This window comes from Caloenas nicobarica, chromosome 1 (assembly GCF_036013445.1).
Source record: "Caloenas nicobarica isolate bCalNic1 chromosome 1, bCalNic1.hap1, whole genome shotgun sequence".
NCBI classification, from domain to species: domain Eukaryota; kingdom Metazoa; phylum Chordata; class Aves; order Columbiformes; family Columbidae; genus Caloenas; species Caloenas nicobarica.
The window spans coordinates 6,896,073-7,367,276 of NC_088245.1; the positions used below are offsets into that span (position 1 = coordinate 6,896,073).

General features: G+C 41.1%; 8 protein-coding genes across 11 annotated transcripts; 5 read left to right on the top strand and 3 right to left on the bottom strand.

Moving 5' to 3' along the window:
* Positions 1-66,605: 66,605 nt before the first annotated feature.
* USP6NL (USP6 N-terminal like) lies at positions 66,606-191,729 on the bottom strand. 2 transcript variants are annotated; one of them, XM_065644523.1, is made up of 15 exons: positions 191,642-191,729; positions 186,554-186,643; positions 133,306-133,379; positions 131,390-131,472; positions 111,899-111,938; positions 106,796-106,876; positions 97,395-97,502; positions 94,539-94,648; positions 91,851-91,899; positions 89,710-89,830; positions 85,994-86,088; positions 83,331-83,396; positions 83,142-83,241; positions 81,004-81,156; positions 66,606-70,110 (listed from the first exon to the last, which is right to left on the bottom strand). In XM_065644523.1, exons 2-15 carry the CDS (start codon positions 186,555-186,557, stop codon positions 68,669-68,671), a joined length of 2,526 nt encoding a protein of 841 aa, XP_065500595.1. In that variant the 5' UTR covers positions 186,558-186,643; positions 191,642-191,729; the 3' UTR covers positions 66,606-68,668. The 2 variants fall into 2 exon arrangements, with proteins under 2 accessions (XP_065500595.1, XP_065500605.1); XM_065644533.1 differs by lacking the exons at positions 186,554-186,643; positions 191,642-191,729 and adding an exon at positions 171,362-171,365.
* Positions 155,070-409,541, bottom strand: NUDT5 (nudix hydrolase 5). Of its 3 annotated transcripts, XR_010606969.1 has the most exons (10): positions 409,466-409,541; positions 405,389-405,497; positions 401,758-401,825; positions 400,612-400,664; positions 399,408-399,515; positions 398,779-398,874; positions 397,475-397,576; positions 396,301-396,354; positions 395,757-395,974; positions 155,070-155,081 (listed from the first exon to the last, which is right to left on the bottom strand). XR_010606969.1 is itself a non-coding variant. In XM_065644546.1 (9 exons), exons 2-9 carry the CDS (start codon positions 405,449-405,451, stop codon positions 395,865-395,867), a joined length of 654 nt encoding a protein of 217 aa, XP_065500618.1. In that variant the 5' UTR covers positions 405,452-405,497; positions 409,466-409,541; the 3' UTR covers positions 395,651-395,864. The 3 variants fall into 3 exon arrangements, 2 of the variants coding, with proteins under 2 accessions (XP_065500618.1, XP_065500631.1); XM_065644546.1 differs by lacking the exon at positions 155,070-155,081 and having other exon boundaries at positions 395,651-395,974; XM_065644559.1 differs by lacking the exon at positions 155,070-155,081 and having other exon boundaries at positions 395,651-395,974; positions 409,425-409,541.
* On the top strand, positions 213,944-222,222 carry ECHDC3 (enoyl-CoA hydratase domain containing 3). Its single transcript, XM_065649859.1, has 5 exons — positions 213,944-214,118; positions 214,226-214,347; positions 216,751-216,848; positions 219,496-219,696; positions 221,303-222,222. The coding sequence occupies exons 1-5, from the start codon at positions 213,997-213,999 to the stop codon at positions 221,630-221,632; spliced, it is 873 nt and encodes a 290-aa protein (XP_065505931.1). The 5' UTR covers positions 213,944-213,996; the 3' UTR covers positions 221,633-222,222.
* Positions 242,959-269,416, top strand: PROSER2 (proline and serine rich 2). The gene is made up of 4 exons (XM_065643190.1): positions 242,959-243,086; positions 252,822-253,037; positions 264,387-264,639; positions 265,697-269,416. The coding sequence occupies exons 2-4, from the start codon at positions 252,903-252,905 to the stop codon at positions 266,674-266,676; spliced, it is 1,368 nt and encodes a 455-aa protein (XP_065499262.1). The 5' UTR covers positions 242,959-243,086; positions 252,822-252,902; the 3' UTR covers positions 266,677-269,416.
* On the bottom strand, positions 283,424-341,701 carry UPF2 (UPF2 regulator of nonsense mediated mRNA decay). The gene is made up of 22 exons (XM_065653090.1): positions 341,628-341,701; positions 337,220-337,599; positions 335,386-336,165; positions 331,009-331,169; positions 329,825-330,022; positions 329,371-329,520; positions 322,618-322,721; positions 322,019-322,104; positions 315,825-315,933; positions 314,510-314,623; positions 313,239-313,355; positions 310,621-310,806; positions 310,074-310,277; positions 309,109-309,384; positions 306,894-307,077; positions 304,670-304,809; positions 303,029-303,133; positions 302,019-302,117; positions 301,096-301,263; positions 295,802-295,943; positions 291,964-292,084; positions 283,424-284,701 (listed from the first exon to the last, which is right to left on the bottom strand). Exons 2-22 carry the CDS (start codon positions 337,579-337,581, stop codon positions 284,692-284,694), a joined length of 3,816 nt encoding a protein of 1,271 aa, XP_065509162.1. The 5' UTR covers positions 337,582-337,599; positions 341,628-341,701; the 3' UTR covers positions 283,424-284,691.
* On the top strand, positions 348,292-368,803 carry DHTKD1 (dehydrogenase E1 and transketolase domain containing 1). The gene is made up of 17 exons (XM_065636813.1): positions 348,292-348,448; positions 350,979-351,134; positions 351,900-352,111; positions 353,919-354,113; positions 354,730-354,999; positions 355,620-355,791; positions 357,412-357,610; positions 358,862-359,174; positions 360,246-360,330; positions 360,997-361,136; positions 361,523-361,673; positions 363,913-364,019; positions 365,360-365,524; positions 365,911-365,993; positions 367,077-367,246; positions 367,762-367,847; positions 368,323-368,803. The coding sequence occupies exons 1-17, from the start codon at positions 348,295-348,297 to the stop codon at positions 368,422-368,424; spliced, it is 2,760 nt and encodes a 919-aa protein (XP_065492885.1). The 5' UTR covers positions 348,292-348,294; the 3' UTR covers positions 368,425-368,803.
* SEC61A2 (SEC61 translocon subunit alpha 2) lies at positions 375,410-394,368 on the top strand. Its single transcript, XM_065633464.1, has 12 exons — positions 375,410-375,489; positions 376,876-376,943; positions 381,135-381,200; positions 383,391-383,469; positions 388,468-388,599; positions 388,744-388,853; positions 389,416-389,569; positions 390,522-390,682; positions 391,751-391,948; positions 392,173-392,364; positions 392,516-392,592; positions 393,291-394,368. Exons 1-12 carry the CDS (start codon positions 375,483-375,485, stop codon positions 393,475-393,477), a joined length of 1,431 nt encoding a protein of 476 aa, XP_065489536.1. The 5' UTR covers positions 375,410-375,482; the 3' UTR covers positions 393,478-394,368.
* Positions 409,542-409,586: 45 nt separating the features above from the next.
* On the top strand, positions 409,587-448,247 carry CDC123 (cell division cycle 123). The gene is made up of 13 exons (XM_065658672.1): positions 409,587-409,761; positions 412,119-412,190; positions 414,287-414,341; positions 415,167-415,199; positions 418,475-418,570; positions 419,293-419,399; positions 426,891-426,939; positions 428,571-428,646; positions 431,556-431,678; positions 435,380-435,408; positions 441,156-441,284; positions 443,075-443,212; positions 444,026-448,247. The coding sequence occupies exons 1-13, from the start codon at positions 409,688-409,690 to the stop codon at positions 444,050-444,052; spliced, it is 1,008 nt and encodes a 335-aa protein (XP_065514744.1). The 5' UTR covers positions 409,587-409,687; the 3' UTR covers positions 444,053-448,247.
* Positions 448,248-471,204: the final 22,957 nt, after the last annotated feature.

Genomic DNA, 471,204 nt, shown 5'->3' on the forward strand with positions numbered 1-471,204 from the left:
CATTAAAGTATATATATAGAACCACTTTTTGTAGATTAGTATAAGAAAATATTTACCCTGTTTTAGGGCAAATGCTACCTACTTGTGTCACCTTTTGCTGAACTGACTCACAGTTAGACAATCCATGGTTTAATGCACATGAAATTACCTATATTTTATACTGTTTCAATGTACAGAAGAAAGGTTACTGTAAAATGTGTTACGTTGGTGCTTCTGTGAATTAAGTTGTGGTTTCATCATGAGTCTTATGGTCTTAAGTGTTCTATGTTTATAAAAGACAAGTTTAAAATTGGTTTACTTGAACAACAAGAACAAAAACAAGATTCAAAAAAAAACACAAAAAAAAGTTGTTTGCTTAAAAAAAAATGAATTTCATGTGAAAAATGAAAAAATATTCCAGAATAAGTTCGTGTTGGCTTGTGACGCATTGATGTCATTTTTTTATTGTGAACAATTTAGATGTGTTTGTGTTCAGCAAAATGTGATCGGTTTTTCTTTTAAAGAAAAAAAAAATCAGTGAAACTATAGTGCCAAATTCCAAAGGTACTTTCTTCCTAGAGCTTCAGTGTGTTTCTTGTGTGAAGTAATTTGATAACATGGGTATTTTATTATGTGTTTTGTATAAATCCCTAATATTTAAAGAAAAAAGAGGTTAAAAAGTTTGTTAACTTGCTATCCTGTGGTCTTGTTGCCTGAAATTGTTATTGTTTGTTATTTCTCTTTGATGTTTTTTGTAAAACATTGTATAAGTGCCCATGTTTCACTTTTTTAACCACTCTGCACACATCAATGCTGTGAAAGCAAACCTCACTATGTATTTTCTTCATATTGTATGGAAACCTCTAAGGTGAGAAAGTTTTGAACTTTTAACCCTTTCCACCCAGAGCTGTCTTGAGTGTTAATACCTTTTATACATTCACCATTTTGCTGTTTATTTTTATATATATATCTATATCTATAAATATATATATACTTAGTTTTTTGTGGTTTATTTAATACATGGTTGAAATCAGAACAATGCACAGGGCAGATCTGAAGGACAAAAATATTTTACTGCTGTCTAAATTTCTTCTGTGTCTATTACTAAAATTATTTAAAACAGTAATTGTGGTTTTCCTTTTTAGATTTTGGGGATTTTGTCTTTTCTTAAAGAGCTTTTAATATGCTGCTGGAATATGCTATTCAGTATTAATAAAAGAAAAGAAAAAGAAAACAATTCTTTAATTATCTATTATGCGAGCCGCTCCCCGACAGGAGTGGTAAATCCACCATTTGAAATCCTTGAGGAGAAAAAAAAAAAAAATCCTATTTTTGTAATTTAAATAAATGAACTTTTGCTTAAATCAGATGCACTAGATCTTCCTGGGTGAAAATTCAGTGTGCACTGCAGTTAAACTACTTTTTATGGATAAAGTTTACATACACTGTAATGTTTGGTGTTATCTGCCATTATTTGTGACGGCAATATCTTGGCTTACTCCTGCAGACACTCGTATAGGGAGGAGTAACTTTACTCGTACAAGTAGTCCATGGGAACACATTTGTGACTGATGTGGGTGTTTGCTGGAGGAAGCTCTGTGTAAGGAACCAGAAAAGAGATGCTGGTAGCCCTTTTCACTGCCTTGTAAGTCTGATTAGATCGCATTTCCACCGCACAAGTAGTGACCAACAACCCGATTTGGTTTTTTGCTACCGATATAGAGAATTCATTGCCAACCCAATGCGTGTGAGCAGCAGTACCTGCTACCGATGATAAAGTGCCATATTTCTTCCACTTCCTATTTCTATCCAATTATATTTGAAGCCACCTAAAAATCAAAAATGAAACCCTATATGAACAACATCAGCTGGTACACTCTTGTCTCTCATCCCCAACTTAAATGCTTCTTTATGTAGAGCCCTGGGATGGAAAGGACTAGCCTCTAGTGATGCAAAAAAGTTTCCTTCTTATAGCACATGCACTTATAAATAAATGATCTATACTTTTCTCACATGTTTTTACTACTGCTGGGGCCTTCCTACACCCTTTGAGGGCTATTTTGTACTACTTGCAGCAATTTTGCGTATTCAAAGTATCATCTCATGTACGTTATATTATATATATGTACATATATATATAATATGAGATCATCATTTGGATTGCTTAGACTGTTTCACTAATTTTTCTCATTGTACACACCGTATAAATTTCCAAAGCTTTTTTAGATGCCCTAGTGTGTTCCTGCGGGTTTACCAGTCCGGTTAGAGCGGTGATGCCTTTGGTCCTCGGGCAGCGCGACTTGGCATCAGGCTGCCCCAAATTACGTTCCACGGGACATTGGCTTTGCAGTGGGAGAGGAGGAATGTTTCTGTACTTGCAGGCAACTGAGATGGGTCATTCCTGAGAAAAGTGTCCATCTTGAAAAAAATAAAATAATCAAATCAAATCCAAAACTGAAAACCCAAACATACACCTCCTTGGAGACAAATTGTCTACCAGTTCTCTTTCAAAATATTGAAAGGAAAAAGCTGCAAGGGTGCAAGGGCCTAATAAGAGAGGAAGAAAAACAAGGGAAATTGCTTTACAAAATTCTAATCAGAAGACTAGACTAGTTGTTTTTTCAAACAAATTAGCTAATTGCAATGAAATGGCAGTCCTCAAAGGAGTAACAAGTTCATCTTTCTTTCACCATAGGGGTTACAGTTCCTTGGCTTGTGCTACTCTGGAATCATTTTACTGTTTCTGTTTTTATTATCTTAAGTGCTAATTAACAAAAGGAAAAAATATCCTGTAGTTTCATTACCTTTTTGGATAATGTCATACAAAAAAAAAAAAAAAAAAAAAAGAACCTATGTACTTGTGTTTTTTTCGTGCTGTGAGAATTGTTGTTTGTAGATTAATAATACTATCATTTTGTTTAGAATTACAAACTAGTTTTTAAGTATTGTCTGAGAAAAGCCAAAGTTAATGCAATCTAGTGGAAACTGTAAGACCATTTGAGTATTGTTTCTGTTTTATTGATGCATTTGGATTTTGTTGTTTGATGGAATTTGAGCCAAAAAAAAAAAAAAAAGAAAAAAAGAAAAAAAAAGCAGGCTTTCCTATTTCTACAACTTGATTGTACTTATGCATTTTGTACCAGTGGAACTTTTTATACTGGAGATTAAAAAACAAATGGAAATTTTTGTGGCTTACTCTCGTGGGCCCCCTCGATCATGACTGATTTTCAAGTTTGATTTCTGGACGGTAGAAAGAGAGTTGGTTTTGTTTAGAGAATTCAAAACTTTGGCTTGATTTCTTTTTTTCCCTTTGCTTATATCTAGTGTTTAGAATTTTGTCTTAACAAAAGCGGTAAGTTTCACTTTTTATTCTGTATCGTGCAGTTACACAATAAGGTAATTAGAATTAGGAGTACTCGGTCACTTTGCGTGGATAAATGTATTAGTTAAAACGTTAGGGGTTTGCTTTTTTGCTGTTTAGATCAGAGTTTTTTCTGATTCTTCTGTCCTCATTGTGAACATAACCGTGTAGTTGAAACAGTCAGACTTATTTTTGTAACGTATGTTATTGTGTGATGCAGTTTTTTGCTTCTGTCTCCAATATTAAACCATTTTCCTAATACTTGTCTCTCTACTTTGTGTGTTGTATTGTTGGTGGTCATTCTGTGTTGGTAATACATCTACACACCTCACTGTTTCACGTGCCTGTTTTTTTTTTTTTTTTCTCTATTTGTTGGTTGTGTACAAAAGATACAGTCGATTCCACCTAAGTGAATACCTGATTGGGGGGCAAAAGAGGATTTGTACATTTTAGACATTTTATGGTTTCTTTGACTTTATTTTTTTTCTCTCTTCCTCCCCCTAGTCATGCCTTATCACTTGGATTATCTATCTGAGCAGGAAGCATGTTAAATGGGTTTCCTGCAAAGTCATATTGAAGGTAGCTTTTGTGAGCCTTCTAACTGCAAAAGCTTCTGCACACAAACACACAGAAGCCACGTGAAAAGATTTTTATTTATTTTTTTTTTTTACTGTGACATTTCAGTCAGTCTGGGAAATGCAGATTATGGAGATCAATTCTTCCTAGTTGTTAAAAAAAAATACTCTGCCACTACTTTGCAGAAGCACATGAAACATTCAAGAAAAGGAGGATACAGCCTTGGGATTTCTTCCAAACTGCACAGTAATCTGATGGCATATGGTGTTAGTCAAACTCTCCTTAGAAACTAATCACTCCTTAACTAGGGCTGTGAGAGCCTGCAGAAGCCTACCAGGTGATCGAGCTTGTTATGTGCAGTTATACATGTAATAATTACAAAAATAAAATAAAATCCAAGTAAGCACAGGAAGACTTTCTATTAAAGCCAGCGGAATTAAAAAAAAAAAAAAAAAAAGAAGATGGAAAAAAAAATCCCCCTATTGTTAAAATGGGTGATATTTTTGCTGTGGGCTTACAAAGCAGATCATTCTCAGCATTGGCTAATAGTATTACACAAATCTCAAAAGGGACAAAAGAAATACCATAGCACTTTTTTTCTCATTATTTTTTACAGCTGACTTTTAGCTTTTCTGCTCTCCCCCAACCGGTGTCTACCACAATGAAATAAAAGCTGCAAAAGAAAAATCTATGTTGTTCTGGTTTACAAAACGTCTCTCTTGTCTCCTCCGATCACAGATACAAAGCTTACAATTTGGAGAGAGGGGGAAAAATAAAAAAAATAAACCAAAACCAACCAAATCAAACCAAACCAAACTAAACCCAAGGAGGAGAGAGCAGCACTGGCGAGTGCTCTCTGGAATTCAAGCCATACGCCCCCATCCCTTTCCTTTGTCCCACTTTCCGTGATGCTCAGGAATCGAAGACCACTTAAAAGTGCTCTTATGAGACCCAAACGACGCTCTTCCCTCTTGTCTCCTCTGCCCTGGTCTTTCTGGCACTCTGGCTTGGGCTCACGCTCACGAACACACACACCTCACGTAACAGCTGGTGAGGTCATGGCGCTCTGGGTGTTTCCGTGTGATGTCAGCAGTGACGTTGGCTCCTGCGTTTGGAAGAGTTTTGAAATTTTCTGGTGGCTCATGAGTTGGCCTAGTTGTTGTTACTCAATTTTCTTTTTTTTTTTTAAATTATTTTTTTTTTTCTTTTTTTCACTTTTATGTTTCCATGAAAGGCAAATAAGTGATGAGTCTGGAGTCCCAAACAAGCTCCAATGTCGTCTTGCAGGGTCTGTTGTCAGAGGTCCAAGCAACTCTTAAGTTTAATCTAAAACCACAGAGGCCCTGTAGTGGACAGCCCACGCAGGAAAGTAGAAACCAACCGTCAGACTATATCCTGGGTCTTTGACGCCTCTAGAGTTTATGATCCTGATTTGGATAATTTTGCCACCAGTGGATTCAGTTGAGTAAGTCTTGCCTTGCATGAATGATGAATCAGAATTGGTCTCTGGGGCTTTTAGGTCACTGTGGAATTTTTCTTTTTGTTTTTCTTTTTTTCTTTTCTCAAAACTCGGTCTTAGAAAAGAAACTAGAGCTTTGTGAAGGGTCTTTTCTTCCAAAAATACAACTGGAAAAAAAAAAGACTTATACTGCAGTTGAGTTTCTTTTTCTTCTCTCAGGGCTGAAAGATAATACAGGTTTGTCTTTTTTTTTTTTTTTTTTTAATTTCAACAATGGGAAAAATGAGTTCCTTAAAGCAATGCAGCTGAACAGTTTGTCCTGCTTAAATGCATGCTTTTAATTTCAATTATGTAAGGCACCTTGCAGTGTTAGCAAAATGTCTCTTTGTTAGCTATATGTGTATCGCCATGGGAAATTACCAAACTGTCACAAGACTCGCTGATTAAAGAATAGCCTGCCAGAGTGTGTGTGCCTTTGCCCAGTGTGACTCTTAGGTATTAGGCTAAGGAAAACAGTTTAACAAAATGTAGTGTGAATCATTCCTGATAAGTGAATAAAGCATTGTGACCAAGCAATCAGGTTATTCACTTATCAGGAATCGACTGTACTGATAGTTTGCCTGATTTGTTTTCGTTCCTCATCTCTGTTGTAGTTTCACTACTTTGCTGTGTTCTGTTTTTTCTCTCATGCTCTTAGCAAAATCACTGGGAATATCCCTTTGTGTGATCATGAAACGTGCTACTGAGTAACAAATAAAAAAAAAATTAAAATATAAAAATGATATCTTAACAAAATCTATGCACTTGCTATCAGGAACACAATACTGGATGTGTCTTATATATATTGAACTATAATAGTATTCGATTTCTTAAATAAAGCTTAAGAAAGGATTCTGTTGTCTGTAAAATTTTATGAGCATTAAATGGAAAAAAAAAGTTTCTAGGGTTGGGCGCTTTTTGTTATATGAAATCTTGCACAGTCTTTAACCATGCCCAGGCAAATGTTATATAATTTGCTTGATATTTCATTAGTAACAGAGACCTTGAAAATTAGGCTTACTGAAATGTGTAGGGAGAAGAAGTCTTAACATTCAGTGACTTGCAGCAAAAGATACTAAAATGAAGAGATTTCTATCTTTTTATGTCTTGGCAAACTCAAATGTGCTTGCTTTTGCACTAAAACTAAGAAATAGCCAAAATATGTGAATCAGAAAATGTAATGAAACGATACTATATTTCTTCCACAAATAATAACATACTTCTTTTGGGTATGTGACTTTTTTCCTCCTGATTCTAGACAGGTTTATAATAAAAAAATGAAACCCTGTTTGCTCAAAATCACAGATTCAAGACTGGAGGTCAAAGCATCTTTTTGCAGCCGATGTGTGGTTTACTGTACATTTCCTGTATCTGAGCCTTCTCTTAGGAGAACATTTTCACATCAAAACCCATGAATTAAATGGGAATCAAATAGCTAAAACTGTTGAGTACACTGAAAAATTTATTCCTTCAATGGCTGTACATTTGCCACAAAATTGTAAGTTTTGAACAAACAGATTTTTATGGAAATACGCGTACTTCTTATATTTAGTAAACTTTCAATAATGTCAGCCTTTGGCAGAAAGATCCAGGAGAGTGGTGGGGGCTGCTTTCTTTTTTTCTTTTGAACTGCATTACTGCCTCACTTTTCATATGCCATTATATTATCTGAAAAGAAAAGAAATAATTAAATTGTGGAAATCTATCTGCTGCTTGTATCATTCTCCTCTATTCATACATATTTAGCAAATGTTGTTGAGCTCAACATCCAACGGCCGGGTTTGTTAGACTTGTAAAGCCAAGATTCTGCTCCCCTAGAGAGGCCGTGGAGGGGACTGACTTTGGTGGGCAGCAGGATGGTCCTGTCCATCCCACATCGCACAGAGCTCAGGTGGGGACGCAGCCCTGGTTTCCAGGGCCGGTTGGTATAACACAAATATTAAGTAATAGCAACGATTAGCTCATATTTGTATTCCCTCTGACTTGCCTCATTAGCAGACTTTCTTTTTTTTTTTTCCCATGAAAGGGAGCTGGAAAGTTTTGCAGTCATTTTCTGAATCATTCGCCCCTGTTGATAACCTAATTGTTTTACATGAACGCTAATATTTCCCTCTCACACATTTATATCTATCAGCTAAATCAGCAGTAAAGTAAACTCTTCTGGGATACATTCCTATATCAATTAGCAAGGATATATGCTCCAAAGAACGATTAACATTAATGGGAGCGTGCTCCTTAGCATAAACAATCAACAATAGGTCTGGTGGACTTTATTTCATAAACAAAGGAGCATTTGAATCTTAGAGGGTAGTTTCCTCAAGACAGTACTTCAGGGAGCGATGTCCCAGCCTCCCCGGGCTGCTCTGGGGACATCTCACTCACAGGATCTGCATAAATTGTTGAGTTCCCAGAGAAAGGAGACAGCATCGGTTTGCAAAGTGGGCCAACTTCTGGTACAAAGTTTTGCTGGCGTTTTCCCTTCTGAATAAAACCTGCCCAAGAACACACCAGGCAAAATTTTCAGCATTACCCTCCAACTCATGGCTTGAAAATTTTACTCCTGGCTCACCCACGCTGCGTGGTGCCACAGGGTGGAGACCGCAGAGGTGTTGGAAGGAGGGATTTGGGAAAAAGGCAGAAGACCAGAGATGAAGTCCTGTGGGAAAGCAAGCAGCAGGTTTATCAGCTCCCTGAACTGTCGGTTTCACAGCTCCATGCCTTTGGGCGGTGAGTTAGACGGGACCAATAAATTACCAAGTCTCACCTTTCACAACATAGTTTTCCCCTCAACCCATGCTTGATTGAGTCAACAAATATGTAATCAAAAGGTTTCAGCCTTAATCTGAAGCCACTGGGTGCTGGGGTGAAAGTCCACCACTTCCCCGAGGTGCTCGATCTCTTGAATCTCTCTACCTGTGCTTCTGCAGGTGTTTTCTCTGTTGATTCTGGCTCTGCTCAGTTCTGCTACGTAAAACAACCCTTTTTATTTTTCTCCTTTTTTTTTTTTTCCTGACATCCTTTCCTAATTTGGGGTACCAAAGCTGGATGTATTTTTTCAACAGGAAATATAGTGATGCGCCATGCCAAAATTAAAAGTTTCAACCCTACTCTACTCCTCTGAATTACACAGTCAGACATTGCATCATTCTTTGCAAAGAATAACACACATAAGCCACAAAACACCATACTGGCAGAATTATTTTGGGTTGCTTCTTTAGTATTCCTAAATCCCTCTCAGATGCGTTGCGCTCCAGGTTCCCACACGTGTGGTCTGCTCGCCTGTTCTAGACTTGAACACTTGCTTACAACCATACTAAGAGCACTTTCATATCTCCTAGTCCTCTTCATTATTTTCCAATGTTATCAGCAGTTTTAATATTTACTTCCAAGTTATTAGTGAAAATATGCAATGGCATTCAGACCTATTACTGATCCCTGCAGAACTTCTCTAAAAAAATACTCTTCTACAGTGATTCCCCTTTGACAGCTTCTTTGTTGACACGTCAGCCAGTTCTTCATCCATTTTATGTGCCTTGTATTGATAGGGTAGAATGATAATTTTTTAATCAGGATCTGCTGTGCTGTCAAATATACAAAAGTCAGAGTATATTCCATATTTACAATTACTTTTATCAGACAAAACCTACGATCACATCAAAGAATGAAATCGACTTTGACAACCTTCCCTCCCTAAAAAGCATTTTGATTGGCATTAATTGCTTACCACTTTTTTTAATATCTTCTACCCCTTTATACCCATAACAACATTTCCATTATTTTGCCAAACTGATGTCAAACTAGCCTACCATGAGCTGGGTCCTCCTGCTTGCCTTTTATGAATGTGAGCATGAGAACGGCATGTTCCCCATTGTCTGGGATACTGCTGGTGCGCTTGAAGAGTCCTAAAGATTTGTACCAATGGGTCAGATTAACTGTCCCATTCCCAGTCCAAAGTGCCTGGGGATACCTGCTTGGAAATATTTTGTCTTTAATAGTAATGGTAGCTAACTAGACTGTTACAGAGTTGGACCAGAAACCATTTTATCCTTCTCCTGACACACAGGTATGTGAAAGAAGAGAAGTTTTGACATTTCCTCTTTTCCTGCAGCATGACTAGCAGTTTGCCCATCTCCATAAGCCTAAGATCAATGTGAGAATGAAGATACTTAACAAAATTTTTGCAGTTGTCCTGCCCTTCTCACCCAGGTAGAGTTGACCACGTAGTGGGGAGCCATGGGGTAATATAAATTTATTTATAAGTCAATAGGAAGCATGGGTGAAGGTAAAATATTTTTTCATTCAATCATCCTCCTCTGAATAGATACAGCCACTCATCTTTGATGTACGCAGGAGCTAAAGCCCTGTGGCTCTGAAACGGACAGTGGAGAAGAGTCTGTACCACCTGGGGAGTGGGGGATACCTGGATGCACAGGACCTGTTAGAGAAGAGAGGTCATTTGGAAACCAGAAGAAACCTGAGTTAGTCAAAGTGACCTGACACCAGCGTCAGTTTAGATCAAAATGCATAAGTAGCAGCAATAATGGAGGAAGGTGATGTGTTGCTTTATGTAACAGCATGGGCACACGTGCTGTTTCAGGCCACAGGTCCCTGATCATGTCGCTTGGGTGTAGACGTAAAGGTGCTGAGATACCAATGTATCGGCTCAACCTCAGCCCAGCACCCCTCGAAGAAAACATGTGCCGCTGCTTAACCCTGTAGACATCTCTGCTAGTCGGAGTAACATAAATTCATCCTGGAGACAAGTGTTCCCACCTAAAGCAGTATGCCTAAGACCAGGGAGTGAAGGAGCTGTCTGGAGGTGCTGTGGACTTTCCATTGGCTGTAAGAGGAGAACAGGAGCAGAATTCAGTTTTCTTAGTAGAGACATCAAGTATCACTCCCAGTGCCCAAGAATACTCTGCTTAACCACCAGCTGCAACCACTGCAGCAGAAGGGCGCAGGTCTCCTCTAGGTCCTTTGTCATGTCTGCCAGCCTCATGTGAGTGTCTCAAACTACTCTAGGTATCTCAGCTGGCACTAAGCACCTCTGTTTAGGCAATTCATTCAAGCTTAGACAACTCGGAGACCCAGGCAGAGGTGTTTCCAGGTGCAACAAGAGTTTTAGCTCCCGTGTTGGGCAACTGCAGACTGCTCAGCAGAGTTATTCTGCTTGCCCTGAAGTATGGCTCAATTTGTGTGCCAGATGTAGGCATCTAGTGCTGTTTGAGATGTCCTAGAGTCTCCAAAACATTCCTGAAGGCCCTGCAGACATGATGCAGGATGAAGAGGACATCTGTGACCTTCAATGTGGGATATCCTAGGCCATTTCGATGCCTCTAAATAACATAAGAATGAGTCTGGTGCATCCAGATATGTGGCTAAGTATCCCTAAACTTAGAAGGATGAGTCTGTGAGCTGAGGCTTTTATTCACTTTTCTAAACCTGGGCCATGTTGGATACTCCAAGGCAACTCAACCGTATTTATTAAAAAAAAAAAAAAAAGAGCTCCAGGGGTCTAATTTGTAGACAGCTGAAGGTGAGATTCACTTAATCATATTGTTAACAATGAGCCCCAGGTGACATCCCACAGGACTTAGGTCAGAATTGTACCAAAAAAACAACCAACTGCAGTGGGACTGCTTTTTAGGGAACAGGTATATGCAGACCATCTCTATGGCAGAGTAACCAGACCCCCAAGGAGTTGTACTTACATGAATTATAGAGCACCTCTGAGATCTGATCGACAACCAGCTGAACATCAGCGAGCAGCGTGCCCAGGTGGCCAAAAAGGCCAACAGCATCCTGGCTTGTGTCAGGAATAGTGTGGCCAGCAGGGCTAGGGCAGTGTTCACCTCCCTGTAGTCACTGCTGGTGAGACTGCACCTTGAATCCTGGGGTCAGTTTTGGGCCCCTCATGATAAGAAAGACATTGAGGTGCTGGAGCAAGTTCAGAGAAGGGCAAAGAAGCTGGTGAAGGATCTGGAGCACAAGTGTGATGAGGAACAGTTGAGGGAACTGGGGTGTTCAGCCTGGAGAAAAGGAGGCTGAGGGGAGACCTTCTCACTCTCTACAACTACTTGAAAGGAGGTTGGAGCACAGAGGGTGTTCTCCCAAGTAACAAGTGACAGGACAAGAGGAAATGGCCTCAAGCTGCACCAGGGAAGGTTCAGATTGGATATTAGAAAACATTTCTTCACGGAAAGGGTTGTCAGGCATTGGAACAGGCTGCCCAGGGAAGTGGTGGAGTCACCATCACTGCAGGTATTTAAAAGATGCGTAGATGAGGTTCTTAGGGACATGGTTTAGTGCTAGAGTTAGGTTGTGGTTGGACTCAATGATCTTAAGGGCCTCTTCCAACCAAAACAATTATATGATTCTATGATTACATTCATCCTATTAAACTTTTGGTGCTGAGGATCCCCAGTAAATTATGACTTAATCCTTGTGGATGTGACCAAAGTATCACATAATTTGTGCCACACCAACCTTGGTCTCTGATGCTGGTATAATCATGCCACACACTGAAGCATACCCCCTGCCCCAGACCACAGAGGAGAAGTAGACCCTGGATCCTCCTACTCAAAATAATAATAAAATAAAAAGCAGGAACATTCACACCTTCTCTGGGCAATTTGTTGCACTACTTGACTGTCCTCATGGTGAAGATGTTTTTTCTGAAATCCAATCTGGACCTTTCTTGTTGCAATTTATGCCCCTTGACTCTCACACCCTGCCATATACCACTGCAAAAAGTCCTGCTAAACCTTCTTGATAAGTTCCTCATAGGTGTCAAGGGACACTTCCCCCAGCGTCCTGGCTCTGATTATCTTCATGTGGCCCAGGATGCAGTTGGTTTTCTTTGCTGCCAGGATATGCTCAGGTCCTTTTCAGCAGAGCTGCTCCCCAGCTTGTCCATCCTCAACCTGTATCATTGTAAGCACCTCTTCCCTCCTTGGTGCAGGTTTCTGCATTTGTCCTTCTTGTATTTCACGAAGTTCCTGCTGGCACTTTCCTCTAGCAGGTTGAGGTCACTCTGACTGGCAGCCTTGTTCTTGGTGTCCCCTCAATTTTGTGTGACCTGAAAACTTGACAAGATGTGATATGTGAAATACAGACCTTGTAGTGGCACTTGTCTTGAGTTACACTTGTGATCCTACAGGTGGCCAAAACTAACACAAGTCCAAGATGAGGAGATAGATAGCATGTCATATACCTCACCCACTCATCTCTCCTCTTAGTTTCCTGTCAAAATGAGAAAAAATTGAATCATAAAATCATAGAATGTCCTGAGTTGAAAGGGACACAAAAGGATCATCGAGTCCAACTCCTGTCCCTGCACAGGACAACCCCACAGTTCACACCGTGTGTCTGAGGGTGTTGTCCAGTCTCTTCTTGAACACTGTCAGGTTGGGGCCGTGACACCTCCCTGGGGAGCCTGTTCCAGTGTCCAGCACCCTCTGGGGGAAGAACCTTTTCCTAAATCCAACCTGAACCCCCTGCCCCCCCCAGCACATCTTCCTGCCATTCCCTTGGGTTCAGTTGTTGGTCGCCAGAGAGAAAAGCTCAGCGCCTGCCCGTCCTCCTCCCCTTGTGATGAAGCTGTAGCCGTGATGTCTCCTCTTAGTCTCCTCTTCTCCAGGCTGAACAAACCCAGTGACTTTAGCCACTCCTCATACAGCTTCCCCTCTAAACCCTTCCCCAGCTTTGTGGCCCTCCTCTGGACAATCTCCAGTATCCTTATATCTTTTTTATCCTGTGGCGCCCAGAACTGCACACAGTGCTCCAGGTGAGGCCGCCAGCGCAGAGCAGAGCGGGACAATCACCTCCTTCGAGCAGCTGGTGATGCTGTGCTGGATGCACCCAGGACATGGGTGGCCCTCTTGGCTGCCAGGGACATTGTTGGCTCCTGTTCAACTTGCCATCGACCAGAACCCCCGGATCCCTCTCTGTGGGGCTGCTCTCCAGCATCTCGTTCTCCAGTCTGTATGTACAGCCAGGGTTGCCGTGTTCCAGGTACAAAATCCAGCACTTGCCGTTGGTGATTGCCCAGCTCTAATTCATCTAGATCTCTCTGCAGGACCTCTCTGCCCTCGAGGGTGTCAGCAGCTCCTAACCAATTTTGTGTCATCAGCAAACTGAGTTAGTATTCCTTCAAGTCCTGTGTCCAAAGTTATTTACAAAGACATTAAAGAGTACTGAGACACAGAGTCTCCAGAAAGTGCTGAGAAAGGAAATAGAGGTTGGTCTTTAGCAAGTGCACTGTAACTAGTCACACAGCATTCTCAGGGCACACTCTGAAAAGCAGGACCAGGATTTCTGCTCAGCATCATGCCGTGAAGCACACTCTTGGGTAACACTTTCACTGGTGGAAATACCTCCTAGTGCTTAAATATGTCCACAGTAGTGACAAAGCCAAATCTTTGTCTGCAGCATTTCCAGGATGGCCAAGATCCTTGTGCTTGCAGGTGACAGGAATCCATCACGCCCCCTCCCTTTTCCTTGTTAACTGTGTGTCAGTCTGCTACCAGCAGCCAAAGACAGTCTTTCTCTCCACAGGCATGAACACAACTTGCGGCACAAGGTTGAGGGCCTCCTGCTCTCCTGTCTTCATCCCAGCTTTTCTTACAGCTCCTCTTTGTCCCCACACTCCTAGCAGGCCTCAGGTTTCCAGCAATTTTGTGGGTAGGTTAAGGGAAAATAATAATACCACCACTCAGTTACAAATTGAGAACATGTTGAGTAGAAAGGCATGAAGACTTTGACCTCTTCGCATATGTGCAGGAAGAGGAAGGAGTTATGAAGGGCCATTTGTCCTCCCTTTCCCACATCCGAGGTTCCTGTCTCAAACCACGGCCATGCACAGACAGAGGAGAAACAAGTCCAGCAGATGAGGTTGCATAGACAGGTCTGCTTTCAGATAATTTTCTTTTTGCAAACACCATTTGCCAAGCCAGTGGATCTCATGGTCATCTTCATGGGCCTTACACAGTCCAGTGCTACCACAAATTCCCAGAGGAGGTGTCCCATTTCCCTGTCCTCTTCTTCACGACTGGGTATGCTTGCTTACTAGACAGCTCTCATTTGTGCCGAAATATATTTCTCAATAAAAAGAAAACACTAGCATTGTCCCATCCCAGCCCACATGTCTCCCTTTTAGTGTTACTTCTGCCTCACAAAAGACTTACGGCTGCATCCAACTTCTGAACAACAGCAATGGGGCTGTGGAGTGGACCAAGAGGTGCAAGCATTTTCACAACTACTGAAATTGTACCCATGCTTATGCCACAGCCTGACTGTTTCTGTCTTCAACATCTCAGCAAAATGGCTTGTCACTGGGACAGAATGCAATTTCTTTGCTGTAAATCACCTTCCTGTGCCTATTGCAGGAGCAGATGTGAGCCATAAATTCACTCTCAGTGGAACAGAGCTCCTGGATGAGAGGTCACGTTCCCAGGTGTGAATAAATAAAAAGCGCACAACTCATGGAAACAAGACCAAGCAGCTGGATTGTAACTTTGCATGGAGGGCAAACAGGTTTAACAGGGGGCAGTGTCCCCTTCTCCTACAGCCTCATTTTCTTCAGCTCATTTAGCCTTACACTTTTTATTAACAGTTAGCTGTCTCCCTGCTTGCTGACCACCCTCTCTTCCTTGGCAAAGGACAAAAATGTTTCTTATCACAGTCCCCAGGGCTGTGGAGTTCAACCGGGGGGACTGGTGCCAACTTGCCTATGTAGCCATAAGAACTTTTGTGTGGCCAGTCCTCAGGCTCACTTAACCCAAGTGTCTGGTTGTTTGAGCATCCCTGTACACCTCTTGGGAAAACTGAAGAGATGTCGCCAGATGTGGGTCAGACCTTAGCTCGGCCTATTATGTATCTGAAGAAATGACTTGTTCTCTGCTGAAGGAGAATGAGGAATGGATCCTGGTGCAGAGACCTGACTTTAGCATCCCAGTTGGGTGCTCAGCTCGTGGTATCTGGAGACAGCTGGCACTGGGGCATGACTTCTGCTGAGAAGGAGCCCTTGCACTCCAGGAATGCATTTCTGGCCTTGCCTAGAAATTTGAGGTCTTCAGCCATCAAGGTTTAAGGAAACAAAATACACAAAAAAGCCTAACAAAACCCCTTCGAAATAGATTTTGTGCAGCAAAATCCACCCATGCCCTTGGGAAAGCAAGCTTGTGAGGAGCATTCCTATCAATGCTGGAAGCTCTTTTGCATCCTGCTTCTGCGTATTTGCAGAACTGCCTCCCCCTGAGCAGCTTTCACCTGCTGAAGGCTTGCAGGGCATCCAACCGGCTGCAGGGCTGGTGTCATGGTGCACTCACCGCCGCTCCCATTTTACGTTCAGTTGCCCAGCCATGCCTGGGGAGTTGCCTGCACGCTGCTGCTGGTTTGGACTGACAGGCATCAAAGGACACCTTCTTCTTCTGAGCAGAGCACTTCAAGGCCCCACGAGGAGCTGTGTTTTGCCTTCCCAAATTAATATGCAAAAGTAAGCAGCGTGAATCAGCCATGGGGCGCTGCAGTGCTCCTGTATCCCTTTTACCAACAGCTTGGATTTTGTGCTTAGAGCATCATTCTTTCTCCATTTCTTGCCTCTCAGCTGGTCCTCTCTCATACAGTTCCCATTCCTTTTCTTCCTATGAGTAATTCTTGTTCTCTGCTTTGTATTCAACAAGTGTTTGAAGTGAATGAAGGAGGTGATTAATTATTTAGGATTGTACAAGGGAATCTAAGTAGGTGCAGTGGGAAGGAATTAAGCAAGTGAGACATAAAGGCTGAAGATCAGGAAAATATTTCCTTAAAGTGAAAAGTAATAGAGGGCAAGCCTGCCTCTGGGGCAGCAGGGGAAGTTTTTCCTCCCATGGGATTTAAGATTGCAAAGAGCAGAAAATGGTCTTTAAGAGTAATCCTACTGGGACAATGTTAGCTAGCCCAAAAAACTGTATTTCTCTCTCCCTTCCAGCACAATGGTGGGGGGACAGTGTGTGAGAAAGCACTGAAAAGAGAATATAAAGAGATTTATTCATGCTGCAAACTTAAAATGCAGTGGGCAACTTCCATTCAGTGCAAACAACTCCTTTTATAACCTGTTTGAAGATTTTTTTATATATATCCTTATTACTCAAGTAATTAATTTTCAGCAATAAATGTGAAAGGACACTGCATTAGCACAGCAGGTGAATTTGGGACTGAAAAGAAAGCACAGTAGCCCTTAAAATGAGAGTTATTTGAGAAGACTACATCTAAGATTTCTAATAGTACTCTGAGCAATATCAGGGTTTTCTGCTTTCATTTGCTGTGCTGTCTTCTTTCATTACAGAATGTCTTAGCATGAACCTATTTGCCACGAATCTTTTTATCTCTCGTTAACTCTACTTTTTTTTTTTCATTGATCACTTCCCTCTCATGCAAAGACTTGATATGTTTAACCTTCATAATCTTCCTACTTTGCAGTTGTGGATCTGTAATTACAGGCTGTTTGAGGGCTCACCTAGCAATAAATCAAGTTACGCTAATTGAACAAAAACTTGTTCAAAAACCTTCTCAATGATCATTTTGCCTTTTTTTTTTAAATTTCATTGCTCAGAAATAACACACAAACCTGTTGCTTATGTGAAGTCTCAGGATTATGTTGGCAACCCACAAAGCCCGTTCTGGCTGCAGACAAAGTGGCACCATCAGCTGAGCTAGGCTCTGGGCTGTGAGCAACCCAAGGAAACTGTGAGCGGCCAAATGTTGGCTTGAGTGAAGCCCCTTGTTAGAGGACAATCTTGTCACGTACAATAACGTGACATTTTAGTGCTGGAGACATCCATTCCAGCCTGTCTGAGTTCATTGCAACTTACCCAGTTCACTGAAATTGCTAAAATTTTGCTGCCTCTTAATAGCTTCATTAGCTGTGTTCAGTGCTTAAAATACATCTAGGGGACACAACACCATGTCTGGAGTAATTCCCATTGTAGTGCTGAATTAGTTACCCAGGTCCTCGAAGCTGCTGGAGCATCGTGTTCCTCTTGACCTAATTAGAAAGGCAGAGCACAAGATCATCTCCAGCAGAAAAGTCAACATAGCTGATCCAGCTGTGTGCTTTGTGTGCAGGACACGTAGCCTGTGGATGGTGGCTACTAAACACATGGGTCTTATGAGTGCATAGCGACTGAGCCACGTGCCAACATTGCTGCAACCGTCAGACATTTGGCCAAGTAGAGGCATGTTTATGGCAACACCGAGCCATGGAGACTCACAGGTCTCAAAGCTTTCCGTGTGCCTGGTGGCTGTGTGAGTTGATGGGAGATACCTGCTAGCACTGAACCTCCAATTTACATTGGCTTGCAGAGCAGTAGTGGCTAATAATAAATGCTTTATAACTTGCTGGAAACACTAAATTATTTATTTTTGTCTTCCCTCAACTAACGCATTGCATGGGACTCCTGGCAATGCATGTTCTTCTCTTTTCTCTAATTTACTGTTGTTGAGGTGAGGACTGCCTGGTATCCCTGGCCAGAGGCTGTGTTTTCAAACCTTCAGTGTTCCAAAGACCTGACAGTGAGTTCAGATTCCCACAAACATAGGCTGCAGAAGAAATAAAAATAATTTGACGCCAATTTTACAGTACAGGGTACTGGTGCTTCAGAGCTGTTCACAGGAAAGGTCCCAAGCAGGGGGAGGGAATGCAGAAATAACACAAGGGGGAGGTTTGTCATCACTTCTTGTTCCTCCCAGAGGATATTAGCTGCACATGGATACCAAACAATATTGTGCATGTTCTTTATTTTGGCACAATATCTCCTGCCTTGCTCATTATCTGATCTCCTGGATAAATCAGCCGACTCATCTTCCAGATCCTCAGATGAAATTTCTCAGCGTACCGGTAAGCAAAACAAAGCTTGTGCATGTCCCAGTGGTTTCAGATCCCTTCCTTCTCATTTAATTAGTTCTTGTAATTGTTAATGGCCACCAAGTCTGCTCTCTATTTCTCCCTATGCATTATGAGAGTCTCATTTATAAATGATCTCAGGAGGCATTAGGTAGAAGAGGAGGGCTTTGCCACTCTGGCCCTCAACATTTTATTTATATTTTTGCAGAATCTTCGTTTCCAGGCTAAATATTGTAGCCGACTGACATCAATGGAGGATAACTGAGAAAGTTTTTCCTCCACATAGCCTTTTTTTGAGGAACAATTTGAGACTCTTAAGATGTATCACCCAAATTACCAGATACTGGGTCCAGGTTTCCCATCTCTAACAAGCTCCTCTTCGAGCACTGCAATGTGCAGCACAGGCTTTTGATGTAGAGGGACTTGTGGCCAACCTGGTCTTGAACAAAAAGCTGTAAGCTTCAGCAACTACCTAGATGCTGTGTTGTCCTCACAGATGTCTGAATGACATTTTCTTTCACAGAATTTCAAGAAATAATGATGGGCAAATCTGTGCATCCCTGTGAAGATTTCTTATTGATGGCTGGTAAGCAAACTTCAGGAGAAATGATTATGTGCCTTGGATTAAAGAGAAGCATTGGCAGGACATTGGAAAGCTGAGATTTTGTCCATATAACATTTCATTGAGCAAAGCTGTGCCAGGGGAAAGAAGAAGGGCAATAGCAGCAGTAAAAAGCAGCAGCTTACAATTGTATTTAAAAAAAAAAAACATTCTGCAAAAATATTTAAATGTTTTCTTACAGTGAAAAACCTGAACTGAGTCTGTCCCATCTGTTTTTTTCACATTTATAAATAAGTGTATGATTATTTTTTAATGTTTTCTCCATAGGGTGTTAAAGTGTTACTAAGTGATGCTGGTTCCAGAGCCTCTATTTTTAAGACCCCGCCACGACTGCTTTGCAGCAAAGATGTGCCAAGGCTTGCATTTGCCTCAGTAGTGCTCAAAGACTTCAAGTTCTCATTATCGCTATGGCAACTATTAATCACTCGCTTGTTGTAACATGATAAATACATACCCTCAACTAGAAAGCATGTTATAAATCACTGGAGTGCCCTCAGAGCTGCTCTGTGTAGCACTATGTCACCCAAAGGAAAGCACGAGTACAATAGTGAGTGTGTGAAAGTATTGCAGCAAACCTTGTGATTTGGGTCATCAGAAGAACAAGGTAATCAAGTTCTCAGCTAGATTTTCATTTGATCTCTCAAAACAGTTCGCGTTTGTGGTGTAAAGCATTTACTCCAAAATGTAGGAGCTCAGAAGCGTGACAGTCATGCAAGAGGGTTTGGAGAGGAAGCCGTATGAGGAACAGCTGAAGTCACTTGGTTTGTTCAGCCTGGAGAAGAGAAGACTGAGAGGAGACCTCATGGCGGCTGCAGCTTCATCATAAGAGGAGGAGGAGGGGCAGGGCTGAGCTCTTCTCTTTGGTGACCAGTGACAGAACCCGAGGGAATGGCAGGAAGATGTGCCAGGGGAGGTTCAGGTTGGACATGAGGAAAAGGTTCTTCCCCCAGAGGGTGCTGGACACTGGAATAGGCTCCCCAGGGAGGTGTCATGGCCCCAACCTGACAGTGTTCAAGAAGAGACTGGACAACACCCTCAGACACACGGTGTGACCTGTGGGGTTGTCCTGTGCAGGGACGGGAGCTGGACTTGATGATCCTTGTATGTCCCTTCCAGCTCAGGACATTCCATGATTCTATGATTCTGTGTCTCTGTCATGCACTGGAAGATGGCACGGTGACCGCGTTGCCTGCAAGGAACTGGATGCACCATGCTAGGATAAAAATTCAGGTCTTGAGGACACTATAGGCACATTTGCAAGGATCATCATTCTCGAAAGCAAAGGTGGTAAGATTTTTCTTAGGCATAGAGCTATACTGACATGGCTACACTGGGTAATCCTGGAGCTAACGAGAGTATCTCCATTGCGCAATGCAGCATGAGTACATCTCTTATATGGTTACAAACAAAGAGCCATCATAAGACATCCTTGGCTCTCCTCCCTCCTTTTTCTAACCCCTGTAGGCTCTTTCTAGTCACCAGTACCAGTCAACAAGAAATGGTTGAGGACAACATCTGCAAAGACATTTTAGCAGCCACATTAGCACCAAGCAAGACTTAAAAGTAGCTCTCTTGGCCACACTTCTACATCACTGGCCCCATCAAAGCCCCCTCATTTCACTTCCCCTCACCAAGAGCAGTTGAAGCACACTGCTTTATATCCAAACTGACTGGGGACAGCAGCCTTTGGAGCACATGGACCAGTGTGAACATTGGTCAGTAACTTGACTTAAGTTTCCTGTGTGATGTCTTATGGCCCTCAATTCATATTTCATAAGCGGTTCCTGTTATACCTTTACAGCACAATGCTGAGGGCAAGTTCAGAGCCCCAGACCAAGAGGTGAGGAGATGTCTGAGGGTGCAAAGCCTGGTAGGAACATGATGGAGAACTGGTCTGGTCCTATTTCCAGAGCCTACACTGTAGTTATCATGGCAGCTATGCCCAAGAGCCTACTCCATGTGAGTTAGCTGACTTACTCCAGAAGAAGCCCCTGCAGCCAACTAGCATGCTCATAGCAGGGGGCAGTGATCATAACCGTAACAGGCCACGTGTCACTGGTAGCTGGAGACTCCCAGCTGCTCTGAAAAACCTTAGCCCTCATCCTGACAGGTCAGAACCAAGAGTAAAAGCCACTACCCAATGTCACTTAGACTTTGGACTTCTTTTGAGACAACTAGTGATTTTTTTCCTGGATCGATGAGAGTTTTACACAGTGAGAACAGGCCTATGGCCATCATTTGCACAGGTCACTGGCACTGAGAGCTGGCAGCAGCTTCAAAGGGTTCTGCTGTATCAAAATCAGTAGTATCCCAGAACAGATCCTTTGCTCCATAAGCAGGTCAAGGGAATTGATTATTCACTTTTATTTGGTTCTTGTGAGACCACATCTAGAGTACTGTGGCCGGTTTGGGGCCACCAGAAGAGTGATCACTCAACTTGAGTGAGTCCAGTTTGGTGATAGTCCAAGATGAGGGAGTCAGAGTACATGATGCATGAGGTGAGACTGAGACAGTCACTTTGTTCATCCTGGAGAAGAGACGGCTTCAGGGAAAGAGGTGGGGTGGGATCCTATAAGTGTCTTCAACAGCCTAAAGAAGATGGAGTCAGATGTTTCTCACGGGCATACCACAAAAGGACAAAAAGCTACATGGATGGGATGGGCACAATAATTTTCTGTAAGGGCAATCCCAATTAGATATAAGGATGGAAATGTTCACCATGAAAGCAGTTAAGCACTGGAACAGATGTCCTTAGAGGAGGTGGGATCCCCATCCTTGGAGACATCCAAAATTCAACTAAGCATGTCCCTGAGCAACCTGATCTAACACTGAAGCTGGACCAGCCCTGTGCAGCAGGTTGGGCTGGGACCTCCTGAGAGCCCATCCAGTCAAAATTGTATATGATGCTGTGATTTTTACTTAGGTGATTCCTACCTAGCTAATCCCCAGCAGCACGTCACTGCAGAATACGTGCTACTTAATCCACTGCTCTTTGATCTTCAGGACTGGAGTCAGTGAGGGGATCACTAAATGAGCCCAGCTCTGGAGAGATCTTGTCTCCAGAGACTTACGAGAGCTAACTACATTCCTCCCTCAGACTACATGGCATTTTATTTTCTTTTATCCTTCCCCCTCCAAATCCCTGTGCCCAGTGTAGCAATTCTCATCTGTGTTGTACAGAATCTGAAATAAAGAATTCAAAGATGTGTTAGCGCCACCAGGAAATGTTTTAGAACTAGCTTGTTGCTGTACGTCTTATACTCAGATTAATCAGGGAAATAATCACACACAATGTTCATCAATAGATGGATCCTGTGCTCCTAACAGAGGCTAAACTTGAAAAAAAAAAAAATCAAAGGATGGTTTGTGTCTGAGAACAGCAGGCTTAGCGGATGGAGAAGGAAAATCTTCTCATGGTATTGCTATTCAAGTCCAGCCTCAGCATAAGGTGATCACATTATGTATTTAAAAATGAAAAACTCCCATTTTTCTGAAGAGAGCTTTATCACAAGGATTATCTACAAAGGCTACACAGAAAGATGTCACAGCAAGGAATAATGTACCAGACCGGATAGGAGCAGCAGTAAAGGAGCTCCGTGGTGCCCGGCGCAGTCGAGATACTGAGATAACGGCCTCTTTGTTCCATAAATGTTTTTCCATAATGCTCATTGCTGAACTACCAGAGTACTTTCAAGTCATGCACTAGGCAATCTGACTGACATCTATCATGTTTTTTCCTTTCATCCTGTCCCTAGGGGCAGAAGCTTGTGCAGTCATGTCGAAGTGGGTTTAATTGCATCACATACATACATAGGTACATACACATATGCACCCACGCACATGCACACATACGCGCCGATGAAATCTCTTCCTTGCACACATGTTACTTTATTTTGCTTTTTGTCAGTAAGGGGAGGAACTACAAGATGTACTTTCCGTGGCAGTAGAAGGAGCGGAGATTTGCACCGCGTATAAAAGATGAGAGGCATTTCTTTGAAGTGCTGAAATGTAAAGGTAACACACCCAAAATTACATCCTACACATAATATACAAACAATATCTTAAAAAATATAAACAAAATCACCCCTCCTCCAAAAGCTCCAGCCCAAAATATCCTTCCCTCTCCTCAAAACAAACAATTTTTGGCTGCAAAATCAACATGAGATGTGGCAAGGCAAGAGCTTCACAGTGTTCTCTTCCAAAGCAAACACTCAATGCTTTCATTACAGTGAAAAATAATAATGGGAGACAGAGTGTACATGATGTAAACACCTTTAATGCAATTCTAATTTTATTGTTGCTTCAAGAACACAGATTGTTATGGCAACTACAGAGGGAAGGGGAAAAACCTGATCGCAGCATTAATTTGATATTGGATTCATTTGTTCCATATTTGTGCTTCAACACATGCATAATAAACAATCCCCGTTAAAGAAAAATAATAATATTGAAGCTATAATAATGGCATAATGTAGTATCCACTTAACCCCAAGTCTGGCTAAAAAAGTAAAAAATAAATCCTTTATGAGTCTATTACAGTGCCAGCTGCAATACAACTCACATTTTAATCAATAACACTTGTAGAGCAGGAAGGCAAATTTTCACAACAAAAAAAAAAAAAAGGAAAGAAAAAAAGAGTCTATCAAAGCACTGGAAACTGCTAGACTGACAACTGCAGCAATAGCCCCGTGTCCCAGCTGTAAACTCTGGGCAGGGGACACAGCAACCGCAGTAGGTCCCATTCCACTCCCCCAGATGGGGTGTGGGCATTGCCATACAAAAGCGGGGATGAACTCCTTGGCGCTTATGTGCCTCCTCCTAAGGAAGGACAACGCAATCTCTGGCTTCAGCCCTGCCTGGTTGGGAAGGAGGCATCTCTTGTGCTCTGTGAACCTGAGCCGTGATGGTTGAGCTAGGATTTGGTTCCTAAGCTCAGATTGAGTGTGAGAAAACTCATTGCAGATAGGCAACCCCCTGGTGTGGTTAGAGCACTTACCATGGATGTCACAGAACCAGCTCAAAACTCAGCATTGGCCATTAAAGCCCAGAACCTGAGCACACGTATACTACATCGTGTCCCCGTCTACAAGGACTTGGGTAGAGCTCCATCTATGATGGAACAAAAGTCTTGTACGTTGGCTACAAATCTCTTGGCTGGTCTCAGGATGTGCAGGGGGCAGGAGAAGAGGCTGAACTTCTCTAGGTGGACCTGCAAGTCTTCTCCTAATGAATTTTGAGTACCGTGAGTTATAATCACAACCACTGGGGAAGTATTCAGCTGTCATTTTGTTAACTGACACCCAAATTAGGTGTTTAAGGAGGCAGAGGGCATGAAAGTACTTTTGAGGTTCTGTGGCCGTTTCTTGCTTCGATTTAACAAGTTGTGGAGGAAACCTACATAGGGCCCTCCCCAAGCATGGGCTGTCCAAGAGCATGGAGTTGTTGCCTACGACACATAGAGCAACACACAGAGATGGTTGGTTAAATCTTTTGTTTCAGGAAATAAATACTTTCAGGTTGGGAAGATGAGGACTGGGGGCAATAACAGAGACAATAAGCCCAGGCAAGTGATATTGGGGTGGCTCAGAGCTTCACTCAGGCTCACACCTGGAATGAGCATGGGTGTTGGGTTTTTTCCTTCCACAAAAAAGTGTCTCTGTCACCCAACATATAAAAACTGGTATAGGTAGGAAGTGGAACATGTACATTTACATATAAACACACTCACACCCTGTCAACAGGTAAAAATTCCTCCTTTCATCCTTCCTGAGAATAAAAAGTAACTGCAAAACCCCAACATTTTCCACTAACCAGAATACCCATCTTGCCCAGAAGATCCATAAGTGTAAAGTGGAAAAAAAGATTGAAGCTACTTGAATGACAATTCTTAAGGGAACTGTATCCATCTCTGATAAAGGAAAAAAAAAAAAAAGCAGCATCAGAGAAATGGAAGACACAAGCTATTGCCCTCCAAGGAATGTGATGTCTGCAGTTTACCCAAACATAATTTTGGAGGCTTTGGGGCATGAAGTGTGGTTTCACTTTGAAAAGGACCCATTATTAATAGTGTCATGGGTTTCTGGGATTACTGTGTCTCAGAGGTTTATTGTATGTTCATTTGGTCTGTTTACTAGCAAAATGTTTCCCCTCCAGATTCTCATCTTCCAGGGCATAAATGCGGTTTAGGATCTGAAAGTCAAGATGAGCTCTTCCAGGCTCATCCATCAAGAGTAATAAAGTGTCTCCTGAAGGTTATACATGGGTAAGCAAGAGCACAGTCTGACAGTGGTGGGATTACACCGTGTGTCTTGAAATTAGAAATTAATGATCAATTCTCTCAGATGATGCAGAAGACAGAAAATACTCCAGTTCCTGAGTTCTGCCGATACACTGGGCCTGCTGGTAGTAAAAATTGCAGGCTCTTCCCTAGCCAGAAAACTAACTCTCAAAACACAGAAAGTATCCAGGCTTACACAAGTGAGATGCCTTTTCTATGTCCACCATTTTCAGAGTAGAGATAGGTTTTCTACTCGTACTTCTTTCTTTGAAGAGGTGAAAGCAGTGAGGTAGGATGTGGCCCAAGCATCAGAAATATGAATATCCTGTTAATGCAGAGAGAATTAAAACATGATAAACAGTTTCATAAAACTGGCTACTAAATGTACAAATGAGAAATTAGTTTGTTCTGGTTCCCCACAATAGCTCTATTCAAATGTGAGTCTGTAGCGCAGCATTCAGAAGCATCACCCTGTGCCTGGGAGCCAGGTAAAAGCACGTTTTATTCCAGTTGTTCCAAATATATCTGCATTATTCTTTCAGTGACAAAAGCAAAAGCAGCAAGTCTGTATAGAAATGATTGCCAGAGTCAGCAGAACTTGCATTTACAAATCATAAATGACCAAACCCAGCTCAGCAGAAACAGTGTCACATAGCTACCAGCTTCTAGTCCAGTGATATTTAATTATTGCCAGTATCATTGCTTCATTTTTTTAAAGCTTATTTCTGGCTATTCATATATGACCAGGAAAATCAATGTTATAAACAAACCATGTATTGTGTTCATTGTCATTGGCACTTGGTGCATAAGATGCAGCAGTAAGCTCTGAATTAGTAAGAGCTACAGACAGATTTCTTTATTTCCTGTAATAAATTGTCACCAGTCACTCTAAAGCATGGAGGCAAAGACTTTTAATGCTCTTGTGATCAGGTGTGACCACCCTTTAGTCTTTGAAAAGTCTTCGATCTGTACAGGACAGGCCACCTCCACCAAGCCGATCACACAGCACCTGTGCTCAGGCTTACACCCTGGCACAAACATCATCTTTTAAGTTCTTCTGAGCTGCCAGTGTAATCTTTATTAACTGACACGTCATGCAGAGTTATAAGAATTCGTTTGCATGGTTGAACCAGCCATGACGAGAAGTTGAAACCTGACAGAACCTCAAACAGGAAACAGGGTGGAAATGATAGGCTTCCTCCAGAGAAGACCAAATTAGATAAGACAATGATCCTTTTTGGGCTTGCAGGCCAGGAATTGCCTTTATGTTTCATAAATAAACATGCAATTGATGTTTTGCTCATCCAGATACTTGAATAATGGCTTTTTTTTTTCTTTTCCTTTTTTGCACACGGACCATCATCCAAGGCTAACTAGGACAGGTTATTTGTGCAGAAATGGAAATATTTGTCCTTCATAGTTCATTTCTCATTTGACATTCTTTATACCTGATTGTTCTGCTTTAAAAGATAGAAGCATCCAGCCATGGGGAAACAATAATACCCAGCAACAGAGGAAGCTGATGACACAGCACAAATGTTGTACTTGCACTTGGTGCCTGGCACTCAGCAACACCACAGGAGCTGAATCCAAAGGGATTTTCTGCAGAAACCCATTTAGCAGGTTCTTCAGAATAACAAACATGTTTAAACAAGAACCAGCCCATAAGCAAGGGGTAAGCAACTAAAAAAATGAAATAAAATGAAATGAGATAAAATAATAATAAAATAAAACAAAATAAAACAAAATAAAATAAAATATGAAATAAAATAAACTATAAAATAAAATAAAACAAAATAAAATAAAACAAAATAAAATAAAACAAAATAAAATAAAATAAAATAAAATAAAATCTCACCTGCTCCCACTGGGATTTCACAAATAGTGGAACTGGATCGTTGATTTTGGCCACATGGTCTTGAAAGGAGACATTGAGCCTTCATTTGTTATCCTCAATCTTCTTCCAGGAAAATGACCACTGAGATCAGGAGTTCCCATGCTGTCCTCTTTGGGACAACCTCAAAATGCCTCCTGTAATAAAAAGATCAATGTCCCAGTCAGGTAGATATTTATCTACCGACAGGCATGACATCTCCTCCTGCCATAGTCATTGCAGCATAAAGGATCTCCTTAAGTAAGTTATAAAGGGTATAGTTTCTATAATGCTGTTTCCTGTTTACCCCAGGATGCATGAAGGAGAAAAAATCCCAAGTAAGGATTCTTAGGCAATTTAGGCAAACTCAGATTTTTCTCTCTATCCCTTCTTTTCAACATGGAAGCAAAATTTCTAAAAAGCTGATTCCTGAAAAAAACCAGAGCAGCAGCAGGGATTTTCAAACTCCCCTCATGATGGCATTTTGCAGTACTGCTGCCCAGAACTGACAATGTGAATTCAAATGTGAATTTTGGATTCAGATTTGGCCGCTTTTAACCAGAGTGCAACTTTTGATGTCTTCTTGATAGTGTATCTTGGATGACATTGCCTTGAACTAAGAGAGAGCAATCAAGCAAATACAGTGAGCCAATACAATCTGAAAATGCTCTTTTTCATCCATGAGATCCCAATGGCAAGCAGCATAAAATAATTGTAACTTGCAATTCTGAAGTTGATTTTTACGGTGATTTTGAGTTTTTCTTGTTTAAGTTTGTAATGTTTAGAGTATTTTGCTTTTTCAAGTGCTTTCCTGCCTATGATCTCCCAGCAACTTAGAGTGATTAACGAAGCTCCAGTATACACCCGTATGATAGACGAGACATAGGATTACAGCAGTTTCTTCTCCAATAAATGAAAATTGCACTCTCTTAGCCACTAGAATAAAGTAACTGCTGATGAACATTGACTTTAATGGTTACTGGGGATCTCTCACTCCACTACTAAAATTCAACCACTTGTAGGATAAGAATGCAACTGCCACCAAGCCATCTGCAGCCGTGGTGAAAAGCAGTTCAGAGCCAGCTGTTTCAGGGTCGTAGTGCAGCAGAAATGGTAGCAAAATGTTGTTGATATTCAACGAAATCAAGTTCTCTAACCGGGTAATTATCTCTATGTGAAATTTGAAAAAAAAAAAAAATTTAAAGAAATTTTAAAAGGAGTGACCGCTTTCAGTTAAGAATGGTTCAAAGCAAAATGTTTTCACCCAGCTGAAATTAAATATTTAGGGAGGTCATTTACTGGGAAATGTTGCCATTTGGTTTCAGATTTGATCCATTTCAGAAAATACTTTTGAACTCACAGCATTTTCAGTGCAGTGGAAACGCTGCTTATAGAATCATAGAATAGTTTAGGCTGGAAGGGACCTTCGAGGGTCATCTAGTCCAAACCCTCTGCAATGAGCAGGGACATTATGGCAGTAACAACATAGAGATGAGCCCCAAGACACTGTGCAGATGGATGGGAAGAGGTATCCCATGTCCCACAGATCCTGGAGCCCAAAGAGATGCGTCAGGCAAAGAGTGGAAAGAGATGGCAAAGACCAGGCTGGGCTGATTTTTCCCAAAGGCTGCAGGAGGCCAGCGGCTAACCCAGACCTCCCAAATCCCACTCTGGTGTCTCTTTTATTGAATCTCACCTTCTCATGGTAGTTCCATGCTTTCGCTTGTGAAGGACTCCTGGCAGGTTGAGCTGCCCTACCTTGCGTGGCCACACATGAAGGCAGGGCTATAATTCCTGGTGTTTCGGTCTTTTTTTATTATTATAATTGGCTCAGGCTTTGAATGGAAACAAATGAGCAAATGAGTCGTAAATAATGTATTTGGCATTCCTTACCTCACCCAAAAGGTAGCTCAGGAGAGATTTCCTGGCAAATACAACTGGTTTTCTTTAAAGATGTAAAAGCCATTATGCAAATCTCAGAGCTAGAGGACTCGTTTCTGCCTCAGCCTCACAGATACAGCCAGCTCCACCAAGAGCATGGCTCTGTGGGTTGCCTTGATATCATGTCGTTCATGTCCTGAAACAACCAAAGCCCCGTGGCCACGGTTAATGTGACACAGATTAAAGACATCCTTTGCTAAGCAGCTTTCGGCCAGCATGGCAGAGCTCGTTCTGCCTGAAAACAGTTGTGCAAAAACACCTTTAGTGACCCAGGCAATACCCTACCAGCCCATGGACTCATGCCCAGGGAAAAGACTTCTTATCTTTGAAAAGTGTGCATGGCGGGATCAGTTTTAAATATGCTAAGATCCCTCTTAACATAACTGAGCATCACAGCTTGAGCCCTTTGGCCAGGATTTCTCTGAACATCCTACTCTGGGCTCAGAAGGCAACACTTACGCACCTGCCAACCCTGAGCCTCTGCATGTTGCATGAGGGAATCCCCTAGAAAAACAGCACATCACTCTTAAGTGATAAAACATCTTCTCCCACCCTTCCTCCAGCTGTTAAGGAGATATGCAAAAAATAGCTCCTCTGCACAGTCAACCAGTAATAGCTGTTTGCCGGGACACGTCCTCCTCTGTGCACATGAGACCTTGAGCTGCTGGCGGTGGCTGCGGGGTGCCCAGGGTGGTCCCAATCCCTGGGAAGGGCTCCTCTCTGCTGCCCAGGCTCTCTGACACATCACCCAGTGATGAAGCCATCAGCTGATGAGCATATTTTCAGAAGATGTTCTAGAAAGCATTGATTTTTACCTCTGATGAAGCCTTCTCTGCAAAATCTCCTGCAAAAGGGAGCTAGTCAGAAGTAAAAGAGACTCCTCAACATGAGGCAAAATTAATGTTCCCATCTCCCTCTTCAGCTGAGCTTGATAGGCCGTGCAGCCATGCTGGGACACCGAGCCCAGCATGGCAAACAGCCCCACGGTGGTGCAATGGCCATGGTGAGGGAGACAGCCATCTTCTGCCCAAGGTGCAGGGCTGCTGGGCTCCCTGCAAGCCCATGGTGGTGGGCTCATGCCTGGCAAAAACACAAGTGACTGTTAAAAGAGCTTTGTCATGATTTGCGGTAGACTCACCACTGTCATGAAGATGATCATGTCCTCTGTCTTGGAGGAGAGGTGGGCTAAGCCCCCAGGTCAGTGAGACTGAGAGGGGAGGGAAGAGGGGTGCTTAGTTAAAGTCTAATTATGGATTTAGATGTCTAAGGCTTCACATTGAAGCGTCTTTCAGGTGCAAAACTGGCCCTTAGGAGTCTCAGAGGAGAGGCCATCCCAACTGATGGAGGCCAACAGATGTTGGTTTCTCCTTGTAGCTGCATCAGAGTCAAAATGAAGAGGCAGGTTGAATGGTTGCAATGTGTTCCACTTCTCCAAGCACATGCGGTGAAAACAAACCAGCGTGTCCCTGACCCAGCAGGCCTCTCTGTGCCGGTGGGGACCAAGGGTGGTTTTCAGTGCCTGCCCATCCATTCTCAACCATAGAGAAAGTAAGGATGGGGCATGATTAGTTAGTAAAGACATTAAATGTGGTTGTGTGGTGTGAGCAGAGTCAGGATTTGGCAATCCAGGGCTAACCACGGCCAGTGAAACATCTGAGGAGAACAGCAGGGTAGGTGGCGGGGACCGAAAATAACAAATGTGCCGACAAGAAGGCCAGTGGACGGGAACTGATGGACAAACATCCAGTCAATCAAAAGGCAAGGAACTGTTGGATGAAATAAAGGCAGGAGCAATTAGGCACCACAGGTGGCAGGGAAGTCAGTATGAGACAGTAGCTGACAGGTGGGGCAGGCAGCCATGGTCCCACCAGGCAGAGGGAGGCAACTCCAGAGCACCAGTCTGTCATTCCCCCTGGTATTTGTTCCCCTCTCCTTCCTCTTTGATCAAACAACTGTCTTTTCATCCAGAAACCCCTTTTGTCTTTGCTGCTGGCAGCCTCATCTTTTATTATCTAACCCATCTCTCCCTAAAGTCACCCTTCCCACCACTGGTCACTCACAGCCTTCCCAGTTCATCCTGCATCCAAATAGCCATGTCCCATCTCCATCCAAAGCCAACTCCGTGCTCCTGCTACTCAACATATTCCCATTATTTTTGCCGCCGTGCAGTTGTGTCACCACTCATCGCATCACTAACAAGCTGTCGATGTAAACGTGCCACTGCATAAAGGACATGTTCCTGCAGCTCCCACGCATTCAGGAAGGCTCAGGCTCTGGGAAAAAAGAAGCTCCCTGTGAAGACAGGTTATTTTAGCTGAATGTGTGTTTATTCAGAGTAACCACACCATTTTCATTTGGTGCAGAAACAGTGAGAACCAAAGCACAGGGAGAAGACCTGGTTTTCTGTGCCTGCCAAGGGAATCACAGAATCACAGAAAGTTAAGGATTGGAAGGGACCTCAAAAGATCATCCAGTCCAATCCCCCTGCCAGAGCAGGAACACCCAGATGAGGTTACACAGGAAGGCGTCCAGGCGGGTTTGAATGTCTCCAGAGAAGGAGACTCCACAACCTCCCTGGGCAGCCTGTTCCAGTGTTCCGTCACCCTGACTGAGAAGAAGTTTCTTCTCATATTTAAGTGGAACCTCTTGTGTTCCAGCTTGAACCCATTACCCCTTGTCTTACTGTTGGTTGTCACTGAGAAGAGCCTGGCTCCATTCTCGTGACACTCACCCTTTATATATTTATAAACATTAACGAGGTCACCCCTCAGTCTCCTCTTCTCCAAGCTCCAGAGCCCCAGCTCCCTCAGCCTTTCCTCACACAGGAGATGCTCCACTCCCTTCAGCATCTTCGTGGCTGCGCTGGACTCTCGCCAGCAGTTCCCTGTCCTTCTGGAACTGAGGGGCCCAGAACTGGACACAATATTCCAGATGAGGTCTCACCAGGGCAGAGGAGAGGGGGAGGAGAACCTCTCTTGACCTACTAACCACCCCCCTTCTAATACACCCCAGGATGCCATTGGCCTTCTTGGCCACAAGGGCACAGTGCTGGCTCATGGTCATCCTGCTGTCCACCAGGACCCCCAGGTCCCTTTCCCCTACACTGCTCTCTAATAGGTCATTCCCCAACCTGTACTGGAACCTGGGGTTGTTCCTGCCCAGATGTAAGACTCTACATTTTCTCTTATTATATTTCATTAAATTTTTCCCCGCCCAACTCTCCAGCCTGTCCAGATCTCGCTGGATGGCAGCACAGCCTCTGGTGTGTCAGCCACTCCTCCCAGCTTGGTGTCATCAGCAGCTTGCTGACAGTGCACTCAATTCCCTCATCCATGTCGTTGATGAATATATTGAATAATACTGGTCCCAGTACCGACCCTTGAGGGACTCCACTAGATACAGGCCTCAAGAAGAAACAGAAAGAAACGGAAGAAAAAGCTAAAGGCATCTCTTGCCCATGTGGCCCAGGACAGACCTGTGGTGGTCTCCAGAGGGTTGCCTGGGGGTCCTTAATCTCTCACTGGGCACCACCAACCTGAAAAAGCTTGGTGCAAGAGATATGTGCATAGGACATTAATGGCCTTCGCGGCTCATCTTGGGTCAGAGGGGAGGTGTGTACAGCACAGGAGCTTCATTATCCCCAGCTATTATGACAACAAACAGGAAAGCAACAAAATAATAATAATAAAAAAAATGACCCGTGACATTTGGGATGGCGTGTTTCCTGACAGATGAAAAATGTCACCACAAACGCCCTATACATCTGTGACAGATGAACTGGCAACTGCTCTAGGTCACAGCCAACCTTTGCTGAACTCACGCTGGCCCCACAGAAATTACTCCCCCGGCCTTAAGTCTTGCCTTGCCCAACACGAGCCCATGAGCTTGAGGGGGACAATTTGCTCCCTGAAAAAAGCAGCAACAGGTAAAACAACACTTTGAGGTTTTGAGAACAATCCAGTAAATAGTTTAGAATCAAGAAAAAAAAAAAAAAAGAGCCTCTCCCTATGCTCACAAGAGTTTAATGTTTTCTTTTCTGAGATTACCTAATTTTCCACTTTCATATGAAATTTTAACACTCCAAATAGAAGCAATACCATCAGGATGATAAAAAAGCTTCCATGTGATCTCGAACTACTTTTGAGAAGGGACTGAATTGGTCTAGTTAGGAAAGCTTGTTTGTTCTTGCCCAGGACAGTCCTAGAAAGAACATAATTTAGAATTATTGTTTGGTTTGGCTCCGTTACTGAAAACTGAACATGTTTTTCAGTGTGATTCACAACCGGTTTATAAGTTTTTTGGATAACAAGAAGGAAAAGATATGCAAAACTTTTCCTTCTCCCACAGCTGGATCTTCAGGAGAGAAACCAAGGCAAAAGCAGAATAGAGAAAGAAAACTTGAAACCAACTGAATTTTTTTAAAGTTGCCAAAATAATTGTTACGTTTGTTTTTAATGAAAGATGCCATGGTTGCTTTTCCCAAAACGTGTTTTTGAAAATGCTCTAAATCCATGTTTTCAGTCACTAGAAACTACTTTTTTTCCCAAGTATCATTTTCAAAATTCAAAAAGAGGGAGAAGGAAACCACCCAGTTCAGCCATTTCAAGAGGAACACAATTTTTGCCACAGAATTCCACAGCACTGCCATGGACCAACTTAATGTTAGGTACTCATCTTCAGCCAATGGGCCAGTTACTAACATTCTCCTCCGAACTGCAGGAATTGTCCTTTCCTTCCTAAGTTTTCACCTTTAAGGAAGCTTGAAAAGGGAGGAAAATGTCCTTTGGTGCCTTTTTCTGCTTCATGCAGAGGTCAGTGCCAGTGGACAGAGGGCACAAGACGCTCCAGCCCATTCCCATGAAGTCCCATCAGAACCAGGGAAGAAACAGCAGAGTGTTTCAGCTGATGGTTTTCATTGGAAAAGGAATATGTTTAACTCTCAGCACCAGAAAACTGACTTTCTTTAATCCAAAGGGGTAAAAAACTCAACCTTACTCATTTGCCTCAGTGAAATTTTGCTGGAAATGAACACAGAAATTCCAGTGAATGTGTTGAAAATTTTCTATGATGTGACTTCTCATTTTTTAATTGGGAGGGAGGTGGTTGAAAGGGAAGTTTAAAAAACAAATTTACCACCTGTCTTTTCAGCTTGTGGGTGTCAAGCTCACAAAAATATTAACAATCATAGCCAAATTTAGAGCAAACATAATTTTTCATATGAACTAACCACATTATTATGCAAGTTTTAAAAATGACAGATGATAGCTATTGAAAGTGAATCATAATGATAGTTTAAGTGGAAGATTTAGGAAAATACATAGGCAAGCATACAACTTAAGCTTGTAAACTGTATGTGTTGAATAGAGACTATAAACTGTATATTTTAAGTTAAATGAGAGTGAAATGTTCCCTAAAAGAGCTAAGCCCTATGAGTTCAATTAGCCATTCACATGCTGAGTTCCTAAATAGATTTCAAAATACATGTGTATGCACATATTACAGATAATTATAAAAAAATTAATATTTTATTTCATTAAACATTTTATTTCACAGATTAATATAAAATAAATCAGTGTGTGTATAAAAATATATGTATCCACGCATACCTGTGGGGTTTTTTTTAATATTTATGTGTGAACACATACACACACATCTATATATGTTGGTGGAGGCCCACATCTTGTGCATATATGGTGGATCATCTTTTGACGTAATGGATTTGCAAACTAGAGTGGCAAAGACCTAAAAAAATGAACGCTGCTGCAAGGACAAATTAGCATATCATGAGATCCCTGCAGAGGAAATCAAGCATTTATACATATCAGCCTACAATGTCCTGCAACAAAGAGATTGCTCCAGTTGCCTGCAGCTGTATTTTTAAAGATGAGAAACTAATTAGCAACATTATCAGCATATCTTTGTCAAAAATTCTTTATCTTACCCAGGTTGAAGAATGCTGTGCACAGGGAAAACATTGACTTTAACAATGTAATAAGAGGGCCTCAGTGGGTTCTTAGTATAATAATAATAATAACAACAACAACAACAGATAAGATAGGTTTCCCTTTTTCCCTAGTGGCTATTGACAAATCTCAGATACCTGATATCAGTCCTTCTTCCTTGGGCCTGAAATAGAAAGATCTTAATTTAACCCCATCCCAGTTCACTGAAAATATGTTGTTTCTACCTCGAGGTGGGGTATAGAGGGATAGGAGGGCACAGAGGGTCAGCCTTGGTGGAGACAAGAGAAGAGGTGAGAAGAGGTCCCTGGAGCAAACTACCCTCAGGGTTGCTCGTTGAGGAGGACAAGGTGGTTGAAAGCTGGGGAATTAACCTATACCCCTGCACACAGTACACATGGGGGGCAACCAGAAAATCAAACCATTTATGCAGATGCACCTTTTGGGTGGAAAAAAAAAAAAAAAAAAAGGTGGCTCATCCTCTCTTTTCACTGCGATGAAGATGGAGGAAACTTCATGGTCTGGCCAGTGACAGCCCTCACTCTCAGCAAGGGTCATCAGACACCTCTAAAGTCTGGGGACAGCAAGAGTTGCTTTGTCTAAGTTTTCACAGCTGACCAGAGATTTTGAAAAGCCATGTCAATATTCAGGCCAGAGAAGCACAGGCAGGTTTTATGTAGCTTGTATTTGCTGCTTGGTGTTGTCAACTGCCACGATTTTACCAAGAAACTCATAGAAAGTGGTGCTTTTCCTAAGACCCGACATTCCTGGATTTGGATGCATGTATTTTACATATCACTGAAAGCTTGAAAATTTCAGTCCTGTGTGTTTCTCTACCTAATAAGAAAGTGACAGGAGTTTTGGTTTTCTTTTTAATCTTCATGTTTAAGTCAACATTGGGATTTACAGGAGTGAAAAATGATGCTGGAGCTGGCGTCACTGAGCATCCAACGATGGAGGTTTCCATCGTGGTTTTACAAGAGAAAGCCATCCCCAAACTGTGCATACCATGAGCTGGAGAAGTCAACCTATTTGCTGCTAAAGGGTCAAATAATCCATGCTGTGATGTGGTCCAAGGCAGTGTAGATGCTCGAACCTGAGATTCCGAAAACTGGACTTGGGAAATGTCACAGAAGCCTGAAGAATAGTAAAAACATGGAACTATGTCCTGAGGGAATGCGTGTCACTCAATGCTCCCGTCAAGAAAATTGCAGAAAAATTTCAACTGACAAACGTACAAGCCCCAGGAGCAGCACTACCGTGGATGACAAGCCCATCACAACAGGGAACAGTGATTGCTATACCCCTTTGAACAAAGTCCTCACCGCTCCGGGGCAAAGCAATACAGAGGAGAAAAACACCCCCAGCCCACGCAAACTGCCACGCTTCCCGCAAAAACACCCTTCCTCAAATCCCAAAATCAGGAATAGGCCTCAGCCTTCCCAGGAAGGGGAAAAAGATGCTCTTGTCCTTCTCCTCCCACCCAATTGCCACCAGGAGAGAGGAACCAAAGCCCCCTCCTTGGGAGTTTTTCCATGCAGAGAGCAGAAGGCAGCTGATATAATTTATTGAATAATCCTCTGGACCTCTGGGTTTTGTGTCACCTCTGAATTGAGTGAAATGAGTCCAAAGGGAGCAGGTATTGCCAAAGGCAATGGTAGTTGCTGTGGTGACTTCCTTGCTTACACAAAACCCTTTTCTTACTTTGAAGGCCACCAGTTAAACTGAGCCCTCAGTGCTGCCTGCAGTGTGGCCAGGGACAGTGCAGGGACCCAAGCAAAATATGGCTTTTCCTATGGCTTTTCCCTTGTACTGCAGCTGAAAGCCGAGTCTGGAAACACATCCAGTTTCATGTCAAGGTAACAGGGCTGCAGAGAGAGCAGGGCTATAAAAATCACTGGAAATCTATGTAGCATCTATGTTGTACCTAAAATGTTTTCACTGTGGATTTAATCAAAGCATCCTTCAAGTCCCACGCATTTGGAGCATTTTATTTGGAAAAAAAAAAAATTAAAATTAAAAAAAAATAATAAAAGAAAAAGAAGGTGGTGGGTTGATGTCAGAGCTCAGCTCTGAGACACTGGATAAAGTTGTGTGATTTTGGTGCCTGGGCTCCCTCAGAGCCAGCAGAGCCCACAAAGCAAGTTGGCTCCACTGAAAGTTGATTTGGGAGCATGGGGCTGGAAGATATGACACAGGACCAAACGAAGACCTCTGCTGTTCTGGATTGACGTCTGTCTTTGACCTAACAAATCAAGCCCTGACTGCCTGGTCTGCTGTGCTGCTCTGTAAATTGACTTCACCTCCATTGAAAATAATGAGAACTTAAACACTTAAAGCACCCACATAGAGATCAAATGTAGGTGTCACTTCAGGCTGAATCCCATCCTGAGTGCTAGAACATAGAGGACAACTCATCCTTTGTTACCTACCTGCTTTGTACTGCAGATTTCCACTTTGCCCATCCCCAAAGATGGGAGAGCAGCCATAGGATGAAGACAGACATCGGCTGAGATGGCCACAGTCCAGAAAACCGACAGGCATCACAGACAGAGGGAAGTTGTTCATGGTGATTACCAAACCAGCTCAGCAACTCCTGAAGCTGCCCAGAGACCATAGCCAAAGCTGAGACAAAGCTGTAGACCTGCCAATCCAGGACATGACCTTTGGTGAGGCCAAAGGCGGCCTCTGTTGTGAAGAATGGGCTTTGTCCACTGTGCAAGTGGTTCACATGGCATGCAGGCTTTTTGCTAGAGAAATATAGAGCCCGAGGGATTTACACTTCACTCTTCCACCGCCGCTCAACACAGAGCTCTGGTCTCTTGAGCAACTGAGGACCCACCAGTCATCAGCTCAAGGGTTCAAACACAGCCATTTTGCAGATCCTTCCCATTGGGTGTTTGCCAATGGGGTTATGAAGCACTTGTTCAAAAACAGAGATGCTGTGATTCTTCCTGATGAGTCCAAGTTGTGCACCCTATGTATTCTGGTCAGGTGTAGATGATGCTTAAGAAACCATCCATGAAAGAGCAGAGGGCCTGAGAGGTGCAATATTGCTGAGCTCTGCTGAAATGCCACCTTCAGCCCTCTCAGGAAGGCCAGACCAGTTAGAAAGAGGTAAGACACATTTTTTAAATGACAGACAAATTTTCAGAGGCCTTGAAAATACAGCGTGTTGGGAAAGTTGGAAAGCCCAAAGAAATAAGAACTACCAAGAGACAAGGCAACAGCCTTCTGGCACATGAAAAGCACACTGAGAAAATGCAAGGGAGAACGCGTTTTCCACCTCTCAAGCATATAGTACAAGAATTAATGGGATTAAGTTAAGAAGAGGGAGATCCAGTTTAGATATGAAGAAAAACTTTCCAGTATCTGGGATAGCAGAGGACTGGAATAAATTTTTCTGACAAGGTGGACTCCACATCATTAAAAGCAGGTTTTAACCAGATTTTTAAAACAAGTCAAGAAAAAAGCAGTTCTCAGGAGTGCTTCTGGCATAGGCAGTACTCTTTCATTCCTTCCAGCACTGTAATTCTGTAAGTCAGTGTAAATACCTGTTACGAATTGTACATGGTCTTTTGAAAGCTCAGTTTAAAAGATAGTGCAGACAGAAAAAAATGGAAACATGTAAGACTGCATAAGGGATACTGAGAGGTTTACTGTCCTATAACTTCTGGGTTTTAGTCTATGATACATAACTATTTACCGTGTCATATTATTTACAAGGTGTTACACATTCTAATAGTGACTTACTAACAAGCTGCCTGGTTCCTTTTGAAGCTGTGAGCTACCAATATTTATTTATCAAAATATTGTGCACAAGAATCATGCCCAAGTTTGGAAAAAACTTTCTGCATGTCTCAAGTGGACAAAATTCTGCTCTGAGATTCAGCAAAAAAATTTGCAACTGCTTCTGCACACCCTGTTTCAGCACAGAGTTGGTATGAGTTACAGTGGCCTTGGGAATGTGGGATCTTGCAGCAACCTGCTTGCTGACTCTGATGCAGTTCTTCACCTTGGTAAATCTCATTTCTCTTATACAAAGATGCAGATGATATAAATATGATAAGGTAAAGATAAAGGTAAAGATAAAGGTAAAGATAAAGGTAAAGATAAAGGTAAAGATAAAGGTAAAGATAAACATAAAGATGATAAAGATACACACTTATGCACAGAGATATTTAAAGTCAACCCCAGCAAGAGGAAACAAAGAATATTATTTGAGATGGGCCTAACAGATTGGATTAAAAAAATAAATTAAACCAGCAACAAACAGCCCTTGAGTACCCGTATGCCAAGTTTAATCCCCTCGTTAATTAAAAATGGCTGAATTATAACCCCTTTCAAAAATTAGGTTTACAGTGGAAATGCCAACTGAACAGACCCTTCACTGTAACAGCCCTGCTGGCGCCTCCAGAACACAATAGCAGAACGGCAAAACATATTGGCACCTCCTGTATATGCAAGTGAAATATTCGCTCAGTGCCGTCTCTTCCTGTTAATTGCTGTGTGGAAAGTGGTCCCCACACAACCTCTTTATCTATCTGCTTCAGAAGCGCTGCCTCCCGCCACGTGCACTCGAGGGGCACAGTTGGCCAGGCTGTCAGGCTCGAGTGCCAAGCTCGGCGAAGTCGCCGAGTCCGTTCTCCCCTCCCGAAAGCAGCAGCTGGATCGTCACTTGGCTCCCAGGCCGGCACCTTGGCTTGCTGTGCTCTTGGCTGGTGCGGGGCTGTGCAACAGCTTGCCCGTCTCGCCGGGCGGGATGTTCGCTGCCACCGCCACTGCCGGGCTGGCTCAGCAGCCTCTCCTTGCTTTTCGGGAGACGAGTGCTCCCGAGGTCCTAACTACTACCTTTTCTCCTTCAAATACCAGCAGCGTCACTCTAAAAACCTCAGCTGCTTTGAAAACTAGTTTGCTTTGCCATGCATTGCATCCTCTTCTGTCCAGTTTTTCACTTAAATCAAGAGCTTTATGCAACAGGGTTCCCCTTCATTATGAGTTTCTTCAATACTTTGTAGGATGAAATAGCGCCTTGATATCAGCTATTAAAACCCATCAGGCTAAGGGGAAAGGAAACACAGGCTGTGAAATGGCTCCTGCCTTCGCAGAAGGATTCCCCGTACGAATTCAGGACCAAGGGCCAGATCTCCGCTGGATCCATGCCAGTCCACACCAGCTGTCATCACAGCCACGGAAGATCAAGTATTTCTATTCCACCCCGTCTCATCATCACAACTGTCAGCTCAGGCCCCACCACAGAATATTTATCAGCGGTGACAACAGGAAAGAATAGAAATATAAACTCTTAGGTTGACTTTTGCAGAATCAGGAGGTAAAAAATTTACAATTTTCCCTCGTAAAGCGATTAAACATCTTGGGAAAGATATAGGAAAAAACATGCTTGGGGGTTAGTGGCAGGCTTGTTTTTTGTTTAATGAAGGAGTGGCAAAGGACTTACACTGCATGAAACTTGACATCTCTTTCGAATTCATATACAGAACTGGGAAACAGAGCAATCAGCGAAAGCACTGAAGTATTTGCGTATCTGTCGGTCCGACCCTGCAAAAACTATAAACAGTGAAGCACTAAGGGTTGTTCTGTACTGAGAAACAGTATAAGTCTTTGCATTTACATACCAGCTGTCATCAAGGCTTAACCAAAGTGTTTCCAATTCCTTTTTATTGTATTTTGTATTATGTTTATGTGTTGGAAGTTGAGGCACAGAGCCTGCAAGTCAGGGTGAAAAAAAGGACAAAGACAAATTAAATGGGGCACAAGTGGAATTCAGATGCTTAAAAGCACAGAAAGCAATATTTAAAATTCCCTGTTCTGCTGCTGTCTAAACACAGAGATACCTAAATGCCCAAAGCATAATTCTTCATTAATCAAAAATTCCTTTATTCTTCTCCTCTACAGTGCCCCAAACCATATGCAATCCTCACTGGTGGGCCTTCAGTCCAAGCCCCCACCAAGCATGGTCCCCTCCATCCCACAGCCAAGCCTCACCATGCTCCAGCACCTCCCCTTTCCACCAAACTGAGCCCAATCCCAGGGGAAAAGATGAAGGACTCCCTGTGTCCCTGGCTGTGGACCATGGCTGGTTGGAGGAGCTTCCCAGAGACCTCATGTTTGGGACAAAAAGGAAGAGAAGGTTGATCTGCCTGGTCTGCCCTTGGCCCAGCAACCACTCAACAGATTTATGGCATCATCCTGCTTCTGCCTGGAGGGTGGCTGAGTCTGACTCTCGTGTGGAGACCCCAAACCACAACCAGCAAATGAGGAGTAGAGGTCGTTGAGTTTCCTGCTGGAGACGCACATTTCCAGGTGTCCCACGGGGACTCCAGCCCCATGAGCTCTGCCCATGGCTGTAAAAGCATCGAGGGCTCATGTCAACCGACTTCCTATCAGGGCTGCTAATAAGAACTCCCTTGACTAGGAAGACACCACTGCAGGGAACAAAACCATCTCCTGCTGAACTGATTATATTTACTGTAAAACATGGAAGCAAATGAAATCTCTGATTGAGAGAGAAGGAGAAAGCTTTTAATCCCGCTCTGTGATGCTTGCCAGATTGACAAGTCTAGAAATACAAATGGAAGAGTAATTATACAAGGCTCACTTATGTCACTGTTCGGATCTATTTTTTCAAATGTAAAAAAGAAAAAGAGACAGAAAAGGCCTGGCTTGTAATATTGGTTTCCATAGCTGCTAGTGCAAATTGATTAGAAATCAAAGTTCAAGATGTTCCAAAGTACTCAAAAAATCTTCTCCTCTTAGCTGTGGCAAAACCACTGTGTTATGGATTGATACAAGACAAAGGAAAAAATAAAAATAAAATAGCAATTTGGGGAACAGTCATATTTTCATTGTTACAAGTCCTATGGCTCTTCATGGAGTAAGGGGGAAATGCGTATGCTACCTGATCCCAACCATTTTAAAGTTTGGCAGAAGTCTCTAAAAATGTCCCTTAATTCTTTGAACTCAGTCAGTAAACGAGAGAGACAGAGAGGACGAAACCCTGAAGTGTCTGGCAATTTATAGTCACTAAATATTAGGAAAAGATATGTCAGGGCTTTGGGTCAGACTTGAGCTCAGCACGAACGCATTTTTACAAGGTCCTTACTTCTAAATTGGACTTGTACTTCCAATTTGAGACCTGAGTATTCATCATACAATGCATTTTTTAAAAAATACAGCATAGACAGGATTAATCTTACCTAATTCAAAACATCCACACTGGAGACATCTGTCTTATTGAGCCTCTCATCCTTTGTAACCGTGAGGAGAAACAGGCGCTTGTGCAACACGCTCAGCTGACCTATTTTAGATATCGGCTTTAGGGCAAGATGAATCATGCCTTGAATGTGCCAATTTCCTTGTGGTGCCAAAGCCAGACTAGACAGCCAGTTTATTTGCTCAGACAAATCCCACGTGGCTGGGGCTGATAGACTTGGGCTGTATAATCTGGTTGAATGTGAACTCTCTTTTGTCCCGTGTCTTACATCATCCTACAGAGAGTCCCGTGAGTTGGATAGATCAGCTTGGGGAGTTATGCACTAATTCCATGATATACCACCACTACCAGAGCTATCTTGCATCTGGCCAGCTAAAAAATTAGGTGGAGGAAAACAACTCTGCATATACCTACCCGTTCACATATCTTCAATGCAGTGAAGAGATCACCACCGCTTCGGTGTTGCTATATTAATGGGAAAACCCATGGGAAGCAAAAGTCATACTGGAAATATGATGAATGTAGGACTAGAAGCCACTTCTTCCAGTCCCCTTTTTCTGACCAGTTCAGCATTCATCAGCTGGAAGTTTGATCACTTCTTCGAAACTCTTTAATTATCTTTGGGAATCTTTCACCCTCCGTGGGAAATCTGGCCCTTCATGTTTTAAGAGCAGGTCAGCTCTGAGATGTCATCAGGAGCCTCCAAGACCTCTTGTTCCTCCTGGAACAATTGCAGCAGTCACCCATGGTCTGCAGTGAGCAAGTGTAGCTCTGCCTTGCCTTGGTGGGTCCTTAGAGGTAAGTTTGAAAAGCAGCAGCTGTCCCTGGGTATCATTAGTGCTGCTGTAACCGTAGTGTGCTGACAATTGCCAAGGTCTGCTAATGAAACTGGATAGTTTCCCTTGAGAGAGAAATCACTCTAAACTTTTAAGTTGTCCCCAAAGCTTTTATTTAATGAAGTCCGAATGAAACAGTGGCAGATCCAGCCTAATTCCAGCAATGTTGGTATGGATCTGTAGTGGGAATAATTTGCATTTTCAGTTTTTGTTTCTTGGTGGATGTATATTAATGCCCCAGATAGAAGCATCAAGAAAATAATTTGCATTCTGGTGAGGACTTTCTCCGAAAGGCAGCTGTATAGGTAAAGATTCAGATTGCACAGAGACACTGAATATTGAACATGAGCTTTCCTTCCAAATTTTGTTTCCAGCAGGGCTTAAGAAAGATAACAGGAGTTTTATATGTTTGATTAAAGAGCCAACACTCCAAACACTGTGTATGTGGGTTTTTGGCATGATTTCTGTTATGGTCATAATCATCTGCTTGCCCATTCCAGCTGCTGAAGCACAGTAGAGAAGACTTGAATTCCAAATATTATTCTCATCACCATGGTATCCTGTGCACAGATCCCCAAAGGTAATTAAAAGAGTTTGAGGCTGTGACTGCAAAGGCCAGGTCCATAAATAATTTCAGCTCTCACAATTAGGTGACATCGTGTTTTGTTTTGAGACTTTTGTACTGTGAGGAGAGAATCCAGAAGCTGCCTCTCCTCCAACAGACAGCGAGATCAGGGCACTCCAGAAAGGGAATGGAAAATAGCACCCCCCAAAAGCCACACACACAGAGCAGGCAGTCACATTAAGCCAAGCCCATAGAGGATGCTGCACACAGGGACCCGTCTGCAATCTCACCTCGCTCGGAGGCTCGTCGTTCAGGCTTGCAGGGAAGCAGCTCCATCTCCTCAGGGTCTTTGGACAGAATCCTCCTTCTCTCCTGAAGGTCAATGTTAAAACCTATGTTAAACACAATCTGCACACAAAAAATAGAAAAATCTTTTTGGTCACTCCCTCCTTCACCTCCCAAATTCCCAGAAAGAGTTTTAGTTGCCAGGTGACAAGTCAAAGACCCTTTGCTATGTTGACTGTTTGGCTCGATATTCCCATGAACATCCCAAATCCTACATTATTTTCTAGACAGAAGCTCAAACGAAACCAAGCCCCTCTTCCAGGAGACGACAGAGGAAGATCTAAAACCTTCAGGATGAGGGATGCGAACCACACTGACATACACTTCCACAGTTTCAGAAAGGGAGATCCCATTACTTTCTTTGAGCAGCCTCATCTTGTCACTGCCCCTGAGGTTTGCTCTGAGAACTGCTACCGGACTGGATAACTCAAAAGATTTACCTATGTCTTTAGTCCTCCATCTCATGACAAACAAAAATAACCAGGACTTCAGATTGTAGCTTTTCAGGCTTTTACTAAACATTAAAAAAGCGTGATCAGTGAGGCTGAACAGCAGCAAACCTGTAGGTACAGAGAACTCAAGTGATACAAGGAGACACAAACAAAGAACCTCCAGAACTGGGTGGTGGCTGGAGATGAGCATTATGTGTTGTCATATTAAATTTTACTTTCTTCAGCATCACTTGCATTTCACTTTAACTGCTATGTCCCTTCTGGCCACCACTCTTATTGCAAACATGGCTGACATCTGGTTGCATTAGTTTTCTTTTCAAGAGAGGAGAGCAATTCATAGAGATTTTAAAAAGTGGTTAAAAGAAGAAACAGCGGAAAGTGGTCATGAGGTAGGAATGGGAAATACTGGGGCCTCACCTGGTTTTCAGGTCCTGCGATAGTTCATGTGGTAGTATAGGACCAGTCCCTTGGAAAGTTACCACCTCCTGCATACGGAGCAAAGACTGGCTTTGCCTGAGGAGAAACAGTGTTTGTCCTTGATCTTCATCCTGAAATAAAAAGCAATAAATAGCCTTAACATGCAGTTTATTTACTTTTAAAGATGGCACAAGAGGCACAGGATCAGTTTTAATCAGTTGCATGTTTCCTCCCTTTTAGATCCTGTAGCTATGAGTGGGTTTAGGTTTTTTGTTTCTGTCTGTTGGTCAAGCTGGCTTCTCAGCCATATATGTCTTTCTTGAAATTACAACCCAAAATTATACCATTTGCGATAATGTACAAGCTATGAAGAAAAAGAGGATAAAGCCATCAGGAAGAAGAGACACATACTTTTCCCCCAAGTTCCCTTTTGCCCACACCATTTTCCATCAGTCTGACAAAAAGCTGTTTGTAAGAGCCTCTTGAAATGAAGAATCTAATATTCAATCACAAAAAGATTAGCCTTTGACTGTACTTTACTCCATGCTACCCTAATACAATCAGCAGGGGAAATGTTATCCGGGAGGAGGTTAGGGAGAGGATGGAAGACCAGGTGGTGCCGGAGACCTAAATTATAAAGGTTTATTTTCCGTGAAGCGTGACTTTTATTTGCTTCTGACTTTAGGAAGTTGCAATGCTGGAGATGAAACGCACAGCGTGAGACGTTCAGCCAGGTACCGGCGGGCAGGTGTGCTGCTGAGTCACCGCTCACAGCGCTCCCGTCACGCTGGGCTTGGGCCAGCCTGCGAAAAGGAGACAGGAAAACTGGGATTGCTTTGGAGAAGTTAATTCAAAACTAAAGCAGACTGTGCATACCGTGTCCAAGGTGCCACTGAAGGCACGAGGACCTGCAGGAGACCTGGACAGAGTTTGGGTAGTCAAATGTAGAAGTGCAATCCGCAAAACATTTATCACCTGAGGCTCCTGAAGGGCCATAAACAGATAATTTTTGCCACTGTAATTACCCAGCTGTCTGGAGTTTTGCTGCTGCAGTCAGAAATGCTGTCATCTCAGCAGGACTGTGTGGGTTAGCATCTATGTCATGTACATGCCTGTTGGGATCTGCAAATTAGGTCTTTCTGTGCTTAAGTTCCCCAAGCAGTCGCAGCTTTTTCTTAGGTAAGAAGCACAGGGGAGGATGTGTTGCACGGATTTTCTCTCGTGACCTACAAGCTCAGACACCTCCTTCAGAGCAGGAGATAGGACACACCGCCTCCCCTCCCAAAAGTGCCTCAGCACAGAAGGAAATCCAAAGCTTGAGAGAGAGAGAGAACAAAATTGAGCAGACCACTGATAAAAGCTCTGACCCTGCACAAAGGACTTAGGCTTTCCAGTTTCTTTTGCAGGAACCATGTCTGCATTTTGCATTATTTTCAGTAAATCATACAGCAATTCTGTTCATTTGCTGCCTCAGCAGTAGAAGAGACATACGATTTCCTACAACATAAGCTGCCCTTGTAGGATAAATACATTATATTTTTGTGACATGCATTGTCATATGCTCTCTCAATGCTAGGGATAAACCAGAGTTCATGGCTTTGGAAAACAAAACTGATGACGAGCATCATTAAATGTCCAAGTAACTTTCCCCCCGCCCCAAGATGTCCTTCCTGAAGCCACAAAGAAGGACATTCGATATATACACATGTCACCATTACTTACGTCAGTAATCTAACAGACAAGACCGTGGGATTGACATGATGGCCACAGGGCCTGAATTTAGGTCACATACGAAATGAATTAAAAGCTTCTCCTTATCTCATTGCAACATCTCTCCCTCACCCACACCCTTGTCTTTGGCTGGATGTACACAGCAAAGATGAGGAAAACTAACCCACTGCTTGCCAAGTGACCTCGAAGCAAAAACAGCTCCTAAATCAAGGTACCAGACCACATTAAATTGGTCTAGTCATAACAGCAAAGCTCTGAATTGTGTTTATCCCCATGTAGTTAATGCTACAGATCTTGGTGACAAAGATCTGTTTGTGAAGATCTGTTTTTTCTCAGAAAAGAAAAAAAAAAAAAAGGAGAAGAAGAAAAAAAAAAAAGGAGAAGAAGAAAAAAAAAAAAGGACTAAATGTAAGTCTTGGCTTGTATCAGATAAAAGCCCAGAGGTACCCCTGCCTCATTTTATCTCCTCTTCTACAGAGTGACCTGTGCAGCAGAAAGATGACTTTAGGCTGAATGATAGACTGCAAGCAGAGCCTACCAGCCAGCCAAGCCCTCCGCCTAGGAAAACAGCTCCCCCATCTCCTTTTTAAGTGATTTATGGTTTTATAGAGTGTATCAAACAACCCACACTGCCCAGATTTGCATGCGCTCATTACCAAAGTCCAAACAGAAACCTGTGGCCAACGCAAAGCCACATACCTCCACCTGAAACCAAGACATATTTGAGTCTTCTCGGGGCTGAAGAACAGCTGATGGAGGGGTTTTCTGGGGGTTTGGAAGTACTTTTGCAGGACAGCGTGGGAACCTGGGAGCTAAAGCAGCCTCGGTGTCAGGGTGTTGAAGGGACAGGCAGCAAACCTAGCAAGATGAATTTGGGGTGCTGATGGAAGAGGCCGGGAGCTTTCATGAGGGAAATTTCTTCTGTTTGATTCTTCCCGGGCACCTCGGAACTGTCTCTCTGCAGTTATTATGCAAATAAATACGGTACCACCAAAGCCAACGATCTCCTGGGGTTTCTTTCCTGAGTCAGCTCTGCAAAACTCTACCTTTTGGCCAATCGTTCTGATGAAAACCAACAGCAAAACACTCTGCCGAGCACCTCGGAAACAAAGTGTGATCCCCATGTGCAAACTCCTGCTTTCCACAAGGCTGGTAGGGTCCTAGCACCCCCCATTTGGGGGCTGGCCAGCTCAAATGAATGAGACATGGCAGAAATTAAGTAGGGGTTAAAATTACTGTACAACGGGATGCACATACTCTGGTGTGTAAGGAGGATGAGATGAAATGTCTTGAAATTTTTTCCTGTTTAGGTTTGTCTCTTGTATTTTTGGCGTTTTCTTGTTATTCTGTTACTGAGGAGCTTTTTAAAAGGTTCCCAATGGAGACAGAGGCACTGAGGTGTGTACGTGCAGAGGTATAAGGTGGTGTAGACCATGGGGAGACAGCGGGATGGGATGTCCTATCTAAAAACATCCACCTGTAAAAAAGGGAGAAGCTGCACATTAGAAAGCAAGTGGGTAGTGAAGAGTGTGTGTGTATAGAGGTAGGAACATCCGTCCATGGTGCTGGACATCCACAGATGCCAGGAAGGGCAATGGGACAAGATCAAGCAGGAGGGAGAGGCTACTGGGGAGGTGAACCATTGAAACCTCTGGTCCCCAGCAAAAATGAAAGCCAGGTCGATGTAGTCAGGGCATACATGCAGACAACATTGAAATGGAGGATTTCTCCTCTCCCCAGCCTTTTAGAGTCAATTAGAGCATGGATTAAGGCAGCCAATTTAGGCATGCCTTTCATTGCACTTTATCCTGTTCCATAATCGCTGCAAGATAGAATTTAGCTTTAAACCCATCATTTTTCATCCGAGGGACAAAGCCTGTTTTCACCCAGTGTGCCAAGACATTCTACAAGATTAAAATTATGTCTCTTGCAAGACTGTCAAGATCCTGCCTTCAAGGGTCTCTTTCTAATTGTTTTCAGAGGCTGCCAACCTTGCAGGGTGTAGTGCTAACTTCAAAAGATGTGGGGTGGAAAAGTCTTTTAAAAATGTAATTTTTTAAAAAAAAAATCAGAGGCAGAGAGGACGATATTTAATTCCATACAGAAAATCACTTCTTCCTGCCAAGCAGCAGTGGGAGCACAGGCCTTGGAGTTCACGGTTCAAGAGTGCAATCATTTGACATGCAGACATTGCCAGGAGGGAAAAGGAGGAGAGGCCAACCTAGGCAGGGACTCTGCAACTCTGACCTTCCAAGAGAAAATCCCAATTTGCAGAGCTATCCTTCAAAGACCTGGCTCCACAGGCATTCACTGCATCCACCTTCACCTGGGCAATCAGAAAATAATGATAACAAAGGTTTCAGGGCTGAAAAGTTATAAGGTTGAAGAAAGAAAGAAGGGGCTATTCCTCCCAACAACAACCCAAAAAAGCCCTCACCATGCATGGCACTTGGATTTTGGAAGAACATTTAAAACTTTCATTTTTCAGTCTAACTATTTAATTAGGACACTTGAAAATGCAGAGGAGTGAAACGATAACAACAACAAAAGACAAACACACCCTGCTCTGGGATTAGTCAGATGCCTGGCATTGAAAAAGCCACCAAATGACGGACCGTACTGCGGTAATTCATGTTCCTGACATTACAGTGACTGGCTTTTAATGCACTCACCAATAAATTACCACTAGTCAAACAAAGCGCCCCGAGGAGAAAGACAGACAGAAAGGAACGTTCAAGGTTCTTGATTATTTATCAGTTGGCTGAAATATTTGGAGACCAAAGAGAACATTGTATATCCTAGCCAATGAATCACCTCACGGCAAGCAATTTTACATTTCCATAAAGCGAAGTTTCCACCAAGGGCTGGAGGGAAAGGATGCACAAGCAGCTTGACTTAGCCAAGGTAGCATTAAGAGAGCATTAAGAGGCCAAAAGTTGCTGAAGCCAATAACAAACTGTTGATATCGGCCAAGTCCTGTGCAACACAGAGAGGTTTCAACAATGCAGGAAACAAACTCAGATCCCCAGAAGTGACACCAAGGATGCTTCATTAGAGGAAACCTATCAGGCTAAATGAATTTCCAGCTGCAGTGCTACCATCTTTAATTAGACGTAAGGATATATAAACCACCTAATTTGTTTTTCTCTCCTTGCCCTTTACTTTTTTCAGGATGCTTTATGCAGCCACCTAAGCAGCTTAAAGACTTTGCCTTTCATGAGCTCACATTTTGGCGCTCTCACACTGTGCAAATGTTGCACCATGAAAATACCATGCTGGAGAACAGCTGAACAAAACTTTGTCTCAGATGACATTTTAAACCATTCAGGAAACACTGATTCCAACTAGATTTTTCCAGTAGTCTTTTCAATAAAACAAATGTTTCCACCACAAATCGCTTGTGTTCATCCATTAGTGGATAACAACTCCAAAGCGTAATGATTAAGTGCAGCATGACGGGAAGCATGAGGTTGGTAGCAAGAGATAACAATAGGAGACAAAGTACTCAACTAATGTTTCTAAGAAACCTACCTGAGAGGCTTGTAAACTGTTCCAATACTTATTTTTTCCTCCATCGCACTTACATTTGGTTTGCATTACAAATTCAGCGCTGGATTTTTACAAAGCCATTCTTAAAGACATTTCATACAAAGCAAAAAGAGAAGCCCAACAAAAATCAGGAGGCCCTGCGTGTGATAGTACCCTTCCCACCGATGCAAACGAGTGAAGTCTCTCAGATTGGATTTGGCCCATTCTTCATGACGATGTATGCAATAATTTCTGCATGAGCCATGGGACATAAGGACCCCTGTGGTTCTGAATCCCCACTGTGCTGGAATGCTTGTGAGTGATAAGTTCACAGGAGCATTTTGCGATAGAAAATTACTGCGTATGTTACTCTCCTGTAACCTTCTCTTGATCTTAAACTTTCGTGCGATAATTTAATTTTTTTTCCCTAGACCTTCTATCTTTAATAAAAGTTAGACAAAGCCTGAATCGCCCTGTTACTTTGGTAAATGCTTCGCTAGAAAATGCATTTTAAAAAAAACCATCTTATTCGAAGATCTCAGAGTACAGTGTTAAAGTGGGATGTGTTGCTGTAATTCTTCACATTTCTACCCAAATATCTCACTACATCTGTGATGTTGCTGCGTCACCTAATGTTAGCATCTGCAATTTATAGGCAAGAAATGGAAAGAGAACAGACGTGCTTAAATAACTTGCCTATAGCAACATGCAGAGAGCCGGTGCCAGGGTTGGGAATTAGAGCTCAACTGATTCCTGGTATCCAGCCCCTTGCATAATTCACTAGGTCACAGTGGCAAGATTTGAATATGGGACTAATTGAATGTTCATATAGGACCTGCTGCTCTTTGGTCCAGCTCGGGGAGGGAGAAGGGTACGGAGAAGAAACTGAGGTCCCTGGAGGAAGATCCAGGGGAAAAATATATCTAGGCATGTAGCTGGGAGAGAAAGCTGCTCTGTCTGTCTCCCGTTATCTTGATGGCAGGTTAATTCTGAATGACAATCTAAATGTCAAACACAGTCACTTTATTTCACCAGGGAAAATAAACCATCTCCTCAAATCCTCAGTGACACAGGGGAGAACAGAAAGAACCTGGGCCTCTGGGGCATTGCTGTGAGGGAGGATGCTGAGCTGCCCGAGAGCTGCAAAACTGTCTTCAGCCACAGGGCCATCTCCAGAGGGACACAAACACACAACTGTGGTGACACTGGAGTCATCCTTGAGTTACCGTGAATAATTATTAGCAGGAACACGTGAGATGGCAACAAATATAAACATCAGGGTGAATGTCTCCAAAGGAAAATCCTCTCAAAGGTCTGGGGAAAAAAAAAGAAAATAAAAATAGATAGATAGGTAGATAGGTAATAAGGTGGACCAGGGAAACCACAGCTTCCCCATTTCATGGGTTGTCCATCACTTCCAGACCAAGATTCCTCCTTCTACTGACTGGGCAGATGTTTTTAGTACTACCTGGGTTTGCTTTCACCTAGCTCCTGAAGGGAGTGACAGGGCTGTCACACTTGCTGGAAAGATGCTTTCTCCAAGCAGCGTGTGTTACGAGCAGTTTGTGGTGCAAAACTCAGCTCAGCTGAGCCACAGTTTTGCTGCATCTGTAAGCACACGTACTGCAAATACCACTATTTCTCCGCACCAAAAGCCAGAATCAGCCTTAAATTCATGAGGATCTCCATCATTCTGCTGGCACAGGAGAGGATTTGCATTGCTAACTACCCTGACCATGTAGAGCTTGTCTCTGGGATGGATCCCCAAGCAACTGCCCAGATATCTTCCCTCACCTTGGCAGTGTTAAAGCCTATTTCTTCCCAGGACTTCCTCCTGCAAGACAGAAAATGGCAGCAGTTTGAGGTAGTACAAAGCTTTAAATGTTTTGTAATCTCCGAAGCAAGCAACTCTTCCTCAACCACGTAGCATTCTTCAAACTCCGATTAATTTAGACAGGACATTTGGTGTCCCTGGGACACTTGGAAAATGTTCTTCCAGGTATGTTTCCCACCATAAGACCTGCAGCAACACCAGCTTTTCCTCCCATACCATAAACGCCACGTGTTCTCCACCTGCTCCCCTCTTCAGGACTCTGGGATCTGGGCTGTCTACCAGGTACCTCCAAAGAAGTGCAAGGGTGAAAAGGAGAAGCGCACATGGAGATCAAGTCAATGCAACACAGGCAGCTCTCCAAAGGTGCTTGCTGTCGATTCTTAGTGGTTTTGTTTCCCAGTAGCTAAATTATCACACGGTCTTCCTGAAAGAGCAGCTAGATAAGCTCTCTCCAAAAAAAAAAAAAAAAAACCAAACCCAAACCAAAAAAAAAACAAATCCAATTTTGCGTGGCCCCATGGAAATATTTACCTTTTGGAGTTCATGCAGGAGTGGCAGCAAACTACAGCTGTTCCCATCAGCAAAGGTGAAGGCTGCCCAGCTGCAGGTCTACAAACCTTCTTACATATTTTGCAATCTCCATTTAGAAGGCCTTGTTAAACCTGACAGTATTTAAGGTTAGGATTAAAAATTAAAGTCCTCTGAGTTCTCCCCTCTCAGAAAAACAAACAAAAAACCCAAGCCAAAACCCTCCCGGTAACTCCGACCAAAAGAAAAAAATGCCATCTAAAGAAAAAAAAAAAAAAATTTACTCCAGAAAAACTTCTGACCCAAAACTTTGTATTTTTAAAAACACAAACTACATATATTGTATCACCCAATGCTAGCAGGAGAGACAGGAGATAGGAAAGAAAGGGAATGCCTTGTGTCCTTTTTATATGTCACCACCTGGGGTGTTTTTCCTGTTCCCAGCCAGGCTGCGCCGATTCGTGTGCTGGCAACAGGGCTGGAAACTCTGGACATGCCGGTGGGGACATCCAGTTCTTCCAGATCCCTCATGCTCAGACGCTTTCTGAAGGTGGGATCCGTTTATGGAAATGTAAATCCCTTGGCTGGGCTCTGAAGTGACTCAAAGCAGTTAAGCAGCTACTGACCAAAGTCATTATAAATCTTGCTCATCATCACAGGGTCATTTTGAGATGAGCAGATACAACTCGCCTTTGGGCTGTCACCAAAGCAATATTAATAATTATGAAAAATAACTTGGGCTTTGCACAACATGGAAAATCTACAGTGCCATATTTGGAATTAGCCTTTCCTCGGTGACAGATTCTAAACAACAAACATTCATAATACAAGTCTATGAACTATTGACTGTAAAAGATAATAAATCCTCCGGCAATAGGAGGAGGATAGGAAAAGCTTCCCAGTACAAATATTGTTAACTCTGTCTGTGCATTAAAATGGCAAGCCGAGACAGCGCTGCTTAGCAAATACAATGAAACCTTTTACAGAGAGGGGTTTAGAGAAAGGGAAAAATACCAAAATGGAATGCAGGGCATCTGTGTGACAACGCGGAAAGGTCAAACACTCACAACCCACTCGGTGGAAATGCCGAGAGGATTGTTCCCAGAACCAGCCAGAGAAGAAGGAACAAGTGCCTGCATCCAGGCACAGGACTGGCACTGAGTGCGGGTAAGCGCAGCAGCAAGAAGTGGTGAATAAATGCTTTTAGCTGTGCTCACCTCGAGGAACGAGTGCTGTAGAGGGTCTAGAGACACAGCTGGACAACCCAGCGATGGCTGTAGCCTGCATTGAGACATTGACCGAGGGTTAAAGGCCCTCGCACACGCCATCACCCCAGCACAGAAACACAGAGAGCGCTTTCATGCGTGGTGCCTTCAAACACCGTTGTCTGCAAAGTGGTTCCACAGCTCTGGAGGAGGATGTAAAAAAGGCCAGCAATTATTATGCAAAATGTTTCAGATAAATGCAAGCTGAGCCATACATCCACCTACTGTTTTAATAAATATTTGCATCCGTAATAGGTGATTTTTTTTCGTAATATCTCATATATAAAGCCTCCTAGCACTACTCTACTGGCCAGAAGTCATCTTCTACCTAGGTTCACAGTCCTGGGTAGGTAGGAATATTTTTATTACTGTTTGCCTCTCAAATTCATTATCAAGTTTTAATTCATCTCCCCTGGGCAAGTGTCCACCCTGTGGATCGCCCCTCTGACATTCAGATTCAGACTCCAAGGCATTTGAATACTCAGTGTCATAAGCAGTAAAGGACTGGCATCCGTAACACACAACCGAAAGTCGTGAGACAACAGGGTGAATTATTCTTTTAAAATTGGTCTATAATGTAGAGAAAGGAAAGCTAATCTATCATGAGAAAGCATTGCTGGACATAGCCTGTGGCTACCTAACAAAATTTAGAGTTTCTGGGGGGAAGAAAAAAATACGTTTCATGGCACGTGAAATCAAGGGACAGCTTGATTACAGTAAATTCCCCAGAGTAAATAATTTATCAAGAAATTAGCATTGGCCTCAGTGCTGGGAATTGTGACTTAGTGCGATTCACTTTGTGTAGAAAGACATGCGGTTGACACAAGCGTATTGGGAATTTTTAAAGGGCAAATTTTTCAAAGCATAAGGGAATTGTTGGTATACCTAACCGGGAACATTACATTTAGAGTGGGAGAGACATAAACAGTAAATTGTTCAAGGTCTTCCAGTTGATAGCAAAAAAAAAACCCAGACGACACACACAAAGTTATGCTCTGCAAAAAAATCCATCTAGTTAAAAGGAACAAATACTTCAATAAAGAAAAATGATAAAAAGCAGAGCAGGAAGTGGTAAAGAGTTTCAATCAGGTTGAAAACATAGACAAGTAATAATGGAGACTATAAAGTTTTCATTGAATTCTGTAAACTCCAAGAATTAAGCATAATAAAGAAGGCAACTTGCAACAAAGAAATCCCAAGTGTCAGGTATAGCTTTATTGTTAGATGTTAATGTTAAGATTGTAAGCACTGATATAAAAAGGCAACTTGATGTAATTGCATTAGTGGGAGATATGAATCAGTGGGGTTTTTTCCAGCAGATTCCCCCAGGGACTAACTCTTGGCTCAATATTATTTAATATTTTATCAATGTTCTAGATGTTCATATAAAAATCTCTGTAGAGCACAAATAGATGGGATGGTAGCAAATGATCAGAAATTTGTTTTACAAAATAAACTGGGTTTGGTTTACTGGGGTTTTTTTGAAGGGTGACAATACAAGCAAATAGATTGAAACATAACCAAATGCAAGGAAATCCTTCTGGGAACCAGGAAGGGTGACTTTGGGATTTTATCAACACAGAATTAAAAACCAAAGCATTAGAAATTCTATTCTGTCATGGGGGTCTCTGTTCAACTGACCTTTGCTTTGGATATTAGGTTTAGTTTCACGAGTACTTCATATTAACACACTTATTGAGCCAAAGGATCTGAGTATGGGATTAAAAGATAAAATTAAAAAAATTTACTAAAGACCTGTGAGATGTAGCACAGACTGACCAGTCTAACAGCCATTAATTACATTTCTGAAAAGCGTATTTCGCAGATACAGGATAGCAAATGCCCTGTACCTTGCACACAGCACCTTGTCTTTATGGAAAGCAGCTTTGCAGTGCGCTCAGGTAAGTGTCTGCTCCCAAAGGACATTAACAGTTCACTCTCTTCTAAAACACAGAATCACAGAATCATTTTGGTTGGAAGAGACCCTTGAGATCATCAAGTCCAACCCCAACCTAACTCTAGCACTAAACCACGTCCCTAAGAACCTCGTCTAAACGTTTAAATGCCACTATGAAAATCACAGATGCACCATCGATTTTGTAAACCACGGAACTGGGAACAATAAACTCATTAACTCCACAAGTAAGTGATACCGCTTTTCTGGTTTTTGTTTTAAGGAAGAAGTAAGCCACGATACACTTACCTGGGGAGCGGCTCTTTGGAAGTTAGAGGTAACTCCATTCTCTACTCTGGAAATTTACTCTTTGAGACAACACTTAAGCACTACAGCTGCAAGGTTTAAGACAAGTCAACTAGAAGCAGAGAACTGGAAGATGTGAAAGTTCCCTTGTGTTGTTCCCATTTTACAGCCAAATAATAGATATCTCCTTGAAAGTTTACATTATCCATAAGAATCACATCAAATAGTGCTGAGAAAATCTTGTAGCCAAGGCAGGTCAAGAATTTCTGTGTGTGCATATATAACATACACACAGCCAGATCCTGCCCGTCTAGTGGCAAGTGATGACCTTACTAGGCAACCAAAGTCACAAACACAGATTGTACCTTGTATGACAACTGTCTGTGACTATGTTTAATTATCAATTATAGAAAAGTCTGGGTCTCAGAGGCCAGACTGTTAAAGAAGTTTTTAGGTTTCCTGAAGCACAGTCTCGGGCATGAATTCCATGGATTCCTTTAAAGTCATTTATTTGAAAGGTACCACAGTAGAGCACAACTCTAGGTGGATGCCTCTGGAGAGGGACCCTGAACAAAGAAACTCCTGGGCAATTACACCCTTACAATCTAAGTTTCCTGCTCTTCACATGCCAGTTCAGGCTAATTGTAATATTAGGGTCTGGGATCTCCCTGTTCTTTATTGGATCCCCTCCACTGGGCCATTGTCTGTCTTTCATTGACCAGCCTGGATGTCACTCTAGGTGCTGTCCTGTCTCTTCTCCCTCCCAGCTGCTATTTGCACCTGCAGCCAGAAAGCCAAAAAAAAGTCCCTGGTCTCCCTGGCAACAGCCAAAACACGAGTAAGCTCCCGCATTTCGCTTTTCTTGTCTCTAGATGTGCCATTCCTTTTCTCACCTCTAGCGATGCAGCTTCTGCCAGCGGTGACAGCTCCCTCGTCTTCTGGCACGAACTGGCTCCGGGGGCCCTCCTTTGCCTTACTAGGTAAGAAGTTCGACATACCTAGGTGAAAGTTCATGGTTTGTGACCTAAGGCTACAGCAAATTCAGTTATTTATGCCAAGCAAGTTCCATATAAGCAGTTTGTAAGCAAGTTCTATAAGAAGGAGCATCACAACTTGCACAACAGCCCAGCCCTGTTGGGCTTACACAAGTGTCTTGATTACATGAGCACAATAGTTCAATAAGGTAAGGCCTGGACATAGGCTAAGACAGCCTCTATTTCCTAACACGGAGACTTGTCCAGCCTTTGTGTTCAGTGATGTTACTGAGTGCTTTTATCATCATTATCATTATTATCATTGTTATTTGTCTGAAAGAAGCGTGAGTGAAGAAGTCTCACTTCCATAGGAGGTCTGGGTCCTCCATCTTCCACAAGCCTTTGCTGGCATCTTCATCCTTGATTTCAATGCACCTTTGTATCCGAGACCTCTGAACCAGAGCTGTAAAGAACTTTCAGAGGTATAGTAAGTTTCCTGAAGTTCGTTAGAATTAATACAATTCATTTCCCTTCTGCTACATCTTTGCATTGTACTGCCACATCTTTGCATTGTACTGCCACTTCAAACACAGAGCCCACTTAGCTGCTTCTGGAAGACTTCAGATGTCAAGGCTATGAGGTTTTTGAGCCTCTTGGAGCAGTTACAATAAAAATCTCATTTCAAATACATGCTTTTAAACAACATCTTTACAGAAAAGAACTTTCATAAAAAATGTTTTTCAGTGTGAATTAATAAACGTGTTGCAGACGTTTGTCTCTTCAAGTCAGATAAATGTGTTGCAAACAAACCTGTCGCTGTGCAACACGTTTATCTGACTTGAAGAGACAAAGATATTTGGTATCGTGCACAGAAACTCAGGGAGAACCAAAACTTAATGCGATGCTTCTGAACAGAGATCAAAGCATCATCCTACATCTGTGTATGAAAGAAAAAAAGAAAAAGAAAAAAAAAAAAAAGAAAAAAAAAGAAAAAAAAAAAAGAAAAAGAAACCCAAACACGCCTCTGAATGAAAATAAAGATTAAATACATGTAATTTAAAAGAAAAATGGAAATCAGACATGGGAAGAGTTGTTTGTAGAGTGCGAACCCTGCATGAAATGCATTACTAACAGGTATGAAGACATTAGGGAAAGGTTCTTCCCCCAGAGGGTGCTGGACACTGGAACAGGCTCCCCAGGGAGGTGTCACGGCCCCAACCTGACAGTGTTCAAGAAGAGACTGGACAACACCCTCAGACACACGGTGTGACCTGTGGGGTTGTCCTGTGCAGGGACAGGAGTTGGACTCGATGATCCTTGTGGGTCCCTTCCAACTCAGGACATTCTGTGATTCTACCCCAAGATTTTAATCTGCGGCATCAAACATGCGAAGACTGATGGGTTTTTCTCTTTGCTTGTGAAAAATTCACTCACACATGAATATTCCAGTTCTGCTGAGCTCAGTGGGCTCATGCATTCTGCATTCAGCCTTGGAGGACTGAAATTCCATCGTGGAAAGCTTTTCTCTGCAGGATCAGAAAGACCTCTCTGGCCCCAAGCCAAGAAGTAGGAAAGGTTGGGCAGATGTCAGGCAAGAAGAGCCGTCCAAATCCGTACCGAACCTTTGCTGTGCACCTGTGACCGGTGGTTTCTCAGTAGGGATGGTTAAGAAGAGGGTGACCAGGGTGGGCAGGGGGCAGCGCAGTGGAAGACAATGGTTCCTGGGCTGCCCGTGGCCGAGATTACACAGAAGAAAACTTCACGAGTCAAGGGTGGGCTGGCAGCAGAAAGGCAGCAGAAGAGTCTGAGAGCAAAGACTTGGCAAGGAAAGACTAGGCAGGGTTGCAGAGAGACTAGAAAACTGCTGAAAGGGAGCAAACATCCCATGGCGACAACTCTCCGTGGATGAGAGGGGGCTGCTCTGAGCTTGCAGCCACCCAGAAAAACACAACTGGTTTGATTTAAGTCCTGGAGGAAAAGGCCTGCATGGGAAGAGACGTAATGGGCAAGGGCAGAGAGCGCTTAAATATTTAAAGATGCTCTTTGTCGCTTTGAATTCTAATTAAGATAATTAAGTATTCTAGCTGACATTCTAATAAAGCCTTTTGAATTCAGAAAGCCATTCTCATTTCCTTTTGTAAGCTTGCTGTAGGGAGAGGTTCAGGTATAGTCACTTCAAAGCACTAACGGCATCCTCTAGGTCTCCGTACCTACATGGTAAAGAAACAAAGCAGCTAATGACCCAAAACCAATGCCTCAAGCCAAAAAATAAGTCTGAAAGGCTTGACAAGACTTATCACAAAATGATCGGATAAAAATACTTGAGAAATTATGTTCAGCACAACAAAGTGCAGCTACTTTGATACCTTAGGAATTATATGTTGCAAAGCATGGGAGATACCTTACATCTTGTCAGGCCGACAAGCGTTTATTATTTTTTCCAAGCAAAGGCAAAAAAGCAAAGAGCATATTTCTCCCTAAGAGTTCCTGTCATCAACACACGGCATCAAAAATAAAAGGGCCGCAGGTTTTTCTTATAAACAACACTGGAAAAGAAGTGTCAGACACAAGATGCAGGCTGGGAAGGTTTTATAAAGTGGCTCAGCTGTGGGCTAATGGCAAAACTGAGCATCTGTTAAATGCCAAGGACCTAAAGACAGGGTTTCTTCCTTGCCTTGGTAAGCCATTTGGACCTTGGCTCCTCAAATTCTATGAAGAGTAACGGGTGCCAAGTCACTTGAAAAGTTGGACCTGACCTGCTTCAGACATTTAAAATAATCAGACCCAATGTCCTCACAGGAGAACCGTCACGGAGAGTGCTCTTCCCGTGCTGCATAAATGTCAAGTGTTTGCTTTGTGGCTGGAAACAATTCCAACCCCACAGCAATTGACTGCTACCGTAGTGCTTAAAGAGAAAAGAATTGCAAGACACGAGTTCAGGCAGTTCAACTTTCCTTATTCTGAATACAAAACCCTTAAAAATTACTTATAGACACCCAACGACCTTTGCAGCTTGTGGCTTAGGCTCGTAGGTGGAAACATGGTCTTCAGTTTACCATCTACTGAGGTGGCCAACTTGTCAGCTGAGATTTTGCTGAAGCCCCCCGGTAAACAGAGCACGCAAAAATGGATCCTTCTGCGTACGGTACTCAGAGGACAATATACCAAATGTAACTTAAAAACCGAGCAAGCCCTGTTCAAATACCTTCATAGCAGCTGACAAGTCTTTTCAAAGGTATAGCTAACTCTCCCCTCTTTGCTTTGGTAGTTCAGTAATTTCCTTTTATTAAGTCAATTTGATGATAATTAGAAGCCATGGAAGTTTGGCTTCCCTCCTACAAGCCCCATTAGTCCAGCTGGAAAGGAAATTTGAGATCTTGGCTTAGGGTCGTTCTAAATATCAGAACATGATTCACTTCTAAAAGGGGAGGTACAACGGAGTCTATCCTTAGAGTTAATAATAAAGTAATTATGAAGGTTGCACAAAATGTTATTCTGGAACTTGAAGGCCTCTGTAAGAAACCACTTAAATCAACAGGGAAAAACACCACCTGACCAACCCTATTGAGCATAACAAGAGGGTAACAATAAAAGTGATCTGCTTATGTGCCCAAAACCACAAATTCTGAAAGCATTTCAAAGCCTTTCAGACATAACATTTACAATGATAAATGTGTGCACAGCGTGACACCCCACCCATTCACTGAAATCATGCTTTTTTATAATGGCATTTAAAGAGCAAAACTATTTTCTTCCTTGCCCGAAGTTTTGCCATCAGAACTTTTCTCTGTGGGGAGCAGACAGAGCTGCACGACTTCGAGCAGGTCGAGTCTGCAGATGTTTAAGCCAAGGAGAATTTATTATCTTCCCCTCTCGGTTACTGTTTGGTACCATTTGGACAGAACAGGGAGGCCTGGGAGAGGAAGATGATGTGAGAAATGAATGAGTCCTTGCGTTTTGTCACAAAGCAAATAAACAAACAAACAAACAAACACCCCATAGAACCCGCGCCCAGGAAGAACCATGAACACTTAGGGGAAACAAGGGGCTTATTTCTTTCCCTGTGAGACTAGGCGTGCTCAACAGAAATGGAGCACGTCAGTAAAACAAGTGCCGCAGGAGGACGCGTGCTGCCGACCTCGCTGCACAACTGCGCCGCAAAGGGAACACCTGAGGTTAACGTCACTTTTTTTGCACTTCACATGGCAAAATTACAATTTACAGCATCAAAAAGGTTGAGGTACAACTGCGCAATGGATGAACTCCAGCAGCTATAAATGACTTTTTATAGCTGTGAATGTACTAATTTTGTGGCCAGGAGAGACCTTTCTTTACTCACTATATGTGATTAAATATTTACAAGGAGAGCTGCACCCAACCACCCGGTAGAGTCTGGTTTGCTCCTTTGTGCTGGCCAGCATAATCTCAAATCACGGCTGTAACCTCCCACTCAAGCTAAATGTCACCACGGGCAAAAACTCAGCAAGCCACTTAACATCCCACTCCTTTCAATTAACTAGATAATATATAATATAAGCACGTATGTCACTCTCTGTGACACAGGTGCTGCATACCGCAAATCACAGCACAACCACCAGATAGGCCTTTCCAAGGTGTTTGCGACTGGCTTTTATAACCATATGTGCCATTTTCCATTTTGTAGTCTCCAAATCATGTACTTTATCCTTTTTTTTCAGTGATTTCTCCAAAGCCAAGTGACAGCACTGCAACTTGAAGACAGCCTTAAGAGATGGGCTGGAAACGCAATGAACTGATACGGAGCAGGTAGCCCATGACAAGGTGACATGAGAACTGGAAAGGACATTCATTTACCGGAGTAGCAACCAGGTGGACATCTCTACTGGAACCTAAATAACTGTGAGAGAAACAATCTGACAAAATAAAACCCAGGGAACTGAAAGGGACAGAGCTGTGAAGGGTATCAGGAGTTACAGACACCAAGTTCAAACAAATGAAGGATGTCCAATGCCCAGAGCATTAGTTGACAGCAAATAAAGATCTTCTAATGGTCAGTGTCTTTGGAGAATGAAAGGTTGATTGGTGAGTTGCCTCTAAGGTAGACTGAGGCCAAAAGGAATTTTTTAAAACCACTTTAAAAATACAGTCATACCCAGTTTGTTCTAGGTTACCTTTACTGTGTCAAGTAATTTAAAACCTGTCGATTTGCAGAATGGTCCCAACCCTTCATTTTCTAGGGTATGGGTTCTCCATGATGCACTTCAGTCATGGTGCTACTTGACCTTCGGAGGAAAAAACCCCAGAGTTACCAGAAACAGGCTTTATACTGAACTCCAGCTCCATTCCCAAACATTAAGGCAGCTAAACATCACAACCTTCAAAAATCCAGCCCTCTTGCTTTTAAAATTTGTGAGTTTTAATATAAAAAACTTATATTACTGCTAGGTTCAGGTAGTCTTCTGCTGGAAAACCTTTTGCACTTAACCCATACTGCAAAACCCCAGTTTTGACAGCCGGGTGCCAGCTTGTCTGGAAATGCAGTACAACCTGAGGGTGGTACTGCAGATCACTTACACATTTGTTGTCGCGCTCAGTGACACCAGCCCAGGCTGTCAAGGTTATCTTTGGGTGAGAAGTCTGGGAGCAGGTAAGCTTAAAAAGAAGGAACAGCCTGGACATAAACATCTTAGAATCATAGAACAGTTTGGGTTGGAAGGGACCTTCAAAGCTCATCCAGTCCAACTCCTGCCATGAGCAGGGACATCTGCACCAGCTCAGGTTGCTCAGAGCCCCGTCCAGCCTGGCCTGGGATGTCTCCAGGGATGGGGCATCCACCACCTCTCTGGGCAACCTGGGACAGGGTCTCACCACCCTCAGTGTAAAACCTTTCTTTCTCATGTCTGGCCTGTATCTCCCCTCTTTTAGTTTAAAACCATCACCCATTGTCCTATCACAACAGACCCTGCTAAAAAGTCTGTCCCCATCTTTCTTATTGGCCCCTTTTAAGCACTGAAAGGCCACAATAAGGTCTCCCCAGAGCCTTCTCTTCTCCAGCTGAACACCCCAGCTCTCCCAGCCTGTCCTCCCAGCAGAGCTGTTCCAGCCTTGGATCATTTCTGGGGCTCCTCTGGCCCCTCTCCAGCAGGTCCATGTGTGTCCTGTGCTGAGGACCCCAGAGCTGGACCAGCACTGCAGGGGGGGTCTCACCAGAGCGGAGCAGAGGGGCAGAATCACCTCCCTAACATCATCTATCAGAGCTCCTTGTTATAAAAACCAAGAGAGTTCTGTCTTTTCCTGAAGGGCAACACTGTAAATCATTTCAGAAGATGCTGTTGAACTTGCAAAAGCAACGCTCAAAGTGGATGGTTTGAACCAGAAACCAGCTCTGGGCCTCCTAAGGACGGACAAGAGCACAGACACCCCAGTTCAAAGCGCGGGCTTCAGTTCTCTGCCTCGCCTCATTTCGAGCAGAAAATCTGACAAAAGCAATGTATTATCAGGAAACGCGGGGGTATTTAACCTAACCCAATCAAGCACGTTGTAGCCACGTCTGACCTGCTGCCAGGCTGAGCCGGCACGTTGCGGTGGCACGACGCAGCGTTTTGCAAAAAACGCTTGGTTGGCCCTGCGTGTAATACAGCTTTTGTTGCTCGATACCGAGCAGAAGCAACCTATGACTTCGGATTGCAAAGACCGTACGAGTGCAGCCTCCACATGCAGCGTCCTTCACCAAGCGCTAAATTAAATTGCTTTCTGTCAGGAAAAAAAAAACCAACAAACAAAACCTTTCCGGAGAATTTCTGACCGACTATAATATTGAGAACACAAATGTGTTTGTTTTTTTTTTTTTAATTTGCACATTGTCTGGAGAGGAAAAAAGCTGAAGAGGCAAACAGTAACCTCTGATATTAACTGCTTTATCATGTTCCCAATGAACAGCAGAAACAGCAGCAAAAAGGCATCACGAAACCCTCTGAAAAATACACGTTGGCACATTATTATCAAAGCGAGGAGCCAGAAGAATCAAGCACGGCTCACCTTGACAAGGCGGACAATAAACTCATCAGGAAAATAAACATATAAAATAAAAAGGAAAAGCCAGAAGAATCTATGCTCGTTTCCAGATATTCAGAACGTGTGGGTTTGGAACTTCTAAAAGCACCAGTGATTTTCTAACATATAAAGTCCACAACACAAAGAAAGGCAGTCGGAGTGAGCAGAGAGAATCAAATCACTCCGGAGAGGGACCCCAGTGCTCCCTGGTGCAGTGAGAATTCCTCTTGGCACAAAGAAACCAGAAAATGGTGTTTTTCCCCAGCTCACCAGATTTGGCAATCCCTTAAAGGCTGCCCTGAAAAGGCTGCAATTGTATTTCCAGTTTCAATCACTGGCCGGAGTCATCTCCTCATTTCAACTCTGCCATTAAAAGCATTCGGATTGTCTTAATATTGTCCAAAAGAGAAAAAAACCAGCAGCAAACTAAGCAGCAGTTTTGTGCCCTCTAAAGAGGGGTCCAAACTCCACTTGGTTAAGTAACCGTTAAACTGTAAATACGCTACATTTACAGAAATGCAGTATTTGAAGGACTACAAAAAAAGATTATATTTTCCCCTCACCAAAGTACTGAAAGCAGAATGTACCCTGCTGGAAAGAAAACGGTGGGCGTTTGATGGCGTATTTTAAACAGTATTCCTCTTTGTGCATGCAGTGTAATGCCACCCAAGGGGGAGATTAAAAAAAAAAAAAGTCTGTAATTTGCAAGTCCATTTCAAAGTCATATTGAGGGTGATGTGAAATTCAGGATAGGATTCTTGAGAGAAATCTCCCTAGAAAATGCGTATGTACCTCAGGGAAGCTTTGGATTTGCTTCCCCACACTGGAAGGCTGTTCTGTCTTTTGACATTCCCGTGTTGTTCACTCTTTGCATATGATTTTGGAATTATTGAGTGTTGTATCTTTGACTAACAACAAGGTATTCCTCTTCTGCAACCTCCAAGATTTCTAAAAATCCTTTACGGTTAGTCTTGGAACTTCTATCGGTAGTGAGGATATAGCAGTTATTTTTACAGTAAGGGATTCATCCTACTGTCAGGTATGATGAAGGTGACCAACATTCACATGTGTGAAGGAGCTTTCTTCGTGGCCCTGGAAGAAACAGGATTGCCCACATTGGTCTCATCATTCTCAAACCATTACAAGCAATATTAAGCTTTAAGGGTTTAGTTAGTCATCAATAGGGATTAAGAGGGAACACTCTTATGAATGGACTTCTGGCTAAACGGGTTTTCTCTTTCTTGTGTCGCCTTCCCTGACGTGTTACAGACAGGACACAGCTGGAGCTGGGGAGAGGAAAAGGGAAAGATCATTTTCCTGAGGTCGGATTCTGTTCTTCAGATGCCTGGGTGAGCAGATGCTTAGATTCAAATTCATCACCACATCTGATATCAGAAAAAAAAATTCGAAAAAATCTTCCCCTGGGTCAGACGAAGAGCAGAGGTGGCTTCTGTCTTCACTTGTAGTGCATAACACGGTTTGATTACAGAGATAAGCAATTTGGCCACGTCATCAAACCCCACTCATCAAAAAGGTCAGGAGTACCAGTGACACCGCGACCCTTCCTGTCTTCTTTCCATGGCCACAACAATTTGTACTGTAGGAGACTGAAATGCTTCAGTCCAACACTGAAGTCTTCAGATTCAAGCTAACGTGGCATCAGGGTGAAAGGAAAAGCAACCACAGAAGACCACAGCGTATTCTTGAGTGATTTCCTTTCCCTCTTAAATTCTAATTAGTTTAATTTCACTTAATTTTTGCCACACGGAAGTTAGGTATCTATCCTTACTTAGGCTTCTGTGGCGGTGGAGCGAGTGTGGCATGAAGCGTTCCCCAAATCCACCCCTTGAACGTCTCACCAGCGCCAGGGAAAGCCACGACAACTGACTTGGGCAAATCCCTACAGCTCCAGGCAGGCAATTTCTGGAAAACTATGAAAAGATCCCAAGTATTTTATGTCGATACTTACCGCTTGACTGTGTTCAAATCAAAGAAAACAGTGACAGAAAAGCTTTCATGAGGATATTTAATCCATCACGCTGAGATGATTCCTGCTACCGGTGAGATCCTGGCACAGCTCTGTCTCACTTCACTCCGCATTGAGGGGTTTTTGTTATTGGTATGAATGACAGATTTGAATCTGGCAGTATCTCTAGTTCAGTTTTCCCAGCTAAATGAAGATAAAAGTGTATTTTTGCACTACAAACACATCAAGCTCTACACTGTCCTCTGAACACGTGATGGACGCACAGCAGCCACAGTCAGACCATTATTTTTGCACTCTGATCAATGCGACTTTGCAAGTCTCAGATGCCAATAATTCTCCTCTCTTGAATTGGTATTGGGTGAGATTATTAGAACAAAACCAGAAAATTATGATCACAGTTTATCCTCCTAGCTTTCAAAAATGATAGGTTAAGGTTTAGCAATGTAGTAAACTATAATCAATAATTTTTCTGTTTCTATAGTAATGCAAAAGCACTATATAGACTGTATCCAAATTGCTTAGTCCAAAAATAAACATGCACAAATTAAATAGAAGACAAATATATATCTCTACGATTCATTTACGGAAAGCAATTTGTGCTGAGAAGAGCAAAAGCCCAGTTTTGAACTCATAAAATAATTAAGAATAAAGACGAAACAACTTAAGCTTAATTATTATTATTTTAACATGTTAAAAATACAGTCACATCAAAATAGGATACACAGTTATAAAACTGTTGTGGATGACATAAGAAAATAGTGTGTATATATTTTATATATAAAAATCTACAGTATTTACTAATGCTGATACATATTTTGGAGCCTTGCGTTGCTTGCACAAATAAATTGTACAACTTAGTTATGAATTACAGAACCATCATTAAACACTGAGATTATTACATTTAGCCACAATATTATATACATACATTTCTAAGCTGCTGGAAGCAATTGGAACTAAGTTAAGCCCAAATCATATTTACCTTCACAATTTTAGTTCAGAGTTTCAGTGTAGTGCTTTGCTACTGTTACTTCACTGCAGTTTGCAATTTTTAAAATATAAAATTGCCCAGTTCATTAAAAATTACATCAGACACATTATATACACACAAAAAAAGGTTTTGAAATATGCTAAGTAAATGTTACTTCCATTTGTAAAAATTGTTTTAATTCTGTACCTTAAAACTTACAGAGCCAACCTGCAGCAGTAATAGGCACTAAAGCTCATTCTTTAAAGGAAATAAAATTATCGATTTCTAGGTTTTCAGTCAACAAATCTTACAGAACAAAAGATAACAGGACAACCTTCCAAACCATCCAAAACTGGTCTTGATACCAATGTTTGGTACTTAAGTATTAGAAAAATCTCTGTTAAGCACTCCAGGGACTTCTTCAGGTGAGACCCTCATCTGTCTCCACTCCCATTGCTTCCAACAAGAGCTTGGTGCATCCTACGTGTGCCACTTCACCTGCCCTTTTAAATTTTTTTTACCCCTGATTCACAGTCCAGGAAAGAAAAACATGAAGTAGAAAAGGCTGCAAACACTAATTTAAAAAAAAAAATATACATTACCAGGAGTCTAAGATTCCTATTAACAGCATCATTTTAGTGTAAAACACGGCACGGTCTCCCCGCAGCAGCGCCTGCCCAGTAATGGGCACGAACCCACCGGCTCTTTGGGGTAAAAAAGGGGCAAAACATGACAAAGTTGAAGAGAAGGGACACTGCATCCTCAGACAGCTCAGGGAATCTCAAGCCTCGACCAAATCTCAGACTCCTGCCTGTATTTTACAAGTGTCACGGAGCTGCTTGTTCTCCGACACCCGTGAGATTTGGCCCTGCAACAGATTTTTTTTTTTTACTTTGACAGCACAGCAAAAAGCGATGGGTGCAGCACCATTTCTGCATCTGGCATTACTCTCACCATGCTCCGATATTTTGCCTATAGGACAACAATCTGAAGGTAGATTTGGGTGAGAAGGTGAAAATTCTCCACTCTCAATGCACCTGAAAAATTAAAGACTGCCCCGAATTCTAAGCACCATTTCTTAGCCAGATAAGAGACTTTTTTTTGGCTTTCTGCTTTTGCCTGCCTGTTCCTTCTTGTGGAGGAAAACGACAAACAGTAGTCGACAGAGAAGAAATTAACTCTCACATAAGATTAAATTAATAATCCCGAAGCATCTCTCCTGCCCAGAACAGATACTGGGATGCTGAGGCAGCTGTATAAAAATGACAGAAATTCCCATTCAAAATGAACGGCTTCTCAAATAAATTACACAGAAAAATTAATATGAAATAAAAGTACTTCACAAGCTTTGCCCAAAGTTAAATGCATTTACATTTAAACTCTTTAGCTCTTTTCCCTATGTGTTTGTGTATTCTAAGTGTGCACTCACACGTGCACACACACACATCTATACAGTGCATTAACAGTGTCAGTCAACATAAAACTTGTAAATGTGTTACAGATTTTAGGCAGAAAGATCGTAACACCGGTTATTTAAACGTAAGGAACGACGACAGTATTAACCACATCGTGTATATGATCTTATTGCTGTGTCTGTGTGCATCAGGTCACCTTCGGCAGCTCCGGTGCAAGTCTAAGAACTCAACAAGCCTTCAGTTAAAGTCCGAAACATCTTTGAAATAGTGTTATTTTTGAGAGTCACACGAACTGTCCACATTTCGCAGAACTGAGGTGGATTACTGCTACCACAGTCACGTTGACTTGGTTTTCATTCTTGCCATTTTGCTAACCACAGGCAGCTTCTCAGAGGAGCACAGACTCATGCATGGACAATCCATCATTTCGATTTCGATAATGTTGGGCTTGAGCTGCTGGGTTTGGATATTGGTATTGTGGCGAACCGTGCTCTTCAAAGGTTGGGGAAGTCCTGTATCTTATCGGACTATCCACAGAAACAGCAGGAAGACCATAGTCTCGAAAAGCTGTTGGATGAAACTGCTGATATTTCTGGAAATTATCCATGTGGCCCTTGTTAACGTCTTGGCTCCAGGGCTGCCTGTAGGGTTCGTGTCTGTAAATATACGCTGCATCTGGCCACTTTCGATCTTCTGGTAAATAATCCACTGGAGGGATTATGAATTTGACACCTGTGGGGGATCTTGAGTTGCTGGTATAAGCGTCAACAGGGGCTACTTCTATCTGACCAGGGGTTGAAGAAAGGGGATTTTGGCGACTGGCAGGATAGGAATTCATTTGTGGTTTATCCTGAGAATAATCTACAGACATAAAAGGACCATATGGCCTACCAGAAGGGCTGGTTCGGTTCCCGTGATAATGGAGAGGTACAGAACTTGTATTGCCTACATTGGGAACATGCTTTGGAGAATTTCCATGGTAAGTAGGTGGATTACTATAAAATGGCAGCGGCTGTTTTACATTCGGTCCATGAGGTGGTCCATCAGATTGCGATGGATATTTTGGAGGTCTGGGTTGTGAAGCGAAGGTGTAATTATTGGGTATTTTTAATGGAGGTGGTATTTTTTCATTTTGCTTTCTTGGACTATTGGAATATGTCACGTGCCTAGGGCTCTGCGGACGAGCTCTCTCAAGCATCTCTTCAACAAGATTCTCGTTCTCAGTATCACCTTCTGGAACATTGTCATACTGAGATGCATTAGACCCTCGCTTACCTTCGTCAGCATCCAAAACCCTCATCTTTTGCTTTACATTCAAAGGCTGCATTTCTCCAGGACTTGGAGGTGGGCCCAAAACCGAATGGTTTATTTGCCTTCCTTTCACCTCTGTACTAAGTTTCATTGTCTTTTCAATTATTTTGATATCAGATGGTTTATTCCACTTAGGTACAAATTCCCTTCTTGTATTTGAAGTAGCATTAGAATTTTGATTAGCAGCTGCATTATTATACTGTCTCGAGTTGTCCTGCTCTGTCGGCTGAGGCTTTCTTCTGGCATCTGCCTCACTCGCAGGCATACTACTTTGTGTCTCTGTTGGTTGAGTCTTTTGCTGTTTCAAGGAAGGTTCCTTTTCCACTGAATTAATTCTTTTTCGGTTATTCGGTGAACTTTCTAGCTCTTCTCCTTGGGATGGTCTCCTCTCTGTCCTACTTGTTGCTTGTGTCCCAGTGCTGTTTTGTCCATTAAGCATTGGAGTAGAGTTAAGCACAGCAGGCTGAGGTCCTGATGGAATCTGCCCCAGGGGCTTCTTTGGAAATTCATCTTCTTTACCTAAAACAAGAAGAGGAATAACATAAATCCACCTTTGTACAGGAGTCTTCTTTGATCTGTTGGTCATGCAAGCAAAAATAGCTACGAACTCTATTACCTGGGCCTCTCCCATTCTGCTAAACACCTCAAAGGTTTTTTTGTATAGTGACACTGAACAAAGATTTTGTGTAAGCTCTCATCTCAACCAGTTGTTCTAGTCTTACCTTCCTACAGCTGGTGCAATTTCGCCAAGCTTTTGCTCATTCATGACACTGCTGCAAAAAAACCAATTTTCCTAGATGCTGCAGTATTGGTTACAGTACTTACTCTGTGTGTGACCCTCCTCACACTGTTCCTGTCCCATTAAGTAAACCACTTTCTCCACTTGAAAAATCCTTTCCAACATCCGTCTCCTGATCTATTGTCTTTCAATGTTCACCTCTGGTAAGCTCACATCAATGCCTCGCTCACATGCTCAAGCTTCCTCCCAGACATCTTTGAATGTTCTCTGACTTCTTTTTTTTGAGTGGAGCTCCTCAATAACATCTGCACAGTTAAGTCCTTGTTCCCCCTCAACCCCTGCCTAGAAATTTCATCCACAGTATTAAAAAGCTACAGTGTAAGTAAAACACTCTATGCAGAAACATATTTTTTTCAGTTCAGTTTTCTATCGGTTATAGAACAATTGAAGTAGCTAATACTGATTCTGACTATGTCATGATTTCATTTGAGTGCTCAATGGACAAATTTTGCCAAACACAAGGACACCATTTACTGAAATAGGATATGAATGGAAAGTCCTCCCAGACAGGAGCTCAACACATCACAACAACCAGTGGTAAATATCCACACTGTCACTACAGAAAGAATAAAGAAGCATTTCATTGCTTCATGCTGCTCATACAACAATTTGCATCAAATTTTCCACTGTGGTCTTTTCTCCTTAGCAGTCAACACTCTTCATATTCTCAGCCAAAGTCTTTTATCATATCCACTTGCATATAACTTAATTGCATAATACATTACTTGCCCATTACAAGTAGAAAAGGTCACATACTTCTCATTAAATATATTAATCTAGATTTAATTTATTTGATGCTCAGTATTTCTCAAAATAAAAACAACTTTTAAAGTCAGCATAACCAAACAAACCCTACTCACTCTGTATCTATTAAGCAAAAGCTCTGTTGTGAGAAGAAGAAACGGTTACCCTTGCTTAAAAGTTATGCAAAATAAATTGTATAAAATGGCTGTCAGTAAAATAATTTTGTTTTATCCCTGCTGCTTCCTAAGACAACAAATGTAGAATCTCTCTCAGTCATCAAAGATCAGAGAGTTAGCACCTCACTCTTTCTAGCTATTTGTAATTAAAATTCCTTTTACGTGTCTATGTGGGCTCACAGGAGTGAATACATACGGACTACTCTACCCCTGACACGAGAGCTGTGGTTAGAAGTGACCTATAGTCACTTTTACAGTCAATAGTACGAGTTCAGTCTTTGATGACGGGTTTATGACGGAGATACAGAGAGGAGAGCCAGCAGCCAAGGTCAGAATTATTTATTATAACAACCTACCAGTGCGGATCAATTGCTATATAAACTAAACAAAATCTTACAGTTTGTGCCAGTGAGGACAGAGCAGGAAGACAGTGGAGGAGAACACAGCGATGCCATGTGTCAGGACAAAATAACCCAACAAAATACTTAACAAGAACAGTCTGGGTTCGCCAAACAATTAAACTAGCCTTTTCTTGATTTTCAAAGTCGTCATACGAGGCTAAAGGTCATACAGAAACCTACCCTTTACTTTGCAAATACACAATGTCAGAAACTTCAGTTTACATAAAATAAATACAGCCTACCCAGGCTTTCTGCAGAAAAACCCTCCACCCTTGTTTTCCCCTAATTATCCTCTGCTCAATTATTGTAATGTATTAATAATTATTATTTAGAAAATAATAATAATTACTAAATACTATTAATAATTCTTTAGATACACAAACCTATGCTCTTACGCTGAAAGTACTTGTCGTCCACCTTGCTACACCTTGGCAAAGGAATTACTAGTGCTGAGCCCTCTCCCCAGTTACTTGCACCCAAATGGAGATTCCGCATGTTAAATTATCTTACAAGCTGATCCACCCAGCACAACCTACACGAGGAGAACACCTACTCGAATGGTTGCAAGCAGGTTACACGGTGGGGTAACGCCTCGGGATTAGGCTCACAGAATCACAGAGTGTCAGGGATTGGAAGGGACCTCAAAAGCTCATCCAGCCCAATCCTCCTGCCGGAGCAGGAACACCCAGATGAGGTTACACAGGAAGGCGTCCAGGCGGGTTTGAATGTCTCCAGAGAAGGAGACTCCACAACCCCCCTGGGCAGCCTGTTCCAGTGTCCGTCACCCTCACTGTGAAGAAGTTTCTTCTCATATTTAAGTGGAACCTCCTGTGTTCCAGTTTGCACCCATTGCCCCTTGTCTTACCACGTCTTGTCACCGAGAAGAGCCTGGCTCCATCCTTGTGACACTCACCCTTTATATATTTATAAACATTAATGAGGTCACCCCTCAGTCTCCAATGAGCAGCTCTTGGAATGACAAGTCTCATGGTTTGTTCTCTTTCCCCACTATTCACAAACCAGGAGAAAATCTGGAGCATGGATTCACAGATTTGCGCTTCCCAGCAGTGCAGCGTTGGAAGGACAGATGAGGGGACAGAGGAGCAAGTTGCATGGATGCTGTAAATGGATGATTTAACACATCTGCAACACACTGGCTGCTGCACCAGCCTCTTCAAAAGTGTTCTTTATTCTTTATGAACAGGAGTTCACTTTCTGAACTTGCTTCAGTTTGGTAAAAGGCATTTGTACCACTTAATTCCAACTGCATCCTCAAACACAGTGTCAGGCAAAGCTGAAGGTCTTGTCTTCTAAACAAAAGTGAATTTTGCTCATCATAAATATTCCTGATATTGGAACTATATATCACACTGCTTACTAATTTTTCAATATTTAAATAGCATGAAGTCTGAATTAAGAAACAAGTACTCAATAGGACAAACAATACTCAAAGGACATACCAAAATCTTGTCACCTAAATCATACAGAATAGGCTTTATACACTGCTAACCCATTTATAACCTCCAGGTGATCGACAGCAGTTAAGGGATAGCATAACAAAATGGCTCTTTGACTTCTGTAAATTATTTTCTTTCTGTCCTTGTATGCAATCAATGTTTTAAAATAATTATTTCTTTCCATGCTTGAAATTCTGCTGTTCAAGCTATATAAAAAAAACACCTGAGGACAAGTTCCTCTAGTAGCTGCAATGCTGCTTTTACTTGTACAAAGACCTTAAAAGCATGAACTGATGCCCTTTCTTCCAGCTTTTACTCTTTAAGAAATGCACACAGAGCAATACGCCATCCTTTGAAATACACTTGGTTGTACAATAAAAGTGGGGTTTGTGTGAGTTTTTTGGTTTTTTGTTTTTTGTTTTTTTTTTTTTAATTTCACACACTTAAGGTTTCTTAATTACCATTAAGCTCTACTAAAACCCAAGTGAGAATCCTGCAGACATTTGTTTGAATTCTGTCCAGGCTGCTTTGAAGCTTTCTGTCCCCTTTCCTTCACATTTCAGGGTAAAAGAACACACTACAACTAGGTGTACGTGGGCTGCGCTAGCTAGATGATGCATTCTATAAAATGAATCACAGCTGCAAAATGAGTATCAGAGAAGCCTTACTAGGTTTCCTGTGAAACTATTAAGACCCGACATTAATTCATACACTAAATAACAAGCGAAGTGTTCTAAGACAATAGTTCATTTAGAAGAAAACCTCTGCATTTTAACAGTGAGATAGCACGTTTTTAGGCTGGTAATAGCAGAGGTTAGTGCTAGCAGGGAAAACATGGAACGATGTTTATGTGTGGAGGGTCGGCTGGGAAAAGAAGAAATATGGCTTTAAACCTTAGCCACAGGGCTTCCACAGAACTTGGTTTAACTCGACCTCAGACAGAAACAACTGACACAACTTGCTTAATCAACACATTTGCACGTGAAACTTTAAGAAAGGCCACATTGCTGGAGGAACTCAATTCAGTAATCAAAGCTACGAGGCACAGGCCTTGTTCTGGTTCAAAAACGCCGGAGCTCTCGTCACCTCCTACCATAAAAAGCATTGGGAGAAGTTGTATAAGGATCTACGATGCTGCAGCACAAAGACACCCTGCAAACCAGCCACCTTCTAAAGGAAAACCAATTTGTTTTGAACTGTAAAATAGATATTTAATTCTAGTTTAAGCACATAGATCATACATACATACACACAGCGCTGTCACTTCCAGTGGAACTACCAAGTACCTTAAAAAACAAATAAAAACTGCTGAAGTTCAAAAAAAGTCCACAAAATTAAACGAGTAGAGGATAACCATGTGCCTTAATATGAGGAATTCCTCAAATGCACAAAATACCATGCAAACTATGTCCATGAATGCTGTAAGCAGTCCACTAGCAGCAAGAATAGCAAGAAAACCATGCTGCTGCATGCTGGCAAAGGAGAAAGAAGGAAGCAAAAAGCTGAGGAGAAAAAAGCACAACACAAATGCAAAAGCAAACAAAAGAAACCAAGTCAGCACAAGCATCTCTGCTGTTAAGAGGAACACAAATAGCTCACCAGAGAAGCATGCAAAAGAACAGATCCTTCCTACAAGCCACATGTCTTTTATCTACCAATGTTTCACTCCAAAACTGTCTAAAACCTCACATGCAGCTCTCAACCGTCATCTTCACTTCTTCAACTGAAGTCACTGTTCAAACTCCTTAGAACTGAGCACGTAAAAAAATTTATTTGGATGTTTTCAAGGATATTCAATTGAATATCTGTCTGTGCTGTTGATCCAAAGTCTGAGTTAATCCGCTTTCTGGACATACCTGTCTGGCTGAGGAACAGAGAGATGTTTGAATTCTGCAAGAATGACTTCTGGGACAAGTGTTTTTCTATACAACCTACAATGTTTACACACAATGTTTAAAAGCATTTTAAAACTAGTAGTTAAGACAAAGCTGTCCATTTGATCTAAGACTGTTTGGGCGGCAACCACGACAGTCCTCAAATGTGCCTTTGTCTTCTGAAGCAAACAGGGGAAGTGGGTTTTTTCCCAGGTTGCCAGAATTTGAACGAGATGCAGAACTGGGTGCTTCTCATCCTTATCTCCCTCTCTTCCTTCCACAGAACAGGTTCCTAGACAAAGTTTAGTTACTGGTTTAGTTACAGAGCAGGGACTATAGAATTTTCTATTTTTCCTTTAAAAGAAAGGTAGTGATTTAGTTGGCTTGTATGCAGTATAGCATAAAATAAGCAAACACCACAAAAAATAGGGTGAAAAACGGGTGAGGAAGGAAAGAAATGGAAGTAGAGGGAGACAATTTAAGCAAAACAAGAACAATCAGGTGCTTGTTTGCTGCTGGTAAACATATTACCTGACATGAAAAGCAGCAAAGCAAATACGAGCAGATCTGAGTGTTCCCAAAAAGATAAGAAATTCAAGTCATATTAAAGAAAGTTTCAGCTGCCTGACTACTTCTGCTCTAACAAGTCTTGGTCACCACCCAGTGGAAGTTGATCTCAACTGCAAGACTTTTACAGATAATTGCTCCAGGAGGCACTAACAGCCTCATGCATTGAACAGCAGACATGTAATTGGAGTAAAGTGCTTTAAGTGCTCTCTCCAGTGAATAACAGTCTAGTCCTTAATTTCAGCACCCGAATACATGCACTTTGACTATTCTAACACAGTTTTCAAGGATGGTAATGGTCATAAAAACAACTCTTAAAAATGACATCTCGATATTTTGTGTTTATTTTCCACCAGTGACATCCCATCTTGCTTCTTCAGTTTACAAGTCCGAGAGAATTTTAAGGAAATTTAAGTGCCTGCACTAGAAGCTCAGGCTGCTGTCTGAAAAATCAACCTCTGCTCCTCATCCTCTACATGCCAGCGGTGGCAAAGGACTCACTAAAATGAAATCTTGCCTGACAAACTGGCAGTAGAACAAAATACCTTTTTTGCCTTTGCTGACACTAAGGAAAACTTACTTTATAAATATCTGCATTTAAATAAACAATAAAAATGTTAAGAAATCGGGTCATCAACCAGAGGACAGAGGTGGCCAGCTGTGTGTCTATCAGCTGCCTGTGCAAAAATAATTTCTAAAATTAACCACTTCACTTTACATCCCTAATTTCACGTTTCTTCCAGAAAATACTTTCTTGAAAAGCCAGTTCAAAATAGAAATATGAACAATGATCAATGTAACCATCTAGGTGGATGGTATTTTTAAAAAGCATGCAAGTTTCAAACAGTAAAGATTTTTAAATAATGCAAAGCCAACGTCTAAAACTGCTGAAAAGAATGTACTAATTATATTAGTATAATTCCGTATATTAATTTCCTTCATAATATTGCAAAGCATTTGTATCACACAAAAAACAAGACATATAAACTAGTTTAGTTAATTAAAACATTAAGTGCATTGTATGAAATAGCTACTTGTATATTCTTCAAGCACAAGTGAAAAATCCATAATTCCTCTGAAACAAAACACAATCAAAAGAGACACCATCAGAAACAGTAAAGTCAAGCTGACTTACATATTTCTATTGTTTTGGCTGTCAAAAGCACATTAACAGCAGAAAAGAGACATTCTTTAATAGCTAATCGACTTTGTATGTATTACTGCACGGTCACAGATGAGTACTTAAAACAGACAAAAAAGATATTGATTATAAGTTTAATAAAATATCCCTTTAATGGTAAACAGCAGGTAAATATTTAAAAGTTTGTGGGAAACTCAAGATTCAAAAGACACTGAGAACTAGAACAACTGAATCAGAGTTTAAAGCTGGTATTACCATACGCAGAGATAGTGAAGTTGAACACAAGGACATTGGCAGATTCCAAATGAGGCAATATTGCTTTAAAATTGAAGTGCGAAACCTTTATCTCCGGAAAAGGCTGCTGTAAGGTCTATTAAACTTTCAGTCATTAAAAATAAATAAATAACTCAGCCCCAGGATCCCTTTACCCTCCTTTTTCAGCAGATCTCGTATCAAAAAATTGGTGAGGAATTGTCTGAAGAATAGACCTGAGGGCCTTCAGCCGTGACAGTGAACCTGACTGACTTGTTTATGAAGCTCAAGATTAATAAACTATTTTCAGTCACGCATTTTTTAAGTAGAATATGAAACTTCCAATGGTAAGCATTCTTTATTATAGTCGGGCACTATAAAAATATGTATTAATATATAAATATTACTAAGCTAGAAATCCCATCCACATCTTGAGTGCATTTCAGGAATTTTGCTACTGCTTTAAATAACAGCCAAGAAAAGAATCTGCACCAAGAAATTTTGGAAATCAGTGGTGTACACCAAGAGAATTCCTGTCACTATGCTTTAGACATTATCCTTGAATGAAGGAAGAGATTGTGCGCTCTGCGTCAGATCTGGCTCCTTGAGAAGATGTAAACAGGGTTCATACGAGATTTGGTGTGTTGTCGAAGAACCTGCCGTGGTGTGACCATCCTTCATGAAGTTCCAAGGCAATCTAGAAAACATCAATTGCCTTTTCTACTAAATTTGCCTGAGGATGTGTCAGAGAAGTACTTTACACGACAGTTTCTACTGTGTAACTGTCACCATCTGCCTCTCTGAGGGTTTGGCAGTAAAAACCAGGTTTATCCACATGATTTACTGTCCCCATGGTGTGAATGGAACAGGGAAGCCCACCTTGGGTTTGAGAACATCACTGAAGTTGCGAGCCATCCTCGAAAGGTTATAGTTGCCAAGTACAGGCCATCCTACACTGGCCACCACTTAAGACGAGAAATTACAACAAAGAGCAATGAAAATCCGCGGTCTGCTTTACACAAAATAGCCCTAGTGTTGTCAAAAACGTTTCACTGACGTCCCAAATTCACATAATCCCCTTAAACATCCACGTTCTGGCTGAGCGTTTGAAGGGTTTTATCTTGGAGAAAAGCGTTAAACAAAGGCCCTTCATTCCTCTCTGCTCTGAAGGGAAGAAGGAGCTTCTTAATTCAGCGGGAGAGGCCACGGAGGAAGCAAGTCACAGAAAGCTCCATCAGAGATATACAGACATCCACTTTAAAGTAACGCAAGAGCTATTACCTCTTTCAATATCCTACCGCAGCTTCCCTCGCTAGGGCAGGAAAATCCATACAGTCTGACAAAGGATGCCAGATGGAAAATTCCACTGAGCTTAATTAGCTCACAGCTATTCCTGGATGACTGATACTGATGCAACTGTAAGATGGAGACATTTTTATTTTCCCTACCATGCATTTTTACCTCAGTTCTTAAAGGTGTAATTGTTGCACGATGTGAAAATTTAAAAAAAAAAAACAAACAAAAGTACAAGATAGGATGTAGTTATCTGATTTCAGAAAACTAAGATAAACATTATTTTCTCGTGCTACAGTGGATATTCAAACAAACAGTCTGATGGTTTTTGTGTGTATTACTGCATGATATATAATACTTCTATAATTTTTATATGAAATCAAAAGGAAAACAGTAAAAAGAGATTGAAGGTAGTAAAGATAGGACAGACAGACATGTGAGCAAAGCTGAATGTCTAGAGAATGCTGAGAATCTACAGAAAAACATTATTGCCTGAAGACAGTGATTAGTAAAACCAAAATGAAAATCAGAGCGGGATAAAGAAAAAAAATAATTCAAAGGCTTGTGAAATTCATATGAAGAACAAATGAGACAGCCTCACACATAGCAGACAAATCAGCTGCATTTCTAACGATTACGATGATGGCATTTTATACTTATTCTGTGAAAGTTTAAGTAACGTTCTCATCTACCCCTGGCAAAATCATGCCACACAGAGAGGTTTTCCCAGGCTACTTAGAAATTAAAAAGGAAAAAGTTCAGTTCCTCGTCCAGTGCTTCGCTTTGGTTTTGCTTTTCCTATTTTAATATTAAACCTCCCTTACTGATGTTGGAAAAAAAAAAAAAAAAAACCTGATATGGCTCAAAACAATTACCATCCTGGAGTCTTATCAGAAGTTGCACGTAAATGTACGAAGTATGAACCAAACAACTTGCATCCCATTGCCAACCTGTCTCAGCAAGGAGATACATTCAGTACCCTCTACCTTACCACATTTGTGAAAAATCTACCCATCTCCAAACAATTAAAGTTTTCTAAGGGGAAGCTCTTCACCATTCCAAGACAAGCACAGAGAACTCTCCATTTAAAATGTAACAAAAAGCACACCCGTGATCTATTTGCCGTGAACACAATGGAGTTGAATTGATGCCAAAAGACAAAATTGCTCATTGAGGTATTTGCTCACATCTCATCACCGTGACCAAGCATTGGTTACAACAAGTTGTCTGATAAAACTGACAGCTGAAGAGTCGTGCCGGAAAGAGTAAGTTGCTCTAAAGAGTAAGTCAAGATCAAAACTCTGCTTGTGGGAAAAGGCTGGAGAGAAGGTAGGATGGGAAGGCTGCAATTTGGAAGGGGAAGAAGCAGCGAGCACAGGAACACGAAGAAGAACCACAGACTCACAGAACACAGTCTGTAGGCGAGAAGGACCAAGAAGACTGAGCAGATGAAAAGACAAGAGCATGAACTAGGCTTAGATCCATTTTGGGTGGGAGAAAACATGTAGGAGATATGTTATAGAAAGTCAGAAAGAGGATAAAACGCAGGAATGGGGAGCAGGAGAAATGGGAAACCCTGACAAGAAGCCAAGGTGATGGGAACCAAATGTACAGAAAGTGTTTAAAAGGCGTTTAGACGAGGTTCTTAGGGACATGGTTTAGTGCCAGAGTTAGGTTATGGCTGGACTCGATGATCCCGAGGGTCTCTTTCAACCAAAATGATTCTATGATTCTATGTATGTAACTCCAGAGGGACTGATGTGCTGAAGAACCTGTTGAAACAGGTACTTATTCGTGATGAGTAGTCCTGAAACAGTTCAATACTGCATGTAATAATTAAGGTCTACAGAAACAGAAAGATGAAGTTCATTAATGCAAGAGCTTCAGAAACAAATTATCACACCAATGCTACATAGGCAAACTTTATTCTGACACTTCTTAACTTCTGAAAGCTAACCACAGCAAGTTAACGAAGATATTTTATGGTAATTTCTGCCTTATTTAAAAAAAACCCCATGTATTCTTTCTCATATGCTATTTTACAACTAGTAAAGATAAATAAAAAGGACTTTGAATAATCACAGGAAAAATTCTAATTAAAGATTGTGGAGATAATAGAATCTTAATACAGGAAGAAGAATCCTATACATGGTTCATAAGTAGCGCCCCACAAAACAACCATGTCCAATCTGCAACCAAAAGGCACAAACATGAAAGCTGAGAAGAAATGAGGAAAATAATTCTGTTAAATATCCAGAAGGTCCATCATCTGCAAACAATTAAAAATCTGGATTTGACTAACAGAAGCAACTATTTGACCCGAAGTTTGTTTTACAGCTAACCAAGCTACAAACAGCCCGGATTCTCACACATCGCTGTTGGTTCAAATAATTTGAAACCTTGATATCTAATCTACAATCTTAAAGATTGTATCAATCTAAATTAATAAAATTATGAGAACATTGGACGTTTTCAAGTGCTTTTGCTATTAGCTTGCAACCAATAAGCAAAACACAGACATAAAAGAGAGCAAACTCATGAAATGGAGTTGATTTTAAACTGTAAAATATTTGTGGAAAACAAACAAACTACGCAGCGATGAAGACAAACATTTGCTTCATTTTTAACAGCATGAATTAACACTTCGAAAATGGACAACGTGTGAATAGCTTCAAATACCTAAATCTGCACGTGTACAAGTTTCTTACCAGCTACTGGCAAATCCAGCTTTGCTCGTTTCAATTCTGATATAGAACTTTGGAGCTGGTCTATTACAAAGTCATCTTCATAGAAGAAATCCTTGGCTAAAGACTCCTGCAGGAATTCTACAAGCTCTTCCATTTGTAATTTCATCAGATGCTCTACATAAGAAAATATCATACATAAAATAAATATCTCAATTAGGAATATTTAAAGAAGGAAAATGTATTAGATGCTTTGTTTCCAAAGGAGAATGAAAAATGCTTCTTAAGTAGGTAACAGAATTCTACACTAGAAATCTGTAAAATGCATTAAAAATTCACTTGCAAATCAGCACGGAAATGCTTTCTAATTATCATTTTCTACTTAGGACAATGTTTTCCGAGAACAGGGATCTTCAAAAAGCTAAATATAAGTCACCCTCCTTCAGCCTTCTTACATCCAACAGCTTCAGGTCTTTATTTTTCAGCCTGCATCCTCACCTTACAAAACACTCCTGTAGATCCATACAACATACATCATTCTCTCTGATTAACAGCTTCGAAACGCAGTAAAACATTTTTAAAATTGACATTTACGGCATCCTCATTCACAACTGAATTAACTTCCAATGAAATGATGACGGCGGTTCACACTTCAGAACCATTGCTTCAGGCTCTCTGAAAATTCAGGTACTTTTTATTGCTTCAATTAATTCAGACCATATTTTGAAAGTCATTTTACAGTTATCACATTATTTTTCTTTCCCTTTTTACACAGCAGTGAGGCCACGTTTCCTACACGAACCTATACTTGGTTTGCGAGGCTGTCGCTGCAAACCCGTGTCGCTTCTTCAAGCATACGTATGCCATCAAAAGTTCCAGAAGGTACAATTGCTATGCAAAACCCATCAAAAATGTTTTTGCATTATAATAAAAATGCTCTTGGCATGTATTCCACAATGGCACTTTGGATAGCTCTCCCATTAGTGTTTTTAAAGGTAGACAAGAGACTGAAAAACAAATCAGAATGCGCCTTCTGCCACATTCTCTGTCGGTTGTCAAATATCTTCTCTTTGCCATAAGCTACTCTTGGTGATGATTGTGGAGGAAGTTGTTATGTACTTGCTAAGCAAGCAAACCTGCACTTTTTTCCTCAGGTCTTCCCATATAAAGAGTAATTAAAAAACCCAAGTAGATGTTTATTTGCAAATAAAGAAGATAAACCAAAATGCTGAGCATAACAACTTGCCTCTAAATGTTTAGCGTTCTTAAGTATGATAATTAAAAAAGTAACCTTTTTATTTTTCAAAGCAGTTTATGAACAAACTAAAGAAGATGCCCCAGTGAGACCAGGGCTTCAAGGAGGGGAAACTAGCACGCAAATTAAGACATCAATTCTGCAGAGCTCCATGCAGACCTCTGAATTTAAATAGAGTTAAATGACTTCATTACGAAAGCCAAAGTCCCAGAATAAGACTCTATCAAACTTGAGCTAAAAGATATCTCGAGAAATGCTCAGGTTACTTAGAAGCTAACATCCATCCCCAAAAGGTTTTTTTGTCCTTTGGAAGTCAAGGTGCTAAATCACTTTGGGGAACCGTGTAAATATTTTAAGCAATTCTTCTGTTCAAAATCTCGAATTTTACCGAACTTGAAGGCAAGAGATGGAAGACAAGGCCATCTGGGTATACTACTGAAATGCTGAATTTTAATTACATTCTTGGACAAACAGTGGTATAAAGAGAGACATACACTGGTGATTCCTCACTGCTGAGTTGTTTCCTGACATTTTTTCAGTTATTTTGTGGCACACTCTGGATTTTTTGTGCACTTTTTTCATTAATTTAAATCCTGCAGGGGCTGACCAACTGTTTCCAAACCATGGAACAACACCACTTTTCCCCATTGTTTAATCAGCAATACAGCTCACCTCATGTCAAAGTTTAAATAACTTTCTTACTGTAATAAATATTTTTCTTTGGCAATCACACACATTAACAAAGCAAAGACTTTTATCTTTCTATGAATAAGGAAAGAAAAATACCCACCAGAAACAGCATAAGGCAAATGGGAAAGAGATTTTTTTCACACATCAAGCCACAGAAATTTAGAACAAAACCAGCTGACTAGCTGTTTAGCATTCAAATGTTTGAGAGATTTCTTACTTCTGTGTAGTTTCAGGATTGTGTAAGACATAGCAGTGAGAATCCGCTCTCCTTCAAGTATGTAGATATCCCAGATCCTGAGGCTTAACGTAAAGGGAGTCTGCAATTACAGAATCAGGCAATGTCATGAAAACAGTGTGTCCCAAGTCAGAATTAAAAACAGAAAGAGAAAATGGAAAACATACTCACACGATCAAGGAAACACTGGAAAAACCACTTTGTTGTGTAAAAGCTCGTGGTCATATCCTGGGAGTCCTGTAAAAAATGCAGAAGTTTAAAAATACAAAAATCAAGTGATGTCTTGCACTGTTCACAAAAAAAACCATTTTCACTTTGAGTCCAACTTACCAAATATTCACCATAAAGAATTTAACTACATGAAATACTGTTACTTCAATCTAACATATAGAAGTTCTGTCTTTTATAGTTTTTCTTCGTCAACTTCACCACCTGAAGAACCATGCATTCGGAGGTGCAGATATATTAACATGTCTTAAACTCCATCTTATTCTTGGGACAGACGTAACAGAGGATTAAATCCCCTCTCAAGAAAATAAATCAATATTCTGGAGCAACCAAAGTTCAGGCACTGGGTCCATTTAGTCTTTCATTTCTCTGTAGCAAGGCTGCCAATTCATGCCAAAGGTTGAAAAGATTTTGTGTCAAGAATACCTAATGTACCAGAAACCAGCCTAAAACAATCAAATTCTCCAAACACAGGACCTCAAAACACCACTTAGACTGATAAAAATGTCATTCCTTAATTAAGGGGCCTAATTTCTCCTAGAATATAGATGGTCCGTAAGACGGCTAAAGCTTCTTTGCAGTTTCATGGAGCTCCTTGAAATTCTTTGCACAGAAAAAGTCAAAGTAAAAGCTGAGAAGAAATTCTGAATTTTAACTTTGAGATAACATCATATTCCATGCTTGCCAAATTCAGCTCTTCTAAAAATTTCAAGTATACAAATGCTGAATAAGCAACGGACCAAATTGTTCTGGTTTATCTGCAGGCTTTACCTTCAGCTTTCAGTGAGTTGAAACTGGCCCATCTTAGTGATACATTCACAGTAAGAAGTGAGAAGAAATAATTCTTAATATAATTGAAATAATCTTTGAGATTTTCATTTGGAAAGTCTTTTACAAAAGCAGACAGAACAAAAAATACCTTATTTTGAGATTTTTCTAACCTGTAAGAATGGCCATCAGCCTACTGAAACACAGATATCACGGACCATGCCTTTCCCTGATAAAAAACGGATCGCTATAAAACTTAATGCCACTAAACTAATTCACACACAAAAAAAGAACTAAGTTCTGCTTTAAAACTGAAAATAAAAACATAGAATAAATACATGGAAAGAGTGAACGTGTTCTGGATCCCTCTAAAGAAGTGGCCAAGAACTCTCTCAGAAGTGAGCTATCAAATCATTTTATTTCAATTTGCTTTTTTAGTTACTAAAGCAACTTTCAGCACTTTCCTAAAACTTTCTTTTTCAAGTGACCCAAGGGAGGAGACAGAAAAAAAAAAGGAGTTCTTGATTATTAAATGCAGTAATAAGAGGTCTATAAGCAATACACAAAATAAAATTTAATAATGTGCCAGCCTCAGGTTGTATCACCTCAATCATGTACAGTTATTTTTGGATTTTTATTAAGTATATAAGGGCCTTTTACAATTTATTGCTAAAATCACCAAGTCTTCTTGGAATTATTCTTTATTTTGTTCCTGAAACGTGACAACCTCGAGAGTAAGACTATATTTCTATACAAGAATAATCATCTTGCATGTACTGTAAAAACTAAATCCACAACTTTAATTTCAGAGTGAAGTTAGTTACAGAATTGGTTTTGATTTTTTTTTTTTTAATACGACAAGATCGTCTTGCATGACAAATTTTTACTTGACCTTTTAATAGAAGAGCGTTCTTTTTCCTAACCAGATCTGCCTAATTCCATGTTATGAGCAAGTCTTCCAGTATGTTGTTCAAAAGAGACATTAAATTCTATTTTACAATACAACAGGCACACATTAGATGCAATCCATCATTGCCAAGGTGCTGATCTGCTCCCAAAATGTCTTTTTTTTTTTTCTTTTTTCTAAGGAGATAAACATAGTAAAAAGAAAATAATATAGTCCTGGGAAGGTAATGTTTGTAAGCAGCTGTCACTCTTAGAAGATGTTGCTGCATCTGAGCATCTCTTACATTCTTCTTTTAGGACCTGAAAATGGATTATGGCAGAACCAATGTGATTGTAGAAGAAAATTCTTGGTGACTATTGGAAAGGCAATTTTCTCACAGTTGTTCTTTAGAATAAATAAAGCCAATATTAGGAACAAAGGAAAAAAAAGAGCATGTTATTTCCTATTTTAGAGCATTAGAAGAGACAGCACTCAACATTAAGTTTAATGAAAATACTACTATGTGCAAATTTTAAAAGGACCATTCACTCCTCTTTTTTAAACAGAGATTAAACCAGGTTTGTTTCAAAGTCGCCCCGTCCAGAGATGAGCCGCAAAGCTCTACATACAACAAAGTTCTGACAAAATGTTTTAACACCAGCTCGCTATACAGCAGTTTGTACAAGGCCAGGTATCACATATTTTTTTTAACACAGAAGTCAAAAGTGAGACAGACACGCAATTTAATGACTCTTAGGATTCAGTTTTACCATAACTCCGCCAAGGTGCACCACGACTTTGCAACAAAAACAACAGCACTCCTGCCTCTTAGAGCTTTGCACTATTTTTTTTTTTAGATTTGAGGTATTCTTAACCCAATGGGTTAACCTGAAGTGAAACAAAGTAGCAAGTTGTAAATCAGTATTGCTTTTATTGTGGTATAAAGACTTACCAAATGCTGCTTAAGTCTGGACAAAAATTTTTTCAGTATTTTGTCGTGATGTTCTTGAAACCTCAACAGTTTTGGAAAACCAGGAATAAAAAAACCTAAGAAAAGAAGTTGACCATGTAACAGGTGTATTCACTATAAAAATGACACTTTAAAAAGGCATTCAGAGCTCTGAGAACGTTATCCTTCAATAAGAGCACTGTATCTGAACAGATATTCAGAGCAATATTATGATATCTACATATGGATACACGCATACTCCTCCCTAAATGACTGCGACAAAACATCAATACGTTCCCTTAGTGACTATTAGTAGATTAGTAATGGTATAAGACAGCAGATTCATCAGTCCTGTTAGTTTACCCACTATAAGATCATGGGGGGAGGGGAAGAAAAACAAACAAACCAACCAACCAACCAACCAACCAAAAACCAGCCCACGTCAACTAAAACTTTTAAAAGCAAGACGACATAAATCAGGATTAAACCTAACAAATTCACAATAGAAGGGCAAACAGCATAGGCAGCTACAAGAACTGACTGCACTGAAGAAAAGACCATTAAAAAACAACAAAAAGAGGGATACTCTTCCAAGACAAATATCGTTAATATATAGTATAAAGACTGTGAGCTCACACAACTGAAACTAAGGGCATGTAAAAAATCTTGCGCAGTTTTAGTGATCATATGCTGGGAAAGGAAAGCACTAAGATCCCCTTTCAACTGAGTTAACAGCAGAGTTAAAAAAAGGCTCAGAGCAAATACATAATATCAGCCAAAACACCTGAAACGTAAAGGAAAGCTGGTACAGGTACACAGCAGGAAAAGAGACCATTCAAACAAGATCCTTCGAAAAGCTGAAGCTGTGCTCAGATCAGAAAAAAACAGAGATGATCAATCACTGGCAGTATAAAAATGTGAAAAAGCAAGATCGCTCCCTCCCCCCAACAAAAAAAAGAGACATTAAAAAAGTATTAATAGGCCTGTTTTCAAACATCTTGGAAATAGATGACTTTTGAAGTTTCCCTTCCAGAATCTACAGTGATATTTACAGTAATGCTGCACTGTGGCATAAACTCCTTTAAAACATATACATGGAAAGAATCATAGAAAATCTCAGTTGGAAAGGACTGATGAAGTTTATCTGGTGCAACCTGCTGAAAGCAGGACCTTAGATTAGGGTGGTAACATTTAATAAATTATACAGTGGGGAACATTTCATTTATAATTAGGGATTTGTCAGCATATCTATAAGTGCAAAATTCCTTAGCAGATGTTGCCAAGACAGTTTTAGTTGTGCATGAACCTGGGGCACGATGGTTTGTTTGCCCCGTAGATGAACTTCATCCAACCTGTTGGGCTGCTCAAAGCTCCCTCCTCCCCTCTCTGATGACCTGGTGGATGCTTGTCCTGTAACTGGAGGGGGAAAGGAGATGGGAAGGAATGAAGGAGGGAGAGAGTGAGGTCTGAATGGGGTATATTCGGTAACACTGATGCAGGCAGTGCACTGGCTCAAGCTGGAGAAGTGGACCCATGTGAACATCATGAGGTTCAACAAGGCCAAGCGCAAGGTCCTGCACCTGGGTCGGGGCAACCCCCGGTATCAACCCAGGCTGGGGATGAAGGGACTGAGAGCAGCCCTGCCAAGAAGGACTTGGGGGTGCTGGTGGATGAGAGATTGGCCATGAGCCGGCAATGTGCGCTTGCAGCCCCGAAGCCAATGGTATCATGGGCTGCACCACAAGGAGCGTGGGCAGCAGGTCAGGGAGGTGATTCTGCCCCTCTGCTCCGCTCTGGTGAGACCCCACCTGCAGTGCTGGTCCAGCTCTGGGGTCCTCAGCACAGGACACACATGGACCTGCTGGAGAGGGGCCAGAGGAGCCACAGAAATGACCCAAGGCTGGAACAGCTCTGCTGGGAGGACAGGCTGAGAGAGCTGGGGTGTTCAGCTGGAGAAGAGAAGGTTCCAGGGAGACCTCATTGCAGCCTTTCAGTGCTTAAAAGGGGCCAATAAGAAAGATGGGGACAGACTGTTTAGCAGTGCATTTTACGATAGGACAAGGGGTGATGGTTTTAAACTAAAATAGGGGAAATTCAGACCAGACACGAGGAATGAATTTTTTACATTGAGGGTGGTGAAACACTGGCCCAGGTTGCCCAGAGAGGTGGTGGATGAACCACCCCTGGAGACATCCCAGGCCAGGCTGGACGGGGCTCTGAGCAACCTGATCTGGTGAAGATGTCCCTGCTCATGGCAGGGGTTGGACTGGATGAACTTTAAAGGTCCCTTCCAACCCATCTTCCTGTGTACATCCATCACTAGCAACTAGATGAACCCTCTCGTTCATCACAGCAAGTTCAAACGATGACCACAAAAATCAGCCTCGGAAATTCCTGTTAGGAGTTCTCGATTAGCAACACATTCCAAGGATAGGACTCTCCTGTTTTAAAAATGGTCAGACGGACAAAACACAAAGACATAAAATCTGGGAAAAGTTTTAAAATCTTGTTTAACAGTGTACGGCATCTTAAAAAGGTGACCGCGCCTATGTGAGGCTCCCATGTATCAAAATCGGATCAACTGATTTGGTGTAAAATGAGTTAGACTTACTCCCCAAAACACCTAAAATTTTCTATTACCTTTTAGGAGCTCAACATTCTACACAGTCGTTTTTGCATGGTTGTAGTAGCATAGTTCTTGATTATTATTAGATCTATAGGCTGTTTTGTAAGATAATTCTAGTTTGTGTTATCATTGTGTTAAGTTCCAAGCAAGCCGTTGACTCTTGATGAATTGAAAAATTTACTTATGACACTGATCCCCACATCAGATAGCAATGCTTGGTTTTTGTTGTTTGGTTTGGGTTTTTTGTTTGTTTCTTTCTTTTAAAAGAAGGTGAGAGCTTTGCAGAAGTATAAACAGAAAAATAGTACACTAGCACTTGGTCTTGAGGCCGAAGAACACGTTGGAACATTGAAAAGGCAGGGCAGGAAGCTATCACAGTATGAGAAAGTCTTAAGCAAGGAAAAGGAGCCAGAGCCTGTTGGAAAACTGCTAAAAAGCCCCAAGTTCTAGATAATATTTACTTTTTCAGGCTTTCAAGAATTACAGCGTTTCTGAGTCACCATGTCAATAACACCTACGAAAGATGGCAGAATTCCTGGAGCTGTTCCATAGCAATAGCCATGGAATACACAGAGATTATACTTAATTTGGCACGGAAAGAGGAAAAAAACAGTAACATAAAAGTACCAAGACCGTGACAGCAGGAACTACTGTGTGAGGCAGAGATAAAACCAAGAAACCCAAAGTTAATGCTTGGATACAGGTCCATTTTTTACTGTGGATTCCTGTCCTGCCAAACGACAGCATAGCTACAATATTATTTAATACATTCTGTATTAGGTTTCCACTGCTATTTTACTGCCATATAGACATCTGCAAACCCAGCTTTCCATTGGTTAAATTGCCTGAGAGATTAAGAGGAAAGAAAACATCTGATTTTCATTAAGAACTATTTGAAAGATATCACATAGAAAAACAGTTACTTATAGAATTATGGGTGAGCTCCACTAACATCCAGTGGTCCCCCAGTATAAAGCTCCCATTATGTCTTATTTTAACTACACAGACAGCTCAGTTCCATTTTCAGATAATTTACAACTCAAATGGTAAAGGTTGAAACCTAATATATACGAAGTGACATGAAACTCCATACCATGCATAGCGTGCTTTGGACCAGAGAGAAGTTTCACCAAGGCCCAGAAGGCATCTTCTTCATTCATGTACATCAGGAGTAAAGCTGTGATCTGGCTCATTCCCTGACAGTAGCCGACCTCCTGAAAAACAGACAGTGGAAATATTAAAACACTGAAAACAAAAGCCTCATAACCATGAATTGTTCATTTTCCCTTGAGCTAGGGGAGGAAAGAGGGTGATTGTCCTGATGGAGTAAGTTCCCCAATTATGGCACCAAAACCCACTTAATAATTAAACATTCAAAATATTGATAAGACAGAAGGGATGATACACAATCCTTCAACTAAAAAGTAAACTGCAAGTCTTGACTGTTCATTAGAACTGTCTACTGATTGACAAAATCCATATCAGTACTAATAATTTCATGTAACTGTACAACCTTATTCTCCAAATGAATGTGTTGATCTGTTTGTCTTTTAGTTGTAACTTGGTTGTGGTTTTTCTTTCTTTATTTTGTTTTGGATGTGGTTTTTTTGGTTGGTTGGTTGGTTGGTTTTGTTTGGGGGCTTTGTGGGGTGGTTTGCGGAGTTTTTTTGTTCATCTGTTTTGTTTGTTTTGGGGTTTTTGTTTTGTGGGGACAGGGTCTTGTTTTGTTTTGCTTTCCAGTCAGAGCATACAGGACTTTACAAGAGTGGCCTATAACTATAAAACTGCTCAAGTTTAGAAACTCACAGCAAGCAGATGCAATAAAAATTTTGTTGTTCCAAAACTGAACTTGAGTGTTCCATCGGCTATTAATTTTGACTTTTGTGGCAAGAACCAACTCTCACTATCACTAAGCTGCACAGATAACCCGATAGAATATTTATACGGACAATGACTCAGTTGTTGGATGATTTTTTTCCAGGATTTCAAGTTCTTAGCAGAACTTTGCTCTATAGATAAAACCAAAGCATAAGAACTGCTATACATTAGGAGAAAAAAATGCAACAGCATAATTGCAAAGTAATAACCTCACTGTGGTATTCCCATCATTACACTTTAACAGTCAATTTTAAACAATATCTTTCATGTAACTTGAAGATATTAGTCCTATAGTTCTGTAAGTTCTATAGTTCTATAGTCCTAATTCTATAAGAGATATATAAAGGTCTTTCCAGAATTTTATTTCTCAGTCTGTCAAGGTTGCTTATAATGAAAAGTTTGAGACAATGTAACAAGTGAACGACAATAAATTCCAGCATTGTAAGTTATTTTATGGACCAACAATTGCAAGGAGACAGAAACTGAAACAGGATAGAAAGGTTTCATTTCCCAGAACTCTGAAAAATGAAACAAAATGGTATTCAATTAGACTAGCTGCTTAATTTCACTTTCTTCTTAACTTCACATATTTTTACATTGAATTCCAGGGAGCTGCTGAAGGATATAAAATGAAAGATGTACAATGATCAAAATGGGCACAACGAATGAGGGGATAGTGCATAAAGAACAGTTAGATGTGGACATGATAGCATTTCTGTTTATTCTATTTTATGCATGCAGCCAAAAGACATTACAAAATACGTAAGTTTGTAACCATGTTGATATAGTCTGGAAACCCCGCTCTACAAATTCTCATCCAGGACTACAGCCAAGACCAAGGGCTTAAGTAAAGAAGATGAAACATTTAAAACCATTTTCCATTTGTTAGAACCCTCCAGGTTACAAAATATGTCTGTTTACATCTTTCTGCGGCGTGTTTTCCTTCCCATCATTCAAATGAATGGGAAGCATGTAATAAAATAGGCAGGAAATATCTGTAGCATAAAACTCCTGCACAGCACAAATTCATTGTTCTTATTAGACACAATACTTAGTACCAGTCGAACTGTATGCACAGTTCAGCCTCTCCAATAAGACACTAATAATTAAGATGCTTTATTCTAACTCAAAACATGTCAACAAACGATTTATTTCTATGTACTTCCAAAGGTCTCCGAAATGTTTGCTGGTTTTGTTTGTTTGAGGTTTTTTGTTTGTTTTGGTTTTGTTTTCCTTGTTTGTTTGGGGTTTTTTTAATTTTTTTTTTTTAGGGAGAAAGAAGACACAGAATTGCAAGCTATTATCTTACGGCACATTCAGAGAAACAATATTTAAGTGTGAAGGTACACAACTTACCGTATTATATATGGAATACGCAGCTAAAACATGGAATAAAGACTGTTGCCTGGAGAAATAAGAGCAGAAAAGGAAAATACTATAATATTGTCCTTTGTAAAAACAGAAAAATATAGAAGTAGTGAACTGTGTTTTGGAAACCTGTTTGCTCAGTTTAACTTGTCTAGTGCCAAAGAACAGGACAAACCGTACTTTACAATGATACGCACTTCTGGTTTCAAACCAACATTATATTTGGCACTTTTCTGATGTTTCACGTGTTGAAAGGTTTCAAAAAAAACCTATAATACTTGGAGAAGGCAATGGTGTCAGACCATCATTTTTACAGATAAAGTGAAACATAGGATGGGATACATTTCAAACACTGATTTATTCTGAGTGCCAAATCTTGAACACCTCAGATGTGATTTCTGTGCTTGCAGAGCACTAACAGCTGTTCCTAATTTCAGAGGTGTAGACGAGTTGAAATATAAAAAGCAGCCACAAAAGTGTCTTAATCTTGGCACCCAAATTAAAGGCTCCTTTGGTGACTGCTACTGTCAAATTGAAGAAAAACACCCAGCATCCTATGCTCAGTCCTCCAGAGTGTGCTGATCTCCACGTATTTCAGAGTTAGAATTATAAAGAACTTTGTGTAGGTCCTCTGTTTTCTGTAAAAACAATCTAACTTGTGAAGGTAAAAAAAAAAAAAAAAAAAAAAAAAAAAAAAAAAAAAAAAAAAAAATCAACCTCTGCTCTTCTCAAATTGGGATTTCAAAGTAATGGTGGAGAGCTCTCATAATGAATTTTTAAACTCACACGTAATTTTTCTGGTTTGTTGGGGAGTGGATTTGGAAACCTGAATGACCACTTTCATCTACAACTAAAACTGCTACAATTTAACTGCTGAGTTTTGCACACTTGTCCTTTTTCTGTCCAGTGAAATTGCCTCTGCCTGTCACCAATCAAATACATAGAAATAGACATTGGCAGGTTAAAAAAAGAAAGCATAAGCAAAAAAGCTGTGTATTTGCTATTGGGAAGAGGATGCATACTTGGGGAATTTTACCAAAACGTCTAGATAATGGCATTTTTGTTTGTCCTCTTGCAGAATTGAAGCTTAGTTATTCTTCAGCAACCAAAGTAAAGCGTAACCTCAAGTACTAGATATTAAGCTGGAGTCTTATTTTACAAGGACAAACTAAAAGGTCCCAAATGTACACAGGAATCTTCTCTATCTTCCATTGACCATATGAAACTGAACATAAGAGCTCAATCTCATTCACAGTAAGATACATAAAATAATGGTAATTTTAGTACTATTTACACTAGATGATACCACTAAAGCCCTGTAAAAGAATGAACCTCCAAAGACATGCAGTCTACTTAAAAGTCAAACAAGCTATTGATTTACCCAGGGGACTTTATTTCATTGCTGTGTGAAATGATTTCTGAATTTTTCATCAAGGCATCACTGGCCATGCATAATACATGTCCGGTAATTCCAAGATCTGTTCCAAGTGTGAAATTGCTTCATGCAGCCCAAGGCTTTGCTGCGGACTCGGAGGACGCGCTCACCATGCAGCTCCAGGGGCTGGAGCTGGTTCTGCTGCTGTTAAGCCCAAAACGATGAGGTGTGAGCTTCTGCTAACACCCAAAACGTGTGCGGAAAAAACACCCGAGGCCCAGAAGCAACACGGTCATTTTTACATGGCACTGACACGGCTCAAGCGCAGTTAGCACCGCAGATACATCTGAACTGCAGCGGCTGCATGGGATAGTTCTCAGCTTGGGAATTTCTGCTTTGTACTCCCATGCTGCAGCCAGAGAAATTCCCTATACTTACAATTTCTCCACAAAACACCTTGAATAAGAATCTAAGAAAATGGTTTTTATGACCATGGCTCTTTGAGTATTGCTTTCTGAAAATAGCAGATTACCATAGAATCTGTCTTGGAAAGAAAAAGGGATTAAAAACTGAACTAATACGGAAGGGAAAAAAATACTCCATCTCAGCAGGGTGCTGGTGCTGCAAGCTGGCAACAATGCCCGTGTTTGCATCGCCGCTTATTTCACTATTGAGCATTTTTAAAGATGACAGCTGCCTAATACTCCTCATGCAAGGACAGCTAAAAAAATAACATTTTGAAGAAACAGAAAAGCATTAAGGCCTACATTTGTAAATAACTAAATGTTCACATCTGAAATACTGCTTCGTTTGGTTCTGAAATAGATACTAGGAGAAGAGGAATATAAAATCCAAAGGAAGACTAAAATCTCTGAGAAAAGATACTAGAGATGCAAAAAGTTGTGGGGTTCCTTTTTAAATACACAGTTATATAAAAAGATTGGGTAATAAAATCCTAATTTATTAGCTTGGAATTCCCATGCTTTTGTATTTCCAATATCTGAGACTGCTTTTATTAAATATGAAACAAGATGAGTACAGTTGAGAAATGGTTCTCTTTGGAATGCTGCCGACCACTTCATCATGAGGGAAAGTTAGTTGGTTGGAAGTGACCATCTGGATTTATTTGTGGCAGTATTTTTATTTTGTGGCAGTATTTCCAATTACACCATTGCACACAGACAATCCTGCTTCGAAAATCTGGAGCTTATATTCAATATTCTTGTGCAGCTCAAAGAGGCCTGAGGCAGATCAGGAGCCAGTTTTAAGGAAAACAAACCGAAACCTTTTAATTTACTTACTTAACACCATATCTGTCCCGAAACATGATATGATCTCTATATGTTCGATTTACATCCAGATCAATTTGCCTAATATCTGGTGAAGACCCTCGTGCTTGACACTTCAATTTCTAGGAAAACAGTAAAGAACAGAAATTAAGTTTAAAATCGTGAATTATAAACCAGCCTGCCAGTACACCCATACTGCAGTATTCGCCGTCTCATGACTTAAAACACTCAATACAGAATAGCAGCTCACAAGATAACATTTTTAACTTCCAAAATCTCCATATATATGTATATATATATATATATGAATTCTGTAGAGCCAGATACATTGACACAGGGTAGATGTAAAAAGACCAGTCTTATAATACACATTTTTGTGACACACCATTCACTGCCCATATTCAACGCTTTGTTTCAGCATTTCAAGTCTCCAATTGCCATTTCTCAGGTGGGCACATCACTGGAGGAAGACAAAGTGAATTTCACTACTCAGGAGCAAGAAACTAAGATACAACTCCTACAGACTGGACTTTTAGCAAATGATTTTGTGTGGTTTTCATACTTTTCCTGCCTTTTTCCTCTAAGCAGAAGTAATAGCTACATAGCTGTCAGTTATTATCTAAATATAGATAATGGACATTTCTCTGGTTGCTTCCTCTTCTAATCTAATTTCATTGTAGACTACTACTTTAGCACTTGCTTTAATGTTTTATAATTAAATCACATTTTGCAATGGAATACTTAGGAAGCCTGCACAGGTTAGGTTGCCATCTTATTCATTCATCATGCCATTATTATTATTATGCCATCACAGTTACAATAATTTTCTCTTGACATTCGCTCATTCATTCTCACTTCTGTTTCTAAAAGTCGACTTTGCGAGACATTTCTAACTGGATTTAACATGGTATTTTCAAAACATTACATCTAAGTAGGTATTAGTATTAATACCACAGACAATCAAAGGGCAAAACCTCTAAAATTCTGTTTGCAAGAAAACAAAAAGATTTAAAGACAAAAATAAGAAAAACAAAGGGATCAATCAATGACATCCATTCGGTCTGTTGAATACAACCAGAAGCTTCAGGCACATTGGGAATTCCCTGTACATCATTAAACCAGCTGATAGCAGCCAATAACCAGCATAACACTAACCACAACCACGGCTTTGTGCACCTTGCAGTATAATTTAAAGTACTGAGATCCAGAATTATTTGTCCCCCAGACAGAAAGGAGAGGAAAATTTACATTTTTAAGGTAGCACGAGAACCCAGAGGTCAGGAAAGGACAGAAGATTAAGAACTGGTAATTGCCCTGCACAGAAAACTCAAAGAAGCTGTTTGACCTACAGCAAAAGTGCATCTTTGCCACTTGTAACGTGGAGCATTAATGTCACTTTAGGGAATGAGAAAAATGAAGAGCAGTAAAATGAACTTACCGCAAATAAACAAGCTAGGGTAATGATGGAAGAAACTCTTACTACTTCTAGATCTGAACCACAAACACTTTTTTTTTGTTTTGCACCCAGCAATAGGTGGCATTAACCATCTCTGAAAATGAATTCACCTCTTTTTAGATGCTTGTAGTTCTACTCAGTATTCTTCCCCACAACATAATTCATCATGAACTCTGTTTTATCCCTTCTGGATCTGCCACTAGTCTCGCTTAAAAAATTAAACAAAATATAATAGTCAGAAAGAGCAGGCTGTCAGACTAAAGAGCGATAAATAATTTAACGGGAAGATCACAGAGACCATAATTCAGATAACATCAATGCCAGTATTGATCTTCTCTCATGACCTTACAAGATTCTTGTCTACTCAGACCCAAAGACTCAGCTCTGAAAAAGCGCTATTAGCAAATGCCAAAATCAAACCAGGAATTCATTTCCTTGAAACTCTGGACATTATTTCTTTAAAAGGCAGCGAACATTTAAATTCCTGTAGGGGAAAATTCAAACACTCTAAAATACTGAATTGTCTGTTAGCTGAACTTTCCATATAATCCTTTAGCAGAGAGAGAGACAGAGCAGGAAAGACAGAATTTTAAAGGATTCAATTGCCCTTGAACCTTACTCCCCACTCTTGCATCTGAAGTCGAGCTCCAATGGCCATCAGCTGTATTCACACCCACAGAAAAAGCAGAGTTAGTAGGGAAAAATCTAGAGGAACGTAACCACAATAATTCAGAGGTTGCTTTAACTGCTGCTCAGGGTGAGGATAGGGGCTGGGGGGCATAAGACACAGGTAATTTCTTTATATTTTAAGTAAGAGATACGCTTAAGTGGTGAATTTATGGCTGTAGAATTTCGTGGGGCTAATGTCATCATGTGCGCCTCTGAGAATATAACTAAGTGACCAGAAAGTGCATTGTAAGGGACGTCTAAGCTTTACTTGGAGATGATACGACAGAAAGAGAGGAGCTTGTTCTTGCTTTTAGAAGATCGAGGCATCAACCTCCACCCCTCCAGAATATTAGGACTCCTCTTACTGATATTCTGCCAGAGTGCTCCCTAATAGACATTTCTCACAAAGCTGTAGTTTCAGAGGTTTCCGGCTTCTTACTGGGACAGGGGGGTTATTTTATTGTGTTTTGCTTTGCTTTTAGAAAGGCTTTTGCAAGGATTTGAGGATGGGAAAAGAAATGGAAAGAGGATCAAATTAATTACATGAATCACAGAACCAAAAAATAAGCTGGAAAAGTGCTTTTCAATCCATAGCCTTTTACCCGGCTAAAACAAGCAGCAGAGTTCGATGCAATTTCTAATTTTCTTTTAAACATTGCATAACAATAAAAGCTTAATAAAGCCTGTAATCTTAGTATCTGAATTTGTTTAATTATTATTAAGTGGAAATTCTACAAACTCACATTATAAAAGTCTTTCATTTCTTCTTTCATTTTAGGAACATCAAGTAGTAAAGACCAAACTTGCCCTCTGAACTGCAGTGGGATTCCTTTATAAATTCTCCTATGAAACTGTAAAAAAAGAAGAGAAAACATAAATGTGATGCAATCTACAACGTTCTGAACAAAAGGAACAACGACATACAACACGTTACAGAAAAAAAAAGACAATTATATTAATTATCCTACCAAAGCAACAAATTACTGGGGACAAAGTGTCCCAGTGTCTTCAGTGTCCAGTGATGCCACCTGGGACCTCTGTTGGGAGAACCAGCAGAGGGACAGGGAACAAAATGGACATACAAGCCAGGACTTCAGTAAGTAGGATGGCCCATCAAAATTGTATCACCTCTGCTGAGCAGCACTTATTCTACAAATATTGGAAAGACTAGTCCAAATTTGGTTATTTAGACCAAAAACGATGAGATTCTTAGTAACATTATTTCAGGACACGCCACAAATAAATTGCTGTATTTACAAGCTATAAATGGGAATGGCGAAAGGCAATCAGCAATATCACAAGGGTTTAAAGATTACCAGTTAAAAAAAAAAATAAAGCATAACTGATTTTTGAATTCTCGTAAAACTGCACCAGTGTGCTGAAATGTATCCACACCAAACAAACGTGAGATCACCAAAAAACCCCCACCAGATGTGCCACTTCTAACGCTAACAGATTTCAGATCCTATTTCTAAACTAATAATCAGTTTGCTAAATGTATATGAAAACATTTGCATGAAAACAATGTATTCTAGTTATGGTTTCTAAGAATACAGACCAACCTACCAACACTGCATACAACTCTTAGCTGTGAAATAGAAAAGTAAATTCCCCATTCCTGACACACAAAGTTTTTATCAGAAATGGGTCAGAAGGGGATAACTGGTGTAAATACAGTAGTTATAGAAACTATCTCGCCTCTGACACGTCACTGCTCTTGCACTCTCAGTGGTTTGGTTCTTATTTGGCTTATTTGAAAAAAAATAAAACAAAAATCAGGAGCATTGACAAGTGTCTTCCTCGGTTCTCTTCCGATTTGCATCTCCTCGTGCTGCAGCATTTAGGAGCATGAAGAACCTCTAAACAGGGAAAGATGAACCAGTCGTCCAAAGTCTTGGCTTTACGCAGTCAGGAGAGACTCAACGTAAGCAAAACTCAGAGTAATTGAATCCAAATAATTCTAAAACAGACACACACAAAAGGTATCAACCTTCTGGAGATGTGTCTGAGAAAAGGAAAACCAGAGAACTCTAACAAAGAAAATGAACCTTTCTGAAGTTCTGGTTTTACCATTATTTTAATGACGGCACAGAAAAACAATTAGGTTTAGAAGATACTAAAACACACACAACCCCTCCTTAAACAACTAAGTATTCTTTCCATTAACTTACAATGAAAGAATTTCAATTGACAAAGCTAAAGCCTCCTTAAAACAGTTCCAAAAGTTACGTTTGCAACCTAAGAAATATTTTACAAGAAATGTCCTGCTCAAAGACAGGATCTTTCTTTCTTTCTCACATGTTTCATGTCTCCAGTTTTGGAAGATTAACAAACCCCTCATTGCAGTAGATCTGGAAACCTCCTGGTGTCTGGGATATATCAGATCTCTGAAGGTTTTTTTAATGCCAGCAAGGATTTGTGTCTGGATTTTAGAATGTGTGACTCTTACACAAGTATTTTGATGCTTTTCTGATGGAAACAAAACTTGCAAGGGTTACGACTTTCCTTTTCTTACCTCCTTTTCCAATGAAAAATTTAAACTTGAACAAGATGCAACAGAAATCCTGGAGGCTGCCCACAAAGAAAAAGCTTCTTAAAGAAAACTTGGCTGCTTTAATATTATTAAGATCACTTAAGCTGCAAAACTTCTCGTGTGAGCACAGTTATGTCAGTACAGTTTCTTCCGTAGGGATAAAGAAGAAGGTGCAGTGCTACAAACCAACCCTTCTATGATGTACTTCCAAATTTTGTATTCCTCAGACCCATGGTACAGTGATGTGTATCTTGGTAACAAATACTTTTGCCAGTTCATTATAATTTTGTAACTCATTTTCAAATGTGTCCAACAACCGTAAGGTTATTAATGAAGAGAACTGGTTGCAGAAGAAATTCTGAGGACAATTTTTGTTCTAAATGAGTATTTTTGGAGAGTGTCAGGTGGACATCAAAGGCCAGAAACAAGCCTTCATAATAATAGTTTATAGAAAGAGAATTAAAACAAATTCAAAACATACAAAGTGAGGGGTTGTTTGGGGTTTTTCGGGGGGGGGGGGGGAAATACAGCTTAAGGAGAATAACAACCAGTTTCAGAAGACTTGCTGGCATTTACAGTTTTCCCCATCTTCTGAACTTCACAGACTAAAACAGCCAAACACTATGGAAAGCATTTGAAGTAGTAAATAAAGACTGATTTAGAGAATTGTGGAAGCGCCTTTAAAAGAAAGGTTTGAAAAATGAGTTCGCAAAAATAACCAGAAAGGACAGAGAGACCAGCAGTTTCATCGGCCTGCCACAGTTATGCCAAGAAAACACACACCGTAGAAGGAAAGCAAACATTTTCAGTAGTTAAGATCAGAATTACTGCAGAATAAACCTCAACAACATTTGGAGCTTCTTGCAAACCATATTAAATCTGTATCCAGCTGACTCTGCTGTTTCGACTATTCTTTTATTTAGGCAGAGAAAGAAGCTCTCGGTCGTTCCAAGTTGTTACCAGATCCTGCCTACAGACTCAACAGAACATGGGACTAAAGACTTTCTCTGCCCAGCATATGAGACAGAAATGAAACTCAAGAATAGAACCTTTTAAGCCACAGGCTCCATTACAGAAGTGATATCGTGGCAACAAGTGTGTGTAATTTTATATACAACGGAAAATTGGGAGGAGTGGCTGAGACATCAGAGGGTTGTGCTGCCACACAGAGGGACCTCCACAAGCTGGAGAAATGGGCTGAGGGGAACCTCACGGAGTTCAACTAGGAGAAGAGCCAAGTCCTGCACCTGGGGAGGAACAATCCCGTGTACCAGTACACGCTGGGGCCACCCAGCTGGAGAGCAGCTTGGCAGAAAAGGACCCAAGGGTCCTGGCAGACACCGAGTTGAACATGAGGCAGAAAAGTGTCCTTGCAGCAAAGACAACTAATGGGATCCCAGGCTGTGTTATACTAAAGTATTGCCAGGAGGTTGAGGGAGATGATCTTTCTCCTCTACTCATTAGTGGTGAGGCCACACCTGGAGTGCTGTGGCCAGTTCTTGGCTCCTCAGGACAAGACAGACATGGATATACTGGAGAGAATCCAGTGAAGGCAAAGAAGATGAAGGGACCTGAGCATTTCGGCTGTGAGAAAAGGCTGAGAGAGCTGGGATTGTTCAGCCTGGAGAAGAGAAGGCTTGGGGCGGGTCTTATCAATGGCCATGAGTACCTGAAGGGAAGGTGCAGGATCTTTTGAGTGGTGCCCAGTGACAGGACCAGAGGCCACGGGCACAAACCAACACACTGGAGGTTCCCTCTGAACATCAGGAAACACTTGTTAACTGTGAGGGTGACTGAGCACTGGCACAGGTTGCCCAGGGAGGTTGTGGAGTCTCCATCCTTGGAGATATTCAAAAGCCACCTGGACATGGTCCTGGGCAGCTGGCTGCAGGTGGCCCAGCCTGAGCAGGTTTGGACCAGATGACCTCCAGAGGTCCCTTCCAACCTCAACCAGCCTGTGATCCTCTGTGATTCTGTGATTTTGTGAAAATAACACGACTGCACTGCATCTTGGGAAGTGTGGGGCCACGGGGAACCCACACACGCTTCAAAGCAAAGCTTATTTCTGATAATCATTCAGTCACCAAACAGTTAAAGAACATAGAAAAGAGAAGTAAATTAACTAATTGAACATCTTTACCATAAGTACCATACTACTGCCCTCTGCTGTCTTTTATTTCCATACGTAATATAAGGTTGAGAAATGCTGGGTTGGGTCTATATACTCACAGAACCTTAATCTACTTGTCTGTTCTCTCTGAATTAATAATTAAAATAAAAAGCAGAATATTCAGCAAGTTACTTTACTTTTTATCCTACTACTGGGGTGAGTCTATCTTCAACAAATTCTCTAAAATTAAGGCTTTCTTAAGAGCTCAAAACAAAATACAAGTATATGAACTCAGAGCTCAGATAGTTGTTGTATGAAAACATGCATCATTAAAAGAATGGTCTTATGGAATCTGGGATGTTTCCACCAGCACAGGACATAGAAAAAAGAAAGTCATCCTTGGTAAGATACAGTTATATAAATGCAACTTAAATAAAATACAGGTTCATATTCTGTACCACAACTAAGGTGATATTCAGCCAAGGATAGCTGTTCTGAGCTCTTGCAATTTTTATTAATACTGTTGATTTTGAAGTAGATAGAACAAGTGCACACTAGATGAGGCCCTACCACCTGGGAATTCAAAAGGAGCTTGTCATCCAAAAAGAAATTGGACCTGTAAACTGGACAGACCTTCCCACTGTGAAACAAGAGAATATACAGAATGAATTAGAAGGTTTACAAAGCAAGAAGAAAAAAAGTCTCAAATTTGGAATATTCAAAATCAGACATCATCTCAAATAATGAAGTCCATAACATCTAACGTTCAATGGGGTCTCCATTAAAAAAAAAGAAAAAAGGGAAAACATACAACCTCTCCTTCCTTCCCCTGCCATAATCCCTCAAACTCATAGACCCAACTAGTTCCAGGACAAGAAACGAGGCCACTGTCATGCAGCACTAACCTGAAGAGTGGGAACTGGCATTCTCGCTGCTACAAGGTATAAAACTGGTTTTCCTGAAAATAAAACTTTCTCAGTTACATCAGCAAGAGCTGCCCAAGCAGCAGAGGGACTCTGCCACCTCAAAAAAAATCGGTGATGAGAAGCGTAAGAATTAAAATCTGAAGTCTCACAAGAAAGTATATTTATAATGAAAAGAAAGTATATTTATAAAGGCTGCTGCCTTTAGAGGTTCTTCAACTTCTGTGAGTTGCATCAAAAGAAGAAAAAGTGCAAATACAAGAGTTGCTCGATCTCATTCAAAAAAATCTCAGGAATGCGAAGAGGGCTCTTCATTAAGGCTCTGTGTTCAGACTCCAAACTAAGTGGAGTCTGATTGATTATATTCTGTGAGAATGCCAGGACAGCTGGAAATTGCCAGCTGCCCTGATCGTTTCTCTTCTTCCTTTCCCTCTCAATTTAGGCAACTTCAATCACAGACAGATGAAGGTTGCCAGTGAAAGACAGAAATACTTTGGTGGAAATACTCAGATGGGATATAACATATAACAGTTTTATTTAATCTTTCAGGAAATTTATGATCATACTAAGTCAGGAAGCATTTACTATCTGCGGCGGTTGATTGTACTCGGGATTATGAAGCAGAATACAAATAGGAAATAAAAGCATAAGCTAGAGAAAGACCACACTGAAACACAAGCTTTGCTGTCCTACGAAATTTCCTGCATAAGAAATGACTGAGGAGGAGATGAAAGCTTTGTTTTGACAAATATCAGTCGCACAAAGACACATGGGCAGTCACACACTTCACAGACCGGTGTCTGTAAGGATCACGACTTTACCAAAAAGACGCCTAAATCCTCATATAGGAATCAAGGAGTGTTACACACAGTTATGGAGTTGTACACGAGTTCATTTTTTTTAATGTCACCCTTCATTACTGCTAAATCATTACTCAAATATGACAGAGATTAGCGCATGTCTGGTCTCAGTGTGATGACTCTTCGGTCTCTCTCCAGTTCCTCGTGGTCACACATCGCTGCCTTCCATTCCCCCCCAGCTTTATTTTTTTTAAGGTTTAAGCCCAGAAGCTCTAATGGGAAAACAGTGTGAAGTTCCCAGAGTCCCCACCTCACTCTTGCTATACATCTTCCCTGATCTTTATTGCAGAAGAGTAAACTGAAGGATTTTGCATGCGCGCACACACACCCCAGTGTGTTAATGTGATAATATCTCAGTAATTCTCCTTCTGAAGTTATGATGGGAAAAAAATAAGGAAGCAGCCTATAGGCAGCTCCACAAGAGTATGAAATGAAAACTGTATTTTGCAATTAAGCCTATGACAGTTTTGGATAATGTAATGAAATATATGGATTCGTTTACAGTATGAACAGATTTCTTCAAGGCAAAACAGCTGTATATTATGAAGGCTCATGACAAATGGGCTGCCTGAAGTCCTATAGTTTGTATGTACCTGCTCTATCCCTAGGACCATCACCTTCTCTTACTCTCTTTTTAACACCACTGGTATCTCTCAAGTATGCCATTTTCCAAAACCAAGCCATCACTACAATTATAATCCATAACCCTAACACACTATTACTTTTGGTGCTGCTGCAACGTTCCCTTCACTGCTGTTACTAAACAACACTGACTTCAGGAGCAGTCTGACTGCACAGAAACCATGGGAATGTCAGGTTAACTGAGTCTTTTAAGATCCAGTCTATTCATTTTCTTCAGCAATTTGTTCCCCTAGCGTTAACTACTTTATCCAATCAAGTGAAGACAGAAAACAAGAGTCAGGAATTGTTCTTGCAACTGTTGCTTCTGTGCTTCAAGATGGTGAGCATGGAAAGCTGGGATAAAAACTCTCTTTATTCGTGAGTTTTGTACAACCCTGAGAACACCACCAGGCTTTCCATAAAGAGCAGTGACAAATAATGTCTGACTTCCCACTGCATGCTTGGGAGGAGGCTGATGGTTTATTCTGTATGTTCTGGTTCACCTCTCACAAACGATGGGAGAAAGAATAAGAAAAATGCCCTTGTTTTTAAAGTCTCATGTTCTCCACCAGAGTTAAACAGTTAGTGAAAATTTTTCCTAGCCTCAAGCCAGGTTCATCCCCTCTATGAACATATTGGATTATTCCTGCCACTATTTATAGTTCGGCCTATAGTTTGTTACATGAACTGAAGCTCTTGCTGCTCAGCTGATCTGCTGTACGTTCTGCACGCTTGGTAAATAGAGGATTATTCAATTAAGTCAGTGTATCATGGACTGACATCACCAGTGGCTGAAGAAGACGAGCGCTGCTGCTTAGACAACACGGAGCTATTGTGCTACCTGAAAAGTCGTATTTAACGTTCTCTTTGCAAACAAAGTAGCTGTTACAGGTTTTTTTGACCATCCCTTTGACTTGGGAACACACTTGATCTTCAAATCACCCAATCGACACACTAAAGAAGAAAAGCCACAAGTTTAATGACCTTTAGCTTCTCGTTCCAGAGAAGATGACAAGACAAAGTAGGAGTAATAGAAAAACTTGGAAATATATTATTGCTTTTTCATGCATTCACTTCATATTTTAAGAAAATGAAGTTGTTTGCTTCTTAGTTATACCCTGAAAAACCATCAACCACTGGCTTTGGTATTTTTAACAAAAGCGAAGTGGAAGACATGTAGCTGCTGGTCCCAAAACTAAAGGTAGCAAGCAGATACAATGAGATGGGGACATGCTGAATAAATTTCTCCCTTCGCTTGAATTGTAGTATCTCAGATTCCTGATCATCAGACTAACAAGTATTCTGGGCTTGGTCTCTCACTTTAAAGTTTTTCGCTTTGCACAGAACAATTTCCTACAACAAAAGTAAAGGAGTAAGCTACCGCTGCAGGCCACTCACCCGACAGTGACCTGCTCCCCTCTGGTCCTCAGCAAAATACAGGTAGATCAGCAGCATCAGAAAATACCAACAGAATCCTCAACAGAAAATGAAAGTTTTAAGCCCTATTGAGGAGAAGATGGAACTTGAATTTGTGTATTGTTCTCACATTCTTATATTCTGTGCATTATCCACCAAATGGCCACAAGAACAGTTATGAAAAGCTCCCCAGAACAGCGTTGGGAATAGAGCCTCTCCAGCAGGTTTTTTTCTCAGCTGAAATAACTTCCCTAACTTTTAGATGACCAAGACTACAGTTCCAGCAAATAAAGTATTCACATGAAAATCCCTACCTAGCTTTTAAAGCAAGTAAAAGCACTTACCACTTAACGGCACATCTAACATAACCCACTTTCTGTCATTACCCCCAGACCATTATGTGTTGTCTGAGTCAGATAAAAATAATTCTGTAACTAAAAATCCTCAAAGCAATTTAAAGATTATTAACAGGCAACTCACTCCTTTAAAATTCACCTGCAGCTTCACATGGAAATGAATTTTACTCCTTTTTTTAAGCCAAGAAATGTTGTAGCGCTGGCGGGCACTGTTAAGTACCTACCAGCGTATTTCAGTTCTTCTATATTGATTCCAAAATAAAAAAGCCTATCAAGGTCTGAAGTATTCTATTCGAAAGTAGATCCCATTCATAACGTCGAAAAAATTCACCTCTCTTGAAGATTACGAATGCTACATTGCAGATTATTCACTGAAAAACCAGACTTCTCTTAAGCGGGGCAGGGCACTGAATGGCTTCCTATACTTTTTACCTTCTAACTCACTCAGTGCAACTTTCCTTTTAACAAAGTAACCAGGTATCTCGGGATATCCTCAGATATCTGTGCTGGCAAGAGCGGTAACTGAAACATCACACTATATGTCCCATGTTATGACTAATCAGTTTTCTTGGAGGCTTATTTAAGGTGGTTTTCTACTGATCCATGATCGTAAGATATCCTAGGCCCCTCAGTAACCCTGGGCTGAAAAAAAGAGGAAAAAAGAAAAAGGAAAGCATAGAAGAGGGTTTAAAAAAAACCTCATAGATCTTAATAAGATGCCACCAGTAACTCAAAAGAGTAACTTTAAATTTAAATATTAATCAGTACAACAACCAGTATGCAAAGGAATAAAAAAGTAAAGCTAAAATATCATAACCCTGGGAAAGGGATTTGTGACTCCTGAAGAGTTCAGCTATACCCATTTAAAGGTGTCTCTTCAAAGTTTACGAGGATTTTCCTTTTCTTCCTCCTTCGCATTCCCAAACATAAATCAAATACAACTTGCAGCTCTCTGCAAGGCGAGACGAGCAGGTCTGACGCTTCATCCGCTCCACAGATTCTTTTGCAGACGTGCACAGTTTGCCGTGTGCTCCCAGTTCCAACCCCAGGGTGCAAGCACAATGCAGCCCAGCACACAATTATTACGAGGAATGTGTCAGAGAGACGACACAATATTGCCCTTAGAAGTTCCTTGCATTCGACCATCAGTTTTCTTGAATTATTATTATTGGGTTATCATGTATTATTGCAATTTGGAAGAATAAAAAGCCTTTTTCTTACAGTGTGATTTTTTTTTCAGATCTCACAAACAGAGACAATCTAATTTAAGGTTATACATTCATTCAGAAGCAATAGCTAATGAAAAAAAGCATGCATAACTTTACCTTTTCACTATTCTTGTATTTTTCCCAGCTTTTCAGCATCTTAAGCCATTTTGTAGTTCTTTCAATTTCAAGGTGTTTTTGCTGAAAAGAAATGAGAATTTTTTAATCTTTTAAAGATCAATATACTTAATTATTTATGTATTTCTAAAAATACTGAGGAAAAGTTTAACGCAGCATCATCAATTTTTTAGCCAGTCATCTAAGAACAGCAACAGACAGTAGCATCAGTCCACTTAAAACATCCAAAAAGCCAACCTACCAAAAATCGAGCAGAAACATTTTCAGCACTATGTAAAGCATCATATTTTATAAGAGGAGTTTAAAGTACAAGACTTCTAAAAGTTTCTTCTCTACACATGTTGGGCAAGTACAAAAAACTGCAATTTGATTTTATACTTGGTAAACTTTCAGACAGTTTCTGCTGCAAGCTTTTTAAAAGTGAGTTGACTCCGACATGATGATCATCTTTACCCAGATTTGCCCTAATCCCAATGAACTACTGTTTGCCAGTGATCACACAAACCATCCTATCCTAAAAGGCACAAAGATAAAAGGCACAAAGTACAGCAATCAAAACAAATACATGCAAGAGTGACAGTGCGGTAGCAGAAATAGGAATAAGTTCTAATTTTGGACATTGAAAGCCTTGCTATAGCTCTCACCCTTGCTCAGTACATCTTTATGTAAATGGCCCTATAGCTTAACATCAAGGATTTCTTACGAAGGGAAGACCTATTTGCTTAAATTATATTACTGACGACATTTCAGTAAAAAAGTGATAAAATGAGAATTCAAAACAAACCCTACAATCTCAAAATACAGTTATATCAAGTAGTATAACATGTAACATAATAAATACGTGAATTCCACACGTTATTTATATTATATAAAGCTTTCAAAGCATAGGACAATCCTACTATCTTAAAGACTGCCATTCTGCCTGTGAAAACCTTGTTACAGTTGCCGTTGACTTCTTGAATTTGAGAACCCAATAAGCACTTGGAATTAGCTATTTTAGTCCCCGGAATTTCAAGGCACTTTGGCTTTCCATTGCCGAAAATCTGTATTTTGTTGGCTCCAATGATAAGATTTTTTAGTCCGTATTTTTACAGGCCAGCTCTACATCCTGTTGTTAAAAATTTTTTAAAAGACACTATTCCAACTCTTCCATAACGCTTTGGAGCTGAGGATCAATACTGGAAAAGCTAAAGCAGAAAAATGTATGCGTGTGGCTATTGCTTTCTCTTCAAAGACGAAGATAAACAAATATTTAGTTTGTTTGCAAAGGATGGCCCATGTACCTCCAAATTCAAAACCAGGGTTTAATAAAGACAGGAATGATATTCTGTTTCATACGGTTAGTGATGCAATTGGGTAACAATGTAGGAGTTTAATTTCAAAGCTCTGCAGGATACTGAAAATGTATTAATGCTTTCATTAACTGCACCTGAAATGTTGGGGGAAAATATAAAAGAAAATTATTACTTATTGTCTCAACAGAATTCTAATTTTACTTCTAGCTTTTACTCATCAGAATTCGTGTATTATTTCTTAGCTATCAATGCAATAAAATGGGCAAAAGATTTCTTTCATTCAGGAGCCCAAAGATTTACACTTGCAGAAGTACAACTGATGACTGTTTAGATCCACCACAACCACGATTCAGTCCGTGAAGTGTCCTGGAAATGAGTTGGGTTTGGTTTTTTTAAGTTATTTTTATTTGGATCCAACTGACGTAAGCCTGACATAAGAAAGTTATAGGGAATTAAGTGCCTCTAATCTCTCAGCCTTATCTTATTCATGTTACAATCAACTGCCCGCGTTCTCGTTCAGGTTCCATGGCTGTATTTGGCAATATCTCAACCACTTGCTTTTTAATTTTTTTTTTTTAATTATTTAAAACATTTTTTTTAAGAGTTAGGTTAGAGGGGAACTATAGAAAAAACTACTGCTTCCCAGATTTCATAGGTTTTACAACACTGTTTCTGATTCTCCTCCACACTTGCAACCCCTTTAAGAAATGAGCATTTCTAACATCTCTAAAGCAGATGTTCTCTCGGCACAGTTTCGATTGCAGGAATAACATTGCTATCAAGTCAGGAAAGGTCTCTGCCCTCAACAGGTTGTTCAGATAATTGGTAAGAAAAATAAAACCCTATCTGCTCCCGCAGTCTTTTTGTTTGTACGTTTGATCTACTTTCAAGATTTTTGGTTGTCTGAGCCAGAAGCTCACTTCAATTGTATGTTTGTTCAAGCTTTTATGTCTTCCGTGTCAATTTATCCCAGCTCTCAAGTGATGCTACTGTAGTCAAAAATAGCAATTATTTCTGTGTTCAGTTGTCGGAAACTTTTAGCTGTTTTTTTCCCAGTCTGAATTATGTTCCCTTTCATGTCTAACAGTTGCGACACTGAAAACATGGGTAGTTCTGACGCAGCTCATTGCAGGGTGGATGGATGATGCTGCTGCTGTTTGAGGCAAGTTCCATGTAGTCACCAAAAAAAAAAAAAAAAAAAAAAAATCCATTTATCTATCTTCTGAGTACATTTTACACTTTGAAGCATTTTTTGCCATTGGGAATCACAGAATCCCTAAGAGAAGCAGAGGAGGTTTCTTATTCTCATGTTAGTAAATAATTCACTACCGAAAGCAAAAAAGAATGAAGTTAAGTTGGCAAGTATCCACCTGTGCTGTAGCACACGGCCTTCCTGGAGAGCAAGTGGGCTGGAGCTCAGGCTTAAAGCAAAGCTTTAGTAGAGGCCTCAGACTAAACCAGGACCCACCAAACTGTTCCCTGGAGAATTTATAATCAAGTAAACCAAAGACAAAACCAAACAAACTGAAAATGACTTACAAAACATTTCAGAGCACTTCAAAAACAGAGTCAAACACAGACTCCAGATTTCCTGAGGTCAGTTCTCCGTCCGCTTTTCTAGATGATCTTTCCTCCCCTAGTTTTATCAGACATGCATCTGAAGATTAAGTAGTTCATAATGCAGGACAACGATTCAACGCATTTAATGCCCAGCAAGGTAATAAAGCATCAGAATTTACTCTGCATTCACAGTAATAATGCCTATTCTGAAAGTATTACATATGTAAATACACGCAGAGAAAACCCAGTTTAAGCTTTACATTAGAATATATATGAAGAATAGAGATTCAAAATTCACAAGGATACTCAACCCTTCACATAAGTTGCAAACTAAATGAAAACATGATTTAGGAATGTTTTTTCAAATTCACAAGTAAGGCAAAAGGCAAGCATAAATAGTTCTGCCAAATAAGTGAATTTTAAAAATATTGCACAGAAAGCTTTTAGCGCTACCCTATATTAACATGACACATTTATTATCTTATGAATGGTTTCTTGAAAATTGTAAAGATTCAAACGCTGCTGAAAGTAGACAGACAAACCTCAAACCAGCAGAGGTCAGGATATCATCAGGAGTATAACCACGAGTCTAATACAGCAGCATTACCGTGTGGTGACAAAACCAGACTAGATTTGCAATTTAACACTGATTCAATAAACACAGTTTCTATACTGACATTTTGTCTGAGACAGCATGAATACAATGTGGGACAGAGAACTGAGACACTGTTTTCCTCCAATAATTTAAGGTTGACTATGAAGCCACAGTGAATCAGAGCTTCGAAACACACATAGCACAATAATTGCAAGCTGTCTAATATTTATGCTCATAGACTCACCACCCTGCTGTGTCCTTCTGACAGAAATGCATTTATATATATACTCACTATGTTATTAAATGTAATGGAACACGACAGGAAAATGTAAATATTTCAGGCTGCGTATGCAGAAACGCCCATGAACCAACACAAAACAAAAGGAACTCAGCAGTTCCCCTCTTTTATAAGTTCTTCTTACTAGCCCTATACTGAAGCCCAAAATAATTAATTTTCAGAAAAACTGCTGCTCTTACCACTCGCGGAGCTGAGCTGCCTTAGAAAATGTGATTCCATCCCTTTTCCGTGCTGGTTTGTGCAGCCAAGAGAGCCAACTTTAAACTTACAGCTTTAAACACTTTATCAGGAGTTTTCTGATGATCCAGAAGATCAGTACGGACAAACAAAAAGGGTCTGGTGTTGCAGACCACAATGGGCCAGACAGACCAGGGGGGAATGCCAACAGTATCTAGGCCTGGATATGTAGAAATTCAGTTCCTGATGATTTTAATAAAGGCTCTCCAGGTTCCTAAAACTTCAATTCCCAAAGTTCTTCTTCAGCATGCTCCAGCAGCAGCAGGATTTTTGGACTAGGCCCTGCCCCAGCTGCTGGAGGATCTTGCGTGTCCAGAATACACCTGGTTCGTCAACTGAACATTACAAGGAAGGTCATGACATTTCCGAGGCTGCCAAGATATTTGTCACCATTTCCCAAAGCAGAAAAGCCCGCTGTATTCCTCAGGGGAAGGCGACGTGCACCTCGGCATCAAAGCCACCACCTCACTTGGACATTCCAGCCACCCAGCACAGCCGCTGACAGATCATGACACAGAGACAAAAGCTCTGGCTTTTTCAGGGCAGAGTTGGGTGTGAGATCTTCAGTAGCTCTGTTTCCTTTATTAAGTTCTATGACGGGCAAGGAAATTCATGTCTCATTGTAACTAGTAAATGTAAGATCGCGTGGGCCCCAAGGGATCCATGGGTGAGTTAAAACAGCCCCAAGTACCACAGCCCTTAGAGGACTTAGGACATGTTCTTTTGGGAATGCAAATCACTAAAATGCTTCATCTCCTTATTACCCAATGATTTATATTTTAAAAGACTTAAATCTGTAAGCGTTTACTTGCTAGTCAAAAAACTGGAAGATGCTGGGGGTGATAGTTTTGAACTAAAAAACAGTGAGATTCAGGCTGGACATGGGGAAGAAATTTTTTACACTGAGGGTGGTGAAACACTGGCCCAGGTTGCCCAGAGAGGTGGTGGATGAACCATCCCTGGAGACATCCCAGGCCAGGCTGGATGGGGCTCTGAGCAACCTGATCTGGTGAAGATGTCCCTGCTCATGGCAGGGGGGGCACTGGGTGAGCTTTGAAAGTCCCTTCCAACCCAAACTGTTCTGTGATTCTATGACTTACCTTTTCTATCACTGCATCATGGACAGGAAGCTCTTCTGGACTGAAAACAAAGACAAAGTTCATATTACTCTTGATTAATCTTGGCACAAAATCATTTCTATATAGGTTCTTACAAGCAATCACGTACAGCAGCAATACGTAGCAGTGAGTAAACAAGAATTCTGGACTTCAGAGAATTAAGACAATGACATACAGGAACCCTTGGAATTTATTTTTCAAACACAGACTTACAACATTTCAAGTACAGAACTAGAATTATTTCAGCCTTAAGCCTTCTAAATCAAAGTAGTTGCATAGCTTCAGAAGACAGGGGTTTAACAGAAAGTTTATTTTATCTTTACTAAAAGAACACTGTGCTGTGCTACTGAACTGAAACCTAAGTGAAATTTTTGTTTTGTTTATTAGCTCACACTACTGTTAGCTGAAATACCCTTATAAAAGGTCTTCCTTTTTTCTACTGTGCCTTGTGAAAGGGACTGAGACTTTGCTTGACTTAGGAGAGTTAACTTCCATTTTCCAAAAACTCTGCAAATCTCACTGTGATTAACAGGCAGGAGGTGGTAGAAAAAAAAACAACAAAAAACAAACATTAGTTTTAGAAGTAGGTATCTAATTAATATTAGAAAACACAATCTTTTCACTTAGACTAACTCTAAAAAGGCAGGTTATTAACTGAAAGCTTAAAAAGCAGCCTTTGAACAGATACATTTTCAGACTTCGTATTATTTTACTTTCATTCTGAGGGCTCTAACTTCTGTTTTTCTTATCAAAGAAACTTGTGTTTTTCTTATCAAAAGTAACTGGACCACTTTGATGCCAAATGAGCCTTCCTTCCTTTCCCTGCACCGTCTGTAGCTTCAGAAAACACAGCAGCTCATCTGTAAGTAGCAAGACCCCTTGTTCCTGCTCTAGAGATCAGATAAATAACACCCAACAAAACCCTGTTTAAAAGAGACTAGAAAGGAAGCACTGTGTGAAATCCTTTAAAAAAATATTCCTACTGAGCCTTGATATTATGAAATAATTCCTACCCATACCATTATAGCTGTCTACAGTGAGGACATGAAAACCCAGTATTTTAGACCAGTATCAAATCTGTGTAAGGGCAAAAAAAACACTGGGGAAGGCTACAAAGGTAATTGTTGTGGCAGCTGATGTGAGAACAGTCTGATGCAAAATGCTTCAATTATAATTGACTTCATTTATTTCATCTAAAAGATGCTGTTTCAGATCCAGAAGTTATACTCGAGTAACAAAATATGTTGGAATTACTTCACCTAATGGAAAAGTTTGCTCCAATCGACGCCTTTTTGACGGCCACACAGAGTCAAAGTTTCCAGTACACAGCCTAAAAACTCATTTAAAAACCAAAAGAGTATTTATTTTGAACAGCATTGCAAAAATTATAACGTATTCATTTAGAAGCACTTTCCAAGTATCTAAAAGTTTTCTTGAGGAATAACACTGAAACTGAAAAAAACCCCAATGAACACGTCTAGCGCACTAGAAATAGGCTACAATCAATACTGAGGTTGCAACCTCTATAAAAATCATAGTATCGTGCACAGTCCCACGTAGCTAAACTACGAAACTGAAAGTAAGCCCTTTGTATGCCAAGTATCACTTAAAAGATTAATAATCTGCCTGGGTTTTTTTGTTGTTTCGTTTGGTTTTCAGTACAAAGATTGCTAATCCTTTCAAACGCCACTTAATTTTCAGTTCTTTAGCGACCCCTTCGTCTCTCCTCGTGCCGGATTTCTGACGACCCTCCTCAGTTGCAGGCACTGCCTCCACCAGAAGCATCGGTCTCACCCAACAAGACGAGCATGCGACGCCCCCGTTCTTCACGGCCCTACAAGGTCCCAGGAGCAGGTGGCCGCGCACACAGGAGACTCTGATTATTTTACCAGCTACCATGGGTGTGCAAACAGAAGGCACTGCTGAATCTACCGAGCAGTGAAAGAAAGCGCCTTTGCCCTGGGAGGCAAACACCACACTCCCACTAAATGAATCCAACAGCAAATGTACGGCCACATTCCTCATCTGGCAGGCTGAGAGAGTTGGGGTGTTCAGCCTGGAGAAGAGAAGGCTCCGGGGAGACCTTATTGTGGCCTTTCAGTGCTTAAAAGGGGCCAATAAGAAAGATGGGGACAGACTTTATAGCAAAGTCTCTTATAACAGGACAAGGGGTGATGGTTTTAAACTAAAGGAGGGGAGATTCGGGCTGGACATACGGAATTTTTTTTACACTTAGGGTGGTGAAACCCTGTCCCAGGTTGCCCGGAGAGGTGGTGGCTGAACCATCCCTGGAGACATCCCAGGCCAGGCTGGACGGGGCTCTGAGCAACCTGAGCTGGTGCAGATGTCCCTGCTCATGGCAGGGGGGGCACTGGATGAGCTTTGAAGGTCCCTTCCAACCCAAACTACTCTATGATTATTTCTTTAGCTACAGAACTATGTACTAATACCACACACCTTAAGCCAGTCTCATATTTGTATTCCCCTGAGATGCTGCCGGCAGCCAAGCACCAGAAGAAGAGAGCGGAACCTGAGCAAATCGCCCCAGGCTGCTCAGAAACTCACTGGGCTGGAACCGAGGAGCTCCCGGAGATGTTCCTCTCAATTAACCAGACTGCACTAACTACGCCCATGTCCTCACATACATAATATTTAAATCTAGCCCACAAGGACCGAGGGAAAGGCACGGTGGGCAAACAAACTCTCTCAACCCCCTGAAGGTATTTTAAATAAATACATTTCTATTTAACATATGTGTTTTCTATGCAGAAGCACCCTATAGGATTTTTTTTTTTTTTTTCCAAAACAGACTGGGTGGAATCAGAGACAAAAATCAATTAATGTCTATTAATCAATGTAATTTTACTGTACCTTTTTTTTTTGCTTTATAAGGATTAATCTCCCCTTCCTCCCCAGCCTAGCCATTCTAATTTTGTTATACCTTCATTATTTCTTTTAATGTCGAATCTTCTCCCATCATCCCCAGCCTATTTATACTTGTATTTTTCAATGTTTTTATCTGTGTACTTCACCAAGTAATAATATGAAGTAGTAAACAATATTAACTTAATATAGCCACATCCTGCCCTAAGATGACTGCTTTCCTTTAATAGCTCAATATTCATTTAGGGTATACAGAGAAGAAGAGCAGGACTGATAAATGTAATTATCTTGGAACCATACAATACTTGATATCCAAAAAAGAAGTCACAGAGACAGCTTTTAACTGAAGTCACGTAGATAAGGTCTCACTTTGCAGAAACGAAATCTTACCACCATTGTCCTCAATAAAGAAAGATCCAAACTAGGTAAATCCACCCGTTTAATCAGACCGGAATGAAGAATCATTACATCTGGTATCTGCCTTCGCCCCAGGCAGAAAGACTCCAGCCTCCCACCTGCACAGCCCACGGTGGAACCTCAAGGGCTCTACCAAGCCGGTCTGGTGTTCCAGCATCAACAGAAAGCTCTGAAGATGTTGTCTACAGGTTTGGGAGCTGCACAACGCTGAGACCAAATCATAAGTCCAACAAGGAGCAGGGACTGCAAGCACTGGAACAGGGAAGTGGTGGAGGAACCATCCCTGGAGGGGTTTAAAAGACACGTAGATGAGGTTCTTAGGGACATGGTTTAGTATCAGTGTTGGGTTAATGGTTGGAGTCGATGACCTTGAGGGTCTCTTCCAACCAAAATGATTCCATGACCACAGGAAAACATACTGGGTTTCCTACCAGAAGGCTCCTCAAAGACATTGCACTGGGAGGAAGCACCAGACTCCAAGGTTTGACTGGAACTCAGGACCCCCACCCGTGGTCCTCACTGGTGGTGACCTGCAGCACCAGCCCAAAGTTTTCTTCCTGATCTTTGAATCTGGACTATTACCACCTTCTGGCAGGGATTATAATGCCTATAAATTCAGAGAAACAGGATTTCATTTTGAAGAACAAGGACTTGCTTGAAAATGCTTTTATATTAAATTATAAGTGATGAATGGTTTTTACATCTTTAAATCCACCACGACAGCTAACACAGGTTTTCATGAATTTTTCAAGATAACTTAAAAGAAATAGTAGTCTTAAATGCATCAATATCTGACACTTCAGAACATTAACCATGCAGACCTATGGTTTTGACCATTAAGTGATGTGCTGTAATTAGCCTCCTCAAGTAACAGTGGTGGTCTAAATAAATTGAAAAGTCTCAGACTTAACAAGCTTACAGTCACCTACCCGCTGCCACTGTTTAAATCAGTCTTCTTTAAACTGCCCTTTGATTTATTTGTTCTATAAACACAAGGAAAGACTTTCTCATATTACTCAATCAGATTTATTCTTTTCCTACATTTGTATTTAAATCCTGAATATGTTCCCTGCTGGCTCAAATCACAGCATTTTCCTGCTTCTAGTTTAGCTTAAATAAATATAAAAAATTTAAAGGCTCCTCTATCGTTCGCAGCTTCAGTTGAGGATGGAAGATGTTTAGTGCAATAATCAGCAGCCTTGATACCTTGATAATCCCAGAACTGTAAATTTCAGAGGTTCAACTCAATTCTTCACAGTTCCAAGCTGTATAAACCCTGGCGCTCAATTTTCCATTGGAAAAACAAGTGGCAGAAATTAACCATAACAGACTAAAAATCTTTTCCACGAAACTTGCTTGCCTGAAGAGCTGTTACCTTCAAAATTCCTTTGTAAACTGTATTTTCATTTCTCATAACTTCTACTTCCTAACATGCCACTTGCTTAAAAACCCTCTCTATGTGCTGTAGTCTTTCTTACCCCAGAGAGAATTAGCCAGTGCACGGTGAAGAACTTTGGGGTCCTCCATCCTAAAATGTGTTGCAGGAATATTTGTGATATTTGTATGCCATTATTTAATTTGAAAAAGACAACTAAATTCAATAATCCTATATTACTGAACTCACTATAACATGACTATTAAAAAACCCGAAACCTCATAAAACCTGTGGTGCAATCCCTACATAAAATAGTTTCTCAAACTATTTCTCAATTGTTTTCTCATGCTCTCCTCAAAGTACTAAGTGCAACAGCATCACCTTGTATCACTGCACATTTTCAGTGAAAAGTATTTTGAAATCTTACTTGGTGTCACATATTAAATACAAGGTAGGAAAAGTTTCTTGCAGAACACTTATCTTCGTGGCCTCATTGAGTTAATCACAAAGAAATAGATGCTGTGCGTTCAGTTTTTCATTTTTGATATGATGTTAAGTGTTTAAATCCATGAGGAAAACACACTTGCTACTACTCAGGAGAATTATTTGGAAGGAATTATTTTTAAAAAAAAGTCAGTCATTTGTATAGCTTTGGAACTTCTATGACCAAGGAGTTTGAGAGTGAAACATCCACAGAAACATTATAAGACACAAAATTCAATAGCGAAAGTGTCATGAAATAAATTTGTGAGGTGTGATCACGCACAGGTAAGACATGAGAAGGAAGGGAAGGATTCAGGTGACGGATATCTGAACAACAAAAGCTTTAGTACAAACAGAAATGTTTTACTGTACAATATAAAACTCAGATTGTTGAGTAACAAATTGCAAGAACATTTCAGTACTCAAATGTATTAAGAAAAAGTATATCTTCCCAAGTATGAACAGTTTTTAGGCTGCGTAATTTGTCAGAGATTTTCTAAAGTCAACTGAAAAAAAACCTCAACCATCACAAGTAGAAATAAAACAATATTTCAATGCCAAGCCTTTCTTTAGACCTATGATTAAGTCAATACACTTTTTATAGCACAAATCTATAGCACAACTTAGTGTTGAACTCAGATCCTTTAGTCCAAACAAGTTAATTTTCAGAGGAATTCTGATTGTGAATGATTGCTTTCATCTTCCAGCCTTGGAATGGAACTTAGAGGCAATAGTGTCATTTTCAAAACTAATAATACATAGAAAAGATTTCTGAAAATATTAAGGAGAAAGTAAGAAATCTGTTTTTTTAAACTAAATGATGAATTTTCCACAGGTAAAATTATGTGGATCATTTCCTCCTTTCCATTACACATTTTTCTTATAGAACTCACAATTTTGACTGTGTGTATCTATCGAAATAATTGGAGCTCTACTACTGTAATCATCCACTTGGAATTTTCACTGAATAACCTCAGCACAGTATGGGGGTGGTGACTACAGCAGATTAAAAAACGGCTTTCAGAAGTTTTGTTAAAATTCATAAGTAAGCCAAAGCAATTAATTAACATATGGGATAAGCCAATGTGATATTCCACAATATAATTAACAGGAAATAAGCTGCAAGAAATAATTTAATGCTGGCAAAAGACTGGCTCACATGTGATTTTGTGACTAGGTTTTAGTTACAATTATCATTTGTGGATTCTGTGGATGTTGCTGCCAATATGCACTGCACAATGAACATGTAGCTCCTGTCCAGAACGTCTCGAGTAATACACACTCTGAAACAAGATAAAATAAAATAAAAATATTTATCAAATTCAATTACATCTCAAAGTGGTGACTTTTTAGTAAAGGGCTTTCCAGCTCGGGAGGAGATAACATCACTGTTAAGGTTTTAATGGGAATATAAAAAATGATGGAGAAATTCACAGCAAAAAAAAGATACCTGTATTTTCACTGCCATATGCTAAAATACATGCTCTCTTGTGTCTTCAGGAAAAGACATGTTCTATATGCAAACTTTAAAGTTTTCCCAGCTTGGAATCAGAAAACCTTTGAGAAAATCTAAAATCAGACTAATTGAACATAGCAGCATTTCTAGTGATTTCTGATGCCACTTTAATTGGACATAAACACTGAGGTTAAAAACGTCTTTTCAGAATCACATTGCAAGTGTTCTTTTTAAAAAATGATAAACATTATTCTAAGCTACCTTAGAATTCCCAAGAGGCTAGAAGGCAAATGAAAAAGAATGAATCTCTTTGCCTTTTAATTCACATTTAATATATAAATGTCTAAAACACCTAGGATTTTTTCACTAAGCATATATATATATATCTTGGTTATAAGTACTACTTTAAGGTCAGCTACTGTACAGATCACTTATGCTATATATTAATAGTGATCCAGGACTTCTATGTTGGCAGCTTCATCTGTATTAAAATCCACGTGCTATGCAAAGCATATTCCAACATAAATTAACTAAGATGATAGCGTTCCAGCTGAAGCTCAGTGCTTCATATACCTACACTCACTTCTTTTATAAAACAATCTTCTGCCATCTAAAATTCCATTTTGGTGGGTCATTCACTTGAATTGAGAGTAGCAGCATCTTTGCACTTCTAAAAACCATCCCCAAGATCTCTTTTAGCATTCTAAATAATCAGTGTCAGTGACAGACTCTGGCCATCCCCTATATTTAGTTACTTTAACCTTCTATAAATGCTAAATGCAGTAGGAAATATGTGGTAATAATGACTACGTTAAATCCTTACATTTTAAGGCTTAAAGACTAACTCAAAACAACACATATGACTTAATTTATACAACATACATAAAGCAATATATTACCGTATTCAATCATTTTCTTCACTTCTGCTACCTAATGGCTCTTTTCATAAAAACAAATAGTTCATGAATTCCTAGTACACAGCAGGGGATCTTCTACTCAAATCAAGTAGCAGCAGCTGTTAACAAAAAACACACTAGTTGTCCTTAGTTGGCAGAATTATCCTGCGGCTCGGTTTTGTGTTTGCAGTCAAATCTGCGGGATTGCATTTGACTCATTTCTTTCTAGATCTGCAGAGGATTGTTGAAGTGACAGCCTGGACTAACTCAGCTGAAAGAACAGATTTAAAATTCAAATTTCAACTCTAGTCCTAAGAATAAGCTAAAGAGATGGGTACAATTGTGACACAGAATCACAGAATGTCAGGGCTTGGAAGGGACCTCAAAAGCTCATCCAGTCCAATCCCCCCGCCGGAGCAGGAACACCCAGATGAGGTTACACAGGAAGGTGTCCAGGCGGGTTTGAATGTCTCCAGAGAAGGAGACTCCACAACCTCCCTGGGCAGCCTGGTCCAGGCTCTGTCACCCTCACTGAGAAGAAGTTTCTTCTCATATTTAAGTGGAACCTCTTGTGTTCCAGCTTGAACCCATTACCCCTTGTCTTACTGTTGGTTGTCACCGAGAAGAGCCTGGCTCCATCCTCCTGACACTCACCCTTTACATATTTATAAACATTGATGAGGTCACCCCTCAGTCTCCTCTTCTCCAAGCTCAAGAGCCCCAGCTCCCTCAGCCTTTCCTCATAAGGGAGATGCTCCACTCCCTTCAGCATCTTTGTTGCCCTGCGCTGGACTCTCTCCAGCAGTTCCCTGCCCTTCTGGAACTGAGGGGCCCAGAACTGGACACAATATTCCAGATGAGGTCTCACCAGGGCAGAGTAGAGGGGCAGGAGAACCTCTCTCGACCTGCTAACCACCCCCCTTCTAATACACCCCAGGTACCATTGGCCTTCCTGGCCACCAGGGCACAGTGCTGGCTCATGGTCACGGACACGATTTTAAGGAAAAAAAAAAAAAAATCCAATCCATTCTGAATGACAGCAAACAATAACAGAACGTTTATTGGTAAATTTTAGACTGCTGCTTATTTTCCAATGGAAGCCAAAATTAACCAGACAAGAAAAACATGGCTGAGAAAGATATACCTGAAATCTTACTACTCTCCTTCCGTGGTTATAAATACCAACCCAGGAGGTGGGCTCTTCCGCTGGCATTTGAATTACAGGTGGCTGGCAGCTTCTATTGAAACAGGTCCAAAATATTAACAGGTGACTTCAAGCCTTGCATAAAATGAGTTGATTCTGGGTTCAAACAGCCTCCTTAGCTTTACGGGGTCCTAAAGCAAGGCTGTCTGGGACAATGACCTCACAAAATCAGAAGGAAGGTGTTTCCCCCTTCTCCTGGTGAAGTTCTACCACCAAGAACACAAGAGGTGTGAAAATCCTGTAATATCCTATATGAGCTTTGCAATCACGGGTGATCACCAGGCAGAGAATCTCTGGTTCATCTCCCTTCCTCAAGGTCTGGTTTAGACAATTTTCCTGAAACAGCTCTTGAATAAACGATTAATTTTGCCATCAGGATGGCAAAAAAAAGATCTGTTTAAATAGCAACCCTGAGGAAAAGTGAACAGCAAAAGCATTGAAGAGTTCCTCAAAGCAACCAAACACACGTTCTAAAGCAACATTTCTCACCACGTGATATTGCAAAATAAGACACTGATCTAAGGAAGCAATTACTGCAAATTGCCATGGACATCTCATGCTTTTAGAAATAAGTTCTAATGCATCAATGCAAAAAAAAAAAAAAAAAAAAAAAAAAAAGGATCACAATCAAACTACCATGGTAATTGGAGACAAATGCAGAGATCGAAGTTCATTGTCCATCATGGAAGCAGAGCTGTAAACTAAAAAAGTCAGAATGGATCTCAACTAAGTAAACTTTACAGCAAGTCCAATGTGCTCTGCTGCTGTCAGTGATGCTTAAATAAAATTGCCTGTTTCCCTTGGGCTCTGAAAGGTCTGTCTCTGAAATTCAACTCTACCACTTCACAATTCCACAGTAAGAAGAGATTCATTTCAACTTATCAGGAGTTACATAACTTGGAAGTAGTAAAATCTGTAAAACCACTTCATTAATCTTTATTTTTATTTGTCATTGCTGTGTTTTCAAACCAGGCTTGTCAGATGGAAATGCAATTAAAATATTCTTTTAGAAGTAGCTCCCTGTGAACGCGCGCACGGAAAATGGTTTCGCCTAACTCTAGAAAAAACAGACCAAAAAAAAATGTAAAAAAATTAAAAATGAAAAAAGGCATTCTAAATCTCAACTGAAGGGCAATTACTAACCCAAGAAAACTTCCATTTCTCTCATTAAATAAAAACAACATCATCCTCAGTGTGCATTAGGGCAAAAGGAAAGAATGTTAAATAAAGCTGAAGCCTGTGAGTGGTTTCTGGGGGGTTCTGTTGTTTGGGTTTTTTTGTTGTTGTTGTTGGGTTTTTGTTTGGTCGGGTTTTTTTCATTGCGGGGGGGGGGGTGTTTGGGGTTTTTTTTGGGTTTTGTTTGTTTGGGGGGTTTTTGTTTGGTTTTGTTGATGGTTTGTTTTGTTTGGGTTTTGGGTTTTTTGTTGTTTTGTTTGGTTGGTTTTTTTGGTTTTGTCTTTTTACCAGCAGTTCCTCGGTGCATCAGCGAGCAATGAATACTTCAGAGCACAATCAGTTCAGGGAAGCGTGTCACATATTAGAGAGCAGAATCCATTTCACGCAACGCAAGACCAGAGTGGAGTTTTCATAGTAAATCTTTATAATGCCACATTAAAAATTCCACATAGTCAAAATGAGGCCTATTCATATATTTAGTAAAAAAGGGAAATAAGAGAAATGACTCCTCTCTAACATCTGAGGTCTGAATTTGAAGCGTTAAGCCGCTCTCCTGACCAGTGGGTCTGACCCTGTCTTACAAAACCAAGAAGAAGAGATGGGGAGAAGAATATGACAGCAAGCCCCTAATGAATGACATACGTAAAATGCAGTAAGATTGACATTTATAATTGAACTGTTTATTCTCAACAGTTCATTCCCCTTTTAGCATGTCGGCATATCATTAAACATGTTTGGCAATACTTACTGTGCCTGGAAAATTAAGGATAGTGGCTGCATGTTACTAAGAACAATAACTTTGCAACTCTCCTGGTAACCCTGGGGCTCTTTCCTTAAGCTTTCACGTGCAGACATTCTATTACAAATTTGAAATGAAAATTACAGAAATATTCCATTTTGTTTGTTACAAAATTACAGCCACTGTACTTTTAAAATTTCTATTACGTAAAACTTTGGGCACCTCAGCATAATTTCTATTGCTGCCAAGAACACTCAGAAACACGTCCTGAATAAGAGTTACTGTTCTTGGGCATGTGCTTCCACAGGCACCTCGGAGAAAGTATTAAGGAATGCACAAAGAATATTTGAGGTACAAGCACTATTTTCCAGCAAGGTCGTGTATAAATCCACAAGGAACAGAATGAGAAAGAAGATAACTAGTTGCTTATCATATTGCTCCGTATTAAAAAGTTAGGGGCAAAATAAAAATACTGGAGGGGGGGAAAAAAAAAAACCAACACAAAAAACCAAAAAAACCCAAAAAACAAAACACACCACAATATCTTCATTTAGAGACATTTAATGGAATATCTCACAATTCTTGATTGAGTTCTCCATTTCTTTGCTCCCCAAGCTCATTTTTGCAGCATGCTGCAGAAATGCATTACGGAGCTAATAAAAATACAACACATTTTTGAAAAAGTTTGATGGAGAAGGTCTGTATCTTAGCAAAAGAAAGAATAATGAACTCTGCTATTCGAAAAGCATCTCTGGCAATGCAATAATCTCTGGCATTAGCAAACTATTCCAAAAGAATGTTCGCTGCTTTAGTAGACTCATGGGATAACAAATAAGAACATGAGTTGGATTCTCAGCTGCTGTAAATTGGTGCAATTCCATCAAAATCAGCACGGAGCTACTGTAACAGTAGCACAAGAACCTAACCCGAGTTTTTAAGAGAGTTTCACTAATCCCTAGATATTTATCAACACAAAAACATCTGCTACACTGCACATACATCCCAGTTTCCATTTGTTGAACAAGTCGTAAAAGAAAAACGTGTTTAAGCTGAATCACCCAAGTCAGATCACAAAACCTGACAATACCAGTTATTGCTACAAGATAAAAGATGCGCAGATGAGTTTTAGGGACATGGTTCAGAGCCGGACTTGACCTTGTCATTTCTACTTTGTAGCTATTAAGACCTGAACAATTCTAACGCTTTACACAATATATTAGTCAGCGTGCATTAGTCATAATCTGTTTCCCAAGGCAGAAGAGTAAAATTTTGCCTGCACCAATTTCCATAAAGCAACGTTATTTTCTTCTTACTTAGAAAAGCACAGTTGTGGTCTTAAAAAGTTTTCTTTTAAAAGAAAGCTCAACAGCTCCCTCACAGCTGGGTGATGTACAGAGGTCGATAAATAAAAGAATCAAACAAGAATATGCACACAAGTATGGCTAGTAATAGGCCAGATAATGTAAATCCTAATCGCTAGTGAAAAAGGAAAGATGAGGAATGTATTTTATTCTTTTTTAGTACCTTGCTGGGTCGCTGTCTGATGAAGGACTGAAATCACTGGTTCCGACGGGTATCAAATGAATGATCTTGACTGATGTCTCACCCTCAAGAGGGAACATCGTTCAATGACTTAGAGATTTTAGTACAAAGAAATGCAGAACCTGGCCGAAAATTGAACAGCAGCATTTTGGTGTGGAGACCCAAGCAAAGGAAAATACCTTCTAGCTGTTTGGATTTGCTCAAATTTTAGTTCTCTGTCCAATTCTAGGAAGACGCTGAGGTGGTTTTGCTTACCCTGCTCTCCAACTTTTGCTCTGGTGCTAAAAGTCCCGACATAGGATCAGCTCTTTAAACATTCAATTGACCTTTAGAGTTGCAAAATGCTGCTTTCAGCTTCTACCCTATTTTTAAGAGTGTGTACAAAGTTCGGGCTGTTTCACAAACCCTCATCAGCCGATGTTCTTGTGACCATTCAGCCACTACACAAGGCAGGGAAGAAGGGAAGGAATAAAGTTATTTTGTCCTTGTAGCTAGATGGAGAGTTTCGCAAAAAATAAACACAAGCATACATTCGCAAAAATGTGTCTTTAAATACGTGCTTCAGTTCTTCAGTTGAAGCTTAAATTCTCGTTTATTTACAAAACATTGACTGTCATTTGGATTTGTTGCTTTAAGACATTTAACAATTTTTAACTCTAAAAATCATTCATATAATCGCCAGTTCTAAATATACAAAGTAATATAGGCATTATTACTTAAACTGTAAGCTTAAAAAAGAAATTAAATATCTTTTAAAACATTCCTGGTAGCAGCAGAGGACTTGCCACCACCCAAGGAATAACGTATTAGTTACAATAGCTTTTTTTAATCATGCCAAAGTAGTAACAAATCAACCAAAGAATTCAAGGAGGGGGAAACCCCAGATCCCAAGGCATCACTGGAATGTCTGTTATGAGCTTCAGGACACTCAAATTCCTTTAGGGTTTTTTTTTCCCCTGAAGTTATTCCCTTATCAATGTCTGCTGCTAGAAAAATTGCAAATAGAAGTATCTACAAAGTAAAGTTTCTACGAAAGAACAGTCCACAGTGAAAAGATTAAGAACGTTTACTTGAAAATTTAGCCGGGCTCCAAGACGAGACAAAAAGGAACGGCTTTTTTTTTTGTGGGGTGACGGGTGTTTGAAGTTGGGTTTTCTGGAGTAGGGGTTTTATTTCTGTTTTCTACTTCTTTGGGTTTTTGCTGCTGTTTGGGTTTTTTGTTAGCTGAGGTTTTTTTGTTTGTTGTGGGTTTTGTTTTAATTGCAACATTATGGTGCTTTCTTGTGTGTGTATTCTGAGCACCAAACGGAACTTTTAACTAAATCTGGAGGGGAAAAAAAAAAAAAAGGTAGTTTGACACAACGTTGACCAAAAAGATACAACATATCCAAGGGGAAAAAACAAACAAACAAAAAAACCCCACCACAACAAAAACACCACACACCAAACAAACCCCTTCTTTTTTATGAATACCAAACACGTTCCATCTTCTTCATTTCCAAAAACAGCTCGAATAGTTTTTGCAATGACTGCCTGTGAGGAAATCTGAGGCATTTCCCCAGTTCCTAAAACACTTGATTGAAAAAGTCATCTGTTATAAACTAAGGCTTATCTGGTTCCCCGAGATGATCTGCTTGACTTTGTTCTGTACCTGTAGTTGATCGAACTGTCTGTCAAGATACAGTTTCAAGCGTGCGTTTTCTAGAAAAGAATATTTGATCTTAACAAAACACTGGTAGACTGTATATATAAACACTGGTGCTAGATTTCCTGGAGGAAAAAATGTTCCTTTTAAAAATGAATGGTATTATGTTTTTCACATCAGCCCTACTGCTCAGCATTCCTGCACTATAATGTGAAATCAGGAGTCCAGCAGGATTTTTACTGGAAAATTCACAGAATAAGGACCATGCCTGAAGATTTTTTGGGGTAGGAATGCTGCCTTTTTTTTTTTTTTTTTTTTTTAACGTATTTTTAGGATTATAGGTACCCAGAGTGCACCTAGAATAAACACACTGGTCTGTTTTCTCAAGATTCTTGATTCATGAGTAAGATGAGCTACCTGACATGGGCTTCTCCTAGCCAGACATTATGTACGGAAAGAGTAAAGCTTTAATAGGCACTACATGTATACCAGGTGAGATTGAAGAAGACAAGCAGGACTTGATAGAAACAAATCTATATTAATTAAGATGAACAATGCTAATAGAATTAATAGTGTATGAAATGGTATCGAGATGAACCAATGCTACTTCACCTTTCTTGTATTGCTTTGCAAATTGAGATTAACGTAACAGGGTTGGAAATACTGCACTGGAAAGCAAAAAGAGCTGTCAGCTGGGTCCATGTGGAACACGTGTGCCGTTATCTCAGCTATGAGAAGACACATCAGCATCCAAAGCGTAGCTCTCAGAACTATCTTTGTCCTTTGTTGTTTGAGACCTCTGGACTCTGAAATGGCCTTTTTTTCCCCTTGGAAAACAGTGCACTGAAAGCACCTCTCTTCAAATACATCCTCAATCTTACAGAAGGAAGCAAAAAACACAGTCGGGTTGTAAAACACGACAATCTAGTGACTGCGGTCATGTTTACAGTGTCCTGGTACCAACACATTTGGAAAACACAGGCTCCCTTGGCCAACATCTCAGGTACCTTCTTTGTGCCAGTGAGTTTCCAGTGCTTGACCCACCACTATGTGTAGAATCATAGAATGTCCTGAGTTGGAAGGGACCCACAGGGATCATAGAGTCCAAGTCCTGTCCCTGCACAGGACAACCCCACAGGTCACACCGTGTGTCTGAGGGTGTTGTCCAGTCTCCTCTTGAACACCGTCAGGCCTGGGGCCGTGACACCTCCCTGGGGAGCCTGTTCCAGTGTCCAGCACCCTCTGGGGGAAGAACCTTTTCCTAATGTCCAACCTGAACCTCCCCTGGCACATCTTCCTGCCATTCCCTCAGGTCCTGTTGTTGGTCACCAGAGAGAAGAGATCAGCACCTGCCCTTTGTGATGAAGCTGTAGCCACCATGAGGTCTCCTCTCAGTCTCCTCTTCTCCAGGCTGAACAAACAAATTACTTCAGCCGCTCCTCATACGGCTTCCCCTCCAAACCCTTCACCAACTCTGTAGCCTGTGCTTCTGCCCTGGGCGCAACTGGCAGGGTTTCAGTAACCAAGGGTGACCTGCACAGGAAGGGGCCATGACCTGCTCCAGCCAGCTCTGCAACCACTATAACCAAACCATCATGTACCAAAACTTCAGCCGGTTGCAGGAATCCCTGATGCCTCTACTAAAAGCATATTTTTAATAGCACGACAGCTCCTAGAGGCAGGAGAAATGGAGGAGATGTGGTGAGAAGCAGAAGAGCCACATGGAAAGAGATGTTGTTGGGGACATGGCTGGAGATGAGCTCTCAGGAGGTGGCACGTCATGCCACGGGACAGACGTCTCCAAGGCGACTTAAATAAACCATGACAACCACCACTTCCTTACAGTCTCACAACAACCGTAATTGGTAAGGCAAATTTCTACATTTTAGCCAATAATGAGATTTTAACTCATGACACCTCTTGTATACAATTTATAAGCTACTCTACCGAAAACATACCCATTACAATTTAGTCACTCTCACTGATAATACTCACTGTCGGTGCATTTTGTTTTGTACGATCTGATGTTAAACATCTCAAGAGACAGGGCCCATCGGTTCCCCATGCGGTTATTTTGCAGCTTAGCGTGTTTGCTGGGAACCTACTTCTCATTCCTTTTGTTCATTTCAAACAAGTCTATTATTATAATGCTTTGGTACTCTCACTGAAGTTACGTTTTTGTTCCCGAAATTCATTAGGTATTAACGCGGATTTTTTTTTAATGGCTATTTTAATAATCTATCCACTCCAATTCCATTTTAATATCCAAAGTCAACTAGAACTTCCATATTGATTTGCAGAATTGCAAAACAAAAAACGGTACTACAGCGAACAAATTAAATTGTGTTCTTAAGGCAGCAGCTATTAAAAATTCAAGACAGTGTCAGCTAAAGATGGTCCTAAGTATTGCAAACAGTAAATACTACAACAACAATGAGAATGGAGCAAAGCTGCCCAACAGATATTTCAACTGTGAGTCTTAAATAAAGGTTGGCCTTAAGGTGAGATACTTCACCTAAAGGGAAATGTTGTATCTCTTTCCAATCATTAGCAATTTCTACAGTTACACAAACAGGCAACTTCCCTCTGCTTCTAAGTATGTTCCTAGAAGAAAATCTAACTCTAGTTTTACCTACTTCTATTGCTATGGCAGGAAGACAACAGAAGTGTGTCTCCAGGTTCTCCAAGCTTCCTAATTCCCAGTTTGACACACAAATAAGGATACTGGGACATCACAGAATCACAGAACGGTTGGGGTTGGAAGGGACCTCTGGAGATCATCCAGTCCAACCCACCTGCTAAAGCAGGTTCACCAGAGCAGATCACACAGGAATGTGTCCAGGTGGGTTTGAATGTCTCCAGAGAAGGAGACTCCACAACCTCTCTGGGCAGCCTGGTCCAGGGCTCTGGTATCTCAAAGGAAAGAAGTTTCTCCTCATATTCAGATGAAACCTCCTGTGCTGATTCTGTGCCCGTTGCCCCTCATCACTGGACACCACTGAAAGGAGTCTGGTCCCATCCTCTTGACATCCACCCTTGAGATACTTATAAACACTGATGAGATCACAGAAGAATTGTAGATCTAGACTGAAACTACTCTTTAAAAGTCTCTAATCTTTACTTTCTACCACCTTCTCGGTGCCACAAGCAGCTTGAGTGCTTCATCCCACCAACGTTATTTTTTCTGCCCTATCAGCAACTCAGCCAAACTCTGGATGCACATTCACAGAGCCAAGGAAAGCTGCAGACAGGACACAGCCCAGGAAAAAAACAAGTTTAGAAACTACCGATAGTAATCAAGACCTATTGTACTTGGGCAAACAAGCCCTAATTTTCTGTCAGGTTCCCCAAATCCAGCAGCCTTCTGATACAAAAGACATTTTTCAGCTACTTATTACTTTAAGGTGTCAATGTAAACAAGATTACAGGTCAGTACAGTAAGTTTGGTACTGTCCCTCGACTTTCGGTTTCCAATGTGTATCGGCCTGATGTGTTAATTCACACTGTAAACACCTGATAGATGGGTCACGGGGAATTATGGGTCTTAGGGACTGTTTAAGGCTTTTGGCCTATAGTGCTTAATTTCAAATTCTTGTAGGAATAGCAGTTTCTTTCAGAAACGGTAGATTGCACAGGCTCAGTACTGCAAACCACAGTCAGGCTTGATCATAGTTAAAATCTGTAGTGCAATATAAACTGTTTTTTCAGTTTATATTTTTCAGTTCAGAAACTATGAGGGAAGATAGTTTCTCTGCTTATCCTAATTATATTTCTCCTATTAAGAGAGATTTTATTTCTCAGGAAAATAAAAATGTCACTTGCAATGAATTTGCTTTAAAGGAAAAAAAAAATCACGAAGCAGCCTTGATGGCACTCTCAGGTGAAATCTGCCTTATAACGAGACATCATTAGCATATAAGCAACAAATATCACGCAATTAGTGAAGAGACAGAGTATTTACATACATTGTTAATTTGTGCAGCACTCGTGTTATAAATATTTCAGATTTCTGTTACTATGCAGAGAACAAATTCTGCACAGGCTTTGCCTTTGTGACTAATGACATGACTGGAAAGGAAGTTTGGCCTCGTGACCAAGGTCCATCTACCCCACGCCATCACAAGAATGACTGCAGTGTGATGTAAAGGTGCCTTAAAGTAGCTTTAAGTTACAGCTACAGCAGCACAGAAACTGGCACACAGTGATTTGCCAGGCTCCATAACTGCATCTCAAATATACTACAGCATTGGAGACACAAAATCCAAGACTCCTGAAAACTGATTGCAGCAGCAACCGTAGCAGACATGAATAACATTCTACCATGGCTAATAAACAGGCAAATATCAATACAAGTAACAGGAAAAGTTCAGGAGTTCATAAGGATACCAAAAATCAATAAGCCACCTGAAAATCTGAACGCGCATGATTCAATTCCCATTGAAGTCAGAGGTGAACTTAGCAGTGACTTCAATTATTTTTGCACAAGAAATAATTCTGACATCCATTCTCCATTAAGAATGCCTAAACCAGCAGCTACAATACCAGACACGTGGTGTGGCAGCTGTGGTTTATCAACACAAAGACCTCTCTGTGTAAAATAGAACTGTTTGGAGGTCATACACCAAATTAACTCACCCAGATGAAGCAAAGGCAGTCTACAGGTGAAGGTCACTGTTTTAATCGACAGCTTATAAAAACAACGACATTACAAAATAGACGTGGGAGGTGGGAGAAAATCCCCCCCAAAAACGAAACACCCCTCCCACCTCCTCCAATAGTTTAGAAGTACATAGTTATTACTGAGTTTTCCGCTCATGGCTGATTCATCTGGATTGCACTTAACATTTTCAAACACAAATGCCAACACCAAGAATGGCAGAGTCTTGACTGAGTATCGTCAAAATTCACCAGTCAGCCCATGCTCGGTTTCTGCAAGACGGATATTTCCATCTGCCAACCATGGAAGTCCTAATACAATTTAATACTCTCACCTTTATTTGACAAAAAGACGCAGATTATTTGTTACAAAGAACGTACCTGACTGGATTCTGGTATTTTCTGACTTGACTTTATGATGCAATGTTAGGCCTCAAATCAGTAGATACTTCAGTTAAGGTTACTAAATATATGAATCATAAAACTACAGAATCATTTTGGTTGGAAAAGACCTTTAAGATCATTGAGTCCAACCGTTAACAGTGAAATTAAGTGAGATTTATCTCTGAAGGATTGGAATACACAGTTGTTCATATACAACTAATACGTAACCTCAAACGTGTTGGGTTCTTTTTTAAAGATGAACATTATAATGAAATTGTTTAAAATCTTTCCAAGAACTTCAAGTTCAGAATTACTTAAAACCAAAATGTATCTGCAATTTAATGAAGCTCGAAGTTTGGTAGACTATCAATTTTCATTCCCGAATAAAACATTCAAAAACATTTCACTCCCTACATAGCATCAAGTTACAGAACTAAAAAACAGCTAGAAATGGAATTGAAAAGCACAGTGAAAGGTTACCCAAAACTTACATAGTAGTTTCCAGAAGATATATTAGAAGGCATAATACTTTTACCAAACAGGCGATACAATAAAAAGTATAAATAGTAATACTAGAGAAGTCTTAATCTTATTTTCTTTTCAAGCTTGCTACTTACTGCAGAAACCCAAATCTATCTGTGACTTTGTAAAGACGATAATCAGCATCTTCCCATGGTTCAATCTGTGCACCTTCCCGTCCCTAAAAGAAAGAGTCAAATTAAGTTTTATGACACAATAAGGTAAGACACAGAAAACAGGATTCAACCACTCAAATGAAGGGGAGGAGAACACTAGTCCTATACTGACCAACCAAGAAAAAAAGCAGAGTAGTCCACCTGCCCCAGCCCTTCCAAACAGTATTTTCATCACAAGAAACCTCTTTTGGTCACTGCTGTACACAGCACAAATCTGAACCACTGATTTCAACCACAGCCTTGTAATAAACCTCACATCTGTTGTTGATGTCCACAAGAGTCCATCAAGATCCCCACACAGTGCCTTCTACTCATTTTATTTCCATAATCCATCTTTCCTGAACCATTACCCGACAACAGAACCGTGGACAGGCTCAAGTTGACGTCCACGCCGACTCCCAGAAGCTGTCACACAGAACGCAGCACTGAGCTTTCCCTCAACAAAGCACCGATTCACGTTCCTCTCTTCTACTCCAATTTTCACAAGACTTGGAGAAATTTATTTCAGCTCCATTATTTTCCAGTATGGGCTATGTACAGGTTACTGCGTGTGAAGAGAGGCAACCCCTCAGAACACAAACCATGTGCATGTTTGTTCATTATTAAAAAGTAAACACAGCCACTCACTTCAGTGCACACTGTGCAAACCACCACTAAGTCTAGTATGTAGAATGTTTCATGAACTCTACAAACAAGTCTATTGCTTAGCACTCTGATAACACTTATGAAGACTTACAAAGTGTTGGAAGAATATGTGAATACAGTGTAGGCATTCTAGGCATACTCTGTGCTTGACTTTACTTGACAAGCGGTTGAAGAAAAAAGTTACAACTAGGGTATTTCTTCAGTTCCTCACAGCAACCACAGAAGCGTTGAGGTTGGAAGAGACCTTAAAGATCATCAAGTCCAACCGTTAGCCCACACACTGCCAAATCCACCACTAAAACCCTGTCCCTAAGCAGCACATTTACAAGTAATCCCCTCCAGGGATGGTGGCTCCACCACTGCCCTGGGCAGCCTGTTCCAATGCCCGACAACCCTTTCCGGGAAGAAATTTTTCCTCATATCCAATCTAAACTTCCCCTGGTGCAACTTGAGGCCATGTCCTCTTGTCTTATCACTTGTTACTTGGGATAAGAGACTGATATCCCCCTCGCTCCAAGCTCCCTTCAGGCAGTTCAGAGATCAGAAGGTCTCCCCTCAGCTCCTGTTCTCCAGCTGAACCCCCAGCTCCCTCAGCCGCTCCCATCACACTTGTGCTCCAGCCCCTTCACCAGCTCCGTTCCCTTCTCTGAACTCGCTCCAGCACCTCAAGGTCTTTACTATAGTAAGAGGCCCAAAACTGAACCCAGGATTCACAGTGCGGCCTCACGAGTGCCCAGTCCAGGGGAACAAGTACAGTACAACCTGACAAACTATGCAGCTCACTCATCTTTTGCCTTTTTTTTTCTCATCTTCTCTGTAATGATGTAAGTGTTTCTATCATAACCATAACCAAAAAATAAATTAAAAAAAAATAAGAATCCTTCTGATCTCAGAGATATACTGAGCATTCTTGGAGATCTAAGTTTCATTACTTCTAATACACTACTTTGAAATAGCCCAAAGCAACTTGCCATACACCTGAAAAATGAGTTGATTGAGTCATTATCCAGAATATCCCCCTTTGGAAAGCAAATTTAATTCACCCAGAGGCAAATCTATCATGAAACCATCAGATTAGTACAACATAGAGTATTTTAAACAAAAGCTAGTGGGAACCATTATTCATTTTTAAACAGACATGTTACTAAAGTTAATTATAAAATGTCTTCAAAATCATTATCAGGTTCACTTACTCTGTCATACTTGGCAACTATCTCTGCTCGTTCTTGGGCAAGTTTGATAGCAGCATCCTGCTCAGCATCTGCACCTGCGGAGAATTAAAATAACATTATTCAGATTCTCTCCCTTGTGAACAAAGAACTGCAGCTAAACACTTGGAAAAAACAACTTCAGAGAGACTACTTGGATGGAGAAATGCCAAAACAATAGTATCAAAGGAAAATATGACCTCGGTGCATGTCTTGAATACTGTTCAGAGTAAAATACAGTTATTGGATGTTATCCTAACTGCTGAGTTTAGAGTGTAACCAAACTTCCAGCAATGCAGGTATTAGGTATTATTTGGGCAGGGAAAAATTTAATGAAATATAATAAGGGAAAGTGCAGAGTCTTGCATCTGGGCAGGAACAACCCCAGGTTCCAGTACAGGTTGGGGAATGACCTATTAGAGAGCAGTGTAGGGGCAAGGGACCTGGGGGTCCTGGTGGACAGCAGGATGACCATGAGCCAGCACTGTGCCCTTGCGGCCAAGAAGGCCAATGGCATCCTGGGGTGTATTAGAAGGGGGGTGGTTAGTAGGTCGAGAGAGGTTCTCCTTCCCCTCTCCTCTGCCCTGGTGAGACCTCATCTGGAATATTGTGTCCAGTTCTGGGCCCCTCAGTTCCAGAAGGACAGGGAACTGCTGGCGAGAGTCCAGCGCAGGGCAACAAAGATGATTAAGGGAGTGGAGCATCTCCCGTGTGAGGAAAGGCTGAGGGAGCTGGGGCTCTTGAGCTTGAAGAAGAGGAGACTGAGGGGTGACCTCATTAATATTTATAAATACATGAAGGATGAGTGTCAGGAGGATGGAGCCAGGCTCTTCTCTGTGACAACCAATGATAGGACAAGGGGCAATGGGTGCAAACTGGAACACAGGAGGTTCCACTTAAATATGAGAAGAAACTTCTCAATGAGGGCAACAGAGCCTGGAACAGGCTGCCCACGGAGGTTGTGGAGTCTCCTCCTCTGCAGACATTCAAAACCCGCCTGGACACGACCCTGTGTAACCTCATCTGGGTGTTCCTGCTCCAGCAGGGGGATTGGACTGGATGATCTTTTGAGGTCCCTTCCAATCCCTGACATTCTGTGATTCTGTGAAATAAAGTTAAAATAATATCCCACAACCTGCTAACTGAAAAACTGAACAAAGTAATAAAAGCTGCTAGTTGCCAATTCCACAAACATTCACATAGTCAAAGAAAGCTGGAACATACACTACTGGTTTAAAACAAAAGCGTGAACTATTTACAGGATTTGTAGAGAGGGATTAGAATACTGATGAATGCTGAGGAAATACTGCACAACGTCAGCTGAGAAGTTGCCCAAGACTTATTTCTCAGAAAACAGGGGAGGACACTGTTATGGTATCAGAGCTGCAACTTGAGCAGCCAGGAGGTGGAGCAAACATAAGGATATGACAACAGGAAGGTTGACAAGCAAGAAAAAAATGGATGCGTGGGTAAGCACTGGACATCAGTACATCGTGGATACAGCTGAGTTTACTACAGTGGTGGAGTTAAAGTTTAGATAAATCTGGTTTCATCAAGAGAAGGTGCAGCAGACTGCGTGCAAAACTGAATTAAGCTTCTTTGCTATGGTGCCCTTAGCAGAAACCACCTCTGGAACATAGACAGAAATGTAAAGGGGGCACCATGAAAGCAAAAAGATGCTGCTCCCAATGTTCAACAACATAATGCACTTCAATATCCCAAATGTGATTATTATTTCAAATTAATGAGGCAAATCAGCTTTAATCAATTACAAGTTTGTAAAAAATTCAACAGTGTTTTGATTATTAAAAAACAATGAACTCTAGATAAAAAAAAGCTTTAAAAAGGTTTGAAATAGTTTTCAAGCTCAGAGTGTTATAAAAATAACTCCAGGCGTGTGGTTTTCTCTTCACTATTTGGTTCATGGCAACATAACGAACTTCAGGGATTTTATATATCAACCATCCGGGCCATGAAATGGAAAATCAGAAGTTACAGTTTTCCATCATATGATATTATTAATACATTTGTATGCCCAAACTCAATATTTCTTTAATAAAACTTACTTATGTATTTCTCAGATATTTAGACAAGGAGTTGTGCCAAGGTGCCCTTCTAAGCCATCTGTTACAGATTTAGCATCGTCCCTGCAAGTTTTCACTGTATTTTCTTCAGGGGAACACAGAGAGAACCTCAGTGCGTCCCATCACGGACACAGGCACCAGTGTTTGGGCATCAGGCCCCAAACTTTTCTCTCTGGTGACCAGTGACAGAACCCAAGGGAATGGCAGGAAGATGTGCCAGGGGAGGTTCAGGTTGGACATTAGGAAAAGGTTCTTCCCCCAGAGGGTGCTGGACACTGGAACAGGCTCCCCAGGGAGGTGTCACGGCCCCAACCTGACAGTGTTCAAGAAGAGACTGGACAACACCCTCAGACACACGGTGTGAACTGTGGGGTTGTCCTGTGCAGGGACAGGAGTTGGACTCGATGATCCTTGTGGGTCCCTTCCAACTCAGGACATTCTATGATTCTAACAGTAACGCTTGTCCATAATTTCCCCTAACGGAAAGCCCGACTGCTTCTTTAAAGCTTTCACTTATGATCTCCAGAAGTTACACTTTGCTCTCCTCTTTCTGGCCCCCTTCTACTTGTCACCAACATTTGCCAGTCATATTACACCCATTTAATGGTGAGGACATCGAGCTTTGGCATTTTTTCCAGTGCATAGCAGAAGCAGCACACATCTATTTACACAATTATTTGAAGGGAAAAAGAAATTATGGCTAAGGATTACATCTGTTATGGTTAAGGATTACATCTGCTTTATTTGGAAGCTGATAAATAATTTCTTCCCTGTAAGGCAGGGGTGTCTAACTCATGTTCACCGGGGGCCATTTCAGCCTCGCCATTGCCTTCAAAGGGCCAAATGCAATTTTAGGACTGGATAAGTGTAGGTGTAGTTACACTTATACACTTACACCCCTGCTGCAAGGTGAGAAGCAAACTGACTCTTTTCATATAGCTCAACTTCTGGTGTCATCCAAGCAGTTCACTGTTCCTCCTGCTCCTTCAGGTGCTGGATCCACCTTTATTCCTAGACTTACATAGGACTGGAAGACACTGAGCAGTTTTATTTCAGGTTTTTGAGCACTATATATTCCCCAGCACAATTAAAACAATCTGGTTTTTATCCTTTACTAGTTGACGTACTATGCCTACTAACCTGACAACAGCCACTGAAGCCACCCAATCTACACCGACATCCAGCAGTAGATGAAGCTTAACACAACTTCCGAAGTGAGAAGCTAAAGGAATCAAAATTAAATTGCATTTTCTTCTGTAAGACACAGATCTGTGCTTACAGTAACTCTTTCCAGAAGGCCAATTATGTTTTTTTTAAAAGCAAACTTTATGCTTGCTTAGAAAGCTGACATTCCTTCAGAGAATTCAAGTACTGAGCAATGCTGATCTTCGCTTCTCCAGTGGGCAGATGTGGTGGAAAAGGTTACTTGTTTAAATTATGACTGCCACCAGGCTTCAAGAAATGGGCAAAAAATCCTATCGCTTTTTCCCAGTAAAATAGAGATTGGATTTGATTCGAAAAAGCACAGCTGAATAATAAGTAGTCAATATTACAATACACAGTAGTCAAGACATTAAAGTGGTAAGTAGTCAATACATTTTTTATTAACAGTATTTTCTTAAAAATAGATTACTACTTGTATTTAAAAAATACACCACAAAGGACATGACAGCTCTTCAACAACACAGATGAAATAAGTGGCAGAAGGTGAAACAAAGTTTAAACCTTTGCTCAGAAGAATGCAAAACTGTATTTGCACCAGACATCGAATACCAATATATGCTGAAAACCTGGTCATGGCTTACGTTCCTTTCCTCTGCATAAGTAACATATGAATCAGAGTTGGGCATGTTCTGTGTCTCATGACAATTCAACTACATTTAGTGTGGAAATTATCACATTTATTGCCTTTAAAATAATCCTCTCCCAGAATCATCTAAACCTTCTAGTTGCACTGAGATAGTTTAATGTTACGTTAATCCATCCATACTGAAAACTCGGGAAACAGCTTGAGACGGGGACAAGAGGTTATATGTCGAGAGAGAAGCATAAAATATTATTCTTCTTATATGAGGAATTTTTTAAATATCTCCAAGTTAGAAACTACAAAATGATTCCTGATAAAATAAAAGCTAAATGTGGGAACAAGAAAAATTCTTCATGAAATATGTTCCTAAGCACAAAAATACATCGCTACAAAATTAAAGATGAATAACTGGTATTCTAAAGTCTTATCAGTTCTATTCAGTAATTCTTCTCTCACTGAAAGCAGATAAAGATGTGAAACAAGTATGATTAAATTTTCTAATTAAAAGTCAGCATTACAGATGATCAACACCACCTTATACACAAAACAGTGCAATCTCAGATGAGGCTGACCTTAATATATAGACAATTAACTAGTACAGAGAACAGATTTTGACTTAAAATTTTGTAAATATATTATCAACGACCTAAAAAAAAAAAAGTATAATCAACAGTGATAAAATCTGCCAATGATGGCATACTAAACAGCATGTAAGTCCCCAAAATAATTGGTCAGGTATACAAGGTACAATGAGTGTGCTTAAAACCCTGCCAAGCAGCAACTTCACACATCTAAGCTTTTCAAACAGGTAAGTCATAAAAAGAAAGGCCAGGAACAAAATTTGCTGAACAGCTGGTCTGGCACCCATAACACTCACCATTATTTTCCCATCATCGCTCTGTCATGCTGACCTGTTTCCTGTATTTACAAATATTACACATTTATAAGTGTTGGAAAGCAGCATGCAAAGGAACTGAAACATCTTTACAACCAGAAAATGAAAGAGAAAATTCCTATCTGCAATGGTGTGAAAAAGGACCGATATAACAGCCAGATTACCGCTTTTCCACTACACTTGGAAATCGTATTATCATAAAATAATATGTCAGTGCTGCTGAGATGAGCAGTAAACTGCTGGATTGAAACTTTCAAAAGGATACTTAAAAGATGGGACTAGCACTGGATTAATTCCACAACTCCCTGATTTTAAACTGCTAAAGAGTCAGGCCTGATCCATTAGACACCTGCGGATCTCCATCGGCCCTACAAAGCAACAGGCAAGCGGTGCCTAAAACATCAGTCCGAGCTTTCTTCTTTGTCACTCTTATTAGAGTCTCTACTTATTAGAGTCGCTCCTTACCAATTATCGAAGAATTGAAAAAGACACACTTTCTTCAAGAACAGAAAGTGGTGACGGCATGTAAAAAAATGTAAGTGGCACAGGCAAAAAATTAAAGTAGTCCTACACAAGGACACAATCTTGAGTCTCCAGTACTTATTGTGAGAGAGGAAATAAGTGATCTGGACATGTCAGCATTACTTAGTAGCAACGAATTTACACATGAATTGTGTGTCATCCTCTTATCCACTATGAGGTGGCCTCTGCTTCATAATCACATTTAAAATAAAACCCCACATTTTTAAAGCTAAAGGTATTTTTTTTTAATTTCCAAACCCCTGTCCAGCTCAGTCAGTTGATATAAAAATGGATGAACAATACTCTAAATTAAAATAAATTCCTAAAAATGGCAACAAACAGGCTTCTTACACAAACTTAAAGACCAAACAGAAACTCCCAGTTCCTACTAAAGAGCTGCAACTTTAAGTATCTCGCAGCTTGCGAGGAATATTGGGAAAACAGCTTGTTTTTGCAGAATTCCAGATTCTTCCAATCCTAAGGAAGAAAGGCAAGTGCAGTACATTTAAGCAAGGAACTAATAATATTAATAGACATCAAGCAAAGAAATGAATGCTCTATAACGAGTGCAAGACTAACTGTAGCGGACCAGCTGCCATAACTGACGTATTTGACAGCAAACCAATAGCTCCGAGTAAAAATAAACACTATTGAACAGAAAATAAGGGCATGACCTACAAATAGATGTAAAAACGAAACTCTACCTATTAGTAAAATTATCTCAAGGGTAGGAATTTTTGCAAGAAACCAGGTACTGCTACAGAGCTACAGTTTGATAGATCCAATCCAACTCCTGCCTTACTCTTGCCTTTGTGCCACCTTCTCTGTTCTGTTTCAGAGAGGAACAGCAGCTGTAGATGGGGGCATCTACAGACACCAGAGAACCTTTGGTCCAAGGTCCCCCCATCAACTACCTAAAATACAGTTTTTTAACACAATAGGGGAGAAAGGGAAAAAAAAAAAAAAAAGGAAGAAATAAAACTGGTAATAATGTATTTTTGTATTAATTTAAGTTACCAAGGCAAACACTGAGGATTCTTCTTGCAGCCCCAGCGGTACCGCAGTTTTCCAAAATAAAGGAGAGGGAACCAGCAGCACTACCCGTTGTGTTTCCAGTCGCCAAGGAGCAGCTGAGCAGCCTGCAACAGCCGGGCTATAACGCAAACAGCCCATAGTTACCCCTGGTTTTTGCGTTGCTGCTGAGTGAGGAATTGCCAGAAGGCGGTAAAATGCTGGTCTTTTCCACAAGAGGAAAAGCGTTTGCTCTTCGAGGTTTACTAAGTAGCTGTAGTTTGAAATCTACTTGCATAATCCTGCATGGCTTCTAACCCTGTTCAGCTACGAAACTGCAAAATAGTAAAACAAAGCATTTTAAGAAGTGGTTTTCATCTGCAATCCACTGAGCATGCCTCTCTAGTCCATGCAAAAGTAGTCTTACAATCTATAGGAATGATCTTTGGCGTAACTCAAACTCACTAGAGAGATTCTCGCCGAAAACAGTCTAAAAATGGCCGGATAGACAGAGGATCTCACGTGGAAAAGGTAACAGCAGCTGCACAGAGTCCCACCAAGAGCCTCAGCATGTTCTTTACACAGATCAAAGGAGTGTGTAGGTACAAGCTACATTATAGTGCTTACGCATTATCAGCAGCATGATAAATTGCCTCTTACAGATGTACCATAAATTTAAGTATAATCATAGAAGCATTTAAGTTGGAAAAGACCTTAAAGATCATCAAGTCCATCCGTTTGCTTAACAGTGCCAAATGCACCACTAAACCATGTCCCCAAGCACCACATCTACGTGTCTTTTAAACCCCTCCAGGGATGGAGACTCCACCACTGCCCTGGGCAGCCTGTTCCAATGCCTGACAACCCTTTCCAGGAAGAAATTTCTCCTAATGTCCAATCCAAACCTCCCCTGGCACCACTTGAGGCCATTTCCTCTCATCCTATCACTTGTTACTTGGGAGCAGAGACCAACACCCCTCTCACTCCAAGCTCCCTTCAGGCAGTTCAGAGATCAGAAGGTCTCCCCTCAGCTCCTGTTCTCCAGCTGAACCCCCAGCTCCCTCAGCCGCTCCCATCACACTTGTGCTCCAGGCCCTTCCCCAGCTCCGTTCCCTTCTCTCGACTCGCTCCAGCACCTCAAGGGCTTTCTTGTCATGACGGGCCCAAAACTGAACATGGGATTCACAGTGGGGTCTCACCAGTGCCCAATACAGGGGGACGATCACTGCCCTGGACCTGCTGGCCACACTATTCCTGATACAAGCCCGGATGCCGTTGGCCTTCTTGGCCACACCACTGGCTCATGTTCAGCCTCTGTCGACCAACACCCCCAACAATAACACCTCATCCCCCGTGGCTGAGGGTCAGTGCATTAACAGCATCCTGCATAATCTTATCCCAAATTCTGAAAACGAGATTTCTCCTTTTTTTCTTCTTTGACCCCTCATCACTGCCTCAACTGCAGAACAATCTAAAAACCCCCAAAAGACTTGGAACATGCTAATTTGTTTTCCATTACTTCACTCAAATTCTTGCTTGTTTGCACATTACACATTCCAGTGCACAAAGAGCTGCACTGGCACAGATCCCTGTCTGCAGGCACTGCCACCAGCTGCTGCACATCTACACATTCAAAGCACATTTCAGAGCAATAAACAAAACATTTTGTAAGTCTCTCCTCATAGCAGAAAGTCCCTTTAATACCCAGGCTGTTTGTTTTCCTTCCAGTCCACACCCACAAAAAATGAAATAAAATCCACGACATACGCTTACTTGTATTTTCTCGTAGGTAGTTGACATTGGAAAGGAAAAAATCATGGTAAATACCTGCACATAGATATTAAACCTGTTCCTACCAAAAAAAGACTAAGCATCATTTATTATACTTTCTTCTCCTCTTCATGCAGAGAGAATTACTTTTAACATAAAGTGAAATAGTTAGTTAGAAAAGCAATCCCTTTTACGTAGCAACACTTCCTCAAGAAAACATTCTTTCCAGAAGTTAACTGAGCTACATCTCTTTCACCATTAAATATAATTATCTACCTTATTAGTATTAAGTATAACTCAAGAGTTATCACTAATTCAAAATGAGAAGTAAACCAGCACATAACAAAAACAACTCAAGACCAGTATGTAAAATAAAACGCCATTTTACCCGTCTTTAGATGGCGATTTTCCGCCCACTCCTTGCAAAGCTCTGGTTTAGTCTTCATGAAGTAAACCTGTTCCTTTCTAGACCATATTCCAAATCAGTTTATCAAAAACGAACGGGGGAAAGTTTTCTCCTCCTCCACCAGCAGCGTTTGCTCCACATAACTGAGCCACTTGACACGTGCTGCTCTTTCTTTTTTTGCCACGACGAGCTGCAGATCCTCAAACAAAGCTGCTGTTTGTTAATACCGAGTGTCCCGCAGGCACCGCGCTCGTGTTCTCCACCCCGGCCCACAGTCCCGCGCTCCAGCTCATAATAAACAAGGGGATTTCAACAAACGGCCTCAGAGGATGCTGCTCCTGTAACACATCGCTGTTGTGCTCTTGGATAAGAATTCTTACTGGTATTTAGCAAGTGCTGCAGGAAAAGCATCTTATTTAAAGGACTTAGCAGAAATGGAGCTTGAAGTACCCTATTTCTGGCTTATTACCTAAGAAGCCATGAAATTAAGTCAGGCTAAAAATATGGTTTTAATTTCTGTAACTGTTTAGCACTCCCTGCTTACAGGATGGAGATTTTACGTATTTTCTAGTTAAAACTCCTCTATTGTTCAGGATATCTTGGGGACCTGAAATACCTAGGATGAATGGAGTTGACAACAATGTTTTCACTGACAAAAGTATCATAATTCAAGATTTAATAGTCAGAATTCATCTGCTTTTTGAAAGCTGGTATACAGTCAGCATCCTCAAAACCCGAAAAACAGATCTCCACGTCAAATATTCAAGGACACACACATCAAGCCATCCTCCTGCGTAGATTTTAGTCCTTACACATGCTCTGTCAAGCAAAATGTCAGTTCTGTGATGCTTACAGCCTGGAGCAAGCCATTTCTTAACCTAAGCAAGTCAGAGCATGTGCTGCCAGACCTGCCTTGGAAGCCTCATGTGGGCTCCCAGCTTTTGTGAAGCCAAGAGAAAGATGATGAGTGAGACTGTTCAGCCTGAGAGGGATCTTACCAACGGCCATGAGTACCTGAAGGGAAGGTGCAGGATCTCTTGAGTGGTGCCCAGTGACAGGACCAGAGGCCACGGGCACAAATTGACGCACTGGAGGTGCCACCTGAACTTCAGGAAACACTTGTTAACTGTGAAGGTGACTGAGCACTGGCACAGGTTGCCCAGGGAGGTTGTGGAGTCTCCATCCTTGGAGATATTCAAAAGCCACCTGGACATGGTCCTGGGCAGCTGGCTGCAGGTGGCCCAGCTTGAGCAGAGGTTTGGACCAGATGACCTCCAGAGGTCCGTTCCAACCTCAACCAGGCTTTGGTTTCCTTGCACCCTAAAAAGTGTTAAAATGTCAGGAACAGGAGATCTGATCAAGTGTGCTAGACTATTCATTTTTCCCCAGGGACTTGGAAAAAAAAATAATAATAATAATAATTCCTTCAATTGTTTTTAATCTTCCTCCCCGCATCACCTGGCAGAGCACTGAGCCTGGAAACGAGCAGCACCTCCTTTGTCTCAACCACTCCTCACTCCTCACAGATCCTACCCAAACCCAGGTGTCAACAGTTTAGTCTATGGATTCAGTATGAGGCTGAGCCAGTTGATACCCAGCTCTGCATGACACCCACCTCTGGGCATGTTTCCCTCAAAACTGGCATTTTCTTGCTGCTGACATTCGTACACACACAGTAATCTTGCTACAAGAAAAATCACCTTCCATTTTTCTCATGATAGAACCACTGGATTGGTTTTGAAAGGTTTCCTTACCTGAGAGAACATTTGTGGGGAAGACAACAAGAACTTGCACACAATGAACAGAAGTGCTCATTCCAGGCTACGGATACCTTAACCACCTGAAAACAATTTCCTTTTTAACATCACTCATACTCTTTTGCTGCACATCACCCTCTGGAAGCAAGAAGTTAACAGCTTTATTACACTGATTTTTTTTTTTGTATCCTTAATTGGTTTTCAAGTTTAGTATTTCTATTTTTGTGGGTGTTTTCAAGCTCTTATCTCACTTTTAAGCAACAATTGACTAAAGGACTCACAGGAACGCTACTAATATTATTTAGTTATTGCAACATGTCTATGACTTTATTTTTAATAACACAGCCTTGTTCAATGTATTAGCTAATAGAGCACTGAAAGAACAAAATTCAGAACACGCCAGCGATAAAAAAGAAAAAGAACATAATCTAATAAAGCACAACTTGGCCACTTACTTAGTCTTAATTTGCAATTATTTTTTATGTGTGTTCCACATAAGTAAGCACACCTTAAAAATAGCTCGTCTCCATCAGCTGTGCCTACAACTAACCCAGCTGGAAGCTGCAGTTTGAATATTCGTGTCATCACCTCGCTATTAAGCCTCATGAATGTTACCACAAGGGTTACACAAAGTGGAATGACAAGAACTGGCAGGGCTCTGCTGCAATCCCATTTCAGCGAGTGGTGTGTGCGCAGCCATGCGCCAGAAGATAATTAATTTGCTGAAGGTTAACATAATCAGTTGCAAAGCCAGAAGAAACCATAATGGCTAATTTGCGACAAGCTGCACTGAAAAGAGGAAGCCCAATTTTGAACAACGCTCCACTCTTGAAAGAAAATTAGGAAAAAAACCCACAACCCCTACATACAACCCACCCTCCTGCCCATGACTCTGTCAACACAACCCAAAACATTTATGGAAGCTCTTAACAGACTTAAATGTAAAGACTCGGGCTGGGTATAATTTGAGGCTTGCCAGTATGTAAAGACTGGTCTGACTTGTGCAACAAGTAGCTAATGTCTTATGTCTAAGCTTAAGTCATCTTTTGTTTTCCTTCTTCCCAAGGGTGTAGTTGGCATCTGCCCTTTTCACTAGTTTATTACTAATTTTCTCTTTCCTCACTGCTATGAAAGGGCAGCATTATGACCATTATGAAGTGGTCCTTCACCTATACATTTCATCTTTAAGGAGATGTAAACACTGTGCTGACTTAAGGAACATCAGCCCTACAAACAGCTGTTCAAGTGGTGATGGGAGCAGATTTACATTCTCGCTGCTCCAGACAGAGAAAACTTTGTTTCTGCAACACATTATAACCCAGCAGCAAAGACACGACAAAGATCCAGTCTTCATGGAAATAAAGGGGAGGTTTTCTACTACATGGAAATCATTTTGCAGCCTTCCAAAGATTAAATTTCCTGGAACTCCTACTGTGGCAAGAATTGATCCCGCTGTAACATGTCACTTGTGTCATCTACAGCCCGTGAGAATCACTCCCACACTCCCTTTGAAATCCAGGAGCTTTCTCAGTACTGGCCTTTTTAATTAATGATTTAATAAAATATGCTGCAAATCAGCTGCTGTATTATATGGTAAGATCAGACACTTGACCACAGAAGCAGTTATTAGCAGATTAAAAATATATATTTCAGGAATTTTACTCTCAACATAAGGTAAGTCAAGTCACCCTTTCCACACCAGCACCTTTTCAGGTACTGGTTGTGATTTTAGGCAAATTTAGCTTAAAATGCCATTTTTTTTAGACCCCTTGTATTTTAAAAGTATATTATGTCTGCAGTCTCCACAGGCTTTCAAAAACTAAAATATCCCTTTCTGCCCACTGACGTTACTTCTTTTAACCATGACAGGCTGCTAAACACACAAGCAAAATGATATTTCATCAAGGTTGAACATAACAGTTCTCTGCAATAAATTTCCTCTTCATTTTCCCAATGCCATACATCAGGATTACACATAAAAATCATTTTTCCCACCAACTTAAATCAAACTAACATTTTTTTTTTAAGATTACTTGAAATTTTGACACAAGTTCAGACATAGTTTCCTATTTCCTCTATTGTACGTCTTCACTAGTAGTAGACGATGAATGTTTTCGCAGCATTAAGATTTGCAGTATCAATTTAAACAGAAAAATGGTTCTAATATTTTAGATTCCAGCACAAGGCAGAACATTTCATAAGAAGAGCTATGCTTCCCACATTAACAGACTTATATTTAAGTCAGATGCCACACTACACTGATTACGTTAAGTCTCCTGGTTAATCATTTTTATCTCAGCATTAGTCAAAATTAATGGAGCAAACAATAATTATATTTTAAAATTCAGTGTTAATGCTGTGCAGTCTATTCCCAGCTTAAAGCATCACCAAAAAAAAAAAAGTTTAAGTATACTCTGGAAGAATTTTCTGAAAGTTGCTCTTCATTTTGGAAGAAGCTGTTTCATTTCTTCTCTAGGGCTACAAAAGTTACAACAGCTCTCCAGTTACAGAAGTTTCATCTATATTTGTATCATTCTACTGGCTAAAATAAAACGGTTTGTTCCTTGATCCCAAGGGTCTCTTCCAACCAAAATGATTCTATGATTCTACACAGACAATCTTTGAATACACTGACATACACGCAGTGCAACTCATTTAATTACACAGCCAATTTAACTGATTAAAACAGGAAGAGAAGGAGGGTTTGTTTTTGTAGTAGGTGTTATTCTGCCAGTTAATAAGACTAAAAAGCTCCAAGCCAGCCCAGAAAAAACACCAGCACTGACTCAAGGCGGCAGGAGTAAAACTTCACCAGCATCGTGGGGAAGAAGAAACTGCCCTGGCCCTGCCCGGTGGCCACAAACTCACCTAATGGCTGACGCGACGTTTTTGCCCAGTTAAACCAGATGCCGAAACCTCCCTGGACCTTGCATGACACGGAAAAGGGTTCGCAAACACCCAAGAGATGAGCGGGTACCGATAATACCAGCTTTTACTCACCAGCTGTGCATACACCACCCGTCTTTTATTTTTCTGCCGTATCCTAGAATAGACATCACGAGGTACCCAGGGATTAGTCCTTCCCCAAAAGTGTGAGGAAAAACCAGCCTCCAGCCTCTGCCAAAACTTGAACTTGAGTCTCCCCAACGCCGAGGGATTGCTCAGCCTATTTGGGCACAGCCCCTGCATGGGAACACCTCCGGATTTATTTTAATGTTTTAAGCTCAGTTTCACCCCGATGCACGAGAAGAAACTACAACCTTAAATACTGCAAGAGTTCCGGCAGGATGAAAGAGCATTTCTTCCTTTATTCCTTCATGTTGCGCTACTAAATAGGCTCCCGGATGGGCTGTTGGGATCCATACGATGTGGTGTGGATCTAAGGTGTCTCTTTCCACCTCCCATACACTGAAGGTACCATCAGGAATCACAGCACCAGTTAGAGAGAAGCTGCAAAGCCCTTCCGTATTCAACTTTAATTATAATCTTAACACGTTAAGTGTTTCACACAAAATACTCAGAGTTACACGCTACAGCTCCATTCACCACAGCCGAACCGCTTTCTTCAGCGACTGTCTCCGAGCTATTTATCTTCGAGCTGATAAACATTTTAACTGCGGTAATACCCTAAGTACAAATAGGATCCTCTGAGTAAATCCTATGAAAAGTCTGAATGGCACCAAGAATCTTCTCTGACACTAAACCTACTCTTGGTGGCTCTACGATAAGTTTGAGTAAGTCTGCAGAAGGACATCACGGCAAATTTAGGTACCTGCCTGCTTATAATATCAGTCACGTCTACACAGCACGAAGAGTTGCTTTGAAAAATGTGAGTAATCAGCTACTTCAAATACCTGTCATTTACTTTATTAAAAACTAAAATTAAATTCGGGAGAGGGGAAAAAAAAAATTAAATTCCCTCTGAATATTTGAAATTATCCCAAGTGTCGTGCAGCACTATATTCATGGGTTTGATGTTTATAAAGTGGTTATAGGAAGGGCTGGAGGAATAAAAAGCAGCCAAGTGAAGGGTAAACAAGTTTGTTGAGCAGCAGCAGAAACTGGGGAAGAAAATGCTCTTCGTTTCTTCATCCTTTCTACAAGAAAAGGAAGTTTGTGATAGACAAGAAGCTTCTGTTTTCGGTTTCAGTGACTGAGGACTGGTAAACGAAACAAAGTAAACAGCCACGGCATTTCCCATGCGAAGCAGGAATCGGGGCCTCCCGTGTTCTTTGGGTCCCGGCCTCAAGCGGAGGGAAAACAGCGGAGCAGCTGCCACAAAACCCAATGGCACAGCCAGCAAACTGAAATCAGGTTACCTTCATGTTGGTATGTAGCAATACTAGTGGAAATTTGTTTGCATCCACTCAGTTTGCATCAGCTACAACATTTATTAATACACAATAACTCCAGAATTTGGTTAAAACACTACAAAAAAAAAAAAGAAAAAATAATAATTACTCAAATTTTGCGGCTGTTTATCCACAAAACATTGTAGCAGTAAGATAAACCTCCTGGCTACATTATATCCATCGCCTTAATTTCAATTAATTTTTGCTAGCTGTAACAATTAATTTTCAGATTTAATCTATCCATAAACCTTACAAAAGCCTGGCAAAAGTTGGGGTTTTTTCCCCAGCCTCTGTCTGGGAGATGCGAGTTAAGCACAGACACCACTGAGACCCTGTATCAGTGTATTAGCACTGAGGGACAAGCACAAAGCTGCACTACTACAGAACCACAAAACAAAAATAAAAATACTTTTGTTTTAATATTTGATTTTAAAGGACAAGGCGGGTTAATCAGAACAGAATTCTCCACAGAGGTTATACACCTCCTACTTCAAGTAAGAGATCACAGCGAGATGTACCATTCTGCTCATTCTTTGGATACTCTGAAAATATTTTACAAATACCCAGTGTTCACTTAAGAAGCCAATTATTAATTAATTCTGCTACTTCAATGACTTCAGTAATCAGTGCACTAACAGATATACACTAGACAACTACATATATATATATATATATATATCTCTCAAGATTACAAACAGCGAGTTACCTTAACGACATTTACAAACCTACCATCAAGTTTCTAGGGCTACTTCTCTCAAAATCAATACTTCTATTTCAGTACTGATGCAAGACAAAGAGCTACAAGCACATGCTGCGAAGATCTTTAGAAGCTTCTGTTACATGACAAATATGAGGTTAATTCTAGTCTAGGTCCTGTGCACAGGCATCAAGCAAAAAATCCATTTAATGCTGAAGTCGATGATGCAGTAAACCTACTAATGAGGATTTGGTTTTTTCCCACCATGTTCTGTTAAAAAGAAAAGCAAGAAAAATCTGACCGTTTGTCATAGACTCATATCTCAGCAGAAGATGACCTGAATAGCATTTCTGAACTCAGCACACAGAAGAAAACCTACTTCATCCAGTTCAAGTGACGCAATACTTCAGCAACACCTACTCCAAGTTTCACAGATTAGCTCTAACATAAAACACAAACAAAGCCTTTTATGGATTCCAACAACCTATTTCATTCCAAACAGATTGCTCTCAGCCTCTGCAAATTTTATATCCCTTACAGAGTCAAAATCCACAGTAAAAGCCAAGACTTGGTTGAGCCTGTGGAGCCGCATCTGACACACAAACATCCTGTATCCCAGCAGCAGCAGAATAACAGCAGAATCCTCCCAAGGAAGGGCAGACACAGCATCCTCTTGAGCACAGAGAAAGCAGAACAGCACGTTTGTACTCAACACAAGTTGAGATTTACACATTGATCCACCCACTGTCTGCACGGTGCTTGTACAAAAGCGATTTGGATGTTCAGCACTTCAGGGAGGGTTCAAGTTCTCATTTGCACAGCCTGGACAGACCAGGAGCAACTGGGTTGACTGGTTACCCAGATACGAACAAACCTTCAGAACTCAACTCTTCACAAGAAGATAGCTTTGAGCTCTAACTACAACTTAACAACTCACTGCTCAAAGCACTTGGTATGCCTAACCTGCATTTAAATCCTCTTTCTGCCTTACGGATACAGCCACTGTGTTCAGACAGGAAACGTTCCCATGAGGCATTAACACTCATTCTAAAATTCATCAACTTCACAGAAAAGTTCAACAAGTTCAAGTCTGAACTTTTCATCGATGAAGTTAAACACTAAATAACTTGCTAGGGAAAATTGTGTTTCGGTTATGAATTTTAGTTCCTTTTTATCTTACCAGTGAAGACATTTCTTCAGTACACGTGAAAAATCTCAGCTTCATGTTTCTGGTGTTACTATAAAAAAGCCAAAGCTTCTCCTTGAAACGAGGAACTATAATGCAATAAACCAAAGCATCGTCTCTGCAAAAGTATTCCTGAAAAGTCTAGCAACAGGATAGGAAACTAAGAGGTTGACCATAAAAAATGTTGCTTCAGTTACAGCATTTTGGCAGGATTAAGAGTTATTGCACCACTGGCTTCAAACTCCATGAGAAACCAATAGCCTCTCATCAACTCTTCTCTCTTCAACAAAAGTACAGGTAAAAAAAAAAAGAAAGTACACATAAATAAGTCTGAATGCGAGAAAAAATTACCAAGTGTTTCTCCCTTTTTAGAATATTTTTTGAAATTGGTTAATTCAACAGCAAACTTCTTGTTATATCAACAAGTTCTTGAAAGAATTTACGAAGAACTCTGCCCACATTAAGGCTGGGAGAAAAGAGAGAAAAATTTCAACTTAAATTTACTTTAATATAATCCACAGTACAGACAAAAGCTTTTGGTGTGTGTTCGCCACAAGTACAAGGCTTACTGTGCTTAGTCTAGAAATTCTGCTCACTTTTTTCTCCTTCTCTACCTCACTTTCTCCCCAGCATAGAAAAAAACAAGAGGTGTAACTACTGAACACTACAAAATTACTCACACATACTCTTAATTTGCCAGCACCTGCTGTTTTGGAGGAGCACATCAAACCTAAAAATGGACAACAGGGACCAGCAGTTCACATTATTGTGATAATGTGCTATAAAAATGTAGCAAAACAAAAGCATAGAGAGTACTTTGTACCTGAGGTACAACACGTTCTCTAATCCCAGGGTAACATTCAAGCCATCTCAGACGTGCTGTTGACAGGTTCCTCTGAAAAACGACTCAGATCCACATCCTGGGGGAGTTTTGATTAAAACACTATCGCAAACATCCATTATTCTTCAGGTGCTACTGAGCTGAGATAGCATTTCACTGAATCACAGCCTCCAATACAAACTAAGTCACAGTTTTTTCAGATAAACAGGTACATCTTCAAAGAGCTTAAGTGGAGGCGCAAGGCAAATACATGGATCTACAAGCCAACTCATCAGGCTTTACTAAATCAAAAATCTCTGGCGGAATGTCATGAAAGGCGACGACTGTTTTGAGTGGTCCAAATTGATGCTGTGGATGCAAGCGAAGGCCGTGGCTCAGCTCAAGATGCTGCAAACCCTTTAACACTGACACATGACACGCTGTAAAGAGCCGGTGACCTATATAATTGTTTTCTGGTCATAGAACACCTTCTGAAACCGGAGAAGCAGAAGAAATGACAATTTACGAGACATACCTAATGAAAAGTACAAATGTGAACAATACGAAAAGAAGATACAGAAAGGGGGGGTGAGGGGAGCGTGATGTGTTATTTAGGGAATGGCATTTTAAGAGGATAACGCACAAAAACTGCCAGAATATAATTAGCTGTCAAGTTAAAGCACACAGGGCCATCATCATTAAGGTGTAAGGGACTTACAGCCAATAGAAAGAGATTTCAAAACTATACCATACTTCAGAGGTATTTTAATGCACAAAACCAATAAGCAACCCCCCAAAAAAAAATTGAGCTGCTCTAAGTTTTTACAATTTGTAACGCAACTAATTCCATCAGATTGGAGTACCAATTTTTCCATTGCCTTGAACCTGTTGTCATCCTTTACACCTGTACATTAGATCAGCAGGATTTTGTATCTCCCTGAATACACAAACAGTGCTGAAACAGAAAAAAAAAAAATTGAAAGCCTAAGGAAAACTCATGGAAATTTCCTTTCTGTGAACAGAGGCAAAACAGCAGCACAGCCTTAGAAAGATGGAGAAGAAACAGGAAACAAAAGGTTGTTCCAGAAATTAGTACAAAGGGGTTTACTGAAGTATAAGTAATTTTCTGAATGAAAACCCCTGTAAACAGTGAGAAAAATACGTCTGTTCTTCAAGGCCAATGCAAGTGAGACCCCTGGGAAAAAAAAAAAAAAACCACTTAGCGTGCAAGTGCTACAAATAAGTTGACTCTCAGTCATTTTAATTTTAAAAACATTACAACTACGCCTTTTAGCTAGCTCCAAGTAAATCAATAAGGATTAGCATAGAAATACTTATAAGCTATTGCAATAGTCTGACTGCCAGATGCCATCGCTACGTGGCCACTTCAGGGCTGGCAAAACAAATTTCATACATTGAGATATCAGAAGTAGCTGTTTCTCAGGGAAATCTGTATGTTATTACTACCACAATAGTTCCCTGATACATCATTTAGCCATCAGTATTTTAAGTTCAAGTTTATAAGTTCACATAAATAGAATACCAAACAGCTACAGGCTTTCACATGGGACTGCAGGATTTAGACCAAATTTTATTTCAAGGACTTTTCAGATCTGTCTCAGAATAAAGAAGAATGGTTTGGTGATAAATTCATCTGCAGTAGTTTTAATTGTGGAGAAAAACAAACGAAAAAAGATCATTCAAAATAATAAGAGAGAACTGAAATAGTTTTCATGTTACAATTTTGTAAAGTCTTTGTATTAAAATAAATTATTCTCAAATCTGAAGCCCAAAGGTTTTGTGGGTGGGTTTTTTTTTAGTTTTTAATTGGAAACAACTGTTTTCCCACTAATAAGAAATCTGTGAACTCAACTGATGAAAGCTGCATGACAGATAAAAGGCAGGCAAAAATCGTTTGGGGAGGGGAAGTGCATATAAAATACTGCAGAAAAGTGGTTTTAAATTAAAAAGGAATTAGAAATTGCCAAGAAAGGCAGCTTAGTCAAATAAACAAAACCCAAACCAAATCACTATTAAATAACAATTCTACAGCAGCAGGAATGTTTAAGATATGTCAAATGTTCTATCCTCTCATCCATCCGCCCCCCACCCCAAACAACCTCACACTGAAGTGTGTTCCCATTAATCCTAATTCAACTTTCTCTTCTACAAGCTTCCCATTTCGTGCCATTTCTGTAGCTAGGACAAAAGAGAATTTGTTGAGTTTTCCTAATGGCAGTAATGACTTCAGTAGTTCTAACGCGTATCAGCTAAAATTGTCCAAAAACACCACAGGCATACCAGTAAATGCTGTTTCAAAACCAGTTATGGAAGATCAGTACTTGGAAGTGTTAAAGGCAGGGTGGGTTTTTTTTTTTTGGACAAGTTTGTTTATTTTTTTTAACGTGGGCAGATTATATCTAGTAGTGCATTAAGAGAACATGAAGGAAAATGTAGGAAGACATCATTCAGACACCCTGTCCCAGATTTATAGCACTTGTTGAACACGTCATCGCTTTTTGTTTTCAGCCCTGCTGGAAGTCACAGCTCTGGGCTGTGCTGGGAAATAGGATCACATCAACGCGCTGTCACCCGCACCGAGAAAAACAAAACTGCTGAATTAGCGCATGCTGCCATCACGGGCAGTTCAAGGGAACTTGGACTGGAGAGAATTCAGAGGAATACACGTTTGTTCACATCCTTGGCACGGCTGTAGTGGGCTGACCCTTGGTTGGCTGTCAGATGCTGCTGTCAGTGCCCTGCTCAACAGGACAGGGGGAGAAAATAACATGAAAAAGCTCAAGGGTTGAGATAGAAACATTGCTTACCAATTACCCTCATGAGCAAAACAGACTTGTCTTGAGGAAATTAATTTATTGGCAATTAAAAATAGAGTAGGATGGTGAAAAACAAAGCATTCTTCCCAGGCTCAACCTCACCACTTTGGTCCCAATTCTTCTACCTCCTCTCCACCCTGAGCGGCACCGGGGGATGTTCAATCGGTCCATAACGCTTTGTCTTTGCTGCTCCTTCCTCCTCACACTCTTCCCCTGCTCCAGCACGGGGTCCCTCCCACAGGGTACAGTCTTTCACAAACTGTTCCACCGTGGGTTCTTCTCATGAGCTGCTGTTCCTGCCAGAGAAGCAGTTCCTGTGTGGGTTCCTCTCCAGGGGCCATAATTCCTGCCAGGAGCCTGCTTCAGCATGGGCTCTCCATGGGCTGCAGCTCCATCAGGGCACATCCCCCTGTTCCACCGTGGGGTGTCCATGGGCTGCAGGTGGGCATCTGCCCCACCGTGGGGTGTCCACGGGCATCTGCCCCACCGTGGTCCTCCACAGGCTGCAGGAGCACAGCCTGCTTCACTATGGTCTTCTCCACAGGCTGCAGGGACATCTCTGCTTTGGCACCTGGAGCACCTCCTCCTCCTTCACCGACCTTGGTGTCTGCAGAGTTGACTCCCACCCATTTTTCTCACTCTCCTCTCTCATAGGTGCTGCACCATTTGGTTTTGGTTTTTTATCCTTTCTTGAATATTTTTCACAGAGCATCACTGATGGGCTCAACTTTGGCCAACGGTGGGTCCATTCTGAAGTGAGCTGGAACCAACCTAGGAGACAGTCCCAGCCTCTTAAGAGTCACACGAGCCACCTCTGCAGCCCCTGCTACCAAAAACTTGCCACATAAGCCCGATACAGTGGCCAACTAGTAACCTTCTCATAATTTAGCACTTAATCTTGAGAGGCAGAGCACATGCAAACACAAGTCATAAATGTCAGTCTTCAATACATTAATATACAATCTCTTGATCCCCTTTCTGTCCCTGAAATATCAACCCTACTAACTTTATAACCCTACTGTAACTTCTACGTATTCCTAAAAAAAAAAAAAAACAACCTAATTAAGGTATTCTATCCAATGCCAAGATCATAAATCTGGGGTAAAAGACTGCTGATGTTCCACGCAATTCTATAAATAGTATTTTAGTTTAGATTGGAAGAGTGCCTTTGGAGTGAATCTACAGATCATCTCTATTTATTGTTCTTCAGTTTGTACTGGGAAACTGCATGGAACTATGCAGAACTGGATTCCTTCCAGATTAAGCTACATGTGAGGTGCACTCCTAACTCTAAATTATGTTATGCCCAAAGAATAAGGCCAAGGTTTGATCTAAGCCTGAAAAACCTGCTGAAACACAGCAGGATGTTGGACCCTCAGTGTTCCTCTCCAGATCTATCCCTGCAGTGCTTCACTACTTACGAACACAGCGTATAGGCTGCTCTTATGTTAAATACACCATACAGGCCCCAGTACAACCTGTCAGCCTTTGATTTGCTTAAGCCCATTTGCTCATTTTTCCCTTTAGAGCCTTTCTGCACTATTTATAGAATGGCTTTACATTCTTATTAGTTACCAGACAATGATTGTTAATACATGTTCCATCACTACAAATACTCTTCCGTGCAGCTTTATCCATTATGTAAAATAGGCAATTATCACTGCACCGTTTAGAAGGTCATTCCAATGCCTTGAAACTAAATAGTAATGGGAACTGGAGTCTGTGTAGCTTTTTTTTATTTTCCATCTATAGATTTGGCAAGCTCCAAACCAGCATTCATCCCACATATTTTAAAAACTAACTAGGGTACTAATTCATAGCTCAGAATCGACAAAAACATTTTTATTGATCTATGTGTCTTTGATCTGTGTAACACGTGCTCACCCAGCAGTGTATGAACACAACATTTTCTTTTACTGAGTGATGAGACATGGTGGCTCCAGGACCCAATGCAGCTGCAGCATGGATGAGGAAATTTTTCAAAATATGTTAAAGTCTTTTCAATGTACAGCTGTTGTCAGAAAAAGAGAAGGATTAGTCAGGTTTATTTTCTTTTTAGAAGGAGAAAAATGAGGACACAGAGCAATGGTGCAGCCATTTATCCATCACACAGCAAAGTGCAACGCCTGAAATCAGCAGCATATCACACGCTGGGGAGCCCTGGAAACATCCCAAAAACACCCAATACTTGAAAATGATGAGGAATTGTTCCACTAATCCAAACAATGTGACTTGAAATGAAACATTTCTCTATGAAAGATCACAGCATATTCATGTTACCCAAGTCCTTTCATTAGTACAAACAGTATTTCCTTTTCTGTCAGAAAGAGGAAATCTCTAGATCAAGGCAACTTCTCACGTTCCAGTTCAGACCCGTGAACTGTATAATAACCATTTCCTTCGGACTACTGCTATTTCCCACTCAAAAAATTAGGTTTAACAACAAAAGCTACACCTTCCATTCTAACTCTGACAGGAATCAGCAGACCAAAATTACAATTCTACAGGATATACTTCTAAAAACAAGCCTGAAACTCAGCCTTAACTCCTGGAAAACACTCCTGACAAAAGAGAGATTAAAATGACATGGAAAAGAGCACTCTTTAGACAAAATATTTTTGGTGAAAATCCAGAACTTAGAAAAGATTAGCAGACATGGTGAAACCTGCCTATTCACAGTCAGGTCCCACCCTTCCCAACACTTACATCTCAATCTTGCCTGGTATGTTAGATAAATCTCAAAAGAAGTTTCATCTAAAAACAAGGAAAAGAAAAAAAAAGAAAGTTTCCCTTCAGCATCCAGGAAATAAAATTATTTGCCAGTCAATAAATGCAGAAAGTTTTGTGCAATGTGATTAACCCATAACTTACAGGCCTCTGCCACTTGCTTTTGGAGAAATAACAGCCAGAAAGATCACATCTGGAACACCTCCCGTTCAGATACAACTCATGCCTGCATTGATGTGAAGAAGGTACAGACATCACTTATACGAATACGACATGAGTTATAAGAAAAAGCGTTTGATTTTTCTCTTCTTAAATAGAAACTTATTTTTCAACCAAGAATTAAAACAAAGGGAAATAAAGAGATTTATTTTCGTACCATCACACTTGTATTTCATTAATATCTGCATTAGACCACTATCCCATAAAGACTGCCTGCTAATGTGCCATAGGAATGGAACGCCTGTACGGTGATAATGTGTCATTCTGAAAGTACGACTGCCATAAAAAGAACGGGTTTGTTTAAAAATAAAAAGATAAATAAAATTTAAAAATACAACAGTGGGAAGGGAGGGAGAAATATCAACTACTGCGTACAACTTTCAGGCCCGAAGGCCACAGGGTTTCAGCTGCATGCATCAAGATCATGCCTGGCTTAAAAGCCACAAAACCCCCAAAGTCTTCAGAACACCCTGAGACTAAAGGCACAATTAAAGCCTATATGACCCTCCGAATAACTCCCGTAGGTTTACTGCTCAAACTGCAAATTCCACGACAAGTATGCACCCCAGCTATTTCCAAGTGGCAGCAGCAAACGCCTGCAATCCAGCAGCGGTACTGCAGCAATATTTGGTAAGCGAGAGCATCAAAAGAAGTCTCCAAGCTGAATATTGATGAGCTTTTCCATACAGCCAGACTCTGCTCGCGAGAACTGCAGTCAAGGAGCCCGGATTGGTTTTACAACAGAGTCCACGTGCACACAGAGCCCTGGGAGCTGCCAGGGTCCCACATTGATATCGCACTCACCGGGGCAGCTGCGGTGATGAGTTAAGTGACCGTGACCAACAACCGTGACACCCGACACAGGCGTCGTGCTCTTCACCTGGAGAGGAGTGCACGCAATCGAGTGTCTTCATACCTCTTTTCTTTTATTTGGGTACGTTTCCGTGTCATAAAGCTACAGAAGGAAAAAGCAAGCTCCATCACCTGGGAGGCGATGCAGAGGTAGCAGGTTTCTTTCTCAAGGAAATTGTTCCCATCAAGGACCTGCATCCTCCAGGTACAGACAGAAGATGCTTTGTCAGCTGCTTTATTAGCAAAGAGGCAGCAGCAGTCTTGGGCATCTGTGTGTACTTATTTTCTCATTTCCAGCAAGAATGTAATTAACTGTCATTAAGTTTTCTGTTTGATCTGGAAATTCAGTTCAAATTAACATTTTTATGGATAGTTTAATACTACTGCTGACAGATAATTTCTTTTAGAAGAAGCTGCTTGGACTTGCAACAAGAAGGACAAAACAGACAGATCTATTCCACTGTGAAATCCGTATTTTTATTTGCTGTTAGACATGGCTAACTAAAAAAATTGGATACGTTATCTGATTTGAGAAGTCTGGATGTTTTGCTTACAAGCTATACCAAAATATCTAGAAGCTCAATAGGACATAAAAACACTCTGGAGGAGCCAGACAAGGTGTCCAGGAAGGTTGCGGATTGTCAATATACACCAGAACACTATCTAAGCCACCTGACTGCTATAATTACCTGTTGTAGAAAATGTCCAGTTGAGACCCTGTCACTTGGACATATTCACATTTTACATTATTAAAAACAAACAGGCAAACTTATTACCATCTCTCTCTGCACTGTTTCTCATTCTTATCCATTTAACAAACAAAATTGTGACCTTCTTAAGCTAAAGTGTATTAAATAAATTCTGTGCAAGCTTCACAACTGACAAACACGGACACTAACATTCATATTTAACACTAGATTCCAAATTTCGTAAGCATGAGGACAAAATACTAGAAACTCAACAATTTAAGGCCAAAAAAACCCAGATGATTCCTCATTGCTTTAAGTGTGCAAATCCCAACAGCACAAGGTTTTCTTTAAGAAAAATAAAAAATACATGCTTTGTAGTGCAAAATAATGCCAACATTACACTTTTTTTTCTTGCAAATTCTAAGTGTCATACATACTTGAAAATAGCGTATGGACAATTGCCATGATCTTACCAAAATCAAGGTCGGAAAAATACATTCACCTGAACTATGATAACGCGAAACACAGAATGAGGCTTGTTTTTCTAGATCCGTCATGCAGAGCTCCCCAGCCATTAAAAATCTCGAAATCCAAACCTAAAATGTCTGGGCTTAGTTGTAAACTTCACATCACAACAAAAGTACGAGAGCAGCTACGGAAGAAAAGGTACAGGACCCAAATGCCTTTTTGCCACATTCAGATCCAGACTCAAGATCTTTGTTCCAAACATATTGGAGAAACGCCTCAGGCAAAAAAAGAATCCTTGTCTTGGTTGCAGTGTCACTGAAAGCAGAAATCCAAATACAGTTATCCTACCAGCTCAAGCTCAAAACTATGTAACCCATTAACTTTGTGAAACGTTAAGCAAATACTTGACTGAATCCCTAGCTCCCCTACTTCCAAGTCCTCTACTTCCAAGAAACTCAAAAAAACCATCTTGTTTTCAGTTGGACTTTCCACCCAGGTTCACTCTGCTGTGGTAAAATCACAAGGTCAAGCTCCAGTTCAGCAAGTCTCATGCTTTACACAGACTAAGTCCAGACGGATTTAACAGCATACATCTGCATACTGCAACAGGTAAAGATTGAATTGATCCTCAAGACCGCAAGTTTTAGAAAGAGATTTAATACGAGGCTTCATTTCTCTTCTCACTCAGCCAGTAGCCAGGACCAAACTGGTGAATTTGAATTGTAAAAAGCTCTGAAGGCCACAGGGACATCCCACCGCCCGCAGGATTTAAAACCACAAGACGGCTTGTTACCAGAACCGGAGAAACAGCAACTTAAACTATGCATCGTCCCACAGTCTTTCTAGCTTGCACGTTACTTGCTTCCAATTTTACTATAACATTTTGTGTCAACAAAAATTTTAACCAAAGCTATACTTCCTTTTGAGATTTTTGACATTAGCTAAATAAGAGAGACTTGTTTAGACTCCTGCAATGCGAGACCAGTCCAGGATTTGCAGCTCACTATTATTTGACATTTCACAGAATCACAGGATGGTTGGGGTTGGAAGGGACCTCTGGAGATCATCCAGTCCAACCTACCAGAGCAGATCACACAGGAATGTGTCCAGGCGGGTTTGAATGTCTCCAGAGAAGGAGACTCCACAACCTCTCTGGGCAGCCTGTTCCAGGGCTCTGGCACCTCAAAGGAAAGAAGTTTCTCCTCATATTCAGACGGAACCTCCTGTGCTTCGATCTGTGCCCTTTGCCCCTCATTTTGTTATTGGGCACCACTGAAAAGAGTCTGGTCCATCCTCTTGATGCCCACTCTTAAGATATTTATAAACATTGATGAGATCCCCTCTCAGCTTCTCTTCTCCAGGCTGAACAGCCCCAGCTCTCTCAGTCTCTCCTCATCAGAAAGATGCTCCAGACCCCTCATCATCTTCATAGGCTGCCACTGGACTCCCTCCAGTAACTCCTTGTCCTTCTTCAACTGGGAAGCCCAGAACTGGACACACAACTCCAGATGTGGCCTCACTAGAGCAGAGGGATAGGAACAACCTCTCTCGACCTGCTGGTCACACATTTGGCTATCCTTAGGTGGACTGAAAATGACCGCAACAGTCAGCAGTTCTAGCAGGCAAACAAAAAAACATCCCTCCCCCCCGCAAAAACGTCCAACTTGGACTATAGTTACAAGCAGACGAACTGTATTCGGTTTTTAAGTCACTATTGAAACTTGTTCCAAGATGAAGAGTGGCCAGTGCGAGCAGAGAAGGCAGCAGATTTCTGCTGTTCCCTCCAAGAAGAGGCTGGAATCAAACCGAAGGAAGACGATGACGTTGCCTGCCAGGGAAATTGCAGAGGTTTGGATGCTTTTATTCCTTGTGATCTAAGAGCTACAGAAAGACCATGTTTCTCCATGGATATCACAAATTGTGGAACTTTACTGTCCTCAAATAGCTTTCGCACATCTTCCACAGAAATAAAGGAAGACGAGGGCAGAGCCATTGCTGCACAAACAGCTTTTACTGGTGTCTGAAGCCATAATAATTATTTGTGACACAGCTGGTTCTAAAGCTTTCTAACAATAGAATCAAACATCTAGTAACAGGGCTTCTTAAACTTCTAGGGGTTTATTTTTTTTTTTAATGTGCTTTTTCATCTAGAGGACAAGAATTGTGAGCTCTGTAGCTATGTACAAACACATACACCTATAAAGAAACAATAGGTGGGTTTTTTCCCCTTGGAGGTTTTTATTGTGTTTTGCTTTAAAAAAGAAAAGTCTGATCAGCTTCTCTGATGCCAGCATAGCTGTGCTGATTTGTAACCAAGCTGAATTTCTGTCATATCTAACAGAAACATCACTGTGAACGGTTCTGGTTTTCCCCATTACATTCCTACACTGCTCCTTACTCTTCATTCTTTTTCAAACATATTTTTATAGGAATATTTTTAGTTAAGCTGCCACATTTCCCACGTGCTACAAATACAAAAACTGAAGTTGTATTTCAGGATTATTGAGAACATCACAGTTGACGACTGATGGGTTTAGGGGTCCCAACCCCTCCAAAAAACACAACACACATTGGAAAAAGAAATCATGGTATGAACCTGGAGATGAGTTCCTTCTCGTAAATTAGTTCGTTCAGTTCACTAACATTATTGCATATAGAACAAGAAGTACTCCATTTTTCTGTAGTTCCTCTATAGCTAAATCAATTTCCATCTGTATTAATTTCATTAAGCCACAGATCAATTCCCAAGATACATCCAAGTGCTTTGTGTTAAATGATGGAACCTACCAAATAATCAATGACCAAATAGACAGACACCAAGTCATTAACAGCTACAGATGGCTACGCAGCACTGCGACCTTTCTTAATCACTGCAGCTGGCATCACACAAATGAGAACAATCAAATATTTTAAGCTTTTTTTGCCTTTTTTTTTTTTTTAAGTAAAAAGGCAATAAATTGCCAGGATAAGAAATGCAATAGAAAAGCCATAACGTATGTATAGCCCACGAAAGTTATTACCGTTCAAAATGAGAGCCAGCGAATGCCAGCCACAGAAATAGAGTATTTTAGATAGAAATCCTCCAGCAGAGTCACTGTGCGTCCAGTTGTTCAGTGATCCAACTGTAGTATTGCTGGATTGGTTAAACTGATCAAGATTAAAACTAACTCGATAAGAAAGCAAAGTATAGTTTAATTGGGATCAGCTTCCCAATTCAAACCACTGTATGGCCATATGAAGCTCTATAGGGATTTAAATCGTGGTGACGAGACAAGACGAGCAGCAGATGCAAGGCAGGAGTGTGTCTTTAAGAGGAACCATTTATACTAACAATTATTATCTGAGAAACCACACCGAAAGACCTAAACCAAATATAATAACGTCCGTAAAGCCTGTTGAAATACAGCTAGATTTTGTCACATTAGTAGAAACTTAGCCATGGTAAATAATGAATTGAAGCACTATGTATGTACCGGTGAGCTGCAGAATACAATAAGTTATCTTGACTGCCAGGGGCAGAATTTCATATTTAATGACATAAATCTTTTTTTTTTTTTTTTTTTTTTTTTTAACTCCCTGCTGTCAGATTTGACAGCTCATTGAATAACTTGCCAAGTTTATTTTCATTTTAATTAATAAATAAATAAAATGTACTGATTGTCCACATTCTGGTCTTATGAGAAAAAAGATCATTTTTCTTCCCTGTCCATTCTACCTCTAAAACACAAATTAATCTAAGAACAGGCACACAGGTCTAGAAAACCTTTACTTCTATCCAGTGTTTCTCAGTTAAAATACCCAACCTGGATTATAACTGTATTCCTTCAACAATAAGATACTCGTGTACTTTCACTCATATTCACATGAACTGTAGTAACACTGGTTGTGTGGAGGAACTGCTATAGTCAATATTCCATGTTCAAGCAAGAGGACACACTAAGTTATCACAATCTCATCTACCCTTTAAATAAGGCTGATGTGAAAAATCAGTATTCTATGTACACTTGAATGTGAGACTTATATTCTACCTCATAGGTACAGTCTGAGGAAGCTAAAGCTTTTCTTAGGGTTCTTTCAACCAATAATACCATTAAATAATGTTTTTGTCAACCCGAAGACACTGCAGGGTATGAGACACAGTTGATTTTCCCAGAAAATATTGAGGAAAACTCTATGTATAACGAAATCACACAAACTGGAAGAATCCCTGAAGCAGCTCCAGGAGGGACAAAAACAAATGTATTAATTCCATTTGTTGGGGGGTTTTCTGTTTTGTTTGCTTTTTCTTAAATGAGAAGTAGTCATCTCTATCTACCCGTTCTATGCAGAACACCACTTAGGCTTCATTAACAACTTTAAAAAAAAAAAAAGTCTCCAGAAGGTATCCAGTCCTGCTGTTTTCCTTGTCTATGTTCAGTGTCCCTGGAAAAAAAAAAAAAATCACAGATGATGAGCCTGTGAGGAAAGCTGCAAGATCAGGACCACAGGAAAAACATTCTGCTATAGCAAGTTGGCACCAAAGATTCACAGACAAAAAGCTACTGTGGGGTTTTTTTGACTCATGAAAAAATTCTAAGCAATCTTTGAAAGCATTACTGATTTGTTCAGTATTTTAGTTCTAGCTCAGGAGTAAGAGGGAGGCAGAAGAGCTTTCCTTAGAAAAATAATCATCATATTATTGGTTTGGATCAGGTAACATGCATACACTTTGATAATGCTGCTTGCTCAGTCCAATTACACCAAAAAATACCAGTTATCATGACAGTTCTTACATACGACAACCCTTTGTGGGACTAATCCAGAGCTCAGCGAAAAGAACATGACAGTCTTCTGTGACTGAAAAGGAATCAGGATCTTTTATCACCTGGATTGGAGGAAACATCACAGAAGATGCACGTTGGGCTGTGCTGTACACCAAAAACCCAAAAAAATCGGGCCAAGCTGAGCACAAATGAGACGCCTGGTCAAGAACTTGACCCAGAAATTCCTCAAGAACTTCCCAAGCTTTAGGCCACATGCTGCATTCAATCAGCTCATGTGCATGTCCGCAGAAATTTACTTGAAAGCAAATGGCAATAACATATAGCTCTGATCTTCAGATCTTGAGTCTAGGGCACAAATCAAGAAGTCCTAAGATTTTTTTTAATTGTAAATAGACATTTCCTACACAGTGTTCATTACAGAGTATTTAAAAGTGGGATAATTCTATAGTAGTGAAGCAAATTCCTATAAGCAGACACTGAAGCATGTAAAAAAAAAATTAGAAAAAGAGTAAAAAATGGCTTACCACACATATAAACCAAAAGTCACTTAAGAATAAAATGCTAAACTTCAAAAAAAAAAAAACTAAGAAAGGAAAAAGTACGTATTTTAAAGAAATTCAGGCAACCCTGAAACCCCCCATAAGAAACAAAATTCTCAACCTTCTGTGCAAAGATGTTTTAACAAATAATCAAGAAACTGTGAGGAGAGTTTCCACCATTTTACTAGTTACCTTGAGGGAATGCATTAGGTTACATCTTCCCTCTACTGTCACCAAAGGCAGCAAGAAAATACCACGGCTACTTGATGTGGCACCTTTATTTTATTTTCTCCATCTTGCAACTAATTAACTTAGTCCAGTCCAAAAGGAATAAACCAAAAAGACGACCCAGTCTAAGTCTGGAATATAAGGTTCTACCACGGTACCATCTGCAAGTGAATTCAGGTGGTGAATTCTGAAGCGTGAGCTATTAATGGCACAATTTAAACACAATTATCTTCGTCTCGCCCAATGTTTACAGACCTCGTAGGCCCACATTTCCAGAATGAACAATGTCTTCAAAGATATCCATAAGCTTTTCACTGATAGAAGAAAATAATCAATAGATTTATACTCTACATGGATTTCTCTAGACGTAACATTTGAATTATTTCATAAAATTCCAAGAGACTTCATATCTTGTGAAATGTTCAGCTTTGAATTAGAATGCTCCTCAAGAGAATTTTATACTGGTATGATTTAAGACTTTATCCAAAGACAGACTTTTAATCTCAAATTGCTTTAAAAAGTCAAATCTTACAAAATAAGATCATGGCAACCTCTTCCAAAATTTCTTTACTTCCTTTACAACTCCATGTTCAACTTCAAACTTACATGCGTTACCCCTTTGACAATGAATGGACTAGAGGCAATTTTATTCCTTTAACTGACATGATGTTATCTAAAAATGGTAAGGGTCTGAGTTTTCCCAAAACCAAAACACATAAAAAGGAAATAAAAAACAATACATGTTCAGGTTCACTGCAATTGGAAGACTATGGAACATAATTAAAGGCTGGGTTGGCTTTGGGGTTTTTTTATCGTCGTTGTTGTTGTTTGTTGCAGGTTGTGTTGGGTTTGTTTGCTTTGGGGTTTTTTTGTTTAGTTTGTTGGGGGGTTTTTTTAAGAAAAAGAAAATCAAGTTTTAAGAAGCACAATAAGATTTTTTAAAAGTATGGAAACGTGAGACATTATAAACCAAAACTTACTGTTCAGCTCCTTGCACATATCACTAAGCAAGAACCTAGGAGGGCTACTGAAGGATTCTCTGGTGTCACCCTGAACAAAGACAAAACCATAACCACAGGACTTAAAACTGCGAGACAAAGGTAGATACTTGTACTCGCGCTGCCTAAATATTTGCAGGATTTAGTCTTCTATTTGTAACCCACCTATTTATCACACTCATCTAGAATAATAGAATCATTTCGGTTGGAAGAGACCCTCAGGATCATCGAGTCCAACCATAACCTAACTCTGGCACTAAACCATGATGCAGAAAATTGCATTTAATTTAACTAGTGGCGTGGGTCACAGCCACAATGAAAACAAACTCTGGCCTGTAAAAAAACATAAAAGTGAGACTCAGCAACTATGGCAGGCTGTTCAACTATCCCATCAAATCCACATCCCAACCCAGCAAGTGTTAAGAATGGGTTCCTTTTCGACAACATTCCACAGGAATTTCTTCTGCAGGGACTGAATTTTCCTTTCCACAGTAGCTGTGCTTACCATAGACCTTATAACAAGCTTCTGTTGTTGAACCACAGACGAAAAAAAGACACTCTCTTGGCTATAACTGTTCTTCTAGGTCTCAGCCTGAAAATAAATGCTGGGAAAACTGGAGGCTGGGGGAATCCTTTCCCCTCCAACCTTGTGTGCTATCAATAAACACAAGTTAGACAGTTAGAACATTCATTCAATCTTAAGGACGAAAAGTTTCAAGGTAGGTAAAACACATGAAAAATGTAACTAATACATTATATTCTATTACTTTGTAATATTCGTCTCCTGAGCGCAAGTTGGTCCCTACCGAAGGCTCCGCTTGACCTCCCCTCCCCAAGTGCACTGACCCTTCTGCAAGTACCTGCTCAGTTCTTTCAATTTCTGTTTCATTAGTCCTTATTTTTCATGACAAGGAACAGAGATTTTACAGAAAACTCTGACACGAGTCAAGAGCAATGAATTTCAGACTTCTACCCAATAATTTATATCCTAATGATAAACACTTTAAGGGGAAGAAGAGGATGCATCCAAGGAGCAGGATTAAAAAACTTTCCCATTTACCAATTGGAAAGCACATCGGTAAACCCTTCACATCTCATCCCTCATGTCTCAATGAATTCACCTCACATTCACACTGGGCTTCCTAGCAACTCTTCCTTTACAAATACATTTTTCCATTTACTGAAAACAATAATGAGAATGAGTCATTTTTGTAGAAAACAGTCCGTCATATACACCAGATGCCTAATGTCGCATGCTGTGAAAAAAAACCTAATGCCTACTCAAATTGCTGTATTTATCACAGAAGCCTGTCAGCATTTTGCATCTTTTGTAAGTGTTTTCTTCAGAGTGTTTCATTTTTTTTTTTAATGTTAAGATCTTAATATTGCTTGTAAAAATGTACTACCAAGTTCCGTGAGAGATAACATCTAATTAGCTCCATTAGGAGCAGCTTGAGAATACCACCCAAACAATGACCCCAAATTACTGTCTTTTAACAAGGGAGTAAAACAAATGGAGAGGAAAAAAAACTGAGAGCTTTGGAACTCTGAAAAGGGACATTTCCTTATGTTTTTCAAGGCTTTCCCTTCCGATTCCATTGAATCTGTTCCAATAAGCAATTTTATTATATATATTTTTTTTTCTGGTGTTATCCTTTTAAACCAGTTCTTATACCTATAAAAATCAAGCTGAACTAGGTAGCCACGTGCGGAACAGACAAGCAGAGCCCCCATCCCCTTCATTCTTCTCTGTAACTACTGGAGCGTAAGTCCACAAATCAAAAAATGAACAGAGAATTGAAATGGAGTAATTCACTGTGACGAAATTATACAACAGCTGGGTGGGATGTTCAACCAAGTAAAACTTCAGAAAGTAATTAGAAGTTTGGTTTCATGAAATGCATGTGCTTTTTTTTTTTTTCAGAATAGGAAGTAATCAGCACAGCCCAGTTCTGCCTTGACTCGTTTTGTTCTTACCGAGGTGTCCCACTAACCAACTCATTATAATTACAGCAGCCTGATGTTATTAGAGAAGTGATTTAAAATAAAGGTACTTGCCTATAGCCACACATTATGTGTAAGGGCAGAACAGAACAATGATGTGGTCACAGGTAGACACAGATACTGTAGATCCTAAATTATTCATGACTTATTCAGCACAAAATAAAGTAGTCCTAGAAAATTAATTCTAGTAAGAAAGGAATACAATTTTTTAAATAACACCACAAAATTTTAGTTCTTCTAAAAAACGTACGTTCAGCAATCACAAATAATTAAGATGTAAAAGTAAAGATGAAAAAAAGTGTTTAATTAGCTCCTAATTAGATAAGTATGCCAGATACCACAACGGATGGCACTACTTTAGCAAAGAAAAACCAACAAACATTCAACACAGTGAAGAGAACAAGAAAAGCATTTAGCACCAATTAATTTCAAACAATAATCGACTATTTCGAGTAATGTTTTGTACACTTGCAAGAGCCATTTTGGATTTTGAAGTTAGCTGGAATCGAGAAATAATCTCATTGTAAAACCTAAACAGCCGTGCAGCTGTGGACTCATTTCCATAAGCACTAAAGCAGCCTATTTTTGCTCTTATTCTCATTTAGAACACTAAGACTCTAAAAACTATTCTGATGAGATTACACAGAATACGGTTGCTACTTTCACAGCCTGAGCTACCCGGACAAGAAAACCATTTTTACAACAGAAACATAAGGAAAAGATCTTCAGAACAACAGTAGCAGATAAAAATGCTGACATGAACTCCATCTTCAGCATAATAAACGTCATCGGGATTCTCTTTGGGAAAGCTGCAGTTGCAAAATGATAATAATTAGGCTTAAGATAGTTCAAAACCAAATTATAGCAGCTGTACATGCCACAAAAAAAAAAACCACACACACATTTTTAAGCATCAAGCACACACTTAATGTAACTACAACCAAACTCCAAAATATTTCTGATTTACAGTAAATTACTCAGAACACCGAAATATATCCCAGTGCTGCTCTTACCTTTCTTAGCAGCATCTGTTCTCCGTCTTGCTGGTGACACCAGATCCTTTACAATCTGTAGCACTTGAATCATTGCTCGTTAGCAAGATCAAAGAGACTAAGATTCTCCTCTAAAATTCCAACAGGTTTCATTACTACATGTTATTTCGTGGCTCTGTTCAATATGCTCGAACAAAACTGATGCAGGAACAACCCATCTACCTTCATAGAAAGATTTCTGCCTGACGACTCTGCAGGCTGGGGTGATGGGTTTAAAGTGACTTCAGCACAAGGAGGCAAAAAACTGCAAGCAATCCTTAATGTGTTTCTACAGAACATCGTAAAATTATTTACTGCAAAGAACGCATACTGTTTTCTCTAAATAAAGTTTAAAGGAAATATCCACGCCGCAAAGTAACTAAAGAAAACACCAATTGAAATGAATGCTGACAGACGCAAGGTGCTCCCCCAGGCTCGGTATCTCAGAAGGGTGTCTGCATCCTCTTTTAAAGCCTGTCTCAATTCAGGAAATTTCATGTAATGCTTTAAAAGAGCTATCAGTGCAGTGTAGAGCCAGCATCAGATCTACGAACAGAATTAAAATTAACTCTAGCTTGCTAAACTCCATCAGGCACCTGCTAAAGAGTAATTCGGTTCCTTTTCTCCCCGCCGTGAACACACACCTCTGACACCCTGGGACGTGACAGGAATTCTCGTTGGAAACCCAGGGAGAATTTCAGCCGTTGTTCTCTCTCCTATCAGCAGAGACCCGGAGAACTGTTTGAGCTCAGTTATTATCATAACTTCTGTCAGGTAATGTTAAGCAGACAAATTGTGGTATGTGCCCCACAACATTTTTAACGCCATTTAGAAAATGTACAAAGGCACTTCAGAACTGCCTTCTGTCAAAGCCTCTATAGAGCTAACAAAACAACAACAAAAAAAAAAACACCATGAGAAATTGTGTTTTATATGATCGCATTAAATAACTGTCAGCCCTGAAAAAGCTCTGTGAACACTTCAGGAAACTGCATTCCTACCCAGCATTGCAAGGCCTTGCCTACACAAAGAGCAATTTAGGAAGCCAACTGCATTTCCCAAAAACCGTAACATTAAAACAACCCACGGGCCAGAACCAAGCACAGCAAGACGCATTCTCTGCCCTTTAGACCTTCTGTTCCCGTTGCTTAAGTGTTGGATGGTGGGGGGGAGAGGTCATCTCTTTCCATTTCCAGCTGCTGATCACAAGTGCTTCAGATTTTAGATTTGCTGGCATATTTATCCACATGCATGCCAGCCTCTCGAAACACATACAGCGTAGGCACGACAAACAGTTCCTATTATGTCAGTCTCATTTACAGCCTGCCCATTAATCCACCTCTGCCAGAAGTAATAACACCCCAAAATACGATATTTGGTTCAGCAAAACAAAGACAAGTAAAATCATTCTCTCTGACAAGCTGTCTGATTTCTTCACCCACTCTGCAAATATTCAAGTGTCCACCCAGTAGGAAGCTTGGAGACATTCTGTGCCACAGTAATTTATCTTCCTGAAAATGGATTCTTCAAACCGCTGAAACCAGAACTCTCAACTTTCTATACTGAGAATGATTTCTAACTTCCATACATAAACTTCGACTCCAGGTTTCAGGCAAATGATTTGATATGCAGAGAGGTAAGGAAAAGATTGCCATAAACAGATGTTTCCAGAACAACTATAATCTCAAAACATTTAAATAAGATCTAGATTGCAGGATTGTCTGGTTTACCTTAAGTTCCTTTACTTAACAATACAGTCCTCAAAATCCCTGCTATAAGAACTTTCCCACCATTATCTTGCCATGATGTGCTCTTTATCTACTTGGATTACCAAACAACTTGTCTTCAAGTTAAATATATAAACTCAAAGCAACAGCATTACTGACAGCTACATTCTGTTGCATGTTTCCTCTCAAAAGCTGACTTCTGAGTTTATGGTTCACAGAAGAATGCAACTACCTCTACTAAACTTTTGATCGTCCTTTTGTAAACATAATAGAATTGTAGAATCCTTTTGGTTGGAAGAGACCCTCAGGATTGAGTCAAACCATAACTCATCTCTAACACCAAACCATGTCCCTAAGAACCTCATCTAAGTGCCTTTTAAACCCCTCCAGGGATGGTGACTCCACCACCGCCCTGGGCAGCCTGTTCCAATGCCTGACAACCCTTCCCAGGAAGAATTTTTTCCTAATATCCAATCTGAACCTCCCCTGGTGCAACTTGAGGCCATTTCCTCTCATCCTATCACTTGCTACTTGGGACAAGAGACCAACACCCTCCATGCTCCAACCTCCTTTCAGGAAGATAGAATAAAGAAAATAGGGAAGGAAGAAAGGGGAAAAAAAAGAGGTAAGGTAGAGTAAAATCTTCAGTAATAACCACCACATAATCAACTAAAGCATGAGTATATCTTGCAGATCCTGGAGGTGAATTTTAACTGAACTAGACTATCTCACTTTTGCAGGAAGGCTCTGAAGTGCTGGAATAAGGAGAGCACGGTGAACTGACAAAGAGGAACAGGGGGAAGGGGGAGCAGAGGAAGAGAGAAAGAAATAGAAGACATGCTTTGTGATTGCATTGCACCAAAATTATTTTTTAAAAAAAATAAAAATAAAAAAACAACCAGGCACTTCAGTAGCTAGGAAGCTAAGTATTAACTCCCAGGAAAGGGTTACAGCTATTCTTGACTCCATTTTCTTCAAAACCCCTCCCTGTTCCGCTGGTAACAAAGATACCAACGGGAAAAGGCCTCTTGGATGATGCAGAGGACTACAGCGAGAACACAAAACCAGTACCTATCTACTAAAGTTTGCAGAACAGCCATTAAAAAGGCTTTTATTCCACAGTCACCAGTACCTCTCTCCCCACCAGGCGCAGGGGAAGCCGCTCTGAGCTTTTAACAGAGACACACAAGAATTTCAGGACTAGAAATCATTTTCACACACACCTGCCTTCCTCAAAGGGAAATAATCTCCAAAGATGGTATGCACAGTAGTTTCCCCCTCTCTTCTTTGTTAGGGAAATTGTCACATAGAAAGAAACTGAAAAAAAACAAACAACCCACCCAAAGCCTTAAAATTAATTTAGGAAAATGTAAAAAGGTCTGCTAAACATCCTGTGTGCAACCTAAAGAAAGAAAATGGTGCGAGTCTGAAGCAGGGCCGTGGTGCTCGTGATAAACAACGTAACAGACACATCACTCACACTTTGAAGAATTATACAATAAGCTTTGTGGGTGATATTTCTCTTTCCTCAAATCAATTTATACATCTACAAGACAGTAACACTAAACCTGCACTTAAAAAGCCGCAATACCAAAAAGACTTCAAGAAACAAACCACACTAACTAGCTAAATCACGTAATTTCACCCATCGGTCATGACTGATAACTTGGTTACAGTTGACTCTTATCTTTGAATCATGAAACCGAACTGCTATTTCCATATAATCTGTTGCTACAACTGCCACATTCTGAGAAAAACACAAACCGTGGGTCAGGATGTTCACCCACCTAAAGTTCAGAGCAGCTCTGACACAGATACACAAGGTAAACCAAAAAGAAACCAAGCGTCATAAATTTAGTGCAACAATTTAAGTAGATTCTGTTTGAGGAGGAAAAAAAAAGTGTTAGACATTCAGTGCATATCACGCGAATTTCTGCTAAGCATTCTTCATCTTTGACAGCTAGTTTGCTAAGCAATACGCACTTGATGATCTTGCATTTTGCCTTTCTTAACTCAAAAATTGTAGGGAATGCAGAAATCAGGCACATTATCAACCTGATTAAATATGTTGGTACGAGAAGGAGTGGTGAACCAGGATGGAATTTTATGGATCACTGTGTGCAGCCCTTGACCTCTCCTAATCATAATACAGAGAGTGACCTGCATCCTGATTAGTCAGCTGTCATCACTCAAAATAAAAACGTTTCCATTAATGTAATTATAATTAACCTGTCTTTGAAAGCCATTCTTTTTCATAAAGCGTATTGCCAGGAGGCAATGTATTTACAGCACAAAATACGATGCTTAAGTATGGCTCAGTGGGTATTTGTCAAATGGCACTTGGGGGAAAAAAAAAAATATCAGAGTTTGAGGAAAAATTCATATTTTCTCCTTCACTCTCTTCTTATAATCTACAATGCTTATGTATTCATGACATTCTGTCTAGGCTTTAAAAAAAATAAAATAAAATAAAAAAAATCAAGAACCCCCAGGGTAATCCCAGACAGCATTTAATCTACCCAAAAAAGCACCTGTTGTGCTCTCATTTGCAGAAAGGAAGATGTACAAGGTACCAAAAAAAAAAAAAAATATCCCACACCACACTAAAATGGCTCGAGGGCATTCATTCATACAAACAACAGGCTTGTACGCATTTTATTTGAGATGCAAAGTTATCGTGACCATTCTTTTTCTCATCTCGCATCAAGCTGAACTGGCCAGAATTCAGGCTGCGTCCAGACTATTCCACCACATCCTCTGCAGAAACCTGTGCAGATCTGTCTTCATAATCCTACTTTATGCTCTTCATAGATAGAATTATTTATGTCCTTTTCCCTACCTGCTAGACTCTAAACACAGTTAAGATACCAAGTTTTCAGGCCCAACACAGCCAAGGAAATGGACAGCCTGTAATGCAACAGCCAGCAAGGCACCAGCCAGAGACCAAGTCCTGGTTGGTGTTTGAATGGAAGCAGGATCAAGCCTTAATCTTCCCATTATCATCTAGAAAGCACATAAATATATATATACACAAAACACTCCTCCTGGTATCTCTTTAATTCTTCTAAAGAGCAAAGTTTGCCGTTACAGGCAGGATTTACAAGAGCAGGGGTCCCTTTGCTCTTTGGACCCTTTTTCTTACATCTGTAAAATACAGATGTTGCTTTGATATGTTCCAAAGTCAGCTGGATTATTCCTAACAAGGGCTATAAAAAGTCAAGTGCCAGCAACAGCCAGGGCAGCTGTTCTTAATGACCAGCCTGAGCATTTGCTTTAAAAGCTGCAGTTTCAGAAACCACAAACAATAGAACTGCTTCACCTTCCCTCCCATCATGGCAAAGGGGGTTGGAAAATAAAGATTTTCTTATCGGGAATAACAACTACTTCATGAAAGGAGAAAAGTTTTCAACAATAGATTAGTTTAAAGGATTAAGGAAATACAAGGAAGGCACATCAGCCCGGAAAAGGTCCTTTAAATATCAAATAGAAGGAACAGCGTATTGTAAAAACATTTGCTTAGTGAGTTCAGTAAAAACTGCTTATTTCTTGCAAAAAATAATAAATTCAAATAAAGTCTACCTAGAAGCTAAGTCCTGGCAACATCTTCAGTACCAACAGAAACATTTTGGTTTATGATACTCGGCCCTGACTTTTCCTGTCACAGTTGGTCTTCAAATTAATATCTCAAAATAAATAGGCATTGAGCTCCAAGACAGGCAATATATCATGATACAAATTATTACAAAAGGAGCTATAAAGTAGGTTATCTATCCATTCCCACTAATGTTTTGAATTAATTTTCCAATCTCTGAAGCCTACAGCTTTCATTAAGTTTTAAATAACCAGCTGTAGTTGGCATAGGAGAATTCTGGAGTCCGGATCAATAACTAACCCTCCCCATAAATCTCTGAAACTCAAATTCTGACCTGCATTGTTTTCTACAGACCTTTCTTGGGCAGTAATGCATGAAAACAAACCATGAAAAAGATATACAAAAGAAAACCTAACACTTTTAGGAAATCATATGTGGAATTCTGGTAGTCTTTGCTGGGAAACTGTTTGTACTGGTGATATAACTCCATTTATTATTCAAGACATGAATTTTTTCAAAGATGAAATGCCTTTGGATATATATTTTGCAAAGCATCCATAAAAATAGGTAGATAAATAGACAGCCTCCCAGCCTTCTGAATGGTCCTACAGAGTCAGTAAATATAAGGAACTACTTAATTCAACAGAACTCACGTTCACTCAGGAATTTTTTTTCTCTTCATTTCTGGCACTTTTGCTTCCATTTTCAAAGCATGAAAGTAGGGCTGCAGTTTTTAAATAAACTGATGTAGCCGTATGGCCCTGTTCTAGAAGTCTTCTCGGGAGCAGAAAGCAGCTTGATCTGGAGGCTGAAGAAATAATAAATAATTCTAACAGAAAGCTAACTAAGCAAACACTGATTAAAGAGGATGAGAGACCTTTGTCCATATTTTTTAAAGTCTGTTTTTCTTTCTACTTTAAACATACAATGAAGCTGCTCATTAAATTCAGGATGATGATCAAGAACTTCAATAAGTGGCCGATTAAATTATTTCCACCTGTTCCAGGCAAAAGCTTTTCAACCCAAAGAAGAAAAACAAATGTTGAAAAAGCGTAAAGGAAAAAAAAAACCAGCCATATAGTTACATTCAGCAGCTATTATTGCACACTTTGAAGTTCTAAGGAAAGAAACAACACATTGCAAAATCCTGTCGCTGCATAACACTCTTACTGTTACCCTTCTTACTCAATTCACACTATTCTTTACCCCCCTCAGCTCTTGCTACAACACATTCTGGAAGCAGATGTAGGTGATAACACGACAGCAGCTCTCCCAGAGAGCCTCAACAAAGCCCAGAGAACTGCCCACATACGTCACCCAATACACCCAGCCAATAATGGAGACCAATATCAGCATATATGTGTATTTTAGCTGGAAATTATAATTATTTTTGAGAAAAAAATTCCATACTAGAAGTCTCAAAAAGAAACCAAACATTTATGAAGCCGTAATTACAACAGAAAAGTTACAAAAGATTTTTCCAACCAATATGCCGCATTTCCTGCATATGCGCATTCCAAGCAAAATATGCAGCAATTTTTTATTTCCTGGATTTGGGTCAGGACTGTAGTTTTAATTGACAGATTTATCTTCAAGCTAAAGGATAGTATTAAAATGTTCTGTCAAACCCAAGCATATGGAAAGAAGCCATACGAGTCATTAGAAGAAATAATTTTTCCTTTTTCTAATATTAAACAAAAATCAGAACTATTACTATCTTACATGTGTCAATTTTGAAATCAAAAGTCAATTCATCAGTTTATTTTGGCAAAGATTAATGAAAGTGAATATGCGTTCAATTCAAATTAAAAAAAATATTAAAACTTTGCCTTTAAATTAAACCTTTACTTGGTTTCCTTTTGAGAAGGATACGAATGAGACTATAATCTCTTACCCGCCTTCAAGCAAAGAAATCTAGAGAATTCTGTGCATCGCTATTTGTTAGCAGGATTAAAACCTTTACTGCATGTAGCATTTCTGTGTTGATATTTAATCCAAGCAATAAGACGCAGCTGTCCACAGCCACTAGGAATAACATCAAACCTTATTAGGCCACAGCAAAATACACAGTATTTGCATTAACCTTATGTATTTGCAGGCTTAATTTTTGTAGCGAGTAATCTACGGCATGGCTTTCTCTATCCCCAAGAAACTCAATTTGTAAAGCAAGTTTTTGAATACTTTGGAATAGGCTAATCTAACACTAAAGAAATATCTATTCACACAAATATAGCTTGCTTACTGATGAAAACACTTTTATAAAGAGACATATGCTACTTCAAAAGTAACCAAAGGAAATGAGCCTGAAGGTCACGCAGCTCAGAAGTGACGCACCCTCCTTCGTACAGAAGCAAACCTGAGTATGTCTGTTCAATGGAGTTGTGTTCTAACCAGAGATTATTAACTGTTCACACTTCTGCCTCCTGCTCTCCCAGAAAACGCACTGGAAAATGCAGTCTTTTAAAAAGTATTTTAACTAATGCATTTTAAAAATCTGAGCTTAGTACTTGAATACGGCAATCATGTTAAGCACAACTACTCAAGGCTAATGCTAGAGTTGTATTTGAGATACATATTCTGGGTAAGTGGCTGCTTGTGGTTATCTTTATGGTTATCTCTGTTTTGCCTCTGTTCTTAGGAATGGATTTCTTCGGTGGTGCACTGTAACTTGCAGGTCCCATTTGCTTCATGTCAAGTCCTGTTTCCCATAAAGCATATACATGGCTCAGCTGCTAACAAAAGAGTTCTCCTATGCCCTCAGCAATGGAAAAAGGTCAGGGCAAACATCTGGGGGTCCCAGTGACAGTTCCTGCAGGTGAACTGTGCTGGTGTTAGGGCAGGAAAGCAGCAGTGAGAACTGGAGAAGAGAAGCTGAGAAGGGATCTCATCAATGTTTATAAATATCTTAAGGGTGGGTGTCAAGAGGATGGACCAGACTCTTTTCAGTGGTGCCCAACAATAGGGTGAGGGGCAATGGGCACAGACTGAAGCACAGGAGGTTCCATCTGAATATGAGGAGAAACTTCTTTCCTTTGAGGTACCAGAGCCCTGGAACAGGCTGCCCAGAGAGGTTGTGGAGTCTCCTTCTCTGGAGACATTCAAACCCACCTGGACACATTCCTGTGTGATCTGCTCTGGTGAACCTGCTTTAGCAGGTGGGTTGGACTGGATGATCTCCAGAGGTCCCTTCCAACCCCAACTGTTCTGTGTTTCTGTGAGAAATAGGCTTCTTTATTCAGCTTTGCTTTAAAACAACCAAGCCATCCACCTGAAGAACATCTTACCTACCTATTACAAGAGCCATGACAGAGGAATTGTCCGTGCCCCAGTGCCTGGGTCCCCATTTTGGCACAATGTAGCACATTTACTGTTCTCCATGCTCTTTCTGTAGCTGAAGAGAATTTAAAATCATGTCAAGTTTCAGCCCATGGTCCAGACAAGAATGGCCTGAACTGCATCACTCTAACCATTATTATAGCCAGGCATTTTAATGCACTATTTTAACCACCGGTGGTACTACACCAGCACTAAAGGAACAGAAACAGAAGTGCCACCATCATCCCTTTGCAGCAGATTTATCCTTGAGCTTAGAATCATAGAATCATTTTGATTGGAAGAGACCCTCATGATCAGAGTCCAACCATGTGCCTAACTCTGGCACTAAACCATGTCCCTAAGAACCTCGTCTAAATGCCTTTTGAACCCCTCCAGGGATGGTGACTCCACCACTTCCCTGAGCAGCCTGCTCCAATGCCTGACAACCCTTTCCGTGAAGAATTTTTTCCTAATATTCAATCTAAACCTCCTCTTGATCTGTTCAGTGTCACTGGACAACACACAGGTAACCTGGCCTTGCTATATCATCTACTAGAACCACTGAATATACAGCATTAAACAAAACACAAATTAAGAGTCAGTTCTCCAAAATGGATGTTCCACTTAATGACCAATGTACTAAAAAGATTTAAAAAAAAAAATTTTTAAAAATGACACACAGTACCCAAGAGCCTCACAGTGAGTTTCACATAAATATCATTTTAGTTTGTTTAAATGCATGGGGAATAAATAAATATTGAAATGTCACTAAAAGTGACTCCTTAGCCTTTGCTCTAAAAAGTACATTCCTACCACACAGTTAAAGAAAAAACTGAAGACATCTTTATCACTGCTTCCAGCATAGGAAGAGTTTGGTGTGCGGAGGAAGTGGAGAGGAAATAAAAAGCAAAATTTAAACTTTTCAGTTTGCACCTAAACTTTGAGGCAAACTATAAACCCACTTTTTTCTCTCCCATCCTCCAAGACCAACCCCAACGTCCTTTAAACACTCTTATAGTAATTTGCTGTAACTGGGGAGAAATAAGAGAAAGCTAAAAGCTTGTCTGATTTTTACGACCAGAGATAAAGTAATATGAAATATAACTGCTCTGGAGCGTGCAAGGCAAGCAGGATCTGGAGAAGAGCCTGGAACAGACACGAAATACGGCTGTAGTGCAGCATTGCTGATGAGAACAGAGCATCACCTCCAAAAAGTAAGTTTGGGGAGAGCAGGGAAGGAGAGTTGTGTCATTAGAGTGTTTGTACAACTCAGAAATAGCTGCATCACAAAATAATACTCCTCACATAACGTCGTATGAATTTCTAATACCAAAAGAGAAGGAAAAGGAAGGAAAAGGCTTTATATTGAAGGAAACAGAACACATTCTGGTGAGAGACTTATTTCCATATGTCTCTAAAATTTCTGGGAAGCCTGACTCCTGCTCAAAAGGGCTCTGAGTGAGCCTTTCAGCACTACCACGGAATTAGGCAGGTTTTCAAAGAGCTTTTCAAGGGTGAAACAGAAAGGCTGCATTCAAGAATCCTCTCCTACGGCAAACCAAAGTGCTTTATTAAAACAAAGTGCCTTTTTATATTAGTGATCTATTAGATTAATGACTGCACTGCTGAAAAGTGCTGGAGATTCTGCAGCATGTTGGTGTGCCTTCCATTCCAGAAATTATTATGTCACACAAAATAAGGCAGGAGGAAAATAATAATTTTTAAAAAAAAAAATATAAAAACAAACCTTAACACACCAGCTTCCCATACCAGCCTGCAAGTCCTGCAGAGTTTTCTGCCCATCTCAGAAATTTTGAGCAGGACAGGTACAGACATTCCAAGAGCCTTGAAAAAAATCCGGTGCTATCTTGTCAGGCTCCCACATAATTTTAAGAATTCAAATATCTTAATTATGGGGGGTTATTTTGCAATGAGAGATTAAACGAACCTTATAATCAACTGATTGATAAGATATCAGGTAAGTGCAGCTGCTTTGTTTACACAAATATCTGCAACCATCCTTGAGACACTGAAAGGACAAGGGACTGGAGAGGTTAAGTAAAGAAAAGATCTTAAATTTAAACAAACACAGAGCCAGTCATGGAGCCGGTCACCCTGCTGGGACTACTTGCGTAACCCCACTTATAGCAACAATGCCAAATATTTTCCATCCCTGCTACAAATCAAAGAGGTTGTTTTCTATCAAAAACTGGGTAAAGAATGTCAGAGCAGGTCTTCTTGAAACACAAGGCAGTTTAGCTTAAAATAGCTACACATCTTGTAAATCAAGTGTTTTATTTCTTGAATATGAACATAAATAATACAACATCAAATACGGCTGCAGCTCATTGTTTTTCTTATCTGTGATAAAAGGTACGGTAATGAGCAGCAACAGCTTCACTTTTCCAACACAGTGGTGCGTATTATTCAATTATTTATATGGAGAGAACAACATGACTCACAATGGGCAAGGAAAATCTTCTGAAAACCTCACTTAACACAGCTGTTGGAAAAAAAAGGTCTTCTTCAGTCCATTTGTGATCCTTCAGCTGACTCAGCTGTTGTTGTGTGAATTCTCTAATTCAATAGGAAATGATAACACCACTAGGAAGCTTAAACTGCAGCCTCAAAAAGTCCTCCCTGCAGTAAGTATTAATAGAACATTGTTCTGTGTCTATATAGTGCCCCATGCAGAGACGGGGGTGCCTGTCCAAACATCTACATTTATAGCTCTCGCTTTTCATCTGTATTTTAGCCATGAGTTTCTGCATCCTTCCCCGCTTTGGAATGTACTTGAACGCCACCCTCAACTTATCACAGGATGAATAGATCCCAGAAATATGAATTGCTTACATAGCGGTGGATACTTGATACTCACCCCAGAGAACAAGGTTACAGTGTTCTTCTGCTGCAGAAGTAGCAAAGAACCGCAATAAAGGCATTATTGTGCGATGTTCTATATAAAGAACTACAGAGACAGGCCCAAAGACTAAGATTTAAATAAAAAACAAACCTGTAACAGGAGAATATTATCATGCCAAAGGTATGTACTTCTGTGTACACAAATTAGCGAGAAAAATTAAGCGGTCCTTACTGCTCATCAATCAAAACAGTGAGAGGCAGGCAAATCTAGAAAGAGGACCCTGTCCCACTATATATACACACACAAATAAAATAATTGTTATGTATTTTATGTAAGTATATAATTTATAATATAAAAATAATTATATAGGAATATGTAATACAACTGTAATATGTAAATGAATGTTTAAATATAAAAAATATTATAAATATATTTATATCATCTTCGCTATTTTGGACACACATACAGAGTTACAGTGGCACAAAGTAAATAATCTGTAAATAATCCAACCTTAGTTTTCTTTGCAAACACAATAGAATAGATGTCAAGTGCCAGTGTCTAAAAAGGACATATTCAGGGAGCAATAAACGTGTATACAAAAAGGCTGGTCCTCTAATTACATTCATGATGGTAATTTTCCTGCCACAACTCTGTCAGTTCAAAACCAACAATAGTTTCCTGCCAGTGCCAACATCTTGGTTTACAAACAGAAATTACATGGGTTTAAACACAGGTGTCATGTTGGACTAACTAATTTAGAGAAGCCCCATCAATTCGACCATCAATTTAAACTCACAAGGAGAAAGCCCAACTGAAAGAAGATAGCTCTGAAGCTCCCTTTATGGCAAAAAAAAAAAAAAGTATAATATATATGTATATTAGTTAAAATGTTCAATAAATATATTTGAAATATATGCAAAGGGCTTTAAAAAATTTAGCCTTACTATACATTATTAAATAACAGGAAACACTACACAGTACTTGTTCGCCTTACAGAAAGCGAGACTACTGAACTTGTACGTACCACCTGAAGCACAGTTTCTGAACACAATAAATACATTTTTAGCAGCTGCAACCACCTGCAAAGCTTAAGAAAATAAATTGACTTCACTTCAGTCTATGGAGATCGAAGATTTATTTTGTTCAGTTAAAAAAGTGACAGAACAAAACTCCAAAATGTTTGTCTTCCTGTTCAATCTGAAAATACATTCTAAGTGCAAGGAAAGCCAGCTTACCAGTCCTAAGTATCCTAAAGCGATCAAAAATAGAGGAAGGATTATGAAAAAAAATATGTAAAAAGTCTGCTTAAATGCAGACAAATTACAAAATGTGTTCTGATATATTTAAATAGCTGTACTATCAGGGAAAAAAAAAAAGTCACAAGGTCTGAGAAGTTGCAACATTATGTCAATTGAATAAATAACAAGAAATCCAACATCATCGAATGTGAATATTAAGAAAACAAGTAGGTTTCTATTAACATGCCTACATTTCATCATCAGTTCTGTGCATGTAAAGTATTCAGGTTTATATTTTATTGTGACTAATGCACCCTCTGTATTTAGACGAGCAGGTTAATTACAGCATTGGTGAGAAACTGGGTCATCCAAGATCTGATTAGCCCTCTGGAGATGCTTCTCCTCACTTCGTGTAGAAGAAGCCTAAGATGACTACGTTCCTAAACAACTCAAACTACAGTTCATACGCATTTCAGGCACGGGAAAACCAGAATTCCCACAGGAATGGACAGTCTCACTCACCAACCACTGATTCTCATCCCTGCACTTCTCTCCCTGTGTTACAGCTATGCAGAAAGCAGCTTAGGGAGCCCACCCCATTCAAATCAACCTCAGGAATGCTCGTGCGAGGAGGGAAAATGCAGAAATTCCGACAGCGAAACGCTGCCACGCCCTCTATTCAAAAGGCCAACATTTTAAGGGGGTCACAGAATTTAAGACCCCCAGTTCAGCATTGACTCCTGCAGGCCAGACCGTTCTAACGAAACTCAACTTCATACAAAGCTTTTCCGCAAGTCCGTACAGCTTTCTGTAACTCATTAACTTTGACCTCGGAATCTGCAGTTCAAGTCAGAAAACTCTCTCTAGCGCATTCGCTGACCATCTCCCTCAAGTATGAGCTGCGCTATCCTGAGCGGACACCCAGCAGATCCAGGATTAACCAGTAGCATCTGAAGAGAACAGAAGTGAAAATTTAAGACAGAAGAATAAAAGTGAAGCAAGATCAAGAATGGGAAGCGCTTCTCCGGACCACCAGGTTCAGGAGCCAAACAACTTAGGATACATGTATTTTTCATGCTTCATCTTCCCTCTACGAAAAAAAGTTCCTACACTACTTCTGATCCAAGTGTTCATGCGTCAATACAGTTACATACCGTAGTAAATTCTCCTGACAGTTTCAAGAAAAAATAGAGCATGTAAGATAAATACTAATGTTATTCATGAAGTAATTTTTATGGGGTTGTTAATACACAGTAGCTTTTTCTAAGTATCTTGTGGGTTTCATTCTTTCCCAGATAGTCAAATTGCAGAGGTGGTTACTATTATTTAATTCTTTAAATATTTTAAACATATCCCAAGTCTTCAAACTAACCTTTTCCAAATCTGCATTATGCCTCTTTATTCTCCATGTCCTGCAATTCTTTGCCACTCAGATCTTCAGTTTTTCATAAAGAATAACTGTTCCAAATTTCAGTAAAGATGACCTAGGACACAACAGCTTCTTCTGTATTTCTCAAGTCACAATATTTCTAAAGATTAGAAGATAGTTGTACTGTAAAATCAATTCTTAGAGAAAACACTTCACATACTGTATCTTCAAGCTTGAATTTTATAAATGGGTTTTCAGGGTGCATGTTTCAAAAAATAAAATAAAAACTTAGCACGTAACATAATAATCCAACACCATTTAGATACTTATTATTATTATTATATTTCATGTTAAAGAAATTTTAGCTTAATTCTAAGCTTTCCTTCCCCAGCATGCAGTTTTATGTATGAATCAGAATTTATGTTGTTTTCGTTTCTTTAAATCTCAGCTCACTGAAAAGACCTGATGACTACAAAGCCTCTTAAACTACACCGATCAGCTTTGTCATTTGCAACACTTTACTCCCAAACACACAAAATGCAGAGCCACCTGACACTTTCTGAAAGCCTCAAAAAGTGTCCATTTCCCAGCAGTTATTTTGTGAACAGTTTGACTTGTCCTCAGCTTACTACAAATTCATTCTGGCATGGAAGGAGGGGAGGCTGGAGGTGAGGGGGGAAAATTCAGCCAGCCTTAAGCAAACAGACTTTTCTTAGCATAGAAAGTTTTAGAAAAGCCCAGAACACACTTCTCTCTGTTGAGAGCGTAGGAATAATAACGCATACTTGCTAAAGCATTATATTATCTATTAAGGCTGACCTTAACATTTGCTTTAATTCCCAAGTTTATTGCCCATGAACAAAGAAAGCGACAGCCAAAACTATTTCTTTACACACACTACGAGAACTCAAAAAGAAAGAACAGAATTTTTTTTTTTTAGAAATCACAAAACCCTAAGGTTCCTCTGTGAACACAAACTAGAAAGCCAGCTGTAATGAGAGGTCAAGATAAATAACCAGCCATCAAACAGAAGCAGCCTTTAATCACACCATTGTGGTCTTGATTTGAACTGGTGAAGCAAAAAGTTTCCCACCTCACTACCAGGCCACACTGACCGTTTTCAAAATCTAAGGTTACATCGCACAGCATCTCTCCGAACACACAAAACGCGCTCCTGCCCTCAGCCCATCGCAAAGAAAACCTGGAGAGACAATACTGAAGAATAGCAGGTTAACTTCCCAACTGCATGCAGTGTTTTTAGGGTGTGGGGAACAAAACTAAAAGCTGAAAGACAAAGCCAGAAAGAATTATTCTGTACAATTTATTCTGACAGCAGAACGACTAAAAAAAAAAAAAAAGTGGCACTGCATCCTATATGTTTAACAGGGGTGAAAAATGAAGATGTCAGCAGCTTGTTGCAATGGTATGTACTAACATTTATTTTAATGGTTTGCAAACTGAGTTCATTGGAGGCACTCGAATAAGTTCAGTGCACTGACCTTTCTTCAAAGGAGAATGCACAGGAAAACTCCCAAACACAATTTATAATCATACGAATTCATCATGACACTACATGTTTTCTGGCAGCTAAATGTCAACAACTGGGGAAAAAAATGTAGAAAATTAAACCAACTCTTTCTGTGGTGTGACATTCTAGCCAGGTTACATACAGCCAAGATTTCTCTGACAAGTTCTCTGTTAAATGGTAAATAAATCAAAAATCAATCTAACTTGGCTACACTGAATACTCTTACCCCCAATTTAAGCACGTGACCTCACTGTCCTATGGGGCACACAATGTTAAAATATAATTTGAAATACAGATTTGTCTTATTTATTATAACATATAAAGGCAGATCACAGAAATAAGAGCTAAGAGACTGCCTCAGTTTTAACACCTTTTCAGATTCTCTGTATTGCCCAACAACTAAAACCAACTACCAGGAATGGTGGACTTTGCAATTACATCAATACTCTTCCCCAATATTGGAGAAGAACCACTACAACAGGATCTGAAGCATTTACCTACACACCTGATAACTATTAAAATGAACACAACAGCAGTAGTTCCCCTAGTCACTTTCCAAAAAAAATTAACAGATCATTTGCTTAAAAATAAGCTTGTGTGTGCTTCCTAAGTACCAAGATATTACAGATTTACTTCTACAAGCTGTTTCAATAAAATAATACTCTCTATGTAACAAATTGCTAAAACGACAAATATGATACAAGGTAAAAATTGCTTTTTAAACGAGTGAATAAGGCTGCCAGAAAACCAAATAGATATGAACTGCCTGTGAATAAATTTAGAGCAGATATTATAAAAGGTATTTAATCATTTTAGGACTGAGAGCATAGAACAGCCCTTCACAAACAGCAAGGGAAATATATATTGCATCAAGTGTATCACAAGAAAATAACAAGTAGGATTCTATAATGTAGCCTGCACGTAACAGTATTCTGAATTTTTCAACCAAGAAGTTATTAGCCTTCCTAAGTTTGACATTCTCACATTTTAGATCATTTTAGATCGATTTGGGGTTTGAATTACACCAGGTGATGCACACGTTTGGAATACTAGACACTCCCATCACTTCTAACGCATCTAGCAATTCTAGGTGCCCACAGACCTTGTGGATAAGCTTACCTGTACAGAAGTATGCAAATAAATACATCTTCCTAAGATGATAAACACCTTTGAGACTGAGGTATTTAGTAGAGGAGAGCCTAAAACTATGCAGACCATACTTATAGTTCCAGTTCCTCTGCAGCAAAGTGTAAACCAAGAAATCCTACATGAGCTGAACCATATTTTCAAAAAAATCAGTATTTTTTGTGCCCTTGAAGCCAATCTCTTAGGATGGACGTAAGCATCTAATCTACCACAGGAATGTAGTGTCCTGCGAAGAAGAGACTGTATTTTGAATAACATTATTATTAATCACCACAAAAAGTACTGCCAAAGTGTTACCTTTCATTTGAATACGGGTCTTCATTCTTGCTAATGTAAAGCTAAACTCTCCAGTCTGGAACCAAGTCAAAATCTCAAAAATACCAAGGATATTTTGCTCAAGTCATGACAGTATTTGTTGTACTCAAACCAACAACATCACAGCTACACCTCGGTGAGTCACACGATTCAAAAGCTAAAGAGACTTACACTTATTTGTTATGTTTAAGACTATATATTAAGCAATGACAGCACATGAGATGCTCTATAAAAAACATGAAGATTAATACAGTAGTGTTTGCCAGATCAGGATATTCAGGTACTTGAATAACTGCTTATAAAGTTGCCATCTATGCAACATAGTAAATACTTTAAACATCAGAACATAAACATGTGTGAACAGCAATATGAAAGCCAAAACAGATATAATCCTATATAAATATTAAAATCGTTCTATCTACACTAAGCACGAACCCTGGAGTTCAGCAATCCTTTCAGTCTCTTTTTTCATGTATTTTTTCCTTTGCTGCATTTAGCAACCATGTCCTTCATCATTCTTTTTTTCTTCCAGATGTCAAGAACAGTCATTTTTCATTTAGTTTGACAAGGAATTTAACCAACAATTTTCTTCACTCACTTCCTCCCAGAAAATTGAACAGTCTTATTTTACTAACATAGGATATAATTATCCTACAAACTAGATGCTCATTCTCCAACAGATTCAGTACAGTTGTGTTGAAACTGAGCTACATTATAAATACAGTTCCTGTGCATACGAAGTTATATCCTTATTCTACACGATGTAAAGGTAGGTAATGTTGCTGCCAAGAATTACAAAGTCTCACATCTGTAAAACTTACGAAAGACCTTTAAATACTCAAAACAGTTTGCTAAAGAGAGATTATTTTACCCATCAGATATGGCCTAAAACAAAACTTCTGGTGTCCTTCATCTGTTTTTTCCAACCAAAATAGATCTTAAGTCGCAGTTTTCTATGGCTCAGATCTTTCCACACATGCCAAAATTCCTTTGGGATCAGACGTCTATACTAGAATTTGAGTAAATTTATTTTTTTCCCATAAAATGAAGTCCATTCATTTTATGTTGGATTTTTACCAGCTAATTTAATTTACTGGATGGTCACATGTTTTGGAGTTCTTAGCAAACCCAAGACATTTTCCCCCCTGCCCCCGAGTTATGTGTTTTATTTATACTGAAAAAAAACCCACACAAACAACTAAACATCAGCTTGTTACAGAATTCACCTTCTTGAAAATGATACCAGACTACCAACACAGAAGCCTTACAGAGCACACATCGATCAAAAAATTTGCACACTAATAACACCGTCTGCCAAATGTCGGCTATACTTGGTTATTTTTAAAGGACTGAAGAGATAAAATTCAGTACGAACATTTTTGAGGAAGAACCACCTTCCAAAACCCACTACAGAAGCACATTTCTTCTAAACTGCAAACTAAGGGTTTCTTTTTTCTTAAATAAATAAATCTACTCACTCATGACTGGAAACTTCTTTGCATATAATCCAAGACAGGTCTTGAAGCAAAGTCTCTTGTTGGAGAAGGTTCCTCAGAGGTATACATGTCCTGATGATTGCAGGAAAATAAAAGAGACAAATTAATTTTTCAACTTCAAATAACTAGAATAAATGTTAATATATAAACTGTCTTTCCTACTATCTTTTCATCCTCATTAAAAAAAAAAAAAAGAACACAAAGATGTATTTGTTATGACCGAGGAACTTTACTGCTTACAGATACATTTTGAAGTTTATCAAGTCAAAACATGTACTTTCTTCTAACATCCATACTATGAACTTGTGTGCGTGTACTGGTTCATAAAATATAACAGCTCCCAAAAGATAATGAACATTCTTCAGAAGTTAAAAGTACAAGACTACAATACACATATGGTAGCTGAAAATACCAAAGTAGTATTTTCCTTCAGCAATCTCAGCTTGCAAGAAGATGCGATATGAAGATACTCTTTAAAACACAAGATCTACAAATCAATAAATAAGCATGGGTTAGCATTAGGCTCTAACACTTCCTCCTCAGAGACAAAACCTGAAAAAGTTCCCATTTCTAGCAACTGTAAACCATCAGATCAGTCAATTCATAACCAAAAATAAAATTTAAAAAAAAAAAAAAAAGATAACCAAGTAAGACAGTTATGGATTCACTAACAATGTGCCTGGTTCTCCCTGAAGCAAAATATAGAGGGTTTAACCTCCAACAATGACAGCACAGCAAGTACATTTTGGAAAATGTATTTTATCATCTCCATCCTGCTGCTAAAAGCAAGTTTATACACATCTGATAGAACAGTTAAACCAAAGTAACTTCAGCTCACAGCTGAGATGGAAAAAAAAAAAAAAGCAACCACACAAATCTATTAAGCTATAAAGTTCTCCTCTAATATCTGCACAAATATAGTTTCTGTAAATTAAGGAATATCATGCGATTTATTTCCTCTTTTCAGAACCATTAAGAACTTGCTGAACCCGACCACTTATGCTAATTCAGCCAGATAATATCTTGTTCTGACTCAGATTTCAAGTCTCAACTCTCCTGATCTCTTAATGTTAAAAAAATAAAATAAGAAAAGACAAAAGAAAACATCTTTTTCTAAAGTATGACTTCGTATAACATTTACAGACTAACAGCACATGCCAAAGAAGTAGAGAAACTGCCATTGGACTGGATTCACATCACAAAAAGATCCAGCTGCCAAAAGGAAGCCTTTGGTAATGCTGCAAGCTGAAAATTACGATCAACCTTTTTTGCATTGAAAAAGTAACGCAGAGTGGAGGCTTAATAGGGGAAGAAAATGATATCATGCTGGAGAAATGGTATCATGCTGGAGAAATACGTACGTAAACGTTCTAAAAAACCACGGGTGAACACAAAGCTGTGAGATGGTGCAACCACCAAAGTTTGAACTGCAGGTCCTGTCGATTTTCTCTGAATGGCTGCTAAATTAAATATTGAAGCACACGCACAGCCTCATCAAAAATAAAGTGGTTAAAATATCGTTAGAACAGCAGTCTTGTCAGCTTCCCTTTGATTACTGATGTCAAAATTAGCAAATGTAACTTCCATGGCACTTTATTTACTGGACTAATTACAGCTATTATGTTAAGAACAGCAAACGAGTCATCCAGGCAGCCCTCAACCCAGGTCCAAAGTACTTTTGACCAGAGCTCCACATCACGTTTGGGCCCAAATTGTTCCTCAATCGTATGCAGAGTCAACTAGAAGACTGGAGTCTCCTGTTCAACTGGATTTTCCAAAGGTGTAGTCTCACGTTTGTAAACACAAACTAACAATACCCTGCCACAGAGACAACACGTTACATGACATTTTATTGTGTGTATGTACAGGAAACAGCTGCTCATGAGGAAAAAAAAACAACCCACATCAGTTCTAAAAACCACTTAAGGCTAATAATAGCATAATTATGCACCATATCGTTTATAAAAATCTAGTCATATAACACTAAGGAAATAAGTAGGGAAGAACACAGGAGCTACATACTACCTAAAAACATGCATCATAACCATGACAAGAAAACATTCTGTGCACCACAGCAACTTGAACTCCAACTTCCAGATCTAAAATGTCACTATCTTGCCTTCTGTGTCTAAATATTTTGCCCAGTTATTGCTAGTATCTGTTTACGAGCCAATACAGACTTCTGGTTAAATTCAGGTTTTGTTCTTTGAAATAACGCTGCATGTGTCCTTTATAAAATTTCCCTCCTTCACAACTTGATCATTTTGCCAAAGGCCATTTGACTATTAGAAAGTGCTTAAGTCCCTAAAAGAGGAAAGTTTCATCTTTTATCTGTGATTTCAAATAAAGTAATAGCAAGCAGTACTGGAAAGTCAGGAAAAGTCAGAAAGTCTGTACTTCCTACTGCATAACAATATCGATGCTTTTCCTAAGGATGTGGGTTAAAAACTAAACAGTTATCACTCCACTCTCTCAGCCAACCACCTGCTTGCAGGGCTCTCTCCTGCACAGAAACACTGCCAACTACAACACCACAGAGAAAGAAAGACTATTAGTTGTTGAGTGTCTTGCTGAAAGATAACATCTTGGAAAAACTGCCTTTTTATTCAAAATAGTACCCGTTGTCCTTTATGCTTTTCCTTGCAATTAACAAGGCCATAAAAAAAAGAAAAAACACCACACACATACCTTTGATCCTTCTCTTTTCCTGAAGAGTTAACCCTTGTATTCCACCCAGTATTTCCTCTACTAACACACACCTACCAGCCCTGGGTGGTATTTACCTTAAGTAGTTGTGAAACTATCAGCATTTTCACTTAGATTTGAAAGGAATACCTCCAGTGAGAAAAGCTCTTTATTATTAGTGCTTGAATTTGAAGGTGTACAACAGATTATCTGTTTCCACACTCGGTGCCAGGTCTCTTTTTTTTACCCAATACTGTTTCAGGATACTTAATATGAGCCAGATTGCAAGTAAATTACAGCATATGATAATTCTACGCACAATGACTCTATCCAGATAAAAGATTTTAAGTTGGCAATTAAAGATTCAGGTCTAGACTGTCTGTATGTTATTGTAGTACCTGTTCAATGCTCAGGAGTGAACATTACAAATTTATACCCTAATTCCGAAGAAGCAGAAATCACAGGAGCAACGTGTACATACACACACAACAGTCTAAAGAAAGCCTGCCTGGCACAAATCCATATTTTACTATCATTTCCTTTCTTCTTTAAAGCAAAATGTTATCCCCCCCCCTCAAAGAAAACAAATACAGGCATTTCAGAAGTACATGTTTTAAAGTTCTGAAATTATTGGTTTCCGTATTGTATAATCAGAGGGCAAAAGAACAGCTGGTTAAAAAGCAGTTCTACTAAGTGCTTATTTCACACTGCATCCAAGTTGAATTAACTTCAAAGTTACAGGCAGCAACAACAGAAGCTAAAAAGAAGCAAAACTAAGTCGCTTGAGACCATTGCTATTGAAAAGAACATAATAAAAATTCCTAATATAGCATCAAGCTTCTGAGCGTCCCAGCTCAGTAAAATGCCCCAAGACGGTGCAAATGTAAAACTTGCAACAAAATAAGTCTACTACAGTTGAAGAACCTACACAAAATCATTCACCGGCCACAAATGAGGAAGCACATAGAAGTACAAATGAAACAAACACCAGGGCACACCCTCCTCTTTGTTCATAGCAGGAATATTTACACTACAAAGCGTTGAAGCAAATCGGGTTTAGTTTCAGGCTGTGCTGATTGGCCGCTGTATTTAGTGTCCACCCGCCCGGCAGAGCTGGAGTTTCGGCTGTCACACAGTTCTCTATTGCAGGGAACACACCGAGCTAAAGAGCCACAGAGCACAATCATTTAATACAAGTATCCTCGTTGAACTTATCCTCCACAAAAATACATTTGTTGCGAACGAGACAGATGCACGTTGGCTTTCATTCCGCTGTACAATTCGGTGAAAGCTGAAAACGAGCTGCGCTCACAGGCAGTTTCTGTGCAGCTGCTCCGAGCAGAGAGCGGCACAAAGAAAGTTATTCTCAAGTGTTCGCGGGCAAGCGACTGGTACGGGAGTTTGGCGACTGCGTTTCGGAGCCGCCTCTTGACTCTCGTTCAGCTGGCGGCTCAAGGGCCGCGGCGGATTCCTGCAGGCAGCATCCACACCGCAGAGAGAACCCAAACCAGCTGATGCTTGGCTGATGGTCCCAGCAGAGAGAGAGGACTAAGGGGGGTTGTGGAGACTGGGGGAAGCACCGGGGCCTGCGGCCCCTCCTGTACCCGCCACTTGTCACCACACACCTGAGGTACTGCGAAGAGCACAGGAGGGAGCAGGTACGGAAAGGCGGCAGCGCCAGAAAGTCACGTTAAAACGAGGGTTCAGCCACCCGAAACCTCCCTGCTCCAGAGGCTGATATTACAGCCTCCCATCTTGACAGAAAATAGGGGCCACAAGGGGTGTCTGACCACAGCTGTGACCCCCCCAAACACAGCCCCCCCCCCCCGCCAGACTCCTCATCCCCATTGTGCCTGCAGAGCCCCGGCCCCCCAGCCCCCATTACCGTGAGGGGCGCCCACCCCCCTGCCTGGGGCTGCCTTTTCCCGGGGCGACCCCCCCACCGCCGCCACACCTCCCTCAAGCCTTACAATGGGACCCCAAGAGGGCTTCCCAGCACTCCCGGCTCAGCCGCCTCCCGCTCGGAGCTCCCCACACGCCGCCCCCTCCCATCGGAAATAGTAGGGACCCTCCGAACACACACACCCCTCCGCTGGGAATGGAACAGTCTGAAGCACCCCGGTACCCTCCGGGAGCCGGCTCCCGCCTCTTCCACCTCCCCAGCCCCGCGGGGGGTGCGCGCAGCCCGGGCTCCCCCCGGGGGGAGGATGGTAGGACCCGCCTCCCCTCAGCTCTCTAGGAACTGGATCCCCCCCCGCCCGCTTCAATGGAGAGGTCCGGCGCGGCGTCTCCCCTCCACCACACACGCACCCCGGGAATGGAAGGGTCCAGCCGCTCACCCCGCCGGGAGCCGCACAATGGCCGGACGTCCCGGCTCGCCCCTACCTTTGCTCGGCTTCCTCCTCCGTCCGGGGCCTCCGTCCGCCTCCTCCCCAGCGGCACTTCCCTGCTTGCTGCCCCGGGACCGGCGGCCTCCAACCAGGAAGTGCCCCGCTGTGACACCAGCGGCCGCCGCTATGGAAACCCACCCCGCCCCCGCCCCTCCCCCGCCGGCCCACAGGGCTGACCCGCCGCCATCTTGGACTCACAACGAGGCGCGGGGGTGCCCGGCCCGTTCGCGCTCTGCGCTGCCGCCGCCGCCGCCGCCATCTTGGGCTCGCAACGAGGCCGCGGGGAGCCGCCCCTGGCCGAGGCCGGAGCTGCTCCGGCAGCCGGAGGGATGGGCACCCGGCGACACTGAGGCGTTTGGTCCCCGGGCCACCCACAAACACCCAGCTCAGGAGTCTGCCCGGGAGCCGCGGGCTGAGCCTGCGCATCAGCGCTGAGGCACCTGGCGGGAGCGGGTGTCCTGTGGAAAAAAAATGTTTAAAAGGGGAAAAAACACAGAACAGGCCTTGTTCCCCTCAGATTTATCTTGGCCCTTAGGCTGTACTGCGTGAACTACCAACACTCTCATTGTGAAAACCCCGTTTGCTTTTTTTGTTGATTCTCAGACGAATGACCAGGATCTGGAATATTGTGTCCAGTTCTGGGCCCCTCAGTTCCAGAAGGACAGGAAACTGCTGGAGAGAGTCAGGCGCAGCCACGAAGATGATTAAGGGCGTGGAGCATCTCCCGTGTGAGGAAAGGCTGAGGGAGCTGGGGCTCTGGAGCTTGGAGAAGAGGAGACTGAGGGGTGACCTCGTTAATGTTTATAAATATGTAAAGGGTGAGTGTCAGGAGGATGGAGCCAGGCTCCTCTCAGTGACAACCAATGATAGGACAAGGGGCAATGGGTACAAACTGGAACACAGGAGGTTCCACTTAAATATGAGAAGAAACTTCTCAATGAGGGTAACAGAGCCTGGAACAGGCTGCCCAGAGGGGTTGTGGAGTTTCCTTCTCTGGAGACATTCAAACCCGCCTGGACGCCTTCCTGTGTAACCTCATCTGGGTGTTCCTGCTCTGACGGGGGGATTGGACTGGATGATCTTTTGAGGTCACTTCCAATCCCTGACACTCTGATTCTGTGTGATTCTGTGATTGGATATTGGAGGGTTTAAGTACAGGTTTATGGGTGGACTCCTCAGGTTTGTGTGTGAAAATACATATGAAGGGATAGACCAGGTGGCTCATTCCAGCTCTCCTGGCATCACACACATCACAAGACTTTGATCCCAGCCTTAAGCTGAGTCCTCCCACTCCCCGTGTGCAAATTAACTTCTGCACATCCATCCCTGAGCTTTGCATGGGGCAGCAAACCGAGTTACAAACAAAGCCGGAAGAGAAGCAGCATGAAAATACAACAAACAGCTGCTTGAGACTATTAGACAGCTCAAATGCCTCAGCGGTGTCATGACCAGAAGGGGCGGCTTCGGTTTGAAAAGAAAACCATTGTGGTTAAGAAGGAATTCAGAATAGCAATAACATATGATGTTACATTAAAATAAACAGTAGTTAAAATGTACTACCGAAAGACATCCAGTAATGACACAAAAAGAGCACAATGTTCAGTAAGTGGTTTGGGTGTTTTAAACAGTCCTGTGTTTGTGTAATAATTCTATTTAAATACTTCAAATAGTAACCAAGGAATTTAGCGTAATCTACTGAAGATAAACTCTTTAAAATAAGCGGTTCCAAACAACTTGCACTAGGAGATGTGGGTCTCTTGATTTCCGATAACTACTTTTTACTAAATCTTGTAATACAAGGACATTTTGTGACAATTTAGAGAATGCGCTGCTCCATTATTCCAAGGTAGATTAGATGAATTGAATAACCACAGAATCACAGAATGGTCGGGGCTGGAAGGGACCTCTGGAGATGATCTAGTCCAACCCACCTGCTAAAGCAAATTATTGACTGGTTAGCTGAAGATCAGTAAATCTTCTCCACAGGTATTTCCATTTTTAATAGGCTTTCTGTCCTCAGAATTCTCTCTCATTTTAGATGAAAAATAGCCTGAGTGGTGTTACTTGTGGAAAAACTGGAAGTATCACCCCTGACATATGAAATAACCGTGCTGGCACATCTCAGCCTCTGAGAATCCAGCAAATCTATATGGTTGCATATGACATTCATATTATGTAGGAGAAGATGGCCAAAGGCAGTAAGACACAGCAGCTCGGATCACTTTTGTCTAAATGTTTCGTCTCCTTGTGCAGAGGAAGTGTAAGAGAAAACAAAACTATTTATTGTTTTGCAATACATTTCAGAAAGTAATTGTGATGAACTAGCCTGTCAGTACCCCATGAATCCCACGCGGGATAGCGTGGTCTGATCTGATTCCTTCCAATTTCAAATCTGACTTTATCTTTTTAAAAATTTTAGGTGTTGGCATGTAAAAACATACTTAGCTTTCTTCCAGCTAGGGATTTGTTTCCTCCCAAAATGTCTAATTAGTTAAGATAAATATCTTCCATAGGGAACTCTCCATCTGAACCATCTTGTCCCTATTTCATACATTCTCAAACTATAGATCATCATCGTTGTTTCTCCATATGCTCATTGTTTCCTGTTGCACTACTATAACTGGGATGTGGAACAGTTCTGAAATCACAGCTTTCCAAGCGGCTGACAGGGACATCGTACTTGTTTTATCGCTACTCCCACATACAAATCCTGCAATATCATTTCTACCAACACTTCACTTTTTTTTTTTTTTTACAGTTCTTAGTCTGAGAAAGTGTATGCATTCATCATTATTTATAATACTTAAAGATCTGTGTGGTATGTCAAGAATATAGAAGAGCCAATGGCCTGTTTGCCGTCTTTGCAGGACCGTGCCCAGGGAAGTGGGTGAATCTCAGCTTGGTTCTCCCCAGTCTTTGACCGCTGTTAATCTAAACCGCCCTCAAAACTAGACCTTTGTGTCACCCACCAACTGACCCGTCCCAATGTGCTGATTTATCTTCCACATCATGTAGGCAAGATGAGCGGTGTGGGTTACACAGTAGGAAACTTGCCCGGGTCAAATCCTTCTGCTCTCCAAAGCGAGTAGCTGCGGTGCGCTCGGCGAGTGTGAACGTGGGCTGGAGAAATGTCAGGCATGTTTGGATTTCTGTTGGGCTTGGACTCACATTTATGATACAGTCTAGACCTCTCAGTTGAATTACATTCCGAACTGGTAATATCTGTTGATCTTAGGGAACATTCAGTGATTTACAGCAAAAGGTGACGTGGTTTGTGTTTAATTCAGATGTTGTAGCAGCCACCTGCAGCTGTGACTGGAGATACTGAAGTGAACACCTTGCAAACTAACACCTCATCTCGTCAAGCCTGTACTTAGGATGTGCCGCATTGAGATGCTGAGCACTCAGCGTGGCCACTGACATGATTTGGCAGCTATATTACAAAGCCAGCGTCAAACAAACAGAGTATTAACATTCCCTTTTAAAGTACCCTGTTCCCTGTATCATTGCAATCCTTCTTACTGGACATCAAAGGAATACAAGAATTCATATGGCAAAAATTATGACATTTTCATCAGCAATTATTTCTCAATGTGCTTTACCCTTTGTTTTTTTAGCTGTGAAGCTTATGAAACCCATTCTCTTCAATAAAACAGCAACTAAAAAAACTAAGCAGAACGCAAAGCATATGTGCACAATTTTACAAGCTAAAGGCAACATCTCATGGAAATAAATTTGTCTGTCTTCAAGTTCTGTTTACAATCTGCCCTTACTCCATCGATGGGCTTCCTGGCTGAATCAACCCCCTGAGATGTGAGTCAGTTTGGTGACCCCTCAGGATTCCTTCCTGAGCTTCTTTCTTCCCCCATGGGGTTCCCAAGTCTTCAGAGCACACTGAGCTCTGCGGGGCTGCGCGAGTACCATTGCGTATGGCTTTTGCCATCGGCTGCCTCAACAAGTCTTTGATAGATCTGAAATCCGTGACGGGGCGAGGTTGCAGGATAACAACGGGTTTGAAAATCAAAACTCAGGCTTTGAATTGTCAAAATGTGGACTGGAAGCCCGTGAAAGTTTTGGAGCGCTTTGCTGTGGTGGCCTGTCCCTAAGGCAGCCCACTGGGCTAAACACGTAAATTCACATAAGGACACAGCTGCAGCCCTGAAGAGCTTGACTTTAGAAAATTACGCATTCTGTGAACTGAAGAGACAGCAGTTAGTAGAAGTTTGTTGGTCCAAAATAATTTTTAAAACAGTTTTTGGACTGTTCCTTTTCAAATTGTGTTTGTGCTATAGATTTGGCTCAGCTTCTCTGGTGTGTAGGATTTCCACGTATTTTCTGTGGCATATGGCATTTCCAGTTCTGCCTGCAGATCGTTTTTAAGGCACATGAGCTAATGCTTTTTTTTCTGTGTCACTCAAAATACAAACCATTTACTCACAGGCATGTACCCTGAGAGTGAGTGCCTCAGAAGATCCTGCAGGTATCTGAACAAATACAAGCTGGTCTATTAGTCTTAAATTCAAACAACTGTCACTTTTTAAACCTGCTCTAATCATTACAAAGGATATCACTCCAAATACCTGATTTGAAATGAAGTGTTTCTACGACTATGAACAATAGGTGCCAGATGGCTACTCTTTCCAGTATCATGAAGTACATCAATATTTTATAAGATTAAATGTACTCAGCTGCTATACCACCTGCTGGTTTTGCTTTTCTTGATTTTCCCTAAAATGAAAGCTGTGGGTGACTGTGTTTCAGGTGTTACTTTCAGTCCATCACTTACTTGATCGTGTCATAGATTTTTCCAGGAGCCAGTTCCGCAAGCAGGTGATTTAAGCAGCGGTTTGCCTGGGCACACATGGCGTCAGCCCACCCTCTTGTATCGAAACACCACATTATATTGAGGAAGGGATGTGTTAAAAGCAGGGACTGTAAGCAGGAGGGTTTAGCGTTTGCTTCATTACTGACTGCCAATGGAATCTTTCCGGCTGCCTAAAAGACTGTTTTCCTTTTGGTCCTGCGTGTTCGCTTGCCCTCACTCCGTCCCATTGTCCGCGGGTTCCCATGGTTTGCTGAGGTTCGGGTTTCACTGATTCAGGCTTTTCTTCCTGCTTTTGATGGCTCGGGCCATGGGAATTGGGTTTGAATGTATTCAGCGCTTGCTGTCACTGCCTGATGAAAAGGGCTATTTCTGTCCCCTCTCTCTGTGAGGAGAGATTTTCTTTGTCTCCTTCCTTTTTTCTCAAATTTTCTGTCTCCTCTAGCATTTTCTTGTCTTTTTCTATTAGCCTCCTTCTGTCTTATTCCTTCCATTACTTCAGTATTCTCTTGCTTCTTTTAGTGTTGATTTAGCTTTCAGTATTATTTATAGAAAGTACACATAGAACAAAGTTTAATACACTGATACAGGACAATACAACTTATTAAAATGTCTTCTTAATACCAAATACTTTTTCAGTGAATTGAAAAACATCACAATACCGAAAATAAAAATGTGTCATTTACCTGTCTGTCCTATGTCATATAACCTCCCGGAGATCTCTTTCTGCATTGACTACATAAAGCAAGATGGCTTGTGCGTAGAAAATGCAAAAGTGAGAAAGCCTGACTGAAAAAGGGACGTGTGGCTGTATCAAAACTGGAGCATATGATGTGCTTGAAACATTAAATTGGGGTGTTTTCCTGAATCAGGATTTTAGAGTCTTCTTAACCAGGTTTGATCCTGCTCCCACAGCAGGAGGAGAAGAGATTTGATGAATGAGAGGGAAAAGCTGTGATCAAATCATACAGCTTTCAAATCAAGGAAAGGTAGAACACAGAACAGAGAAAGAAAAGGAACAGATAAGAAGACAGAAGATTAAGTCTTCTTGGCAAGGAGGCTCAGCAGAACACCACATTAGCTTCATCTTTTGTGTGCCTTAGTGTGGTTTTCCAGGACAGTGGTTGGAAGATACATTTTTATAAATTCTGGATATCCGATGAAGTGTTACAGTAAGACAAGGAACCTGGAATCTCATGACAGTATTTACAGAGTTAGTTTTCAGAGCACAGTTACTATTAAAGGTTGTTATTGCTCACCCATAACTACCAGAATGTCAGAAGTAAGTCAAAGTTAAAGAGAATCATTTCTTAGATACCAACAAATTTTAAAACTTCAAAGGGATACATTTTCATGAAGTTACAAGCAAATGAAAACAGGAGCCTATAATAAAACATGTAGATGCTCTGTGCTATAATAGTGTATCCTGCAAAAAGTGTAATTACTTGTCTAAGGTGGTGCAAAAGTTAAATCTTTATGACCTTTTCCATTTGCTGCTGAAACAAGCAGACAGAGAAATATAAATGACTGATGGAGAAGAAATTTATTCAGTTCGTTCAGGTAAAGCTCTGTGTGAAAGATCAAAGTCATTTTTTTTTTCCAACAGTGTCCTATTTTGAGTCTTTTCCCGGCTCCGCTTCATGTAGAATTTATATAGTACAACATGAAACGGGGGATGCAAGTTGGGCTTCAAAGCACGTTCTTCCTCCTCTGCCTCGAGCCATCTGTGTGGGGTCAGCCTCCTGTTCGGGGTGAAGCAGCGTGAAGGTTTCCTACGAAGCTTTAACTGTCGAAATCGCTTGCCAGGGAGATGGAAGTCCTAGCCGTTTATCTTTTCCCTAACCAAGCCCATATGGCAACCGTAGAGTGAAACAAGCCAACCGGGGGTGGCCAACCTCACTCAAGCTGTTTCACACCAGTAAGCGAGTGAGTTCGTGTCCCACAGTGGGGCCATCGCACGGCTGGCAGTCGCACTGCCCAAATTCGGGGACTGTCGGGTAATTCACATTCCTGGGTGATGAAGAAGAAGAGCTCACAGATTCTGCCGAGGCTGGTGTTTACACCGGGTCTTAGGAGGAACCAGTTACCCAATTTTATCCTGTAAAGAAGCCAGGGGGCCATGTAGACAGGCACCATTGTTAATAAAGGCACCCCTTAGTTTTGGCAAACAAAGCCAGCTCTGGGCTATAGAGCACTATGAAGCTTCCCAAATATTTGGCAAATACCTCTGGAGTGTCACAAAATTTTTATGCAAAGAAGAGCTTTCTAGCTGAGGCACCAACCACCAAACAACAGGCTTTTTTCCTCGATTTTTCCTTATAATCCAATAATTCGCTATCACATTTGGTGGTTTTTCTCCTTCCCTAGCCTCAGAATAACAAGCAGGATTCCATCTGACCACACTTCAGATCGATCACCGTCATGAAAGGGAGATTTTCTTAAATACTGGTTTGAGGGGAAAGTGAATTTGTGCAAGGACACACATACCTTGAGATATATGAGCCAATCAGCTTAAAATGTTGTTTTGCCCTGACCTGACAAGGCTTGCTGTCTCTGGCAACACATAATCTCTTTTAATAAACTACTAGGAAGGTGATGGCTGTTTGAAAATGCTTCTAAACTGCAGTTCATCTTGAAGGCTGACACCTTAATAGAAACTATACCGTCTCTTTGGGAACCCTCTTACGAGCAGATATTAATAAGGGTTGTGTTGATTCAGGAGAGAAATGGATAAGGAAAGACTCTGAATCAACTTGTTATAGGTTTTGTGCAGAAGTTTAAAAAATTGTGTGTCGAGGATTTTAAAGCAGACACTGGCAATGGAGATACCTATTTTACTTGATAAAGTCATGAGGTTTTGTCCTGCACATCAATACGTTTTCCTAAGAGCGTGCTTCTGTATTCGTCACCATCAGCATGATTTAAAGTTGTGCATTTAAGACGCAAGTAAGCTTCTTTGCAAACACTCTTGAGAATAGGATCGAAATGGGAAGAGATTACACGTAATCTAATTATGTTAGGTTCCATTTGAAATCCTCCTGTATGAAAATTAAAAGAATACGACACAGCTTTAGAATATGCTATAGTTCATAAAGAAATTATATGAGCATGTGTAAATGAGACAACGTGAGAAAATATGTGTTGGGTATATAGCAATGTTTGCTTTAAAGAATCTAAATCTGAGGACGAGAATGGTTTGGTGAACTAAAAATAAATTGTAAGAACTTTACTCCCTATGTCATTAATGGGAAATTACCCTTTTCCTCTTATTATCCAGCCACAGTTTCTATGAAAAAGCTGGTGATCAAGTGACCTGTATCAAAAAATCAGCACCAAACATGACATTTGTCAGCAAGGCTGTGGCTGAAGTAGCACTGACACGGAAGATTAACATCTGCTCACAGGACAGACAGTGAATCTGTGTTGCCAAGTGGTCTGTACATTTACACCATAGCATTCACTTTATGGTAAGGGCTGCAAGGACATCCATACTCACTAGAGACTGTTCTGAGTAATTCTTCATTTTCACAGTCTTTTCAAAAACACACAAGTGAGTTAAATTAACTTTGGCTGTAGGATAAGGAGAGGTAATTTCACTGAAATTACACCACCTTGGTATCCACACTGAATCAGGCCTCAAATTATGTCTTAAAAGTCTGATATTTACGTGTGCTCCACATCTGCTTGGAGAGGACCTAGAAGACGCTGTAGTCTCACTCGCCTCATGCATTAAGTGCTTCAGATGAGCTGGCGGAGGCTCAGGTGCAGTATTTCCTCTCCACATCAGCACCGATGCCCCTGCTCCATGATGAAATTCAGAACAGGACTGTGCTTAGTTTGTCACTTGGGTTTTGGAATGGGGGCTGTCCTTCCTAGGCTTGGGTCTGGAGCACCACCCAACTTCCCAAGCTGTTCTGTGAGATTCCTCAAAACTGGGATTGTAGAAAGCTCATGAAAACTTCTTGTCCAGCTGTATTTCCATTATCCTGTGTTACATCAAAACTAGCTTCAGAAAACAGGTTCCTTTCTCATTTTGAATTTGATCTAGGAGCTCAAGAAGTTTCCACAAAGTCCCCTTAAGAAGGAAAAGGTTGGATTTCTTCTCAGTTTTTTCTCTGATTTTAGAAAATGGATCAAGCTACAAAATCCTGACCTACATTTTGCCCTGCGGCACAAGACACGCATTCTAATTCACTGTAAGACTACGGATCATTTGCCAAGGCTGTTTCTAGCTCACTTCCAAACATTTGGGCACATCTTGATCTTGCGGTGCAGTCTGGGTCTGTCTCATCACAGAAGAGCAGCAAGGCAATCCTCATGTTATGTGCCCTGCAACCAAAAGAAACAAATACATTTAAAACAATGAAATAAGTTCTGTACCATTTGCTGGCCAGATGGTATTGTGAATTGTTATAATTCATCAGCAAAACAGAGGAAGGAAGTGTTTTAAAGCAAGATTATATTCTTTTCCTTAGGTTCTTATTATGAAATCTTCCTGAAGTGAACTTTCAAAACTTGAAAACCCTTTCAGAGGGAATGAATGGAACAGGGCAAACCGGAGACTCGCTGGGGAGTAGTTAAAAACAAGGGAAAACTATAGCATGCCAGGGAATTAAAGGAAGAACCGATTATCAAGTTTTCAGTTTGGGAAGACAAACGGAGAAAAACACAAGTGACAGAAAAAAATAAGTTGTGCATAAAAGTATATGGTGTTTCTGTCCTCATAATAATTATAGATTGGAAAGCACTCAGGGTCTTCCCTCCCCCTGGAGGGAAATAAACCTGAAAGCTGAGAAAGCAGATAAGGCAAGCAGTGATATATTCCCTGTATAGGGAAACTGCAAGATTTAGCAAATTACTGCCAAGAAAGTGCCTTGAGATCCTTAAGAAAAAAATGCTGAGAAAAAATGCATTTTATTTTTGCCGTCATTTAAGAAACAAAATACATTTGAAAACCATGAGAAGAAATGTGTCTTAAATGAAAATGACCCCTGACCATTAAGTTCACTCCAGTCAAATAAAACACATCCTGTTTTTCTAACTTTTTTGTACAGGGCAGATCCTGGTCAAGGATTTGACCCATAGCTGAATTTTAATTAGAAACAAGGAAAGTGATGGAAAATACAAGGTGCTGCTCCCACTTAAGATAAATGATGAAATCTATGTTTGGGGAAATGTAGAAAATGGAGTAAGTTCATCATACTGTCTCTCAACTAAAATTAGTTGGTACAAAGTGCTTAGAAGTCCTCTGGCAGGGCAAACATATCCACTGGATCAGTTAATTAAATGACACACAATTTGTCACTTAAAATACATCCTGGACTTCCCATACAATCATGAAAATCAGACACACAGGCTGCATCAGCCTTTGCTTGATAATTTGGTTCTGGAATGTCTCCATGGGATGAAGGAATCATTGGTGACATCCCGCCCTTATTGTGCAGAAAATTTTTTTTTTTTTCCTCCTTGCCTAGACTTTGTGGAAGAGCTTGGAAAAGCCTGGTATGTGCAGAGTCTCTGGGCAAACCATAGGTGAGCGGGGTCACAGTGTATCTAACCACCTTTTTATGAGACTGCTTATCCAGAGACTGCAGAACTCCGTTCTATGGCCTGTTCCATGCCAGAAGTCAGATGAGAGGATCTCATCACCTGGTAGCCATGTAGGGTAGGACTGATCTCACTTAACCTGTGTCTACAATGTATGTGCTGGTATGTAAACCAGGTGTCTAGGCTCCCGTTCTGCTTGCTGGAGGGCTAGTGAAAGGTGTCTAGGGCATGATTCACCTCATTATAAATCAGAGACTTATAGCTGATTGGACTAATCATACCCTAAGCTCCACTGACCAGCTCATCATTGATCATACTGCGAAGTTACTTGATAAGTACTTGCTCAGCTTTAGATGTCTGTTTTATCAATGCCTGAGATCAGGTTCAGTTTGCAGTTTGAGACACCTAACAATATGTGTCTTCAAGAAGTGAGTTAGATATCTCGGGTTCTTTTACAGGTAATGGTGATCTGACTGATAGTCAACGAATCTTGAGCGGTATCAAGCCAACCAGCTGTAGGTACCTCTTCTGGCCACAACGGGAGCTCCGACAGCGAGCTCACATGGAAACACCTACGTGCAGACACCTAAATTTAGGTGTCTTAATCTGTGTGCTGACTCTAACCTTCACATTAGGTTATGTGAAATTAGGAATGTGAATCTGCTTCCAGTCAACTTGGTAGAAACACAGGTTTAAAATCCAGATTTGAATAACTTTGATGAGCTAAATGGAGAGAAGTAAACGGTTTGGAAAATATAATCTGAAGTGAATTGAGAACTGAATATAAACCAGTGTAAGAAACAAACAGGAATCTGCTTTGCATGTGTGGTATCTTGTCTTTAAATATATACATACCTCCTACTCAGCTGTTCGGATGCCAGAACAGGATCTGCCTTTGTAGAAATAGATCAGGATCATTTGTCCTCTTCATGATTATAAGCTGATTATCTATTTTTGAGTAGGCAAAACACACTTTGTGATCATTCATCCTTACAAGGAAATGTTTACCTTGCATTGAAATCTGCTGCCTGGCTGATACTTTCAGTATATATAAATATATTAACAATCTTAAGGATTCTCAATACATTAACAATCTTAACAAATCTTGCTATTTGTTTTGCAAAGGTGTTAGTGTTTCAGGTGATGACAGTGTGTGCCCATGTAGGTCTAAATACTTAGCATTTGATACAGTGTAAAAAAACAGACACACAATCTATTTTTGCCAGAGATGGTCTATGTAATTAAATGTTTTCAATGCTAATTAAAGCATCCTCACACAATGACGATGAGTGTTAGACAAATACCTTGTAATCAGGCAGCACTCCAAATCTGCCTCTATGTTCACACTGGATATTGCTGATAATTATCCTCTTCCCAATCATATTATCATAGAAAACATAACTGGAAGGGACACTGAGATGGGCTCATCCACTGCATTCTCCTACCCCCAGCTGGATCAGCTATACTTAAAGTTTCTAAGTAAGGATGCCTTTTTATTAAAATAATATCTTGTTCTTTACTGTTTTCTTTGCAGGATTGCACATTCTTTTATTTCCTTTTGGGGAACTGGAATTGTTTGGATCAAAGAAATATGTCAAAAAAACCCCCAGACAAACAACTGCTTTTTGACTTGTTCAGAATCTTGGACAGAAAAGCAGCTACAAATTACCCATGCAGACAAAGAAAGGAGACTGGCTTTTTTGTCCCAGCTGTCATGTTTGGACATAACTGGAAGGGGAACAGTGTGCTTGAGGATATGGAGACGAGATTTATTCTTCATCAAAAGCCTACCTCTTTCTACAAAGAGTAACAGAGTCTCCTAATGATAATAACAGGCTTCCAGAAAGCTATTTCTGAGCAATATCAAGTTATACAGGTCTAATAACCGGAACAGGACCAAACGATCCTCTTGGATGCATGTCAGTCTTCTTTTACAAATGAGTGGAAGCTGTAGGTGTGCAGCTGAGCACGATACAGTTCACAGCCTACAACGTTCCTCGTACCTTCCCATGGTGAATCAGTGCAAAGCTATAAAAAGAAAACAGGGATTCCTCGAGACAAATTCTAATCCCGGCTCTAGCAGATAGGAGCAGATGGAAGGAACACGCAGACAGCTCAGTGTGTTACAGAAGAACTCCCTCAGCGGAGGACAAATCCTGAGGTGGCCTAGAGCTGATGTAGTAAAGAAACAAGGGGGCATCCAAATGTCTCTATTTTTATGTCATGTGATTAATGAGGCTGTGAGCAGCCAGATTTAATTTAAAACCAGCACTGGAACTGCTCTAATTTACCTTGTGGTACCTAGCTTTAGTTCCTAAACTTGAAATCTGGGCCAATATTATCAACACATTACTGCAAACGTCCCTCCATGGGTGGTGTGTTTTTCACTCCTTAAGTCTGCTTAAAAAGGAAGTTCAGAAAGAGAAAAAGAAAAAACTCCAAACCAAAACACACTATAGATGTTCTGGCTCCCATCTAAAATGACAGCAGTCCCCATTTCTGGGAGAACCAGGTCTCAGACGGGGGAAAAGCAGCTGCCAAGGCAGGAGTGACAACCACCCCCAGAGCTGTTCTGCTGTTCTGGCTCAACTTTCACCCACGTTCACTGGTTGGTTGTTCCAGCCCTTGTGCTCAAAATCTCTTTACATCAGCTTCATTCCACTCCTGCTACCGTTACTCCAACAATTCTTTCTCTTTCCATTTGTATTCTCATGCCATCTTGCATCACCAAAATACTGCGTAACCTACATGCTCACTATCAAATTGCAACCTTCACTTTTACATAGATATTAAGCTGCTTTTCTCCCGCTCTGAGCTTTTTTGGAGCAGGGAGTACGGCGTCTCTTGGGGAGGAGCCTCATACTTTCTCAGCCGTAGGCACTTGGGTAATAAACATGATTTACCTTTCTAATGTCCCTGTAATTTCACTTCTATAGATTCATCCAGACCTAGACAACTGATTAATATTAACGTGCACTAAAGAAAAGTAGTTGGTCTTCTACAATCAAAAAGCTGCGCAATTATGTACTTCTGCTGCTCTGCAATTTGGGGAGCAGCGGGGAACCAAGGTGCTGCCCAAGTTCCATTTTGTACTGTTGTGGCTCTGAGACTGCACAGACATTATTAGCGCTGCAGATCCAAAAGCTGACAGTAAGTTTTCATGAACCACCACAAGCTGCCACATCAGTGCTTGAAAATTGTTGTGCCAGGTCCCGAAAACCTGCAGATGGAAACGTGGTGCTGGTGACATCCGTACGAATCCAGCCACCGACTTCAAACAGGACTGAGATTCAGCTGGTTTGCAAGTCAGACACTTTTCCGTCCTCAGCAATTCAAATGAAACTTCATGCCACTGTCAACAACCTAATCTGTATGTTCATGAAAAACACGAAGAACTTGAAAAACTTCACAGCCACGATTAATTCATATAATCATATTGTTTACCTTAGATGGCCAAATGTACGCTGTTCATCTCGCCGAAGGTTCCTGCTGAGAACAGTAGTATCAGCGTGCAAAGCACAAAAGGTGCTCCTGAAACAAGGAGAAACAAACAAAAAAGGAATTAAAATAAAGTACTAGCTAGAAATGGTCTTTTTTGGCCTCCTCCAGAACTAAGCACATAAATACTGATGCAGGAGGAATGCAGGTAGCCATGTTTTAAAATAAGTGATATATTAAACTACATTATCTTAAAGAGACCTAGCCAAACCCTCATATTTTGCATACTGTACAGATCTAATTGGACAAATAATGTATCCAGACTTAAGTAAATTAATGTCAGTGGGATTAAGTAGGATGTAAGTTGGGGCAGCATTTGATTTCCTTGCCTCTGATGAGAAGAGAGGGGGAAATTGGTGTGCACATGTCTCTCCTGCCTCCTTATGAAACCCAAGCACAAGTTTCTCATACAAGCGGAATGGAAAAATGACAATAAAAACAAAGATAAACTAGTCAGTTGGCTGTTTAAAATGAATGGAACTCTAAAAATTCACTAATGTGATTCATTCATTAAAATGTTTGTTGATAATTGATCAGTCCATTGCCATATTAAGAATCTTTGCAGTACTAATCAGCTCTCAATAAAACAGCTACATAGTGATGAAAATCTTTAGTTTACCGTAGTGTTGCTGTTGTGCAGGAGTCTATTCTTCACAGAAACAACAGCGTCATTTTAAATGTAGGAGATTAACATTAGTGTGGAGGTTATTGTAGCCTGTTTTCTTTTGGAAATACCGTCAAACTGTTTCCTGCTGTACCTGACAGCAGGTTGGGGCTCTCAGTGCTTTTAAGTATCCACCTCTCTCAAGAACACCGATGGCTGGACAGAGACTGGAGACCCAATTTATCACCTCTAACAAGAGAAAAGCTACAGAGTTCACTGGACAATCATCTGCCATGTTTGACCTGCCCAAACCCTGCACTCTTCACACCATAGTCACTAATTAACGGAGAGGACAACAGACAGGACGGGAGGTTTGGTGGGGGAGTGAGAAGGGAGGTGACGCAAAGTGTTAGGGATGTAGCAAAACAAGTTATTTCTTCTAGTGAAGAATGTTTTCTACAAATTTTAATTCAGTCATGCGCTGTCACAGTAACCTGGAGTTCCTCTTACAAAAAATCCTCTCCCTTGCAGCCTGTGTTTGGCACATAAACACACTGTGTCTCAGCTTCCTTCCATGGCCCGTAACCCCTCGCTGGGTGAGGCACGGCTGGGTCTGGCTCCAAGCGATGTGTATCGACTGGTGCACGCTTACTGATTAATTGGTCGGTAGGTCACACGAGACAGATGATCTCTGAACTTGTGCTGCAGCTTTTTCCTCATAGTAAGCATTCATTTTTATCTTTTTGTTCTCCTCAGCAATAATTTTCCTGCAACTTTCAACATCTCTTCCAACCTTCTTGACAGACCTGTGTGACTGGCAGACATAATTCCCTGAACCTTTTTTTTTTTTTCCGTCAAAACTAAAATAATCCTTTGCTATAAAAATGCACCATTTACTTTGTGGGTTAGTATTCCCTAGATACAGAATCATTTTCTTTGCTTATTATGTATTAATATTTCCTCTGCCTGGAGACAGGAACCACGAGCACTTTGACACAGAGAGTTACAGGATGTTTCTCGACAATATCAGACAGCTGTGTTGAATCAGGCCAGTGCCCCTTCCTTAGTGCCAACACACTGTGAATTTCACATGTGTGGCCTTTGATAAGATAAAACAGTGCAGTGAGATTATTTGGGCCACCTGGCTCATGGGCTGAGCCCAAATTCCTGCCTGGTGTTCCCTCCCGTACGAGGGAAGAAAATAACACACGTGCAGTTGGCAACTTCGCTGGAGATTCCCTGTCCTGCCTTATGGCTACTGCATTCAACACGGCACAGGGGAGATAAGATATAAGGTAAAATGTACAACGTTAAGATACGTAAGTCACTGACAACCCATTAACGAGCAGTGTTCTGCATCGAGCACCTTGCAAGAAATGTTTCACCTGAGGACACTTGAAATCATCCTTCTCCTCTCGCCCCAGTCTGGTATTGACATGTTCCCCACTGAACTAATTTTTTCTGTGACTCTGTCAAATTTTTTACCTATGGTGGGTTTTATCTGTGCTGTACCCATGGACCTTCTGTCTTCGGTGGTACCAAGGCACTGTTAACTGTAAGGATTCTGTCATCGTCCTATTTCCCTACAAAACTCACACACATTTGTAAGATTTTGTTATTGGGTTAAAATCCTATTTAATTGAAAGTAAATGCATATTTTCCCCAGTCCTAGTGTGATGTCTCTGGTGGTCGTTATGGGGTGAAAAGAAAAGGAATGAAAGAAAATTAAATGAGCTGAAAAATAGCCAGAGGGCAGGAAAGAGGTGAACCAGAAGAGTCCAGAAAATTGAACGTATTTTGCTATGGAAAAGAAGTTACTGGCTGAGGTGGGGACAAGGTGGGTAGAGAGTGTAATTTCATGGTGAGAATTGCCATCTGCAGACGTGGCTTGGAGCAAAGCCACACAATGACAGTGGCTGTTCCCGAGTACAGAGAGCTTTTAGGTAAATTTTTGCTTTTGCCCTCGAACAGCAGCTACAATTTACCTCGTCTTTCACAGTGATGTTTGCAGCTGTAACCACAGCAGAGAGACACTGACGTCTGGAAGTGAATCCTGAGATACAGTCAGAGGACTGTCAGGATGAGAGGATTCTGGTACTCAGTGTCTCCAGCGGAGTCCATGGGCTGAGATCGGTGTCTGTACCTTCTGTGTGATTGAAGGGAATGTTCACACCCTCTGCGAGAGGCATCTGACTCGTTTCCCTCGGTTTCCTCCACAAAATAGAGAGGAAGAGGCAGCCTGGAGAGGCACCCTACCAGCCCTGGGAGGAGGACATGTCTCTATTGATTGTGTAGGGAGCCTTGCAGGATTAATTATCTAAATTGGGAAGCTAAGATTAGATACTCTGAGGACAGGAATGAATACCTCCTTTTTTCCAAGCCTGTTATAGCCTCCTGTATATTTCATAATTCTAATCATTGTTCACATCTTAAGAATCTCATAATTGGAAGGCACATACGAAAAATCTAATGCTGAAGCCAGGGAAATATGAATCACTTGAAAACCTCTAAGGAAGTGAGGACAATGAAAGACGAACAATGAGTGCGGGGAGGATAAGAGAAAAACAGCAAATAAAGACGAACAGGGATGGGTCTGGTGACAAAGGGGCTTTGATCATTCACCTGGTCCTCAAGCTGAAGGGAAAATAAGCAGAATCCATTCTGTGGAGCAGTGCTGCCACACAGTGACAGAGAAAAAGCTCTGAGCAGTAATTGCAAAAAAATTGCAGCGGTAATGACACCAGGAGCTTTATGTTTAATGTCAAAGCCAAACAGGACACTGGCTTGTTTGCTGAAGGAACGCTGAATGTAATTACAGGAGGCAGCGTAAGGATCTAATCTGAGCCTGACTGGACTGGCAGGTGTTGTGCCTGGTCCACACATTATTACAAAATATCAATAGCAGTCATGGAGTTAAAAACCTGTTTCAAGTCCTTTCTTTTAGTATAACATTTTTTTAAAAAATCACTTCATCTTAGAGTATTGGCTAAACTTTTCTGATAGTCTGCTATACATTAATGCTATAATAGATTTTAATTTACTATTTCTAGTAATTAAAGCCTCTCTAAAGAGAAGGCTGATATATGAAGTATCTTTCTGTGACTAAAGTAGAATAATTTATTTTCAAATTAAAAAAAAAAAAATCAAGGCTAGGACCAAAAGAAGGTTAGGTAGCAAAGTTGTATGAATCCCAGGAGTGGGCAGAGTAAAAAGCCCTTAGCTTCATGCCTTTAGAAAATCCCAGCCTAAGTGAGTATTGTGCTGAAGTTTCTGTGCTATTTCTGTCTTAACACCAGTATAGAAAACATTAATTGTCTAAGGATACAATAAAAAGCGGTGTATGGACAGCACCCATCATGGGCAAAAAGGAACAAATATGCAAAATCTTTTTTCACCTGTTCTTGAGGCATCCCTGAAGGGTTCCACATCAGAGAAACTGTAACACACTAATCTACCTCTTTGCTACCGGAATTCACAAAGCAGGAAAATAAATTCTTTTGCTTGGCCTGAGTGCAAGAACAGGGCCCTGCTCTCCCTGTTATCCTGGAACTACTACACACCTGACCAGAACTAAGCAGTCCTTGAGTTTAAAAGGTGCTGAACCCCTCCGGGATTTGAATGCCTTCAGCAGCGTTGAAAATCAGGTTACAAGATCCTGTGGGAATGCCAGTGTTTCACAAGAAATAATTTGCATGAAACTCAGCTGGGGATATGCCTGCCTTACGTTCCATAAAATAGTCCCAATTTTTCATCATTGCATCCCAATGAATAGGTAGAAGTGTCTTTATGTGTGTATTTACTCATTTACACATTTGTTTTACCTTTCAGCCTCATCCCAACAAGGTCGGCCTTTGCCCTGGAATGAGCTGCTATTTATTATATTTACTGTAGGGGTGAAGCAGGTACCTCTACAAGTGCATCTCCCATCTGGGCTCATTGAAAGCCAAGGAAATAAAGACCCAAATAAACACTTGTGCTTCATAAAGAAGGGAATCCTATATACTATTTTTGTTGTCCACACATGCTATGTAGCAACATTAAAATGGAGACCCCAGAGTGCTTTATAGCAGCGAAGCACACTTGAATTTCAAAACATCTTTTCCTAGCATAGCATAATATCCTGAAAGTTTCTGTAATGACCTCACAATGAAGTACTTACCCAATGAAGTAGTGTTATGTCTCTTATCATCTCCCTTGTTATGTTACATGAAGGATCGATACAGCTAAAGGTTAGAAAAGCCCTGTCTGGTACTTGCAATCCTGGCTCCTAGTTGTCTCCAGCTGGAAGTGTGAGCTGGGCCATAACCACAGTGCTGCTAGCAAATCCTATTAAAAAAAGAAAACTGTCTGAAATGGGAAAAGATTTTTCCAACACTTCCATGGAGAAGGCAGCAGCAGGTCTGCTTAATGCATTGGGGAAGCTGCTGCCAGAAAAAAAAATCTGTGATGGGGGTGGGTGTGAAAGGAAACATGAGGTTGTCAATCAAAGTGAAAAAGAACAGAATTTCCACAAAACTGCAAACACTATAATAATAAAAAAAAAAAGCTTTTTGGAGAAGACCAAAAGAAATCCTTTCTTTGGAGATGGACAGAAAAAGGACAAGGAGATGGAAAAAAAAAAAAAAAAAGATAAAGAAATGGAAGAAAAAAGTAAGACTGTAGTTCACAAGGCCAGCATGAAAGAGGTCACTGGTCAGATTTTCAGGGGACTGAGAACTCCCCCCAGGTCAGGCACACACATTGTGTTTGCTGTGTGCTCGCCTTTGTCACACCAAGCAGGGACTTTGAAAACTGCTGGGATCTATTTAAGATGATCTCATTTTATTCTAAATGGCTTTTTTTTTTTTTTTTGGCTACAGATTCCTACCACATATTAAAAGTAGATTTTGGAAGAACTTTTCAGTGAATGACCATGAAGTACAACCAACCCTGAGAAAATGAAAATGGGCAAGTGAGGAAAGCCCAGTGCAGACCTAACTCAGACCTATCAGTGTCCTTCAACATTTTAAAATGTACATAAACCCACTGTTGCTGTTAGAGCCACAAGGCCAAATGATCTGATGGGTCATTGTTCTAGGCAATATAAAATCAATAAGCAGAAAGTGCATCCCCCACACTAAGCTCTTACCATCTATGTAAGTAAATATATTGTTAAACACAAAATTGAAGTGGTTCTTTTATGAGGCTGATGCTCAGAACCGAAAAGCCATAACTGCCACTACAGTCAGAAGAAACTGCAGGGATTCAACAGGCATTGATAAAAATTAGAGACACATTCGAGAACCTACAAGTGCTTTGCAAGAACTCACAAGAATGGGGAGATCAGGAACCAGAAACACAGATTTACATTTACGAGGGACATATATCTATTTTATTTTAGGGTACCTACTGCTCAGCCAAAAAAATGGAGCGCAAACAATGAAGACTCGCACGTGCATAAAACATTTCAATTACTAACACTTTCCCCTCACATTAGGAAAGGATACGGGATAAGTAGGTGTGATAAGGAAGAGCAGGCAATCATGCCTGGGGCAGCCTGGATCTCCTGGAACAACGCTGCTTGGTCTTCGGGCCCATTGGCATCTCATGGCAGATGAGATTGATCACGAGCTGCCTCATCCACACAGGAGAGTCTCAGACATCCCAGGAGACTCCCTGGGCCAGGTGTGAAGAAAGAGAGGCCATTGCTCTTGCGAGCAAACAGAGAACTGGAGAATGAAAGAAATGTGAGATGTTATATTTTAAAGTGGTATTTTCTGGAAGAACTATTTTGAGTAACTGGGGTCTGCAGAGAGTTGTGCATCTCTCAAACTAGGAAGATTTACTATGTGTTGTACCAATAGCTGGCAGAAGAGAGCTTTGGGGTTCAGCAGAAACACAGATGGAGAGAGACCCACTTCCCCAGATCCATCCCTCTGGTAACCTAGGCAGAGAAATGATACAACCCCTTTTCGAAGCCTCCTGATCTCCCTCTTAAAATACACCAACTAGATTTTATCCATGTGGCTTCTATGGCAGGACTGTTCCACAGTCTGACTGCTTCATTTCTGGGTCAAAGATGCTAATGTTCAGTGTATACCCGTTTGCTATAGTGTCAGCACGGTTCTCCATCTTACAGAGCTTCGTGCCATCTCAGACTGCAAAACACCTGTCCTCTAGAGACTGCAGTCATAGCTCCCTTCATATCTGTTTTGCTAGACTCAAGGAACAACGTTTTTCTCATCCTCCCCAACAGAGTCTCCATTCTACGCTGCATCTGTTCTCTCTGCCCCTCTTTTAGTTTGGCTTCTTGAATGTGGGTAACCAGAAGCAATAATCAAGATGAGCTGTGAATATTCTTGTATTGGCCCTAAAATACTTTGAGTTTTAAAATCACATTTGAATTTTAAAATCACCTCTTAAAATCACATTTGCCTTTTTGTTTCTTGGATGCATCATACAGATTACAGACTGACTGTAGAACCAATTACGATACCCAAGATCTTTTCCACAACAGTTTCCAAATTATGAGCTCCTAGTGAACAAATTATGATGTTATTAGTTCCCAAGTATACAACCCCAAACTCTGTAGTACTGAATTTCATACCATGCCAGTTACTCTCGGCCTCAAAGTGATCTCGTTCTTTCTGCGTAACACAATTGCCCTCTCTGTTGATGACACCTTAGTGTAATGAATTTTCTCAGCATAGTCCTAATCTCCACTTCATGGTCATAGATGCAAATGCTCAGAGAAATCTGAAGAATCCGTAGCAAAAATGTCACCGTTTTCTTGCACCCCACCAACATCACCAAGAGACTGGAGCACAAGACTGGAGCGGCTGAGGGAGCTGGGGGGTTCAGCCTGGAGAACAGGAGCTGAGGGGAGACCTCCTGATCTCTGAACTGCCTGAAAGGAGGTTGTAACAAGGTAGGGTCGGTCTTGTCTCTCAAGTAACAAGCGATGGGATGAGAGGAAATGGCCTCAAGTTGTACCATGGGAGGTTCAGTTTGGATATTGGGAAAAATTTCTTCATGGAAAGGGTTGTCAGGCATTGGAACAGGCTGCCCAGGGCAGTCGTGGAGTCACCATCCCTGGAGGGGTTTAAAACATGGGTAGATGTGGTGCTTGGGGACATGGTTTAGAGGTAGAGTTGGCAGTTTTAGGTTTCCAGTTGGACTCTATGATCTTTAAGGGCTTTTCCAACCAAAATGATTCTATGCTTCTAACTCACTAATGAACGCCACCTTCCCACCCGGCTCTCCCACTGCAGGAGGCCCCAGAAGGTCTCACTGGTTCTACAGCCAACACTTTGGTGAAGTCACAGAATCACAGAATGTCAGGGATTCAAGGGACCTCAAAAGATCACCCAGTCCAATCCCCCCGCCGGAGCAGGAACACCCAGATGAGGTTACACAGGAAGGTGTCCAGGCGGGTTGGAATGTCTGCAGAGGAGACTCCACAACCTCCCTGGGCAGCCTGGTCCAGGCTCTGTCACCCTCACCATGAAGAAGTTTCTTCTCATATTCAAGTGGAGCCTCCTGTGTTCCAGTTTGCACCCATTGCCCCTTGTCCTATCACTGGCTGTCACGGAGAAGAGCCTGGCTCCATCCTTGTGACACTCACCCTTTACATATTTATAAACATTAATGAGGTCGCCCCTCGGCCTCCTCCAAGCTCAAGAGCCCCAGCTCCCTCAGCCTTTCCTCGGGCCTGAGAACCGCACGGGCGGGCGAGGGAAGGTCTAGGCCGGTTCACCCTGACACGGGCCGCCCTCCCGCTCCAGCCGCCCCCGGTGCCGAGGCGATCACGGCCCCGCCAGAGCCAGCGGCTCCGCGGCGGGGCGGGCCCGGGGAGGGCCGGGCAGGGCAGGGCCGCGCCTGCCGCGCCGGCCCGGCAGCCATGGCCACCGGCGGGCTGTGGCGGCTCCGCAGGCCTTTGGCCGCGGCCTTCAGCAGCGCGGCGGCGGCGGGAAGCGGGCGGCCCGAGCAGCTGACGGTCCGGCGGCAGGAGAGCGGGGTCCGGTGGGTGAGGGAGGGGAAGCGGCGCTGTGGGCCGGGCCCCGAGGCTCGGAACGCGCTGATTATTTTATAATAAACCCTCTCGGTGTTTTTTTTTCCGGCTTTCGCAGAAATATTATCTTGAACAACCCGAGGAAGAGGAACGCCCTGTCCCTCTCCATGCTGCGGGCCCTCAGGGAGGACCTGCTGCACGACGCCAAAAGCAAAGAGCTCCGAGTGATTGTCATCTCAGGTACTGCCTCGCCTCAGGGCCAGAACGGCGTTAATCGGCACGATAAACCGAAATCTCTCACAGAATTACAGAAAATGGGACGGGAAGGGACTTGAGTGTTGTTTTGTGTACGTGCGGGGATCCTGCGTGCACCCTCACCCTTTAAACCTGCGCTCGGGCTGTGATTTACACCAGTTTCCACTCTCACGTACTGAATTCCTCATTCTTGAACACGGCAATCACAACCGGCTTGGGTTTTGTTATATTTTTGTTGATAGTTAACATGTCTAGGAACAAACACCATAGAAACACTTTTCAAAATGTCAAGGTCATGCAATCTGTTCACAGAGCTGATGAGCTTTTTCCTTTTGTAAAAATAACCAGTAGGTGAAATAATTGGTTTTAAAACTATATATAAATAATACTTTAAACAGAACAAAAGCCAGGGAAATAATTGGTTTAGAAACTATAGGTAAAGAATACTTTAAACAGAACAAAAGCCAGGGAAAAAAAATGGTTTAAAAACTATAGGTAAAGAGTACTTTAAACAGAACAAAAGCCAGGGAAATAATTGTTTTTAAAACTGTATGTAAAGAATACTTTAAACAGAACAAAACCCAGGTTCTAATGGTTATCAAGCTAAAGAAATAGCATTCCCACATCTTCGTTTTCACACAGGAGCAGACTGAGCTGGTGTGACTTTTTTTGCTGTTGGTGGCAGGTATAGATTGTAATAAACAGGGCTCACAAGTTTTCTTCAAATCTTGTGCTCTGTTTCCCTGCCCTAAGCCAGGATCAGCCTCGTTCTCTTTGCCACTGGTTTGTCAAAACTGGTTTTAAAGCTCTCCGATGGAGAGATCATAATATCAATACCGCAGTCACCCGTAACCTGCAGATGTAAAACATTATCTTTCAGAGCCTATTACAGTTTTCTTCCATTTAGGTATTAACCTGTGGAGTTCTTAAAGATAATGAAACTTGAGCTGTTCTTAAGCCATCTTTTTTTCCTCTGCTATTTTAAGATAATCTTCCCTTGCCCCGCTTCCAAACATCTCGGAGGAGTAGGTTTATTATTTTAAGATGCTTCTGTTTCCTGTACATAGAGGAAAACACTGTGTGTTTGTGCACACAAGCATGGGAGTAAGCTAACTTCACAGGGGTCAATTTAAATATATATATTTTCAATATTTCATACAGCAGTTACAGGTTTTGTGAAACACTTCAGGTTTTTCTTTGGAATTATGGTAGTCTGGGATTTTGCGAGCACAATTTCAATTGTTTTTTTGTTTTAGTTAAAAAAGATATTGCATGTTCCTGTTGATTTCCAATCCTGTTGCTGAACGGAATGCAAAAGAAGAAATCTCAAGAAAATAAAAGACTTCTCAGAGAATGCTCTGAGTCTTTAACATAGACTTTGCAGTGGATTCTTCTTCAGTGAGGCACAAATGCAGATGTGATTAATTTCTAGAAATGTATTTCTGATCCCATGAGCTGACGGACGTTGATTGTTTGGTTATTTCTAGATAGAACGTACCGCAATAATCTGGTCCATAAGAAACAAATGCATAGGTAAGGTTGTGTCTGCATACTTGGAGCTGGAAATGTCACTTCTATACAAATGCCTGAAAAATTCTGAAGGATTCAAAAGCATCAAATTGGTTTATTCTAATGGCAGATCTCCTCAAAAAAAGGGAAAACAGTTGTAAAGATGTGTATCCGTAGAGGGTGTTTTGATCTTAGCTGCCACTCTAGGCAAGCAAATCCAAATCTTAGGTCCACAGAAACCTGCTCGTTTGCTGCCCAAATGCTGGACGTGCTTTTTGAGATTCTCTAGATGACAGTTTTAGTAGTGGAGGAAAAGATGCCCCAACAACCCTACTGGTTCTCCTCTAGCAGAACAACCCTTTTTCTTTTTTTTTTTCCTTTTTTTTTTTTTTTTTTTTCCCCATTGTGGCCTTGAACGCCATGACACAAAAATCTTGCTGCTTATTTAGCAAAAGTTAATAATTAAGTTTGGGTACAATAAAAAGGGACTAACTGTATTTATTCATCTGAGAGCAGCGCACTCCGTTCTTGCTCCAGCTGACTAGTTCACGTTGTACCAGGGAGCTGTGCGCTACAGTATCCTTAAAAGAAACTGGGCTCAGAGGTGTGAAGTGCCTTATTTTTAACTGAGTTAACTTGGAATGGACATAAATCTAGGCCTTTAAAAGTGTTATGGGTGTTACTGTGGTTAAGTGTTACATTGTGGCGATTTAAAGTTGTTACAAACTCCAAAAGGCAATATTTTGGAACTCTGTGTGAAACTCCCAAGCTTCTTGGTTTTGACCATCGACACCTTTATGCCTTTAGCTGGGGCATTAATAAGCCGCTACCCCTTGTTTCTTGATTAATTCAGACGGATTTTCCTGAAATGTTTTGCAGCTGAAGGACCTGTATTTTGTTCCGGCCACGATTTAAAGGAACTGTCAAGTGAAGATGATGTGAAGCATCATTCCCAAGTATTTGAAATGTGCGCAGAGGTAAGCGGTTCTTCCCAAGTGCCACCCCTTTGCCTGGTATGAAAAGCAAGCAATGATACTGGTTTAAGGAAGGACAGCACGGTTCATCTGCCAGCTAAAGCACAGGCTTGCTCCACAGCCCTTGCTTTTTGCTGCTCTGCCATTTTAATAGCTGATTCTGGTGAAATTACATTTTTCGGGAAGTTAAAGCGAAACCTGGAGCCTTTGGAGGGAATGGTAAAAACCCGTTTGATTGTAACAGCACTAAAAATGACCCCTAATCCTGCTTAGTGTGACCACAGAAAGTAATTTGAAACCTTTTGCTCTAGTTCCTCCAGTAATAACGGTCTCTATACACATTGTCAAGCCCATATTTAACAAATGCTCTAAAAGCCAAGTGTGAAAGTTACCACTGAAGGGCCTTCTGTGTAATATGAAGTAATCACCCTGGCAGCCTTGCTTGGATTTCAGCCGGGTACGCTGATCACAGAGAGGTAACCACAAATATGACTAAATGACATGTTGGTCCCTTCATCAGAAAGGAGCCAAGGTCCAGTAGTTTAGCAGCCAGTAGTTTAATATTAATTTTGCAGTTGCAGGGCACAATTCGAGTACGTTGTCAGTGGAAAACTGAACTGGGCCTCTTGCAGGTCACAGAACAGGAAAGATCAGGCAGAAAAAAAAAAGTGAAACTTATTCCCTATAGCATGAAATCAAGAGTTGGTAAATTTTTCACTTTAAGGACCAGAAGAATTTGAATTGTCCTGTATGTATATCTAGCATTTTGGCTAAATTCAGGATTAATGAGTAGTATAGCAAGCTTAACTTTGATTAATAAAGAGAAATAGCAAAAAAATAACAATGTCAGCATTTAGAGTTAAAAATAAGCCTAGCTTTCTTTGTGAGAATGGTGCTGTACTGTATATTAAGTTTAGTAAGAGAACATTATTACAAATAAAAAAATGGTGCACAAATTTCAGATTAATATTCCTGAAACCATGGAATTCAGAGATGGGGAGATATTCAAAACCCAGCTGGACACAGTCCTGGACAACCTGCTCTACCAGACCCTGCTTGAGTAAGGGGGTTGGATTTGATGATCTCAAGAGGTCACTGCCAACCGAAATGCTTCTGTGAAACTGGCAATGCGAGTTCGGGAAGAAATTAAATATAAGAGATGAAATGACACTTGAAGTGATCCCTTTTCTGATGTTGATGGTAGTGATAAGTGTTTTAACCTCTCTGTCTGAGTATTCTAAAGGGATTTAAGTTTCTTGTAAGTCACAACTCACTAATATCCCCATGGAGGAAGAAGGCTATGCTGTTAAATAATAATGGCACTTTAGAGGCAAACAGAAATAGAGAAATTAATTTAGGCTTTATTTAGGACCTGACTAATATCTAGATTTTAGTTGTCTTTCCCAATGAAAAATTGTTTTTAAACAAAGAAGAACGGAGACAAAGACCGATGAAATGCAAAATTGAACGTAGGTAATTTTACCTAAGCAACATAAAATTTCCTAGACTTTGTCTACTGGAGAAAGTGAAGTAGCAAATGAAAAGTTATTATCTTGCTACTCTGTGCTAATATGAGATTTTTTTTTTTAATCCAGATAATGACTGTAGTCATTTAACTAGCATTTGCTATCTTCAGGCATTAAAATTAGGTGAGCTTGCTTATCCCCACTGTATGGAAAGAGAATCTGAGTTAGAAAAGTTGGGACACATTTGTCTTTCTTAACTTCAGCTATCTGAAGTTGGCTGTCCAAATGTCAAGAATTATCTGAGAAAAAGAGGGAGCAGTAAAGAGTTGAGTGTGTTTTTCCACCTTGCATCTAATGCAAGCACGAAATATTGTTCCCTGGCAGGTAAGTCTCTCCCTGGAATGCAGAGTAAGCCTAGAAAGACATCCAGTGATTGTTTGGTCGAGATCAACCCAGGCTTGAGATCATGCAGAAACCAGCAAGAGGCTGGTTTGAATTCTTGGGACAGAGACTTTTATTAAGTCAGTTTTGTGTTATGAGGCAAATGAAGGTGGGGATGGTGTGTCTCAGATACACATCTACCCACAGCCAGGAACGCTAGACCTGAAGTGCAGAGCAGCCAAGCTCCACGCAGGTCTGATAACATGTGTTGCTGCCTTTCATTCTTGCGTTTTCTGTTTCCACTGGAGTTAGCAGGACCAACTCATGCTACATAAACACAGCTGAGCAGCTACTGGAACAGCAGTGATCCTGTGGATTAGAACAGGTTTTGCAGATAGCTTACTTCTTTTACTGAACTCCAGTTAATAAAGCCGAAAAATGTACCCATTAGGTGTGTGAAGCAATTGCAAGTTTTAGAGCAGGCACTGCTTAAATTTTGTGGACTTGATAGGACAAGGGGTAATGGCTTTAAACTGAAAGAGGGTAGATTTAGATTCGGTATAAGGAAGAAATTCTTCACCATGAGGGTGGTGAGGCACTGGCACAGGCTGCCCAGAGAAGCTGTGGATGCCCCATCCCTGGAGGTGTTCAAGACCAGGCTGGACGGGGCTTTGAGCAACATGGTCCAGTGGAAGGTGTCCCTGCCCATGGCAGGGGGTTGGGACTAGATGGTCTTTAATGGTCCCTTCCAACTCAAACCGTTCCATGATTCTGTAACTGACCACTTTCTTTTGTGCACGCAGGTTATGACTTTAATCCAGAAACTTCCCGTACCAGTGATTGCCAAAGTGAATGGCTTGGCTACAGCGGCAGGCTGCCAGCTGGTGGCGAGCTGTGACATCGCAGTGGCGAGTGAGAAATCTCAATTTGCTACTCCCGGAGTAAACATCGGACTGTTTTGCTCCACACCAGCTGTGGCCTTGGGCAGATCTCTTCCAAGAAAGGTAGGCTTCCTTCCCAGATACTCTTTGTAATTTTGCAAGAAGTAGGTTCCCATGTTGGGAGTTTTAGTTCCATTGCCTAAACTTTATTTTCCTGCAGTAGAACATTCAAAATACTTCATCGCAAAAGACATCTTCATAACTCTTCAGACTGGGAAAAAAACTAAAGGGATGAACTCTGTTTAGGGAAAGCAGCTTCCTACTGATGCGATTCCAACCAGCATGAACTCAAACCAGCAGCACAGCAGCTCAGCGATCTCTTTCCTTTCCAACAGGCAGCTTTGTGCTCTAGACAATGTTCTCCCCTGATGAGGACACCCCTGCAAGCTCAGGATATTGGTCCCACCGAGGTATCGATTCTTGCCAGGCAGTGACATTTCACTGCCAGCAGGATCTGCCTGGGTGAAGATCAAGAGGCTTTAAATAGCATCTAAAACCCTCCTATACTTTCGGCCTGATTTGTTCCCTACTGATTGCAACTACACATCTCTCACTGCATAAACAATGGTAAATCTGTAAAGCTTCCATAACTGAGAAAATAAATTTTAAGTTCTGATCCAGCTGGATTGATGTGGGCAGACTCTCCAAGCCCAGCAGGGCTCTGCCGAGATGCAAGGACTTCACTGGACAAGTCCAATTGCTGGATAAAAGCTTCAACTTTAAATTTCCCATTTGTAAGGCCATCCTGTTAAAATATAGTCTGGCTGTGTTGTTTGTTTTCTTGGGGTTTTTTGGGGTTTTTTTTAAGTGTGCTATAGTGTACACTTATAACTGCTTCTGAATTAGTATTTCTGGGTTTATGATTACCTTTTTAAAATGCGTGAGAGAGACTTTTCTCTGTCCCACTTTTCAAAGTAGCAAGAAAGTTCCTTACAGTTCTCAGGATTACTGATTTTACCTTTTATCAAATGAAATGTTGCATTGTTTGTAGCTATCAGAGCGAAAATACCAATGACTATAATCAGCTTTTATCATTCGGGCCATCGGTCAATTGCATCAGGAGTCATGGAAAAAAATTCTTATTGATATATAACATTGAATAGTCACTGAGTATTTGTTTTTCTTTTTAATTTGAAACCTCAAGCACAAGATGCTGGAAGCAGCAGGAGACTGAAATAGATGTGGCTATAAGAAGGACACATTTAAAAACACCCCGACCCACCTTAAACTAAGGCAGGTGTTTTAGAAACCTACACATTCACATAGTAAGTCTTTATTTATCATTGTATGTCCAGCTTAAAATACTGAGTTCAGTCATTTGACATTGTGGACCATCCACATCTCAATTCCTACTGTGATCGTTAGAGATTGTGGGTTTTCGAAAAGACACCCAGAGGTGTCAGCCAAAGACAGCTGGAATCAGCGGGCAGGTTTGAAGAAAGGCCAGCTTTAGACCAGGCCAGCTTTAGACCAGGCTAGCTTTAAACCCAGTCCTACTCTTTGCTGAAACTTCTTAACACTTCCGTGGCAGTTTAAGAGGCCAAAAGATTTAAATCTTACATTTGTCAAAACAGTAGCTTAGATTTGAAGGAGGAAGCTGAAATTCCCCAAACAAACCAAACCAGTAAGGCAGTTGAATTGACTTAATACAATATTTTTTCTCATTCAGGTGGCATTAGAGATGCTTTTCACGGGTGAACCTCTTTCTGCTCAGGAAGCATTAATGCATGGGCTTGTCAGCAAGGTGGTACCAGAAGACAAGCTGGAAGAAGAGACCATGAAAATCTCTCAGAAGATATGCAAGAGCAGCAAATCCGTCCTGGCTTTGGGGAAAGCCACTTTTTACAGACAGATGACACAGGACCTCGATACTGCTTACAAAATGACTACTCAGGTCATGGTTGACAATTTGACTTTGAGAGATGGACAGGAAGGTATTGAGGCTTTCATTCAGAAACGGAAGCCTGTCTGGTCACACTCTCAGGATGAGAAGAAATGAATCCTGTTTCTACCCTGTTTCCCCAAAAATAAGACCTGCCCCGAAAATAAGCCCTAGCATGATTTTTCAGAATTTCTGAGGGTGCTCGAAATATAAGCCCTACTCCAAAAATAAGCCCTAGTTACATTTCTTTCAAAAAGTCAATTTAAATAGTGTCCAAGCAGCTATACATGTAAAAAAGTAATAAGTTTTGGACCAAAAATTAATAGAAGACCCTGTCTTATTTTTGGGGAAACACGGTAAGCTAAACTTAGCTGTGCTTTATGATTCTTCACATAGTTGCCTTTGAGAACTGTATTCTTGTTCTTACCAAAAGTTAAATTTCTTATATATGCCAAAGCCACAATAAATTTATTCTAAGTATATAATGTTAAGAAAGATCAAACCCATTTTTTTTTTGGCAGTGTATTTAATCTATGGTTTTAGAAGGAACTCTGTGCTGCAAAAATCAGTTTAAGATGTCCCAGGGAATCACAGGGACTGGGAGAGAGCTCAGATCATCTTGTTCAGTACCTGTCCCCCTAATTCTGGATAAGAATTTCCATATGTTGTTATTAATAAATAATTAAAGGGCTTGGACACATTCCAGAGATGATGGTAGTACATATCATAATGGATTCCAATACTGTTCATGTGTCACAGGCAAAAGCCTGTAACAGTAGCCTCCTTATGAATGTATCTGTTTATGAACTGGATCATAAACCAGTTTGTCTCCCTCAGCAAATCCTGGTTTTGCACCATCAGTTTGAGCACTTGTCCCAGCTCTAGAGAACTTTGCTGTCGACTGCAGCGAGGCTAAGCACGGCTTGGGGGTGTTTAGTTTGGAATGAACACGCTGCGAAAGCCACTGCCTGTGGGCTTTGGCAGAGATTCTCACCTGGCATTGTCTTGACCCAGCTGTAATTTTCAGGCTGTGTCTCAGAGTCTTAGATGTGTTAGTTGGAAAGTCCATCCTTGTGCTCCAAGCTGGGCTTTTACCAATGCCATGCATTTAGTCTTGACAGCCTCCAACAGCAGGGATTCAGCTGCTCCTCTGGTTAATGTCACAGTGCTGTGCAGCCCTCTCGGTGAAAAAAAGAATTCTAAACATCCACTCTGAGCCTCAAAGCAGCAGTTTGTTGGCCGTTGCCCCTTGTTACGTTATCTGATGCTATTGAGAAAACTTCAGCGCCATTATCTTTGCAGCTCTCTCTCACAGGCTGCAGTCAGACCACGCTTAGACTCCTCTATGCCAGACTGAACAAGTCCAGCTTCCTCCACTTCCCTTGTAGGTCATGTTCTCTGGGTAACGCACCCTCCAGTGGACCAATTCCAGTTTCTCCCCATTCCTTTTGTCCTGGTTGTGCCAAAACTGGCCTGTATTCCAAATATGGCCTCACCAGTGCTGAGCAGAGGAGAACAAAACATTTCCTCTACCTGCTGGCCGCTTTCAGCCAGTCGATATTGCTCAGTCTGCATTTTGTGTATTTGTAATGAGAGTGTGCTGTTGGCTCGTGTTCAGCTGGGCATCCACGGTAAGCATGGTTTCAGCAGGACTGCTGCTCTGCCAGTCAGCTCCTTACCTGGTCTGGGCCTTGAGGTTTTTCCTCCCCAAGTGCAGCAACTTGCATTTCTCCTTAGATTATGGTTTTTCTGGATTGAAGCCGGACCATTTGGTTCATCAGCTAATCCCCCAGTTTCACATCATCTGCAGTTTGCTGAGGGTGTGTTATTGATGACAATACTGAATGATACGAGCCTCCGTATTGATCCATAGTGACAAACATGGGATGGCCTCTCAGCAAAGACATTTTTTCTGAAGTTCCACACGGCCAAATCCTGAATGTTCACAGAATCACAGACTGGTTGACGTTGGAAGGAACCTCTGGAGATCATCCAGTCCAACCCACCTGCTAAAGCAGGTTCACCAGAGCAGATCACACAGGAATGCGTCCAGGTGGGTTTTGAATGTCTCGAGAGAAGGAGACTCCACAACCTCTCTGGGCAGCCTGTTCCAGGGCTCTGGAACCTCAAAGTTCATCCATTCCATCCTTAAATAGGCATCTAAGACCAGGTGAATCACTGTATGGATGGGCCTTTTTTTCTTTGTTGACAGTAAAGTTAGTCTAAAGTGTTTAGACTCAGGTGTCTTAAGTTAGATCAGATGAATCCTACCTAGAGCTCCTAAACTCCAAATGTGCAAGTACCGTGAATCGAGAAGGATGTTTGGTCCTGTGTCCTTGGTTCCCTGTCTGCGTGAGTTAGTTCATTCCTCAGTTCTCCTCTGGAGTGAATCAGATACCCAGTAAAGTCCTGGGACAGTTCTCACCGGGATCAGTTACTCTCAGCCAGCGTGGACGGGTCTACACCAGCTTTGGTTCCTTCTGCCTTTCACAGTGCCCTCGTACTATCCCCATAAGCCTTGCCTAACTCTCCTGAGCATCCTCAGCATCATGCTAAAAAACGAATGGGAACTTAAACTTGAATTCACCATTAAAAATAGTTTGTTTCTATAGGAATGTGAAAAATGGGGATCATTGGGAATAGTTGTTCTAAAAACACAAACTTTTATTGTTAGCACTAGAAAAGATTGCTAAGTTTTATATAAACTCGCCTAGTTTATACAGGTCAGGAACTGTTATGAGCAGTTAAGAGATAGAAGGGTTAAATCTGAAGCCAAATAACCTTCATCATGTCCTTTTTAATGCAGTAAGATGTTGCACTTAGACTCTGTTCCCACATGCTGCTCTAAAAGCATTAGGAAAGAGTAAATTGTTTTTAAAAATATTTATATTTAATGGCTATCTTGCAACTACTCAGCAAATCTCTACTTTTGTTCCAGGCATTTAGAAATAAGTACATTATCTGATTTTTTTTCAGAATTGTGCTCTTTCCAACTAACTGCAGTAATAAAATGGTTTCACTGGCCATCTTAAAACATGAGTGATAGCTTAGATTGAGCACATTCTTTCTGACATTTAGAAATTCTCCTTCTGTAATTGATTGCCATCTACACATTATTGTATCGGCATTATTATTAACTTCTGGTTATCATTTTCGAAGGAAAAAATCCGCATTTTTAAAGAATAATTACTTCTTTTGAAATGGTTGTACTGCAATGGAATCAAATTCTGGTCATCTTATTCCTGTACATAGATTAATTGAATTTGAAGTGCCTCGTAAGACACTAGTATTACAAAGACATATATGTATCCATAGCATTATTTGCTATGAGCAGACTCACATTCATGGAAGTGCCATGTAAAGCTAAGAACGGGCATTCTTTAGCAATACAAAACGGTGATGGGAGGGGAAATTAACTACCAAAACCACAGTTCTGGTTGTTTATAAGACAGGCAGAGAGTAGGAGTATTGCCTTATCCTCGGATTTCCCTGTAAAAGACCAAACACAGCAATACCTCAAGCTCCTTCACAGTTAAAATCCGTGGAAGCTGAGTAAGGGCAGCGCTCCGGACAACTGAGTTCAGATCCTGCAGAACACGTCTTTTCTAGGCTCATGGTCTTTTTCAGTCTAATTCGCAGGTACGACAAAAGTTTGTGTTGTACTTCCAGACCTTGAAGAGAAAAATATATTTATAAGTACATTTCAACTCAGTTTTCACAATGTTTGTATTATTTTATGCAATAAAGTAATTGTGTAGTTAGTAATCATCTGTTCCAAAAATGGTGGTGTCCGCAAAAACATTTCCCTCCTGCTTGAACTGCCAGACAGAAAAGCTTCAGAAGATTTTAGAACATTGTTACACTGGCCCCTGTGGATTGACAAAGCAATATCATTTTTCATTTCTGACTTGTGTGGGATTTTTATCTTTGCCCACATCTGCGTTTATTGTTTAATTTCACAGATTTACAGGCTATCCCTGGGAAACAGACCGGTCCCAGAATTGTTAATTAAGTTCTACAGCCAAGAAACAGCAAACCAAATGATAGATTGGGAGCCTTAGCGCTGTGGCTATCTGCTGCCCGAGGAGACAGTGCGTCCCAAAATAGCAAGGAATCTATCCCTTGTCACCCCATTCATTTTTATTAAATGAATCTGCTCTGCAGCGATTCCTGCCAGGTAATTAGCCTAGTTTCAAGTGATCCTAATAGCATGTGGCATCCACTCAGCCTTCTCTGCAGACTAAGTACGACTCCATCTGTGTGCTGCCTCTAGGATGCAGCTTATCAGTGCAAATGACAGACAGGGACACGTGTTCTATTCATATACGCAGGAACAGCTGGAAACGGGTCAAGAAAATGCAAACAAGGAATTGCCAGTGTGAATGAAATTAAATGAACTATCCAGCCACTGACCTCAGAGTCCATGGAGGCCTTAGAAGAACAGCTTTGAGCCTTTCCCTGGAAATTGTAGAATCATAGAATCGTTTTGGTTGGAAGAGACCCTCAGGATCATCAAGTCCAGCCATAACCTAACTTTAGCACTAAACCATGTCCCTAAGAACCTCGTCTAAACGCCTTTTAAACACCTCCGGGGATGGCGAGTCCACCACTGCCTTGGGCAGCCTGTTCCAATGCCTGACAACCCTTTCTGTGAAGAATTTTTTCCTAATATCCAATCTAAACCTTCTCTGGCGCAACTTGAGAAAAGATGCATAGGCAAAATCTGGAGGATACGATCTCATCGCTTGTGATGTAACTTCAGGATCCCCTCATGAAGTAGGCAAATAAATAAGCCAAGGTGCAGTGAGAGCTGGAGTAACGCTCGGCACAAGGATGTTCTTAATTCATGGACCAGGCAACAACCTGCCCCACCACATGATTTGAAGATAGAGTTAAACAGAGGACTCAGGTGATGGGCAAGTTATTTATACCTTCCACTTTCCACAGAGCTGAAGAACAGAACAGGACTTTATATAACCTTTTATATAAACTTTGTGTGGTTTTCTTAAGGCCACACAACTTGGAATTCAGCAGACTGGGTAAGATTTAGTTGTGCATTGGTTTGGATTAATCACTCATAGCTGTGGAGGAGAGAACTTGAAAGTATGTACTACAAAGGCACAAAAAGCTGGACGTAGTTAACATTAAAAATACATGACCAACTCATTGGCAAAAGTCAGCATCATAGTTTTTACCATCTAGCTCATGATTTCTGGATGGCAGCCCTGTGTCCTTCACAGAACTGCCTCTGGGTAATTCTTATATTGTCATTCCTGTATTGCGGATGGGGAAATTGAGGCCAAATGTGCTCTGCCTGAGGTCTCACAGTGAGCCGGTGGCACCGTAACAGTCCTTGTACTGCTTCAGCAAGAGTTTTCAGTAAAATCAGCAGAAAAGCAGGATGATTGCATGCCCTGAAGAGACTGCAAAGGCTTCTGAACAGGAATTATGAGCTACTGCATCAAAGGCCCCATGCTTGACATTTATTGGCTTTTTGATGAATGTTGGGGTAATTTTCCTGTCAACAGTTTCTCATTAGGAGCCTGGCAATGTTCTTTCTGACCATTATCTTGCTCAATATCACATTGGGTTGCCACGAAGAGCAGAGATTTTTTGTAAAACCCATCTATCTCTGTAGCTGCAAAATTTTCTAATAATTCTACATTTGAATAATCTCATGGAAATGCTGGCTGCCTTCTCTAAGCAATAAGGGCAAGAGACAAATGGTTAAATTCCCATGAAGACCTAAGCTACAGGGCAAATCTCATACTGCAATGAGTAGGATTCATTTGTCTTGATTTCGCTGGCTTTGCACCTCAATTATACTAATTCTGAATTTAGCCACTGAGTAACACATCCCCCTCCTGTTTTACAGTCACAAAGGAGGTAAAAAACCACCGGAGCTGTACCTTTCTCTCTCTCCATTGTATTATGTACCATCTCCCAGCTGATTGTTGTCAGTATTAGGAATAATTTTTGTCAAATCCATAGCTTTTATAAAAAGAAAATAGTAGAAATGTATCCCTAATAATATTGTGTATTTGAAAAGGGGAAAATCATTAAATTTGATGTGGCCAACTGTAGTAATTTTTATTTTACGACTTTTAAAATGTTAATACTTATTCTAAATATTTGTATACTGGAGCTGTGATAATGGGAGCTTCATAGGGTTATTGTATATTTTATTGATTATGTTTGTCATAGAGAAAAGAATGAAAACAAAATCAGATGATAAATTCAATTTGTAGTACTAAAATTTAAGTCAGATTAATTGGTTTGATTCATGACTGTGGTTCATAGCTAGTTAACACAAGAGACTTTAATCTTCCCTCCTTAGGCAGGACAGTGTTTTCAGCCTGCCGAACCCAAAACTTGTAACGCTGTGGCGTTAACTGAAAACAAGAAACATTCCTGTAGCCAAGATCAAAATGCAACCAACTCCTTAACTTTTCATAGCAGAACTTGTTGGCCTTAATACAGATAGAGATATTGATCTTATCTGCTGGTTCTGCTGAAGGAAAGTCACCTTCTGGAGAGGCAGGACAGGTATGGATGGCAGCACCTCAGCCTGTCTGCAGCTCCGCTCATTAGAGCCGTATGTCAGGGAGGTCTGACGTAATGGGCCGTGTCTCAGAGAGCGGAAGCTCCAGTCGTACTCTGCCTTCTGAAGGAGTTTTTAAGGACAAATTAACTGCAATAAGAGAATGTTGACATTCAGGCTGCCTCAGCTGCTGATGACAGAGAAGGCATTGGGTCTTCCAAAGTGGCACTCGGGTTTTGTTCCAGATCTGGCCTCCTATAAACAATTACGGTGGATGAAATCATTTTTTGAAAGGTGAGCGATGTCTTCCCTGTCAACTCTGCACTGTCAACATCAAGGAGAATGTGATATATATTAATACCTGCTACAGCCTTCTCCACTTCCTGGCCCAAAATCATTCTCAGTGCAGACACCGAGTGATGCTTCTGGAAAGAAACAATAAAGGATTAGTAAGATGCATATAGAACCCGGCAGAAAGGAGAAAGCAAACGAACACATGAAGTCATTCTCCTAATGTGGTCTTCAGTCTAGATACAAATACTTTGTTTCTTGTTCCTGTTTAATGAAATATACTACTCATGCCACTAAAACTTAATCATCTGTTGTTTAAGGGAATTAATCTTATAACAAAAATCTCTATTCTGAGTGTCAGGATACAGTATAAAAATCGACATGGCAAATACTTCTGAGTTAGTCTCTCTTCTCTTTCATGATCTCACTAGATTAGGTTAAAAATATTTTAAATTTTTTTTTGGTTTCGAGTCCTTAGTATGAAGTCAGAACACTTACTCTGTTTTTCACCTCTCTCTCCTTCGGGGTTAAGTTTTTAGTTTTGTTTGTTTGTTTTGTTTTTAAATGAATGCTGAAATTCTTACCTAAGTACACGAATCTGGAAAGCTTTACAAAATACCATATATCACATTTTAACAACTGGTAGCACTGGCATAAAGACCAGAGAGGGGGAAAGCATCAGGTTTTAATGCAAAACCTGTAAGAAATGAACAAAATGTAACAGATTAACAAAGCAGAGTAATGAGAGAATTTGGTTGTCTGAAAGAAAGTCCTGCAGAAGAAGTACTGAGGTGCTCTTCAGAGCACTGGAAAACTGACCGAGTTTACCCCTTTTTCACTGGGACCAGCAAGAATATTCATGCAAGAACAATGAGCCCCTTATTCATTAACCTGAGGTTATTATTAATTATCAATATTGTTACTTATTATCCTTGTTGCTATTTTTCTTGCTATAACCTACCTAATACAGTGACACCACCACAATTCAATAATTTAAATTTTGATGTCTCCTCCCCACAGTTGGGCTTGGAAACTGTTCTTAATTGCTGAAATAAGAAGCCTCTGTTGCTTGAGTTGGGGAATAGCATTTGTCTGACAGCAAGAGTAGATTTTTATCCTTTTACATAGCCTGTGAAAAAACACATGTACTCAGCAGGGTAAAATGGAAGCTGTCGAAGATAACAGTCCTTTTTGTTTGCTGTCTGTGGATATTCCTGTAAGCTTTTAGTCTTTTTCCATTTATTCAGAGAAGACAATCCAGGAATACTTCCATGGACAGCCTGAAACCTTTATGAGGCACTGGATGGCTGAAATGCAACACCAAATTATTCAGTGCTTACAACTACTGAACTAGCAAAATCCAAATAGTAAATTTACCCCAGCAAAAGTCCTGGTAAAGAACTCAATAGCAGTTCATGGGCTAAAAAAAACAGTTAAAATGTCCTAAACCTTTCTGTCCCATTCATTACTATAATATTTAAATACAATCCTATAAGCCATTTGTTAGACAATTCCGAAATGTAAACAAGAGGAAAAAAGATTTTTAAGCCCAGGACCAAAAAAAAAGGAAAAAAACCAAGCCTTGATTCGCTTCCTGGCTTTCTCACAAAAATCCAGTGTGACCTTGGGCAAGCTGATAGAGAGAGAAAAGAAACATGACTGTCTAGTCCAGCCTCCTATTTACCATAGGTCATTGCTTCCTGGCCTGTTTACCCCAATACGCCATTTGACAGAATTGCAGCTGTGGCTGAGCTAAGGAATTATCTAACTTTGTGAAGAAAAAAATTAAAAATAAGAAGAAAAAGAACATGCCAACAGTGTGATCTGTTTTCCTTGCTGTCAGAAGTTGTGGCTTATTTCTCGTTTGAATTCATCAGACCACAGTTTGCAGGCAGGGTACAAGAGCTGCCTTTTTGTGGGTTTCAGCTAGATCTGTCAGTATCTCAGCAATCTATATGTAAAATAAGGCTGATCATTCTATTTTTTTCCACTATCTTTTATCTATCTTGTCTCTGTAGACCACAAGCTCTCCAGGGGAAACTGGCTCTCACTACGCGTACATTAAGTGATTTGCACAACAGCTTAGACTGGACTCGTCTTCGGTGAGGGATGATTGATATGTAACATCTAAGTTACAACAGTGAGAAAGACATAAAAAAATAAAGCAATAAACCTCAAAAATCTCAGTCTTCAGTTTACTACAGATCTTCAGAAATCCTTGTTTGTTGTACAGCAGAAAATATGTAATTTTTATTATGAAATGATGGCACTATCTAACAAACTGTCAGCAGAGGGCATTAACAGCTCACATCTTGAAGCAATTCCTGGTTAGCATGTTAGGCCAGTTCTGCCCATGTCGTTTTTCTACTTGACCGCTCACCAGGAATGAGCTCTGAGCAATGTGTGTGAGAAAGTACTCCTGGAGTTATGCGAGTCATGGGTCTAAACTCTCTTCTCTCCTACTTTCCCTACAGTCTTTGCACCTTCACTGACTGCATTGGAGGACCAGTTGCAATCCCATAATCAAGACAGGCTGGCTGCTTGGTGTCAAGTTCTAAGAAGATCTTTGGAAGCAAGAGGATGTTCTGCTTTAAGAAATACACCTGTGAGAAATACAAATTGGGGGACCTGGACTATTCAGCAGAGCACATTTTGGGAAAGCCTGGTTGTTTTGGCTTCCTAGGTAGTTTTAATTTTAGATCTGAATGAGTTTGTGTAGATTGGTAAGAGGTTCTGGAGGGAACGAGAGATTCACAAAAACCTTCCGGGAGACTGGATTGGCAAGTCAGGCCCAAGAGGTGAGCAGAATGTGACAATCACGCCTTCATGCCTCAGATTTTCAGGAGTAGGTAGCAATCCAGAAGATGGGTCTCCCAGCCAGAGTTCAGCCATCCAGGATCTGTGTGGCCTCTTCCAGCCTCCTTAAAAGGTGAACTAAGTGACACCATCTCTTCTCTCTGTGACTCAATTTCCCCACCTATAAGGAAGTTATGAAGTTCTCTGTGACACACTAACAGCAGTGAATGATAAAAATTAATCAACTGTGCTGCTCACAGCTTGGTGATGGACTAATCCACTTGTCACACTGCTGGCCCGGAATCTGCTGAGTAGAGAAGAAAATGCTGAAGGTGTCAGTCCAGATGGACTGTAAATGCCAAGGCACAGAAAGTAAAAATATTCTCTCAAATCCTCTCCCAGCAGGAACAATATTCCCATTGTAATGCCGATATCCTGCCAAGTCATTCCATCCCTCAGGGCAGGTGAACACTTTGCAGGAGTCTGCAATGGTAATCATTAGACTATTGTAAATATTAAAGAATACAAATGCCAGATGTCTCTTTATCTGAGCTTCAGCTTTACACCTGGCTTCATGAAAAGTAAGAAAGCATGACCACCCATACTGATATCATTAATAATATTCAGGATTTCAGGGAACACTGGTTATCAGCCTAACTGATGCTCTCCCAATTCCCGGACTGTAGAAAACGGATGGGGAGCAACTATATTGTTCAAAGCCACCACTGTGAGGCAAGTCGATAACTTCAGGCATCAAAAGAGCCAGTAAATCGGGCTGTGCTGAAGCTGCAGAGGAATTCAAATAAACAACATTCAGTGACCAGCTCTGGAATGCAGCGAACCCAGCTAGGTCAACAAGCACACCGATAAGCCTGCAAGATGACAAGCACGGTCCAGCCCAGACTGAACATCCAGGAGCCCACGATAATGGGGTAGAGGTTATGTCACCTTTGGGCCCGGCAGCATCTGGGTAACACTCACCAGCGAACAGAGTGGAAGATGTAACTTAACTGCTTCATCAGTTTTTACTACGAAGGCTTCACTCATACCAGAGTCATCCCTATCAGTCATGATTCAATGCCTTTTCCACGGGACAACCCTTGGTCTTGTTGTACAATTGTGCTTCTACACAGCTGAGACAGACGTGATCTGTGCCCTCTGTTTCATTTTCCTCTCTGCCACCTTTGATCATTCTCTGACTCAGTAGGGAGGCTTAAGCTGGTTCACGCAGAAGACATTTCAGACTATGGCCATCTGTAACCACAGAAATTGAGCCACTGCCAGTAATAACGCTAAAAGCAAGCAATTGAAGCTTTGAAACAAAAAGCAGATGTTACCTCAGAGTGATAAGCAGCTATAATAACAGACCTGGCAAGACAGTATTTCAAGCCAAATGTGCTGAAGAAATATTTTTGCAACTTTTTTTGGATATCTTTTCTTCAAAGCTAAAATGTTGGTTCTGGGAAAAAGGTACTGAACATCAGTTTTAAGGAAAGTTGTTTTTCTTTTTTTCTTCTTAATTCAAAACTTATACCTTAAAGGGTTTACACAAAAGTTTAAGCATTTCCATATAGATGAAAAAAAACCCATTCCTTTACGTGGACAGAGAGTTCCTGTTAAGGTGGTGTTTGCACAGAGGATACAAAAATAGCTGGTAACATAAGTATATGCGGGATGCCATTAAGAAATCAGGTGCTAATGAGACTGCTCAGGACTGATTCATGACAGCTCTGTGGCAGTTCCATGACAGCTATTCCAGGAGGTGTCTCCAGCAGCCATGAGTCAGATCCCGGCCTCTGTGTCAATCCTTCTGCAGGAAACTCCCTGCAGAAAAGCTGGCAGGTATGTCCTTAAAGGCAAAGGAACCATGGTCTTCCCATGCTTTAGCTCTTCCAACTTCAAGAGCAGAGCAGAGAGGCAGCTTGGAATGGGAACAGATAAAAGCAGCCCAAGAAGTCTCTGTACACTGGCACAGGCAGGAACCCATCAGCATTGTAAAGGTACAAAAGATGGCTGTGAGCCAGTTCTGTTCCTGCTGGTCCTTGAAATGATGTTGGCTCTGACACCCTTGTGATCTTGATCATAGGCCTAGAGGACAGACTCTTCACTGCCTGAATTAAAATCCCACCCTTGGTTGCTCACAGAATCATAGAATGTCCTGAGTTGGAAGGGACCCACAAAGATCATCAAGTCCAACTCCTGTTCTTGCATATGACAACCCCACAGTTCATATCATGTGTCTGAGGACACTGTCCAATTGGTTCTTGAATACTGGCAGGCTCAGGGCCATGACTACCTCTAGGCACGGTTAACGATTATAATTTTTTAAAAGGCCTATAATGATTTGTTAAATGATGTTGAAAATGGTCGTTTCATGAAACCAAGTTACAAAGCGTCCCAACAAACAAAAGCTTTGCACTGTACTTGCTTTTCAATGGAACAGTTACAAGCCATCCATTTGTCACCTCTTTTGGGCCAAGAACAATGCACTAACATGTACATACCATACACATACAGGTGCCCTATACCATGCCATTTGTTGATGGGCCCAATGCCACTGTGTGATGGTTTCCTTCCTATCATTTGCAGCCCGTGGACTTCACAAGAACGGCACCTACAGTAGAGTCTGCAGGGAAAGCAACAAGTGAACCAGCTGTAACCCCCCTCTCATCATGCTCTTCCTCTAGCGATGCAGTCTCAGAGAAGCAGCACCCTCCCTTGTGAGAACCAGCAAAGCATCCATAGGCTTTACCTCCCAAGAGGCAGGGCTGGCAAGAGAAAAAGGGATTAGTGCCAAGGTGACCTCACCTGTTCTGTTTGTACCGATGTTATTCATAAAAAACTTTTATAGCTATTAAAGAAAAATCCAATATTAAAGACAGGCAGTGTTACTTTGGTATTTAGCATTTGCAAGAGACCCGGCATGGCTGGAACTCAAAAAAGCCTCCAGCATTCAAACCATTTTCCCCTGTTCCCAGGGTCATATTCTCTGACTAGCCTACTGCAAAGATCCTCATATCTGGTGTCTAGCTGCCCAGCCAAAAATGATATCCAAGCCCAGAGCTAATTATCTAAATTCTTTCTATAGTTATAAAGAGGAATAAATGCTTCAAAAGATCAAAACACCCAAAATGCTGGGACATGCAGAGCTCCAGTAGCCAGGAGGGAACTGATGTCTCCGAACGCTTGACCTTCAGGCATAGGAACAGGCTGCCCAGGGAAGTGGTAGAGTCACCATCCCTGGACATGTTTAAAAGATATGTAGATGAGGTTCTTAGGGATCTGGTTTAGTGACAGTGTTGGGTTAATGGTTGGACTCGATGATCTCGAGGGTCTCTTCCAACCAAAATGGTTCTATGATTCACCAGAGAACTCCTTGGAAGCTCGAGTCTGACACATTGTTCTGACCAAAGGGATATTTTCAAGAGGAGAACAGGTCACTGTTTTCCTCTTGAAACTCACAGAAGATTTTAAAATAAACTTTTCAAATGTTATTTTGCACTTATATATAGTGACTTTGCACTTATTTAAGGGCCTGAATATTGCTCTCATCTTGATATGAGCCTTTTTTTGATATACCTTTTTTTTTAGTCAGGAATGGTTCTCCTATTCCAGTTTTAGAGGTGCACACGATAGCAGTGTCCTGACCTTAGAAACTAAGCTGCTAGTGCAAGGTCTGGTACTAATTGTCACACTATCTCTTCCATCTGTCTTAGCATCAAGAGGAAAAGGAGAAAGAAAAAAAAAAGCAAAAAAAAAGCAGTAACAAATGTGCTTTCATTCCTCACTTTGAAGGGTGAGATTTCCCTTTTATGGGGTGATTTCTCAAATTATTTACTATCAGAGCCTGATATCTTTAATGGTACCTTCTTTTACCAAGAGAACAAAATATTTTGTAAAAAAGCCAGTTCTTTGCTCCTTGCCACTGCCAGCTGCATGCAAGTACAAAATTACAAAGCACTCACTTAGATGAAGTGAATACTTCATTAAACAATTAAGCAATAAGGCAGAACAAAGGCTGTGGTTTCCAGGCCTTGTTCTGTAATTGTATCCTACAGCATTAGGAGAACCAATGCTCAAGCACAGGGCTGCAATTTAGGCTGGGATTATCCTCTAATAGCCGTCTCCTGTGGGATTAGAGGATTGCCATGATGGGGAATTTTTTTATCAGTCAATGGCAATGTAAAATACATTACGTGTCCTTGAAGGTCTAGAGGTGAGGACTGCCATCCCTCTTTCCTCCTTGCATCTTCTTGCTGTAACGCCTCGATTAGAAGCTTTTATCTCTGCTTTCACTTTCTGAACCATGAAGTTTATCCACCAGCCCAGTTTCTATGAAGATACAGTACATAGAAACCCCGCTCATAAGTACATATCACTGAGTCTCCCCAAACATCCCGTGGACACTTTGAGCCTGAGTGACACTGAGGATGGAAAATGACTAAGTCATGATGTTCAACAAGGTTAATTTTGTGCTGAAATTTTCTGTTCGGCTCACACAATGTGTGTATCTAGTGAACTTGCAGGTCAAACTGAGAGGCACCTACAGAGATAAGGCAGATGCAGGTTTAGAACGCTGATAAACAGAGATTGTTTGGACTGCAAATGAAATTTCAATGTCTAAAGTCCATCTACATTCTGCTATAGAGGTCTGAACTCCTTCCTTGATCTAGTACAGGCCTAATTCACCTCCTAATGAAATTACCAGGATTTGTTCCGCTGACTGGAAGCTGACCCTGAGCAGAGCCCACAGCCCTACCAGAATCCCTTTCCAGAAGTTACAGAACATCCTGGATGACAATGGCAAGACCTTACCTCAAACATGACATATAAGGAACCCCTCCATGCTGCTCTCCTTCTCCATAAACTATTCATTCTGCTGAAAAAGAAAACAGAGCTCAAATGCAAAATACAGCTCACTGTATGACGGGACACCCTGTCCTTGGAAATTGGAATTAAGATCCAGACTCATATCATGAGCCAATGGAAGACCATTAGAAGAATTAACTTTCAGTTCTAACAGGAGTCAAACACGAAATTAAAACAAAACAAACAAAAAATGTAAAAAAACCTACAAAAACCTACAACAATTTTAAAATACAAGTTTATTTCCGAGTATATGTATTTTATGCTCCCTTAGAATAAATCATCTTGTATTTTTATTTGATTCTACTTGCATTCTTCCCCGTTGGAAATAATATGATAAAAATTTAATTCAATTCAGTGACATACGTCTCCTTTCCCCACAGGAAAATAAGTTGCATCCACTTCAAACTCATTGGAGTCTGACACTGGAAAACAACCAGCTGTCTATACTCATTGGGATGTAGGAGAGAACGAACTATCATTAAATGTCAGGAAACACGTTTTAAATAGTAGAAGCCAAGCAACAGCTACCAGGTACACATTTCTAATTGGGCCACTTTCAACCGGATACTGCAAAACCAGTAGAAGGCAATCCCACCATCTTCTAAACAGACTAAACATGGGAAAAGTGAAGTATTTTCTCTAAGGGTGGGGTCTGCTGAAGGAAAAGATAAAGGATTAGATCCAATAAAGAATTTAGGAGCCAAAACTACAATTTAAGCACAACTGAGGTACTGAATGCCAAAAATACACCCAGCTCCCCTTTCTCTCCCCTCGGTTGAACTGTAGACAAACCCTGAGGACAGCAAAACTCATTAGGCAACTTCTTACTCTGTAGAATTCTCCTCATACCTGCAAAGCTTGTCTCAGCAGTAAGGTGCACAAACATCAAAAGTAAGGTGAGGAGAGAAATTAGGTCCAGCTTACCAGACAACTCACTCGTATGTCCATCAGATTAAGCTCTGGAGACACCAGCAAGGAAGAGGGACATGACTTGAGGGAGAGGGAAGGCACTAGGAAGCCACAAAAGCAACGTGGAGAGTTCTGGAGAAAGAAGATGGGTCAAGAAGCACTGGTGGGGTGGGGGTGATGGTGGAGGACGCAGAAGGAATGGCTTGGGGACAGTGAGATGGCCTCAGTGATAGAGGAAGAAGATAAGGTACTGAAGAGAGAAGGGGGCAAGGGTGAATCTGGGGATCCAGAAGACAAAAGGAAGACTGTGAAGGCTGGCTGGAGAGAAGCCAATAACCACAGCGCCCGATGCCTCCAGCTCTGCTTCTGTACAGGTACAGAAAGGCATTGGCCACAGCAGCTTCAGGGCTGTTTCTCAATTAAAGCAGTAGATAACCTGGAAATTAGATATTCTTCCAGCTTAATTGCAAGTAGAACTAAATGCTAAAGGCATTCCCAGAGAGTGTCAAATAAATGCTGTCTCTGCTCTCCACAGATCCTATCCTGGCCATTTTTTTACAGCAAGTGACGGTATCTCAAATGCTTGCCTAGGAGACTCATTTGTCTCTGAACCATCAGACTGTTCAAACTCACTTCTCACTTTCCACACATGTACCCTAATCCCCAGGAGGGGAGCTGCTCTCTGCAGTTCAGAGGATGGGATTTTAAACCTCCTGTCTTTTCTTATGAGAAAGTTAAAGTTTTTAGTTCTTTTAGAGCTTGAGTCACCATTTTTGGAGTCCCATATTACTGTCCCTGTGACCGTGGAGCTGGTTTCAGAGGTCACTATCTGTCTCCCTCAACCTAAAGTTTGGTTTTGTCCCCTGACACTTTAAACCAAATGCAAAAATATCTGGGTTTTATAAAAAAGACACAAGCTCCTTCCAAAAATGTTCATAGAATCATAGAACAGCCCAGGTTGGAAGTGACCTCAGAAGATCATCTAGTCCAGCCAGATGATGGGAAAGGGAGCCTAGACGAGATTATCCAACACCCTGCCCAGTCACATCTTGAAAACCTCCAGTAATGGAGACTCTACCATGGCCTTGGGAAGGTTGTTTCAGTGAGTGATTGTTCTTACTGTAAAAAATGTCTTTCTTATCTCAAGATGAAATGTCTCCCAGTGCAACTTGTACCCGTTGCCTCTTGTTTTCTCCATATGGCTCCTTGTGAAGATAAAGCCTTCGCCCTCTTTGTGGCAGTCCTTTAAGTAGTGGAATACTGTGATGAGGTGCCCTCCCCAAGGCAAGAGAACTTCTCCAGGGAGAAGATACCTAACTCCAGTCTTTCACTGAATCATGGAATGCCCTGAGTTGGAAGGGACCCACAAGGATCATCAAGTCCAACTCCTGTCCCTGCACAGGACAACCCCACAGTTCACACCACGTGTCTGAGGAGGTTGTCCAGTCTCTTCTTGAACACCGTCAGGCTTGGGGCCGTGACACCTCCCTGGGGAGCCTGTTCAGTGCTCCAGCACTCTCTGAGTGAAGAACCTTTTCCTCATGTCCAACCTAAACCTCCCCTGGCACATCTTCCTGCCATTCCCCCCAGTTCTATCATTGGTTGCCAGAGAGAAGAGATGAGCGCCTGCCCCTCCTCCTCCCCTTTCCTCACAGGGCAGGTTCTCCAGCCCTTTGATCATCTTCCTGGCTCTCCTTTGGACCCTCTCCAGTCTGTCTGTGTCCTTCTTGAACTGCAGAGACCAGAACTGGACACAGTGGCCTGACAAGTGTGGAGTAGAGTGGTATGATCATGTCTCTCTCCGCTAGCAATGTCGCTGCAGATGCAGCCCAGGATCCGATTTGCCTTTGTTGCTGCAGTGGTTCACTGATGACTTGTGCTCAGCTTGTTGTCCACCAGGACTCCCAGGTCCCTCTCAGCAAGGCTGCTCCCCAGCCACACAGATCCTGGCCTGTACTGGGCTCTTGGGTTTTGCTGTCCCAGGTGCGGAACCTTTCAATTGTCTTCACCAAACTTCATACAGTTCTCTCTAGCCCACTCCTCCAGCCTGTCCAGGTGTCTCTGGAAGATGACTCTCCCTTCTGATGTGTCCACCGCAGCACCCAGTTTAGTGTCATCAGCAAACGTGGTGAGGGGGCTTTCAATCCCACCATCCAGCGTGGGGCCCAGTGTCGATCCCTGGGAGACCCCACCTGTGACAGGCTGCCAGCCTGAGTAAAGACCATTGATCACCACCCTCCGAGTGTGGCCTGGGAGCCAACTCCTCATCCATCTCACAGACCAACCATCCAGTCTGTATCCTGCCAGTCTGCTGTGTCTGCTTCAATCTAGATGACTACACAGACCTGACTGACAGCACCACAAAAGTGGCACGAGAATTGGCACAAGAGAGGCAGCAGGGACATCTGGACTGGGATGTCAGCCTGCTGCAGAGTCACAGACAAGTCCCAAAGTTTTGATTACTGGGAGGTTATCTCATTGTTCAGAAATTCCTTGTGCCAGCTGGGCACTGAGAGCAAGGTGTGCAGTGGCACCCAAGCCTTTCATTTGCTCTAGCTGGAAGTGCCTTGCCAAAAAAAGGACACAGTCAATCACGAGGAAAAGTTGTACAAGTGAGTCATGAAGCACATCTCGTGCGGGATTACTGACTGTAAACAAGAATAGCAGTGACTGTATGCTACCTGGTATTTGTACAATACTTTGTCTTGTCTTGAGGTTTCCAGTGGCCACTCTTACACAAATAACAAATCATAATACCATGTTTATCACAGCAATAAGTCAACTATAATGACCATAAATGTAACTCAACCTTCACTTTAGCTAAACCCTGTTTCTTTCATGGTTGTCTCACATCCCAGTGCACATTTATTCTCTATTTTGTCTATCCATTGCCTTACATTCAAAATGTAACATAGCAGCTTGCTTGCTTGCTTTTTTTCTACTTCATATACACTGCCTCACACAAGGGGGCTCTGAATTTTACTGTGGAGCTTTCTAAGCCTACTGAAATTCAAATGAAAAACGGATAGCTTTCCATCATCTTACATTTTCTTTCTGACTGCTCAGTTCTACCAATTGCTTATCAAGTCCAGGCCACATGCGGAGAAAAAAAAATACCCCAAATAAAAACTATTTGTGAAGGAAGTCCAAAACAGGGGAGTAAGATGCTCTTTGACCACAGTTGCTTAGTTCATTGTGTCTGGTAGCATCTATTTGCAGTAATAAATATAACAAGCACATTCTGTGCGAAGAAACTTGAATTTTGGCCTGTAACACAAGGAAAAGGAGTCAGATTGCCAAGAGTTTTGCAAACATGGGCTTGTTTTAGTGGCTCTGGTTTGGGCAGCATTTCCAGAGGGTCTGCAGAAGAGGGTTCCCATACACAGGATTGTACTGACGCCGACACTTGGGCATCTTGTGATGCCGACGTAGAAGAAGTAGAAGTTACAAACGCACATAAAATACTGTTTTCCTTCATTAAATAGCAACCAGAAATGTCAGTATCACATGTTAATTAATGATTAATGTTAGAGGAAAGAGATGCATGCCTGACATATTTTTTAAACTGGTATAACAAGTTTTCACAGCACAGAGGAGGGAAGTTCTCTACAATACATAGTAATGGGCTGTGTACTTGGAACTGTGCACCATAAATTTCCCCACCTTCAGGACAGAATGTGTCAACACACAGTTGCTCTCCTAGAATAAAGTCAGTGCCAGGATTAGCAGTCAGTAATGTTGAAGAACAAGGAAAGAAAAACATACAAATGTGGATTAAAAGGAAAAAAAAAACCAACAAACCTCTTTCAGACACACCTGGGGTAGAAAAATGTAGACAGAGCACATTTTTAATGGAAGACTAGACCTCATATTACAAGGTGCTGAGAGTAAATCAAGAAACAAGGAAAATAATGCTGTGGAGCTGACAAAGCCCTGGAACTGTAAGATCTTCCTCAAGGTGATGTCCTACTTAGCAAGGAGAGCTTAAGTTCAGGCAGGGTGAGTTAGCCTACACTTAGATAATAATTCTGTAAAAATAATACATAGAAGTTACCTAACATCCCACATTGATGAATCCCAGAGCACTTTGCATCTGTGTATGTTCCCACAGTGGAAATCAGTAAAGTACATGCTTGCCTTTAAGTATATTCTTGAATTAAATATGTTTTCCAAAGAGAGATGTTTTCCTTAACCAAGGTCTACGTTCTATACGTAGTAGGCACCACTCCCACTTTGCTCCTTGATGAAATAAGGCACTTTTCTCTCCTGTACTGTTGTGTAACAGATGTTACATAGTACAGTCATATGATCCTGTATCAACCTGTTGGTAGAGCCAAGAATAAAAAAAATAGAGGTGGGATTCATCTAGTCTAACATTAGCAAGCTATAAACGAGGCCTCCGGTCAAGAGAGACACGCAGGACTCTGCTGAGGCTTCACCACTCTACAACCACTGGAGACACGTCTCCTCACAATGTGGTCTGTCCAACCTGCCTCAAGCTGATGGAGATACCTTGTCTCTCTGGACTGTAGAATGACCAAACAGCTTAGTTTAGACACCAGCTTTAAAATAACAAAAAAATTACGTAAGGTAAATATCTCTTTGGGATCTCAACCATTCGCTGTTCTCCTAGACATCACTCCAGCAGCTCTGGAGGATGCTCAAGAGAAAGCTGCAGATTTGGGATGGTTTTACCATTTGCTGACCTACAGTGCACGGTTCTTCCTTCCCAGTTCTATCATGCCATTTATTTGGGGTAGGGTCGCATCATTTTGAAACATCTCCATCTTCCATCCTTCGAGGTACTTCCCACTCTAGGACCATTTCTGCCACCACAGCATGGGCGAGAAGCAATGATTTCTGAGACAGGCTTGACATTTTTACAGCGTAATATAAGTCGAATTGTTAATTTCATGGCTGCCATAGCCTTGCACAATGAAGGAGGGAGGGGACATGATTAGTTGATAAATACCAGAGAGTATGATGACATATTAGCAGTAAGTGAGAGAACAAATAGGCAATATTTGTTATTGATCTGTTAAATATACAGGTGGTACAGATTAACATGGCACACAAAAACTTTTCCTCATTTCAGATGCAGGCCTCAGGCAGGGAGCGTGAGGCCCAAGGGGGAGGCAGGGGCCTGGGCCATTTTGACACTCTTATTTTTCACCTTTTACTTCAACCTTTTGAGAAGAGGAGACTGAGGGGTGACCTCATTCATGTTTATAAATATGTAAAGGGTGAGTGTCACGAGGATGGAGCCAGGCTCTTCTGGGTGACAACCAATGATAGGACAAGGGGCAATGGGTACAAACTGGAACACAGGAGGTTCCACTTAAATTTGAGAAGAAACTTCTTCTCAGTGAGGGTGCCAGAGCCTGGAACAGGCTGCCCAGGGGGGTTGTGGAGTCTCCTTCTCTGCAGACATTAAAACCTGCCTGGACGCCTTCCTGTGTAACCTCATCTGGGTGTTCCTGCTCCGGCAGGGGGATTGGACTGGGTGATCTTTCGAGGTCCCTTCCAACCCCTGATATCCTGTGATTCTGTGACCTTTCCCTCAGCGGACGGACAAGCCCCACAGACACCAGACCCAACACAACTTCCCCCTCACGATCGGCGCTGTTCCCGCCGCCCTGAGGCGCCGGGGCCGGGCAGCGTTTTACCTCCGTGCCCTCAGAGGTATCGCCGTCTACGGGCTGTCATGGCGCCCGGGGGTGGCTGTGGAGACCCAGGTCCCCCACCCGCGCACACGGCAGGGGGACACTGGGGACAGCCCCTCGGCGAAGCCACCGCGGGCAGCGCTTTGAGCGCGGAGACGCGTTTAAACCGCGCACCGCGGGGTTACGCGCCAGCCCAGCGAAGCCTCTCAGACCAGACCGAACCGGGAGGGAGGAGCACCGGCACTACGCCCTGCCCAGAGGGACAAAGGCGACCGTCCCGCCCGGGCGAGGCGGAGCTGTGGCGGCTGCCGCTCCCCGCACTGTCGCTTTAACCGCCCGCCGTGGGTGGTGGCCGGGCGCAGTGCGCATGAGTTCGGGGCCGGTGCGCGGCGGAGCCCGCGGCTGCTTGGAGTTGCCGCTTCTCCCACCTGCTGTCCTTCGTCCCGGCTCGTTCCCGCTCCTCGTCCCGCCCTTCGCCAGCCCGGACTGTTTCCCGCAGCCGGTGAGTGCAGCCTCCCCTCGCCCTGCGCGGGCTCTCGCTGAGGGACCTTCGCTTCCCGCCTGGTTCCCGCAGCCGTGAGGCGCTGAGCTCCCGCCGCTCCCCCTCAGCGGCCCCTTCGCGGGGAGGCCGCGGAGCGCCCCGCGCGTTCGTCAGCTCTTGGTATGAGTGGTTCAATGTTGGTCTTATTAGTCACTAACGGGTTTTTAATTATTTTTGTTTTTCCAGCCCCCTTACGCCGGTCCGTGTAGCTGCGCGGGTTCTCGTTCCGCTGTCAGTGAGAGGGAGGCTGGCGCAGCCCCAGGGGTGCTGGGTTTAGTTTGTGTACAGAGCAGGTGAGGAGAAAAACTGTGAACTAACCGCTTTCCCACAAATGTGAGGCTTAGTTTCCCAGTATTGAGCGGTGTTAAGGGTTATTTTCCTTTTTTTAAAAAAAATTTTTTTTTTCTTCTCGGATTTCTCTTTCTTCCCCATCGTATCCTGCCGAAAAACAATTTGTGTGTCATAACTGGCAACTTCAAAATAAAAAAAAAAAAAAAAGGAGGAAAAGGGAGTTAAATAAAGGTTTCATACCCATGCATTGTTAAACTTTCAATGTATGGCATTACTGACTAAGGGTGATGGGAAAGAGCTGCTTTATTCCTCTTCATTGTTGTCAGACTATCCGCAATGCAATTTTAGCATTGGCAAAAACTGTTGGCCGAAATATAGCAGATTGTAGCTTAAAATGCCCTTTATTTTCCCCCGCCCCCTACTCTGTGTCAGGTGCCTTTTCCATCTGGAGATGTGAAGCGTGAGGTGCCTGCTGCTTCTCAGAAACATAATCTGGGATAGTTTGGGGAAGGTTGAGTGTGTGTAAGAGAAACCACACCCTTCAAAACGCTCTCGGGAATTTCGGTAGTCCAGGATCTCAAGGGCATGTTTCCTGAATAGTTTTTGTTTTAGTCCGGTAGCTGAAAGTGGAGATCTGCTGCGCTTGGTCCTGGGCGTGGGTGTAACACGAGATGATTCCTGTGGTAACAACCGTGCAGATGAGACAGGAAAGAAATTTGGAGGAAATGTGGAACCTTTGCAAGGATTTTAAGCTATAACAAATATCAGAAATGTGAGCACCAATTATTTCCTTTCCCCTTCCTTTTATGAAGTGTACAGGAGAGACTTCTTTCCAAACCCTGAAGCATAAGTCTTAGTTTTAAAAGTGTTTGCAATTTCTGGCTTAGGCTAATAAAAAGGGCATTATTTTAAGATTCTTCTACAGATCCTTGACTAATGCAGCATTGCAGATGGAGTTCATTGTACAGGTACCACTATAAAGAATAACGATTATGCCTTTTCTCCTTCCTTTGCAGTAATTACTGCTGGGGGGGGGAGCTGATGTTTAAACAGTAAAAGGGGGGTGGGGGGGTGGGAAACTTAGGTCTCCAAGAAATGAAGATACTAATTATTTCTCAGAAATTGGATAGATTTTTCTAGCTGCATCTTTCTTATCAAGGGTTTGTTTGGGGTTTTACAATGGAGAGTGAATGAGTAAAATGAAGTTTTATGACTAGAAGTACAAGTAAGACCTGACATTGCAAAGGAACAGGGCGATTCGGTATTGCATTTCTATATTTTGTCAATAGTAAGACTTCTCCTCCTGTTGGTCGTAGCTGCTTTTTCTCTGCGTGCCTCTGAGAGAAATATTAACCAAGAATGTTGGCAGAGGGGCTTGCTGGTTGGATATAGTAACTGGAACAGCTTAACTCCTGAGCAGTTGACAAGTCTCAGGCTGACTGACCTTCTAAAATACTGGAGCATGAAAATAAATGAGTGTATGAATGTGGCTTTCAAAGCCAGCCAGCCAGGCTTTGTCAAACACTGTTACCAAGTCCTCCCTCCTTTTTTTAAATTAAAAAATAAAATAAAGGAATTTTAATTTCCCATGTAGCTAACTGCCTAAAGATAGCCATTTCAATTGGGTATGTATTGATTATCCCTGTACTGAGGAAAGTCCAGGGCAAGACTCTACTGCTCTGTTTTGCCAATGCTGTTTTCAGCTCTGTTTGCCTTGGGCAGGCAGACCTTTATGTACTTACACAGGAATGAAACATGCTTTAAATTAGCTGCTTTTTAAAGCAAACACCTCCGCTTCGTGCTTCAGATGTCTTCTGCCCTCCTCCCTGTACCAGCACAGCAGTCACAACAAGAAACATAGGAGAGCAACTTAAGAATCACCTGTGAGACTGTGACACAGACGTACCAGGGCTGAAAATTATCTTGCTGTCTTAAATACGTTGTAAAACAGGATTTGGTTCAGTAGTTACATAATGAAACCCTGAGCCCCAGTGATGCTACCTCTGCAACAAGACAGAAGTTGACTAATTACAGAGGAGTCTGTGCCTGGAATGGTTTGTGTACATTTGATGTTTCTAAAGTGTTGTCTGTCACAGATAGCACCACCCTGATGTTAACAGAGACTTAAAAAGAGTAACTCTAAAATAATTGGACACTTTTCTTGTTGAAATTTGCATAAGGACATTTGAAGTCAGAGGAGACCTCAGCCATTGCCTGGATGTGTTTGAAGCCCCATGTAATACTGGAATAGATGGCTCTGGGTATCATGTGTAGCTTCCCCACTGAGCAGATACTGGTCATCAAATCTCAACCACAGAGTACCAGTGAGATCCTTATCCTTATCCTTGGGTAAGGCCTTAATCTGAAGAAAAGTAACTACTTGTCACTGGCTGTAGTTTTAGTTGGGGCAGGGAAGGATTATGTTGCTGTAAATCTGCGAGAGATGAGAGCACTTCAGGGATCTTTTGGTTTAGTCCACAGTGTTATATACGAACCTTTGCCACTTGCCACTGCTTTAGGCAACAGGATTCAGCTGAAGGTGTTATGGAGTGAACTGGGAACTGAGTTTACTTGCAAGGAATAAGACAAAGATGCATGAGAATGTGCCTCACGGTTTTTTCCTGGATAAATTCTGTCTTGAGGGTGGACCGATGTGTTTAGCATCATTAAATCCTGCATCAGTATTTCATTGTCCGGGTTAAAAGAAGCAGCGTTTCCCTAACACTGCAGAGAGGTTTGAGATAGTGATGATCTAGGCTTTGGCAAAAGGTCTCGTCTTGTGTTGGCTTGGTTGTCTTCAGCAGCTAACAAAGTTTCTAAAACATGGGGTCTCAAAAAACTAAAACGGCTGTTCTTGGAAATCCAGAAAGACCATTTAAGAATGAAATACAGTATTGAACTCTTTTTCTGGTATCTCGAGGCTTAGATTAAGGTAGTCAAAGGTGTGACCTTAAGCATGATTTGGAGAATTCAGTCTAGTAATTGAATTATCACTTGGGTGATGAAAATGTTGGTTTGTGATTGTTTCCTTTCTGAGTGGCTGCTACATTTAATTGGAGATCCAGTTCAGCAAACCATTTAAGCGTGTGATGAAATATCCTAGTGAAGTCAGCTGGATTTAACTTTTACTGAATTGGTGCCTTGCCCGTCTAGTTCTTCTACAAACTTATGTACACAGGATTAATTATTTCACTGTTGGCAGCTCTCGCAAATTCTAGTGTGAGTTGTATGAATGACATTCAGTGTGTTTCTTGAGGCTCTACCTTCCAGATTTAGAGGACTGAGAGAATCTTTGTTTTTAGTTTTTAAAACTAACGGATTTTGTAGCTCTCCAGCCTGTAGAGGAAAGTTTGAATTGTCACGAATGCACCACAGAAACCAGAAAGTTTAAAACAAAATATTGCATCGCTTTCCCTTGAATTCTGTGGGTCTTGCGTGGTTGTAAAGACTCTAATTACTTTGATTGTAGCTGCGTCTCAGCCCAGGGCTGCTATGCTACTGTGAGGGTACCCTGAGTTCCCGCTTTGCTAAACATTGTTCAAACTTACTTGACGCCTGATCTGAAAATCTTGATCAGAATTGATATCCAAGGTAATGTCTATAAAAATGCTGTTGGCCTGGTTCTTGTTTAGAGGACCATACTGTCACACACCAGGGGGGGATGTATGTGTGTATTTTTTTTGTTCCTATTTTTTTAGTGGTCAGCATTTTTATTTGGCTGGCTGTACTATGGTGATAGTCCCTCTCTAAACAAGGGCAGGAACTTTTCCTGGTTACTGGATGTTAAATAGCCATGACTATTTTTGACAGACAGGATTTTTCACGGATAAGGAATATGCATCATAGTAAAATGCATTAGCGCATTATCATAGGCATCCACACTTTTGATATGGAGAAGAAAAGTCAGAATTCAGCTGTGTTGGCCAGTTTTGGTTTACCTTGATTCCTAAACATAAAGTGTTGCCAGTTGTTACTTCAGTTTTGTTTTGACTCTTTCTATAAGAACACCTTACAAATTTACTGTCTGATTCTGGGCTTTTTATGTGCTCAGAGCGATACCTCTTCAGCCGCCCCATGTGCTGCTGGAGTTTATCAATGTGCCCATGAGGTTTGTCCTTTGTAAGCGGTGCTGTCGCTTAGTCTATTCCTTTACCAGAAAGCTTAAATTATCCCTGTATATCACAAGAGTGGGACATGAGTTACAGAGTAAGCCCTTGAGCTTTAGGGGTATTTCATCTCCTGAAGGAGGCAAGAAGAATTCAGTTGCTGGTAGCTCTATTCATAAGGAGGAATATGTCCACCCTACTGGATCAGTTGTTTTTGAGGAGCCTGTAACAGCAGTGGCTCAGTGAAGACAGGTCAGGGGCCAGCTGGTTGTATTCAGCCGTGATCTTGTACAGCAGGTTCAAAGGTATGTTGCAGGACCGCTTAATACAAGGAAGAATTCATCAGGTTATTAGACACAAATACCTGGCCCGTTTTGGGAAGCCCTGGGTCTCCTGACCACAATGTGCAGGAATCTGAATGAATTCCTACTCTGTTTGTCTTTCACATACTCAACCCTCAGCATCTGCTGCTGTCAGAGGCTAATAAAGATACAGGTCTCTAGTTTGCCCTGTACCATCATTTTTATAAAACTTATCCCACAGTAATGCTTTGACCTCAGAGCACTTTCAGATGTATTTTCCAGATGCTTAACTTTCCAAACTCAAGCACCATCACGGAGTGCAAGACAACTGATGGTCTGTGCAGAGCTGAGTGTGCCTTGGTATGTTGTTGGTATGTCTATATAGAGCTGACAGATTAAACAAACCTTGTATTTCACTGGCCAGTTCTTCTGTTTCAGTTGTATCACTGAGAAATGGCTGTTTAAACACAGGCAAAGTGTGTGCGATGCTCAGAGTACAGTCTAGGCTTAGAAATGTAGCTTAAAAAATCTTGTATGCTAAGAGTGTTCTAGAAATTGCATGTATACTGAAGGGAGAAAGAGACTGATATTGTGCCCTTTTAAAAATGCATGATAACTTTCTAAAAATTGTTGACTCTACTTACCTTAAATATATCGTGCAGTAAGTGGGATGATGCTGTCTGCTGGCTTTTGGCTCCTGCCCTACGTAGTGGTTGACTTTTAGCTGCTAAATGTCATCCATTTTTGCAGGATTGATCTTTTTGCCTATTAAGCTAGTCTTCAAACAGGATTATTAATAAACAGGGTTTTTTTCCATCTCCTGCTACTACAGAAATAGTCACTTACAAATGTTAACATTGAACTACAGTGGAGAAGTAATCTTAGTCAGCAAAACTGTAAAAATACCCTTTTTAAAAGGACAGACTGCACCTTATCTTTGATGGCAATTCACTGCAGTCTCTCTGAATTATGTGCCTCTATCAAAGCAAAATCAAATCTTTGAAGGTAAAATTCAATGTTGACTTCAGAATATTTCAATTTCCTCCCACTACCCTCTGAGAAACATGCACAACCTGTGAATTGTATTGTTTTAAATACCTCATGAGGATAGCTCTAGTGTAACTGAGGAGTGATTGTTTCAGTCGATATAATCGCAGCTGCCCTAAGGTGCCTTTTTGGTTTAATATTTGGGCTCTTCTCTCCAAATAGTACTATTCCTGTCACAGTTCTGCACTCCTGTATCATGGTCTGATTTTTTTTTTTATTATATTAATTTCTAATGGTACAGGCACACATCACTTCAACCAACCAAAAAAAACCCCACTACAATGCATTGAATAGACCAAGCAACAAATCCTGTTGTGAGCAACTTTCATATTTAATGCATTTCTGAAGGTCAGGAGGAGCAGCCACCTGTGGTCCTGCTGTTCTTGCTCTCTCTGAGGATGGTGACCATGTTTTTGAACCCTTGCTCGTTACCTAGGCAATCCCACTGAAACAGAGAGTGGGGTCTCCTTGAAATTCAGTAGGTTCTTGGCTATTTCTATCTTAAATCCACAAAGTCTTTCACTTAAAAGAGGGGATGTAGAAAGGGTGACGGGACGTCTGTGTTAGCCATGGTTGGGAGGGGAATTTGTGAAGCGTGCTCTGTGTATTGCAGCAGTGTAACTGTGAAAATATGTGGGAGTTTTGCCCTTAAAGCATGAAAAACACAGCAAAAGGGAGAGGAAATAACGTATGTGAATGGGTTACGATCTTATTGACATGTACCCTTGAAGTGTTAAAGATAATATGAAAGATAGAAGGGAAAAAGACCTACTCCCCACCCCTTTTTTCAGGCTCACAGGCTATCACACCTGCTCCTGAGCTTCTCAGAAATGAGTAAAACCTCCCAAGCAGCCCCAGGTTACGACACAGATGCAGAACCGATGCCCTGATGCTGCTTGGATCTTGTGTGGGTGGCTCTTAACCAGGTGCAGTTGCTGCTTTTATTCGCTGTTCACATCTGTGCTTGAGCTCTGGTATGAGTAACAGGAGCTCCTGGGAGCAGTTATTTGTTGTTATTTAAGAACTTGTGGCTTTAATGTTTATTGCTACTGGATCTGGATGTTCCTGCTGTCCTGGGTGCAGAGACCCCACTATAAAGTGTAGACCTCATTATGTTAAGGTTTTGCTGTTGGAGAAAGCAGAGCGGTATTCTTAAATACTTTCTTCTCCTTCGAAGTTTTAGCCCATTAATTGGTTTCTTGATAACTTGGATTAATATCTTCATTTGGTTAAGTCTTTAATGTAGGTCTTGTGTATGATATCTGTTGTAATCTGGAGCCATGACCTCTTATAATGTCGTCTATCAAATGTTCACTGACAGTTTGGAGTATAACTCTAGAAATCTAGTACTCTGTTTCCCTGAAAATAAGACAGGGTCTTATATTAATTTTTGCTCCAAAAGATGAGTTAGGGCTTATTTTCAGGGGATGTCTTATTTTTCCATGAACAACGATCTACATTTATTCTTGAACAAAAAAAAAAAAATCAACATTTATTTAAATACAGTCATGTTCATCATCTTCTGGAGCATCATCATAACTCTCCAAACCCTGTCTGTCTTGCTGTATTCTATTGCCAACTAATTTTACTTTTTTACATGTATAGCTGCCTGGACACTATTTAAATTGACTTTTTAAATGAACTGTAACTAAGGCTTATTTTTGGGGTAGGGCTTATATTTTGAGCATCCTCAAAAATCCTGAAAAATCATGCTAGGGCTTATTTTTGGGATAGGTCTTATTTTTTGGAAAACACAGTAGTTGTCTATAATACATCACTGAAGGACCAAACAAACATGGCACGTCCAGTTTATACTGGGGACACCTGGATAAAAAATGATGCTGATGAGAAATAATACTCACCTTATGTTGGATGTCAGTAGGAGTGCTCACCTCTTGCTGGTCCTGCTTAGAAAAATATTCTTTTCCATCTAAACATGAACTTGAAAGTCATGATATGAAATCTGAAATCAGTGGGAGTTTTCTGTGAATTTTTTGAAGTTTTTCTCTGATAGTTTTGCCTTCTAAAAATTATATATATATATATATATTTGTGCGTGGGTTTGTGTGTAGCATTTCAGAGGAGTCAAGATTTTTCACTGATAATGTTGCCTTCTAAAAATTATATATATTTTCTTGTGTGTGTGCGTGGCTGTTCAGAGCCACAGAGTTTGTTGTAGATGGAGCTGCTGTTGCAGGAGATGTTCTAGACTGGGGCTGCTCTCTTCCAGTTTAGCTTTCCACAGCGAAGCGTGTTGGTTTGAGCCTGGGTATGTGGCAACCAGAGGTACAGCAGCTGCTGCTGGGCTCTTGTCTGCCTGTCTTGTGATTCTGAAAACCAGGATCAAGACCATGTTGCTACCTCTGTGGCATCATTTAAAACCACTATTCTGAGGATGGGTTGCATCTATTTATATATTTATTAATAGAAGAAAGGAAGAATGTTCTCTTTATGTATAAGTAAGGCTAAATCTGAATCGTTAGACCTAATGTTCGTTAGAAAGGCTATCGGATGCTTTTATTGTGGCAGTCCAGTGCTCTGTTCCTGTGGATTGTGCTTCCAAGACTTGCTGGACCGCAGCCTGTGCTGTGTGCGATCTGTCCCACGGGACACACACTGGTGCCACGGCACAGATGAGGGAGTGTTGGTACGTACCGCTGGTAATGTCATAGCCCTCTCTATCAGTGGGATGGAATTGTTGCTCAGTGTTGGCAGATGTTATCTCAGCGCCATGAAACACTAATCAGCTTACTGGGAGGCTCCGGTTTCTCAGCCCTGAGCCAACAGGGGTAGGGAGGCAGGAGAAGCAATCCAATTGAATTGGAAATGCAGACTTGACTTTGCTTCTCATGTCACCTCTCGAACTGTAATAAAGGGAGAAGCTCTTGGGAAGCGGGACCATCTCATTTCATGTGTACAGTGTCAGGGTAGTGGTGTCCAGTTCCCAGCTGGTTGCATTTTACGTAGTACCTCAGAACCAACTGTTTTTGAGGAATTTGTCACTCCTGCTTCCCCGTCACAGGCAGGGTGAATAGATGGACTGTTAAAGAACAAGGCAATTTCTTTTTGCAAAGGATGTTTTAACTTACTAGAGAAAAAAATGAGCTAGGTTCTACTTTTTTACCCACCCCTGGTTGTGCTGTTTGTACACAAGGGTGATTTTTATCTTTGTGATACTTTGAGAATGAAGGAAGAAATTCTGTCAGAGTGTTTTGGGAGATAATGGCAATTCAGAAAGGTACTGCAGAACGGAGCACTAGGGTGGCTTAAAAAAATGGGGGCTTATGCACCAGCGCTTACTGGAGCAAATGTCTGTTCCAGTAAGCATCTTCCAAATGTAGAAGTGCTGTTTCTTCATGGCTGAATGAAATAAAAGCTCTGTAAGCTTTAAAATTCAATTTCGCTATGGAACGAGATGGTGCAAAAATGGTGCTAAGTTTTGTTAATGGTTCTTTCACCAGAAGCAGTTGACATAGAGCAGCTCCAGTAACATAGGAGTTAAGTGCAGCAGCATTAGGAAATAAATTGGTTTCTGTTTCCCTCACATGATCTGATAAATAGAGTTCTTGTCTAAAAGCTAATAAAGGATGAAGATATTTGAACTGGGTCAGTTGGTATCTCAGCTTATGGGGTTTTATTACTGTTAAGTATGTGTCATACTGGGAAACAATCAATCTGAGGACAGGTAGGTATGCAGGGTCCATACTTGTAACTGTAAACATCTGGTTTGGAAACATACAACCTTGCTATGTTGCATTTTTAAAGTCACCATTTAGAATATGACAAATTTTTTTGAAAAGGTGCCCACAGGTGGCAGACGTGTTCTAGAGCATAAAGATACACCCTTTAGTAACTCGTGTGGGATTTTTTTTTTACTATTTTTTTTTCCATTGCTTTTCAAGTATTTTAAAAACCAAATTTAAATGTGACACGTTGTTCTCTGTTTTCAGAAATGAATAAAGTTAGCAGCCCTATGTAATACGCTGGTGACATTCTACACTGCATCGGGATCGATAAGTCAAGAGAGTGTGATGCCTAGAAATCTCCTCTTGGATTCTTCTGAAATGGCATCTGAAATATCTCTAAAGCATGCAGGTGGGAGCACGGAGATGGGTGACAGCGTGGAGAATCACAGCAGCCAAACTAAGTGCAGAAATCCTGCCTTGGTAAGTGTTTAATGAGCCTTATGCTTAACGATCCAAATTATATTAGTAGCTTTGTTCACATCACAGGAATATTTTTTCATTAAGCATTCTTTTTTTTTTTTTTTTGCCATATCTAGTGGTTGCTTGTGGTCTTGGCTGAAAGGCCAGAAATAACTACTCTGATTTGGTACAACAGCTTGTTTTTCTGGTCTGATTGTCCCCGAGAGGTTGGAGATTGCTCCTGTCTGGCCATTCTTCCCAGAGAACCAGGAACGGTGGTGAGGAGCACACATTATGCTGGTGCAACCCTTCATGTGGTGCACAGTTTGCAAATCCCTGCCCTTGCTTTCTTAAGTAGCTTGTGAAGGAACTTAAGGGTAGTGTTGGCTCTATATGCTGTTTCTTGCTTAAGCTCTTTGTTGACACTACTGAAGGTCTTCAGCTTATTCCACCTTCATATAATTAGGTGAGTAACAAATACGTCACCATAAACAAAGCTGTCTTCACATTAGTGAGGATGAGTGTGTGGCCATTTAAATAGTACGTGAGTAACTGAGGGAGTAGGATGCACTTCTGCATTTTTCCAATTAGCAGGATGATTCAGGCAATGAAGTCAACAGCACTGTTTGTACTGTGACAGGCTGAGCCTAGAAAGCAGGTACGGTTCCTTGCATTTTTTTTTTTATCATCACAACCATTTGAAAAGCATCCATTTTTAATTGAGCAGAGAGCTCTCTGGTAAACATGAGTTCCCTAAATGGGAATCTAAATCTCTGCCTTGCCTTAAACATGGAATTAGGCTTTCCATATCTTTCCCTCCGCCCTGGCTTCCTTGTAGTGAAGTAGTTTGTTGCTGTGAAAGAATAAGTGATGAAAATAAGTTGGCAAGTTGATACCTGTATTTATCTATACACCTCAGAAACACTCAGTGTTTTTTGTGCTGCTTTGTGAGCTTTTTGGCAACTGAGGTAATTCTAAAGATATTTCTTCTTGTTTGTTTCTAGTGAAAATACAACTCAGTTTATTATACTGCTGTATACCTAAGGCAGCTTGTGTTGCTAGTTAACACACAAAACAAGTATTACTGAATTTAGTCCCTTAACTATTTCTGATCTGCTCTAGAATGAAGTTCTGAAAGGTCAGGGTGGGAGAGGTCAAGAGAGTAGCCAAGTACACAGTTTGGACTCAGGTATTTAGAGTATGTTGCTATATGAAAACTGACTGGATCTTGGAGAATTACAGTGGGACTTGCACTTTGTTAAAGAATTACAAGTTAATTTTATGCAGAATTACAAGTTAATTTTATGCGTTACTCTGACTCCAGTTTTCCAGGTCATCAAACTAGTAGCCAACCATGTTTCCATGGGCTTTATTCTTAGCTGTGGTAGCAGGCGTGAGACTGATAATTTGAAAAAATCAGTGTTGAATAACAAGGCTATGTATAAATCAGTGTGTTTGTACAGTCTCATCCTGAGTCTGCTGTGTCAGAAAATGACATGAGTTCCCTTAGTCTAACTAGATCTTACCATGTGATGATCCGTATGATGATGCATCAGCTAGAATTGGAATCCCTTCCGACTCCGTAATGCTGTAATTTATAGATGGAGTAAAAGCTGGCTGCAGGTTTTGGCAGTTCCCATCAGACCTGTGCATCAGCAAAAGTTCCTGAAGCCTTTAGTTTGCTTGTTTGAGTTCGTGCCTGAAGAATGTGGAGCATGAAGCAACAAGTTCAATTCTGGTGCCACAGATCCCCTTCCATGACTGTTCTTCCAGCAGTACAGTAGGTGGCATGTCCCATAGGCTGACAAATAGCATGTGCGGAATAACGGGTTGGGGAACGTAAGCTCTTTTCAATAAATGCATGATTTAAGTTTCTGAGTTTTAATATGAAGGAAATTCTGGTGATTGTAATTGAGTAAATAGGACTCAAGTCTTTAGTGCTGCTCAGATCTTTCCTTTTTGTGATCTGATGTAAGAAAGCCAAATTGTTCTACTGCCTGATACCTTTTATCTGTTCAGGCTTTAGAAATCCTCTGGATAAAGTGCAGTATTCAAATATTTGCTTTTCTATATCCTTACCTGTGTATTAAAAGAGTGATCTTTACAGTCCAGTAAGCATCAGAGGATTAGGAAGAGGAAAAGCTAGTTGCTGGAACATGCTCCTAGAGACCTTAACTACTTGTTTCAGTAGTTTTGTTAAAAATATTCAGAAGATGCTGAACTTCTGATGGCCTAATGAGAGGGAGAGGAAAGAACTTAGTGTAGACAAGTAATTTCTTATTAGACTAATTCTGAGAAAGGAAGGGACAGATTTTTTTAGGCACACCAGACCTTCTTAGTTCTGAAACAGAAGCAACTACAGATTTACTTGGCTCTTCATTTGTCATTCTGGGTCTGTTCACCTAGAGGCACAACAAGGGAGGTCAGGGTTGACTTTGAGAGTTTTTTTTAAGGGCCTTGCAAAGGAAAAAAGCGTCGCAGTGTTTTTTATGACAGGCCTTGTACTGCTGCAGGTTTCTTCCTACTTGATTACAAAAAAAAAAAAGAGGCTCTTAAGCTGCTTGGTGTCAAACTGCATTAGTCACTAAATATAACCTTTGTGTTGCATCTGTGGAATTCAAACAAACCTGGGGATGTGATAATAGAGACAAACACTTGGACCAGCTTTAGCCCACGCTGACTGCGTAGGGCCGGTTTGCCTGTCAGCTGTTCTTGCACACCATGTCTGCGCTGGCACTGCTTGCTGTGGAACTCGTTGTCAGGTTAGGGATCAAGAGGAGATGGACGTGAATTGCCATGTGCCAAAAAGGTCTTAAAATCCTGTGTGTGATTCTCACCAGTCAGCTCTTGTCCAGTCAGTTGAATTTTGCCAGGTTTCTCAGCTGCTTCTTACCTACATGGTGGTGCTTTTAGTTAAGCTTTGTCAACTGCAGTCCTTAAAGGCTATATATATATTGTGGTTTTTTTTAATGGAAAGCAAGGTCCTGTCTTGATTGCAGTAGAATTATCCATATAAATGATAGATGTTCAGGTCTGTATTTGAGCTTCCAAACTTATCACAGCAGCTGAAGACAAGTACAAGAGCCTACGTTTACATGGGAGGAATGTTTGACTTGATATTTTCATCTCACACCATCACCTAAACCTGTTTCTTTCCCCCAACTTTTCTCTGTATCTTATCCTCATATATAAGAACTTTTATTATTTATTATTATATAAATTTGCATGTATATTCTTATTTCTTTTTAGTGAAGGTGGTTTTCTGGGTTCATGGAATCAGTCACACCGTCCAAGGCAGAGGGTAAAACAAGAGCTCTGCCTTCCAACAGTTCTGCCTTCCAAAACCATTCCTGAGTGACACTCCCTGATATGTGGTGTAAGAATTAACTCGCAGTGAAATACGGTTGCAGAAACTTAAGGACGCTTAATTCAGAGATAAAACTAGGTCTCGGCTTTTTTTTTTTTTTTTGAAGCAATTTGTCTTGTTCCATTGACCGAATACGCACAGACCGACTTAAGACCAATCCTTTTTCAGTGCTTCACTCTGGTAATTGTACTGTGTAACTATTCTCGGCTATGAGTAACTGCTTTAGTTTCTAGGTGTGAATAACATGCTAGGACAATATATCACCCATGAAAATCATGCCAGAAGGTGCTGGTTGTACCTTAAGTGAGCTGTGTCAGTGCCTTGGATCTGTTGATGCAACTTCAGTACTAAACCTTCTGTATCTGAACACATCTTGCTGAGTGACACATTTGAGGGATAGTGAGTTTGTGTTACTCTCAGTGGATTATGCTGTGGGTGGTTTTATTTTATTTTTGCCTTTGGTTCTGACAGATTTTCAGTTAATACCAGTTTATCACCACTCTTTTTGGGGCAGTGGTGACCCCCAGAATTCGACCAAGTGACTATTTCTTTTGGTCCCTCATCAAATGGCTTAAATTGGCAGATGGCCATGATTCTAAAAAGATGTCTTGCTTATTCTGTGTGTTATTTCTTCAGACTTCCTCTGGCTCTAACAAGACTTGATACCCAGTCACTGAAAATGATTTGTCACTACCAAACACCTTGTATGGTACAGGTGACATTCTGGACATTGGTTACAGAGACAAAGAGCAAGGATGTTATGAGTAGTCTGAGTTGGCTCAGTATTTTTTTTTTTCATGCACTCAGACATTTAACTTGGGGTTCGCCTGGTTATTTTGTAGTTAGGGTGTCTCTTGGAGTCTAAAAATTAGTTGCTGTGGCCTTTATCCTTTTTGGATCAGTACAGATGAATGCAACAGACTTCTTTTTTTAAGTGTATTGCATCTCTTTGCCTCAGCCTCTCTGAAGAGGTGCTGGCACAGTGTGGTTTTCAGAATTAGTGGAAAAGGATATATTGTGTGTCTCTTAGCCCACTGCCACCTTTTTTCTCACAATTTCAGTGTGCAGTGTCTTGTGATACTGAGCTGCACTTCAGGTACCTTCAAGGGAAAGTCCTAAGAAAGACTCCTTTCATAAAATTTTGGGCTTTTATTTCCACCCTTGATACTGATACTCTGGACACTTTACTGTACTACAGCATCTTTCACCATGTCCAAGTACTTTGCCAAATAACAATACCCTAAAAAATGAGAAGAATTTTTGTGACTGTTGCTTTCTATGGATACAGCTGTCTTTGGGCAGGTGGAAGCCATTCCTTAGAGGGTGTGGATAGAGCTGTGCGTGTGCTTCATCCACTTTAAACTGATTTAGGGTGACTTGGAAGCAGTATGCCATTGGGAAATAAAAGTCATTGTTGCTACCAGCAGGACAAGGAGTAGAGAGGACGAGGGGCTTGAGGTCTGGTTGCTTTGGATCACGAGTATAGAACTAAGGCAAAGAGCCCAACTCTAGCAAGGACTGACCTTGCTGTAAAATGTCCTGTGAGAATGCATAGGACACAAATTGCCTTCGGGATCTAAAAGCTGCATCATTTTGCTTCAAAGCAGGATCTGGTAAATAAAGGTTATTCCAGCCAGTCAGCAGCTTTTCTCTGTAACCCTCGCTGATAGACATTCCTGAACTTTCAAAGCCGTTTCTTTGTACTGCACTACTTTATTTTTCAAGGAATGCTTGGATTAGAGTTTGTGGAACGTGAAAGCCAATTTTAACTCGTCTTCAGTGCACATAGCAGTCAATGTTTTATATATAAAAATACATGCAGGGCTGTGTCTGCGTACCACCTGTTCTTCCCTGTTTTAAAACATAATGTGCTCCAGCCTTCCTGTGCAGATAAACTCTCAGCCTTCCTTGCTTTCTTCTGGACCTTGGCCAGCTCAGTCGCATCCTTTCCAAAGTACAGTGACTGAATCCGAACTCTGTGTTCCAAATGAGGATGTGCTGTTATTTCATCACCCTGGTTAATATATCATAGAATGACACTTGCATACCTGAACAGCACTCGCTTTCCTCTTTGCAGGATTTAAACTGACCTGCACATGTTTGTCTTGTATTGATGCTTAGCCGTTGTTCATCACCTTATATTTGTGTTCAACTGAATTCTGTCTTGAGCACTACCAGCACGCTTATACAATTCACAAAGGTTTTACTCTGGCCCACCTCATTCTTGCAGCAACATCTTCCAGCATAAGGGCATCAACAGATACTGAGTTAATTGTCTGCTGTCGTTAGTGAAGTATCAGATAACAGAGAAGTAGGGATAAATCTCTTCGGGACTTGTCTTGTTTCATTATTCAATTTATGATACGTTATGCTGCTTCTCAAATATACATCTCTCCCTCACCTCCCAGTTCTATACGTACCATGCAGTGACTTCGTCCAGGCATAGTTTCCATATTCATGTAATGAATATTCATGTACTAAAGCCTTCAAGGCTTATCACATCTCATGATTATGCCTGTTGGTCAAGCCAGTCACCCTCTTGTGAGAAATGAGATTGCTGCGAAATAATTAAATTTTGTAAAAACAGCTTTTAGTGGCTTTTGCTTGAAACGTCTCCCAGTTTTTCCTCAATCAGCCTAACTTTGATAACCAAAGAGATGTCTTTAGAAGTTAAGGAGATTTTTTTGCATTGGTTTAGCTTGCTTTCTTTAAAAGTAGGTTGGGAGTAATTTAATCAGTTTATGACTTCAGTTCATTTAGTTTATTTTTAAATACTTCTAGATCATTTGTTTCCTCACTTCTGACCTAATGATTATATGCTTTGCTGACTATTATGAAACACACAGGTACAATTATGTTAATAAACTGAAGAAAACAACTTTCAATATTACAGTCTTCTTCACCAAATGAAATGGTATTATCAAAACCATCAGTGGGTTGTAAAGGAAGTACTTTTTGACACAGCACACAATTAAACTATGGAGCTCATTGCCACAGAGTGCTGCGAGTGCCAGCTGTTTAAATGGGCTTAAATAATGAGATGAATTCTGCTAGAAAAGCTCATTAAGGATTATTAAGTACACAGATGCAGATGCAACTTGGAAGTCCTTAAGCCATGTATTGCTGGAAACTGGATGTTGGGAAGAAAAATATAAATCCATCCAATTTACAGCAATGCTCTTCCCCCCCAGCCCCGTTCTCCTGTCCTGTGCATTACAGGGTGTTGAAGGTCGGCTGCTGAGCTAAATGGACTTTTTGTCTGATCCTTTATGGTAGTTTTTGTTCTAATTCGCTTGCTTCCAACTTAAGTGACACACTGGTATGATCCATTCTGTTTCCTTTTCTGTAAATACAATCAAAAGGTACTTGCCTTTTTCTTCTGTGCTGCAGCTTTTGTACGTGTTCTGATACTGTTCCTGTGTGCTGGGCTTGCTTTAACCTGCTCCTTTCTTTTTACAACTAGAACAACCTGCCTCGTTATTAGCAGGCCGAGGCCTAAGTGGTGCTACATCGGTCTCTTTTCCTACAGATTAGAATATTTGCTCCTTTCATGTTTTTTTTGAGAAGCATCCAGTCACTTCTCTCCCAGGGTACTGTGCCTTTTAGTTCTTTGGTACTGTGAAGGGATTGATGATGTATCAATTGAATCCACTGTTCTCCTGGTATTTTGCTAATTGAAGCATAACTGTTTGACGTGGGTAGTACCATTTGGTTCTCGAGCAGTTTTCAGAAGAATTTTTTTAACCATTGCAGATGTCGTGGGATTTCCCATACTGTTCTGTTTCTGTTAAAGCTGGGCTGGTCTCAGGATTCTAGATCTGGATGTGATTTTAAGAATTTCTTCAGATGCACATGGAAAATTGCAGGCCTCTGATATTAAGTCACTGTTTTGGGCAGGTGGGAAAGGGATCTATTGATTCTGTTATTCTTTTCTGTTCCCTTTTTCCTTGTTCCTTTTTTTTTTTTCTTCTTTTACACCAAAGACTGTCATAAGTCTCTTTTTTTGGTGTAAGCAGGGAATGTTTGGCTGCACAGGGATCTAAAATATTAATGCCAGCTGAGCATACTCAGCTATTTCAGCTGTTCGCATCCCAAGTTTCTTCTGTCCGAGCGGTCTTTTTAATGTTCAGCTAAGGCACAATTTTCAAGTTTCAAATTCAGGCTGCCTTTTGACAGTAGCTTTAAAGTTGGTAGTGTTAGGTGTATGTGAGATTTAATTTTGGGAGGTGGGTTTGTGTATTAAGAGTAGGGAGTTGGTGGAAAGTACGAGGGGAATAATTTGTGTAGCTGAAAAGATTCTGCTTGGGCTCCTAAAAACCCAGATTCTTCAAGGAGAAAGGAGACCTGGAAAACCAACTCAGAAAGAATATGAACTGTTCTAGGACTTGGAACATGTGGGAAATGAACTAATTACAAATAGACTTGGTAACCTTAGTTAAATCTGGCACTAGTTGACTACAAGAACATTCCTCCCATCTTTCTGAAAGCTTTACTATAACGGGCATTTGATAATGCACCACTGTTCTCAGGCCAGCGGGTAAAGCAAGTCACTGCTCGCTTTACATCTCTGAGCTCCTTTAGTTTGACCAACTTGAGCAGGTTTATTTTCACAGTGCTTGTATGTCTAAAATGGGATTATTTCCTTGTCTCTCAAACTGAAACATGCCTTGCTTGAGGGAGTTTCTAGCCAGGCTGGATGCCTCACATCGCAGGACGGTCACCTGCCATAATGCTCCCTGTTCTTTAGAGATGCTGTTGTTTGTGGTTTTTTGGCGTTTGTTTTTTTTTTTTCCCTGAGGAAATGTGACTTGGTCATCTTAACAGAAAACTGCATGAGGAAAGAGACAGAGCTGGGTCTGTTCAGCCTGGAGAAGAGAAGCTCAGAGGGGATCTCATCAATGTTTATAAATATCTCAAGGGTGGGTGTCAAGAGGATGGACCAGACTCTTTTCAATGGTGTCCAACGATAGGATGAGGGGCAATGGGCACAGACTGAAGCACAGGAGGTTCTGTCTGAATATGAGGAGAAACTTCTTTCCTTTGAGGTGCCAGAGCCCTGGAACAGGCTGCCCAGAGAGGTTGTGGAGTCTCCTTCTCTGGAGACATTCAAACCCACCTGGACACATTCCTGTGTGATCTGCTCTGGTGAACCTGCTTTAGCAGGTGGGTTGGACTGGATGATCTCCAGAGGTCTCTTCCAACCCAACTATCCTGTGATTCTGTGAAAGTGCCAACTGAGGTTGGCTTTTCAAATTAGGTATGGCATTTACTACAAATGTATTTGCGAAGTGACAGTAGTCATTTTTTGATCCCTCACCTAAAGGGAAACTGCTCATTTCAGAGAGATCCATGAGGGATGGTAAGTCAGGCAGAGCTCTGCCGACCAGTCCCCCCCGCAAATCTTACCAGGCATGGACAAGTGCTTGGTCTTGCATCACAAAAACAGGTAAAAGGAAGGGCTTCTGAAAGTCTTTTGTTTCAGTTCACATGCTGTTCTGCTCAGCTCTTGATCAAATGCGTTACGCCCATGACAGAGCAGGTTGTTTTTAAATGAACAAAGTGTGGTGCACTCATTTCTGCACTGTACCACACTCTAGATCTGCCGCCACCATGAACCTCTTAAACACAACCCCTTTTTTCCCCCTGCCTGCAGATGTCTGGCTCCTGCAATGAGCTCACAAGCAACAAAAGCTTCCTGGAGTCCTGTTCAGCTCCAGCCAGGACCTAGCCAACAAGGGCTCCTTTCCTGTCATTCTCTCGCCTACCAGACATAGCAGCTGTATGAGTATTTGGGTGGGGAAGGAAGGAGATTGCAACATCCATTAAGAAAAATTTAAAAAAGGCTTGTCTGTCTCTCACTTTTCAAGTGCAGCTGTAAAACTTTCCTTGGCCTTTGAAAAGTGAACTCTGCCATGTGGTGGGTGCTGTGGGATACGTCAGCCTTTGGAGTCAGCGCTTTAAATAGGCAAGTGCAAATGGCAGCCAAACTTAAGCTTTTGTAGCAGTTTTGCTGCAGGCTGGAGTAAGTTATTCTGACAGCGCACCGTGGATGGAAAGACAACCAAATTACAGGTACCCACACCTCTGCAAGAGTCTCACACTGTGTTCACCCTGATGACAATAAATTAGAATCTCTAAAAATGTAGTTGTAAAACAAACCTCTTGTTGAAACCAACTCTTTGTTTCCCTGCAAGATGTCAGTCTTCTGTTTTAGCAGAAAACTGTGCCAGCTGTGGCTGCAGACTGCTGCGTTCACATGGTTGCAGCCACAGATAAATGATCCCGTCCTGAAGTGTCTGAGCTGAGAAGGGCTGAAAGGCTGCGTGTCTGTCTTAAGTATTTTGTTCATTTATTTACAGGAAAAACCTTCTACTGGCCACTCTGGAGAAGGCAACTAAGAGCCCTAAAGCATTTATTTTCTCATCTGTAGTGCTTTGAGTGCTTAGAGACTAACTGCCACCTGGTACAATGCAGCACTTAATAGTTCTTAATCTACAGGCATTACTTTTCTACAGAGGTACATTGTTCTGACTTTTAATGCCAGGGATGGGGATAAAAGCTTTATTTGCACAGGGAGCTGAGTTAACAGGTAGAGCTGCACACAGGTTTTTCTATCCTAGTCTAATGTAAGATGATCTGAACAGGCATGGTGGGTTTGAAGAGAGTTGTGCTGCCCTAGCAAGAACATGTCTACCTCCTGGATATTTGCACTGTACCTTTATGTATTTACCTACATTCCCCCAATCCACCATTGAGAAGTAGCTTTGTTACCTGCATGCACAAGCAGATGTCCTTGGAGAAGTGAAAAACAGAGAAAAGAAAGGAAACTGTCTTGTATTGCTTTGCTCAGGCCTTCACATTAAGTTACTGATGGCAAAATTTCCAGTATATGCACGGTGGGAAAGAAATCCAATCCAGAAGAGGGAAAACGTCACTTACTTTTCAACAATACTTTGTTACATTCCAGAACTTACACAGCTCTCTCGGGAAGTGCCTTTCCTGTATCCATTGTCTTAATGCAGTGCCTTTCCTAATCATTCTTTGTCATCTCCAAGCTTCTGGAAAAGTGAGTGTTTCCCAGGGTGTAGGTGGAGGGAACAGAGTTTGCGCATCGCTGCCTCGCTTCTCATAGGGATATTGTGTTCATCAAGAGCAGTGACTCATAGAAAATGGAGACTGGGTAATCCAAGCGATTATTTATCACTTCTGTGGTCTACAGGATTATTTCCTGCTGGAGAAAATAGCCCAAGGCACTTTACTGCTAAGAAACACATCTTCATACTTGTCTTAAATTTTTCCTTTCTGTAACTCCAAGGTAAAAAATATTCAGAAACCCTCTCCCTCCTTATCATTACATCTTTGTAATCTACCACATAACTCTGGATAACTCGGAAATTGCAGTGGTAGAGCCAGATTTCGGCTTCAGCTCTGCCTCTAGAAGCCAAGTCTCACTTTTGTCTGGAGCTTAAAGGGAATCGACCCATTTGTTGGACTGTTCTGAATGCACCCATTGCCTCCCATGCTGTTCCCCTGAACCCAACACAGAAATTGAAACAGCTTATTCCAGTGTGGAGCCTTGTAAAGGCACAGGTGTGGAGGTTGTTTTGCTGTTTATTTTTATTTTAGTCCACTTGTATAATTTTTTTTTTTTAGCAATGTATTCTGTCCAACTCAAATGGACACTTGTCTGCTGAACTAAAGTTGGGTGCTTATAAGGATGAAATACTAGTTGCTGTTCTTCAGTCAAAACTGATATACTGTAAACTCCTGGCTTTTCTTTTTATTTTTATTTCTATTTTCTTCCTGTTTCATTTTAGTGGCTGAACGCCTCTCTGGGAAGGGGTGAAACAGCAAGCAGGAGATGCTTCTGATGTGACTGCTGCTTGTTTTATCCTGCCTTTGGAAAGTGGTGCTGTGTCTGGTATCACTGTACTTACCTGTACCCACCTGTGGGGTGTAAATCTTTCTGATATTTTTCTTTTTTTTTTTTTTTCCCCCCGTAGGATGATGAGAGTCTGAAACACTTAACTCACGAAGAGCAGGATGTTCTCATGTTCTTTGAGGAAACCATCGATGCCTTAGAAGATGACTTGGAGGAGCCAGTCCTACGTGACAGTGGCATCCACTGTCAGTCTCCAAGGTCAACAGAAGAAAATGTGTCCAGTCACTCAGAGACTGAAGATATCATCGACTTGGTGCAGTCAACACCTGAGAGCAGCGACCACGAAGGGCCTCCCAGCAGAGACGCAGAACCAGGTAATAGGATTTCCTGAAAGTGTGGGTTTCCCTTTGGCCCTGACATACTCCAGTTCTCAACAGAAACAGCTAAAGACATTCTCTACCTTCCTTACTCCTCAAGATGAATCTGTTACACATTAGGAGCTCTAAGGGCTGTGATTTTTGACTTGGGATTTTTTAACTAACTTTTTCTTTTTCCTTGTGGAAGTCACGCATATGGTGGTTGTTGAACTGCTATCTCAGTTCCCTACCTGGTGACTGAGCTGTAACAGAATGGAGCGTTATGCAGAGTCATCACAGCAAGGCAGAGCAGTGCTCAGCAATGCGTTCATGCTCTACTTCTTCATAAGACCTCTTAAGACTTTATATGAGAGTTTTAAGATAGCAGATTGTTTGTAGTGTAACTTTGCGTGGGACTGAAAGGGACATGGTTCAGATTGGATATTAAGAAGCATTTCTTCCCGGAAAGGGTTGTCAGGCATTGGAACAGGCTGCCCAGGGCAGTGGTGGAGTCACCATCCCTGGAGGTGTTTGAAAGACACATAGATGAGGTTCTTAGGGACCTGGTTTAGTGCCAGAGTTAGGTTATGGTTGGACTCAATCTTAAGGGTCTTTTCCAACCAAAATGATTCTCTGATCAATAGGTTTGTGACAAGATAGTACATGGTGTGTTTTCTTTACCATGTAGAGTTTGTTGTCTCCATTTTTGGAGAATGGATTTATCAGCTGGTATATTCAGTGGGATGTAATGTGTCCTCTCCTGGCCATTATAATAAAAAAATAAGAATTGCAAAACTCTTACAGAAGAAGCAGCCATTGCTACACAGTAAAGCTAACACGCAGATTGTGAATGAATGGCAGAAAGAGGGCTTCTAGTGAATACGTTGTAAATACGGTGAAAGACGCCATTTCTCGGAGTTCAGTTGTATTTTCTTCCAGCAATGTGGGCTGAGTTTGAGTTAGGAAAGTTGGGGAGGGAGAAAGGACTGATGCTGGCTAATCCTAGGTGAAAGAAAGCCTTGGAATCTGCTCTTTGTGAAGTCTTAATAACAGTATTGCTGCTTTGTCTTTTAAGTGTCGGATGCTACCCAGAGAACTGAGAGCCCCGAGCCAGCTGTACCTGCCGACCTTCCTCCACATCCCCCTGTACCACCACCAGCCATGTCCGAGACGCTTCCTTTTCCTCCTCCGCCCCCTCCTCCAGTTCAGCATCCGAAATTGCTCCGTTCTATCCCCACCCCGCTCATCGTGGCCCAGAAGATGACGGAGAGCAGGGTGCGCTTCCCTGGTGCCCTCAAGGAAGGGAATTCGGACAGGAAGAAAACACCTGTGGCCAACGGTGATTATTTTGTGGCTCCGAAACACCCTCCCGCACCTGCACCCAAACTGCACCGGTTCCCCAGCAACATCAACATAACAAATGTCAGTGGCAAAGAATTCAATGAAACTATTTCAAAAGCAGCAGTTAACGTCCAGGAGCGCAGAGCTCAGGTGCTGGCCAACATCAACGGGGGAGCTTTTCTGGCACCTGAACTGGAGGAGAAGCTGCAGAAAAATGATTTCTTGTCACGTAACAGAAGTTCTTCCTTAAGGGATCTTTCCTCTGAGCAAACACGGTACGAGGCCCTGACAAAACTTGGCCTAGTTAAGGGAAAGCCAGCACAGGACCAAGTGGACCATGCCCCAGGCGCTCAGCAGCTGGGTCTGCAACCCAAACAGGCGGATGCTGTTCCCAATGGATATCAGAACATCCACGAGATTTTAAAAAGTGAGCCCAGCCCTTTCCTTCCCACCGGCAAAACTGTTACAATCAAACCAGAGGTAGCTCTTGCTGCTAACAAGGTCAGCAGCACCCAGCAGAATGCGGCGAAAACTTCTAATGACTGTAAACAAGCTGGTCTAAACCTGGACATGAGGAGGAGATCGGGTTCACTGCCCAGACCTTCTGGATTCCGATCCCAAGGGATAACGGTCAAGTTTTCTGGCCGCGGCTCAACAGAAGAAGCTCGGAGAGAGGCGCTTCGGAAGCTGGGACTGCTGAAAGAGACTGCGTGATTTGGATGGGGATGTTTTGGGAATGGGGGGAGGTCACGGCATGGCTTTGTGCTCCAATAATCCCAACAGGAATGGGATTAAATAGGTTGGAAGATGAAAGGGAAAGTTTTCTGCTTCAGGGAAGCTCAGGCGGTACTGGGTGCTGTGGAATGAGTGCTGCTGTCTGGCCCAGGACTGGCACCGCGCACAGTCACACACACAGTGGGGTTTGGCTCTCCCTCCTACAGACGTACTCATCTGTTGCTCTTTGTGACCAAGAGGAGTTTTATTTAAGTAATGCTGAACTGTAGCAGACAGCATCTCGTTAATGAAGTGAATAGTGCAGTATTGTTGTACATAGCAAACTGAATGGTGAACCTTCCTTTTGCTCTGAAGCCAAAAACGAGCGCTCTGTTTGTCTTGCTCACGTATGTATCTGTTTGTGAGAGCTCGCGATAATGTCAAAACTGAAATTTCTGACCAGCGTGATGCACTTCTGTGACTTTTCATCTGTGTTATCCGGCTTGGCTTTGTTCCCTACCAGCGGTGGAGTATCCTGCTCCCCTGCTCTGTCCTCACTCGACTCAAGACCCCACGGAGGGTGGTTTCTGTTCCGACCTTCTCCTCGACAGAGCGGCCCAGGCTTTGGGGGGGCCACCGCATCGCTCTGCTGCTTCACTGCAAGTCTTGCCTTTTCTTCCCAGCCACCTGCTTCTTGGTCACGCTCCAGCAACGATGTGTCCGGTGAGAGGCACCAGAGAAGCCTCAAGGACACGCACCGCGCACCGGTTCTCGCACTGACAGCCAAAGAGTCTCCTCGACAATCTGTGACCCCAACTGTTCCAACGATCATACAGCAGAGAAGCCATAGGAACAAGTTAAGTTTGTACCAAATGTAAGAACCTTATGTCAAAAGTCTTATCTTTTATGTTAGGGTTCCTATGAAGAAACTGTTACTTTTTGAACCGTAACTGTACTACACTGAGTAATTTTAAGTTCTGTTACTTCTAAAAACTGTCATTGGATCTTCCTGTAGTTTGACAGCTCTAAATCGTCTGTTCACAGCCTTATTTGATTCTGCCCTGCCAATGCATAACACAAGTTACAGCCAAAATTCTTGTAGGCTAAGTGGAGTTACAGGAGAGCACTGTATGCAAGAGCACACTGCTCCGGAATGCTCTGGGTTCGCGTATTTTGCCTTTGTTCAACGGACGTGCTTTTAAAGATGGCCCCAAAATACATTTGTGTGTTGGTATGACTTTTTTTTTTATATGGCAAAGCTGCTCTTCTACATTAAAATTTCCATTTTTGTATACCTGAAAATACCCAGAAAAGCCATTTTAAAATCAAATGCCAAATGCCAGTCCCTCTAGATTTCTCACTGTTATTCCTGCACGTTTAAGAGTTCTCTATGTTTTGGTTTGGTTTTTTTCTAAAGGGAAAAACTCACTTATTCTCTGCACTTTCTAAAGCCTCAAGCAACCCTCTCTTTTTCCTGAGAGCTGAGTAATAAGCCTTGGAGAAGAGGAGGGGAGGGGCTACAATAGAAACTAACACACCCTTCAGCTCCGAGCTCTGACATAACTGTGATAAACAAGTTTGTCCTTCTTGTGATAAAGTATTTCAAACTTGCTGAGCTGTACTTGGAAATGAAGCTGTCGCGAAGGAGAAATCTTTGCGTCATTGTCAAACTGCCTCATAAGCTACAGGCTTTTCTGTTTTGTTTTTAATTATCTGCTTGCTGCTTGAATTTTTAATTGTATTGTTATGGTATCTGTCTGGTTCTGTTATGTAGTTTTTCTTTTCAGCCTTTTCACTGGGTAAGTGATCGTGTTGCTCACTGTGACAGCTATACTATACATAAGCAATCAGTAATTAAAATACGTGGCACTTGGACATGCATAATCAAACAGGAGAAGTGCTGCTGAAACAAAAACGGCTGCTTGATGCTGCAAGTAAAGCACATGCTTATTTACCTGGGCTCTGAGTCTAGTCCTAAATTGGAGAGACAAGGAAACACAGAAAATTTATCCAAACACCTGCACTGGTGCAGCCCGGAGTGGAGTCCTGCATGTGGGGGATGCATCATAATTTATTGGCGTAAACTGCTAAGTAAATTTAAATGTTTCATGACCTTTTGTGCTTTTAAGTCCTGTTAAGGCAAATTCTTCATGATGAATGTGAAGAACGTGTGAAGCAATCTTCACATCTAATCGTTTCTTGCCAGCTCTTCTTTTGAGTTGTTTACAGCTGAGGGTCCATGCTAAGCAAACGGGAAAAAAAAGACAACCCTGACACTATTCAATAACTCTGTAACATAACCCTAGTATAAAAAAAAAAAACAAAAAACAACCAACTAGATGTATAATATCTAAAGTATAAAGTTGCAGTATGCTGAAGTAGCTGGATCATGTTCTTTCATCCTTTGTGCAGGGCTGTGTCCTCAACCGGTGGGAAGTGAGAGTTAAATCTTCATTAGATAAACCAGTTTCTGCCCAGGGAGGACTTGGAACGAGGTATTCATTGTGGCCCTTCATTAGAGCAAATATCCTGCTGGTAAATCCTTCTCTGTGCCTAAAACTGTAGTAAGTAAAGCCATGTAGTACATGAAGTTAAGAGTCTAGCTGCTAATAACCTGTATATAAATTTAGCTCTATTTTTTTGTATCTTGTTCTGTGTGTATATGTTGCTGTGATTTTAATTTTTTTCCCCCTTGTGTTAGAGGTAACTGTCTTGCACAAATCTGATAAATCATCTATTAAACTGGGATAAAACCAAGGAAACCATGGCTGATGGGAGGTGGAATTTTGTTCTTTGTCACCCAGTAGCGTGCATTTTCCTTGGAGGATGGAGTTGCCTTTTTTAATGGCTAATATTGGTTTAATAACTTCTCTTTTTGCAACTGTGGATGTGTGTGTGAGACAGAGATCAATTGTTCATCCTGAACAGTGTTTAGAATAGGCGAAAGCTCCCCTCTCCCACTCTGCTGCAATATTAATTAATTGCCAAGAGGAATATTGTATACAGGAAAGAATAGTAACTCATGTTTGTGTTTCTAGAGCTGCCTTTATGGGTGTTGCCATAAGTTGAGTGTGAGGAAGATGTGCCAGGGGAGGTTCAGGTTGGACATGAGGAAAAGGTTCTTCCCCCAGAGGGTGCTGGACACTGGAACAGGCTCCCCAGGGAGGTGTCACGGCCCCAACCTGACAGTGTTCAAGAAGAGACTGGACAACACCCTCAGACACACGGTGTGAACTGTGGGGTTGTCCTGTGCAGGGACAGGAGTTGGACTCGATGATCCTTGTGGGTCCCTTCCAACTCAGGACATTCTGTGATCCTGCTGAGGGTCAGGTCTGTGGTGTTGCACAGGACCAAGTTCCCCTTCAGACAATATTCCCACCTATCCCTTGTGAGCATCTGTTGCAGCCTGCTGAGATAGCTCCTTGGTAGGGAGAAATGCTGACTCTGGTGTGTGTCACCGGTTACTGCTGCTGAGTACAGACGTGAAGGGTTTTTAATGAAACGCTGCATAGCTGAGGTGGTGGCTAAATCATCTTGTACTGGGACTTGTCCTGCTTCAAGTAGGGAATGTTTTAGAGTTAATTTTAACAGCCTTTGCTGTTGTACAATTATTAAATCAATATCGACACCCTCAGAAGAACAGATTGTCAGGAATGTTTTAACTTGGGAACTTGTGGAATTGGTTAATAGCCTGGATGTGTGAAAAAAATCTGGCTGAATTCAATAGTTCTGGTGGGGGAAAAAAAAATAAAACCTCACTTCTAGAACTGATATGAGTAAATCCAAGTATTACAAATCTTTAAAGCAAGTCCATTCTCTTGTGAAATACATGTAAATAATCTATAAGACAGTAAGTAGTGGAACACTTGGCCCATGCTGCTTTTCCAGGGAGTAATGATAATGTGCTTTTCACTCAGATACCCAGGGTCAGGACTAAGTTTGAGGCTGCAGCCCCAGGTTCCTGCAGCCAGCAGGAGGCTGGATTGTGGTGTGTTGCTACCCTAGGTTGTGCTGGGGGCAGCTGGAACCCTTGAAATGATTGCCCTGTTTTGAAGAGGGAGAGGGTTTTTTAATTGTACCTTAAATACAGGTGGTGTTGAGCTTTTGTCCAAGTATCAGGAAAGGGTTGTCAGGCATTGGAACAGGCTGCCCAGGGCAGTGGTGGAGTCACCATCCCTGGAGGGGTTTAAAAGATGTATAGATGAGGTTCTTAGGGACATGGTTTAGTGCTAGAATTAGGTTATGGTTGGACTTGATGGTCTTTTCCAACCAAACTGATTCTCTGAAAAAGCAGCAGCAGGTCTCACAGCCTGTTCCTGAGCTTTCCAGCACTGCCTCGGGGCCTGGGTGCAGGTCTGAGCCAGGACAGGGCAGGTGGCCTCTCGTAACTGTGTCCAGCTCCAGCCTGGAGCCTGTGGGAGAGGATTTAACTTGGCTCAATCTGTAATGAAACTTGAACCAAGTTCCAGTGCCTCACCTTTGCTGCAGGGTAAAACCTCACGCAGCTCCCTGGTTACTGTCAGCCTTTCAAGTGGCAGCAGCTTTGGGAATAAGCTTTTCATGTTTTGACTCCTTCTGTGCTTGTTTCATAAACACAAACAAAAAATACATTTGGCTAAAGATGGTAGTTAGAGCTCAGCAGTTGGGGCTGGTTTTCAGTCCTGTTGGAGGCACAGAGTGACTGTAATTTATGCTCCTGAATGAACTCAGCCTGTTTTGTAACTGAACCTACAAAGGTATAATAGAAATTACAGAACCAGTTCTTGGTGCTGCCTGGTTGTTCAGCAGTGTTGTGGCAGAGTGGGAGTGCAGGGAGAGCAGCTCAAAAGCAGCGGGGGCACAGGGAGGCTGTGGGATTGAAGCTATACCACCCAGCCCTGATGGTTCAGTTTTCAGGTTATTCTGTACCCTGACAGCACCCACAGCTCCAGAGACCTTGTTCTCGATGACTTGGACCCTCAGCGAGTTGTTTGTCTTTAATAGGTCGGCACTGAAAGATGGGGAGGTGAATGTGAAGTGAGTGGAGGAACTTGAAAGTCTATTTACCTTGTATAAACACATTTACGTCTCAGTGTTACCTCCCAACCTTTCTTTTGCTCTGAGAATCTGACAGCACGTTGGCTTGGCTTCACCTACCAGCCTCCTTTTAATATTTGGAGAGGTTGTGAGTTTACATCCCTGCTGGAATAGCCCCGACAGTTCTGCCATCCCCTTAGCCGTTCATTTAGTGTTGCTTGGCCACCACCTCAGGAGCAAGTTCAGTTCCATACATACCTGTTTTGTACATGATTTTGTCCTTCCTTACTCCTGTTAATGCACCAGACCAACCTCTACCAGCATAAGCTTGTGTACTGGCACTAGGAATTGAGTTCAGCAAGGTGATTTTTAGAACAGATATTATCTAACATATGGATGGTTCCTTAGATGTGGATCTCAGACAGGAGGAAGCGTTTAATCCATCACCTCTTGCACACAACCCTCACCTGCACAGGGTCCTGTTTGCAGATAATCCCTGCCTCATGTAGAGGCAAAGGCAGAGGAGGATTCATCCTGGTGTTGACTCTCAAACTATAAAATCTTTTCCCCTGGGGTGATGGAAATGAAGCCCAAGGAGTGGGAGGGATCTCAGAGGCAGCTTTGGCCCCTCAGTTCCAGAAGGACAGGGAACTGCTGGAGAGAGTCCAGCGCAGGGCAACAAAGATGATGGAGGGAGTGGAGCATCTCCCGTGTGAGGAAAGGCTGAGGGAGCTGGGGCTCTTGAGCTTGGAGAAGAGGAGACTGAGGGGTGACCTCATTAATGTTTATAAATATGTAAAGGGTGAGTGTCAGGAGGATGGAGCCAGGCTCTTCTCGGTGACAACCAACAGTAAGACAAGGGGCAATGGGTGCAAACTGGAACACAGGAGGTTCCACTTAAATATGAGAAGAAACTTCTTCTCAGTGAGGGTGATGGAGCCCTGGAACAGGCTGCCCAGGGGGGTTGTGGAGTCTCCTTCTCTGCAGACATTCCAACCCGCCTGGACGCCTTCCTGTGTAACCTCATCTGGGTGTTCCTGCTCCGGCAGGGGGATTGGACTGGATGATCTTTTGAGGTCCCTTTCAATCCCTGAATTCAATTCTGTGAATTCAGCTTCAGTTTCTTTTTTATTGGTGAGGCTTTGTTTTAATTAATGTTTCAGAAGGGCTCAAGAATCACAAACTAACTCTGAGAGGTTCCCCAAAGCTGCTGAGGCGCTGTTATTCTGGGACCATGATTTTCTCAGATGGGGGTCTCTGTAGGTTGCAGGCGGGGGGGGTGGGGGTGGGGGTTGGGGGGGTGGTCCTATAATTAAAAACAAACAAAACCAACCAGACCAAAAAATGCCACAACCTATAGTTCCCTTCCCCAATAAAATAATTTGATAAAAACTACTGTGTATGTTGAAGGTTTGAATTTAAAAGAAAATATATAAAATACTTCGTTTAACCATCAAATTAGGGTACAACTCCAATTCCAAAACCTGTGAGATGAACATCCTCTGTGTCCCTGTGCCACCAAGCTGCTGCCCAAGGTCTGGCACAGCTGTTGGCTTTATTTCCCTCACTTGCAATCGCTGTCCCCAGCCCAGTGTCCCCAACAGTCCCTCGGTGGTGTCACCTCCCCTGCCCTGCTCTCAAACCAGCCCTTCCCACCCCTGCCACAGGCTGCAGCAGCTGCTTGGGCAGCAAAACACCGCATGGGGTGGAAGGCAATGATTGCCGCACCTTATCTATTGCAAAAATCTGCGGTAATTCTTATTTGTGAGGTAACAGCCCCACGTGGAGCTGAGTAACCTGCAGCAGGGTGGATTGGGAAGTAGGGCTACTCGAGCCTTTCATTGAACAGAAAAGTGTCATCTCCTGCTGCTGTAGCTGGGGAGCCCTGACATCCTTCCGCTCCCTGTCCTGCTTTGCAAACAGATTTCAGCAGCATTACTGAAACAGCATCTGAGAGACTAACAAGACCAGGCTGGGCAGGGGCAAGGGCTGTTCCACCCACAGACCAGCCAGACCTGGATAGAAGAGCAGCTTGGTGGTCACTGCTGAACATCAGAGAATCATGGAACAGTTTGGGTTGGAAGGGACCTTCAAAGCTCACCCAGTGCCCCCCCTGCCATGAGCAGGGACATCTGCACCAGCTCAGGTTGCTCAGAGCCCCGTCCAGCCTGGCCTGGGATGTCTCCAGGGATGGGGCATCCACCACCTCTCTGGGCAACCTGGGACAGGGTTTCACCACCCTCAATGTAAAAAATTTCTTCCTTTTGTCTGGTCTGAATCTGCCCTCTTTTAGTTTAAAACCATCACCCCTTGTCCTGTCGTAAAACACAGTGCTAAAAAGTCTGTCTCCATCTTTCTTATTGGCCTCTTTTAAGCACCGAAAGGCCACAATAAGGTCTCCCCGGAGCTTCTCTTCTCTGGGCTGAACACCCCAGCTCTCTCAGCCTGTCCTCCCAGCAGAGCTGTTCCAGCCTCGGATCATTTCTGGGGCTCCTCTGGCCCCTCTCCAGCAGGTCCATGTGTGTCCTGTGCTGAGGACCCCAGAGCTGGACCAGCACTGCAGGTGGGGTCTCACCAGAGCGGAGCAGAGGGGCAGAATCACCTCCCTGACCTGCTGCCCACGCTCCTTGTGATGCAGCCCAGGATACCATTGGCTTCGGGGCTGCAAGGGCACATTGCCGGCTCCTGCTGCTGCACAAAACTACATCCAAGCTCCCCCAGCGTGCGCACATCCAGCTCCCAGTGGCACCGCGCTCCCTTCAAATCCTCACACAGACTCAAGGGCACGTCTTGTCTCCTTGAGCCACATCCCAGGAGGGGCCCAGCAGCCTCAGGGTGCGAGCGTCCTTCGTGAGCCCGGAGAGCCTGCACCGAGCTGCACCACGGCTCGGAGAGCCCGGGTCTTGCCGGGCCTGGCACACACCGGTGCCCAAGAGCAGCTGGCACAGATCTCTGCTCTTATCTCTGACGTGGCCTCCCCTGTAAGTCACTTCCCTCTCTGATTCAGCCTCAGACATCACCAACAGGATCACTCATTTCCTCAGAGGCTTTGGGAGGTCAAATTCACCATCAAACATTCATGATGTATTTTTTTCCCATAACTTCAACAGCAGCTCTCTATTCTTTGGGTTTTTGTTATTTTAAGCATCAGAAAATTGTGTAATTTTTTTATCTATTCTATGCCTGCTTATCCATCCCTGCGAGGAAGGGCAAGCGCTGCGTTTCCCAGCTCGGAAACAAGGGCAGTGATGGTAAGCCACGAAAAAAGGAGCAGAGATATAACCTTGACCTTCCGGTCCCCAGGCTTAGGCACTAATCCTGAATCACCTTCCTCTCTCCCCACCACACCCACAGCTTCGGGAGCATTGAAAAAAACAGCAGCCTGGGAGCTCAGACTCAAGTGTGTAATGAGCTGTTCATACTCTGATTAACTAAGATAAGCCACCCATTGTACTGATGCTCAGAGAGTGGAATGATCCCAGAAGGAAAAGAGCATTTGTACAAGTTCTGATGGCAGGAGGGAGATTATTTCTTCATATTTAAACATCTATTAGGAAACAGTTGTCAGCACATTTCTATTTCCAAATACAAGCCAGCACAAGGGTACAGGACCAACAGCATCTTCAGGCTTCACAACACAAACTTCATTACCATGGAACATTTCCTGCCTTCTAAACGGATTTAGTTTGCCTGATTGTGTTTAATTTTTATTTATGGCAGGAGTTTTCCAGAGTGCTCAAGCCCAGGAAATGGGCTCTCTGTGCCCAGCACAGCGATTCCTTCTACATCCTATAATAAACCCTGAGAGCGGAGAGTTTGCTCTGCGGCACGTCACTCTGCAGGGAACAGCCGCGCTTTCTCCGAAACCAAACGCTAGTTTGATTTTACGTTGGGTAAGACTCACAGCTAGTAATAAACCCCTAGTTTCACAGGGCGTGGGATCTGAGACCAACCTGAATAATAAACCACAATTACACCTCTCGGGCGTTACAATAAGAAAGGGAGAGTTTGTCCGAGTCCTGCTGTTGTGTCCATCTTTCCACTGGAAAAGAAAGGCTGTGGCAGGAGGGATGAGGAGCCCGTGTCTGCCTGCAGAAGCTCAGCTTAATTCCCAGAGAGCAGCAAAATGATGCTCCCCAACCAGGCTGCCACGAGCCCGAGGAGGAACTGGAGCCCCATCACCACCTGCGGAGCTGCTCGGAGCAGAGATAAGAAAAGCCAAAGCTGCCTCTGAGATCCCTCTCACTCCTTGGGCTTCATTTCCATCACCCCAGGGATGCAACTTCCAGCAATTTAATAACCACTCACAAGATTATTATAACAGAGACACCAAACGTCTCTTTGGGTGGGTTATGAAAGCCTTATTGATGCATTCGAGTCTTGCTTCCCAGGAGAGAACATCTGACTTTTAGCTTACTGTGAACAGATATACGAGAGGGAGATGGCTGTGCATCTATACGTTATACATATAATTTTAAAAATTGGATACTGGCCCAGCAAGGGGGACAACCAGCTCACCTGGACAGTGATGCTGCGGCACGGGGCAGCTCTGCAGCAGGAACATCTTTATCTCTCCCTGGTAGAGCAGACGTGGGCTTCCAGCAACGCAGTCCCCGAAGGGCTGGCAGCGAGGGCGAGCGGTGGCCCTGGCACCGGGCACACGCGGTTGTGTGACGTCCTGGTCCCTGTGGAAGGGGTTCCGAAACCGGTGGCCCTGGGGCATCCCCTGGCTTGGGAGAGGTGGTTGCAGTCGGTCAGTCACTGCTCTTTCGTGGCATTGCTGGTTTCACACCCAGGAGCTGCCCGAGAAGGAAGCCAAGGGTTCAGAAATTAACGTCTGTCCCCAAAATGGGGATATTTGATTTTATTTAACCCAATTAACCAGAGAAGAGGTTTTTAAGGAGCAGTAAGTGGCAAATTGCAGCCCTGAGCAGGCTCCTTGGCATCCCCAGCCCCTGTATTTGCATTTGCTTTCCCTTGTTTGCAGGGGAGGCAGAGCTGACTGGAGAGACTAATGCAAAATTAAGTGTGTTGTTAAAACAGTGTTTCAGCATTTCTTCTGCAGCGAGCTGACTGCGGTCAGAGCAACCCAATTTGTTTGCTCACATGTATTTCGAGATGTTTCATGCCCCAGCACATGCTGCCTGAGCCTCTGCTGCCACTGGAAAGGACACGGGTCTGCCCCAAACTCCGTATCATATCTGCCAGTCCCACACAGATGCCTCAGAATCATAGAATGGTTTGGGTTGGAAGGGACCTTCAAAGCTCATCTAGTTCAAAGCTCAGGTTGCTCAGAGCCCCGTCCAGCCTGGCCTGGGATGTCTCCAGGGATGGGGCATCCACCACCTCTCTGGGCAACCTGGGCCAGGCTCTCACCACCTTCAGTGTAATAAATTTCTTCCTTGTGTCCAGCCTGAACCTCTGCTCTTTTAGTTTAAAACCATCACCCCTTGTCCTGTTGTAAAACGCACTGCTAAAAAGTCTGTCCCCATCTTTCTTATCGGCCCCTTTTAAGCACTGAAAGGCCACTGTCTGTCCTGTGCTGAGACATGGACCTCAGGCACCTACAGAATCCAGCTCCAGACCAAGGTACCTGAATTTCAGTTGCTCTGCACGTGTGGGACACCCAGCTCACACAACCACAATAGAGATCTCACCCGTGACACCGACAGCAGCTGGACTCACCCCAAAGGAGACACCCAGTAGCTGCTGAGGCTTTGCTGGTCCCTTCTCCACCAGCTGTAGCAGGACTTTGGCTGAGATGTCTATGTTGTGTGGGAGGCATCAGTGCCCACACTCAGGTACCCATATGAGGCACCATGGGCACCAGAGAGAATTTTTTTTAGTGGAACCAGCAAGAGACAACAGCATCACTCCCTGGCTGGTCACAACACCTTTGGTGATGCTTTCATGGAGTTTCCTGCATTTTAAGGTCTTCTTCCAGTTCAAATTCCGATTTCGAGGAAGAATGGCATGCAGCATGAGTCTCCTCATCTGCATAGAGCTCAAATTCCTACATTCAGGCGGGGAATTTGCAGTCTGAAATAAATGGGATTGAAACTCTTACAACGAGCTCTGTCTACCCTGAAATGAGGCTCCTCACCTGTGTCACTGCAGGATGACGATCCCGACAGAGGGCAGGGGATGGCTGAACAACCACCTGGTGGGATGGAGCTTGCGTAGGATCGGGCAGCACTGATGGGTTGAGCAATACGATTCCTTGGATGCAAAGACAAACCCAGCAGCAGTGTGGACAGCGAGTGACAAAAATACCTTAAGCACACTCGTCACAGTTTAACCCCAGCCAGCAATCAAAACCACAACAGCCGCTCGCTCGGTCCCCCCCTCCCCACCCCTAAATAGGGGAGAGAATCAAAAGGGAAGGGAGAAACATGTGGGCTGAGATAAACGCAGTTTAATAAAATAATACTAATATACCACTACTACTATATATAAAATGGAAAATAAAGTAAAAGAGAGTCAATGCAATTCCTCACAAACTCTGTCCACACCAAGCAGCCAGTCCCAGGAAGCAGCACCTGGTCCCAACGGCGGATCCTGGGGAGAGAAGAGAGAAAAACGCAAAAAACGCCCAGAGGCCTCTGCAAACAGCAGGATGGAAAAAGGCCAAAATAAATAAACTCCCTAACAGACCTCAACCGAAACAGCAGAACCAGAACGGGTCTCTGTCTCTGTCTCACTACCCGGAAAAGCCCGACTCTCCTTAAATACGAAGCATGATGCTGATGGGATGGAATATTCTTATTGGTCGGTCTGGATGTCAGTCAATGTCTGTCCCATCCACGTCCCCTTCCCCGCTGCCTCGCACCTGTGGGCAGAGCGCTCAGAGAGACCTTGGCTCCCAAAAAGCCAAGACACCAGTAAGCTCTTACGTGCTCTTTGTTCCAACTCAAAGACACCAGCAAGTTACTTGAAGAAAAACACTAACTCTGTCCCAGGGTGTTATTTTCCTGTCCTCAAACTAAATCCAAACAGTGACCATGCCAGCTACAGAAAATAAAGATTTCTAACCGCATGAAGAAAATTAACTCGCTTTCAGTCAAACCAGCACAACACCGGAGCGGCACTTGGCCACGCAGAGAAGTGACAGCATGGTGGGACAAACTGCCGCAGAAATCATCACGATGTAATCAAGGGGGCTCCAGCGGCAAGAGGAGAACTGGCTACAAGTATTTTTTGTAAACAGAGCTGAGCGATGCAACCAGCCTTAAAGTATCGGATAATTTCTCAAGAGCAGGCCAGGGGTGTTATTTCTTGGGGCCAAATGCAGCCCCAAGGATTTCACAGCATGTAGATAAACTCAAAGTTAGCATTTTTACCCAAACTTCAGTAACTTACATCAAGCGGATGGCGCAGACCACGCAGCCGGGTACCTACCGCAATCAGGCCGGTCTTCTCATCGTGCCCCTGATCCAGAGCTGCATGAGACAAGAGCATCACCAGCATCCCAGGTCCCAGTCACGAGCGTTAGGGCTGTAAAATACAGTAATGAAAGCGTGATGGGGGTGGCCTCACCAAGGCCACCCTGAGGTACCACCAAAAAAGTGGACAAAAATCCTAAAAAACCCAAACCAACCACCACCACAAACAAACCAACCAAAAAAACCCCAACCTACAAACATTGAAGGGGTAAATACAACAAAGTTTTCAAGCTCCTGAGTTGTGAACCGTGACTTGTTTCCAGCACACAAGGTCACTCCCAACAGGAACTTTTCCCCTACAGGTAAATGTCAACAAACAAACAAACATCAGCAAAATCGAAATTTCTTCCTCCTTTTTAAGCATCTCAACCATTTATTTATTTGCCTGATGGCTCGGATCCAGGTAATGGAGGGAAGGAAGGAAAGAGGGACTCTTAACAAAACACTGTTTGTTCTTCTGACAACAACCATAAACACCAAGTGTTTTAATAGCACAATCATACCCTGACAACAATAACTTAAAAGCAAAGTTTGTAATTCAAACAATACAACTAAATGTTTTGACATTTACTCACTTGTTTGGTTCTTGCCCAGTTTCCTTCTCCCAGTACGCTTGGAAAAAAACCTATTTATAGCGGAATTCTGAGAAGAGACAGTGAAGAGCGTCATCTCCGATGAGCATCTTCAGCAGGGCCAAGGAAAAACCTCAGTGTGGAAATCAGTGACGAAGCTCAAAAGAAAAGGGACATTTAAAAAAAGATGTAATGTATTTATCAGAGGGCAAAAGCAGTCTCATGGTATCATTATTATTGTATTTATTTTGAAAATATTCACTCACCTGGCTGCGATATGGCCTGTCCCACTGGAGGTCGTTCAGGTTGAACGTGCGTGGACTGTTAATTGCTCGCCCTTGGTTCTGAGTTGGCACCGACACCGATGGGCCGGACAGGCTGGGAAAAGCCGCGCTACTGGCTCACAAAGCCCGGCCTGGGTTATTTCCCCAAATCAGCGCTTTGCTACGGCACCGCATTCACTTAAATCCGTGTGAAATAAAGAGACAGCTGCATCAGCAAACTGCCGGAGCTGAACACGGTAATTCCTCACAGCTCTCACCCTGCCAGGCTCACAATTACTGCTTCACCGGGCAGGGCAAACAAAAAACCAGCAGAAAACCTGATAGATCAGGCAGTCTCTATGACACAGCAGTGGTTTTCTAAGCTTAATATATATATATATATATAAAATTACATTATGCATGTGTCGCATGGTGTATGTGCATTGATGGGTTTGCATATATTTTTATCTGCGTAACACAAACAGCAGAGCTGACATTTTTCTGAAGGCTGGGGAAGGTAATGAAATTGGGATGTCTGAAAACTCAGCAATTTATTTAAAAAAATATTTAGACCCTTTTAAAAATTTTATCACATTACAGCATTGCAGGGTAGAAAAAAGGTGGCTGGGATGGCCAGCTGGAGTTGTGAGCATTGATATTCTCAGGTGAAGCTGGTCCCATCCTGAGCAAGGACTAACGGCACCTCAGCTCAAACAGGCTCTCAAGGGATGCGCCATAAATCACAGACTGGTTTGGGTTGGAAGGGACCTTCAAAGCTCACCCAGTCCCACCCCTGCCATGAGCAGGGACATCTGCACCCAGCTCAGGTTGCTCAGAGCCCCGTCCAGCCTGGCCTGGGATGTCTCCAGGGATGGGGCATCCACCACCTCTCTGAGCAGCTTGTTCCAGTGTCTCACCACCCTCATGGTGAAGAATTTATTCCTCATATCTAATCTAAACCTGCCCTCTTTCAGTTTAAAGCCATTGCCCTTTGTCCTGTCACTACAGCCCTCTGATGCCATAGGGTGCCCATGGACTTGTGCACGTTCAAGGTTCCTCAGCTGGTCACAAACCTCATCTCCTTACAAGAGGAGGGACTTCATTCTCCTAGTCCCTGCCTTGAGTTTTAGGGGCTTGAGAGATGCGAGAAGAGAGATAACCACAGAAAACTGAGGCAAAAATAATTGCAGAGTACAACCACGCACATTTTCTGGTTGTGAGCAAGGCAGCTCCATGAGCCTCACCCATCTTCAAACGCCTGGACCTGACCCGTGTCCAAATTCTTTCCAGAGGACAGTAAGATAACAGAAATCTTTTACGTAATCAAGGACATGAAACAAGTTCTTCATTTATATACGTTTTTCTGGATTTTACTCTCTGTGTGTTCAGGAATGCTGATTTAGAAACAGCCCGTGCAAGAGCGCCTTCGACCAGGTCCCTTGAGAAACGCGCCCGAGGAACCTCCTCTGTCCCACCAAACGCTGCCACCACTTGACCTGGGCACCGCTTCCCTGTCACACCCGCAGGTCGCTGCACGGCAGGAAAAGAGGAGCAAAGATGTTAGACGTAACTTCGTTAATGCAAATAAACATCCTGTAACCTGGATAAAGCACTCATATTCATAGAGACAAATGCTGAACAAAAGAACAGTTATTCCCCTGGTTTTGTGTCAAAACCAGGCTGCTCACATGACCATTTTAATTAATTTTTTTTTTTTTTTGCAAGGAAGACAAACCATTCAAATGACGTGAAATGAAAGGGAGCAATCCCGATAGCAACAAATTGGACATGAACCGGGTGGCAAAACTGCTCTGCAAGGACAGCCCAGAGCCCCACCAAGGGGTTGTGGGGCCAGCACATGGAAAAGCAAAGAATAAAGAAAATACAAACTTTTTTTTTGCTGTTTATGTTCGACCCCAATTGTTTTGCTCACAATGTTTTCCGACATATTTTTATTCAGCCTAACATTAAAATAATTTAAAAATAACTTCAAAAGGTTTCGCTGAATTGTGTTTTGATTTCAGCCTGAGGTCAGGGGAATCCCCACCTGACCCCAAACTATTTTCAGCAAATAATTTTATAAAGATATTTCCACTGATCCAAACTCCATCCAAGGCATTAGGATTGGCAGATACAAAATAAAGCTAATGTGCATTCACATGTTTTATTTTTATGCGGTTATTCAATTTGGATAAATTAAATGCCTTTGAAACTAAGCAGCACATTGAAGAAAAGGAAGGTGACTTTAGTTTGAACCACAATTAGATGCTTAATTTGCTATTAGGAATCGGTGGACATTTTTCATCAGGGATGTGGAAATTAGATTTGACCAACGAATATGGTCATATCGCCGTAGAAGACGCTCCTGGAGGAGCTCAGAGTTACAAATGCGATTAATAAATGTAACCATAAATTGCGTGTGGAAAAAAAAAAAGTGATATTAACAGAAACACACGGGCTGTTTAAACATAAGACTTGAAATAAAGACCTGGCTCTTCCTCCGGCATCCTCCTCCTTGCAGGGCACAGAGAGCGAGAGCAGAGACTCGTTTGGAAAGGTGGGTTTGGGGTGGCTGCACACGTTCGGGATACTCGCCTCCTGCCAAAATGAGATCTAAGCCTGGCAGAAATCTAGAAAAAAAACACACCTGGGTGCGACATTATTAAAATCTTCAAGCGACAGCCCCGGGGAGAAGGTGCTGTTGTCACTCCAGCGCTTCTGATCCCCAACTGTCCCGGCAGCACGGGAATGAAAGGAGCAAACCTAAAGCTGCACTTGCAGTTTCCTCCACTCTTCACGCTCGATTCTGTGATTAAAGAACTGAACTTTAAAAAGCAGGTGTATATTTTAAATATCTCGATGACTTCTCCCCAGATCACCCCAGCAAACTTACGCATTTTAAAATTCACTGTAAGCACCTGAGCTTACGGCCGAAGCAGAAAGCTGCTGTCTTTATTTCGGGACAGCCTGGGCACAGCAACAAAAACACTATTCAGCCACAATTTCACCTACGTTTGAGCACATCATCAGCGACAGGAGTCCTGCTCCTTGCTGCTGTTGGTCCATCACAGCATTTCACTGTTTCATGTGTCAGCGCCAATGCAATGAGCCACGAGAGGGAACTTCATTACTATTAATCTAGCAAACCCCAGCTTTATTTATCTGAGGTTAAATTAAATGCATATGGCAGCTTATGGTACATGAAATCATGATCTTAGTTTCACAACTCCTTGCGAAACAGCAAGAAAATCTTGCATTTAATCCGTGTATTTCAAGAATGTTTCTTGGGGCAGGAATTCTCTTGCTTTGGTAAAATGCCACCTATTTTTACATCGCTTGTACGAAGCGCTGCCCGAGCCCGGTGATATACCACAAACTCTTCAAAAACATCGCATCAGAAGAAGCAAAGCAAATGTAAAGAGACAGACGATAATTCTAAATTACAACACTTTATTGCAGCATTGGCAAAGGTCAGATTTCTGAAGCTGGTGAAGATCGGGTGGCATTTCTGTATGAAATGTTACAATTTTACAAGTCTCTCTTCCTACATGCAGAAACCAAAAACAGTGGTAAAAAGGATTTTAAAAGAGCTAGAAAAAAAAGAACTAGTAGTAACATACAGATGAGCTCCTTAACTCAGTTGACTACCTCTACCTGAAAGCAAACAAAATACTATGCTAATAAATAACAGATTGTCAGAAACAGACCAAGAAACCTCATTTCTACTTAGAAAAAAAATAAAAATTCTACTTGTTTCCAGACCTAAATCTTCTTGGTTTTTTTTTTCCCTAAACTTTTTTTGTTTGTTTGTTTCAATTGACACAGAGGCTTATCAACCCATGAAGATCAACAAAATATTTGGATCCACTCCTTGACATCCTCCCGTGAACGCTGACTGGCACGTTTTGGTTTTCAATGATACATACAATGGGCTCAACTATATCCCTGTCCTTAGGCTGGTGTCAGGCTGTTCCAAGCAGTACGAGTCAACACCCCGTGTTAATCAACTTCATGTTCTATTTTAAACCTTAACAGATGTTTTTACCTCCTTTGCTCTTGAGTTTTTCGCTCCTCCCCACTCCCCACCCTCTGTTTCTTGCTCATCTGGCAGCAAAAGGTTATTCCTTAACCAAAAAACTTTCTCGCTGAGGAGTGTTTGATAAGAAGTTATCCTACTTGTCAGGGTTTTCTTTCAGATTTACTGTAGATTTGCAGCTGCCACAGAAAATCCTTCCCACACGAAGCGCTCAATTCAGGGATAACGTAACTTGCGTCAAGTTCAGAACTTCACTCTCCCACATCCCGAGCGTCAAAGACCTTTCCCGTTCCAGTATCATCCATCTGAATTTCAGGTTGATCTTCGTTTTCACTGAGCTGCTCGCTGGTCAAGTTAACCACCTCATTCATTTACTTCTGCTCTTCTGAGATTAACCCTCAACGCAGTTCCCATAACAAAAAGCTTTTTTTTTAATTATTTTTTTAAATTTTTTTTTTTTTTTTAGGCCATGACTGGAAGCTTCCACTTGTTCTGCGTGGGGTTGGGGGGGAAGAGGGGAGGCTGTCGTCTCTGCCCCACGGCCCCAGCCTGTCCCAGGTTCCGATTCCGAATGCTCTAGACTGACATGCTGAGATGTGGCCGCTGCTCTCATTCAATCGCCGGAGGACTCCACTATCCACAACATCAGAGATACAGGACCTAATGAAATGACGCTTGCTGCTGGATCAACGTCTCCTATGAAAAGAAAGGAAAAAATAAATAGCTTAACGTGAGATATCCAACGCCGCATGGGTTTGCAACCACTGAAATCAACTGTAGTGATTTTGATATTTTTACTCGCTACATATTTAAGTTACATATTTCTATTTACTGCATAATTTTTTCCGAAAGGCCAAACCAGGTAAAAGAACGTAGATAATTTACATCACAAAAAGTCCCCTACACAACCTCAGCAGATGAATCTAAAATTATTCAGAAATAGCTGCCTTTTTCTCCCCAATGGGATGCTGAAATACTCAAGCACAAAGTTGATTTGTGAATTTGCTGAAGTATTAGTTTACATAGTTTTCATCTTCTTGTGCAGCTTCTTAACATTGAGATGTACTGTAGAAATGTTAGAGAGGGCTTTCTAGAGTCGAATCATTGGTTAGAACATTTTTGAGAGACAAGAGTTGTATTAAAATCTTTGATCATCCCTTGTTCGTAGAAAACACGTCCCTATCCAGAAAAAGCCACATTTAATTCTCTTAAGAATGTAAATATGCATTGAAAAATTGCACGAGTTTGCAGGCATGTGATTCAGCAAGAGCAGAGTAATCGAGCAGTAATACTAAATTAGTGTCACTAACTTCGGCACATTGTCAGTTACTGTGTCTGGGCTGGTTTTCAGTTGATTTGTAGACTGCAAATTAAAATTTAGTAGTACAAAGCAAAGTAAAAATTAGACATTTACAATTACAAGAACGCTCCAGGGTGACACACCCAAATCTTTTACCATTTAAACAAAAGATTTAATTTTCTTTACATTAGTGTATAAACCCCAAGCATTTGTTGAACAGTAATTTCATCTAAACCTAATTTTAATTGAAAATCTTGCAAGAATGTTACAAGTGTGTTAAACTGGACATAGTAACCTCCGCATTTCTTGTAACAGATAAAGCTTTCATAGTAATTCTGTATTCTCATGCATTGCTTTGTTTTGTTATCCAATATTTGTCTGTTTTATTTAAACACTGTACATCTTTGTCTGGAAATACTGAGATTGATACTTCACTAGCACTTACTGCAGCATTGCTTCTACTACTTGGTTTTAACCACGTCTTAGTGTTGCATAATGTAATGTTCCAATTCTTTGTGGCACACTCGATATCAGGAACATTGGCTATGTGGTTGCAAAAGAAGGGAACTTTGATTTTAATGTACTTAGCAGAATGAGATTTCACTTGCAGAACGTTACAACGGAGAAGAAACTTCAAACATCAGCTAATTGCAGAATTGTGCTTTTACCTCTCCATCTCCCTTCAAAAAAACCAAATTCTACTGTTGATAGAGATGGAAGGACAAAGTTTAGGACTAGCTGCACGTATCTAACTTTGTAAAAATTACTCTCGTCCAAACCAGCAGTTGCCGGGATGTGTTGGCAGCAACTAAGGCAGAGTGAGCAGAGTTCCAATGGATCAGGGCAAAGTGCTGCTGATAAAAATCTCAGTAACGGTTTTCCCCAAACCAGGTATTTCACATGACATTTCTCTCCAAACCGGTAAGCTCAATCCAAACCTATATTTGGCAAGGTTAAACTTAGTACATAGTTGTAATTAAAACCATCTTAAACTCTACGTGCCAAATGAATCAATTTTTTGCCATCTATCCCCTCACCTCCCTCCCCTGCTACCAACAGTTATTGATTTGTATAAAAAAATCTTCTCAACACCACTGTGTAAGTACTAATACTCCCTACATACTCCATGTGATAGAGAAACACACACTTTTACCTAATCAGGGCTGGCACAGAAAACCAGAACTTGTAAAAACGCACAGAAACATAACAACGTAGTACAGGGCAGGAAATAATCACAAACCCATCGCTCCCACATGAAGTTGGGAGAACTTAAGTCAGGAAGACAACGTTATGGCTTTAAATGAAACACGCCCATGAGAATATATGAAATCAAGTCATTTCTGAACATTGTTGACAAGATCGCAAAAAAATTTTATTGCTGCTTAACATGATCCTTGAAATTAAATATCACACTTTTCCACGATCCCTTCACGTCCTCCATCAAGCCACAATTCTCTGGGGGTTTCTGGAGTAATATATTTCTTCACAAATTTCAGGCACCTTCCTTCTCCAAACACCTCAAAACTCACTCGCTGATTTGGTTTTCGTGCCTAATCTCAGCTTTGGTGCTCTCTCTGTTTCTCTGATCACATTAACCAAAACCAGGAGCATGAAATAGAAACACAATGAACACCTGGAATTTATTTTTCTGTTTTAAACACGATGCTCTTTCAGTTCTTTGTGTGCCTTGCTCTGAAGGCTTTTTCTTGCTTTCATGTGCGCGACCTTTAGCAGGAAGGACAATTCTTCAAGAGGAAAACAGCATCTGAAGTTCAGACTCCTGCTCTCGACTGCTCCCTATGAGATAATTTAAGGAAATCAATCTCAGCTTCCAGCTAATTCCGCACACATTGCTACTGCTGGTGTGACTACGTTCTCAACAGCAAAACTGGAAATTATGTTCTGTAGAACGTTAACTAGCAATTTTGTATTGAAAAATATAGTACTAGATTTTAAAAAGCTGTTACCAACTGAGCTGTGCAAGAATATATTCTCTGGAACAATCATATTTCAGAGTACGTTTCTGGACAAATACTTAGGTGCCCTCATCATTTCCTAACCAATCTGAATTCACAACTTCCATCCTGTAAACATCACAGATTCAAATAAAAAATAAATTTAAAAAAAAATATATCAAAGTCATAGTATGCAAAGTGACTTATCACTAGGAAGGTGTTTTGAGGATTGGTAGTTAGTTTCCAAAGGGCCACAAAGCCGCAGGGGTTTTTGTTTGGGTTCTTAGTTATTGATATTGAAACAACTTTTTTAAACAAAGAGTCTTAATAAACGAGTATGCTAATAAATAAAACCTTGCCTTCCTGTCCCTCCTAATTGTGATCAGGTCTCTCTTCACCTTTGCTGGCTGGGTTAGACCGGCACCTACACTTACAGAGCCCAACAAGCACCATCTTGCTAAGACAAAACCTGAGGACCAGGCTTTTCTTTTTCTTTTCTCAGTTCCAGTGCAGCCCAGAAGAAGCAGCTGCAGGATTTGGAGTTGTTCCTCCCCATATTCAGCCTCCGGGCTTTCCTCCTCTCACCCAGCTCAAGAGGCAGGTTTGCTTTTCTCTGCTGAGTTAGAATGGTTTTCCTGGGAGGTTGCACGAGTGGGTGAACGTGTTGGGGAAAAGGATGTAGAACAGGACCAAGAGTGACAACTGAGCAAGGGTCAAGATTAAAATACTGGTGAAAAAGATGACAAAGAATAAGGTGAACCGAGCTAGCACACAATTAAATCGAACACCGAATTTTAAAAGCATTTATGATAGCTAGAATGCAAAGAGTGGAGCAATTTCATTATAAAAATCCCTGAAGCAAGAGCAAAATATGACTGCTAAAGTGATGACCTCTCAGGTTTTTTTGAAAAGACTATAAGAGATAATTGAAAATGACAACTAAAGAGTTCAAAAGCAGTGTGATAAATGAAGGGATAGATTTGGCAGTTCAAGACAGGGCTCTGCCAGCACCCAAGAGTCTGTGGGGTTTGAGAAAATGACACCAATAGTCTCCAACAATCAGCTAGACTGAGCCTAACAGAGAAACTGGATTTAGGCTGCCCAAGACTTCTGGTATGTCAGTGAGCAGCAAATTCAAAGCTTCAAAATACAAGATGCGTCAATACATCAACATATAGTGAAGTGATGTGTGAAGTGTGTTTGTCCAGTAGCCAAAAGAATTCATGTAAAATTCACATTTTTCCTTCTTATCCATGCTCTGATTTTTCAGCATTAATGACTCTTTATTATGAGAATACTTACCTAATAAAACCCTAGCATCCTGTTATTACCTTTATGTTTCATTTTTCTTTATTCAACGGGATAAATAAGAGGCAGATGCAAATAGGAGACCTGAAATTACCAATTAATTTGAATATTATTTAGTTTGCCTGCTTCCGTCAGCATCCCAACGGGCCTTTAGACACAGACAGGCCCTCTTTCTTTATCATACTTCCAGAACAGCAGTGAGTTTTGAGGTTACTGCTTTTACTAAGGAGAGGTTTAACCAGATAAAAAACTCCTCTGTAAGGTCCACTCTCTTCTCTATAGTCAGATTTCTAACTGCAAATCTTTTTTCTTTCTTGGTAATCAACGATTTAAAATTGATTTCATAAAATATGGTTATTTCCATTTCACTCCATAAGCAAGGCATTTAATGGATCTTCATCTTCTTTAAACAAAGGAAAAACACTTTTTTGAAGCAAGAGGCAGTTCTCTGGAACAGTGAAAGAATATTTTCATGATAATCCCACCACCGAAAAAAATTACTTTTGTAAATTTTGTGTTTCCTGAGGGTGTTAGTTTAACAGCTTGATAGCCAAAGTCGTCTTCTAATACACAAATGCGACAGAACTGGAGGCAAGAGGATAAATTCTTGCCTTCCCAATTTTGCTGAAGCAAGTCAAGGAACGCTACTTTTAATGGAGTCACAGTAAATTATCTTTAAGGCCAATCGCCCTTAAATGTGTGAGTCCCAAAAAGAATATCCTTCTGGCAGGATTAGCAGGTCTTAAAACTTGAGGCTATACGAGCAGGTGATTCCAAACAAACAGCAATAAACTCCAGGTTTTGATCCACCATTTTGCACACGCTAAATAATAAGAAATCTGACACAGCCTGTAAATCTCACTGCATTTAAGACAGAAAAAGGGTATTAATAGATAAAAAAAGAAATCTTTTACAGTGTTTGTTTGGTTTTTGTGACAAAACACACACTGTATAGCCACTAATTCATTCTTCCATTTACTGTGGGTTTATCACAGGCAAAGGAGGCACCACATTTGTGGGTGTTTTTGGGTTTGGTTTGGTTTTAGCACCCTGTTAGACCAAAACAGAATCACAGAAAAATTTCGGTTCCAAGAGCTCTTTGCAGGGCCAAACCTTGCTGTGACAGCGGGGCTAATTGCAAAGCAAGATCCAGTTGTTCACAGCAAAAACATGCAACAGAACCCACTGCTGCCTTCATTAATTTCTGAATCACCCATTATGATAGGGAGATTTGGACTGAACTTTCTAAAAGGTGTTTGAAACACAAAAGTAAAGGTAAAAACACCAAATCAATTTCTCTACTCTTAACGCTACTGGAAATGCAAGAAAGTCCTCATCTCAATCTCAGCTACCAGAACCTGGCAGATTGTACATTACAGTGGAATCAACTCGGAGATTTATTTGCTCAGATTATCCCTAAATTCAGGAAATTGAAAATAAAAAGTTGCATAGCTTAAAGAAAGTAACATACATTATTATTTTCAACAAACTTCAGTTACTATTGCAAGAAGATAATGTATCAGTCTTCTTCATATATAAAGAAAAAACAATGCAACACAGCTCACTTATCGTATGATAACATCTGTAATTATACAAATTGGAAAGTGAAAGCTTCCCCAAACAGATATTAGAATAGCTCAGTTCCTACTTGTTCTCAGTAAACAGAAAGAGACTTCAGTGTCCTCAGAGTGATGGGGTAACTTCTTAACTAAAATGAGGGTAGCCTGGGCAGAGAGACAGCAGTACACCCCTCGAAGTCAGAAGATAACCTTCCGTATATCATAAATCATAAAAAAGAAGTTCTAAAAATGTAGGTGACAATCTATACCACAAGTGGTAAAGCCCTTGGTGGACCCACAGTCTCCAATAAATCAATCTCTGCTTAAACGTATTTCAGTTGGGGTTAAGAAAAGTAACATTCCCTCACCACGGGCTAAGATGGCTCAACTGATCCATGACCGCAAACCTGAGCGTTGCACTACACAACAAATGAAACATGCTGAATAAAACAAACTTCCTGGTCCCCGCTCTAAGGAGCTTATAGATTAAAAGGAACAAAGAGTAAATTACATAATACAAAACGACATCAGAATCGCAGGCGCATGGCACAGCTATTTGAACAAGCAAACACTACTTAAGCTGTTTGCCGGACAATATCTGCCCTAGTTTATAGTGAAGTCCTAAATTATATTTGAAAATAAAAAGCTTTCGAAAGAACTGCATTAAAAAAATCCGCAAATATCACATCTGTTGATCTGGCTGCTGTATTGCAAGAGTAACTGCAGCGTGCTCCTCATACAGGTTGCAAGGCACTTGGGAAAGATGACCGAAAGAAGACTGCACAGTTTTTTATGAAACACCTGCAAGTATTATGGCAATTCAGTGTAAGTGAATAGTTTCTATTTCTACGGCGGTGTTAGGCCACAGTGATATGAAAAAGCTAAATGGACACCACTACTCGTTTTATTGAGTCCCTTCCAACCCAAACTATTCTACAATTCTGTCATATTAAATTGTTTAAATTACTGTTACAGTTAAATTTACTGTACAAGCAGTATCTATATAGGGCCTCAGTGGAGTGAGTGATCACCAGAAAGGTACAAAATGACTATAAAAATGTATCAGAAAGAAGTTGGCAATGTTACTGTAACATAGCATTAATACATTACATTTTTCGTAGTTTACAAAGACCCATTAGCAGGTAAACCCTCCTTTCCCAGTTGCTGCTCCTATGGATCCACCTCCAAAATTAACTTGGCAAGAGAAACATGAAAGCAGTCTGCCTTTCACCTGAAACTCTGTCTATTCAAATTTGTGCTGCAGGGTTAATTTAATGGTTTATTTGCAAGCTTACTCCAAGTGAGAAAGGACACACTGAGATATATTAAAGCTGCAGCATGACTATTAGGCAGTCTGGAATGACTCTCTTCATGTTAATACTGGTTTTGGTATGCTCTTGCATACCATAAATCAAAGGTTCTCCCCACCTTTACTATATTTACTTTCCACTCAGGGCTTCAAATACAGAGATGTAGCTCTCAAATTCACCAATTTGAAAAACTACAATGGGAATTTCTCTAGATACTCAAAAATATCCTCTCCCTCTTCTCACTGAGAAAGCAGACTTGCATCTTTCCCCCTATAAAAAGAGGATCAGATTCCACCAGCCGTTTCCCAACTGAAAAATTATCCTCTGGTTTCCAAACCTCTGTCAAGGTCGTATTTACAGGCACTGTTAGATGCACAAAACGCTGCTCAGTATTTGAACAGAACACTTCAGAATGGAAACTACTAACAAATGCACTTGCACTACACAGATCATTATCTGTTTCAATTATGAAGGTAATTACTTGCCTAGAACCAGAACTACCACATTTAAAGGAAGATTGTCCTACCTCCCACCAGTTTTAAAGATTAGATCTGCATTAGGTGCTCCCTTCGGATGCTGGTAACGAGGCCGCCGTTCACGATTTGTATTTGCTGGAGCTGGACGCTGTGCCAGAGACTGCAACATTTCTGTAATTTCGTACAGAAAAAAAAAGTTAAATACACTTTCTATGCATCTTTTTAAAGAGGAATTTACACAAGCACATTTCACTGCCATAACGTAAAAAAACCATGTTATTTACACTATGCTATACTTTAGGGTTAACACTCAAGTTATTCCACAATAAATTTTTAAAAAGTTACTAAATTGCATAGACGGCTTTGACAAAGCCAAACTGCCCCATAATATGAACTTGCATTTCCAGATGTTCTTACAGAAGGAACTGCCAGCAATGGTTTTCATCACAGGTGCTTAACAAAGGGGCTGTGACCTTTTCTTTCTACAGATACCAACCACCACTTTCTTTATCAATGATCAGGGACAAAGCTTCTCAGCAGCAGGAGAAGCCACAACATTAAACTACCTTGAAATAGTAACAGTTGGACAACGTTGCTGCCAATTAAAGACTCAGCAAGAAACCTGTCCTAAAATTAGGCATTGAGGAGTCAGGTATTTAAGTCTAAGCCGGCCCTAACAGGATCCTTTGACAGAGAAGACTGGCACCTGAAGAGCATGACTCAGCTGACCTACATTACACCAGCTGTCCCATGGACAGAGCTTTTCACTTTATCATCAGCGGGAAGAAATAAGTCAGTGAAGAAAAAAGGCAGTTTAGCTCTGGACATCCAACTTTCGGGCAGTTTAAGCTGGGTAAGTATTGTGGTTTAGCATTTGGTAAAACTGCATTTCTAAAAATTTTTTTTTTTTAATGATAAAATATGGCTCTTTAGCAGGCTAAGTTAATGGTTATTAAGTACTCGATATAATTACAAATAAACGTCATAGGAACCTCTACATAACCTCTGCCCATATGTTCGTGCATTTAATGGAAAGTATTTCTGACAGTCCACCTGTGCAAGAATCCACATTGCTCAGCAAACAGACAGATGGAATAAACAAAGGGGAAAAGTGGAATAAGCTGTTAAACAGATTATGTTTGAAAGTCTGCCCTGTCTGGTTCTCTAATCTCTGGTAATCTCATTGGAGACACATACCCATCACCTGCTAGGAACAAACATTACTCCTGCAATGCCTTGCACAGGGCAAAACTGGAGACTGAGGTTCTCCTGCTGTTTACAAAACGCATGTGAAACTTTCAGTTATTTACCCACCCAGTCTTTGAGAAATTATGAATGATTTAATACACGATGCTGGTGTCAACGGTTAATAAATCATGTATTCACACTCTGCATATTCCCCTACAAACATCTGGAAATGGGAAAGCAAGCCATTCAACACCCTGACAGTCTGTTTTGGTCAACGTCATTAAATAACATCCTTCAAAACAATTCTGTCCACCAGGAGAGACCTCTGTTGGCAGTGACAAGACCCAGGAAGAAAATCAGAAGAGATTATGGTGCATTGGCAGCCAGGTGCTAGAAGCAAAGAACCAGCAAGTGTGAGCACGCCTGGCTCTTCTGGTTTCTACACTGTAAGTGAAAGAAAATACCAGGATTTGTGAGAAGTCACTAACTGAGAAGCTGAGTAATTGTGAAGATAACACAAGGAATAGATGGCGAAGGAGCACAATAGATTAGCTGGGCTGAAGGCACGTCACCCATCTTTGGTTTTAGTGAAGAAAAATAACAACCTACACAAAAAATACTAGTCTAAATTATGGAGTCACCCAGTCCCTAGTATTTTGTTAAATTAAAAATGTTTGTTGTATTAATAAACATTGCTGAAGTATTAAATAATTATCTGATGCTACTTCGAAGTACATTGGTGAATTTTCATGTTAGTGCCCCTGTGCAGATTAAAAAAAAAAACAACAACCAAATACAAACCAAACCAAACAAATGCACATGGAAATGTCAGGACAACCCTGAGGCATTCTTCCCGAAATTGAGACTTCTTCCTCCGTTGGTAAGTTCAAAGTTTGAAACAGAATTTTAAAACCAAATCTTTCAGTATATATGTACCAACTAGTTACGGGCAAGCCGACTCTTCAAAAGTAACAATCAACTGCACAAAATCTAAATAAAAAAATAGTTCCAGGGAGAAACGTAAATTGGCTGTTTAATTTAATCTGAGTAAAATGTCATTTTTAGTTTGGTTTTACTGTATGTCTTATCCAGGTTAACAAAAAAGAATCAACAGCTGTTTATAAAAATTGATGTCAATGATGGAAAAACCTATTTTTTCTGTGTTGATTTTTTCCCCTATATTTATGCTTTATACACAGCATCTGAAAAATGTTTGAGAAAATAAACCAAAATTGCCTATTACTGCTTATCAACTGCCATCAGTTGTTGGATTCATTTCCCTTGGACAAAAATCAATGTGATCCTTTTTTGGATAAGCAGCACAGTTGCTTCCATTAAAAGCCTAGATTAAACAAACTGATTTTAAAGATATCAAAGTCATAAGACAAGGCAAAAAAACCCAAATGCCCTGACCAATAGTATCAACATCAGAAATATCATTAATGAGGGAAAATCCACAAAAAGTCTGAGAAAAGCACTTAAATGTCAAATTCTGGATTCTACAGTTTCTCTTCCTTTTTCACAAGTGGGCTTTGCAAGAGGCGAGTGTCTTGGAAAAGAAGTTTTTAAGCTGCTTACGATGTTTAATACTACAAATATATTATGTTACCATTTCAGAACTCTGTAGACACTCACTTTGGAAAAATACTCCTTTTTATGATTACAAGTTTAGTTCTTCTACTATCAAAGTTCTGAAAGGAGCATTAGATTCCACAGTGTTTTTAGAATTAGAACTGCTTTAATTTAAATTTCCCATTTCTTGATGAATAATGACCTTTCACTAAATACCTTAAATGAGATTTCCTGTTAATTAACTACTTACACTGTGATTACCACCAGACTGCAACATCTTGGAAAAAAAAAATAGAGCAAGAACTTTGGAGATGTTAAAGGGAAATACGAACATAAGAACTGAATAGCACCAGTTTTATTGGTCTGGCTTTGTTTAATATCTGAGTGAGCCAAGGGAAGTTGAGTCTGGAAAAAAAACCCCCCACAACCCAGAACAAAACAAACCACCCAACAACCAAACACATTAAGTGCACCAGTTTATGATCCACTGCATTAACTGTTTGCTTCCATCTGTCCAGGTTCCAAAATGCCTGACTTACATATCTTTAAAAAACCAAATCAGATCATATAATTTGTATGAAATCTTCATTCTGTTACTATACTGTTATGTTCCAGATTTGTAGTACCTTTAGTAATATGAAGCTGAGGTGACAGTTTTTACTACTGAGAGGCAACCTTCACCTGAGAAATATTTGCAAGACTTAGCAAGACTGGTGGAATATTCTAAATACTATTAATATCTAAAATACCTATTAATATCTAAAAAGCAGAGTTTAAGTTGCACAGAATTCCTCTTGCAGAAATGGACACAAGGCCACAAACAGATTAATTTTGTGTTATCTTATTAAGAAAACAATGTTGTTTCTTCCCCTTTCCCAAAATAAATGGAAATGCAGAGATTTGAGGCCCACTTGAAAACTCCCTTTCATGGATGAGCTATAAAAACTTCCTCAAGCACAGAGACCAAGGACTAAATAATGTATGACTGAAACTAAAATACAGGTTTTCCATGAAGTATTGCAAATCAATTTTCAGAACTTGAACTGCTAATTATCACAAATAATATTTTATGAGGATCCACAAAAGTTCCTCTGAAAATAATAAATAAATACTTGGTGATTTTCTTACCCTGGTAGTCCTCTTGTTCTTGCCGTTCATTGATATCCAAAGTGAGCTTTTTCATCCTCATTCTCTCCTCCTGCTCTGCTTGCTGTTGGTTCCAATGGTTTGCAGCAAGTTGGGAAGACATTGGTACATTTAGGATCTTAAACTGCAAATGAAAAGAAGGTTTTAAGTGCCCGTCACAGAAAAATAAAACAACAACAACAAAAACCAACCAGAAAACATTTCAAAATACAGAAGGGTTATGGTTATTTCTAGGTTATTGTGATGAAATACTTTCTATAGAAGTTTCTACTGGAAAGTGTTCTTTGTTGCTTTTTAAAAAGCTCATATAAGGAAGCATGAGAAAACACAAGATATTCAGACCTCCTAAAGACAGAGAGAACATACAAAAAAGGTAGGTGTACTGCAAAGGCAAAAGATTATTAAACACAGTATTTGTAAGAACAAAATTGATTAACTTTCACCAGGAACACACAGCTATATGCTTTATTTCTTATCCTCATACAAATTGATACCCTCACAATGAATTACACTGGTCTTGAGCTAAAACCAGAAAGCTGCTTCTCCCTCCAGAGGTCTCTACCGTCCAAAGAGATGAAGTGCCCAAGCAGAATTTCTACTATTATCTCTTGTGATACCAGGAGAAACGTTCCAAGCACCTCGGCTATCTCTCGGCATTCCTTAGCCATTACTTTGCCTTTTACGAATGATTCCAGCCACAAAGTGCTTCTTACTGGTCTGCAGACAACTGTGGTGTCAAATTGAATCTTTTCCTCCTCCCCTCCACCCAAACATCCACACGACACATTCAATGCATTATCAGATTTGCCAGAAGCTACATTAAAGGTAAGCTTGGTACTATTCCTACAGAAGTATCCTCTCTCTGAAAAACACAGCTAAGATTTTCAGAGGCTTAAGGAAGATGTTTTCTTTTTCCCCAGTCTCAGAAAATCTAGGTTTTTATTCCACATTTTTTTTTACAATTCTTCCAAATCAGAGAAGTGATTCTTGATCTTATTTGAAACTGAAACAATAGTTCTGAGAAACCTCTTAATGCTAAAGTTTGTGAACGTATTTAGAAAACTTGCATTTCCTCTTTCAACTGCAGATCCATTAGAAATAAATATTTCCGTGCAATAAGTAGGGTAATGCACCAAAGGATAATCACTCTCAATATACCAGGAAACACTTTGAATCCTGCTGCTCGCTCTTGTGAGCTGAGATCTACTTCCACGGAAACAGGGGCAAATTTCTAAGTGTTCTTTTCTGCACACACAGTCAAAAGCTGCAGAAAGATATGTTATTGAAACCTCTGTTGAGAAGGTATATAGTAAAAGCAAAATCCGCACTGCGTATGGTGAGTGCTTAACGCAGTAATTACTAAGAAATCTCAAGGTATATATTAGGCAGTAGTGCCCCACTAGAAGCAGATGAGCAGCAAGTGTGAGAAGACACAGGGTACTCAGATAAAGCATTTGAAAATAAACTGTGTTTGAAAGAGTTAAGATAGAGTCTTGCAAAGACTGTAGGAAAACCTGGGTACAGCAAAACCCTATCAACTAGAACATTTATTTAGATGAGACACATCAGACAAAAGATTTTTTTGGGAGGAAGGAGGGTAACAGTATGTTATATTGAACATAAATACAAGCTTGTTATTAAAGTGTGCAGGAAAGAATAAAAATGAAAGCTTTTGAAATCACAGAATGGCTGGGGTTGGAAGGGACCTCTGCAGATCATCCAGTCCAACCCACCTGCTAAAGCAGGAACACCAGAGCAGATCGCACAGGAATGTGTCCAGGCGGGTTTGAATGTCTGCAGAGAAGGAGACTCCACAACCTCTCTGGGCAGCCTGTTCAGGGCTCTGGCACCTCAAAAGAAGGAAGTTTCTCCTCATATTCAGACGAAACCTCCCGTGCTTCAGTCTGTGCCCATTGCCCCTCATCCTATTGTTGGGCACCACTGAAAAGAGTCTGGTCCATCCTCTTGACAACCACACTTGAGCTATTTATAAGCACTGAGGAGATCCCCGCTCAGCTTCTCGGTCTTTGCTCATAAGAAAGGTGCTCCAGGCCCCTCAGCATCTTTATAGCCCTAATTCTAACAGAAAAGTAAACTTTGGTTACTTATTGCTGAGCAAACTATGTGTATACCCAGATACTGTCAAATGAGCATTACGCAAATGACATAAATAAGTAACCCATTAGAAGTGTTTCATGATAAAAATCATTCCTTAGCTTCACCATTAAGCTCCTCATTCATCTTAATATGTCCTTTATATTTTATCTGTTCTATGGATTTATCAGTTTAATGGGATTGGTAAGTGTTTTCAGATGGGATGCTTAAAGTAGAACAAAAAACGTAAAATATAGAGGGGTACAAATAAAAGAAACAGCTACAAAACCAGACTGGTAATTAACAAAGTATCACTGAGTCACTATCTTAAGGCAATCAGACAGTTGCTGTCTGAAATCAGATTACTGATGACAATTACTAAAGGAGATGATCATTGCTGAGCAAACAAAACATTTCTGATTCGCAAGGAGTGAAGAGATACATCAAAAACCTCTTGTAAAATCTGTGAGATGAGGACAGAACATAAGGACTTGACTTAGAAGACTGCAAATTGAAGAAAGATGAAAAATTATCTTCTGGAAGACTAGATTACGGATTTCATAAAAACATCACTGAAATAAAGAACTTCCCATTCAAGGACAGATTCAACCATTCCACAGATATGACCGTTCTCTTACGGAACCTTGCTAGAAGTCTTTCAAGTGGAAGGAAGTCTTTTGTCTTTGTTATTAACCAAATTTCTTGACACCAGGTGACTGTCTTTTTACTGTCTAAATATCACCTTAATTCACACCTTCCTGGCATAAAACTTCTTAGACAGTTTCAAAACCATCAAATGGTATTAGGCAGACCTCAGCTCTGACGGCAACACGATGGCAATGCTGCTTTAAATCCCCTTGCTCTCTCATGGATTGTGGATAAATTGTGAGGCCATAGTCTATTTTCCAATAGCCAAGTTCAGTTCTACAGCTACTAGTTTTGTCATACAACTTCTTTGCTAAAGCTGATGGGTAAAAAAACCCAGCCTTGTACTGCGAGACACTGGTCTACCCAATATCCTTGCTATTGCCTGTGTGACAAAAAAGGATAAAATACGGTGTCCTCATTACTATCAGCCTGCAATGACTGTTAGTTCAGGTTGCATGCTGCTGGTAAATAGAAGTCAGTTGTTGTGTTGCTTAAAAAAAACTACTTGCCAATGCTCCACTAAAATCTGGCTCAGTTCACGTGCCAGTTTTGAGTGATTGAACCCAACTACCAAATATTAACCTCCAGAAAGAAGCACGGCACATTCCATTTTCATCAGTAAGTACTTTCTTACAGTCAAGATTTCAAGTTTCAGCAGCACCATTGACAAAGAACAGAGATCAAACCAGTCGCTAACACAGCAAGCCGTTGGGCTGATGGAGTGAGGCGGTGATGCTTATTATCGCAGGGACTGCGCAGATGAAAAGTTACTTACAGCCTTTCGGGTTGTCTGCAAACTCCTTCTGACCGTTTTTTAAAAAGCTGAAAGTTTACAGCTATGAATTAACAGTAAAGTTTGCCTCCATCACTTCAAAACTCTGCACATTCTGCTCACACATATTTAAAATAAAGTCGTATAAGAAGGAAGAATGATTTTCTTTTCAACTCCACCTCTTCTTTCCTGCTTATTTTTCTATCTGAATACAGAACTATGGACAAAGAAGCCTTTCATTGACCCAAGAACTGAAGTAGTCTATAAAGCAACTGTTTTCTACATTTCTAGAAACACTGAGAGGAGTTTTGGCAGGAAGAGCCTACTCCCAAAAGCAAATATTGGGGGAGGAGCAGCAAAAACTCCTGAACAAGTCCTGCTTTCTTTTTAAGCCACATGTCAGCAATATTTTCCCCTCACGCAGGATATGAAGATCCTAAAATTCTTGGTAGATGCAGATACTCCTAGTAAATTATCTTGAAAAAGCTAAATACCTTCCCCCCGCCTCCACCCCGAGTTCTCTTAAATCCCTTCTCAAATCACTGACAACAGTTAAAATTCCCCACTCAAAACTTTTGTAGAACTTCGTATACAACATTTAACTTCCAGGAAAACAGAACAACCAAATGTAGCAAGGAAATCAGTTAATCATCACTCCTAAATGCAAGCAGAATGTGCCCAAACAGGTATTGGCACTTACACTTCCAGAGCAATCACTCACTAGTTCAAGCATTTTATGAGAGGAGAGCTGCTCACTTTCTACATGGTTTTTTGAAGTATCTTTCATATGAAGGAAGAGAAAGACTCTACTTCGGTTTATATATCTCAACTGTTACACTGCTGTCCCAGTTAGGGTAACGAAAGTCAAACCAAAGTAATGACACAGATCTAAACACTTGAAAGGTACAGATGCATGGAATCAAACACCACTTTGGTTTTGCTCTCCATATAAACTCAGTCTCATTAATTTCATCATCAATTTATACAACCAAAATGAAAAGGTTTCTTTAGAAGACCTAAGCCATGATGAGAAATGCATGTGGAATGTGTTAGGTATTGATTTGTACGCTATGCATTTGCTGACCTAGGAAAATTCAAATATACACCAGAGAAAAGAGCCAAGACAAATATATAGCTTGGCTGCATGAAGAAAGGGGTTTATTTGTTTTATTAAGGTGATTTTAATTTAAGTTTCTCTGAGAGATTCACTCAGTGCATTTTGGAATAGTTCTCTAAAAGTGTCTTCAGAGACAATGACATGTTTTGCAAGTGGAACAAATTCAGCCAAGTGGCAGTTACTTAGGAAACAGAATTTAGCAAATGCCATACATCTTGATTTGAAGCTGAAAGTGTTTTCAGAAAAAAATCTACAGAATCTTGAAGTTTCTGGAATATTTTTTTTTTTCCTACTCCTTTCGACATCCAGTGGCAGTCCACCAACCACATCTGTTCATCTTCCACAATTATATTTAAAATACATGTAAGATGCACCACTTTCCTGCTAGTGTAATCACCAAACAGACTTACTAATGGTAGAATTTAGCCACAGAATTTTTCTACATGATTTGTATTAACAACCGAAAATTCCAAGAAACTACATGTGGTATTTTCTGTTTATCAAAATTAAGTTGTCAGTATCCCATTCTGAGAAGAGGATGAAGAAAAAAAATTCTGTGACTTCAGAATCACGAAGTGTGGCTTCCAAAAGAGTGATATGATTTTATTTGTTTATACAATATCTATACCATACATAAATTCTTACCTGCTGTTTGTTGCCTTTTCGTGTTAACATGACAAATGGCATCGTGTCTCCAGACTCTGACTCTCCTTCCCCACCTGCAAGTGAAGGACCCTTCTTGAGCTGACTTTTGAGATGCAGAGGAATGGCAACATCCAGCTGATGGACTTTCACAGATTCACCACTCCGTTGCTATTAAAAGAAAATGTAGTAAATTCTATAAGTGATCAAATGCTAAAAATGTCAGTCTGGCAACATTCATATTTTCATGACTGATTAAAGGTTTAATCTTCCAAGAAAATAGAGTAATATATAAATGAATGTATTAGGCTCTATTACATTTTCCTTTGGTTTCCTTGCTTGTGAAGAAGAAAGTTACAGGGACAGAATACTTCAAATGTTAAAGGAATTTCAGATAACAACCTTTGAAAGAAAGAAATTTACAGTCTTGATTAGACACACTTGAGAATGGACACTCTACATTCAAGATTTTTTGGTAGTATCTTATCTATTTCTCCTACAGGGCTTGCTATACTCACTACTTAAATATTTACCAGATGTGACCAAAAAAAAAAAAAACTAAGCAGAGTACTTAAAGGTTATTCAAATTTAAATGCAGCTACATTCAAACATACTAAAACCTAGGCTTGGATAGTCTAGGATAGAGTCAGAAGTGTTGCGCAGGATCCGATGCAGTTATTATTCAGCCAGTAAAATGTATGTCAACATGCCACATATTCACTGTGCACACAATACAATTAACAGCTATTTTACTAAAAGCTACTTATCCAAACATGTCAACTGCAGAGAAGAGGCTACAACTAAGAAAAAAAATATCCATGGTCTTTAGTATGGTAAGCTAAGCATTAATCACTTATTTATGTTAAAAAAAAAAATCAATTAGCTGTACAGCCAATTACATTATTTAAGAAAATAAATATTTATACCTGAAGATTTTCCAGCATCATTTTATCCAATGCCTGAATGAAGTCCTCATCTTCTGCACAAGGGACATGCTTAAGTCCTCCTCCTTTAATCATTACTTCCTATTGTAATGGGAAAAAAATAACCCATTAGTTTCAGAAATATGAATATTCAGTCCAGGAGTAAGTGGAAAAATATCCTTATTGCTTCTATATCATAGATAATCAAAGGCTTAAAAAAATAAATTGTTGAAGAAAAAAAGTTTTCAGCTTGGATTACTTTCTTGAAGAAATATGTTCTGATGTTTATTGCATCATTACTAAGGTTGGCCACTCATGATATTGTGACATACTAGTGTGTATGTACAGATGTGTATGTACACACTCTAGACACGGCAACCTCACAAAAAAGTCTATCCCTACCACACCTCATTTAACTAATTTCTCCATTAAGTCCATAAAGATAGATGGTCATTTCAAGACAAACACTATCATTCAGTATTTAGAAAGCACATGACCACAAAAATGTTTAAAGTCTGCACCCCAACAAATTGTTCTATATAGATCATTATTTTAACTCTGCAACTGCAATTCAGGCTCAACCTGATGGGGTCTTTTGCTACAGATGTTAATTTTCCAATCCCAAATTCATATTTTAGGAATTTTGCACTTCTTGGTTTGTCTCCCTTTCACTTTTGAGATCTAGTGGAGTGTCTAGTTTCCCTTGTATCGTATCAGCTTGCTACCATTGCTGGCATTGCAAACCCATCATTTATGCAATCTTTTACCTGGGAAAGTGCACAGTCCTGTGAAAACATGTTGTAATAAAGTTTGACAGCATAAATATTTTCAGAAGGTAATAATCAAAGTTTGTAAATATAAAAATAAGCTCTAAAATGTATGTGAGGTAATAGCAGGAGTGTTCTTGCTGTTTTTTCCCAGGTATGTTATGAGCAGCACTGGCAAAAAAACATTCAGTAGAGAAAACCAAAGATGCAAAAGTCAATTAACTTATCTAAAGCTACAATACATACGGTATTCTCCTCATCGGTTTCATTTTCTTTATTGGAGTCTGTAAGATAATCTGTGTTTTCTTCCTCTTCTTCTTCACCTTCTTCTTCTTCATTGTCAGAGCCCTCCTGAAATATTCAATGCATAACTTTTGACTATTTCAAAACAAAAAAGACCACTGGAACCTGATTCTTCATACGCATTTTCTGCACCTTTCTTACCCTCCCCCTTACTCCATTCGAAGCTGTTTAGTTCAGTCTTAGTGAATTTGTTTGTTATGTTTGGCATTTAATGTGTCAGTCTGAACTCACTCTGCTTTATCTGACATTTTCACTGGGAGTAGTGGCTGATGGGCCAGGTGGTTGTGCCGCCACTCATAGACAGCTCAACACACTGGAGCAATGGATGGACAAGAACTCGGGAAGTTCAACGCAGGGAACTGCACCTGAGGAGCATTAACCCCATTCACCAGCACAAGCTGGAGGCTGCCCAGCAAGAGAAGGACCTGGGGTCCTGGTGGACAACAAACTGACCAAGAACCAGCAATGCTGAGAGAGAATTGAGAGAGAAGGTCTTGTTTAATTTGGGGAACAGAAGGCTCAGGGTGGGGCAAGATTTTATCAATGTATGTAATACCTGAAGGGAGGGAGCAAAGAAGAGGGAGTCAGACTATTACCAGTGGTGCCCAGTGACAGACCAGAGGCAATGGACACAAGTTAAAAAATTTAACTTAAACAAAAGGAAAAAAGCCTTCTTTACTGTGATGGTGTTTAAACACTGGAACAGATTGTGGAGCATCCTTCCTTGGAGATATTAAAAACTTGATTAGACATTGCCTCAGGAACCTGCTGTAGGTGACTCTGCTTTGAGCAAGGGAGGTTGGACAGGAAGATTTCCAGAGGTCCCTTCCCCATCACCAACCGTTTGTGATTATAATGATATTATTAGTTTGTGGGTAAAGGCACAAACCTCACCAAACTTCAGGAACTTTAATGCTGAGAAGCACAGACTAAAAGAAAGCTTACTAGTAAACCAACAAACCAAAGCATAAGAAGAAAAAGCGTTTCCTATTTCCTCGATTAACTCATTTTCTCATAAGACTGGCATTACCACATCAATTTTGCTGTGTCATAGTGACAAGTTAGAATTTCTATGTACATGTCATTTTTTTATTGGCTGCCTCATTTTTGAGTCAAAATATTATTGGCACAGTAAACAAGGAAGGTTGTTATGCTCCATAAATCTTTTATTTATTCATATTACACAGGCATACTCAGAACACCTGTTATTTTTCCTACACGACTGCTTTGACATCTAGTCAATATATTTGCTTCTACAACAGATACAGAAAATTATCTGAAAACATTTTCATGCCAAAAAACTGAAGGCATCTTTTTGCTGAGAAGCAGCACATACCCTGAGTGAAGTTGTCAGGTTCAAGTTTCTGCCGTAATTTACCTAGAATAAGCCTCAGACACTCTGTATTCGGTTTTCGATATACACAAAACTGGGATGGAAATACCCTCAGAATTCTGACTGCGTTGTGCATACCCACATTTCACCTGCCAACTCTTTGACACAGAAGGGCTTCAGAAAGTAATGAGTAATAAAAATATTGATTACTCATTCCTCTTATGCAAGGCAAGGTAAAGGATTAAGGTCACCTCTTCTTCTGGCTCATTTACTTCACTTTCATTTCCAGATTGTTCCTCTGTCTCTGCTCCACCTTCCTCTTCCTCTTCATCCTCTTCCAGATTCTCTCCTTCTGTAATGGAATCTTTGGAATCTTTGTCATTCACAATTCCTGAAATTTGGAAAAAGAGAAAGAATTAGAACACGGAACTAGAACAGAATTAGAACATTACAATACATATAACAACTCAAGTTATAGGTGGAAGATCCCTCCAAAAGTCCATTATTACTGAACACCAGGACTTCCAATGGGTCATAATATTCAACTTCTGAATGAAATATTTGCTGTACAGTCACCTTACTTGTAAAGGGTAATCATTTCCCTGCCAGAAAAGGAGGAAAACATTATGTATAACGCTTAAAATCTCCCATAGAACAGCAATCAAAAAGCTGCACTGTGCAAACTGCTTCAAAATATCCTCAAACTGAACATGCAGTCTTACTGAAACATGCGCTGAAATACCAGCACTAAACTAGAGATGCTCTAAAAAACCAGCAGATACACTGGCACCTATTGTCATAACCTTCAAAGATCAGAAAAGCAGACTATGATCTTCCTGAGAGCACCTTCAAACAGTCCTAACAGGAGAACTAGGAACCATCACACCCCATACTGACATTTTAATAGCAAACAAGTAATATCAATATCAAGAAAAGCAACAGCTTTGAGGGACACACAGGACACAACTCCCTTTTTAAAGGCTGTAGTGTTGATGGGCTTCACCAGTGTCAAGACAAACACAATAAAATGTCTCCAACACTTGGTGACATTCAGCAACCACATATCTCCCCTTAACTCCATCGAATCCAACTGCTATGGTGGTGGTGATCCAGAGAACAGAAGTTCTTATGATTTGTAGGAAGGAAGTGCCAAGTATCTTTCCAAAGAATATTACAGTTTATAGAAGAAGTTGTAAATTACTTCTCAGTTATTTTGAGAGCATAAAAGCTAGTAATTTAGATCATACCATAAGGAAATTTTTGTCTGCATTTCATGGGTAATTTTAAGGCATGTCAATTAAATGAACAACATATTAAAAATTCAAATTCCTCCTAAAACGTATGCTGCAATGTTTTACCTGGCAATTACACATACTCATCTCACTGGATTAAAGGATTATTCTTAAAAATTGAACTTGTCTAACTGGAACAAATGCTGTTAAGGCTAGAATTAACACTTATAAAGTGTAAAATTTACATGTAAAAGATTGTCTTCAAATAAAATTGGAAGACTAGAAAACAACTGAATCTAATGAGAAATGAGCACAGCAGTATCCAATAATAGTAAGAATTGATAGGTACAAAAGGTTTACAAGTTAATGATAGTTGTTTTAGATACACACTAATTAGTATTTTGTCAACTGAGCTGTGCTGAAAGCCCAACTTTTTTCTGCTGAAATGAACTGATTTTTAACACAGCAGGATTTATAAATATAAATATACGTCACTGTGGTCTTAGCAGGAACTACAAGGTAGCACACAAGCTAGATGACAGATACATTTTAAGAAGAAGATAAACTGTAATAATCCAAGCAAAGCTCTAATTCATGAAAAGGAAATCATCCTCTGGCCTCTACTGAAATGTGAAGCCCATTCAAAATCATTCCAAAGGAAGCCTAAGGCTCAAAGTGCCTGACAGTGTTTTAAGTGCAAAACATGTTTTCTCTTTTATTCTAGCCTTACACTAACACTTACTTTCACAGCTCTGGTCAAATCCAGAACAGGAGAAGAAACACAGAGCTGCAAGGAACCAAAATGACCAAGCTGGTTTCCATCAGTGCTCAACAACCCACAGGATGCAGTAATTGAGTATGCAAACACTCCCTGATTTTTGTCGTGTGCTTCCTAAATTTTTCTGATAAAATCCATAGTTTGCTTCTTCGTTATTTGCACCATACTACTCCATATATTAATACAGGTATACACACATCTCCTCTTCAAATACTACTATGTCAATAGTATTCATATTGAGGGGGTTTTTTTTATAAACAATCAGAGTTTCTGTAAAATCTGTGGTGATCACAAAAATGCAAAGTAGTAACAAAAATATTTCTCTCATGAGAATAAAAGGATCATGAGAATAACAATAGTTATCTATCGTCACATAAAACATAATTTTAAGAATATAGGAATTGTAAAAAAAAAAAAAAAAAAAGCCAAAAAACCAAACCTCATTTCCCCTGCACATTTTCTTACCTAATTTTATTAAGAATTCCCGTTCCAAGTCTTGGACCTGTCTGATAGCTTCTTCCAGAGAATTGCAGAGCTTTATCTTTGGTCTCAGCAGTTCCAGTGTATCACTAATCATATAGTCTATGTCTATAGGAAACGGGTGGTCTTTTGTCCACACATCCAGGCTTTTTTTCCACCAAACATACCGCTAGAATACAAAATATTCAAATAAATTATATGCACATTGGCATTTATAAGCTACTTATGAAGTTTGTAATGCCCAGTCATGTTTGTAAAGTAGAAAATGCAAAAGATTCCACATCACTACTCTCTTACTTCATGTAACTATTAGATATTTTCATATCCCTAAACATTATTTGATAACAATGGATATCACAAACATTAAGAATATGCTCCTTTTCTCACAACACCTGTTAGAAGACAGAGCAAAAAAGCACTGAAAAGAAAGTGCCTTCTAAGGGTAGATTTTTCTATGCGAGATGAGCACTTAATCGCTCAGCTTTCAATTCTTTTCTCCATATATTTTCAAGAAAATTAATTGCCCCAAAGGCATATTATGGGAAGGAAGAGGGGAACATCACAAAAAGTTTTAAGACTGCAGCTAGTACAAAGTGACTTATCCAGTTTACTTTATAACAAATTAGCGCCTATCCCTTACAGTAAAATTGTGAAAAAATAAATGCTGATCTTAAGTGAACTTGACAGTAGAATCTGAGAACAAAGGTGTCACAAAAATTGCATCTGAAAAAGAAGTATGAGTAACAGAATGTTTACTTAAAAGGTGACTTGGTCAAAAAAAAATGCTTGTTGAAACTGTAAGGTATAACAAAAAATATAATGACTTCTTCATGGCCAGTTTGGTTTGGGTTTGAAAACAGGACCACGCTGTACTTCAAAGAAATTGTTTTGCATCTCAGATACAGATGAAGGGTATGCATCCTGAAGGCCTGAAATAAGTTATCACCTTAATTTTTAATATCATTGATTTAGTATAATTTAGATAGAAGCAGAAAGAAAAATAAATTAAGTCCAAAGAATTTTAGCATGGACTCCATGGTCTGGAATTCCACATTTTCTCAGAGGAACCCATTCCAGTGTTTAAACACTCTCATTATGAAATCTTCCGCCTCAACCTCCTTTACATCTATTGAGTCAGAACTTTCCTTGCTGCAGCTTGTGAGACTTACTTCTCATCCTTTCCCCATGCATGCCTGAGAGGTATCTGACTCCTTCTCTACAAACACTATTAGCTGAGGACAGTGACCTAGTCAGCATTGTCTTCTCCAAGATGAGCAAACCCACAATATGAGAACTGGCAGCTTCCTGATAATTTTTGTGACCCTCCACTGGATTCAGCTCTCCTCTCTTCTACCAGGGAGCCCTGAGCTGGAAACAGGGCTCCAGATGTGGCCTCAAAAGTGCCAAGTAGAAGGGAAGAGAAAAAAATAAAATAAAATCACTTTCTTCAATCCACTGGCTACACCTTTGCCAACACATTGTATGCTGTTGGCCATCATCACCCTAATGGTGCAGAACTTTGAGGCCATTTCAATATGACATCAACGTCATACTGAAATGCCCTCAAGTTGCACCAGGAGAGGTTTAGATTGGATATTAGGAAAAAATTCTTCCCGGAAAGGGTTGTCAGGCATTGGAACAGGCCGCCCAGGGAAGTGGTGGAGTCACCATCCCTGGAGGTGTTCAAAACGTGTTCAGAAGAGGTTCTTAGGGACATGGTTTAGTGCTAGAGTTAGGTTATGGTTGGACTTGATGATCCTGAGGGTCTCTTCCAACCGGAACGATTCTATGATTCACATAGTCCAGGAGTCCCGGCTCTGTTCCTGCAAAGCTGCAGTCTAGGGAGTCACTGCCAGGCTGTACTGTTGCATGGAGCTATTCCAGCCCAACTGGAAGACTTGATATTCATCCTCATGAGGTTTCTGGCAGCCTGTTTTTCCACTTGCTGAGACCCCCTGAATGAGGGACCCTAAACCCTTCAGTGAATCAATCCTGATCCCATTGTTCCACATGTTCATTGGAACAGTAACATCTACATATAACTGAACATACATGTCACTTTAAAATAAAACTGCTATCAGCCAGACAGGATTCTAAAAATTATAGTGCTAGAGAACAATGAGAGAAATATGTAACAGACTGACCCATATTAGCCTCTTAAAGAAATCCACAAAACAATGTAAAATTTAGTTTAGAATACCTGAAAATATACAAGGAAGCAATCGAGTTTTCGTTTGCTGGATCCTCTGTCAAAATATTGCCCGCAGGTATCGAGGATTGTGCAGACTAGTCTGATTCTGAAAAGATGCTCTGGAGGATCCAGTGGACTAGGGCTGCCATCAGGGTTCACACCAAATGATGTGAAAGAATAGAGCGTTCGAAATATTACAGCTGATTCCACCATCCGGTAATTGTACAGTTCCCCCAAAAACTTGGCACTGCTGATCCGCCGCTGGTTAAACTTTGGTTGGTTAACCTTTATCAAAGAAAAAAAACAACAAAAAAAAATCACTTCATCATGCAGATACAATAGAATCTTTGTAAAAAGTTGTGGGGTTTTGTTTGATTGGTGGTGGTTGTGTGCTTGGGTTTTATTTTAATTTTATTTTAAATTTATGGAATTCACTGCAATGAAAGATGGGTATTTATGGCTATGTACATTATACAAAATTAAACATTGAAAATTACTGAAGGTATTTATGAAAGTTCATCAATTAGTAGTTATTATAATGTTCAAATACATTTAATATACTCTGTCTTAAAGGTATGATTTTTCATTGCCCAGAGAATTCTTATAGCCCCTGTCAAAATATGGACTAGTCTCCAAAATTACTTGAGGTTGCATGAATCTGACCACATTATGGAAGAATAAATTATATCCCCTTATTATAGTAAGGGAGGCAAAATAACTGTCCTAGAAATCTTTGCAGGTTTGGTTTGGTGGTGGTTTTTTTGTTTGTCTGGGTTTGTGTGTGTGTGTGTGTGTGGTTTTTTTGTTCTCTCTTCAGGGAATTTATTTTTTAATTTAAATGAACCTTCATAAAGCAAACAACTGAGACAAGAATCCAGAATCCAAGGATTCTCTTCTTTAAGCATGATTATTTTATTGTTTTCCTTTCAATGTAAGCAGATGAGTATGGCTTAAAAGGAACGTTGGGTGTTTACCTCCATTCCTAGTCGAATATCCTCTAGCACTCCATCCACAACATGAATTCCAACATCTTCCTGGTAAAGGACCAACCCTGCTAAGAGGTTGGCTACACAGTGAATACTATTATATTTCACATTCCAGATGTTGATCATACAGCATATAACATAGTCTTTCACTTCTGCATCCTGCCAAGGCAGCTTGCGCATCTGTCTCAGGACCTAAACCAAGTTTTAAGACAAACTTAACATTTTAGCAGGCAAAATATCAAGATATTCACTGTCATTCCCCTCCATCTCATGGTCGGGAAAGCAAGACGGTCAGTACAAAGATTCTTATTTCGTTCCCTGTTTTGCACTTAATGACTGGAGAATACAGATCCATGACTGGAGCTTCCATGCATTACAACAGAAGAAACGAAACTATCTTAAAAATCAGTGATACAAAACCAATCCCTCTTCCTTGCAATTTAAAATAATAATTATAACCGCCCCTAAGCCCTCTGAAAGTTAATACTACATCACTTCCAGTAAAATCCATATCAAGGATTTCAAAAGGATTTACCTTCTCTGTGGTAACCTTGGAGAGATCCTTGTAAAGAAGCTTACGAATATATTCCTGCAAAGGAGGACGTTTTTTCTTCACAGTTTTTTCAGCTGGAGGAGGATTACAGTAGTAATAGGCATTTTCTACCATTGTAACATAGCGAGCATCTAGATGCATTGCTTGTTTTTTTCTCATCATTTGTTCCTGGAAATAGATGCAAATAATCAATTAAAGATGTTGACATACTACATTCTCAAGACAAAGGCTTTTACAGTTAAGTAATTGAAAAATGCTTTCTTAACTACAACTTTCTTCCACACCAGGACAAAGCAATATTGTCTTTAATAGGAAACATACAGCCTGTTCGGCATCTGATTAGGTAATATATCACCAGCAGTAAAGATTAAGACCAATAATTATTTGGAAGATCAACAGGCCTTAATTCTACCCATAAGAGTCATTGATAAGTTCACATTTACATTTACTTCGATTTTTACCAGAAGATCCTAATTAGCTTACTTTGGGAGTAATCTTTTCTACAGTTCACACCAACTGGTACCATAAGACTGACCCAATTTGCATAATACTATTTAAGTCTAAATTAAGCTCTACAATTTATATAGGACGACATTAGAAAATGCAGCTTTTAAGATGGTTATAGAATATAAATCTACTTGGCCTGTTCTACATCTTAATCAATAGATATTCTAAACTGATTTGCCATTCGTTTTTTCCCCTGGTTCCTCAATGCATAAGAAGAGATTACATATCCAAAACTTTGTGAGGCTTTAAGCCTCAGTTATAGAAACAGTGTTTGTGGTTTGTCATGTTTAGCATTCATCCAGCAGATGTCAAAAAAATATAGCTAAAAATCAGCATTTTTGCAATGCATAAGAGTAAAAAGCAGTCAGCTAGGGCAAGTAGCTCTGGGAAAAGCATTTAATTTTTCCTGGCTTCTAAAATTTTTATTAACTACAAAAAAATGGTAGCAATAAGTGTCTTTTAAAGATAATGGAACAGTGTTTTCAGGGGGAAAATACTTGATTATGGAAAGAATACATTTAAAACACATCAGCTGGCAAACCTTTAGAAAATTGAGAGATTCAAACCCTTCAAGATCAAAAGCACCCTGCAACAAAACGCGTGAGTCAAGAACTTGCAGTTAATTTGTCCGCCTCCGACTACAACACCACAACAAATGCTGTGACATTCAAAGAAGTTCAGAAAGAAACAGCATTTTGTGGAATAGAAATTGCACAACAACATACCTACGTATGCAAGTACTGCTCCTCCATTAACTCTATAGAATGAGAAGGGAAGCTATAGATTCAAGAGAAAGACCTGTCAAGTGTGAGCCAGTGCTTTGGCGAGAAAGGAGATAAATACGGATGAGACAGTGATATTTTCACAGCTTAAGAGCTCTGTCTCTAGAAAGAGATTCCAAACACTCAAACCCCAAAACACAGCAACTACTTTCTTTACTGCAGATACATGTCTATACTCTTCCTGCAGTGCATGGATTTGAAGGGAACATTAAAACATCTACTCAGACATCTAATATAACAATGTGGTCTATTAGTTGGCCTGTATCTGTGTAAGCTGTTAATTTAACGCAATTTCCTATTGCTAATATCCATCTTTGAACGGCTTCCTCTAACCATGTTTGACTCCGTCTCTTGCCTCAGGCACAGTTTTAGGATTGTCTCTCAAGCCAGTAAAGACATTATTTGGGGCTCGAATTCACACACTGAAAGAGACCCAAAGTTAATCCTTGTTATTTTAAAATCTTTGCCAGCACTTTATCTAGACTTACAGATACCGCTTCTACTCTTACTTTAATTACTAACCTCTACTCCTAAAACCCTTCCCTCTAGTGTCTTCATAAACTTCTTCTTCAAATTTAGAACTAGATTTTTACACAGGGCATAGAAACTACGTCTTTTACAACTGTCTTCATCTCCAGTTGAAATATCTCTGGTTCTATTCACCACCATTTTTCCCCTCAAATAGTATCTCAGGCGTTTCAGTATAGCTGCTACATTCTTTCAAACTCATCCTCTGTTTCTGCCCTATCTCCAAACTATTTGCAGTTCAAAAGCAATAGCTTTTTGCTTCAGAAATTTAATTCTTTATTTACATTTAAGTCAAAGAGATGTATGGGTCAAGTGGAGTTCTCCAGAATGCTTCCAGAAAGCTGTTCTCACAGGAGGTACAATCTCAGAGCGGAGACAGCACTGGACAGGCTATAGATAGCAAGATGATACAAGTCCATAGGGCTACAAACAAAGGCCAATAGCACCAAAGCAGCCCAGGACCTGAACATATGTCAGACCAGTCCATCTCAGCCTTGTTCCACAACGAGGAGGCAAGATTTCAGGAAAACTTATTAATTCTTCTCCCATACTTATCTCTGTTTTTATTAAAGAATCCAGAACATTATCCTCGCTAAGCATTCAAGATAAAACTTAATGAAAGGTTCTACTTATTAGCGCTCAAACATTGCAACCGATAATTAGGGTATTAGTCACAATCATCGTTATGGTTAGACCACATCACAAAGCCAGAAAATAAAAGTAGTAATTGGTCTAATTCAGTACCTCACACCCTTCCCTATAAGACACTGAGGTTTCTCTTACCAAAAGAACACTGGTTCTTAAATGAGATTCTGGTGATCTAAAGAGGAATCTTCCACAGGTTTCCAGCAGCGTACATGCCATTTCAATATGGTGATGAGAAAAGTCCGACAGAAGCATCTGATATACATTTATACAAAAACACAGCATGTCAAACATCTTTTTCAACTGCAGAAACCAGTATGTTATATCTACCAGACTTACACCATTGTGGTGTTCCATATTTAAGAAAAAAAATGCAAATTGATTGAACTGATCAGATGTTAACAAAATCCAAAATATTAATCTAATTTTAAAAGTATTATAAGAAGAGTCTAGACTCCAAATTCAGGCTCCAGAAATCTAAACCCAGAATGTTTCCTAAGCCTAGCATAAAAAAACTCTAATATTAAACAAACACTATAATCTTTCCCATACCCCTTCCAACTCATATCTGCTTTAAAATTCCTGCTGCTAGACTGGAAAACCACCAAATAATCTTGCACAGGGACACAACCACCTTGAAGCTCAAATTTAATTGTATTGTTTAAGTTAAACAACAAATAATAATTAATAGAGCATTGCAATTTACAATATTTTATAGATGAGAGAGGAAAAATGATGAATGATCATAATTTTTTTAAAGAATTTAGTTTTGATACCTTATAAGTCAATGAATAGAAAGTGATTTTAACCCGTGTGAGTCTTCAACCACCTTTTAGAAAAGGCACTTTTGTTTTTAAAATCCATTTTTAATTTGGTACTTGACAAAGTTAAGTTTGAATTTTTATCAGCATGCAAATTGAGATGATATACCTAGAGATTAATGCTTTCCAAAGCTTTATTTTGTTCCTCAACAAAAGCACCTGCTAAGATGGCATATAAGCCTCTCATTGTATCACCGAAAAGCTTTCTGCCTCTCACCCCTCCCCCTTACTGTTATTTTCACTGTAAAAACATGAATTAAAATCAACATAATGGAAAGAAAAACTCACTCCTTGTTTTGCAAGATACAGCAAATGAATAAGTAGCAATGTCTACCATTTCTTTACAAGGAAAATTATTCCAAAAGTGGAAGTTTATTGTAATATATTCCTACAATCAGAAAAATTAAACCATTCTAACTTCTACAACAGCTATAAAAGTCTGCTCGTACCAGTAGCAATAGACATCGGGGTTTAAAACATCAGATGCAAGGAATCAATGGACAACATCAGCAACAGCGAGATGAAGGGGAATGGGATGGGGATACACTATTAGCACACACAGTAGCACAGGACTATCCCAGCACTAACCTTTAAACAGTGGAGAGTGTCATTTTTGGAGAACATCTTAAACTTGGTAAGCTCACCAATAAACCTCACAGTTTTATTCTTTGTTTCAATGTTGATCTGGTCCTTTTTTCTTACCTAAAAAAAAAAAAAAAAAGGCATTTGATTTATTTGATTTATTTGATTTCAGGCCCTCAAGAATATCCCTTATAAATTACTTTGACCCAAATGTGCTTAATAAGCTTGGGAATTCAGAAGCGTTTGGTGTTTGTTTGGTTCTTTATGCCCTACTTTTACATATAAACGGGTTTCCTAAAAGTCTCTCCACAACCTTGTTTCTTTAGAAGATTTTGAATTTCTTTCCCTACCCCTTTTCCCCCCAAAAAATCTTAAGTCCTCCAACATACCAACAGTCACAGACACACATCAGCCTGGCCACCCTCATTTTGCTATGGTGAAGTAGTGGGTAAGAATTCTAGACTCTATATTTTTAGAGTCAGTAAGTAGTCTCCATATGAATGGGACCACTGGTATATAGTCCCTAAGGAAATACTAAATATTGACAGCTTTTTCAAATCAACCTTAATCAAGTGTACAATTTTCCTTTTCCTTTTCTTTTAAAATCACTGAAATGCAGCATAATTTTACTGACAAATTCAAACATTTTAAACATAATCATGCTCAGCAAAATACCACATTTCAACCTCGACAACAGGTAACTTCAGATAGGTAAGGCTTAATTAAGTCTGAGTAATTCATAAACATTTTTAGTGTCAATATTGGGAAAAAAAGTTGAACCGGTGCTATAAAATTCAGAAAACAGTAGTCACCACTATACACCATAACCATAGAAAATTTTGGTTGATGAAAATTGTAAGTAATGGTTTTTTTAGAATTAAGCGCTACATTGCAGTAGTAACCACTACCTTACAACACTGACCTTGGAGTGGGGATCTGCTGTTAGAGTAGGTCAGTTCTCATTTGAAATCTAAGTTATTAATTAACAGAAAACTCTTAACACGGTTGGAGCAGTTTCTAATTTTTGTAACTTCTGTTGTAACTGTTGTACAGTTCATTTTAATCACTGTTTAACACCGGAAATTAAGGATGGCACTACAAACAATACATCTTATCTCTCATATATATATAAAAAAATTTGAACGTACAAATCCAGGGTTCTAGAACAAATCTGCTCAGATGACAGAAAAATACTCTAAATTAAGTAATTAAATTTCAGGATTTGCATCTACATATTATCAAACTTTTTTTTTCCCCTAAAAGATGACAATTATCATACTGGTTAATTTGAATGAAAAAAACCTAAACCACCAAAACATACATGAAATCTGAAATCGCCTTTCAGCATAGAGCAAAGATCCTCTGCTACATCAGACATACAGGGATGCAACGTGGCAACCAGCCTTGCATAAAACGGTAGCAAATCCAACCTGCAAAGACAGGAAATGATAAAATAGACACCTCATCTATGCCACAGACAAAAAAAGAATTTATGTATATGTATGGTACCATTTTGCTTGTGAAAAGAATGAATGTGCATATACTGACAGAACTAGGTACACGCAATTTTATGGGCTCACATTTCAAACTGCAATATCATTTAAAAATAGCAATACAAAAAGCTATACTACCACATTTTTTTTGGAATCCCTCACAGTTAATTTCCTTTCAAAACCATCTGGTTGTAAAAATGGGATAAATGCCCTTAAACCTGGTTTGTGGCATCGGGTAACAGGACACAGAATATAACACAGGTGCTTTGCATGAATGTGCATGTATCACTTTTAAACACGGAGAAACCAATTGCACTCTGAGGTCTCATAGTATCATTTAACAAGCTGAGGAAAGTATTTTTGTTTCATTTTCAGAAGGTAAGTCAATGCTGTAAACAGATGAACTGTAGAACATGCCTACTCTTAAGAGGAAAGAAACACCTTAAATTTGCATGCTTCAAGTGACAAATTGCCTGTAAGGGAAAAATTGATTTTGAGTTTACATGTTGCAAAGGATTAGGGTTTTCCCTAAAAGCATAGCTGATACATAGAGCTTGCCCTAGCACAAAATAAAACTGGAAGGGCATCAAAGCAAAAGGGCACACACGACTGCCTCCTCTCTCCTTTCTACAGCTATGTCACTGGAACACATTTCCAAGATCTTTAATATCCATTCACCGACAAAGAGGGATAATAATGTATTTAAATTGTGGACTAGAAGCACCAGAATATAGTACCTGGCAGAGGCATAGCTAAGCAGCCTCTTGATATTGCATAAAACTCCTGGTGAAACATTGCAGGTATCCCAGTTACCTATTGAACAGTTTTTATTCTCTCTTGTTAATCAATAACTGAAGCAGTATTTACATTTTTCAAGCTTGTTGAAACACACAGTCAAGGATGACTGGTCACAGCAAATTACTATGATGCTATTAAGCATTTAGCCTTTAACTCTCAGAGAAGGGAAAGTCTCATTACTTCACACACAAATACACAAGCTAAACTTCAAAAAGGATGTCAGTTGAATCGAGGGAGCGTGTTTTAACCAAGGGGATTTCTCTTTTAAGACAAACAGCAGAAAGTTTTATCTTGGTCCCAACAAGTATGTGCCCACTGAGAGTTAATAATTTCATCTCTGTAAACTGAACATATCTGGGGGAAAGCTGAAGTCTTAGAGCACATTGTTGCTATTCCCTGACAGAACACAAAAGGTCCCTTCATGGGGAAGAACACTAAGAGTGGGTATTTCTAAATAAGTGAAATATAATAAGGAAAAGCCTCAGGTCAATTACAACAAAATTGGCAGAGATTGAATCCGTTCCCTCTCTCACAGGGGAGACAAAAATCAGTGTTCAGAAGTGGAGAGACTACAGTGTCAGTGGCACCATCTACTGGTACCTGCATTTAGGCTAATCGAACTAGGATTTTTGTTTTCCCCAAAAGCATTTCTTCCCTTGAGAAAGGGGGCAGATATTAACCAAAAACCCTACCGTATTGCTTTCTCTTCCTGCTCTTCTACATTACGAAGCAAGACCCAGCATTACGGATGAGTCAGTTACTCTCTGAAGCTCACGTTAAACACCCTGCATATAAACTACCAGAGTAAAAAACCCCACTACTTCTGACTATTGTCATTTTGACCACATACCTTGGATTGAAATTTAGTTAACTCTGGATCTCGTGATCACATACAGCACACTTCAGTGAAATATCTAAAAGCACTTTTTTTTTAAGAATTTCAAATGTTAGTTTATTAAAGTACTTTGCTCAAACACAGTCCTAATTGCAGTCTCTCTAGAATGGGTACACCCAAAACTTTATACCCAGAAAGAACGAAGGAGGCATTTTGTACAATTATTAACTGGGATTCTACCAGAAAGCCATCTTAAAGAACGAAGCAACAGAGCAAGAACTCCTGGCCTCACAAGCATAACCATAATCCAGATATATTCATAGGGCCTGAACAGGTAACCAACTGCCACTACCCACACTGCTCCATGGGAAGAGAATGATGCTGAGGAACTGGCATGCTATCAGAGAAGCAATTTTTGCTTTTGTTTCTTAGCATGGCATCACTAACCTCAAACACATCCCTTGATTTTATTCTCAAGTGAACGAGGCCACTGAGACACTGATAAGCCAAGTTCAATTAAACAAAAAGGTTCTCGCTACTGAGGATTTACAGAATAAGAAGCTGAAAGAAGGCAGCTATACAGGAGGTTTACACTTTTTACTTAAAATGTTCAGAACTATTTAACACTCATGAAGCAACTAACTTCTGAATTAAGAATAGCTAACAATAATGCTAAAAATTTCCATATGATGAACAACAGATCTCTTGCCTAGTGAACTTGCAACCTCTTAAATCACCATAGATGAGAATGGTAAAAAAAAAACCAACCCAAGCAGCCACAACAGCCCCATCTACTATTTAGCATTTGTCTAGAATTGTTTAGAATTTAAGGCCTAAAAAGAGATTCAAAACTTCTCTTATTTAAGTTGAAAAGACAAATGTCAAGAAAATTGCAGTGTGCAATTAGACATACATAATGATGTATATCTGCACAGGAAGATAATTCAGTTAAGATAGTAAAGAATTACACATAAATGCCCTCAAGCTGCGAGCAGTATGGGCTAAATCACTGCACTGTCACTTTAGGGCAAAATATGTAGTCCTGAATTAAAAGGCTTCAATGTAAATCTGAAAGCCACTTGTATACTAGCATTCAAAAATCTTTTTTAAAGGCTTTTTGTTCTGTTGGGTTGCGGGTTCAAATCACAGCTGAAAATGTAAATGTGTTCCATTCATAAGTATTCAACAGAGCAGTGCAATGATGTTGTATTCTAACACTAATCTACAGTTAGCTGAGGCAAAACTGTCCTTTTTCATCAAATTAAGTTTTCTGTCTTAAAGAATCCTGCATTTGTCACAATCTATCCAATGCCAGTGGGAGCAAGAAAGCTCCCTGGCAACACTGCATAATGACCTTGATTTTACAGTGTCTGCTTCACTCCTCAAACACGAAACCTATTTTGTACTTTCTCGGTAAAATTGTTGTGCCTGCGTATCTCCTAAAACTGATCTCTCAAGAGAAGAAACAGAACTTCTTCTGTTATTGAAATACGCTATTATGGCTGTCAATGCTTAAATAACATTATCTGATACACTTGGAGACTAAACACTTTTGGAAAATATACTGCTTTATCTACATCCTATAAGGTCATTGTTCCTCTGAAGCTTTCACAAAAAAAACTAACAAAAAACCTCCTCAAGAACATAACCACAACAAGCTTTGTTCTCCCATGGATCTTGGAGCTAGTAAGAACTAGCATGCAATGAAGACAGAAGGTAAAGACAGACCATTATGGCTCAGAGAAGAGACACAAGAAGCAAAAACATTGTTAATGCATAATACACAAAGCTTTGAAGCAGTGTATTAAATAATTTTCTAAATTAATTTGTAGTATTTTATAGCAACTCTTAGTACTGTGTGCTATGTACGCATCTGGAGCTTTTCCAGAAGGATTATAAATGTTGATTTCAAGACAGAAAGCAGAACTGTTCCTTTACCAACTGCAGTAATAAAGCTAACTTAAATAGTAGGACAGGTTGCCCTTTAAAATTGTCTGCATCTATGGGCAATTCAGGCGGTATTTTCATTGCAGCTGTTTGCAGTTCAGAGCAAGAAGCTCACACAACATCCTGTTTCTTCTCCTTAGCAGCCCAGAAATGGGCATCAGTAACGCAGGCAAAACAACAGGCAGATACATACAACTGAGCTTAAGATCTTACAACTGGAAGCTGGAGTGTTCATTAGTCCAGTAGGTCTCAGAGCAGAGGTATTAAAATAAATAATTGTATATGAAATGTTAATATTTCTTAGTATTAAGTATAATTGATATTTATAATTAAAGAACACAGTGATCAGGTGAGCCATTCACTTCAGCATCGGCTCCAACTATTAGAGAACAGAACTGTCAAAAAGATATAGTTGGTCTCGATGATCTTAAGGGTCTCTTCTAAGGAAAATGTTTCTATGATGCTATGATAGCACCTCCTTGAGCCAACCACACCATCTATACTAGTCTATCAAGTTCCTACAGAAAGATTTTTTTTAAACAAATTGTTATTTTAAAAACAAATTTGTGGGATAATGGAATTACCGTTGGGAAGACAATGAATCTGTGATAATCTGGAGACTATACATGTTTCTAGCAACTGACCATCAAAAGCACATCTCCTTTTTTAAATGTCACAATACACTAGGAATTTAACTTTTGCTTGCATGGTATCTGTGAAACCACACTGCTGAATTTACAAGCCATCACGTTGTTCTTGTCTGAAACTACCTCTTTTGCTTTGCCTAACATCAACAAGTTCGTTCAGGCCATTATCATCTAGCATACTTCGGTGCATTATGCAAAGAAAATCATCCATCTTCAAAGAGCTTCCAAGACTTAACGAACAAAATGAGCAATCTGGAATCTACAGCACCAGGAAGAAACACAGGGCAGTGGTACAAATATTACTGTATGTTCACAGACCAGGCAACAAGCCATTTCCATTTGCACACAAACATGGAAAAGTCTCTATTATGGCAGAGCTGAAGACAAAAATTCTAAGTCATCCTGCTGATTTACATCACTGTAGATGGTCTAGGTTGAGGGAAAAAGTTCTCAAATTGTGTTTTGAATGCATCTTATGATCACCAGCAGCCTGACAGAAATGTTATTTCCTCCACACCACAAATCTGGGCTGAACAGCACCTTGATACATCTAACCCAGAAGATACTCGAATAAGTGTCTGTGACTGAAATACGAATTACTGACAAAGGCCGCAAAGTCTCCAAAGAGTGAGGTCTCAAAATTAAATTTTTTAGATAAAAGAATACATAGAAGAATGAGAGATTATGTGTACTTCTAATTGCTACCTAATATCAAGATAAAATCAGGTTAATGCGTACAGCCAGCAAACAAACCATTGGTTTACGTACAGCTAAGAGTGTAGGGTTATTAGCACAGCGGACAGGATGCAGAAATAGGCTAGAATTAAGCTTGAAAACATGATGCAAGAACTAAGTCTTGTTTATCCAAAGCAGTAGTCTATGCCAGTCTTCAGACAAAACAGACACCCAAACCCATGTTTTCCTCCAGTGTCAAAAGGGAATGGAATCAAAGTGGTGTGAACCCTTAACAGGAAATCCAAGATGATGATGAAACATATGAAACTAAAAGCAGCATCAAAACAACCTCTCGGGAGAAACAGGGCAAGGCGGAGCAAGAAAAGTGACTCCTTCATAATTTCACCTATTTAAGGTACAAGTTTACTAGAGAGCACAGAAATATATTATTCTTCCAATGAATTTAACTTTTATCTCAGTATTTGCAATAATTTCTGTAAGCAAGGCTCCTGGAAGTACAAGGACCTCTCTTACACAAAGAGAGAGACACGGAGAAATAGGAAAACTCTATATGGACAAGCAGACGGAAGAAGCCAGGCTCAAAGCCTTATCCTTGTTTTCTCTAAACTGGTCGACCTAGAACCAGCTCTGTTCCATGGCTATGTACTACATCAGAATTAACATATCACAAGAAATCCTCCTTCCTATGCTACATTGTGCTCTAACCATTCCTAGGTTCTTATGTAAAAAGCATAAGTTTTCCTGAATGAAATATATGCTCCTTTTTCGATAGAATGTAGGTTTTTCTGTTGTTTTCATGGTTTAAAAAAGTCACAAAAAGATCCACTATGGACACGCAAGTACCAGAAAAGAGAAACTAGTTATTAAAAAAATTTACAACAATATGGCCAAATATTGTGCTGAATTGCTTGATCGTTAATCCTAAATATTTCTTTGGTGCTCTAGCATAAACCACTCTAGACATGCACATCAGGAATAAACAAATGCAACTTGTAACATGCATTGGTCTTCAGTACTTTAAACAGACAAAAAATATATATACATATGTTAAGTTAAATAACCAAAGAGTGGATGCAGCTTGTTCCTGTTCAGCTCTTACCTTTGTCTAGGAACTATGAAAAGTGCTCGTACTAGTTTCCTTCTGTTAGCTTTTGTATTCATATTCATGCAAAAATCCATTGCTGCCTACAAAGAGAAAAGTCAATATAATACTTCACCTTCAACGCAGCAGTTTTTTATTTAAAGCAATACAACTTGCTTCTCAAAAGCATCTTTTACAGAGGTATTCCTGTCACATGCAGCTGCTCTAAAAACAATCATAAAGAAAAAAATCTTCATTTTTGTCTAGAATTCATATAGCTAGAAAACACACCTGGTTACATGATTCTTTGGATCAACATGAGGAACAAAGCAGCTTTAGGAAGACAGAGAGTAACTTGTCAGGGAGTGACGAGAAGAAAAAGAAAAAAACAAGTCTACTTCTAAAACAAAGTAATACATAAGAGAACGGGCATACAAAACCAATATCACATGGTATACAGGCAATGGTTAAGTGAGAGAAAAAACACTATTTCCCCTCCAGGTTAAAAATGAATTCAGATTCTCCTAGACTCCAAAGCTTCAAATCTTTATTTTTGATCATTCCGATCCAGCATTATAGCTTTTAAGAGTGGAAAAGAAAAAAACTTATGACTGTACCTTGTCTATGAGGTCTCTGTTGACACAATTTGGAAGCTGCTGAAGAAAAGCATCTACTATAAGTTTCAAATGAGATCCAGTACTGGCTTCTTCATCCTCTTGTTCTAACAGAGTGAAACAAACAAGCAGCACACATCTTTTAGCTATGAAATATAACCATTTACAATCACATTCCTCAAACACAGTGCATTTGTAATGTTTATTTATTTTTATTTTATTTGTTAAAAATTCATCCATACATTAAAAAAATATATAAATATTAATACAAAATTTTGGTTTTTAATGCAAAAGAAGCCATTGTTTGTCTATGCCAACAAAAGTCAAAAGTATCATCACCTTTAAAACTTGTCTTCACACTCAAGAAGTTCCCTATCTCCTAATTTATATTGCCTGGAGTAACAACAAACATATATTCTTAGGATACTATGGTAATTTCTTTAGGTGATAAAAGGAAGACCACAAGAAGGCTTGAACATGGGGAAAAATAATATGGAAAAACACCCACACAACAAGAAAACACCTTAATGTAGTTGTGGATTCTATTTTTTATGTATGCTTGCCCTTCAAGAAAAACAGATTTTTTAGATCCAAAATGTCCATAAGGCCATTTTTCCATCCAGTATGTTCCTAACATCTTTTCACTTGAGGCTGTAGATACTAGAGACCAACTCAGTTGCTCCAGTTGTGCAGAAACCAGAGTACAGAACCATAAAGCAACAAGGATGGAGGGTTGATCAGGTAGCAACTGCAAGGCAAGTGACAACTTGTTTTTCAGGTAAATGCTCCCATGTAATTTGCACCACAGGAAGCAGTGACAGTGACCTGTATCTACTAATTGAGTCAGTAACACTACTCGAGACTGCAGGACAACTCTACTATTAAAATTCAGATTTTCTGGCATTGACTATGAAGATCTCACCAGACCAATCCCCCTACAGCTTACCCTTTAATTGCAAAACATGTGGTATGCTTCAAAAGTTTTCCAGATTTTAATAAGTTCTAGAGAAGAGTCTAGTTTCCACTGTAGCATCAACCAAATCAAAACCACAAACACCTGGAAAGAACCCTTCCTTGGCCAGAGCAGCACAAAAGGACACCGCTTCCTGAAAAAGGAACATGACGTTTGGCTTCCTTTCAAGTTTGAGGATGTTCAGCAGTAACAAGAATACCCAGGAGGTATTTGAAAGCAGCACAGACTTGAAAAAGGTGAATATGGTAGTGGTGAAATTGCATCCAAATAAACTACAAAATACCCCAAACTCGGTAAAGTCACTTTGTCTTTACAGGCTACACAGTAAGGTCAACCAGCATAAAAGACTGAAGCTCCTTTTTCAAGTTAGTGAAAGGCAAAGAGAAAACAAAGATCCTACACTGCAGGATGTTTTTCCCTTCTTGGGTTTTTTTAATGGGATTTTCCCATCTTGAAGATGCTAGAGATTAAAGCAGATGACATCACCTCCTCTCACACAGGCAACTACAAGTCAGAAGAACAAGAGAGAAGGGCTCATTAATAAAGGAGGGGGAAAAAAAAAAAAAAAAGGAGGATGCTCCAGCCTCAGACAAAAGAGGACCATACAGTTTAAGGAACCCTGACTCCCTCATCGCCCATATGCTCAAATTCAGAGTTCACTAGGATGCATGCAGTAGCTCAACCCAGACAAATTTTTGCTAATAAATCTTGGTTTAATGCATTTTTCCGTTTTAGAATATACAGCCACACTTTCCTGCCCCCTTTCATTTTCCCTTTTCCCTTACAGCCATTGGTTGTCTCACCTCAGTGTTCTATTCAAACTGACTCAATGTTCTCAAAATAAATTAAAAAAACATAAACATTTGACAATTCAGTCACTTTTCAAGACAATCCTTCAAGAGGCCCTGCTATCCCATTCAATTTCAACATTTCCCAAATATATCTCCTCTCCCTCACTGGAGAGTTACAGATATTTTCACATTGTGTTTCTAGGTATTTATTTCTCATCACAGTATGTGGATCCTTTAGAAATTGAAAGGGTTTTTTGCAGTACCTGAAGCAGGTTTGGGACTTAAAGAAAATTAAGAATTTTATAGTGACAGGAAATCAAATGGACAGAGTTTCCTTCTCTAAGGCAGACAACAATTCTAAGTGTGCAATTCATGCAAAAAGTAGTTAATTTCTTGCTTTTCACTTTGATCCTCTTGACTTCATCATCACCACACTTTAAAACTGCACTACCCTCTTTCTAAAATTTTAATACAAGTAGTAATGTCTAACAATTACAGTTAGAATATTTGTAATAGTCTATCCAAGTGCAGATCAAATAATGCAGTGAGATCATTGTAGACATTGAAAGAATATTTTTCCTTTTTGAATACCTTTATATTTAACCAGAAATGCATGCAATTCTGCAATTTTCAGGGAGAAAGTATGAGGAGACCCTAAGGACTTCCTGAAGTTGTTTTCCTGCAACAATTGGTGCCAAAACAGCTTCTGCTTCAGTAAGAACAGCTATTTGCCTTCCCCATTCCTACACATGTATTTTCTGAGAAGGCCCTGGCTCCATTATTGTTAACATTATTTTTTTAATTTTTACAAAACTGTAAACTTACAGAGGGCTCTCTCTCAGAAACTCCACTCTGCCTGAAAGCTTCAGTCCACTTTGTAGAGTATCACCCAGATGACGGAAATAACAGAAGTGTTTTTGTAACGCCAGCAGCTATTCCGCTGTGAGATGAGCTGCTGTAATTAATTCAATCATGCAGGTGCCCTCACGTTCAGATGGTACAAATCAATATTGTGAGCAAACTGTTGGCTGGATCCCCCTCCCTGCACAGCACTTAGACATAAACATGATGTTAAATATCTTATTGAATCAAAGCCTCACTGAGGAAAGTGTTCAGAATATAGTCTCACATGTCATTCAAGTCCAGAAAAATATTTTTTTAATGAAAATTTTTAGATCTTTTTTAAATTCCTGCTCTTCTGATAGGAACTTTGTTAGCTCTCTAAACAGTGTAGCAAAATTAACAGGGTTGACTTAATACTCATCTTCTATACATCATCTCTGCTGCTGACCAACCTCGCAAAAACTCGCGCTATGTATTAACATAAGGGTTCTCCTGCTCCAGGTACCCTTGATGGATTCCACCTTGGTCACTCCTTACTTAGCATCTTTGTCTCCATTCACATAGCTTCATTTTTAACATTTTATCTTCTCTTTTAAAAACAACCTCAAAACTCACTTCTTTCAGCATGTTTTCCGTCACTATTTTCAGCTCCGGTGCTATCTGCTCCCTCTCTCTTCCCTGAGCATATTGAAAATAAGAAAATTAAGATTCACTCAAAGTTAAAACAATAGAGAAACAAAATTAATTATCTGAATTCCTGGTAAACAAACCTCTTCAACTAAATCAACTTTCCTTTTACACGTCAATATCTTAAACTTAGCTGATTATAGACTCCAACGTTTAAGAAAAAAGTACAGAAACAGGCACTGCAATGCTGTGAAGGATGCTATACCAGTGCAGACCTGCTTTAAAAACACACACTTTGGAAAACTGCCTTGTCTCCCTCGTATTTGGGCAGGGGAGAAAAGACTGAAGAGAACTGACAGCCTAACCACCAGAAGGAGATGCAGAAGTAACAAAAACTACACAGCACCCATTGCCTGACTGGAATGTCTACCCTATTTATCCTATTTTCCCTTCTATAATTTACTTATTCCCTCTGTCAATGAAATCTACCCCCCCAGATTATCACAATAACTAAAGCTACTTTTCTTCTTCTTGGACCTTTCATCATGCTGGATGGGGCTCTGAACATGTAGCTGAAGATGTTCCTGCTCATTGCAGGGGTGTGGGACCAGATGAGCTTTAAAGGTCCCTTCCAACCCAAACTATTTATGATTCTATGATCCAAGACCCTGCTATACCTCATGCATCCTCTCTTTTTATACTAAAGGCCCATCTCAACCTAGGAATACTCTGGTTTACGTTTGTATCAATAACAGTGTCATAATACAGTGGTTTTATTCTTTGCTGGATTTGAACAAAATATTACTGCTAACTTACCTGAAGTATTGATGCACAAAAATTCAGTACATATGAAAATAGTTAAAGCTGTATTTTGCAGCCAAAAGACACCTAATTTTCCTAATTCCAAACCTAAGTGAATTTTACTTAAGGGAAAGGCTGAAATAAACCCCCAAATAACAACCCTACCAATTCACTACATGGAATCACATCAAAGAATTTGAAACAACATCTAAATCCAGATTGTTGTTAATTCTGTGTATCTGGTGCTACCAACTAGAGGTATTCAGAATTACACACACACCTTCCCCCCAAAAAAAAACAAACAACAGTGTGTTTCTCTACGCGTTTCATGTAAAGTAACACCCACTGCTAATTTATAGCCTAGTTTTCCAGCAAAACAAAGATTTGGCAATCATATCTATTTTAATTTCCTTCATTAATTTATTAAGTTACTTGTCAGTATCAAATAAATTTGACAAAGGTATAGAATTTGCAATGACACTAAGTTTCTACATGTTTCACAAAAAGTAAACTAATGAGCAAAGACAATCATGAAGCAACAGGTCACTACTAAGAAAAAGCCTACACTGTGAGCCAAACGACATTACCTTCACGAGGTGGAAAGTAAAAGGCTTTTTCCAAGGGCTGACTGTTTAATGATAAAAAATAAACCCCATTCTGACATACTTCAAATATGCTCCCACCATTCAGATGGGAGTATGTTTAATACTCAATGAACAGCTAGTTTAAAAACAGAATAGTATTGATGGTTAATAATTTAAATTATATTTATATATATTTATGTAATATATATTATATTCTTTATATTATGACAAAACAGGCATTGCCTTCCTTTTACTATCAGAAGCATGATCATCAGTTCCTTCTGTGCCACTGTACACACTCCAGCTGGCATTGCCTCCCACTGAGCTAGAACTACAGAGACTGCATCTCCAGTTTCTGATCTCGCATTCCGTTATCCCTCCCTCACATCTACAGAATCTCACTCATGTTATTAGGCTTTGTCTTTTTATTTGGAATAAACTTCATCCTCCTATCAAGTCAAGAATCCCTCCAAAAAAAGACAAGAAGGAAATATCCACATTCCTTTAGACGTCTAATTACAAAGTGGGTTTTGGTCTATCCAGCAGGCTATGACCAATCCAGAATGAGATGCTCTTTTTTCTCCTTTTTTGGCCAAGTGAACATCTACATGTACTTCCCTTATAGACAGCTGGAATTAAGCTCTTCACTGTTCTGTTTGATATATCTGACTGGAGGATAACAACTCACTAAAGGGGAACGTCCCGCAATTAAAACCTAACAACCACCTTAATGAGCTAATGACTACTCAGAGAAGAATATAAATGGAAGTGAAAATTTACTCCCAAGAGGGTATGGCTCTTTCCAACCTGTCTGGGTAAAGAAAGGAAAAACCTAAGGAAATACTACATAGAATTATCCTGACAGTTTTCCTTTCAGAAGGAGTCTGAAACAGACTGAATCCAGAGCTAATTTATTTGAATTTGTGAGGAATCCCAGACCAGCACAGTCCCAAGACTAATTTCAGCCCAACTAACTTTAGATACACAAGACAGTCACCCCATTTAAGGACCCACATGCCCTAAAATCTCTATTATCAGCTGAGAGACTGGCACTTTGAGGAGTGCCCACAGATCCATGCCCACAAACCCACAGATCCATGCACCAGCTCAGTTAGATGAACCTACGCTTCAAACACCCACACGAAGTCTTTGCCGGGGCCTGAACTTTGTTTTGATGTGAACTCCACAGCCCAAAGTTTTGGTTTTAACTTCTTAGCTTTTAAAGCCCAGTGCAGTTTCAAGCAAGAAGATGATGAGATCATAAATTCACTACATCAGGTAGGATTTTCACTTTTAAGCCACAGAATCTCTAGCCAGGGGATTCTAGATGTGATTTTTTTTTCCCCATATTATAGACACACAACAAGTTCCCTGCTTCAGAAATGAAAGAAAAGAATCTGCACTGGTCCTTGGAAATCCAAAGCAGCAAAACCGACGTGTCTTACAAATTGGGCTCAAAGAAAACAAGTCAGCTGCTCCTCTATGAATTTCGCTCTTAACACCTGATGTTGCTTTTCCCACTATTCAGTATCACCGAAAGAAACACTTGTAATTCATAAGAAAAAGAAAATCTTAGACATTTTGCTGCTATTTTCCCTAGTAAAACTAACACAGCTAGATTTTCATTGATGCCATTTGTAGCCCTTTACACACAGAGGTTAGAATTCTTAGATTCTGCTATGTAAAGCCATGACGTCAAAAGAAAAGTCTTTAATGATTAACAAAACAGAAAGGTAGAGCTGAATCTTAGATTTCAAGAGAACTTAAAACCAGAAAATATTTCATTAGTACCCTAACCACATTTGATGAGAAAAATAAATTATGTATGTATGTCTCCATACTTCTTTCTAGGTACTTTTCAGACAACTGCATTCATAATTATTTTTAAAAGCTGTATGAAGGAATCTGTAACTTTCCCTACCTAAACCTCCATATAATGCTTTCCACTTGTATCTGAATGTCATTACAAATGGATTTTTGACAACTCTAACTGTTTCCAGCTACTAAAGTTTTATAAATAAATAGTTCTCCCTGTAGTCGCTCTATCTACTGACTAAAAACCATCAAGGCAAAAAAAACCCAAACCAAACGCATAATCAGAAAAACACAAAGAATTCCAAAACCAAGTTATTTTTACCTTGCTCATCAAGAAGCTTTTTTGTAAGATCTTCTGCCTCATCTCCACAGTCTAACTCCAGCGGATCATCATTAATATCCAGGTTCTCCAGCTCCAACTCCAAATCCTCACTCCCAGGTGCTTCCTTGTTATCCTTGGCATCTTTGGAATCTATTTAAAGTTATAAACATTAAATTATTAAATACAGTCATGATTAGAATACAGCAAGATTCACGTTACTATTGATATTCTATCAAATTAAAATGCATTTCGTTTTTTTCTTCCTTAAATACCAAACCCAGATATGATCCCTTTCCCACAGTTTCTTGCCTAAAAAAAAAAAAAGAAAAAAAATCCAAACTAATGTACTGTCCTGATCACCACAAATTATTTAATTAGAGACTCACTACTTACATCAAATTTGCATATCTGTTGGACAAGATATGTTAAAAAAATACTCATCTAAGCGTTCTACCTCTTGATTCATCTTTGCCGGAATCCTTGTTCTGGGAACATTTTTCATTGTCTTTAAATAAAATTGCTGGCACAAAAGCCTTTAAGTCGATGAGATTCTCATAGAAGTTTCTAGCATCTTCATCTTCCCAGATACCCCCCTCCAGGTCATATTCTCCAGGCTTTCCTGGTGTGAAAATATCAATACCAGGTCCATGTTCTGCAAAAATAGTGAAGTCATAAGAGTTATTCACACAAATTTTTCACCTTCTAAAGGGGGTCACTTTCAAAGACTAAAAAAAAGAGATACTTTTAGAAACATGTTAACCTCTTTATTACTACCACTGTTTTCACTTAAATATTGCAATGTATACTTTAAAGTGCTTTCAACAACCCAATCATATATATCGATAAGCTATCTTAAAATTGTAAATTTGGCATTGATAGAAAACACAAGACAGTATCAGAGTGAAAGTCAGAACAAGTAAAATCAAGCAGCACATTGTGTGGCGTTAGAAAGGAAAGCTATTACAGATTTTAACCACATAAGCATAAAAAGTAATTGATTTGAACATGATGAACTGTACCTTGTTGCCTTTTAAGAACAGAAGTTTAAAAGCAATAATTTTAAATTTAGAGGTATTCAAGAAACACAGCTTTAAGCTCAAGATCACTTCAGACAAAAGGTCCACTCATGATTTCAACAACATCTCTAAACCTCAAATTTGAGCTTCATTGCAGCATTGAATAGCTCTGCCAGTTAAATGCTGGACTTCTCAGGAGGTCAGAGAGCCACCTCGTGACTTGTCTGGCTCATAACATCATGACCCAAAATATACTTCAAATTCATTTTTTAACAATATTAGGTTTTAAAACTCTAACATAAACAGTTGTTCAAGCATTAAAAAGTGCATTACATTAGCTATAAAACATTTCAATTTTCCATCTGTTCCTGTAATGCCTGAAACAAATCTAAAGAGATTTTACTTAATTTACCATAACTGCACAGTTACAATAGTTATGGTTACATGTTAAATTGAATTACTTTAATAAAAAAAACCCCTATGTATTATTCATCCTTTAATATCCTTAAGGGGGAAAACCTACATAAAATAAATCAATGGGAAAAACACATCAGTAAGACAGTTTGGGGAGCCTTCCCATGACATCCAGCATCCCATCTACTCGCTTCAGCAGATTGCCTACCCTCAGGTGTTGGTTTCTCTTGGGGAAGGTCAGGCATATTTTCATCCAAAAGATCAGCTAGAGATTGAGAATTTGCCAACAGCTTCTGATATGACATTGCAAATTCCTCATATTGCTTGTGTCGATCTTCACTCAGTTCTCCTTTGGAGTGAAGAATTCGCCTGCAAAAATCAAAGTTACAGTAAGATGACATTTTTTCTTGAAATATATTTGAGTTATGCTGAACCACTATCAATTTCTCCAAGCAAAGCTAACCTTCCCTCTTCAGGGGAGCTGTGAGAATTTTAGTTTAGACCACAACAGCAAAACCACTACTTTCTTCCCAACAACCAAACTGAACTACCAACTTCAATATCATTGAGGGTAGTACAGTCACAGAAGCTCAAGCTTCAATGTCCCAAGAAAAAGGCTTATTTTTTTTTGCCATGATTATCCTGTAACAGTCCTACACTATGAGACAAGCCTTTTTGTAGTATATGAAAATGTTCAGCTTGCATGAAAGCTGGAAAAAAGTTGCTTCGCATATGTAACAATACATTTCAGAGTTCTTCAACTAATTAAATGGGCAATCATCACCAGGTGGCTCAAAAAAAGTTACACATTAAAATCAAGCCACTAATTTTCCAACAAACCAAGTTATTTCAAGGCTGCTAGTCCAAATGAAGAGCAATTACCTTTGCTTTTTCACTTGTTCTTTGTTTTCTTTTACGAAGCTATCCATACTTATTTTAAATTCTCATTTTTAAAATGGAAATCTGTTGCCAAAAGCAACTTGCATTTGAAGGAAAGTAATTGCTGCTTATGAGTGCACAGTAAAGCAATTTCAGGATTACATGCAGAACAGTACAACTCAATTTTCTTACCAAACTACAATTAAGGACATCTTAGATTTTAAACAAAAACACACCAAGAACTTTCAGTAGTTTGAACCAAATATACAGAACAAGGTAACCTCTGCCAGTACAAAGCTTGCCACAGATGACTGATGTAAGACTGTCAACCTTATTTTGGCTTAACTAAGAATAAACTGTTTGATCATTCAAATGTTTTAGTTTGCCATCAACTAGGGCTCCTGAAAAGTGCCTTTTGCCATCTGTGCATGATCCACTCTGCATTAACAGGTCTGATACGGACAAGGAACAGTCAGGTCTTTACCAGTAAGGGACACCTTGGGCCAGCAGAGCTCTTTGGAGGCCTATTACAGCAAAGGTACCAGCAGACTCAGATCAAACATGGACTTTTAAAGGGAAGCTGACAGAATAAGCTCACCTAGAAAGTTTCCAATTTGTTTTACAGTAGCCTGAATAATGCTAGTAACACTGGTGAACTAGCTGTAACCACTGACACTGCACCATGCACGGAGACCAAAGCATCAGAAAATAACATTTGAAATAAGGTGCATATGTCATAATTCCATAATGGTTGTATCATTACATTATCATTAGACTTTTATTAAGCAATAAGTATACAATCACATTCTTGCTAAGAGAACCCAATATTTTATGGCATAAAAATTATAAAACAGTTTAAGGAATGTAAGTTGAGGGATAACCTGGAACTGACAAAAGCTGAGATTGGTAACTGTAAAACAAGTCATGTTTGTACACAACACTTGACAGGGTGAGCAACAAAATCCCTTATGCCTACTGAGAACCAAAACTTGACACAGGTATCTTCCTGGATGGCAAGAAGCAGTAACAGTAGTAAAAGTTACATTTCTTGTCCCTTTTACAGAAACAGACCTATATAACCATGTTATCTGCTCCTACAAAGGAGAGCAAGAAAAACTATTAAATTAAACAATCACTGACAATTTCTAAAGTACAGAAGTTCAGGTTGGATTCAGGAAATGTGTTAAGCGTCAATTCATAGCCTTCCCAGGAAGGCAGCTATTCATTAGGTATGTATTTTAAGTTTAAAATATATCATCAGTGTTAAAAACATGAGCAGTGAAGCTCTGTGCTATTATTAAAAAAAAAAAAACACAACAAAAAAGTGCTTTAACAAAAGTACAAGGGTTTCAGTTCTCATTTTCAGTTCCCAAAAGACAAGTGTTAACAAATTCGAGCAAGCTAAAGCATACCAAGCAAACTTTAAAAAGTACAATTTGGTTTTGAATACAATTAGAAGTACAGCATACAGTACTTATCTTACTTTGTGTCTCTTCCAAATTTTACGAAGCACCACAAGTTCAACAGATCTTAAAAACATCCTTAATTTAGACAAAATAAGTTTCTTCTATGTCTAATGCTCATTTTCAAAAACTCACACTAGTATTTTGGAATCAAGTTGTTTTCTTCCAACAATAGCCTGCACAGATTTTGCTGTGCCCTTACCTGAGTAACCAAGAACCATCAGGTCCTATTGTCAAAGTGTAACTCGAGGTAGTTTTCCTAATTATCCACTTGCAGAAACACTTCTGTCTAATAATGCTTTAATTTTACCCACATGATTCAGCTGGTAATATTAAAGCACTGTTAAGGTTATCATATTAATTTTCAATTAACTCGACCAGTTGGTACAGCTTAAATTATTTCACAGTCGCTCTTCTAACACAGATAAATTCAAGACAAAGTATCATAATCTAAACACAGGACACTGTCGATACACATGAGGAAACGGTTCACTCTCCCTGTTCATTTCATTGGTTCTGGAATAACAGCGGGAAAAAAAGCTGTTGCTATCAGCAAAGTGGATCAGGTTCAAATACACAGAGGATTGTTCTTCCCAACAGGATTATTGCTTTAAAAAAACCAACCATGTAATCACTTTCCCAAAATCCATAGTTTAGGAAGATTTCTATTAATACTCTCAGATTTCCCACTAGGCAAGCGTCTCTGACCTCATGCCTTGCACTTTCAGAGCGTGCAAATGCCAAGCATCTGTCTTTGGTACAGACACGTTCTAAGCAAATAAAATTAGGCAGTAAAGTTTTTTTGATATCTTGTTCCTTTAACAAAACTTTTTCCCCAACGTTCATTAAGCAGTTAAACACCTTAAAGTCCAAATAGAAATAAATAATAGAATTACCTTAATCCAGTGATAAACTATAGTTCTTTGCATTCCTTCCCCAAAACAAAGCTTTGCACACAAGTTCATAGGGATAGTTCAGATGATAAGGTGCACCGGGAGGTCTCAGGTCTTATCTACTCAAACAGGCTCAAGGATGAGGTCAGACCAGGCTGCTCAGGGGTTTATCCAGTCACTTTTACCCAGCTACGCAATAAACATTAAATTATATTTCCCTCTCCCAGATCACTTCTGTTCTTTTATCTTCATGGTTTCTTAACATTCTTCATATCACTTGGAAATGTTTTTCACTTGATTTGCTATAGTACAGACTTTGTATCACTCAGACATTGAAATCCCAACTAAAACCCATGTGCCTATAACCAATTATCATTGTGAAAAGTATAAAAATATATATTCGTTAACTTTAAACAAATAACAACTAAGTCAATAACACACTTCAAAGTAATAAGGTACTTATAGAAATAATGTAGCTCAGAAGTCAGTTTATGATCCTGTGAAGCACAACACTTTGCTGACCAAGGCACGATATGCACTAGCACAATGGATCCAACTTTGAACATCAAATTTTAATGTATTCCAAGCGCACACTTGGCTCCGGACTGATGTTCAGCCCTTTAGTTGAAACCTGTGCCTACACATAGGAACACGTTCATTTCTATCTGCTTGGAATGCTTCCAAAAGGATTTAAGAATGACCGTGTTTTAAGACCAGCAGTTGGGTTTAGGCTGGATCCAATAATGACAATTCAGGATGCTTTAAAAAGCAAACAATTATTAAACAATGTGGTCCTGGTAAAATTAAATTAGTCAGATCTTAAAGGTGTGTATATTCATACTGTTCAATATTAGTATTTCATATAGACATTTAGTAGGATTTAAATCAAATTGTCTGTACCCTCCAACAATATATAAAATTTGACCACATTAAAGTGTAAGGGATACCTTATTAATCTAACCTAATTTTTCCTCCATACTGGTACACTAAAAAAAGTAAACAAGTCAAAGCCACTGTGGCATATGCTCTGTTAGATATATGTGGGTGGAAAGGAAGAAATCAGTTTGTGCCAACTGAAAAAGGACAGTACCAGCTGGGAAAGAAGCATTACTCTGAAGCTGCTAAAGGAGCATCACCAAACTAATAAAGAGAATTAAAGATAAAGGTCAACCTCCATTTGTTTTAAAGATATTCAAAGAGTCTGTTTGGTTTTTGCTTTTTAAGTATTCAAACTTTTTTTTTAGATATATTGCGGAATACACATCATCTACACACTGCTAACAGACTTTCCTTACAAACATTGGAACAAACTTTGGCATTTCATAAATAAAAGCAACACTTAAATGTCACCTGTTTTGTCTTTCAATATTTTGTAGCTCCCTGTGGTCCCTTTTCAGGTGTTTGGTCAAAGACGTAAAGTATTCTTTCAACAAATTCTGGAAGGGCTGTTGTTTCTCTGGGCTAATTATCTCACTAGGAGGAAAGCTCAAGTTAAACTTCTCTGCAACAGTTTTTACTTTCCTTGGTACCAAACCAGCAATGTCGTCTCCACAGTGCCGACAAAAGCTGATAACCACAGAAACATGAGTGTGGGATTCTCGATCAGCGTTAATAATATTTTTAAGCTGCTCATAGATTAAAGACAGACCTTCCTTGTCAGTGAAAATTCCAACTATTGTCAATTCTGCAATGAAACGCAAATCAGTTCTCAACTTGGTAATGTTGGGAGTCTTCTCTTCTTTCCTTGCTTCAAAATGTTTTTTCCAAGCCTGAAGTAACAAAGGAGCAAAATCAGCATAGCGCTGGTGAAAGAGGGAACACAAGTGCACAGCGCAGTTCACATCTGATATTTTCAGTTTGGCTTCCACAATAGAAGCTACTGCTTCTGCAATGTATTTGCTTAAATTCAGGCTATTAAAGTCGTGGGACAAGGAGTCCCTTTGTTGCTCTGTAATGGTTTTTAGCTTCTTAACAAAAGCAGTGTTCTTCTTCAGACTGGAATCTAGTCTGCTGAAGAAGTTTTCCTCAGGGCGATTGTCTGGTGCATTCTGGTTTTTGCTGCGAAGCTCTTTTCTCGCCTGATGGCGTTCCCAAGCCTCCTGATGGAGCTGATGTGCTTCCTCTTTTTCTCTATGAGAAATAAAAATTAGTCATTTTCATTACATAACCTTACTTTCAGACAAACAGTTCAAAGGGAAAAAAAATAAAGTCATAGTTGGAAACCCTCCGGTAGTTCTAAGCCAAATTTCCCCTTAGTACTCTAGTTTAAAATATTTAACAAATTAATCCTAGAAAGCTGAAGCATCTGCTTCATAAATTACACTTTAATTTTTATGCTGCAAAAGGCAAGTGCTACTTGTTACAGAACGAATTTTCTCAAAATATTTCTATGCAGAACATATTAATCCAAACAGACTTAGAAAATATAAAATTTCATTTACTCCAGGTGGAGATGAAGTTCTTACAGAAGAATACAACTTTCATCAGGTTACTGCACTACACGGTTAAGTGAAATCTTTTTTTCCCCAGACTACCAAAATTATAGAGAAAATTTTAAATAGGTGAAATACATCTGTCCCAGCTAGAACTGGGCTATGACATTGTCTCAGTCTTAAAAAGTGACATATTTCAAATACAAGAATGTCTGGAATCTTGGCTTTCTTGGTCTAAAAATGCTATCTTCAACACTGTAGTAGCTTCTGATAACATACTAAGAAACATCATCTTGGTAATATCACATATTAAACTGACAGGTTACGTTCTATGTTTGCCATCCAGGTACCAAACGTCTACAGTCGATCAAAAGAAATGACAGTCATTCCTCACAGTGGATTTGCTCCTGTTATGGTCTGTGGACCTGTTAGAGCCTGTACCCCCAATTTTATGACACTAACACTTCTCCATCTTAAAAGAAAATTGCGCTCCTTTATTCAAGTATAATTGCACATTACATAGTCATCACGTGGAGAACACTACCAAAAACTCATATTAGTAACTCATATAAAGTAAGAGAGGTTAAAGGTGAAAACTCAAAACTATGTAGAAGTCATAAAGCATACTCAGCTAGTTATGTAAAATTTATAGTAAGTTGTCTGTAATGTTATAAGTAACTCAAACAGTTAATCTTTTATAGTTATGCCCACAATCCTGATAGCAAGACTACTACCATTAAAAGGCAACTCACTTCAATTGAGCAGCTGCTTCTTCTTGTTTCTTTTTCTCTTCTTCCTCTTGTTTCTTTTTCTCCTCTTCTTCAAGTTTCTTCTTTTCTTCTTCGTCTTTCTTCTTTTGCTCTTCTTCTGCCTTTACTTTATCCTCTTCTTTTTTCTTCCGCTCCTTGTCTTCTTTTTTTCTTTTATCCTCTTCCACTTTTTTCTTTTTATCTTCAGGAACCTTTAAACTCTCTCTCTTAATGCCAACCTTGACATCTTCTTTTGGCTTCTCCCTGGTGCTCACTGGTCGCCTTTCGCTAAATTCTTTTTCTTTGTTATTTAATGAAGATTCTTTTTCTTCCATATTTGCTGGCTTTTTGCGCTCAGCTGGCATTGTGTTACCCAGGCAAGCCTGTAGAATCACAAGAAAGTAAGTACTTTTAATTTATTGTTGATATATTAGTCACTTTCACAGCCCACCCATACTCGCTTGGTTCTTGATTAAGATAACTCACAAATGCCTGACACATCAGAATAAAATACAGGTTTAAGGCAAGTTTTCTTGAACTAAGCAATGGACCTAACAACAGGTAAAAACTAAGCATTTTGTTATAGTGTTATACTGAGAAGTTGTCTTCAGCATGAATTGTGAAGCACAAGTTTCTACAAGTGGAGGAATACAAGATCTTGTAACATAAACAGAAGTCCATCTGAGAAAAAAAAAAAAAATCCAAGACTGATGAAAGCAAGTATCCATAACTTAAATATTTGATTCATCAGCAAGCACCTGCACCTCACTGACCTTTCTACCAATCTCCTAAGAATACTCCTCTTTCTACTGCCTCTACTTAGGACCATAGGATAATACAGGTTAGATGGGACCTCAAGTGGTTCAACCTCCTGCTCAAAGCAGGGTCAGCTATGAGGTCAGACAAGATTGTTCCAGGCTCCAGTTCTGAAAACTGTCAGGGAAGTAGACTGCACAACCTCTCCAGCCAACCCGCTCCAGGGGCTGACTGTCCTCCTTGTGACAAGGCATCACCTCGTTCCCCTCTTTCCTCACCTCTCCCAAGACATCCCACCCATCTCAAGCACTCTGTATAGCACAAGCACCAGCTGGAAGAGCGCGCTGTGCTGACTACGACGTACACATAACCTCCCTGCCAGCAGAATAAATGGAAATGATAGTGGAAAGGATACAACTATCAAGAGTTATCGAAGGCTCCAATTTTTCTCTCTTTCTACTCAATGTTTTTCTGAGGACTTGCAGGAGCTTTAGCATCTTTGGCATTTCCAGCCCTCTAAACTTTAGTTTCATTTGGCTAAGGATCCAAAAGATAACATACATTGAACAAGATCCATCTGGGACATGCAAATTCAAATTCAATAATAAGTTTATTAATCTTTTCTCACTCTGAATCCACATTGGTAAATCCACGAATTTGAGACAGCTAAACTATCTCTCCCACCACTTTTAACAAAAGAGGTTTGAAAGGGAAGATTTTTGCATTTAAACATGACCGTAATATCATACTAGTAATATTAGGTTCATTAGAACATTGTGTGAGACTCTCCAATAATTGCATTAAAAAGTTTTTCACCAAGAGGTCTATTAAACAAAAAACCCCACATTCATTAAAAATACATTCATTTTAAAAAGAGTATTAGATTCTGAAATAGAATAAATTGGGAACTAAGTTTAAAAAAACAAAAAACAAACAAACAAACAAACCCAAAACCAACCAAACAAAAAAACCCACCACCAACACACACACAACAAAAAAACACATTGGGAAAAGAGGGTTCTTTCATTAAAGAAGTGCTGGAAAGACATGTCACAATTCCAATACTTCAGCTTTTATCTTTGTCCCCCACCTGTTGTTAATAGGGCAATTCAATTACAATTGGGAAAAAAAAAATCCAGCTAAACATGACTGTCAACAACATGGTCACTTACCAAAACCATTACACTACTCAAAGTCTTATTAATTTTAGGGACTCTCAATTCTGTTTTAAAGATGTATCTGGCATTTCCTTGTATAAAAACAAAATACAGAAGATGGGATAAAAAGAAAAAGGATGGTACATTGTGATTTTGGCCACAAGGCAGTATCGCTGTCTGCTTTTACCCCATGAACAATAGTGACCAAAAAACCCCAGCAATCTAGTTGATAATAGATTTCTGTTCTGTATCACAGAACACATATGTTGCTGTAGTCCTGACTACCTGCTACGTATATAGCTCCTTATCTTACAAACCCTTCGGACCATACAGCCAGGTTGTTTATGTCCACCAAGTACTGATGGCAGGAGACAGACAGTGCGGCTGCTGCCTCCCAGCTCTACAGAGACTGATTCACCGCTCCACACAGCGTCAGCCAACAGCACAGACAAAACACAACTGTCCGCTGTCAGTGTCCAGGAGTTGGACTCGATGATCCGTGTGGGTCCCTTCCAACTCAGGACATTCTATGATTCACTAAGCGGGTGCTACAGCCCTTCCCTCCGCAAGAATGTTCATTTAGACCTTGTTACTTCTCCTCCACTGTCAGCTATCACAAGATCTGTGGGAAGTTTATACCTTCAAAACATGCGTCTAATTTGACTGAAACTGGCTGAAAGGTTCAAATGCTGTGGGAAGCCAAGAAAAATGGAAACAGGCAGCAGGCTCGCCTGGGTCTCATTTCCATAGGCAATAAGGCTTGAGATATAAATTTTGGTCCAGATTAATGGAATGGAAAAGAAACAATAAAAGAAACTTTCATTAAAAATCATTAAGAGAACTTCTATTTAATACCTAGGGTGTACGTAAATGCACTGATGAAAAGGCAAGATAATGACATGAACTTCATAAGTCAATAAATAAGAAGAACTGGTGCTCACAGCTGAAAATTAGAACGAGCACAGAAGACAGATAAAAGACAAGCATTCCATATGGTTTTGGACTCTTGGCAGTCCATTTCTGTAGTAACATTTAGATGCTTTAACACCTTCTCAGTTTCATCACTTACAGATGCTATTTTTCCAGAGAAAGTGATTTCTCTTAATTTTTCACTATTTGACCTATCTTAACTCATTCTCAGCAAAAAAATTTTTTATTTTACCTGAATTTCTGTTTAGTTTTTTTTCATACCAATCTCAGAATTTTAAAAACTGACAGGATTGGGTTCATGGTACTCTAGGCTCAGAAATTTAAGGAACAGGTCTTGAAATATGCGGCAACATCTAAAAGAAAGCACCTGTGTATTTATTCTCAAAGAAACCAAAAATTCATAAAAGTTATTCAGGTTCATTAATATAGCCACTACTCAGAATAAAAGGATAAACATCAACACCTTGGCCTGACATGCTTAAATCCTCTCAAATCAATAAAATAGCCTATTCTTGCAGACTGCAGTACCATGAATCAGAATCTCAATCCTTGCAAACACAAGTATGGGAGGAAGAAATACAGCCTTATTAAACTATAAATATAGAGATTTTTCAAGTCCTTTTTTTACTGCTACTGGAAATTAAATTGATCACATAAACAATCATTTATGCAGCTATTCTATTAAAAAAGAGATAAGGGACATAAAGAATGTAGGCAAGATGTCCCACTTCTGACCTGCTGAAAAACCTCAGAGCAACAAACTTCTTCATCTCTAGAAATCATAACCCACTAGAAAATTAAGTTTCAAGAATTAAAATGCAATTGAGATTTCTCTTAAAGAAAGAGAAGGACTATAAGAAAATACTATGGTCAATGAGAAGAAAATAAACTTAGCCGCAAGTTTTGAAGATGAGACACAGAACAAGACAGGGAATTATAGTGCAGAGAAAGAAGCCCCCGCACACAGCGGCAGGGAGGGCAGGCCCTCACCAGCCGGGCAGTTTTACTTTCGATTCAATGCCTCTCAGAGAAAGTGTTTTGCTGTCAGATCTGCAGGAACAGGCTTTTCACTGCGGGGGGGGGGGGGGGGGGGGGGAAGAAAAAAAAAAAGAAAAAAAAAGAAAAAAAAAAAAGAGGCCTACAGACAATTGGCGAAATATACGCGGAGCAAAAGGCGATTTGGCTAACAACCCTCCTTGCTTCCTCCAGGACGGCCCCACACATGTCAATGCAGGTTCTACAACGACCCGGCCGCCTCCTCGGGCTCTGCCTTCCCCTTTCGCACCGCAAGCCGGAGAAGGAAAATAAAACATAAACAAAAACCAGCCACTTGCCCCTCTCCCTGTCACCGCCGCCCAGCAGGCACGCTCACCCCAGCCCTTCCTCCTCCTCACCCTCACAGGCCCCTCTGCCCCGGGACGCCTCAGCCCTGAGGAACCCTCTCCCTCACGGCTCCGCCTCCCCCCTCCAGGCCTTCTTCCCCACACACCATGGCGCCGCCTCACCCTCCCAACCGCCCTCCCCAACCAGCCGGTGTCCCCGCCGTTCCCCCGCCTCAGGCCCGCTACCTCCGCCCGGTGCAGACATCGGCCCGGCCTCCCAGACAGCGACAACGACGCCTCCTCCGCCACCGCCGCCACCCCTCCCCAGCGCGCGAGGCCCCCTCGCTCTTCTCCCCTCACGACGCCCGCCGCGCTCCCTCCCGGGGCGCCCGCAGCGCTGCCTGACGACAGCACCGCCCCGGGCGAGCCTGCGACGCCCGCCTCGCGATGACCAAGCGCGATAGACAGGGCGGCGCCGACTAATGGCGCTGTCGCCGCGGCTCCGGATGGCTCGGCGATCGGCGTTTCCCGGTGCGCGTGGGTCAGGCAGCGCTGAGGGCAGCCCCGCCCGGGGTCCTGACGGCGGGCGGGTCTGCTCGGGTTACCGGGAGGCTGCGGAGGCGGAAGTACCGGCGGGGGGCGGTTGGTGCTAGTGGGGGCGCGTCCCTCGGAGCGAGAGGGGCGGGGGGGATCACAGAATCACAGTGTCAGGGATTGGAAGGGACCTCGAAAGATCATCTAGTCCAATCCCCCGCCGGAGCAGGAACACCCAGATGAGGTTACACAGGAAGGCGTCCAGGCGGGTTTGAACGTCTGCAGAGAAGGAGACTCCACAACCTCCCTGGGCAGCCTGGTCCAGGCTCTGTCACCCTCACTGAGAAGAAGTTTCTTCTCAAATTTAAATGGAACCTCCTGTGTTCCAGTTTGCACCCATTGCCCCTTGTCCTATCATTGGTTGTCACGAAGAAGAGCCTGGCTCCATCCTCCTGACACTCACCCTTTATATATTTATAAACATTAATGAGGTCACCCCTCAGTCTCCTCTTCTCCAAGCTAAAGAGCCCCAGCTCCCTCAGCCTTTCCTTACACGGGAGATGCTCCACTCCCTTCAGCATCTTCGTTGCCCTGCGCTGGACTCTCTCCAGCAGTTCCCTGTCCTTCTGGAACTGAGGGGCCCAGAACTGGACACAATATTCCAGATGCGGCCTCCTGGATGATATTGGACCCTGAATGGCGCTTCCTTGGCCGTCCCAGTGCGCGATTCGCTTTGTCGCCTTGCGTGAAGTCGCCTTGTGTGACGTCGCCTCGCGTGACGTCGCCGTGGTGACGTGTTTTTGGTCATGAAATGTTGCGTCGTGCCGGTCGTCGTGTCAAGAGCAGCCTCTCTGAGAGGACTGTGCGGTGCTGCCTCACCTGTTGTCACCGTGATAAAATACTGGGAATAGCAGTGGCATAATATCAAGTTATTTTATAATTTCTGATTTTATGATGTCATCGGTTGTGTTTTGTAGTCTAAATGTGGTATCTCCGCCTTGTCCTCCTGTCAGTATCCTTGCTTGGCACCTGAAGGTATTTGACAATGGTAAACGTGGTTGCACAAAACTTTCCCAATTTACTGGAAACGCACAGGATCTGTGTGTCTGGGCACAGCTCGGCTGTTGGGCAACTCTGAAGTTGCCTGAGCTGGAAAAAGCTGCCACAACACGGAGTTTTAGAGCACCGGTCTGGTATTTCTTTTACATTTAGGCACCGGATTCTGCCAGAAGCTTTGTCTTAGTGCTGGGAAAGTGTTTACACCCCTCTAGACTTAACAAGGAGTAGACAAGTATTTGGCCGTGACAGCAGGCGCAGGCCTGGATGTGCATAATGAGATTATTCAGCTGTTAAAGCCACCGTTTATTCAGAGGCAAGAGTCAGCCCAAATATAAGGCTCTGATTACTGGTGCAGAGTTTTAAGTATCCTCTGCCAGCTGGTACAGGACTAGACAGGTTGGGTTTGTTTTGGTTTGGTTTTTTTTTCCAGGAAAGAGCTCTCCTCCCTGGTTTAACTTCATTGCTCATTTTTCAGACACATCTAAAAACCTCTGTCTGGAAAAGTTTGAGAGGACAAGAATCACGCTTGTTATTTACACAGATCATTCAAGTGTCCCTGCTACACAAAGATTTTCATTTACTTGCCAAAATATCTTGAGTTGCCAGCTTGATTAAATTGATGCACTAGAATGGAGAAGATCCATGTGCTAAACAGAGGAAAAAAAAGGGGTTAAATGGGGGCGGTAACTCCCTGTTAGTATTGGAGGTTTCTTTTCCAAAGGCGCCACTCCTGTAGCCTGTCAGTGGATGCTTCTGAATTATTATTTGTTTTGGGTCTAGTTTGAAAAGGCAGACTCATTGTTACATTAGGCTTAAGTATCAATTTCAGGGGAATTACGTCAAGAAAAGTTGGCACTTTTTTTTTTTAAGCATGTTGCTACTTTTCTAACATGAATAAAATCCACTATCACTAATGCTTTGAAAGGAAACAAAAGCGCCTGCTGTATTTATACCACATTCCCACAGACCTAAGACTATTTTGGAACTATCTTTTGTAAGTGCAAGTAAATCCTGTTTTACCTTTGTCTGATATCTCAGAAAGCTTTTCCTTATAAAGTACATGTTTCATTTGCGTACATACTGATCAAGTTTTCCTACTAACTTACCAAAAAGAAAACCGAGTAGCTCTCACTTCCTGAGTCTCAAATATAAAGCATGTCTTTAATTTTTTAAAATTCCTGAAGCTCTTCTTCCCCACTTTTTCAATATGTTTTCTCAATTACTGGCACCGAACATGCACACAGTATTCAGAGAAGAATCACAGTTGTGCCAAATACTGGCCTAATGTAGAGTCCGTAGGTGTACTCGGTATTTCCTTGTAGCCAAATCCAGAAAATGATCTTTTTTGCCAAGTGAGCCGATATTCACATAACTTTTTGAGACCCATCTGTTTCATTCCCACAATTTTTAAATTTTTAGATTATTTATAGTCACTGTTTCCTGGAAAGGAGCTACATTTTAGTGCATGTGCTTTTTCAAGGTGTACAAACTCGTGTCTCATCCTGTTCAAATAAATCACATTTGCTTATGTCCGGTCCATCGTGACACTCAGATCCAAGACCACCTCTCTTCACCACACACCTCCAGCTGACAAACTTTGTCAGGAGGTACTTTGTGGGTGGTTTTCTTGGGCTGAGATAACTGCTAAAGTGGCAAGGACTATAACCCCTTTAGAAATGCTCCCAGCTGATGATGATTTTCTATTCAAAATATTGCAAGTTTAGATGTGCTAGGCAGTCAGACGCATATTGCTTAGTATATACAACCTTGATTTTGAAGCATTTATAGTTTTCTTAGACAGAACATCAGGTAGTACTGAGTCAGGCTCACACAGGAGTCTTCTGTAGGACAGGATCCCTTGTGCCAGAAGAGTCATGTAAGAAGAGTCCCCTTGAAGAGCGGGAGCAGATTCCCTTGGCAACGGTGTTTCTGCTGGCACAGGTACCACTTTCTCACATTCAGACATGAGCCAAAGTCAACAAAACCTTTTATTGACCTAGATATCGTTACAGCCAGGCTTTTGCCATGTGTTATCATGTCCTACACAAGATGATTAAGCTGACAAAAGCCTGAAAAGTACTTTAAATCTTCGATACCTAAATTTTGAATCACAGAAAAAAAACAACAAAGTTGACTTGACAAGACATATATTCCATAAGCCCATGCTTAGATTTGATTAAACCAGTAAGTGAACTCATATATACAAACATGCCATTACTTCTCCGAGATCCACATTGTGTGACTGAACCATCTCATTTAGTCCTTTTTAACTTTGGAAGATTTTCAATGTTCAAACCTATTCCTATCAGTGCTAATCAGGAAATATTCAACCAACTTTCTGCTTTAAAGCAAAACCACATTGATATCTGCTATTTGACTGATATTTGCTTAAGCACTGTGGAAAAGTATTTCATCATCATGCGACCTGCCTGTACCATTTGTCTTTTTTCCCTCAAGCACAGAATAGAAATATTTAACCGTATCAACCTTTTCTGCCTCCCTACTGTCAACTCCACAAAATCATGTAATGTCACAACATTATTTTCAAGGTTCCTTTGTTCTAATAATACATTGTAAAAATCAATATTCAAAGCCACATTTCTACTATGCTTTGCTCTGTTGGCCACATGTCAGCTGTCCCATAGCTGTATCCTTTTGCCTTCTGTGGAGCTTTAAAGGTCATTCACTTTTATTTTTCTCCCAAATTGGCTGTTATAAATCTGCATAAAACCAACCGTACAGGCCTCAAGAAACACAAGTGGCTCCTCTCCAAGAATGATGAATATCATAAAATCCCCAGCCAACCATGGTGTCATAACTGATTCAGTTGCAAAATCCAGTTCCACCTGTTCCAAAAGCACATAACCATGGTTTGATTTGAAGGAAAAAATACTCTTTGATTTCCCCCTTGTGAAGACAATCAACCCTTCCACCAAGCCTGTGGAAAGGTAACTTGCCAGTACCCCTCGTGCCTCCCAGGCCTGTATTCACACAAAGTTTACAGAATCAGAGAAGAGTTGAGGTTGGAAGGGACCTCTGGAGGCCATCTGGTCCAGCCCTCCCTGTTCAACCAGGGCTACCCAGATCCCATTGTCTAGTTGGCTTCTGAATATCTCCAAGGATGGAAACTCCACAACCTCCCTGGGTATCCTGTTCCAGTGCTCGGTTACCCTCATGGTAAAAAGATGTTTCCTGATGTTCAGCTGCAGCCTTCAGTGTTTTGATTTGTGCCCATTGCCTCTGGTCCTGTCACTGGGCACCACTGCAAAGAGCCTGGCTCTGTCCTCTTTGCACCCTCCTTTCAATTATTTACATGCATTAATAAGAAACCCCTGGGCACTCTCTTCTCCAGGCTCAACAGTCCCAGCTTTCAGCCTTTCCTCATGTGTGGGGTGATCCAGCCCCTTCATCATCTTCATGGCCCTTCGTTGGATTCTCCCCAATTTTGTCTCGTTCTGAGGAGCCCAGAACTGGTCAGGTGTGGCCTCACCAGTGCTGAGCAGAGGGGACCTGCTGGCAATACTTTATCTAATGTGGCCCAGGATACCATTTATCATCTTTGCTGCAAGTGTACAGTGCTGGTTCATGTTCAACCTTGTGTCCACCAGGACTCCTTTTCTGCCAAGATGCTTCTAGCCAGGCAGCCTCCAGCATGTACCGGTGCACGGGATTGTTCCTCCTGAGGTGCAGAACTTGGCTCTTATCCTTGTTGAACTCCATGAGGTTCCCATCAGCCCATTTCTCCAGCCTATTGAGGTCCCTCTGAATGGCAGCGTGATCCTCTGCTGCATCAGCCACTCCTCCCAGTTTGGTGTCATCTGCAAACTTGATGAGGGTATACTTTGCCCCATCATGCAGATTATTAATGAAGGTGTTTAACAGGACTGGACGCACTACAGACCCTTGGGGTACACTGCTGGTTACCAGCCTCCAGCTGTTGTGCCATGGATCAACAATGCTACAGGCTTGGGGAAGAGCGGATGGAAAGCTGCCTGGAGGAAAAGGATCTGGGGGTGTTGATCAACAGCCAGCTAAATATGAGCCAGCAGTGTGCCCAGGTGGCCAAAAAGGCCAACAGCATCCTGGCTTGTATCAAGAACAGCGTGGCCAGCAGGACCAGGGCAGTGACCGTCCCCCTGTACTGGGCACTGGTGAGGCTGCACCTCAAATCCTGGGGTCAGTTGTGGGCCCCTCACTACAGGAAAGACTTTGAGGTGCTGGGGCGAGTGCAGAGGAGGCGACGAAGCTGGTGAAGGGTCTGGAGCACAAGTGTGATGGGAGCGGCTGAGGGACCTGGGGGGTTCAGCCTGGAGAACAGGAGCTGAGGGGAGACCTTCTGATCTCTGAACTGCCTGAAAGGAGCTTGGAGCATGGAGGGGGTGGGTCTCTTCTCCCAAGTAGCAAGTGACAGGATGAGAGGAAATGGCCTCAAGTTGCACCAGGGGAGGTTTAGATTGGATATTAGGAAAAATTTCTTCACTGAAAGGGTTGTCGGGCATTGGAACAGGCTGCCCAGGGCAGTGGTGGAGTCTCCATCCCTGGAGGGGTTTAAGAGATGCATACATGAGGTTCTTAGGGACATGGTTCAGTGCTAGAGTTAGGTTATGGTTGGACTCAATGATCTTAATTGTGTCTTCCAACCAAAATGATTCTGTGATTCTGTGATCACCGCCCCCTGGATCCAGCCGTTCAGCCAGTTTTCAACGCTGCTCATCCAGCCCACACATCAAGAGCTTGTCCATGAGCATCTTACGGGACACAGGCAGACAATATCCACTGCTCTCTCCTCATCTTCCAGGCCAGTCACTTCATTGCAGAAGTTTATCAATTTGGTCAAGCACGGTGAAGCTATGCTGACAACTCCTGATGACTTCCTTGTCCTTCATGCGTTTGGAAATGGTTTCACGGGCACCTGAAAACTTCAGATGAAGCTTTTAGATTTTGTTAAAGCTTTGTTTATCACTCATGTCTTTTTTTTTGGTAGGATTTCCAGAAGTGATGAGGTTACTGTGTCTTTTCGCCGCCTACCTACCATCCGGCATACCATATACACAAGATGAAGTTTCGGAACGTTTCGGGATCGTTTAATAGGAAATTTAGGCAGCCTTTTAATAGGAAATACCAGGATACCGCGATGTACTTCTGAAGTCGCTGAAAGGCTCAGAGAAGCGGCCCGGACACGCAGATTTAAGGGCTACACACACGGCCGAGCCCCTGAGGGAGCGCCAGCCCGCCAAGGCCGCCTCAGGGCGGGGAGCGGCGGGTCCCACCCCGCGCGGGGCGGCGGGGCCGGCGGTTGGCGGTCGGTGGCGGGGCGGCCATGGCGGCGGCGAGCGCCGTGCGCTGCGCTCTGTGGCGGGGCGGCCTGAGGCGCTGGTACCGCACCGAGCGGGGCGTCTACGGCTACAAACCGCGGAAAGCGGCGAGCGGGACACCGGCGGAGCCGCGCGGCGCCGGGGCGAGCGGCAGAGCAGGTCGGACACCCCCCTCCCGTTCGCAGCGGGGCTGAGGGGAGCCCGGCGGGGGCTGCCTCGGAGCGGGGGGCTGCTCGTCCCGCCGCGGTGTGGAGGGAGCCCGGGTCCACGGCTCGGGCTCTGCTCGCCAGCCCCGCGCTCCCCTCAGGGAGCCGGCGGCTCCGTGAGCTCTGAGGGGCCCAAAGTCCGAGGGCGTCGATCCGGAGCCTCCGCATCGCGCCGGGGCAGCGCTCGCCCGCTCTGCCCAGCCGGGGGCCGTTGGCTTCGGGCCCCGTGAGGCTGCGGGTACCTTGCCCAGCCCCGCGGGATGAGGAGGCTGTGAGCGCGTCCGCTGCTCGAGTTCCCTCAGAGATGTGCTCTTGTGCTTCTTGTTAGAAGGGCTGTGGTTAGTAGGTCAGAGAGGTTCTCCTTCCCCTCTACTCTGCCCTGGTGAGACCTCATCTGGAATATTGTGTCCAGTTCTGGGCCCCTCAGTTCCAGAAGGACAGGGAACTGCTGGAGAGAGTGCAGCGCAGCCACGGAGATGCTGAAGGGAGTGGAGCATCTCCCGTGTGAGGAAAGGCTGAGGAGCTGGGGCTCTGGAGCTTGGAGAAGAGGAGACTGAGGGGTGACCTCATTAATGTTTATAAATATATAGAGTGTCAGGAGGACGGAGCCAGGCTCTTCTTGGTGACAACCAGTGATAGGACAAGGGGCAATGGGTGCAAACTGGAACACAAGAGGTTCCACTTAAATATGAGAAGAAACTTCTTCACAGTGAGGGTGACGGACACTGGAACAGGCTGCCCAGGGAGGTTGTGGAGTCTCCTTCTCTGCAGACATTCAAAACCCACCTGGACGCCTTCCTGTGTAACCTCATCTGGGTGTTCCTGCTCTGGCAGGGGGATTGGACTGGATGATCTTTTGAGGTCCCTTCCAATCCCTAACATTCTGTGATTCTGGAGTTTTACCGCTCATAAAAGTACCTGTGCCATGTGCCTCTGTGATTTTCTTTTTTATATAGTGCTTGAACTAGCTAAGTACAGACAACTCTCTCCTCTGGCAGTAAGTGATGCTTTTAGCCGTTTGATAGTACAGCCAAACAATTTCAAGCAGAAAACTGGGGTAGGAGCATCGTCCCAGCATTAACACCTCAGGAGGCTCCGGTGGGAATTAAGCCCGTTGTGCAGAAGTGAAACTGGTTTGTCGGCTCCTGGATGCCGAGTCCTGTCACTAAATAGTCTCCTTGTTAAGCAAGGAAAGCGTTAATATATTTCTACATTGTTTTTAAAAGTCACTTTTAAATGGCTCTCTTGCTGAGAGCATTTTGGGATAAGTTATGTTATGTTCTTCTGTTGCAGAACTCGTTAGAGAAAATGACCTGTTTGAATGGGCTGACTGCATAAACGTAATACCCTGTTTCCCCGAAAATAAGACAGGGTCTCATATTAATTTTTGCTTAAAAAGATGCCTTTTAAAAACATATTTAGCTGCTTGGACGCTATTTAAATTGACTTTTTTAATTAACTGTAACCAGGGCTTATTTTTGGAGTAGGGTTTATATTTCACGCATCCTCAAAAATCCTGAAAAATCATGCTAGGGCTTATTTTCGGGGTAGGTCTTATTTTTGGGGAAACAGGGTAGCAGGAGCAGAGTGTCAGCAGTGGAAATAAGAATGGCAGAGAAATAACTGTGGAATGGCCTCAGAAATTGCAGTGTTTTGGAAAACGAAAAGTCTTCAGACCTGAACACTGCCAGTGCTGCGTCTTTATCAGGCCGAAAACCCCCTCGACACATTACAAATGCATTGTAAACTGGTTCCTATCACTAATTTGTAGCAGATTCTGCTTGTAATATATTTTATTGGTTTGCAGTTTATTGATCTGGTCTGTGGCGTGTGCTCAACGACAGTAATGTTATGTGCACGACCTTTCAGCTGGTCAAGTTTTGCTTATGTTGATAATTTTGTGACCTCGGTGCCTGCAACAGTGTGTTGCTGGTGTCTGTTGAAAAATGCGTTCACGTATTTGAATTTTTAGTACATCTGGCTCAGCACATACACATGCTGTTGGCTAATGGTCCTGCAGACACAGACAGTTTTTGAAGTCGTAGGCCCCGAATTATCCTTAACCCCTTATCTTCCTGTAATTCCAGCAAGGAACAGGGAAGAACAAGTGGTACGATTTGAGTTGGCTGAGGAAATCAGACTTTGCACACTGGTACTGTGCCATTCTTAAGTTGGCCGTACCTGTTGTAAAGAGATTCAAAGCAAAATGAAGTAGCTTTGCATATGTTTACAGCAGCCTATGAGGGGAACTTGTGGGTAAATCGTGAGTGTACTTGCTTGAAAATCTGTTGAATGAGCAGATTTAGCACTTTGATGGATGTGAGCTGTTGTGGAATGATATGGTGCAGGCAACATGCTTAGAAAAATTATCATTCCAGCCAGAACCTTGATGATTATGGACAGAATACTCCTGTGTTGATGCTGTAAATAGATTAAATGTAAGCATGTGTGCAATACTGTTCTACTTTCTTTTTTGGTTTTAGTTGACCATGCTCTTGCTCGTTTAATAACTGCATACGCTGAACATGGCCACAAAGCAGCCAAAATAAACCCACTATTTGCTGGCCAAGCTGTCATGAACATGGTACCCGAAATCCAAGAGTTGTCACAAGTTCTTCAAGGGCCTCTCATTACTACGGGTAAGTCTTCAGCCATATCACAGCAAATTTTCTTCACGGGTGATTTATTTATATGCTGCGTCCTCTGCGGAAGAGCCAAATATTGAGTGGTGGTTCAATCGTAATGAACCGTGGTGGAAAAATTGTTAACTTCAGCCTACTTACATGTTTGTTGCAGAAGTGATCGTATAATGAGTGGCTACCTTCTAGCACCTTTGGAAACCATGAACATTTTAACTTGGTCTTATAGCTTCTGCGGTTATTTATTAATTTCTTGTATTGCTGTAACGTTCTATGATTTAGCATAATACTTAACACTGCAGTAAGGCTACTGGAGCACTGGGGCAAAAGTCAGGACTTATCTTTTCTTGGATCTCTTAGACTCTATCTGTGGCCTTGAACAAAGGAGGGTCTCTCTCTATGCTTTACTTTCTCCATCTGCCAAACAGGTCTTTATTTACTTGTAACACAGCTGGAATTGGAGCTCATGTCTCTGAGCCACAAGATACCGAGTGCTATACTGAGTCGCAAAACCAGTGATTTTCTGTCATAGTAAATTCTTTCAGAAAGGTGTTCTGAGCACCTTACAGATAAGCATGAGACCCTCATATTAATAACACTGAAGTGTGCTTATAAAAAATGTTCTTGAGTTTTCTCTTTAAATGGAGGAAAGGAAGACATTAATTTGTATGCTCAAAATGTTAATGTAATTGCAAGACAACAGTTTGGGTCTTAGTGCTTCCCCTTCCTCCCCCACAGTGGCTGATAACATTTATTTCCTACCAGGGCTTCTAAACATGGGAAAAGAAGAGGCTTCCTTAGAGGATGTGTTGTCTTACCTTGACCATATATACTGCGGGCATATTTCCATAGAAACAAGCCAGCTTTCAACTTTGGAGGAGAGAGAGTGGTTTGCTAAAAGGTTTGAAGAGCTAAAACAAGAAACATTTACACCTGAAGAGAAAAAGCACTTGTGCAAACTGATGTTGGAGTCCCAGGTACCTTGTTCACTATTATAGGATTGTAACAGAGTTGTGGAGTCTGTCACAAACCCTTTACTGCTCCAGACATTATTCATGCAGAATAAGAACAATCGCTATCCTTGAAGGCTGTGAGAGGAAGAAATACAAGATTTTGCCTGAAAAAGTGCAGTACACAAACGCAGGAATCTCATTGGAGGTTGTTGCTGAATTTTCTTAGCATCCATTATTGAAACAAATAGCGATACCTTTTGATTTGTATTGATTACTTTGGAAATTATTTATAGGAAAATATTTCCAACCAGTTCCAGACTCAAAACGCCTTTAGAACTGATTAGAACATAGATTGTGTGTAATATATATTCTTGTGACATGTAATCTTTGTCACCTGATTACACAAATAATGACCCTAAAAACCTGTGAGTAATCAGTCTTGAAAAGTATGATTCTCTTAGGCTAATGATCTGACAGCTTATATTAAATGTTGCAGACAGGAATGCAAAGTTGGGCAAAGCTCCGTGAAATTTTGTGCTCTCCTGTAGCTGTTCTATGTTTTCCTTTCACCCTCATGCTGATCCATTTTACTGCCTTTGAAGTAGGATGTCTCTCAAGCTTTTGGGAGAACAAAACAGAGTTGGACTCAGGTGTTAGGTATATAGCAATGGTAAATTTGCTGCTTTTCAGCAAGGGAACCTTTGTTCAATGAATTGTGTAAGGAACTGGAAGATTTATGTACTTGAAAAATGTGCAGAGAAAATTTATTCCAATACTTCTGTACTGTGAAAAAAAATCTTTTTTCCTCCCCTTTTCTCCCTGTGTTATCCAGAAGGATGAAAAGCTAGAAGAGCAGGATCTGTGAAGGTGTCCCTGTTTCCAGTTTTCCAAGTGGAAGGAGTGTTAAATGTAATATTTACCAATGACTAAGCAGAAGTATATGGCATATTTTGTGTTTTTCTTGCCTCTTTGGCAGTTAGAGGAATTTGTCAGTGACACAGGAGGTTGAAATCAGGACCCTGATGTATTCCATTTTGCTTTCAGTATGACCAGAACTGTACTTAAGAGTGTAGAATTTAACCCTTTGGAGAGGAAAATCTGCTTCTATGTGTGATTAGTTTTGTGTGCATTATTCCTCAGAACTAAATGTTGCTTAGCTAGAAGGTGATCAGCAGTTGGCTCGTGTCTTTGGCTGTGGCTCAGTTCTTCCCTTCCCAGTCACAGATTTCATTTATTTTCAGTCTTAAGTTGCAAAACGCGACAGACACTTGCAGTGCTTCCAAAACTTTGTCACTTATGACAGCTGTCTAGGAGCAGATGAATGAAGTATGAGGAGTGAGAGGAAAATGAAGTAAATATAGATTCCTTTATTTTCCTTTTCTCAAGCATTCTTCTACCTATGTACTAAGGACTATGTCTAATGGTAATGAACATGAAACGCTGTGCTTCTCTAGCACTTTGCATCTCAGGATGGTTAAGGTTCATAACATAAAAGAACAGCATTCCTTAATTTCCACCTCAAATAGGTAAATTACCAAGGAATTTGTAAATTGCTCTGGTGTTATATTTCTTCGTGCATCTCCTTCCATGTTAGATAGAGACAATTTGGTCCTCAGTCTAACGTTTTTCTGCATAAGAGAAGAGCTGATTTCTTGTAGTCCTCATACCTTCTGGTCTTAAACTGTGTGGGTGGAGAATGAGCTGAGACTTTCAAGGGTTATGCTTAAGTTTGTATGCCTTAAAGGTACAAACATAAATCATATTTCAATTTTATAAACAGAAGACTGCTGCTTAAAATAGCCTCATAGCGAACGTCTCCTGTTTTTAATAGGAGTTTGACCACTTCTTAGCCACGAAGTTTGCCACAGTAAAGCGCTATGGTGGTGAAGGAGCGGAGAGCATGATGGGTTTCTTCCACGAGTTGTTCAAGATGTGTGCATACAGCGGTGTGACGGATATCATCCTTGGAATGCCTCATCGTGGAAGACTCAATCTTCTTACGGGTTTACTTCAGCTTCCACTTGAGGTAAGAGACATACAATCTCATTGACAGTTGCTCTGTGCCTAATTTATTTGCAATGAAATAAAACCCTAGAAGTTTGTTGTGTTGTGAGTGCTGAAGCAATAAAAAAGTTACCTGTGTGAGAGCGTATTCCCTTCTGTCAGCACCTCAGCCAGATCTTTGTGGGAGACTGTTAACAAGGACTCTGATGAAGTTCTCTTTATCTGTTATCCGAAGCATCCTTGCAATTTCAGAAATAGGAGAGCATACAGTTCTGTAAATGTTTTTATTTCAGTGTGTTAATGAATCGTAAAGGTGTTGGTCTCTTCTCCCAAGTAACAAGTAATAGGACAAGAGGAAATGGCCTCAAGTTGCGCCAGGGGAGGTTTAGATTGGATATTAGGAAAAAATTCTTCACGGAAACGGTTGTCAGGCATTGGAACAGGCTGCCCAGGGCAGTGATGGAGTCACCATCCCTGGAGGGGTTTAAAAGGCTTTTAGACAAGGTTATTAGGGACATAGTTTAGTGCTAGAGTTAGGTTAGGTAATGGTTGGACTCAATGATCTTGAGAGTCTATTCCAACTGAAGTGATTCTATGATTGTGTGAAAGGGGATTTAACCAAATTTGTTTCCGTGCAGCTCATGTTCCGTAAGATGTGTGGTTTGAGTGAGTTTCCAGAGAATTCAGCAGCCATTGGGGATGTTCTCTCCCACCTGACATCTTCTGTGGATCTCGACTTCGGTTCACACAGGCCTGTGCATGTCAGCTTGCTACCTAACCCCTCACACTTAGAAGCAATCAATCCAGTGGCCGTGGGCAAGACACGAGGAAGGCAACAGACTCTGCTTGATGGAGATTACTCCCCAGAGAGCTCTGCACAACCTGGAGACAGAGTTATTTGCCTGCAGGTATTTTGCTTACAATTTATAACTGATCTTTGTAAGACTTCTTTGTCTTGCATGTGAAGTGGTATTTATAGCAATATCAAACAAAACTGAATTAACGTAGAATATCAAGAACTGGGATCCTCTTTATGGAGAAAGATGAGGGAAAGGAAGATTTCCAGGTGACATGTTTGATGATACTGGCATTTAAACAATTTCACTTTTAAGATTTTTGAAGAACTGGTTCCGATACCTTCCTTTATTTTAATAATACTCTGCATTGAGAGCCATGTGTGCCTGTCCTCACAGACCACTTTTGCATTTAAACCACCACTGTTAGCTTTCTTTTAAACTGAATGGGTTTGGAGAAGAGCTATCAGCAAGTTGCAAAGTATACAAGAGAGTTTAGAATTTTTTCATTTTATAATGGTACTGTTGAAGAAAGTCTGCTGGAATCAGTTTTTACTCCCCGAACTGTCTTTTATAGCTGTGGAGGCAGTCCTAAATAATCAGTGAAGCCGGCTGAAACTATATCTGTTCCACCTCCTCAATTAAAAAGGTCTGGCTTAATGAATTATGGTTTTGATTTTGCTGTTCCTCCAGTGTTTTCTAATGAGACTTTTCCATCTTTTTCCCTAACATAGGTTCATGGCGATGCTGCTTTCTCTGGGCAAGGGATTGTTCCTGAAACACTGACCCTCTCTAATCTACCGCATTTCAGAGTTGGTGGGAGCATCCATTTGATTGTTAATAACCAGCTGGGCTATACCACTCCTCCAGAGCGAGGAAGATCATCTCTGTACTGCAGTGACGTTGGTATGTATAGCTAATCAGAAGGAAGATTGGCTGTTGTGTCAGAAATGATTTTGAACTCCAGTGTGAATATATGCTATTCTGTGGGCTTTTTATAGCAAGTGCCTATCAGCTCTAGGGAGTTAGAGTAATGTATCTCCGTTTTCTTGATATCGTAGAAATTAAAATTATTGTTGATTATTACCTCCTACTAGCAAAAATTCAGGTGCTGGAAATATGCCCTCCCCCGTCTGCTTTATGGCAAGGACCAAATATCAAGGGAAAATCTTGTCACATTTTTACAGGATGTTATAAAATATTTGCAAAATTTCTGTGAAGTCTTTATAACTCATTTAATTTCTGCCATATCACTGACAGCTTTTAAAAATATATTGTGTTGGAGTGTATAATAGATGTATTTTAAATAGATCTTGTTAGGTTTAACCAAAATTATTCCAGTGTGTTTTTGGAGCAAGATTTGTAAGTCAGATACTCCTTCGTTTTTCTGGTTTGTTTGTTGTCAGGAGACCTTGTGTAGCTTTTAATTGAAAGATGAGGTTCATGCTATTTCTAAGCTTAAACTAGAAGTTTTTTTTGTTTGGGCTGGTCTTTCTTAGTGATAAGCAAATGTATAGTAATCAGCAAGATCAGAGACATGGTAGTTAGTTCCCTTGTGTATGTCTCCTAGAATTAAAAATATATATGTTTTTAAGACTCAGCATCAAGTGTTTGTGTTTGTCTTATGTTTTCTTCAAATGGAATTGGTAGATTCATTAATTCTGATAAGGTTGATAGTGTATGTTGCTGCTTTTTACCTGGGCTGGTTTTGTGTTGTGGGTTTGGTTTTTTTTTTGTTGTGGTGGTGGGTTTTTGCGGGGGGGGGAAGGGGGGTGTGTTTTTGTTTGGTGGGTTGTTATTTTTTTCCATCCTTAATTTTCCTTTCTTCTTACCTGATCAGTGAGGGGCAGTGTTACCCATTTGAGCTTCAGGATTTGGCTAGGGAGGGAAACTTGATGTGGGTCAAGAAAGGCTTGAAGCATCTTAATCTCCCAGAATTTGGCAAGATAAAGTACAAGAGGATCACTCTGTTCCTGGGAAGATTTGCAGCCAAATTGTCATACAGGAGAGGGTGTTAGGATGTTTGAATTGTGCAGTGTTGTCTTTAATGAAGAGACCTTTCTGCCTGGAGGAGTGATGGACACAATAACTACTAACAAGGGAGAAGATTGTTTCTAGCCTGTATGAATTCATAGCAATGACAGTTTAGGATAAGAAGGAAACAAAACTTAGTTTTTGTTTGAAAGAGAAGCAATCAAGTAGTTCCCTCCCATTTCCTGCAGACTTCCATCCAGATTAAGAAGATGTGGGAACTGTGTATAGAAAGTCCTCTGGGAATTTACTGCTGGTAGAGAAGTTCTGTTCAAACTGTGACAAATACAACGGGTTGGGTTAATTGCCCTTTCTCTTGAGGGAGACTCCTACTCCTTTACCCCAGCTCTCATCACAGAGACCATCTTTTGTAGATCTGTTTTTGTTAAACACACTTCACGTGAGTTGTTGGTAGTTTTCAGCAGAGTAGGTGCGTGTCCGTTTTCTTTTGAAGGGGTTGATGTGATTACTGTTGTGTTTTGAATCCCTGGACAGGTAAAATTGTCGGATGTGCAGTTATCCATGTGAATGGGGATGACCCTGAAGAAGTTGTCCGTGCCACACGACTGGCTGTCGAGTACCAGCGCCAGTTCCGCAAGGATGTAATAGTGGACTTGCTATGCTACAGACAGTGGGGCCACAACGAGCTTGATGAGCCGTTCTTCACCAACCCCAGCATGTACAAAATCATCAGGTAAGGGAGACACCACCTGATGGAGGAACCCAAAAGGTACCAGCTCAGTATTGCCTGTGACTGTAATAGAAGTCTCTGTATAATGAAGATCCTTTGCTGTACTGACAAGTCTTTATCTAAGTGTATCAGCAGCCATTGACTAAGGTGTGTCTGCTAATGACATGTTAATTAAAGTAACCATTGGTATTGGTTCTTGAATATGAAGCTTGATGCCTTTTGGGGAACAATTCAAATTCATGATCGTGCTAGTAATCAGAAGACAAAGTTGTCTTCTGTGTGCTAGAGGGAAGAGTAGATAGTGTGGGAAGGTGGGTAGGAAGACTGCGTGACGTCTGTCTTGTCTTTGCCTGGTACTGCTGGTTCCAATGGGGACTCATCTTCATGAGCACTTAAATGTATTCAGGTTCCATCTTTATCCCCAAAGAAAAATGCACATAAAATGTTTTGGCCAATGAATTCTGGTATTTTAGGTGAAGCATTTATGGAATGGTTGGCTCCTCTTCTGAGGAGCGGCTGAGGGACCTGGGGGGTTCAGCCTGGAGAACAGGAGGCTGAGGGGAGACCTTCTGATCTCTGCAACTGCCTGAAAGGAGGTTGGAGCATGGAGGGTGTTAGTCTCTTCTCCCAAGTAACAAGTGATAGGATGAGAGGAAATGGCCTCAAGTTGCGCCAGGGGAGGTTTAGATTGGATATTGGGAAAAATTTCTTCCTGGAAAGGGTTGTCAGGCGTTGGAACAGGCTGTCCAGGGAAGTGGTGGAGTCACCATCCCTGGAAGTGTTCAAAAGGTGATTAGACGAGGTTCTTAGGGACATGGTTTAGTGCCAGTGTTAGGTTATGATTGGACTTCATGATCTTGACGATCTCTTCCAAGCGAAATGATTCTATGATTCCCAGCTGATGCTAAAATCCTACTGTCAATTTGTCTGAAGAAAATATGCATGACAGCACAGAGTCAGTCATTACTGGAAGGTTTTTTTGACTTGCTTTTACTTGTAACTGCCAACTACAGGCACTTTTTTTTTTTTTTTCAATTTAAAAAAATTTTTAATAAAGGACGGTAAAGCACATATCCAAGAGAATTATTCTATTTCTGGAAATGCCAGACTTGATGCAAAACAGTATAATGCATGAGGACATAATTTATTTTAGTTTTCCATGGTACCTGACAGTAATAAAGTGGTATTTCCTTGGTCTGCAGTGATGCCATTTTCAGCCCTAATGTCTATGGGGTTTGATTCCCTCCCTGACAGATCCCGTAAGAGTATCCCAGACACATACGCGGAACACCTCATAGCTGCTGGGCTCATGACTGAGGCTGAAGTATCCGACATAAAGACAGCATACTATTCTAAACTGAATGATCATCTTGCCAATATGACTCTGTATAGTCCACCTCCGACCAACCTGCAGGCTCACTGGAAAGGCTTGATCGAGCCTTCTGCGAAAATCACCACTTGGGACACAGGTATGCCCGTGCCGCTGCTGCAGTTCATTGGAGTCAAGTCCGTAGAGGTGCCCGAAGAACTCCAGGTACACAGTCATCTTCTGAAGACCTACGCACAGGTCAGTAGAGATGCTTCTAGTCCCATTGCTCAAAGATGTGACTTGCTACAGGAAAAACTCTAAACACAGCAAGGCTGCCAGTTAGAGAATAGCATAGTGTTCTCTAGGAAAGACAGCTCGTGATCTTTTTTGAGGCTGAGATTATGCCATTTTTCCTCCAGTTTTGGAGAAAGATATGTCCTCTCCCCCAAATCTGACCATAACTTAATTTTGTTATTTCAACAATATTTTGTTACAATGAAGAATAAAGCTCATAGAAAATACAGTTTATTATTCTTACAAATAATAGAAACTATTACGATAAATTACTGTCATTTATATACTCCATAATTATAATGAGTACTTTGTGAGAGAATGAATCAGGAACTTGGTAATAGTGTACGCAGTTTCTAAAGCCAGTAGCGAGTGTTTATTTTTTATATATATAAACATAAGCATACACATGTGGCTGAGTTTGACAGTCAGTTTTCAATAGCTCCTAAGTTTGTGTGCAATAACTGGATTGGTTTGGGTTTGTGAACATTTCCCTCTGATGAATGATGACCATGCACAGGTGTCTAGCTGGCAGCTATAGAGAGACCCTGAGTTGGGTATTTCAGAAGCCCGATGTTCTTGCCTTCCCAGTTCAAGGCAAGAACACCACAGCTGCGTATGATCATTTGCCTGCAGTTCTGCAGGCCAAAACGGGAGAATTCTGGAAACTGAAATTCTTACACCTGGTATATTTCCTCATTGCTAAGCAGACAAACCAAAAGTCTGCCAAGAGCACGCTCTGTGCTGTTTTAAGATTTTTAATATTTTTAGACTAAGATCTAATTTGTCAATCCATGGTTTGTTGACTGGCAAGTGAACGTGTGTGTCATCCGTGGTTCTGTGGTCCTCAGGGCAACCTTCTTTGGGATGTGCTGAAATAAGAGAGCAGGGATTCCAAACCAGCCTAAGTTGGCTGCAGGAATATAGCATTTCTTTCTATAGTGGTTCTGTTTTCGTAGCTTCTAATATTGATTTACACCACAAAAAGAGATATAGAAGGGAAAAGGCAAAGTAGTAATTTTTTGTTTACTTGTTTAGTCAAGAGTTCAAAAAATGGAGGAAGGAAAAAAGCTGGACTGGGCAACAGCTGAAGCTTTAGCGTTTGGTTCCCTGCTGAGCCAAGGTAAGAGGCAATCAGACAGCAGACAATAAAATATATTTGCTTTGATGGCAATAAAGTATAACGTTAGACTTTTTAGGTCTTTTCAAGTCCAAAGGTTGATACGATGTATAAATTTGACAATTTGCATTTGCACGATACTAAGAGAAAGTAAATCTGAGTCCGGTATGTTGCTAATAAATATTAGTGACAAATGTAGATTGGGTACTACATGTATTCAAAGAATTGTTGCTCCCTCTCAACTCCCAAAATATGTGCTTAGTGCTAAGCACATGAGCAATGCAGCTGACATCAGTGAGGCCTCCCATGAACTTACCTCGAGTGTGTTTCATGCTACAATTTCTTTTCCCTCCCCTCTAGCCTGATTTCATACCTTCATTTATATATGATACAGGATGCACATGTTTTGCAGTTTGCTTCAGTAAATTGAACCGCTTACCACAAAATAATTCTTGGCTGCAGAGAGGAGAAAAGAGAAATATCTGAGCATCTCTCAGATGTGCTTCTGCATTGGTGCTGCTGCTAGTTAAATATTCCGTCTCAGATTTGATGTTGCTGATGAGGGGAAATCCAAAAAGAGACTTAACAAGAGAAGTAAGGAGTTGTTGTTCTGCATGTTTTCTTCTCACATGACTTGCTAATCCAGTGTTTTGTCTATTGCTTGGTAAGGGTTTAATATCAGACTAAGTGGACAAGATGTTGGCAGAGGAACCTTTAGCCAACGACACGCAATGTTGGTTTGCCAAGAGACGGATGATACGTACATTCCTCTGAATCATATGTCCCCAGACCAGAAAGGTTTCCTAGAGGTAAGTTCTGTGGTCCATGAGACAACCGTCTTCAAGTTGTGCTGAAACAGAATGCGTATTTTAAAGCTGCTGAGACATATGTAGGTAGCCTGTATATTCTGGCAAACCTCAGATACAGAGACATAAAACTGTCAGAGCACGGCCATTTTTGTAGTTACCCCTTTACAAATTTAACAAGAGGTTTTGCTTTTCCTTGAGATATCAGCTATTACTCTTTCCACCTCAGTGTCTTCATTCAAAAGAAAAAAAAAAAGAGGTGACCATCAATTGCCTTTAGGAGTGCATCTCCCCAGTGTGCACAGCACTGATGTGCCTGGTTCCAAAGGTTCTTAACCGTGGGTTGCCTTCCTCCTCATCCACCCCTCCCAATAATTTCCTTTTGTTAGGTGAGTAACAGCCCCTTGTCTGAAGAAGCTGTGCTTGGTTTTGAATATGGAATGAGTATTGAGAGCCCTAAGTTACTGCCAATTTGGGAAGCTCAATTTGGAGACTTCTTTAATGGAGCCCAGATAATATTTGACACTTTCATCTCTGGAGGTGAGTGTACAAGGAGCTAATATATTTTAAAATTATTCATTTGTAGTACGTGCATTTTTAGAAAATTCTTCATCTTTAAGGTAAAAGGGCAACATGTTGCGGAAAGAATTCTGTTTTCTCAAGAAGTTTTGTGAGCTTGCCTGTGTGGTCCTGACTTCTAAGCAGCTTTTCTCTGAAGAGAATCCATCTAAAATCCTTGGCAGAAGACAGTCATTCCAAAAGGACAGTTGATTATATTAATGGCCTTTCTTCCCCCACCTGTCCCAATACATTTATTTTACTCTGTTTATGTATATTTGATACCTTTTTAGGCTGTACCTTTCCCGCTTGAGGCACCAGAAACATTCCTGAAGCAATACAGAAGGAAAATAATGATTATTTAAGTCCCCACAATAACACCTTACAACCAACCTCTCATTTTGACTCTAGCATGTTTTTGGAGTGCTCAGATACTGCAAAAAGACCTCTCTGAGCTGGAACATGCTGAGAAAATGCTAAGATGGATTTCTAGAGTGGAATTCCTTGTATGTAAGCATCCAGAATTTTGGCACCTAGCCTCAGCTAGGCCTCTGCACTCCATCTACAAACACAGATGGCAATTCAGAGTCCCTGTTAACCTGTCCGTCCTTAATGTGTATTTGAGGCTGGGATGAATTATCTTCTGGGTTTAACTGTAATCCCCTAAAATGTGCAGGAGGTTTGACAGAGCTCAGGGAACTCGCCTGTGGCTCGCGCTGCAGCGTTAGCTGGGACTGGCTCACAGGATGCTGCCCAGGTCACACCTGCAGAGGACCAGATGACAAGGATGTGCAGAAAATGTGCAATGAATTACGGTTAGGGGTTTTCTTACGGAAAAGAATTACCTTTGAGGGCCCCTGTTAGTCAGGAGAAAAATTCCATTACGAGGATTCTTGCATACTGTTGTGGTTGTTTAAGAGAGTCGTGGTCAATGGGGCGGTGTCTAGTTGGAGGCCTGTATCTAGTGGAGTGCCTCAAGGGTCAGTTCTGGGGCCAGTATTATTCAATATATTCATCAACGACTTGGATGAGGGAATTGAGTGCACTGTCAGCAAGTTGCTGATGACACCAAGCTGGGAGGAGTGGCTGACACACCAGAAGGCTGTGCTGCCATCCAGTGAGATCTGGACAGGCTGGAGAGTTGGACAGGGAAAAAATTAATGAAATATAACAAGAGAAAGTGTAGAGTCTTACATCTGGGCAGGAACAACCCCAGGTTCCAGTATAGGTTGGGGAATGACCTATTAGAGAGCAGCGTAGGGGAAAGGGACCTGGGGGTCCTGGTGGACAGCAGGATGACCATGAGCCAGCACTGTGCCCTTGCAGCCAAGAAGGCCAATGGCATCCTGGGGTGTATTAGAAAGGGGGTGGTTAGTAGGTCGAGAGAGGTTCTCCTTCCCCTCTCCTCTGCCCTGGTGAGACCTCATCTGGAATATTGTGTCCAGTTCTGGGCCCCTCAGTTCCAGAAGGACAGGGAACTGCTGGAGAGAGTCCAGCGCAGGGCAACAAAGATGCTGAAGCGAGTGGAGCATCTCCCGTGTGAGGAAAGGCTGAGGGAGCTGGGTCTCTTTAGCTTGGAGGAGACTGAGGGGTGACCTCATTAATGTTTATAAACATATAAAGGGTGAGTGTCAGGAGGATGGAGCCAGGCTCTTCTCAGTGACAACCAACAGTAAGACAAGGAGTAATGGGTTCAAGCTGGAACATAAGAGGTTCCACTTAAATTTGAGAAGAAACTTCTTCTCAGTGAGGGTGTCAGAACACTGGAACAGGCTGCCCAGGGAGGTTGTGGAGTCTTCTTCTCTGCAGACATTCAAAACCCACCTGGACACATTCCTGTGTAATCTCATTTGGGTGTTCCTGCTCTGGCAGGGGAATTGGACTGGATGATCTTTTGAGGTCCCTTCCAATCCCTGACATTCTGTGATTCTGTGAAGATTTAAAGTCTTCACCATGTCATATGCTCCACAGGGAGGCTTAAGTCTTGTGGAAGCCCAAAGTTACATGATAATTTCAGCAACTTCATATCATCTTCTGCGTGCTGTTTCACAGTTGTCAATCTCACGGTAAAATGCCAGCAGCATGTTTTAGGGTTGTGTTTGATTATGTGGAAATTAGTATTATTTTCTCCTGAGTAGTTTATGCAAAATAATATGTTTTGGGCTTTATGTTCTGTAGAGATTATTCTTTCTTTCTTTCCTCCTCATTGTGTATGTTTTAGGTGAGGCCAAATGGCTTCTGCAGAGTGGGATAGTCATTCTTCTTCCCCATGGCTATGATGGTGCAGGCCCTGAGCACTCGTCCTGCCGGATGGAACGGTTCTTACAGGTACTGTGCCGAACCTCTCAGATTCACGTATCCCACAGCACAGCACAGCACTGGCAAGCAGTGCTCTGGGAGTCCTGTCACAAAATTCCACATCCTGATGTACAGGCCAGTAACATCAGGAGCTGGAGACTTATCAGTATTGTACCATCACAGTGAGACAGGAACAGGGGCTGGGCTGAAAGTGGAGGAAGAAAGGGGACTGTGATGAGAAGGCGCAGGTCTCGAAGTCGTGAGGAAACAGTTTGGTTTAAATGCTGCCGCAACAGCTCTGGTGCAAGACTCTGATTGAGCCTTGTAATAAACGCTGCTTGTTCCCGTTGGGTGTCTGTCACTTGCCCAAGTGGGTGTGTGGTAACATGATCTCTCTGGTGACCAATGACAATACCCAAGGGAATGGCAGGAAGATGTGCCGGGGAGGTTCAGGTTGGACATTAGGAAAAGGTTCTTCCCCCAGAGAGTGCTGGAGCACTGGAACAGGCTCCCCAAGGAGGTGTCACGGCCCCAACCTGACAGTGTTCAAGAAGAGACTGGACAACACCCTCAGACACACGGTGTGACCTGTGGGGTTGTCCTGTGCAGGGACAGGAGTTGGACTCGATGATCCTTGTGCGTCCCTTCCAACTCAGGACATTCCATGATTATATGAAATTTTGTCATGTGAGATTTGCCCTAGCAGGATGTGCTTCAGTACTGCCTGCTGTCTTTTTTTTGGTTGCTGCTCTTCAGAAATGTCACTGTACCACAAAATGAGTCCAGTAGCAAGACACAATTGCTGAGTTGCAAATAGGAGAGCTCTGATGAACTCTTCTTGTAGAAAACATTTTGGGAGTTGGCATCAGAAACAGGCAGCTGCCCTCTGGTGCAAACCACTCGCAGATCTGTGCACTATGCACAGAGCATACAAACAGGACACTGGGCACTATTAAATACCAGTTAGTAAATCTGTGGCACATTAAAAAAATCCAATATTGTGCCCTTCTGACTCTAGTAAGTAAATGAAAGCCTTTTCATCTGAGTAATGGCTTGGGGAGGTGTTTGCAGCATGTTTAGAGGGATGCTGCCACTCTGATGAAGGAGTCATGACCTCTCCGCTGTTAGAAAAACTCATGCCCTGGTTACAATGTGCTAGAAGGAGGCAGTTCAGATATAATCTTGCCAGTTAAATGCTAAAGCCATTTCTTCTCTGAAGTTCTTCATCCCTTGCAATCGATGTCTGACTCAGTATATTTGCTCTTATATTCTCCTACTAGTCAGCGTGCCTAATGTGCCTGGGTTCTGTCTTGCACGTTTGGCTTGCTGCTTGCTTCTTGACAAGGTATTGCTATCTTTCCCTTACACAGATGTGTGACAGCTCAGAAGAGGGGGTCGATGGGGACCAGGTGAACATGTCAATTGTGCATCCCACCACCCCAGCACAGTATTTCCATTTACTCCGGCGGCAAATGGTCCGAAACTTCAGGAAACCTCTCATTGTTGCTTCTCCCAAAGTGTTACTCAGGCTCCCTGTAAGATTAAAACTTTCTTTTACTTTTCTTTTTTTTTTTCCTCTTCTTCCTCCTTTTCTGTGTTCTCTTCCCCTTTTTCTTTGTTCTTCCTCTGTGTTCTCTCTCTGTTTTGGGGTCAAATGGATGGGGTTTTGTCTGTTTGGGGCAGGAGAGGTTGAGGATTAAAGCTGTGTGGAGGTGAGCTAGAAGCAAGGTTGATTCTAGGTCTGGTGGTGTTCCTGGGAATCTTACCATCCCACTGTTCATGTGTGGGAGTGGGAATGGGAGGGAGAGGGAAGGTTGTATCTTTTGTACTTAACAAAACCCTGTCTTGGTCTCCTGTCCTCAACTCTGGCTTGAGGGAAAAGGCAGTGAGTTTTGGTAACTCGCAACTCTCCCTCATGCAGGCTGCTGTATCAAGTTTTGAAGAAATGGCTCCAAGGACAACTTTCAAGCCTGTCATTGGTGACTCCTCAGTAGATCCTAAAAGGTAACTCTGCTTTCTTAGAGGAAAAGCTCAGACAGGATGTCCTGTCCCCTTCTGCCCAACAGCTCAAGCGTGAGGTGGTATGAAAGAGGTGACTTTTGGGGGGAAAATATTTTATGGTGGGTGACTTAGTTTTACTTATTTCTCTCCTTGTCTTCTGCTTACTTGTTGGTAGTTACTGCATCTGCAGAACAGTAAAGTGTTCAGGTTTTCAGCCCTTGCCCCAGGAGGAGGCTGTGACCATAGTCTGATGGGTGCTATTCTGCACCTCACCCTCTATATAAGTCAGTGGGAGCAGCTGTTACCTGAAGAGATACAGAATTTTTGTTCTGGTGTTGGAACACCTGAGCTGATGAAGTTAAATTAGGGTAATAATAAATTGTGTATATATATATCTCCCTCCCCTCAGATATTGTAGAGAATCCTGTTCATAATGGGCAATTCTGGCCTTCATTTTTTTTGCTCCTAAGGTTCTTATCTTGTCCTTGCCCTGGTAGTACCCAAGTCTGACAGCATCTCTGATGTTTGCATTCTCACCCACAGTCAAAAGGCTGGAAATATCTCAGCATCTTGGTTTTTTAGGTGGGATGGTGAGGCAGAACGGGTGAGTTTTCTCTCCTTACCTTTGTCCAGTAAAGGTAGGCAGACAAGACCTCTCCAACCGCTGGAGGGTTTTGCGTATCTCCAGCAGGCAGTTCCTCTTTGGCATGGGAAGGAATTGTCCTCTGGAGGTGCTTCTCTTGCTCTCTGGTTTATTCTCTATGGAGAATGCACAGATCACTAGCTTTGACAAGGTGTTTAATTTTTAGATAGTTAAAGCTAAGAGAGAGATGAATTCCATTGTAAGGTAACTTTCCCACGATTACTGAAGAAACAGGACCTCTGGGCCCTGGCATACTGTGCCCAGCTGTTGGAGGGGAGTGGGAGGGAAGGGAAGGCAAAGAAGAGAAAAGATGGTCTAGGGTAGCAATTTAGCTTCATAAAGTTGTCTTTAAAGTTTGTCTGGTTGTCTTTACTGCATGTGTGAAACTGTTCTGTATAGAGTTTCTGTAAAACACTGACCTTGGAAACATTTGTTTTCTTTAGTGTCACTCAAGTAGTGCTCTGTTCCGGTAAGCATTACTATGCTTTGGTGAAGCAAAGAGAGACTCTAGGAGAGAAACAGCACAACACAGCTATCCTGAGACTTGAAGAACTGTGTCCTTTCCCCCTGGAAGCTCTACAGCAAGAGTTGAGCAAATACAGCCATGCCAAAGGTCAGCCAGATTTCTTTGGTTCTAGACTCTTTGAAGTATTGAACTGAATCTGTTGCCTGTCTGTTGGGATGAAGAGTTGTAGTGGCTTTTTCCTCTTCACTTCCCCCTCCCATACATCTAGTGTATCTGGAGTGAGATAATACAAATGTTTACCACTTGTCCAAAAAGAACGTGTCTCTCTGCTATTGTTAGCTTCCATAAGGTACTACTAAAAATTTGAGTGAACCATTTGCAGCATTTTTTGCATTGTTTTTTGCAGTGCAGTCCTCTCAGTAGCATTTGAAAACTGCAGTACAAAAGCAGAATATCCCCACAGTATTATCCTAGTGGTGGACATACTTTTGGTTTGACTTCAGCAAACTGTGACCTGCAAGGGAATTCAATCTGAAAAGCCTTCATTTCAGAGGTAGTGCCAAGACAAAAAAGGCAGAAGTGCTACCAAAGAAAAAGCTTTTCTTGAGCTGTTGAAAAGATAAATAACGTGCATTCGTAATGTACCCTTATCCTTCATTTAGCCTTTGTCTGGAGTCAGGAAGAACCACAGAACATGGGTCCATGGTCCTTTGTGTCACCACGGTTTGAAAAGCAGCTGGGGGTTAAGGTAAGTTGTCTCCATGGTGTTTAATTTTTTAAAATGAAGTTTGAAGTTCTCCTTGAATGCAAAATTCTGTGATGCTTGCACAAAAAACTGGTCCTGATGCCTAAAACAAATGTGTGCTCTAATTTAAGCTACCTGTGGTCTTTATAGCACCATTTAGTGGTGATGAGCAGGACTGGAGCTTTCTTTTACCAGGTGTTTAGTCTAAGTAGGCAGAATGATGAAAGATCCCAGGTAGGAAACACAATGCTTGAGGTGAGTAGGAGGAGAATCCAAAGCTGCTGTTCGCTCTGGCAGATCATGCACTATAATATTCTTGGAGCCACGATATTTGGGAGATGGAGGATAACTTCCTGCATTACTGCCAGCTGGAACTGCCCGGCATCTGACAGTAGATATCAACGTGGCATCAGAGGCCCTCAAGACATGATCCTATGCTTGTGCTTCATTAATCATTTCCTCCTGACTCAAATTTCAGCTCCGTCTTGTGAGCAGACCTCCTCTACCAGCCCCAGCAGTTGGCATTGGAACCATGCACCACCAGCAGCAGGAAGACATTCTTACCAACACATTTATCTAAGTTTTCAATGGACAGACTAGTCCTGCTCTCAGTTGTGTTTGGTGTCTCCTCCTATGAAGAAGAACAAAAGCCAGACCCTTAAGACTCTCAGTTCTCTGAAAGGCGAAAGAAGAATGGAACAAGTACTGTAATGATAAAGCAATTTTTTCATGTAGGGAAATACCTGAAGATGAGAGGTGATGCCTGTTACTCTAGATTCTTCTTGTTCTCTTGTAGTATTTTCTAAAGAATAATTTTTTAAAGTTAAAACCAACCAACCAAACTCCCCAAAAAACAAAAAAATAAAACAGTCCAGGGGGCAGACAGGTGAGGTGGCTGTAAAATTCTTGATACCACGTTACTTACCTGCACTTGACAGGTCCCTGGATGGTGCATGTGTGGAAAGAGTTTCTGTTTTCACAGAATTTTTAGTACTGTATGGTTGAATAAATGTCTCCCCATGCCTGGGGATGAGCCATTTCTATAGCAGAGTGTTGTGGACTTTTCTCCATTCTTTTCCTATGGGCCAGGAATGAAATCTGTCGGTGCTTTTCTCAACACATGAGCTGTAAAAGCAAGATTCCTGGGGGGATTTCAGGTTGGCTTGTGAAGGCTTCAGGCACCACTGTCTCTCTCGCAGGGAGAACTGGTGCTGTCACATGAAGCTCGCAGGGCAGAAGGCATGCTGCAGGGACTGTGCCCGTGCCATATTTTAAAGCCATATTTTGTAGAGGCCAAACCAGTTTCTATAGGCTAGCCTGCAGAGTGACACTAACTCCTACCTGGGAATCTTTTCTCAGTGTCATTTTTCTGGTCTGTTGGTTTTTTTTGTTTGGATTTGGGTTTTTTTTAACCCCAAGATTTGTCCTCATCTGGAGTCCTGTTGGGAGGTTCCTGAGTAAGAATTTTTCTTTGCACTGTAGGTATCACACAATTTGTCTTGAAAAAAATGTGTTAATGAAACAGGTTATAGAAGAAACTGGACACGAGCCGGCAATGTGCGCTTGCAGCCCAGAAGCCAATGGTATCTTGGGCTGCACCACAAGGAGCGTGGGCAGCAGGTCAGGGAGGTGATTCTGCCCCTCTGCTCCGCTCTGGTGAGACCCCCCCTGCAGTGCTGGTCCAGCTCTGGGGTCCTCAGCACAGGACACACATGGACCTGCTGGAGAGGGGCCAGAGGAGCCACAGAAATGACCCGAGGCTGGAACAGCTCTGCTGGGAGGACAGGCTGAGAGAGCTGGGGTGTTCAGCCTGGAGAAGAGAAGGCTCCGGGGAGACCTTATTGTGGCCTTTCAGTACCTTAAGGGGGCCGATAAGAAAGATGGGGACAGACTTTTTAGCAGGGCCTGTTGTGATAGGACAAGGGGTGATGGTTTTAAACTAAAACAGGACAGATTCAGACCAGACAAAAGGAAGAAATTTTTTATAACAAGGGTGGTGAAACACTGGCCCAGGTTGCCCAGAGAGGTGGTAGATGCCCCATCCCTGGAGACATCCCAGGCCAGGCTGGACGAGGCTCTAAGCAACCTGATCTGGCTGAAGATGTCCCTGCTCATGGCAGGGGGGTTGGACTAGATGAGCTTTGAAGGTCCTTTCCAACCCAAACTAGTCCATGATTCCATTAAAGGAACAGCAGCAAATGACAAAACAGGAGGGTGATCAGCCAGGTTTTCTGAAGGAGCTCAAACAGATATAGTTATCCAAGCGATTTGAAGAAGTTCCCAAAATGCACCTTTGCTCCAGAAACAGGACAAGGTGAGCAGGAGAGGGCAGTGACTAAAAGGAGTTCAGCTTTGGCCCTCACAAGCAAGGAGTGACCATGGGTCTTCCCATTCTTGCAGATTTTCCTGAGGGTCCTGAGAGGGTTTCTGTATCCCATCTTCTTCCACCAAGAGTGATTTCTTCTTCCCTCTGCAGCATGTGAGAGCTCTGTGCCCATTTAGAGGACTAATGTGAGTCTCAACCAGAGTTCCACAAGAGATCTGTTAGGGCTACCTAAAGGCTTTGTGACATTACTGTTCTTTCCCTTCTGTTTGTGTGACTATTTCATCTCAATGTGTTTGGAAGAAATGACAAAACATCCTTTGGCGGCTTGTTCCCAAACTGCCCCTTGCTCCCGCCTGCAGAGACATTTCTGTAGCCAAACGCTCTACACCCCAGCAGTCCACATCCACCTCCTGGCACCGCAGCTCCCTGAGGGGAGGTTTCAGCACCACTGTCACAGAATCACACAGAATCACAGAATGTCAGGGATTGGAAGGGACCTCAAAAGATCATCCAGTTCAATCCCCCTGCCAGAGCAGGAACACCCAAATGAGATTACGCAGGAATGTGTCCAGGTGGGTTTTGAATGTCTCCAGAGAGGAAGACTCCACAACCTCCCTGGGCAGCCTGTTCCAGTGCTCCATCACCCTCACCGTGAAGAAGTTTCTTCTCATATTTAAGTGGAACCTCCTGTGTTCCAGTTTGCACCTATTGCCCCTTGTCTTATCATTGGTTGTCACCAAGAAGAGCCTGGTTCCATCCTCCTGACACTCACCCTTTACATATTTATAAACATTAATGAGGTCACCCCTCAGTCTCCTCTTCTCCAAGCTCAAGAGACCCAGCTCCCTCAGCCTTTCCTCACATGGGAGATGCTCCACTCCCTTCAGCATCTTTGTGGCCCTGCGCTGGACTCTCTCCAGCAGTTCCCTGTCCTTCTGGAACTGAGGGGTCCAGAACTGGACACAATATTCCAGATGAGGTCTCACCAGGGCAGAGGAGAGGGGAAGGAGAACCTCTCTTGACCTACTAACCACCCCCTTTCTAATACACCCCAGGATGCCATTGGCCTTCTTGGCCGCAAGGGCACAGTGCTGGCTCATGGTCATCCTGCTGTCCACCAGGACCTCCAGGTCCCTTTCCCCTACACTGCTCTCTAATAGGTCATTCCCCAACTTATACTGGAACCTGGGGTTGTTCCTGCCCAGATGTAAGACTCTACACTTGCCCTTGTTATATTTCATTAAATTTTTCCCCGCACAACTCTCCAGCCTGTCCAGGTCTCACTGGATGGCAGCACAGCCTTCTGGCGTGTCAGCCACTCCTCCCAGCTTGGTGTCATCAGCAACTTTGTGACAGTGCACTCAATTCCCTCATCCAAGGCATTGATGAATATATTGAATAGTGCTGGCCCCAGTACCAACCCTTGAGGGACTCCACTAGATACAGGCCTCCAACTGGACTCTGGCCCATTGACCATGACTCTCTGGCTTCTTTCCTTCAGCCAGTTCCCAGTCCACCTCACTACCTGATCGTCCAGACCACATTTCCTCAGTTTAGCAGCAAGAATGCTGTGGGAGACGGTGTGAAATGCTTTACTGAAACCAAGATAGACCACATCCACTGCTCTGCCATCATCTATCCCCCTCGTTATGTCCTCCTAAAAGTCTATGAGGCTGGTCAAGCACGACTTCCCTTTGGTGAAGCCATGTTGACTGCCCCTAATGACCATCTTACTCTTGATATGCCTTGAGATGGCAGCAAGGATAATTTGTTCCATCACCTTTCCAGGGCTGGAGGTGAGGCTGACTGGTCTATAGTTACCTGAGGAGAGTCTGTATTGGGAAGCAAAGGAGAAATGACAAAAATATTGAGGTTAAGCAGAATAATGAAGCTGCCCAGGCTGACTCTGGTGTTGACTGCCCTCCTGCTACCCCACGGCAGCTCTCCCGTCACCACAGCATTTTTCCCAGTGTTTTTTGTTTTCTGGTCTAGTTAGTGTGGATTTGGCGCCTCCCTTCTCCTCTCAAAGTCATCGGGGGAGCATGCTTGAATAAACCAAACCTACCACCTTTTTGAAAAGAAACAAGTGGAGTTTAACCAAATTCAGCATTTCCAGACTCAAAGTCCCCTTAGGTGAGGAAGGGCAGATCACAGGCAGGGTGCACATTCACCCAGGGAAATGGCTCCAAAAAGCGGCTCTGAAGCATACTCTAGTATTTTACCTTAATGAATTGACCCAGAAGTAACCTCTGTAATCTTTGTTCTGTTTCACATGACTTCCATCACAGCGAGATGAAATCATGTTTGCTCTAACAAACTTCCTTGCTTCTTATGCATTCTGAACAGTTTTGTCTTATCAAGACATATTCTGGTTTAAATTTCTGCTCTGAGATTTCTAAGAATTTCTTGCCATGGGTCCCTGGGCACTAGACTCTTCCAGGTTGAAATTGCCTTTCCTGAGAACAGCTGGGGCTCTGCTTGTCCTTCTTGGTGGTTTTAACCGTGAATATTATCAAGTAACAGCAGCTGCTCTTTCACAGGGATACGGTTATATTTTGTTTGGATATAATACTTGGGGTGTTTAGTTTGTTAGATATTTTGTCCAAACAGGCACTTGTGTCATGCGTGGGACTTTTTGTACAATTTCTTTCCCAATGCTCTGCTCCGAAAGACCTTCTACATCAAGAAGGAAAAAAAGGAGGCCGCAGAGTAACGTGGCTTTGGCTGCAGCTGTGGTGAAAAAGGTCATGGAGCACAATCATCAGCCTTGACTCCAAGCTGATTACATAAACCCACATTTTTTTCACTATGACAATACAAACAAGGGAAGAACAGACTCAGTATGTTGAGTTTCCCGTGGCCTGAACCTGACCTTGCTGCACACCACTCCCACACAGCCTGTGTGGATTTGGTTATCTAACCAAGGAAAGAATGCAAGCAGAAGTGAAGCTTTCTGTGCTGTTAGACAGCAAAAAGCTACCTTGAAAGAGAGGAAGTGTTACAGCACTTGTGAGTTGTGTGTACGGGATTTTCAGAGAGAAGTGCAAGACCAGAAGAAAAAAAGTAGAGACATTGAAGGAATGATATGTTGAGCATTTCATTAAAAACAGCAGTGTCACGTCCCGCCAGCATAGCAGGGAAGAAGTGACTCAGATTTGCTGATTCCCTTGGGTGGAATTAAGGTGAGTCAGCACTCGAGGTCTGCAAATACACAATATTTATTAAAGCCAAGATGTGCAAAAACGCTCACCAGGTGCGGGGCTTCTGCCCTGCGTTATGAGAGAGAAAGAGATCACCCATCCAGGATTCTCCGATGGTCTTTAGGATATACCAAGTTTCTAATGGGTCACCTGCCCCAGTGGAACAATTGATTATTTGGGAACAATTCAACAGGAGCTCTCTCATCATATCATGATTCGGGGTGATGTTCTTATGCTTTTGACTGGACCAACATAGGATTTCCCCAGTCGGAAGTTTAGATTGATAATTCATACAATTTGGAGTGCTCACTGCCCACTGAACTGCTGTCCCATTGGGGAGGTCAGAAGTGGAGGAGAAAGGGCAGTCAGGGTTAAACAGTTGTTTAAAAGACCAGGCCCACTCATATCTCGCTTGGTTAATAAGGTGAATTTCCCCTGGTTTGTCAGGGGTATGTATACACCAATCTGCATTCCAACGTATGTTGTATTCATGTTCGAAATAACCACCTTCAGAGGGGGAATCCCACCATGGCACTATGGTACAAGGAATGGGAACTGAGGTAACATTATAGGATGGATAACAAGTTTGGTTCCCCTACTCTCCCCAAGCAGCATTGCTTGGGAGTTGATACAGAGCTTTTGAGTGTTCAATCCACTGCCTGTTACTTTACCACGGCTGTCCCTCTTTCTGTTCACGAAAACGGGACTCAATTATTCCCCATGTGATTAAGGTTTTTCAACTCATTTTCCAATATTTTTGTAAGACTCAAACCAATCATTGTAAATTTAAGTCCTTCTGCCGACGAACCGTCCCCTGGTCCGTCTGGTTCCAAAGATGCGCAAACCCTTGTATGAATTCCCAGGCTAAATTCGATACATTCTGGTTACACACTGGTAAAAAGTGTGTTAGTCCCATACAACACATGAATATACATTTGTCCCACGCCATTTTTCCCTTATAGAAGAGAACTGATATACAAAAAAAAAATCCCCAAACAGACTAAAACAACACTAAAAGGCAATATAGAATCATTTCAGTTGGAAAAGACGCTCAGGATCATGGAGTCCAACCTAACTCTAACATGCTCAATATTGGAGTAAATTAGTAATTCACATGGTTTACATAGACTCAGTAGACTGATTTTATAACCTACGTTTGTTCGTGTTTTTTTCAAAGCATTTAAAAATCAACTTTTCATAGAAACTATTGAAATAGAGTAAAAGTACAAACTTCTCGCATTCACTTTAATGATAACTTTAGATTTTAATGTCAAATCTGACTATCTTCTTACTGACCAATTCAACTGATACAGTAATTAATAAGATTATTATGTATATTTGGAAGTACATAGATTTACTTTTCTTGTGAAAAGTACATATACTTCCAAGTTTTGCAGGCATACCTTTATCAAGCAGGGATTATGCGAAAAGAAGGGTGGGGAATCACTGCTCTTCACAGCATAACTAAACTGGGGGGAAAAAAAAAAGTTTTCTACCAGTACAGCAGTGGGAGGCTGAATTTAGGCTATAAAAGAAAAGGAACTCTTCATGGTGTACGCTGTATCTCCCTAGGCAGTTCTTCCCTGGAAGAATTGAGGAGGTTGGACTGACAAAACCGCATCTCAAGTACACGGCTGCGATTCAGAGTGAGAGGAGGAGGAGATATTTTCCTCCTTACGCGCAAAACGAAATAAAATAACGAGTTTCGGCGGCGCGAAGGGAGCCCGGCGTAGAGAACCCCCGGCGTGAAGAGCCCCTCACGGCGCGCAGAGCATTCTGGGAACGCGGCGGCCCACGGGTCCTCCGCCACTGTGGCTGCCCGCTGACAGCCTGATCCGGCCCGTGCCGGCGATTATTCACCCTCGCCGCGGATCCCGTTCCCCTCGCCTCGAGGGAAGGAGAGCGGGGCGGCGCTCACTCAGCCTTTAGCGGGGAACGATATCGCTTTATCCCCGCCGCGTTGGTAACGCCGTCCCCTCCGGGTAGGGATAGTCGTCCGGAGCGATGCCTGAGCGCAAGGCGGTGGGGCCCTGCGGCCGGCGTCACGTGACGGCGCCGGCCGGCGGCGGAGGGAGCGGCGGTGACAGCGGCTGAGGCGCCGGTCGCGCCGCCATGGGCAGTGAGTACGGACAGGGGCGAGGGGGCGGCCCGGGGAGCCGGCTCTGGCCCAGAGGCAGCGGCCTGGGGCGAGGGGGTCGCTGCCGGTGTGAGGGCAGGAGGAGACTGGTCGCCGGCCCGGCGGGCTGAGGCGGCCGCGTGGCTGAGGGGCCGCCCCGGGGGGGTGAGACCAGCCACCGCTCGGCACCGCTGTGTGGTGGTTTGGGTTTATTTTTATCTTTTTTTCCCTCCTCTGGGCTTAATATTTAAACATGGAAGCCGCACCGCTTTCTGTGGAGTAAGATGTGCCAGGGGAGGTTCAGGTTGGACATGAGGAAAAGGTTCTTCCCCCAGAGGGTGCTGGACACTGGAACAGGCTCCCCAGGGAGGTGTCACGGCCCCAACCTGACAGTGTTCAAGAAGAGACTGGACAACACCCTCAGACACACGGTGTGAACTGTGGGGTTGTCCTGTGCAGGGACAGGAGTTGGACTCGATGATCCTTGTGTGTCCCTTCCAACTCAGGAAATTCTATGATTCTGTGCATCTTCTGATGAGCTGAGGGCTTGGAATAAAGGAGAAATGCCTTACAGCAAAGTATAAACATGGCATTTTGACCAAAATATTGCTTAAACTGGCTTGCAGTGTAATAAATGCATTTTCTTTGGAGAGGTACTGGTGGTTGTTTCCTATGGTTTTCCAAATACGTCAGGGCTGGGAATAATGTATGAGATTTGGAGGAAAAACTCCCCACCAAGTATATGTGCTTTTTTTTTTTTTTTCCCCAGAAAAAAAGAGCTCAAACTGTTGAGCTTTTCTGCATTTTTGAAGGAGAAACTGTGAAGAGAGATGTATTGAAAGTTAAAATAAAATCCCCCGAAGTTCTTAGCAGAATATGTGTTGCAGTGATTTAAATTACGATTTCTAAACATATTTTAGCACTTGAATTATTTTGTTAGGTAAATATTTCTGTAAAACATAAGATATTAATCTCCATATGGATACTTTTTTATGTCATTGTCCTTTTCTTCTGTGTTCAACTAGCACAAACTGATACTAGGTCGTTTATTTTTAGATGGAATACAATTTAGTTCACTCCTGGTGATATATACAGTGCTGCTTCTCACCTAAAATGATTCCAGCTGTGGAAAAAAGGATGGGCCAGATCTGATTAGAAGAAGAATTCTCTTTTACATCTTTTGCCCTTTTTTCAGCTGTTTTAAGAAGAGAGCATCAGTTTTCAGACATTGAGTTAAAGTGTGTGTTGGTGAAATAATTAACTTGTGAAGTGTTACACTTCATTTTCCCCCATAGAAGTTAAATATAAAGTTGTATGAAGTTTTATAAGTTCATAAAGGTTTGTTAACATATTTTTATCTCTTTTTGTGTGTTTGTTTTTCTGGAACAGTAAAATTTTTAGAAGTTATTAAGCCATTCTGTGCAGTGTTACCCGAAATCCAGAAACCGGAAAGAAAAGTGAGTGCCACGTTATGTTCGTACTTTTATTGGTTCACAGACAGGGAAACATTCTGATATTCAAGTCCACACTCTGATATAAATACAGAGAGTGGGCCTTCAAGTACAGTGTATTCTTTAGAGGAGGGGGAATCCATGTTAAGGTGAAAAATTATGATGATGATCAGTTCTTAACATCCTTCTGAGAAGTTGTTCCACTTGGTAATTATACTCACTGTTTTTTAAGTCTCATCTCTACACTAAGTTTATTTAGTTTCAACTCCATATGATTGGATCTGGCTTAATATACTAGAACAGAGTTTTCAAGCTTGTCTTTGTGGATACCAGTGTTGGCTTTGCGTACTGGTCACAACTCTGGGCTTTGTGCTGGCTTATATATTACTTAGTAAAGGCTTGTGCTGTAACTCGGGAACCACAAATTCACTTCTTTCTTTCCCATAAAATATTTTCTACTCCCGTAGCTGTGATTCACCTTGACAAAGTGGGAAAGTGATCTGTGATATAGTTCAGGTAATTGCTTCCTGTTCACCTGCTGGATTTGACACTTTTCTTCGTTCTGAAATCAGTGAACTGAGTTCATTTGCAGCTGATCTTTCCATTCCTCGAGCCCTGGAAGCTCCTCCCCATTTCTTGGCACACTTTCTAGATGAAAATTCATTAATTTCTGCAGATCAAAAAGAGGTGTGCCCTGTTGAAAAACAAAAACACACCAAAACACAACAAACCACCGTTTTTTACTTCCAAAATTCAAGCACATATCACTTAGGTGACAAAGGTTCTAATCAGAGTAACAAATTTAGCTAATATTCATTGTCATGACTGATATGAAAATTCCTTCCAGGCTAAAGGTTGATTTTTATATTCTTAAAAGGTAACACATAGCCGGGAACATGACACCATCTGAGAGAATCCTCTTTTGTTGATGAGAGGCTCCCAAATGTTAGGACTGGATGCAGAGATGTTTGTGCCAGTAACCATAGCTGAGCCTGCTGGATTGCGTGGAGAAGATACACTAAAAACTGCTGATTATTCCCCTCTGGGATTGATTTTTAAAAAGATTGGGATTCATCTCCTGGCTCTTTGCTCCATCTGTCTTTCCATGTTGCTTTCCAGCACCCTTCCCTCTTGGAACAGGTTTCCAAACAAGTTATTTAGGTCAGATAAAGGCATCTTCGGAGCAGGAATCTCCAGAGGCACATGCTGAGATTTGGATGCATGAGATGTAGGCGGAACGTACCCATCTCTGTTTCTGCAGCTGTGAAACTGGGCATGATCTTCTGGTGCTGATTTATGGCATATCAGTGATTAGCTGTTTACATCCCATCATCCATCAGATTTTTATCTAGTGAAGTGGATGGGAAGCAAAGTGGATGGGAAGCAAGGACAAATCTACAGATATTGATGTTTCTGTAAAGCTCTTTGGCAGTTGTGATTTGTCTCCCTTTTCTCCCCTTCTTCTTTTCTCCCCTTCTTCTTTTCTCCCCTTCTTCTTTTCTCCCCTTCTTCTTTTCTCCCCTTCTTCTTTTCTCCCCTTCTTCTTTTCTCCCCTTCTTCTTTTCTCCCCTTCTTCTTTTCTCCCCTTCTTCTTTTCTCCCCTTCTTCTTTTCTCCCCTTCTTCTTTTCTCCCCTTCTTCTTTTCTCCCCTTCTTCTTTTCTCCCCTTCTTCTTTTCTCCCCTTCTTCTTTTCTCCCCTTCTTCTTTTCTCCCCTTCTTCTTTTCTCCCCATTTTATTTTTCCTCATCCCTTTCTATTTGCCAGAGAGGAAGAGGGGCTTGATCTGCCCATGTCCTCTATCAGCAGATGAAGGATGCCCAGAGGGGTGCTGAGATTCCTGTCCTTGCTATTTGGGTCACTTTGTCTTTATTTCTAACTAGGTCACTGCCTAGGCAATGACTGCCACTTGCCAGATTTGTACAAATTTGAAGTGAAAATATAATTGGGAACATTTTTCTTAGACCGAAGAGCCCTTTTACCATTTTAAGTTATGTTCCTTACTTTTGTGTAGTCAATCAAGTGACCCTGGTCATTCTATAGAACTGTAGTTTTGGTTATTTATTGTTTCCTTGCAATCTGTCACTGGTAGACATCATTAGTAATGGTTGTAGTGTGTTGGTTAAGGCCGGGACAAGAAATGAGGATAACAAAATAGAAATCTATTTTTTCTAAAATTGTATTGATTGTTAAGTGAAGACGAAGTTGGATTTAGTTGGGCTCTCATTGAATCATTTTGCTGTTATTGATAAGGGAAGTGGGCTGCTTCTGGCACTAGGGAGTGTTGCTTTTGTGTTTTGGCCAACTTGATTAACAGAAGCTACTTCTTGTAGTTGGTAGTATCAGTTCCTATTCAGATTTTTCTGACTAGAGCACTGTTCAGAACACCAAGAAGGTGATGCTGAAGTCTCTCATTTTCACAAGTTTTAAGAAAAATATCAGAGGAATAAAATGTCTGATTGAATCTGATCGGATGATGAAATGTGCTGTCCCTGTGCTTGTTATCATTTGTGGCTGGAATATTTTGGTACCAGTCTGTATCTTGCTGTTCCTGACTGATGGATTTGGATCCCTCCTTTTTCTTTTTTTTCTTTTTTTTTTTGAATCACAGAGACTATTTTCCGTGTGAATAACTGTGATTTGGGTGGTGCAGAATTTCTCTGATGCTCACATTCACTGCAGTTACAGAGAGAGCCAGAGCAGTTGTAGAGTGCGACTGATCCCTCGGAAGCCAAGATGAACTGTTGGGCTGCAGAGAGAATTTGGTTAAGCGTTTTTATTTTTAAAAGTCTGTACTTAAAATCTGACTTGTAGAATTCAAACAGCACTTGGTAAAGTGGGTCAGCACTGTATAAAGTCTAACACAAGACACTGTTTGGATTTGCTGCTGTCACTATTTTCCTTTTTTAAGCTTTGTACTGTAAGTATTTTTAGCATCTGGCCTCTTTTAAAAGAGTTGAGAGAGTATCAGTAAATAGAGCAAAATGATCCCAGTAATTTAATTTAAGTAAGTGTATGCTTTCACTTACAAAGATATAGAGTGGTTCTGGTTTTTCTTTTGCTTGAGAAGCTGTGCTGCTGCATTGGATTGTAGTTTCTTGTCTGTGAGTGTTCAGTACCTACAAAACAAGGCACTAATCCTTTTTCTTGTTACCTCTACAGGCAGATTCAGTGATTGGAGACACTAAACTAGTGTTTTCGCCGTCTCTCTCTTACATGTTAGTTCATGTCCCATTTTAGTAGCTGCTCTACTCTTGCCTACAGTGACCACACTTATCCTAATGTTTATGGTCCATGGAGGAGAGGTGGGGGCTTGAACCTAACACTGCACCTCGGCTCTCTGGTCTCTCCAAGTGAATTTATTTCTGTTTCACACTTTGAGTAATCCTCTGGTTCAAACTTAGATCTTGAGATTCTTCTCTTCTTGCACCTGGCACTAGTTACAGTTGCCTCCAATGTTGTGACCCTGAGATTCTCTTCGTTGCATTAGGGACTAATGATCATTGATCTGACATTCTTTTAAAAGTAATATATAATCTTCATCTATAAAAATATTTTAGAGGGGGAAACAAGTCTTTAAAAATTATTTTGTGGTCTATGTCCCTGAACATAATGGTGAATTTAAACAGCCTCTAACACCTTTCGAAGAACTTAATTCTAAATATTTTGAATTGCTATCCAAAACTCATTCATGGCTCTTCTGGTTTTTATCACTTGTCTTCACAGCAGTTAAATCTCTTTAAAAACTTTGTAGTGCTTTAGTTTAATGACTTCCAGCCTTACAAAACAGTGCCTCCACTCCAATATGTTGAAGCCTAGAGCTCTGATCACTGAAGATAAGGTTTTTTTGCATTAATCTTTCGTGTTTGTTCTGGTATGTCCATGTTTTTAGCCGTGCTGTTGCTTTTCTGTAAATAACCACTATAATAGAATAATACGTATAAAATATATTCTACCGATTGAATGTCAGCTGCCCTGTCTGCCGGATCCCATATAAGTTTTCTTGGACTACACAGAAGCTCATGAATGTCTCTCTGTATAAAATCAGAAATCATATTAAATATAAATTCTAAAGAATGCTTTCTGGTTCAATATCTTAGCACTTAGTTCTGAATGATTAGAGCATTTAGTGCTAATGTGAGAGTACAATGAAAATTCTATGTACAAGAAACACATTAATGTCTACAATGTGTTCTGTAGATCCAGTTCAGAGAGAAGGTACTATGGACGGCCATCACACTCTTCATTTTCTTAGTATGCTGCCAGGTAGGTCTTGATGTTTTCTCTGTTTTGGAAAATGTGCATTCTGTATACATAAAATAGAATGTTAAAAGAGTGAGACGTTCTTGTTTCATGTTGACCTGCCAGTTTCAGTTACGTATTTTTCTGGTTAAGTAAAGTTCAGTTAAAGAAACGTGATTCTCTGAAATAGTCTGTATTACTGTTTGTATATCCGTTCAGAAACTTAATGCTTTCTACTTAGTCTAAAATACATAATGTGTTTTTCTTGTTATATGAAAGGTCCTATTGAATCCTTGAGAACAGGAGGCTGAGGGGAGACCTTCTTGCTGTCTACAACTACCTGAAAGGAGGTTGTAGCATGGAGGGTGTTGGTCTCTTCTCCCAAGTAACAAGTGATAGGACGAAAGGAAATGGCCTCAAGTTGCACCAGGGAAGGTTCAGGTTGGATATTAGGAAAAAATTCTTGCTTGAAAAGGTTGTCAGGCATTGGAACAGGCTGCCCAGGGAAGTGGTGGAGTCACCATTCCTGGAGGGGTTTAAAAGGCGTTTAGATGAGGTTCTTAGGGACATGGTTTAGTGCCAGAGTTAGGTTATGGTTGGACTTGATGATCCTGAGGGTCTCTTCCAACTGAAATGATTCTATGAATGATGATACTGGCTGCAGGGTGAACAGCCAAGCTAATTTTTCATTGAGTAGTATAAACAAACTGAGCAATTTTCTGCATTCTTTACTCTCTGTTGATAGCTAAATTTAAATTTTAGTAGTGACAAGTCTGAAAGTGAAATAGAACTGTTTTTACGTGATTCCTCTTGAACAAGCCGAGGGTTTGTAAAGATTGCAGGAAAATGTTTTTCTGAGGTGTTTAAGTTGACTTTTAGAACTTGGTTTTGTGAATATACTGACAAAGACATTGACTAAAACTCCTCCAAAATACAGGTCTTTGTAGACATTTACGTGATCTTTATTACTCACAGTTGCAGGAGTTCCTAGAACCTGTACTGGAGTTGCAAACAGATAGTGTTGTTTTTTTAAAGAATGTGTAGATATTGCAGAAAATGAGAATCCATGTATTACATGAAACATATTCTTTTAGAACTTTTATACCTCTTAAAACATCTAAAATGAGCTGTACATCTTGAGAATCAGGCTTTGTAGGTTGTATTTATCAACTTGAACTTACTCATTGCAGTCAGATTTGGGAGCAGTAGTTTAAGAATCTTTCTTTGTAACAGTGAAGTGCTGCTGAAAAGCTAAAACTCAACTCTCAAACCTACCTTTTCTTTTGGGAGGAGGAGGTGGGAATGACAGTAGAGATAGAAGAACGTGTAGTTTATCCACGTTTCCTCACTGCTGGATAGATGCATAACTAAGATTTTGAAACTGTACAAAAGATTATAGTAATTGAGTAGAAAATCAGGTGGTGCAGAGCAGAGTTTTCAGGAATTCAGCTAGAAGATTGCCTGGATCCCTAGTCTGCTAGTTTTGTGATTGAGATTTCCAAAGAACTCGAAATCCCTCAGAATTGACATATAGAATATTGTAGTTTTTGTATGGACTTGGCTAACTTTAACAGTTCCATATGGAATGTTTTAGAACCCAGCTGTAGATTTTGAACATATAAACATGCTGTAGGAAAATATTTACATTGTAGTTTATGTTATATCTTTAATTTGTACTGAAGTACAGTACAATGTTTAGGACTGTTTAAAAAAACATATAACCCCCTGCTTTCTTCTATGTTCTCAAAGATGTTTTGCTGCACTTTGCTCCTCTTTTTAACTAGAAATTGCTGCAAAAAAATAGCAAAATAAATAATATCATGTAATGTTTTTCCCTTTTCTGTTAATGATTTGGGGTGGTTAGCTTATTTTTTAATGGTTTTTTTTCTGTTCTTTTGAGGGGTTGTAGTACTCCCTAAGTGCGTATGACAGGCATTTACATCTTCAGCTTCAGTAATCTGGTTTATCTGCACTGACTCTTCTTTCTAGGGCTTTCTTCTTTTTCCAGTAGAAAGATCTTAGTTTAGTCCTCTGAGTCATACCCCAGTTGGAGGATTAAAATAGGTGGTGTTAGTTGCTCTGGTTTAATGAAAAACAAAAGTTGGAATAAATGTGATTAAACAGTGTAACAGCTGAATCATTACACATTAAGATTTTTGGATTAATGCATGGCTGCTTTGTATCTGTGTTTAATGCCGCTGTGTGCTTTGACAGATACCTTTGTTTGGAATCATGTCGTCAGATTCTGCAGATCCTTTCTATTGGATGCGAGTCATTCTTGCATCAAACAGAGGTCAGTAGATTATTCCTGTCTCTGTTTTGTATCGGTATAAGCAGGAGAAAAAGGGTTGGCTGTTGAATTTCATACAACTCAGATGTCACATTGAAATACTTTGTGAAGTTCGTAAAAATGATGTAATTAAAATTGACTGATACTTAAGGAGTACTTCATCTTAGAAAGGGGGTTTCCTTTGACATGCAGATGAGATTAATCTGGTTTGTCAAGTTTCGGGATGATTCTGTTTTGAATTTTAGAGCAGTCTCTTTCTGATTAATATATGGGATAGGAAGTCCTTGCCCCCGCCACTTCTGAACAGCACTAACAGGCAGTATCAGAGCATTGAATAGAAAATATATATCTGCAAGTGAGTTACACCTCATAATATTTTGGCAACATTATGGGTGAATAATTTGTAGGTGGGAAAGCTGAGGGCAAAGATCATTAGGCTAATAGTTTAGCAAAGCTAAAGTAGCTTATTTGAGAATATACAAGTAGATCCCAACCAAATGTATAAGAAGACTTTAAAGTAATGCAAGAAGTTTAAAATTTAAGATGAGTGACCTGGCATGCATGACTTCAAATGAAGACACTGACCTCATCTGTATCTTGGAAAATTGGTTGAAAGAAAATCAGTGGCACCCTCTAATGTGAAGGTACAAATTATTTAGGAATGGCAAATTTTGTCACACTAGTGAAGATAACAAATCAAGGTAAATACGTTATCTGTTTCAAACTCTACCGCAGAAGTTGGATATCTAATTCGTGTCTCGCTAGCAGCATATGATACCAAAGATGCTATCCACTACCACTATCGTGGTCAACGGAGCAGAGTCCAGTTGGAGGCCTGTATCTACTGGAGTCCCTCAAGGGTTGGTACAGGGACCAGCACTATTCAATATATTTATCAATGACTTGGTGAGGGACTAGAGTGCACTGTCAGCAAGTTGCTGATGACACCAAGCTGGGAGGAGTGGCTGACACGCCAGAGGCTGTGCTGCCATCCAGTGAGACTTGGACAGGCCGGAGAGTTGAGCAGGGAAAAATTTAATGAAATATAACAAGGGCAAGTGTAGAGTCTTGCATCTGGGCAGGAAAAACCCCAGGTTCCAGTATAACTTGGGGAATGACCTATTAGAGAGCAGCGTAGGGGAAAGGGACCTGGGGTCCTGGTGGACAGCAGGATGACCATGAGCCAGCACTGTGCCCTTGCGGCCAAGAAGGCCAATGGCATCCTGGGGTGTATTAGAAGGGGGGTGGTTAGTAGGTCGAGAGAGGTTCTCCTCCCCCTCTCCTCTGCCCTGGTGAGACATCATCTGGAATATTGTGTCCAGTTCTGGGCCCCTCAGTTCCAGAAGGACAGGGAACTGCTGGAGAGAGTCCAGCACAGAGCAATGAAGATGCTGAAGGGAGTGGAGCATCTCCCTTATGAGGAAAGGCTGAGGGAGCTGGGTCTCTTGAGCTTGGAGAAGAGACGACTGAGGGGTGACCTCATTAATGTTTATAAATATGTAAAGGGTGAGTGTCAGGAGGATGGAGCCAGGCTCTTCTTGGTGACAATAATAGGACAAGGGGTAATGGGTTCAAGCTGGAACACAGGAGGTTCCACTTAAATATGAGAAGAAACTTCTTCTCAGTGAGGGTAACAGAACACTAGAACAGGCTGCCCAGGGGGGTTGTGGAGTCGTCTTCTCTGCAGACATTCAAAACCCGCCTGGGCACATTCCTGTGTAACCTCATCTGGGTGTTCCTGCTCTGGCAGGGGGATTGGACTGGATGATCTTTTGAGGTCCCTTCCAATCTCTGACATTCTGTGATTCTGTGGTACCCAGACAGCAGGGTAACAGCAGCCGAGGAAAGACTAGAGAGACTGTGAAGTCAAAAAAAGCAGGAGTGGAAAGTTAATTTTCATCTAAGTCAACTGACTAGATGTCATTGGAGGATGTGAGGTAAAGCTAAAGTTTTTGACATCCTCATTTTCTTGCTGTTGGATAACTAGAGGTTTCCAAGGGAGAGGACATAATATTTAACATGGACATAACATTTAACATATTTAACTGGAACAGTGTGTAGACTCTAGGATGCGAGTATGAAAGAACCACATAATAATAATGACTTTAATGCTTTCACATGTTACATTTTGGTATCAGGGAAAGCACTAACAAAGATATGAAAAAATCATAGTGCAATAATGCTTAAAATTTTTAAAAATTAGAACTGAAATAAGCACTCTGGTAGTTAAGCAGAAATGAAGACTCTAGACAATAGGCGAGGTGCTCCAAAACCATTTCTAAATTCAGATTACTTATGTTATGGTGTAACCGGGCAAGCAGCTAAAGAGCACACACCACGTTCACTCACCACTCCCCAGTGGGATGGGGGAGAGGATTGGGAAAAAAGCTAAACCTCAATGGTTAAGATAAAGGCAGTTTAATAGAACAGAAAGGGAAAATAATAATATTATTATTCATAGTAATATATAAAACAAGTGATGGACAATGCAGTTGCTCACCGCCCATTAGCTGATACCCTGTTCCTGAGTATCGCTTCCTCCAGCCACCTTCCCCAAAGTATATACTGAGTATATATACCATCAGATGGTATGGAATATCCCTTTGGCCAGTTTGGGTCAGCTGTCCCAGCTTCTTGGGCACCTGGCGTGACATGAGAGGCTGAGAAGTCCATGACTGCTTCATGACAACTAAAACATCAGTGTGTTATCAGCATTGTTCTCATCCTAAGTCCAAAACACAGCACTACACCTTTAGGAAGAAATTTGACTCTTTCCCAGCTGAAACTAGGACAACTTCTTATAGGCTCTCCAGGAAATAAAGCTATTGTGGGATAAGAAGGAAGATCTCATAGCTGAAGAACTGGTTTAAAAGATCAGAAGACATGTCTGTATGAATCTCTAAGGTGCCACAAATTGAATATTGCACACAGTTCTGATCTGCCGTGCCATGAAGGATATAGTGGAACTGAAAAAACACTCAGAAAAAGGCACCAGGAAAAACCCCAGGTAGAAATTAATCTATAGAAAGAGATCTTAAAAAAATAAGGGGTTTTTTTGCCATGAAATGTGCATATTCCAGATGTCTTTTAAGTCTTCATCTCTGGAAAAAAAGTGGGAAGGGAATGGACAGTCACTTTTTCCTTATACTGTAAGAGGGAAGGGGCAGCTAACAGTCTTATTAAGCAGCATATGCAACTTGGAAGTTTCTGAACAAATTACTGGCAGAACCCGCCAGCAGCAGTTTCTGAATAAATGTGTGGGAAAAGGGGAATACAGAATGAGAGCTCCACTGAAGAAGGGGCCCCTGCAGAGCTGGGTTGTGAGGATGGATAAGCTTTGAGGCGAATCAGCTATGGATTTACTAGATATGCTAGATTTAGGTTATGGTTGGACTTTTTGATCTTAAAGGTCTCTTCCAACCAAAATAATTAAATGATTCTATACAGTTTCTACTTGTTTTCATCTTCCATATGACCTTACACGTCGTGCTTCTTCTGTTAGTGATTCTTGTTGAGACTTTACAAGTCTGCTGTGGCTCAATGGGTTTTTATTAATAATTTTCTTGGTAATTTTGTGATGGAACACTACTGTACTACATGGGAGAGCAGAGTTACACTTAAATGTATAGAATAGAAAATAATTGTAAGGTGATTCTCTTTTGAATCTCCCTGGTGGATATTGTGACTTACTGTCAGAAAAAATGTGCATTATTTGTGTCCCTTGAGTGACCGTGTAAAACAAGGTGAAAAACTAATTTGAACTGGCTTAATTGAATGTTAAACTTGTAAAATGTGTCCTTACTCAAACTTGTTTTCTTTAAGGTTCCAGCTTGGGAAATGTGGAGAGTTTGATCACTTGGTAGTTCAATTTTAAAAATTTTCATCCAAATTTTCAACATTTTAGTTTTCTAAGCTTTCAACATCTTTGGGTAGGAGAAAAATTTTTGTATTAGCCAAAGGACAAGTTAAATTTTAAAAAGTAATCTTTTTGGAGCAACAGCATTGTAAAAAGATTATGTGGAAGAATGTTTCTGTATTGAGACAGGAGAGTATATTGTACAGGCAAGAGGTGGGCTATTTTCCTGAGTTTAATTGCTCTGTGTACATTCAGCTCTGCACCTACACCGCATTATAATATAATTCAACCAGATGTCAGTGCTTGAACTAGACCTCGCTGAGAATATTTCTAAATTAGAGTATCAAGTGGTAGTTCTGGGGTTACAGGCGCATCGGTCTGAGGATACAAGCAAAGGGAGTGATGCCCTGGTTTGTATTATACCAGGTGAAGTGATTGGGAGGGAAAACCAGGCAGGTTTTTTGGAATATCCACCTATGTGCTGCAGCAGGTAGTGTTTTATGAAGTTGTATCACCCTGTTCGAGTTGTGAACAGTTGGAAGGTGACACCTCAGTGACATTGTGCCAATAGGTGAGTTGGTAGAGTGGAGCATCTTAATGATGTTGTTTGTTTTGTTAAGAACTTGTTTAACCCTAAACTTCTGTGCTCTTAACTAGAGTCAGTGATTCCGAGAGTGGCATTATCAGCCACTGTGGATCTGCAGCATCTTTTTTGTGTTCTTCCAAATTAAACTTTTGAAAAATGTGACAGCTGAAGCGCTAACAGAGTAAACAGCCAGGGACAAGATGTTTTCCAGTGAAAAGTTCCTTGATGCTATATGCCAAAAAGCCAGCTAGAGCCTGGTAAGCTTCATTGTGCATTGACTTTTAGTGTTGGCATGGTTTCACAAAAATATTTAGAATTAAAAACTGTGTAGGTTTCTCATGTTGCCATCAAAATTAGATTTTAACACAACACCCTTCTTTTGTGAGGAGATAACAGTCTTTGTTTTGATCATACCTGTACTGGAATATACATCTTTGAGGGCTTATGAAAAATGTTCCTTATAGGTCAGAAACCTTTTACCAGACCTGATACCCTCAGAGTCTAATTCTTTAGGAGAGATGCTTGAATGGCAATTGTGTTAATTTTTCTTCCTGTTTAGGTACTTTGATGGAATTAGGTATCTCACCCATTGTGACATCTGGTTTGATCATGCAGCTGCTGGCTGGGGCGAAGATCATTGAAGTTGGTGATACCCCAAAAGACAGAGCCTTGTTCAATGGAGCTCAGAAATGTAAGCGCTGTTCCCATTAAAATTAATAAGCATATTTTTATTCTTGGGAAAGCAGCCTGCCTAAGTGATACTACATGTGAGATTTCTTTGGTAGGCGATTTCAGCAGATTTTTTTTAAAGGATTTGCTTTCTCTCTTGTTTTAGTATTTGGGATGATTATTACCATTGGGCAAGCCATTGTGTATGTTATGACTGGAATGTATGGAGATCCTGCTGAAATGGGTGCTGGAATTTGTCTTCTTATTATAATTCAGGTTTGTAATGAGCTGTTTTGTGTGTAACTGAGACTGATTAGATACAGTATAGCTGGAAGGAAAAATCTATATCTGATTGCCTTTTATTTATGTAAACAGCATCCTATGTATTTGTCTGTCTACATATGAGAAATTCTAAATATTCCATAAAGGAGGAGAAAGTTGGGATAGTTAATATCAAAAATGTTTCAGATAGGAGTGGCTGTTTGATTTGAAATAGAGGAATTGGTAGACTTTGAATGCGGTAGCTTCCCATTCAGTTGCACAGATGCAGCTTTGAGACAAAGCAGCAAATGCACAAACTTAAACACTTATTTGAAAAAAGTGCTTGCTGAGTAATCCGTTTGCTGGCGTTGGTATTGAGAAGTCACAGGGATCATTGCCAGGTGAGACGCGTGGGCGTTTGCACGTGAGAGGGCAGAAACGCTGCATAAATGATATTTAGATGAAAAACTTCGTGATCTCTCTCCAGCATGATGAAAATACTGGAGCAGGGAATGAATATGTAATTCCTGACTTGATTTATTCCTGTTTCTGCTCAGTTTTGTTTCTTTTCCCGCAGCTGTTTGTTGCTGGTTTGATTGTGTTGCTGTTAGATGAGTTGCTACAGAAAGGTTATGGTTTGGGGTCTGGTATTTCCCTCTTTATTGCCACCAATATCTGTGAAACCATTGTCTGGAAGGCTTTTAGTCCCACTACCATCAACACTGGCAGAGGTACTTGTGCGATTACAATTAATTATGTGTTTCAGTGGGTGTGTACTGTACATAAACTATCAGATGTTAATTGGATGGCTATTAAAAATGTTTAATGTATGATAATTAGCTTCTAAAGTCAGTTGTCTAACATTGAAGATGAAAATGTTGTCTGACTAATGTGAAGATTAATAACTTACAAGTTTGCTTTTCTGATTTGAATTGCAGTAGTTAAAATGTGACTCAAAGCCCCTTGACTGAAGATTTTTGCATTTCCAAACTGAAATAGTCTGGTTTTAACATAATTTAGTCCATAGAAACTGAGAAATTCTCTGTGTTCAGAGGAGTTTTTTACAATCCAACTGTTGCTGGTGGCTGTAGGATACTTTTGTAGTTGGTGCTTCCAAATTGCTTTAAGTTAGTTTGATTCTTCAGATCTCCTCAGTCCTCAGCCAACATTTGACAACATTTGGTTGTCCCCAGACCCTGGAAGTACAAGTTCCGATACAGCCTGTTCGCTTCGACAAGTTAATGACTTTAGTACATACATTTGAAATCCCGACCCATGTTTTTAGTTTGCTTTCATTTTCACCTGATTTTTAGTAGTTCTGTCTATTGCATTTTATTACTGCTTTTCTAAAGCTATTTTTATCTTTGTTTATTATTTCTTCCTTCCAATCATTCTTCTGCCACCAGCAAAGAAAAAAAAAAAAAAGAGTATTCTTTCATGTGTTCATGCGTGTGACTTCTTTTTTTGTTTTCACCAGGAATAATGTTTTGGTAGATTATTCTACATTCAATACGCTAAAACAGAATCCTGTACTGTGATATATTTGTTGTAACAGGATTTATGTCCTATTGTATCTGATTTTGCACATGTCATTCTTAAAATTTCAAAAAGAAAGATACTTTTTTTTAAAAAAAGGTTTTAATTTACAGATTAAAATTTCTTTTACTTTTTTGCTTTGTGCAGGAACAGAGTTTGAAGGTGCTGTGATCGCATTATTTCATCTTCTGGCTACACGAACTGACAAAGTCCGGGCTTTGCGGGAAGCTTTTTACCGACAGAATTTGCCCAATCTCATGAATCTGATTGCTACAGTATTTGTATTTGCTGTAGTCATATATTTTCAGGTAAAATGAGAAATTCTTCGTAGTAGCTCTGCAATTGCAAAGGTAGAAGTGCATGGACCCTACACACTGCAGTCACTGGGGAAAAATGTGAGAGTGCAGTTGGAATAACTAAAGGATCTCAGCTTTAAGTGAGAAACTCTTTATTTCAGTATTGTTATTTCAGTAACATACCTCTGCGGCAGTACGGCTGTTAAATTTTATAGCCAGATGTACTTGTACTCAGTGCTGGAATCTCACGTTCCATTAAATGCCAGACATGCTATGAGAGTAATTTTACTAAAAATGGATTCTGGAATTGCAGTGGTTATATCATATGAATAATATATGCGATATTCATAATTGACTTAAAATAATACTTTTGGACAGAGCTAGAGAACCTTGCTTATTTGGGGTGTGCATGATAGAGATTTGTTCTAGAAAACAACCATGTAATTAATGCATAGCTTTTTGATTTTTCCCTATAATTTTCTTGAAATACTTAGCTAGTGTTTCTTTTTAAATTTAAGTATTTACTGAAATGGATACTAAAGGAGGATCCATTTGGTGATTTTTTTTTTTTTTTTTTTTTTAACTTTTTAAAAAATTTTTTGTGTGTGTGGCTAAAATGGGATTTTTTTTTAAGCTGTTGAGTCGGAGCGCTGGCAAGAAACTGAATTCTCTGGTTTTCAAATCCATGTGGCTTTTCTTGGGTCTTCTCAGATAGGAGCCTGCCCCAGCAAACAGAAGGCTGGTCTTACTACACAAAGTCTCCTGTTAGCTGGCTAATTAAGTTAAAAGCCATTAAGGGCTTTTACCAAACCCTATTCTGTAAGGTATATTTCAGAGGAATATCATTTAGCAGATGAGAGATTATGTAAAAAGAGTGCAAAACAACCAAACAGTAACTCTTACAGACCCTTAAAATTTGTAATCCAGAGTGTAGCAGAAAGCATTTGGGTTTTACTGTCCCAGACCTTGTACTCCTGGTTTTTCCAGCAAGAACTCTGCGGTCAGGAGTAGTTTTTCGGCACACTGGGAATTCCGTCTGTTTTGGAACTAAACTTGGTGCGTTTGTGTTCTTTCCCGTAGGGGTTTCGCGTTGATTTACCCATCAAGTCTGCCCGATACCGGGGGCAGTACAGTAGTTATCCTATCAAGCTCTTTTATACCTCCAACATTCCCATCATCCTGCAGTCGGCCTTAGTTTCCAACCTCTATGTTATTTCCCAGATGTTGTCTGTTCGTTTTAGTGGCAACTTCCTGGTGAACTTACTAGGACAGTGGGCAGTAAGTATTTTACCACTTTTTCCAACTGCATAAAATTATTCGTATGTATTCCTTCATTATGAAACTGTGGTATTTAACCAACAGAAAACTGGAATACTTACTTTTTAATGTTTGTATATAAAAGCTTTTTTAAACATTTAAGATTAATTCCTCTAGAAATAAAGGACAGGAACTTGAGAGGTCTGTGAGAAATAATAAATTGCCTGTTTGTTCCCCTCTCGTAGGATGTCAGCGGCGGTGGCCCTGCTCGCTCGTATCCAGTTGGTGGCCTGTGCTACTACTTGTCCCCTCCAGAATCCATGGGTGCAATATTTGACGATCCTGTGCATGTAATAGTTTATATAATATTTATGTTGGGATCCTGTGCGTTCTTCTCGAAGACTTGGATTGAAGTGTCTGGCTCATCAGCCAAAGATGTAGGTGTTCTGATAACGTGCTTAAATGTTTTCAAACACGGCCTCTGATTTAGAACTGAGTAGATACTAACTGATCAGTGATTGCTCTGACTAAATATCAGGTGACTATGAAACATGGCAGAAGTTTCATAAAATTATGGGGTTTTTGCAGGTTGCCAAGCAACTCAAAGAACAGCAAATGGTGATGAGAGGCCACAGAGATACCTCAATGGTTCACGAGCTCAACAGGTAAGGAGATGCTGACTCCAGGTGCTGCTGTACCGGGCGGTTAAGCTGGGGAGGTGTCAGTTAGAACAGATGTTCTTGGAAAAGTTTCCAACCTGTTTCCACTGCAAATACCAAGATTCTTCCCATCCCACTGTTGCCTTTCCCAGTAATGCAGAAGATGTTTGTAGCAGTAGGTAAGAGATTTAACCTGTAGTGTCTTTAAGTGGCATAATGAGGGAATTCGGGTTGAATCGCTTCCATGTTTGTAAAAGGAAGATACCTTGATTTTTACAGGTGTTTAATTTACCATTACTGAACTAAGATGACGCTACAAAAGCGGTATTTTACGCAGTATGCAAAGCCTGCAGATCTATATTGAAAGGTAGCTTTATCCCTACATATTTAAGTCCAAGCAGTTATTCTTAGTCCTGTGGAGGTTACATAGCACTCATAGATATAAAACTGTTATACTATGAATTGAAAAGCTTTGCCAGTGTTCAATTATTCACACAGCTTTCCTATCAGTGAACATTTATTTTAGTTTCTACTTTGTGCAAATATGGAAGATAGTATGAGCTAATGGCAGAGTTGCATTTGCAACGCTAAATTTGTTGCTCAATATTCTAGTCAGATGTTTTGGTAGTAGATGTATTGTTAGAATCGTTGGGTGAAAAATCATGATTATGAATACTTTTCTTTTTTTGTTGTTGTTGGTACAGGTATATCCCTACAGCAGCTGCGTTTGGTGGTTTGTGCATTGGGGCCCTTTCAGTATTGGCTGACTTTCTAGGGGCCATTGGGTCCGGCACTGGCATTCTGCTTGCGGTCACTATTATTTATCAGTATTTTGAAATATTTGTAAAAGAACAGGCTGAAGTTGGAGGAGTAGGTGCATTATTTTTCTAGATGTCCAAACAGTTCATGGTTTGTGTGAAAGGGAAAGTATTTTGACAATATGCATCATTTAGTCCAATAATGCTATTTTCTTTTTACTTGTTTTAAAGTGCTACATGTCCCATTACTGTAACGGGCATTGAGCAGTGCCTGTGTGCAGCGTTAGTACCAGCTGCCTTAAGGATAAAGTTTACATTATCTTGTTTAAGTATTATCTAGTATTGCCTGTAATGCTGGAAACCAATTCATCTACCTTGCTGTTCAAACACTACAGTGAGATGGTAAAAATGCATCAGTTTGATATCAGTCAACATTTTTGCACACAGCATTAAAATGTTAAATTAATTTCCCTGTCCTTAATATGAAAAAAAAAAATCTGAGTTCAGATTGCCGTGCGCCAGTATTCTTGACAAATTTGTAGCCTGTATTTAATTTTTTATACTTTTTTTTAACGTGCATTTCCCCATCATTGAACTCAGCGCTCCTTATTCCTCTGTGGTGTCTCCACCCAGGCACCTGTCTATGAGCTCTAAGGGTGGACAAGTAAAACATTTCACCCGAGACTGATACTCATCTCACCCGTGAACTGGTTCTGTGGTGGATTTGCTGCTTCGCAGGCTCGGGGGCGTTTCTGTTTCTCCTGCGCGTGGTCACTGCTGTCACGCCAGCAACGCAGCCCCGTAGTTTTGTTTAAACCGTGTCCTCGTGAAAACTGCCACCGAAACTTCGCGTCCACTTTGCTTTTGTGAGTCTGAAGAGCAAGGCCTGGTTCCTAAAGCTGCGTTCATAGAAGGGAAAGGGAGGGGGAACGAGATGTTCCTGCTGAAAATTTATTTATGTTGTCGCACTTTACAGCGGCAATGTAACAACTGTAAATGTTAGACAATAAACTTATTTAATTAAGCTCTCTCCTGTGTCTTACCTGTACAGAATGTGATTCATATGCAGGTTTTGATCATTTCGAACATGCTGTGTTAGTGACGTAGATCTGTAAGGCTCTTTTTTTTCTTTACCCTTTCTTTTTCTAGAAATAAATTTTGATCTGTTTTTAGCAGCCTTAATTAAGAAACAAACAAAACCCAAAACAAACGAACAATTTCAAGTTTCTTCCCCTTAACATCATTGAACTTTTCTGCTGAGCTTTAATTGATGACTTTTTCCCTTTGATTTTACATTTTGATCTCTTCTGACTTCTTTCATGCTGAACTTAAAAGTAACTTTGCATTCTTCGTAAAGGTAAGAAAATCTTAAGCAAGTTTTCTGTTTCATTTCTAGGCAAGGTAAGTCTTCCTAATTATGCATGCTCATCTAAACATATTTCACAGGCAAGATTTTGATATTTGCCTGTGTTTATGACAACTCTTAGATCCTGACCTTCAAGCAGTGGAGGTTCTTTACATAATTAGAAGCAGTTGACTGTGCAGAGATACACTGAAGGTGTATTAACCAAACACTGGCACTAAACCATGTCCCAAAAAACCTCATCTATGCATCTTTCAAACACCTCCAGGGATGGTGACTCCACCACTGCCCTGGACAGCCTGTTCCAATGCCTGACAACCCTTTCTGTGAAGAAATTTTTCCTAATATCCAATCTGAACCTCCCCTGGCACAGCTTGAGGCCATTTCCTCTTGTCCTATCACTTGCTACTTAAGAGACCAACACCCCTCTCACTCCAACCTCCTTTCAGGCAGTTGCTGAGATCAGGTCTCCCCTCAGCTCCTGTTCTCCAGGCTGAACCCCCCAGGTCCCTCACCCGCTCCCATCACACTTGTGCTCCAGCCCCTTCCCCAGCTCCATTCCCTTCTCTCAACTCGCTCCAGCACCTCAAGGGCTTTCTTGGCATGCGGGGTCCAGAGCTGAACACAGGATTTGAGGTTTGGCCTCACCAGTGCAGAATGCAGGAGAAAAACATCTTCAGGTCTAAATCTCAGAAGTTCCTGAAGCTGCAAGTTCAAATACTGTGGCTGTTGCTGCTCGTATTGCAGAAAACCACCTGCAGTTCTTTCACAGATGCTGCTTGTGCACATGGGCAAGAGAAGTGGCGCTTCCTGCCACCTTTCTCATTCTGAGCAGATGCTGGTACAACACCAACTGCAGTTACTTAAGCATCTTCCTTACACTGAAACCTAAGTGCAGCGACAAATACAGTGAGAAGTGAGACATTCTGAAAATTAAGCAGCATTTTTATTATGATTATTCTGTCAAGGTTTGATAGACTGAGCAGTTAGAAGTCAGTTGTCGGTTACATAATTCCAGATAAAAATATCAGAATCATTCCTACAAATACTTTTTTTTTCCTCTACAAGTAAAGCAAAGGACCTTTATTACAAGAGGAGTTATACTTCTAAGCCATCTAAATTTGTCAGTTTTCAACTAAATTTCTCATTGTCCAGGTTTAAAACTTCATAAAAGGCACTTGGAGCGGTTTTTCTGTTGCATGTTTCAGGGCCAGTGCATAAGTATAAACCCTGGCATCCACTGCAAGATGTTCTTCTGCTACAAGTTCTGAAACACACACACAAAAAAAAGAAAATTATGAGATGTTGTTAAAACTTCTCTCCATAAATAAAGTCCCTTACTAAAATGAAGATGTATAGCATTCCAATTCCTTTAATTCAATGGTTGGACTTGATCTTAAAAGGTCTTTTCCAACAAAAATCATTCTATGATTCTTAATGCCAACACATAATGCTATCACTATTACCTGGCCAAGTCTCTCACAGCTTTTTGTTTAAAATACAGTTTTTTTCTAGGATGGGAAATGCCGTGAGGAGCTGTGAGAAGGAAGCTAACGGTTTCTTGAAGCATTTAACGTGTCAGAAAGCTCTTACCATCAATTCTTTGCAGTAGGTCATTCTTTGGAAGTGAAATAACTTCCACAAATTCTAGGAGAGAAGAAAAAAAAATTACGCACCATTAAATTAGTGAACAGCAGAGGAAATCTGCCTCAGTGTCCTGTTTCCTACAATTTTAAAGGGGAAACAAACTGGCTTAATGCTCATCACCATCCAAAAGCTGTGAGTCCTCATCACAAAAAGGCCAATTAAATGCGGGAAGGCAGTGACTGGGGTCACTAAAATACGAGTTTTGCAGAAAAAGCTGGGAAAAGCAGTGTAGCTGACAGCTGTGGAGGATAAGAATCCTTCTAAAAGGAGACCTGAGAATGGAAAATAGAGCGTTCAAGGGGACTTTGGTTTGGCTGATACTGGTGCAGTCATGGGTTGTAGATGAATCTGACTGAAGATCAAAACAGCACAAAGAGTTTGTTCTGGATGAATTTGTGTTGGCTGACACCACCTGTCTATGCGAATTAGTTGTCTTTGGGGCTTGGTCTACAGCTGTTGTGGGTTCAGTAACACTGGTGTTACATGTGCAATACTTGAAGATAACTGATGAAATAAGGCCCCACAGGAATCTTCATGTCTAGGCCACAGTCAATGTCACGCATGTTTGATTTGATTAGGGTCAGGAGATGAGCCAGGCCCAAATAGAAAATGTCAGTTAAATCTGTTTTTTAAGTAAAACTTGCCATACAAAGATCACACTTGACCTTACTGTGACTGTGAGCTAGGTAACGTACCTCCATCATCTGCAAGGAAAAAAAAAAAAAAGTAGCAAGTTACAAATTTTAAAATACACTTGAGCTTACAACTAAAAAGCATTTTGATAGCTGTCTGACCGTGAGTGACAATGGAGTTACTTCCAGGGACAAGCCACAACCAAGAGCAATATCTAGGTTCTCAAGCGCTTATGGTCCACACTGAAATTGGGAACCTAAACTTCTCATTCTGGCTGTGCCAACACCTGACCCTTAACATCTAGGCCTCTCCTGTGAATTTAGCAAAGAAATACAACTCCGCTGATCTAGACTGCAAGATATGATTTGAAGGACGTACGGCATCTAAATCAGCTGTGACAGAAGAGACGCAGTGGTAGGGGGAACTCCTTTAAACCCATTCTTTTGTTATCTTCTCGGAATTCTCAAATAAGTGGTGTAAAACTCACCAAGTTTTTGCTTAGGTCTTGTATTCTCAGCCTCATCTCCGTTAATGGTGACACTCACGATGTGCGTCGTGCTGTTTGACAAACCCGGGTCCAAGCAGAGAGCTGCCAACGAGCACATGCAGAGGTTACTTTTTCAAAAGTACAAGTCGGGCATCTTGACATTTTAACAAAAGCTTTCACAGAAATACATTTGATACGTTAGGATAGCACATATTTGGCATACGGTCATGCTGGAAGAGTGGTGAAAAGTTTGTTAAAGTTTTGTAAAACACTGGCCCAGGTTGCTCAGAGAGGTGGTGGATGCCCCATCCCTGGAGACATCCCAGGCCAGGTTGGACGGGGCTCTGAGCAACCTGAGCTGGGTGCAGATGTCCCTGCTCATGGCAGGGGCTGGACTGGATGAGCTTTGAAAGTCCCTTCCAACCCAAACGAATCTACGATTCTGTGTTTTCACATGTTCTTAAAAGTAATATTTCTGTAACTCTTAGCTCTTTTCCAGATTCCTTGTAAGATTTCTTTTCTGCACCTACATTTACTGTCCATAGACTGAAGATTATAAACTAAACTACAATTCCAGGACAGACCTCTCAGCCTGTTAGTCTAATTTTGCCATCATTTATTTCCATCTCAGTCCCCAGCGTGCAATTGTACCCGATAATCAAGAGCCAAGTCTCAACTGTAATGACATTTACTTGAAATCATGCGTCAGTTGCCTCACCTTTCTACCTACCTTCTCAAGTTTTATTTATAATCCTCGTTTTGCCTTCATTTTGTTTTACGTAGGAAGCATTGGATTGGCAACAATCACGTTCCAAAGGCTCTCTGGACTTATTCCAATTATTTTCTCCGTTCTTCTTTCCAGTTGGAGAACCTGAGTAGTATCACCTCCCCACAGCTGATGTGAGGGTGACCTCCACTCAGGCTGCATCACACAGCTGGTTTTTTTCTCCCTAAGTTCATGGGTGTTGTTCACATTAAGTCCAGCAATTTTTACTTTTAGACTAAAATGCCGAATCACAGCTTGAATAATTGGAGTTTGTGTAAAGGATCTTAACTAATAGCAAAGTTTTTCCCTATAGACATCATAGAAGTGTTACTTCAGTCCTGTATGTTTAACAGATGTTCTGCAACTGACTCATCAAAGACCAAAGTCTCACTGGTACAGCTGTGGGATGTGACTCTCTGCTAATTGGTGTAGACTTTTCTGCATAGATTTTTCCTTTGATTTAGAGCATTTTAGACATTCAGAGTGCCCACCAAAGACAGAATTAGCTTTGGGTCGGGAAATATAAAAAAGCAAAGACCTGGAGTACATTCTACGACCTCCCCCTTGTACCCAGTTTCTTCCTCCAACTCTCGCAGCGCAGCGCTTTCCGCAGTCTCATTTTCCTCAATGAGGCCTGTGAGATAAAAAATACACAAGAACAATTAAAAAGTTAGCACTTAACTGCAATACCCACCCCGAGATCTAATCCAGCTTTACAGGAGAGGTGAAACATCCTCGCTACTCTGTTTTTACAGAGGGATAAACGAAAGCATTATAGGTAGGATTCCAGTTCCTGGATTCAGCGTCCTGCTGCCCACGTTTTCAGCTGATGATCCACAGAACTGCGTGACCATCCCAGGAACCAGCATTCATATTGTCATGAGGGAAAGAAGCCGAATGCTTTGGCTCTTGGAGAAAGGAGGAGTGAAGGGAAATGCAATATTCTGCTATCAGGCTACTGTGCAAAATGTGTCCAGTCTGCTAAAATGAACTCATTTGGTATTCTTCATTATCAAAATATTCCTGTTTCCGAATAGAGCGCTGAGCTACAGAGCTCACCATGGTTTTCTGGTTAGAGCTACTTCATTAAGATTGACACTCCAAGCACATCTAAACACACCGAACTGTCAGCTTTATGTGACTCATCTTAATGTTTCAGCCACTTACCTGCAGGAAATTCCAAGCAATAGCCATTAATTGGGGGCCTAAACTGTTTCACTAGGACAATGCAGTCGTAGTGGAGAGTTCTCTGTAGTACAGCGATCACTGCTACACCTACAGATAGCGACGGAAGACACAAGTACATCAAATTTGAGTGTAGCAGAAAGTGAATATTTAGTGCTAGATCTGGAAAGGCACCCAAGCACTGTTCCTTGGAGCATTAAATGTTTAGATGCCTGTTCTAGAATCCTGAATGATGAATTGAATTAACTTCCTTGTATCGTTAGCGGTTGAGGCAGCTGGGGCTGTTTAGCCTGGAGAACGAGAGCTGAGGGGAGACCTTCTCACTCTCTGCAACTACCTGAAAGGAGGTTGGAGCATGGATGGGGTTGGTCCCTTCTCCCAAGTAACAAGTGATAGGACAAGAGGAAATGGCCTCAAGTTGCGCCAGGGGAGGTTCAGATTGGATATTAGGAAAAATTTCTTCACAGAAAGGGTTGTCAGGCATTGGAACAGGCTGCCCAGGGCAGTGGTGGAGTCACCATCCCTGGAGAGGTTTAAAAGGTGTTTAGACTGAAGTCCTTAGGGACATGGTTTAGTGCCAGAGTTAGGTTATGGTTGGACTCGATGATCCTGAGGGTCTCTTCCAACCGAAACGATTCTATGATTCTATGACCATGCGTGCTGAGAAATAAAAGCCCGAAACACCATCTTGACATTACCCCAGCACAGGAGAGGCACATGTACCAACCAAGACTGAGCATCAGCCCACCAAAATCTAGGGAAGGGCTCTCCTACCTCCAGCAACTGTTTGGAAGCCATTGTAGGGAACGTCCTCCTACACTCCTTTCACGGCAAAAATCACATCCCTCTTTTGCCCAAAAAGAACCGTATCCTAAGCCCGTAACAGCAGCCCCAGCTCACCAGTCTGTGTAATACTGTGTCAGGGCATCCATCATGTCCTTGAAATTGTTCCATTGTTCTAAAGCAAATACCATGATCTTGGGAAGACACTCCTCCCAGTAAAGGTTCTGATTCTTCATCACTAAGTTACCATTTCATTAGCTCAGGGGTGCAGCAAGCTCAGCTGAGCTCTCTGCTCTGCACCCTCATTCATTCAGAAACAGATTAGCTCTATGTCTGCACTGTGAATTTATCAGGAGAGCTTTCACAGGAAAAAATACAAACAAACAAATCACCAATGTCTTACCATCAGCTGTAACACCCTTTTTGTTGCCTGTACGCTTTACGGTTTCCCAAGTTCTGTTTAACACAGAGAAAAGAACAGAAGAATATGTAAGTCATCTTCTACTTTCATTTAAAAGCAAAATATACCATCACACAGTGAGGCCCTACAAGGAAGCAGCCGGCCCTAGGCAGGCCCTGCCATACACTGGCACTATAAAATGTCTGTAGTGTAATTTTGTTTTGCCTACTTAAAGGAGAGAGAGAGAAAATAGTTAAATTAGTGATTGTTTAAGATCACTAAAAACAAAGGAAAGACATAAATGATTGTCATAGAACAGGAAAGTCTTATAAAACTGGCCCTGGAAAAGAGCAAAATAAAGCAATTTATATATAAAACATGCCAGATTTTGAAAGACGGTTTTGTAACAAGACCACATGCGTTCTATCCTTTATCTTACTTTTGCATAAGGTTTATAGTGTAAGTTATTGTGAACTCTCAGCTCACTTGAGCACATGAGGAGCGCACAGGCAAGGAAGAGCAAAGCATCTCTCAAAATAAGCAATGCGATGAATAAAAACCAAAAACCCACCAGCAATAAAAATCATTTCACGAAAGCTCCAATCTTTGCTATTTTTTAAAAGGACTCTTTGTCGATAATTTGGGAAGCATTAGAGAAAGCAATCAGTACAGAATTTAATACATTAAGGGGGTGAAGTAACACCTTGTTGTCATACCTAGATAAATACAGCACAACTAAAGCATACAAAATAATTGGATGGGTATATAATCTACTACAGGACAGTAATTTGTCAATGGTATGTGATGTCCTGCACCACCAGCAGGTAGAAAAGATCCTTTACTGAAGAACCAGAAAATCCATGGGACTTTCAGATCATCCCAGTCTAGTCGCATGGTGAGAACTTGCTTCTGCGTAGCGTCTTTACAATGAACGGGAAAAGCAAAGTAAACCGGGGTCCAGTGGGACCAAAAGAACTGAGGAGCCAAATTTGATCCCACATGCTGCTACAATAAGATTTTTTTGTCTATTCTCTAACAATCTCATCTTGTGTTGAGTGATAAGTGTTTAATGCTCATGTTCTCTAGCCTGGACCTAGTCCATACATTTGGGAACATTATAGGAATCTGAAATGCCAGAGACGCAATTACCTGGTTTTACCAAAGGGATCTGTGTAAGTTGTTTCTTCAAGCTTCAACCATTTTCGTTCTACTATTACCTAAAATAGAGAATTCTTTGTTAAATACATTATAAGATTAATCCCAAAGATATTTGGGGGCTAGAGGGAGAAACAACAAAATAGTCCAAAGATTGTTGTGAAGACAAAATCTCAGCATCAGGATACATGCAGGAACATGCAACAACATTCCTGTAGCTATTACAGGGAAAAAAAAAATTACCCCAAGTTCTTAAATAGGAATAGAAAATACACCTAGTAACTTTTCTTAACGTGACTTTTATAACCAAGTTTCAACAGATTCGGTGGGATTTTATGTACTGGAAAGTCTTCATCTTTTCAGAAGGATTTTGCAAAGGTCACGTTTCAGCTGGGAAATGGTGACTGGTCTGCACAGATTTAGCTATGCTGGTGATTACAAGTGGCCCCTTATCGGGGAGGATGGGCTAACAGCTAAACATGCAAGACCGAAAACCAAACTATTTTGAAACCCTTCTTGCCATGCTCTCAAACTGCGACCTTGTGTAACCGCTGTTTTCTGTAACTGCGAGCAGTGATACACGTACCTGCCCTTTTAGGATTTCTGAGTGCCTGGCATTAACTTTATTACAAAATGTCTTTTCTGAGCTAACTGAATTTATTTGCCCTGTGATGTTTCCTCATTTTTTATGTAATTCTTTCAAAAGGGAAAAATCCCAAGGTATTAGCCCAGCAGTTTATTTCTTTTAATGTAACTTGTATTTTAAGCTTTGCTAAAGGTACAGGCAGACAAGAAGCTTGGCTCCAGAATTTTGTATCTAGTTGCCCATACGCCTGACCACAGAAATCAGAAATTATCAGTAAGATGAACAAACTGCTTTCTATTGTCTAATGAGACTGACAGCAACGGAGCGAGCATAAGCAAGGGGAAAAGAGGATCTGGGGAAAAAAAACACGCAATAAATTGCAGCCATGGATGAAGTCCAAGAGGTGATTCGCGTGGCTGGCACACTACAGTCCTCTAGTGCAGGACCAGGAGCAAACTTAAAACTGAGAGATTCACCAACTAAAAAAAAGAATATTAGAGAAATTAAATGTAGTATATGATACAGCTGTAACTAGAGTACAGAAGCACAGTACAGCAACAACTGGAGGCAGAAGGCAAATGAGAAACAATTCAGGTGTCCACTAAATTCTAGCTGAGCTGGATGGACTCACATAAATCTTAAAATGTGTTCTTCAGAACAATTATTTTGATAGGCAATTGAAATAACAATATCACTCCTATGGTTGTGAATGTGGCTACATGTATTTTATATGTAGGAGTTTTGGCATTTATTTTCCACATAATGGGAGCTGGAAAAGGAGAGTTACGCATTCTCAAAAGAGCTTCCTAATGGCTTTGTGGTCACAAAACCAGCAGGAAAGCAGAAGATAAAGCATATTATGGTCATTACAGCTACATGTATTTCCATTTGCAAGCATCTAGGCATATTTTAAATAGCTTTAAATTCACTCCTAAAGCACTGCAGAACTAGAGTACAGGAAGATCCAAAAGAGAAACAGATGAAAATCATGTTCCATGGGTTGTCCACGGAGAGGAATATATATGCTTCAGTTAAGTAAACACAGCCAAATGTTTTGTGTTAATTTTTTTTTTTAAACATTGCAGAGAACACAAAGGACTGGATTATTGGTCATGGTGCCATATGCTGCAGCATTCAGCAGAATTGGCAGATCGTTACCTCTGTCACCAAGTTATCATTTGCTAAGCAGAAAGGGGGAAATGGCTGAAATCAAAATAACATCACTGTCCCCAGGAATCTTAGAGGAAAAGAAATCCATAGTCTGTAAGAAAGCAGACCTGGCCAAGCTCCAAAAAGACAAAAAAGCAGGTTTTATGTGTACAAAACAAACAACGTTGAACAACGTGTCTTGTTTTTAATCAGGTATTATTAAGTACAGCTTTTGGCCTTTACTGTCATGGAACAATAATTTAAAAGTACTATAGGACACATAGCATAAATATTTACAGTGGAACTGGTTCCACAATCCTCTGAAGTTAAGTGAAACCCTTGCTGCTAACAGCCTACAGGGTGAGAAACTGAAAATTGCCAAGTTTCCCTAAAAGAAAAAAGAGAGTTTTGTCACCCACCTTGTTGGGTGCACAATTAAAACCCGCAGAAGCTGGCCCAGAAGCGCAACTTCTGCTTTGCTAAATCCCCTATTTAGGGCCAAAGGACACTTTGCAGGAGGTGTTGCGCTTATCACACACAAGTTTGAGAATGGGTTATTTTTATTGCTTTATCTATTACTTTGACGGCCAAATAACACCTGCTTTTACTTACAACAGCCTGACTATGGGTTCCTAGAAACAGGAAGAAGGAAGTAAGATCAGGTGTTGCTTTCATGGAAGAAGATATTCCAACATCAGACCATGTAGTTACTGAAGAGTTACAGAACCACTTTTAATATAAGGATCACCGGCAGAGGCATGGTAAATATTCTCCTGTACTAATTCCACAAAATGACTGAAAAAAATAAATAGCTTAAAATATGTAAGATCTAATTACAAATTTTCAACAACACCACAGTACAACATTCCAATGGAGAACTAAGAGGCGTTACGAAGGAAAAAAAAAAAAAAAAAAAAAGAGGATAAAATGAAAACGTTACCTGCAGAAACACAGGTCTTAATAGAAAACCCAAAAAGCTGACAAAAATAAAATGCTTTATGCTTGAGAAATATCCATATTAAAAAGAACATTCAAGAGGAAAAGCCATAAATGTACCCCAACAACATCTCTTCTTTCGTGAAAAGGTTATGTACCTTGAAACCTAAAGAAATTACAAGACTGTTCATTCCAAGGAAGGAACTCTGGATAAAAGAAACATTTTTGTTATGACAACAGTGTGACACTGTTGCCAAACCTGAACAACAACAAATACCAACTTCTAAGAATCCACTTAAAAGACAATAGAAACAAATATAGGCAGTTTAAATTAGGGTGAAAATGCTCCTAATAAGCACCCAGAAGTACCTGCAAACTCCTTCCTCAGCACCTGATATTTTCTGATTCTGTGAAGACACCAACACAACAGTTTTGAAAGAAATCTTACTACCTCCTTACTACTGTCTTTAGAACAGCAATTATCTAAATTCAAGCCCTTTCAGAAAGCATCAAAGAAGGTACAATCCTACATGTTAAGGCAACTCTTAGTGGTTCGTCATCTTAAAGCAACAGAAAACAAGGCTGAGTTTCATGATCCACCAACTTGTGTAGTCTCTCATAGGTATCAGCGTTAGTTCTGAATATTGAAAACAGCCCGAACTGATAATACAAGAAACAGCTGCAAGATCCTCCCCAAGAGAAGCAGCTTAAAATAATGCAACAGGGTAGATTTCACTCTCCCCATTGATAATTTGAATGATTATTTCAACAAAGAGAAATGCCACCTTTTTTAAACAGTCTGACCATCAGGAAAAAATGCTTTGTCTATTGAAAAGATTCTACAAACATACGGTATCTATACCATTTCTTACTCTGCACTCAAAAACATCCGGATCAGTCTCAAGTAATTGTTATTTAACAACAGAACACGTGTCAAAACCAAGCATGTTATACCTCTTCTTTAAGGACGAATTGTCTAGCAGTTTTTGGAACTTCTGTGGATGTCTCAGCTGCCATTTTCAGGAATGTCAGGCTTTTCCCCTGCTGCGCAAAGTCCGGGTTACTATGAAACAAAGTCAATATTTGCTTTCAGAGTAAAGTTAAAAGGTTCATTTCTGCATTCAAAACTAACAAATAAAACTTGCTGGAGAAAGTTAGGGAAATGTGATGGCAAGTGCAATTCACATTTTCAGCTCCACCTGATGATTTCAGAGCCAAATAATTCAAAGGAGAAGCAGAACTTTGGGTCAAATCCCTGACTTAAGTAGTTGTGCCGTGCTGGCTGAAGACACCCTCCTTAACCATTCAAAGGTCAGACACACACAGAGACAAAACTGATCTATTTCAGTCAAACTGTTTCATTCTGATCGGAGTGAAGAGCTCTGTCAACACAGCAATACCACAACGGGACTCTGCACTCCACTGTGGAAGTGGAAAAAAACCCTTATACTGAGAGGACTTACACCAAAAAACTTTATACCAAAAGGTAAAAATCACCTGCCATTGAGAAAGAATCAAAACTAGAACCTACCTCCAACTTACACACATCACAAATAAACACGTAAATGACTCAATCCTTCCCAAAAACAAGGTCAAAACGTCACCCGCGTGTTGCAAGTCCAGGTGGCACGTGGAGTTCGCGTGACCAAAGCACGTCAGTCTCTCTGAGCAGGAACGACACGGCCAACGCTGCGCAAGAGGCGGTTGCACACGTGCCCAAAGCAAGTCTCTGCACCCACGGCTCAATGCCTCTGCCTGCATCCTAGCGCTCCCTAGGAAAATAAGATTGTCCACTCGCTCTCTCAATCAATTTCTAGCTGAAAAGCACACCAGGCAGCAGAAAAATACAACACGTCAGAGATTCACCACTAGTCTCTGGTCTCACTGCGAAGCTACGGGGCACTTTCAGCACAGAAACTCTTATTCTGAGGAAGCTCATCTCTGGTATTAAGTTGTAATACTGAAGTCCTGGAAATCAGCAAAAAGACAGCGCAAAGAAGAAAACCAGTTTAAACACCAGGAGAGATGAGATAATCTTAAAGATATCTATCATTCTTAGCATTGATGGTCGTAAACTTTCCATCAAGTCAATGGGAATCTTTCTGTTGATTTCAACACGGGTTTCATAAAGCTCTGGGGGGTCTCCAGCAATGAACAGTACCAGAAGTGAGTGATCACCTTCTCTGCCATACCCCAATTTTAGCATTTTCATTTTTTACTTCATCTCTATCCTTTTGTGATAACATCACTGCACATTTGTGAAACATTTAGGAGCGTGCAGCAACCACCAGCTTTCATGCATATTAGACTTCCATTTAATTCCACAAAACAGTTAAATGGAATAGGCAGTACAAAATATTTCTGGTTATCAGCATGATTACAACTAACGTACATAAATCCATTTCCTCAGTATGGAAACAGGGCAGGCTCTTTCTTAAGTCTTAAGACACTCTTGTTGGATGAAGCAGGTCATAGCGGTTAAACATTCAAATTGTTTTTATGTAATATAAGTCCTGAAAAGGAACCCTGACCTATTAAATCTAATTCTGTTCTTTCAAAAATATTCTATAATCCTTTCTTAAAGCAATGAAGGTCCAACTTAAAACTATGGAGGTTTACTATCTACCTTACCACTAATTAATGAAAAACTCTTCCAGAACCTCACTCGCTTATCTTCCAATCTCTATCCCATGTTAGTCGTTACACGTTTGTTCTTGAGCCAGCAACATCACAGACTCTTGTCACTTAGGATTTAAGAGCTGTAGCTGAGGAATGGCCGTAGTGTCACACTGTGACTCTAAAATACAAGGTCAATCTTTCCACTGAACTTATGCAAAAGCAGCGCAGCACAGCACAGCAGTTCCAACAGGTTCCTGGTCATCCGGCGGGAACAGTGAAAGGAGGCTCCATTTGATACCCAAAGTATCCAGCTTTAAAAATACAAAAACCTCACATACTGAGCTACAACAAACTCACCTTCCGTGTTTGGAAAGAATTACAGCCTTTTGATTGACAATCTAAACATACCAAGAGAGTAGATAGTGAACCATATCCTTGTTAAACTTTTTTAAAATTTGTCTGAGTAAGTCTTCCTCTTTTAGTTTCCCCTCACAGAAATCCTGTTCACTGATCACACTAGTCCTTCTACATCAACTTGCAAGTATCAGTGTATTTTTCTCAAACCCAGATTACCACAATTGTACCCTAAATTCCACAAGCAGGTACAGTAATGGTTTGTACAGCAACATTAGTACTTCGCTGGATCAGTTACAAACACATACTAGAACCTCAGCTCACAGCAGAACTCTTTTCAACACAGCTCGCTGTCCTCTGCAGAGATTCGAGGGTGGCTTGTGACTTAAAATAATAAAAAAATTATACAGCCGCAGTGGTTTGAATTATCACTAACATCTAAAAGAGCTGAAAACTAAAACCAGAAAGACTCATCTATACCAGTTTCTGTAGTTCTGATCTCCTCCACAGGTGGGTGCAATAACTCCATGTATAAGTGACACTTTTAAAAGTTCCACCAAAAAAGTATTTTTTTCCAAATTCAGTTGACTGCACAGAAGTGAGAATTTCTGCTGTTAGAAAGCTGAAATACCATTTGGTTAAATGAAGGCTGCAACTCTGTTACTTCACGTTAGTCATACTGTCAAAGGTGGCAAGACCTTTTGCTCATAAACAAAATTAGCTGCAACTGAACATTAAACTGAACACTACCAGGTCAGGTTTCAGCACTATACTGAACTAGAAATCATAGAAAAACAAAAAGTTTGTCCCACTTCTGCCTTCTCTGATGATTTTTTTAATGACCAGTACTACAGGCTACTGCTAACAATCCATGCTACTTGTTCAATTTCTTTCATGTGGGGGTCAAACTCACACCTGAAAAGGGCGTCCCATTTATAAAAGGCATAACTTTATTCCTATTGCTTATTCCCTTATTGAGTGGTTTCCTTCCAAGGCAACGTCCAACACTTCTAGTTTCCAGATTATCTTCTCAGGCAGTTAAAATCTCAAGCCAGCTGAGGCCTGTGAATCAGCTTAGAGAGCAGCCAAGCTACTGGTGCTTTACATGAACCTATCCAAGTCACAATAGGTGGATTGGCTTTTCTAAATCATTTTTCAAAAGGTATATTCTGACCCAAACTACAGATCCCAGCTGACGGCAACCAGATTTAATGGCAGCTCAGCAGTGGCATCCTAAGGCAAGCTTGAGACAAAACATAATACAGGGTTTCTTACAAAGAATGTGCAAAAGGGAAACTGGCACAATTTAACCAACAGCACACTAAGATACATGAGCTGAAGATCAACACCACTAAAACCTCCTGTATCACTTTAAACTCGTTACCATCAGTCAGTGCACTTGCATTTCAACAATAAGATTCTAGCAACGCGATCAGTTCATTAGCAGAAGTTGATGGGAGAGAGGGAGAGGGAAGAAGCAAGGAAAAAACATTTCATTTTTGTCACGGTATTTAGTGGCTGTTCGCTCAGCACCAAATAGAATATGGAAAAATAACTGGTTCTTGCCCTGCAGAACAGACAACAACGAAGACGATCTTGCATAAGCGGGTTAGTGGCATCTCCGTATTGTTATTAATCATATCAACCTTCCGGACAAGTGATGTGTGAGAGGCCTGAGGAGACAGCCCGAACCCGCAGATACGAGAATATTTCAGGAAAGGACCAGATGGGAACGACTCGCTTCTCCACACAGGTGCCACCCACGCAGAACCACGGGGCTTAAAAGGAATATATTGTTATTATTATTGTGTGACTGTCTGCAAAATAAAATGAATCCCAGGCCTGCTTGGGGAAAGAGAGGCAGCTCCGTTATACCGCTGAGGAAAACGGACACAAGCACACGCAAAGCGAGGAAGCAAAACCTGCTGGGCGGGAAACACCCGCCGCTCCCCTCAGGGCACCGCGTTCCCGCCCGCCAACCGCCCGCCAACCGCCCGCCCGGGCCGCGCACACGTACGGGGCCGGAAGAGCGACCCCGGCCGCTGAGGGGAGCGGTACCGAGAGCGGTGAGGTCGCGGTGGCCGGGAGCGGAGGCGGCGGTGGCTGAGGCGAGGTGAGGTGAGGTGAGGCGGGGCGGGGCCGCCCTGTGCCCGCTGAGGCGGGGCCGGGTGCGCCGGCCATGGCGGGCCGGGTGGCGGCGGGAGCCGCGGGGAAGGTTCCGGGCGGAGCGGGAGCTTCCGGGAGCAGCGGGGAGAAACGAGCCGGGGTGAAGGGGAGAAGATGAAGAAGGAGCAGGTGGTGCATTGCCAGTTCTCCGTGTGGTACCCGCTGTTCCGGGCCGTCACCATCCGCAGGTGAGGGGAGCGCTGCGGGGCTGGGGGACACCGGGCTCTGGCGCTGGGGGGCTGGGCCGGGGCCTGGGCCGGGAGAAGCGGGTGTGGGGGTGAGGGCAGGGCTGAACGTGAGCCAGTGTGTGCCCAGGTGGCCCAACAGGCCAACAGCATCCTGGCTTGTGTCAGGAACAGTGTGGCCAGCAGGACTAGAGAAGTGATTGTGCCACTGTACTCGGCGCTGGTGAGGCCGCACCTCGAATCCTGTGTTCAGTTTTGGGCCCCTCATCATAAGAAGGACATTGAAATACTAGAGAGAGTGCAGGGGAGGCGATGGAGCTGGTGAAGGGGCTGGAGCACAAGTCTGATGAGGAGCGGCTGAGGGAGCTGGGGGGTTCAGCCTGGAGAACAGGAGGCTGAGGGGAGACCCCTCAGTTCCAGAAGGACAGGGAACTGCTGGAGAGAGTCCAGCGCAGGGCAACAAAGATGATGGAGTGGAGCATCTCCCGTGTGAGGAAAGGCTGAGGGAGCTGGGGCTCTTTAGCTTGGAGAAGAGGAGACTGAGGGGTGACCTCATTAATGTTTATAAATATGTAAAGGGTGAGTGTCACCAGGATGGAGCCAGGCTCTTCTTGGTGACAACCAATGATAAGGGGCAATAGGTACAAACTGGAACACAGGAGATTCCACTTAAATTTGAGAAGAAGCTTCTTCTCAGTGAGGGTGACAGAGCCTGGACCAGGCTGCCCAGGGAGGTTGTGGAGTCTTCTTCTCTGCAGACATTCAAACCCACCTGGACGCCTTCCTGTATAACCTCATCTGGGTGTTCCTGCTCCAGCGGGGGATTGGACTGGATGATCTTTTGAGGTCCCTTCTAATCCCTGACATTCTGTGATTCTGTGATTCTCACTCTCTACAGCTGCCTGGAAGGAGATTGTAGCATGGAGGGTGTTGGTCTCTTCTCCCAAGTAGCAAATGACAGGACAAGAGGAAATGTCCTCAAGTTGCGCCAGGGGAGGTTTAGATTGGATATTGGGAAAAATTTCTTCCTGGAAAGGGTTGTCAGGCATTGGAACAGGCTGTCCAAGGCAGTGGTGGAGTCACCATCCCTGGAGGGGTTTAAAAGGTGTTCAGATGAGGTTCTTAGGGACATGGTTTAGTGCTAGATTTAGGCTAGGTTATGGTTGGACTTGATCATCCTGAGCATCTCTTCCAAACAAAATGATTCTATGATGGCGGCGAGGTGTGTGGGGCTGGGCTGTGTTGGAAACGGGCTTGTTCTGGGGTGGGTTTTGGTGAGATATAGGGGATCTGTGCAGGGCAGAGGTGGAGGAGGCTTGATCAAGCCCTCAGCTGGAGTCTCAGGAGCTGAGGTCTCATCCCTGCACCCTGATGGGGTGTTCTGGGCAGGCTGGGCACCCCTGTGCTCCCTGCGCTCCTGGTGGGACTCCACACCACGTATTAACTGATGTCCCCCTCACCAGCTGATGTCCACAGCACTGCTCTTCCCACTCGGTTGCTCAGAGAAACTGAGGCTGAATGCACCCAAATCAGGTGGCTGACTTGGTGTTTCTGTGTATTTCTGGAAGCTGTAGCAAATTCGGCAGTTTCTAAGGTGCTGCTGCAGGTCATGAGGTGGTTGTGAGAGCTACCAGTAACTCAGGAAAGGCAAGCTCAAGTTCGTTGCCCAGTTGGATCAAAAAGTGCTGACATCAGTCTTTTAGTGATCAAACCATTTCATAGAATCACAAAATGTCCTGAGTTGGAAGTGACCCATAAGGATCGTCGAGTCCAACTCCTGTCCCTGCACAGGACAACCCCACAGTTCACACCATGTGTCGGAGAGTGTTGTCCAGTCTCTTCTTGAACACTGTCAGGCTGGGGCCGTGACACCTGCCTGGGGAGCCTGTTCCAGTGCTCCAGTGCCCTCTGGGTGAAGAACCTTTTCCATTTAATATTTTATGGATTTTAGTGTTTAGTACGTGCATATTTTTGGAGCATTTGGGTGGTATGGGCAGATTTTGGTTTGGATCTCAAGAAGGGAAACCTTTAGTTTGAGCAACATGATGACTCCTCATTGGTCACACACCCTATTTCTTTGGATTTCTTAGAGCTTTCAAGGAATGGGGCATTATTGTGCATTTCATCTAAAATTTTTGCCTCTTTCTCTTCTACTTCCCTGGAGGGAAAATGGGCATTGCTTTTTGGGAAGGGATGAGAAGGGAGAAAGAGGAATGTTTTTTTTCATAGTTTTAGAGAATAAAGTATACCATTATTGAGGTATATCCTATTAAAAAGCAAGTTATTTTTATTCAGCTCTTATTATTTTAATAAGTAATATTAATAATAAATCATTAAAGAAATTTTTATGTTTCTTCCAGCGTTATACTTCCTCTGCCAGATAATGTGAAAGAATATTTGCTGGATGATGGAACGCTTGTGGTTTCTGGAAGGTAAAGAGTGTTTTCACCCCACCCTCCAAGAATTAGTGCTATTTATATTTGGAGCACTATTTTGTATAAATATATTATGTTTCATACAGTTGTGTTTTGAAATTTGACCAGACTGGCTGCAGTAAACCTCATACTGTATGAGCATGTGAATGGGCTGTTGCTGTTAGTGAAACTTGACTTGCTGGTTTGTGATGCAGATCCTAAAATCCAATTAATATGCTTGATTCTAGACCAAGTAGGGGCAGTTCTTTCATTTTTTTTTTCTCCTCCTTTCTCGTTGCGGAGTCTACTGGTGTCTCAGGTTTCAGTGCACAGCCTGCTGGTTTGTATTTGGTTGCTTTGATAGAGTTCGCTCCAGTTCAAAGGCTTGGGCTGTGCCACACCATTCATGTGCCTGCAGCCTTATCCAGAGGTGAAGTGACATTACCTGAATTTAATTCTCCATAAGATCTGCTATATATAAAATCTTAGTAATTATTGAGTTTCTATAATCATTGATACGTGTAATCCATGCCTACGACAAGGCTCAGTGTCCAGCGTGTACACCTATGCCAAGATTTTGGATGGAAAAGAATGAGGCAGATAGATATGAGAAACAGTTGGTAAGAACCCAGGCTTTATCTGTTTTCTGCTTAGAATCTCAGTGTATGACCTCCTTGTAAAATTATTGTTGCATGCATACATCTTGTTAATGATCAGCGTGAGAAATCAGTCCACGCTCCGTTATTTCCTAACTGGTAGTTTGGCTCTTACAAAGCCAGTTAGGCTGTGAGTGCAAGGGATCCATGTCTAATTTCTCAGGAAAGAATTTATATAAAATTGAAGCTATTTAAACACCTCGTAAAGGTGAGAGGTCTTTTTTTTTTTTTTTAGAAAAGGTATCCAGAAAATTAGAATGGTTTTTTAAACCGTTTTGGATAAGTAGTATTGTCAACAGCTTCTACAGAATTGTGCAACTTATTTAGCATCTGCCATTTATTTTTTTAATCAGCCTTCAGAAGAGCTGTAACTGAGGATTTGACTTTACAGCTGTACTATACAAACAATTTCAGCTGTCTTCAATGGAATAACGAACAGCTGTATAATTGATTTAAATGATATTTTTAAAGATGTTTACAATTTAAAATCCGTTCTAGAAACCAATTTTTCTCTGAATTGAACTTTTTTTAGCCACAAGTTAGTGTGATCTTACAGTCAAGGCCACGATCGCTTTTAATCTTCAGTGAGCCAGTATCTGACCTCTAGATCTCAAAAACTGAATTGCTAGTTTAATCCCTAAGGGAGTGTAGTGACGGACTACAGAGGCTCAGGTTGTTGAAGAGTTGACTTCTGGCAGGGATGTGCATTTGAACCTGCTCTGTTTGCTATGCTGTCTTGTGAATAATTCTTCTTCAAGAGCTTGATCGCCTTCAAGATCTTCACACTCAGCTATATTGGCTAAAGTACTTCAATAGTCACCTAAAACTTCAAGGGAATATTTGCAATCAAGTGCTTTCTCCCACATGTGCCGATGTTTACAACAGCAGACAACTTTGTAGAAAAAGGAACTTTTCGGGAAGAAGCTAGCGACTGTGTCTCCGCTTTCCATAGGATCTTCTTTTCTGTGTGCGAAGTGTGAGGATGTTTTCATTTCAGAACCAGAAATTCACAGGTCAACATCTGAAACTCAAGTTCTATAAATTTCTACTTGGAAAAGGAGTATGGAGGCAAAGCATAATTTAAATTGAACATGTCTTTTTTTTAAAAAAAAAATTTGTTTAATTTGTGCGTCTGTGAGACTACAGTAAAGTTGGAAAAGAATGTTTAACACAGTGTTGAAAAGCTTTGATTATGGTGTTTTCAGAGCACAAAGTTATCTGCTAATTTGAAAGAAGCAAGGTGTTTTGGGTAGGGCCCAAGTCTAATGCCAGGGTGTTCTGTCTTCAGTTTTCTCTGCTGGCTTGCTCTGATTTTTCTCTGCCAAGGACTGTGAGGCTTAATCTTCTTACAAAAACATTTTGAAATCAACATCTGGTAGATATTGTGGAAATGTAATGTATATGGTCAAGTCAAACTTGAGTACTTAATTATTTTTTTCTGCTAATTTATTGTTTTAGAGAAGATCCGCCAAGTCATGCTCAGGAGGGGAGTGACAATGCAGAGGAAATACAGGTCAGTATAAAATGCAACTTAATGTCAAGTCTCTTGAGGAAAATATGGATGTATAACCTTTTCTGCATAATTTATAGGTGAGGAGAGTACTTTTACAAAATAATAAAATAAAGACTACTGTTACAAAAATAATGATCACGTGGTAGTTGCCTTGAAAAACTTAAAAACATTATTTATACTGTGATGTCAGGGAAGGTTTAAAATGTTTCTGTGCTCTCTCACAGAAGACTTTTTACTTCTCGATAATTGCATGTGTAATAATGAGTAGGAAATGTTGAAGGATGTTGGAATTGAACTTAATGCTGTTTCATGCCCTGAAAAATTAGGAGTGAGTGTATTTGGAGGAGCTATTTAAAGAAACAATGGAAGTTTCTGAGGCCATAAGAGCTCAGAAGGGTATTCTAGAGGAAAAATGCTGAAAAGTGTTGTAAGCGCAACGTGACAGAAAGTACAAAAAGCAGAGGAAAAAGAAATATAGTTGAAACTGATGAGTCATGGGTCTCAGGATGGAAGAGCTGGAGACAAGCTTTAGACAGTGAAGACTCCCGAGTTCTGGAATATCCGAGTTTATGATATAAATCACAATTAAAATATATGGGTGTCTTCTTTTATCAATACTTTAGTACTTCTGCTGAATATACAATATTTTTCCTATCTTAATTTACAGCCGTAATAATTGGAGGATGGTGATGTTATGCTACAGGAGCTCCAGGGCAGTGATTTGATCTGGGTATTGTAGGAAGCCATATGGATTCTGATGTTCTCATAAATTATAAAAGATGTCTCAGGAAACCAGTAACCTTTAATTTGTTCTTATTTTAACAGTGGTCAGATGATGAGAATACTACGACGCTTAAGGTAAGGTCCTGTAAAAGCCTAACATGGGTTTGTCAGCGATATCCTTCCTGCAACCTTGTGATACAAACTTGTTGCCATCTACAGATACCTGGTGCCATATTTGACATTTTTCAGACCATTCTGGACAGATGGCAGCATAGATGTCTGTGACTTTAAAAAAGCCTTGGTGGCTTAATTTTGTTTACCTAAAAAGAAAACACTTTTCTTCATCCCCAACAATCAGACACTTGTTAGACTATAGGAAATGAACTGAAGTATGGCTCTAAATATAGCTGCCTTTCATTTTCAGCACTTTGAATATCTCTCAATTACTTAATCAGACTGGATGCAGAAGAAACAAAGCCCCTGCTGGTCAATTTTCACAGCTCTACTCTTACACCTTTGCCATTATTTCCTCCTAAGTACCTTTCTTTTTTTTTCTTCCTCTTTTTCGTGTCTTTATGCTCTCCTTGCACTGTGCCTGGCTTAGAATCAGGATCATGATGGATACAAAACAGACTTCCTTGATCTTTTTTTACATCTTTTTGAAACTTGCTGTTGCCCTGCCATTTTCAGGTTTGATACTCTTGCACTTGTCTGCCATTGATGTTATGACTTCAGTCCTATCAGCTCCGTAATGTTCAACATAGTGTTGAATTGCTCACACCGGATTAGGTGCAATATGAACATAGCCCCTGCTTTGAGTTCTGCCTATGCCGGCACAGAATTTATAGCCTAGATTTTAAAAGGAATACAAACCAAATTTACACACACTAATAGCTTCCGTTCAAGTGTCTAAGCTTTGATAAAGTAGATGCATTAGATTGTAAATTATCATAGACTAGTTTGGGTTGGAAGGGACCTTCAAAGCTCACCTAGTCCAACCCCCCTGCCATGAGCAGGGACATCTTCACCCAGATCAGGTTGCTCAGAGCCCCATCCAGCCTGGTCTGGGATGTCTCCAGGGATGGGGCATCTAGCATCATGCTCAGCAATAAAAGAAGGGGTGGAGGAAGAAGAGGGATGTTTTGACCTCCAAGGTGGCTGTTTATTTAGAGACTGGCAGGGCCTTGTCTTCCAGCAAACCTGGAACTTTGAAAATGGTTAATAATGAACATGGTTTGTGCCTGTGGCTAGTTCCTACAAAAATACACCTGCATTTGGTCAAAGAAGGAGACTCGAAAAGTAGAATTTCACAATGTGCTCTTTATCATCTCATAAATTTAGTAGATGATTGCTCTGAAGACTCCATCCATGGCAGATAAGCTTTCTCTACCTGAAAACTAGAGGCTGCTTTGAGGTCAGTGAGTGAATGAAAATAGTATTTGGTGCTTTTAAGTGTTAAAAGCTCTTGCCACTTTGACAGCAATGAAGAGGGTGAATAAACAGCTTGTGTAGAACGCAGATGGGTGGCAAGCTGCACCTGGAATTACTGCAAGAGATGAGAATGGATCAAGTAGTGACATGAAAGCTGAACAGTGAAACACTAGGAAACATAATGTGTAAAGAATAGTGGGACAGGCTGGAGGCTGCATTCACTGTCAGCCAAGAGTATTTGCACTTTATTAATGATAAGTCCCAGGTTATAATTCTCTATTGGTTTCTTGACTCAGGGTAGGGTGGACTGTGGTTGTGATTATTCTGATTTGATGACCCACCTGAGTCATCAGGGAGAACTTGTTTCCCTTGCCGCGTCTGTATTCTGAAGAGGAATTAGAATATAGGATTATAGAAAATTCTGGGTTTAAAAAAAAGAGTGCGTTAATATTGATGGATGCAAAGTAGGAACTGTTAGAATTTAGCTTGTTCATGCAGCTTTATGGCTATCCTCTTGTGTATATTTCTTCGCTCGTATTATTCAAATGACATGACATTTCCTCAGAGAGGCTTAGTATATGCTGGTATTACATATATATATTACATATATAGTATGACTCCTGGCTTCCATCAGAGCAAGAAGAGATGGGATGAGAATGCAGTGGATGAAGAGTTTTAATTCTTGCAGGAACAATTTCTAGAATTGACTGAAGCTCTGAAAATAAAGTAAAATAAGAGAAGTGCTTTTTCAGTTTTTCAAGTGTAGCTTCCCATGGAAACCAGGTAACACACTAAGGAAAGATTCAGAATGTTTGAAGTTCAGTCTGGGTCACTAAACTGAAATGCGAGAGGGGTTTTTCTTAAGTGTGTGCATTTGGGGAGGCTGCAGAAAGGAGAAGCCAAAATGTATGAACTTTTTTGATCACTGTGTGGCTGTGAGGGCTTTGTTTGAGCGACATCAATTAGCTTTAGCCTAGAAGTTGTCATTGAGTTGAGTTTAAAAATACTCAGGCCGAAATTGTATTCTTATATGCTTTTTGCTATAAATCCTATTACATGAAAAATCTTTGACATATGCCTGAAATCCTTTAATATTATTTTTAAAGGTCAGCAATCTGATTTCTTTTTTATATATTGCACCACATTCAGAGTGGAGTTTATAGCATCCTGATGAGGTTTTCCCCCCCCCCATCTTATATTTACAATATTGACAATGTTCTTTACAAGACAAGGTTTTCTAGTCCAACCCATACCTTGGCAGTGTGTCCTCTATTTTGATGCAATATATTGTTAAGGAGTTACTTTAAAACCTAATTTAAGAGCTGATTAGTTAAAGCATAACTTAAAACATTTTGTAAAACTAAAGCTTAAATGAGGAGCTGTCACTCAAATTGCCTATGAATTGATTTATTTACTTTTGCTCTCTAATTGTGCTCCAAAATGCAATTCAAGAACGATTACAGAAGAGAACTGATCACTTTCTACCTTTTAATACTTTTGACAGAATGCTACAATACTGGTGTTTTAGACTTTTGTGGAGAGATGCTCAATTCTGAACAAAATATTTTTTGAATGTTTGTTTTTAAATCTTCTTTGACCTTATTTGTATACAACAATCTACCATTAGGTATAAAACATCAAGTCTGTATTTAAAATCTGTTTATTTGACTTGCACATTTGCCAGCTGTCGCAGCTTTCATGACGAACTTGAGGAAGTTTTGGGTTTTCCCCTGAAGTTCATGGAATCTTTCTAGTAATGAGAGTGAGAACTGGAAACTTCTTTTCAATTTTCTCTGATTGAAAGAATGTCAGAGTTGATTCTTAAGTGATTAATTTCTACACATACATTATTTTTGTAGGATTCTTGGTTCTTAATTTTGGACATGCTTATTCCTTCGACAATATTCCTGATGGTATTTAGAAGATGGCTACTGTTAGATCTACTGAAATTGATATTGTTGTTGATGTTCTTTGTTCAGGCACCAGAATTTCCTGAGTTCACAGCTAAAGTTCAAGAAGCAATAAGTTCCTTGGGTGGGAGTGTTTTTCCTAAACTTAACTGGAGTGCTCCAAGGGTAAGAATGCTGACTCCCAAAACTTGTAATAGATGTTATATATGTGGTTTGTGGTGTGGTTTTGTTTTGGTTTGTATTATCTTAATGCATTGGAAAGTAGAAGAGACTAGTGCTCCTGATGAAGGAACAAGTGATAGACAAGATGTCAGTGAAATATGATACATCAAATTGTTCGGGTGGATTAGAGCTAGATGGGGCGCTGCTGGTGAGGCTGATGCAAGACGGTGTTGTCTTTTTTACCTAAAACCCTGTGTCCTTGTCACAGATCAGTGTGATGGACAGACTTTTCTCATTTAGGATACTTCTTGAAGACTGCCTGAGACAAAGATTAAAAACCCCACATTTTTTTAAAAAAACAATAAACTTCTCTCTAGCTATTTTTAGATACTCTAATTTAAGGATGGGTGCACCCAAATGTTTTTATATCATATTCTCAAGGGGAACTTAATGTTCAGTCAAGCATTCCAAGAAAGTGCCTGGAAACAGTGAAGTAAAAACTTGTGTTTTAAAATGGATTTGGTCTGCTTTCAACAGAGTGTTCATAAGAAAAACAATAACCATTGTGTCTCTTGTAACAGCTAGTGAAGTTTTCCTCAAAATTAAAAAAAAAAATATATTTCTGCATGTATTTCAAATGTTGCGTAATATTTAGATAGATCTACAGCTTGCATTCCTTCCAGCTAGTAATTCTGCGTGTTTTTGGATAATCTTTTTTTGTTTAGGATGCCTACTGGATAGCAATGAACAGCTCTCTGAAATGTAAAGCTCTCAGTGACATCTTCCTCCTCTTCAAGAGTTCAGACTTCATTACTCGTGACCTCACTCAGCCGTAAGTGATTTCTAGAAGACAATCTATTTATACCAAGTAAAAAAATCCCAACCCCCCCATCAGTTCTTTTGAAAGATCTTACTCTTTACTGTACAGTAATTATAAATATCTGATACAAAAATATATATTTGTGTTTAAAAGTTGTTCAGGTACAGCAATGTAAGTTTGTAATATAAGTAATAAGTTTGTACTATAAGATTCAAGTACAGTAATAAGTTTGTTCTTTGAAGCTTCCCCCACCTCTCCCCTCCTTCTTTGTTTCCCTCCACTGTGCGAAAATAAATGCCAGGTCTGATTTAGTGCAGAGAATTGTGAGGCAAATTATCTTCATTGTTACTTACTGTGAGTCTTTCCTAGTAAACCAGAATTGTTCACCTTGCTTAAGTCAACAAGAGAGGAGCAGCCTCTGTTTTATTCTTATATTAATTCTCTTGATTTTAGTATGCAAATGAGTGAAAAGCAAAACAGGAGGACGTTATTTTAAAGTGGTACATGCAAAATGACACTATGGACTGAAACCATTTTTACTGATTTGCTTTTCAGGGCAAGTGATGTTTTAATTTTGGAGGGGTTTTTTGCCTTCCCACTCCCCTTGGCATTTATTTTTTGCCGCCTACCTTATTGTTGTTACTTCTCGTGGTAATACAGCGCAATTTTACTGTGTCCCTTTCAAATTTTAAAGCTGCTGAAGTTTGTGTGGCTGCCTGGAAGATGCCTGAGACTTCTGCTAATGTATTCCTAGAGCTCCTTCTGAACCCAATTTCTCGTAGCCCTTGAAAAAATACACTCTGTGAAAACTGTGATTAGGGAGAATAGTTACAGATAAAATTACAAATATGGTGTGCTTGGGGTTTATTTTATCTGCTCACATGAAGAGAGTACTTAATTGTATAGGAACAGTTTCCTCCTGTAGTACCTGTGTCTGATTCATGTCACTCATTTCTAAAATACAGCCTTTCTCTGAAAGAAAATAAAATTATTGGAATTCAATGTTCTTATTAATATTAGTACTATTATTTTTTCAGAAAAGCAGAATTTCAAAGAAAAAGGGCAATCCAAGAGATTGCTTTCCAGTAATTATTCAGTGCTTATTTATATTACTGCAACCTTTAGGAGACTCAATCAAATGCAGGGCCCTTGTTCCAGGTGCTTTATAGAGGGTTACAAAGCGTCATAATCTGTGTTAAGTAGCTTATGACCTCATAAGAATTGTCTTGTCTAAAATGTGAAACCAATTGTATTAATGCTGTGCAACTGACTTATTTTTTTAGTCCTTCAACTCTGGTAACACTCTTTTCCCCAGTTTGTTGCTGCATTAAAAAAACCGAAAGGTAGCAACATCTTCATCCTCTCTGCATTTATGGAGTGCTAGCAATGCTGTCAGTCCAATTCTGATGCTGGGTTTACTTTTATTTCTAACCTACAACATGAGGGGAAGAGACTGAGAAGGAGGGGAGATGATATTTGAGTGAGAAGACAGTTTTAAAAATATGTTGGGAAAACAATTGTGAGCTTTGAGAATTCTGGGATCGCAGAGAGTGAAAGGGATGGGGGACACAAGAAATCTGTAGTTTACATTTTGAAGTTGAGTGAATAGTGCTTCTCAGAAGACTTTGGTGCCTTACCAAGGAACTTTTTTTCATGCTTTCCCCTAATGGTAGGCGAGGTGTCTTGAGGACAGTTTGCTCAGAGGGTAGAGCACTGCAATTTAATGTGTCCGTTTCAGGACTGAGTCTTGTGGGTCTGAAAAGAACTGTACACTTTGTATAATCCTTTTGTGAATATTAATACGGGGTTTGTATTCTGTTATCCTCATGTGTAAAGAGTTTCAGCTAAAAGCATCCCAAGCTCCTTGGAGAATTCCTGTTCGGTTAACCACTTTCTAACGTGTTTGGGACACAAGTGTCTAGCAAGCACTACTTGATTTAGGAGATGTGTCAACTCTTTGTGTGTGTCTGTGCTCTTAGTTGATGCCATTCGTATGGTAGAACGAGTCGGTTCAACCACCTTCACTGAGACTGAAATCAGTACATTTTCTGTCAGGTTTTATCTCATATCAGGTAAATTTAGTGCCTCAGCTACTCCCCTTGCTCTCTGCAGACAGCGCTGACTTTGTGGTAGAGGCAATGAATGCGTTCTGGCTCCTGTGCTGTGAGATTTCACAGCACGGCTGTTACCTTGAACCAGCAGTAATTTCACCTGAAGTTCACACCAGCCTAAGAACAGTAGTGGCTGAGCAGCCTGTGGCAGGCACGCTCTCTTGTTCTGATCCTGCTATGGGAGAATAACCTCTAGTTGAAAGACACCACCTCAAGTTGGAGCAGTCCAGTCCATTTAGACTCCTTTTCCAGAGTAATAAAACCGCACACGCTGCCAGGTAGCACAGCTCAGCTAGTGGGTGGTAAATACACAAACCTTGTGACGTGATAGTGATGACATAGGTAGATGACCTAATCTAAAGGTTACGTTTCATTTCAGAAGTGTTATATTTATTTCCTTTCCTATAAACTGTAATCTAATGTTGGTATAAATTTGGGTTATGGTGGTGTGTTTTGGTTTTTTGTTGTTTTGGTTTTTTTTGTTGTTGTAAGAACAGTCTTTTTTTTGGAAAGTAGGGTTAATATGGACAGTGCGGCCTTGTGGTTTCCCTGAATTTGAATGGAAGTTGTACTTAGGACCAGGGGAACACGTGTAATGTGTAAAATCACTTTAGTCTGTATGTATCTTATATTTTATGAACGTGTTATACTTGATTAAAGCACATTTTGTTATACTTGATTAAAGCAGTATTATTGTCCAGTTTGTGCATGGTATGTCCAGATTACTAAATTATTTGTACAAAATGTCCCCACCCAAACAGTGAAATGATTATTGCTGAATCAGAACAGTGGTCTTCCTTAATTATACTGTTGATTAGCTGCCAGTTCCCTAGTGCTTAGCAAGCAGAAATTAAAAATGTAGCTGGCATAAGAACGTGAAGTGCTGAACAAATGAAAATTTGATACATAATCCATCCAAATCCCTTGGAAGGGCTACTCAGAGGGAGGATAAATGCACTAAATTTCTACTTCTTTCAGTAATACTCAGTATGCTCTAAAAGTTTCTCACCCTGCATAAGTAACAGCTGAAATGTTGTAGACCCTTTTGTTTTCTTTTCTGTTCAACTGTATTAACTTAAAAATCTACTTAATGGATCATAATATGGAGAAGGCTTTGCAAAGGCAATTTGAAGATCTGTTTCTTATTACAGATTTGCCAGCAACGTGGGACTTAAGGCAAACCACTTTCTTCCCCTCTTCCTTCCTCTCCCATTTCCTATCTGCTTGTCTGGTATCGATCTGTACATTGTTCAGGTTAGGGAAGTGCCCTTGCTGTAACTCTCAACTGTCTCAAGTTCCAAGAAAACTTTGGCTTTGCAATATGTCAATACAAACCATTAAAATATATGGCCTTAACGCAAATATACTGAGCATGACTAGATAAGCTTTGACTACTTTAAATGTTTGGATTCTCTCCTGACGTTGACAGTGTTTGGTTGAAAAGTTCAGAATGAGTCAACTTTCCTCATTGCTAATTTTGTATAAATTAACAAAGACTTCAGAGGGATGCACTCGTTAATGTGATCAATGTTGTTTCTTCTTCAAAGTAAGCGTTGCATTTGACTTCGCCGAGTTCACAAAAAACTCGGAACTTTTCAGGTTTTAATGTAGGCTTTCAAAAACTTAGTGCTGTGGATGTGTGATTAAAAAAAAAAGGTTCCCTTTCTAATTGAGATTTCCATTAAGTGATTAGGACTCCTCTTCTGAAAAAAAATCCTTTTAAAGCCCTGTTGAGTGTATTGAACTAGAACACTGTTTTTTTCCTCATTGTTAGAATGTGTGGAGTTAATTTAGTTAAGACATAGTTGCCCACCTTGAGACTGGTATAAATATTAGTGATAGTCCTAACAATATGGTAATGCCCTTTCCATTATAAGATAAGCTCGTTGTTATATCATGCTCCCTAATAAACCTTGGAAATTTAGTCAAACTTTGGAGGTTGTTCCTGTTCTACAGGGCAAGACTGGATGTTTTAAATCTGCAGATGCTACTATTGGGATTTTGAATGCTTAAGTGTTGTTATTTTTCCAGTTGTTTAATAATCACAATCGTAGAGGTGAAATAAGAAGTCCTGTAAGTTCAATGTTGTTGAAAAGCACCTGAATGCAGAGAACATCTTTTGCAGGGATTGCCCTTTGGCTTATTGTAGAGGGGCAGAATGAGTCACGTGCAAGAATGACAGTTTTCTGACGTGCACGTAGGTGTTGAAAATTGACTCTTAGTATTTGATAGGACCAGCTGGTGCTGTGGACCTGTTACTTCCTGAAAACTTTTTGAGAAGCTGGTTAGACAGGTGAAGTAGAGTCTAAAAGTAGCCACTCAACCCTGCCTAAACACAGGAAAAAGAGTGAAGGGACCATCTGTGCCACGTTTAGTAGGTAAGAAATATCTACTAGGTAAGACTGCAGGTGAAACAACTCCCACTGGGCCAAGGAAAAGTTTCCAAGTGTATTAATGTTCAAGCTACAAAGGAACATGAGGGACTTTTTTTTTTTTTTTTTTTAATTGAAGTGTTTATAAAAGGGCTTGGTTAAAATTTAAGCCCCTGTTTCTGAGAGCAATTGAGAAAGTCTGCTCTCAGGTGAGGTTTAGCCCACCAGGCTCCTAAGCACATTGTTTAACCTTAAAACCTAGCAGATGTTTTAATCCTTTTCGTTTTTAAGCTAACATTCTGAATATTTTTTTATACCAGACTTTATGCTTCTAAATATTGAATTATAAGTCATAAAGGAATTACAAGTTTTTTTGAGATGTGGAGGAATAACATCCTGTGTTTTCCTACCAGCACATAGGAGGCAGTGTTTGCTCATAAAGATGTGACTCTGATACCTTTTTGCTGGAACAGTAGCTGTTCATTTAGACTTACGTCTAACCTGTTTCAAGGTAGAAAGTTTCACATGAGAGGATGTGGAAAATGAGGCCTTTGATTATTTTTTTTTTTTTCTTTCTCGTGGTTTTACTCACATCCCATTTTTCCTAGCAATTTAAAGTGTAGTACACGATTCTCTTTTGAGTGGTACATGAATTTCCTATTTCTTTTAGCCCTTAAAGCTCAGTGTTCAAGAAATAAAGATGCAGTTCAAAAGCTGTTAGAAGTTTCTCCTTGATATTTTTTTTTTTTAAAGTTTTAAAATAACCTATGAGATGATAGCAGGGGAACCATCAGGTACAGAATAAGTTTTACAATTTTTATCTTCATAATAGTTTATTATCCACAGAATAATCGCCGTGATTTACTGATGAGCAGGATAGGTACTGGAGGTCTTACAGACCTTAAATTGCTTTTGTCACTGGTGAAAACTGAACCATGTAATGACTTCATGTCCTGTTGTCAAGTATGTGCATTTGGAGATTAACATACAGCAGTTACGTGTAAAGAGACCTTGATCCTTCTGTTCTTGATGTCTAAGTATAAATCTGTTGACCACAGCACAAGGCCTATAAGCAGTAGAGTTTAATTCCTTCAGCCTTAGTAGTATTCAGAATTATTTCAAAGGCTTCAGAAAAGAGAGCCCAGATATCTCTCAGTTTCGGGTTCATGAAGTCTTTCTGATTTTTTTTCAAGTACCTCCACACCCAAATATGATGCGGTTTAAAGAAGCCCTGCTTCGCCTTCTGCCTCTTCTGAGCAAAAGTTCATATGTAGTAGAGGAATTCAGCTGGGTCTGAACAATTACTGCTAGAATAACTTGGTAAAAGATATGAAATTGCAACTACCTCAAGTTGCCCAAAATTTTCCCCCCAAAAGGGGTGTTAGTAATGTCCTTTTATTGATAAAAACTATTTTGAAGGAAAGTGAGGCTTGTCTTTTACTGCCTTTTTATTTTTTTTCCTCATTTGTACGCGGTCCTGTGTCATTAAGGCTCAAGAAAAATAACTTTGCTGTGTCTTGCAGTATTTTCGTCTGTATTCATCATTTTGCCCATTTGCTTGATTTGGCAGCAGTACTCCAATCTCAGATACAGAAGTCTGAGAGGTAATACAGGTCCTAGTGTGCAGGGACTGTAAAAGTCCATGCGCTGGACTTCAGCTGCCTTTTTATATATAGTTTATAATTGGTTTTTTATGGGGGGATATTTTGTTGAGCATGGTAGGCATATATGCTAGTAAGGGAGGAATTTTGAGTCTAGCAAAAGTATAAGCTCTCCTGAGTTTGTTTCCATTGCCTTGACAGATCTCAAATTGCAGGGAATAGAAACTGTAGTTGAAGGATGTTATCTGTTTACATAGGCTTACAGATATATATGATCTGTTTGCTTACAGTACTTCTGGAAAGCATGCTTGCCATCACCCTTTTCTGCATGTAGTGGATATTAAAGTCTAAACAAAAACATTTGAAATTGATTTCTGCTGGCCGTATGCTCTTATAATAGCTTTTCACTTCAAACCGAAGGCTGGGCTGCCGCATCTCGCAAACGCAATGCTTATAGTAGAGATGTTAGAATTTTGGACTGCTTAACCACGTTCAGCACCAAAGGGAAATAGCATAAATGTTGCCATTTAAGACTATTGCTCAGCAGTGACCCTTTACACAGTTCTTCTGTGCATCGAAGTAGTTTGTTGCCAATAAGGCCACGGAGTACACTTGGAAGGAAAATGCATGTTCTTTTGTGAATTCCCTTTGAAAGTTACAGGATCTATTGCAAGGTTTGCTGTAAAAATGACAAAAAGGTACATAGAAGTTGGTTTGGGTATAATTGTCTCCATTCCTGATAGTTCCTGAAAGGTGGCACACAGAGCCCACTACTCACAAGGGTCAAAACCCTGACATCCACGTGCAGTTATGGGAATAGTTTTGTTTATTCCCACTCTCAAGAGATTTGTAAGAGTATTTCTTACTGCTCTTAGTTTAGAAAGATACTGTGCTGTGGAATCAGAAGTGCTGTGGCGCTGCTTTGCATCCCTTATTCATGGAAATGAACTGCTGCAAGGTGTGGGGATGTGTCTCTGTTGTGTGGTTTAGGAAGTTAAACATTGAAAGTACGAGGGAAAACACGCTGCAGTGAAACCAGATGAGATTGCTCAAGTTTCCCTGGTTCTTCGAGAATCCAGTTATGCCAACGTAACAATAAACAGGAAAGGAGCAGCGCTGTTGATTCAAACTACAAAAACTCAATGAATAAACAGTCACATTTTAGCCACATCCCTGTCCAACTTTAAGTGCTTCCAAATTACACTAGATGAATAGAGGAGAGTTCTTTTTTCCTTTCTTTCCCCCCGATAATTGTCAAAAGGAGTTTTGTTATTGATGTATTGAATTTACCTGATTTGTACATCTTGGAGATAATTTAACAGTAGCTTTTGTGACTCACGGTTTGGGGTTATTTTTCTTACTATGGCTAAAATCTTATATGTAAAAGCAGATTTTGATGCTTGTGCATTACTTTTCTAGATTTATTCACTGCACTGATGATTCCCCTGACCCTTCCTTGGACTACGAGGTAAGAGTCTTTGCATGATTTCTAATTTAAATGAATTGCTCACGGACAGGCTGCCATTTGTACTTGGGAATGTGCCCATAAAATTTGTTTTGTTTGTTATTGTTGTGTTGCTTGGGCAGCGTGGGGAAGCCTGGTTAAGCACTCCAGGTCATAAGGAGTTCATTTAATTACAGATCAGAGATGAGCTCAAGTTTGGACTTTTGAAGCTTCCTTGCAGTTTCCTCTCATGGATGTTGGGTTTTGCCAGGAAGGACAAGTTCAAAAGCTGAAAGTCATATATTCTTCATAGTTTGCTGCTTATGAATATCACAGCTGAGGTTACTAAGAGAGAAGCTGGATGGAGTGGCTGGGGACATCCTGAACTGATGTGGTCTGTCATATCTTGTTTCATGTGCTCGTTACTGGATTAAAATGTTAAGTTAGCAACATAGACATTAATGATGTTTTAAACTGTTCATGTGGTGCTGTTGCTTTTATGATAGCATCTAGTCACGTCTCTAATTTTTACATAACTACAGCATTTGTCATCATCCTGTGGCTTAAAGGGCTTTATGAAAGTGAGCGAGCCTGGTTTTTTTTAAAGCACTATCTTAATGTGCTTTAAAAATACAGGACATCTGAAAGTCGAAACAAAGAGCTTCATGTTTATACTGTAGTTAGGAATGTCACCTTTGATTACTGAAGTTTTTCTGTTGCAATAGTTAGGTGTTGGGAGTTTCCAGTACTCATGAGCAGTAATTGGGGCCCTCAAAATAATGCATCCATCTGAATACTTCAACTTAGGAAATGCAGAAACTTGAGAAAGTGCCAGAGATATGCTTTAATTACTAGGCAGTCTGTCCTATAATAGTTTGGTTACTATTTCTATCCTGTGTCCTTATTTTAACTGATTTGCGCCTTCAAAGGCGTCACAGAATTCTGCTTGGGTGTGTACCAGAATAGAGGTTGATTTGGTTAAATTTAATTCTGCTCATCAGCTCTTTTGACTAGGGAGCAACTATCTGCCAATTCCATGATAGATTTGACGTGTTGTACAGCAGCATTTTTTGTTTGTTTGTTTTCTGTGCTTTATCAGAAACGTAGCTTTGAAGTTGTTTCATAAATGACTTCACAGTTAAAAATGCCATGCAAAGTGGAAGAAAGTAAGATAATTAAGGGGGGAAGGGGCCTCAGGATGTCTATAGTGCATTCTCATGCTCAAAGCTGGGTAAGCGATGAGGTCAAATTGGGTTGCTTGGCAATATATCAAATTTGCTCTCAAAACTTCAGTGGATGGAGGCTGTGCAACCTCTGCGAGGTCCTCATGGTGAAAAAGTTTATTCTTACATCCAATTTGAATCTTTCTGTTAATACTTTAAACTAGTTTGAACTAGGTGGTCTTTAAAGGTAACTTCCAACCAAAAGCATTCTGATTCTATGAAATATATATCAACTCTAATTGCTTTGAAGTATTTGCTAAGATGATTATGTGAACTGCAGGTTGAGATTGTTTTGTTTTCTTGTGTGAGGAATAACTTCGGAGGCTGTCTTATCATTATAGCAAAACTATAGATCTAGAAGGTAAACCTGTTGACAAACGTTAGGTGTTACCTTTCTGAAACAATACTCTGTCGTTTGTTTTTCCTCTGCAGCTTGTTCTTCGCAAATGGTGTGAACTAATTCCTGGGGCAGAATTCAGATGCTTTGTCAAGGAAAACAAGCTTATAGGTAAGGATTTGCTTAAAGGTAAAATTATTAGGTGAAGTTCTTGGGAGTTTGATTCCTTGAATCAGAGTTAAATCTGAAGACAGTTCTTTCTTATCACACCTCATTTCTGGAATTAATGTTTTCTTCTTCTTTCCGTAATTTAAAACGCGGCATGTCATGTTTCTCTTTCTGCTGTATTTGAAAGCCTGACAACACAGCATGCTCAAAATTACAGTGGGAATATTCTTAATTCTAATTGCTTATTCAGAAACCTCACCCAAAGGCTGTTTTGTAAGTGACTCTTTTATATTCAGAAGTAAATTGCAACATAGGCATCTTGCAGAATGAATACAGATGCAGTTGGGTATTATGCTGATAAAACCTGACCACACGTGGATATTATATGCAGAAAGCTGGGGAGGTCAGAACATGTCCACAGGTGTATGAGGTGTCTGAGCTCATATCATATTCAGTGGAGCTTAGTCAGAAAAACTGTTAATCTGTTACTCTGGTTCAAAAACCTAAATGTAAAATGTTTCAAGTGGCACTGAACTGGTTATCCACAGCGTGCAAAGAGCCTGGGGGTGCATCGGGAGACCTGTGACAGCTGGAGGACAGGCGGATTGGGCTCTGACATGTATTTTGGGCAGCTGTAGCATAAATTTAGCTGAATTATACTCTTCTAAATGTATTGACTGCTCTCTGCTAACTGTAACAGGAGCTTAGACATCTAGTGCACATACAGGTGCTTGAATTGAGGGGTTTAATCACAGGCTAAATACTACTCTGGAGTTTCAAGTCATTTTTGGTGTGGTCTACCATGGAATCTTTAAAGATGAACACAAATCTAAGTAGCACAGGACTGGTGCACATATGTCCTTAACAAGATTGAATTGTTCTGCCTAAACTCATTTAACAAGGAAACATTACAGCAGCGATGTAGCAAAGCTCTAATCCAGACTTCATAGGAAGGAAGGTGATTTTTTTACTTCAAAATAAAACCAAGTTTGCTCATTTTGTCTGTCTCATACCTACATATTCACAAGCACCAAGATGCCTATATACAAGTGGTCTGTCCAGGATCCCTTGTGATGATGTGGAAGTAAAGGGATATTAGTTATTTAGTCCTCATCATTTCTCCTGGCTTATTTTGGATGTGCCTTTTTGTACCTGTTAAGAACTGTCAGCAATTTGTGTCTCCGTCCTGTCCCACCTCTGTGAATCATTAGGAACGTCCTCCCTGTTCTTTGTTTCCTGATCTGGGTGTCCTATGCAGCCGCACGTGGATGTTTTGGGATGTGCTAATCTAGGTGCTGTCAACACATTCTGTTCTCACAGCCCTTTTATTTGGCTGTTCCTTCTGGGGCTTCTGCTCTCATCTTCCCATCCTCTTGCAGGGTTTATTACAGTTCTCTGTAACAGAGGTTATCTTGCTAATAGCAGAAATTCTCAATTAAGCCAGTATTGCTTAATGGCTGCTGACATGGCTTTTTGGAAGGGGGAAGAGCTAAATCCTGTCCTGTTACACGCTGTTGAAACACAACTGCCAGAGATGTGTGTCAAAGTAATAACTTCTAAAACATTTGAATGTAGATTTATTATAGAATATATATTTACTTTCAAGTACCTCAAAGAATTTGTATGCTGGCTAATTAAACACTCTGTGTATTTCATTACTAGGTTTTGAAACCTACTAGATCTACCAGTATGAGGTTTTTTAGCTAGCACTCCAGCTGCATTTCTGAAGGCAGTTCCAAGATTTTTCACAATCTGTTCCCATGCTCTTAAAATTAATAAGCCTGTCAGTCAAACTAAGGGGTGATACTTGCACAATGTAGTGAATGATTTTCCAGTTACACATCTGCATCCCTTGGGATGCCACCATCTCTTGATTTTTGTTTTTAGACCTGAGTTAAGCTTTGCAGTGGTATTAATAATTCAGAGTTCCACTGACATAATAAACTTTACACGAACTCTTTCAAAGAGCATATCTTTGGAGGTAGTCAGCATTGTGTTATAGTAATCTCTGTGGTTTGTATATGGTTAAAATAGCAAACTGCCATCATTGATACATCTTTCTTGGAGGATTCTGGCTTTTTCTTCCCCTGAATATCATGAGTTACTCATTCTGCATTGATGGGGCAGCTCTTGAGTTGACATTTGTGCAGCAGGATATTGCAGTGGCTTGTGTTGACATATCCTGTATGAGAATGTCTGCCAACTAAGTTGTGTGCAAGTATACAATCCAACTGACGTCAACTTAAACTGTTGTCTTGTAGGTGAACAAAAGTCTGAAATTAAGAGCTCATGGTGTAGCTGGGATAGTTTATCTGATGTCAGATAGGCAAGAAAGCCCCCAAGGCGGGTGAATGGGAGAAATAAGGTACTAGACTGCATGCCATCTCGTTGATTTTAGGATTTAAGGTTTCACCTGTGGTGCCTTGTCAAATGGGTACGCTTCATTCCACCCTTAATAAATTGATTAAATGCAGATCTTTGTGGTACACTAGAATGTATCATCTTTGCTAATGCTTATTTCGTGGTTCCCAATTCTTCTCACTACATCTGATGTACGGAACAGAAACGGTTTTTGACCAGAATAACCAGGGGGAATAACACTGAAAGGAAAAGACAAGAACTGGAAACTTGAACTCAGGCAAAGGTTCCTCCTGAAGGTCACTTAAAAATAGTCGAAGCATGAACTTATAAAATGAGGTTTGCAAAAAATGTAGAGCAGACTGTTCAAGGAACGAATTCCTGGTGGAAGTGCTCCAAGTATTGGAGAATAAAGCCAAGCAGTAAGTAATTCTTAATGGTTGAAACTTGGGAGAACTCCATCTTCTCAAATATAGATGATAACTGCATTTTTGTCTGGCTGACTTTTTTTTGCATGCCTAAAGCTCTTTATAATCACCTAAAATTATTGACAGGTATATCGCAGAGGGACTACACTCAATACTACGACCATATCTCTAAGCAACATGAGGAAATCTGTAGATCGATACAGGAGTTTTTCAAGAAGCACATACAGTATAAATTCTTGGATGAAGACTGTAAGTATCTTAAGCCTTCACTTAACAAGGGGGCCACGGGAAGGGGAAGGAAGATGTTTATTAAGCTTTTTAAGTACTTATTGCGCACAGAGTTACAAAGACTTAAAAACAGAAATGAAGGGTCTGTCTCTTTGGAGTTCTTTTGCAGGGTACTGGGAGGTTTGAAATCAAAAGAGCTTGCAGGGCGAATTCCACAGAAAAGAGCCGTGTCTTCCTGCCCCTTGCTGAGCCAAGCGTGTTCCCTCCACAGCACACCCAGCTGCAACGTGCTCAGTGCCACTTTACTGCTGGAGATTCAACTGTTAAAACGAGTAGTTCTCACTCTAAAAAATGGCATCCCCAATATTTTAAGTCTGTGGCTGTGCATCCCTCTCTTCATAGCTATTGCTCTCAAAGAGCTTGATTGTTTGTTTTTGACTTGGGAGAGTCTTATTGCTCTTGTGGCTGGAGCATGCAGTGCAATATAGGTTTTGAATTACTATAAAATTGGGAACAAAAAAACCCTGAAGGAATAGGCTGGACCTTTTCAGGAAGACACAGCAAATGAGTGAAAGATCCCTTCAGAAGGCAAAATGACTATTTTTTTTTTTTAAGGCTTTTTCCCCTTCTACTTGTTTTTAATTGAGAAAAATTCTAAACCTGAGAAGTGAGGTAGGAAATGCTTAACAAAAAGCATCCAGTAGTAAGCAGAATACTTGTTCATAAAGATGTTGTCAAATGGTTGCAGCTAAATTATTGATTTATTCCTTGAAGAAAGGATTTATAAGTTTATTTTCAAGAAGTTAAAATAATTTCTGCGAGAATATTGATGCACAGTTTAGCTGCTGAAACTTTTGAATAAAGGCCATGATACTTGATACACCTAAGCAGCCCAAGTAAATTGTCTTGTTCTTTAAATGTGGAGTCCTTTACAAATTTTATTGAAAATAGTTTCCTGACATGGCTTAGTGAGAACACAATAGTGTCTTCTTGTGATGGGTGATCAACAGTGGTGAAAAATATGATGAAGGAATTAAAGTTGGGTCTGGCGTGGGCCAAACCTCAGTTTAGTAAAATACATAGTACAACTGACAAACAATTATTATGTTTGTCTTCTGTAAAGCTTTGAATACTCAACCTTTAGGTAAGTTTCGAATATGGTTAATTATTTTGCTGAGCCACCAGAGCTGTCAAATAGATCCATCCTGTCTGACTTGCTGAAAAAGATACCTTTTAATGCCAGTTTATCTTATATTAAAATTATTAATAATTTTCAGAGTTCCTTTATTTCAGTCCAGAGACGTTCTCAAGGACCATTGCTTGGAGAAAACTAGTAGTCTGGAAATCAGTATACTACTTTGATAGATCTATAGTCTTAATGTTTTAAAGTAAGATCAGCCATATAGATCTGACATCCTAATTACCATCTTTTAATTTTCTTCTGTGTTCCAACATAATTTTAGCTGGTGTGTAATCAACTGATAGATAAGAATTCAGGGCACTATTTTTGGAAACTGATGCCTAGATTTAGGCTCTGAAACTGCTGTCTGGTGAACTGAAAGGTCTGAAGTGTCATCTTATGTGAAGGACGTAAAACTGTATCATTTAAGTTACCTTCTGGGAAAAAGGAGGTTTCAGGGTGACCTTCTGGGATGAAGGTTTATTAACCTTTTGTTCCTAGGCACTAAATGCTGGTGACTTGTCTGTCTGCAGAGAAATGCCATGCACAGAATGTTTTCTGTGTTTTACCACCTTTCATTCATCCCACATCATATCCCTTGATCCACTGTCTGGTAGCATATGTGTTGTTAGCAACAAAAATCTGGGTTTGCTTGTTTGTTTCCTTTTAAAAGGAAAGGTATTATAGCTCTTTTTCCTGACTTCTTATTTCTTTGGGGGCTTTGATGCTGTTTGCTCTGCTTTTTCCAGTTGGTCTGGTAGCATCTCCAGATGGAAGAGTTGAGTCAGAGCAGATGAAGCATTGCAGACTCAGAGCAGTAGAATAACAGATGGGTGAATGCTTTATAAATACTTCCAAAAGATGTTAGAACCTTCTCAATACCTTTCATAAGAGCCCAGTAAGAACAGTATCAATACATACTGTAGAGTTGAGCCTTGGCTTAACCTTACCCTCCATTTTGAGCAATTGCTGCCACACTTTTACTACAATCTCGCTGGCATGTGACACTTCTGCTCGGAGGTGGTCCCTAAGAAGAGGGAACAGTTCAGGTTTTCTTCTCTGTTCAGTGTTCTTGAGTGTGCTGAACTACTCACCAATGTGCCATCGGTCTTTACGAGGACGTAAATCCTGCTAAATGCCGTGGTCCTCAATGATTGCCATAGGCTTGCTTTAAGCTGACAGGCATCATTTTATAATAAAGCTCAGATGCATGTTTTGCATTAATGAAATTTGACTAATGAGAGTACATGGTACAGGCAACAAGTTCACTTGAACAGCTGGAGGAAAAAACTTGGGGTTGCTGTGCTCCTCTTCACATCAATGGCTTAGCCACCAAGGGCTTGTCTTCTCAAGAAAATCGTAACACTTAATTCCGGAGTGACATTTTAAATTGACGTAACTGAGCTTATGCAAAAAGCTGTGTGAAGTTTTAGCCTGTATGGTCAAAACCAGTTACGTGACTGGCTTTGGTGCTGTTGAGTTGTGGTTTGCCCTTACCCGGCCAACTTCGCGTGAAATGTTAGATCGAGCTGCTGAGGAGCTTTACTTGCATGAACGTGATCAATCAAGATCCCTGTCGGTGACAGGCAGCTTCCTGAGCAGTTGCTGAGGCTCAAGTGTTCTTCAGTCATATCCTGAGTTTAGTTTATCCCACATATATTGGGAAATCTCTTAGCTGAAATATTCCCTTCCTTATTAGCAGAGGAAGTAACAATACAGCATTTATCTGAGGTTTTTCTAAATCAGGCTTTTCTCTCTTTCTGCTAAACCGGTACAACTTCTACATGTAGTCACACCTGAATGCTTATCTGTTGATTTTCCTAGCTGAATAGAAAGACAAAGGTTTGTTTAATCCTACAGAACAGAAGCTCATAGAAAGACGTGTATAAAGATTCACGCTTAATTAAGTCAAGGGGTGGAATAACAGTGGAGCTGTGCAAGGCAGCTTTGCATCAAGCACCCGGTAGCAAAGACTCTGTTTGGAAGAGTTGTGGAGAATCCGTAGGTGTTCTGTATCTGCTCTGGGTTACATTAAACAGCCATTTCTCTGCCACCTCCTCCTCAGCACACCCACCGACCCTTTTGTTCCCGCAACCTGTTTGTCTCGTTGTCTGCTCAAGTCCTAATCCCCAGTCAAGCGGGAACTTTCTCTTATTATATGTTTGTTCAATGTCTTGCGCAGTGGAGTCTCAATCCTTCCTTGAAATGTCTCGGGTCTGCTATAAACCAGACAGCAGTAACGTCCAAGATAAGCTTCTCTCTGGGTTAAGAGTTTATCAAATGTTCTACACTGAGGGGAAAATCAGCAGAAGAAAACAGCATTAAATGGAAAAACCCAGCAGCTGATCTCTTAGTGCATTAGCAGTAGTTCTTGAAATGTTTCGGCTCCCTCTTGGAAATGAACCTAATTCTAGCGTGCAGTTCTTTAAACATATTGACTTTGCAGATTGTGCTGTGTACACAAGTATCTATTCAGATTTAGACATCTTCTGTGATGTTATATATCTTTTAATATTAACATATTTTCTTTTCTCCTTTTCAGTTGTTTTTGATGTGTACAGAGACAGCAGGGTAAGTGAACAATAGGTTGTATAGAGTTGTTTATTCTGTGGAAACTCTTCCTAGAATGCTACAGAGATGAAGCAAATAATAGCTTCATCTTCCTACAAGTGGTCCTGGTGAGGAAAAAAAAAAAAAAATAAAATCCAAAACCACAGCAACCTGCTTGATGTTATAATTCTGTTCCCTGAGTCTTTTTCTGTGCTAGACATTCTCCACAACAGGCAAATAAGAGGATTAGGGGTATAAATATGTCTGTGGCAGTGATGTAATTATTTAGTAAATATCTTCCAGAGAAGTAGCCTGTCTTAAAGCACATAACTTTGGCTTCAGCTGCAATTCTGTCAGTTCTATGAATCTACTGAAGGCAATTTAGCTTTCTTTTAAGATGGGTACTTAATTAATATCATGCAGCATTACTAAATTGTCTTAGCGAAGCACTACCTGTTGTAAAGTTCCCTCTGCACAGTGTTTGCTCTGGGTGCTTTTGACTGAAATGTACCTGAACATTCAGCCAGAATGGCTGCGATATTAAAAAGAATAAGGTGGGGATGATATTTTGCTTGCTAAAAAAAAAATATATATGTGGGGGATTCTTACCAGTTTTTCATTCAAAAAAATCATTCCTTGGGGTGTGCTTGTAGATTTGTTTGTTTTTTATTTTTCCCTGTGTGGTGGTTTTCCCTATAGCATCTGAGCTCATCAAAACTAATCATTTCTCCAGCCTGTCCTTGTGAGGTTGGAAATTAACTTGTAATTCATATATGGAAGTCAAGGGTACGAAGGGATAGTTGTCAAAAGAGTAGATGAATGTGGTGTGCCCAGTTGGTGACAGGTGGAAGTTAATGTTGTTCTTTTTGAACTGCTCCAGCTGTGGCTCTGAGTGCTCAGCAGATCAGAACCCTGAACATCCAGGTAGTGATGGAGTGGGGAGAAATGTGCCAGCTGAACTGCAGGTGCCAAAATCTGAGTTAGTCACTTTGACTTCTCTAGTATCAGCGGAGAGAAGTAGGTCAGATGTTTTGTGCTTGACAGGCACACATGTAGTTTTTTAAAAGCAACCACAACCAAAAATGCATTATGCAGCCGTAAGTATCAAAACCTTATTTTGGGAATCACAACCTGATTTTGGAAATCACAGTAGTGCATGAGAAGTGAATCTTTGTTTTAGCTTATATTTCTGCCCAAATCCTAAAGTAGAAATTCAAAAAAAAAAAAAAAGCTATATACTTTTGCTGTGTACGTTTATGAGTCTCACTGTTTGACTTGTTTACAGTTGTGAGATTGGAGAAGGTTCTTATTTCAATTTGGAGTATTTTGTAGTAAGTCCTGATTCTGACTTTGAATGTCACTAAAGTATTTTGTAGTTGTGTCATAGTAAATCATGCCATAGTTTGCAAAACAGAAACTAAGCAGGAATGTGTGTTGTGGAACACAACTATTGTACTGTTGCTCAGAACAGCTTTTAATGTGTGTACCTAAAATCAGGCCATGGGCTCAAAACAGCTCTGCTGAATGGTAATAAAAATTACCTGTCCAGGCTGAGATGGTCAGACCTGAGGATGCTACCGGCTGAAATGACGAGTGACACTTGAGCATTGGACCAGGTTCTGCCCTTGGGTGCTCTGCCTCACAGCTGAGGCATGAAGACAGGTTATTGAAGTAAAAGGTTTCAGCCTGTGTGATCTCAAATGAGCAGCGTTTCTTCATCTGCCAAGATGAAATACATCTGTTTCTGGATATCTCTCGGTGCCTTCTGCCTTCAGGTCTTGTAAAGTGCCAGACAGCCCTTTGTGTGTCAGATTCTCCTCCTTTCACTCCTACTTTTGTGGTTTGCAACTGTATTATTCATCACTCTCTTTGTATGTGAGTTACGGGCAGCAGAAGAATATTGAGTGATTAATTTCCAGAGCCCGTGCTCCTCGTCAGGCCAGTTGCACAGCAACCTCACCTACAGAACAAGAGAAATGTCCCGTGTCTGCTTATTTTAAATTCTTTCAACTCTAAATATTCAGCTTGGAGAAGCTTGTTCTTTGATGTGGTTGTGAACGAGCGCACCCCTCTCCCCGTGCTTGCTTTGGTTACTGGAGAGACTGCTCAGAGCTGCTGCCAGAGGTGCTGCTCCTTGAGCTGGAGGGTGGCAGAGAAGCAGTGGTGGCCTGGTTGAGAGCAAGCTTTTATGTCCCTGCCTTTCCTGTTACACTCCCTTCACCGAGCTCATCCGACTTTGCAGTAAAGTCATCTTTTTAAAGAAGAAACGCTGTCATGCAGCCTTCCAGGCTGGGTAACCCGGAGACCAAGTCCTGAACAGGTTACCTTGCAGGACTGGTAGCTTGTTTTCATTTGGATTCACCACTTTTTTTTTTTTTTTTTTTTTTTTTCTGCTAACAGTTCACAATCATTGTGCAACAGCTGACAGGCCGGAGAATCAGCTCTGCTGTTGCTGTTTGCGTATCTCCCAGGTGTGAACACAGAATCACAGAATGTCAGCGATTGGAAGGGACCTTGAAAGCTCATCCAGTCCAATTCCCCTGCTGGAGCAGGAACACCCAGATGAGGTTGCACAGGAAGGTGTCCAGGCGGGTTTTGAATGTCTGCAGAGAAGAAGGCTCCACAACCTCCCTGGGCAGCCTGTTCCAGTGTCTGTCACCCTCACTGAGAAGAAGTTTCTTCTCATATTTAAGTGGAACCTCCTGTCTTCCAGTTTGCACCCATTGCCCCTTGTCCTATCATTGGTTGTCACCAAGAAGAGCCTGGCTCCATCCTCATGACACTCACCCTTTATACATTTATAAACATTAATGAGGTCACGCCTCAGTCTTTTCCAAGCTAAAGAGCCCCAGCTCCCTCAGCCTTTCCTCACACAGGAGATGCTCCACTCCCTTCATCATCTTCGTGGCTCTAACACTTGTAACCAAGGTCAAGACAAGTCACTGCGGTAAGACAAAGAAAAGCAGTGAGGGCTCCAGACCACAGCTGGTAACGTGCAAACTGGTGCTCGTGTCTCTGCCTGTGAGCGTTGTCACCGTGCATGAAGGTGCAACTGGAGTTGGGGAGATGTAGCAGTTTGGTTTGCATTTTATCTAGCTTTTAACTTCCTTTGAACAGCCTTTGTCATAGTCACTTCCTTTCACCAGCACATTGCTTAATGCTTTAGTAAAACAAAGCATGAAGCTGACATGATATGGTAAATCTATTGTTTCCTGCAGGATGAGAAAAAAAAAAAATCATGTGTAGTACAAGTTGGGTTTTTTCCCCTCCAGATATGCACAGCATTGCTTTCCTGCCTCATGCATTTCTGTGCTCGCACATGACAAAGATTACTAATACCAGCAGACTGCAGATAGATAGCTTTACTACTGCTCTTGAGATACACAGTGCAAGTCGTCTTTAACTACATTTAAATCATGACATTGCGTGTAAGACTTGAAACAGCATTTAATCTTAAGAAAAGACAATTTGCTTACTGACCCAGAATTATATACACACCCTTTACTCAGCCCTGAAAAGGGGTATTTAGTTTCTTTTGCCACTTGTCATCAATTTACAGCTACCAAAGCTCAGTGCAGGTCTAAGACCATCTCAAGGAAAGAGCTGGTGGTGTAGCTCATGTACTTCTGTCCGCAGGGAGAGAGAAATGCTGCTGGGTGCTGACAAAAACCAGGTGTGCCTTTCAGTAGCCTTAAAACCAATTTTATTTTTTTTTTTTCCTAGGGTGCATTTCTTCTTTAGAGAAATGATCTGGAGTTCCTATGAAAAAGCTGAGTTTCTTGTATTTGGGGTGAGCAGGAGTATCTATGAAAGCCTTTTGTAGGAAAGCACTCTAAGTGTGAACGTTTCTGATGCAAGGAAAGATTCTCTGAACTGCTGGATGAACTTTGCCAGCCGTTGCTTCTGTCTGTGACTAAATTGGTTCATTAGCTTGTTTTTCTAGTGTGATAGAATGAATCTAAAATTACAGATTCCTCCTCCTGCTGCCTTGGAGCTAACAAAATGTCCCGATTAGCAAAAGTAAAACGACTTAAAATGAGAATTTGTGACTGCCTTTTGAAGAGAAACAGAGATGGAAGAGGAGAGCAGAGCTTGCCCTTGTCCGCTCTCTGCGCCGACAACATCAATATTAGTGCAGAGAGGTTGCAATTTAGCCACGCGAATTTGGGCTTCTTCACCCTTCCGAAACAAGTAAGAAAACGCTCAGGTCCGCGTCCCTGCCGTTTTTTTGTAGCCATCTTGTTTCGGTGCTGCTGTTACGGCGCATTTGCATCTTGAAATTTGCTCTCAAGAGCTCGACCCTGTGCCCCAAGGGACCTGTGAAAGGCCACGTGCAACCAGTTCCAGTTTACAAGTATTTTCACTGGTTTTGTCTGCGCTGGGACTCCCCCCACCCGCATCAGTAACTGGCTCTGATTGGTAATGGAGCAGCCAGAGCATTTCTACTCTCTGCTGTATGTTTCTATATGTTTCCTATTCTATAGTGTGTTAGTGGCTTAGGCAGCGTGGGTGGGAGGGGAAGTCTCCAAGCTCCTCTGTGACTGAAGGCTCCAAAAGCATCTTGATAAGTTAGAAACCAGATGGCTGTAGTGTAAAATCATTGAATATATTTGCTGTTTGTATCAAGATGGGGAAGATCTTTTAAAGAAAGAAGATCCTTCAGGAATCAGGGAAAGAAAGAGAAAGCAAAAGAAGTTTTTAGTAGCTACGCAGGCTTCAGGTTTGGTTTCCAATTCCAGTTCATCTTTAATAAATAAAATAAAACTCTTCAGTGCTGCTCATGTAACATAAATTTCTTTCCATATTTGATAGATCTGATTTCTTCCAGATGTAGTACTTGTTTTGCAAATTCTTACTAGCAGTTGTAGTCATATTTCATTATAATTTATTATAATGTTTTATTAGAATAGATGACACTTTCTTGGGTAAGAAAAGATGGCCCAGTGTTGGGGGTTGTACCTCGAGATGACTCAAGGAACACAAACTATTTCTTGCTCCCCTGCAGACATCTCCATCACCTTTAATATGTTGCATTAGTCTCTCTGCTTTCATTTTTCGGTTGTAAAACAGGGATGCTGTCATGCATGCTACCAGAACCGTTTGGAACACAAATTATTAAAGATGAGGCAGGAGAAACTAGACTACTAGTAATAGCTATATTTTTAAAAGCCTTTAAGTTATTCGTTATTTATCTATATCTGTGCAGCACCTTTCAGCTTTCATGTTCTCCACTTTCTTGTGGACTGCTGAATGGACAGAGTGCTGAGGCAGCTTTTGATGGAAAGTAACATCTCTGTTTGGGTGTGTGGTTGGTTGATTTGTTCTGGTTTGGTTTGGTTGGTTGGTTTGTGTTGTTGTTTTCTTTTTCTCATTTTCTTTTTCTCCTTTTCACTTTTCCCTTTTCCTTTTTTCCTTTTTTTTTACATTCCTTGTTCATGTTCTCTGGGGATCTTGGAGGACCCTGAGGATTAGACAGAACTTCAGTGGTCTCACGTGAAAGCACCTTGCATAGAACTGAATTAAGTTTGAGTGCTCTCTGATCTTCTGTTTAAAACAATAAATAAATTAAGCCACTGGTTGCTGTGTTTTAAAACTGTGTGTAACGTAAGGGATGTCAGAATATTTTAAGTGCTTAAAACCAAGTGATTTCAATTTTAACATCATTTTATCTGAAGACATACTGCAGTAATATATGTGTATTCTGGTTTTGTTTGTTTGTTTAAATTTGTGACTTTTTTAAACTCTTCTGTTTTTTAACTCTTCTGCAGGGTAAGATTTGGTTAATTGATTTTAACCCATTTGGTGAAGTAACAGACTCCCTGCTGTTTACGTGGGAAGAGCTGACTTCTGGGACAAACTTGAAAGGAGACCAGGGTGAAGGGGAAGCCACAGAGCAGGTACAGCCCTGCCTGACAAACCCAACAGGCGTTTTGGCCTTTTCTTTCCTTGTTAGGATCAAATTGTGATGCGAATCTCATTGAAGTAAACAGAAAACCTTTAACTCATGAAACGTAAACTCTTTGTAAATAGAATCTGCTTTATTAGACAGTAGTTAATCTCAACAAGCGTCACATGTGAGTTTTAGATGCCTGCAAGGGAATTTTTACTTCGAACAGAACAAGCCCACATTGCAGCTTTGACCACGTTGCGAAGAAGATGCCCCAAAACTTGCTTTTGTGTAGTTTTGATGTGCTCTTTTCAACTCCTCTTAAAATCTGTTACTTTTCTATTTAATCACTTAAAGTTTTGCTTTGTTCCTGATATCTATCATGCACTTTGCCAGAGTTCCAGATTTATGTTTGGAGGGAGGCAAAAAGCAGCTTAATTTCTCTCTCTTCCTCATATCGAATACCCTTAGGGAAGCTTTGTCCTCTGGTTGAACTCCCTGGATTTACAGAGCAGGGCTTTTCTATCCCTCCTCCAAGCTGAATTGCCTCCAAAAAATCCCCTAATAACTTTCCGTTAGTTCAGAGAGGGAGAAATAGTCGTCATTTATTTGTACTCCAGCTTTTTTTCTCACTGCATGCTTGAGATGGAGTCCTCACATCTTAACGAGTCCTTGGAGAGCTGGATAGAACACATAAAGTAGCACGTTACTGGATCTCGGGAAGCACTTGGTAGTCGTCTGAGGTGGCTACTCAGATAGCGTGTTCTCTATGTTTTCTAGCTCTTCAGCTGCATTAGAGGTAACTGAAGTGACATGCGTTATTGAGCTGATTTTAACATTTGAGCTTCGCTTTAGTTCTGTCGGCATTTTCACAAAGGGAAACCCACCACCCTGCAAGGATGTCGTTCGTGCCATCTTCTCTTCATCCCGCCGCGTGGCTATCGCTGTATGAAAACCATGAACCTTCCTGCTAAAAGCTGTGTATCTTTTGTGAAGACACACTCCCAATTCTTGAGCTGTCCATGGGACACCTGAATTTTGTTTCGAGGATTTATTTTTCTGTGCCAGATGCTTTACACACTTTTCTCTGGTGTAAGCCTGGGTGAAAAGTCGAATCGCTTGTCTTCATACTTCAGCTTATGTCCCATCACAGAACCTGGTGTGAAGTTACTGAACTTCTGCCTTAAAGCTTCTTACTGCCATACAGTGGGCAATTATGTTGCATGTCGATATGTTGATCTGAAAATTGTATCAAGTTACACAAAACCTATTGCTACCATTGAGTGTTTAGAGATATTTTTGGATATTTTATGGCAATATTCTTTCCTTCAGTAAGTAAATGGGTTGTAAAGCTTAGATCATAATTTCAGTAAGGTTATGTTTGCAAATATGGTTTGAACAAGGAACCTGCGAAGACAAGTTTAGGGGTTATATCGTAAAGATTTTCTTTACCCACATATTTATGTAGATACTATTGCCTAAAGTTCCTTATAACTCCATTATTACAGCACTGTTAAAAGTGCATGTATATTAAATGCATTAATAATTGATACAATGTAGAAACTTTAAAGTGAGGGAATTAATGCCTTTATTTGACTGTTATTAACATTTTAACTTTTGCTCTTAAGTGGACAGAATTTTTAATAAGAAATCCACAATTTTTAGAAAACGCGGATTTAGTTGAATGAATGCCGAATAGACTCACTGGCAAAGTGACTCAGTCTCACAGAGGAGTTCAAGAAACATTTTTAGCTTTATTCGCTTACACCCTTCTCGTCTTATCCAATATATTTTCCAAAGGACTCTCCAGTTTTCCGTTGTACGAACAGTGAAGTTACCGTCCAGCCTAGTCCGTACCTGAGCTACCGACTGCCCAAAGATTTTGTGGACCTTTCGACAGGAGAGGATGTTCACAAATTAATTGACTTTCTTAAACTGGTAAGAAGCACTGAAAAAAAAATTTCTGCCCTTCCATCTTTGTGAAATGGCAACATCAAAGTGCCTGGAATTGTGCTTTTGTAATTAATGTAGTTTATGTAATTACAGAAAAAGTAATGTGTGAAGCCATCATAAAATGTATTGTTGATATGATTTTTTTTTTTTAAGTGATAAAGAGCAAGCTTTCATCCTGATCTCACTTCAGCTAAATAATTTTATCTTTACGGGAAGCAATGAATATAGTTTGACAAATCTTACTGAAGGACCTAGATGTTTTCTTTCTTATACTACATTTGTATTTACATTTAAATAAATGGAAATGTATTTGTTGAATGGCTGAAGCTAATGCTTTTGAGAATTTCCTTAAAAATTAGAAGATAAGTATATTAGGAAAAAACCTTAAACACTTGTTCCTTTTTCAATATAATATTTCTTTGTTCCTTTGAACGATGACATGAAAACCTGACATATTTGTAAACGAGGGAAGAGGGGACAGGTTGCCTTCATCTTGACCACTGACATCCGCCACCACCACCATGTTTTCTGGTTCTTGTATGTGCTGTTGGTGAATGTATGGGGCAAATATTGTTTTTTACTGGAAATAAAATCCTATCTTTTTGGGTGGGTGAGAGGGTTAATATTGCTCTGTTCCATTTGCTGGAAACATCATCTCTTAACCATTCAAAAAATGGATTAGAAAGGCAGTCATTGTCTAATATCCATTGTATCTGGAACTAATCGTCGTGATTTATTAGTGCTCTTCCTTCAGATAACTGTGTCCTAACATTATGAACTCTCCCGTTCCCTTGACAGAAAAGAAATCAGCAAGATGATGACTGAGGCATCAAGAAGCATTACACCGAATTACTAGCAAGAAATGTGGCAAAAGCTGTATTTAGCATAACTATTAAACTATCGATTTAAAGAAAACCTGCTTTTTATAGTCAGTGAAAGAACTGAAGAGCTGTTCATCCTGTGTCTCTGGTTTATATAAAAGTGTAGAAAAGCATTTTCAGGGAAACGTGAAAGGTGAGGGTGAATTCTCACTGGATTCCAGGTTAAACCCAATTATACCATGGTGCAAGCAAGCGACAATCTGAGTGCGACTGAGCGCCTGCTTTCCTGTCTCATAATGTGAAGATTGATGCCACTGAAGTGTGTCGTCGACTCTTCAGTGATAAATATGACAATATTTAATGCTTGTGCAGTTAAAACATGGAGCATTTTCTGAATCTAGGCACAGTCTTGCTTAAAATATAGTGTAGTCACAAGGAAGGAAAGGAATGTATGTATTTTTCTGTAGTAACCTTTTAAAATTGTAAATTGACTTTGTTTTGGGAGCACTTCTCATCCTTTATGTAAAAAAAAAGAAAAGAAAGGTGGAGCAGGGATTTTTATTTCTTTGTTATGAGGGCCAGTACTTCATTTCAGAGAACAGCTATAGCTATAGTAGACTACTTAAGGTTTGAAAATTTTGCATTTCAGGAATTTGAAATTCTGAATGTATTTCAAGTAAAGTAATATTTTCACAGTAGCTAAAGCCATGAAACTTGTTAAACCTCACCCTATTTCATTTCATTTTCATAGTAAAGCTTTCTTGAAACTTATTTTTTAACATGATTGCATACTAGACACCTGTGGCTTTAATATAAATAGTTAAACATCATCCTGTAGTTTTATATGTGGACTCAGTCTTGTTTCTTTTCTGTCACATCTCTAAGTTTCTTAAGAAAATGAATTACCCTTTCAGTTCTTAAAATTCTGTATTCATTAGGTACTTCTTCATGTTTTTTGTATAAAAGGAAGCTTGGCTAAATTTGGGGAAACGGAAGCTCTTGTTACCGATTGTTGTTATTTAGGAGGTGGTGGGAGGACAGTTTCGGGTGAAGAATCAATTAACTTTTGGATGTTGGTGTTTGCCTGGCATTGGTAATTTGTTAACTGCACAATTCCAGCAGAAACAAAAGGACATTTGCACGTGCTCACGGCCCCTGGAAACTGGTTCCTGTTTCAAACCAGTTATGTGATACTTCATGTGTGTATATAAAGCTGTTCATGTTTCTTTGCCTTGCTTCAAACTGATACGGTTGCTCGGTTACAATCTGTTCTTAGATGTCAAATCTGAGCTTAGATGTTAAATTATTACTTACTGGCTTTATTTAGCTTCAGTTTTGAATGAATACTTACTCTAGTTCAAGAGTATGCAGATTAAGAAACAAGTTCTACCAAATATATTGATGCAACATCACAGATTTAAGGCTCCTGGCATCTAAGAGTGCAAGATCTGCCCTACCCTTGAAGCGATGGAATCTCCTTCTCAGTAGCTTTTTGTACACAAATTAGATGATCATTAACTCAGGGCTGGGCTATACCTAATCCTGCCACACTGCAGGACTCCGGATGAGTTTTCTCACCTTTATCGGAGGGATTATTTGAGTATGAATGTCTCTAAATCAGGTAGGAACTTCAAAACCTAAAAAAAACTCAACAAAGCTTTCTTTTTTCTTTTAAAGTTTCTAGCCATAGCTTAACCTATTGTGATGATCTAACCATACTTCCATTACACAGAAAATGCCCTGGAATTGCCAGCAAATTCAGAAATGCTTCTGAGCTACAGATTATTGTCTTTAACAATACCGAGTCTTGGTTAAAAGCTGTAAGATAGTTTCCTGCATCTTTTTTGTGGGCTCCACTGATTAATTTACCATTATCACAGCTTTCTGTGGTGGGTGTTCACCAGAACATACACAGTGTTGGGACCAGATTGATGGGACCCTGTGCACTCTAGAGTGTCCCGTCAGGTGAGCAGGCTGGAGAAATTGCCTTTTAACAGTTGTTTGCTTCTTGACATTATTATTTATCCCAAAAATGGCATCACCGAGTGAGCTGTCCACAATCGGTGCAGAGCTCTTTGACTTGCTGGCACCTCTCATGTGTTTGCAAGAACCACAGTCTTCTGTGGGTGCTCTGCTTTTATAGTTGAGCTCTTCTAGGACAAATCGCAGTGGAATTGGATGCTGGCCCAGCACCTGGCTCCCTAAACAACTTTGTTACTGGTCTGTACTGGTCCTTTGGTTAAAGGACCATCACAATACCATGCTGGTATTAGCACGGGCTTAGTTTTAATGAAGAACCATAAAAGCCTGCAGAGCAAAACTGCTAGTCCCATGTTCAGGTTCTGATACAGAAAAAGTCCCCACTATAAAAATCTGTTCTACATATTTAGGTTCCACAAAATATCATATCCTTACAATTTAAATACATTATATTTACTTTGCTTCTTTCTCCAGCTTCAGGTAACTAAATGTTGAAATTCTTTCGTCTGCTAGAATAAGGATTCCTCTTCTAAAAGGATTTTCATTCCAAATGACCTTTTGATCTGTGAGGATAATTAACAAACGTATTCCTCTTGGGTGAGGAAGCTAATGCTGACACATTAAAAATGCTTCAGATCAGTTTTAAACTGAATAGTATATGACACTGTTTTAATTCATCATAAAATCAGTTTCTGCCTCTCGCCATCATGCAGAAATTTGAAAATACAAAATTCCAACTGTTCAGGTCCTTGTTCATGTGATTCAATGATCTGATCGCCATTTGCTGAGTAATGGCTAACTAGATACTATGCATTCTTAGTTATATGCCTAAAACCTTCTATAAAGTTGTTTGTAATCTCATCTAGATGACAAACATGAGAAGTTTTAGAAGGTGGGAGCAGTCAGTTGTGTTACACGGAGCGTTTGTTCACCAAGCTCCTGAGAAGTCTGGCTGTGTCGAATGGTTCGAGCATCGCGAGGCTCCGCTTGTGGGCTGCAGCTCTGCCAGAAGCCCCAAAGAAAAATCTCCGTTGTTTCGCAGCCAATGTTCACGATATTTAATCTCCCAAGTGGGGATGGGGATCTAGTAACCCCATCAGCAGGAGTTATTAACATGTACTGGCTTAGTTCAGGATTTGAATAATGCTCCTGTATTTCTGGGCTGCAGACTGTTCTGTTTGTTCTGCTTTGACTCCTCTGTTTTGCAGTGTTATCCTCATCTTTCCTGACCCACCAATCTAGTATTTGGGTGGATGTTAAGATTAGAATAAGCAGCAGCATGGATAATACTGATCTGAATTTTAAAACCTCTCTCTGTCCACCTTTCCCTCCCTCTTAGAAAGATATTTTTTTGAGTGCTGCTCTATAACAACTGAAAAAAACCCCCCTAAAACTAGGGGAATAACAGCCAGCTCCGAGTGTCAGTGAGATGAATAGCACTTGTTGGATTCTGGTCACGGTGTATGGCTTGTGAAAATCCTCGTAACTGCATCTGACATCCTGAGCTGGAAATTTCATGTATCTCGTTCTTAGGCCTGTTGCTGATGTCCAGGGTGCAGAGCTGGCTGGAGCAAAGGTGCTGGGAGAGATGTGGTTTGGGTGTCTGTTTAAGCAACATGGACTATTTGACTAAACTTTCAAGGTTTCAGGCTTTCAAGAAAGCGTTGCCAGGTGGAAGGATTCCAAAATAGATCAGTGGTAGCGTGGAGGTGGGTACTGGTGTGGCACAAACCTGTGTAAAGACACTTCTGGTACCTTTGTGCGTGGCTGAGTTTGGCTTCACAAACTGTCCCAAATCTGAAGTGTCGAACAGCTGGAGAAGACCACGGGGTATCTGTCGGTGGGTATAAAAAGGCGAATCGGTTCGGAAACTGGTAAATAATTTCAACCATAGAGGCCAAGAGTATACAGTTCAGGTTGTGTTTGGGTAGCAAGTCTATCACTTCAAAAAATAATACTTAAAATGCGTATCTCTGGCTAAGAGGAGATGCGCCTTAAAATGTACTACAGAAACAGACCACAGTGCTTTTGATTCATGAAGCATAATTGGTAACGCTGATATTCAGATGTTTAATAAATCTGTCTTAACAAAAGTTTGCCTGGCTGTTGAATTAAGTGTCTTTATTTCTGTTTGAATTTGATGACCTCTGTAAAGATAGTCTCCAATGTGTCATCCTCCTGAAATTATATAGAATTAAAGTAAGATATGTTGCCATAACTGGGGTATTTTGTGCAGACCTGAAGAGTCCTTAACCAGTAATATGCGATTACCGACTTTTATAGTAATAAAGACATGAGCACTGCAGTAAGAGTGGTGGTTTTTTTGGGGGGGGAACATCTGCTGTATGTCTGTGTGCAAACTGTTGTAGCAATGTACTCACTGAGTACCAAGGGTGTTCTGACTGCTCTAAGGTCCTCTTAGCTGACCAGGCTTCTTCCAACGATGTGTTTTGTCAGGTTGTAGGGAGAGATTGGTTGGCCAGTCGATCAAAAGCGCCGTCTTCTCAGAACCTTCCTCCATGATAGTTATAAATAAGCTTTCAGGAGAGGTCTGTGACTCCTAAACAGCATTTCTAGCCAAGAGAAAGAAAACAATCAATACTTGTTATTTCCAGTCTTTGGAGTTCAAATGCAGATGGTAGAGCGGCTTGGAATTTTGGTTTCTGTCTTAGCTTCTGCCATGAAGCTGTGTCTGGAAAGACTCTTGTACTTCATTGATGTAGATGAATTATTCATTTGAGCTGGGACTGTACGAGGCAGGAGAATGAAGCAACATGTTGAGCTGAAACACCTGTACGCTGCTATGAGGAGTGCACAGGAGGAACTCAGTGTCAATATATGTCAAAAATGGTAGATGGGCATTGCAGAGACTTCGGGAGATGAACTGCAGCACGGGAACAGAGACCTGTGGTTCAACATGGGCTGGAGGCATCACGCTGAGCATCAACAGTGTCCCTGTTCCAAATCTTGGGAATCACAGAATAGTCTGGGTTGGAAGGGACCTTCCAAGCTCATCCAGTCCAACCCCTGCCATGAGCAGGGACATCTTCACCCAAATCAGGTTGCTCAGAGCCCCGTCCAGCTTGGCCTTGAACACTTCTAATGATGGGGCATCCACAATTTCTCTGGGCAGCCTGTTCCAGTGTCTCACTAACTTCATAACAAAAATTTATTCCTTAATGTCAGTCTAAACCTGCCCTATTTCAGTTTACAATGGTTGCCCTTTGCCCTGTCACTACAGGCCTTGCTAAAAAGTCTGTCCCCATCTTTCTGTCCCCTGTTAAGCACTGGAAGGCCACAATAAGGTCTCCCTGGAACCTTCTCCAGGCTGAACACCCCAGCTCTCTCAGCCTGTCCTCCCAGCAGAGCTGTTCCAGCCTCGGATCATTTCTGGGGCTCCTCTGGCCCCTCTCCAGCAGGTCCATGTGTGTCCTGTGCTGAGGACCCCAGAGCTGGACCAGCACTGCAGGTGGGGTCTCACCAGAGCGGAGCAGAGGGGCAGAATCACCTCCCTGACCTGCTGCCCACGCTCCTTGTGATGCAGCCCAGGATACCATTGGCTTCGGGGCTGCAAGCGCACATTGCCGGCTCATGGCCGATCTCTCATCCACCAGCACCCCCAAATCAGGAAATCTGTTGGAAATGGAAAGTATTTTCTATTGGAGTATCTGTTGGGAAAGCAACATCGGAAGGCTTGAAAAGACAAAGAGCCGAGAGGACCAGAATAAGCACCTCAAAAGGCAGTTTTGGCAAGTGTGGGTGTTGGTGCCTGGGTCGATTTGGGAGATGATGGGTGGAATAATTGAAGTGAGGTGCTTTTTTTAATGGCTGAGCAGCAATCCCCTAATGCGAATGAAAAATGGCATAGCGAGGACTTGTAAGGATCAATCAAAATGAAACTGCAGAAATTGGAAGGAAACGCACATGATTAAGTGAGAAAAGATGAGGGAATGGAGAAAAAATGATGGATGATTCAGAGAAAACTGATGCTTTTAATGCTTTCTTTGCCTCACTATATCATTTTTACAAGCAAAAGGAGGAAACAAACTAAATTATCACAACGTAGCAGAAAAATTGCACTTGGAAAAGTTATTGGTATGTAGCCAGAGAGGGTGTTTCGAGTGAGACCACTGTACATTTTATTGCAGGGCCTGTATTTTTCTGTAACTTCATTTAATCACTGGAGTGGTGAAATAAATAACCCATATAAAAATCTGTGGTTGTCACTGACTTGAAAATACATGCAGGCACTTACCAGGGCTGTATCAGAATTTGAAATGGCTGTAATACTCAGGAAAAATGGCCTGAAATAGCAAGAAATCTGATAAAGGCGAGCACAAAGTCGTGTAGTTTGAAGGAGAAATCAGACTTTCAAGTGCAAAATGGGGAAAGAGCTGGCGGAGCAGCAGTACAGTGGGAGTGGATAAGTTGCAGTAGGGACCATTAAATGCAAGGCGATAATAAGCTGTTGGGGGAGGAAAAAGGCAAGTGTCATTCTGGGCTAGCAGGAGAGAGGGATGGAAGAAACGAGAGAGATTCTCTTGTTTGATGTGGGGATGGTGTACTGCGATGTGTCATTTTAGGCACAATATTGCAAGAAATACAGCGGTCATTGGAGAGCGGCCAAAGATTGAATCATAGAATCACAGAATATCTCAAGTTGGAAGGGACCCATATGGGCCATCAAGTCCAACTCCCTGCTCCTTGCAGGACTACCTAAAACTAAACCATATGACTAAGAGCATTGTCCAGACGTTCCTTGAACTCTTGACGGGGTTGGTGCTGTGACCACTTCCATGGCGAGATTGTTCCAGGGACTGACCACCCTCTTGGTGAAGAATCTTTTCCTCATGTCCGATCTGAACTGTCCCCAATGCAGCTTCATTCCATTTCCTCGTGTCCTATTGCTGGTCACCAGCTAGAGGAGATCAGCACCTTGCTTTTCAGCATGAAGATGCCACGGGTGCCCTGCTCTGGGGTCAGGAAGGATTTTTTTCCCCAGGGTAGATTAACACTGCTCCCCAGGGTGGGTTTTGCCTTACTTGGCCACATTTAGCACAGCCACTTGTCAGGGCTCTTCTGGGGCATTTTGGCTGCCTGCCCTCTCTTCTTGCAGCACAAAGACACCACGAGTGTCCCGGATCCCCTGGAGCTGCCACTTTTCAAGTGTCCCTGCATTCAATAAAAGTGGTGTTTTCCCCTCGATCTGTGTTTGTGTCCGATGTGCTGGTCTTGCCCCGGGAGCCTTGTCCTGCAGCTGTGCAGCCAGCAATGGCACGGATGCTCACGCCACGGGCCTGGAAAGCAGAGCTGGGAGGGTGGGTTGGTTGGTTGCCCAAGCCCAACCTGGGTCAAAGTGTCTCAGCAGCCAGAGTGCAAGACACGTTCAGCCACCGCCTCCTGGTCACTCAAGCTCAGCCTTAGCGGCACACTGAGAGCCACCTTTAAATGAACAGTTGATGAGGTGGTTCATTGTTATCACAAAAATATGCGATTCAATAGAAAAATCTGAATTCTTCAATATGGAAAAAGGTGATGAGCTCTGTGTTTTTTTCTAAAAGAAATCAGCTAATACATAGCAAACATGAGTAGGGAGAGAGCTCAGAGGAAAAAAAATATTCTAATCTCAGCCCTAAAGCAAGGTACAAGGTGAGTCTGGGAAACCTGCAGGAATAATAAGGCATACGCTCAGTCTTACTTGAGACCCTTCCTTGCCCTACTTCTTCAAGATGTGGCGAAAATTTCTGCCTTACCCAGTGAGACAAGCCCACTTCAAACTTCAAATCTCACCCGTGGGTGCCACGTGCCCTTTCAAAGTTGTATCCCTGCTTGATTTCATGGATTTCACACGCAAGCCCTCGGTGTTCTATGTGCATGTGGCTGTCCCCATCTCCTTTGGGGAGGCGGTGGTCCAACCCTTCTTGGCACATGGGGATGAAGAGGAGGGGGAATCCAGCCCCAGCACTGGGCTTGGGTTTTCTCCCTTTTCCAGGAGATGGTGATGAACACCATTAGTGAAGTCAGCCAGAATTCAGGAATAGCAGCTACTCTCATAGAAACCATTTGATTGGCATCGCTGAGCTGCAAAAAGACCTAGTGGGCTTGATGATAGATTTTGATCGCCTGGAGATCAGGTTTTCTCTCTAATCTTACAGCAAGGGGAAGAAAACTCATCTGGTATCTTTTGTACTTGCATGCATCTGGGAGAGGGATAGCGGATTTTTGAGGAGGAGATGAAGAATGGGATCAGGCACGCAGAAAGGAAAAATGTTGTGTTGGAAGCCCTCTGTCTCAAAGGGTTTACCTTGTGGGATTTAGAGTGTGAATACCCTTAGTAAGGAACAACAACAACAAAAAGGCACTAATATTATTTGCTAGTAATTTTTAATTATACAAAATCATGTGTGGTGATGCTCTGTGTGTGTTTGTTGTTCAACCTGTTTCCTAATCTACTAGCCATTATTAACCTAGTTAGATCAAGAGCTTTCTTAAAAATATTAAACATAATGCGAAAATAGGCAGCTAGATGGAGTGAGGGGCAAGAGCAAGATGCTCTGAAAGCTCTCTATTTAAGAAAAGGCTGCCGCAGGGGTTTCTCCAACAGCCAGTAGGGAATCCATGAGAAAAATCTGTCATGAACATCTCAAGGGTAGAAAACCGTCAGTGCGAGTTTCTTTTATCAGTCACTGTAGAAACAAACCCCAACACCTAAGGCTGCACAGGCCTTGCCTACCTTCTGCTACCTAGCAGATAAGCTCCAAATGACTTTGAGTCAGAAATATTAGACAATCGAAGAACTTTGGTTAATCTGGACACTTTTGACTTGCTTTTGATGACTTTTTCTCCATAAAGACTTGAAAATAAGTGCTAATGAGTGCTAATTGCTACTTTTTCACCAGCCAGGCCTGCATGGCTCTAGGCAGTGATTGATTGATGACTCCTTCTTCCCTCTCAGAGCGCGTGAGATTTATTTACTGGATTTGCCACTGAGAAAATGGTGTGTATTCTAAATAAAATGCCGGACATCTTAAATACCTTGACAATCAGTAAAATAACTACATTTTACTTCTCACTCCCCAGATCATGCTCAGCATGTTTCCCTGTGCTTTAGGGAGAAGGACCTTTTCCATAAACCCATGAACCATGAGGTTCTAACCTCACCACATGCACAGAAACTGGTATGTCATGTTTGGGACGTCCCATTTTTTTATTAGCCTGGGATCCTTCTAGGTATGGAAACAGTTACTCTGCTTGACGTTAACTCCTTAAGCAAAAAATTATCTGCTTCTCTTTAATATGGACATATAATTTCTTAACTTCAATTATGTTGTTTTAATACATATAGCAAAGATAACTCTCCTTAATTATTACTTTGAGCACATGGCTGCAGATGCTGTTTACAGATTTTTTTTTTCCAGTAGGAAGTCTGCATTAGCCCTAAATATTGAAGTGTTTTTCATTATTGAGGGTGCTAATAAGTTATTCAGCCTACAGCTTTCATGTGTCAGGCGATAAGGGCTGTAGTGACTTCATGGTTGCGAAGCCCTCTTTAAAATTAATGTAGGGGAAAAATAGGACCCAACCCTGAAATAAATTAACTGGAGTCATTCCAGACACCTGCAGCTGCCACGTGTAACCATCGTTCTTACGGCTGATGTTTATAGCTAGAGAAACAGGTTTCTGTTTGGAATGGCATTAACCAGCTCCTGGGAACCTCTGAAGCTTGAAAACAGCGTTTGTGTCCTGCTGCTGGTGGTGAGGCATTTTCTTCTGAGGTTTCTTCAACGAGGACTTCCAACTGCAAAAGGTCCTCCCTGGGCAGGAGGTTGTCTCTCACTCTCAGTGCCCACTGTAGGGATGTCCTTCACAAACAGGAGCCTCCCCAAGTTGTCTTCTCCCATCCATCTCAAGGCTGGAAAGAGAGCAGGGAAGGGAAAGGAGTCATGTTGGCAGGATGAGTGTGTTACACTGAGATCTTGCCTTCAACACCTCTTGTAGGCACCTAGGTATGCACCCATGACCTCCAGGAACTCTATGGTGATGGGCTGAAAATCATAGAATCCATAGAAGAGATTTTGAGAAAAGAAAAATTCAAAACCACAGCTACAGACAAGGAAGAGAAGGTCTTCCCTAGTGAGATGATCCTTTATAGGTCACTCTCCTCTCCTGAGATACGCTGTTATGGGAGTCAGAACTTCCAGGACAAGCTTTGCACTCATAGCACCCCGAGCTACGCAGGGAGAGAATCTTCATGGAGAAGAACTACAGGACTGAGCATCTCCATGGAAAAGGGACTAGAAGGAGACAAAGCAGAGGGTAAACTAAATAAACACAATAAATTATTCTGCACACAGTGGGCAACCAAAGTGTGGTTTTCAAAGGATTCACATGCCATGTGTCCACAGAGGCTCCCTCGCATTGAGTTCGTGTCCCTCCCACATGTCCCGTTGGCCCTCGGACTTCTCTCTTGTGTTCCTCAGCCATGGCCAAGGCATGACACAGCCTCCCAGGGCTAATCTTGAGTGGTGCCTGGGTTCATGGCTCACGGGCTCTCTGGTCGGCCAGAAGGACAATCTGACAACCAATGATAGGACAAGGGGCGATGGATACAAACTGGAACACAGGAAGTTCCACTTAAATATGAGAAGAAACTTCTTCACAGTGAGGGTGACAGAGCCTGGAACAGGCTGCCCAGGGGGGTTGTGGCGTCTCTTTCTCTGCAGACATTCCAACCCGCCTGGACGCCTTCCTGTGTAACCTCATCTGGGTGTTCCTGCTCCGGCAGGGGGATTGTGCTTTGTGCACAGTTTTGCAAGAGCATGTTTCTTAAATAGAGGGATCCTGGGAAACACAGAGAGATTGCAGCCCCCTACCTCTGCAGAAACCTTACATCTTCTCCAAGATTCAGCCTCAAGGGACAATGAGGAGAAAGAAGCAGATGTACACAGTACTGTGCTCTGTAGTGGTAATGAAAACTTGTATAATCCAATTTATTTCCAATAGCTGGAGGGGCTGTCCACGGGATGGCATCATTCAGTCTGGAAACTCCTGGAACTGACCTGTCCTTGAGGTTGAGGGAAAACATCCCACAAAGATGGTTCCTGGTGGAGTGGTCAAACGAAAGTCCAGCTTGATGGAACCCTCTACAACAGAATGGTCTTTGAAACTGGTTTTTAAGAGTATAGGTTATTTTATTGTATATATAAGCAAAAAAAAAAAAAAGGCAAGAAAAAAGCAAGTAAAACAAGCAAGCAAAGTATATTTTCAGTCTGAATGGACAGGATGAGGTCCAGAACATCATCTGTTCTTGATCAGGTGAATTAGGTGTGTGTGGAGCCACCTTCTGCTCTGGATGGTGATGAGAGAGGAAGCAGAAAGAGCCAGAAAACCCAGTGCTTAGGTTAGAGTAACAAAGGCCAGTTAAGCAATTAGCTCGATCCCATCAGTCTGTCCAGTGCTAGAAGAGACCACTTCAGTTACAGTCCTTGAGCTACTAAAACATCATCATTCCTTAGTTTCTAAAACATCTGGAAAACTTGATGGGAGATTAAAGAAATATCATTCCCTGTTGGGCAAAAACTCCAACACACTTTCTGGAGGTTGCAGACACGTTAGTTCCAGAGCTCTGGGTACGCGGCAGCAGCAGAAATAATTTTTCCTGCAGTAGTTTTCATGAGCGCGAGGGCAACGCTGGCAGCCCTGTTGCCACTGGGTAGCAGGTCGTGGGGTTTTGCTACTTTATTGACCCTACTGTGGGAGCTGGGCGCCCAAGATAAAGGGAAAAAAACAGCTTTTGGACTTTTCAGCTGAGAATGTAGGAAACAAGTCATTTTTAATAATTCACATTTTCAGTGGTGCGGAGAAAGAGGAGAAAACCAATGTTTTCTCATGGCTAGAAGAATAAATTGATATTTTATGCATTTGGAGAGAGATGCCAGCAGGCCTCTAGACTTTCTCCGTGAAAAAGAACAGTTACCCTTTTATTTCAGACACCAAAGTGGAAACAAATATGCTTCTTAGCACATATATTCTCTGATGAAAAACAAAAACCAAAACCAACCAAACAAAAAACCCCACGTTCTCCGCTGATAGAAATCAGAACAGCTCCAAATTTACACCATCTGAGTTGCTGACCACAGCTTTACAGGCAGAAGTGATTTGAAGGGTGGCACTGCAGCTCTTTTAACGTTAGCTGGAGGGGAGCAGGGATGGTGCAGGGAGATGCGGTTTTGGGAAGCAACTCACGTTTATCCCTGTGCTGCCTGGGGCAGCTCTCCATGCAAACAGGGACTTTTGCATAAAAAGATGTACCTTAGGGCTGCCTTAACCCTCCCACTGAGCTGCTAAGCAATTTGAAGCAATGCAAAGCAAACCCTGGGCTGCATTCAAACAACTTGCTTAGGATCCATCCTTCCCCATCCCTGTGACGGCGGTGTGGCCCCGGCATCCCCTTCGCTGATGCTGGTGCCTGGCTGCTCATGTTTCGGTGTCCAGGCATGGTCAGGGTGATGCTGGGACCATAGATGTTTGCTGATGCTTTCAAATTTTCTACGTAAAATTGAAAAAAAAAAAAAAGTGCAATTATACCTACTTTGTAGAAAAAGCCCTTGGTCCCTGACTCCCTTCCTTCTTTTATGTGCTGGTCAAAAAAGTGATATTTTTTCCTCCCAGAGCATTTCCAGGTTGAGACAGGAAACATCACAAATGTGCAACCAGTTCAGCAGGGGATGATGTATGAAGCAATCCTGGTTGGAGAGACCAGCTTCATCTCAGCTGCAAAATTAAGATGATGCTTCTTGTAGCTTTTGCAGCAGAGGAGGCCCGGAGGCAGGATTTGGAGGTGGCTGCTGAACGAGGAATGGTTTTTGGGAGCATCCGTCCCGCAGGAAGGGCAGGGTGAAGGAAAACAAGTGCTTGGTTTCACAATTCAGCACGACACACATCAGATGCACAAACAGGCTGCGTGAGAGCCCTTTGCTGTGAGCTCCTGTGGTTAACATCGATTTAGCATCAGTAATTAGCAGGGTGGGAGAGCATCCCCAGCAAGGCCACGCTGCCAAGCCGTCAAGCAGCAAAGATGCTTCCTTGACTCCAAATCATTTTGCAAAGGCTGGAGACATCCCAACCAAAGAAACAGTGAAAAAGTGCATTGCCAGAGAAGGGGGAAAATGAGTAGAAAAGACTTTCTGTTAAAGCCCCTTGCTGCAGTGTTACTTTTGCTCCTGAAGTGTTGAACGGTGGGACTGTGAAGGTGAAAGCCCTTTGGGTGTCCCCACAGCCACGCTTCACTGGGCCTGAACAGCCAGTGATGGAAGAAATGCTGGATTCTGTCCTAAGAATTGTATTTTCCTACTAAATTTTGATTACCTTCCACAAAACGTCCCTTTTTCCTGTACAATGCCAGCAGGTAAAACACAGCGCCAATTCTGAGTATCTATAACTTCCCTTTCTTTAGGTCCTTGCACCTCCACAAATTCCCCCATGCCAAACTGGGAATAGCTGTATTTCCGCTAACTGTTGAATTCTCTACTGGAGATTTACCAGGATCACCCTGCGTTGGCTTCAAACTGATGCTGGAGAAGGGATGACGATGGTGATGTGTCACCTTCAGACTTGCCGATTGCCACTTGGTACTTTGAACACTGAAGACAGGAACCATCAGGCACAGCTGGATGAGATCAGGAGTTTTTGTTGTGAAGTTGGCCAGTATTAAACTGGCATGAAAACTGCCTCAGCCACCAGCTTAACTACTCTGGTTGCTGCCCTGGTTTTAGGAAGGCAAATGTCCTGGGCTTGCTGTGAATAAACCTTGTGGATCCACTTAAAGGGAAGTTGGCAGTAAAAAAAATCCATCAGGAGCAGACGTATCTTCATATAATTCTCATACAGCCTCTTTTCCTACCCAATAACCCAATATATGTTATAATTACTGTATTATATATATAGCATATACTATAAGGAGAAGAGTGGTCCCAAACTGATACCTACAAGATCTACCTCTCCATCAGCAGCTTGTACACCCATTCCTCCCCAACCACAGCCACCGTATGGGTTTTTTAAATAAAAATTGCTTCCTAAAATGAAAATATTCCCACTGTTCATACACCTGCATGCCCACATGGCTATCAGCTTGTTTTTTCCTAATTAATCCAGACTCCCCTTAAGGAAGAAGGCAAGGAGACCTTGTTTTATGACAGCGTGGAGGCAGATGGGGGAGAAATAATAAAAGCAGTAAAGAAAGGAAAGAAGAAGAAACAGCCCCTTTCCCCCCATATTGGATATTCTCACAAGACAGCCATTCTCAGGCAAACAGGAGCTTTTCTTCTGTCTGGGAGGTGATTTTTGAGGCAAACAAGGCATCGTGTATATTAGTGCAGAGGCTGCTCTTGGAGGAAGAAGCGGCGGGGAGCTGGGGGATGGGAAGTGGATGGGGTTATTGTGCTGGGAGGTAATAGGGAAAAATAAATGAGCCTGTGCTGGGTCGAAAACATCACAGATGTGGCTATTATAGGCTTGCTGGTGCGGTGGGTTCCTGGAAGAGAGCTGTTTGTCTGAACAGCCATCCTGTGCGCTCCAGCCCATGACAGACACAGAGTAACCCAGGGTACAAGAAGACCCATGTCATGGTGGTGTAATAAGTCACGTGGCTTCAAGAACATTATTACCCCTTCCAGGAGAATGGCATGCATTTTTGGAATAGCCCTTTTCACTAACTAAAAAAGCTCTTGTTGAAAAGAAACCTACCGAAATTTTTATTTTCCCATTTGGTGCATGGATTAAGAGTCAAATAAGCTAAAACAGACTCTTCCCATCCACCTCCTGACGCAAATAACCAAAGTTTTAAACGAGAAGGCAGTACTGTTGAGGTATTAGCACAAGGCTGGGTTTAGATCTGTTCTCATTTGTGCTGTGATTTTCAGTTCATTGCCTTCGGTAGATCCGCTTTGCCTTAACAGCCTGAAACTGCCTGAGCAGTGGTACTGCTGGAAACCAGCCACCCGTCCAGCCTGCTCTGATGCTGATGGCCAAGAGGACAAGAATCCGCTCTGCCTTTTAGATGTGCGGTGAGATGGAGACCAAGGGAGGCTTTTGGGTGGGTCATGTCCAACGAAGTGAGGTGCCAAACTGGAAACCACGCTCTGCTTTGCAATGAGTGCTGAGCAATGGGCAGCTCCACCCCCTTGGTAGGTGTCTGAGGTGGGCTGCATGGACCTAAGCAAGACAGCTAGCTCAGACCTGGTGTGTGCTGAAGGCTGAAGGTAGGTGAGATGAGTCCAGGTCTTTGTCATGGGCTCCTAGGGAGAACTGCAGGTGCGTTTTGTTTTTTCCAGGGCTTCATCCACAGTGTCATTCCCCAGCTGAACCACACTGGAGGGGAGCAATGGCCTTGTCTGCACAGCGGATACACCCAAAACCTAAGACTGAACATGAATGGTACATGCACAACCTCCAAGAAATCTGAATCGCTTCTGACAGTCCCTGCAATGCTTGGTGATGTTTGTCTTTTTTCCCAGGTTAGCAGAAGGGTGGCAGCAGCCGTACAAAGGCAGGAAGCGCTCACCCTAATTGCAAGTCTTTGCTCACACTGGTGAAGTCATCTGGTCATAAACTTGTGACTATCTGTATTAAGGCTCCTCTGCCAGATAAATAAACCCTTCTGTCACCTCCTTACCATTTGACCCTGACCCAGAGTTCTTAGTTAAGGCTAATCAAGACTGTAAGAAACAGTTCCTAGAATCACAGAATGTCCTGAGTTGGAAGGGACCCACAGGGATCATCAAATCTAACATACCTGTGGTACACACAATCCAGCTGGATAAGGAGATATAAAGTTTGCAAGGGTCTGCACACTGCAGCCCACTGCATCACTAGTCCTTAAATAAAAAGGATTTGAGTACAGCAGCTTACATGGCAGTTACACTAGTGGACACCATCACTTTTCTCTATTTTTTTTAATTTAAACATACAAATCATTGCAATGGCACTGGGTTTGTACAGATAACCATGGTGGGGTTGCCCTAATAGCTATAGCTGACAATTGGATTGTTCATATCCAAGACTCAACCTGCTTGTTGACTTCTGAGCATGGGAATTAATCAAGTCAAACAATCACTGCAAATGAAACTGGAGCTTATGCACTCTGGTACTTTGGGAAATTGGATACATGAGGTTCATGCTCCAGTTTTCCTAGAGAATGTCCACAAAAATCCATTTCAGAAAGGACGCTGTTGCTCACGTACTTAAAGTCTTACCATAGAAATGAGACCAGGACAGAACTTGCTCTGCAGCAGCCAAGCTCTAAAGTGTGGTTAAACAGGGATAAAGCAAAGGCCACATAGAGCAGAAAATGTTTTTGTTAGAGGTTAGAATTTACATGGAAATGCTCAGCAAGGAAGCTGGTGCTGCACAACGCAAAACCTCTCACTAGCTGTTGTTTTCCTGCCTGCAGAGCCCTGATTAGATCTTATCTGACCACAGCCAGCACAGTTGGCAGGCACTGGAAACACACAGATATGGCAAAACACAGTGCAGTCCCACTCAGAAAGTCACCCATGGGAACAAAGAGCGGCCGAGCTCCTCACCGGTGGGTGAGGAATGAGGGTGCAGCTAGAAGGTGTCACTCATGGGCATAGACAGGTGGTGGGAACGCTTCATCTGGTATATACTTACAGAATCACAGAATCATGGAATAGTTTGAGTTGGAAGGGACCTTCAAAAGTCATCTAGTCCAACCCCCCTGCCACGAGCAGGGACATCTTCACCAGATCAGGTTGCTCAGAGCCCCGTCCAGCCTGGCCTGGGATGTCTCCAGGGATGGTTCATCCACCACCTCTCTGGGCAACCTGGGCCAGTGTTTCACCACCCTCAGTGTAAAAAATTTCTTCCTCGTGTCCAGCCTGAATCTCCCCTCCTTTAGTTTAAAACCATCACCCCTTGTCCTGTCGTAACAGGCTCTTCTAAAAGGTCTGTCCCCATCTTTCTTATAGGCTCCTTTTAGGTACTGAAAGGCCGCAAGAAGGTCTCCCTGGAGCAAAGTGGCTATGGCAGCCTGGGGGTTCTGGTGAGCTGGCAGGAGGTTGCTCCTGCCAAACCATACCTGGCTCTTTCCAAATAGTTATTTTTGTGCTCATTTTCTACAAGCTCTGGCTCACTTCTCCTGTGCAGAGCCAGGTCCCAGCCCAACCATGGAGCTCTGCAGGCACATCGCAGAAAACATGGAGAGATGTGGGCCACCACTATTTAATTAGTCTCTTTGGCCCAAGCAGGTATCAAAACTGAGTGAGACTGGGAGAGCAGCTGGTGAGAAATGTGCAGCCAAACTCTTGACCTATTTCTTGCATCAGGCTTTTGATTTAGCTGGAGACATGGACCTACTTTTGGGGGCTGAAGTTCAGGTGTCCATGAAGGGTTGTGTTAAGGTCATGAGTTTCTGTAAGACTCAGCCTGACTAAAATATACCACTGACATGGATGATGAGGTAAATGACTTTTCTATGCCTCAGTTTCCCCCTCTGTAATGAGGATAATAATGATGCTTGTCAAACAGCTGTGATGATAAATTAAACAAGAGCCTGGATGGCAAATAAGACAGAGGCCATCATATTCCAAGGAGAAATTACTGAAAAGTCAAGGTGAGGAGCCTCTTTTTGGCAGCTGCTGGGGGTGGATGTGGCCATAGAACGGACTGTTCGCAGTGGTCCCTGCTCATAGCCCTGGGCATGTGTGGGAGATGGGGAAAGTCAAGCTGACAAGAGCCCATGAAGGTGTGATTCAGTCCACACTTGGCCTGAGACGGGGTTTGGCAGCTAGATAGTGGAGAGTAAAATGGGTGTTGCTAAATGAAAGGAGCAGAGTTCCATAAAGCACCCTGGCTTTCCTTGCTTTCTATGCCTATGCAGATTTAATTTAGGGAGAGTGCCTACAAGATTCAATTAAATGAGTTTTCAAAGAGCACAAACTTCAGTTCCATCAGAGAAAAACACCCATGTTGTGGCATGAGGCTTAGAGACACCTGTTTGATTAAACACCACTGTGACAGATACACTTCCCACCCCCCCAGCAAGCAAGAGAAACTTCTAGGCTGATGGACCACTATGGCAATGACCACATCCCCTTGGTTGACAGACAGGGCCCTTGGCCAATGAAATGCCTTAGCTGAGAGAAGTTTCTGGACCACTACCATAAATAGCCACAGCTCAGATTCAGCTGGGGTATAAATAAGGTTGTTGGAGCCCTTGGGGTTGGGGTTTCTTAGACCAGCCACCTGAGGAACAGTGCCTGGGGCTTGAGGTACCTCACTGAGCTGGTAAATGGTTTGGTTGCCATTGAGACTCCTGACTTTGTAAAACTGGGAAGATGTGCATTTTGAACTATCGCTCTAGAGTTTTGGGATCTGATCCCTTGAGTTTGAGTCAGCTGTGTAGTAATTGAACTCCTAACCAGTGTCTGAACCTGTGTCTTATAATGTTGTTGGAGTGCTGAATAATTTTATATAAGTGCCATTTCTAGTTGGTTTTCTGCTAAACAGTTCTTGTTGGGATAAAGGCTGTCTGGAGCTTACTGCCTGCCTAAATTGACTTTTGGGGTGCCTTCATGACAACCATGCAACAACTGTTTTGGGGCCATAGCTTTCTTATCAATTAGATTACAGTATGTTTTTCCAGCTCAGTTATAGAGCTCTGAAAAATGAGATTCAACCTTCTACTAAAACCCTTTCCCTCTCCACCAAATTATGCGTAATTCACTTTCTGGAAATCTTCTCATGGTCTGCTCACACTCCAGCAGAAGTAAAGTTGGACAGCTGGAAGAGTTACAGTGGCTGACACTGGCCCTGGTAGCCTGAAAGTCAGGAATTCCTGTAAAACTTTGCAAAAAAAGTCTTCTTTTATTAAAAATTGGCAACTTCTGTTTTCAGCTCAGGCAGTGATTGAAACTTTTGGCTAAAATGTATCAATTGGATCCTTCCTTTGCTTGGCAACTTGTCTGGTAATTCTGTTGTGTAGATGGAATGTGGCTTGCAAAGAGTGGAGGGCACTGATTTAGCCCTTGGGCAATTTCAGCTCAGCTCCACCACTTGTTTGCTGATGGGAACCGTGCAGAGGAAGGCAGGGTTTAAGCCTAGATCCAAAAGGTCATCCTGGTGCACCATGCCAGGCTTACAGCTGCTCCACAAGTAATGTCTGGTCTTGTGAAAAAGGATTATCACCTGCTTTAGCTGCCCTCTGTCAACCCAACCAGTAGCTTTGACTTCTGATATTTATCCTCTCCGTGGGAAGAACTGAGCTCAGGGCACAGCCCAGGGCAGTCCTACTGTCCCTATTCTGGAGCTCTTGTGCTTTTTCTGAAGGACTCACTGACTCTGGGGTTCACCTGCCAGGCAGCTCTAGGGCATAGCCTCAAGCCACTGCAAAAGCATGTTTTATGTTAAAGTTTAAATTTGAGCAAGGTTATGCTTATGTGAAAGTCTATATTTCCCTTCCCAGTGGATGGGACTCATTTCTCCTGTAGGTCCTCTTCACCCGTTAGCTTTTTTTTTCTCCAACCTATGTATGAGCTTGTAATGGCTCCCACCCTGGATTTGGGGGTCTCCAGCTTCCCATGGACTGCTAAGGTCCACCCTGTTATTGCAAAGCTGGAAAAGGCTGGGATATGTCCAGCAACTTTTCTTTCTCCTTTTGAGCACCATCCCTGCAACACAGCTGTGTTGCCAAGGAGCTGGTGCTAATGGTTTGAGCTTGCCTCATGGACGTTCTCAAGGCATGAGTAATGTAATGTAGAGGGAAATGGGGTGAATAAATGTGAGATCAGGCTGTGTCAGCTGCTTTCCCAGCTTTATAATGTATTCCCCAGCAGATCTCCCTGTTACCTGTTAGCAGTCAGTCTTCCCTCTACATGTGGAGATCTCTTTGTGGGAGATAAAAGTGCTGTCAGCTTGATTTTTTTTTTTTTTTTTTATTATTATTATTTTTTTTCCTCCACTGCCTCCTCCATTTTTTTCTGGTAGCCAACACCTGGAGTGAAAGGCCAAAGGGATAATCTGAGCCTTCATTTCATAAAAGCCCCACCTTTCTGTAGAAAACCAGAAAGGAGATACTGCTCCAAATGTGTGCGTTTTTTGTTGTATCATGATTGAAAGTAAATACAACCATTTTAACCTGGAATCCTGGGATTCTTAAAAATAAGTTGGGAGAAATGACTGAAAGCAGGCCTAAATAACGTGTTTGGGTGGATAATCTGCTTATTGATAAAGACTAGAGCTCCTCATCTTTGTTCTGGGGTTGATTTGGGCATCAAGACTTGACTCTCGCTGCTGTCTCATGTTTGTCACCTGCCGATGACACTACGCTCCCTCTTGCATGTGAGTGTAATGCAGTGGCTGTGATTAATTAGCAAAGCTCCTTCTTTTTGTTATTCAGCAACGTTAGTGTCTGTGGAAGGGAAGAACAAAATGAGCCAAGTTCATTTCAGTTCTGGGAGGAACCCGGGAAAATAGCGATGTTCTCCAAATGGGAAAGAGAGACGAAAAGGAGATTAAAAAAAAAAAAAATCCAGTTTCTAAGAGGACTTACAAATAACAATTTAAAAGATAGCTGAGTGTTCTGCTTAAATGAAAAAAAGTGATTACTTTGTAGGCAGATGAATGGCTTTCCATATCATCTTTCCCTGTCTGTGTCATTTAATACTTTTTTCCTCTACTCTTATTTGATTCCACTGGTGTGGTGAAATGGTGCTGGAGGCTGTTGATGTTTCTCCTGGGGGTAAGTGGAGGAGACATTCAGAATAAGTCACATCCTTTGGAGCTGATGACTCTGGCCTGGCACCCCTGGAAGTGAGTTGTGTTGATGCAGCATTCACATTGCTCAGATGAGCATGTCAAGCTCAGAAGATGAAAAATCACAGTAGAAGTACGGCCCTAATGGTAGTCTATCTTCAGGGTGGACGCAGACCTGGTGCAAGCGTGGGCCAGGCTGGAGAGGGAAGAGAAGCTCTTCCGTGGTGCCAGTCAGCATAGCTGTGACCTCTGACTGCTTCACAACTGCTGGGATTTGGCCTCTACGTGTTAGAGGTTCACAAATCTGGGTGGATATGTTCGTGGGATGAAAGAGCAGTGTGGTGGGCAGCTAAACAGTGGAGCCCCATGTCCTATGGACTTGTCTCCAGATGCACTTGTATCCTCTGTGGGCTTCCCGATGTCCAGCAAAGCGACCTGTCTCTCTGCGGAGGGAGAAGTGGATGTTTTCTTTCTACTCTACCTCCACATTTGCAGAAAACTTCTTTTTTTTTTAAAGGCTTCCCTACAGTGGCATTATATGTGGTTGGAATATGGCATGATAGTCAAAAGTTGTTGAGGGTGGAGGAGACCAGCAGGCACATGCCAACAGCATCTTGGCCTGTGTCAGGAGGACTAGAGAAGTGATTGTGCCACTGTACTGGGCACTGGTGAGGCCACACCTTGAATCCTGTGTTCAGTTTTGGGCCCCTCATCATAAGAAGGACATTGAAATACTAGAGAGAGTGCAGGGGAGGCGATGGAGCTGGTGAAGGGTCTGGAGCACAAGTCTTAGAAGGAGCGATTGAGGGAGCTGGGGCTGTTTGGGCTGTTTAGCTGTGAGAAAAGGAGCCTGAGGGGAGACCTTCTCACTGTCTACAACTACTTGAAAGGAGATTGTAGTGTGGAGGGTGTTGGTCTCTTCTCCCACGTAACAAGTGATAGGATAAGAGGAAATGGCCTCAAGTTGCACCAGGGGAGGTTCAGATTGGATATTAGGAAAAAATTCTTCCTGGAAAGGGTTGTCAGGCATTGGAACAGGCTGCCCAGGGCAGTCGTGGAGTCACCATCCCTGGAGGAGTTTAAAAGGCATTTAGACGAGGTTCTTAGGGACATAGTTTGGTGCTGGAGTTGGGTTGTGATTGGACTCGATGATCCCGAGGGTCTCTTGCAACTGAAATGACTTAATGATTCTATGTGTGGAGGTGGTGCAGAGAGAGAGTGTCATCAGACAAACCTCCATTTCTCAGAGTATGGGCTATAAATGCCACATGCAGACTCTAAGGTGGTCAAGTCCAGCTCTCTGGAGCTGGTAAACCCCAGAATTAAAGAGCCTGCACAGCCACAATTCAGGCCTTTGTGCACATCGAATATGATACGTCCTTTAATTATCTGATCACCTATCATTTGGAATTATTTTAATCCAGTAAATTGCTCTAGGCCACATTAACACATGCTGTTCAAACCACACACTGAATTCAACATTAATTTCCTTGTGAGGGCCTCTGTAATGCTTCAGCGTCCAATCAATATTAATGCGTTTATCTTCACAGCACTCCTGCGATATCGCCAGCTGGTGAACCGAGGCACAGAGAGATAAAGGCCAAAATGATCAAACGCGCTTGCTAATTTTGGGTGCTTAATTTGCTACACTGGGGATCTGATCTTACAGAGCACTTGGCATTTTCACCGCACTCAGTGTGCACAAAGTGCAACTCCTGTTGACTTGTTCCTGCCTGCCGGTGCAAATCCAGCCCGAGTGTCCTACACAGGGCAGCAGGAATGGGAAGGAGACCTGTACAGGCAGCTCCTTCTATGTGCAGCTGAATTCCCTGTGCTAAACTGTTCATAGCAAGGGAGAAATCCTCGTAGCAGGGGGGGAACCAAACAACAAATCAATCCAAACAAAAGCCAAGTAAACCTGCATTGGCCAAATATGAGCTAGCAATGTGGCCAAGAAGGCCAACAGCATCTGGGCTTATATCAGGAGTAGTGTGGCCAGCAGGACCAGGGCAGTGATTGTCCCCCTGTACTTGGCACTGGTGAGGCTGCACCTCGAATCCTGGGCTCAGTTTTGGGCTTCTCACGTCAAGAACGACCTTGAGGTGTTGGAGTGAGTTCAGAGAACGGAATGGAGCTGGGGAAGGGGCTGGAGCACAAGTGTGATGGGAGCGGCTGAGGGAGCTGGGGGTTCAGCAGGAGAACAGGAGCTGAGGGGAGACCTTCTGATCTCTGAACTGCCTGAGAGGAGCTTGGAGCATGGAGGGGGTTGGTCTCTTCTCCCAGGTAACAAATGATGGGACAAGGGGAAATGGCCTCAAGTTTTCACCAGGGAAGGTTCAGATTGGATATTAGGAAAAAAAAAATTCCCGGAAGGGGTTGTCAGGCATTGGAACAGGCTGCCCAGGGCAGTGGTGGAGTCACCATCCCTGGAGGTGTTTAAAAGATGCATGAATGAGGTTCTTAGGTACATGGTTTAGAGTTGGACTTGGCTGTGTTGGGTTAATGGTTGGACTTGATGATCTTAAAGGTTTTTTCCAGCCTAAACATCCTGTGATTCTATGATGTTGAACTGGAAGTCTTTGGATGACTTCTTTTCTATTTTTGCAGCTTTTGAGTCCTTAACCTCATTACCCGATGTTCTTTCAATGTAATCTTGGGAGATGTAATGTCCTAACTCAGTGCTCCCCCCAGAAACCAGGCATGCAAAGCCAAATCAGCCAAACTGAGCAGAGAAGGATCTGGTTCTCATTTTGACCAAAATTTGGCTCATTGGTGAGGCTCAGCCCATTGGATCCTGAGCCCAGACCTCTGCCTCTGCAGTTCAGGGACTGAGAAGAGACGTATAAGCAGGGTTTGTGTTACCCATGCAGCTCTTTAAAGTTACGAGACATGTTTGGCCAGTGATTTCACGCCAGGTGCTCTGCAGCTTGGAAACACCAAGATTTGGGACTCCTGAGCTCAGCACCAGGAACTGAGTGGGGTGTGTGTGGTTTTGCTTTCTGTAACCCTTACCACTGGGAGCACCTCCTGTCATTCACCCTTCTATCCTGCCCATCTCTCATTTACTCCCTGCTCTCCTCTCTGGCTCCTGTTGGCTTTCCCATCGCTACATCTATCTGCACCACCGTGTTACTCCTCTCGCTTCTGCTTTGGCAGCGACAGGTGTTTGTTTTTTTTTTTCCCCCCAGTTTTATGTGACCGTGATTTATGACCCTGAGTTTAAAGATTTATTCCACCGTGCAGATGACATGGCAGACTCTGTAAGTGATGTGTTCAGCCTGGTTATTACTCTCTTAAATCTCAGTTTTTTCCATAGTGAAACAAGCTGCATCACTTTGTCAAGACTTTCGTCCTCTAAGTTCCTTGGTTTATTCACATAAGAATAAAACCGGGAAGAGAAGTCACAACTTAAAGAGGTTGGCTGGCACCTATGAACCTCAGGAGTACTATAAACACCTGGGGGCTTAACCAAGCACCAGATGGTCTTCAGGCAACTGTTTGCATGCAGAAGATTCATGCCTCCATTGACACTTACTTATTCCGCTTTACAGACACGGTTTAAAAACCCTACGGCAATTTCAACTCCCTCCTCCCTGTCAGAAAAGCAGCGCAGGCAGCAGCCATCTATTATCTCCTTTCCCTTGCGTTTTGTATGTTTTCAGACAATTTTTTAACCATCTAAGAAGAGCAAGGGCCTTAGGTCACATTAAAGAGCTTAAACTCATCAAAGGCTTTAACATGCTTAAAGGTGGTGTGAGGACATCGATTATATTTAACCCTAAAAAGAACACAAACCGCCCTGTATCTAAGACCTACAGAAGTCTCTTGTTTGGTGCGGATTGATTTTTCTTTTCTTCACGTGCATCCTCGTGATGTACAGACCAAGTCAAAGTCCCCTAAAATTGCTGAAAAGTCTTGAATTAGCTCAAAGGAGCATTGCTGTTGTGCAGCAGGTTCAGCCTGCTATTGGGCGCATCTCTAGAGCTGAGGCTATAGTTTTCTGTACTGAACTTGCGGTGTCAAAACTAAGCTGGAGAACATTAAAACCCAACTGTAAGCACTAGTTTCACCTGTGGGGAAAGCCTGAAACCTGTGGTCCCCTGTCAAAGTGCACCTTTCAAACTGTGGTTCTTTTTAATTACTATCCAGTGGAAGAAATATCAGTGAACTTTTTTAAAGTGATTTGCTCATTAAAAGAAGCATTTAAATTTATCATATAAAGTCAGCATTTTTGTCCCTCTTTTTTAAAATAAACATTTCTTGTAATAAGTTAATTTTCTCATGACTCAGCATAATACCCGAGAGGATTTCCTCCAGATTTCCAAATGGGTCACCTTGGGTCAAAAGCTACAACATTCCCACCCTTGAAAATGCCAAAAAATGCTGTAAATACATGAGATTAAAAAAAAAAAAAAAAAAAAAAGGCAACTGTGGAGGTAATGTTTATAATGCTGGTCAGATTTGGCATCTAATAAATTCAAGAGAGTAACCTGTGCTGCTAAATTTGAAGATGCCTTGGCTCCAGCATTTTATTTCATCTTAGGCTCGTCCTAGAGACTATGAAGGTATCATTTTGCTTTGAATTGCTTGCCAAGCTCTACCCTCATCATCCATACTGTAGTTTGTGAGTGCATGTAACTGCGCATTTAAAAACAGTCTACCTTCTCGCTAGGGCTGGCCCAAATTTTTTCTGTCGCAAGCAGAAAAGCCACAATGTGAGGTTGCTACGTGGTAGGAAAGGCAGCGGAGAACAGCTGTGTGCTCGAGTGGTGTTTGCTTTGCATTCAGGCTGCTCTGGCTCAGATGCTGGAAGCTGCTGACTTGCAAACTGCAGCTTGTACGTCGCGTTTTAACCCAAAGCGTGGACACGGACATGCGGGTGCTCCGACCCGGGTGGCCGAGCAACAGGCACGTTTCTGCCGTTCTTGCAGAAAAGCATCAATAGGGCTGATTTGTAATTGGAAAGGGAGATTATATTGCATGACCCAGAGAGGATGTTGGGAAAGAGATCCAATATTATAGTATTTAAGCAGGAAAAAACTTGCAAGTGGAAACTTGGAAAGCAGATGCAACTCCTTTATTTATGCTCATTGTACTGTAGTTTGCGTAGTGGCCATACTAAGAGCCAGCAGTGAGTGTGGCCGAATGCAGCCGTACCATATGTGAGCAAGCACAGCATCATTTGGAAGGACTGAAGTGGTAAAAATATAGTTTTAAATACTAATCCAAGAATCCCATAACTTCATCTTGCAATAGAATCTCTCATATAGAAGTAAAATTTTAATTTCTCCCCTGAATTTCCAATATTTCCATAGGAGGCTTTATAAAAAAATTTGGAACCTCCACATCTCTGATATAAGGGTTTGGGTTTGTGTTGCATGGTGTGACGGGGTGCACATGCAGCATACGTAGCTATTTCGAATGCACATCAGCCACATTTGCTCATTAGCTATTTTCTGATACGAACCCTTGGCAGAGCTGCAGAGCATGAGAGGTGCCACCGTGCAGCCACAAAAAGGGCCCAAATTGATGTTTCATTGGCAGTCTTAAATATGGCATTTCTGCGTGCTCCATTTTACCACCCTATTAATGTTCTTGTAATCTAGTTGTGTGTAATTAAACATTAAATACAGCTGTACAGAGCCACGTAGCTGCAGCGTGCCTTACTATATGCAGCCACTCCAGAGAACTTCTCATGTAAGATTTTCATTTAAAAAAAATACCTGTTCTTCAAATAACTACAATAATTCTGCAGGAGCTTGTCAGTCAAGTGAGATTACAGACTTCCTAAATTCAGCCTGACATGACAGACTGAAATGACTCTGAAGGGGCTGTCACGGTCTATTGTGCCAGTGGTCCCTGTCTAATGGGAGCATCTCGTACAATTCTCATTAAAACTGTAATGGCTGCCGAGATTTCTGTATTACCAGTTACTTCAAATATGAGTTATTTTATCACAAAAAAAGCACATTCACATGATGCTAAAGGTGCAGGTTAAATAAGGAAAAGAGAACTTGGATTTACAGGATGACATGTACCTATACCTTATGCAATTTTGATGCTGAGAAATTGCAGCATTGGCAAGGATTTGGGCAATTTTAAGTAAAATTTTTGCGTGCTGAAAGCAGGAATGGAAAAGCAGGAGATGCTGTCTGTGCAGTGAGATTTTAATGTGATGCCATAGGGACCAACGTGACTTCATAAATAATAGCGGTGGTTGGCTTTGGTATGCCAGAGCTCCAAGACAAGTTATGGTGCTTGTCTTCTGGATGGATGGAGCTCTTTGGCCTCCATCACACTGGAGGTCAGGGCAGACGATCACATTTGCCCTTTCTGGCCTCAAACTCCCTGTCTTCTCCTGAAGACATGGGTTATGTTCAGTAACCCCATTCAGCACACCCAAAT

Excerpts from the sequence above, each read along its gene's own strand:
- USP6NL (XM_065644523.1), bottom strand. Across the intron at positions 131,473-133,305 it reads TAGTTGCCAAGTATGACAGA|GGACGGGAAGGTGCACAGAT; the intron begins GTAAGTGAACCT and ends TCTTTCTTTTAG. Across the intron at positions 91,900-94,538 it reads CGGGACAGATATGGTGTTAA|GCAACAGTCTTTATTCCATG; the intron begins GTAAGTAAATTA and ends TTATTTCTCCAG.
- ECHDC3 (XM_065649859.1), top strand. The coding sequence starts at position 213,997 with ATGGCCACCGGCGGGCTGTGGCGGCTCCGCAGGCCTTTGGCCGCGGCC. Across the intron at positions 214,348-216,750 it reads CCGAGTGATTGTCATCTCAG|CTGAAGGACCTGTATTTTGT; the intron begins GTACTGCCTCGC and ends AATGTTTTGCAG. Across the intron at positions 219,697-221,302 it reads GCAGATCTCTTCCAAGAAAG|GTGGCATTAGAGATGCTTTT; the intron begins GTAGGCTTCCTT and ends TTTCTCATTCAG.
- PROSER2 (XM_065643190.1), top strand. The coding sequence starts at position 252,903 with ATGCCTAGAAATCTCCTCTTGGATTCTTCTGAAATGGCATCTGAAATA. Across the intron at positions 253,038-264,386 it reads AGTGCAGAAATCCTGCCTTG|GATGATGAGAGTCTGAAACA; the intron begins GTAAGTGTTTAA and ends TTCCCCCCGTAG. Across the intron at positions 264,640-265,696 it reads CAGCAGAGACGCAGAACCAG|TGTCGGATGCTACCCAGAGA; the intron begins GTAATAGGATTT and ends TTGTCTTTTAAG.
- UPF2 (XM_065653090.1), bottom strand. The coding sequence starts at position 337,581 with ATGCCAGCTGAGCGCAAAAAGCCAGCAAATATGGAAGAAAAAGAATCT. Across the intron at positions 313,356-314,509 it reads ACACTCTCCACTGTTTAAAG|ATGCTTCTGTCGGACTTTTC; the intron begins GTTAGTGCTGGG and ends AATGTATATCAG. Across the intron at positions 310,807-313,238 it reads TAAGAACCAGTGTTCTTTTG|GAACAAATGATGAGAAAAAA; the intron begins GTAAGAGAAACC and ends ATCTATTTCCAG.
- DHTKD1 (XM_065636813.1), top strand. The coding sequence starts at position 348,295 with ATGGCGGCGGCGAGCGCCGTGCGCTGCGCTCTGTGGCGGGGCGGCCTG. Across the intron at positions 352,112-353,918 it reads AACTGATGTTGGAGTCCCAG|GAGTTTGACCACTTCTTAGC; the intron begins GTACCTTGTTCA and ends TGTTTTTAATAG. Across the intron at positions 355,792-357,411 it reads TCTGTACTGCAGTGACGTTG|GTAAAATTGTCGGATGTGCA; the intron begins GTATGTATAGCT and ends ATCCCTGGACAG.
- SEC61A2 (XM_065633464.1), top strand. Across the intron at positions 388,854-389,415 it reads GTCTTCTTATTATAATTCAG|CTGTTTGTTGCTGGTTTGAT; the intron begins GTTTGTAATGAG and ends CTTTTCCCGCAG. Across the intron at positions 390,683-391,750 it reads CTGTAGTCATATATTTTCAG|GGGTTTCGCGTTGATTTACC; the intron begins GTAAAATGAGAA and ends TCTTTCCCGTAG.
- NUDT5 (XM_065644546.1), bottom strand. The coding sequence starts at position 405,451 with ATGGCAGCTGAGACATCCACAGAAGTTCCAAAAACTGCTAGACAATTC. Across the intron at positions 399,516-400,611 it reads AAAGGGTGTTACAGCTGATG|GTGTAGCAGTGATCGCTGTA; the intron begins GTAAGACATTGG and ends CGCTATCTGTAG. Across the intron at positions 395,975-396,300 it reads CCTACTGCAAAGAATTGATG|AACTTGTAGCAGAAGAACAT; the intron begins GTAAGAGCTTTC and ends TGTGTGTTTCAG.
- CDC123 (XM_065658672.1), top strand. The coding sequence starts at position 409,688 with ATGAAGAAGGAGCAGGTGGTGCATTGCCAGTTCTCCGTGTGGTACCCG. Across the intron at positions 419,400-426,890 it reads ACTCGTGACCTCACTCAGCC|ATTTATTCACTGCACTGATG; the intron begins GTAAGTGATTTC and ends TTACTTTTCTAG. Across the intron at positions 428,647-431,555 it reads CAAGGAAAACAAGCTTATAG|GTATATCGCAGAGGGACTAC; the intron begins GTAAGGATTTGC and ends AATTATTGACAG.